The sequence below is a fragment of the Myotis yumanensis genome, unplaced genomic scaffold (genome assembly GCF_028538775.1).
Source record: "Myotis yumanensis isolate MYYU_CA2020_CCGP unplaced genomic scaffold, mMyoYum1.0.hap1 SCAF_8, whole genome shotgun sequence".
NCBI lineage: Eukaryota > Metazoa > Chordata > Mammalia > Chiroptera > Vespertilionidae > Myotis > Myotis yumanensis.
In genome coordinates this window covers 75,407,098-75,892,316 of record NW_027223759.1, presented here as the reverse complement: position 1 = coordinate 75,892,316, position 485,219 = coordinate 75,407,098, and the positions used below count along the sequence as shown (strand labels likewise).

The window sequence follows — 485,219 nt, the reverse complement described above, 5'->3', positions numbered from 1 at the left end:
AGCGCACATTCTCCATGAGCGCTGCACCCCAAGTATGGGCCCAGGCATCCTCCTCACTCCCCAAGGCCTAGTTGCAATGGCATGAAAATGCCATGGTAACAACAGGCACCGGAAGTCTCATGGCCAGGGAGACACCAACAACAGTTGGGTGGAATGTGGGAACTTGACCACAACTCAGAGGCTCCGAGTGCTCCGTGAGAGGAGAGGAGAGAGGAGACTTGGAAAACAGTGGGGCCAGAGGACCTGCCAGGGGGGGGGCTTGGGTTCCTGTGAGATCAGGCCTGAGGCTGTTCCCAGCGACAGGGTGGCTGTGGGCCATGTTAGCTGTGGAGACGCATGACTGACAAGCTGTGACATGAATCCTCTCTTCTCCCTGCAGCCCCCAAAGTTCACAAAGCCCAGGATGCTCATCACTATCTGTGAGCAGGAGGCCCCAGGGGAACTCTGGGAAGAAGCTGGCATACCTGGTGGCCAGAGGCCATGGAGGGGTCAGCCAGCCCTGCCCTGGGAGCTCGCAGAGAACTTGAGAGAGCAGTGGCTATCCTTAGTCCATGGCCCAGGACACCCACGGACAAGGACATCCAGGCAGGCTTTGTCCTTCTCCAGCCCCTCGGGGTCCAGATGAGCCAACCTTGGCTAGAGCCCAAGGGTGGCAGGACTCTGGTGAGACTCCAGCTGACCTCGGGATCTCACAGCTAAGAGCAGCCTGTGCCTTTAATCGTATGTTGCTAAAGGCTTGGGGAGGGCAGGAGGGCATTCCAGCACAGAAGCAGGCACACCAGCTCCGCCCCCAGGCTGCCCTCTGCAGGCCCGGCCTGCTGCCTGCAGGAGGACTTGCCAGTTGTCATTTCTATCCCAAGTCCAACAAGCTCCTCCCTTCCCAGTTTAACCTTCTCTGGGCCCAAAGAAAGGAGGAAAAAATCCTCCTAATTCTCGGTTCTCAGGACCCCAGGCAGTTCCAAGTTGCCACTGGCACAACGTGGAGCCGATAGCTCCCGTTCCTCCGGGTCAAGGGGAGCCCGCATGTCGGCTCCTAATCAGTGTTGCCAAGTTGGCTTCTAGGACGCGTGAGGCTGTCCCTCTCTGTTGACTCTGCCAGCAGCACTAAGAATCGCCCTGTGATCAATCTCAGCCAATTGGATAAGAAAAAATCTCTTTTTAATTTTCTTTGATTACATGCGAAGAAGATGTATTTTTGAAATATGCATATTCACTCTTTTATTAACTCCACTCTACACTCAGGATGAGTAACCATGAAAAGCCTATTTCAAATATCACTAGGTCTCTGTTTAAATATGAGAAACATGTCAATTCACATGAAGAAGGGACGGTGTCGTGTGCAACTTTTGTTCTGAGAGTTGAGGCTGAGGGAGGGAAGAGGAAAAACAAGAGAAAAGCTATAAAGGGGGAAAAGGAAGAGCAGAGAAGAAAAGCAGGGAAGAAGAGATAAAAAAGAAAAAAAAAAATGTAGAATTGCTTTACATTTTGTCCCAGGGGCCTCACCTGGGAGACAGGCTGGGAGGTGATGGTGAAATCGACACACCTGTCCAGGTGGCTCAGTTGGTTGGAGCATCGTCCTGTACACACACACACACACACACACACACACACACACAAAGTGGGGGTCCGGTTCCTGGTCAGGGCACATACCTAGGTTGCAGGTTGATCCCTGGTCGATATGTTTCTCACACTGATGCATCTCTCTCTCTCTCTCTCTCTCTCTCTCTCTCCTAAAAATCAATGAACATATCACTGAGGAATAAAAAAAATAACACAGCTGTCCTCAGCTGGCCCTGCACTCTGCTGTCACGGCAGGCCCGGGGTTCCAAGCTGTGTGACCACAGACCCCTTTACACCATGAAACATTAAGGACCCAAAACTCTTAGTCACATAGTTAATATCTGTGAGTATTTAGTATGTTAGAAACCTGGGTCCAAAATATATTGTGAAACACCAACTGTGAACCAAAGGTAATAAAAACTTCTTTTTAGGGAAAAAAAATTGTAAATATTTATATAAATGACATTTGAACGAAAAATGTATTTTCCAAGACAAAATAAAGTAGTGAACAGAGAGGCATATTTTTCCAATCTGTCCCGTCTCCCGGACGCCTTCACTTTCGGCTCCCGCACTCGGTCTGTTGTGACACCCACATCACACGGCCCCTGGAAAACTCCGCTCTACCCTCCGGGGAGGGCTAGTGCGGAAAAGGATCTCATAGCATAAACATAGTTTTGACCTTGTGGATTTCCTAACAGTGTCCCAGGAACCCTTCCGGCTGCCTGGACCACACTTTGACAACCGCTGATTTAGGCAGGGGAATCGATATAAACTCTCACCCCTTCTCCAGGAAGGGATATCAACAACATGTCAGGGAGGGGGGGGGAGGGGGGCAAAGGGGGAGGAACGGGGGCCATCTGCGTGGGATGTGGGGGTACCATGGCCAAGGGAATGGGGCTGTTGGAGAGTAGAGTGCAGCAAAGTCCAACACGGGAAAGTGTGCCGGGGGTGGGCTGAGCAAAGTGCAGCATGAGCCTAGAATTCTCCGTTACTTTTTGGGGTTCCCTAGAGAATCATGTGACTATGAGGAAGATGTTCTGCTCCCGGTTTTAGGTGTGTTTCAGAGAACCTCCATAGAGTCCTATAAAACTCCTGAGGGCCCCCTGTCCTGGTCCTGAGGACTCAGGAGGTCCCCAAGGGCCCACCGCGCTGGCCTGCAGGCTCCCACCTCTGCCAGGTGTGGGCCAGGAGGAGCAGGACCCCATCCTGCCCCATCGGGAACCCGTGCCAGCTGCCAGCCAACTTCCGCCAACCTCCCTTCACACCCACCTCCTGACCTCGGGGTCTCTCAGCCCAATGACTTCCAGGGGCATCTCTTCTGTTCAGGACACTTATTTATTTATTAATATATTTTTATTGATTTCAGAGAGGAAGGGAGAGGGAGAGAGAGATTAGAAACATCAATGAGAGAGAATCATTGATCGGCTGCCTCCTGCACGCCTCCTACTGGGGATTGAGCCCACAACCTGGGCATGTGCCCTTGACTAGAATCGAACCTGGGACCCTCAGTCCACAGGCCGAAGCTCTATCCACTGAATCAAACTGGCTAGGGCATTTATTTACTTATTTTAAAAATCTTTTGTTGTTGTTAATCCTCACCCAAGGATATTTTTCCCATTGCTTTTTAGAGCAGCGGTCCTCAACCTGTGGGTCGCGACCCCTTTGATTCATAAACAGTAGCAACATTACAGTTATGAAGTAGCAACGAAAATAATTTTATGGTTGGGTCACAGCATGAGGAACTGTATTTAAAGGGCCAGAAGGTTGAGAACCACTGTTTTAGGAAGAGTGGGAGTGAGTCGGGGAGGGGAAGAGAGAGAGAAAAAGGGAGAGAGAGAAACACCTACTGGTTGCCTCCTGCACATACTCCAACCGTGGCTGGGAATCGAACCTGCAACCCAGGTATGTGCCCTTGACCGTGAATTGAACCCACAACCCTTTGGTGGGCAGGCTGACTTTCTAACCACTGATGGGCACCAGCCAGGGCTCTTCAGAACACTTTTTTAAATGTCTTCATTAATTGTAGAGAGAGAGGAAGGGAGAGGGATGGATAGAAGAAGCATCTATGAGAGAGAGACACGCCCCCTACTGGGGATCGAGCCTGCAACCAGGCATGTGTCCTGACCAGGAATCGAACCAGGGACCTCTTGGTTCATGGGTCAACACTCAACCACTGGGCCACACGGGCTGGGCCAGGACACTTTCCAATACAAAAACCACATCATGATCACAGCTGACACCTGTAACAGTCCGCCTTTAATGTCCCCACCACCCCGTCCATGCCCATCCCCCAGGCGCCTCAGAGAGTCTTTTCATAGCTGGTAGTTGGAATCAGGGCAGGACCCACAGGAAGGCACAGGCTGCATTCTGTGAGTCTCCCCTTCTTTCTCTTTTCCTTTCATGTCGTTGGTTTGTTGAGGAAACAGTCATCTGCGAGTCCATTCTCAATGCACAGCCTCTCCCAGCCGCTGCCCCTCCAACTCGACTCCATCCAGAGGCTGACGACTCCCCCTCGCCCCTCCCCGCCCTCAGATGGTCTGCGGGGCTTTCCTGTCCACCCCACAGGTGCCTTGTTTTCCCTAGTGTTCTCCCTGGCTGCCCAGGGCCGGGACTTGCTGTCACAGAGGAGGCCCGGCCTGGGCCAGCAGGCGCGTCCTCCCTCAGGCGCTGGGCAGAGCCCGGTGCCAGCACAGGGACTACCCTCGCTCCTGTTCCTGGGACGCGGGCATCTGCCTCTGCTTGGATGGCTGCCTTCCTCGCCACATCTGCCTTCCTCACAGGCGGCCAGTGCCCGCGGCTGGGATGACGACTTAGCTCCTCGCTGCCCCTGTGGGTGAGGCCAGGAGTCCCTGGTGCGGCCTCTGTGTCCGGCCTCCCGGTTGCTAATGACGGAAGGACAGCAAGCCTGCTGCCCACCCGCCCCTCCTCACGCAGCCTCCCCCTCCCAGCACCCCGGGGCCTGTTCATGCTCAGCTGAGGGGACAGTGGCTCCCCCAGGGCAGGCAGCCCTGATGGGTGAGTGAGGAGACAGATCAACACTTCCCTGAAGTTCCTCAGCCCTTCGCCCTGTGCGTCAGTAACAACTCCCAGTGCTATTTACTCACACACCCCTCTCACCCCGCTTTTGGCCCAGAACATTCCTTATTTCTGTCCGTGTTACATAAAGAGGGAAGTGCATTCTTAGCAGCCCACTGTCACTCCCGCGCTGTCTTGCCAAGAGAAAAAAGGACATATTTTTAGAGTGTGAATTTCCAAAACGTTGTCAACTATTCTGGGACCGGAGCATGACGTCATGGTGGGAGGCTGAGGCTGAACCTGGATGCTCAGAAGTTGGAAGCCTTTCTCCTCTCCTTCCTGTCCTCCCTCCCTCCCTGCCTCCCTGTCCTCCCATCCTCCCTGTCCTCCCATCCTCCCTGTCCTCCTATCCTCCCTGTCTTCCCATCCTCCCTCCCTGCCTCCCTGTCCTCCCATCCTCCCTCCTCCCATCCTTCCACCCTCCCTGTCCTCCTATCCTCCCTGTCTTCCCATCCTCCCTCCTCCCATCCTCCCTGTCCTCCCATCCTCCCTCCTCCCTGTCCTCCCATCCTCCATCCTCCCTGTCCTCCCTCCCTGTCCTCTCTCCCTGTCCTCCATCCTCCCTCCTCCCATCCTTCCATCCTCCCTGTCCTCCCATCCTCCCTCCCTCCCTGCCTCCCTGTCCTCCCATCCTCCCTCCTCCCATCCTTCCACCCTCCCTTCTCCCTGTCCTCCCTCCTCCCATCCTCCCTCCTCCCTGTCCTCCCATCCTTCCATCCTCCCTGTCCTCCCATCCTCCCTGTCCTCCCATCCTCCATCCTCCCTGTCCTCCCATCCTCCCTGTCTTCCCATCCTCCCTGTCCTCCCATCCTCCCATCCTCCCTGTCCTCCCTCCCTGTCCTCCCATCCACCCTCCCTCCCTGCCCTCCCTCCTTCCCTGTCCTCCCTGCCTCCCTGTCCTCCATATCCTCCCCAGTGCAGGCGGCTCCTCCCTGCACAGGGTGCTACATTTTCAGCTGCGGATTCAGGAGCCCAGGGATAATCCTAATTGCTATTCCTCATTCCTGTTGTTTTGGGATTTTCAAAAGATTGGGAAAAGTCATCTATTTTTTATTTTAAAAAATACTTGTAATAACTATTTCCCTAAAACAAAAAGAGAGGGTCCGTAGGCCGTTCAGCCAAGTGAGAGTGACGGGAGGCGCAGGACCCAGCCGCAGACCTGCCTGCAGGAGCACCTGCGGGGGAGCTGCCCCCTGTGCCCAGTGCAGCCTCTCTCCACGATTGTTTGGAGATCACTGAGCAGGGAGAACACCTGCTCTCTGCAGCCACCTGCCTGGAATTTGAGTTTGGGTTCGGGTTCTCAATGCCGAGGATGGATCCTGGCGGAGAGGGAAGCAGCCTGGGGGTGGCGCCCTGAGTTCCGTCAGCCTCCACAATCCCGCAGGCTGTGCCGAAACTGACCCGTGTAAGCCTCCCCCAGCAGAGTCCCCAGGACAATCTCCGTGGTCAGCGGAGACTTGCACGCGGAAACGAGCCTGCGCATCACAAGGATCAGGTGCAAACCGTTGGGCTTTTAACAACTTGGAAGTGCGCTGGTTGGGGCCTCCTTTGGGCCGGTCCCTCAGCCTCTCAGGGAGTAAACGTCCCTTCTGCTCTGCTACTGGGGGCAGAAGCGGGGAGGGGGGGGGGGCTGTATTTGGGGAGAAAAGTTTGCAAAACACTCCCTGAGAGGCAGGGAGTCAGCTCTCCCCGAAACTCCCGGCAATGAGGCGCACAGGCCTTGGCCCGTGAGTGAAGCCAGGAGGGCCCAGGGCCCAGGGCCCCCTCCCTGTCCTCCCTGCGTCCGGCCCAGGGAGCAGCTCGGGCCAGCGGTCCCACTGTGGCTTCTGCAGGTGAGGAATAAGCCTGATTTGGTTAAGCCGTTAGGGTTTCCTTGTAGGGTGCTGTGTATGGCGGCAGATGCTGAGTGTCCTCAGGTGGTTAACCATGGGGAACAAAGGAAGGGTCACACGGTGTTTTGTTTTATAACGATCATGTGAGCGCTCACGTGGAGGGGTGAGAGGAGGCGAGCTGGAGGCCTGGCTTCTGGGATATTCCGGGAGGCCCTTGGCCATCCAGGTACTTGGATGCTACCTGTCTCAGAGCCCAAGGTAAGCGAGTGTTGCCAAAACAATTCCAGTGCCGCTGGCTTGCTTCTCACGGAGAATATTAGATGCTGGGGGTTCCGGAAAGGCTGCTGAGAGTGTGCGAGGGCCGGAGCTCAGGCAGGGCTGCCTCCTCCCCGGTGATGTCCATCCTTCAGGGGCAACAAGCAAGGGAAGTTTTCACACAGACGGGGGTGGGCTGCCCGGGACCCCACCCGAGAAGGCCTTCCGAGCCCTCTCAGCAGACCTTCCCAGCAGCCTTTGGCAATGTCGTGGGGTTCCTCAGAGAGCCCATCGCCGGCTCCCTCAGATCCTGCCTGGGAAGCAGGTCAGGTGAGGCCAGCAGGAGGCCTCCTGGGTGAGGGGCAGGCTTCCCACGGAGACCTGGCCTGGCGTTCTTCCACGGAGGGCCCTTTGACAGCGGGAAAATGGCATGTGTTTCAGGAGAACAGACCTTGGGCTCAGGATGAGAAGGGCACACAGACAGAGAAGGAGACCCCACACGGCAGCCCTGTGTCCTTCTCGGCCACAGCTCACAGCACCTACGAGGAGTTTTGAGGACTTTTCCTCATTGGAAAGAGGATAGGAATAGGCCCTGATGTTGCTGGCCTCCATTCTCAAGGTCACCTTGTGCCTCATGATTCATCCACCTGGGCTGCTGGCCTTCATTCTCAAGGTCACCTTGTGCCTCATGATTCATCGGCCCGGGCTGAGCTGCTGACAAAACACCCGGTTCTATGCAGGAACCAGCGCAGGCACAGCGGTGCAGAAGGCTTGGGACTCTCACATTTCAGCAGGGAGGCGGTCCCTCTGCCACCACCCCCAAAAGGAACAGGAAATGCCCTTGGGCTCCATGGAGAAAGACCATTCTCCTCTGGAAGAGCATCCAAGAACTGACACCAGAACAGACCTATGGCAGGAGCCCAGTGATGAGCCGAGAGACAGTCACCCTCTGTGCCCAGCGCTGGAGGCTTGTCCTGGGAGGGGAGCCAGCGGCTCGGGATCGATGCTCCCTCCTTCCTCAGAGGAACAGCTGAAGGCTCTTTGGGAAGACATCCTGAGCTGTTTGGCTTCTATTTATCATCTCTACTAAGTTTACTAGAAACAATAGGCCCCTTTCTAATTAAAACATTTATAAAAATGACATGGGAAGACAGAAATCATGTCAATTAGCCTTGGTGATTCATTTGGCTGCTGTTAGTGCAGATCGATGGAACCGTTCATAGAGCAGATGTCTTAGGGGTTTTATAAATTGCATTTGCTGAACACTGGAATTGCTATTTTGTTCCCCAGTTATCTCGATAGCTTCCCTTGAAGACCGTGGACTCCTGAGACTCTTCAGTAATAAGCCTAATAAAGATGTACCTGCTGGGAGCACAGGCTGGCCCACAGCTGCTCAGTATCAGCGACAGTTTGGGGAGGAAGGGAGCAGGATGCCGGATGAAAACGTTACCAATAAAATCATGGGCCCAGCCCAGCCGGGGTGGCTCAGTTGGTTGAGCGTCCATCCCATGCACCAGGTCACCAGTTGGATTCCTGGTCAGGGCACATGCCCAGGTTGCAGGTTTCAATCCCTGAAGGGGGAGTGCAGGAGGCAGCCCATTGACGTTTCTCTCTCATTGATGTTTCTATCTCTCTCTCCCTCTCCCTTCCTCTCTCTGAAATCAATAAAAACATATTAAAAAATAATAATGAGCCCAGCTTCAAAGCGATGCCCCCAGCAGCCAGGAAGTCGGCATTTCCCAAGGATTCGTCCGCTCTGCTCTTTAAGCCCCAGGACACAGCGAGAACACACTGAAGCGTAAGCTCATGATGCTCCTCCTTCTCCTCCTCCTCGGGGTACTCCTGTGCCGCCTCGGACTCCTGAGCAGGGTTAGCAGCTCTTCAGGGGCAAGGGGAGGAGAGGATGCCTGCCGTGGATTTCCATAGAATTCCTCAGATTCTGGGCGGACTTTCAGCAGTGGGCAGAGCCTTACCTGAAATTCTGCAAGTTGGGAATCCCACCCACCTGTCTAAACTGGTCAGGCCGGCTCCTTATACACTCCCCCTCTCGCAGGCCACCCCCAAATACATTTACCCATCCTTCCCAGCCTTTATGCCAGGTAATCTAAGGAATGACTTCAGGTTAGCACAGAGGGGGCCACAGTGTCACAGTACACTGTGCAACACACAGGCAAGCTCCTTGAATCTCCCAGGCACTCCATCTTTCTTTCATCCATCAAACCCTTGCACTACGTACAACTATTAAATGAACAAGTGGAAGAGTCGATACAAAAGTACATTTACTTTGGGTCCTGAGCTATATGACATTAACCCCCCCAGGATATGGTTTTTTAAAAGTTGATTTTAGAGAGGAAGGGGGCGGGGGAGAGAGAGAGAACATCGATGTGAGAGAGAAACATCAGTCAGTTGCGTCCTTTCTGTGCCCCGACCAGGGATCGAACCAGCAACCTAGATATATGCCCTGACAGGGAATCAAACCCACAACCTTTGATGTACAGGGTGAAGCTCCAACCAACTGAGCCACCTGGCCAGGGCTATGCCATTTTTACTATAAAATATTTCAGATTTCCAAATATGTATATGTTTGAAGGTACAAAGAATGAATGCTAATTATTACCTGTGACTTGCAACCTGGCTTTAGGAAGAGGACATTACTGAACTTTTAAAGGCCCCGACGGCCCCTCCCTGATCACAGGCCCTTCCTCTGCCTCCCTTGTGGCGCAAGTCTTCGACCGTGTAAATGAAACCATAGCGTATGCAGTCTTCTTTGAATGTTTGGTGGAATGCGCCAGTGAAGTCTGGTCCTGGACTTTTTGCGAGGTGGGGAAGAGAAGGAGAGTTTGTTTTTATTGCTGTTTCAATTTCCTTACTAGCGATTGGTCTATTCAGGTTTTCTAATTCTTCATGATACCATCTAGTAAGTTGTAGGCTCCTAAGAATCTGTCCATGTTTCCCAGGTTGTCCAATTTGGTGGCCTATATAGCCTTCCATAGAATTCTTTTATAATCCTTTGTAATTCTGTTGTATCTGTTGTAACTTCTCTTTCATTTCTGACTTTCTTTTTCTCTTAGTGAGTCTAGCTAAATATTTGTCAATTTTGTTTATCTTTTCAAAGAACATCTCCTCTGCTTATTACTTTTTTATTGACTTTTTATTCTCCATTTTGTTTATTTCCACTCTTTTATTACTTCCTATCTTCTGCTGACTTTGAGCTTCATTTGCTCTTCTTTTTCTAGTTCCTTAAGGTATAATGTTGCAAATTGATGCAAAAATTCTCAACAAAATACTAGGAAGCCCAATTCCTTAGCATATTAAAATAATTATACACCATGTCCATGTGGGATTTATTCTTGAAATGCAAGGGTGGTTCAACATGAAATTATCAATTGATGTAATACACCATATTAACAGAATGAAGGACAAAAACGACATGATCTCAACTGATGTAGAAAAACCATTTGATAAATTTCAACACCCTTTCACCATAAGGATGAAACTACTAAGAAAAGAAGGAAACTACTTCAATATTAAAAAGGTCATATATGGAAAGCCCACAGCTAACATCATACTTAATGGTGAAAGACTGAAAGCCTTCCCTCCAAGATCAGGGATAAGACATGCAATGCTGGCACTTCTATTCAAGAGAGTATTGAAAGTTCTAGAAAGAGCAATTCCAAGAAAAATGAATAAAAGGCATCCATATTGGGAAAAAAGGAAAATTATCTCCTTGTTAGATGGCATGATTTTATATATAAAAAATCCTTGCCCTGACTGGTTTGGCTCAGTGGATAGGGGGTCAGCCTGTGGACTGAAAGGTCCCAGGTTCGATTCTGGTCAAGGGCATGTGCCTTGGTTTTGGGCACATCCCCAGTAGGGGGTGTGCAGGAGGCAGCTGATCAATGTTTCTCTCTCATTGATGTTTCTAACTCTCTATCCCTCTCCCTTCCTCTTTGTAAAAAAATCAATAAAATATATTTTTAAAAAATTCTAAAGATTACAAACACACACACCCTGTTAGAACTAAAAAATGAGTAGTATAGCAAAGTTGCAGGACACAAAATGAACTTGTAAAAATCAGTTACATTTCTACACATTAACAATCAACAATCTGAAAAGTAAATTAAAAATATAATCCCATTTACAATAAAGTAAAAAAGAATAACATACAAAGAATTAACCAAGGAAAGAAACGAATAGCCAACTAAAAATTACAAACATTGCTCAAAGAAAGTAAAGAAGACATAAATAAGAAGAAAGACGTTTTGTGTCCACGAGTTGGAAGACTTTATTTTTTAAGAAAATTTATTGAGTTGAGAGAGTGAGAGGAGCAGGAGGAGAGAAAGAAACATCGATTTGCTGTTCCACTTACTTATGCATTCATTGGTTGCTTCTTGAATGTGCCCTGACTGGAGATTGAACCCGAAACCGTGGCATATCGGGAAGACGCTCCAACCAGCCGAGTTCCTGGGCCAGGAAGAATCAGAAGACTTGATACTATTAAGATCTCAGCACCACCTACAGTGAGTCATTCTAGCCTACAGCTGCTGTCGGCATGGGGGAGTCGAATCGTCTCAGAGATGCCGTCAGGCTGCCAAGGGCAGGCGTGGATTTCGGGTGGCAGAGGCTCCCAATGCCCAGGGGAGCTTAGGGACTAGCGAATACATTTCCAGTCCAGGGGCAGGGTAAGCGAACATCCCTTAGGAACGAATTTTATCTTTGTGCTTCGTAAGGAAGAGGCACACAGTGGTGACACGTAACGCCTGTTCCACACGCCTCAAGCTTTGCTACATGGAGAAACCTTTGTCTCTCTCTCTGCCCTTAGTCCCTCCTCCCTGAAGGAGGCAGGAGGACTTGGCCCTTGGAGATTTCCGAGGCGGCACAGAGGATAAAGCACCTGCCCCTCCCGTCGCTGACCAGCCTGCCTACCAGACGGGGGCTTTCTGCTTTGCCGCTTGTATGAGCTGAGGAGCCCTGGGAGTCCTTCTCTCATCAACCCCACGATGAGGCCAAGTGACGGTGGGGCAGGGTTTCACAGAGTAGATCAGGCTCCTACTTTGCCGCAGGGGCTGCCCTGTCCGACCTGGACATGGGGCTGCGAGTGTTAGCTGCTGAGGAGCAGAGCCGTGCCACGTTCTCCCTACCCTATCAACCTCAGAACTGATCTTCTGAATTTCATCTTTCTGACTCTCAGGCTCATGCCTCAGCTGCTTCCCAACTGATGTGTGGAGAGAGGCATTTAACAATCAGCCTCCCCAATCCTCTAACAGCAGCTTTCAAACCAACAACAGAGCGCCCTCAAAGCCGTTCCCCGCAGGCCTCTGCAAACACCCATGTGATGGCAGCAGAGGCACCAGCTGAGACACAGCCCAGAGAAGACCTGCTGTGTGGACAGTGGGGAGACGGTTTGCGGGGTTGCACAGGTGCTTCTAAGGGGGGTGCGCAATCTGGAGTTACAGCCGAGGTGGCTGCGCGGCCTGGCTACCGACACCGTGTGTGTCAAGTGTATGTGCTGAGCACTTGCGACAGCCAGGAACAGCCATTGTGTTGTGTTTTTGTCTCTTAAAGTTCATTTTATGGGTTAAGTCAAAACTGTGTGAAGATCTTTCTTAAAAAGACCTTAGCTGTCACACAGAACGATGTTTGGGGTTTCTGTAACTCAGTGAACCCTGGTGGAGAGAAGGCAGATGTCGAAGAACAGAAAGACTATGAAATATGTACCCTTTAGGAAATGCGGAATTAACAATATTTTAAAGATGTTCCATCTGCAGTTTCTAGAAAAAAAAAGCATCTCTAACAAGACAGAGCCACCCGTATTTCAGAGCTGGGAGAAGACTGCTAAAGCAGGCGCGGCAGCGGAACCAGCGTGCATTCTGACCTCGGGCCTTTCTCTGTCGTCAGTGGGAACACAACCGATAGAAACACAACCCGGGCAGCAAAACACCCTTGGCAGCAAAAGGCAACTGACAAACGAGAGATGGGGCATTTTTTGGGGGTTGGTGAGTCAGATAGATCTGGGCGTTGAACAGGAGCTGACAATTTTCCAGTTTAAAAGAATAAAAGGTAGAATGAGAGACAGGCTAATAATATGCAACAGCAAGTGGGATACTATTTCCACAACCTATTCTTCTTGTTTGGTATTCATGGCTCTGTATCCCGTAAGTAAACACAATTTTCCCATTTCACTCTGAAGAGCTCAAGAATGTTGACGGCTTAGACATATAATTTAAAGTGGTTCCTGCTTTTATTTCCGCAGAAATGATACTTTAAGTGTTTCGCTCAAGAATCTGAAGATGTATTAGTAAGACATGTGGGCAGAAACTGCTTTTCCCATCAGCAGCTCAGAAAATGTAAAACGGTCCTTATTTGTCACAGGAAAGTCTCCCCAAGAAATGTACCTTCGAATGTGATCAATGCCGAGTGGCCGAGTGGGTTTCCTTAGAAATCCCAAATGGCATCTTCCCTAGGGCCCTGGGGTTGCTAAAGCAGCTTTATCGGTCATCTGCATTTCTGGGGATCAGGGTCACTCAGGGTGAGCAGGAAAGGACAGGCATGGTTTGGGCACTGAGCCACCTGCCTAGGAAGTCCACCCACCGGCTCCAAATGGCCCCAACTCTGCAGCGGGCATGGCCTCAGGACACCACCACCACGTCTCCCAGCTCCAAACTGCAAACTGGTGCATCCCTGGCGACCCATGTTCTGTTCTGTTCCATGGGCCCAGAGCCCTCCCTCTTCTGTCTGGTACCTGGGAGTGTTCTCAGGCCTCCTCCTGCAGACCGCCAGCCCCTTGGTTTTGCACTTGTCTCCGTTTCCTATGTGGTAGCTGCTATGTTCTTCCTGGGGGTGGGGGTGGGGGTGGGCAGCTCTGCGCTCCGTACTGCAGGCAGGGTGCAGGGTCCCCTCGCCCGACACCTCCCACCTCCCGTGCCCTCCGGGGAACTTCCCACTTGCAACCCACAGTGAGCAGCTAATTGCAGACTGTGCGGATGGACAGCCTCCCTCAGCGTCCCTGCAGTATTGACCTTGTGAAGTCTTGGCTGTTATCGATCCGGCCACCTTTATTTTCAGTCCCACAATGCTCCGCCTCAGTGTGCCCCCAAGTAAAGTAGGTCAAGGCCCTGTGTGGCCAATGCTCATTGTTCCTTAGAGTGTTTTTCTTTCCGGCTTTATTGAGGTCTAATTGACAGATAAAATTGTAGGATGTTTAAAGTCCTCAGTGTGGTCATTTGGTACATGGATAGAATAACTACCATCTAGTTAGTCAACACTTCATCACCTCACATATTTATCTTCTTGGTGGGGGAGAACATGTATGTTTCACTCCCTTAGCAAATTTCAATTGTACATGTTATCACCTGTAGTCACCATGTCATGTGTTGGATCCTCAAATCTTATTCATCTCATAACTGAAAGTTTGTACCTTTTTGTTAAACTCTCCCTATTCCCGCACCACCCAGTCCATGTAACCACTTTTCTACTCTCTATTTCTATGAGTTCAACATTTTAAAAAAGATTCAGCAGGTGATGCCATGTAGCATTTGTCGTTATTTGGCTTACGTCACTTAGGATAATGCTCTCCAGGTTCATGTTGTCACAAATTGCAGGATTTCCTTCTTTTTTAAAGCTGGAAAATATTCTACTGTATACATCTACTATATTTTCTTTTTTATTGATTTTTAGAGAGGGAGAGGAAGAGGGGTAGGGAGAGGGAAAGGGAGGGAGGGAGGGAGAGAGAAACACTGATCTGTTGTTCCACTTTATGCATCCATTCGTTGCTTCTTGTATATGCCCTGAGTGGGGATCAAACCCACAACCTTGGCAAATTGGGACAACACTTTAACCAGCTGAGCTACCTGGCCGGGGTGCTGTGTTTTCTTTATTCATTCATCTGTCGACACACACTTAGGTTGTTTCCATGCCTTAGCTCTTGTGAATAATGCTGCACTAAACATGGGAGTAGAGATATCTCTTTGAGATAATGGTTTTGTTTTCCTATGGAGATATACCTGGAAGTGGGATTGCTGGATCACAAGAGAGTTCTATTTTTAACTTCTTGAGGAATCACCATACTATTTTCCATAGTGGCTGTACCAATGTACATTCCCAACAGTGTACAAGGGTCCCCTTTTCTCCACATTCTCACCAGCATTTGCCATCTCATGTTTGTTTGAAAAATTTTTTTTAATCCTCACCTGAGGACATGCTTAGAGGAAGAGAGAGAGAGAGAGAGAGAGAGAGAGAGAGAGAGAAACATCAATTGGTTCCTCTGTATTTGCCCTGACTGAGGATTGAACCTGCAACCCAGGTATGTGTCCTGACCAGGAATTGAACCTGCAACCTTTAGGAGCACAGAATGGTGATCAATCAACTGGGCAACTCCAGTCAGGCTTGTGTCTTTTTTATAATTGTCCCGTAACAGGAGTGAGATGATATCTCATTGTGGTTCTGAGTTGCATTTCCATGGTGCTTAGTGATTGTTTTTTGCTATAGAGTTGTATGAGTTTCTTATTTGTATTGGATACTAATCTCTTATTGGACACGTGGTTTGCTAATATTCTCTCCCATTGAGGAGGTTTTTTGTTTGTTTGTTTTTTAAATTTTGTTGATTTCCAGAAGCTTTTTGATGTAGTTCCATGTGTTTATTTTTGCTTTAAAAAAATATATTTTATTGATTTCAGAGAGAAAGAGAGAGGGAAATAGAAACATCAATGATGAAAGAGAATCATTGACTGGCTGTCTCTTGCACACCCTACACTGGGGATCGAGCCCATGACGCAGGCATGTGCCCTGACCAGGAATCAAATGGTGACCTCCTGGTTCATAGGTTGACGCTCAACCACTGAGCCATGCTGGGTTATTTTTGCTTTTATTATCGGATCCAAAAATTGCAGTCAAGGCAGATGTCAAGGAGTTTGCCCCTATGTTTTCTTCTAGGAGTTGTATGCTTTCAGGTCTTATGTTCAAGTCTTTAATCCATTTTGAATAGATTTGTGCGTATGGTGTAAAATAGGGATCCAGTTTCATTCTTTTATATGTGGTTATGTAGTTTTCCCAACACCATTTATTTAAGAGACTATCCTTTTCCCATTGTATAGTCTTAGCTCCTGTTGAAACTTATATATGCACTAGAGGCCTGATGCACGAAATTTGTGCAAAAGTAGGCCTTCCTTCCCCCAGCTGTCAGCACCAGCTTCCCTCTGGCACCCGGGACCCAGGCTTCCCTTGCAGCCCAGCTTTGTCCAGAAGGGCATGTGGTCTAATTAGCATATTACACTTTTATTATTATAGACTAGAGGCCCGGTGCACAAAAATTTGTACACTCAGGGGGGTCTCAGCCTGGCCTGTGTCCTCTCGCAGTCTGGGATTCCTCGAGGGATGTCCACCTGCTGGCTTAGGCCTGCTCCGGGGAGTGGGCCTAAGCCGGCAGTTGGACATCCCTCTGGCAGCCCGGGAGCCCTCGGGGGATGTCCACTTGCCAGCGGGAGCAGGCCTAAGCTGCAATCGGACATCCTTAGTGCTGCTGAGGAGGTGGGAGAGGCTCCTGCCACCACCGCTGTACTGGCAGCCATCAGCCTGGCTTGTGGCTGAGTGGAGCTCCCCCTGTGCGAGCGCACTGACCACCAGGGGGCAGCTCCTGCATTGAGGGTCTGTCCCCTGGTTGTCAATGTGTGTCATAGTGACCAGTTATTCCCAGTCATTCTGCTGTTAGGATCAATTTGCATATTACCCTTTTATTATATAGGATAGAGGCCTGATGCATGGGTGGGGGTCAGCTGGTTTGCCCTGAAGGGTGTTCCGGATCAGGATGGAGGTCCCTCTGGGGTGCCTGGCCAGCCTGGGTGAGGGGCTGAGGGCCATGTTCAGGCTGGTCACACCCCCTTCAGGGTGGGGGTCCCCACGTGGATGCCTGGCCAGCCTGGGTGAGGAGCTGATGGCCGTTTTTAGGCTGGCCAAGCTCCCAGTGACCCAAGTCCCAGCCTCTCCTTTTTTTCTTTTTTTTTTCCTGGGATTTATTTATCTTCTATAATTGAAACTTTGTAGCCTTGAGCAGAGCCCAGTGCTGGCCAGGGCAGGTGGGAAGCTTGGCTTCCTCCATCGCTGGGGGCAACCCAAGCCTCCTGCTCGCTCCAGCTCTGTGGCCATCGCCATCTCTGTGATGGAGTGATGGTTAATTTGCATATTACTATTTTATTAGATAGGATAGGCTCTCTATTCTGTTCCATTGGCCTATGTGTCAGTTTTTATGCCAATACCACAATGTTTGGTTACTACTGCTCTGTACTACAGTTTGAAAGCAGGATGCATGCTGTCTCTAGCTTTGTTTTTCCTTCTCAAGATTGCTTTGGCTATTTGAGGGTCTTTTGTGGTTTCATACAAATTTTAGGATTTTTTTCTATTTCTATGGAATTTTGATAAGGATTGCATGAAATCTGTAGATTACTTTGGGCAGTATGGATATTTTAACAATATTAATTATTCAGGTCCATGAACACAAAATTTTTCATTCATTTGTGTCTTCTTCAATTTCTTTCATTATAGTCTTGTAGTTTCAGTGTACAGATCTTTCACCTCCATGGTTAGATGTATTTGTATTCTATTCTTCTTGATGCTCTCATAATGTTTTTAGTTGGAATTTTGAAATCTGGCAAAGAGAGACCACCTTCATGGGTCATTTCACCTGAAACCATCACACAGTTCCTCCATCTGAGAATGTTCTCCCTAGAATTACCAACTTAATTTGATCTAAAGAGCAAGCTCCACTCAAACCTGACCTACTTACACCAAACTCTCACTTGCAAACACTCGCTGCTGGAGGAAAAACAGTGTGAAGACTCCTTAGCCCTCAGCCGTGAGGAATTCTGGGTTACTCTGGCAATGAGGCAGAAAACTGCAAAGAGCTTGACCAGCAAAGCAGAAAAAAGGCCAAAGAAAGCCCAACCTAATTCGTATAATAAACAACACTATTTGACCTTATACAGCGAAATAGTTATAAACTTAAGAACTCTACAAAAATTCGTGAGTGTATAATCTTTCTAAAATCAAGTGCTCTGCATTGTGAAACATCAGCTACTAATTAAAATTGGAAAGTCTCAAACTGATAAGGTCACATCCATACAGCATTAATCAACAGTCTTTGTGGTGTATGTCTTCCTTGAACCTGTGATTTGTGTGGTTCTGACTCTTGCTTTCACGATTCTGACATGTTACAGGGCTATGCTCTGCTTTTGTTTCATCATCACCCTTTTGCTTTTTTATATCAATTACATTTTGTTTTTTAACATATATATCGATCAGATCATTCAGATCATGCTTTAATATAAAGTGTTTTATCATCATCATCACTCCTTTTAAAATAGGTGTCTGGAATATGCTTTTAATAAGACAGGATTTTAAAAACAAAAAGTGGTAACTGGGGGACTAAGGTGCTTTGACGGTAAGCCTAGTTTTAATGCTTAAAAACAAACCAGCTTTGCCTGGAGTCGGAGCGTGGGGCCAGACCGTGGGGAAAGCCGAGCTCCGGTGGGAAACATGTCAGGTTCAGAGCTCAGCAGGAAGTGGGACCGGTGCTTGGCGGATACGGTTGTCAAGATAGGTACTGGTTTGGATTAGGACTTGTCTTCTCACTTGCCTTCTTTAAAAGAAGAATGTGACCACTAGCCTTTGGTTCTGGCATGGGGTTGGGAATGGCCTACTCCAGCTGTCAGCATGATTTCCAGGCTCCATATCTTCTACGTGGAAAATACGTGAAAGAGCAGAAGCAGTGAGTTACACCTGAGAACATCTCAGTGAGAGGAGAAGAGAAGTCATGTTTATCCCTCAGGATACTGAAGTGCCCTGCAGCAAGCTGACATTCTTCTGTAACAATGTTAGCAGTAGTGCTTTAAACTCCAGCACACTGCTCAGGTATTTGAAACCAAGTCTGTTTCTTGTTTTGTATTTTCTCTCTGGAAATTGCAAGGAGGTGGTCTTAAATAAATTAAACAAAAATAGGCAAAACAACAACAACAAAGCCCAAAAAACAAACCAAAAAAAAACCCAGCTAACTGAAAATTGAAGTATAAGTGGCATTTTATATTTTAAGTTTTTTAATATATTTAACAATTACTTTACCCAGAACCCCTGATTTGTACAGACACTATAGGTCCAATTAGTTGGGTTTTTTTTTTAAAAGCATCACTTTAATAAAGACAACTGGCTAAGAAATAAAAGAGAAAACACTCAGAATGTGTACCCCAAGCCCATTTTGGAGGATTTAGTGAACACGAGTCTCTCTTGCATACTAAGCAGGCTGGTCACGCTTTGCCCAGGATTCCTGAATAATGAGGACTTGCTCCCAAAACTTCCCTTATGGTCTTGCCATGCCCCATTCTATGCGCTCAGCAGTCCTGAAACAATCCCAACCCAGCAGCATTTTGCAAGTCATTGAGAATATATTTTTTAAGTACAACCCATGCCTAACACCATGATTAAGGTAGTAGCAGGAAATGAAAGCTTAACAAAACCTTACAGAAACACAATTGAGAGTCTGCATGAAATCAAGGTCACAGAAATAGTACTGCATCTCAGGCTTTCTGTTAGGTACTTTAAAAAGGTATTGAACGCTAAAAGCATTTAATATGAAAAGGGAAGTTGAAGTCTTGACTTTCTAAAAAATTTCACTCTTAAAATATTAGACAAACATGAAAAAAACGAGTTAAACCCCTCCACAGGTAAGCCATCTGTCATCCATTCAAAGTTTGTTAAACTTCATTTCTTCACCAAGAACCGCGTGATGTCGGATCCATGCTTTGCCGCCAGAGACTGTCTCCTCACCTGGCTTCTTTCCTTGGCTTGCCTGGCAGTTCTCTGAAAGTTAAAAACATGAATGTGTTCACATGCGGGGAGAAAAGTACTGGCTACAGAAACTCAAACACTCCCTGTATTCTGTTAGTCGGGAAATAGCTACATGACTGCCACACCCGCTCCCAGTGCTTTGCCATTAGGGGCATCACCAAACTACAAGCAGCGAACCCAGCAGCTCTGCTGAGTGCCGAGGTCCCGGGTTCACTTAGGACCAGGTGCTGAGGAGAAAACACAGAATTTGGGGGGATGCTACCCAGGGAGGTCCATGCATCCCTCCCTTGGGGTCTCGGGGAGGAGGCCATGATTCCCCTCGTCCAAGTGGGAGTGTTAGGCCATCTTGGGATTTCCCAGAGTGCAGTGTGCACAAGGCCTGCCCTTTCCTCTTCTCTGGAATTCCCAACCCAGCAGCCAAACCAACACGGAAAACAAAATGGGATGGGCAGGAAATCGATTCTTCTGCCAGTCCCGCAAATAGGACTTTTTACGAGAACCTGAAAAGGCGACCACAGAAGGGGCAGCATTTTGCTATATCTTAATTCTCTTATTAGTCTTAAATGTGCTACTAATGTGCACAGTGGAGAAATCGGACGACTTTTCCCCCAGATTGGAGTCCATGCACGTGTGAAGTGACCCAGGTGGGAGGGTGAGGAAAGCAAAGAGGGTTCAAATGAAGAACAAACGGAACAATCGCCATTTGTGTAAAAGTTATGTTTGTGAAGAGAGGAATCTAAAATATTAAAAGGCTAAGAAAATGCTCACATAATATGAACATTGTCAAAGGAACGGAACAGATCTCAAAACTGTAAATACAATTGCTTAGCATTTTAAAAACCATCAAGGTCTTTAGTAAACAAACTTGGGCAGGCCACTTCCCCCACCGCACGGGCACAACCCATGCAGTCAGATGGGCACTCTCTTCCCTGATGGGTTGGAGGGGGGCGGGGGTGGCGGGGGTGAGGGCAGGGGGAGGGCGGCTAACAGTATAACCTTTGGGAAAACAACTTGGAGATAAAAACATCAGCCTCAAAAATACACGTGACTCAGTGATACTTTAGATCTGAGAATCTATCTTAAGGAATGACCTCAAAACATTAAACAAAAAAAAAGTGTGTGGCAACAATATGTATAAGAACAAAAAAGAATGTAAGTAACTTCAATGTGCATTCGCATGGGAAGGGCTAAATACACTACAGTAGAGGTCTATTCAACAGAATCATGTGCAACCACTTTAGACAATAACATTATGAATGCTTATCATGGGAATGTGGGAAAATGCTTAAATCTGCCAAAGGGGAAAAATAAGTCAGATGCAAAGTTGCCTATTGAGTAAGTTTTTCTTTGGAAGATTATCTCAACAGGTAGGCCTGACTTCCTTTTGCTGACTGCCCGTTAAAAATTCATCCTAGTTGATAAACAATCATTCATTGCTCAAAGATATGCCGAGGTTAACAGGTTTTATACTTTGGCCAAGAGTGCAATGTTTGCATGTTAAACTGAGTTGGTCCTAGAGATAATTTATTAACGTTCTTAGACATTTCGGGACATCTTTAGCCGCACATGCAAACATATGTCACTGCCCCAATTCACCAAACTTCTAGCTGGAAGGTCTGGGTCTCTTCAAGACCATGCAAACTACATTGTATTTCTTTTCTGCTAGGCAGTGGGGAAATTTCCGGGTCCTGGGATGAATCAGAAGGCAAGCAGCCTCTCTCTCATCTGTGACCGAGACCTAGGCCTCGAGAGGGAACGCAGTGTTAGGCGATGAAAGAAATAAAATGTGTCTTGGATCCCAGCCCAGGACGTAGATTCCCCAGTCCTTCCCACGCCGGCATGCACGATGTCACCGAGGCCCGGGACGGAGTGGGACGAGCGGAGGGGCACTGACCTCTCTGTGACAGACTGTGCAGAGAGTCTGCAGGTTGTCCAGGGAGCACTGTCCTCCTCCTCCGAACACGGGCCGGATGTGGTCCACCTGCCAGAAGTGCCCTTCCCCGGGGGCTCTGACCATTTCGTTAAGCTGCAACCAGAACCCAGGATCAGCACTTTTGTACACACACTGCGGGAACTGTGGGTTTTGCATTGTGCGATCATGTTTACACAGCAGAATCAGGGAAAAATACATTAGGATGGGTCTTTATAGCCCTTTTTTTTTGTGAATAGGAAAAAGCCTCTAGGTTAGCAATTTGAAAACAATAAAATGTTTCTGGAAAAGTTCTTTTTTCCTTACCTAAACCATTTTGAGAAAAAATTATAAGCAAGTAGAAAATACCAAGACTCCTGACAGACTGGGAAAAATTAGTTGTTTTTGCACTTTTGAGCTAGTTTATATAGTCACTAAAACAAAACAGAAAAGAATAAGAACAGATTAAAAACTTAAAACTTCTAGATATTACTACTGACTTAAAAAAATCTTTAATTGTTGACCTAAATGCATTAATTACTATACCAATGACAGTTTAATATTAATAGCTATAACCTCGAACTTCCATGCTAGTCACCTGGGAGTCTGCCAGTTTACATGGACTGGAATATTTCTAGAACAACCTCTGTAAGTTGCATATTTTGAATAAACAAAGATGTCCACTTAAAGCAGGGATGATTTAGGCCAGTCCACATACACACACTTAATATTTAAACAAGGATGACCTACATTCAAACGGGATGTAATTTAACATTTTACCTAAGGTAGTAAAACCAGCTCACCGCATAGCTGTGCAGTTGTTTAAATATCACAAAGATCAGTGTGAAGGTTGTTTTATTTTCTCGGTCTTGAACAAGGAAGAAGTTGTAATCAACTTCCTGCTGCCAGCCATGGGAATCTGTGTTGCATTTCTAAAGCGCTTTGAAGAAAAGCTGCAGACCTGTGTGGGCACAGGGACCCGTCAGCAGTGCCCAGCCTGAGAGGAGCCCCAAGTGGCAGCGAGTTGGAGCGGCAAGCTTTGTCCGGCTGTGGCTGGCACTGTGGGAAGCAACTACTAATAGAAGTCTGATGCATCGAGCAAATGGCGCATTCTTAGGAAAAAGATCCATTTTGGTTCTGCCTTTTGTAACCAATTCTTTTGCTCTGAACAGTCTCTACTCTGGCAGACTCTAGCCCAGCCGTGGGCAAACTATGGCTAGCGGGCCGGATCCGGCCCGTTTGAAATGAATAAAACTAAAAAAAAAAAAAAGACCGTACCCTTTTATGTAATGATGTTTACTTTGAATTTATAGTAGTTCACACAAACACTCCATCCATGCTTTTGTTCCGGCCCTCCGGTCCAGTTTAAGAACCCACTGTGGCCCTCGAGTCAAAAAGTTTTCCCACCCCTGCTCTAGAAGGTGTTTATTCTCCCTAGTAATTAGCAAATCACGTGGGGACATCTTCAACATCCTAAATTCACCTGTCGAAAGAGTCACGCCCCTCTCTGAGTGGTCCTCCCAGAACTGAGCCTGTGGTGCTCCCGGTCTTCTAAGCACTTTTGTTTTAGGTGTCACTACGCTACCTCATGGACAGACTGCTTCCAGATGTCCTCCAGTTCTGCCACGTGTGTCTCCTGGCAGCCTCCTCACTGAGGCAGCAGGCAGTAACGAGTCCGGGTGACACCCTGGGATGGGTGCAATATGTCCCTCACCAGTTGACCAAAGGATATTTCAGGAACTCAGGACACCATTTAAAAAATAGTGTATCTCCCCAGTTCTCAAAGTTATATGAATTCATTTTTGCAGAAATGCTTATTAATGAATTCTGTCATAACTCAGCAATAATAGGTAAATAAAAATATATGATTTGACAATATTTTAGTGGGCAGAGAGTGGCTCAGGAGTGATTTTTTAAAAAATTAAGCTCACTGTCCTGGCTGGGGTAGCTCAGTGATCAGAGCATTGTGGGTTCAATTCCCGGTCAAGGGCACGTAATTGAGTTGCAGGTTCAATCCCTGGCCCTGAAGGGCACGTGTAGGAGGCAACCAATCGATGTCTGTCTTTCACATCGATGATTGTCTCTCTCTCTCTCTCCCCCCCTCCCTCCTTCCTTTTCATTCTCTCTAAAAATTAATGAAAAAGATATCCCCAGTTGAGGATTAACAACAAAAAAACTCAGCTCACTATAAAATTATACATTTTGCTTTAGTTTGAAGTTTAGAACTGATTAAATCACAACATTAGAAATCCAATTGAGTTTTGGGAATCAAAGCGAATATTGATGAGTCTAAAGATAATATTTTGTCATAAATTGCTCTGCTAAAATCTGATTTTACAACAGATGAATATGTTTCCTTCTCATTGCAATGAACTGCATTTTATCTGTTTGCCCTTCGTCATTCAATATTAACATCATGAAAAGTAGAGCAACTGGACCATAGTTGTTGTGTGTGTGTGTGTTTTTTTAAATTTATTGGGGATGTGGAGAAAAAGGACACCTTGTACACTGCTGGTGGGGGTGTAAATTGGCAGAGCCACTATGGAAAACAGTATGAGGTTTCCCCATAGGTGCTTCTTTTTTTTTTTTGGAATCGGACTCGGGATCCTTCGGTCTATAGGCTGACACTCTATCCACTGAGCCAAACTGGCGAGGGTCCTCATAGGTGTTTCTTGATGCAATGTATCATCTGTTAAGATCTCTTCCCCAAATAATTTAACAAGAATCTAACTAAGCATCTATATCTTATAACCATTATTCTGGAAATCAGGGGGGTAGAGAACCATGTCAGATAATACCATGAGAATACAGGGAGACACACCCAGAATGTGGGAAATCCTATAGGCAAATGATCCAGTGTCCTCAGCAATGTATGGTGTAAAAAAAAGAATGGGGCAATACAGAGTAAAGAGACCATAAGAAGCATGACTAAATGCCATGTGTCATACTTCAAAGGGCCATACTTTGATCTAATCTGAACAAGGCATTTTCAGATTGTCTGAAAAGATATTTTTGAGACAATCTAGGTGGGAAACCAAACACAGACTTATTATAATCAAGAAATTACCATTGTTTTGGTAATGGCTATTGGGGGTATGGCATTAAATTTCCAAGACAGACAGAAAAAAAAGAGGGAAGGAAAGAGGATGGGAAAGAAGGAAGTCTTTATCTATGAGGGCTACATAACGAAAATATTTAAGGATGAAATGAAGTGTTGTCTGGAATTTGCTTTAAAATAATTCCAGGAGAAAAAAAGAATTGAGGTAAGGGACAGATGAAAATTAAGGCAAAAATGTCGATAACTGTTAAGGTTGGGCAATGGGTTATGGGTTCATTATTCTTTCTACTTGTGTGTGTATATTCAAGATTTCCCATATAAAAAGTTAAAAGGAGAGCGAGTCAGAATCCAACCCTCAGTACAACGCTGCCTTCTGTCTGCCACACAATTATAACTTACCTGATCTAGAGGGAGCTTTGAGGTCCAGGTAGCATCCAGAAGACTCTTCCGCTGACTTTTAGGAGCGTCTCTCAGACGTAAAAAGAGCTCTTGCGCGTTCAGATTACACAGCTGACACACACCATGTTCAATTTCAAATACTTTGGCTCGCAGGTAACTGTTATTAGAACGAATCCAAAACTCCTCCTGACAGTTCAGAGAGCAAAACCGTGAGTCCCAAGCGCTTGCTTTGCACTCTTGCTTAGTTTGGCCCGTGGGCTGCTGACAGCGGAGGCACAGTGGGTTTCCTTCACTATCCACAGCTTGCAGGTAGCCTTTGGACGCAGGAGGCTTCACAGTGAGACCAGCTTGCCCTAGGCAGGGAGTCAGAGATGGGACAGAGGCTCCATCTTCAAGACACTCCCTAGAATTGAACAGAACATAGCTAATACACTAGTCTAAATAAGCCTAACTTCACATAATGGTCTTCAGGATTTCTATGCTGATGAACAGTAAACATAGAACCCGCAGATTCTGTGATTCTATGTGGAAATGAAACACTACAGTCAGCACTTGCAACTCGATGCCAAATACAGGAAAGAATGGTGTGTTTAAAAAAGTTAATTTGAGCCGAAACCGATTTGGCTCAGTGGATAGAGCGTCGGCCTGCGGACTGAAAGGTCCCGGGTTTGATTCCGGTCAAGGGCATGTACCTGGGTTGCGGGCACATCCCCTGTAGGAGATGTGCAGGAAGCAGCTGATTGATGTTTCTCTCTCATCGATGTTTCTAACTCTATCTCTCTCCCTTCCTCTCTGTAAAAAAATCAATAAAAAATATTAAAAAAAAAAAGTTAATTTGAATACAAATGTGCCACATCTCTTGGGAATTTAGATATCATCAAGTTAAACAATCAGACTTGGAAACATCTGGGGAAGTTAGAAATGCTCTTCAGGCTGGGACAGGACTGGCCACTGTGAAATCCCAGCTAAAGCTCTCCAAACAGTGCTCACCTCCCTGGGACACAGCCCCTTCCCAAGGCTCCCATGGACCTGTCCCCGGCTCCGCTGGCCCACGGGAAACAGTCACATCCGTAAAGTGACCGAGCCAAGTAGCTAACAGTGTCCATAGGGTTAGAACCGAAGACTTGCTAAGCATGTGCCTCCTACAGGTAAACTCAGAGTCTGACTGAACTAAAGTTAGAAATGAAACGTGGTAGGACCTGTGCTCAATTTGTTAGGATAAAAGAAAAAGGTGCATTACTCAATTGTGTTGAAAAGGCCTATGTGGGAATTACAACCGCTGTTTGCCTATGTCCTACGCTGCTTATTAGAAGCGTTAGAAGAAAACTTATTAGGAAAGAAAGAGCTCAGTATTAGGGAGCAGAGGCCAATTTGACCTCAGGCCTCCTAGTATCTTAGTGGCCTGGGGCAGGTCACTTGGTCTACCTGGTCTCAGGGTCCTCAAAATAACCTTCTTGTCTCTAATTTCCAAGATGAGGCCATCATGTGCCTCAGAGGGTTGCTATGAGAACTGAAGAATTACTGTATTGTGAAAGCTCTTTGGAACCTGTAAGGTGGCCACACAAGGGAAAAGCACGATTACAAAAATGAATGCAAAAATGGGAAGCAGTGGTCTCAGTGCTGCTGTGCCCGACTAGTAAACAGGCCTTACTTTGTAGAAGTGTCCTGCGGCCCAGCCTCCTTGGTGATCAGACGGACATGGCCCCCAGCATTCTTCACTTTGTCCATCGAGGCTGCAGCAACATCTTCTTTAGATATGCACCTAAAACAATGACATGTTAGGTAGATGTTCTCTCCCTGGTAAGACATTTCCTGTTCACATCGCTCCTTGCAAAGGCAATAGGAGAGAAAAAGCGAGACCCAAGTCTATTGGTTGTGTGATGCCAAAGTTAGGGGATGACATTTTCTCCCTTTACATTGGTCACCACGTGTGGGAAACACATTTCTTTCTTCCGCATTAGATTTATTTTTCTAAGAAATTCAAGAGCCATTCAGTGTTCGAAGACCCATTTTCCTTAGAGGGAAAAAGGAGTGGGCGTAGGGATAAGAAATGACGGAGTGCATGCACACTGACAGCCTTAGGTAGAGTGCAGGAAATCTCTAACAGTGTTTCCCCTCTCCTGGTTCCATAAATCACCTTGATCAGTTGTAATGGAGAGTCAGCATTTCAGGTAAAGTGGTTCTCTTTTTAGTTAAACAGGTCCAATCACATCTGCCCTAATCTCAAGGTTGTTCCCATTATTATCAGCCCATCTGGGTTTACAGAACTGCCACTGAAGTGAAGCTACTCTTGCTGTGGGATTCATGGCACCATCAATCCCACACAACGGTGTAGGGGCTGGAAGTGAGGAGGAAAGTTATCCCAATTAAAGGTGATGGGGGAATGTAAGTAGGCGAAATGCAATTACCCAATTAAGTCCTTCTAATTAGCATGGCCCAGTTTCTCTGGTAGTTAACACCTATTATCGTTTTTTTAAAAAAATCAGTTCAAACATAAATTTCTTCATTTGTTGAGTACTTCATCTGGGAGCTTGACAAAATCAAACTTAAATCACAATGGAATAGTTCTGCAATTGTAGGTAAATTTTAGAAATTTGCTTTTATGTTGTTAAAGTAGATTTAACAATTAATAGATTTCCTTCTTCTTATAAAGTATTTTATTAATTTTCAATTAGGTGACACATACTGCACATATTTCAAAATTCGAACGATAGGCAATAGTGTATTTCCCATCCTTTTCACCTCCCCCAAAGCTATCTCTGCTGCTAGTTTTTAACAAATCCTTTTAGAAACAGTTTTTTTTCTGTATATAGGTTATACATTTTATTTACTTATCTCAGTATTTTTACAGACACATAACTCATAGCACTAAATTTAACATTTTAAATTTTACAATCCAGTGCATTTTGGTATAGTCACCAGATGTACGACCATCACCACTACCTGGTTCCAGAACATTTTTATCACCTCAAAAAGAAACCTGAACTCACTAGCAGACACTCCCCATTACACCCGTTCCCTTTCAAAACAAATGGTAGCATCACATACATAGTCGTCGCCACCTTGCTCTGTTTACCTAACCATACATCTCAGGATCTCTCCTCGGTACACACAGAGTTGCCCTATGTTTTAAATGGCTGCAATATTCCATTATTTGGACAAACCATGTATCTAACCAGCCTCTGATTAATGGGCATTTTGGTTGTCCCAGCCTCTGCTGTCACAAACAACGCTGTCATAAATATCACTATACATGATATTTTCTACACATGAAATAGATATAAAATAAATTCCCCGAAGTAGAATTGCCAGGACAGAGTCTTGGCGCTTTAAATTTGGGTAGCTTCCGACACATTGCTCTCATTTGAGTTTGTTCCAAATACAGACCCACCAGCAATGAATGAGAGTCCCTGTTTCCTCACACTTCCACTAGCACCAGGTATGTCATTTGAAAACTTCTTGCACCAAAAGGTTGCTGGTTTGATTCCAGGTCAGGACACATGCCTGGGTTGCAGGCTCAATCCCCAGTCCCCAGTAGGGGGAGTGCAGGAGGCAGCTGATAGATGTTTCACTCTCACATCGATGTTTCTCTCTCTCCCCCTAAAAATCAATAAAAATATTTTTAAAAATGAAACTTCTCTGTTAATGGTGATAGGTATCTCATTATAGCTTTAAGTTTGCATTTCTCCTGTTAAGAGTAAGGGTGATTATCTTTTCATATATTTGCATTTCTACTGTGTGTCTTTCTTAAAGCAATAAAGAATTATAGTGAATTCCTTTAAAATTCTCTAATTTTAGTTTGTAAACTCCTCCCCCCCCCCCATTTCTTCAACTATTTTATTCCCTTGACAAAAACACTTCATGAAAGTATTTCAGTGAATTCTAAATGAACTAAAAAGCTTCATAGCTTTGAGGGGCGAAGGGATATTAAGTCTTGCCTTAGGTATTATTCAATGTTTAAAGGCTTAGAAACCTAATTCAGTAACTTTAAAAGATGCTTCGAAATCTATTCAGAGATTTAAGAACTAAAAATAACCTTCCTAGAAGAGTTTTTTTTAGCACAGATTTTTGGAAACCATAGGAACAGATCAATCAACTCCAAATGGAGGGGGCAGGGGGGTAACTTTTCAAATATAGCTGTGAGTTACCAATATTTAATTTTCCACTGAGTTTGCTATGAAGTTCATGTAAGTATATCAACTCTCAAAAGGATTATGGTAATTCCCACTTTTGACAAAGAGGGAAGGAAGAATGTTGTCTGCTACCTACTTCCTGGATGGGGCTGCAACAGAGGATGGCAAGTTTTGTAAGAAGAGAGGAGTGAGTGTGTGTGGAAAGTGGTCCACCCCAATGAAAACCCTGCTGGCTCCAGGTTGCCCACCTGCTTTGGAGATCAGCTGTGGCTGGAGGATAACTAGTTGGCATCCTAAACTCAACAGGGCTCCACTGGACCAGGCCTGCCTCTGCCGAATGGGAACTCACTTAGGAACTGAACCAATGGCTGGTGGCCTTGGCTTCTATTCACACTGAAGAGTGAGCTGCTCAAAAGCTGACTGCAGGCCCTGAGCTGGGATGAGCCTGAAAACTGGTGGACAGCTCTGGAGGGTAATCTAATTGGGGATTTAGCCATTGCTTTGGGTGGAATTCCTAAAAAGCAGTATCTATTTGTCTTTATTCTAAGGCCATTCCATTTTTTTTCAGAGATGAATCTTCTGCCTAGGGAATGAAATGTGGCTGCTGGTGATCTGGAAGTTGAGTGAAGAATATGAAAACACATTGAGCCTGGTGCCAACCTTGGTTCCACTTCTCTAGAAAGTAAACTGGGAGGACAGTGGGGGAGGCACCCAGTGTCTAACCCTCCTCACACAGACTTCCACTCAGCGCTGCTGCGCAGCCCTGCCCTTCACACCTGCTTCCAGAGAGACGTGGTTACTCCACTTTACTGAGACTTAGTGGGGTTCCACGGTGAGAGTCGGCAGGCCCTCTATGGGGACGCAGTTTCATTGTCATGCTCTGCTAAGTCAGTTTCCCTGGAGCCCTCCCTCTCTAATCAATGACCAAGGTCTTCAGAACTACCTCCTTAGCACCGCTCTTCATTTTCCTTTCTCCATTCCATTGCTAATGACTTCATAAAAAGCCCTCATCTTTTGTTCTTTCCAGGTCTACGACAATAGTCTTTTAATTTGTGTGGTAGGCAGAATTTAAAGACATCTCCCTAGGATTCCTGTCTCCAGTATCCAATCAATAACTCATCGAGGTCAGTGGTCGGCAAACTCATTAGTCAACAGAGCCAAATATCAACAGTACAACGATTGAAATTTCTTTTGAGAGTCAAATTTTTTAAACTTAAACTATATAGGTAGGTACATTGTTATTAACTTAATTAGGGTACTCCTAAGGCTTAGGAAGAGCCACACTCGAGGGGCCAAAGAGCCGCAGTTTGCCGACCACGGATCTAGGTAATGCTATGAAAGGACTTCGCAGATGAAATTAAATTTACTAATCAGCTGACCTAAAGATAGTAAACAATTCCAAGCATAAGGAGTTCACACAACTTTGCTGGCCCTGAGATGTAGGGATCCTTGTGCTAGAACTAGGAAGAAGTCTCCTCTAACGGCGGTTCTCAACCTGTGGGTCACGACCCCTTTGGCGGTCGAACGACCCTTTCACAGGGGTCGCCTAAGACCATCCTGCATATCAGATATTTACATTACGATTCATAACAGTAGCAACATTACAGTTATGAAATAGCAACGAAAATAATTTTATGGTTGGGTCACAACATGAGGAACTGTATTTAAAGGGCCAGAAGGTTGAGAACCACTGCTCTAGAAGCTAAGAGCAACCCCCAGCTGAGAGCCAGCAAGGAAACCTAAGTCCTACAACCACAAGGAACTGAATGCTGTCAACCACCTGAATGAGCAATGGATCCTTCCCAGACTATCAGTAGAGCCCAGCTGGCCCACATTTTGTTCTCAGCTTTATAAAATGCAGAGCAGAGAAACCAGCAGAGAAACTCAGGCTTCGACTTATAAAACCCCAAGATGATAAACCACTGTTGCTTTAAGCCAATGAGTTTCTGATAATTTGTCATGATAGCAACAGAAAACTAACTCAACTCATCTCTGCAACTCGAGTATCACCCTTTCAATCTAAACTTCCAACTGCTGCCAGAGTGAGCTCTTAAAAACACAAGTCCAACAGACTTACTTTGCTGCTTGTTAACACATGTGGTATCTATAAGATATCACTGCACATCCTATATAATAAAAAGGTAATATGCAAATTGACCAAATGGCAGAACAACTGGTTGCTATGACCCGCACTGACCACCAGGGGGCAGACACTCAACACAGGAGCTGCCACCAGCCGGATTGGGGCCAACCTCTCGGTCTCTTCCCCTGCCCGGCAGGCTCCAATCACCCGATGGAGAATGGGGAACCAGGGGTGGGTGGCGACAGGGGGTGGAGCCGGCTGCCGGCAGCCTGGGAAGATGGCAGGCCAGGCCTAGGGACTGTACCTGTGCATGACTTTCATGCGCCTGGCCTCTAGTAATTTTATAAGTAACTTTGGTTTGTATCAATTTTATCAGACTTGGCTTTTAGCCTGAGCAGTCATCTTTCTCAAGAGATTCTTTAAGTGGTCATCCATGTCTGATGGAGAAGAAACTAGAAATGGCTGTGGTTAACTCTGACTGTGGTAATAAAAATGAGAAAATAGAGAGGACTAGAAGAAGTATTGAGAACAATAAAATAGGCATCATGCTTTTTGTTATATGTGTGTGCATATATGTATGTGTAGGTGTGCATATGAATAAACACACACATATTTTAAATGTATTTTTTATATAAAGTAATATATGCTCCTGAGAAAAATTCAATACAGAAGACATTAAGCAAGAATCCAAAACTGGCAGCTCATAAATAAACCAACTCCGCAGAGTCATGCAGTGGTTTATTTTTAAATCTGAATTTAAATGATGTTAGATGGGTTGTGCACTTTACAATTTGCCATAGTTCCATCTCCTGCCCCATCTTTTTCTAGTTTTACACCTGACCTCATTTGTTCATTTACGATTCCTGCTTTGTTTTCGTCATTAGTTTGTGATCCTGGAGTAAAGTACAAAGTTCCTACCATCTCCACAAGTCCCCTAATCTGTGGTCTACAGCAAGATTGCTCAATGGTGGCACTCCTGACACTCTGACACAGAAAACTCTTTGCTGGGGAGTGCAGTGCTGCTCACTGCAGGATTGTTATTGATACCCCAGGCCTCTGGCCGCTAGGTGTTCCCCTGCTGTGTCCCCTGATTTTGAAAAACTAAAAGTTGTCACCCTGGGGGTAAAACTGGCCCAGCTGGAACCACTGTCCTAGAGAGAGCTCTGGGGAGATTTTCTGAGGTATCCTTCCAGACACTTTCTACGTCAACAACAGCAATGACACATATTTGTGTTCCATCCTTTTTATATACTTACTAGAGGCCCGGTGCACAAAAATTTGTGCACTCCGGAGGGGGGGGCGGCCAGCCCGGCCAGTGCCCTCTAGCAGCCTGGGACCCCTCGGGAGATAATGACCTGCTGGCTTAGGCCTGCTCCCAGGTGGCAGAGGACAGGCCCAATCCCTAGGTGCAGCCCCTGGTCAGGCTCAGAGCAGGGCTGATTGGGGAGTTGGGGCGCCACCCCCTGTCATGCACAGAGCAGGGCGGATTGGGAGGTTGCGATGCCACCCTCAGTCACGCTCAGGGTAGGGCCGATTGGGGGGTTGGGGCACCGCCCCCTGTCACACTCAAGGCAGGGTCGATGGGGAGGTTGCGGCGCCACCCCGTCATGCACAGAGCAGGGCCGATCAGGGGATTGAGGCGCTGCCCCCTGTCACACACAGAGCAGGGCCCATCAGGGGTGTTGGGGCTCCATACCCTGTCACGCACAGAGCAGGGCCGAGGGGAGGGTTGGGGTGCCTTCCCCTGTCATGAACAGAGCAGGGCGGATAGGGAGGTTGTGGCCCCGCCCCCTGTCACACACAGAGCCACAGGGCGATCAGGGGGTTTGGGCGCTGCCCCCTGTCACGCTGATCCCGGTGCCGGGAGCTTCGCTGCTCTGCTGATCCCGGTGCTGGGAGGCATATTACCCTTTTACTATATAGGATAGAGGCCTGGTGCAAGGGTGGGGGCTGGCTGGTTTGCCCTGAAGGGTGTCCTGGATCAGGGTGGGGGTCCCCACTGGGGTGCCTGGCCAGACTGGGTGAGGGGCTGAGGGCTGTTTTCTGGAAGCGAGTGACTAAAGCTTCCAACCGCTCCTTGTTTTCTTTTTTTTTTTTATTCTGGGCCAGCTTTAGCTCTGAGGCCTCGCCGCTGAAAACATCCATACAATGTTGCTAAAGCTTGGCTGAATGAAAGCTGGTCTCTGGGGTTTTGTTTACCTTCTTATTTGCAACATAGTACATAGTTACTTAGAGTTGTAGCTCAGAGGCCAGCAAGTGAGGCGGGTAATGTTTGAGTCTGCAGCAAGCAAGCCTCATGTTCGCTTCCAGCTGCCTGGCTGCCGGCCGCCATCTTGGCTGACCGTTAATTTGCATATACTCACTGATTAGCCAATGAAAAGGGTAGCGGTCGTACGCCAATTACCATGTTTCTCTTTTATTAGTGTAGATTTTTACCCTTAATGAATTATCACAAGTATCATTCCTTGTTCTCCCACATGAATATACCACCTGCCATATTCTGAAACAGTTGAAGAGACTTTTCACTGTGTGGGGATATCATTTATTTAATCAACCACATCTTCTCCTAAACCACTGGTGAATTTTTTTCACCTGTGTGCACAGGAAAGGCCGGAGATCACAAAACAATGGCAGGTGGGGGTGAAGGGGGCTAAGGTGTATGGAGACAGGAGGGCCAGGGGGTTTTCCTGCCATGTGGCCGCTGGTGCTTTGCGATCCCTTCAGAGAAGAGAGGGCAGCGCACAGCCGCCTGCCCTTCCCGGGACCTGCTTCGTGCTGAGGAAGAATCTACAGAGAGTGGGATCACACAAGGGGACGTGAGATCTAAGTGAGGCAGAGATGATTATGATGCCAAGAAAGGGAAGGGCACGTACAGAGATTATCATCTGTGATGACAGAGGCAAACAGCTGCAAACACGAGACGCACAACCTCTCCTTTCATTTCGTTTCCAACCACAGGCATAACCGTTACCTCCACCACCTGGGTGGTGGTGCGGCCACCAGGACCAGCCCCCCTGTGCATGGCACCGAGACCCTCGGACCCTCGGCCGGGATGCAGGGCAGACGGGCCCAGAGGCGTGTCCTGCTGTCCTCACAGGGAAATGTCTTCCTGTGAGCCAGGGTCCCGGGCTGGGTGAGTGCGACTCATGTTGAGAAGAACGGACAACCGAATCGTGGATTTCTTTAGTGGTTACATAAATGCCTCAATCCCCCCCCCCCACCCCCCTCCACCTCCCCACTAAGAAATAACCATGACAAGTAATAAAATACAAACAGAAAGAGAAGGACCGCCCATACCTTTTTGTGCTGTTTTGTTTGGTCTGTTGCTTTGTGGCCTCTTCGAATGCCAGCGCTGGGCTGCAGAACAGCTGCCCGCTCCTCCTGACCACCCTCTGCTTCATGGCCGTGAGGCTGCTCCATTCGCGCACAAACCGCAAAATCTGCAGGGAGATGAGAGGTGAAAACAGTGCACGCAGCGCACCGCACGCCTTCCTTTGAAGTGGGGCTACTTACAACGTCAGGCACCTGAGTTTTATATACCCCAAACAGGCTTCTTGGGGGACAATGAAGGCTTTCTTCGGTTTGATGGTTCATCTCCTTTTTGTGAACCCCCTACGGCCAGTTCTGTAGGCGTCTCCTGATCCAGAGACTCTGCAGGCACGTTTCAGGGCACCTGGCACATGTCCCTGGCACCCAGGGACCAGCTGCAGCCATGTGCTCAGTGAGGCCGACAGAGGCCCGGGTGGAAGCCGTGACCGAGGCAAAGCTGGTCTTGGGGACAGCAGGTGTGGCAGTTGTGACCGACAGGCACGGCAACACCTGAGAATCGCTTTGAACCCCACGACTTAAGTAATCGCAGGAAGGTAGCCATCAATAAACCTGGGCATTTTAATTAGAGTAGCATTCATCTTACTTATTGGTCAAATATATGCAGCTGGCTATCTTCTGGGAATCTGGGAATCACAATTAGATGACTCTGAAGAAAGTAAGTCAGTGCTACCTTTCCCTTTGAGACAGGTGCGGCCCCCTATGGGCAATGTTTGATTTCTACTCAAAGGGCAAAACGTAATCGCTGTTCTTGTAGAAAGCGGTACACTGCCTGCTGGGTCGGCCCTGCACACGCTGACCCTCCTTTGCAGGGAAGGGAAACGGGCGCAGGTGAGCACCTAGGCTCCCTGGCAGGGGTGTGGCCGGCACTGCAGGCTGGTGCTCTCACAAGGAATCGAGAGTCACCCCGCATGGTCTCAGCTCCGCTCTCAGAACCTGTCAGGTTAGAACTGAGCCTTCACAGATAAAGTGTGATCTGACAGATACCACTATCACAGCTGCTACTTCTGTGAATGAGGCATTAAATGTGAGGATGATTCAATCCATGGAAGCAGCCATCCTGGGTGTGATCACTCACCACGGAAACCGAGCTCACAGATATTCTGAGCAGCGGGGTAAGTTGCAGGCGCGGCCAGTGACGGGAATTCTGTGACAGGCCACGAGTGCTCCACTTTTATTAAACTCGAAATGGTCATTAACATCACTCAGATTTTAATTTACAACAAATTCACAGAACTGTTCTTACCAGGGAGCGATTTTGTTTCAGCTCAAAGCTTGCTGGCAAATCTTCCCAAAGGTCTAATTTTATATCCAAAGGAATGAAATTGCAGTTCATCCGGTTCCCATCCTGATTATAGATTAAGAAGGCATTGTCAATCCATTTTGTCTGTAGGCACCAGCAATTATTTTAAAAGTAAAGAATTGTATTATGACATAATAGCCCAGTCTCCCAAGATCCCACCACCCACACAGCCCCCCAGAAAGGACGCTGAGAGGAGGAGCGAGGAAGGCTCCCCGGGGCCCTCTGAATGCCTCAGTGCGTTCGCTGCTCAGGGAAAATACCACGCAGAGGGGTAGTCAGCTAAACACAAGGTTGGAGCAGGAAGTACTTCTTTATAAAGGGGGAGAAAAATCTCTGCATATGAAAGTATAGCAACAAGAGTCGAATCATATTCGAACTCTCTCGGCTAAAAGAAAGCGCTCCAGCTCCCACAATTGCTTTGGGAAAAACACAAAAAGAAATTACATGCGGATTCAAAGTTTAGATACATAATTGTTATTCTAAACTCAATCAGACTTGGGATTCTGGCTGCAAGGACAGTTCTTTAGAGTTACATGTTAATGGCATCAATGGCTAAATGGCTGTCACTGCTCTTCCTTTTAAGCGGTGTCCTTTTAGGCAGCGAGCTGGTTTTTATCCAGATTCTACTTCAGCTCTTCGAAGGTCAAAAGGAAAGATCTCATCTCAACTCTGCTGTAGCTGTGAAAAGACCTGTTAGCATTCCATCTGCTTCGGGTCTCGTGTGTAGGAAATAACTGAATAATGTTTTATGGTAAAGGGGCATGTAAGTATTTAGAGTGGTCGTACAAATGCACTGGAAACTGCTAAGAGAGATGTCAAGAACAGGAGGTGGCCACGCTGCCAGGCTGGTGGCCGAGCCAGGAGGGGTGGCGAGGCTGTGGCTGCATGTGGCCCGGCAGCTGGCCCCTGTGCCTCTGCCAGGAGCTGGCAGTTTCTCCCCCGCCTCCACTTGAAGGGGAGAACAACGAATCAGACAATTCAGGAAGCACAGCGTCCACTGCACAGAGTAACGAGCTAAGGGCTTCTGAATTCCTGTGTGTGCTCCGCCTGGTGTCCGACTTTTGGCTTCTTGACTCTCAGGCCCACCTGGGGTCAGTTCCCTGTTGCTCCCATGAGATGGTCAGAGAAGCGTGGCCTGGCGCTTGCTCCCAGGGGCCGAGGGTGGTTCAGGCTCAGGTCTGCCTGGGGGAGCAGAGATGCCCGTGGTGCTCCTCTCGGGTCTAGGCCTGGGGTCCGGCTGTCAGAGGAGCGCTGCTGACTGCCTGGCTTTGCCCGGGGTCCCTCTCCCGGTGTGGTCCCAGGACAGAGGTTGGGGGCCAATGAGGAGGCTGATTGGCAATTTTGTATTCACGACCCTCCCCACCTCCTGCTCTTCTATCCAGCTCTTTCAATCTTCAGTTAGAACTGGAAATTATTACAAGGAGCGCCATCTGTCTATATCTATATTTGTTGTAGTAGATAACATGGCACTGAGTTTGCGCAGTTATCTTTAAAAAGGCATTCTTCTGGTAGAATGGCCCATGAGTTTAAAAAGTTATAAATATCATTTTCTTATAGAGATTAAGATTTGAAACTGCAGTCCAAACAAAAGTATTCATAACGTCAGCAATTTTTCCTCAAATATTCAGACCAGTTAACCCAGGCCAAGGGTTCTCACATGGCCCCGCTCCTTCCCGGGGATCCACACGTCAAAGAGTTGATGTAAAAACAGTAAATCATGATTTGCCTTTTTTTTTTTTTTTTAAATATATTTTATTGATTTTTTACAGAGAGGAAGGGAGAGGGATAGAGAGCCAGAAACATCGATGAGAGAGAAACATCCACCAGCTGCCTACTGCACACCCCCCACTGGGGATGTGCCTGCAACCATGGTACATGCCCTTGACCGGAATCGAACCTGGGACCTTTCAGTCCGCAGGCCGACGCTCTATCCACTGAGCCAAACCGGTTTGGCATGATTTGCCTTTTTTGTTCTCATTCTGTCACAACTGTTCAGTGGCTTTCCATGCACAGGCAGATCTGGGAATCCCATTGTCTTCTATTAAGACTTTAGAGAAAATTGCTACAAATGTAAATGTTCATTAAATATTATTTTTGGCCCTAACCGGTTTGGCTCAGTGGATAGAGCGTTGGCCTGTGGACTGAAGGGTCCCAGGTTCGATTCCGGTCAAGGGCATGTGCCTTGGTTGTGGGCACATCCCCAGGAGGGGGGTGTGCAGGAGGCAGCTGGTGGATGTTTCTCTCTCATCGATGTTTCTAACTCTCTATCCCTCTCCCTTCCTCTCTGTAAAAAATCAATAAAATATATTTAAAAAAATATTATTTTTGTTTTGGAAAACACAATTGTTTTTCATGAAAACAGGCTACTGATATAAATATGTACATTTATATTATGGCTACTCTTAAATAAAACAATAAATGAATATTTTTAGGTGTTTCCATTTTAATTTTAGATATAGTAAGTATCAATAGATATAAGCCACATAAACAAAAGCTCTTTGGGGTCCTCAATGAATTTAGGGGTGCACAGAGGTCCTGAGATGAAAGTTTGAGCTCCACCAGCCTAGGCTCTGGCCAGAACCTGAGCAACCCTTCCATGAAATCGCCATGGAGTCCAGTGAACAGAAGGACAGGCAGAGGCTCGGTACAGACGCTGCTGTCGCTGCTGCTACAAGTGGTCAGGCAGGAGCTGGCATTTTGTGAGAGGGCACTGTGGCGGGCACTGTGCTGAGTGCTCTGCAGGAATCAGCTCCTTTGATCTTTGTACAGCTCCTCTCCATGTATCACAGCTGAGGAAACTGAGGCACGGAGAAATGAAGTGAGGTGTCCGACTCCAGAGCTAGTCACAGATCTGAGCTGAGGTTCTGGTGCTACAGTCTGGGCTCCTGCCTACTATGGTGGTTGCCTCTCTGACATACCATCGGGATCTGAGGACTAGCTTTAAGGAGAAAAGGAACTAGGTGCCAATCTCTTTGCTAATAAAATTAAATATCTCATTGAAACAGGAAAAAAGGAAGCCTTTTGCATGATTCAAACCACATGACCGGCAGGATGCTTACCTTGGTGTAGAGGTGGATCCGGTCGGTGTTCCTACTTGCACGAAACATGAGGGTGCTGTACACTGGCTGAGGGTCTGCGCGCTTCGACTGTTCTAAACAAGGAGATGAAAGAGAACCTGAAGGCCCATCTACCCTCTATCCGAAATAGTTCAATCCAGTCTTCTGTGGGTTGGCTGATAAACCAGTTTTACCAAGTATATCAACATCTGTGCCGGAGAGCATGGCCTGGGCCTGAACAGGACGCAGGGAGGCAGCTCTGAGCATGGCCTCCCCGGCACCAGGGGCTCTGCACTTTTACTAGTGACCCAGGAAGAAAGAAACACATTCAGAATGAGCTGAGAGTTACAAGTCAGGCCTAAGGGAGCATTTCCTGCCACCACGAGGGAAGGAGTCTGGCATCTAGACTTCTGCTAGAGCTGATTTAAGTGGAGGCTGAAAGGGCACCGTCTTGATCAGCAGCAACAGTACCACCCAGTGAGGGCCCAGTAAGTGCCCGACTCCCCGCGGCTTCGCCTCACATTCACAAAGGGAAATGAGGGGACACCTTCTCTCCTCACAATCTCTTTTCATATATCCCTTTCTCAGTTCCACTGACCAACATATTCTGTAGGAAAGACAGGGTTATCAACGCTGACCTAAATAATAATTATAGTTAACACTTACCAAGTACTTACCATGTTCTATGCACTGGTCTCAACACATATATTAACACCTCTCAGAAATAAGTAGTGCATTATTCAGAGGGGGAAACTGAGGCACATTCACTTGCCCAAGGCCACACCATTAGCAAGAGGACTTATCCCAGTGAGTTACTGTGGTCACAAACTGAATAACAAAGAAAATAACCCCAAAGCACTCACAATCTCTTGCCAGCTGGCCCATAAGATAGTGATGCATGACATATAGACTAGTATTTGCCAACTATCACAGCTATAAATAATAAGTGGAATCAACCCAAAAGTAAATAAATCTGAAACACTATGTGGTTGGCTCCAAGTGCAGTCATGATTCATATAGTCTTTTATAAAAAATTAAACTATAGTTCATATACATTATATTAGTCTCCAGCATACAACATAGTTATTCAACATTTACATCCTTAACAAAGTGATCACTTGATTCATGCAGTCTTGAAATTATGTTCCTCAGAAAAATTTTCTTTACCAAAAACACACAAAACCCCAAACCCTAAATTTAAAATATGCCAATTAGTTGTAGGCATTTAAAAGAAATTCATATGTAAAGAATTAATTATCTGCTAATGGCTGTTAATAACCTGTCAACCTTACCATTTGGCCCCAAAGAACCTCCCAAATATCCACACCACCAAGTTGCTGGGCCTGGGTCGCTGTGTGAAGGGAACCGGGCCGCTGTGTGAAGGGAACTGTGTCGCTGTGTGAAGGGAACCGGATCGCTGTGTGAAGGGAACTGTGTCGCTGTGTGAAGGGAACCGGATCGCTGTGTGAAGGGAACCGGATCGCTGTGTGAAGGGAACCGGGCCGCTGTGTGAAGGGAACTGTGTCGCTGTGTGAAGGGAACCGGATCGCTGTGTGAAGGGGCCTGGGCCGCTGTGTGAAGGGAACTGTGTCGCTGTGTGAAGGGAACCGGATCGCTGTGTGAAGGGGCCTGGGTCGCTGTGTGAAGGGGACTGTGTCGCTGTGTGAAGGGGCCTGGGTCGCTGTGTGAAGGGGACTGTGTCGCTGTGTGAAGGGGCCCAGGTCGCTGTGTAAAGGGGACTGTGTCGCTGTGTGAAGGGAATCGGGTCGCTGTGTGAAGGGGACTGTGTCGCTGTGTGAAGGGGCCTGGGCCGCTGTGTGAAGGGAACTGTGTCGCTGTGTGAAGGGGCCCGGGTCGCTGTGTGAAGGGGACTGTGTCGCTGTGTGAAGGGGACTGTGTCGCTGTGTGAAGGGAACCGGGTCGCTGTGTGAAGGGGACTGGGTTGCTGTGTGAAGGGGACTGGGTTTCTGTGTGAAGGGGACTGTGTCGCTGTGTGAAGGGGACTGTGTCGCTGTGTGAAGGGATCTGTGTCGCTGTGTGAAGGGAACCGGGTCGCTGTGTGAAGGGAACCGGGCCGCTGTGTGAAGGGAAGTGGGGGGCTGAGGCGGGCAGCAGGTCTGGAGCAGGGCAGCCAGGTGCTGGTTTGCTCTCTGGTGATGTCTGATTGCCAGCAGCTCTGCTCTCCCCACCACCTGGTGATTAAGTGTGTGGCTTATATTTTTAATATAAACAAGAATACGAGGAACCCAGAACCAGGTAGTGATCACAAATCTACTAACAGCATCATGTGTCTAAGCACATAGGTATTATTTGGACAATGGAAATAGGAGCAAACTTACCATCACCTGGCTGGGGCGCGAGTCCCTCTTCTCTCTCGATTTTCAATATTTCCTCCTTGCTCTCAGCCAATGGTTCCGGTTCTGTCTGTACAAGCACTCGTTTTTCACAGTCAGAATTAGTGCAAACATTTTTGGACGTGTCTTTCTGAGAATCATCTTCCTCATTTTTGTTTTTATCCAGGGTATAATGTAGGCTACCTATTTGTAGAATTAGAAAAATCAAACAAATAATTTATATATACATTAGATAAAGTCATTATTTACTCTAAGCCAAGTTTGAAAAAGAAAGTTTAAAAAAGTCACAGTAGTTCTTATAGAAAGAAACAAAGTCAACAATGTTTGCTCATCCTCTGGAAACATGTATTGGAAGACACTAAATGCCAAGTTCTATGCTAGTGCTGGACGGGAAGCAAGGACAAGACAGATGCGTCCCCGCTCCCTGGAGATTCCATTCTAAGTGGCAGAGGTAGACGATAAGCAGGTAAACAAGTGAATAGAGCCCTTTCAGATAAAACAGGGTTTTGTAAGTAAGGGGCCCTGAGTCTAGGAAGCCTGGCCCTGGGTCTATATTTTTGGGTTAGATTCTACATGTAGCTAGAAGGTATTAGAGGGCTTTAGGCAAAGGAAGACACTGGCCTATGTCTTTAAAGGCTCACGCTCGCTGCTGTATAGAGAAGAGCCACAAGGGAGAATAGTAGAAAGGCCACTGAAGTATGAGAGAGAGAAAACGGTGGATTCCAGTGGGTGGTAGCAATAAGATAAAGTGGCCAGAATCAGGATATATTTTAGAGGCCACACCAGCAGAATCTGATGGATCAAGTGTGGGAAGAGAGAAAGGAATCAAGAATGCTGCCTAGGTTTTTAGCATGATAAAGGGAAGATAGGGGAAGAGAAGATTTGGGTGTTGGTGGTGAATCAACAATTACACTTTGGACACGCTAAGCTTGAGGTACCCATTAGACAAACTCTCGGCCCTCAGGCTGTATGCTGCCCATCACGAATATTTTTGCAGCCCAGCCAATATAATGGTATATAAGAAATGTTTTAATAAAAATTTCATAAGTTAATTTTTACAATATCCTGTTACATATAACTAGAGGCCCGGTGCACAAAACTTTGTGCACTCGGGGTGGAGGAAGGGGGTCCCTCAGCCTTGCCTGTTCCCTCTCTCAGTCTGGGACCACTCAGGGGATGACCACCTGCTGACTTAGGCCCTGGGGGATTGGGCCTAAGCTGGCAATCAGACATCCCTCTGGCAGCCCGGCAGCCCTTGGGGGATGTCCACTTGCCAGCGGGGAGCAGGCCTAAACTGCAGTCGGACATCCTTAGCACTGCTGAGGAGGTGGGAGAGGCTCCCACCACCACCGCTGTACTGGCAGCCATCAGCCTGGCTTGTGGCTGAGCAGAGCTCCTCCCATGTGGGAGCTCACTGACCACCAGAGGGCAGCTCCTGCATTGAGCGCCTGCCCCCTGGTGGTCAGTGTGTGTCATAGTGACCGGTCATTCCCAGTCTTTCTGCTGTTAGGGTCAGTTTGCATATTACCCTTTTACTATAAAGGATAGAGGCCTGGTGCATGGGTGGGGGCCGGCTGGTTTGCCCTGAAGGGTGTCCCGGATTAGGGTGGGGGTCCTGCTTGAGTGCCTGGCCAGCGTGGATGAGGGGATGATGGCTGTTTGCAGCTGGTCACACCCCCTCAGGGTGGGGGTCCCCACTGGGGTGCCTGGCCAGTCTGGGTGAGGGGCTGAGGGCCGTTTTCAGGCTGGCAGGTGACTGAAGCTCCCAACCTCTCCTTTTTTTCTTTTTTTTTAATTCTGGGATTTATTTACCTTCTATGGCTGTCACTGGAGCTGAGAGCCGGCTTTAGCTCTGAGGCTTGGCTCCAGCTCTGAGACCTCTGCTGCTGAAAGCAGGTATCTGGGTTTGTTTGGCTTCTATAATTGAAACACTGTTGCAGCTCCAGCTCTGAGGCCTGGCTGGCTGAAAGCAGGTTTCTGGGGTTTGTTTAGCTTCTATAATTGCAACAATGTTTCTTAGAGTGCAGCTCAGAGGCCGGCAGCGGCAGACGGGGAACCTTGGCTTCCTCCATCACTGGAGCAAGCAAGCCTCCTGTTCGCTTCAGCTGCCTGGCTGCCGGCCGCCATCTTGGTTGGCAGTTAATTTGCAAATCCTGCTGATTAGCCAATGGGAAGTGTGTCGGAGGTACGGTTAATTACCATGTTTGTCTATTATTAGATAGGATTGTTAATAACGAACTACAACATTCACTAATGACTGATTACTATAATCGTGTTGCATCCATTTCTCTTATGCACCTTATGCACAGGCGCACCATTTCTCTCCACTAATACTAGCAGCAAATAATTTAGCAGTCAATTGCCACGTCATTACTCTTGTACTGACTTGTTTGGTGTGTGCAACAGGAAATATTTCGCTTCCGAAGAACAAGAAAAATAGGTTGATTTGCGTTACGCTTATTAATTTGTGCAGTTATTCAGTGTCTGGTAAGTTAATGTTCAAGAAAAAATATTAATTTTTATTAAAATGTTCTATTATTTTATGTTAACAATTACTCATTTATTTCAGCCCTTTGTATTCATATGTCTCTACTGAACTAAACCTATGTTTCTATGAAAATTGAAGCTTTGTTTTTTTGCGGCCCGCATAAACTTAAACCTTGTTTATCTGGCCCGTGTTAGTCTTTGAGTTTGATATGCTTGCATTAGACGTCCAAGTGGAGATAGATGTTAGAGACCACTGGATACATCCAATCTGAATCCAGTGAGAGAGAAATCTGGGCGTATAACTGTAAAATGTCAAGTGTAAACTATCAATTTTAAGAACAAAGCACAAGAGAAGTGTTATACATCTAATCTAATAATAGAGGAATATGCAAATTTGTCTGTTACAGCATCACGACTGGATCAGCAGGCTGCATCCCTGCCCTCTGCTCAGGCAGCTGCAAGGCCTGGGATAGGATAGAATATGATAGGAGAGGATAAGAAAGAAGAGGGAGAGGAAGGCAGGCCTGCATGCACACAGGCTGAGAGGAGAAACAGAAATACAGAAAAGGAACAAGAAAAAGATGCAGGAATGAAAAAGGGAAGGAAACTGCATGCGGAAGGGGGTGACGACCGCTGGGGGGTGAGGGAGGAGGAGGCGGAGCAGGTGCACCTGGCGAGGGGTGGGGCGCAGACGGTGTGGAGCAGGGAGCCCCGCCCAGACGCAGGAGGAGGGCGGTGGCGGCCATTGGCGGGGAGGCGCCCATGGGTCTGGGACAGAGTGGAGGATGGTCCGAGGCCTTCTGGGTGGAGGGGCTCCTACTTTGTGGCAGCAGTGCCCAGGCTGCGCAGGCCTCGGCCACCTTCGCTGGGCCCGGCATCCCAGGCAGGGAATGGGAGCAGGACAGCAGCAGGGAGGCCGGGGAAGGGGGGCGGGCAGCGAACACCTGGCTGGGGCTGAGCCCTGGGCTGGGGGTTAACGCTCCCCCCCCGCCAAGGGAAGCTTTAAGAAGGGAAGGAGGGAAGGAAGAACTTTATAAAGGCGTCAGTAGAGAGCAGAGTTAAAGAAGGAAAGAGGATGTGTGAGTGAACTGTAGGAGCTATAACAAAAATCAAGTATAGTTGTGTACTGGGGACAGATTTTAAAAGTAGGAGTCAGGAAAGAAAAAAAGGTAAATAATAGTGAATAATTAGGCAGGTAGATAGATATTAAAACAGTGGAAATCAGTAAGAAGGATGTGGATGAGAGAGAAAGGGGGAGGGAAGAAAAGTTTTAAAGAGGAGCCGGTAGAGCTTAAAAGGAGAATGGGAAGAAGGAAGAAATGGGGGAGGGAGCAAAGCAGGTCCGAGGGAGGAAGTGAAGAAAAAAATTAAGGTGGGAAGGAAGGAAAAGGGGAGGGAGGACAGGGGTAAAGATAATGAAAAGAAGGAATGTTGGGAGGGAGGGAGGAGAAAGATGGGAAGAAGGATGATGGAACAGAAGTAGGAAATAAGGAGGAAAGAAAAGTTTATAAATGATGAGTCAGTAGGAAAAAGTGTTACATAAAGGAGAGAGAAAAACTGTGTGACAGGGAGAAGCCAATAAGGAAGTCAACTGCAATAGTGTGTGTGAAAGGAATAAGATTTTTTTAAAAAAGTTAATAGGGGCAACCAGCCTGGCAGGGGAGGGCAGTCAGGGGTGACCAGGCTGGCAGGGGAGGACAGTTAGGGGGATCAGGCAGGCAGAGTGGTTAGGGCAGGCAGGCAGGTGAGCAGTTAGGAGCCAGAGGTCCCGGATTGCAACTGGCAGTTGGACATCCCCGAGGGCTCCAGATTGGAGAGGGTGCATGTCAGGCTGAGGGATGCCTCCCCACCAATTTCATGCACTGGGCCTCTAGTTGACAAATATTAGTGCTCACTAGTATACTGTACCAAATCTCATCTAATGTGCTAGAATCTGCATTAGCAACCTCTATAGGAATGTAATATCCTAACACAGCTCCTTTGATTTTTGGATTCTACCATTCCCTCAAAGGGTTATATGGCAGGCAAGGACTTAAAAATTTAGATGGATTAGAAGTAATTCTGTGGTTCAATACTTTTGGGGTATATCCAAATTAAGATTGGAAATCACTATGCCAAATTACAGTAACATAAACCTAATAATAACTTTTATATACAGTAATATCATTGTTATGTAGAATATATGTTTCTCTTTGAACAGATAGTTGCTTGTTCACAAAAGATATTTTGTTTTTGTTTGGATTGCTTGGGAGTTTGCTTATTAAATCATGGGTCTAGAAACGTTCGTTGTTGCTCTTGGTATCATCACAAAGAGAAATCAGAACTATAAAACCCTATTAAAGTATAATTTTTGTTGCTAAATCGCTCAACTTACATACTTAATGTGAACTGACATTACTTTGTAGTCACAAGATACTTTATTTTTATTGCCTGTAGCAGTTGGAAATTGAATGAGGTAATGCAAATTGTGAGAGAGATGATATGGGATAAGCTCGTGGTTCCAATTTAGTTCGCAGACAACAGGTGTCCACGTTACAAATATAACCACCCAGATGGCAGCCTTGTCAGTTTGGGTAGGAACACCCAGAATTGAAAGAGGAAAGACTCAGCTACTGATTACACTTTCTCTCAAATCAAAGCTAAGACGGAGGGAATCATGGCAGGCAAGAAGGAACTGCAGTTTCAGCTTCAACTTAGCTGCGTCTTTGTTAATGTTACTACTCTGAATAATTCACATATGATGGAAAAGTAGATGTGAACAATCATCACACTTGATGAAACAAAATGACTTCTTCCAGGTTCCAAAACTGTCAACTTGGCACTTTGAGTTACCATAAAAAATGACCTGTCACCCAGGAGAACTGGCAACAAAGGCATACAAGTGATTTTTTCTTAAGACAACCAGGTATGAATAATCATTCCAAAAGCAAAGCATCAGGAAATGTCATCTCATGCTATGAAAACATACTCTGAGGTATGTTTATGATGTCTACTTATAAAATAGCATGCTTTAAAAAAGAATAAACTCATAAAACATATCAAATCAGTTCTTTAAAAAGATCTAGAGAGGAATTTCTATGATTGTCATGCAAGAAACATGGCCCAGTGTATATTTTACTAGACAAAGAAGCGACATTGGGTTATTTCGTTATTTGAATAAAAATAATCTGTAATTTCTTTAAAATCAAGTATTATCCTCTGAGTAAAGAAAACAGCAGGTCTATGACTATAAGGCATATTTGCTGCCATAGCAACAGAGCTTCTATTCCTGCCCACTGAATTCACATCTTGCTGGCATTAATCAGAAAAGTCCATTTGTGCCAAATTAATGCCAGGCCACAGACGCTGGGGGTCCACATTCTTGACGGAGCCAGGAGCTTTCCACATTCCACAAGGGGATACATTCACTTCACATGTGCAGCTGTTCCTCCAGCTTAAAAGCTGAAGGCAGTGCCGAGTCACACTGGCCTATGAAGCAGCCGTGGTCTCAAAAACCACAGGTTATCTGGAAACACCCCTGTCGGGGCCCCGTGTACTCACCAGCGCTGCCGTGAGGATTCCCACACATTTCACAGTAAGGCAGCAATACGTTGTTGATGTAGGTGCAGAAACCACACTGCCAGTCCTCGTGGGGAGAGGCCGGGGCGGTGGCCTGGGCTAGAGCTGTGGTTTTCCGGGGCCAGGCCGGCTGCGCCTGTGGGGGGCTGCCGCAGTCATTGGGGGTGACTGACTTCTGTCTTTTAGCTTCAGGTTCAAAACTGTTTTCAAAATCAGTGGTATCTCTTGTAGGTTTTTTTCCAGGGCCTAGTGGCACTACAGAATTTTTCTCGTGGAATAGCTTTGAGTCATCACAGGAGGTCACGGAGTTCCTTTTTTTAGGTTTTGGTAAAAAGAAGGATCGGATATCGTGCTGTTTTTCTTTTTCAAACTGGGAAAAACAAACAGTTATCAACTTAACAAGCAATCTGGCATGTGCTTCCCAACGAAACAGTTGGACAACCTGCTTTCAGGCGCCCTGTCTCTTCTCTTTTGAGAACCTTGTTGGGAATGATTCCCGTTTTGCTGGGACTCTATGAATATGTGTAGATGCAGCATACCATTCACACACCCATACACTCCCTGCGTGTGACTTTTATTTTATTTTAGCATTTACAACGTGCCAAGCACTTCCCTTCTATTCACTCATGTGATCCTCACGCCTGCTGTGTGAGGCAGGTACTATGAGTCTTCCCATATTCCAGAGGAGGACACCCAGCTTTGGAGAGGTTAGGTGAATGGCGACAGAACTTATGTCATTAAAATGTGCTTCATAAACTATCGGCTCCACATGCAAATCAGGGAAAGAGGTCCTGTGTGTTTAAATATTTCAGGCCAATCAAGAACCTAGAGAAACGTATTTCACCCAAACCATAGACACAATGTTCATAAAAAATATGTTTTTCATATTAAACTGTTTTTCTTGACCAAGGAGAATTAGCACAGCTACTTTAACAGACACATTTTAAAAATTATCTTGTTTTTTTTTCTAACAACAGCGACATCTCACATTTTTTATCTCTTTTTCAATGTGTAAATCGCAACCTCCTGATAGAGGAGCAGGGTTCCTGTCTTCACAACTGATGATCTAGCAGCTAAGGTTCATTAAAGGAATTAATTTCAGAGAAGTCCTACTGGGGTTGAATTGGGTACCACTGTGAACACACACACACACACACACACACACACACACACACACACACAAACACTGCAGCAGTCTGCGTTTCCAAAGATGGTCACACCAATTTTTACCCCATTTCACATGCTCTTCTCACAGTGTGGCCCTGACTCATTTAGAGGTAGGACCTGTGTTCCTCCTACCTGAGCCTTGGTGGACCTTTGTAATTGTATCAACCAACAGGATGCAGTGAAGGGACGCTTATGACCTCTGAGGCTGGGTCACCGAAGGCTGTGTGGCCTCCATTTGGCTGATGTGTGTGTGTGTGTGTGTGTGTGTTTCTCTCTCTCTCTTTCTCTTTCTCTCTTTCTCTCTCTCTCTCTCTCTCTCTCTCTCCCCTCCCCCCTCTCTCTCCTTTATGTCTTGAGATGCTGTGAAGTCCAACCACCATGTTGTGGGAAAGCCCAGGCCACATGGAGAAACAACATGTGGATGTCCAAGTTGACAACCCAGATAGGCCCCCAGGTTACAGCCAGCATCAACCACCAGACACGTGAGGGAAGGAGACTTCAGCAGTTTCCAGACCGCAGCGTTGGGGGCTTCCCACAAAGGCCCCAGGCATCGTGGAGCAGGGACAGGTAATCGCCACCATCCCTGGCTGAATTCCTCGCCCATAAAAACCATCAGAAATAACATATGACTATTACTGTTTTGGTTTTTTTTCCTATTACTGTTTGAAGAAACTAAGTTTTGGGGTCCTTTGTTATGGAGTAATAAATAACAAGGACAGATACTACAGATAATGACAGCACCGTATAATAAACTGTAAAGAGATTATTTCAAAATCTAATCTGTAATTCTTAGTAGTGCTGCATAAAATATAAAGGTTTAGCAAATTCATAGAGACAGAGGATTAGTGGTGACGGGGCTGTGGGGAAGGGAAATGGGGAGTTATTGCTAACTGGTTACAGAGTCTCTGTTCAGATAATGAAAAAATTTGAAAACAGTAGTGATGCACAACATTGTTAGTGTAATATTAGGAGGCATTGCCACTGAATTCTATACCTAAAAATGGTTAAAATTGCAAATTTTATTATTATAGCACACACACACACACACACACACACATATGTATTCATACTTTTTTTTAAAACTTCAATCCCCTCCCTCTAGCTCCCCCCCAAAAATGGAAGGTAGGAAGGTTTAGGCTGTTCCCATATTAGTGAAATTAAAACACATATTATAGTAAAAAAGTTCCTCCCCCAATAATGTACTACTTTTAGTTTATGAGGCTATTTACTCGTATACATTTTCACACACTATAAAATAATTATCTAATTACTTGTGGAAGTTACAGATTTCAGATAAAAATATAAAGAATGAAATAATTAACGATGAGACAAATTTTTTAAAACAACGCACAAAGGAAATTATAAGAAAAGGATGGAGAAAAGCAGAGAAATTGGCAGACTTAGTAGAGTTTGGGGATTAAAAAAGAAATGAGGGAACAAAGATTAAAAAAATTAAAGAAAATGTTCTATCCATATAATAGGACTGCAAAGAGGCCTTGCAGGATTTTGAAAATATTAGCAAATGTCCAGCAAACATGAACAGATTCGATCAGCTATTGCTAGTGAAGCGATGAGGATTTTAAGATGGAGGTCAGCTCTCCGAGTCTCTGCATGTCTGGAATTAGCTGGTTGTGTCCTAACCCTTAGTCAGTAGTTTCATTGGGCAAATGATTCTTAAATGTTTAAAGACATCCCTTTACTTTTCCAACATTCAATGAGGGTGAGGCTTTTTCCCTTATAGATGAAAGCTTTTTGCTTGTTTTAGATGCTTTCCGGGCCTTTTATCCCCGGTGTTCTACCATTTCAATGGCCTGCACTTACTCATCCATATCTATTTCATTTTTTTTTTTGTACCTGAATTATAGTGGTTTTTATTATTTTTATTTTTTATTGATTAAGTTATTACATATGTGTCCTTATCCCCACATTCCCCCCCATTCCCCCCACTCATGCCCTCACCCCCCTGTTGTCTGTGTCCATCGGTTAGGCCAGCCGTGGGCAAACTACAGCCCGCCGGCCGGATCCGGCCAGTTTGAAATGAATAAAACTAAAAAAAAAAAAGACCGTACCCTTTTATGTAATGATGTTTACTTTGAATTTATATTAGTTCACACAAACACTCCATCCATGCTTTTGTTCCGGCCCTCCGGTCCAGTTTAAGAACCCATTGTGGCCCTCGAGTCAAAAAGTTTGCCCACCCCTGGGTTAGGCCTATATGTTTGCATATAAGTCCTTTGGTTGATCTCTCCCCCTTACCCCCACACCCCCCTACCTTCCCTCTGAGGTTTGACGGTCTGATCGATGCTTCTCTGTCTCTGGATCTGTTTTTGTTCATCAGTTTATGTTGTTCATTATATTCCATAAATGAGTGAGATCATGTGATATTTATCTTTCTCTGACTGGCTTATTTCACTTAGCATAATGCTCTCCAGTTCCATCTACATGCCTTCTGCTCAGCACTCGGGATACCTGTTTTGAACAGTATTATCTTTAGCTCTTAGACATTTCCATTGTTTTTTGATAATTTCTTCCATTCCTTCTCTCTTCTTCTGGAATTCCTGTTAGCAAAACGTAGGATCGAGACATCTAAATCTTTTATTCTAATATTTCCCTTTTTTGGTGTTTTTACTTTCTAAACTCTTGGAGTTTTCCTGTATATGTATGTGTGTGTGTGTGTGTGTATATATATATATAGTCCTCACCCAAGGATGTTTTGATTGATTTTTGAGAGAGGAGGGGGGGGGGGGAGAGAGAGAGAGAGAGAGAGAGAGAGAGAGAGAGAGAGAATACATCAGTTTGTTGCCTTCTGTACATGCCCCCAAAAGGGATCAAACCCTTGACCTTTTGGTGTACAGGACGATGCTCCAACCCACTGAGGCACCCCGCCAGGGCAGAGTTTTCCTCCATTTTATCTTTCGAACCTTCTAGAGAATTTTTTATTTTGGCAGTAATATTTTCAATTTCTAAAAGTTCCTTCTTCTTCCCTGTTCCTTTTTCATATTATTGATTTTACTCATATTGGCAATATTATTTCAAATCTGAGGCTACTAAGCGGAGTTTCTAAAAAGTTGTCCTTAGGATGAATTTTTGTATTATTTTGTTCACTTTTTTAGCTACAGATCTTCTCCTCAAATGTCCAATGACCTTTGCTTTCCCTCCCTACATAAGAATGAAGGAACAGAAGGGTTGCCTGGGAACTCGGACACAGGGGCTTATCACCAGAAGGTCTGATAGGACACAGTGATTGAATGGGAGGGATGAGGTAGATGGAAAGGCCCAGAGTGATCCCAGAATCCTCGTTTATGATGTGTAACACTGTAGTGATGACATTCTCAGCTACTGTAATAGGGAACACAGAAAGGAACGGGGCTCATTAGAAGGCACAAAGAGAAAAAGAAATAAGCCCACTTTTTGACATGTGTGGGGACTGGGGGGACTGGGGTATGGAGTGGGGGGAGGGGATAGTGTCAGGAAACAGGTCTGGAAGAGCCAGCTGGGTTTACCCATCCGGGAACACTGGCATAGAGAGGTCGCTAACGTCACAGGACTGGATGTCACCACACGTGGAGGGGCAGGAAGTGAGGAAAGGGGAAAGGGGAAAGCCACAGACAGAAAGCAGAGGAGCAGCATAAAGGCTGGAATGAGGAAGAGATACTGAGAAGAAAACAGAAAGGGAACAGTAAAAAAGGTAGGAAATCAGGAGAGGAGTGGCTTCAGTGTATGTGTACTCTGGTTTTCCATTCTTTCTACTAGGTGCTCAGTGGGTGCTTTCAATCAGAAAACCTGATGTCCTTCAGCTCTGGGAAATTTTCTTATAGTTTTTTCTTCCTCTATGTCCTCTGTTTGTAATTCCTATTAGGCAAAAAGCTTCTGAACCGATCATATGATTTTCTTCACCTTTTCTCACATTTTACCATTTCTATTTGTTCTACTGTGTGATTTCCTCATTTTCCTTGCCATCCTTGCTGAATAAGTCCTTTCTAAGATACAGGTTCAATTTCTAAGAGCGTTTCCTTGTTCTCTGATTTTTCCCTCCTTGCTCTTGTTTCATGGCTACAAGACATTCTGTTTCTTCTCTGTGAATATCAATGGCAGCTGTGGTGTTTTTTAAAGTTTCCTTCAGCTCATTGCATTGTCAGTTTCTTTTCTACCCCTTTCTGGACTCACATGCTTGTTTTGGTTTCTGTTTCATCTGAGTGGCTTCCTTTCACACCCAGTAGCCCTGCTGTCCATTCATATTGAAAAATAAGACATGAAAATGCTACTGTTGGAAGTTCCATGTGGGAAACTTCACTGGGGTCAGCAGTGACTGCCTGGGGATCCCATTCAGTCTCCACTGCTGCTTCTTAGTCCAGTCAGTTTCTCCAGAAAGGGGTCCTCCAGGCCCCTGCCCGGAGGATGCAGTGCTGGCTCCCAGGGACCCGGGAGTCGATCAGAGGGTGCTGATGTCTGCAGCCATACCACCTCGAACGTCCCCATATCATCTGATCTCGGGAGCTGAACGGGGTTGGGCCTGGTTAGTACTTGGATGGGAGAAGATGGGTACCACGCACGTCATTAAGGAGTCTTTTACCTAACGTGCTTGTTTTCAATATACTGCCTTAACCCCCTCCCTCAACTGGTTCTCTTCCTAGATATAATTTTAAAGACATTTTTAAAGAAGGGCAAATAAAACAGCTAAATAAATAAATATGAAATACCAAAAAAATAAAACAAACAACAACAAATGTATATATATATATATATATATATATATATATATATATATATGCCTAAGCAACCATTACGACCAGTCGCTTGATGCGCACTGACCACCTGGGGGCAGACGCGCAACACAGAAGGTGCCCCCTGGTGGTCAGTGTGCTCCCACAGCCAACCTCCCAAGGCCAGACAACCTCCTGCGGTCCCTCCCCCTGGACTCAGCGAGACAGCCCCGATCAGCTGAGGGGTCTGATCACCGGCCAGGCTGAGGGACACCACCCGTGCATGAATTCCTGCACTGGGCCTCTAGTATACAATAATAGGCTATTGTTGCTTATACTGAATAATGTTTAAATAAAAACAAAACTTTTGTCTCATTCTACATTTTAAATAATTTGTTTCTATAAAAACATTTTAGTTTCTCCATCTCTCCATTAAAAGATAAAATGAAACAAAACTGTTTCAGATTTGTTTTTAAAAAAGCAACCCTCTCTCCAATAACACAAAACAAAAACCTAAGAAAATTCTCAGGGCCTTAAAATATCAGCTTTTATAGTTGATCTCTTCAATTAAGCTATTTAATTAAGCTATTTTTAAAAGAACTTCTTTTACTAGTTAAGCAATGACTAATTTTGAAAATTAGCATTAGAAAAATTCTCATTCTCTGCTAGAGGCAGGTTGAAAGTCAAGGTTAGCAGTGACTAGGGGTGATCAGAAATTGAAGTCGCCCTCTGCGCTGCTCAGGTGTACTCACAGCGCCTGGGAGCAATCAGTATAGGTGCTATTTTGAAACTACAGCCACTAGGGTAATCATAAATTGAGGCTGTAGCATGTAAATTTCAGAAAAGGAGTGGGCAGGCAGAAAGGGAATCATTTTATATCATCTCAGGAAACCAAGGATACACAGAACATAATTTTAGAAAAAAGGAAAGGATGAGATTAATCTGTAACAATGACTTCAGCTAATGTTATGATGGCTAAATTAGACAATGATGAATGTAGTTACAGATAGTGAACGTTACAAGTTAGGGCCCTGGCCATGGGGCTGCCAGAAGCTGGGAGGCATAACAGAATAAAAACTTCTTCTGAGATCCCCAGTTATAATGAACAACATAAACTGATGAACAAAAACAGATCCAGAGACAGAGAAGCATCGATCAGATGCTCAAACCTCAGAGGGAAGGTAGGGGATGGTAGGGTAAGGGGGAGAGATCAACCAAAGGACTTGTATACATGCATATAAGCCTAACCAATGGACACAGACACCAGGGGGCTGAGGGCATACATAGGGAGGCGGAGGGGGGGCAATGGGGGATAAGGACACATATGTAATACCTTAATCAAGAAAGAAACATAAATAAATAAATAAATAAATAAATAAATAAATAAATAAATAAAAAAGAAACTGATCCATATCACCAGTTCTGTTTTCTGATTGTAGCCTCTGAGCAATCAGGCAGGAAGCTGGCTGATGAGGTTTCTTTGACACTGAGCTATGACTGAGAAACAGGTGAGAAAATCTCTGGCACGTCCTAATGAGAACTGTCCATGGTGGATGGGAACAAGAAGAGTCACAGGCTTACTGAACACAAGTTCTCAATTTGAGATTCATGGGCCTCTCACTAGACCTTGAACAGCCTTCAGTGAGCCTGAGAAAGCCCTGGATTGACTAGAAAAGGTTGTATTGTATGTGCATTTTCAGAGAGCAGTTCTTTGTTCTCTCCGTAGTCTCAAAGGGATTCAGGCCCCAACAGAGGTTAAAAGCCACTGGATTATGCCCAGCTGGTGTGGTTCAGTGGTTGAGCACTGACCTATGAACCAAGTGGTCACAGTTTGATTCCCAGTCAGGGCACATGCCCAGGTTGCAAGCTCAATCCCCGGTAGGGGGCATTTAGGAGGCAGCCAATCAATGATTCTCTCTCCTCATTGATGTTTCTATCTCTCTCCCTCTCCCTTCCTCTCTGAAATCAATATATATATATATATATATATATTTAAAAAGCCACTGGATTAGAATAAAATACCTGAAGATGCACACATGGTTCAAGTAGCTCCATTTCTTTCCTTAATTTTCTAGAGATAACGAGAGATTGAAGGATCATACGTGAATGTACACATGGGCGGCGAACTCTTTTTAAGAGGAAACAAATGCATACATTCTCTTAAATAATGAGGATCCCTCTAGCTGATCTCAAATAATTAAAAAAAAAACCACCTGAATAATGCCAAGACACTAACTTCTGTGCAGGCGTGAAAGATGCTCACTTAGCTCACTTGCCTAACTGTAACTGGGCTCTGAACAGCTTCCCATAAGAGCAAATGACAGGGGAGTGCTCATGCCGTCCCAAAGGGAAACTGTTGATGAGGTAAGTAGAAGAAAGTGCCTGGGCTGCAATGGCGAGGGGACTCAGGAGACATTACTGTGCTGGCAGGACTCAAAGGTGTCACGTACGTCAGCCTAAAACAACCCTCTCCTGGATGACTGGAGGCAGAGACAGGTCACCAACAGCTCCTCCTGCAGAGTCCACTGGGGACATGTCTGGTTAATATAAGAAGGAAGTGACCTAGAGCAAGATTTGTAGGCACAGATACTAAACATGAACCCAAAATTCCTGTATCTGTTAAGCTGCTTCTAATAACTTTTCTTTTAAAATTTACATTAATTTTTAAAAAGTGATCATGGATCCACTGAAGACTGCATCTGAGAAAAAAAGTTTTAAAAAAATAACTGTAAACAAAACACTCCCCAAATAAACAGGTTTTTCAGAAATATTAGGTTTCACAATAACATGATCCCCTGCAGGAGCAAGCTCTCTCGGTCTCACCACAATCCTGATGGTTACACAGTCAGCACCCACACTGTGGCGGCAGGTCGACATTTAAAAATTACTGACTTATTAACATTACAGCACTTCTCAGTGGTAAAGAAAAGCAGGAACACAGGAAGTCAAAGTATTTTTATGGCCTAGGAAAGCTTTGCTACTTAATAGCAAGAGTAAGCTAAAAAGTCTTTCTTTTATAACTACCTTCTTGCCTTAAAAAGAGACATTATAGTAACAAATTATTCACAAATGTCCTAACTCATCATGACTGTCCTTGTAAAGAAATAACGATTTTAAGTGACCCTTTTAATGTGATAAGGAAGAAACTTACATGTAGGTGTTTCTAAATAGGAGGAGTGGTCTGAGTTTACAGTAATTTTTATCAAAAGGCTTTGGGGAAATATAGTTAAGTCAACATGCCCGTATCATAAGCAATGTGGAAAATGGAAGGACATATTCCTCTCTTTAGTTATATTGCTGACACCCAGTTATTGTGTTTCTGTCTTTTGTCCAACTGTTTTTGAAAAACAAAAGAAAAAATATTGCTTTTGGTGAGAAGCGCTGGGCATAAAAACTGCAAAATGCTTAACGTGACAAAGTGCATGCATTTCTCTGAAAGGTGCAGGGACTAATACATCTGCTCTGTTTTACAGCGTGGTAAACCACTGGTCTTTAGAGACAAAGCCCCTGGCCACGATGATCGGATTAAGTCAGTTGCTAGAACCGAAGGAGAGGAAAAGAAAATCTAGTAAAACTCATAAAAAAGCAATAAAGCACTTCAAAGCCTGGTGCGAGTCCAGCTCAGCACACACCACCAGCAGAGACACTGAGGGCGGGCTGAACAGACTTTGATCCCAGGACAGCTCTGGTAGAAACCGTCACTGCCTTGTGTCAGTCGTCTCACCACAACACTGATGATCCTGAAAGAACTGACGAAACCGCTGTGTTACGAACGAGGGGCCTCGACATGTGCTGGTCTCCTGAACGGCTGATGGCTGATGACTGGGACTGGCACTAAGACAAGGGCCTTCTCTACCATTTGTGATCAAGTCAGGGGACACAGAGGGACAAACGTCTCATCATCAAACGGAAAATACATTTTTTAATTCTCCTAAAAATAATGACTGAATTTTTCAGATTTTGCAAAACGTTCATTCCCATGTAGTTAAAATTGTGACAGTGATCAACTCTCAGGCACAAGTGTTTCTCTGTGGGCAAAAACAAAACAAACAAGATAAAACACTCTGGTTTAAAAAAGGGTAAAAGTGAAAAGTGTTATTACTTATTTCTAAAGATGACATCAAGAGCAGTGCAGGCAAATGTCTTTGGGGGTGGCTCTCTTCCAAGGACAATTAGAATCTACAGCAAAATGTTATCTAATATCATGCACAGATCGCTGGAATGGGACTCTGGGTGAGTCATTCAGAGCCCACGGGCCACAGTCTCTCCCTTAAGGTCTAGGCCTGACGCCCATATGCCTCTTGGACGTCAGCTGAGTGGTTCAGAGGCTCCTCACACTCAAGGTAGCACATGGACTCCTCACGGCACCTGTAAGCCAGCTCCTCTCCTGCCCTCGGTCTCCTGGCTCCACTGCTTCCCAGGTGAGCCATGAAAGCCTCTGCTATGGATCCTCCCGCTGTAGACTGAGCTGGGTCACTTCCTACCACTCCAGCTGGCCCTCCCCTCACCTGCTTACCTGCCTCTGCTCGTGGCTGTTTCAATCCCCTCTCCCTTCCTGAACATGATGCTATTAACCAGGGTGCCACACAGACCTCACTATATTGATCTACCCCTGGTAGGCGTGAAATTTTTCTCTTTCACTCTATTACCGCTGCCACTGTTAGGAGTTCAGGATGTTTGGTACCCAAATCCCATTTGGGAATCCCTGACAAGGACACTTCTATTTAGTAATAACCTTACTAGTAAGAAAGAACTGGCTTTATCAATAGACCTGCGTACCTGAGAGCACCACAGTAAAATTTCAGTACAAGGTGTATTACAAACACCATCTGAAGGCCACAGTGAGACTTCCCGCCAATCCCCCCACATCCAGCAGTGGAGAAGGCTGTGGGGCCTGACAGGGCCGGTGGACACACATGTGCGGAGGACAGGAGCCCATTAGCTTTGAAGTGTGGCCCAACCAAGTTCTCAGGCTCTGAAAAATCAGACCAACAGCTCCTCCTCCAGGGGCAGGGGAGAAAGCCGCGAGGGAGCGGCTGGGCTGGAACTGGATGGGAGGGAGGCAGGAAAAGAATCGGTTCCCCAAGTACCACTGCCTCCAAGAACTTGTCTCCTCTTAGGATTCATTTCCCACACTGCCCCTTTTGAAAACGGAAATCTGATCATGACACTCAACTGCTTAAAGGCCTCTGATGAGCCCTGGCAGGTGTGGCTCAGTTGGTTGGGTGTCATCCTATGGGCTGAGAAATTGCTTGTTAGATTCCCAGTCAGGGCACATGCCTGGGTTGTGGGCTTGATCCCCAGTAGGGGGCATGCAGGAGGCAGCCAATCCATGATTCTCTCTTCTCCTTTTCTCACTCTTCCTCTAAAAATCAATGAACTAAAAAAAAAATGAACTTAAAAAAAATCAGTGGGGAAAAAAAATAAAAACCTCTAATGACCCTGCTATTACCGGGATAATGTCCAACTGCCGGGCACGGCCTGTGTGGCTTCCGCCTGACTGCAGTTTCGGGCCTCCTCTCCTGTGACTCCCTCCCCGTGTGCCCTCTGCCCGCACGTTCACACGGAATAGCGTTCCCAGAAACACTGACGTCTGTTCATGTCACGGTGTTTGGGGGCTCCCTCTGCCTGAGCTAGAACCCCTCTCTGAGCTCATCCTCAGAATCCACTTGCGAAGGAAAACTTCCCACTGCCCGGGGCAGCCATTTGTTCCGTCCTGTGTGCCCAGAGCCCGCCTCACATATCTGTTCTCACATCTGTCACATGACATTAAATTGGAGGAAGCTCCAAAGGAAAGCTAGCAGTTTTCCTTACCTTTGCACCTAGCATACATCCTTTTACAAATAAGAGCTCTAATGAGATAGTTTAATTATAAAATCCACTCTTTTAAAGTGCCCATTCAGTGACTTTTTTTAGCATATTCAGAATTAGGCAACTATCACAACTGTTTAATTAGAAAACATTTTCATCACCCTCACAAAGAGACTCCATGCCACTGAAGCAGTCAGTCCCTCCCCTCGGCCCCCAAGGCCTGTCTCCCACTACTCTCCTCTTTCTCTGTGGGTCTGCCTATCTGGCTAATTCATATAAACAGAACCAGACAATATGGGGCCTTTCACTTGCATAATGTTTTCAGGGGTTCCTCTATAGGGTAGCCATGTGCCAGTACCTTGTTTCTTTTCATGGCCGAGTAATAGTCCATCACGTGGATACACAACACTATTCTTTCATCAATTGATGAACATTTGAACTGGTCTAACTTTTTGGCTATTATGAATCATGCTGCTATGATATTCAAGTACAAGTTTTTGTGTGGACATTTTTTAATTTCACTGGAAGTGGAACTGCTATGTTTACTAGTTTAAGGAACTGCTAGATTGTTTTTCAAAATGGCTGCATTTTACATTCCTACCAGCAATGGATGGGTGCTCCAATTTCTCTACATTTTTGCCAACACCTATTGTCTGTCTTTTTAATTTTTGTCATCTTACTGGGTGTGAAGTGGTATCTCGCTGTGGTTTTGATTTGCATTTCACATAATCTTAATAAATATTTACATATAAACATTTTCTATATAATGAATTATCTTTGAATGTATTATGTATAGTACACATTCCATATACACTGGCTAAGCCAAAATGAAGTGTTTCATGTCCTATGCATTCCACAAGTAATCGAGGGTCTACAGTACATGGTTCTAATGCCTCTAGTACAGTTTGGCAAGGAAATGAAAGTAGAGTTTAGAGCAGAAAGGCATGGGCTCAATCCCAGCTCTGCACATACTGACTGTGGCAGCCGACTTAACCTTTCTGAGCGTTAGTGGGATGTGTTAATAGTATCTGCCTCATGGTGTAGTTGGGAAGATTAAATAAGATCATGAATGTTAAAGGCTTAGCACTGTAACTGCATGGAATAACCAGTCGGTTAATTATTATGATTACTACTACATGTTAATTATTATTACTGAGTGACTTGAAGTCACAGAGGCAAACAAGACAAATGCCTAGTAGTAGCACTATGTGATGTAAGCGATGACAGAGATATCTGAATGTCTCCATGACAATGAGGCTGCCTCTGATTCTTATCATTAGGCTGTTATGCAGACTAGTTAATAATGTTTACAGAGTGGTTTGAATTCTAAAATACATATTAAATAAATATCAAATGTGAGGTGTGTTCGCTTCAAGAAACCAGCGCTTTAGCATATTCAGAAACAAGAGGCTTGGATGAGACAAATTCAGACTTCACCAATGCCACAGTTCCTGCGTCAACTTACTTCCTGCTGTTACCATTTTTTCAACTAGACACGATGTGGGAAACAAGGCTATTATTTCTTATATATTTGTGACAGATTCTTATTTGTACTTTTTAGCCCACAGGAAAATAAATATTTCACACAATGTTGGAATTTAATAAATATGCAGTTTATGAATTTTGTGGGCATACTTTGAAATTTCACAGTTGTGCTGGAGAGCTCTCCTTTCCAACTACATACACTATTTTTGCAGCAAACCAACCACCATCCTATGTTCTTTTTTAAAACATATATATATATTTTTTTATTGATTTCAGAGAAGAAGGGAGAGGGAAAGACAGATAGAAACATCAATGATGAGAGAAAATCACTATCAGCTGCCTCCTGCATGCCCCCCATTGGGGACCGAGCCCACAACCCAGGCATGTGCCCTTGACTGGAATTGAACCCGGGATCTTTTAGTCCGCAGGTGGATGCTCTATCCAATGAGCCAAACCAGCCAGTGCAACCATCCTATGTTCCCAATGCCAATGTGGTATCTGAAAGGTAAATCTGCTTTGGGTGAAGGATGCCCTAGAAGGCCCGGAGGACAAAGGCCAGGGACTGGAGCTTGGTTATGACAGAAAAGGCAGTGCTATGAGCCAGGGCAGAGACATGAGCACTGGGAGGTAAGGAAGTCCAGGCAGCCGGGAAGAGGCCAATGATAGAGGAAACCTGGCAGACACTGAACTAAGAGCCACTAAGTGAAGACAACCGGCAAGGAGTGCAGAGTGCAGGAGTGGGGACTTGGGAGCTAACTGGAAATCTGCTCCCATGCGGAAGAGAACTGCTGTCTGAAGGACCAGAGGGAAGCAGCTCTGGCTCACTGGGATCTGAGGAAGAGAAATCAGGCAGAAGGAAGACTTGTCCTAAGCAGAGCTGGACTTGCTAAATCAGTCCTTTCTTTTGCTCAACGGTGAATCACTTATGCACCAAGCTTCTCTTTGGATACTTTATTATACTATGAAGTATAAGTTATATACTTAGAAAGGACCTTGGAAGCCATCTAGTGATCTAGGAACACAATGGCTGAATAAATGATGATGCTGATTACCCATTAAGGGCCAAAAGAGGATGGGAAAGGTCCCTGAAGAGGGTAGGGGGAGGGCCCAGTTTACCACAGCTGTAGCCAAAGGAAGGAATATCCCTCAGATGATGGTGGCAAAAATGAAGCAGCCTTTAATTATTTGGAAATGACAACATAGACTAATAGAGTCCATATTTCTCTCTTTCCATCTGGAGACAACCTACTTTATCATTCAGTGGAAGCCAATGTAGGAAAATGAAAGCATCTCAAAGCCAAAAGAGAATTAGAAGCCATGAGCATTCAGATGAGAAGAAATGAATGAGCTCGAGAAAACAGACCCCGGCTGAGGCAGCGACCCTGGTGGAAGGACGACTCCTCAGGAGACAGCCACCTGGGCTGCGCAAAGGTGCCCTTCCTCATGGTCCTGGGATGTTTGCTCTCGTCTGAGTTGGACTTAAATTCGAGTTTCATTTGGGTTAACAAATAATGTCTTTTAAAAATGTAAATCTCTCTAGGATGGGTGAAGAATTGTGACTCATACACTTGTGTGGATTAATGCCATGCAGGTGATTATTTAAATGCTTAACAGCAGCTATAGGGGCAGTGACCAGTATTAGGTCAAAGCAGAGCCCGAGGGGCCCCGTGCTGCCTGCCGGGTCACAGAGGTCCCTGAGACACCGAAGTGAGGTGAAGGCCTACACACAGAGGGGACTGAGGAAGTGGCTAGTTACCAACCATCACCCAAATATTTGATATTTAACAACCAGCACACTTCTGGTATATGCTGGTAGAACACCATCCTGATTCCACAGGTTCTTTTCATCCTAATAGCTGGGTTATGTAACAGAAAGAGGATTCTGATGAAGAGAGGAGGGAGATGGAGAGGATACCATTCTGAAGGGCAGTGAACACCAGGGGAGAAAGAAGACAGGAAATATAAAAATGAATAGAAAAATTTTATCCACAAAAATTTTCTCTCCTTTCCCTCCTCCCCTTCTTCCTAACCACAGGCCTCCTGTCGCCAGGGCCCCTCATCATACTAAAGTTAGGCTCCAGGTCAGTTCCCTGAAGACCAATCTGTCACACTGACCATATTTATTGGTTTTCCAAAAATCATTCATAGACTTCACATCTTTTGAATGTGTTGGGCTGGCAGGGGTAAGAAGACTGGGAGCTGGGGACCCGGGGGGCCTGGAGCCTCCTGGCTCTCTTCCTGCCCCGGTTTATTCTCTTTGCCCTCAGGCTCACCCTCTGCTCCTGGTCTGCTCCTCTTTGGCATATCGGAATGGCTGGCATCCCTACTCTTGTGCTCTGGGGCCATTCTTAGGTAAAATAAGGGCCTCCCCTTCTCCAGGGCTGAGGCCGGAGCCGAGCTGTGCGCTGACTAACACATGCAGTCTGTCCTTCGCAGGGAAGGCCTGTTCTCTGCCCCAGCTCCGACCTGCCGCAGCCTCAGAGCGCTGGCGCGGAGATAAAACGAACATTCCTTAAAATGCTGACACTGCCAAAACAGTCACAAGCTGTTCAAAGCCATCTAATTAGAACTGTTACAAACTTTCCAGTTAAACACGTGTTTGTTTGGTTTTTAATGACAATTGACAAATTCAGTTAATTTGGCAAAGCTTAATTAACAAAAGTAGAAATAGCCTAAAATGCCAAATGTAGGAAAAAATTTTAAAAGGATTTTTAAAAAGGATCAGAAAGAAATCCGTATAAATAGAAAAATTCCCATAGGAAATGCTGATTTTGGCAACATTCAGAAGAAAAATGTTTGTCAGTGGACTAAATTTTTTTAGGACCTTTCGACAAATTGAACATTTCTTAAAAATGCATGAAGCAGGAGGATGTCATGAGAAAGCGCTTCATGGAATTCCCACCTGAAGTCATTCAAGCACATTTCACATGCGGCCCCAAAACCAAACAAATACAAAGCAAGACAAATGGTCTGTTAGAAGGTTCCGATTCACACACATCCTCCCTGATCCACGGGGACACGTGCCAAGACCCCCAGTGGATGTCCGGAACCGAGGACAGCACCAAGCCCTCTACGCACTATGTTTTTCTACACACACCTTTTCACATAAAGGAAGCACTTTCCGGCTCCTCTTTGGCATATCGGAATGGCTGGCCTCACCACTCTTGTGCTCTGGGGCCATTCTTAGGTAGAAGAAGGGTGACTTGAACACAAGCGCTGCAATACTGGGACAGTCAATCTGATAATCCTAATGGCTACTGACTAATGGGCGGGGCATATACAACGTGGAGACAAAGGGATGATTGATGTCCTGGTGGACTGGAGCAGAATGGCAGGAGATTTCATCACGCTACTCAGAACAGTAGCACAATTTAACACTTAGGAATTGTCTACTTTTGGAATTTTCCATTTAATGCTTTGGGACAATTCTTGACCATGGGTAACTGAAACAGTGGAAAGCAAGCCTGCAAGTATGTGGGCAGAACGCTCTACAATACCACATGTGCATAAAGCCAGGCACTGGAAAACCTGTGCGAGGTAACAGTAACCTACGAGAGACAAGCACCTAATGCAGGAAAGCAAGCTTCAGTCAGGGTGACATATATTTATCTTCAGTTACACATGAACTCAATAAATATGTATATATGTGTGTCAAATGTCAAATTCTTAATACTTGTCATAGAAATGAACTTTAAACATATTTCAATAATTAGGATATTTTAGAGAAAGGACAACTACAAATAATAGTTATATTTTTATAGTTTGAATTATATATTTTTTAAATACTTAGAATACCTGGTTTTTAATTGACCAAAATATAATGTAATAAACACTACTAAAAGGAGTTGTTTAATTTAAAAAAATTCTTACAGTCCTAGCTGGTTTGGCTCAGTGGATAAAGCATCAACCTGTGGACCAAAGAGTCCCAGATTCAATTCCAGTCAAAGGCATATGCCTGAGTTGCGGGCTCGATCCTCAGAGGGGAGCGTGCAGGAGGCAGCCAATCAATGATTCTCCTTCATCATTGATGTTTCTATTTCTCTCTCCCTCTCCCTTACTCTATGAAATTAATTTTAAAATATACATATGTATATATCTATGTGTGTGTGTATAAATATATATACATATATATATAAAATTCTTATATAAAATATTCTTTTTTTTAAGCAACATTTGACAGAATGGCATTCTAGCATCCTAGAAAAAAAACTAATCCTGCAAATAAGATACATAAAAATTTAGAAAGGTTCCACATAAAAATATCATGTTTTTATGGAACTAAACTTTATATTAAATTTTTAAATTTGCACTTTGAAAAAACATGTATAGACTTTAATTTTATTCTTATAATTTCTGATCAACTGTCCCAAAAATTAAAATTAAACTCCCATAATTCTCATACCATATTGCCCCCAAAGGGGTCTGTAACTTGCTTATGTTACATTTTGTCGCAAATTTAATACATCTTTCCCAACCCTCAGGGTCATAAAGATAGCCTCCTGTATTTTCCTCTGAAGTTGGATTCTACTTAACTTGTTTTTCTAAGGAACTGGACAGTGAGGCACTGATATTAACTGTTAGAAGATACAAGCCACGGCTGCAGCCTCCTTCCATCTGTTATTTTTTGGTTCTAAGCAGTTTTTCAGCTTTCTGTGGAGGCTAGCTTTCAATAGCACAAATAACTGAAGATTGCTATTTAAAACAATATACAATAAAGTTATAGATTCAGGATATTAAAAAATAGAAAAGGATAAGTCATATATTGTCTTACGTGAGTGAACAAAACTTCATCCTTGAGCTCCTCCGAACTCTCATTGGGAGTCCAAGCTTCAGCAAACTGCAAGAAATCCCATTTTTCCTTCTCCCCTTCCTCAGCCTGAAGTCGCTCCTTCCTACCGTTCAATGTGCTCCCGGTAACCTGCGCCTGTAGGAGGGAGAAGCAGTGACCTTCATAACGTTCACCTCACTGCTGATATTTGCTAAGCAATATCTTGATTTTGCATTTGAATGACAATCCATTAAAGAAAATCATATTGCTTGAACATATCATGTGCTGTAGTCATATAATTATTCAAAATCACAACCAAATTACCAGGTTTCACTAGACAAATTATCCTATTGGCTTTTCTCATAAAAACTTTTATTCTAATATTTATAAACTTTTGAACCTACATATGAATGGCCTTTTTGAATATCTATATCCAGTGCTTGAAAACTATCTTCTAATCTTTAGTCAAATCCTTTCTTTAAACATTCCACAAGGTTGGGAGAAGAGACAGCTCAGGGGACAGAGCAAGCAATATCCCTCCTACCTTTTCTAGAGTCTGGGTGCAGAGTGTCCTCTATCCAATATTAGCTCTGGATTCAACAATCTTTCAGGGAAAGGGTTTATTCTTTACTTACGAAAAAGACTTGGTGCTTGAAAGCATTATGGTTCCTTGCTAGCTATCCCTGTCCTCTAGCCTCTAAAGTGGTAGAAGGGCGTGAATACAATAGGAATACACATAAATTCATGCCTGTCTCTATTACAAAGGATAGCAGGTACGGTACTACCTTTTCTATTATTATCAGTATCTTGGTGTACTTAGGTATCCTTTGCCTGAAAACACTAAAACTCATCCTCTTAACCCATGTAGACTATGGGTAACCGTAAGCTGGGAACCTGGTTTAAACTCAAGCCTTACCTTGCGATTCAACATTCCCCACATGAGGGTGTCCAGAGTCCCATTTGCAATGAGGTAGTGAATATTCACAGAACTGCACTGTCCAATTCGGTGAGCACGGTCTTCTGCTTGCTTTATATGCCCAGGGTCCCAGTACAACTCAGCAAATACAACGTGAGTGGCAGCAGTAAATGTCAAACCCTTAGCAAAATAAAGTGAAGAAACCAAGATGTAACTAAACTGAGAATATAAAATAGAGCCATGTGTAATAGTCTTTCTGAACACATTAAATGGAGAAGAGAACGCAGAAGGACTTAAAAACAGATCAGTTTTTCATACTAAGCCAAATTAAGAAAATATAATTCATGAAAGGCAGATGAAGACTGCTTACTGCAAGACAGCCGGGTGAACTACAAAACACACATTCAAAATGTATTTCCATATTTCAAAAGTCAGCTTGGTGGACACACACACACAGAATTACTTTATCATCTGATGAGGACTGGATTCACATTACCACTGTAAAATCTAATAAAATACATTATAAATGAGAAGATAATTTCTAACACATGGTATCCATAGCAACTAGGAGAAAGAAATGACATCCTCTGTTCATTTAATTCACACTGCTGTTCTATAAAGCAAGAAAATCATGTCTCCAGTCGTACTGTTCTCTTCCTGTGAAATTTCTTATGTTACATTCCAAAGGCTCTGAAGTCTACTAGCTTGTATCTCAATATATATAACACAATTTCATTTTTTATGCAATTGCACTTTACATCAGTTTGAAATAGTGCAACATTAAAACTATTAACTGTCTTGTTTTATAGATAATATATGAAATAAACAAATCTCCTCAAACTAAAAGTGAGTAAAAAATGCATGATGTTGGAGTTGGCAGGCTGAGTGAACCGCGACCCCTGCTTATGCTACTGCCACAGGCAGGTGGTCGACAGAAACACTTGCCGTCCTTCGAGAGTGTCATCCAATCCATGCTGATGCTCACATGCACTGGAACTTGGAGGGAGGGACTCTTATGACTGCTGTATTGTTATTTTGACATGTGATTTTAACTTAAACTATTTTTATATCTCATAACAACATCATGCTAACCTTCATTCAACAGCGGCATTAGTTCTCAAGCTGAAAAATTCACTGAGGATCAATCACTATAGAACAGAATTTAGAAGTAATAAAAATATGGAGAGAGCCAAACCACCACCATGCTAGCCTGTGCTGCTGTTTAGGCCAGGGAATGCCACAAAATATTAGAGATGATGTTGAAAAATAAGAAGTCGTATTTAAAGAGGGACACCTTTAAATTACATACAAAGTGTCATGTGACCGTATGAAAATGAAGGAGGAGCATGCTGGCAGGCTCAGCATCAATCTAAGACACTTCTAAACTACAACGGAAGATTCACACACCCCGAGAGCAATTCTCTTTCTACTTTCCTTTCTTTCTATGAAGATACCGTGTCCACGTACATGAGTTTTGAATGATGCAAGGTCTTCAGGAATACAGCCTAGAATGGTGGTTCTCAACTTGTGGGTTGCGACCCCTTTGGGGGTCGAACGACCCGTTCACAGGGGTCGCCTAAGACCATCGGAAAACACATATATAATTACACATTGTTTTTGTGATTAATCACTATGCTTTAATTATGTTCAATTTGTAACAATGAAATTGGGGGTCACCACAACATGAGGAACTGTATTAAAGGGTCGCGGCATTAGGAAGGTTGAGAACCACTGGCCTAGAATATCATGTGAGTGCGCTGTGAAATCTTAACTCAAAGTCTTTTCTCAGGCCATTCCTAAGCTATCCTGCCTGGCTCCGCCTACATTGCTTCTCCCATACTACAAGCACTCCATTTCTAATTTTAAGCTTTTTGGTGATATTTTCTATGTCTGGAATATTCTAACATAGAAAACTCAGATTACTGGGAATTTAATCCAACATGATCATGGAAGTGTTGAGACAATCATCCTTTGGGTTAGAATTCCTAGTGAGTTCTAGAACCATCTGGGTAAATCCTCATGGAGTTTCTCTGTATATACAATTTTATATACACACATTCGTTTGCTGGGTAAAAGCAGATCTTTGGCTCTGGTTCAGATTCAAGTCCACGGAAGATGCCAGATAGGCATACACCAGGTTGGACACACAGCTATTTATTGAATTACTTTTCCAGATGTTAAATATCGTGGCTTAGACATTTATATTGAAGTATTTCAGAATATTAGTAGAAAAAAAAATCCAGAAGGCCCCTCTTCTACAGTGTGGCAGAGACTGCTACTGCCTTCCCCAGTACCTATTCTTGTCTTATTCCTTTGCAAAGTAACACCTGACTTTTAGCACCTGGAAAAAAGGCTACGTTTCCCAGCCTGCCTTTCAGCGGCTAGTTGTGGCCATGGGACTGACCACAGGCTGGTTAGAGGTAGCATGCCTCTCTCCAGCCAGCTGTCTGGATGGCAGCTCTGCAGAAGCTCGAGCAGCCCTCTTAGGAAAGGGAGACCTGCTATGAGTGGTGAAGAAGAAAGCCATGCTAGCCTTGGACTGTCTACATGAGAGAACAAAGTACTTAAGTCTTTCTTAATAAGGGTTTCCATTTATTTGCAGGCAAATATAATTATATATATATATTGATTTCAGAGAGGAAGGGAGAGGGAGAAAGAGATAGAACCATCAATGAGGAGAGAAAATCATTGATTGGCTGCCTCCTGCATGCCCCCCTACTGGAGATCGAGCCAACAACCTGGGCATGTGCCCTGACTGGAAATCAAACCTTGACCTCCTGGTTCATAGGTTGATGCTCAACCACTGAGCCATGCCAGCCGGGTGCCAAATGTAATTCTAAGGACCAAACCAGGGGCACGCCATACAAAGTTCTCAGAAACAGAGTTCTTATTCCTCAGGCCATCTCACCTTATGGACTCGGAGGGAAATAACCAAGTAAGATAAATTCTATAAGAAAGGGATGGGAAAATTCCAGACAAATTCAAAGGAAGGGAAAACAGTCACGAAACAATATTACAATCAAATGTACTATATTCTTCTAGAAAATTCTTTCCTTTAAAATTTAGGAAGATTTCAGTCAGCGGTGTTGAGGTCTCCTATTATACTTTCCAGCACTCTCCAACATAGAATGAACATTGATCACACTAGATACCAGATATAAAGTTATCACTATAAGTAATGGCCTTTTTATGATTTCAAAGACATTATCAAGTTGAGGCCTGAAATTTCTTACCTGACCAGCAGCCTGAATGCTTAGGATAGCCACACGGGTCTCAGGATCCTTTTGAAATTGATTAACCAGATGTATTCTTTCTGAAGATGGAACACTTCCATCTATCCTAACATATCGAGTCTAGCATTAACAAAGGAAACGGCAAAATTAGGACAAGCCCGTATGTACCCATCTTATTTTATATACTTTACAGCTTATTTTTATATTCACATAATAAAATAGAAACTGGTTAAGATGACAGGTTGGTAATTATCATACAAGAAGAATCTTAATCAAATTTCTTAATAGCTTCTGATAACAATTTTATGTTTTTTATTGAGTTTTATTTTCAAGATTAAAAACAATTTATTCATTTTTAGAGAGAGGAAAGTCAAGAGAGAGAGAGAGATCAATTAGTGGCCTCCCACATGGGGATGGAACCCGAAACCTGGGTATGTGCCCTGACCGGGAATCGAACCCACCACCTTTTGGTGTATGGGACGACGCTCCAACCAACTGAGCCACACCAGCTAGGGCCTAGCAATGATATATTTTTAATCTTTTAAGCTACTTGAGGGTAGGAGCTATGCCTAATTCATCTTTATACCATCACTGCCAAGTGCAATGCCTATACGTAACAGGAGTTCCATAAATCATGACTGAATTACTAATGTGTTCTCAGTAAAATTCCATGTAAATTAAGATGCCAATTTTCAAATGAATAATGTATCAGAATAACTTTCTAGTTATAGGACCATTAACTCCAGAGTAAAAGTAAAATCAGACATGCAAGAAAGGAAAGAGAGCATTCTGCCCATGTATTAGAAATTCATGAAAAGCAGTACATCTATCCCAATATTAACTGGGAAAATATCTTTTTTAATGCACCATTTGAGTTCTCTTTTTTCACATTATTAAACTTAAAAGAAATATGCATCTCCATTGAGGTGGGGAACAAGATATACACCCATGTTTTTAAGAAGCAGGGAAACATTAAGTGCCTAACTGAACAGTTTTGAGTTTTAAGAATGTTGTGAGTTGAGAAAAGGAAGCAATCCTGTGTTAGAACAGCTAAAAATAACTTATTTCTCGACTTTGTAAAACAAGTATAAGCCCTGAGTTTCAAATAATCTCATATGTATGTGCACTTTTATGGAAAACATAGTCTTAAATAGTTGAGACAGAAATATTCACTTATATAAGAAGACAGTCAAGGTAATCACTAAATAGAATGTCCCTTATTAACTTTCTCTGTCTTCACAAAACAGATATAAATTGACCAGTGATCCATTTACTATCCATTAGGGAGATTATAAAATCTTCAGAGAGTCTTTCTAAAGAAAACACATTGTTTTGAGCAGTTCACCTCCAACACCAGGATACCTACATTTTTTATTCTTAGTGATGTAAATGGGATTCTAAATCCACCAGTAAAGCAGAAGTGAGGAAAAGAAGCAGACGGCTCCTCTTGGAATAGATTCCAGTATTTTAAGGTATAATGGAATCCGAATAAGAAAATACTGTGAGTCTAATATTAAGGCCCAATCATTTCAAAGTTGTTTGTAAGGTTCACTTTCCCTCAGAAGGTGTTTTACAGTCACTATGAAGTAATCAATGAAAAAGTACCTTTCAATGTGCAGCACTTTATTATCATCAATCCTTCAATGAAGGAAACACTGACATTACTTTTTGGGTAATAATGAATTAATAATGATAAATCTATACTGTACAAAGTAATAAAAATATGGCTTTATTCCTCCACTTAAAAAAATCTACCTACACAGGCAAGAAGTTCTGCTGCTATGCGTCTATCGAGCTCACAGTTTGTCAGGAGGTTTTATCTGGCTGCTTTTGAGCATTGCTAGAAGCCCTCGCACAGAAAGGGATGGCAGGTTTCAACTTTGGAAGAAAAAATGGGAGATGCTGTCACTGACAGAACAGTTGGTGAACAAGGTGGTCCTCAGAACCCTGCAGGAAGGCCAGCAGACTTGCTGGAGCTTACCTGGTGGACTGCCTGGCCCTAAGCTATAGATTCACTTACACTAAGTCTTCGTAATCATATTCTATAGAGCATGCTGCCTGGAGTTTGAAAGGTCTGACTATAGCTGGGCACAAAAATCAGCGGAATTCATCCTTCCTTTCCCCTCGACGTCTCCCCCATTCCAGGGGTGCCTTTCGGGTAAACAAAAAATTTAACTTTTAACTACCTCAATCTCAAACGGTACATCCATGAACAAAAACTAAATTCAGAACATAGACTATTAAAGCAGCATACTTTAATCAATTCAGATCATTTGATTAGTGGAAAATGATGAGACTGGTATAAAAGGCAAACTTCAATAGGATACCATCAACACAATAGTAATATAATATCAGGATAATTTTTAAGAAAAATATCTAATACTAATTTATATACCATCATGTAAAACAGGCAAAAAAAACCCCCTCAATTATAAGACAACTGACGCATCCTGAAAGCACTTTATAGACGAATGGTAACATACCTTGTTTTCTATGACTGCTTCTGTGCAAGCCTGGAGCATGAGTAAGTGGTGAGCGAAAACCAGAAATTTAAGCGAATCATTCTGAAGCATCATCTTAATATAATCCTTTACAGCACCTGCCTAAATATTAAAGTTAAACCTTATTCTTATTAACGTCATAAAAATGTATATTAAAAGTCATTTTACTTTCTTTTAATAAATCAAAAAACTCAAACATTGATACATTTCTATGAATATCTAACTGCTTTGTGTTCTAAGTAGCATAAGGAAATAGAAGCTTACATATAATAGTGAGTGGGAGAAAAGGGACAAAACAGGAAAAAGAATATATTCTTGTTGAGGAAAGAAGAATATAAGAATTAGCAGGAAGAAAAAGATGACAAAAGAGTTTAGGTGGAAAGTAGGCTCTGGCCAAGAAGAGGTTGGTGGTTTTTTTCTGAAGGTAATTTCAAAAAAGTTCATATACAAGACTAAGTGGAATAGAGTTAGGAAGAAAATGAAAGGTAAAAAATTAGATGAATAGCATTATTTTTTTTTTTTTAAAGGAAGACTAGAAAAGAATGAGAAAGCTGGGACTGAAGCTTAACGATTAAGAAAAGTTGGTTTATTCATTGTTTAAGCTAAAAAGTTAAGTAGATTTACAAATAGGGCACTTTAGGGAGAAATGGAAAATGAGAGGCTTCAGTTTGTCTTCAGGGTGGAGAAGGTCACAGAAGAGGCTGGAGTAATGAGATTAAGAGTACAGAAGGGAGGTCTGAGAGAGCAGGGAGATACAAAGAAATTGGTGGGTAGAAAAGGAAAAAAATTTAAAAAGTGCAAATTGCATAGGCTTTTCTTAGTTACCGGGAGGCCAAATTACCTATTAAGAGTAAGAAATCAATCTGAGATGAATCAAATAAGACTTAAATTTAAAGTGGATAGCATGAATTAAATCTAAAAACAAATATAGCCTCCTAACTGTTAAAAACTAGTTACTTTGACATTTTGGGAAAAAACAGTAGGCAGAACACATTTAACCTCCATCCCTCTCAGAGCTATATTTAAATAATAGCAAAGTATACAGGGAGAAAGCATTGGAGAGGGATCAATAGCAATAAAACTTTGGAAGCTAAAAAGTAGACAGATGCCTGGTAACTGATCAGCACCTAACAACAGTTCCTAAACTATCAGTATGAAAAACCCAGAAGAGAAGCACCTGGCTTGCAATATTGTAATCTTTAAAAGTTCGGGAAATGACACCTCTGGAAGGAGGAAGGGGATGTGTCTAAAACAGGAAGATTGGTTGAAAGAATGTTTAGTAGTTGATTATGCGCAATACTCATCCATATGCTGTCTCTACCATTCCATACAATAGTGACTTCCTATCCCATCCTGGCAGAAAACTAGAGATTTATTTTCTAGAGCGGGTAAAGCAAGGTATCTGGATGGAGGAATCCCACATTGACGGTAGGCTATCCTATAAAAATCCTGGGGATTAAATGAAAGTTACATAATAAATGCTGAGATCTGCTCTTCTCTCTCAATCTTCTTACCCCTCACAGGCCCATACTCTCTAGAAAGAGAACAGAATCATATAAAATGATTCTTTTCTGAGGAATCTGACCACCCAAAGAGAAAAGACTGAAGATACTGATATTGGGGGTTCCTCAGCACAACATCCCCATCAGATCATCTTTTATTTTAATCCATAGTTTACAAGCCGTATCCACAAATAGAGTTTCCAGCCATCATTTAGTGTCTTACTTGTAAATAAAAGCAAAGAACCAAGGAACAGCAGGCATTTGTAGAAAGCAACCTATATGAACAGATCAGCTGTACAGAGAGAAGAAAATTAGAAGGGATTACATCTGTAAAATAAGAATGGTATGCTACAAAAAAAAGAAAAAAGAGGAAGGGAAGTATTCTTGGTAAAAAATATAATAACAGAAATAAAAAATTCACTGGTTATTAAAATAAGAAAGTCTGCCAGAAAAAATAATTTAAAATATCTAAAATATAAGAAAATGAGATGACCAGGCCATGAGGGCAATATATGAACAAAAAGTTCTAGAAAACAATGCAGAGAAAACAGAGGAAAGAAAATAATCAAAAAATAAAAATGTTTTACAGAGCTTAAGGACTTAAGTTTCCAAAATGGAACATGGCAAAGGCCTAAGAGGATTCTGCACAATGGATGGAAATGGACCCAGAGCAATGTCCATCATGAAACTTTATAATACTGGGGACAAAGAAACGATTCTATGAGCTTCCAGAAAGGAGAGGAAAAGATTTCACAAAATCAAAATAGAATAAAAATTTTGAACTGCATTGGATACTTCAATATCAATACTAAAAATTCTAAGAGAAAATGATTTCCAATTAAGAATTTATATCTAGCCAAATTAAAAAATCAGATATAAAAACAGAATAAAAGCATTTTCAAATATGCAGGGATTAAAATAATTTACCTCTAATACACACTTTTTTAGAAGGCTACTGAAGAATGTGGTCCAGCAAAATAAGGGAGCAGACAAATGAAGAAAATAATCCTATATAATAAAATGCTAATATGCAAATAGACCGAATGGTGGAACAATTGAACAACCGGTCGCTATGATGTGTGCTGACCATCAGGGGCGCTCGCAGAACATGGCCGACGTTGGCAGCAGGTGGCAGAGCACGGAACATGCCCGGCGTCAGCCGAGGTGGGATGGTGGAGATCCTGGCTATAGGTCCTGACTAGGCTGCTGATCAACTGAAGGCTGTCTTCGTGTCATTCCTTCTTCGCCGATTCCGTCCACACCTTTGGGGACCCCTGGACCCGCTGGGATTGGACCCCAGCATTGGAGCAGGTGAGCGGGGGCACCAGACCAAGGTGGGGTGCTGGTTGCTGCCATCAGGGCGAGCCTCTGGTGGTTACTGAAAATTCTTTGCTCCCGCACACTGCAGTCCCGCCTGGCGCTCAAACCTGCTGCTGGCGCCCGGTGCTGGCCCTGATCACTCAGCGCTGTCGGTGGGTGCGAGTGGCGGCTGCGGGCCCCGATCACCCATCAGGGCTTCTCCACCCCTCCGGTTCCTGAGGGGTGATTGGGGCAGCAGCTACCGCTCGCACCCGCTGATGGCGCTGGCCCCGCACAGAGGGTGGGCCGAGACCCGCACCTATGCCCACCGCAGCCTCGCAACCCACAGTTCCTTTTAAGGTGCACAAATTCATGCACTGGGCCCCTAAGTATCAAATAAAGAGGTAATTCAGCACAGGAATAAATAGAGAAAATCCCCAGGATGAGAGCTCTGCAGCAGACTGGATGAGCAACAGTCCCGAGTGGAGTGGACCAAAGGCTACAGGGCAATTTTTTTAATATAGATTAAAATTAATAGAATGCTAATGTTTAAAGATATTGAGAGGAGCCCTGGCCGGTGTGGCTCAGTTGGTTGGGTGTCGTCCCATGCACTGAAGGATCACTGGTTTGATTCCCCTCCATGACACATGCCTGGGTTTCATGCTCAGTCCCCAGTTATGGGGTGCAGGAGGCAGCCAATCCATGTTTCTCTTTCACATTGATGTTTTTCTCTCTCTTTCTTCCTCTCTCTCTAAAATCAATAAAAATATATTTTTCAAAAATATTGAGAGAAAATTAAACCACCAGGGAAAAGTCTGAAGATAAATTATTGAAAATGACATATAGAAGAAAGAAAACATACCCACAGTATATTGCACAGTTCTCCTGTAAATATTACAACATGGTTCTAATAATATACATGGTGAATATTGATCAAGCCAAAATCAGTATAAGTTACTATAAAATTAATAAAGTATAACTATATCCATCCATCCATGCATCCATCCATCCATGTACCCACCTACCTACCCATCACTTTGTTGGGAGAAGGGGAATTCAGAAAAGGTGTGTGTGTGTGTGGGAGGGCAGAGGGGTGAAGGAGCTAAAATTTTATCTCCCACATTGGGAAGCCAAATGGTGACAGCTAAAATTATAAACAAACAGTAATACAAACCAAGAAGCAATATAAACATGTAGCTGAGGGATCTGAGATAAATATTAAAAAGATCAGCTACAAGAAAAGGAAGCAGTTGCCTTTGGGAAATAAGGTTAGGGAACTGTTATATTTTGAAATGGCTATGTCTCCTCATTCAACTATGACCATATGTGGCTTTGGTAGTAGTAAAAAAAAAAAAATTAAAACAGGGGCATTTCAAAATTGAAAAGTACCTATTGAAAGCTGATTTGAAAGCCCATTTTTGAATGTCTAAATTTTCTAAACAATAGTTATTCATCACACAATGAGACTGGAAGCTGTTAAGAACTTTAGCCTTGGATTTCAGTGCCTCAGAAAGTGGAAATGAAGCCCTCTCAAAATAAGGAGCTATAAATTCCAGATATGTTGCCATGGTAACTGAACCACTTTAATAAACTTCATGTTTGCCTAAAGAGCTATATTTACCATGATAAGCCTTTCAAAAAGTACATGGCAAGTTGGAGTATTTTTAAGGTACATTCATTTCCCATCCACTGCAGACTAATCACTGTACCCCAGCATCAGACGCAGTCCGTGCCTCTTCATAAGAAAGCCATTTCAATCAGAAACTGCTGATGCCAAAGCGCAAGCCCCCTACTCCTGACTCCTTCCAATCCACTGGTTCAGAACAATTTATGGTTACTATTAATTTTTATAAAGTTCAATCATATTATGGGCTAAACAGTCTCTTGGGACTAAATTTAGTAACTTAATCATCTTTGTGATATTGCTTCCTAGGAGAAAATGCATTTGGAGAACCAAAATAACTATGTACAAACATACTTTAGGATTATTTTAGGGTCATAGGTTGGGATTACATAGATTTGCATCCTAAAACACACTATACATGCATTTTACCTATTCTGATTTTATTCTTTTTTTTTAATCCTCACCTGAGGGTATTTTTTCCATTGACTTTCAGAGTGGAAGGGAGAGGGAGAGACAGAGAGAAACACCTATGTGAGAGAGACACATCGATTTGTTGCCTCCCACATGCCCCCGAACAGGACTGGGAGCCTGCAACCGAGACACGTGCCCTTGACAGGAATCGAGCCCAGGACCCTTTAGTCCACAGGCCGACGCTCTATCCACTGAACCAAACCAGCTAGGGCCTGATTTTATTCAAATTACAACTATCACTGCATTGTCATGTTTTAAGTCATCTGAGCAGAAACTTGCTTTCAAACTATCTTAAGTGCACATTAAATGGAATGGCAGGTTCTATTAATGACAGCTTATGCTGGTTCATATTTTATAGAAGTAACAGAAAATGCAGGGACTGACTATTCTATTTTATTTTATTGAAACTGGCCTGTTCGTAATGTGTTTGTTAGTCAAAAATCTCATTTAAATAATTAAGACTACCCACTACATCTCATTTAAAGAAATGTAGAAATGAAGAGAATCTGTTGTAAAGTTTGTTTCTTACATTTTTTTTCAGTGACTAGGTGCCATCATGCTTTCTGAAGTAAGAGAACGTAAAGACTACATTAAAGACCCGTTGAAAATTACTTTTTTAAAAAGTCAGTTTTTAATCAAATAACAAGAAGGAGAAAGAAAAAATGAAAAAGACATCAAACCTGAGCTATGATAAAGATTCTCTCCTTGACCAAACTTTAGTCTTCTTGACTAGGCCTTACCCTTGGCCTTGAATCTGTCCAGTCCTTGCCAAGCCCACATAGTCCATTCTTACCCAAAATTTTGCTAAGTCAGTTATTGAGAACCCCCACTTAAAAAAATATATATATATTTTATTGATTTTTTCACAGAGAGGAAGGGAGAAGGATAGAGAGTTAGAAACATCAATGAGAGAGAAACATCGATCAGCTGCCTCCTGCACACCCCCTACTGAGCATGTGCCCGCAACCAAGGTACATGCCCTTGACTGGAATCGAACCTGGGACCCTTCAGTCCGCAGGCTGACGCTCTATCCACTGAGCCAAACCAGTTAGGGCGAGAACCCCCACTTTTGATAACTGATCAATTCTTGATATCTGATCAAGTTTTTATTGCCTACTTTTGATGTCTAAGTTCTTGACCTTCCCTTTAGCAAGAATACTATTAGGTCAGTTTAGCAAGAATCCCCCTGTGCTGGATGTCTCCTCTTAGTAATTTTCCATCCACCAACCCCCTTATCTTGCTGGTTGGCTACCAATCCCCACCTGTCCTTGTTGTATTCAGAGTTGAGCAAGCTCTCTCAATTTCAACAGAGTTCACTCTCATTGCAATGATCTTGAATAAAGTCTTTCTTACCATTTTAACAAGTGTCAGAATAATTTTTTCTTTAACTGCTATAAATTCTAGCTAAGGGAATATGAGTCTAAAAGAAGCTCCTCTAAGTTCTGAAGTCCTCAGACCCCAGACCAAATGGAAGCTTTGTTTAGATACTTGTGGCCACATACTTTCAGAAAAGCTCTTCACGTTCTTCTCAATCAATAACAGGTGAATTGTGACTGGTCTAAGCAAGCCTAGCACTTTCATCCCCCCTGCAAGTGATTCTGACAATAAGAAATGTGGAAAGTGTGCTGCAGGTTTCAAAAAAAACCCTCACTGACAAAGGGACTATGGGGAAAGCTTTTCATTGCTTTAGACATTGTGGCCTGAGCCTGGTACAGGAAATGAGCAGTCATATTGGGGTTATGATGGAAGCCACCGAGGACAAGTGGTAAACGGGGTCAACCAAAGGACAAAGACAGAAAAACCTGGATTCTAAAACACCCCACAAAAAACAGCTTTATTGAATATAATTCACAAGGCATAATTCACCCATTTAAAGTGGATGATTCAATTTGGCTTTCACCGAATTGTACATCCATCAATGGTTCTTTTTTTAATCCTCACCTGAGGATATGTTTTTACTGGTGAGAGAGAGAGAGAGAGAGAGAGAGAGAGAGAGAGAGAGAGAGAGAGAGAGAGAGAAAGAGAGAAAGAAAGAAAGAAACACTGATCAGTTATCTCCTGTACATGCCCCACAGGGGATAGAAGCCGAAACCTAGGCATGTGCCCTGACTGGGAATCAAACTCCAACTTTTTGGTGTGTGGGAAGACACTCCAACAAATTGAGCCACTCGACCAGGGCTGTTCATGGTTCTTAACTTAGAAACCATTTCATCAACCTGAAAAAATATTTTTAAATCTGGCAGAAGACAGCCTTCAGGGAAAGACTGGTGTTTTGGAAATTTTCACATGCCACATTTTCTCACAGAAAACAATAGTTTCACTTCCAAAGGTGTTTGGGTGAACCATTGTGAATGTTATTTTACCTTTAGGCAGGTTTATGACTATACCTATAAATAGGAATCTAACACTTCGAATATATCTAATCTTTTGACATTAACCAAGTTCAACAAGCAGCCCACTTTGCACTGAGAAGCGGAAGGGCTACAAAATAGTGCACAGTGAACAACTCCAATTTAATACCTTAACCAACACGATTTTACAGAAGAACCTGGGATATTCAACCTTCCCATAAAACTTTTTGGAACAAGATATAATAAAGCAATCACTCTATCTAATCATTCTGCCTAATATAGAATAGGTGAGCAAGGATATTCCATTAATGGCATACTCTGCTGGGTTTACTCAAATTTAGAGAAAGTTAGAAAGTAAAGCCATTAGTATATGGACTTCTAAAAACCTGTTTTCATAAAAGTTGATTTTGTGGTAGTTTGGTGATAAAAGTCACTAATCACAACAGTGGATCTAAGTCTTTTAAAACTGAATTCAATTTTAAAACATTCTCAATTTCTCTCCTAACTCCACCCATTGGTAATCAACTTTATACTACTAAAGTATACATGAATAAACTTTATTGGGTGTTAGAAAGTATAACACATAGAACATGCAGGTTTTAAAATTCTGTATCTTCTCCATGCCTGTGCAAGGATGCTGAAAAATCACTAACAGGGAAATGGGCACCACTTTAAACCCACGGTCACTAACAACTCTTATATGTATTCAGCTATCTTAGGGGAACGGTAGCTAAGTGCATGTACTCTTGAGCAACACCCTTAAACTGTCTTAGTTTCTCCAACCATAAAAAGGGATAAAAAGTACCTATTCCCCAAAGAGTGGTGGTGAGAAGTAAATGAGTTAGCGCATAATGTGAACTTGGAATTGTGCTTAGGACGTTGTAAATATTGTAAAAGTGTTAGATATTATTATTACTATAATTCTCCAGTAAATTGCAAAAACAACTTCAACCTTTATCACTTTCTTTGAAATCAGAACCTCTGCCCCCTTGGCTCTTAAATTTCCCACTGTCCAGAGAAAATAGAATTTATTATCTGAAAATTCCATTGCCTTTTCTTACTTTTACTCATCATAACTTCCTTCCCTTTTGTAACAAGAGATTTTTCTTTTCTTCTCTAAGGCAAATCCCTCTACCTGTGGTTCCAAACTTAACCATTCCCGACACCTCAAAATCCTTACACTGCTTTCTTTCTTAAGGGGATATTGCAGTTTGACAGAACCTTCCTCCATTCCACATTCCACTTTTTTTCTCCTCTAACATGAGAACATTATTGTTTTGTTTGCACTTATTATCACCGACCATCTTACTAATGAACAGGTCGGAGCAGAGACCCTTTCCTGAACAGCAGTGGCCCAGGAAGCGGTGCGCTCCTGTCCCACAGTATCCCAGGCCCTGTGCGGCAGAGCCGATCCCGGTGGCCTCCTTACATCTCACTGCAGATTATAAATAGCATTCTACCTGCGTTAAGCTGCTGAGGCGAAACAGCAGAGAGAAAACACACCTGGTGCATAATGGAACTGTGTCTAAAGCGGTCTGCCTTCTGGAACATTTTTAAGGCACGAAGGAATGCTGCCATTCCCCAAATAACAGAAATTTAAATTATGGGATGATTTAATCATAGAAAAATAACTGGTATTTCTCTAAAAATGGTCTTCTCTAAAAATGAGATGCTGTTGTAATGTACCAGAAAATAGCTAAAAGTTGGCTAAGCCATACTACCACTTATATCTGTTTTTTTCCCTAGCAGAGTATTACACTGATCCTAAATCTAAAAAATCTGTGCATTTGTATATACTGTTTTCTCAATAAGTATTAAAAGGAATAAGAATAGTAATATAAAGGAAAATTAACTTTAATAACCTGAGATCCTTCATTAATAGACTTTTTACCAGTAACACTGATTATTTTATCTTCATTTCCTTGTAGTGTTTATCATAATTATTTACTGTTTATTATCATTATTAAACTTCTTATCATTAAGAGATATCTAAAAAAGAGATCTCAATAAGAAGATAATAAACTAAGAATATACTAACAAACATACTTAAAACTTATACAGCCTCTATCCTCCTATGTACAAGTTCTAAATCTCAAAAGACAGACCAGCATGAATGCTCTTACAGCACATGGAGGATATACATCAGTACCATAATTGTACGGGACTTTAGCACTGCATATAATAATAATGATCATATCCATATAACCTAATTTGCTGACATGACCTAATTTGAGGCGCTGTATTCCTGTCTGCCTAGAAGACATTGTAGGACACAAGAAAAAGAAGAGAAGATCAGAGCAGAGCAGGCAACCTATCATGGAGCTCCATGAACCTGAATAGAGGGAGACACATTCGTCGGGAAGGCTTTAGACATAACTCGACCTGGAGCAAAGGAGGAGGATCGATGACCCTCAGAGGTTCTTTCTAGCTCACTGTTCTCTAATCACAGTTAATGAACAGTGTTAAGATACTCATATAAATGGATGTGGGAAGGATTCGCTTCCTCAGAAGAGCTGACAAGAAAAAGACTTTACACATTGTTTATTATATAATGATAATCTTTTAAAAGTTAAATACCACAAACATTGCCTGGGTGGTTCAGTTGGTTGGAGCATCGTTCCATATATCAAAAGGTTGAGGGTTCGATTCCCAGTCAGGGCACATACCTAGGTTGCAAGTTCCATCCCCAGCCAGGGTGCGTACAGGAGCCAACAGATCAATGTTTCTCTCTCTCTCCTCTCTTCCTTTCTTCTCTCTCTAAAATCAATACACATATCCTCAGGTGAGGATTAAAATAATTAAATACCACAAATAATAAACATATGTGTCTCCAAATAGCATATTTTATAAGTAACTATATACTCACACAAATGCATTTACTTGAATACTCATTATTTTCTTCAAAAATCTTCTTACTCTTGTCAAGGTTTTCAAATTTAGATAAACTATCATTAGATTTTTATCTTTAAACTAGAGGCCTGGTGCATGGAATTCATGCACTGGGCGGGGCGGGGGTGGTCCCTCAGCCCGACCTGTGCTCTCTTGCAGTCCAGGAGTCCTCACTCCTTACCACCCGCCTGCTCGCTGCTCCTTAGCGCTGCCGTGGAGGTGGGAAAGGCTCCTGCCACTGCTGCTGTGCTCACCAGCTGTGAGCCCGGCTTCTGGCTGAGCAGTGCTTCCCCTGAGGGAGCGCACTGACCACCAGGGGCAGCTCCTGCATTGAGCACCTGCCCCCTGGTGGTCAGTGTGCATCATAGCGACTGGTCATTCCGCCGTAACGATCGCTTAGGCTTTTATTATATAGACTAGTAGCCCGGTGCACGAAATTCATGCACTGGGGTGGGGGGGGGGGCGGAGAAGGGGCCCCTCAGTCTGGCCTTCACCCTCTCCAATCTGAGACCCCTCAGGGAATGTCCAACTACCTGTTTGTGCCCACACTTTTAACAGATAACAGCTCCATTGTTGTTCCATTCTTATGCTTAAAACCATTGGAATTAGTAGGTATTCAAAGTGTGTATACATTTTGGGGGGACACCCTGTATATCTCTAGTCAGTGGTGAAAGAAACCAACAGCAGATTTGGAACCCCCAGACAGGGAACCTTGCTCATTCCCCACATGTCTCCCCACTTCACTTTCCACCTTCGTGGGCAGCAGGAGAATCAATGTTTTCTCTCATTAATTCGGAAAAGCACGTCCTGTCACCCGCTGCCCAGCAGGAGTGCGCTAGGCCCCAAGCAAGCAAGGCTCAGACAGGGCAGCCTTCACTCATGGGTGCTGGCACCCAAAATGCACATTCCTCCTCTACAGTCGCCCCGACTATCCCACTGTTTCACTGAGAGGACGGAATTCCTCTCTGCCTCTGGGCTCTTGATCTTGAACACTGACCGAAGGCACCTCAGAGAGGGCCGCCTGCACCCACCAGGTGTGTCTGTCTGCACCTGCTCCTGCCTCAGCACCTGCATTAACTCCCCAGAGGTGATCTCATAGCTGCACTGGCCTCCGTGGGAACAGGGCATCACCACTTTGCCCTCTCACTGTCATCTCACAGGCGCCCACTCTCAGCACCCACCCAGACACTCTCCAAAGGACGAGAGCGCATCAGAGGGGATGTGTGCACATCCTGTGGGGGTGTTAGGCATGCCGGGTTGATGGAAGTGCGGTGGAGAGGCGGGGGGAACTTGTGCACGCCTTGGTTTGCAACTGTTGCAGGCGTGGGAGGGTGACAGCGTGCTGGGGGATGTTCGCAAGCCAGGGGGGGATGTGCACACCGGAGGCCTCTGGCTTTGCAGATCCGCAAACCCCCGTGGTGCGGCCAGGAGGACGTCAGTCTGGCCCGCCACGGTGGCTGTCCCTGTGATCCTGCACCTTCTGGGCCAGGAGGCGGATTTTGCGCAGTCACTCCTGGGCGCTCATGGCTGCCTCCCTGCCGTGAAGGGTCACGGATCCGAGTCCCAGGACCATACACAGCCTCAAGCGCTGCCCCCCGCCCGGCAGGGTCACGGATCCATGTCTTGGTCCCATGGACAGCCTCAAGCACTGACCCCCACCGGCAGGGTCACAGATTCGGGTCCCGGACTGCAGACAGCCTCCCGTGCTGCCCCCTGCCCACCAGGTCACGGATCCAGGTCCCGGGACCGCGGACAGCCTCAAGCATTGCCCCCCGCCCAGCAGGGTCACAGATCAGGGTCCCAGATTGCGGACAGCCTCCCGTGGTGCCCCCCGCACAGCAGGGTCACAGATCCAGCGGACAGCCTCAAGACTGCCGCGCCACGCGCGAGGACATGGATCCAGGTCCCAGACCGCAGACAGCCTCAAGCACTGCCGCCCCACCTGGCAGGGTCATAGATCCGAGTCCTGGACTGCGGACAGCCTCCCGCGGTGCCCCCCGGCTGGCAGGGTCACAGATCTGGGTCCTGGGACCGCGGAGAGCCTCAAGCACTGCCCCCGTCTGGCAGGGTCACAGATCTGGGTCCTGGGACCGCGGACAGCCTCAAGCACTGCCGCCCCACCTGGCAGGGTCATAGATCCGAGTCCTGGACTGCGGACAGCCTCCCGCGGTGCCCCCCGGCTGGCAGGGTCACAGATCTGGGTCCTGGGACCGCGGACAGCCTCAAGCACTGCCCCCCACCCAGCAGGGTCACAGATCTGGGTCCCAGACCGCAGACAGCCTTGCCTGCTGCCACCTGCCTTCAGTATGAAAATTAGCCGCCATCTTGTTGCTTCAGGGTAGGGGTCCCCACTGGGGTGCCTGGCCAGTCTGGGTGAAGGGCTGAGGGCTGTTTTCAGGCTGGCAGGCGACTGAAGCTCCAAACCTCTCCTTTTTTTATTTTTTTTTTTTATTCTGGCATTTATTTACCTTCTATGCCTGTCATTGGAGCTGAGAGCCGGCTTTCTCTCTGAGGCTCGGCTGCTGAAAGCAGGTATCTGGCCTTTGTTTACCTTCTGTATTAGAAACAATGTTGCAGTCCTCCTGGCTGAAGCCTGGCTGACTGAAAGCGGGTTTCTGGGGTTTTGTTTAGCTTCTATATTTGTTACAATGTTTCAAACTGCAAGCTCAGAGGCGGGCAGCGCAGGCGGGGAAGCTTGGCTTCCTCCGTCACTGAAGCAACGAAGCCTCCCTGTTCGCTTCAAGCTGCCTGGCTGCCAGCCGCCATCTTGGCTGGCAGTTAATTTGCATATCTCACTGATTAGCCAATGGGAAGGGTAGCGGATGTACAGCTAATTACCATGTTTCTCTTTTATTAGATAGGATTCCTCAACGTAATTGCTCAAATGATTCAATAAAGAGAAAAGTATTTAATATGATGCTGCACAGTACAAAGAAATCTATTATCTAACAGCTTATGCCTTGCTGAGTCTGGCACAGATTATACTTAATGGGGGACTGTTTTTCCCAGTTTCATTGAATGGCACAAACATCAACCCAGTTGACCAAGCAAGAAATCTACATTCTACCTTTTCCCTCCCCTCCATATTCAGCCAATCACTAATGTCCATCGATTTGCCATTGTAATAATTCTTGAATTATTCCTTCTCAGTGTGCATGTGGTACAGCCACTGTCCTGGGTTAGACCACACACTGTGTACTGGGTTACCAGTGTGCATCCCAGCTGGATCCCCTGCCTAAAGGCTTGTTTCTTCCAGTGCATTCTCCACACAGCTACAGTTCTTTCCCTGAGGCTCAAATCTGATCCTTTTACTCTACTCCACTATATCAGTTTACTCAGAACCCTGTGGAAAATTACAAACCATGAACTGCGAGTTTCATGACATGGTTACTGCTCTCTATGGTCTCCAGCCTAGTCTCTCAGAATTCCTCCCTGACATTTTATGTTTTAGCCATGACGACCTACTTTTGGTTCCCTAAATATGCCACTTCTAGATGATCTTTGTGAGTTTGCAAAAACTATTCATCTGTCTGAAATATACTCCACCAGCCTCATCCCCTTCCTATTTCACTCCCTCATTTTTTGGTTGGCTCACCCTCCCCATCCTTTCCCCACCACCCCAAGGCAGGCCAGCTGTCTTCTCCCTTGTGCTTCCACAGTTTGAAGCACTAAATATACTCTATTACAGTTAAATGTTTATTTTGCTGTCTTCCCCAACATACTCCAATTTTTTGAGAGGTAGATGCTGGTATCTTGTTCACTGTTCCTCCCTGGCACCAAGCAATACCCTTGCTATCTAGTGGGCCCTCAATAAGGATCTGCTGAATTCATCAGGAAAACAGCTAAAGAAAGGATTCTTCAACACTCATTTGCATGTAACAGAGTAGTCAATTTATAATCTGTGGTAGTTCAAAAGTTCATTTATAAATTGGCTTGGGAGAACTCTGAATACATTTTCTCATAAAAACAATATTAAATGCAGTAGATAATTAGCCACCTTCCCAAAATCTATTTCATCCATAATGTAGCTAACCTGTATCATTTACAGTTACTATAGACTCTAACTACTGGATAACAATAATGGTTCTGGGGGAAATGTATGAAGAATTCCAATTTAGTAATGCCATGAACTACTAGTTTATGTAACTGGTTGAGGACAGACGTTCTAATAGGAAGGGAATGAAAAATGACTAAAAACTGGGGGTTGGGGGTGGCAAGGATTGGTCGTCTGCTGCCATTAATCTTTGGGAAAATGTTCTAATCTGGATCAACTGACATTTCATCTCTCTTCTATTCCTTCAAGAATCCTAGGAATTAGGTACCAACTTCCTACTGACTGTCAACACTTCAGACTTCCAACAAGGGTTTCCTATATCACAGATAGGAAGTTAAAAACAAGGTTCTCATATATATTCTTTTTCCTTAAACAAGCATTCTGTACTCACTATTACATGCAAAAAAAAAAAAGCTAAGCAAGCAAGCAAACAAAACAGCTATTAACTCTATGAAAAACAACAGTTGTCAAAAAAAGAAATGTAATTATAGTCAACTGTGAAATGCTTAACTGAGTCATTACACGGTAAACAATGAACACTAATCAAACCAAAAATTATGATATGGGAAAATGAAGCTGGGTGAAAGTATTGCAAATATGTTCTCATAATTTGTATTTTGCATTTGCTTTTTTATAAGTGTCTTTCATATTTCATACTTTTTTAAACACTAAAAATTTTAGTTTTGAGTCCCATTTATCCCCTTTAAAGTATGTGTTTTTACACATGTTGAATTAAAATGTTGTACATATGAAATTTATATAATGTTATTAAATCATGTTATCTCATTAAGTTTAATAACAAAAAAGTATGTATTTTTATATCCTATCTAAAAAAAATTGCTACCCAAAGTTTGGAAATATTTTTATGTATGTTTGCTATTAAAATTTTTATAAACTAGCTTATATTTATGTCTTTGACCTAATTCAAGTTAATTTTTATGTATGATGTGAAATAATGGTCAAGGCTCATTGTTTTCTTTAAGAACATCCAATTGTCCTAATACTGTTTGTTGAAAAACTATCATCTCTCATTGATGTACTTTTACAAGTAAAAAATCTAAGTTTTTACTTCTCTAGGATGAATATCCAGGACACACACACACACACACACACACACACATTTCTTTTTAGATAATTTTCCTAAGTTTATATGAGCCAAACTGGCAACACTGCTGGGAAGCAAGCTCTCAACTGCTTCCCATATTTTTATGACCACATTTTATCTCCACTACTGGCTTATAAACTGATTGAAAGAATTTTCTTTTTTCCAGATACTGTTTTTCTTTTTTTTATGTGTAGCATTTCCATTTTCCTGTGTTTATAGTTTTCCTATTTCTTCTGAAATTCTCCTTTTCATGTTTATTTTTTCTACTACACCCTTTAACATATTTTTCACAGCTTTAGAAAAATTCCTCGTGTAATAGTTCTACAATCTGGGTCATTTCTTCAATTGGCATTATTGATTGTCTTATCTTTTAACAAATCTCATAAATTCTATTTTAAAATTTCATAAATTCTATTTAATGCTAGAAATTATATCTAGAAGAACAGGACTGACTGAGATCAATGACACCTACACCCAGAAATGGGCACGCCTCTCTTCCTGCCAGGGTGATAGTATGGGAGGCACTAAGACAATGTGGACAGTATTGAGTTGTATTTAGGTTCTCCTATGACATTTATCTTCAGTACACCAAAAATTTTGAATTTCCCTATTTTGTGATAGTATGAACCCAGGGTTTTTCTAAGTGTTTCAGCTGTATTCTTAGCTTTCATCAGTCCTTCATGTCTACACTATAAATAGGTGTCTCTCTCTCTCCCCCAATAGATTGACCTTGATGATTTCTCAGTGTTAAGTTAATGGTAGGGGAACAGAGAATCTCTTGGGTTTCCTGGTAACAATCCTGTATAATAAAAGGCTAATATGCAAATCGACCGAATGGTGGAATGACCTGTCGCTATGACACACACTGACCACCAGGGGGCAGACACTCAATGCAGGAGCTGCCCCTAGTAGTCAGTGCGCTCCCACAGGGGGAGCACCGCTCAGCCAGAAGCCAGGCTCATGGCTGGCGAGTGCAGCAGCAGTGGAGGGAACCTCTCCTGACTCCACAGCAGCGCTAAGGACCCCTCGGGGGATGTCCGACTGCCGGCTTATGCCCGCTCCCTAGTCCTGGACTATGAGGGGGTGTAGGCTGGGCTGAGTGACCCCCTCTCAGTGCACAAATGTGCATCGGGCCTCTAGTTCATTATAAGGCAACTTTGCTCCAGCTGAATCTCAGAGATGGGACTTTCCTGCTGTTTCTATCCCTTTCCCCTATGGCAACTAATCTATATCTCATAACTGTGAGTGCTCCAGGGCAGGAAAGATGTCCTCCCCTCTCCTCCTGCAGGATTTCAACAGGGTTTCCTGATCAATCCACAGTGGTAGACAGCTGTTGTTTCTACCCAGCCCCCAGAAGCAGCTGATCCTGGACTGGGTTTTGGAGGCTGGGAGAGGGGGTTTGCCTCTCCCACAATGGCTTAAGGCTTTTGCTTAGTATGAGAAAAGAGTCCTGGAAATAAGCATGGGATTATGCTTATATTCCACCAACGGGATGCTCTCTGATCTCCTGGTCAGCACCAGGTAGAAGCCAGTGGAAGTAAAGCTTGTGTGTGCAGGTGGACTGCCTATGCCAGGACCCCCAGCATTTTGAACTGTCATGACAATCCATGCTCAGCCTTTATAATTTTGTTAAATTTTGGCTTTCTTCTTATCCACTTTTATGGAAGCTACCTTCTTCCTAACTCAATCTGCCAAAGGAAAGAATTTTATACATCTCATCTCAGACATTTTCTCAATCTAAGAAAGGGCATCTATGAAAAACATAAAGATAACAGTATAATTAATAGTGAAAGACCGAATGCTTTCTACCTAAGATTGGCAACAGGCAAAGCTGTTCAATCCTATCACTTCTATTAAAAATTATATTGTGTGCCTTCAGTGCGACAGGCAAGGCAAAGAAAAGACATATGGATTACTGGGAAAGAAGAGAAGTGTCTTTATGTGTAGACAAAATGATACTCTATGTAGAAAATTGCAAAGAATTTACAAAAAAGTATAGGAACTAATAAATGAGTTCAGGAAAGGTCAATATACAAAAATCAATAATTGTATCTTTAAAAATAAAAATGTAAAAATTTAAATTTAAGAAATACTTTTTACAAGAGCATAAAAGGACATGAAATACCTAAAAATAAATCTAACAAAATGTACTCAAGAAAATTGAAAACAGCCCAGCCAGTGTTGCTCAGTGGTTGAGCATCGACCTATGAACCAGGAGGTCACAGTTCAATTTCCAGTCAGGGCATATGCCCAGGTTGTGGGCTCGATCCCCAGTTGTAGGAGGCAACTAATGAATGATTCTCTCTCATCACTGACATTTCCATCTATCTCTCCCTCTCCCTTCCTCTCTGAAATCTATCTATCTATCTATCTATCTATCTATCTATCTATCTACCTATCATCTATCTATTTATCTATCTATCTATCTATCTATCTATCTATCTATCATCTATCTATCTAACTGAAAACATTGCTGGGAGAAATTAAAGAAGACCTCAATTAAATGAGATACTCTCTTAATGGATCAGGAGATTCAATGCTTAAGAAGTCAGTTCTTAATACCACCTCCCACCTGTTAGAATGGCTACTATAAAAAAGACAAAAATAACAAGTGTTCATGAGGATGCACAGAAAGGGAACCTTTGTGCACTGTTGATGGGAATAAAAATTGGTGCAGTCTCTATGGAAAATAGTATGGAGGTTCCTAAAAAAATTAGAACTAGAACTATCACATGGTCCCGTAATGCCACATTGAGTATTTATAAAAAGAAAAATTTAAAAAATAACTAAAAAGATATATGCACTCCAAGTTTACTGCACCATTGTTTATAGTGGCCAATACCTAGAAACAACATAAGTGGCCATCAATGGATGAATGGGTAAAGAAAATACGGTATAAAGCCTGAGGTGGGGCAGGAGCCCAATGAAGGGGTGCAAAGGGTAAAAAATGGCAGGTATCTGTAATACTCTCAAGAATAAAAATAAATTTAAATAATTATAAAAGAAAAAAAGAAAAAGTTATATATACACACAGTGGGATATTATTTAGCAATAAAAGAAGGAAATCTTGCTATTTACAACAGCATGGATAGACCTTGAGGGCATTATGCTAAGTGAAATAAATCAGACAGAGAAAGACTATCTCACTTACATGTGGAGTCTAAAAAAAAATACTCATTAGCAAAACAGATTGGTCATTGCCAAAGGTGGCGGTGTTGGTGGTGAGAGAAATGGGTGAAGGGGGTCAAAATGTACAAACCTCCGTTATAAAGTAAATGGGTCATGAGGATGTAAGATACAACATGGTGATTATCTATAATAATAAAACTGTAATATGCTAATTATGGACAGCTGAACAACCTTCCAGATGTCCTTCCGGACGACCTTCCGGATGAAGCCGCGAGAGCTGAGGCAGAGGCGGCTGCCGCGGCAGGCAGGGGGCCAAGGCAGAGGCAGTTGGGGTGATCAGCCAGGCAGGCAAGAGGTTAGGGGCGATCAGACAGGCAGGCGAGCAGTTAGGAGCAATCAGGCAGGCAGGCAGGCAGAGGGTTAGGGGTGATCAGGCAGGCAGGCGAGCAGTTAAGATCCAGCGGTCCCGAATTGCGAGAGGGATGTCCGACTGCTGGTTTAGGCCAAGGGGTCCTGGATTGCGAGAGGGTACAGGCCTGGCTGAGGGACACCCCTCACCCCCGTGCACAAATTTCGTGCACCGGGCCTCTAGTCCTAACATATAAAAACCCTGGGTCCGTCACATTCACAATGACTGGAGACGAGGACAGGGGAGGCGGGGCCCACACTCACACTCACTCACAACCACACACATGCACAGATACACACAGCACCCACCAGCTCACAGCCTTTTCTGCCTTTCTTTCCCTCCCTCCCAGCTCGCTCTCAGATCCTCTCTCAGAATGAGGAAACAAAACAGACTGGGCCTGAAGAGGCCTGGATGGAAGGGAGGGTGGGCAGAGGGTGGAGCAGCCCCCACTGGCCCTGCCCCCTCCCAGCCAGGAAAGAGGAAGAGGGAGACAGAGAGGCAGGGAGGCCTGGAAGACTGCTGAGAAAAACAAAGAGAGACAGAGACTGGGCGAGATCAAGCTGGCAGGGGAGGGCAGTTGGGGGCAAGATCAGGTTGGCAGGGGAGGGCAGTTAGGGGTGATCAGACAGGTAGAGGCAGTTGAGGGTGAGATCAGGCCGGCAGGGGAGAGGAGTTGGGGGTGAGATTAGGCCGGCAGGGGAGAGCAGTTAGGGGTGATCAGGCAGGCAGGCAGAGGCAGCTAGGGGCGATCAGGCAGGCAGGCAGAGGCAGTTAGGGGCAATCAGGCAGGCAGGCAGGTGAGTGGTTAGGAGCCAGCGGTCCCAGATTGCGAGAGGGATGGCTGGGTTGAGGGTACACCCCCGTACACAAATTTCGTGCACCAGGCCACTAGTCTACACTAATAAAAGAGAAACATGGTAATTAGTGTACGACCGCTACCCTTCCCATTGGCTAATCAGCATATCCTTATGCAAATTAACTGTCAGCCAAGATGGCGGCCAGCAGCCAGGCAGCTGGAAGCGAACATGAGGCTTGCTTGCTCCCGTGACTGCAGGCTCCAACGTTCCCCGCCTGACTTGCAGGCTTCTGAGCTGGCAGTTTGAAACTTTGTAACAGATATAGCTGGCTGGGATCTCAGAGCTGAAGTTATACATTGTTTCGATTATAGAACCGAAACAAACCAGATACCTGCTCTCAGAGCGAGAGCCAGAGCTAAAGCTGGCCCAGAAGAAAAAAAAAAGAAAAAAAGGAGCGGTTGGGAGCTTCAGTCAGCCTGAAAGCAGCCCTCAGCCACTCACCCAGACTGGCCAGGCACCCCAGTGGGGACCCCCACCCTGAAGGGTGTGTGACCAGCTGCAAACAGCCATCATCCCCTCATCCAGGCTGGCCAGGCACCCCAGTGGGGACCCCCACCCTAATCCAGGACACGCTCCAGGGCAAACCAGCCGGCCCCCAGGCTTCTATCCTATATAGTAAAAGGGTAATATGCCTCCCAGCACCGGGATCAGCAGAGCCGAGAGGTCTCCTGGCACCGGATCAGCGTGACGGGGGCAGCACCCAAACCCCCTGATCGCCCTGTGGCTCTGTGTGTGACAGGGTGTGGCATCCCAACCCCCTGATCGGCCCTGGTCTGTGTGTGACAGGGGGTGGCGCCCCAACCCCCCCGCCCCCACGGGCCCTGCTCTGTCTGTGACGGGGTAGAGCCATAACCTCCCCATTGGCCCTGCCCTGAGTGTGACAGTGGTGGCGCCCCAACCCCCTGATCTGCCCTGCTCTGTGTGTGACAGGGGGCGGTGCCCTAACTCCCCTATCGGCCCTACTCTGTGCATGACGGGGGAGCTCCTCAACCCCCTGATCGGCCCTGCTATGTGCATGACAGGGGGGAGCTCCCCAACCCCCTGATGGGCCCTGCTCTGTGCATGAGAGGGGGGAGCTCCCCAAACCCCTGATGGGCCCTGCTCTGTGCATCACAGGGGGTGGTGCCGCAACCTCCCCATTGACCCTGCCTTGAGTGTGTCAGGGGGCGGTGCCCCAACCCCCCAATCGGCCCTACCCTGAGCGTGACTGAGGGTGGCATCACAACCTCCCAATCCGCCCTGCTCTGTGCATGACAGGGGACGGTGCCCCAACTCCCCAATCAGCCCTGCTCTGAGCCCAACCAGGGGCTGCACTTAGGGATTGGGCCTGCCCTCTGCCACCCGGGAGCAGGCCTAAGCCAGCAGGTCGTTATCTCCCGAGGGGTCCCAGACTGCGAGAGGGCACAGGCCAGGCTGGGCCCCACCCCCACCCCCGAGTGCACAAATTTTTGTGCACCGGGCCTCTAGTATATATATAAAAGACTAATATGCAAAGCATCCCAGCGGGAGTTCGACAGGGAGTGGTTAGGGGCAATGAGGCTGGCAGGGAAGAATGGTTAGGGGTGATCAGGCCAGCAGGGGTGAGCGGTTAGGGGCGATCAGGGCAGCAGGGGAGTAGTTAGGGGCATCAGGCAGGCAGGCAGGCAGAGGTGATTAGTGGTGATCAGGCAGGCAGGTAGAAGAGTTAGGGATGATGAGGCAGGAAGGCAGAGTTGTTAGGGGTGATGAGGCAGGCAGGCGAGTGGTTAGGGGCAATCAGGCAGGCAGAGTGGTTAGGGGCGATTGGGCAGGCATGTAGAGTGGTTAGGGGTGATCAGGCAGGCAGGCAGGCAGGCAAGCGGTTAGGAGCCATCAGTACCAGATTGCGAGAGGGTGCAGGCCAGCTGAGGGACCCCTCCCCCACCCCCTGTGCACGAAATTTGTGCACAGGGACTCTAGTATTTAATAATACTGTATTCTAAGTTTGAAAGTTTCTAAGAGAGTGAATCTTAAGGGTCCTCACCATAAGAAAAAATATTTTGTGAGTATATATGGTGATGGATGTTAACTATATTTATTGTGGTGATCATTTTGCCATATACACAAATATCAAATCATTATGTTGTACACCTGAAACTAAGAAAATGTGTGCCCAATTATACCTCAATTTAAAAGAAGTTAATTCTTCCAAATTAACCTAAAAAATACCAATCATAATTGTACACTCTTAACAAGCTAAATTTTTAAAAAATCCTTACCGAGGATATGCTTTTATTGACTTTTTTAAAGAGAGAGGATGGGAGAGAGAGAGAGAGATACATCAACTGATTGCCTCCCATATGCTCTCCAATTGGAGATCGAATCTGCAACTTAGGTATGTGCTCTGACCAGGAAGTGAACCTGCAACCTTTTGGTGTATAGGACGACGTTCTGATCAACTGCGCCACCCAGTCAGGGCTTAATAGGCTAATTTTCAAACTCATAAAGGAAAGCAAAGGGCCTACAGTAGACAAAACAATTATGAAAAAGAATAAAGTAGGGCTAAACACAATGTGATTTCAGGACTTTAGTGTTCTGTAAGGTTATATGTACAGTACGATCAATGGAACAGAATAGAAAACCCAGAAACAGACCCACACATATATAACCAACTGATTTTTTATGAAACTGCCAAGATAATTTAATGATGGAAAAACAATCTTTCCAACAAAGAATGCTGAACAACTGAAAACTCATATGCAAAAAACCCCAAAGCAAAAACAAGTCACCCTCCACCCTTACCCTGTACAACACAAAAAAATTAACTCAAAATAGTGCATAGACCTACATATATACCCTAAAGCAGTGGTTCTCAACCTTCCTAATGCCACGACCCTTTAATACAGTTCCTCATGTTGTGGTGACCCCCAACCATAAAATTATTTTCGTTGCTACTTCATAACTGTAATTTTGCTACTGTTATGAATCGTAATGTAAATATCTGATATGCAGGATGTATTTAGGCGACCCCTGTGAATGGTTTGTTCAATCCCCAAAGGGGTTGCGACCAACAGGTTGAGAACCGCTGCCCTAAAGCTATAGTACATTTAGAAGAAAACATCGGAGAAAATCTTTGTAAACTTGGATCAAGCAAAAATTAATTAGGATTTAAAAGCACAAAACATAAAAGAAAAACTAGATAAATTTTGGACTGTTTCAAAATTTAAAATTTTTATTCTTTCATAGACAATGTTAAGAAAATAAAAATGAAATTCACAGACTTGGAAAAAATATTTGAAATGACATGTATGTTAAAGGACTTGTTTCTAAAATATATTAAGAGCTCTTATTATCCAATATAAATTGGGCTTGATAAGAACAGACACTTTTCAAAAGAAAATGACTAGTTGAAAAGCACATGAAAACATGTTCAATGCCATTAGCCATTAAGAAAAGACAAATGAAAATAACAATGAGGTACCACTACATACCAGAACAGCAGAAATTAAAATGACTAATAATACCAAGTGCTGACAAAATTTGGAACAACTGGAAATCTCATACATTTGCTTATAGCAATGCAAAATGGTATAGCCCTTTGGAAAACAATTTGGCAGCTTTTTAAAAAAATTTATTTTTTATTGATTTCAGAGAGGAAGGAAGAGAGATAGAGAATCATTGATTGGCTGCCTCATGTATGCCCCCTACTGGGGGGGCGGGATTGAGCCCGCAACCCAGGCATATGCCCTTGGTTGGAATCGAACCTGGGACCCTTTAGTCCGCATGCCAACACTCTATCCATTGAGCCAAATAGGCGCAGTGATGGCGAACCTTTTGAGCTCAGCGTGTCAGCATTTTGAAAAACCCTAACTTAACTCTGGTGCTGTGTCACATATAGAAATTTTTTGATATTTGCAACCATAGTAAAACAAAGACTTATATTTTTTATATTTACTTTATATATTTAAGTGCCATTTAACAAAGAAAAATCAACCAAAAAAATGAGCTCACATGTCACCTCTGACACACGTGTCATAGGTTCGTCATCACTGGGCTAAGGCCAATTTGGCAGATTTTTATAAAGATAAACTAAAATTTAAAATATGACCCAGATGTCCCATTTCCAGTTATTTACTCAAGGAAAATAAACAATGTCCATGCAAATACTGTACATGAATGATTATAACAGGCTTATTCATAATAGCTGAAACTAAGAGCAATCTAAATGGCCATTAGTTGGTAAAGAAATTTTTAAAAATTGTAGTATCCATATATTATAAAATTATTCAGCAATAAAAGTGAAAAAACTAATGACATGCAAAACCCTGTCAACATTCAAAAGCTTTATTGATGCTAAGTGAAAGAAGCTAGACATAAGGCTACTTACTATGTGACTCCATTTTTGTGACATTCGGGGAAAAGCAAAACTAGAGTGAAAGAAGCAGATCTGTGACTGCCAAGGTCGAGGGCTGCATGGGAGGGAAATGACTGCAAAGGCACATGAGGAACTAACAAGTTAAATAGACAGACTCATAGATGGAGAGCAGGCAGACGGCTCTGGGGTGGGGGGACTGTTAGGGGTGGTGGTGGAGGAATTGAGAAAAAAAAAGAAAAAGAGAGAAAGAACTCATGGACATGGACAAGAGTCTGGTGATTGCAGGGGGAGGTGGGTGGGTGGAGTAGAAGAGGGTATGGGAGAGATAAATGGTGATGGGAAAAAATAAAATAAAGAAAAAGAAAGAGATTAATTGAAAAATAAAAGGTACATAAGGAAACTATTTTAGAAATTAATTGAAAAAAAGGTACATAATGAAACTATTCTTTATCTTGATTGTAGTGATAATTACCTAATTTTATATATATATTCACATATATATATATATATATATACACACACACACACACATACACACACACACATACACACACACACACACACACACACACTAGGGTCCCAGTGCACGAATTCGTGCACCTTGAAAGGAACTGTGGGCCGCGAGGCTGCAGTACGCACAGGGGCGGGTCTCGGCCTATCCTCTGCAACCCCGCCTGGCCCCTCCCACCAAGGTCCCCCGTCCCCCCCCCCCCCACCCCCCACTCCCGGTCCCCTGTCTGTAGGCAGCCCCTCTCCTGTCACCGCCACTCACACCCACTGAAGGCATGGAGAGATTGGGGCCAGTGCCAGCAGCGAGAGTGATTGGAAGCTGCTGCCCCAATCGCCCTTCAGGAGCAGGGGGAGGTGGAGAAGCCTTCAGGGGCGATCAGGGCCTGCAGCTGCCGTTTGCACCTGCTGAAGGCGCTGAGCAATCAGGACCAGTGCCAGGCACTGGCAGCAGGTGTGAGCAGTGGCTCTGGCTCTGGCTCTGGCTGTGGGTACGAGTGGGGCAGGCACTGGCAGTGGGTGCAAGCGGCGGCTCCAGCGCCAGCAGCAGGTGCGAGCGCCAGGTGGGACCGCAACGCGTGGGAGCAAAGAATTTTCAGTAACCACCAGAGGCTTGCCCTGATGGCAGCGACCAGCACCCCGCCTTGGTCTGGTGCCCCCGCTCACCTGCTCCACCATCCCACCACGGCTGGTGCCCGCCATGCTCTGCGCATACCCCCTGGTGGCCAGTGCACGTCATAGCAACCCGTTGTTCAGTTGTTCCAGGTGTTCTGCCATTCGGTCTATTTGCATATTAGCCTTTTATTATATAGGATTTGTTAAGCCTCATCAATTTATACATTTTAAAAGAAAAAATTTCACTGTATATAAATTGTACCTTAATAAACCTCACTTTAAAAATTATGTTATAAAATATTTCAGAATTGGAGAGGGATAGCACTCCTTAGGATGTTTAAGTTCCACATGCTGGTGGAAACAACAACATGTGATGAGTCTAATTCATGGGCACACTGAGATTTAAAAACTAACACTTAAAAAAATGTTTTTTAATCCTCGCCCGAGGATAAGTTTGTATTGACTTTAGAGAGAGAGAAACATCAATATGAGAGCGAAACATTGATCGGATGCGCAGCCCAAATGTGCCCCGACCAGGGGTTGAACCGGCAACCTAAGTATGTGCCCTGACCAAGAATTGAACCTGCAGTCTTTTGGGGTACAGGGCAATGCTCCAACCAACTGAGCCACCTGGCCAGGACCAAAACTCAAACACTTTTTAGACAAACAGAACATGCTCACATTTATGTCTGTAGGGAACTAAAAACATAATACCAATAAAAAATAATGGAGAAATTAAAAAGATTAGTTGTAGCAATTATGCAGTAGAACCACAGAAAAGGCTGATAATGAAGATGAATATATATATATATGTCCTTTAAAGTATAAAATACCATCAAAGTGTACCCTTTTATTGGAAAGAGTCAATATGTGGATAGTAGTATAATGGTGTTCAATATACTATTGTTTACTTTGAATATGTCTAAATGTTTTTCATTATAAAGAGTTAAAAAATAAAATGGCAGAAATGTTACAATATGCAAATAAGCTGCTTAAGTAAAACCATCAAAGTACATTACATAATTTGTATCAAGACACACACATGATGGCCCAGCAATGAGTACCTTGGCAATAGCGGTCTGTTTAAACATGCGAGTAATCAACCCCATAGCAGTCTCAGTGGCAACGGAATTTGGAGCTCTCATTAATTTTTCCCACTCTTCAAAGCTGGCATTCAATTCCTGTGTGGGAGAAAGCAACAGTGTTTAGACATGAAGCATAAAGAACAGAACAATTAATGCAGTAATGAATCATGTCCTAACTTCTTTCATATATATAAAAATATAAAAAGAAAATTCCCTAAGATGCCAATGTGTTCATTCAAAGACATGGAGGCAGCTTAGTCACATGTTCACACCAATGGCAGAAACTAACGATACGCTGTAGGTGAAAACCTTTGCTAACATCATAAACCAAACAATTGCAGCTTCCTCTTAAGGGAAAACATTTTGTAAAGTAAACATAAAAATGTAAATACATAAGAAAAAAGCGCAGTGAAGATGTATATGGTAGCAAACTATTTTTATAAAGAGATATGATGTTACTTAAATAAAATCAAACAAAAGACTTGGGGGATATTAGTTAAATAAAAATATAATATAATCATACATTCTCTTATTTTTCTTTCAAATGCTAAAATAGTGGATAAAGGAAATTGGATTATTCTTATTTTTCCAATAACATATTGCTCAATGTTTATAGAATGCTTACTCTAAGATTTCAAAATAAAACAATGCAATAAATAATCTTTGTCAACAAAGTTATGCCAAGATTTGAAGAAATTTCAGAAAATATATAAGCATTGCACTACCAAAAATGTATATAAAGATTTGCTAAATACAATTTGGCTTTCTGATATGTTTAACTTCACATCTTACATGATCACAGAGTTTTAAGATTGCAAGAAGAGGGCTGTATCTAAGTTATTTTAAAGGACAGCTACTTATACTTAAAAATAAAAAAATCCTAGAAGAAGAAACACAACTTCCCTTGCTTCACTCCCTACAGAAACTCAGAATTCTTAATACTAAATCTTTGTTGTAATTGAATTACTTTTTTTCTATATTCAGCAGAAATATACTTTTTAATCACTAGGATACTGAATCTTTTCACATTATATGACTAAAGTTAAATTCTTCCTGCTCGGTTCTCAAAATAATACAAAGCCAATACATATGCTCTATTAATTAAATCTATTTTAAGAAAGCAGACTTTTCCTCCTGTACAATATGAAATATGTACAACCTTTCTTAGTATAATTTAAAATGATTTAAAATAAGACTTTCAATCAAAAAGGGTTCTCACCTTGGCTGCTGCTGATGGAAGGTCGAAAGGAATACGCTGTCTGATTTTAGGGGGCAGCTGGGTTAAAACGTCAGTCTTTAGCCTTCTAATCATTATGTCACTTAATAACTGATGAAGTTCATTAAGATTTGACGCCCCTCTACAATCCCACTGAGCCCTTTTACCAAAATATCTGTTAATATGAAGAAAAGAACATGCAGTAAGAAAACAATTTATCCAATGTGTTCTTCCTTTAAATGATAGGAGCCATGGCACTGCTTTTACTGCTATTTTTTTAATGCAAATTAGTTTCAAAAAGCTCAGCTTAAGAAATAGTTATGAATAAGATTACACATAACTTTCAACCATAGGAAATACTAGTGTCTAAACGTACCGTTTACACTGAGTTCATGCAAGGCTAGGTGAACTGGTCACTCTGACGACCACTGGCAATTCTGGGTGGGCTCCCAGGGCAGGCAGTGGGTTTATCAGATGTAGCCCTAATGAGGCACCCACTGCCAGTACACCAGCCAGTCAGCAACCCAACCACCTAAAACATCTCCACACCCTGGGAGGTATGATCTGGCACCCACAGCAAAGGAAATAAAACAACAACAACAACCCACTGTGAAAGAGAGAATGGGGGGATACAATGTTTACTGGTAGAAGTCAATGCAGGCAGCTGACTTGGTAAAGAAAGGAAGCTACAACTTAAAATGCTTGCAAAAGGTGACTTTCCCCCTAGACCTCCAGGAAAATCAGGAGTTGGAAGCACCAAGGACTGTGAACAGGTGTTAAGGCAAGGGTTGAAATATAAATATTTAGATCTGGTGGATCTACTAAACCCGTGGTCGGGTTTTAAAATCTGGTTTCTATCTCTTTATTATTATTTCCTTTATGTTTACACATCTTTTTTTTTTTAAACTTTCTCCACACCTTCCTTCAGTTCTTTGAGCATCTTTAAGACAACTGTCTTAGTCTTTTCCTATGAGATCTGTCATCAGATATTTTTCAAGAGTTTCTGTTGACTTATTTTTTTCCTTTGAATGGATCAAGTGGGATTGCAAGGCTAGTACAATATTCATAAATCAATAAATGTGATACATCACATAAATACAATGAAGGATAAAATCACATGCATATCAAATGATGCAGGAAAAAGCATTTGATAAAATCTAGCACCCATTTACGAGAAAAACTCTCAGCAAAGTGGGAATGGAGGGAAAGACAACAACAAAAAAAGGAGCATGTTAAACAGCACCACACCAACTGTAAAATCCAGATGATAGTCACTTAGCTTATTTAGAAAGTTAAAATAAATGAATAAAACAAGGAAATAGAAAAGATTAAGAGACTAAATTCAGAGATTAAGAGAGATATAAGAGCCCTAGGTGGTTTGGCTCGGTGGATAGAGCGTCGGCCTGCGGACTGAAGGGTCTCAGGTTTGATTCCGGCCAAAGGCACATGCCTGGGTTGCGGGCTCGATCCCCAGTAGGGGGCGTGCAGGAGGCAGCCAATCAATGATTCTCTCTCATCACTGATGTTTCTATCTCTCTCTCCCTCTCCCTTCCTCTCTGAAGTCAATAAAGAAATATATTTTTTTTAAAAAGAGAGACATAAGAGATATTTATCATTTATAATGCATGAGTCTTATTTTAGGCACTGATCCAAACAAATGATGGGGAAAAAAACTTTAAAAAAAGAACTACAAATTTATGACATTCACAAGATAACTGGAAATTTGAACATTTACTATATTCTTAAAATATTAAGAAATTATTATTAATTTTAATTGTTTAAGCATGATAAAGGTATTATAAGTTTTTTAAATGAGTCCTTACTATTTAGAGATATGTACTGTAATATTTTATGCACAAAATGTGATATCTAGGCTTTTTTTCCAAACAACACAGGGTAGTGAGGGTACATGGGAGTATAGGTAAACCAAGAGTGGTCATGTGTTGATAAATGTCAAAGCTGATGAAGAAGAGTACATTGGGGTGGGGTGGGGGTGTCATTATACTATTGAAATTTTTCCATAATAAAATATTAAAAAGAAGACCAGAAAATAAATTAAGAAAAAAAGTGATGGAATTCAGGAATTTGGGAATCTAATAGAGTAAATGGCAACAGAAAACACAGGACGATGGCTCTTCACACTAATAAAAGAGAAACATGGTAATTAGCGTACGACCGGTACCCTTCCCATTGGCTAATCAGCATATCCTTATGCAAATTAACTGTCAGCCAAGATGGCGGCCGGCAGCCATGCACTGAAGCGAACAGGGAGGCTTGCTTGCTCCAGTGATGGCGAACTCCAACATTCCCCGCCTGACTTGCCGGCCTCTCAGCTGCAACTCTAAGCAACTATGTTGCAAATATAGAAGCTAAACAAAACCCCAGAAACCGGCTTTCAGTCAGCCAGGCTTCAGCCAGCCGGACCGCAACATTGTATCAAATACAGAAGGTAAAGGCCAGAAACCTGCTTTCAGCAGCGAGGCCCCAGAGATAAAGCTGGCCCAGAATAGAAAAAAAAAAAAAGGAAAAAAAGGAGCAGTTGGGAGCTTCAGTCACCTACCAGCCTGAAAACGGCCCTTAGCCCCTTAGCCAGACTGGCCAGGCACCCCAGTGGGGACCCCAGCCTGATCCAGGACACCCTTCAGGGCAAACCAGCCAGCCCCCACCCTTGCACCAGGCCTCTATCCTATATAGTAAAAGTGTAATAAGCCTCCCAGCACCGGGATCAGCGGAGCCGCGAGGCCTCCCGGCACCAGGATCAGCGTGACAGGGGGCAGTGCCCAAACCCCCTGATCGCCCTGCGGCTCTGTGAGTGACAGGGGGCGAGGCCACAACCTCCCTATCCACCCTGCTCTGTTCCTGACAGGGGAAGGCGCCCCAACCCCCTGATCAGCCCTGCTCTGTGCCTGATAGGGGGGAGCTCCCCAACCCCCTGATCGCCCTGTGGCTCTGTGTGTGACAGGGTGCGGTGCACCAACCCCCTGATCAGCCCTGCTCTGTGTGTGACAGGGTGCGGCGCCCCAACCCCCCCCCCCCCCATGGGCCCTGCTCTGTGTGTGACAGGGTAGAGCCATAACCTCCCCATCGGCCCTGCCCTGAGTGTGACAGTGGCAGCGCCCCAACCCCCTGATTGGCCCTGCTCTGTGGGTGATAGAGGGTGGCGCCCCAACCCCCCTCCACGGGCCTTGCTGTGTGTGTGACAGGATAGAGCCATAACCTCCCCATTGGCCCTGTCCTGAGTGTGACAGGGTGCAGCACCCCAACTCCCTGATCCGCCCTGCTCTGTGTGTGACAGGGAGCGGTGCCCCAACTCCCCTATCGGCCCTACTCTGTGAGTGACATGGGGGAGCTCCCCAACCCCCTGATCGACCCTGCTCTGTGAGTGACAGGGGGCAGTGCCCCAACCCCCTGATCGGCCCTGCTCTGTGCGTGACAGGGGGTGGCGCCGCAACCTCCCCATTGACCCTGCCTTGAGTGTGACAGGGGGCAGTGCCCCAACCCCCCAATCGGCCCTACCCTGAGCATGACTGAGGGTGGCATCGCAACCTCCCAATCCGCCCTGCTCTGTGCATGACAGGGGGCGGCTCCCCAACTCCCCAATCGGCCCTGCTCTGAGCCTGACCAGGGGCTGCACCTAGGGATTGGGCGTGCCCTCTGCCACCCGGGAGCAGGCCTAAGCCATCAGGTCGTTATCTCCCGAGGGGTCCCAGACTGTGAGAGGGCACAGGCCGGGCTGGGGCACCCCCCTCCTCCCCTGAGTGCACAAATTTTTGTGCACCGGGCCTCTAGTCTATATATATATAAAAGGCTAATATGCAAAGTGTCCCCGTGGGAGTTCACCGGGAGACTAGCAGTTCTATCACTCTCTATGACATGTGTTGACCACCAGGGGGTGGCAAGGAAGGAATGAAGGAAGGCCCCAGCAGGCAGCAGGCAGCTGGCGAAGGAATGCCCCAGCCAGCAGCTGGCAGCCAGGGAAGGGAGGCCCCGGCTGGCAGCTGGAAGGCCCTGATTGGCCCTGATTGCCGGCCATGCCTAGGGACCCCACCCATGCACTAATTTCATGTACTGGGCCTCTAGCACCTAAAGAAAAACCATCCAGATTGGAGTAGAACAGAAGCAATGGGATGGGAGGCCTCCAGGAAAAAGAAAAAAGATTATTTATGTGCTTGTAAGACCTTTCGGAAGTTGACAGAACTGTTGGAGTCTTTGAGTAAAAAAAAAGAAGTGATGGCTATATAGAAAACCAAAAGATTTGGGGGGGGGGGGGGGCGGGGATAACTATAAGATTAAAAGTCAACCAAGAAAGAAACAGTCAACTACTTGATTCATTAGAGAATGTTAATTTATTTAATCTGTTTATTCTATTTATTCAGTCAATATAAACATGGACACTGAACTACCAAATAATTCAAACACTGGAAAGAGAATGGAAGGAAGGTGGTGTCAAGGGGGGAGGGGGTGTTAATTACTGCTCTTTTACCTTTTAGTTTTGTAATCTGGACAAATTACTTAACCTTCCCAAATCTCAGTTTACTCTAGATAATACATCTAAAATACATGGCACAGTATCTTATGTATAAAAGGTAATATCATGTAGCCCATGAAAATGATATATTTTAGTTATTGATATAGAAGATATCCTAAAAATAGTGCTACATGAAAAAGCATATTACAGAAGAGTATGTATAATATGGCTCTATTTAGATAAAATTGTCTGTCTATCTATTTATCTATCCACCTATCTATTATCTATCTTTATGTACTTAAGCAGAGAAGCTACCTAGAGGGAAAGTTATCAAAACACATTAGTAATGGTTATCTCTGGAGAGTGCAATTCTAGTTGATTTTTTACTAATTAAAATTTTTTTCTTTGTTTGATTTATTAAATATAAATGATTTCCCCCAAAGCAGTAAATTATCTTATAAATTAGTAAAAATAAAGGAAATAAACTTATAAAGATAATTTTAAAGCATGAGACAAGGTGATGCTAAGTGAAATTAGCAAATGATAGCATTACAGTCAGGCTCCATTAAAACTATGTAAAATTATTAGATCTACAGACAAGGTAGACATAAAGAAAAAATGAAAATAATTTACTGGTTACTATAGTTAGATTATTTCCTTTCCAGTTTTATTGCTACAGTGTTATATATTTTTATTTTCAAAAGTACATATATATGAGTATGTATATTTTATAAGTTCTTACTCATATTACTAAAATCTACTTGCCTATTAAGTTTCACTCCTTGATAATAGCTTTGCCCTCTGAGGCCACAAAGACAAAAGTCTAATTTCTTCAAAATGACAGATCTTTAAATATTTAAAGACAGACTCCCTCTAGGTCTTTTCTTTTTTAAAAAAAATTCCTACAGGCTTTCTAAGACCAGGCACTAGGTCTTTCTCATCTTTCTATTGCAAGCATCACTGAAATAATGTCTTAATTATAGCAGGCAATCAATAATATCAGGTATTTGTTCAGCTGAATATGAAATCCCCTCATTATTCTGGTCACCCTTTCCAGATATGTTTTCACCTATTAACATGCTTCTTAAAATAGGACTTATAGTTCCCTCTCAATTCCTTGTATTCCTTGCCTCCAATGACCTTCTAAAATCTGCTCCAACCATTCATTCCACTCCTACAGCTATAAACAGTGCTGAAAAATACCTCTACCTGATAAATTAGATTAGTCCACCTTTTCATTTATACCCACTACATCTTTACTATTCCATCAGGACCTACGGTCAACTGACTGCTCCACTTTCACCATATCCACAAATTCCTTCCTGCCTTCACACCCATCCTCACCTTGTTTTGATCTCTGAGTCCATACATTAGCATTGTTATGATCAACATAACATAATTTCACAGTCTATGCATCAGAAGCTCATGGGGGAAAAGAATCTTCAATGGCGCCTTCTCCAAGCCTGTACTTAGGCTGCTGGGGAAATTGCACCTTAGAAAAGACTGCTTCCTCTATAAATCTAGAATCACTAATCTCAAGTGGTTACTCAGTGCTGTGACCAATTCTAAAACACTAGTCGTGTTACCTCATTCTCCCATTAAGCAAAATTTCAAACCATGTCAACATTCATCAAACTTTTAACCCTCTATGTTTTCCATTTCTCTGAACACATGACTGTCCTTCCCATTTCACAGAGAAGATAAATCACCATATGCAAATTCCCTAAATTTTCCACCACCTCAGAAACTATTATATATTCTCAATAATACCATGCAGCCATAAAAAGAATGAAGTTATTTATATATACCAAAAAAGAACAAATAAGGACAGTACAAAACAACATTTATGTTTTTAATATACTACCACTTATGTAAAAATATACATTTGCTTGAAAATGCACACAATTTCTGTGGGAAGATTAAAAACTAAATATAGAAAATAAAAACTACATATAGTTGCTTAAAAGAAGGGAACTGAGGTGAAAGAGATTTTTCAAAGTAAATACTCAGTACTATTGGTTTGGAATTTTGAACCATGCAAAACTATTGCCCAAAAAAGTAACAAACAAAACTAGTAAATATAATTATGTACATCCTTTTCATGCTTTAAAATCCCACAATGCATGGGCTAGGTGGGGGAGCTAAAGAGTCATTATTTCACGGGCACAGAGTTTCAGATTGGGATGATGAAAAAGTTCTGGAGATGGTGGTGTTTGCACAATAACGTTAATGTACTTAATGTCACTGAACTCTACACTTAAAAATAGTTAAAATGGTAAATTTCTTATGTATATTTTATTACAATTAAAAGCCCCACAATACTGAAAATTAAAACACAAAACAAAACACTCTCCAATGCTTCTTACTGCTATTATGATCAAGGACAAGACTCTGACCAAGACACCATCAGCTCTAGAATATTCAACTGAACCAGATTTATTTTAGTTCCTCAAGGCTTCTTCCTGGGATGCAAACAGGGATCTACCACTGGCAAGATGCTTCCTTCTGTCCTTTGTACTTGATCAGTTCTCTCTACTAAACTCGACCATAACATCCTTCACTTCCCTTTTATGACTCATCACAACTATAATTTCCTAGTTAGTTGAATTAAAAACTCAGTGAAGGTTAGGACTATTGAGTCTTGTTACTGAATGCATATTTGATACCCAGCATATGGCATCGTATATAACAGATAACCTATAAACATTTTTTGGATGAATGGATTAATTAAAAATTAAACCATAATCCAGATGTACTCTAATCAATGAGTGGAGTAGAGCCAGGCCTTACTCTATTTCTTTAAATAATGTGCCTTAATATTACTTTATTTTTATCAGTTATGACAGACAGTTGACTTCCATTTAGTGTAGGGTTATTCAAAACCATAAATCTTTTTGAACTGAACTGCTAATAATAGGTGGGAATTTCTCAAATCACTTCCACACAGAACAGACTTTCTAAGCATAAGTGCAGAATTTATGCTATTAATTTTTATCTAATTATTTTTCAAACTTGTCTCTGCCATATAGGATATTAACTATTTCTCCCAGATTTGAACCATTTGCAAATGGAATAGACCTGACCTCTATTTAGCCATGGATGAGAATTAAATGTGACAGTGCTGAGGACAAAGAACTGTGCAATTTCATAAGAGACATTTCTTGAAGCTGACAATGACCTATTAATTAACACTTTTGGGGAAAGGCTATAAATATATTTAATATGAATTACTACCCAGAATTTTCCCTCTCATAAAAATTTAAACAACCGATTTCTCCTATGAGGTGAATCCAGCACAAAATAACAGTGATAAAGAAAGTTTAGGAAAATTTGATAAATGGCTATAAAGATATTCTGGGATATTCTTAACCTTCAAGCATGACATCAGGGAAGGCAAGTATGTCCTCCCACAGTGTGGCTTTCGAAGGTGACTGCTGATAACAGGGTGCTTGGCTGGATTATCTATGTGACCTCTCTTTCAATGTAAAAGGACATTTATTGAAGTTACCATTCCCTAAGACTTTCTTACTTTCTCAGTGAAAAAGTAAGAGGAAGTCAGATCCAGGGCAAGCCATTAAGCTCAGCAGATGTCTGCAAAGTGACAGAGGGGGCTGGGTGATCTAAGTGCTAATGGCTGACAACTGAATGTGCTGCCTTTTCCAAGTCGTATTTGTATTTATAGCTTCCTCTAAATATAACCTAGGAGGGTGAATGATGTAAGGGATTTTTGGGTACGGGATGTTCTGGTTGAGTAATACTCTCTCTGTGCCTTTCAAATCAAAGGTGGTTACCTATACCTAGACTTCTCCAAACCACATTCACATTAGCATATTTGTTTGTTATCACTTATTTTTTTAATAAACTGTATAATGGCAAAGTTAGATTTTGGTCCAAGCTTCACTTAACTTTATTTTGAATATAGTCGTGACATTTCAAATATGAAATGAGTATAGAACTGAATAACTAACCATAATTTGCTTTCTGCAAAATTATAGTGTGAAAATGACACCTTCATAGAATCAAAACATTATGGGGGGAAATTAACATTTCACAGACTAACTTAGAATGCCAGGAAGTGACTTGATTTGAATCAGAGTCTATGAAGTCATAGTGCTTTCAAAGTAAAGAAGTAAAGGAATAACATAAAACTTTTGAAATGGAATCTAGAAGAAAATGCCATTTGAGAAGCACAATAATAATCTTGAAATGGCTCTCTCTAGTAAACAGGAAATAGCCCACAATCTTCCCATCATAAAGCACTTCATAAAGATAATCTTTTCTTTGAAACAACTTTGGTATTAATAACCAAGAAAGGAACAGGCATATACTTCTGCTGTTTATGACAAGTCCTAATCCAGTTAGTGTTTGCTTATGTAGGCAAACTTTGACATTTATAGTCTGCAGGAATTGTGAGTAAGTGCTTGCCAACAATATCTGGTATCATGCCTATTTGGCATTGTATCTTAATACTATTTATTATTTATGTAGAGAAAGACTGAATTTTTAACAGCAACTTTGTGCAAGGACACCTTAATGAATTCTTTTTTGTTTTGAACATTTTTCAGCTGATCCTTTCAGGTCTTGCAAATACTGGTAATTTTGCCTTTCTTTCCAGTATTTACCTCTTATTTTTCTTTTGAGAAACAACTGATAGTGCCTCTAAAATAAAGGTAAATTGTGGTCACAGTGAACATCCTTGCCTTTATTTTAGTGTTTCATGTGATGGTGGCGTTGGGCTTAAAAACATACACGCACACATATACATAAACATATATATTGCACCCTATCTAATAAAGAGGGAATATGCTAATTGACCACCCCACCCTCAAAGATGGTGGCGCCCACAACCAATAAGGAGGGAATATGCTAATTGCTGCCACGCCCTCAAAGATGGAGGTGCCCACAGCCAATAAGGAGGGGATATGCTAATTGCTGCCACGCCCTCAAAGATGGCGGTGCCCACAGCCACAAGATGGCGGCGCTCAGTCCCCTTAGCCCTGCTATACCTAGACTTCTCCAAACCACATTCACATTAGCATATGTCCCCCAGTCCCCTCAGCCCCCAGTCACCCAGGGCCGGCCCGAGGCTCAGGTAACCAGGGCCACCCGAGGCTTGCACTGCCGGCAGTGGCAGCAGCAGAAGTGTGATGGGGCATCACCTTCCCCTGATCACCGGGTCGCCTCCTGCCCCTGAGGGCTCCCGGACTGTGAGAGGGGGCAGGCTGGGCTGAGGGACCCCCTCCAGTGCATGAATTTTCATGCAGTGGGCCTCTAGTATATGTATATACAGTTATAATTACACTCACACATATATACACCTTAAATTTATTATTAAAGACTATATGTAATCAAGAATGGATGCTGAATTCCATCAAATTACTTCTCAGCATATATGGAGAAGATAAAGTTTTTCCCTGAGTTGTTAGCATAGTAAATTACATTAATACTTTTCCTAATATTAAACTATGCTTGCATTCCTTATAAAAATTCCATTTGCATATGGTTAGTATATTGGGCCTTTTAATTAGTTTCTGGATTATACTAATATTGAAGATTTCTACATTTACAGTCTTTGGTAGAAAAGGTCCTTGTTTTCTTTTTTGTTGTGCTATCTTGTCTGAGGAACTCATATCACAAAGAGCTGATTTTTATATTATGCACAGATTTACAGTATATCAACATGAAAAAAAGCCAATAAATTTAGTAGAATGAAGGGCAAAGAACATAAACAATTAACTGAAAAAGAGCACAAATGACTTTTACATGTATAAAAAAATCTTGACTACATTTAATAACATAAGAAAACAAATATGCATTAAAACTACTCTCAGATCACATTAGGAAGATAAAACATTTTATATTAGAACATGTTGGCAAAGTGCGGGGAGACAATCTTCCTGCTGGTGGGAATATCAATTGGTATAACTTGTGTGGAGCATAATTTGTCAAAAATATGTAAAATATAAAAATGCACATGGCCTTTTTACCAGCAATTCCACTTGTATAAATTTATCTTACAGATTTATTCCTGTGTGTGACATGAAATATTAAAGTAGCTAATAATTATTGAGTTCTCACTATGTGCCAGTTACTGTTCAAGCCCTTTATAAATATTAGCTCATGTCAGTTTCATAATAATTCTGAGGCAGAAATATCATTCTCTGTTTTTAGACCTGAAGAAACTAAGGTATAGGGAGGTAAAGGTACTTTCCTACCATGAAATATCTGGTAAACACTGGATGTGAAAATAAAACACTGCTGATCTCCCCTAGTCTCCCATGCTCTTTGCCACTACACGGCCTCTGACCACGTGCAAGTTATTCATTGCTGCATTGTATGCAACAGCTATATATCACAAACAAATGCCGATTAGCAGTAGGCTAGTTAAATAAAATATAGTGCATCCAAACAGTGGAACACAAGCAATATTTAAAAAGAATGCCAAAACTCTTTCAGTAACTGATCGGAAGAATCTCCAATACATTAGATGAAGACAGCAAACTGCAGAACAGTGTGTAGATTATACTACTATATATGTAGAAATAAAATGAACTATTATTGTGTGTGTGTATATATATATATATAATCATGTGTGCTTTTTCATGCATAGAGTACCTCCAGAAGAATACATAAGAAACTGCCAACACTGGTTACCTGGAAAGAAAAATGGCTGTCTGTCACTTTCCCATAATGTGCATGCTCAGCTAGTCAATACAAAAAAAAAAAAAAAATCATTCCAAAAATAAAGTAAGTGGAAGGTTAAAAATGAAGAAAAATTGCCATTATCTACTCCTTTTTTTAAATTTCATACATAGGTCATCACATACATAAGATTTTACTTGAAGAAATTATTCCACAAGTTTGAAAAACACTGGAACAAGGAATGACTAATCAAGCTGCATGTGCACAGTAAATATGTGAGGATTAAAGCTTATAGAAAATAGTTTGTCTTACCTGACATGTGCGTTACAGTATCTTTTGGCATATTCAGTCCATGTTCCAAATTTTTGTGGAAAGAGAGCTTCAATCTGCATAAAAAGCTGTAACAATGCAAGTGTTCTCAATATGTTGAAATATTATTAGTCAATTATTATTACTATGATAAATCCAGTTAGTAAAATAATAAAAAGTAAAAAAGGAAATCTACCTCTTCTTCCTCAAGATCCCTCCTTCCCCTCCACCCCTCATTCCTGCCATCCCGTTCTTCAGGGATAACTGCATCCTTTTTTTTTTTTTAAATATATTTTATTGATTTTTTACAGATAAGAAGGGAGAGGGATAGAGAGTTAGAAACATCGATGAGAGAGATCAATCAGCTGCCTCCTGCACGCCCCCCACTGGGGATGTGCCCGCAACCAAGGTACATGCCCTTGACCGGAATCGAACCCGGGACCCTTGAGTCCGCAGGCCGACGCTCTATCCACTGAGTCAAACCGGTTCGGCTAACTGCATCCTTTTGTTAAACATACATTTATGCATTTTCTATGTCTACATAAGTATAGGTACATAGTCTCTTTCATTAACATGAATAGGGTCCTATTATACATACACAACTAGAATTTGTCCCCCCAAAACATGTCTTCGACATAATGTACATATATATTGCTTTTTTTAACTTCGTTTAAAAAATTCTGATGAATGTATTATAATAACAAAGCTCTGTTGCTGTTACATAGCAACCCATTGTGTTTATTTAAAATTTTTTTTTTAATTGATTTTATTGATTTCAGAGAGGTAGGGAGAGGGAGAGAGAGACAGAAACATCAATGATGAGTGAGAATCACTGATCGGCTGCCTCCTGCATGCCCTTTACTGGGATCAAGCCCACAACCTGGGCAAGTGCCCTGACCTGGAATCGAACCGTGACCTCCTGCCACTGAGCCACGCCACCTGGGCCATACTGTAAAATGTTTAAACAGTCTCCTATTAATGGATATATAGGCGATTTCTAGCTTTTATGTAATTACAAAAATTAATGACTATGTAGGTCTGTATGTGTATGTGTGCATATATAAAATATACTAGTATATGTAGGTGAAGGTATATGTACTACATCTACATTTATCTGTCATCTATCCATCCATCCATCTGTATTTCTTTTAGATAGGTTTGTAGGGTATATGTTAAAAATTGAAATGTGGGTTTAAGATAAATGCTTTAATAGACAGGGCTTCCCTGGGTTACAATAATCCTTAGACTCATAAGAGTTTCACCCATTATTTCTTCTTCTCAACCCTTTAATCACTCTATACCCCACCTGCCTCTCACAGTAGTAAAAGCTAAATCAGACATCATTCAAATGCCTGATTCCTCTATTCTAATTGGACACTCTATTTGGTCTACACCTAAGTTCTCTACCTTCCCAAACATGGATTTTAAAGTGAAAAAGAAACAGAAAGAGGTTATGCAATACTGTATAAAATATATAAAGATATATCTTTATAAAAGATACAAAGTTGATTCAACTCTAATCCTAAGGAGCTTATAATGTAAAATAGACTGGATAAAATGAAGATTAAGGCCACAGAACAATCAGAAGAACACAAGTGTTATTTACGAATTTGTAATAAAGGTAAAAACTGTGTGTGTGTTTTATAGCAAATACAAGCATGGCTAAGGATCACATGTAACTAGATAAAAGTCACAGTAAAAGATATATGTAATCATTAAGAGCAGTCTAGAAATTGCCAAAGTGCTCTTTTGGCATTTGTGGAATCTAATTTAACATTTCACAGGTGACTGATTCTGTTTTCTAGACTGTTTGTTTGTTTGGTTGTTTGTTTTTTAAGCCCAAGCATAAGGATTTTAATACCTCTTCAGGCCTTCCCAAAGCGGGGGTTCCCGTCAGAAGAATGGCTCGTCTGGCTTTCTGTACTATTGGCAATAAAACCTTGCTGCGAGTTGCGTTTCTGGACTTCATGTAGTGTGATTCATCCACTATCACTACGCTGAAGTTCTGAGTGTTCAGTGCATCTATCAAAGTCTCTGCATCTGTCGTTAAGAGACCGTAACCCAGAACCGTCACTTTGCTGGTCGATATTCTCCTAGAAAAGAAATCCATGTACTTTAAAAATACTATTTCAGTAACCAATTTATCATAAACAATACAACTCTTTGGGAAGAAACACAAGGAAAAATAAGAGCAGAAGGTACCACCACTGAAACCCAATTTCTCTTAAGACTTTATAGTCTTTAAATATAATAAACCCTAATCCAAAATTTAAAACTTTGTTAATCAAATCTAACCTTTTTTTGGTCAAATGCTCTTTGGAAGCATTGACATCCAGCAAGCTATATTTTACTAGGATAAGAAGATAACTGTGAGAACGTTTGCTTTCATGCACCTGTGATCATGAAGAAAGTGAATACTCAAATATTAGTTGGCTATTCCAGGAAGCCTTCCCACAAACAAGATAGCAGTTTCTTAAGCCAGGTGCCACTGGGATTTTGAGCAGGACAATACTTAGTACTCAGGGCTGTCCAGCACCCTGAAGGGCATTCACATTCCTGGACCCTCCCATTCAAGGCCAGTAGATTCCCTGTCACAATGACAACGAAAATGCCCCCGGCCCTAGGTCGATGAAGTATAAGGAAAAGAGGGGGTACCACCTCACGCGGAGAAACATTGGGCTAAAGTGATCCCTGATCTCTTGAACTATCTCTATAGTTCAAATGTCTATAATATTCTTTATCATACTATAATGAAATTATTCATTTACATATTTATCCCCCTTATTATATCACTAGTGGCCCAGTGCACCGGTGGGGTCCCTCGGCCTGGCCTGCAGGGATCGGCCTAAAACCAGCTCTCCGACATCCCCCAAGGGGTCCCGGATTGCGAGAGGGTGGTTCTCGGGTGACACACCCCAGAATCGGGCTCCCTCCTCTCTGGTTCCGGTGTGTCACCCAAGAACTTCAGCTGCCAAGTCACCTCAGCTCGGCAGCCCTGTGTTGAGTGGTGTCTGCCCCCTTGGTGGTCATCGTGCATCATAGCTACCGGTTGGACAGTCGCTTAGGCTTTTATATATATATAAATAAGATAGGTGAGGGCAGGGGATGTGTCTTATTCATTTTTGTATGTACAGTGCTATGATACTAAGGAGTTTGTAAAATTAAATAGACAAATAAATGCATTGAAAATAAAACATGTCACTTTGCACTTTCTATATACCACCAGTGATGATACAGGAGGGAGTCAATCTTCTGCAGCTCTCTACCCCCTAATAGAAAAGGAAGGGCTCCTAAACACCCAGTACCAACACAGCAATCACTTTTTTTTCCATAGTTACAAAAGCATTTTCAGCCCTGGATAAATCTACTTAATATACAGACTTATTTGATATATACCAATTTTGGCACTTTTCCCCCATAAATACTAGAAAGTTGTTCTTACCCAACATCAGTTTTATTCTGAATAACACTGATTTCTTCTGGATCTAGCTCTGGGATCCATTTTTCTATTTCTTCTGTCCAAGGGTACCTCAGAGATGAAGGGACCACTATCAACAGAGGCCATTCCTCCTTATAGAAGTAAGCGATGGCAATTGCCTGGATTGTCTTTCCTAGACCCATCTAAATTGAAAATAAATAAATAGATAGGCAGATGAACAAATATGAAGGCTAAAATATTTTGTAAGAAAATATAAAATATTTTATTTAAGAGTATTATTATCAAAATAATTTTCAAATGTAAATTCAATTATATTACAATTAATTAAATGTTCAAGATTATGATGACACTTAAAAGCCATTAGAAAAATTATATTATTTTCAAACCATTTGTGATTGAACTTAGAGACAAAATGACCCCTACTCAAAAATACTAGTATACTGGTTTCATATAACTTAATATTATAAAGATTTATGTTACCATTTATAATTTCTCCTCTTAGAGAACACAAGAGGAATGCCTTACCTTTAAACTACAAAATCATGGTATTTCAAAGCTAAAATAAGCTCTAAATCCTGCACATTTTACAGGGGAAGACAGCACAGAGTAGTTAAATTATTTGTTCATCTTAACACTGAACTGGTTGCAACACTAGCGTGATGCCTGGGGCCCAGGTGTCTGGTGTCCTCCCACCTGATGGTTTCACTCTGACAGCACACTGCTCCATCTCTAAGCTGTATCACTTAAAAATTAGTTACTAGATGAATGTTTATAAAGGCCTCATCCTGTGCACTGCAGTTTATGAGATGGCCGAGGACTTGAAGATAATAAGTATGCAGGATTTTGGGGTCTTTTAACTCAAGTTTTTTTCCTTTTTGATATTTTTCTCTTCATGTCCCAGTGGCACAATACATAGTTTGGGAGCTAGACAGAGCAGCTGTCTGTGATAGAAACAGGTATAAGCAGCCTATTTCAACTATGCAGCTTATGGCTTTAAGCAGGGGTCCTCAAACTTTTTAAACAGGGGGCCAGTTCACTGTCCCTCAGACTGTTGGAGGGCCGGACTATAGTTTTTAAAAAAACTATGAACAAATTCCTATGCACACTGCACATATTTTATTTTGAAGTAAAAAAACAAAATGAGAACAAATACAATATTTGTATTTGCATGTGGCCCGTGGGCCGTAGTTTGAGGACCCCTGCTTTAAGAATAGAAAGAATTGAACAATCAGTGATGCAGCTAGGCAGCTGAGGAAGAAGGGAAAGCCAATTCTTCAAGCTATGAATGTACTACTTTATTAGGTTTGGAAAATTCTAAATAATTTCTTACTATTCCCAGCTATCTTATCACACACTTTCCTAAAAACATAAAATTATAATTGCCTTTTAAGAACTAAACTATTAAACTTAAAATATTAAGTATCAATTACAAAATAAGGAGACATCTTAAAAAGAAAAAATTGGTCCTAAGCCAAGAAGTTTTGAGTTTAACCAATGGAAGGGTTAATTTAAGGAGATAATGTGTTGAATACAAGAAAAGACAATGGAAGCAAAGAAAAGGGTACAGTAAAGAGTCTGACTCCATGTTTAATGTTTGAATGCTGACAGCTTTTAAACATCATCAGTCGCCTAATGTAACATCTCCCCAAATTTTGGGAAGGTGATAAGAAAACATGGGTGCTGCCCTAGCCGGGTTGGCTCAGTGGATAGAGCGTCGGCCTGCAGACTGAAGGGTCGCCGGTTCGATTCCAATCAAGGGCATATGCCTGGGTTGAGGGCTCGATCACCAGTGGGGGGCAAGCAGGGGCAGCCAATCAATGATTCTCTCTCATCATTGAGGTTTCTATCTCTCTCTGTCTCCCTTCCTCTCTGAAATCAATAACAATATATATTTTTTTTTAAAAAAGAAAAGAAAACATGGGTGCTACTTCCTTTGTCACCTGAGGGAAATTCAAGCACACAAGCCTGACCCACATAATGAGAACCTTCACCCTAGACCAGCCGTGGGCAAACTACGGCCCGCGGGCCGGATCCTGCCCGTTTGAAATGAATAAAACTAAAAAAAAAAAAAAGACCGTACCCTTTTATGTAATGATGTTTACTTTGAATTTATATTAGTTCACACAAACACTCTATCCATGCTTTTGTTCCGGCCCTCCGGTCCAGTTTAAGAACCCATTGTGGGCCAAAACCGGTTTGGCTCAGTGGATAGAGCGTAGGCCTGCGGACTGAGGGGTCCCAGGTTCGATTCCAATCAAGGGCATATGCCTGGGTTGAGGGCTCGATCCCCAGTGGGGGGCGAGCAGGGGCAACCAATCAATGATTCTCTCTCATCATTGAGGTTTCTATCTCTCTCTGTCTCCCTTCCTCTCTGAAATCAATAACAATATATTTTTTTAAAAAAGAAAAGAAAACATGGGTGCTACTTCCTTTGTCACCTGAGGGAAATTCAAGCACATAAGCCTGACCCACATAATGAGAACCTCCCCAGGGGTGGGCAAACTTTTTGACTCGAGGGCCACAATGGGTTCTTAAACTGGACCGGAGGGCCGGAACAAAAGCATGGATGGAGTGTTTCTGTGAACTAATAAAAATTCAAAGTAAACATCATTACATAAAAGGGTACAGTCTTTTTTTTTTTTTTTTTTAGTTTTATTCATTTCAAACTGGCCGGATCCGGCCCGGGGGCCGTAGTTTGCCCACGGCTGCCCTAGACCCACCTGGTAAATCCAATAAAAATCCAAGTTAGTCTACATTTCTTGTTTTCTCAAGCCGCTTTCATCTGCTTATGATCCTACTCTCTCCCAGAAAACTTTATTATCTGAGTAATAAATGTTTCCATATCCTGTGGTCATCTGTGTAGCATCATCATTCCTGACATGTGAACCAAATTTTGGCGGCAGAGTCCACCTACCTCTTCTAAGATGACCACAGCAAAGGAAACACCACTCCTCAATATATGTTAACAAGCAGGCATCGTGATTTATATGAGAAGTTTTTGAGCTTTGTCAGCTTGAGTGAAATCTCAAAATCTGACCAACACGGAATCATGAAAATAATGATTTTTCTGGCCCTAGCTGGTTTGGCTCAGTGGATAGAGTATTGGACCGCAGACTGAAGGGTCCCAGGTTCGATTCCGGTCAAGGGCATGTACCTTGGTTGCGGGCTCAAACCCCAGGCCTGGTCGGGGCCAGTGAGGGAGGCAACCAATGGAGGTGTTTCTCTCACATCCATGTTTCTCTCTCTCTCTCTGTCTCTTCCCCTCCCTTCCACTCTCTCTAAAAATCAATGGAAAAACATACTTGAGTGAGGATTAACAACAATAAAAAAGAGAAGGATTTTCTGAATCTACATAAATGAAGATAATAGCCTATTCTGATTAGGGAATTCACCTAACAAATGAGATTCTAAGTTATCTATTATCTTTCCAGGTAACCCCCAACCTTTTATTCAACATCTCTTCACTTAAAAGATCATGTAGATAAATGACTAACCGTATTTTATGGAAATTAGTAAGATACTTATCAATACAAAGTAAAGCAGTCAGTTGCTTTCTTATGTATTTGTTGATGACTGCTCTTTTTGAAGGCATCATCCAGTAAAAGATAAAGTTTGATGGAACAAACTCAAACAAAACATGATTCCAAATCAGAAAGTAAAAGTATATGAGTGTAATCACATGTTCCCATTAAGGAAAGAAATTACGCATAGTATAGGATAGCTGAGTTCCATATACAATTTGTAAATAGGAAGATAATTGTCTGTAATTATTTTTCCCCTAGGAACAAACTTTTAAAACATGTACTTAGATTTCATTATTTTGCAAAGAATTTTAAATAGCATAACATTCAATTATAAAAGCAATAACATATGTCAAGTAATTTGAGTATAAAGAAATAACTACACTCAATAGGTGGTCCAAAGCTCTTGGCTCTAACTGCACTAGAATTTGTTAAAGTGGAACCATCCAGTGTTTCATCACAATTAAGGCTAAATCACCTATTAAGAACCAAAGCCTTGACTCTACAAGTGTCTAGATAACTACATGAGAAGAATTAAATAGAATACATTAACTTCAAGGGTACATTTTATCAATGTTTTCAAAATAATAAATCACTTTTACTTATGAGAATAATTTTAGGTTCTCTTAATGACTTATTCTATAAAATTATTAAGGGCAATTAAATAATAATGATCTTAAATGGCATATATAATTTCAGTTTTAATTTTTTATATTGCGATTGCTTTTATGTACCAATTGTATACAGAAGATGCCTGCTGATTAAAGCCAAGTATCACATGAGCTCATTCATATGTGGAATCTAATGAACAAAATAAACTGATGAACAAAATAGATCCAGAGACAGAATCATGGAACAGACGCTGAAATCTCAGAGGGAAGGTGGGGAGGGTGAGTGGGTGGGTGGGAAGAGATCAACCAAAGGACTTGTATGCATATGCATAACCCATGGACACAGACAATAGGGTGGTGAAGGCTTGAGGGGGAGGGGTGAGCTAGAAGAGGTCAAGGGGGAGGGGAAATATGTAATACTTTCAACAATAAAGATTTAAGAAATAATTTTTTTAAAGCTATAGCAGCTTGTAACTCTTAGGACAGAGAGGTGGGATTGCCTTTAGAATAGGTGGCCTCTTTGTTCTAGAGGAGGCTCCTTTGGAAGACCATTTTAGGTATGCAGTTTTAAAATCTTAATGAAGAACTAAATTTTTTGCCTGACACCTGACAGTGCAGAGCCCTCCCTTCACATGGCCAAATCTTGGTCTGTTTAGGCCTGATAAACTCTGCTAGCCTCCTCCTGACTATAGCAGATCTACCTAACACATGAAAAACAACAACAACAAAAAACCCACAAAAAGGCAGTCAGAATGAGGACACACAGAATCATGCCCCAAATGAAAGAACAGGAGAAATCTCCATAAAAATAGCAAAATGAAATGGAGCCGAGCAACTTATCAGATACAGTGTTCAGAAAAATGGTTATAAATATAACATATAGACACAGAGAACAGTGTGATGATAGCAACCAGACAAGAAGAAGAAATAAAAGGCATCTAAATTAAGAAAGGAAGAACGAAAGCTGTCATTATTGCCAGATAGCATAATACTGTACACAGAGAACCCTAAAGACTTCACCAAAAAACTACTGGAACTGAGAATTCAGTAAATTAGAATACAAAATTAATATTCAGAAATTGATGGCATTTTCATACACCAAGAGAACAATCCAATTTACAATTGCAACAACAATAATAACAACAACAAAAAGATATCTAGGAATAAATTTAAACAAGGAGGTAAAAGACCTGTACTCAGAAAATTATAAGATAATAAAGAAAGAAACTGAGCAAGATACAAATAAGTGGAAACACAGTATTCATATACTGTATTCATGAATAGGAAGAATTAACCATTAAAATGTCCATATCATCCAAAGCAATCTATAGATTTCAACGCTATTCTTACCAAGATACCAATAGTGTATTTCACAGAATTTGAACAAATGTTCCAAAAATGTGTATGGAACAACAAAAGACCCTAAAGAGCCTCAGCAATCTTGAGAAAGAACAAAAAAGTTGGAAGAATCATGCTACCTGATATCAACCTACACTACAAGGGCATAGTGATCAAAATAGCCTGGTCTTGGTATAAAAACAGACATATAGATCAACGGAACAGAACAGAAAGCCCAGAAATAAATCCATGCCTTTATGGTCAACTAACATTTGACAAAGGAGTAAAGAACATACAATGGGCTAAAGATAGTCTACTCAATAAATGGTGCTGGGGAAATTAGACAGATACATGCACCATACACAAGAATAAACTAAAATTGGATTAAAGACAAATGTTGAACTCGAAATCATAAAAATCCTAGACGAAAATATAGGCAGTAAAATCTCAGATATTTCTCATAGCAATATTTTTTCATCTCTCTCCTCGGACTAGGGAAACAAAAGAAAAAATAAACAAATGGAAGTACATCAAACTAAAGTGTCCTTGAATAGCAAAGGAAATCATAACAAAATAAAAGACAAAATTTATAAAGAACTTATAAAACTCAACACTAAAAAAAAGCAAACAATGCAATTAAAAAATGGGGAAAGGGCCTAAATAGACACTTCTCCAGGAGAACATACAGCTGGCCAATAGCATATGAAAAGATGCTCAATGCCACTAATCATCAGAGAAAGCAAATTAAAATCACAATGAGATATCACCTCACACCTGTCAGAATGGCTATCATCAATAAATCAACAAACAGCAAGTGTTGGCAAAGAGATGGAGAAAAGGGAACCATCATGCACTGCTGGTGGGAATGCAGATTAGTGCAGCCACTGTGGAAAGCAGTATGGAGTTACCTCAAAAATTTTAAAATGTAACTGCCTTATGACCTAGTGATTCCACTTCTGGAAATATATCCCAAACCTCTGAAAACATATACACCTATTTCATTGTAGTGTTGTTTAAAATAGCCAAGATTTTGAAGCAGCCCAAGTGTCCATCAGTAGATGAGTGGATAAAAAAGCTGTGATACATTTACACAATGGAATACTACTCAGCTGTAAAAAAAGAAGGAAATCTTACTCTTTGTGACAACATGGATGGACCTGGAGAGTATTATGCTAAGTAATATAAGCTAGTCAGAGAAAGACAAGTACCATATGATTTTACTTATACTTGGAATCTAATGAACAAAATAAACTAACAAAATAGAAACCGACTGACAGCTATTAAAGCGGAAGGGCACTGGGGGGCTGAATGAAAAAGATGACTGGATTAAGCAAAAAAATTTAAAAAAACCAACCTCATAGACATAAACAACAGTATGGTCTGGGGAAGTAGAAGAGGATAAAGGAGAATAAATGGTGATGGAAGGAGACTTAACTTTGGGTTGTGAACACACAATACAATATCAGATTATTTCAGGAATTGTACACCTGAACCTATATAATATTATTAACCAATGTCACACCAATAAATTTAATAATTTTTTTAAATGACTATTTCCCACACTCTGGGAAATATACTTCCACACTTCCCTGATGGTCTGGCTCTTCTTCATGGGCATAAGCAAGCTTTCCCCTGAAGGGAAAACACTGGATAAGGTGAGGTGTGAAAGGAGGTTGGCCTTAGCGGGCAGCAGGATGAGACAAGGTATCCCTAAGGACAAGGTACAGAGTTGAGGTTGTTAGCCAAACTTAAGTAGGACTATGCTCCAAGCACAGCTTACTGATGTCCATGTAGGGGAGAGCAAAAGTAAAGCAGTGAAAAGGCTCTGAAATAGACAGAGAGGCTAGACCTGAGCAAGTGTACTTAAACAACAGACATTTCTCATATTAGCAGGTAAATGTTATACTTTTAATATTATAGTTTCATTCTTCCCAAGTCTCTGGGAAATTTTTTTTAAAATATATTTTTATTGATTTCAGAGAGGAAGGGAGAGGGAGAGAGAGAAACATCAATGATGAGAGAGAATCATCAATTTGCTGCCTCCCCCACACTTCACACTGGGGACCGAGCCCACAACCTGGGCATGTGCCCTTGGCTGCAATCAAACCTGGGACCCTTCAGTCTGCAGGCCGACGCTCTATCCACTGAGCCAAGCCGGCTAGGGCTCTGGGAAAGTTTTACTAGAAGTCACACATCTTTACAAATGGGATAAAATCTTTTCAACAGATAAATCTGAGCAAGGATACATGGATGTTTTTTGTACTATTCATATTTTTGCAATTCTTCTATAAGGATGAAATAACTTTCAAATAAAAAGCTGGAAAAAGAAAGTTACAGGTCTACAGCACAAGCTAATATCAGTCATGCTAGGAAGGACAAAAAGGCTGTCCTATTTCAAAAGGAGTGGCCAAGAGAAAATGACACTAAACTATTTCAGACAGTGCTGAAAGAAGAAAAACTTTTGAATTATTTGAAAATTATTTTTAAAAGTCAACATTACACTGATACTAAAACATGAAAATCAGTACAAAAGATAATCAAAGATCAATTTCACATGTGAATATTGGCGCAAACATTTTAAGTAGACTATTAGAATATAGAATTCAGGAGCCCATTAAAAGAATAACTTGACCATGAGAAGTTCAAGTCCAGTAATTAAAAGAGTGTCCAACATAAGAAAGTCTGATACTATAATTCATAATGTTAATAGATCAAAAAGGAAAGTATCATATGATAATCTTTAAATGTCAAAAAGGCAACTAAAAATATTCAATTTTCATTTTGATAAAAGCCCTTTATTACTGAAGGAATAATCCCCCCACATGAGGGAATATATATATATATATATATATCTCCCATTAATGGAGAAGAATACATTCCTATTAGCATCAGAAACAGGAGAAAGGAATGTGAGATAAAAATATTAGAACAAATAGACAATAAGTGTATTAGCTGCAGATAATGTGACCAAATACTTAAAAACCAAAAGAATCAACAGAAAAATGATTACTACTATTGGTAGTAACACCTAATACCACTTATAGAATTTAGATAATAGGGTAGTTCCAGGTTATGATGAAAAAAAGTTTGATACTTCAAAGGAATAATGAAAACAGAGCAATAAAACAGAAGAGAATACAGAACAGGCCAAATACATATGGGAATTAAGTATGCGATAAAGGTGGCATTTTAAGTCAATGTGGGGGGAAATGGTTTATTTAATTAATGCTATTAGAAAAGTTGGCTCATGATGGAAAACAGAATGTGTTATTCCCAAATATTCCTATTGGACATAAAAATTATTTTGAGTTGAAGGCACTTAAAAAACAATAAATGCAGAAAAAGCTCACCCTTTTTTGCCTAAAAGAAGGAAATAAATTCTCCTTTTACCAGAGGCAGACTTATTTAACAACAGCCATTTCTCATATTAGCAGGTAAATGTTATACTTTTAACACCAGAGAAATTTGTAAATAAACCTTGTTGTAACTAGGCTTATGTTCCTAGTTACTTCTCCACCACTTACTACCCCTAACCCAAACCCCTTTGTCTTGTCAATTCTTTGTTTAAAGGCATAAAAATTTCCTGATCTGGTCACTTTTTTTGAGTCTTCATTCTCTTGTGAAACAATAACATTTGTGTGCCTTTCTCCTGGTAAGATATCTTTGTCATTTAATTTTCAAACCCAGACAGGGACTCTAAAAAGGTCAAGGAAAATTTTTTCCTCCCCTACAGTAACCATTTCAAAAGTAATAAAGCTGGGTCTTTGCCTCACTATAAAACCTCATTTGCAGATAGAACAAAATTGTACATATTAAAAAGGAATACATAAAAGTGATAGAAAAAGTGCATAAAAATAAAAACTCAGAGTAGACATTTATATTCATTACATCAAATCCAGAAAACATAAAAAAATACAAATAGAATTAAATGAAAAATTTAAATTTATATACCACAAAGATAATAAAACAAATGGAAACAAAAAAATTATAACACAAATGACAAAGGCTAATTTCTTCAATTTATAAAATGCTCCTACCAAAAAGAAAAAAAAGACAATCCAATAGAAAAATGTAGAAAAGAAATGAATAACCAATTCAAATATGTTCAACAAACATAAAAAGATGCTCAATTTTACTCATAATTATAGATGAACAAATCAAAACTATGAGAAATGATTTTTTTCACTTATAGAATAAGAATAAAAATGAAAGATTTGATAATATAGTGCTAGAGAATGTTTGGGGAAATAGGCATTTATACACTGTCCCAGGAATAAATATTGGTTTGACTATCCAGCAAGTCCAAGACTTTGAATTTATTCCGGGACATAATTGCACAGTACACTAAACTGATAAAGAAAAATTATGGTACATTCTTTTAAAAAATGAGTAAATAGAAACCTTACTTACAATGAAGTAAGGAGGCCCCACATTGATCTTGAAACAGAACAGGAAGAACTTTTTGTTGGTAGTAGCCCTCCCAGCTTCCACTTCCCTTGGATAAAAGAGTTTCCTAGCCTTTGTTTTAGCAGCCATGCTCATGGACTGCCCTGGGTTCTTTTCCAGATTGCAATTCTTTATTGTTCCCCACTAAATCCATCTGCTGGAGAAATATCTGGCTTCTTGTTTAAGGTCAACAACATTCATACCATTATGTAATCATCTTTTAAAAAATGAGCATATATCTATATACTACTATGGGAAGATTTATTAATCTCTATATGGAAAAGAAAAATAGTATGGTGATTATGAATAGTATCATGACTATTTAGACTTTAGAGGGAGAACAGAAGAGGGAGAAAGTGAGAGAAAAGGAGAGAAGGGGAGGAAGGAATCAGGGAAGGAGGGTGAAGGGAAGGAACTGTTAATAGTGCTACCCCTGGAAGGTTGGACTGCAGGGATAGAGAGGAAAGGAAAATACAGACTTTGAACTTATATTATGTCTTCCATGTGTACATATTCCTGCTGAATAAATATTATTTGTAGGGGGAGCAGAAAAGGACAGAGAGAGAAACTTCTTTTAAAAATATCCAAGAGACATTGAAACATAGCTCATTTCTGCCAAAATCGGGACATCAGCTGTGCCTTTTTTTATAAAGTCACAGTCTACTGATCTATTCTGATATGTGGTGGAGGGTTTGGAGGAGGGAGAGGGAGGAAAAGCTCGGAGACAGGAATGAAGACAGGGAGAGAGAGAAACTCAACACACATATGTATGTGCAGAATGAAAAAAAAAGGGGGCTCTAAAAAAATTGGTCAAACCTACACAGGAAGATAAGTAAAGAAGCAAAATATGAAGAAACCTTGGGTTGCATAATTCTGTCTCCTATTTCTGCTGATGATTATTAGGTCAAGACTCAGTGTAAGTCACTTTTCCTTAATATGCTTGGATTTTCTATCTATAACAATGTGGAGACTTTGTATTTTATTTCTCATTTCAAGGGAATAAGTGGGAAGATGTACAAGGCATAATTTATGTGTTGCCTGGGGAAAAACAATTTCACTCAATAAAAGAAAGAACAATCCCATTATTTTGAGTTTCAAAACACTGAAAACAAAACAATGAGTAGACTATAATGTTTTAGAAGAGTTTTAAGTTATATCTCTACTGTGGACAGCAATCTGTTCTTACCAAACTGAAAATCTTTAGTGATGTTTACTAAAGGGTAGCTTAATATGCCACCCCAAAACATGCCTCCTTAGGATAAGGATTACTTTGAGCTGATTATCTTTGAGAAACAGCAGATTCAGGAAAAACTCGGAAAATAGAGTAGAAGTTACCCTTTTGTAAGGAAAACTTACATTTATGAAGAAAATCTCTATAAGAGTGTCTCTTTCTTTGTACCTGGAAGGTAGAGATGACTCAAAATCACAAAGAACTCTTAGCAATGGAGAAGGCCCTGACTTAAATCAGCACAACAAACCTTACTCTTGTTTACCTGGTAAATCCTGGTAACTGACCCCTCATGGATCTTTCTCTTCTGTTTACTAGTAGCTGAAGATGGTATTTAAGGTGGTGGCTTGGGCAACTCAGGGAGTTTACTCATCGTTCCTGGGTATCACTCCATGTACATGAAATATACATGTTAATAAACTTGTTTCTTTCTCTTGTTCATCTGTCTTTTATTACCGGGAGTTTCAGCCAAGAACTCAGAAGGGTAAAAGGAAAATTACTTTTCCTCCTCTACATTCATATTTAATTTTAAGGAGTCACAAGGCATAGTAAAAATGAGATACTTAACTATAATGTGAAATGTTCAGATGAATATGTATTATTCATTCAGACAGTACCACTCCTAAGATGGAATGTGAATAAATAAGAGATAATGACAGAATAATGTGGATTAGTAATGCTCAAGGTCAGAAGTAGATTTTCCTTATATGTTTATATCTTTTTAAATCTGTTTTATGAAATAAAAATCAGGTGAACAAACTATATTAAGACTCCATTCATTTTTTTTTCATATATATATTATGGGATTGGTGTCTAGGGGATTTCTTGAAAATAAGAGCCAAACACAACATAGAGAACACAATTATAGGTGCTGAAGAGAAAAAGAAAAAGAAGGAAAGGGAAAAAATAGTGGCCCAATCTTTTGCTTATGTTCTAGGTTCTGAACTATTGGAATACGAGTTAAAAATTCAGACTTCAGGACACCAACACCCCAAATTCTGATTCAATGAAATTGGACTTTTAAAATAAAAATGTCTAGCCTAACCAGTTTGACTCAGTGCATAGAGCCTTGGCCTGCAGACTGAAGGGTCCCAGGTTCGATTCCAGTCAAGGGCATGTACCTTGGTTGTGGCTGTCTGAAATGTACACTCTGGTGGGGAGTGTGCAGGAGGCAGTTGATCAATGTTTCTCTCTCATTGATGTTTCTGACTCTCTATCCTCTTCCTTCCTCTCTGTAAAAAATCAATAAAATATATATTTAAAAAAATGTCTACAGTGCCTCTTATGTGGATGGTTCTCAGGCTGTACTTGCGAATAACTATTCTGAATGTTAAACCTTAGGCACAAAAATCTCAATGCTTTGCCTAATTTTTAGCCATTTTCTCCTCAAGAGAAAAAGAAAGATGAAAGCAGAATGAACACTTTTAGGATTTTACTGTTGAATTTTTTATTAATTCCTGGGGGATCTTATTCCTTGATTGATCTTCAGTTACAACTCCCAGGCTGGATAAACACAGTGCTTTCTACTTTGTTATATAGTATACAGAATAAGCTTTATAAGTCTCAGCTGCCATCATGTTTTGTAATTTGGAGTCTTGATTTCACCATTGTAAGAAATTTTTCAATTCTATATCAATAAATAAAGATAATAATTTTTTGTAAAAAAAAAAGAAAATTTTCAATAAATATGCATTATCTGTATGAAGCTGAAGGGAAAATACCATTAGTTTGGCTTGAACTTAATCTATTTGGATGAATTAACAATTTCATAGAAAAAGGCTGATTTTTTTTTTATTGATTAAGGTATTACATATGTGCCCTTACCACCCCAATTTCCCCCCCTCCCATTCATGCCCTCACCCCACTGGTTATTCTTATATGCATGCATACAAGTCCTTTGGTTGATCTCTCCCCCTTACCCCCACCCGCCTCTTCCTTCCCTCTGAGGTTTGAGCATCTGATCGATGCTTCTCTGTCTCTGGATCTGTTTTTGTTCATCAGTTTATGTTGTTCATTATATTCCACAAATGAGTGAGATCATGTGATATTTATCTTTCTCTGACTAGCTTGTTTCGCTTAGCATAATCCGATCCAGCTCCATCCATGATGTTGCAAATGGTAAGAATTCCTTCTTTTTTACTGCAGTGTAGTACTCCATTGTGTAGATGTATCACAGTTTTTAATCCACTCATCTACTGATGGGCACTTAGGCTATTTCCAAATCTTAGCTATTGCAAATTGGGCTACTATGAACATAGGGGTTCATATATCCTTTCTAATTGGTGTTTCTAGTTTCTTGGGATATATTCCTAGAAATGGAATGACCAGGTCAAATGGAAGTTCCATTTTTAGTTTTTTGAGGAAACTCCATACTGTTCTCCACAGTGGCTGCACCAGTCTATATTCCCACCAGTAGTGCAAGAGGGTTCCTTTTTCTCTGCATCCTCGCCAGCACTTGTCATTTGATTTATTGATGATAGCCATTCTGACAGGAGTGAGATGGTACCTCATTGTTGTTTTGATTTGCAGTTCTCAGATGATTAGTGACTTTGAGCATGTTTTCATATGTCTCTTGGCCTTCCTTATATCCTCTTTCAAAAAGTATCTATTTAGGTCTGTTGCCCATTTTTTGATTGGGTTGTTTATCTTCCTTTTGTTAAGTTGTGAGTTCCCTGTAAATGTTAAAGATTAAACCCTTATCAGTGATAACATTGGCAAATATGTTCTCCCATGCAGTGGCTCTCTTGTTGTTTTTGTGGATGGTTTCTTTTGCTGTGCAGAAGCTTTTTATTTAGTCCCATTTGTTTATTTTCTCTTTAGTTTCCATTACCCTAGGAGTGTTATCAGTGAAGAAACTACTTCAGCATATGTCTGAGATTTTGCTGCCTGTGGATTCCTCTAATATTTTTATGGTTTCCCATCTTACATTTAAGTCCTTTATCCATTTTGAGTTTATTTTTGTGTATGGTGTAAGTTGGTGGTCTAGTTTCATTTTTATGCAGTATCTGTCTAATTTTCCCAACACCATTTATTGAAGAGACTGTCTTGACTCCATTGTATGTTCTTGGCTCCTTTGTCAAATATTAATTGAGCATAGTGGTTTGGGTCAATTTCTGGGTTCTCTATTCTATTCCATTGGTCTATATGTCTGTTCTTATGCCAGTACCAGGAAATTTTGAGAACAGTGGCTTTGTAAAACAGCTTGATATCTGGTATTGAGATCCCTTCAACTTTGTTCTTCTTTCTCAGGATTGCTTCAGCTATCCGAGGTCTTTTTTTATTCCAGATGAATTTTTGGAGAGTTTGTTCTAGCTGGTTCTTTGAAAGGATACACAAGATTGATGAACTTCTAGCCAGGCTCACCAAGAAGCAAAGAGAAAGGACCCAAATAAACAAAATCAGAAATGAAAGAGGTGAAATAACAACAGACCCCACAGAAATATAAAGGATTGTAAAAAAAATACTACGAACAACTCTATTCCAACAAACTGGACAACCTCGACGAAATGGACACATTCCTAGAAAAAGACAAGCTTCCAAAACTCAATCAGGAAGAATCAAAAAACCTGAATAGGCCAATAACTACTGATGAAATTAAAGCAGTCATCAAAAAGCTTCCAGCAAACAAAAGCCCTGGACCAGATGGCTTCACAGGGGGAGTTTTACCGAACATTCAAAGAAGAACTAAAACCAATCCTTCTCAGACTATATAAAAAAATTCAAGAGGAAGGCACACTTCCAAGCTCTTACTATGAAGCCAGCATTACCCTAATCCCAAAACCAGATAAAGACACCACAAAGAAAGAGAATTACAGGCCAATATCCCTGATGAACATAGATGCTAAAATCCTCAACAAAATTCTAGTAAACAAAATCCAGCATTACCTTAGAAAGATCATACACCATGACCAAGTGGGATTTATTCCAAGGGTACAAGGCTGGTACAATATCTGCAAATCAATAAATGTGATACATCATATAAACAAACTGAGAGACAAAAATCATATCAATTGATGCAGAAAGGGCATTTGACAAAGTCCAACACCCTTTTCTGATCAAAATGCTCAGCAAAGTGGGAATAGAGGGATCATACCTCAACATAATAAAAGCCTTAGATGACAATCCTACAGCCAACATCATACTCAATGGGCAAAACTAAAACCATTTCCCTTAAGAACAGGAACAAGACAGGGATGGCCACTTTCACCACTCCTGTTCAATATAGTACTGGAAGTGCTAGCCACAGTGATCAGACAAGAAGAAGAAATAAATGGCATCCAAATTGAAAAAGAAGAAGTAAAATTGTCATTATTCGCAGATGACATGATACTGTACATAGAAAACCCTAAAGACTCCATCAAAAAATTATTAAGACTTAATAAATGAATTCAGTAATGTAGCAGGATACAAAATTAACACCAAGAAATCTATGGCATTTTTATACACCCATAGTGAACTTACAGAAAGAGAGATTAAAAAAACAATCCCATTTACTATTGCAATAAAAAAAAAATAAGATACCTAGGAATAAACTTAACTAAGGAGGCAAAAGACCTGTACTCAGAAAACTACAGGACATTGAAAAAAGAGATAGAGGAAGACATAAACAGATAGAAGAACATACCGTGTTCATGGATTAATAGACTCAACATCATTAAAATTTCCATCTATTGATTCAATGCACTCCCCATTAAAATTCCAACGGCATATTTCACAGACCTAGAATGAACTCTCCAAAAATTTATCTGGAATAAAAAAAGACCCCAAATAGCTGCAGCAATCCTGAAAATGGCTAATTAAAAAAAAAATATTTCTGATTGATTTTTAGAGAGAGAGGAAGGGAGTGTGTGTGAGAGAGAAAAATCTATTGGCTGCCTCCCACGTGCCCCAGACCTGGGATCAAGCCCGAAACTTCGGCATGTACCCTGACTGGGAATAGAACTGGCCATACTTCAGTGCACTGGAGGATGCCAAACCAAATGAGCTATACCCGCCAGGGCGAAAAAGATTGACTTTAAAAGTTTAATAAAAAGGGAATCTAATTGGTACATTGCTTTGATTACCTGCTGTGTTAATCAATTAAGGTACTATATTTAAGTAGCTATGAGCAAAACTTAATTGTTTAACAGTTGGAAGAATAAATACTGCCATCACTAAAATTTCTAGTAATGAACACAGAGAAATCATATATAATGCATTCTTAAAGGAAAAAAAAGTATATGAAAAATACAAAATATTTCATGTAGTATAATACTGTAAATATGCTGATCACAACTATAAACAAAGCAGTCTTTCAAAAGTACATGAAAACAAGGAGTGTGGTGCTTTATATTCTTTTTTTAAAAAATGTGGCAACACTATAATTAATTTGAAGACATCAGAATTGAGAATAAAGAATCTTATGTTAAAACCCATACCAGCATATGTACATAATATTTTCTTCAATTATATACAACAGAAAAAATTGTGCTGGAAGTGAAGTAAATAAATAATGCCACCACTTATTTGTAACAAGGGGAAAATTACTTCTTTTAAAATAAGGGATCAAATGCAAATCAACCAAAGCAAATCAATCAATAGCTTCAGAGGCAAAGTTTTTGCAAGACTATTAGAATGCTTTCAGTTGAACAAGTACTTGTATTAATCAGTCAATTCATGTGTTGATACATAGCAACTTGAAATCTCAACCCAGTAATTTTTTTAAATGTTTATTATGCAATGTCAAAGATTCTCTACTCAGATTCAGAACTGAAACCTTTTAAAGATAGATCTCATATATATTACAAAGAAAGTAAAAAGGAAGTCTCATAAAATTTTTTTTTTACAAATAAGAATTAACTTACTTAAATGATTATATAAAATGAAAAGGAAACAGCAAGAAGAAACAAAATGCTAATCACAACTTCTACCAGTTGCCAAAATGCCACTACTGACTAAAAATGGAGTCAAAATAAGTTGGGTAGATAGTTTCAAAGGTTAAAAAGTACAGGATGGCCACCAAAGCTAATAGGCTGGAGTATTATTACTGAAACTGAAGCAAGAACATGATCACATAAGTCTGAGAAGTCAACATATCATTCTATGAAAAAGATATGGAATGTTAACAAAAAAATTAACATTGCTGTTTAAATTTGCTTAGGTCTTATAAAGATAATCTTTTTTCTTTTTTAAACACATATTTTTATTGATTTCAGAGAGAAAGAAAGAGGTAGAGAGATAGAAACATCAATGATGAGAAAGAATCATTGATCAGCTGCCTCCTGCATGCCCCCCACTGGGGATGGAGCCCACAACTCAGGCTCCAGGAATTCCTGACTAGGAATCGAACATGTGACCTCCTGCTTCATAGGTTGACGCTCAACTATTGCGCCACACTGGCGAGGCCAGAAACATAATCAACCAGTCTGGAATCTTCTGGCCAAGGCCCCAAAATAATCCTTTCTTTTGTTAATACCTCCCTTGCCCTATCCTTCCTCTAAAAACCTTCCATTTTGGCCCCTCCATTGTGGCTCAGTGGTTGAGCATTGACCTATGAACCAGGAGGTCATGATTCAATTCCCAGTCAGGGCACATGCCTGGGTTGCGAGCTCAATCCTCAGTGTGGGGCATGCAGGAGGCAGCCGATCAATGATTCTTTCTCATCAGTGATGTTTCTATCTCTCTCTCCCTCTCCCTTCTTCTCTGAAATCAATAAAATAAAAATAAATACATATATAAAAAACCTTCCATTTTGTACAACCTTCGAGAGTGTCCTTCTAATTGCTAGATGGGACACTGCCAGATTCATGAATCACTTAATAAAGCCAATTAGATCTTCACATTTACTTGGTTGCATTTTGTTATTTAACAGGTATAAAGGGAAAAAAAGGACTATCAAAGAATAATAAGGATAAAACCATAGATATTTTTTTAAAGTATTTATTACTTAAAAATTAAGTTTTATGTTTAGAGAATATTTACAGAGATGATTTTTTGGGGGGTGAGGGGGGGGGGGTGTTGGGTCTGGAAACAACCACAAGGTAGATTTTCTTGGGTCCAAATTATATAGTTTACTTCTCTAGAGTAGAAGTTATATAGACAAAGTTACAGATACTTTCTCCTACAACACAATGTTACATGAACCACAGGGAATTACTATAGCAAGATGAAATATTTGGTTTCTGACATTTTTATTGGTTAGGGATGCCCCTTGTTTTCTCAATATAACTATGTTATTGGATAATTCTTCTGCTATTTCCCTTCATTTGTCTTCTGCTAGCACTAATACTGGTTCAAAAAATTCTCAAAAGAATCCATGTGCAGAAAAGTCTCAAAAGTGTGTAGCCCATCAATTTTAATCTACAAAAAGAAATAAAATATGTCAAAACTATGATAATGGCATCATATGTTAGTAACATTCCTCATTTGTTAAATATTACCCATATCAAAATGACTGGTTTTGTGGAACCAGTAGACTAGAGAAAAAATGTAATATATCTCAGTTTCAGAAAATTTAATGAAAATGGCATCTAAGAAAATCTTTCTAAGAAATAAATTCAAATTTGGTTTAGAATCAAAATAAATGGTTACTTGCAAAGTATTAATGACCATAACCATATATAAATAATAAAAGGGTAAATTTTATGAGGAAAATGCAATGTTAAGATTAAACCTGGGCTTCATTTTATTTTACTGAAGTATTAGTGACATCAAAAGTAGAGAAAATAGTTCATTTAAGTCATAGTTAACATTATTTCATATACTAATAAGGTAAAGAAAATAAAAAATATTATGAATATTTTACAATAAAAAAGTAATCAATATTAGGAATTAATGTTAGAATTTATAAAGTAAAATAACAGTTAATGACATATTATGAAATAACCTAAAATATGGATTTTAATGAAAATGTACTAAAAATCACAAGAATATTCAGTTAGTAGTATTTATTCATTTATCCTTTCTAATAGCACTTATTATTAATAGCCTCATTACTAATGTTAATAAAAATAGAGTCATTTTTGGAAACTTTTAGGGAAGAAAAAGGCCTTGGAGTACCAAAAATGAAGAATAAGAAGCAGACACAATTTGAAACTAAGAGATTTAAGGAAGGGGCCTAACTTGTCTCAGTAGTTGATAATCTTGATTAACTGAAAAAAGGTTATATTATGGGTAATGTATAATGTTTAAAGAAGCAAGAATATAGAGAGAATATGGAAAAATCTTCCATTAAAAATTGTGATGGTAAAAAAATTTGGATGCTTGGTGGTCCTAAAAACTTTGACTCTAGAAACATCTCATTTCCTATAGGCTTAAATACATAAAAGCTCAAACAGGGACATATCATCATCATTAAAGAAAAAAATTTCTACTTAAACTGTCTGATTTTAGAATTTGAAAGAAGAAAATGATATTAAACCTTTCAGAAAATGAGAAAGATTGAATCATTTTACTAAAAATTGTGGATCACTTATGAGTAAAATTAGACAAAGGTTAAGAAAGATACCTACTTCACATCACTGTAACATATAAAATCTAGACACTAAAAATCTAGAAAAGCAGTCTTAAACTTTCAAAAAGCAGTGTAATCCTTTTTTAAAGAAAACATTCCACAGAAATTCAACATTTATAAAGCTCCAAAAGTGAGGGAGCAGCTGTGGCTGAAGTAAAGCAGGGACCTCACAGCCCCATATCCTGCATCTAACCTCAGTTCCGTGAAACAGAGTTCTGTGAAATGCAGCTCACACACCATGAAAGGTTCCCCAGTCAATAACCTCAGGGGTTTTTTGTGGGGGATTTTCAGTGCTGGTTTTCTACTTACTTCTTCCTGAAGGCCCACCTCAAATTTACCTCCTTCACAAAGCCTCTGACTTAAGCTGGAATTAATGGTTACTTCTACAAAAGTAGCATAGAATTTATATTGTAAACTTCATTTCCAGCATTCCTAGTACCCTACCTTTTACACTGACCACACAGAGGCATACACCACCCCTACCCTTCCATTCCTGACTGCAAGCTTCTCAGGAGGTGGGCATGGTTTTTAATCTATATTCCCCAAGACTCTCCATAATATTTATTTGTTGAATATAGGAGTAAAAGGTATGTTAATCAATACCTAAAGGTAAAAATGGCTTTAAAATGTTCTAATGTATAGAAATAAGACCTGGCCTGATAACAAACCCTAGCAGCTCTCTGAAAAGTCTAGAGCTTTATAAATATTCATAGTTGTTGCCCAATTCCCAGTGCAGCTGTGGTCCCTTTGGGATTTTAAGTTTTGTGGAAACATAAGCCCATTACCAAAAAAGGAAAAGCAGATTATAGGCTGATATTTAATTTTAAATCATTTCTATTCATTAAGAACAATCCATTTAATAAAACTGGTGAGGCAGAAATGTTTGCAGCATCCTCCTTTATACTAAACTTGGAAGTATTAATGTATAATAACAGTGATTCACAGGGAGATAACGGCAGTAGTGCTTTGTGCCTTAAGATGCTTATGTGAATAGTAAACACGATATTCCAGGAAGTTGCTTTGTGTCTGGCTCTATTTGGGTAGGATTTAACTCACCATTACTGTCACCGCTGCTTTTCATTTTGAATTTTGTCCAAGACTATTGAGAGAACATTGTAATAACACAGCTGGGCAAAACAGCAGGAGCCCTAAACAAAATTACATCTGCCACCAAAGAAATTAGGGTAAACTTCTTTAAAATTAAAAATGTAATCAGTTGCATTTGTATGTTGCTGTTGTTCAAGATAAAAAATTTCAGACTGAAGAATGACTTGCAGGACAGCAAGATGACTCTATGCTAGACATTTTAGTAACTTTTTTTTTAAAAGGCCCCCATGCCCCAAAACTCACGTTAAAGAGTGTTTCCTCCATTACCTTCATGTCCTAGGCCAGTGATGGCGAAACTTTTGAGCTCGGTGTGTCAGTATTTTGAAAAATCCTAACTTAACTCTGGTGCCGTGTCACATATAGAAATTTTTTGATATTTGCAACCATAGTAAAACAAAGATTTATATTTTTGATATTTATTTTATATATTTAAATGCCATTTAACAAAGAAAAATCAACCAAAAAAATGAGTTCGCGTTTCATAGGTTTGCCATCACTGTCCTAGGCTAACTGGAGGTGGGCCGCAGTGGGTTGTGGACCTGATTTAAAGTACTGGTGGTGAATAGACAAGATGTCCCTGTTGTTCAGATGAAGAGGTATCTCTTGATAAGCTCACATGGTCTCAAGACAACAACAACAACAAAAACTTAATAAAACAACAGATGTTCTTTTTGTGTTTCTCTCTCTTATTCATTTATTCAGAAGAAATTAATTGGAAATCTACTATTTCCCAGGCACTGGTAGGTAGACATCACTTGATTCCTAGGTGCTCCAATCTATAAGAGAGAACCAGATAAGCATAGCAGAACATAACTTAAACCAGAGAATTGAGAGCAGAGAGCAACCAAAAGGCATCAAGGATGGTGATGCTAAAGAAAGTGATAACTAGAGAGGATTTTGAATGATGATTTCATTAGGTGGACTTGGCAAAGGGCTGAATACAAATGGAAAGGAATCAGGAAAAAAATCCCAGCCTATATAGAGATATCAAAGCATAGAAAGTCGTGGTGTTTGGGGATAGGAGAAAAGGGGAAAAGAATAGCTGAGAAATATCCGTCCTGTTCCTTACATAAGTAATCTCATGAGAAAAGTATTATTATTCCCTACTTTACACAAGGAAACTGAGGCTCAGAGAACTTAATTAACCTGTCCAATACGACAATAGTAGTAAGTGGTAGGTATTACCTTAAGTAGAGAGATGAAAATGTCACTAAAATTTATGCCGGAGAAGAGCAGGAGAAAATGTAAGAAATAGGTAGTGGCTAGCTTGTAAAATGCTTTAGTCAATAGGCAACAGAAAAAATGGACAATTTTCGGAATATAATTCTGGTGCAATAAACAATAGCTGTTTTCATCTGATTCAGCTTTGACCTTTGGAATACAAAAGGAACACTTTCTAACTCATTCTCTGAGGTCAGCAATACCCTAACACCAAAAACCGACAAAGGTATTACAAGAAAGGAAAACTATAGACCAATAATACCTCTCATGAACATAGATATAAAAATCCTCAACAAAATATCAGCAAAGGAAATCCAACAATGTATAAGAAGAACTCTATTTCATGACCAAGTGGAATGTATCCAAAGTATGTAAGACTGTTTCAGCACTTGAATATTAATAAATGTAATCCACCACATTAATGGACTAAAGAAGAAATAAAGACACATGATCATATCAATTGATTCAGAAAAAGCATTTGATAAACTCCAACACCCATTCACAACAAAAGCTATCAGGAGACTAGGAACACCAGGGAATTTCCTCAATTTGGTAAAGAGCATCTACAAAAAAATCTACAGCTAACATCACACTTAATGGTAAGAAAGTGGTTTTGTCTGACTATTCCTATTTGATGATGTACTCGAAGACCTATATACACAAGAAAATAAAATAAAAGATATATAGATTGTAGATATGATATTATATTTAGAAAACCCAAAAGACTCCATCAAAAATAAACAGAAAAAACACACAAAACTTATAACTAATAAATGAGTTCAAGAAAGTTGCAGGACATAAAAACAGTATTAAAAAAAAATGTGTTGTGCTTCTATATACTAATAAGAAAATATCAGGAAGAAATATTAAGAAAACAATCCCATTTATAATTGCATCAAAAACAATAAAATACCTAGAAAGAAATTTAACCAAGAAGGTGAAAGACCACAGCCTCCTGATCACCACACCCTCTGTCTGTGGAACAGCAGCTGTACGTGAAGCCTCCCCCCACCAGCCAGAAGAGCCAACACAGCTGTGAACAACACCCACCAGAGGAGCTGCTGCCAACTGGAAAGCAGCTGCTACCGCAACCGTCTGAGCAGCAACCACAACCCAAGGAGCCCCTGCCACCCAGGGAGCAGCCACTGAACATCTCAACATCTACATATGTCAGCGAGATCAAACATGGGTAGGCAAAGAAACCCCCAAAGGAAAGAAAAGGAGGACTCGCCAGAAAAGCAGCTAAGTGAGACAGAGATATGCAACATGACGGAAAAAGAATTCAGAATAAGGTTCCTAGAGTACATGCACCAGATGTTCAAGAAGCAAGAAGAAACAGATGAAAAACTCAACTACTTATGCAAGAAGCTAGAAGAAACAGATGAAAAAATCAACAACTTAAGTAAGTCCCAAGAAGAAATGAAGAGCGACATAGCTTCAATAAAAAACTCCATTGAAAGTATCAACAGTAGACTGGGAGAAGCAGAGGACCGAATTAGTGAATTAGAAGACAAGGAAGCAAAACACACTCAAACTGTACGGCAAATGGAGAAAAAAATTAAAAGACAGGAGGAGAGCCTAAGGGAGCTTTGGGACAACATGAAACGAAACAACATACGAATAATAGGGGTGCCAGAACAACAGAAAGATGAACATGGATTAGAAAACCTATTTGAAGAAATAATATCAGAAAACTTCCCTGAGGTGGGGAAGAAAAAAGTCACACAAGCCCAGAGAGTCCCAAACAAGGTGAACCCGAAAAGACCCACACCAAGACACATCATAATTACCATGGCAAATGTTCAGGATAAAGAGAGAATCTTACAGGCTGCAAGAGAGAGACGGAAAGTAACATACAAGGGATCTCCCATTAGATTATCAAATGATTTCTCAACAGAAACACATCAGGCCAGAAAAGAATGGACGGAAATCTACAAAGTGATGCAAAGCAAAGGACTGAATCCAAGAATACTCTATCCAGCAAGGCTATCATTCAAAATTGAAGGGGAAATAAGAAGCTTCACAGACAAAAAAGGGCTAAGGGAGTTTATCACCACCAAGCCAGCCATGCAAGAAATGCTAAAGGGACTGGTGTAAAAAGAAGAAATATCAAGCTCAGAAAGAAAACAGCCACACACACACACACAAAAAGAAATGGCTACAAGCAAGTACCTTTCAATAATAACTTTAAATGTAAATGGACTAAATGCTCCAACCAAAAGACATCGAGTGGCTGAATGGATAAAAAAACATGACCCATACATCTGCTGTCTACAAGAGACCCACCTCATTAGAAGGGACTCACACAGACTGAAAGTGAAGGGATGGAAAAATATCTTTCATGCAAATGGAAAGGAAAAGAAAGCTGGGGTAGCAATACTTATATCTGACAAAATACATCTCAAAGTGAAGGCCATAACCAGAGATAAGGAAGGCCACTTCATAATACTAAAGGGATCAATACAACAAGAAGATATAACCCTGGTAAACATATATGCACCCAATGCAGGAGCACCCACATACATAAGAAAACTTCTGGAAGATATCAGGGGAGAGATCAACAACAATACAATCATAGTAGGGGACTTTAATACACCACTGACATCACTGGATAAATCCGCTAGACAAAAACTCAGCAAAGAAACAGCAATCCTAAATGACTCACTAGATCAGATGGACTTAATTGACATCTTCAGAACACTTCACCCCACAGCTGCGGAATATACATTCCTCTCAGGTGCTCATGGGACATATTCAAAAATAGACCACATATTGGGTCACAAGCAAAGTCTCCACAAATTCAAGAAGATTGAAATCATAAAAAGCTTCTTCGCAGACCACGATGGCATAATGTTAGAAATAAATTACAATAAAAACAACCCAAAATACTCAAACACTTGGAAGCTGAATAGCATGTTATTAAATATTGATTGGGTTACCGATGATATCAAAGAAGAAATTAAAAACATCCTGGACACTAATGACAATGAAAACACAACAATCCAAAACCTCTGGGACACAATGAAAGCAGTCCTGAGAGGGAAGTTTATAGCTCTACAGGCCTATCTCAAAAAACAAGAAAAAATGGTAGTCAATCATCTAACTCTTCAACTCAAAGAATTAGAAAGAGAGCAACAAGAAAACCCCAGAGTGAGCAGAAGGAAGGAGATAATAAAGATTAGAGCAGAAATCAATGAAATAGAGACCAAAAAAACAATACAGAAAATCAATGAAACCAAGAGCTGGTTCTTTGAAAGGATAAACAAGATTGACAAACCCCTAGCCAGGCTCACCAAGAAGCAAAGAGAGAGGTCCCAAATAAACCAAATCAGAAATGATAGAGGCGAAATAACAACAGACCCCACAGAAATACAAATGATTGTTAAACAATACTACGGGCAACTCTACTCCAACAAACTAGACAACCTGGAGGAAATGGACAAATTCCTAGAAAAATACAACATTCCAAAACTCAATCAGGAAGAATCTAAAAACCTCAATAGGCCAATAACTATGGAAGAAATTGAAGCAGTCATCAGAAAGCTTCCAGCAAACAAAAGCCCAGGGCCAGACGGCTTCACAGGGGAGTTCTACCAAACATTCAAGGAAGAACTAAAACCTACCCTCCTCAGACTACTACAAAAAATTCAAGAGGAAGGAACACTTCCAAGCTCATTCTATGAAGCCAGCATCACCCTAATACCAAAACCAGGTAAAGACATCACAATGAAAGAGAATTACAGGCCAATATCCCTCATGAACATGGATGCCAAAATCCTCAACAAAATCTTAGCAAATCGGATCCAGCAGTACATCAGAAGGATCATACACCATGACCAAGTAGGATTTATCCCAGAGATGCAAGGATGGTACAACATCCGTAAATCAATAAATGTGATACATCACATAAACAAATTGAAAGAAAAAAACCACATGGTCATATCAATTGATGCAGAAAAAGCATTCGACAAAATCCAACACCCATTTTTGATAAAAACTCTCAGAAAGGTGGGAATAGAAGGATCATACCTCAACATAATAAAAGCCATATATGACAGGCCCACAGCCAACATCATACTCAATGGACAAAAACTAACACCATTTCCCCTAAGAACAGGAACAAGACAGGGATGCCCACTCTCACCACTCCTGTTCAACATAGTACTGGAAGTATTAGCCATTGCAATTAGGCAAGAAGAAGAAATAAAAGGCATCCAAATTGGAAAAGAGGAAGTAAAACTGTCCTTATTTGCAGATGACATGATATTATACATACAAAACCCTAGAGACTCCATCAAAAAGCTACTAGACTTAATACATGAATTTGGCAATGTAGCAGGATACAAAATTAACCCCAAGAAATCTGAGGCATTTCTATACACCAATAGTGAACTTTCAGAAAGGGAGATCAGAAAAACAATCCCATTTACCATCGCACCAAAAAAATTAAGATACCTAGGAATAAACTTAACTAAAGAGGTTAAAGACCTCTACTCAGAAAACTACAGGACGTTGAAAAAAGAGATAGAGGAAGACATAAACAGATGGAAGAACATACCATGTTCTTGGATTGGTAGAATCAACATCATTAAAATGTCCATACTACCCAAAGCAATCTATACATTCAACGCACTTCCCATTAAAATACCAATGGCCTTCTTCAAAGATCTAGAACGAACTCTCCAAAAATTCATCTGGAATAAAAAAAGACCCCGAATAGCTGCAACGATCCTGAGAAAGAACAAAGTAGGTGGGATCTCAATGCCAGATATCAAGCTGTATTACAAAGCCACTGTTCTCAAAACTGCCTGGTACTGGCACAAGAACAGACATATAGATCAGTGGAATAGAATAGAGAGTCCAGAAATTAGCCCGAACCAATATGCTCAATTAATTTTTGACAAAGGAGGCATGAACATACAATGGAGCCAAGATAGTCTCTTCAATAAATGGTGTTGGGAAAACTGGACAGACATATGCAAGAAAATGAAACTAGAGCACCAACTTACACCATACACAAGAATAAACTCAAAATGGATAAAGGACTTAAATGTACGACAGGAAACCATAAAAATTCTAGAAGAATACAAAGGCAACAAAATCTCAGACATATGCCAAAACAATTTCTTCACTGATACAGCTCCTAGGGCAGTTGAAACTAAAGAGAAAATGAACAAATGGGACTACATCAAAATAAAAAGCTTCTGCACAGCAAAAGAAACCATCAACAAAACAACAAGAAAACCCACCTCGTGGGAAAACATATTTGCCAACGTCATATCTGATAAGGGCTTAATCTCCAAAATTTATAGGGAACTCATACAACTTAACAAAAAGAAGATAAACAATCCAATCAAAAAATGGGCAAAGGATCTAAATAGACACCTTTCAAAAGAGGACATTCAGAAAGCCAAGAGACATATGAAAACATGCTCAAAGTCACTAATCATCCGAGAGATGCAAATCAAAACAACAATGAGGTACCATCTCACACCTGTCAGAATGGCCATCATCAACAAATCAACAAACGACAAGTGCTGGAGAGGATGTGGAGAAAAAGGAACACTTGTGCACTGCTGGTGGGAATGCAGACTGGTGCAGCCACTATGGAAAGCAGTATGGAGGTTCCTCAAAAAATTGGAAATGGAACTCCCATTTGACCCTGTGATCCCACTTCTAGGAATATATCCCAAGAAACCAGAAACACCAATCAGAAAAGATGTATGCACCCAGATGTTCATAGCAGCACAATTCACCATAGCTAAGATCTGGAAACAGCCTAAGTGCCCATCAGTAGATGATTGGATTAGAAAACTGTGGTACATCTACACGATGGAATACTATGCTGCTGTTAAAAAGAAGGAACTCTTACCATTTGCAACAGCATGGATGGAACTGGAGAGCATTATGCTAAGTGAAACAAGCCAGTCAATGAAGGAAAAATACCACATGATCTCATTCTTTCATGGATAATTAAGACCATTACAAACTTTTGAACAATAATAAATACAGTGGCAGAGCTGCCTCAAACCGATTGTCGGTCTTCAGTGGTAAGGCCAGGGAGGGTTGGGGGACAGGAGGGAGGGGAGTAAGAGATCAACTGAAGGACTTGTATGCATCCATATAACCATAACTAATGGACATAAGACACTGGGGGGTAAGGGAGGGCAGGGGCTTGTCAAGGGTGGGGGGGAAAAAAGGACACATATGTAATACCCTTTGTAATGCTTTAAGCAATAAAAAAAAAAAGAAGGTGAAAGATATGTACACTGAAAAGTAGAAAATATTAATGAAAGAAATTAAAGATGCAAATGAATGAAACAATATTCTGTACTAATGAATTGGAAGAATTAATACTGTTAAAATGTCCATACTACCCAAAGCGAATCTACAGAATCAGTGCAATCCCTATCAAAATTCCAGTGGAATTTTTCATAGAAATAGAAAAATTTCTAAACTTTGTATGGATCCACAAAAGGCCCCAAGTAGCCAGAGAAATATTGAGAAAAAACAAAGTTAGAAGCATCATGCTCCCTAATTCCAAACTATATTACAAAGTTACAGTGATTAAAGCAGCATGGTACTGGCATAAAAATTGACGCATACATCAAAGGAACACAGAAGCGAGCCCAGAAATAAACCAACGTATATCTGGTCAATTTATGATAAAGGAAACAAGAATATAAAATGTGGAAAGAACAGGTTTTTTCAGTAAATGGAGTTGGGAAAACTGGACAGCCACATGCAAAAGAATAAAATTGAACCCCTATTTTACACCATCAACAAAAATTAACCCACAATGGATTAAGGACTTGAATGTAAGATCTGAAAGCATAAAGCCAAAAGTAAACATGGAATATTATCCTATCTAATAAAAGAGTAATATGCAAATTAACCATCACTCTGTGACAAAGATGGCAGCGCCCATAGCAGCCAGGGCAGGACGCTAGCAGCATTGCCCTGGCAACGTGAGCCCAGCAGGCAAGTGCAGCCTGCAGGCAGCAGCCAGCAGTGCCTACTTGGCCATTGCCGCGGCAACCCAGAAGCAGGCAAGCGCAGCCTGCAGGCAGCACCCAGAATGGCCTGCTTAGCCGTCACCAGGGCGACCCGGGAGCAGGCAAGCGCAGCCTGCAGGCAGCACCCAGCAGGGCCTGCTTGGCCATCACTGTGGTGTGGAACAGGCAGGCCCCACAGAGAGCAGAGAACCACGGGGACTGGGCCTACGTCATCAGTAGGACATACCCTGAGGGCTCCCGGATTGGAGAGAGTACAGGTTGGGCTGAGGGACCCTCCCACCATGCACAAATTTCGTGCACTGGGCCTCTAGTTCAACCATAAAAAGAATGAAGCCTTGCTATTTGTTACAACATGGATGGACCTTGAGGGCATTGTACTAAGCAAAATAAGTCAGACAGAGAAAGACAATTACCATATGATCTAACTTATATGTAAAATTAAAATAAAATAACAAAACTGGCATGGCTCAGTGGTTGAGCATGGACCTATGAATCAGGAGGTGACAGGTGGATTCCTGGTCAAGGCACAAGCCCAGGTTATGAGTTCAATCCCCACTGTGGGGCGTGCAGGCAGCAGCTGATCAATGATTCTCTCCCATCACTGATGTTTCTATCTCTCTCTCCCTTTCCCTTCCTCTCTGAAATCAATAAAAATATATTTTAAAAAACAAAACAAGACAAAAATGAGTTCATATACAGAGAACAGATCTGTGGTCACCAGAGATGGGGGGTTGTGAGTGGGTGAAATGGGTGAAAGCAGTCAAAGGTACAAACTCCCAGTTATAAAATAAATAAGTTATAGGGATGTAATGCAAAACATGGTAAGCACAGTCAATAATACTACATATTTAAAACTTGCTAAGAGAATGGATCCTAAAAGTTCTCAATTAAATGTAGTTAACTGTATGGTGACGAATGTTAATTAACTTAATGTGGTGATCATTTCAAATGTCAAGTTGTATACCTGAAACTAATTTAATGTTATATGTCAATTATACCACACACACACACACACACACACACACACACACACACACAAGTAGAAAATTTCTGATGAAAAAATTCAAAGACAGCCCTAGCCTGTTTGGCCCACTGGATAGAGCATTGGCCTATAGACTGAAGGGTTCCGGGTCTGATTCTGGTCAAAAGCACATACCTCAGTTGTAGGCTCAATCCCTGGCCCTGGTCTGGGCGCATATAGGAAGCAACCAATTGATGTTTCTCTCTCACATCAATGTTTCTCTCTCTGTCTCTTGCTCTCCCTTCCACTCTCTCTTAAAAAAAAAAACACTTAAAAAAAGCAAAAAGCAAACAACAACAACAAAAAAACAATGGGAAAATATTCTCTGGTGAGCATTAACAAAAAAAATAAAAAATAAAAAAATATATCAAAGACATTCTAAAAATAAATGGAGACATATTTTGTATTCATGGACCAAAGACTTACATTGTTTAGGTTTATTTCCAACTAGACCTATTATTTCAGTGCAATTCCAATCAAAATCCCAGCAAGCTGTTTTGTTCATGAGAAGCTGATTCTAAAATGTATATGGAAAAGGTGAAGGGATTAAGAAGTACAAAAAAGTTTGGTAGTTACAAAACAGTCACAGGGATATAAAGTACAGCATAGAGAATATAGTCAATAATATTGTAATAACTAAGTATGTTGCCAGATGGGTATTTGAAATATCAGGAGATCACTTTGTAAATTATATGATTGTCTAACCCAGCCGTGGGCAAACTACGGCCCGCGGGCCGGATCCGGCCCGTTTGAAATTAATAAAACTGAAAAAAAAAAAGACCGTACCCTTTTATGTAATGATGTTTACTTTGAATTTATATTAGTTCACACAAACACTCCATCCATGCTTTTGTTCCGGCCCTCCGGTCCAGTTTAAGAACCCATTGTGGCCCTCGAGTCAAAAAGTTTGCCCACCCGTGGCCTAACCACTATGCTATACAACTGAAATTAATATAAAATAATACTGAATGTCAACTATAATTGAAAAAATAAAATTTAGAAAAAACATATATAGAAAGACAAAGAACCTAGAAGAGCTAACACAGTACTGAAGAAGACGAACAAAGTTGGACAACTCACACTACACAGTTTCAAGAATTACTAAAAGGCTACAGTAATTAAGACAGTATGGTACTCCTGAAATAATAGACACAGCTCAATGGAACAGAAGAGAGACCCCAGAAACAGACCCATACAAATAGTCAACTGATCTTTGACAAAGAAGAAAAGGTAATTTAGTGGAGAAAGAATAGTCTTTTCAACAAATGGTGCTGGAACAACTAGGCATCCATATATAAATGTATTATAAATATATGAAACAACCTCACTAAAGGGAGTAGAGGAATAAGGTGCTAACCTATGCAGTTTCAGGAGTGGAATTTGTAAGAATAAAGGTAAAAGGATCTGTTCGTAAGCACTGCAACCTAGTTAATAATTTTCTTTTCCATGAGGATACAGGTGAACAATGCTGAAACCATCATAGATGTATACTGGAATTTAACAATTAAATAAATGGATGGCAGATGGTAGGAGCCAGAGAGGTTACAGATAAGTGAGGGGGAGGAGCTACAATGATCCATGAGTAATTGATTAGTTAGAAACATCAGTATGAACTCATGTTTAGCTTAACAGATACAGATAGTTAAATATGTATTTATAAATATGTGCATATACACATATTAGTATAAACACATTTATCTCCTTGCTCTATCAACTGAGGGAAGCGAGCAGAAATGAGTACACCTGGCACCTAGCTCTTGGTTCTAATATTCCCCAATAAAAGGAACAGGGATTCTTGGAGAAATGACTGATTCTGGTACTGGCTCAGGAAATATACAATATGAGCCTGGATTTTCTTGTACTGCAAGAAAGAAGAAAATGCTAAAAAACAAAAACAAATAAACAACAACAACAAAACACCCCAAATCCCAAACGAAACAGCCCACAATGCAGAGGTTATGTCAAAGGGACACAGGAGTGAATTTAAAGAGCACCCACAAACAAAATTGGAACAATTTGAGCAAAAGAGATAAAAAGTAGTATTGGATAATAACCCAAAATATAAAATGAATATCCATGAGTCTGATATACATAATAAAGTAAATGAATAAATGAATGAATTCCAAGTAATTTATGTATTTACTCCACCTTTAAGGAAGTGGTCTGTAACTCCCCATTCCTTAAACATGAGCTGCATATAGTTACTTTCTTTCAAAAAATACAGTATGGAAAAGGAGAAAAGAAATCCTAGTAAGTTTACAGTGGAGAAACCTGACAAGCAGGTGATCAAGGTCAATATCAACAGTGATAAATCATGTTAATTGTATGTGCTTGATATGACATGATGACAATAACACTACCTCTGTGGTCCTCCTCCCCAAACTGCATTACCCCAGTCTGTGGAAAACATCAGACAAATCCTGATTAAGGGATATTCTATAAAATACTGAACCATTAATTCTCAAAACTGTAAAGATTTTGAAAAACAAGGTAAGTCTGAGAAACTGTTGTATCCAACAGCAGCCTAAGTAGAAATGACTACTAAACTAATGTGTATCCTGAGTGGAATCCTGGAAAGGAAAAAGGACATGAGAAAAAAGGTGAGAAACTCTAACGTATGGTCTTTAGTTAACAACAATATATGAATATTGGTTCTTTAATTGAGACATGTAGACCATACTAATCTAGGATATTAACAACAGGGGACTAGATATAGGACTGTAAAACCATTATAAAATTTAAAATTTTTAAGAAAGAACATCCAAAAACTAATAAAGCTGGCCTTAGAAATAAGGAAAGGAAGGAAGCAGGGCAAATGATACTGATTTAAAGGAGTACAGATAGCACAAAATTTTAATGCTATCACCTTCATTCTAACATTCAGCTTCATTGATTTGTACACTGTCCTGCAGATTCTTCTGTGACCAAGAATCCTGCTTCAAAATATAGCAAGTCTGGTACCTGGAGACCTTGTATAGAATAGTAATAGGTAGAGAGACTTGGGAACTAGATTATTTCAGGCTAATATTACCTTCTAGCATATTCTCCTATATATTCTTGGGCAATTTACTTGACCTCTCTGTGCCTCAGCTTTCTCAAATGCAACATGAGAATAATAATAATAATAATACCCCATTGAATTGTTGTGAGCATGAGCTAAATTAATACATGTAAAGAACTAGACTAGAACCTGGTATGTATGTGTTAATTGTTAACAATTTAATCAGTTCATTCACTCAACAAAAATGTAGTAACAACCAAGAAGGGTTATGAATTCTAAAGAATAAGAGCTCAAAGGCGGATATGTTAAATTCAACTTGGCCTGGTAAAGGGAAAGTAGGATTTGTAAAAGCAAATGGAATAAAAATTTCCATCTCAGCTTACTTTGTCAAACCAGACTAGGCTTACATAAAATGAAAACTGAAATTATTCACGTCTAGTTTAATTTCTTAGTCCTCAAAGCTGTAAATTAATGTTGGTAAAGTCTGTATAACAATACCAATCCTAAGGTCTGCTGTGTAGAAACAACCATCCAAAGGGTTCTCCAGTGTTTCCAGTCACCTACACATTTCTGCCTGCAGAGAAACTGACAAGGTTTTTCAAAGCTGACTTCAGCTTGCAGACATGATCTGCTAGCACTGAGCAGGTCCTACCACCTCCCCCATCCAAACTCCTCTTCCAGAGAAGCACTCTGACCAAAGAAAATCAACCATAATGATGAGTATAGGTCCTTTCTTCCAAATATTTATCTACTTATATGGCACAAAATAGCCACAAAAGAAGCCACACCAAGTAGCTTGGCCTTGACAAAAGGTTTCCTTTTCTTTAGAAAAAGGAAGGAAAACAATGCTCTATTTGGTATCCCATCCTGCCCACCCCACAAATGTTTTCTCAAGTATCAGGCAAAAAAAATTAAAATATATCTACACTAATAAAAGAGAAACATGGTAATTGGCGTACGACCGCTACCCTTCCCATTGGCTAATCAGCGTATCCTTATGCAAATTAACGGTCAGCCAAGATGGCGGCCGGCAGCCATGCACTGAAGCGAGCAGGGAGGCTTGCTTCCTCCAGGAACTGCAGACTGCAACGTTCCCCGCCTCACTTGCCCGGACTCTCAACTGCAACTCTAAGCAACTATTACTATGTTGCAAATAAGAAGCTAAACAAAACGGCTTTCAGTCAGCCCCGGACTGCAACATTGTATCCATGTTTTCAGCAGCGAGGCCTCAGAGCTAAAGCTGGCCCAGAATAAAAAAAAAAAAAAGAAAAGAAAACAAGGAGCGATTGGGAGCTTTTAGTCAACTGCCAGTGGGAAAACAGCCCTCAGCCCCTCAGCCAGCCTGGCCAGGCACCCCAGTGGGGACCCCCACCCTGATCCAGGACACCCTTCAGGGCAAACCAGCCGGCCCCTACCCATGCACCAGGCCTCTATTCTATATAGTAAAAGGGTAATATGCCTCCCGGCACCGGGATCAGCGGAGCAGCAAGGCTCCCGGCACCGGGATCAGTGTGACAGGGGCAGCACCCAAACCCCCTGATCAGCCCTGCTCTGTGCCTGATGGCGGGAGGGGGGAGCTCCCCAATCCCCCGATTGCCCTGCGGCTCTGTGTGTGACAGGGTGCAGCGCCCCAACCCCCTGATCGGCCCTGCTCTGTGGGTGATAGAGGGTGGCACCCCAACCCTCCTCCACGGGCCTTGCTCTGTGTGTGACAGGGTAGAGCCATAACCTCCCCTTTGGCCCTGCCCTGAGTGTGACAGGGTGCAGCGCTCCAACCCTTGATCCACCCTGCTCTGTGTGTGACAGGGGGCGGTGCCCCAGCTCCCCTATCGGCCCTACTCTGTGAGTGATAGGGGGGAGCTCCTCAACCCCCTGATGGACCCTGCTCTGTGAGTGACAGGGGGCAGCGCCCCAACCCCTTGATTGGCCCTGCTCTGTGAGTGACAGGGGGCAGCACCCCAACCCCCTGATGGGCCCTGCTCTGTGTGTGACAGGGGGCGGTGCCCCAGCTCCCCTATTGGCCCTACTCTGTGAGTGATAGGGGGGAGCTCCTCAACCCCCTGATGGACCCGGCTCTGTGAGTGACAGGGGGCAGCGCCCCAACCCCTTGATTGGCCCTGCTCTGTGAGTGACAGGGGGCAGCACCCCAACCCCCTGATGGGCCCTGCTCTGTGTGTGACAGGGGGCAGCACCCCAATCCCCTGATTGGCCCTGCTCTGTGAGTGACAGGGGGCAGCGCCCCAACCCTCTGATTGGCCCTGCTCTGTGAGTGACAGGAGGCAGCGCCCAAACCCCCTGATCGGCCCTGCTCTGTGCGTGATAGGGGGTGGCACCGAAACCTCCCCATTGACCCTGCCTTGAGTATAACAGGGGGAGGTGCCCCAACCCTCCAATCAGTCTACCCTGAGTGTGACTGAGGGTGGCATTGCAACCTCCCGATCCGCCCTGCTCTGTGCATGACGGGGCAGCGCCCCAACTCCCCAATCGGCCCTGCTCTGAGCCTGACCAGGGGCTGCACCTAGGGATTGGGCCTGCCCTCTGCCACCCGGGAGCAGGCCTAAGCCAGCAGGTCGTTATCTCCCGAGGGGTCCCAGACTGTGAGAGGGCACAGGCCGGGCTGGGGGACCCCCCCCCCTCCCCCCCCGCCGAGTGCACAAATTTTTGTGCACCGGGCCTCTAATATATATATATATATATATATGTATTTTTTATGTGTGTATGTGTATTTTGGGAGGGGGGGCTAAAGTAAAGCACTAGCAAAAAAATGTTACATATAAGAAAAGTAGGAATTTTCTGACTTTGATAATAGATACTATAGACAAGAGAATATGGAATCCATGTACTGATGAAGTTTTGTCCATTATGATACACTATTGGCTACTGATGTAAATCCAAGATGGTTATCCCATTTCGTTAAGTGAAAACTCTTTTTATAACTAACATTATAAAATTTTCTAAATACTAAGTTTCTATAAAGAATAATAGCCTTTCAACACTTGACAAATAAGGTAGGAAGTGTGTAGGTTTAATATTTTTCCCCATATATATCCAACTAAATTACCTGGTTTGTGTTAATGTGAAATTATTTTTCACATTTAAAATCTTTTATGAATAAACATTTTCAGTAATTTTCAACTGGAGAACAACAAAATAAGCACACAGTGGTTCAAAAGTAATTATTGAAAGCAATTAAGATAATAGTGCAACAGCCTGACTACAGACTATGGTCTGAAGTCCATCATTTATGGAATATGAATTCACAAGTTTCTGTACATTCACTACATAGCCCTTGAAACAATTGCATTAAACCAAGAGGGGGAGAAAAGAAGTAATTAAAGAAGTTTAAGCTAGACCTGGCCGGGAGGCTCAGTAGGTTGAAGTGTCATCCCCTACACCAAAAAGGTTGCCTGTTTGATTCCGGTCAGGGTTCCATACTCCATAGGGGCGTGAATGGGAGGCAACCGATCAATGTTTCTCTCTTACATCGATGTTTTTTTTCTCTCTCCCTTTCTCTTTCTCTAAAATCAACAAACATATCCTTCAGTGAGGCTTTTTCTTAAAAAAAAAAACACAGGTTAAGCTATGTTGCAAAATTAATTTTATTAAAAGTTATAGCTCTGTTGGTTATTTGAAGTATTGTTTTATAACTGAAATACACAATGATCACACACTTAGACAATTAAACAGCACTTAAATCATCATTCTAATTAAAGTTAATGATTATTTTATACACAGTAGATTATATAATTCCACAAAGATTGGATACATTAGAAAAAGATAATAGTGGAAAAATAGTAGAAGAAGGAGGAGTAATACCAGTGAAAGAAGCCATTTGTTTTCAAAGTCAGGAGGAAACATCACAGCAGACAGCTAAATTACACAATTCTCCAAGTGGGTATTCGAGCATCTAAAAAAAGGAAGTTCAATAACCGAGATGCAAAATTGCTCTCCTAAGGCTTTTAGCTACTTGATGAGTCAAATAGTCATCATATCAAACTATATTTTTTAATTTGAAAATCAAAAAGTGGTTGACCTCCAAATTAGAAACTGCATTTCCTTCTCTGACTTCACCACAATTTTGTGATAAAAGCAAGAGAAAGAGAACAGAATAAGGAAACAGAATGAAGGTCAAACCAGAGTTCATATAATTTACATACATACAAGTTCTTTCCACTTCAATACTCTTAATTTACTAACTAACTTTTATCCATACTAGCTCAGTTAAGATTTCATAAAAATGGCATTTTAACTCTACCACTACCAGAGGACATCAGTGATTGTGGGTGGGGATCTTAGACTTGTACATAACACTGTTTATTTATGTAGCCTGTTTTTATATTCATTTGCAAAGTTGAGGATTTTGTTCTTTATTAACAGGATTTCATATAATGAGTCGCATAAAGTCGAATAGGTGTAAAAGAATGAATCTTTAAAATGCTGGTGAAAAGAGAGAAGTAATTATGATGGACACAAATGTGGAGAATTGTTTTTTAAGTATTGAGGAAATATTAAATGGTTCTTTTAAGTTAATTAAATTAAAAAATAAGAAAGGCTTTGAAAGGAAGATCACAAATCACTCAACATGGGACAAGTACTATGTGAATGTAAATAATAGAAACTGAGGAAAAGCAATAATAAAAAAACTCTTGCTAGCTAAGGGTTCATCGTGAACTCTCCATAATCCTTAGTCTAATGTTAACTGAGGAGAAGATACAAGTTTGTTGGAAAATAGAAGAGTTAAGGTACTGATTAAGTGTTTATTTCAATCCATGAAAGATTCCATAGATTCAAGGCCTATTCACATCTCTAGGACAGGACAGGAGTGGGGAACCTTTTTTTTTTTTGCCAAGGTCCAGATGGATAGCTATAATATCATTTGAGGGCCATAAAAAATTATCAACTTAAAAATTAGCCGAAACCGGTTTGGCTCAGTGGATAGAGCGTCGGCCTGCGGACTGGAAGGTCCCAGGTTCGATTCCGGTCAAAGGCATGTACCTTGGTTGCAGGCACATCCCCAGTGGGGGATGTGCAGGAGGCGGCTGATCAATGTTTCTCTCTCATCGATGTTTCTAACTCTCTATCTCTCTCCCTTCCTCTCTGTAAAAAATCAATAAAATATATTTTAAAAAAAATTAGCCTGCTATATTTGGTCAAACATTTAACTCACCCCTACTAATGCCTTGGCAGGGCCAGACCAAATGATTTCTCAGGCCCTATACAGCCCACGGACCAGATGTTCCCTACCCCTGCTCTAAAATATCAAAATGAAGAACAAAGTAGCAATGACATGCCATAGCTGCTGACTTTCCCCAAAAGTTGCTTGTGGAGACTATTAAGATGGCGTTACCTTTTATAATATATTTTCTGTAAATATAAAACTGTTCTGTTACAGAAATTATTAATATACACATCCATAAATTACCACAAATATATTTTTACAGATGTTATATAGAATGGTTATGCCTAATATTGAGATTTTGGATGATGAGTTTACATTCCTATTGGATGCAAACATATTCAGGGAGTAAAACATATACCTCTTTCAATTATTTTAGGTTCTCAAATTTACTATTTTATTAAGAGCCTTTTGGAATTCATCTTGTTCCAAAATGGAAATTTCTGTCATTTCCCAAATGTCTGTTCTATCTCTTCAATTGTATTGTCAAAGTCCATCAAGGGCAATGACTATGTTTCTACCTATAACATCTAGTCTCAACGAATGTCTATAGAATAACGAATTCAAACTAAAAATTTAGGTAAATATCAGCATGACCCAAGAAACCCTTTCACATCTTTTTTTTTTTTTTTAAATATATTTTATTGATTTTTTACAGAGAGGAAGGGACAGAGATAGAGAGTCAGAAACATCGATGAGAGAGAAACATCGATCAGCTGCCTCCTGCACATCTCCCACTGGGGATGTGTCCACAACCCAGGTACATGCCCTTGACCGGAATCGAACCTGGGACCTTTCAGTCCACAGGCCGACGCTCTATCCACTGAGCCAAACCGGTTTCGGCCCCTTTCACATCTTAATCTTTTTTTTTTCCCCCTCTAAAGAAGAGACTACAAAGACAAACCATTGGTGAATCTATATGTAACCAAAACCAAAAGACAGTTAATTGACAGAATGTTTTATGGTTCCACCTATATTTTTTAAAATTCAGTAGTCATTTTCTCTTTTTTTATTGTTTTAAGTGTATATGTTTTGCTAACATATGCTTTAAAGGTATCATGAAAGGAGCAGCACATTTCTCAAACTGATGGTAAAATCAGAACTTTATTGATTTACTAAGAGTGTCCCGGTGCACAGATCTGTGCACATTGAAAGGAAATTAATTAGAAGAAATATTTTAATATCGATATTCGCATCTTGCTAATGAAAAGAAAATACGATTCTACCAAATCTCCTATCTACCTACTCCAGGACTTCTGTGAGGATCATATGAGATGAGGCATGGGAAAACGCTTCACCAACATTTGGTTAAACTGTAAAATGTTTGCACCTGGCTATAAAGCAAGTTGAGTTCCTGGGCTGAAGAAACTCTAAGGAGGCTAGTCCTTGGGAGAGAGGAAGGGAGAGAGGAAGCCAGGCGTTGCTACGTGAAGTCATTACCCACAGCCACCGTTTTGAGGCTGGGCTGGGCTGTGGGCCGCATTTTGCGCCATAGGGTCTTGGCAGCATTGGCTGCGATTTGGTGGGCTGTCACTCTGGGGTGGTGGCGGGGCCTGTGTCACACTTGGGGGAAGCCGAGTGTTGGTTGGTTGGCACCAGGTCCGTGGTGCCGTTTATTTATAGATGGTCAGTGCGCATCATGCAGCTCCTGCATTGAGCGTCTTCCCCCTGGTGGTCAGTGTGCATCATAGCTACCAGTCAGACGACAGACACTTAGCATTATATATATGTACTAGAGGCCCGATGCACAAAAATTTGTGCACTGGGAGGGAGGGGGTGGTCCCTCAGCCCGACCAGTGCCCTCTCACAGTCTGGGACCCCTTGGGAGATAACCACCTGCTGGCTTAGGCCTGCTCCCTGGGTCGCCGATGGCAGGCCCGATCCCGCGGGGGCAGGCGTCTGGCGCTGCCTGCCCTGCCTCCCCAGGTTGCAGATGGCAAGCCCGGATCCCACGTTGCCTGCCCCACCTCCGCGGGTCGCAGATGGCAGGCCCGGATCCCACACTGACTGTCCCGCCGCCCCAGGTCGCACACGGAAGGCTTGGATGGCGGCGGAGTGAGCGGCGGCTCGTGCTGTCCCGCCCCGCCCCCCCCCCCCCCGGGCCCGCCCCCCCCCGGGTCGCAGATGGCAGGCCCTGATGGCGGCGGGGCAGGAGGCGGCTCACACTGTGCTACCCCGCCTACAGTATGCAAATTTAATGGCCATCTTTGTTGGGTTAATTTGCATACTCTTCTGATTGGCTGATGGGCATAGAGAAGGTACAGTCAATTAGCATCTCTGTCTTTTATTAGTGTAAATAAATATTACTCTGAGAATGAAGGTAAAGAGTATCATTGTTTATATAACAAGAATTTTCATTTCAATGAGAAAACATGAGTATGAATATATACAAGTGCATGCCACTTAAATGTATCATATTGTTTAGTGATAATAAATACTATTTTAACATTAAGTTTTATATGAAACAATTAACCTTTAGAGAGAAATCTTCCAAGTTTAGCTTCTAGCAAGCAGTATTATGACAAGTAGAAAATAACTGTTTCATTTGGGACTGCATTTCAAAGCACATTCAAGCTTCTTTGGCTAACCATATAGAATTTTGGATCACTAATATTAATAACATGTTCCAAGTGTACACCTTGCATACACTTGCACACACACACATTTATTCTCATTCTTTTTTAAAAATCCTCACCCAAGGATATGCTTATTAATTTTACAGCCAGGGGAAAAAGGGGGAGAGGAGAGAGAGAGAGAAACATCAGTGTGAGAGAGAACACTGATGAGCTGTACATGCCCCAACTGGGAATGGACCTGCAACCTAGGTATATGTGTTAGGTGCCCTAACCCCAGAACATAACCTGCAACCTTTAGGTATATGTACGAGGCTCCAACCAAGTTACACCGGCCAGGGCTATTCTCATTGTTATTCTCCTGGCCGCACCCCTCCCCACCTTCCTCTGTTTCCCCCTCTCGTTTTCTCCATCTATAGAAATATAGTCACATGGAGAGACAGAGAGTATATGGTAAATAGTAGACACTAAAAATTGGTTGTGAAATTTAATAAAAGACATAAAAGTCATGGAAACACTTACTTCATCAGCCACCATGCACCTGGAAAAAAGAAAAATAAAAGGAAATTAATTTCTTAATTATCAAAGTCAACCATTTAAAAGTTCGGATTAAGTAGCTTGCCACAAAATAGTTTACGGATGATGAAGTACTACGCTGGAGACAGGTGTCTGTATGTGTGCATGAGAACAGGGGCCAGCGCTGACTTGATGAGACTCTCTGGCTGCCAACGGCATATGACTATGTGGGCTTGTCACAGCCTCAGCTGCACTGTTCGCCACTGCCCACCATGGAGACAGCTACAGTGACCCTTCAGAAATGTGAGCAAAATGGCAAGTGACTGTACCAGTGAGTTCCGTCCTCCTTACCATCAAACCTTAAAACGGTCTTCCCTACAGATAAGAATACGGTATTAAAGTACAAGAAAACAAATGTCAAGAAAAAGTTCCTACTTCTGTTAGTTTCTTCCTTTTTCACCAATGGTCTTGACATTATATAATTTTATAAGGTTTATTTTAACATAAAACACAAATTAAAAATTTGATAATAAATATATTATCAAGGAATAAGTTACAGGTAAAATGGAATTTCGTTCTTAAAAAGAAAAAAACATGTCAGGTTACCTAATAAGTATTTTTATGGGAAAATAAGATAAAAATATTGTAACTGAAATTTAAAGCATATGCAAGAATATAAAGTTTATTACATTTTTTACACAGAAGGCTAAAAAGTAGAAATGAAAAAAGCAATACTTTGAGAATCATGATTATTTCCAGAAAAATTCATGTGTTTGCCTCTTTTTCATTTTAAAATCCAACTCAAATTTGGTGAAGATGTCATTTTAAGTGTATATTATTTGCTGAGCATCTACTATGTACCCAGCACTGTTCTAAGTGCTAGAGATGTAGCAGTGAATTAAAGTCATTCCCTCATAGAGGTTGCCTGGAAGGAGGTAATACACAAGCATACGGTTCCAGTGGTGATAGTTCTATTAAAAACATTAAAACCAGGTAAGGCAGAATAAGGAATATAGGGGAAAACACATTTCATAGAGTGGTCAGGAACAGTCTTTATGTTAGGCAAGTTGGACAGATTTGAGCAAGTCATAAATTTAATGAGAAAGGGAATTATGAGAAAATGTGGAGGAAGATTCTTCTCAACAAAGTGATCAGCAAGACCAAAGATCCTGAGATGAGACAGTTATAATATCATTTAAAAGGATAAGGAAGCTAATGTGAGTAAAGTTCAGTGAGATGAAAACAGTAGTAATATTACTACTACTAATAATGTTGGAAGGCAGTTAGGCTTCTAACCCTGAAGAACCTTATAAGCAATGGCATAGAATTTGGATTTTCTTTGAATCCTTTGGAAAGAAGCAACATATTACCTTTTTTAAAAGACTGCTGTTGGCTTATCTATTTACTAGTATATAAAAGCCAAGCGACTGGAACAGTGGAACTACCAGAAGAACTGGAACGATTAGTCGCTATGAGGTGTATTGCAGCGGCCAATTGGCCCAATGTGAGCCCCGATTGGCCCCCCCAACCGCCTGTGGTCCCTCCCCTGGCCAGCCCCACCCCCGATCGGCCCCCATCAGGGCGGGCCAGCCAGACCCCACACATGCACGAATTCATGCACTGGGCCTCAAGTAGAGAATAAACTGTACAAGGCAAGAGCCGAAGCATAGAGAGCAGTCAGGAGGCATCTGCAGTAGACCAGGAAAGAAACAATGTATGAATGAGTGGTAGAGGTGGAAGTGGTCAGTTTAGGTACTTTTAGAAAGTACAGCCACTGGGGTTTGATCATCATTTGGGATGGGAATGTAAAAATAAGAGAGAAAAGTCAAGAATGAATGTGAAGGTATTGGCTCAAGCAACTAACTGTGAAAATGGTGGTGATGCCATTCACTGAGACAGGAAAGGCTGGGAGAAAAGTAGGTCTGGGGACAACCACCAAAAAAGTTCAGTTTGGCCTTGGCCAGGTGGCTCAGTTAGTTGAGCATTGTTCTATACACATAAAGGTTGTGGGAGCGATGCCTGGTCAGGGCACATACCCAGGTTGCAGGTTTGATCCCAAGTTGGGGTGCGTGTGGGCAGCAACCGATCGATGTTTCTCTCTCTTTCCCTCATCTCTCTAAAATCAAGGATTAATTGGTGAGGATTAATGGGAGAGGGTATATACTAGTATAAAGTTTTGTTTGGACATTAACCTTTGTGGTATCCATTAGATATCCAACTTGAACTATTAAGTAGGATATGTGAGTCAGGGGAATGACAGGAACTAGAGATAAAATAAATGAGGATCATCAGAATATAAATGATAATTGGAATGAGTGAGGATACAGGATATTCTGAAACTTAACTGTAGCTTGTTCCTATCTATGTCCAACGCCATGGTCCTTAACTTTTTAAAATTAGGCTGCTGCTGAGACCTGCCGGATAGTGCTTACAGTAGGGTAACATCAGAGTCAACTGGAACACAGCTAACTTGCCTGTGAGTGGCTAGCCAACTGAAAAGCAGCATTGGCCCTGGGCAAAAGCTGAGGGCTGGAACAGACGAATCACTGGAATAGATGGGCTTTCAGGTACCGTGAGACCCCCCGTGACGATGACTTCCCATCCCTCTGAATGTGCTGGATTTTCCTAACTGAGCCAGGTGGGTCTTCCTACTTCGGAAACCAAGCGAGTTGAAGTAGATTACAGAGCACTAGGCTTCCTTCCGGTATCTCTAGTGGGCTGCCCCTCCTTAAACTGTAGGCACTATTCCTTTACCAACCATTGGGATTCCTGCTGTTAAGGATGGTTCAGCAACCAGACCTCATTTCCAATGAGCCACCATAGAAAAATAACTGCCCATGAGAGAGGCACCAACATTTGAAACAGCAAAATAAGAGTGAATTATCAGAACACCTATCTCGTGAACAAGAAGAGCTAGAAAAGAAAACCATGTGCACAAAAACTGTTTGAGCACTTACGGAAATTCTGATGCAACACACACACACACACACACACACACACACACGCACACATCCTAAAACTCGAAGCCATAATTATCAAACTAAAAGGAGTAGATGAATTTTTTTAAAAGGATGATCATTACTGACATCTAATAAGCAGATTGGAAGATGAAGCACAAGGATTCTCTCTCAAAGCACAGGGCAGAAGGGCTGGAGCAGGACAGCACAAGATTTCATCACACTATCAGAATGGCACACAATTCAAAACTTATGAACTGTTTACTTCTGGAATTTTCTATTTCATATTTTTGAACTGCAGTTGACTGTCAGTAACTGAAACCATGGAAAGCAAAGCCTCAGATAAGGGGTGGGGACTAAATGTATTTACAAAAATAAATGACAGGCTGGGCTTGGCCCATGGAGAGTAATCTGCAGACTCCAGTTTTAAGGGTGTCAGAATTCTCTTTAAATGCTGAGTTTTCATTTAGATTATAATCCCCCCAAATAGGAATATTCTGGATTATCAGAATAATTACTTTAAAATTAGGTGTGTGTATATTTGCTACTCTCTTTTGCATTTAGGATTGTATGAGGCATATGTTCTCCCCTACACACCCGCACAAGATACTTCTTACTGTGAAATACTGAAAGGATAAGTATTTTTACAACAGTTATAAAAGAGAACTGTAGAAAGATCTCGAGGGAGCTGATTTTTTTTTTAGCTCCAAACGTTAAACTTCATTATCAGTAACCATGATAGTCAATATGAAATGAAGAATTTTTAACCATTGTTATAGACCTGATAGACACACTTTAACAAGGCCTCACGGATGAATTGGTCTTTATGTGATAGAGGTAGCTATTGTGTTTCTAAATCACTCCTTAAAATTGGCCTTGGAACATGCGCAGAGCCTGATGTTGCTTTCCCCAAATCTTTTCTTCCCTTTTCCCTCAATAATACAACCCTGAGGATAGGATCTATTTTCCAAGTTCCATTTCAGCCAGGTGTGGACGTCACACAGTGTGTGGTCAATGAGACAGCAGAGGTCACTGGGTGGTGACTGAAAAAAACTTGTTAAAATAGAGTCAACTCAGTTGGCAAGTACCCTTTTGTCTTCTTCCTCTCTTCCTGCATAAAACAATGCTGCCAAACCTGGAACTGGAGCAGCTACCTCTGACCTACCAGAAAGGAAAGGACACCGGGATTGCAGAGGTGTGGCTCGGACATCGTGGACTACCTAACTCCAAACTTCCTGTTGGGGGAACGAGAGCAGAATAGTCCTATCTATTTTAGCCATTACTATTTGATATTTTATTCTGTGTAGCTGGACTCAATTCCTTATCATTAAAAGGTAAATACAGGATAAGTGATAAGGAGACATGAGGCTATTTCTTTTCACCATAAAACCCAACAATCATCAATTTAGTTTCCACAAAATAACACCATCCATCCTATTAAATTAATATTGTTAAATTGAATTGTCTTCATTTTTTGGTTTACTCTTAATTTTATAAATGTGTTTTCACCTAAAAAATACTTTCTAAAATCAATATGTATAAGGAAGTTGGACCTAGTTTGGGGTTTGTATTTAATATAAAACATTTTAAATAAACAATAGGGGTTTGAGGGAATTTCTTCCTTTGAAATGAGTGTCATGATTACTTGGGTACAGGGACCTGCTTGAAGGTGAGGAGGAGGCATTTTGAATCCAGGCAATTGTTTAGTGTTCACCAGGTCTTTCTCCCTGTAACCTTCATTGCACATTTGGGTACAAGTAACTACTTTCCTCTTCTGCCTTACAGCATTTGCCCTGAAAGGACTTCTACCATAACATCGGTAACATTTAGTACACTTACTTGTTTATATGTTTGTCTCTTGCTCAGACTAAGGGTCTAGAACAGCCGTGGGCAAACTACGGCCCGCGGGCCGAATCCGGCCCGTTTAAAATGAATAAAACTAAAAAAAAAAAAAAGACCGTACCCTTTTATGTAATGATGTTTACTTTGAATTTATATTAGTTCACACAAACACTCCATCCATGCTTTTGTTCCGGCCCTCCGGTCCAGTTTAAGAACCCATTGTGGCCCTCGAGTCAAAAAGTTTGCCCACCCCTGGTCTAGAACTATGCCTAGTGCTCAAAGTTATATTTTGTGATTGACTAAATAAATGTGTACCTGATGGTTGTTGAAATTAAAAAAACAATTTGATATATGTACATACCTGGTCTGATTCACATCCACATCTCCACAAGATGGAATAAGGTATAATAGGCTCTCAGTTTGTAATAAAACTATTTAACTTATTTCTCCATCTTCCTATCAATATTTAAGTCTCAGTGATGCACATGTCGTTATTCAGAAAGCAAATTTAATACTGGTAGTAATTTTTACTAATTATAAAATCACTTTAGACTAGACCAAGCAGATCTGATTTACTTCTTAGTTGCTTTTCATATAAACTATATTTTTGTTTGTAAGTCCAAAATATTATAATGAATGTTACTGTCTAATTAAGCCCTAAAAATTCTCTACTAATTGCTGTAGGAATAATCAATGTTTTTGACCTGCAGCTTTATAAACAAGAATAAATAATTATATAAAAGCTAATGTGATATAATGGTCCAATAGGAATTATTATACATCCTGAAAATAATAATTGCCTCAAAACAGCTGAAACAGACCTTTTTTTTAAAAGCTATCTAGGAGGATACAGAGAATATTTTCTATTTTTCTCTTTATTAGTAAAAGTTATAGGGTAATTTTGTGCTACTGCGGTCGGTCAGACTAATGAAACATAATATTTTCAAGATATAATCTAGCAATTAGAGACTAGTTTAATTTTTTTTAAAGCTCATGAACGGAAAAAGCAATCCTTTTAAGAACTTCATCTGGATTTTGGCATACACGGGATTTGCTTATAAAACTCGCATCTCTTACATACTTTGAGATTATCATAGACTTTTATGTCCTTCCAGTATGTGACTGGTATTTCATAATGGGTAAACGAACTAAAACAAAACACTAAATGTTATTGTAACTTGTTTTCCAAAGTCATAATATATGCAGCAAATGTGGGTTGCTTTACCAAAGTCTTTCTCCTCTTATTTCTCTATTACAGACTCTGGAATTTTCTAGGTATATCTTCCATGTGCTTCTGAACATTGCTGGGTAAGAATATCTTGTCCAGAACTACTTACGATGGATGACACAGTGGAAAGAAGACATGAGGAGGCCTCTGAATGAGGAGCCACCTTGGAACCATCTACTCCTGGATTCTTGTTACATAGTATGTGATATATTAATTCTCTTTAGTAATTAAGCCATTTTGAGTTGAATTTCTATTCCTGCAGTGCATCCTAATGGAAACAGTGTTTATAAAACCAGTTTTTAATGTCAATCCCGTTCCTTTTGTTTGTACCTGCTAAATTTACTATCCTCTGTAACTCCCCCACATCCACCGCCAGTATTTACTTAATGACAGTGAACATAGCTATTTGGATTTTATTGAATAGAATGTAACTTCAGCATCATAACAACAATAAAGTTTTTATGGTATATTTGCATTTATAATGTACTCTCTTACCTCATTTGATCACAGCTCAGCTTCCTTGGCTTAGCTTAGTCAATTCATAAATCAGATGAGACTAAGAAGCTGGATATAGAGGCCTAAGATATTTTCAATTATATGCTTGCAAATAAGAGCAGCACATTAAGCTTTTAGAGAAATGCAGCAGTCTGAATTTATAAGCAACCAAAATAAATAGTGTTGTTTTGTAGATTTTATTTTAACATAAATTTCTGACCCAAGGGTAAGAATCACATACTTAAATCAATTGTTTAATTAACCCCTTTAGAAATTTTTTTTAGAAATCTAGGTCATAATTAGCTTTAGTTTCAAATATCAACATGCAAGTACATCATAATAACTTCAGGATATTAAAAAAAAAAAACAATGTCCAAAAGAGGTTTTAAATGTGGAGCTGGAGCATATGCTAGAAGCTTTAGGTACAGCTTTAGGTACAGCTTTAGGTCTTGTATGTGAATGGTACTTAAAATTATGAGAATGGACAAGAGCTTTAGAAGTTTAGGTGGAGCCCTGGCCAGTGTGTCTAAGTGGCTATAGCTTCGACCTGCGTGTGCCCTGAAGGGTCTCAGGTTCAATTCCTGGTCAAGGGCATGTACATAGGTTGCAGGTTCAATCCGGCCACATGCAGGAGGCAACCATTTGATGTATCAATGTTTCTCTCTCTCTCTCTCTCTCTCTCTCGCTCTCGCTCTCGCTCTCTCTCTCCCTCCCTCCCTCCCTCCCACTCTCTCTTAAAAAAGAAAAAAATATCCTTGGGTGAGGATTAACAACAACAACAAAAGTCTTAAAAAAGAAATTTAGGTGGAGTATGAAGAGAAAATGACTGAAGACAACACTGAAAAGGATGGGCAGAGGAGTGTGCATCAGGAAAAGAGGCAGGGATAGAGTGAGGAGGGGAACTGGGAGCCGCTGGGAGTCCAGCACGGCTTTTCCAGGAGGTGGCTGTTCTACCCCAGACCTACGCAGAAGCCAAGCTAGACAAGAGCTGAAGCTGAAGGCTTCCTGATTACATATACTTGTCATTTGTCAAAGCAATGAAAAACAAAGATTTTTTTTCTCATTTTCAACCTCAAATTTTTCCTTTTATTTTTCACATTATTTTGCATGTTATATTGCTATAAGGTGCATTTGGGGGATTTTACACAAGATCACAAAAGGTATAAATCTTATGTTATTATTTGTAACATTTATAGTAGTAATTTGTACTTACAGAGAACATTTCTGGAAGGCTACACAAGAAATTGGTAATTTTGTTGCCTCCAGAACAGCCGATGTCTGGGACACACTTGAGGAATAGAGATTGGGAGACTTTCCACTTTTGTGCCTTCTGAATCATATACATCCAAATGTATCCCCAATTCCAAAAATAAATAATATTAAATATAAATAAATAAAGGCCATTTTATCATGTTGAATTTTTACAATTACAGGGGAAATATTTTAAGACATTGCTGTGGCTGGAAAATATGTTATAACTTAGTCCTCTGAAACCATGGTCCCTGTGGCTTGGTCTGTAGGGGAGAGTGGGTGGAGTTTATTAAAGTAACATTAAGTTAGCATAGCATACTAATGAGTGGTGTGGTATATAATATGATATGGTAAGTCATGAACCATTTAATATGCCAAATGGTTGATTAGTGATAATGGTCAGCTTACATATAAATATCCAAAAGGTATTATCCCTGTGGTACTTAACCCTCCTCTGAGGCTGAAACATGCATATAATAGGTTAAGCAAACCCTGTTTTCAGGTACAAAATCCAGAATTCTGTGCTTATAATTCAAAGTGTTTGTATTATACATGTCACCTCATTAAATTATCAGTGTAATCAAAATATTCTCTTGGAGAGTTTTGCTGTTTTCTTTTTACAGACATTATTAATTCAAAAGAGATATGGGTGTTAATTATAGAAAAGGTGGTCTAGTTAATATAAAGAAATTGAAAAGCTTCAGGTTAAATACAAATTGTTTAGTTCTGAGAATCTTGGATTTAAAATTTGGCTGGTGTGTAAAATGGTTCTCAGAAATGTATACTGCTATTCAGTTTTCTCTTTTCTATCTGTATGACAATTTGGGTTAAAAATAGCAAACACTGAGCATGTGCATTCAAAGATATGGCTACGTACACACTGGAGTATATATGTCTTGATATTCTAAGTGGATGATTAATGTAAGGTGCCTCAAGGTTTTGGAAACAACTCAGAGAAATGAAAAGCTGCTTTTTGATGTCTGCAGCCATATGGATAAACTCTAATTCAGGCAATTAATGAATTTGGAACAAATAACATCATTCATTTTTGTAACAATGGAAAATTGAACTGGTTGTCCAAGTCAGGTGAATTGCATAGCTGTTGACACACCAAACCAGGTTTGGCAAATAAAATGGATGTTCTGTAATGAATGAAGTTTTCTTTTTAGCTGTAGGTTAAAGTCTCTATAATTTAGACTGTATTTGCCATTTCTCAGTAGGAGAAAAAGACTTTTTATTCTCATGGATAACTGTGATTATGGGCAGCCCTTCATCTACAAAGTAAACTTTAGTTTCATTCAAATGTGGTGTAAAATTTCCATGAAGTGAGAAATTGTATAAGCCATATTTTCTCTTACTATATTATAGAAGCACATTAAGGTCTCCATTAGTCATCTTTCTTATTTTTTCTTTCTCATTGTTGACTCATGCCCACCATTCAGATTTCCAACATGTTCTATAGCTACTGCCCTATTTTTAATCTCTTTTTCTTCTTTGCTCCAAATTCCTTTCTGATTACTCTATATCTGTTGCCAAATTTTAAAAAATGATAACAGCCAACACAACAATAGCCATCTGGTGTGAATGAATCAAAATTATACCTATTTCTTTTGTGAGATTCTGGTGTGTTGCAGAATTTTAGTAATTAATGTATGTGTGCCATGAGATTTTAAAAAAAGGTTAAAAATCACTGACCTATAGGAAGAATTCAACAAGGATCCCCCGAGACAAGTGACACCAAGCCACTCACTGCAAGTTACAATAAGATATTTTGAGTAAGACAAAATTCACATAACTTTGCGAATTGTTATACTTATGACAGTATATTATTATACTTATTCTATTTATTATTTGTTATTAATCTTTTACTGTGCTTAATTTATAAATTTAATATCACCATAGGTATGTATGTATAGGAAGAAACATAGTGTATATAGGATTTGGTACTACCCATTGTTTCCAGCATCCACTTGAACATATCTCCCACAGATAAGGGGGAAACTACTGTAATGTTTTATTGGAACGCAGTCCTGCTCATTCATTTGCATATTGTTTAATGGCTGTTTTTGTGCAACAAGAATAGCGGTGTAGTGATAGAAATGGTATAACATGCGAAGTCTAAAATATTTACCATCTGGAAAAAGTTTGCCATCCTCTGTCTTAGAATACATCCAAGAACGACCAGTTAAATGACAATGAGGTATACCTCACACCTGGCAGAATGGCTACCATCAACAAATCAACAAATGCCAAGTACTGGCTAGAATGTGGAGAAAAGGGAACCTTCACACTGCTGGTAGAAATGCATATTGGTGCAGTCACTATGGGAAACAGTATGGAGTTGCCTCAAAAAATTAAAAATGGAACTGCCATTTGACCCAATGATCCAACTTCTAGGAATATATCCTAAGAAACCTGAAACACCAATCAGAAAGAATATATGCACCCCTATGTTCATAGCAGCTCAATTTACAATAGCTAAGATCTGGAAACAGCTCAAGTGCCTATCAGTAGATGAGTGGATTAAAAAGCTGTAGTATATTTACACCATGGAATACTATGCAGCTATAAGAAAGAGGGATCTCTTACCCATTGAGACAGCAAGATGGAACAGGAGAGCATTATGCTAAGTGAAATAAGTCAGTCCAGACACAGAGAAGCATTGATCAGATGCTCAAATCTCAGAGGGAAGTTAGGGGAGGGTGGGGGTAAAGGGAAGAAGTCAACCAAAGGACTTGTATGCTTGCATATAAGCCTAACCAATGGACACAGACAACAGAGGGTGAAGACATGAGTCGGGGGTTGGGGGCAATGGGGGGATAAGGACACATATGCAATACCTTAACCAATAAAGAAAAAAAATCAGAAGCTTAAATAAATAAATACATACATAAATAAATAAATAGGCTATGTTCCCTGCCCCATGGGTATTCCTGTACAACGGGTGCCCGCTCTCAAGAGTGTTATTAAAAGTCTCATTTTCACCATGCTTCTGTTTCCCAGTCTGTCATTTAAAATTCGGACAGGTGAGCCATTTCTCACACAACCAACCAAATATTTTAAAATTCCCCAACTAAAGGGAACAAGTTTCTATATTGAATTGGGCCAACCAGTACCTAGAACAAAGTATGAAAATAAACCAATAGATAATGTCTAAAACTGAAAAAAAAAAGTTGTGTCATAAGCACATTATTCAGATATAGGTGTGAAAATCTAAAGAGTTGAAAGTGATATCTCTGAGGAATTAGAAACTGTAGAGAAGAAGGTTGGGGGATACCAGGAGATGGTTATTTTTTATAGTAGCCTTAAGTTCCATTGACTCTAAACTATATAATAACTAGAGGCCCGATGCACAAATATTCATGCACTCAGGGGGTTCCTCAGCTCGGCCTGTGCCCTCTTGCAGTCCAGCACACCTCAGGGGATAACCACCTGCCAGCTTAGGCCCACTCCATAGGGGACCAGGCATAAGCTGGCAGTCAGACATCCCTCTGACAGCCTGGGAGCCCTCAGGGGATGTCCGTCTGTGGCTTAGGCCTGCTCCCCAAGCCACAGTCGGACATCCTCAGTGCTGCCGAGGAGGTGGGAGAGGCTCCCGCCACCGCCACTGTGTTCGCAGCCATCAGCCTGGCTTATGGCTGAGAGGCTCTCCCCTGTGGGAGGGCACTGACCAGCAGGGGGCAGCTCCTGCGTTGAGCGTCTGTCCCCTGGTGGTCAGTGCGTGTCATAGTGACCGGTTGTTCTGCCATTAGGGTCAATTTGCATATTACCCTTTTATTATATAGGATACTTTGATAAAATAAAAAGTAAAATTAAAAATAAAAGAAAGGAGGAGAAACCAAGATGGCGGCATAGGTAAACACCAGAAATTGCTGCCTCCCACAACAAATTCAAAAATACAACTAAAAGACAAAACGGACATCATCCAGAACCACAGGAAGGCTGGCTGAGTGGAAATTCTACAACTAGAAGGAAAGAGAAAAGCACACTAAGACTCAGAGGAGTTGCGAAAGTAAAGTGCAGAGGTACGGAGGCGCGCGAGCGGAAAGGGCTGGCAAAGGAGGATGCCAGTGTCTTTTTCAATCGGGAGGGAGACACAAGCTCGGGGCACTGAGACCCGGGGCCTCTTAGGGCAGGACTGAGGATCAGCCATAGCTGTTTGCTCTGCCCTGTTGTTTCTCTGAGACCCAACCCCACCCAAGCTGCCAGCAGAGGCTTTTGCATATGAATGGGCTGGCCCTTTGAGATAACAAACTGCAGCTGGGTCAGACAAACCCAGAACATCCAAAAGAAGGCTCAAGGCCCAACAGCAGCTTGCACTGCTTCACAGCTGGGCCTCATCTGGGCACCTCCAAACCCCAAACAAGGAAGAGGAATCTCCAGATCTCTCCATAGCTCCTGCTGGGTAGCCTCAGGCAAAGGCTAAATTAGCACCTCCTTAGATCCAAGAGCCAGTGTACCCAGTGGTCAGAGTGGGACCATCCAGATTACAACTCCTCAGACCCATAAGGGACACACTCAGGGGGCAGACTCAGTGAGCACCAAAGCCCCACTGAAGCAAGTCTTGCCTCATAAGGGTGTCTTCAGTACAGAAGTTCTCCCACCATAGATACAGCTGATTCTCACAGCCAATTGGCCTGGAGGTCAATTCCTCCCAGTCATACCTACAACAATCAAGGCTTAACTACAGCAAGACTGTGCACACAAAAAATGATTTATAATCCCAAATGTTGGCAAGTATCAGAGTGACTGGAACCCTCATATATTTGCTGGTGGGAATGAAAAATATATACCTACTTTAAAAAACAGCACAGTAGTCTCTTATACAGTTAAACACACATTTACCATATGTCCCAGTAATCGTACTCCTAAGTATTTACCCGATAAATAAAAACATGTCCACACAAAGACCTGCATGTGAATGTTTATAGTAATCTAATTCATAATCATGAAAAACTGTAAATAATCCAAAATATCCATCAACAAGTGAATGGCTAGACAAATTTTGACACATCTATCCAATGGAATGTTACTCATCAATAAATAGGAATGACATATTCAACAAATTGGTCAATCTTAAAAGTATTGTGTTAGAGAAAGAAGCCAGACACAAAATGCTACATACTGTATGATTCCATTTATATGGGAGTCTAGAAAATACAAAGCTATCTGGAGAGAAATCAGATCAGTGTTGCCAAAAGTCAGAAGTTAAGGGAGGGACTGATTACAAAGGGGCACAAAGGAATTTCCAGATCTTGCTTTTGATGGTGGTTACACAATTCAATTAATTTGTCCAAACACATCAAACTGTACACTTTCAAAGGGTGAATTTTACTATATGTAAATTATACTTCAATAAATCTGTCTTTAAAAAGTGTTTTAATAAATAACCATTATTGTACTAGCAATAAAAATATCAGTGAGGTTCAAATTATTGAGATCATGTATAAAGCTAATAAAAGTCAACATGTTCTATGTACTCAAGTAATTTTTAAGATAAAGTAGTCTTCTTGCCTTAAGATTTTAAAAGTAACAGGAGGATGTTAGAATGAATAATTATGAAGCAATCAAAATGAACTAACAAGCAAAATAGAGACAAATTCACAGAACACTCTGACAGCTGTATGTGTGTGTGTGTGGCGGGGGGCGGGGGGGAGGGCTTAGGGGACTGTCATTCCTATTTATTGATGAGTAACATTCCATTGGATAGATGTGTAGTTAAGATGGAGGGACTGAGCAAAAAAGAAAAAAGATTCATGGACACGTACAATAGTGTGGTGACTATTGGGAGGAGGAGGGAATAGGGTGGATAAATGCTGATGAACAGAGACTTGACTGGGGGTGGTGAAAACATAAAACAGTGTACAGATGATGTTGTGGAACTGTGCACCTGAAACCTGTATAATTTTGTTAAGCAATGTCACCCCAATAAATTCAATAAAAAGAAAGAGAAGTAATCAGGAAGTCAAGGATACAAAAATAACACCTTTGAACATCTTTTTAAAAATATATCTTTTTACTGATTTCAGAGAAGAAGAGAGACAGAGAGAGAGACAGAAACATCAATGATGACAGAGAAGCATGGATCAGCTGCCTCCTGCGTGCACCCACTGGGGATCAAGCCTGCAACCAAGGTAAGTGCCCCCCCTGATCTGGAATCGAACCGTGACCTCCTGGTTCATAGGTGGATGCTCAATCACTGAATCACACCGGACAGGTACCTTTGAGTATCTCCTGATTATACAATTAGGATTTTTTTTTCCAGCTGTTCAAATTTTTCAAATAGACCATAATAAAAAAATTAGAATTTAAGTATTTCTAGAGAAAATTTTTAAATAAACATTCATTCAACTAAATAAAACATGTATATAAAAGTAGGGATTTTTGTGCTGTCAACAAGTTGTAAAAATAATACTTTTCTTTCTAAAATTTTAAGTCAAAATAAGCAATCAACATAAAAACAAAATCTACAAATGAAAGTAAAAGGAGACTATAAGAATGATTTTCTGTCAATACTAAGCATGGCTCTAAAGTGTGGTAAGCTTTGCCGTTTTAAGAGGTAAAGGTAGCTGACCAGCTGAACTGATAACATGTATGGATGCCTGGTATTTCACAGGTGGGCACTGAGGTAGATCTTAGCCTTTAAACCAACTATTTATTCTTCTATCCCTTTCCCTCTTCCAGGCTCCAGTTAACCCAAAGAGGAACATGTGAAAAATAGGAAAGTCTTATGAGAAACGCCCTACCCAAGGCCAGGAAGGAACAAATGAAAAAGTGCAAAATGAGGCCAAGCTGGACTGAAGTGCTTACTTCTTCCCTGCTCCAAGGAGAAATCCTTGGATGAAACAGTGGACTTTGCATATCTTACTGTTGGGGAAACCATATCAAGTGCCAAGGCTGGGGGTCTAATCCATGTAACCTGACTGAAATCCTGGCAGCGCTGGGTAAACTGAGGCAGATCACAGGATATTCTTTGTGGATAAGGAAGAAATGAACCACCTGCAATAGATTTTTTACATAAATCAGTTACATGAGCAGGTGATCAAAGATGGGGCACACAGACTTTCTCCTTTAGGGAGCATCATGTGGTGGAAATTTAAAATTCTCAGGCTCAAACTAAAAATACTAGATTTGCCCTGGCCTGGTAATGCAGTTGGTTAGAGCATTTTCCTGATACCCCAAGGTAGTGGGTTCCATCCCCAGTTAGAGCACATACAAGAATCAAAGAATGAATGCATAAATAAGTGGAACAAGTTGATGTTTGTTTGTTTGTCTGTTTCTTTGTTTTCTTTTCTTTTCTTTTCTTTTCTTTTCTTTTCTTTTCTTTTCCTCTCTCTCTTTCTTTCTCTTTCTCTCTCTCTCTCTCTCTCTCTCTCTCTCTCTCTCTCTCTCTCATCAACCAATAAATTAAAAACAACAACAAAACTCCACTAGGTGAATTTGGCAAGCAAAGCCAATTTTGGGTGGAAAGCTGATTGAGGGCAACCTCAGTCAGGATTTGCCACGAGGAAACATATGTTAATGCCTAAACATTGACAGGTGAATGGAAATCCCATGTCTGTTTATTAATCTGTGGAGATACTCTGGCAAGGGGAACAATAGTTGCCCCCAAAATAAAATAGGTTATGAGTAAACCAAGAGAAGATTGAAGGGTGCAAAGGCTGAAGAGGTAAATTAGAATAGAACTAGGATTAGAGAGTGAAGCCAGAATTTGATGGCAAGCCCTGAAATATGGCTTGCAGGCAAGTGGAGGGGTAGTTAAGGAGCTACCTACAGGAACACAGTCCACCTACTAAAATGGTGCTATAGCACACCTCAAACATAGGGCTAGCAGTGAAGGTGTCAAAGGCTGGAGTTTGTCTTAGAGTTCGGATATCAGAACCAAAGCCTGTTGTTCTTTATCCTTTGATTATTACCCCCCAGGGTCCTGGGAAACCCAATGAGACACAGGTTAACTTTTATATACCCAGAGCTTTACTATCACCAATTCTGTTTTACCATTTAATATCAAGTGTACCACACAGACGCAGTTACTACGTATTGTAGAATACAAATTAGTTCAAACCTCAATACCCAGAAAGAAGTCAATGATACAGGGGAATGCTACATATGCATTCTTAAAACCACACACAAGACTTTTGTAAATGAAAAGCTAATTTTATACTTATTTTCATAAGCATTTAATATCTGATTGCAATTTCCTTGACTATAGCTCCTAAACTCATTTTAGGCAATTCTACTAACAGAAAAGCTATGCAAAAAATGTTAATAGCAGTACTCTTCATAATAGACTAAAACTGGAAACAACATAAATGTCTATCAGTAGAATGGCACATCCTTAAAACAGAATTCTACACAGCAATGAGAATGAGCAAACTACAACTATGCAGTATGAAAGGATAAATTTCACAAACATGTTCAGTAAAGGAAGGCAGAGAATAATAAGTGGGTCATATACGGTACCACTTATATATAACGTTCAGAAACAAAAGTATCCAAAGGTTTTCAAAGTCAGAATTGTGGTTGGAGGAGGAGGACAGTGACTAGAGGCAGCACACCCTGGACTTTTGAGTTTGGACAATATGTAATTCTTTTTTTTTTTTTTAATATATTTTATTGATTCTTTTACAGAGAGGAAGGGAGAGAGATAGAGAGTTAGAAACATCGATGAGAGAGAAACATCGATCAGCTGCCTCCTGCACATCTCCTACTGGGGATGTGCCTGCAACCCAGGTACATGCCCTTGACCGGAATCGAACCCGGGACCCTTCAGTCCGCAGGCCGACGCTCTATCCATTGAGCCAAACCGGTTTTGGCAACAATATGTAATTCTTGACCTGGATGCTGGTTATACTAGAGTGTTCTCTTTGTGAAAAATTCACAGCACTGTTCACTTATAATGAGGGCACGTTCTGTACACATGATATACTTTAGTAGAAAATCTACTTTAAAAATTCGGTAAGAAACTTCGTAAAGTGATCTTTTGGGTTTAGAATTATTTTTTAATACAAAACAAAATCCTAATTTATTGATTTTATAAAGTTTGATTTTCATAAAGAATATTTTATTATTTCAAAATATAAGGGAATGATACTTTTCTATCCATTAATTTTTAATCAATGTAGTTCATGAACATAGTTTTTATTTTTAAAAAGTACTTAGTACAGAAGAGCGTACAATGAAGAGTAGTCCCCACTTTCATCCCTTCTCACCCCCAGTCCCAATACTACTCCTGAGAGGCAACCTTGATAATCTTAAGTAACAGAAAAGCATAAATTCATATTCTTTAATTCTACCCTGACTACATAGTATCTCTGAGGTCCGAGCATGAGGCTCCAGTTAACAGTTGTTAATGAAGAATTTTTAAAAACAGAATACTAGTTTTGAAAGTGTTCCAGGGGATCCTAATGCATATCCAAGGTTGATAAAGGGTAAAGCAATTGGAGAAGGAAAAGGCTGGAATACATTTACATTCCTGTTACTATAAAATTTTAAATAAAACCATAATTATATTGTACCTTGCATTCAAAAAGTTCAGGTTCTGCCTAAGTAATTTGTTAAGAGAGACAAATGACTTTATTTAAATACTGACAATTTTATTTTGATGGTTCTAAGGACTACTAACACTTAACTTTGTGTCTAAAATATTTGCAAAAGGGCTCTAGCCGGTAGCTCAACAGTTAAAGCACCAGCCCACGGATATTTGCAGGAGAAAACTATATTTATTGAAGTGTCTTTTATAGAAAACTGTCTATTCACTAAGAAATGTAAAGTATGTTTGCCATAGGAAGTTGATTTTAACATCCAGATAATTTATTCATAATAACCTTATTGATCTAGCTCTAATGAACTCAATCTATATAAAAAGTCAATACAGATTCTCATAAACTTTGGAACACGACTAAAGAGTATTTCCTCTTTGCAAGTAAAATAAAATGACTAACAGACTCACTTTGAAACAATATGTAGGATTTGATTTGTCACACCGCACTACTAAAATAGATTTGGCTTCCCACTAAGGAAAATCTGGCTCACAACTAGCACCCTCCTACCTCTTTTTACCAATGAGATAGTTATAAGAATGATTATACTACTCATCACTTTTGAAACTTTACAGAATATACTTCAGCTTTAGCTTTAGTTTCATAAACTTTAGACCACTGGTCCCCAAATCTGACTACACGCTGAAATCAATCGGCAAACCTAAAACAACAAACAGGCAAACTGACACCTACGTCCCACTGTCAAGGATCTTCATTTAATTGGGATGATGCAGTTTGGGGTTCTAGATTTTGAAAGCTTCCAAAGTGATTTTAATATGTAACGAAGTATGAGAATGGCTATATTGCATGAAGTTTTTAGTAGTAGCAGTCATGTCTGTCCTTCCCAGCTTCTATCACATGTTTATTTTTTTTTATTTTTTAAGGATAAGCTATAGATTATACTCTATAATCATAATTAAGACTTTCATACTTTGGATAGAAAGTGAATTTTAAAAAAAAATTAAAATCAACACAGAGCATGTACAGTATTAATGTTTATATGAATATTGTTCCCGGCAGGACCAAGAAGTATGCACAGGTTATATTCCCTTCTCTATGCTATTTCAATGTCAGAAATACTTATACTCTATTAATTTCTCAAAACCATATTACTTTGGATCTACCTAATATCTGGACATTAACATTCCTACCTAGTTATTTTGTTTCCCTCAACTTTCTGACCATCTTTCTCATTTTTATTGAAATAAGAAAGCATGTCTATTTAACTAGTCCCAATATTATCCTGCCTGTTACTTACTCTAATTTATCCATTTTTATTCCAGTCTTCCTAGACACAACTGAATTTCTACCTTCATAGCATTTGATTGCTTCTCTTGCCTGACACACAAATGCCATTTGGAGCTTGTACTCATTGAACTTTTGGATCAATTTTGGTTGGTTATTGAATCCTCTCTTGGTTTTCTTTTTGTTGTTGTTCTGCTTGTTCATTTATTTTGTGTTTTTAAATTCAATTCTTAATAGATATGTTTATTGCATTTTATTGTTCATATTTTTTATCTTTTTTTTTCTTTTCTCCTTCTTCTTCTTAAAGAAAACCCCTTAACATATCATGTAACATTGGTTTGTTGGTTTAGCTCAGGGGTGGGCAAACTTTTTGACTCGAGGGCCACAATGGGTTCTTAAACTGGACCGGAGGGCCGGAACAAAAGCATGGATGGAGTGTTTGTGTGAACTAATATAAATTCAAAGTAAACATCATTACATAAAAGGGTACGGTCTTTTTTTTTTTTTTAGTTTTATTCATTTCAAACAGGCCGGATCCGGCCCGCGGGCCGTAGTTTGCCCATGGCTGGTAGCTTCTTCTTGTCTGGGAAACTGTATATCCTTTTATTCTAAATGCTGGCTTGGCTGGGTAGCGTGATTTTGGTTGTAGGTCCTTGCTTTTCATCACTGAATATTTCTTGCCCCTCCTGGCCAGAAAAGTTCTTTTGAGAAATCACCTGACAGTCTAATGGGTGTTCCCTTATAGGTAACTACCTGCTTTTGTCTTGCTTTCAAGAGTCTCTCTTTGTCTTTAACCTTTTGCATTTTAATTTTGATGTGTCTTGGTGTGGGCCACTTTGTGTTCATCTCATTTGGAACTCTCTGTGCTTCCTGGACTTGTATGTCTATTTACTTCACAGGTTAGGGAACTATCCCATCATTATTTTTTTAAATAAGTTTTCAATTTCTTGCTCTCTTTCTGCTTTTCTGGCACCCCCATAATGCGAATGTTGGTACAGCTAAAGTTGTCCCAGAAGTTCCTTACACTCCTCATTTTTTTTGGATTCTTTTTGCTGTTCTGATTGGGTGATTTTTTGCTTCCTTGTATTCCAAATCACTGTTTTGATTCTCAGCTTCATCTACTTTACTGTTGATTCCCTGTAATTCTTCATTTCAGTTAGTGTAGCCTTCATTTCTGACTGGCTCTTTTTTATGGTTTCCATATAATTTTTCATGCTGTTGAAGTTTTCTCTAAGTTCATCTACTCTTACCCTAAGTTCATTGAGCATCCTATTAACAAGTTTTCAATTCTGCATCTAGGAGATTGCTTATCTCCACTTTGTTGAGTTCTTTTTCAGTTCTGTTCTGTTCTTTCATTTAAGACTATCCTTTATCTCCTCATTTTGGCCCCCTCCCTGTATTTGTTTCTATGTATTAGGTAGACCTGCTACATCTCCTGGGCTTGGTAGAGTGGGCTAATGTAATACATGTCCTACTGGGTCCAGTGGCACAGACTCTCCATTCACTGGAGCTAGGCCCTCCAGGTCCACCCCTTGTATGCACTGTGTACAATCTCCTGTTGTAGTTGAGCCTTGGTTGCTGTTGGCACGAAGTTATTTACCCCTAGCTGATCAGCTACAACTGGCTGCAATCATGGTGGACGATCAATTGTGCAGGGGCCCACCCCACAGAGCAGGACTTACTTCAGCCTACTGAGTCTACTTGGTGCCTACTGAGTCTGCTTGAAGAGGTGGTTGGGTGGTACTTCGACATGTGTATAGCTGTCCACTGGGTGCACTGGCTCTGGAGGCTCCCAGGCTCAGGGTCAGTCACCACCTGTGTTCTGTATGGAGCCATCCAACATGAACTACAAAGCAATCTGCAGATAGCTACTATTTGTGCCAGGCTTGGAGGTTCCCAGGAGAAGCCAAGCTGTGAAGTACGGATGGCTGCCACTAGTGCCGGGCCTGGAGCCACTTAGCAAGAGATACGGGGCATGCTGAGACCAGCTGTTGCTTGTTTGGGAGACTTAAAGAAAGTCTGAAGCATAAGCCAAGACAGGCCATTCAGATGGAAAAGCCACTGGACTCAGCTTGGGTTGGCCCAAAAGTTGGTGGGGCGAGGTCTCAGGAGCAGGGTAAACAGTGACAGCCAGGTTGATGGAGACTCTGATATGGTGCCTGCCTACTGCCTCTGTTGGGGAAGGACTCAGAAAGGGAACAGTGGTCTCTGCCAGCACTTCTGTCTGGGAGAAAGCTGCCTCTCCAGCTCTCACCCTGATGCCAGATACTTCAGCTCTTCCTTGTATGCCCCTGTTGCCTTTTGAGCTGCTGCCCCAACACTGGCGCACAGAGGGAGTGAGTCTGAGTAAGTCTGTGCTTGGGTCCTTTAAGAGAAACTGCCTGGGACTCCAGCAGTCCTTTGTCTTACTCAGGTTTTTCTTCCCAGCACTGGAACCTCCGGGGAGGGAGGGGTGGCCTGGTGTGTGTCTGGGAACCCTTGCTCCTCAGGGGAAACCTCCACAGCCAAGATATCCCTCCTGACTTTTATTTGCCACACGTGAGTGTGGAACCACACTGTTCCATGTCTCCACCCTTCTTAGCAGTCTTGATGCAGCCGGTTCTTCATATCCTTAGTTGTAGGACTTTGGTTTAGCTAGATTTCAGGTGGTTCTGAATGATGGTTGTTCTGTAGTTTAATTGTATTTCTGATGTGGTCGTGGGAGAATGCTAGTACCACATTTACCAATGCCACCATCTTAACTGCTTCTCTGTTTAGTTTTCCTCCTTTTAAAAAAAAATACTTTTTTAAAATTTTATTTTAGAGAAACATTGATGTGAGAGAGAAACATTGATCGGTTGACCCCCACATGCACCCTGACCAGGATCAAACCAGCAACCTTTTGGTGCACAGGATAATGCTCAACCAACTGAGCAACACCGGCCAGTGCCATCCTTGGTTTGACAAACAAAATCCTCAACTATCTCTGTGATAAATGTCATTTATCTCTTCATTTATCTTCACATATTTTCATGTATGAAAATGACTTTATTTTTACCTTACATTTTCTAGTTTGCTTGGGTATTGAATTCTAATTTAAAATTCATGTTTCTTCAAAACTGTGATGAAATTGTCCCACTATCCATGCTCCACTGCCTTATAGAAACCATATTTGCTAATTTGTAGGCTTTTGTTTCTTTTCTTTAGAAGCTTTTTAAGATCTTCTTTATAATCTTGATATTTTGAAATTTCACAAGCATATGTTTCCTTCATTTTATGTAGCATTCAGGAAGACCTTTAAATTTAGAAATTTATGTCTTTCTTCACCTTCCACTATAAATATACCAAATGTATTGCAAGCTTAAGTGCTAAGAACTGTTTTTAGGTTCTAGGATGGTAGTAAAGTACAAAAATTCTGCACTCATGGGGCTAAAAATTTAGTGAGAAAAATAAAAAATGAAAAAAATAAGAAAAAATAATATATTAGATAGTTATTAGTACTAAGGTTAAAAATTAAGGCAATAAAGTGGAATATAAAATAATGGGTAGGAAGTCATGGAAATTTGGATTGAGTGACCAAGGAAGACAGCACACAGAAATGAATTTTGGATAAAGATCTGAAGCAACTAAAACGGCTAAGGTATGAGGATAAGTATTGTGGGGTAGTGGGTGGGAGGAGGCCATTCCAGGCAAAGTAAAATAAGTACAAAGGTTCTGAGGTCTGAAGGACCAAAGGGAACTGAATGAGGGAGAGTAAAAGGTTATGAGGTTAGACAGGTCATGGGAGCAAGATTCTGTGGGATCGCATAACCCTCGGGACTCTAGCTTTTACTCTGAATATGAGATACCATCCATCAGAAGAACCTGAGCAGAGGGGTGACAAGATCCCATTAATGTTAAACAGGATATTATGACAGTTCTACTGAGAACACTTATAGAAGGAAAGCACAGTTAGAAGAAAATAGTAGAAGCCTACTTAATAATATCAGGTAGAGATGATGGTGGCTTGAAAGGAGCGGTGGCAGTAAGGATGGTATGAAGAGGGTCAAATTTTATGTATATTTTCGAAATAAAATTAACAAGATATTCTGATGTGGTGAACCTTTCAGTTTGAAAGAAAGGAGTCAAGGAACAACCCAAAGTTACTGGCCTGAAGAAACAAAAGAATGAAGAAATCAATAGTTGAGATGAGGTAGACCGAGAGAGAAGCCAGTTTCTGACAGCACATATCAGGAGTTTGGGTTCTGCCTTACTGAGTTTGAGATGTCTAGTAAACATCTACGTGGGATGTCAAATAGACAGGTAGATGCACAAATCTGAAGAACAGGGAAGAAGTCTGGCCTGGAGTTCCGTATTTAGGAGCCATCAGCATATAGATAACATTTTTAATGTATATTTTTTATTGTTGATAGTATTACAGATGTCTCCCATGTTGAGACTTGATGAAATCTCCCAGGGAAGACATAGAAAGAAAAGACGGAAGGCCCAAGGACTGTGCTCTAGGACACTCTATATCATTTAGAAGGAACCATGAGACCAACTGTTGTGGCTCTGTGAGGTACCGGTTCAATTCATGGTCAGGGCACATGCCCCGGTTGCTGGCTCAATCCCCAGTGAGGGGTGTAAGAAGGCAGCTGATTAATGATTCCCTCTCATCATTGATGTTTCCAACTCTCTCTCCCTCTCCCTTCCTCTCTGAAACCAATAAAAATATACATATCGGTGTCAATTAAAAAAATAAAAATAAGAGGAACCATGAGTAACAACCTGCAGAAGCTATTAAGAAGTACCCAAGGAAGTGACATCCAGTTACAGTGGTGTGAAGAGGTCACTGATTCCTTGCCACAAAAAAACAACAACAATTATTAAACTGTACATAATTTTAAAAACAATCATTTCAGGGCTGTAGAGTGATGCAGAAAACAAATTTAAAACATCATTCTTGAAATTAAAGTATGGCTTCAGATAAGAATAGCAGAAGACTGTGGCCTTTGCCTGAGGCTGATCACATCTGCATTACCCTCAGTTTTCTTGGCAAGAACAGTAATCTATTTGTTTTTAAATTGTGGTAAAATACACACACATAAAATTTACCAATTTAAGTGTACCAGTTCAGTAGTGTTAAGTGTATTCTCACTGTTGTGCAACCAACTTCTAAAACTCTTCATCTTGCAAAACTGAAACCATATACCCATTAAACAACAACTGTCCGTTTCCCCTCTCCCCCAGCCCTGGCAATCACCATTCTATTTTTTTGTCTTTATGAATGTGACTACTCTAAGAACAGTAGTTTTTATCACCATGGGGCTGGCAGGGAAAAGCAACAGTTTTGTTGCCAAAGGGGTTGGGCTCCGAGGTAGAGGGCAAAAACTCATGGCATTGCCCTTTAAAAGTGGTAGACTTAACACTTAAAAGTTTATCAAGTAACAGAGGATAATATATAAAATAATATACCAGAATAACATTTTTAAGTTTTCATTGTATAACAAATATATTGAATTAGCTTTAGGTGTCAGCTTTAGTAATACTTATGTAAGACCATGTTGACTTTCTGCCTTGCAAGTGTATTACCCTATTCATAAAAAATACAAGTGAAAATAAAAGCGGTGGACTTAAATGAAAATAAACAGAGAAAATCTGCAGCTCTACTACATTCAAGGTTGTGATCCCAGCGGGGATAAGTAGTAGACAAAATAGAAATTAAATGGAGTATCTTAGAAATAAGAGAGTCATGGAAGGGCTGAGATAAGTTCTCACACAGTCCCTGGCTGACTTGGAAACTACAAACACATGCACAGGAGAGATTTCAGAGAGCCTGGTGAAAAGTGAAAGTAAGAAAGGCTGAGAAATGCCTGCAACTTTGAATGAGAACCTCAACCCACGTACAAATTATTAAGCAGAAGGTGGAAGCCTTAAGGGCTCAAGATTTCTAAGCATAATCTCCACCCAAATCATTGGCTAATACACTATGTAGACAGAGGGAGAACTCATAGGAATGTAGGCTAAAAAGAAATAAAAACACTGAGCAGAGATATTATTGTCTGCATACTGTAGGGAACAAAGAATATAAAACAGAATCCACATCTGCTATAATGTATTATGTAAAATGTAGTTTTCAAACAAAAAGCACTAGACATACAAATAAACAAGCAGAAAAAAAATCAGTTAATAAAAATGGAGTGGGCCCAGATGGTGAATTTAGCAGATATAGAAGTCAATGTAGCTATTACAAATATGTTCAAAGAGTTAAAGGAAAATATGATGACTATTACCCAATTTGGACATCTTAATAAAAACATAAAAATTATAAAAAATAACCAATGGAAAATTCTAGAACTGAAAAGTACAATAACTAAAGTAAAAAATTCCTCAAGGGGCTTGCGGCAAGCAGAATTCTAAGATGGTTTGCCAAGACCTCCGCTTCACCCTCATGTACACACCATGCATAAACACAGAGAAATGATCAATGTGTTCATAAATGACAGCAATAAGAATTGATGTCATGGGCCTCAAAGGATAGAGTTTGCATTCTGATGAAAGATTAATGATTTATAGGTCTCAACTGGAAGCTAGAAGAATGCCAACACCACCTGCTGGCCACAAGGTACTTCAGATATGGACAATAGAGCTTGCAAAAAGTACAGGTAAAATTATAAAGTGTGTATATTGGGGGCACCAAAAATTTATGTAAAATGTTTGCACATATGTAAACATGCACATGAATAATAACTAACTATGACGGGCTGTATTGTCTAAAAATGACTGCATCAATATCTCCCATTGCACAATGTTCTTGTAAGGTAATGTTGACACTCCTCTTAAAATTAGGTGGGTCTATAACTACAGCCAAAGTAACACTAGGTGACTTCAAGCTTCTGCCTAATCCTTTAGAGATTCTTGTTCTTGGAATTCAGTCACTATGCAGTGAGGAAGTGATGAAATCCCAGCCAAGAGCCTGGATCAACTGCCAGGCGTGTGACTATGACAGCCTTCAAGATGACTGCAGCCCTGCCAGTGTCTGACTGCAACTGCCTGAGAGACCCCAAGTGAGAACTGCTGAGCTGAGAGCACCCCAACCTCTGAACTGCTCAAGATAACAAAATAATAACTGCTATTTTCAGCCACTAAGCTTTGTGGCAATTTGTGATGCAGCCGTAGATAATCAAAATAACAATAACCAGCGAGCACCTAATCTGTGCCAGGCACTGTGCCAAGCACTCTACTAGTTCCATTTTATTTCAACCATACAACTACTTAATGAATAGGTGTTATTACCCACTTTTTGTAATGAGCAAAATAAGATTAACAGAGGCTAAATAAGGCCACAATGGTGATAGAACTCATACTGAAATAAAGATGTCCCACACCCCAAAGGTGGGGCTTTTTTGCATTGAAATTTTTCTATGATAAAAACTCACTTATTGAGAGTTTATATGCCAGTTAATTTTTGAAGTATTTCACATATTCTAAATCTTTTAATCCTCACAAATTGATTCAATCCACCAAAAGCAAAAAACAGAAATTCAGAAAAATATGAAATGTCATTGATGCATTTGTTCACCAAATTCCCTCTGGAACAGCCAGTCTGTTTACATTCTGAGAATAATGCTGAACTATCACTCGACCTAAATCTTTATACTGTAAAAGGTTTTCTTGAAAGTATTCCTAAATGAAGAAAAAATTAAAGTTAAAATTGAAATTGAAAAAGGATATCCTGGTATAATTTTAAAAGTAGGTAATTAAAATATTAATAAGAAAATAGCATATCCACTGAGAATATTTACTCCACCACGCCTAAATAGTTACTGAGCAGCAAATTAAAGTTGATGGTTTCATCCAACAGATATTTTGCAGATCAAGTAGCTGACAATCTAGCTTAGGTACTTGAAGAGAAATGCAATCAAATGCTGACAACTCAGAAGAGAGTCACTAGGATAGTGAAGAATCTAAAAAACACAAAGTAGGAAGAATAGATAAATGTGTGGAGAACAGGCAAAACGTTTGGAGAGGCAAGGGCCAGGCATGATGGCAATCCTCAAATACACATAAGAATCTTGCAAGAACAGTTTTAATAAGTTGCTGAAATGGGAGGCAGCATGGTGTGGTGGAAAAACTGTGAGTTAAGAACCTGTAGATTGAGTTTGGACCTTGCCAATAAAAGCTGTTTCAGATTTTGGATGAGTCACTTAACCTCTCCATTAAATGGGCAATAACAGTATATAAAGATCTTTCCGTTTTAGAATTCTATATAATTTAGTGACCTGAAAAGTTCTTACATTTAAAAGCTCTCAGAAAAAGTTTAGATTCTTTAAGTGTGATGCGTTCACTATTATCGTGGATATCAGGTTTTCATTTCCTTTAAGGTAGTTGAGTTGTAGAAGCTATGTCTCTCTCAGTTCAATTCCTCTTCCGATGGCTTAGTTTGTGCTTTTTTTTTTTAGTTAATACTCACCTGAGAATATGTTTTTCCATTGCTTTTCAGAGAGTAGAAGTGAGAAAGGGGAGGGTTGAGAAAGAGAGAGAGAAACATTGATGTGAGAAAGACACATAGACTGGTTGCCTCTTGCACGTGCCCCAACTGGGGGCGGAGAGAGAACCCACAACAAAGTATTTGCCCTTGACCAGGAATTGAACCTGAGACCCTTCAGTGTGCAAGCTGGCACTCTAACCACTGAGCACAATGGCCAAGACAGTTTGTGCTTCTTACTACACCTTTTCCTAGACCCAGGTTTGAGACTGTGCTAAGTGGCTGCCATTTTTCACTTCCCTTTAAACAACTGAACAGAGTATTATTTCGCTTCCCTCTTGTACTATGCAGTCTCAACTTTCTCCCTTAAGACTCCCAAATACCAACATATCCCGTCCGCTTCAGTTGGGATTAATTCCACGAGCACTTCTAAACTACTGTATGTGGTTGTTCTTTTCAGGTATATAACACAGAGATAGTGAAAGCACAAGCAACGCAGCCCAACAGGCTGATACACATGCTATATATATTACCCACCTCTAACTTCCCAACACCAACCTTAACTCACCTGCATCTGCACTTCACACATCTCTTAACTTCTTGGAGGTTGTCCCATCCTGTCTTACATTCTCAGAACCTTCACTATAGACTATTCCATCTGTCACCTCTATCTTCTAATTGCCTGCCTTTGCTCAACTGTTTACATGAGAATTTACACATGCTAAGCATTACCCATCTGAAAAACAAACAAGAATGCCTCCCTGGTCCTTTGATTCTCTAGCATCACTCTCTCCCAGCCCCCTTTCGTGCCTGTCTCTCACCCCCACCACGCCGTACCCATTAACCTTTTTACAATTTCTTTAAGCACTGGCTCTGGAATCAAAACGTATGCTGGCTCCTCCAGGTACTCTAGTAAGGGTAGGAAATTACTTCACCTCTGTACCTTAGTTTTCTGGCTTGAAGAGGGAGGATCATCATTTTTAAAGTGAGGATACAGGCTCAATATAAATGTGTTACATAAATAAATCTTGCACAGAATTTATACTTTAAGCAATATATAGCTAAACTTTCAGTTAGTTAAAGTAAAGTTGTATATAAGAAGTTGGCAGATAATCCAAGCATCTTATCCTTCAATTTCCCTATTATTGCCTGCTGTTTAGTTATTTTATCATTCATTAGTATCACCATTAATGCTTAGTAATAATCAAAGATGGTTGGAAACTTAGATCACTGCAAGTAATACTTGGTAAATGTTTGAATTATTATAATATTTTACTTAGGAAGCAAGAAGAATTGTGTTTAAAATTACCTTCTGTAATAATATGTGGATTCTTCTTCTATATGGAAGTTCCCTAAACACTGTGTTTGCTTTGGCAGGAATCCAGGAAAACTCCCACTTATATTCCATTGTTATTGAATTCACATTTGTCCTTTAAAACCCACCTTACACATTAGTTTCCTGAGAAGCATTCTCAAGTCACCTTTGTTCCACGCTTCCCCTTCAATCAGTATGCCCTCTGTACCTGGAACACCTTTCTACTGTGACATCTATCACATTGTAATAAAATTCTTCATGTATGTTCTGCTACTAGGCAGTGTATTTCTTTTTGAAGATAAGACAATGTCTTATTCATTCTGTATGCAAAGTGCCTCTCTGTGCCAAAACCAGTGAATATTTATTTGAAACGACCTGGGTGAGGGGAATGCATTTGGAACCTGCTTTGAGGAACACTGGTTTAAGAAACCAAGTCCAATTCTATGAAATTGTTATTCCAATGGGGCATTATTACCTGAAATTAGTCTTACCTATAGGACTTACTTTTTAGCATTAATATAAAAAGACAAAATAAAAATTCTCATAGCTCTGACAGACATATCTGCAAACAATGATTTACTAGAGAGAACTAAGGATCCACTGTCATAAGCAGCTTAAATTCTACTTCTGACACCATGCAGCACTGAGAAAATTATCAAGAATTACCCACCTCAACATATCTTTCTCCATACCGTAGGAGTAACATCTAAGATGAGAACATAGAAATTAAAGTGTAAATGAAAAATAACGATGCTACTGAATCCCAGCAGTGATTACCAGAGATACAAGTATGGTTGATTATAATTTAAAATTAAACTCTGAGGTCCCACTGATCAAATTAATTCTTCATTGACTAAGAAAATACTCAGGAAGAATGGCAAATCAATAGTTTTCTACATGTGCAACACAGTCTAATTAAAATTTAAACGGACACACCCACAGATAAACATACATATATGATATATATCTACCTCACAGAAATGAAAATGTACTTAAAATGTTTTCATGCTTCTACATTACAAAGGCAAATAAGCAACTCATAAAAATAATATTGGTTATTTGATCACAGCTTTAGTTACATGATATGATATAAAAATTCTAAAATAAGTAACTCTCTGGTCATAAAGAGAGGTATTTAAATCATTAACATATTAAAACATGATTAATACTTTAAATTTATTTTTATACTATAACCATAATAATCATAATAGATGTCAGTTTGAATAGAATCTCATTTGGAGAAGACAAAAGAGACAAATTGCTGTTCATTGTTGTTTTTTTAAATGACATCAGAGACAGGTATGCCGTGTAATAGAAATCACATATATACCATGTATACTACTACTTGTAACAGCAACCCCTCAAAAAGAAATCTATGTACAGATACAGATATATTATGGTTATAGCACAACTTTTGTGTTGCTTGAAATCCCAACACTGCCATTAGGTGAGCAAGTTTCTTCACCTCTCAAAGCTACTGCTTTCTCTTCCAAAAATGTGGAATAACACCAACACCATCGGAGAGATCTTATAATAATTAAATAACATAAATGAAAGTACTATTTAGAGGACCTGTTTCACAGCTAGAGGTGCCCTTTGGCTATTTTCAAGTAAAAGATTTCAACAAAATAGAAACATTTTTTAAAAAGAGCTGGTTGAGATTCTCAGTTTGAACAAAGAATATTAGTTAAAAGAGGAATGAAAATTCCAATAAAGCAATAAGGTTTAGTTAGTATGTGGTTAAAGAACCTAGGAAGTATTCTTTTAAAATATTTTTTAAATCTCCAAACAAACAAAATCTAATTTGTGAAATCCAACCCAAACAACATTTTGGATAATATAACAAACATATTTAAGATTATATAATGTTACCATGGAAAAGAATACCAGGATTAAAATTTAATATCAAATAGACTGGATCTGAGATAACATTCCTATATACAATACTAGAGGCCCCAAGAACGAAATCCATGCAAGGGGCTTGGCCCTCGTAGCCCCAGCTTCGTCCAAAAGGTCATCCGAAAGAACGTCCAGAAGGTCGTCTGGCTGTCTGGTCTAATTAGCATATTATGCTTTTATTATTATAGATACTGTTTTTATGAATAAAACAGCATGGGCTGCTTATCAAGACTAGAATACTACTTATTAAAAGATCATTTAATTGTATTTATACAGGATTTAACAAATATTCTAAAATACTCCAAAAAGAAGGTATGTTTTAATCCCTTGGGATTAACTAATTTAAAAACCTGAGGCACAGGGAAGTGAATTACTTCAAATTCTGAATCAAACTTTTTATCTTCTGAACAATGATTTTTTTAATGGTAAAAAATGTTATTTCACTTTTTTTAAACAGGAAGATATTCACCAAAGCAATGAAAGAAATTATAGACTTTTTTAATGAATACAGCTCCATTAAGCAGGCTGCTGGAACATGATATAAAAAGAACCAGCACATATTGACTTTTTCAAGTGTGGGTGTCCTGGTATTCTTGAGATTTCTCACCCACTCATATGAGTCAGTTTTATATAACATTGTAACATATAATTTGCCGCCTACTCACAAGCCTTCAGAGATAACATCTCACCATTAGTTATTTATGGAACATGGTAACTCGGAACTTTTAAAAATATTTTATAAAATTGCAAACAACAAAATTATTCCGATGTCAGCAACAAGTACCTTGGCTTCCAAAAAAGCATTCCAGTTTGTTTCAGTAAGTTTCAGGGAACATGTTAAGAAAATATGTAAGTTGTTTCACTGTACCCAAATATCAAAACTTTATGTAAAAATCTAGATGTTTTAACAAGTATTACTCATTTTTGTACATGGAGAATATCAAGTGATTAGCAATTACATTCTTACTGAGGAATTATTTCCATGGCTACTAAAGATAGTTTAAGGGTTCAAGAAAAGCAGGATCAATTTTGTTTTCTCCACAGTATAGCAAATACTCCATTTCTGAAGGATAATGTGAAAAATCAACCACAATAATAAAAGGAATGTCCAGATCTTTATGTTTACGCTAAAATTCTTTCACTTATAGCATTACTAGAAAATAGTGGTTCCATAAGTAGTTTGAAAATCGTTACTATACTGAGACATTTTCTATTAAATTATTTATTACTAGAGGCCCAATGCACAAAATTGTGCAAGAGTAGGCCTTCCTTCCCCGGCTGCTGGCACTGGCTTTCCTCTAGCACCCAGGACCCGGGCTTCCCTCGCAGCCCCAGCTTCGTCCGGAAGGATGACCGGTCTAATTAGCATATTACACTTTTATTATTATAGACTAGAGGCCCGGTGCACAAAATTCATTCGGGGGGGAGGGGGGGCTCCTCAGCCCAGCCTGCCCCCTCTTGCAATCCTAACCGCTCGCCTGCCTACCTGACCTCTCCTAACCACTCACCTGCCTTCCTGATAGCCCCCAACTGCTTACCTGCCTGCCTGATCACCCCTAATCACCTCTGCTTTGGCCCCCGCTGCAGCGGCTTTGTCCGAAATGACATCCAGAAGGTTGTTCGGCTGTCTGGGTCTGGTCTAATTAGCATATTATGCTTTTATTATTAAGATGATGATATAACTTTAGTGATCTTTCATTAAAAAGGAGTCTCCAAAGGAAGCAAGAAAAGCAGACAGGCCAAAACCGGTTTGGCTCAGTGGATAGAGCGTCGGCCTGCGGACTGAAAGGTCCCGGGTTTGATTCCGGTCAAGGGCATGTACGTTGGTTGCGGGCACATCCCCAGTAGGAGATGTGCAGGAGGCAGCTGGTCGATTATTCTCTCTTATCATTGATGTTTCTATCTCTCTCTCCCTCTTCCTTCCTCTCTGTAAAAAATCAATAAAATATATTTAAAAAAAAAAAAGAAAAGCAGACAGGAATGAAGGATGCAATTTAAGCATTGAACAGACCGTCAATCCTTAGAGGGAAAGAAGTGGAGGGTGGAAGAGGGGGGTAAGAGATCAACCAAAGGACTTGTATGCATGCATATAAACATAACCAATGGACACAGACAATAGCGGGTTGAGGGCATGTGCTGGGGGTTGAAGTGGCTGGGAAGAGGTCAAGGGGGGGGGGGCGGGGGACGGAGACATATGTAACACTTTGAACAATAAAGAATTTAAATTAAAATAAATAAAATAGCAAATGGATTACAAAAATGAATCTTCACCCTTAGAGACTCATAGTATTATGAAGAGAAGCACCAACTTTATATCTGATGGTAAACTAATTTAAAGTAAAAAATGCAGTAGATGACCTCATGGAACATGAGTCATTCCCACCTTACACAGTCTACTCAAATTAGACATGACCTGTTTAAAGGCCACAGATGTTACACTCAGCGTGGGGTTATCTCAGGATGTTCATAATGCTGCTGTATGACTTCTTTTTTCCTGGTCTTGAATCATGACATGTTAGAATCTATAGTAAAACAGAAAGAGCACCTGCCTTAGAGTCAAGCATAAATAGCACCAAATCTCAACATCTTTTATTAGCTAACTAGAGGCCCGGTGCACAAAATTCATGTACTGGGGGTGTCCCTCAGCCCAGCCTGCACCCGCTCCAATCTGAGACCCCTCGGGGGATGTCTGACTTCCGGTTTAGGCCTGATCCCGCAGTCAGACATCCCTCTCACAATCCGGGACTTCTGGCTCCTAACCACTGCCTGCCTGCCTGCCTGCCTGATCGTCCCTAACCACTCTGCCTGCCAACCTGATCGCCCCCTAACTGCGCCCCTGCTGGCCTGATTGACACCTAACTGTTCCCCTGCCAGCATGATCGTCCCCAACTGCCCTCTCCTGCTGTCCTGATCATCCCCAAATGCCTTCCCCTGCAGGGCTGAGGGGACTGGGGGACTCTGGCTGGATGAGGCAGGGCTGAGGGGACTGGGGGACTGAGGCTGGATGAGGCTGGATGCTGTGGGGACTGGGTGAGGTGGGGTTGAGGAGACTGGGGGATTCCGGCTGGATGAGGCGGGACTGAGGGGACTAGGAAACTGAGGCTGAATGAGGCGTGGCTGAGGGGACTGGGCACCGCGATCTTGTGGCTGTGGGCGCTGCCATCTTGTGAGGGTGTGGCGGTAAATTAGCATATTCCCTCTTTATTATATAGGATAGGTCTTATACCTCAGACAAATTATAGTGAGAGTTAAGCAAATGGTAAGCTGTTGGTAAATTGGCTATAAATGAAACTTTATGACCTTTAGTTTTTCAATGGGTAAAAGAAAGCTAATAAGTACATACCTCATACCTCAGAGGGTTGTACCCTAATACATATAAAGCTTCTAGCACATTTTATGTTCTTCTTAAAATTAAATTTACATATCCACAGAATACTTCCAGATAAAAGGTCTGATTAAGTAGTTTTATCTAAATTAAAAGTAGCAGTTAAGTTCATCTATTAAAATATACACCTATATTTTCCAGCTTCATTGAAATATAATCTATAATAATAAAAGCATAATACACTAATTCGTCCTTCCAGACAACCTTCCAAACGAAGCCGGGGCTGCGAGGGAAGCCCAGGTCCCATCTGCCAGAGGGAAGCCAGGTGCGGGCAGCCAGGGGAAGGAAGGCCTACTCTTGCATGAGTTTTGTGCATTGGGCCTCTAGTCCTATATAATAAAAGCCTAATATGCTAAGTGTCTGGTCATCCAGTCATCCGTTCAACCAATCAAAGTGTAATATGCTAATAACATGCTAAGGCCGCTCAACCACTCACTATGACATGCACTGACCACCAGGGGGTAGATGCTCTGAGTAGTAGGTTAGCTTGCCGCTGGGGTATGGCCAATCAGAACTGAGTGAGATGAGCCAGATACAGCCTGGAGCCCTCCCGCGGTCCCTCCACGACTGGCCAACCTCTCGCATCCCTCCCCAGCCCTGACTGTGCACCAGTGGGGTCCCTTGGCCTGGCCTACACCCTCTCGCATTCTGGCCTGACACCCCCCCGCCCCCAGTGCACAAATTTTGTGCACCGGGCCTCTAGTTGACATATAAAGTTATGTAAGTTTAAAGTGTACAATGTGCAGATTTGATATATGTATATATTTTGAAATGATTACCACAATAAGGTTAGTTAAACATATCTATCACCATACAGTCACCACTTCTGTATGTGTGATGAAAATATCTTAAGATCTACTCTTTTAGCAACATTTAAATATACAGTACAGTATTATTAACTATTTTCACCACGTTGAACATTAGATAACCAGAATATATTCCACTTATAACTAAAAGTTTGTAATCTCTGAACATCTTCCCATTTCCCGGAACCCCTCACCACCACTAATTTTTATATATATAACATTTTCTTTATCTATTCAACCATCAGTGGACATTTAGATGGTTTCCATGTCTTGGTTACTATGAATAGTGATGAAATGAACATGGTGGTACAGACATTTCTTGAAGATGGTGATAACATTTCCTTCAGATATATACCCAGGATTGGGATTGCTGGATCATAGATAATAGTCTAACAGGTATAAGGTGATATCTCATTGTGATTTTTATTTTTATTTCCCTGATTATTAGTGATAAACACCTTTTCATGTACCTGTTGGCTTTGTATGTCTTCTTTGGACATATGTCTATTCAGGTCATTTGCTCATTTTTTAACTAGATTATTTGGTTTTTGCTATTGAATTGTATAAATTCTTTGTATATTTTAGATATTAACCACTTAATGGATATATAGTTTACAAATATTTTCTCCCATTTGGTAGGTTACCTTTTCATTCTGTTGATTATTTCCTTTCACTGTACAGAAGCTTTTTACTTTTACTTTGATGTAGTCCCACTTGTTTATTTTTGCTTTTTTTTTTTTTGCTTGTGCAAAATGTACACCTATTGATTATGCATCAATAACACGTTTGGCATAGCCAAGTCTCTCTCTAGACTCTGATAGCATCCACACTGCTTGGGGAGAAGGAAAAACAATAATGTAATCCTACAACACAAATTAATACTATTTAAAATGTCAAGATTTGTTTTCTAATTAATTAGACGACTCAAGCTGTATAAAATGAATAAGTAAATTTTTGTAACTTATTTCTTCTAGCTTTTTTATGCAAATAGTTAAATCATACTTTTACCTAGTTATCCTTAAACTAGAGGACTGGTGCATAAAATTCTTGCACGGATAGGATCCCTAGGCCTGGCTGGCGATCAGGGCCATCTGTGGGGTGACCGGAGGGTGATTGGGGGGCCCCCCACTGGCACCCACCTTGGCTGGCCTGGGGCCTGCGGGCTGAGGGCAGCTCCTGCATTGAGCGTCTGCCCCCTGGTGGTCAGTGCACGTCATAGCGACCGGTCGTTCTTCCATGCAGTCAATGTGCATATTAGGCTTTTATTATACAGGATTATTAAATTGATATAAATAAGCATGGTATTTTATACCGTAATAATAAAATGATTTAATAAAGAATCTTCTTGTAGCAAAACCACCAGGTGTTTTAGTATTTTTGTTCACTGATGCAGAAATCCAATCTACATTCAGCCAAACAAGTAAGGTTTATAACATGGGTAATAAAACAGAAATTCTTCAGTTTTAGGAAAGAAAACAATGAAAGAAGACAAATTACTACAAAATAATCTCATATTTTTTGTAAAAGCCCTTAAATAACAAAAGATCTCCTCTTCCATCATGCAAACAGATAATGAAAACCAATTATTCCACCAAGGTTTCCAGAAGAAATGAAATTCAGTTCATTTTAAAAAACACCATCTATACAAAGAGTATTAACTAATGATGAATATAACGACAATGTGCAATGCTAAGCCTAATAATTCATTCAGTAATAGGCATCTTACATCTCATCGGATGTGAATAAGTAAATGACATATAGCAAACCTTCTCATTCAACTGTATACTAACATTTTCGTGTGTTAGTAATTTTGCCAATTATTTTTACTATGTATATTCATACATAAATACATATATGTAAATGATCTCTATATATAAAAGCCTAAGTGACCTTTAGGACCAAACAACCAGAACGACTGGTCGAACAGTTAGTATGATGCGCACTGACCACGAGGGGGCAGACGCTCAATACAGGAGCTACCCCCTGGTGGTCACTGCACTCCCACAGCCAACCTCCCCATCCCCCTTCTCCTCCCCCTCCCATCGGCCGGCCCCCCCGGATTGGCCCCAATAGGGGGCCTGGCTGGCCAACCTCAAGTGGTCCCTCCACCTCCCGGCTGGCCAACCTCCCGCAACCCCTCACCCCTGGCCGGCCTACCTTCCACGGCCCCTTCCCTCAGCCAGCCAACCTGCCACGGCCCCTCCCTCTGGCCTATCAACCTCCCAGAGCCCCTCTCCCCGCCAGCCAGCCAACTTCCCATGGCCCCTCCCCATTCCCCCAGGCTGGCCAACCTCCTGCAGCCCCTCCACCCTGGTCGGCCAACCTCCCAGCCCCCAGCCAGTCAACATCCCGTGGCCCCGTCCCCCGGCCAGGTGGCCAATCTCCCGGGGTTCCTCCCCTCAGCCAGCTTGCCCACTGATAGGCCTCGATCACCAACTAGTCTGAGAGATCCCACCAGTGCACTGGGCCTCCAGTAGTTTAATAAATACCTAAGAAATATACTTAACACTAAAATTGGTAGAGCACACATTCAAAAATTTAATGCATGGCTATTTATCATCTTTGAAAACTAGACAAAACAAGGGGATGGCTTCCAAAAAAATGTTAAGTAGTAAAAACAGCAACAACAAAAACAACAATGGAAGGAGTATAACTAGAAAGAACACTTTGGCTACACATCTCAGCGGGAAAAAAAAAACAGCAGAACAAAGTTCCAAAGCGAAGGGGATACTTGCATTGCAAAGTCAAAAAATCCCTTCTTTGCATCAACATGAGGATAGGTAGACAGAGTACTGCAGAGTCCAGTCTGGCTACAGGGAAAAGAAAAGGAGGCAAAGCTCAATGGCAAATTGTCAAGCTCAATGACAAACCCCAAACGACTGGGAAGTAAAGAGAGGCCCAGGAGGAGCGTGAGATTTTGCACCGTTAGCTATCCTGCTATGTTAATTTCAAAAGAAATAAATTACACACAAAAATAGTTTCATAAAAAGAATAGGTGTTAGTCGTAACACAAGATGATCTTTTGTATATAGGCTCAGGAAAAACATTCCTCATGGAATGATGAGTAGAGATTTTTTAAAAAACTAATGCTACAAATAGAGGAAGGTATGGCAAGAAAAAAATGAAGAAATTAAATGTGAACTGACAAGTCAGAGAAGTAAAAGAAAAATAAACACCACTGAAACAAAGACCAATGGAAGCAGAAGAGAGAACAGGCATTGCTAAAAACATGGAAAAGTACACACAGGACAGGACTGAAAGGAAATTTTCAAAGGAAATAAAGAAAGGCAAAATCAGTTTTAGAGAAAAATTAAGAAAGAAAAAGACAGAAAATACAAATTATATAAATGACAGGCCAAGCTGAAGCAACAAACATAAGCATACCTAGTGTCTTCAAAGAAGAAAACCAAAATAAAGGAACTGGAAAACTGTTCTCAATGTAATTCAAGAAAAGTTTCCAGAAACAAAACAAAAAAAATTGTAAACTCCAGGTTAAAATAATATAGCACATTCAGGAAATAGACATATAAGCATCACACCAAGAAACATTCTAGTACTGGATTGCCAAAATGGATAAAGAGACAAAAGAATTTAATCTCTAAGGAGAGAAAAACAAGGCAGCCCTCAGACTTGTCTACAGCAATCAGTTGAGTCCAAGCAACAGTAACCAGAAAAGAAAGTGGGATTAGGGAATTTGTTACCCAGCTAACTTGTTATCTATCCTATCTAATAATAGACAAACATGGTAATTGACCATACCTTCACTATGCCTTCCATTGGCTAATCAGTGTGATGTGCAAATTAACCGCCAAAAAAGATGGCAGCTAATTTGCATACTGCAGACAGGGAGGGCGCAAGCCGCCAGCACAAGACGCCATCCAGGCCCCCGAGTGCGACCCCAGAAGCCGCCTGCCTGCCGTCCATGATCGGATTCGATCCCAGGCCGTAGGCTGGCCCCAGAAGCCCCAGAAGCCACCTGATATGGTAGTAACTCTATCAGTAAGCACTCTGAAAGTCAGTGGCATAAATGCACCAATTAAAAGACAGATTATGAGAGAGGAAACCAAGATGGTGGCATAGGTAAACACCATAAATTGCTGCCTTCCACAATAACTTCAAAAATACAATGAAATGACAAAACAGACATCATCCAGAACTACAGGAAAGCTGGCTGAGTGGAAATTCTACAATTAGAAGGAAAGAGAAAAGCACACTGAGACTCAGAGGAGCTGCGGAAGTAAAGTGCAGAGATACAGAGGCTCGAGCGTGTGCGGAAAGGGGCTGGCATCTGAGAACGTGGCTGTCTTTTTGAATCGGGAGGGAGTCACAAGTCCCCGACTGCTCTGAAATCCAGTTCCGGGAAGTCTCTGGGGACCCAGGACTCATATGGGGAGAAACTGGACTGTCTGGCAGCAGGCAGAACTCCGAACTTGAGGGCGGCTTTTCCTCAGAGGTGCTTGCATCAATTACCGGGACACTGAGAGGTGGGGCCCCTTAGGGCAGGGCTGACGATCAGCCATAGCTGCTTGCTCCACCCTGTTTATTCCTTGAGACCCCACCCCACCCAGGCTGCAGCAGAGGCTTTGGCAAATGAATGCCCTGGCCCTTTGCAATCTGAAAATTACCTAACGAATTGCAGCTGGGCCAGACAGACCCAGAACTTCCAAGACAAGGCCCAAGGCCCCACAGCAGCTTGCATTGCTTCACAGCTGGGCCTCATCTGGGCACCTCCAAACCCCCAAAAAGGAAGGGGAATCTGCAGATCTCTTCGTAGCTCCTGCTGGGTAGTCTCAAGCAGAGGCTAAATTAGCACCTCCTTAGATCCAAGAGCCAGTGTACCCAGTGGTCAGAGTGGGACCATCCAGATTACAACTCCTCAGATCCATAAGGGCACACTCAGAGGGCAGACTCAGTGAGCCCCACTGAAGCAAGTCTTGCCCCAGAAGGGTGTCTTGAGCACAGAAGTTATCCCATTGCAGACACAGCTGATTCTCACAGCCAATTGGCCTGGAGGTCAATTCCTCCAAGTGACACCTAAAATAATCAAGGCTTAACTACAACAAGACTGTGCACACAGCCCACAAAGGGGTGCACCAAGAGTGTCCACCTCAGGTAATTGGGGAGACTGAGCCACTGGGCCCTATAGGACACCTAGCACACAAAGCCACTCTACCAACACAGGGAAGCATAAAAAATGCAGAGACAAAGAAACAGGTCACAAATGACAGAAATGGAGGAAAGCAAACGACTGGATATAGAGTTCAAAACCACGGTTATAAGGTTTTTCAAGAAATTTCTGGAAACTGCCGATAAATTTAATGAGACCCTGGAGGATATGAAAAAAGACCAACTAGAAATTAAGCACACACTGACTGAAATAAAGAACATTATACAGAGATCCAACAGCAAACAAGAGGATCCCAAGAATCAAGTCAAAGGTTTGAAATATAAAGAAGCAAAAAACACCCAACCAGAAAAGCAAAATGAAAAAAGAATCCAAAAATACGAAGATAGTGTAAGGAGACTCTGGGACAGCTTCAAGCGTACCAACATCCGAATTATAGGGGTGCCAGAAGAAGAGAGAGAGCAAGATATTGAAAACCTATTTGAAGAAATAATGACAGAAAACTTCCCCCACCTGGTGAAAGAAATAGACTTCCAAGTCCAAGAAGCGCATAGAACCCCAAACAAAAGGAATCCAAAGAGGACCACACCAAGACACATCATAATTAAAATGCCAAGAGCAAAAGACAAAGAGAGTATCCTAAAAGCAGCAAGAGAAAGAAAGTCAGTTACCTACAAGGGAGTACCCATACGACTGTCAGCTGGTTTCTCAACAGAAACTTTGCAGGCCAGAAGCGAGTGGCAAGAAATATTCAAAGTGAAGAACAGCAAGAACCTACAACCAAGATTACTTTTAGCAAAGCTATCATTCAGAAGTGAAGGTCAGATAAAGAGCTTCACTGATAATAAAAAGCTAAAGGAGTTCATCACCACCAAACCAGTGTTATATGAAATGCTGAAAGGTATCCTTTAAGAAGAGGAAGAAAAAGAAAAAGGCAAAGATACAAATTATGAACAACAAATACACATCTATCAACAAGTGAGTCTAAAAATCAAGTGAGTAAATAATCTGATGAACAGTATGAACTAGTGACTATAATAGAATCAGGGACATAGAAAGGGAATGGACTCACTATTCCTGGGGGGAAAGGGGTGTGGGGGATGCGGGAAGAGATTGGACAATAATCGTGCACCTATGGATGAGGACAGAGGGTGGGGAGTGAGGGCGGAGGGAGGGGTGGGAACTGGGTGGAGGGGAGTTATGGTGGGAAAAAAGAGGAACCAATGTAATAATCTGAACAATAAAGATTTAATTTTTAAAAAAAATTTAAAAAAATAAAAAAAGACAGATTATGAGGGTGAATCAAAAACAAAACCCACTTTAAATATAAAGACACATATAGATTAAAAGTAAATGAATTAAGCTGCAGCTTGTTTTGCTCAGTGGATAGAGCATTAGCCTCTGGACTAAAGGGTCCCAGGTTCAATTCCAGTCAAGGGCATGTACCTCAGTTGCTGGCTTGATCCCCAGCCCCTATCAGAGCATGTGCAGGACGCAACCAATCAATGTGTCTCTCCCTTTCCCTTCACTCTCTCTAAAATTCAATGGAAAAATATCCTTGGGTGAAGATTAACCAAAAAAAGTAAATGGATTAAGAAATATTAAAGAGATTATAAGAAAAATATATTCCAAATTTTGTTAGTTGTATAATGGTTATGTTTAAATTATTAACACCTAAGAAATTGGGTGAAGGGTACATATAATATGCTGTAGTATTTTATAGTGTTTTTACATGTATGAGATTATTTCAAATTAAAATATTAAAAAATTAAAAATTAATAAAATATTAATTGAAATGTATCTGCATTACATGAAAAATCTCCTAATTGCTTCTAGCATAATTTATTAAATTGTGCTAAAATTTACAAGGGTTCAATTAAAAAATATCTTAATTCTAAATGATACAATAGAAAATATATAATAGTGCAGTTATAAGCACTTATCTGAAAATACAAATTTAAAGAAGTGAATTTAAAGAAGGGATTAGCCAAAGAAAATATATGCACAACCCTTGGACACAGGCAACAGTATGGTGATGGCCAGAGAGAAGTGGGGGGCAAGAACTGGGTAGAGGGGGCAAGAGGGGGGAAATAGGGACATGCTATATAATAATAATAAAAGGCAAATATGCAAATTGACTGAACGTCAGAATGACCGGTTGCTATGATGCACACGGGCCACCAGAGAGCAGATGCTCAATGCAGGAGCTGCCCACTGGTGGTAAGTGCACTTCCATATGGGGAGTGCCACTCGGCCAGAAGCTGGCTCATGGCTGGCCAGCGCAGAGGTGATGGCAGGAGCCTCTCCCACCTCCGTGGCAGCACTAAGAATGTCCAACTAATGGTTTAGACCCGATCCCTTGGGGGCCTAAGGCTTTAGTTGGACATCCCCCGAGGGCTCCCTGGCAGCCAGAAGGATGTCTGACAGCAAGCTTAGGCCTGATCCCCCAGGGAGGTGGGCCTAAGTCAACAGGTGGACATCCCAAGGGGTCCTGGACTGAAAATGGGCACAGGCCGGGCTGAGGAACACCCCTCCCCAGAGTGCATAAATTTCTGTGCACTGGGCCTCTAGTATATATAAAAGCCTAAGCAACCAAACAACCGAACAACTGAGCGACTGGTTGACAGGTTGCTATAACACTCACTGACCACCAGGGGGCAGACGTTCAACACAGGAGTTGTCCCCTGCTGGTCAGTGCGCTCTGACAGCTAGAGCTCCGCTCAGCTGACTGACGGGTGCCAGACACTGGGTTCACGTCTGGCAAGCAAAGCTGCAATGGCACAAGCCTCTCCCGCCTGGGCAGCAGTGCGATCTAGCAGCAGTGGCAGCAGGCGCAGCGGGGCCGAGATGAGCAGAAGCGGCACGGGCCTCTAGTAATTTAATAAATACCTCCTCCCCAGCTACCTGCTACTTCGTGCACTACTACATCCCTTGGGGGATGTCGGACTGCGGTTTCGGCCCAATCCCAGTCCGACATCCCCCAAGGGGTCCTGGATTGCAAGAGGGCACAGGCCAGGCTGAGGGACCTGACTGGTGCACAAATCCATGCACCAGGCCTTTAGTATAGTATAAACTCAGCGAAAAGACATATATAAAATGCAAGATATTGGGAAACTGACTTCCCATTAGTCTGTCTAAAAAAACTTTGAGAAGATAACTTCAACCAAAGAACACTGTGCAGAAACAAAATGAACTGGAGGGAAGCAGTGAAATGTATAAATAATCTGTGTACAGAAAAGAATGTCAAGTTATAAACAATGACACAGAAATTACATACCTAACAAGAATAAAGAAACAAAAAAGGCAAATATCATTTAAAGTTGGTAAAGAAAATAATATAAATAGTTATAGGAACAAATTATAAGTACTTTTAAAGATACAAGGGTTAACATCAAGAAAAATAGTTTTACCAATTTATATGATGTGCTGAGAGAGACAGAAAGGGAAAAAAAATGGCAATATACCAAATGACAATGATTATAGCTGGGAATGAGAAAACACTGCCTAATAAAATAGAGAACCGAGTATCTACACTAATAAAAGAGAAACATGGTAATTAGCATACAATCGCTACCCTTCCCATTGGCTATCAGCATAGCATATCCTTATGCAAATTAACTGTCAGCCAAGATGGCAGCCGGCAGCCATGCAGTGAAGAGAGCAGGGAGGCTTGCTTGCTCCAGTGACTGCGGACTCCAACGTTCCCCGCCTGCCGCTGCCGGCCTCTCAGCTGCAACTCTAAGCAACTATGTACTATGTTGCAAATATAGAAGCTAAACAAAACCCCAGAAACCGGCTGTCAGTCAGCCAGGTACAGCCAGCCGGACTGCAACAATGTATTGATGTTTTCAGCAGCCAGGCCTCAGAGCTAAAGGAGGCCCAGAATAAAAAAAAAAAAAAAAGAAAAAAGGACCGGTTGGGAGCTTCAGTCACCCGCTTCCGGAAAACATCCCTCAGCCCCTCACCCAGACTCGCCAGGCACCCCAGTGGGGACCCCCACCCTGATCCATGACACCCTTCAGGGCAAACCAGTCAGCCCCCACCCGTGCACCAGGCCTCTATCCTATATAGTAAAAGGGTAATATGCCTCCCAGCACCGGGATCAGCGTGACAGGGGGCAGTGCCCAAACCCCCTGATGGCCCTGCGGCTCTGTGTGTGACAGGGGGCGGGGCCACAACCTCTCTATCCGCCCTGCTCTGTTCGTGACAGGGGAAGGCGCCCCAACCACCTGATCAGCCTGCTCTGTGCCTGATAGGGGGGAGCTACCCAATCCCCTGATTGCCCTGCAGCTCTGTGTTTGACATGGTGCGGCGCCCCAACCCCCTGATTGGCCCTGCTCTGTGTGTGACAGGGTGCGGCGCACCAACCCCCTGATTGGCCCTGCTCTGTGTGTGACAGGATGCGGCGCCCCAACCCCGCTCCCCCGCCCCCCCACGGCCCTGCTCTGTGTGTGACATGGTAGAGCCATAACCTCTCCATTGGCCCTGCCCTGAGTGTGACAGTGGCGGCGCCCCAACCCCCTGATCGGCCCTGCTCTGTGGGTGATAGAGGGTGGTGCCCCAACCCCCCTCCATGGGCCTTGCTCTGTGTGTGACAGGGTAGAGCCATAACCTCCCCATTGGCCCTGCCCTGAGTGTGACAGGGTGCAGCACCACAACCCCCTGATCCGCCCTGCTCTGTGTGTGACAGGGGGCGGTGCCCCAGCTCCCCTATCGGCCCTACTCTGTGAGTGACAGGGGGGAGCTCCTCAACCCCCTGATTGACCCTGCTCTGTGTGTGACAGGGTACGGAGCCCCAAACCCCCTGATGGGCCCTGCTCTGTGAGTGACAGGGGGCAGCGCCCCAACCCCCTGATGGGCCCTGCTCTGTGAGTGACAGGGGGCAGCGCCCCAACCCCCTGATGGGCCCTGCTCTGTGAGTGACAGGGGGCAGCGCCCCAACCCCCTGATGGGCCCTGCTCTGTGAGTGACAGGGGGCAGCGCCCCAACCCCCTGATCAGCCCTGCTCTGTGCGTGACAGGGGGTGGCGCCGCAACCTCCCCATCGACCCTGCCTTGAGTGTGACAGGGGGCGGTGCCCCAAACCCCCAATCGGCCCTACCCTGAGCGTGACTGAGGGTGGCATCGCAACATCCCGATCCGCCCTGCTCTGTGCATGACAGGGTGGCACCCCAACTCCCCAATCGGCCCTGCTCTGAGCCTGACCAGGGGCTGCACCTAGGGATTGGGCGTGCTCTCTGCCACCTGGGAGCAAGCCTAAGCCAGCAGGTCGTTATCTCCCGAGGGGTCCCAGACTGCCAGAGGGCATAGGTCGGGCTGGGGGACCCCCCTCTCCAGTGCACAAATTTTTGTGCACCGGGCCTCTAGTATTATATAAAGCTATAAGTTATAAAAATGGTCAATGGATTCAAACTACAAACCTTTCAAATTACTAAAAGTGCTTATTAAACATGAAGAACACTTGAACTGCATAGTCATCTAAAGGGTGGGGAAATAGTAGGTTTACAGTTGTTAGTATGCAAAACAGTTTATTCTTGCATTATTGTTTATTAATTATTGTATTATTTCCCATAAGAACAACTTCAAACATACTTTTGCCCCACCCTGTATGTAGTGAATCATCTAGTGATTATACAGTAACAGTTTTAGAAACAGAAACCATAACAACTATTATGATGACAGAATTAAAACCAAATATAGCTCTAATGTCAATGAATAAAAGTGAGATTAATACTACTTAAGAGAAAAGACAAACTGAATCACAAAGTGAAATCTAACTTTGAAACTTAACAACTCATCTAAAGGAAATATCTCAAAAACGTTGAAAATATAAAGATGGTTAAAGGCATCCTAGAAAAATATGGTCAGAAAGCAATAGTTGCTGGGATAGAATTACACAAGATTAAATTCAGAGTACAAGGAAGGAAGGAAGGAAGGAAGGGAGGAAGGGAGGAAGGAAGGAAGGAAGGAAGGAAGGAAGGAAGGAAGGAAGGGAGGAATTTTATAAGGTTATTTTATAATGATAGATCATAATCCCAAATAAATGAAAATTTAACAGTAAGATTTGTGCTATCCGTACTGTAGTGGTTTAGATATTCTAAAAACCCTTTCCTTTGCCTGGCTGGTGTGGCTCAGTGGTTGAGCGTCTACTAGAAGGTCAGGATTCGAGACCTGCTCAGGGCATGTGCCCAGTTGTGGGCTGGATCCCAGTGGGGGGCATGCAGGAGGTAGCTGATCAATTATCTCTCTCATCATTGATATTTCTCTCTTCCTCTCCCTTCCTCTCTGAAATCAATAAAAATATATTTAAACAAAATTTAAAGGAGCACATCTCCACCTTTGGAAAAAAAACACCACCACCCTTTCCTTTGCAAATACCTAGAAATGCTAACCGAGATAAAATACTATCTTTTAAAATGCAGAGAGATCTAAAGAAAAGTAAGAAAAATTTATAATAGAAACAAAAGAGAAAGTCAAGCCCACAGGACACAATGAAGGTGTCTGCAGACAGCATCAACAGGGAAACTTAAGACTTAGCCAATCAGAGCAATAGGAATACATCTTAAATATACACAAAGTATGTAGTGGAAAAGTGACTCCTAAAGAAAACTTGAGGGAGAGATTGGGCAAGATGGCGGCGATATAGGCAGACGCGTCCCAGGTCTTGTCCCGGAGCAAACGGAGTAAGCAGCTGAAACTAACAACACCCACCCCGAATTGGCAAATTTACTCAGCTGGTGAGACGGCTTGCAGCCTGGAAGGGCAGACCTCCCCTGGAAAGGTTAAAAACCAGGGATCTGGGCAGGAAAGTTTGCCAGACCTGAGCCCAGAGGGACGGAGGGAGACCGCATGGCAGACAGCCGCGTCTCTTGGGACAGACACAGACCCTGACCAGGGTAAGGAGTTCCGCGGGTTTGCTGGCGCCAGGAGATTTGAGATTTGGATTTTGTGATTGCGGAGAACTGAGACTAAAGGGGGCATCCTGAGGAACTGATCAGACCGTGCAGTGCCCATAAGAGAGGAGCGTTTCCCAGACCATGCAGTGCTGGTAAGAGGAGCGTTTCCCAGACCGGTAAGAGGAGCGTTTCCGCGGCCGGCCGGCGTTTGTCTGTTTCTTTGTTTTCACTGAACCCTGCTCATAGGACAGTTCGGATACAGACACTCACCTGTGCTGAAGAGAGGGTGAAGGTGCAGACGAGGGGAATCTGGGGAGAGGCTGAGGAAAGAGGGGGAGCCGGAGGAGGTGGCAGCGAATTGAGTGCTGAGACCCCCCTGGGCCCAGGACTGGGGCAGCCATTCCTCCAGAGGGTGGAATTCCTCCCCCCAGCCCCCCAGGCAAGGAGCACAGCCACACCCAGATTCCACCCTGTATGAGATAAAGGACTAAAACAAGCTGATTAGTCCCTGGGAGTTACCAGGGTCTGGCCTATAGAGGGATTTTCAGTCCCACCAACAACACAGAGCAGGGTAAGGATTAAAAAAGGATAGAGAAGCTGTATAGCCTCAGAGGCCAACCCAAAAACACTGCCACCCAGAGGTTGAGCCACAAACTGACTCTTAGGGGAATACAAATTAAGGCAGACTGGATCACAAATACGGCCTGCTTTAAAATCAGGACTGTGATTTACAACACGGAGGAACAGTGTAATGCAGGCAACACTCTCCTAAATACCTGGCAGGACCAAGGCGAACCAGGCTGAAGAGTAGAAGAACCGAAAGACCATCACTACTGCAAATTTTTTCTTTTTCTTTTTCTTTTTAATTTTTTCACCTTTTTACTAAGAAACCAATTTTTTTTTTCTCTTTTTCTTCTTTTTCCATCACCTGATTTTACCCTTTCAATTACCACATTTTTATTTTTAACCAGTATTATTACTCCTACCATTTTACCATTTTTTAAAGTGCCATTTTATTTTCTCTTTATTTTCTTTTGGGATTAGTGTTCTCCATTCTATTTTCATCGTTCCTTTAGCATTAATTTTCCCTATCTCAATTCCACCTCTTTGCTAAAACCCTCTTCCTTACTTTTCCCCTTTTGGTGTCCTGTTTCTCTTACCCTATTCCTGTTCCAGACCTTCCCAATTCCCTCTTTTTACCCCCTGTCTAATTCCACCCTACTTATATATCCTATTTCCAATCTACTGCTCTAAATCCTTATACACCTATTCTTTATCCTTCTTCACTTTCCAACCATTTTTTTTTTCTCTCTTATCTTTCTATTGTTTTCTTGATTGTTGAATATATTGGGCTTTTTTTTTTTTTTTTTTAAATTTGTTTGTTTGTTTTGTTTTGTGTTTTTTCTTCTTTTTTAGGACTGGTTGTGAGGTTGTTTTTCTTTTTCTTTTTCTTTTTCTTTTTTTTTTCTGCTGGTTTTTCCCTTCCCTCCTCCACCCCACCCCAGCTATTTTTGTGCTTCTGTTTTCCCTTACCCCTCTGGATATTATTGGTGGTTTGTAGTTTGCATTCATCTCCAGGGATCTGTTGCTGGAATTTGTTGAGATTAGTGGCAGTTCTATTGGAGTTTGCTCCTCATACGGGGAGTCTCTTCCCCACTTCTACTTCATTCTCTTTTTTCGCTCTCTTTTTTCCCCCCTCTTTTTTCCCAATTCTATTTTTGCACTCCTTTTTTGTTTGTTTTTTTCTTATTTTTCTTTTCTGTTCTCTCTTTTATCTTCTTCTCTTCTTTCTCCCTTATCCCCTAATTCTCTTAATTCGGTTGGTCACCTTTATTTGGAGTTATTAATATTGTGAGTATACTTGTGTTCAGTACCTGGTACGTTGTGCCTTGCTCTGTTGTATTTTGTGCCTTTAAATCAACGCAGCAGATCCAAGGAACAGCAGCCCCCTGATCACCGCAGCCTCCTGATCACCACAGCCTCCTGATCACCACACCCTCTGTCTGTGGAACAGCAACTGTACGTGAAGCCTCCCCCCACCAGCCAGAAGAGCCAACACAGCTGTGAACAACACCCACCAGAGGAGCTGCTGCCAACTGGAAAGCAGCTGCTACCGCAACCGTCTGAGCAGCAACCACAACCCAAGGAGCCCCTGCCACCCAGGGAGCAGCCACTGAACACCTCAACATCTACATATGTCAGCGAGATCAAACATGGGTAGGCAAAGAAACCCCCAAAGGAAAGAAAAGGAGGACTCGCCAGAAAAGCAGCTAAGTGAGACAGAGATATGCAACATGACGGAAAAAGAATTCAGAATAAGGTTCCTAGAGTACATGCACCACATGTTCAAGAAGCAAGAAGAAACAGATGAAAAACTCAACTACTTATGCAAGAAGCTAGAAGAAACAGATGAAAAAATCAACAACTTAAGTAAGTCCCAAGAAGAAATGAAGAGTGACATAGCTTCAATAAAAAACTCCATTGAAAGTATCAACAGTAGACTGGGAGAAGCGGAGGACCGAATTAGTGAATTAGAAGACAAGGAAGCAAAACACACTCAAACTGTACGGCAAATGGAGAAAAAAATTAAAAGACAGGAGGAGAGCCTAAGGGAGCTTTGGGACAACATGAAACGAAACAACATACGAATAATAGGGGTGCCAGAACAACAGAAAGATGAACATGGATTAGAAAACCTATTCGAAGAAATAATATCAGAAAACTTCCCTGAGGTGGGGAAGAAAAAAGTCACACAAGCCCAGAGAGTCCCAAACAAGGTGAACCCGAAAAGACCCACACCAAGACACATCATAATTACCATGGCAAATGTTCAGGATAAAGAGAGAATCTTACAGGCTGCAAGAGAGAGACGGAAAGTAACATACAAGGGATCTCCCATTAGATTATCAAATGATTTCTCAACAGAAACACATCAGGCCAGAAAAGAATGGACGGAAATCTACAAAGTGATGCAAAGCAAAGGACTGAATCCAAGAATACTCTATCCAGCAAGGCTATCATTCAAAATTGAAGGGGAAATAAGAAGCTTCACAGACAAAAAAGGGCTAAGGGAGTTTATCACCACCAAGCCAGCCATGCAAGAAATGCTAAAGGGACTGGTGTAAAAAGAAGAAATATCAAGCTCAGAAAGAAAACAGCCACACACACACACACAAAAAGAAATGGCTACAAACAAATACCTTTCAATAATAACTTTAAATGTAAATGGACTAAATGCTCCAACCAAAAGACATCGAGTGGCTGAATGGATAAAAAAACATGACCCATACATCTGCTGTCTACAAGAGACCCACCTCATTAGAAGGTACTCACACAGACTGAAAGTGAAGGGATGGAAAAATATCTTTCACGCAAATGGAAAGGAAAAGAAAGCTGGGGTAGCAATACTTATATCTGACAAAGTACATCTCAAAGTGAAGGCCATAACCAGAGATAAGGAAGGCCACTTCATAATACTGAAGGGATCAATACAACAAGAAGATATAACCCTGGTAAACATATATGCACCCAATGCAGGAGCACCCACATACATAAGAAAACTTCTGGAAGATATCAGGGGAGAGATCGACAACAATACAATCATAGTAGGGGACTTTAATACACCACTGACATCACTGGATAAATCCGCTAGACAAAAACTCAGCAAAGAAACAGCAATCCTAAATGACTCACTAGATCAGATGGACTTAATTGACATCTTCAGAACACTTCACCCCACAGCTGCGGAATATACATTCCTCTCAGGTGCTCATGGGACATATTCAAAAATAGACCACATATTGGGTCACAAGCAAAGTCTCCACAAATTCAAGAAGATTGAAATCATAAAAAGCTTCTTCACAGACCACGATGGCATAATGTTAGAAATAAACTACAATAAAAACAACCCAAAATACTCAAACACTTGGAAGCTGAATAGCATGTTATTAAATATTGATTGGGTTACCGATGACATCAAAGAAGAAATTAAAAACATCCTGGACACTAATGACAATGAAAACACAACAATCCAAAACCTCTGGGACACAATGAAAGCAGTCCTGAGAGGGAAGTTTATAGCTCTACAGGCCTATCTCAAAAAACAAGAAAAAATGGTAGTCAATCATCTAACTCTACAACTCAAAGAATTAGAAAGAGAGCAACAAGAAAACCCCAGAGTGAGCAGAAGGAAGGAGATAATAAAGATTAGAGCAGAAATCAATGAAATAGAGACCAAAAAAACAATACAGAAAATCAATGAAACCAAGAGCTGGTTCTTTGAAAGGATAAACAAGATTGACAAACCCCTAGCCAGGCTCACCAAGAAGCAAAGAGAGAGGTCCCAAATAAACCAAATCAGAAATGATAGAGGCGAAATAACAACAGACCCCACAGAAATACAAATGATTGTTAAACAATACTACGAGCAACTCTACTCCAACAAACTGGACAACCTGGAGGAAATGGACAAATTCCTAGAAAAATACAACATTCCAAAACTCAATCAGGAAGAATCTAAAAACCTCAATAGGCCAATAACTATGGAAGAAATTGAAGCAGTCATCAGAAAGCTTCCAGCAAACAAAAGCCCAGGGCCAGACGGCTTCACAGGGGAGTTCTACCAAACATTCAAGGAAGAACTAAAACCTACCCTCCTCAGACTACTACAAAAAATTCAAGAGGAAGGAACGCTTCCAAGCTCATTCTATGAAGCCAGCATCACCCTAATACCAAAACCAGGTAAAGACATCACAATGAAAGAGAATTACAGGCCAATATCCCTCATGAACATAGATGCCAAAATCCTCAACAAAATCTTAGCAAATCGGATCCAGCAGTACATCAGAAGGATCATACACCATGACCAAGTAGGATTCATCCCAGAGATGCAAGGATGGTACAACATCCGTAAATCAATAAATGTGATACATCACATAAACAAATTGAAAGAAAAAAACCACATGGTCATATCAATTGATGCAGAAAAAGCATTCGACAAAATCCAACACCCATTTTTGATAAAAACTCTCAGAAAGGTGGGAATAGAAGGATCATACCTCAACATAATAAAAGCCATATATGACAGGCCCACTGCCAACATCATACTCAATGGACAAAAACTAACACCATTTCCCCTAAGAACAGGAACAAGACAGGGATGCCCACTCTCACCACTCCTGTTCAACATAGTACTGGAAGTATTAGCCATTGCAATTAGGCAAGAAGAAGGAATAAAAGGCATCCAAATTGGAAAAGAGGAAGTAAAACTGTCCTTATTTGCAGATGACATGATATTATACATACAAAACCCTAGAGACTCCATCAAAAAGCTACTAGACTTAATACATGAATTTGGCAATGTAGCAGGATACAAAATTAACCCCAAGAAATCTGAGGCATTTCTATACACCAACAGTGAACTTTCAGAAAGGGAGATCAGAAAAACAATCCCATTTACCATCGCACCAAAAAAATTAAGATACCTAGGAATAAACTTAACTAAAGAGGTTAAAGACCTCTACTCAGAAAACTACAGGACGTTGAAAAAAGAGATAGAGGAAGACATAAACAGATGGAAGAACATACCATGTTCTTGGATTGGTAGAATCAACATCATTAAAATGTCCATACTACCCAAAGCAATCTATACATTCAACGCACTTCCCATTAAAATACCAATGGCCTTCTTCAAAGATCTAGAACGAACTCTCCAAAAATTCATCTGGAATAAAAAAAGACCCCGAATAGCTGCAACGATCCTGAGAAAGAACAAAGTAGGTGGGATCTCAATGCCAGATATCAAGCTGTATTACAAAGCCACTGTTCTCAAAACTGCCTGGTACTGGCACAAGAACAGACATATAGATCAGTGGAATAGAATAGAGAGTCCAGAAATTAGCCCGAACCAATATGCTCAATTAATTTTTGACAAAGGAGGCATGAACATACAATGGAGCCAAGATAGTCTCTTCAATAAATGGTGTTGGGAAAATTGGACAGACATATGCAAGAAAATGAAACTAGACCACCAACTTACACCATACACAAGAATAAACTCAAAATGGATAAAGGACTTAAATGTACGACAGGAAACCATAAAAATTCTAGAAGAATACAAAGGCAACAAAATCTCAGACATATGCCAAAACAATTTCTTCACTGATACAGCTCCTAGGGCAGTTGAAACTAAAGAGAAACTGAACAAATGGGACTACATCAAAATAAAAAGCTTCTGCACAGCAAAAGAAACCATCAACAAAACAACAAGAAAACCCACCTCGTGGGAAAACATATTTGCCAACGTCATATCGGATAAGGGCTTAATCTCCAAAATTTATAGGGAACTCATACAACTTAACAAAAAGAAGATAAACAATCCAATCAAAAAATGGGCAAAGGATCTAAATAGACACCTTTCAAAAGAGGACATTCAGAAAGCCAAGAGACATATGAAAACATGCTCAAAGTCACTAATCATCCGAGAGATGCAAATCAAAACAACAATGAGGTACCATCTCACACCTGTCAGAATGGCCATCATCAACAAATCAACAAACGACAAGTGCTGGAGAGGATGTGGAGAAAAAGGAACACTTGTGCACTGCTGGTGGGAATGCAGACTGGTGCAGCCACTATGGAAGGCAGTATGGAGGTTCCTCAAAAAATTGGAAATGGAACTCCCATTTGACCCTGTGATCCCACTACTAGGAATATATCCCAAGAAACCAGAAACACCTATCAGAAAGGATATATGCACCCAGATGTTCATAGCAGCACAATTCACCATAGCTAAGATCTGGAAACAGCCTAAGTGCCCATCAGTAGATGAATGGATTAGAAAACTGTGGTACATCTACACGATGGAATACTATGCTGCTGTTAAAAAGAAGGAACTCCTACCATTTGCAACATCATGGATGGAACTGGAGAGCATTATGCTAAGTGAAACAAGCCAGTCAATGAAGGAAAAATACCACATGATCTCACTCATTCATGGATAATAAAGACCATTACAAACTTTTGAACAATAATAGATACAGAGGCAGAGCTGCCTCAAACTGATTGTCAAACTGCAGTGGGAAGGCCAGAGAGAGTTGGGGGGCAGGAGGGAGGGGAGTAAGAGATCAACCGAAGGACTTGTATGCATGCATATAAGCATAACTAATGGACATAAGACACTGGGGGGTAAGGGAGGGTAGTGGTTTGTCAAGGGCGGGGGGGGGGGGGAAAAAGGATACTTATGTAATACCCTTTGTAATACTTTAAGAGGAAAATAAAAAAAAAAAAATAAAAAATAAAAAAAAAAAAAAAAGAAAACTTGAGCCTAAGAATGCTACAAAAAAGTGAAAATGGAAAAGGAATGACAATAGAAAAAGAAACCTATAGCAAAAAGAAGCCACCGGGAAATAGATTTATACATATATGGTCAATTGCTTTCTCACAAGGATGCCAAAGTAATTTATGAAAATAGACTTTTCCACATACGCTGTGGAATAAATAGGTATCAGTATTAAAGAAAACTGAACCTAGAACTCTTATGTCACCCCATACACAAAAATTAATTTGAGATAAATCTTCTATCAAAAAGTAAAGGCTAAAACTATAAAGTTTCCCGTACAAAACATAGAAGACCATATTGGGGTAGGAAAACATTTTTGATGACAATATGAAAAGTACTAACCATATAAGATAAACTTAACAAATTAGATTCTATCAAAATTAAATATTTCTGTTCATCAAAGGATATCTAAGGAGAATTAAAAGACAAGCTATAGACTGGTAGAAAATAGTTATAATACATATATCAGGCAAAGGTTGTGTATGCAGAATATAAAAATAACTCCTACAAATGAATAATAAAAAGACAACAAAACATGGGCAAACATTAATACACATTATTTATAATATATGCGAATATACAAATAATATATTATATATATATATGAATAGCCAGGGAAAGACGTCAACATCATTAGTCATTAGGGAAATACAAATTATCCTATCTAATAATAGACAAACATGGTAATTGACCGTACCTTCACTATGCTTCCCATTGGTTAATCAGGGCTACACAAAAATTAACTGCCAACAAAGATGGCAGTTAACTGCCAACAAAGATGGCGGTTAATTTGCATATGTAGGAGCAATGCTTGGAGGCTAAAGGAGAAGGATGGTAGAAGCCACCTGCCACTGACGGTGATCAGAAACCCAGGCGGCAGGCAAGAGCCAGGGGGCAGGGCAAAGGCAGCCCTGCCACCCGGCCCGATTGGAGAACCAGGGCTGCCTTTGCCCTGCCCTCCAGCCATGATCGGAGAACCGGGCCGCCTTTGCCCCGCCTCCCAGCTGGTGATCGGAGAAGCCAGTCGGGGCAGAGAAGAGGCAGCCCTGACCCCTACGTAGATCACGAGCACCTTTCAAACTGCGCGGGTAAAACTCCATGAGACTGGGTCCTGACCACTACATAGATCACGAGCACCTTTCAAACTGCAACCCCCCTGAGACCGGGTCCTAACCACCACATAGATCGCGAGCACCTTTCAAACTGCGTGGGTAAAACCCATGAGACCGGGTCCTGACCGCCATGTAGATCGTGAGCACCTTTCAAACTGCAAACCCCCTGAGACCGGGTCCTGGCCGCCGCGTAGATCACGAGCACCTTTCAAACTGCACGGGTAAAACCCCCTGAGACTGGGTCTTGACTGCTACGTGCTGCAAGCACCTTTCAAACTGCGAGGGTAAAACCAGTGAGACCGGGTCCTGGCCGCTACGTACCGCCACGTAGATCGAGAGCACCTTTCAAACTTCGCGGGTAAAACCGGGTCCTGGCCACCACGTAGATCGCGAGCACCTTTCAAACTGCAAACCCCATGAGACCGGGTCCTGGCTGCCAGGTAGATCGCGAGCACCTTTCAAACTGCAAACCCAATGAGATCGGGTCCTGGCTGCCAGGTAGATCGCGAGCACCTTTCAAACTGCAAACCCAATGAGACCGGGTCCTGACCGCCACTTAGATCGCGAGCACCTTTCAAACTGCAAACCCCATGAGACCGGGTCCTGGCTGCCAGGTAGATCGCGAGCACCTTTCAAACTGCAAACCCAATGAGATCGGGTCCTGGCTGCCAGGTAGATCGCGAGCACCTTTCAAACTGCAAACCCAATGAGACCGGGTCCTGGCTGCCAGGTAGATCGCGAGCACCCTTCAAACGTCGAGGGTAAAACCCTCTGAGATTGGGTCCTGACTGCCACGTAGATCACAAGCACCTTTCAAACTGCGCGGGTAGAACCCCCTGAGACTGGGTCATGACCGCTACGTGGCGCGAGCACCTTTCAAACTGCACAGGTAAAACCGGTGAGACCGGGTCCTGGCCTCTAGGTGCTGCCACGTAGATCTCGGGTGGCTAGCAGCCGCCTCTTCCCTCCCCCACCCCTCCCCCGAGCCCCCACCAGTGATCGGAGAAGTACCTGTATTTTTTTTCAAAGTACCTGTATTTTTAATAATTTCTTGACATGGTAAAAGGATTTTACATTACGATCCAAGGGTGGTGGGGTGAGGAGAAGGAGCAGCAGAACAATCCAACAAACAAAAAGGGAAACAGAAAAGCATGGTGGAAGGGATATGAAGGGTGGGTAGGGGCATTGCCCAACTAAAATGCAATTGGTTTGTTACTGAGTACTATTCATGGGAAGACAGCATCCTGACTCCTCCTCTATACAGCATATTGGGAGTAAAAATGATGCATCCAGATGGAAATATGATTAGGGGTTGGAAGACAGACAGGGAAAGAAGAAGTCAGAAATAGACACTGAGAGAGTCACTGGCTGGCTGGCTGCAAATACTGACTCTCCAGTAGTGATAGAATAAAAAAGTGGGGGATATCTCTGGAAGATTCAAGAGATAGGGGGCAATTCTTCTATGGTTTTGAATTGCCCAGCAGATTTCCACATACACACGTGTACACGCCTATGTTTGCATGCACACACATATACACATAACTGACTGCCCTCCCTGGAAGCACGGAAGAAGAAGAAGCCGCCAGAAGAAGAAGCCGCCCACCTTTGCTCCAGGTGCCAGTGCCTGCAGCTGGCTGCAGCCCATGAGACGGACAAGCCACCCACCCGAGGTCCCAGGCTGCAGCCACCCGAAGAAGCTGCCACCCCTGTGGTCCAGGGTGCCAGCGCCTGTGGCCAGGGAAATAGGTTCCCTCTTATCCTACTGCAGTCATTACTTCAGTATTCTCCTTCTAAATTTCTCTCCTGAGCTGCAACTCAACTCCACTTTTCATCAGAAGGATATGGAACAGAGAGAGCAGTGTTAAAAGCTTACATTTTTAAGCCGGTAAGGTTGGTACTTAAACATATAAATGGAAAACTAGAGTCCTTAAGGTAACAAAGGCTACAAAGGACAGGGACAGCACATGACCTATTATATCCAACAATCCATATGGGGACTGAAAACTCTGCAATGATGACAATTAGTGAAGATATGAATCAACTAAAATAGTTGACAGGGACAATTCTTCCATCTTTGAAAATATCGACATCAAATCTGTTTAAATAGATTTTCATCTGCATAATATAACACATTCTAACAAGACCACCACTACCACCAATGTGGTCAGTGTTGTGCCGATAAATGTTTAATAACTGAGAAACCACCCCCCGAGTGCACAAATTTTTGTGCACCGGGCTACTAGTAATACAATGAGCTACCACTTGAAGAAGCATTCATTTTGAATGACTAAGATGAAAAAGCTGACAATACCAAGTACTCACAAAGAGGTGGAGCATCTAGATCTATCATACTGTATATTGCTAATGGATGGAAAAGTTGGGCAGTTTTGTTACAGTTAAACAGACGCCTAACATAAAACCTAGCAGGAGAATTAGAAATATGTCCACAAAATACTTGTTCAAGAATGTTAAAACCATCTTTTTCCATTATATTCCTAAACTAGAACCACCCCAAATGTCCATCTGTAAGTGAATGAACAAAATAACTGTCCTATATTCAGAGATAAAAACATGTATGAATGTCAAAAAATGTTGAGTAAGAGAAGTCAGATACATATAAACAATCAAGATTCTGTCTGTCAAGTTCCAAAATAGAAAAAAGTAAGATATGGCACAGTATAGAGTTATAACCCAATGAATATAATAGGAATCCATGAGTCCATCCTAAGGATAGATGGATGATGGATGGATGGATGGATGGATAGATAAAGATAGCAGTGGGTGAAGAAGAGGACTGTAGGAGCACAGGGAAGGCTATTCATTACAGTAGAATGCCAATGAATAAATCAGCATTTTACAACTGTCATAGCAAAACTTCTTTTAAACAAGAATCATCTATGAAAAAAAAGGGATCATTTATGAATGCTAAATCCAAGAGGGGAAACTGGGTAAGAAGAAGCATATTTGCATGGTCTCAGTCTCTCTTGTTAGCTGTTTGTTAAGTAAGCAACAATTTTACCATAGCTAAAGAGTAACTATATGGCAGAGAAACCATAACACTTTGACAAGTAATCAAAATTAACATTAACAGGAAGAGGCTGACAGATACAGTGTACCTTCAAAAGCAATGTCCTGAGAAGAACAGAACTTAGCTCTCAGTTATGTACTAATCCAGCAAGGACTGCATAATCTAAATACTATCTTGATAAAACTTAAAAATTTGAGACACATTCTATAAAATAAACTGGAATATATATATATTCTAATATTTTTATTGATTTCAGAGAGAAAGGGAGAGGGAGAGAGAGACAAAAACATCAATGATGAGAGAGAATCATCAATCAGCTGCTTACTACACGCCCCACACTGGGGATCAAGCCTGCAACCTGGGCATGTGCCCTGACAAAGAATCGAACCATGACCTCCTGGTTCATAGGTTGATGCTCAACCACTTAGACACACTGGCCGGACAAACTGGCCTATATTCTTTTAAACATGCCAGTGTCATGAAAGGCTAAGTATCTGTCCCTACATTAAAGGAAACAAAGAGATGTCATTAAATATAATAAGTGATCCTGGACTGAATCTTGGGCTAAAAAAATGCTTACAAAAGATATTACTGGTACAACTGACAACATATATGTAGATTAAAGTATTAAATAGAAGCTAAATTTCCTGAATTTGATAAGTATGGCTATATTTTATAAAATAACTTTTTCAAATATTGGAGTTATTTCCAAATAGAAGTGATAGATATCAGATCAGTGGTTGCCTAATTTAGGGGGATGGGGTTGATTAGAAAGAGGCCTATTCTGGATAATGAAAGTGTACTTTATCTTGACGAAGGTGTTTGAATTAGAATCCATTGAACTATACACCTAACCCTGTGCATTTCATTAAGTTTAATTACACCTACTTTTTTAAAAGCCACTAAGGAAACTTAAAGTTTAGCATGAGGCGAAAATTAATCATCACAATTCATAATCATAAGCCTATCTGAAAATGAATTTGGGGTTTTGAATTTAAACTGCCTATCTGACCTGGGAAACCCTAAACTAGGAACTCACTTTACAAATCCTCCCTAAAACAATTTACCCAACTCTTTAGGTCGCTTCAAGATTCCCAGAGATTAAGATTATCTAATTACTAAAACAAAATTTTTTAAAAATTAGAAAATACATTGGGAAATAAACCATTATTATGAACAACAAAAAGCAAAATTAGCTTCCAAAGGACTTCAGATATATAAAGTAAGTATGTTGTAAATATTTATACAAATAAGAAAATTAAAGAATGGCGAGAAACAGGATACTACCAACATAACCAGGTAGACAGGAACTGGATATGCTAGGACGTAAAAATACACTATATGACATCAAGAACAGAAAATAAAATGTTCCTATTCTCCAATTACAAGAAAGGAAAGGACTGACTGTTCTTTGACATTAGTCAACAAATCCCTAAACTATACTCTGACATTCAGCAAATCCTTAAACTCTCCAGCTTTTTAAAAGTCTCCAGACTTCCCCAAAGCCTGATACAATACCAACTCTATGCTTTGTTTAAAGAGCCTGTCTCACAAGCCCAGTTCTCCCTTGCTTGGCAAGTAATAAATTCAGCTTCTTTGTTTCAGACATATTGAACAGGTTTTGGTTTCAGGTATTGTGAGTGGTGGTCTCTTCCTTAAGAGAATTTAATAGATTTGTTTAACAGCAAATGATAGGATTGGTAAATAAGAATATGGGTAAACAAAAAATATCCAACCGAGCCACAAAAATCTTAAAAATTAAAAAATTATGAAAAAGAAGGTAAGAGATACTGGGACACCAAGAAAAGGTCTAATATAGTTATAACTGGAGATTAAGGAGTAGAAAAAAATGGGGCAAAATAATACCTGAAGAGACAGCAAATAAGAATTTTCCAGAATTAATGAATGGTATCTACTCACAGATTAAGCTATAAATACAAAGAAAACCACACATAGGCATATTATAATAAATTTTTTGGATAGCCAAACAAAGAGAAAACCTAAAAAATAAAAAATAAATAAAGAGGGGTTGGGAGGACATATTGTAATAGCATCAAATATATTAAATACCTAAGAATAAATTTAATGATATATGTAAAAGAAGTATATACTAAAAACCATAAAACCTTATTTAAATTAAATAAAAGGAGGAATCATTGAGATGAAAATAAATGGAGAGCAATGGAAGAATTCACATTCATGGATTAAAATACTTTTAAAATACTCTATATTATAAATATATCAATTCTTCCCAAACTGAACTATAGACGCAAAACAATCCCATGCACAATCCCAGCAACTTTTTTGTGTGAAAATTGATAATGATTTCTATAATTTACAGGCAATGCAAAGAGCCAACTTCTAGCCTCAAGAACTGTGAGACAATAAATTTCTGTTGCTTAAGCCACCTAGTTGAGGTACTTCATTAAGACAGACTGGGCAAACTAATGCAGACAGTAGCTACTTAGTGGAATATATGCACATTTTTTTACCCAACAATTTCTCTTCTTGGTATATACACAAGAGGAATGTATCCATATTTAAAAAAGATTTATATAAAAATGTTCATAGCATTGTTTTTCTAAAAGCCCCACACTAGAAACAACCTAAATGCTCACCAACAGTAGAATCAATAAATAAATCATGGTATATTTACACAGTGGACTTTTATATGGCACTGGGGATAAACCAAATATAAACACATACAACAATATAAAAGGATCTCACAATGATGTTGAGTGAAAGAAACCAGACACAAAAAAGTATATACATGGATGATTACAATTATATAGTTGAACACGTAAAAGTAATTTATAGTGTTAGAGGTCAGGACTGTGGTGGCCCTTGGAGAGGAGGGAGGTAATAGTGATTGGGAGGGGCAACAGGAAGATTTCGGGGATGCTGGTAATGAAATTCCCTTTCTTGATCTTGGTGATGGCTGTACTGTGAAAATTCTTCAAGTTGTACACTAATGATCTGCACACTTTTCTCAGTTTTTTACAAGCTGAGTAGGTGAGTTAAACAGCAGATTAGAACAACTGAATAATGAACAATAAGGGAGATCTTTTTTTTTTAAATATATTTTATTGATTTTTTACAGAGAGGAAGGGAGAGAGATAGATAGTTAGAAGCATCGATGAGGGAGAAACATCGATCAGCTGCTTCCTGCACATCTCCTACTGGGGATGTGCCCACAACCCAGGTACATGCCCTTGACCGGAATCAAACCTGGGACCTTTCAGTCCGCAGGCCGACGCTCTATCCACTGAGCCAAACCGGTTTCCGAAAGGGAGATCTTTAAAAACAGATATAATGTAGCATATAGACAGAAAATATAAGAAAGATTAATGCAAGTATACAATAGAGTAAAAAGGTCAGGTATAAATCTAATTGAAATTGCAGAAGATAATAAAGAGAATGGATAAGAATCAATATTTGAAGAGATAATAGCTGAGAATTTTCCAGAATTAACATGATACAAATCCCAGATTAAAATGCACTATAATTTGCCCTAGCCGGTTTGGCTCAGTAGATAGAGCATCAGCCTGCGGACTGAACCGTTCAGGGTTAGATTCCAGTCAAGGACACATGCCCAGATTCCAGGCTCGGTCCCCAGTGAGGGGCATGCAGGAGGCAGCCAATCAATGATTCTCTCTCCCCATTGATGTTTCTATCTTTCTCTCCCTTCCTCTCTGAAATCAATAAAAAAAAATATTTTTTTTAATGCACTATAATTCCAGGCAGGATTATTTAAAAAAAAAAACAACTGGGTAAATTATTGTAAAACTACATCACTCCAAAGACAAAGTTAAAATCTTAAAATCAGATACAGATAAAAACAAATGATTTACAAAGGAATGAAAATTAGACGGATTCTTTTTGTGTGTGTGTGTGTGTGTGTGTGTGTGTGTAGTGGTGTGTGGTGGGACGGGGGACTGTTTTGGTTTGATTTGGTTTGGTTTGGAAATTTTTCAAACTCGCAGAAAAGCCAAACAATAATACAATGAAACATACTTATACCACTTACCAGATTCACTCTGTTAACATTTTGGCTGACACACTCAAAGTTTTTCAAAACAGACACATGTCCTTCCTTTTTGGAAAAATGTAGAAAGTAGGCTGCAAATAGGATTCTTCACCCCAAAATTCTTTATCATCCCAGGAACAAGAAAATTCTATTCAACTACAACACCATTACCTCATCTAAGATAATCAACATTAATTCAATAACATCACTCTAATAGAGTCCAGATAAAAGTTTCTCAGTTATCTGAAAAATGTCCTGTAAAGTTTACCGTTGTACTTATTCAGGACCTAATCAAAATGTATGCTTTACTTTCAGATATTGTAGCTCTTCATTATCTCTAAGTTTAGAACATTCTCACTCCTGACACTGAATCATATGAAGAGTTCAGGTCAGTTGTCCTGAAAAAATGTCCCACATTCTGAACTGGTTTGACTGCCTCCTTATGATCATAAGGTCAAGCATTTCCAGGAAGAACACCACTAAGGAATGCTATACACCTTCCGTGCACCACATTATGCCTGTCTAACATTATCCATTTTGTAATTTTTCCCTTTGTAATTCATAAGTCACCTGTAGGGTAATATTTTGAGACTTGGGAGCGTACTTTTAATGGCAACTGTGGAAACCAGAAAACAGCAGACTACAACTTTCAAAGTGCTAAAAAATTACTATCAATGTAGAATTGTATGCCAACCAAAGTATCATTCACAAATGAAGGCAAAATAAGACATATCTCAAAATTATTATTTCATGATCCAGTAAAATAAATTAACAAAAGACTATGTATACAACACACATACACACACACACACACACACACACACACACACACACACAGCTTTGTACAGAGCTTTGATTTTTATAAAACTTGCCAGGGATTTAACATTTGTAGCATGTCTTGAAAAAAGTACCTTACCTGCCATCTCTTTGAAGGGCAAAAGCGATGCCTTCTTTCTGAAAAGGAAGCAGCTTTGCTCTTAGTTTATCAGGCAAAAAATCCAGCTGTTCATAAAATTTACTTGTCAAACAAGAAATCTGAGATGTAAGAGGCTTTTTTATGTTATGAACTCTGGGCATGATGATCCTAAAATCAAAGAAAAAAACAAAAGGGAAGGGGTTAGGGAAATAAATATTAACTAAGTGTATTACAGAGTTAAACATAAATAATAATGTAAGCATACTTATCAGTAGCCTTGATAAACTATCTACATAGATATAAAATAAATCATGTTTCCAGAGTTAGCTATTAAGAAAATTCAGACCACTAAGTTCAAAAGCAACTACTTGTTTCGTATCTAAAAACTCAGCATCAGGAGAAACAAAGATGACGGCATAGGTAAACACCGGAAATTGCTTACTTGCCCAAACACTTCAAAAATAAAAATAAAAGACAAAACGGACATCATCTAGAACCACAGGAAGGCTGGCTGAATGGAAATTCTACAACTAGAAGGAAAGAGAAAAGCACACTGAGACTCAGAGGAAGTGTGGAAGTAAAGTGCAGAGGTACGGAGGCGCACGCAGAAAGGGCTGACAACTGAGGACACGGTTGTCTTTTACAATCGGGAGGGAGTCTCAAGCTCCCTACTGCTCTGAACTCCAGTTCCAGGCGAGTCTCTAGGGACCCAGACTCATACGGGGAGAAACTGGACTGTCTGGCATCGGTTCGAATGCAAGGGCGGCTTTCTCTCAGAGGTGAATGCAGTGATTACTGGGACACTGAGACTCGGGGCCTCTTAGGGTAGGACTGAGGAGAAGCCATAGCTGCTTGCTCCACCCTGTTGATCCCCTAAGACCCCACCCCACCCAAGCTATGCACAGAGGCTTTTGCATATGAAAGACCTGCCCCTCTGCAATCTGAAAATTACCTAACAAACTGCAGCTGGGTCAGAGAGACCCAGAACTTACAAAAGAAGGCCCAAGGCCCCACAGCAGCTTGCATTGCTTCACAGCTGGGCCTCATCTGGGCACCTCCAAACCCCAAACAAAGAAGAGGAATCTGCAAATCTCTCCATAGCTCCTGCTGGGTAGCCTCAGGCAGAGGCTAAATTAGCACCTCCTTAGATCCAAGAGCCAGTGTACCCAGTGGCCAGAGTGAGACCATCCAGATTACAACTCCTCAGATCCATAAGGGCACACTCAGAGGGCAGACTCAGTGAGCACCAAAGCCCCACTGAAGCAAGTCTTGCCCCAGAAGGGTGTCTTGAGCACAGAAGTTATCCCATTGCAGACACAGCTGATTCTCACAGCCAATTGGCCTGGAGGTCAATTCCTCCAAGTGACACCTAAAATAATCAAGGCTTAACTACAACAAGACTGTGCACACAGCCCACAAAGGGGTGCACCAAGAGTGTCCATCTCAGGTAATTGGGGAGGCTGAGCCACTGGGCCCTATAGGACACCTAGCACAGAAAGCCACTCTATCAACACGGGGAAGCATAAAAAATGCGGAGACAAAGAAACAAGTCACAAATGACAGAAATGGAGGAAAGCAAACTACTGGATATAGAGTTCAAAACCACAGGAAGAAGGTTTTTCAAAAATTTTCTAGAAACCACCGATAAATTTAGTGAGACCCTCAAGAAAACTAGTGAGACCCTCGAGGTTATGAAAAAGGACCAACTAGAAATTAAGCACACACTGACTGAAATAAAGAATATTATACAGAGTTCCAACAGCAGACTAGAGGATCCCAAGAATCAAGTCAAAGGTTTGAAATACGAAGAAGCAAAAAACACCCAACCGGAAAAACAAAAAGAAAAAAGAATCCAAAAATATGAAGATAGTGTAAGGAGCCTTTGGGACAACTTCAAGCATACCAGCATCTGAATTATGGGGGTGCCAAAAGAAGAGAGAAAGCAAGATATTGAAAACCTATTTGAAGAAATAATGACAGAAAACTTCCCCTACCTAGTGAAAGAAATAGACTTACACGTCCAGGAAGCGCAGAGAACCCCAAACAAAAGGAATTCAAAGAGGACTACACCAAGACACATCATAATTAAAATGCCAAGAGCAAAAGACAAAGAGAGAATCTTAAAAGCAGCAAGAGAAAAACAGTCAGTTACCTACAAGGGAGTACCCATACAACTGTCAGCTGATTTCTCAACAGAAATTATGCAGGCCAGAAGGGAGTGGCAATAAATATTCAAAGTGATGAATACCAAGAAACTACAACCAAGATTACTTTACCCAGCAAAGCTAACATTCAGAATTGAAGGTCAGATAAAGAGCTTCACAGATAAGAAAAAGCTAAAGGAGTTTATCACCACCAAACCAGTATTACATGAAATGCTGAAAGGTATCCTTTAAGAGGAGGAAGAAGAAGAAAAAGGTAAAGATACAAATTATGAACAACAAATACACATCTATCAACAAGTGAATCTAAAAATCAAGTGAGTAAATAATCTGATGAACAGAATAAACTGGTGAATATAATAGAATTAGGGGCATAGAAATGGAGTGGGCTGACTATTCTCGGGGTGGGGGAAAGGGGTGTGGGGGGTGCGGGAAGAGACTGGACAAAAATCGTACACCTATGGATGAGGACAGTGTGGGGAGGGTAAGGGCAGAGGGTGGGGTGGGAACTGGGTGGGGGGTATGGGGGGAGGAGAGGAACAACTGTAATAATCTGAACAATAAAGATTTAATTAAAAAATAAAATTAATAAAATTAGGTAAAAACTCAGCATCGCCTGGCTGGCTTGGCTCAGTGGTTAAGTGTCATCCTATGAACCAGGAGGTCATGGTTTGATTCCCAGTCAGGGGACATGCCCGGGTTGCGGGCTGGATCCCCAATCTAGGACATGCAGGAGGCAGCCTATCAATGATTCCCTCTTATCGTTGATGTTTCTACCTCTCTCTCCCTCTCTGATATCAATAAAAATATATTTAAAAAATAAATAAAAATAATAACTCAGCATCCTCTATTTCATTTGTATTTCTAATTGAGCCATAATAAAGCCATAACCCTGTTTTAAGCAATAATATATTACTGAAAAGTTATAAGTCAACTACATTTTTACCAACTGAATAATTCTATATATATAAAACCCTAATATGCAAATAGAACAAATGGCAGAACAACCGAACACCCGGTCGCTATAACATGCACTGACCACTAAGGGGCGTGTGGGGGACATGGCAGGAATCGGACCCAGCAGGATGGTGGAGCAGATAAGCGGAGGTGCCAGACCAAGGTGGGGCACTGGGCGCTGTCATCGGGGCGAGCCTCTGGTGGTTACTGAAAATTCTTTGCTCCTGCGTGCCGCTGTCCCACCCGGTGCTTGCACCTGCTGCCTGCACTGGCCCTGCTGGCACCTGCTGTTGGCACCAAAGACGCCTCTCGCACCCACTGCCAGCACGAGGCCCCGGTCCCGATCGTCAGCACCATCAGCAGGTGCAAGTGGCGGCTGCCGGCCCTGATTGCCCCTGAGGACTTCTCCACCTCCCCCTGCTCCTGAGGGGCGATCGGAGCAGCAGCCACCACTCGTACCTACTGACGATGTCAGTCCCCCTGGCACCCGCTGCCAGCGCTGGCCCCAATCGCTTAGTGCCATCAGTGGGTGCAAGTGGGACCAGTGCTGTCATCGCGTGGGAGTGATGGCAGCGGGAACGGGGCTGCCAGCAAACAGGGGACCAGGAGCCGCAGTGGGAGGGGCCGTGCAGGGGCGCAGAGGATGGTTCAAGACCCGCCCCTGTGCCCATCGCAGCCTCTCTGCCCACAGTTCCTTTCAAGGTGCATGAATTCATGCATTAGGCCCCTAGTTTTAAAATAAAGGATAAATTTGTTATAGAAAAATGAATCCTATCATAATTTATAGATGTACATTTTTATATCACACCATATTTTCTAAGAACGGGATAAAATTGCACTTAAAAAATAAAATAGTTTGGCTAGTGTGGCTCAGTGGTTGAACATCAACCTATGAACCAAGTGGTCAATGGTTTGATTCCTGGTCAGGGCATATGCCTGAGTCATGGGTTCGATCCCCAGTAGGGGGCATGCAGGAGGCAGCCAATCAATGATTCTCTGTCATCATTGATGTTTCTCTCTTCCTTCCACTCTCTTAAATCAATAAAAACATATTTTAAAAAAGAAGAAGAGTACTCCAGGCAGACAGCATCAGCAAAGACCCTGAGTTTAAAAAGGGCTTGATGTTTTCTAGCAGCACAAAGGAAGCCAATGTGGCTGAACCAAGAGAAAGAATGGTATGAGATGAAGCTATTGAGATAAGCAAGAGCCAGATCATAGAAGGTCTTGATTACGACTTTGGCTTCTATTTTAAGAATGAAGGGATGCCAATGGAGCTGTGCTGTCCAATACACTATTAGGCAGGCTATCTGAGTTTATTTAAAATTAAAAATTCAGCTCTTCAGTTGCATCAACCATGTTTCAAGTGCTCAATGTCCACATATGGCTATTGGCTATCATATTGAACCTTGCATATATAAAACATTTCTATCTACACTGAAAGTTATACTGGGCAGCACTTACTGGTCAATTTTAAGCAGCAGAGTGCCAAAATATGACTTACATTTCAAAAGCTATCAGTGAAGAACAAAGCTATCAATAGAAAGGTAGGGGATAAATGTTCCTAAAGGACATGCCAAGTCCACAAAGCCACCACTGCCCCAAGTAGCTAACTGGATTTAGAAGTGAATTATGACCCAGACCTGTAATGGTAAGGTCCTCATACATAAAAACCAATGAGTGGGCATCCATAGCACCAACTCGACAACAAAAACAAAAGTCTGAGTAAAGAATAGAGAATAGTTCAAAAAGGGAAAAGCATAAAAGCAAGGAACTGCAATAGATAAAGCAAGAATCATCTGGAACTGGAATGTGGATGGTCACATACATGTACACACTGAAGAGGAGGAGGGAGGAATGGGATGGATTGGTTAAAAGGCACCAAGGAGCCTCAGATAAAATGATTGGGCGGTAGAGCCCAAAATGGTGAAAGTAAATACCACCTCCAACTTCACAAGAACAATATAATAGTTAATGACAATGGAAGCTACAAAACCCAGGCAATATCAGGTCTTTGGATCATTAGTTTCTCTGCAAGGGGATCATTTGTTCCTCTAGCTTTAAAATGTTTGTATAGTACTAGAGGCCTGATGAATGAAATTCATGCAAGAGTAGGCCTTCCGTCCCCGGCTCCTTCCCCCGGCTTCCCTCTGGCACCCGGAACCTCGACTTCCCTCCAGCCCTCGCAGACCTGGCTTCATCCCGAAGGTTGTCTGGAAGGACTTCCAGTCTAATTAGCATATTATGCTTTTATTAATATATTTTATATAGTATTACTATTTTTCCCTATTAATTCTTATGTCCTCCTTAATGAAATCTAATAATGGGTGTTTTAATGAGGGTGTCTATCTTAGCCATATCGTTAGTAGTAAAAGATGATCCAAAAGTTTTTCTTAGATTATATATAGGGATGACTATAGCAATTAAGTTATTATGGAAATCTCGAGTATCATGTGGAAAGACAAAATATTGTAACCATACACCAGATGACCAGGGTTTACACTCATTGATCCTGCTCACTCCTTCTTTATTTATTAAGCACATCACCAAATTCTCTAGGATTATAAACTCTACATTTATAATTTAGGTCAAGAAACTTTGAAGGAAAAGACAAATGGGAAGCAAAAAGCACAAAATAAAAATAATAATTCATGCCGAAACCGGTTTGGCTCAGTGGATAGAGCGTCAGCCTGCGGACTGAAGGGTCCCAGGTTCGATTCCGGTCAAGGGCATGTACCTGGGTTGCGGGCACATCCCCAGTAGGAGATGTGCAGGAGGCGGCTGATCGATGTTTCTCTCCCATCGATGTTTCTAACTCTCTATCTCTCTCCCTTCCTCTCTGTAAAAAATCAATAAAAATATATTTTAAAAAAAATAATAATAATAATTCAGGTGATAGAGAGTTATTGAAGATAAAAATCCCTTCTCAAAGAAACCTAGTGCCAAGATAAAACTGAAGAGACACTTGAAAGAGTCCAGTACTAAGTTATAGACAAATAACATTGATAAAAGTAGAAGAGCCTGGAAGTAACAAAGTTCTTTGAAAACGTAATTTTTTTAATGACATCTATTGTTTTGTAGTTTCTTTTATTTTTATTGAGATACTGGAGTTATATTGGTTTAAAAATATGTTTTAAGGATACAAGTCTATAATACATCATCTCTATTGTGTTCACCACCGCAAGTGCAGTCTCTTTCCACCACTATTTATAATAGTGTGTTGGTGATAGCACTGGAAAATACTGCCCATGATTACATGGGGTAATACCCAGAGGCAGGGCCTATTGGGCATAAGGAAGACTGAGAAGGCTAAGTCACAACCAAGTTCTAATGTAACTGCTAAGTAAATACATATTGCTCTTAAGGGATGAGGCATATTCTGTGGTGGGTGGGATGTAGAATGGACTCTATAGAGTTCAAACCCTGTTTAGAGCCCAACCGTTTCCAGAAGATCTAGATGGGGGCCTAGAACAGAGCCTGGAAAACGAGACCTTCTAGCTTGACAAGAACAGGATTCATGACAAGGGCCAGAGGCTCCTGCTTTCCCCAAGCCTCTGGGGACATGATAAGGAAAAGCGTAGCCAAAGAGAGAATGGCTTGTTGTAAAAATGTATGAGACTATTCCCCATAGTGGGGGATACTTGATAAATGACAGAGTTGTATGGAATTTTCAAATCCACACATACTAGTATACACCAATATATACCTCACATATAACTCATGTTTATACATTAGTTGAATAGAACTGCCAATAGCATATACTATATAAAAATACCACCACTTTCTGTGAGACAGGCATGGTTCTAAGCCTACTTTTCTCAGGTATTGCTTAGCCTCACCACTGGGGAGAATTAGTAATGTGGTTATCCTAGACATATAAAATCATTTCCTTTGTTTCATTCAAGTCTCCTATCCTCTCGTTTTGATATGAAGTAAACAATAAAAAATTCAAGTTCATGGTAGTGTTTCCATTGGATAAAGGGATCACTCTGGCCAGTGGCTGTGGCAGCCTTGTAGTTCTGTGAATACTGGTTGGGTGGCTGGGGTGCACTGATGTCATGCACGGGTCATAGAACACCACTGAAACCATGGTGATGACGTGCATCATAACTGTCCTGGTGGTGTACTGAGCACTGGTCAGAATAGTGATTTGCTGAGAGGAAAGGTCTCTCAAGTGTCTTATTATTGATAGTAATTTGTTTATATTGATTGTATTTGTTAATTTTATTCTTTGTCATCATCAACTGACACTCTCCCCCAAACTCGGAGAGCAGAGTTTGGGGGAGAACCCCAAACCCCCCAAACTCTGCAGAGTTTGGGGGAGAAAGGTATCTGATTTGAGTGACTCTTTAAAGAGTTCAACCATGAAGCATAAGAAGAAACAGAAACATCTGGAAGGCAGGCATTTCATCAAAACTGCAAGGATGTCAAGAGGTATGTGTTATGCACATTCTCGGGGCATAGGGTAACCAGGTGCTGTTTTCTAAAGAAAGAGAGAGAGAATTCCTAGTTTTGATGACAGAGGGAGAGAGTGAGAGAATGAGGAAAGAAGAGGGAGGATGGGAGAGAGAAGAGAGGAAAGGGAGCGAGTTGTGGGTGGGAGAGAGAAGAGAGAGAATGAAGAGAAGGGTATAAAGAAGATAAACCAGAGGAAGAGGGAGAGGGCAGTGAGAGGGAGAGAGAGAGAGAGACGTTGAGAGACTGAGATGGATGTGTGCATGCTGATCTTTTTGAGGGCCCAGGGAGTGAGAGAGTAAACTTAGATGTCCAGGTCCTTGTCACTGTGGTTTAGGACATGTGCTACCTGCAGCATGTCACTCTGGGCTGCTCTGTTAGAGACATAGTGGTTGATTAGTATAATATTTCTTAGGAAATGTATTTCCCTGTATTTGATTTCTGCCTAAGGGCATTGGTATAGTAAATGTTGTTGTTACTAGTTTTTTAATAGTATATTCTCCTGTTAATCAAAAAGAAAGTCTAGCTCCTAGAGGTGAGCAATAAATTGGGGGGTGGGGGCGGGGAGAAGGACTTTGAACACTGAAACTTATTGTGCAAGGATGAGTGTTTAATATCAGATAGAATTTATTTACTCAGGGGTAAAAATGAATTGTTATGTTTTAGATTATGAAGATGTAAATGTGGGCCTACTATGTGAAATGTAAGAAAAAATGGGATACACACACACACACATACACACTCACAAAACAAAACAAAACAAAAAAACAACCATTAACAATGAGGGTTAAATTAAGGTTAAATTAAGGAGAAAGTTTGGCTCTTTCTGAAAACTGGAAAACTGGAATACTTTGGTTGCTATGGAGATTAAAAGTAAACAAGGAACCAGTATATGGAAGAACTGTTGGTCAGGGGTGGGGGGAGACAGTTTGGAGCCAACCCCAAAGTTCTAATGGTAGCTCACATTCCTCAAGGGAACTGGTATTTCCAACTTGTTTGGGATTTCTGCGTCCTCCAGGGGACCTTAGGCAACATCATATTTTAACTTTATTTTTATCATTGGTACTATTACAGTGTTGTCATTGCCCGAACGCCTTAAGTCTTGCCCACCTCCCCCGCACCCACTCTCCCTTCACAACACTGTTGTCTGTATCCATCAAGTATGCATGTGTGCTCTTTGGCTAATCCCTTTACCTTCTCTCATCCCATCTCCTCTCTCCTCCTCTGTGAGAGGGGTCAGTCTATTATTCTATGTGTCCATGCCTCTGTTTCTATTTTGTTTGTGAGATTGGTATCCCTGCTTTTAAATTTTAGGGAAACAGAGTGCAAAATACATACTTTCTGTCTGGTTCCTTTCTCTCTTCGTTATATTTGTGATATTCATTCATGAAGCATTTGACTTTAGCTTTTTCATTCTTGGTATCTGTATGGCATTGCATGAATATAATTTCTCCATTGATTATACTTTTCTGAGCATTTCGGTTGCTTTGTGTCTGAACTACATGAAAAGGTTATGTTCTAGGCATTCTATTACAAGTATTTTTCAGTATGGACACATTTCTACTTGGTGAATGCTGAAGAGCTAGACTGCTGGGCCTAAAGTGCCATATTCTATCTTAACCCATTCGGAACTCAATCTTTCATGCTTTTAACTTCTAAGGCAATTACATGTTACTGGCCTCCTAATTTACGCACTCTTTTTTGTGCTTGTTGCATCTTTTTTAAAGCAAAGGTATTCTTTCTCTTATACACCTTCACTTTTACATCTTCACATTCTTTCATTATGCCCTCACACATTTTGCAATTTCACTAGTCTCAAAGAGAATATTCTCAATAATAAAATACCCTATCTAAACTGCATGATATGAAAAACACACAAATCCTTCACTATAGGAAATTCAATCTACACACATAAATATGTGCTGAACTAACACACAAAGAGCACATATACCATTCTCCGTCACACAAAGCCCAACCCATATTCAGATTTGCAAGCACCAAATCAATAACACATTAAACCTTAATCTAGTTTTAACCAACACATTATAAACTTAAACACCAGGCACATTACCTTCACCATAGCATTTTGCTACAAATATGAATAATATACATAGCATATACATTCATGAGATATGATGATAATAATGAGCATTGAGCTTGGCTAACATTGAAACTGGGACAGTGACATAATAATATAATTTCTTCAAAAATAAAAATTCATCATTTTGTATCTCTGTCTGTATATCAATATCACTATAGGTAGCAATATAAATATATAGATATATGCAGGATGCTTCATGAAACTCACACCACAAACTTTAAAATTATACACTTTTTCATGAGGAAATTGGATTGCTATCCAACTTTTGTTCCTGCACACTGTCTTTCACACAAGACATTAAGTTGTTGATAATCTATGTAGATCTCCAGAAATATCACATGCAAGATACCCAATCCAACTGACATCCACCAAACACACCATTTAATAAGAGCTGCCTCAAACAGATTGTCAAACTGCAGTGGGAAGGCCAAGGAGGGTTGGGGGGGAGGAGGAAGAAGGGCAAGAGATCTACCGAAGGACTTGTATGCATGCATATAAGCATAACCAATGGACATAAGACACTGGAGATAGGGGAGGCCAGGGGATTGTCAAGGGCGAGGAAAAAAAAAAGGAGACATATGTAATACTTTTTGTAATAATTTAAGCAATAAGACAATAAAAAAATAAAGTCAAGCAAGTATCAACAAAAAATTTTTTTAAAAAAGAGTTTACTTATAGCTTGGAATAAATATATTTTAAATGGGAAAGTCACCTTAATTACTGTGAGAGCAAGTGTCAAGTGAAATGATGATGCCTGACCTGTAATGTCCACTGAACATGCAGTTTTTGAATTGACAAAGACCCCAGAAAATGCCTCCTCATCTCAGTGTTCTTTTTTATTCCATTGCCTAGGACCCTGCAATACCCAAGACAAGACACCTCTACCCAAGTCACCATTGGAGGCCCCAGCCTGTGGTCAGGCAGAAGGGAAAAAGTCGGCCTTCTGTAAACCTATCAACGTTATTTTCTCACCATCTAAGGGGTGTGTGGAGGTACACATGTTAAGAAAAACACGTCGTGATGAGGATGGTAAGGAATAAACAAAGGAGGGATCTTAACTTGATCAAGAGATGTAGCTTAATTGCTCAGCCTACTCTCTACTTAGTTCATTTTCCCCTAAAATGCAGAAACGGACTTCAGGAAAGAGGGACTAGGACTAAGGCTCCTGCAGACGGACAAGTAGGCAGTGTGCCTTCAAGGACAGGGCAAGGTCGCTCAGCACAAATTTCCAACATAGCGCCAGCTGACACTGAGGCAATAGACAGTGCTGATGTGTGTATGACATTTTACTCAGACCTTACTCTCTGGGAAGCACAAAGTCAGATCCTCACACACTCACTCACACTTCTGTCATCCTCCATACCAAGTAAGGCTCTGTATGTCCTTCTTTTCCCTTGTTCTCCCATATACACAGGCTTTCCCTCTTCATCTCTTTCCCATTCTCCATTCCCATTACGGAGATACACTCTTACCTTCACTTCTTCACATAATCATTATCAGATTCACTAATTCCATAATATGCACACACTAATCCCATTAATAATCCACATCCCCTCACAAAGAAAACCTCCTTAGGTCAAAGTCTAATGAACTTATATGCCCTGACGAAAATTTACTTTCAGCTGTTTCCTTTCTAATCTATATGGCACTTCAGCTACCAGGCCTTCAGATCTTCACTGAACTGAACATACTGAGATCTCATACACCCTTCCCCTAATTCTCTCAATCTCACTGTCTTACAGTAAGAACAAGGACCAGTTCTGCACCGTTCACATGTGCTGTCATACCACATTGCAAACATGCACACACTCATCCCCATCCTCTTTACCAACATGGAAAACACTCACCAGAAATATTCTAATACATACAAAGAATTCTAAAACTACTTGCATACAAAACTACATCCTCATTCCCACATTGTTATACCATGTAAACACCTCAAAGTATCCCACACATAGAATTCTGAAATATAATATGCATATGAACTTTCACTCCAAATTCTCCTGCGGGTCATGGACATCTTAAGCCCTAAAGATTTCACACACATCTTCTAGCTTGCTTATGTTAAAAATTTTCTTTCCCAGTATTCCATCAACCACTTCAAAAAGTTTCCTGTACTGGAGCCTCTGAGATGCCAGCATTCCAGCCAGTCAGGAAACAGAAGAGCACAGAGCAGCACATTCAAGGTTTGTATGGCGAAGCCTGAAATGAGACATGTCATTTCCAATCATTTTCCATTATAATAATGTATTCTCATGGTCAGAACTACCTTCAAGGGAAGCTAACAAAGATAACATACTTTTATGTCCAGGTTGAAAGAACACAGCAATCTCGGTTCTATTTTCAAAGAAGCCACTTTCAACAAACCCAGTCACCCAGGACATATATTAGCACAATAACTACTCCGTGCATTTAATATTTTCATAGGAGCCACATAACATTACCCATCCAGGCTGTGTGTGCTCAGTGAATGTGGTACATGGTAGACGCTCTGTTTAATGGACAGGTAAATACACAAATTACAGGAATGGGATGCGTATCTATGACTTTTATTTAATTTCTCAGCAAAGCTGAATTCAGGAGATGCTTCGCAGAGCAGGCACAAGGCAGAGGCCCCAACTCAATGCCAGAAAGCATGGAAGGCCTCCTCTTCAGAGAGTTTTCCCTCCATCTCTTCTAAAGACAAGCAAAATGATGCTGGTAAGGAGGGACTATTGAGAAGGATGCAAAGGGAGATGGGATCTAGACAGAACCCATGGTTGAGCTGAGTGTTTCTGCGCATTAACCGACAACAAGCTGCCCAGTACAAACAGATACTCCAATGATTCTGCATCTTCTTGGTACAGTGATGGCGAACCTATGACACGCGTGTCAGAGGTGACAAGCGAACTCATTTTTTTGGTAGATTTTTCTTTGTTAAATGGCATTTAAATATATAAAATAAATATTAAAATATAAATCTTTGTTTTACTATTGTTGCAAATATCAAAAAATTTCTATATGTGACACGGCACCAGAGTTAAGTAAGGGTTTTTCAAAATGCAGACAGGCCGAGCTCAAAAGGTTCGCCTTCACTGTCTTAGTAGGATCAGCAGTGGAAGCAAGGGAAAACACCGAAAAGAGCTGGAGGGAGCCCAAGGAGATCAGTGGAGAACAGTGTTCTATTTGAGGAAATCGTGGGAGAGGGCCTAAGGGGATGAGAGTTTTATTAGAGAACCATGGAACAATACGTTCCTATGAGCTGGCCAAGCACATGTCATATTACCAGGATCCTGGGAAGCACTAATAACTTAACATAGGCCCAACGTGGTAGGATCCTCAAGAACTGAACTTGAGGTACAGTGCAGAGATACCCAGGCAAAGACACCATCACATCCATACATTTACATAGCCAGTATTTCCCATTCCCATTCATCTCCTATAAGATCCTTTTGCTGTCACTTTCCCCATTATTCATTTCCCTACAACATTCCACATGCATCTAAATTCTCCATGCTGGATTTTTGTCCATGCCATGCAAACCGTTATGATTTCTCTGGCTCCTTCGATGCTAGATTAGTATCCCTGTTTTTAAATTTTATGGAAATACAAGGGCACAGTATATACTTTGTGTTTAGCTCCTTTCACTAATCAATATATTTGTGGAATTATCCATGTTGTGTATGACATTAATTGTGCTCCTTTTTGGTACATGTATATCATTGCATGAATATTATATTTTCATTGACTATAATTATCTGGTCATTATGGTTGCTTCGAGTCTGAGCTGCTTGAAAAGTGATATTCTGGGTAATATGTTGCATGTATTTTTCACTATGGATACATTTCTGTTCAATGAATGCTTAAGAGTTAGATTGCTAGGCCTTAGTTCTCATATTCTATCTGAATCCCTTCAGAACTTAATATTTCATTGTGCTGAGCTAGCACAGCTAACAGTGATCCTGAGTGAAGGGGATGAAAGGATTAACAAAGACAGACAAGAGAATGAAAGCTGGGTCTTGGTGGTACGCTGCTCCCTGATGAGGAGACAGCACCAGTGCACACAAGCAGAGTCTTTATTTTATAGCAGCTGCCAAGAGGCAAATTAGGGGCGTGATCAAGGTGTTAACAGCATTCTCAACCCTACTCAACTGCATGCACCTGAACTCTACCACACAGGCATGTGGGGCCATGTGTTCGGACCATAGGTTTAAGCTTAAAGCTATAGCTGTTGGCTATATTTGTGTTGGGAAGGCTCTGCCGTCCAGCTGGGACTTGCACGCGGCCACAAAAGGACTATGCCCTCTCATTAGTCCGAGGCTTGAACCTGTCCAGAACACCGTAGCCATGCCCCATATTTCATACTTTCAATTTCTAATGTTACACGTCCTCCTCTGAACTCCCTGTCATATATTTTCAAAGCACAGGTATTATTACTTTTATATAACTTCATTTCCACATACCCTTTAAATATTCCCTCACATTTTGAAAATATACTAACTGCTCTGGTCTCAAAGAGTATATTCTCAGAAATAACATGCCTTCACTAAACAACATCCTATATAATAGACAAACATGGTAATTAACCATACCTCAGATATGCTTCCCATTGGCTAATCAGTGTGATATACAAAATAACTGCCAACCAAGATGGCAGCCGGCAGCCAGGCAGCTGAAGTGAACAGGAGGCTTGCTTGCTCCAGTGATGGAGGAAGCCAAGGTTCCCCGCTGTTGCCGCCGGCCTCTGAGCTGCAGCCTGAGCAAATATGTTGCAATTACAGAAGCTAAACAATCCCCAGAAATCTGCTTTCAGCCAGCCAGGCCTCAGAGCTGGAGTTGCAACAGTGTTTCAATTATAGAAGCTAAACAAAGCCCAGATACATGCTTTCAGCAGCAGAGGTCTCAGAGCTGGAGCCGAGCCTCAGAGCTAAAGCCGGCTCTCAGCTCCAGTGATAACCATAAAAGTTAAATAAATCCCAGAATAAAAAAAAGAAAAGAAAAAAAGGAGAGGTTGGGAGCTTCAGTCACCCGCCAGGCTGAACCAACCTCAGCCCCTCACCCAGACTAGCCAGGCACCCGAGTGGGGACCCTCACCCTGAAGGGGGTGTGACCAGCTGCAAACAGCCATTAGATGCACATCCAAGCTGGCCAGGCATCCAAGCAGGACCCCCACTCTGATCCGGGACACCCTTCAGGGCAAACCAGCCAGCCCTCACCCGTACATCAGGACCCTATCCTATATAATAAGAGGGTAATATGCAAACTGACCCTAAAAGCAGAAAGACTGGGATTGACTGGTCACTATGACACACACTGACCACCAGGGGGCAGATGCTCAATGCAGGAGCTGCCCTCTGGTGGTCAGGGTGCTCTCACATGTGAGGAGCTCTGCTCAGCCACAAGCCAGGCTGATGACTGCCAGTGCAGTGGTGGTGGTGGGAGCCTCTCTTGCCTCCTCAGCAGTGCTAAGGATGTCTGACTGCAGCTTAGGTCTGCTCCCCACTGGCAAATGGACATCCCCCGAGGGCTGCTGGGCTGCCAGAGGAATGTCTGATTGCCATCTTAGGCCCGATCCCCAGGGGAACGGGCCTAAGCCAGGAAGTGGTCACCCCCAAGGGGTCCCAGACTAGGAGAGGGCACAGGCGGGGCTGAGGGGCCCCCTAACCCCGAGTGCACAAATTTTTGTGCACCAGGCCTCTAGTATAATATATAAAGCACATAAATACATCATTATTGATAATGCATTCTACATACATAAATGTGTACTGAACTGACACCAGACAGAAAGCACACATAACCTTAACCTTTTCAGTCACACAAACTTCATCCCATATTCACATTAGCAAATACCAAATCAACCTCACATTAAACCTTAACCCAGTTTTAACCAATACATTATGCATTTAAACACCAAGCACATTACATTCAAATAACACTTTGATACTGATATTCACAAAACACACCATTTAGTACGTTTACTTATACTTTGGAGTTAATGGAATTTTAAATGGAAAACTCATATTAGTTCCTATGAGAAGAGTTGTCATGTGTAGCAATGATGCCTCACATGTCATGTCCACTCAACATGTACTTTTTGAGTTGACACAGACCTCAGGAAATGCCTCATCTCAATGTTCTATTTTATTCCATTGCCCAGGACGCCGCATCAGCCAAGACAATGTCCCTCAGCCCGAGTCACCTGTGGAAGCCCCAGCCTGTGGACCAGCTGCAGGAGAAAAGTCTTCCTTCTCAGAACATCCTATCGGTGTGTCCACCCGATCCAAGCGTACCCGTCTATATGATGATGGTAAGGAATATACAAAGGTGGGATCTGAGCTTTGTCATGAGCTGTAGCTCAATTCCTCAGCCTGCTCCCTATTAGTTCACTTTCCCCTCAAAAACAGGTAAGGGCTTTAGGGCAGAAGGACTAGGACTAAGGCTTCTGTGGAGGGACAGGTAGAGAGTGTGCCTTCCAGAACTGGGCAAAGTCCTGCAGCACAAATCCCCAACATACAGGACTGGGACAGCTGTGCCTGAGGTAGAGCACAGTGCTGACATGGATATGAGAGTTTACTCAGAAGCTTCCCCTCAGATGAGCACAAAATCAGATCCTCACACACTTACTCACACATCAGTCATCCTCCAAACCTGCAGGTAAGGCTTTGTAGGTACTTCTTTTCCCTTGTTCTCCCATATACACAGGCTTTCCCTCTTCATCTCTCTTTCCCATTCTCCATTCCCATTACGGAGATACTCTTACCTTCAATTCATCACATAATCATTATCAGATTCACTAATTCCATAATATATACAAACTAATCCCATAAATAATCCAAATCCCCTCACACAGAAAACCTCTTTAGGTCAAAGTCTAATAAATTTATATGCCCTGAAGAAAATTTACTTTCATCTGTTTCCTTTCTAATCTATATGGCAGTTCTGCTACCAGGCCTTCAGGTCTTCACTCAACTGAACATTCTGAGATCTCATACACCCTTCCCCTAATACTCTCTGTCTCACTGTCTTACAGTAAGAACAAGTACCAGTCCTGCACCATTCACATGTGCTGTCATACCACATTGCAAACATGCACACAGTTATTCCCCATCCTCTTTATCAAGATGGAAAACACCAAAAATATTCTAATACATACAATTCCAAAAATATTTGCATATAAAACTACATCCTCATTACCACATTAATATGCCACGTAAACACCTCAAAGTATCCCACACATAGAATTCTGAAATATAATATGCATATGAACTTTCACTCCAAATTCTCCTGTGGGTCATGGACATCTTAACCCCTATAGATTTCACACACATCTTCTAGCTTGCTTATGTTAAAAATTTTCTTTCCCAGTATTCCATCAACCACTTCAAAATGTTTCCTGTACTGGAGCCTCTGAGATGCCTGCATTCCAGCCAGTCAGGAAACGGAAGAGCACAGAGCAGCACATTCAAGGTTTGTATGGCGAAGCCTGAAATGGCACATGTCATTTCCAATCATTTTCCATTGTAGTAATGTATTCTCATGGTCAGAACAACCTTCAAGGGAAGCTAACAAAGATAACATAGTTGTATGTCCAGGTTGAAAGAAGATAGCAATCTCGGTTCCATTTTCAAAGAAGCCACTTTGAACAAACCCAGTCACCCAGAACATATATTAGCACAATAACTACTCCATGCATTTAATATTTTCATAGGAACCACATAACACCACCCATCCAGGCTGTGTGTGCTCAGTGAATGTGGTACATGGTAGACGCTTTGTTTAATGGACAGGTAAATACACACATTACAGTAATGGGCTGTGTATCTATTATTTTTTATTTAATTTTTCAGCAAAGCTGAATTCAGGAGATGCTTCGCAGCGCAGGCACAAGGCAGAGGCCCCAACTCAACACCAGAAAGCATGGAAGGCCTCCTCTTCAGAGGGTTTTCCCTCCATCTCTTCTGAAGACAAGCAAAATGATGCTGGTAATGAGGGACTACTGAGTAGGATGCAAAGGGAGGTGGGATCTAGACAGAACCCACGGTTGAGCTGAGTGTTTCTGCCCATTAACCGACAACAAGCTGCCCAGTACAAACAGATACTCCAATGATTCTGCATCTTCTTAGTAGGATCAGCAGTGAAAGCATGGGTCAACTCCGAAAACAGCTGGAGGGAGCCCAAGGAGATCAGTGGAGAACAGTGTTCTATTTGAGGAAATCATGGGAGAGGGCCTAAGGGGATGAGAGTTTTAGCAGAGAAACATGGAAGAATACGTTCCTATGAGCTGGCCAAGCACATGTCATATTACCAGGATCCTGGGAAGCACTAATAACTTAACATAGGCCCAACGTGGTAGGATCCTCAAGAACTGAACTTGAGGTACAGTGCAGAGATACCCAGGCAAAGACACCATCACATCCATATATTTACATAGCCAGTATTTCCCATTCCCATTCATCTCCTATAAAACCCCTTTGCTTTCACTGTCCCAGTCATTCATTTCCCTACAACATTCCACATGCATCTAAGTTCTCCATGCTGGATTTTTGTCCATGCCATGAAAACCGTTATGATTTCTCTGGCTCCTAAGACGCTAGATTAGTATCCTTGTTTTTTAAATTTTATGGAAATACAAGGGCACAGTATATACTTTGTGTCTAGCTCCTTTCACTCATTACTATATTTGTGTAATTCATCCATGTGGTACATGATGTTGATTTTGTTCCTTTTTGGTATATGTATATCATTTTATGAATATTATTTCTTCATGGATTATACTCTTCCCATCATTCAGGTTGCTTTGACTTCGAACTACTTGAAAATGTGATGTTCTGGGCAATCTATTACATATATTTTTCAATATGACCATAATTCTATGAGGTGAATACTGAAGAATTAGAATGCTAGGCCATAGGGGCCATATTCTATTTTAACCTCCTCAAAAGTCAATACTTCACACTTTGCTTTCTAATGCAATTTCTTGTTATGGCATATCTAGTATTACAAAATATTCTCTGCATTCTCTGCCATTATTTTCAAAGCACAGGCATTCTTTCTCTTATAAACCTTGATTTTCACATCCCCAGATTCTATAACTATTGTCTCACATTTTGGAAATGTACTAACTGCTCTAGTCTCAAAGACAATATTCTTAGTGATAACATTCCTTATCTAAACAGCATAATATATAAAGCACGTAAGTCCATTATTATTGATAATGCAATCTACACATTATGCAATAAATATGTGCTGAACTAACACAGTGACAAAAAGCACACATACCCTCCTCAGTCACACAAAGCTCATTCCGCATTTACATTTGCAAACACCAACTCAATAACACATTATACCTCAACCCAGTTTTAACCAACGCATTAGAAATGTAAACACTAAGTATATTACATTCACCATGGCATTTTGCTATAAATATGAATAATACTATAGCACACATTCCAGAGACATGAAGATAATATTAAACAGTGAATTAAGCAGCAGTGAGCTTGCTAAGATTGAAACAGGAACAGTGACAAAATAGTGTAGAATTTCTTTAAAAATAAAAATTTATCCTTTTAAAACTCTGCCTATATATGTGTGTGTATATATATATATATATATATATATATATATATATATATATACTAGAGGCCCGGTGCACAAAAATTTGTGCACTCGGTGGGGGGGAGAGGGGGTTCCCTCAGCCGTGCCTGTGCCCTCTCGCAGTCTGGGACCCCTCAGGAGATAACGACTTGCTGGCTTAGGCCTGCTTCTGGGTGGCAGAGGGCAGGCCCAATCCCTAGGTGCAGCCCCTGGTGAGGCTCAGAGCAGAGCCGATTGTGGAGTTGGGGCGCCGCCCCTGTCATGCACAGAGCAGGGCAGATTGGGAGGTTGCGATGCTACCCTCAGTCACACTCAGGGTGGGGCCGATTGGGGGGTTGAGGCACCGCCCCCTGTCACACTCAAGGCAGGGTCGATGGGGAGGTTGCGGCGCCACCCCCTGTCACGCACAGAGCAGGGCCAATCAGGGGGTTGGGCGCTGTCCCCTGTCATGCACAGAGCAGGGCCCATCAGGGGTGTTGGGGCTCCATACCCTGTCACGCATAGAGCAGGGCCAACCAGGGGGTTCGGCGCTGTCCCCTGTCATGCACAGAGCAGGGCCAATCAGGGGGTTGAGGAGCTCCCCCCTGTCACGCACAGAGTAGGGCAGATCAGGGGGTTGGGGCGCCGCCCTCTATCACCCACGATCAGGGGGTTGGGGCACCGCCACTGTCACACTCAGGGCAGGGCCGTTGGGGAGGTTATGGCTCTACCCTGTCACACACAGAGAAGGGCCTGGGGGGGGGGGGGTGTTAGGGCGCCCCACCCTGTCACACACAGAGCAGGGCAGATAGGGAGGTTGTGGCCCCGCCCCCTGTCACACACAGAGTCGCAAGGCGATCAGGGGGTTTGGGCGCTGCCCCATGTCATGCTGATCCGGTGCCAGGAGGCCTTGCGGCTCCGCTGATCCCGGTGCTGGGAGGCATATTACCCTTTTACTATATAGGATAGAGGCCTGGGGGCCGGCTGGTTTGCCCTGAAGGGTGTCCTAGATCAGGGTGGGTGTCCCCACTGGGGTGCCTGGCCAGTCTGGGTGAGGGGCTGAGGGCTGTTTTCAGGCTGGTGGTTGTTGACGGACGCTCCCAACCGCTCCTTTTTTTTCTCTTTTTTTTATTTTATTCTGGGGCAGCTTTAGCTCTGGCTCTAGCTGTGAGGCTTCCGCTGGTTTGTTTGCATTCTATAATCGAAACAATGTCTAACTCCAGCTCTGAGATCCCAGCCGGCTATATTTGTTACAAAGTTTCAAACTGCCAGCTCAGAAGCCAGCAAGTGAGGCGGGGAACATTGGAGTCTGCAGCAAGCAAGCCTCATGTTCGCTTCCAGCTGCCTGGCTGCCGGCCGCCATCTTGGCTGACAGTTAATTTGCATATACTCACTGATTAGCCAATGAAAAGGGTAGCGGTCGTACGCTAATTACCATTTTTCTCTTTTAATAGTGTAGCTATATATATATATCAGTATAAGGAGCAATGTAAATATCTTGATATTCATTAAGAACTTCATAAAAGTCAAACCATATATCTGCTAAATGCACAATTTTTCATGAGGAATTTGAATTGATATCCACCTTTTAATCCCTGCACACTGTCTTTCAGGCATGATTCAAAGGTGTTTATAATCTGTTTAGATAGATCTCCAGAAATATCACGTGCAAGATACCCAATCCAACTGATAGCCACTAAACACATCATTTAATAAGAGTTTACTTATAGCTTGGAATAAATATAATTTTAAATTGGAAAGTCACCTTAATTACTGTGAGAGCAAGTGTCAAGTGAAATGATGATGCCTGACATGTAAAGTCCACTGAAAATGCAGTTTTTGAATTGACAAAGACCCCAGAAAATGCCTCCTCATCTCAGTGTTCTTTTTTATTCCATTGCCCAGGACGCTGCAATACCCAAGACAAGCCACCTCTACCCAAGTCACCATTGGAGGCGCCAGGCTTTGGTCAGGCAGAATGGAAAAAGTCTGCCTTCTATAAACCTATCAACGTTGTTTTCTCACCATCTAAGGGTTGTATGAAGATACAAATGTTCGGAAAAACACGTCGAGGTGAGGATGGTAAGGAATAAACAAAGGAGGGATCTTAACTTGATCAGGAGATGTAGCTTAATTGCTCAGCCTACTCTCTACTGAGTTCATTTTCCCCTCAAATGCGGAAACGGACTTCAGGAAAGAGGGACTAGGACTAAAGCTCCTGCAGACAGACATGTAGGCAGTGTGCCTTCAAGGACAGGGCAAGGTCGCTCAGCACAAATTTCCAGCATAGCGCCAGCTGACACTGAGGCAATAGACAGTGCTGATGTGTGTATGACATTTTACTCAGACCTTACTCTCTGGGAAGCACAAAGTCAGATCCTCTCACACTCACTCACACTTCTGTCATCCTCCATACCAAGTAAGGCTCTGTATGTCCTTCTTTTCCCTTGTTCTATCATATACACAGGCTTTCCCTCTTCATCTCTCTTTCCCATTCTCCATTCCCATTACGGAGATACACTCTTACCTTCACTTCTTCACATAATCATTATCAGATTCACTAATTCCATAATATGCACACACTAATCCCATTAATAATCCACATCGCCTCACACAGAAAACCTCTTTAGGTCAAAGTCTAATAAATTTATATGCCCTGAAGAAAATTTACTTTCATCTGTTTCCTTTCTAATCTATATGGCACTTCAGCTACCAGGCCTTCAGGTCTTCACTCAACTGAACATTCTGAGATCTCATACACCTTTCCCCTAATACTCTCAGTCTCACTGTCTTAGAGTAAGAACAAGGACCAGTCCTGCGCCGTTCACATGTGCTGTCATACCACATTGCAAACATGCACACAGTCATTCCCTCTCCTCTTTATCAACATGGAAAACACCAGAAATATTCTAATACATACATACAATTCCAAAAATACTTGCATATAAAACTACATCCTCATTACCACATTGATATGCCATGTAAACACCTCAAAGTATCCCACACATAGAATTCTGAAATATAATATGTATATGAACTTTCACTCCAAATTCTCATGTGGTCATGGACATCTTAACCCCTATAGATTTCACACACATCTTCTAGCTTGCTTATGTTAAAAATTTTCTTTCCCAGTATTCCATCAACCACTTCAAAATGTTTCCTGTACTGGAGCCTCTGAGATGCCAGCATTCCAGCCAGTCAGGAAACGGAAGAGCACAGAGCAGCACATTCAAGGTTTGTATGGCAAAGCCTGAAATGACACATGTCATTTCCAATCATTTTCCATTGTAGAAATGTAATCACATGGTCAGAACTACATTCAAGGGAAGTTAACAATGATAACATAGTTTTATGTCCAGGTTGAAAGAAGACAGCAATCTCAGTTCTATTTTCAAAGAAGCCACTTTGAACAAACCCAGTCACCCAGGACATATATTAGCACAATAACTACTCTGTGCATTTAATATTTTCATAGGAACCACATAACACTACCCATCCAGGCTGTGTGTGCTCAATGAATGTGGTACATGGTGGACTCTTTGTTTAAAGGACAGGTAAATACACAATTTACAAGAATGTGCTGCATATCTATTACTTTTATTTAATTTCTCAGCAAAGCTGAATTCAGGAGATGCTTTGCAGCACAAACACAAGGCAGTGGCCTTAACTCAATGCCAGAAAGCATGGAAGGCCTCTTCCTCAGAGATTTTACTCTGCATCTCTTCTAAAGACAGGCAAAATGATGCTGGTAAGGAGGGACTACTGAGTAGGATGCAAAGGGAGGTGGGATCTAGTCAGAACCCACGGTTGAGCTGAGTGTTTCTGCCCATTAACCGACAACAAGCTGCCCAGTACAAACAGATACTCCAATGATTCTGCATCTTCTTAGTAGGATCAGCAGTGAAAGCAAGGGACAACTCCGAAAACAGCTGGAGGGAGCCCAAGGAGATCAGTGGAGAACAGTGTTCTTTTGAGGAAATCATGGGAGAGGGCCTAAGGGGATGAGAGTTTTAGCAGAGAAACATGGAAGAATACGTTCCTATGAGCTGGCCAAGCACATGTCATATTACCAGGATCCTGGGAAGCACTAATAACTTAACATAGGCCCAACATGGTAGGATCCTCAAGAACTGACTTGAGGTAGAGTGCAGAGATACCCAGGCAAAAACACCATCATATCCATATATTCACATAGCCAGTATTTCCCATTCACATCCATCTCATATAACACCCCTTTGCTTTCACTGTCCCCGTCATTCATTTCCCTACAACATTTCACATGCATCTAAATTCTCCATGCTGGATTTTTGTCCATGCCATGCAAACCGTTATAATTTCTCTGACTCCTAAAACACTAGGTTAGTATCCTTGTTTTTTAATTTTATGGAAATACAAGTGGAGAATATATACTTTGTGTCTAGCTCCTTTCACTAATCAATATATTTTGGAACTTATCCATGTTGTGTATGACATTAATTTTGTTCCTTTTTGGTACATGTATATCATTGCATGAATATTATATTTTCATTGACTATAATTATCTGGTCATTAGGGTTGCTTCCCATCTGAGCTGCTGGAAAAGTGATATTGTGGGTAATATATTGCATGTATTTTTCACTATGGATACATTTCTGTTCAGTGAATGCTTAAGAGTTAGATTGCTAGGCCTTAGTTCCCATATTCTATCTTAATCCCTTCAGAACTGAATCTTTCATACTTTTAATTTCTAATGTTATACATCCTCCTATGACCTCTCTGCCATTTTTTTTCAAATCACAGGTATTTTTTATTTTATATAACTTCATTTCCACATCCCCTTTAATTATTCCCTCACATTTTGCAAATACACTAACTGCTCTAGTCTCAGAGTATATTCTCAGTAATAACATGCCTTATCTAAACAATCCTATCTAATAATAGACAAACATGGTAATTGACCATTCCTCTGTTACGCTTCCCATTGGCTAATCAGCAGGATATGCACATTAACTGCCAACAAAGATGGCGGCCGGCAGCCACACAGCTGAAGCGAGCAGGAGGTTTGCTTGCTCCGGTGGTGGAGGAAGCCAAGGTTTGCCGCCTGCCACGGCCCACCTCTGAGCTCTGGAAGCAACAATGCTTCAATTATAGGAGCTAAACAAACCCCAGATACCTGCTTTCAGCCAGCTGGGGCCTCAGAGCTTAGAGCGCCAGTGATGGCAACAGAGTTTCAATTATAGAAGGTAAACAAACCCAGATACCTGCTTTCAGCCAGCCAGGGCCTCAGAGCTGGAGCTGGCTCTCAGCTCCAGTGATAGCCATAGAAAGTAAATAAATCCCAGAATAAAATATTTAAAAAAAGAAAAAAAGGAAGAGGTTGGGAGCTTCAGTCACCTGCCAGCCTGAAAACGGCCCTCAGCCCCTCATCCAGGCTGGCCAGGTACCCCAGTGGGGACCCCCACCCTGAAGGGGGTGTGACCAGCTGCAAACAGCCATCAGCCCCTCTTCCAGGCTGGCCAGGCACCTAAGCAGGACACCCACCCTTATCTGGATCACCCTTCAGGACAAACCAGCCAGCCCCCACCCGTGCCCCAGGCCTCTATCGTATATAATAAGAGGGTAATATGCAAACTGACCCTAACAGCAGAACGACTGGGAATGACTGGTCACTATGACACACACTGACCACCAGGGGGCAGACGCTCAATGCAGGAGCTGCCCCCTGGTGGTCAGGGGGCTCTCACATGGAGGAGCTCTGCTCAGTCACAAGCCAGGCTGATGGCTGCCACTACAGTGGTGATCGTGGGAACCTCTCCTGCCTCCTTGGCAGTGCAAAGGATGTCTGACTGCAGCTTAGCTCTGCTCCCCACTGGCAAATGGACATCCCCTGAGGGCTGCAGGGCTGCCAGAGGAATGTCTGATTGCCATCTTAGGCCCGATCCCCAGGGGAGTGGACCTAAGCCAGCAAGTGGTCACCCCCGAGGGGTCCCAGACTGGGAGAGGGCACAGGCCAGGCTGAGGGACCCCCTAACCCCGAGTTCAAAAATTTTTGTGCACCAGGCCTCTAGTATATTATATAAAGCACTTAAATACATTGCTATTGATAATGCATTCTACATACATAAATGTGTGCTGAACTGACACCAGACAGAAAGCACACATAACCTTAACCTTTTCAGTCACACAAACTTCATCCCATATTCACATTAGCAAATACCAAATCAACCTCACATTAAGCCTTACCCAGTTTTAACCAATACATTATACATTTAAACACCAAGCACATTACATTCAAATAACACTCTGATACCCAATCTCACTGATATTCACAAAACACACCATTTAGTACGTTTACTTATACTTTGGAGTTAATGGCATTTTAAATGGAAAACTCATATTAGCTCCTATGAGAAGAGTTGTCATGTGTAGCAATGATGCCTCACATGTCTTGTCCACTCAACATGTACTTTTTGAGTTGACACAGACCTCAGGAAATGCCTCATCTCAATGTTCTATTTTATTCCATTGCCCAGGACGCCGCATCAGCCAAGACAATGTCCCTCAGACCGAGTCACCCGTGGAAGCCCCAGCCTGTGGACCAGCTGCAGGAGAAAAGTCTTCCTTCTCAGAACATCCCATCGGTGTGTCCACCCGATCCAAGCGTACCCGTCTATATGATGATGGTAAGGAATATACAAAGGTGGGATCTGAGCTTTGTCATGAGCTGTAGCTCAATTCCTCAGCCTGCTCCCTATTAGTTCACTTTCCCCTCAAAAACAGGTAAGGGCTTTAGGGCAGAAGGACTAGGACTAAGGCTTCTGTGGAGGGACAGGTAGAGAGTGCGCCTTCCAGAACTGGGCAAAGTCCTGCAGCACAAATCCCCAACATACAGCACTGGGACAGCTGTGCCTGAGGTAGAGCACAGTGCTGACATGGATATGAGAGTTTACTCAGAACCTTCCCCTCAGATGAGAACAACATCAGATCCTCACACACTCACTCACACATCTTTCATCCTCCATACCAGGTAAAGCTCTCTATGTACTTCTTTTCCCTTGTTCTCCCATATACACAGGCTTTCCCTCTTCATCTCTCTTTCCCATTCTCCATTCCCATTATGGAGATACACTCTTACCTTCACTTAATCACATAATCATTATCAGATTCACTAATTCCATAATATGCACACACTAATCCCATTAATAATCCACAACCCCTCACAAAGAAAACCTCTTTAGGTCAAAGTAGAATAAACTTATATGCCCTGACGAAAATTTACTTTCATCTGTTTCCTTTCTAATCTGTATGGCACTTCAGCTACCAGGCCTTCAGGTCTTCACTCAACTGAACATTCTGAGATCTCATACACCCTTCCCCTAATACTCTCAGTCTCACTGTCTTAGAGTAAGAACAAGGACCAGTCCTGCGCTGTTCACATGTGCTGTCATACCACATTGCAAACATGCACACAGTCATTCCCCCTCCTCTTTATCAACATGGAAAACACCAGAAATATTCTAATACATACATACAATTCCAAAAATACTTGCATATAAAACTACATCCTCATTACCACATTGATATGCCATGTAAACACCTCAAAGTATCCCACACATAGAATTCTGAAATATAATATGTATATGAACTTTCACTCCAAATTCTCCTGTGGGTCATGGACATCTTAACCCCTATAGATTTCACACACATCTTCTAGCTTGCTTATGTTAAAAATTTTCTTTCCCAGTATTCCATCAACCACTTCAAAATGTTTCCTGTACTAGAGCCTCTGAGATGCCAGCATTCCAGCCACTCAGGAAACAGAAGAACACACAGCGGCACATTCAAGGTTTGTATGGCGAAGCCTGAAATGAGACATGTCATTTCCCATTGTAGTAATATATTCTCATGGTCAGAACCACCTTCAAGGGAAGCTAACAAAGATAGCATAGTTGTATGTCCAGGTTGAAAGAAGATAGCAATCTCGGTTCCATTTTCAAAGAAGCCACTTTGAACAAACCCAGTCACCCAGGACATATATTAGCACAATAAATACTCTGTGCATTTAATATTTTCATAGGAACCACATAACACTACCCATCCAGGCTGTGTGTGCTCAATGAATGTGGTACATGGTGGACTCTTTGTTTAAAGGACAGGTAAATACACAATTTACAAGAATGTGCTGCATATCTATTACTTTTATTTAATTTCTCAGCAAAGCTGAATTCAGGAGATGCTTTGCAGCACAAACACAAGGCAGTGGCCTTAACTCAATGCTAGAAAGCATGGAAGGCCTCTTCCTCAGAGATTTTACTCTGCATCTCTTCTAAAGACAGGCAAAATGATGCTGGTAAGGAGGGACTATTGAGTAGGATGCAAAGGGAGGTAGGATCTAGTCAGAACCCATGGTTGAGCTGAGTGTTTCTGCCCATTAACCGACAACAAGCTGCCCAGTACAAACAGATACTGCAATGATTCTGCATCTTCTTAGTAGGATCTGCAGTGGAAGCAACGGAAAACACCAAAAACAGCTGGAGGGAACCCAAGGAGATCAGTGGAGAACAGTGTTCTTTTGAGGAAATCATGGGAGAGGGCCTAAGGGGATGAGAGTTTTATCAGAGAACCATGGAAGAATACGTTCCTATGAGCTGGCCAAGAACATGTCATATTACCAGGATCCTGGGAAGCACTAATAACTTAACATAGGCCCAACGTGGTAGGATCTTCAAGAATTGAACTTCTGGTACAGTGCAGACATACCCAGGCAAAGACACCATCACATCCATATATTTACACAGTCAGTATTTCCCATTCACATTCATCTCATATAAGACCCCTTTGCTTTCACTTTCCCCATCTTTCATTTCCCTACAACATTTAACATGCATCTGAATTCTCCATGCTGGATTTTTGTCCATGCCATGCAAACCGATATAATTTCCCTGGCTCCTAAGACGCTAGATTAGTATCCTTGTTTTTTAAATTTTATGGAAATACAAGGGCACAGTATATACTTTGTGTCTAGCTCACGGGTGGGCAAACTTTTTCACTGGAGGGCCACAATGGGTTCTTAAACTGGACCGGAGGGCCAGAACAAAAGCATGGATGGAGTGTTTGTCTGAACTAATATAAATTCAAAGGAAACATCATTACATAAAAGGGTATGGTCTTTTTTTTTTTAGTTTTATTTATATCAAACGGGCCCGATCCGCTCTGCGGGCCATAGTTTGCCTTCGGCTGGTCTAGCTCCTTTCACTAATCAATATATTTTGGAATTTATCCATGTTGTGTATGACATTAATTTTGTTCATTTTTGGTACATGTATATCATTGCATGAATATTATATTTTCATTGACTATAATTATCTGGTCATTAGGGTTGCTTCCCATCTGAGCTGCTGGAAAAGTGATATTGTGGGTAATATATTGCATGTATTTTTCACTATGGATACATTTTTGTTCAGTGAATGCTTAAGAGTTAGATTGCTAGGCCTTAGTTCCCATATTCTACCTTAATCCCTTCAGAACTGAATCTTTCATACTTTTAATTTCTAATGTTATACATCCTCCTATGACCTCTCTGCCATTTTTTTTCAAATCACAGGTATTTTTTATTTTATATAACTTCATTTCCACATCCCCTTTAATTATTCCCTCACATTTTGCAAATACACTAACTGCTCTAGTCTCAGAGTATATTCTCAGTAATAACATGCCTTATCTAAACAATCCTATCTAATAATAGACAAACATGGTAATTGACCATTCCTCTGTTACGCTTCCCATTGGCTAATCAGCAGGATATGCACATTAACTGCCAACAAAGATGGCGGCCGGCAGCCACACAGCTGAAGCGAGCAGGAGGTTTGCTTGCTCCGGTGGTGGAGGAAGCCAAGGTTCGCCGCCTGCCACGGCCCACCTCTGAGCTCTGGAAGCAACAGTGCTTCACTTACAGAAGCTAAACAAACCCCAGATACCTGCTTTCAGCCAGCTGGGGCCTCAGAGCTTAGAACGCCAGTGATGGCAACAGAGTTTCAATTATAGAAGGCAAACAAACCCAGATACCTGCTTTCAGCCAGCCAGGGCCTCAGAGCTGGAGCCGGCTCTCAGCTCCAGTGATAGCCATAGAAAGTAAATAAATCCCAGGATAAAATATAAAAAAAGAAAAAAAGGAGAGGTTGGGAGCTTCAGTCACCTGCCAGCCTGAAAACGGCCCTCAGCCCCTCATCCTGGCTGGCCAGGCACCCCAGTGGGGACCCCCACCCTGAAGGGGGTGTGACCAGCTGCAAACAGCCATCAGCCCCTCTTCCAGGCTGGCCAGGCACCTAAGCAGGACCCCCACCCTGATCTGGATCACCCTTCAGGGCAAACCAGCCAGCCCCCACCCGTGCCCCAGGCCTCTATCGTATATAATAAGAGGGTAATATGCAAACTGACCCTAACAGCAGAACGACTGGGAATGACTGGTCACTATGACACACACTGACCACCAGGGGGCAGACACTCAATGCAGGAGCTGCCCTCTGATGGTCAGTGCGCTCTCACAGGGGGGACCTCTGCTCAGTCACAAGCCAGGCTGATGGCTGCCAGTACAGCGGTGGTGGTGGGAGCCTCTCCTGCCTCCTCAGCAGTGCTGAGGATATCTGACTGCAGCTTAGGTCTGCTCCCCACTGGCAAATGGACATCCCCTGAGGGCTGCCAGGCTGCCATTGGAATGTCTGATTGCCATCTTAGGCCTAATCCCCCGTGGAGCTGGCCTAAGCCAGCATGTGGCCATCTGCGAGGGGTCCCAGATTGCGAGATGGCACAGGCCGTGCTGAGGGACCCCCTTACCCTCGAGTGCACAAATTTTTGTGCACCAGACCTCTAGTCTACACTAATAAAAGAGAAACATGGTAATTAGCCTACAACTGCAACCCTTCCCATTGGCTAATCAGCATATCCTTATGCAAATTAACGGTCAGCCAAGATGGCAGCTGGCAGCCATGCAGTGAAGCGAGCAGGGAGGCTTGCTTGCTCTAGTGACGGCGGACTCCAACGTTCCCCGCCTGCCGCTGCCGGGCTCTCAGCTGCAACTCTAAGCAACTATATACTATGTTGCAAATAAGAAGCTAAATAAAACCCCAGATACCGGCTTTCATTCAGCCGGGCTTCAGCCAGCCGGACCGAAACATTGTATCGATGTTTTCAGCAGTGAGGCCTCAGCGCTAAAGCTGGTCCAGAATAAAAAAAAAAAAAAGAAAAATAATAGGAGCGGTTTGGGAGATTCAGTCACCCGCTTCCGGAAAACAGCCCTCAGCCCCTCACCCAGACTCGCCAGACACCCCAGTGGGGACCCCCACCCTGATCCAAGACACCCTTCAGGGCAAACCGGCTGCCCCCCACCCGTGCACCAGGCCTCTATTCTATATAGTAAAAGGGTAATATGCCTCCCAGCACCGTGATCAGCAGAGCAGCGAGGCTCCCGGCACCGGGATCAGCGTGACAGGGGGCAGCGCCCAAACCCCTGATCGCCCCGCGGCTCTGTGTGTGACAGGGGGCGGGGCCACAACCTCCCTATCTGTCCTGCTCTGTTCGAGACAGGGGAAGGCGCCCCAACCCCCTGATCAGCCCTGCTCTGTGCCGGATAGGGGGGAACTCCCCAATCCCCTGATCGCCCTGCGGCTCTGTGTTTGACAGGGTGCGGTGCACCAACCCCCTGATCAGCCCTGCTCTGTGTGTGACAGGGTACAGTGCCCCAACCTGCCCCCCAACCCACCCCCCCCCCCCCCACGGGCCCTGCTCTGTGTGTGACAGGGTAGAGCCATAACCTCTCCATTGGCCCTGCCCTGAGTGTGACAGGGTGCAGCACCCCAACCCCCTGATCCGCCCTGCTCTGTGGGTGATAGAGGGTGGCGCGCCAACCCCCCTCCACAGGTCTTGCTCTGTGTGTGACAGGGTAGAGCCATAACCTCCCCATTGGCCCTGCCCTGAGTGTGACAGGGTGCAGCACCCCAACCCCCTGATCCGCCCTGCTCTGTGTGTGACAGGGGGCGGTGCCCCAGGTCCCCTATCGGCCCTACTCTGTGAGTGACAGGGGGGAGCTCCTCAACCTCCTGATCAGCCCTGCTCTGGGCGTGACAGGGGGGAGCTCCTCAACCCCCTGATCGAACCTGCTCTGTGTGTGACAGGGTAGAGCCATAACCTCCCCATTGGCCCTGCCCTGAGTGTGACAGGGGGCAGCGCCCCAACCCCCTGATGGCCCTGCTCTGTGAGTGACGGGGACAGCGCCCCAACCCCCTGATCGGCTCTGCTCTGTGCATGACAGGGGGTGGCGCCACAACCTCCCCATCGACTCTGCCTTGAGTGTGACAGGGGGCGGTGCCCCAACCCCCCAATCGGCCCTACCCTGAGCGTGACTGAGGGTGGTATCGCAACCTCCCAATCCGCCCTGCTCTGTGCATGACAGGGAGCAGCGCCCCAACTCCCCAATCGGCCCTGCTCTGAGCCTCACCAGGGGCTGCACCTAGGGATTGGGCCTGCCCTTGGCCACCAGGGAGAAGGCCTAAGCGAGCAGGCCGTTATCTCCCAAGGGGTCCCAGACTGCGAGAAGGCACAGGCCGGGCTGAGGGACCCCCTAACCTGCAGTGCACAAATTTTTGTGCACCAGGCCTCTAGTATAATATATAAAGCACTTAAATACATTGCTATTGATAATGCATTCCACATACATAAATGTGTGTTGAACTAACACCAGACAGAAAGCACACATAACCTTAACTTTTTCAGTCACACAAACTTCATCCCATATTCACATTAGCAAATACCAAATCAACCTCACATTAAACCTTAACCCAGTTTTAACCAACACATTATGCATTTAAACACCAAGCACATTACATTCAAATAACACTTTGATACCCAATCTCACTGATATTCACAAAACACACCATTTAGTATGTTTACTTATACTTTGGAGTTAATGGAATTTTAAATGGAAAACTCATATTAGTTCCTATGAGAAGAGTTGTCATGTGTAGCAATGATGCCTCACATGTCATGTCCACTCAACATGTACTTTTTGAGTTGACACAGACCTCAGGAAATGCCTCATCTCAATGTTCTATTTTATTCCATTGCCCAGGACGCCGCATCAGCCAAGACAATGTCCCTCAGCCCGAGTCACCTGTGGAAGCCCCAGCCTGTGGACCAGCTGCAGGAGAAAAGTCTTCCTTCTCAGAACATCCTATCGGTGTGTCCACCCGATCCAAGCGTACCCGTCTATATGATGATGGTAAGGAATATACAAAGGTGGGATCTGAGCTTTGTCATGAGCTGTAGCTCAATTCCTCAGCCTGCTCCCTATTAGTTCACTTTCCCCTCAAAAACAGGTAAGGGCTTTAGGGCAGAAGGACTAGGACTAAGGCTTCTGTGGAGGGACAGGTAGAGAGTGCGCCTTCCAGAACTGGGCAAAGTCCTGCAGCACAAATCCCCAACATACAGCACTGGGACAGCTGTGCCTGAGGTAGAGCACAGTGCTGACATGGATATGAGAGTTTACTCAGAATCTTCCCCTCAGATGAGCACAAAATCAGATCCTCACACACTCACACATCCGTCCTCCTCCATACCAGGTAAGGCTCCATTTCTCCTACTTTTCCCTTGTTCTCTCATATACACAGACCTTACTTCTTCATCTGTATTTCCCATTCTCTAGCAGGATTACCTAGATGCACTCTTACCCTCATTCCTTCACACAATCATTTCCAGACTCACCCATTTACACACTAGTTCCATAAGTAATCTACTTCCCCTCACACAGATAACCTCTTTAGGTCAAACTGTAGAAAACTCACATGCACTGAAGGAAATGAACTTTCATCTGTTGTGTCCCTACTAATCATATGCCACTTCATCCACCAGGCCATAAGACCTTCATAGAGGTGAACATTCTGAAAGCCCATAACACACTCAGTCTCACTGTCTCACATTAAAACAGGTACCACCCCTGCACTGTTCACATGCGCTGTCACACTACATAACAAGCATGCGTTCACCAATTTGCCATTCTCTTTTAGCAACACAGAAACACTTCCAAGATATGGTCAAGAATATATATACAACTCTAGAAGAACATGCTACTCAACCTATATCCTCATTCTGATATAGTTATACCATGTAAACACCTCAGATATAGCACACCACATACAGAATTCTGAAATATCACATATATGTCTATTTTTACTTCACATGGTCACATACTGCATGTGTACCTTAACTCCTACAGTCCCTACATATATTTTCTAATCTTTTTATGTTTCAAATTTTCTTTCCTAGAAATCAAGGAAATGACTGTATCCCAGGACTCGGAGCAAACGGAGAACTCCTCTGACTATTCACATCCCTACATTCCTTCCCACCCACCTAATAATAACGAGCCCTTTATGTCCCCAGTGCATGGGACAGATGTAAGGCCCATGAAAATTTACTATATGCATGTACAACTGAAAAGGGGTGTGGCCGTCTTATACCACACAAAGGAAGGGTGGGAGCCACCCTCAAAAAAAATCAAAATGGAAGAAATGACCTACATTGGAAAGATCCACAAAAATGTCCCCGTCTATCACATGTCTGAGAAGAAACACCTGATTGCCCATGAGCCCATGTTAGACAGCGGAGCCCAGGAGAAAAGGGAGGAGGCTGACAGTCCAGCACAGCCTCCAGCTCTGGGCTGGTATCCCAGCACTAAGACACCTGAGTGGCTGGTGGCCCTGGACAGTGGGTTCAGGTGCATGGCCTGCTGCAGGGTTTTCCCTAGCTTAGCAATCCTTCAGGACCATGTGGAGTATGGGGTCAGAGAGGGCTTCAGCTGCCATGTTTTCCATAATGCCATGGCTCATCTAAAGTTCAAAGCACGTATTAGGAGGAAGAAGGAGAAAGAAGAGAGGGCATTATTTAGACGCTAAATGACCAACATTTTGCCATGAAGACAACCTTGTACAACTAAAGAGATTGTTTTTCAGCCCCTAAAAGAGAGGATGTGAACGTTAAACTCCACTGAGGAGGCTCATTCCCTTCAAGCAGACATACTATCCAACCTTTATACTCCTACCTACCACCACCATCTCTACACCGTACCACCTATCCCAGCAGACAGCCCCTTTTAATACCATCCACCATTTTCCTAAGGGACAAGAAGTCATTCCAGATACTGCCTTCCCTCTCTCCAACTTTATTATATACCATCCATGAAAACATTCTTAATGCAAAAGACTGCAAACACTACAAAATCTTGATAGTACAGATTGTAATTCTTCTCCCCTGTATTCACCCCCATATTTCTATGCAATTGGTCTTTGTTAACAAATTTACATATTTTTCTATATCCCTTTCTTTAAATGAAGATATACATTTTTTCAATAACTTCCTCTAACGTATTCAGCTGCACCATTATTTGGCTGGTAGACAGCCATTGTGGAAGTATAAAAAGGTACTACATGGATGAAAGCAAAAGCAATTATAATCCACCTCTAAACTTCTACGAACTTGTGGAAACACAGGTGCACATACACTCCTCATACATATGTATCCATGGGGAAGGATGAGCACACAATGAACAATTACAGGATACTCTATTATTTAGATTAACGTGTATATATACAGGTTTCTAAAATGTCATAGTGCATATTTAAGTTTAATAACTTTAGAAGGGTGACAGCTACCAACTGTTGAAAAACACAATTTACATTTTTATTTACATCCATGTCATTTATACTTATTTGACTCTGTATATTTTTAACTACCAATGTTAATTTTTTTCTCTGTGCCATCCTCAGAGGATATGAAAGAAAAAATTAAAATTCAAAAAGTATTATTTATAATTCCCGAAACTATACGGGAAAATGGAAAATAAAATAGATCCCCTTTTAAATGATCTTTATAATTTGTAGCTTTTACCCTTTTGAAATTATTAAAGCTTAAACCTGTACTATGATATTTTGGACACCTTTATGTATACATATTAGATTATCTTGTAACTTTTCATTTTGTGCCGCATTCTTCCCCATAAAAACACATGTAAAAGAACTATATGTGCACCTGTGTGTCCACAAGTACACAGAAGCTAAGAGATGGATTACAGTTACTGTTGTTCTTTTCTGAGTATTTTTTTACTTCTTCCTTTGAAAAAAGGCTGTTTTCTGCCAAATATGTAGGCAAGCCAGACTAGTTAAGTAAAGTCATTACTTCTCTATCTTCCTGTCATCATCCGACCTAGTTACCCCGAGTAAACATCTATCCATGACCAATCTGTACTGATAACTTGGAAGAGTAAAACAGGAGAGTGAGAGATTGGTGATGGTGGTAGTAGTGAGTTATCTTCTGTCTGCAACTCACTTGAAGCTTTTTCCACTGCTAGGCTTGCTTCAGTTCCTCTCCTTTGAAATACTGGGCTGTTTAAACAGTGACTAAGTCATTAGCCTTCCTTTACTAAGTTCAGTTAAGTTCTTGATTTTTTCCCTCAATTAGCCTAAGCCATTTCCTATAGTTTGTAACATAAAGTTCTTTAATTAATGCAAGTTAGCTTCAACAGAATAACTTCTTCCATTTTAATAGCTGAAATGACATAACCTAGAAAGGAGGAACACATTATATTCCTCTGACTTTATATTGAAACAGTAAGGGATATACCGGTAGTCAGTACGTATACTATGTCCTTGATTAATTAGGAAAGTGCATTTGCAGATCTAGAGCCAACATTTTTATGCACCTCTACCACCACCATCTCTACAACCACCCCAGCAATATGAGCAGACGGCCCCTTTTAATACCACATAGCACAAGGCAGACCACACATCCCAGATACTGCCTTACCCTCTATCCAACTTACTATACCCCCTACATATGTCATTCATGAACATATGCATGATGCAAAAGACTTTATAAACATTTTAAAATTTTTGGAATAGAAACTGCAATACTCCTCCCTTCTACTCAGCCCTAACATTTCTATGAAAGTGTTCTTTGTTAAGATAGCATGTACTGGAGCCTAGAATGTAATTGCAAAGTAATGTATATTGATTTGTAACAACAGGAATTTTGTTAAATGGACAAAGCAAATAAAATTTCTTACATGCTACCAATTCCATTTTTGGCGTTTACTATTTGTTCTTATTTTTTATATGAGGTCTAATAAGTATTATTTGTATATATTATACTAAGTTATTTCCCCCATTTTCTAAAAAAAAATGATGTATATATATATATATATATATCCTGTTGAGATTCAAAATCCTCTCTATGCTTGTCATCATTTTCTGCCTCATTCCAGTATACCTAATACTAAGTACACTATAAAATACTTTTTAAAAAGTCTAGCACTTTCTACACTGTCTACCCAAGAATGATTAAAGTATCTAAAATTATGTTTTGTATAATAAGGACAGCTTTCACTTTTCTACAGGTTAAAAATTGAGTGCACTCTAAAATCATTTCCCCTTATTATTGAGTTGTGCCTTTGTTTTAAATTCATAGTAATTTTATATTATATAATTTTTATTTATTCATAGTATAGTAATGTTTTGAAAGTTTTCTCTTGAAGATACCACATGACCTCAGTCCTTTGCGGAATATAGTGAACAACATAGACTGATGAAGAGGGACAAATCCAGAGACAGAGAAGCAGCAATCAGACTGTCAAACCTCAGAGGGAAGCTAGGGGAGGGTGGGGGTAAAGGGGAGAGATCAACCAAAGGACTTGTATGCATGCATATAAGCCCAATCAATGGACACAGACAACAGGGGGATGAAAGCACGAGTGGGGAAGGAGTGGAGGTTAAAGGGGGTTGAGGACACATATGTAATACCTTAACCAATAAAGAAATTAAAGATTAAAAATTAAAAAAAGCCTGACCGGTTTGGCTCAGTGGATAGAGCGTCGGCCTGCGGAATCAAAGGTCCCGGGTTCGATTCCGTTCAGGGGCATGTATGTTGGTTGCAGGCACATCCCCAGTGGGGGGTGTGCAGGAGGCAGCTGATCGATGTTTCTCATCTGTGTTTCTAACTCTCCCTCTCTGTAAAAAAAATCAATAAAATATATTTTTTAAAAAATTAAAAAAAGAACAATGCTAGCAATTAATTAAAAAGAATTATTAAAATGTCTCACTTGCATTTCACTATGCAATTCTTTTTATTAAGAAGTCTTATGGAAATAAAAAAAATCAAACTGCAACATTTTCCCAAAGAATAAACCATTTCAGAATGTCATGGAATATTTCATATTACTCATGCAGAGAAGTCTACAACTTAAAACTTATTTTCTTGTTTAAAACATATAGATCTATAACTCAAAGTTTTTTCAATGAATATTATAAAGAGCTTACATCTATATGAACAATGAGAAGTGAACAACTGAATTTCACAAATTGAGAATATATTGACATACTGAGAAGTTGCAATTTGACTCATAACTTGGTTTATGAACTACATTCTGTAACTTGTTGGAAGGGTTTAACACAAATTATGAATTGATCCCTTTCATTTGTCTCATTATTGCTATATATGATATATTTCCTAGCGGCAGAGCAAACTGAGTCAAGTGTGATTAAAGCAGATACTACTCCCCGCCTCCTCTGGCCAGCCAGACAAACTTTTTTTCATCCGAAAAGACAACTCAAATAAGACCTCCTCAGTGAAGATTTCTGGGATTTTTCTTCTTGCATACCCCATCTGCGCTTTAAGAACATTAGTACATAGATCTGCACTTGCTGCATTATTCTGGTGGTTTGCCTGCTTGTTATTCTGTTCTCCTTGAGAGCACCTCTTCATCCAGCAATCTCTATGAAATGCTTGTGCAATGAGTAGGGTGAAAAGTGAATAATACATTTTGATCTGTTATGACCTGACCAATAAAAAGTAAAGATCCAAGATTTTCAAAACCACATTATTAGTCTTCTGATTGCAAAGACTCTTAACTTTCTAAATGAATAGTAACTGAATGTGACTTCATAAGAACTACACATCACACAGATTGTTCCTATATATCATTTAAATTTTTCACTATAGATTTAAATGTATCATCCTATCTCATAATAGACAAACATGGTAATTAACCATACCTCCGACACACTTCCCATTGGCTAATCAAGGCGATATGCAAATTAAATGCCAACCAAGATGGTGGCCGGCAGCCAGGCAGCTGAAGCGAACAGGAGGCTTGCTTGCTCCAGTGATGGAGGAAGCCAAGGTTCCCCGCCTGCCGCTACCAGCCTCTGAGCTGCAGTCTAAGAAACAATGTTGCAATTATAGAAGCTAAACAATCCCCATGCTTTCAGCCAGCCAGCCTGAGCTGTAGTTGCAACAGTGTTTCAATTATACAACCCAAACAAACCCAGATACCTGCTTTCAGCAGCCGAGGCCTCAGAGCTAAAGCCAGCTCTCAGCTCAAGACAGCCATAGAAGGTAAATAAAACCCAGAATAAAAAAAAAAAGAAAAAAAGGAGAGTTTGGGAGCTTCAGTCACCCACCAGCCTGAAAACGGCCCTCAGCCCCACACCCCGGCTGGCCAGGCACCCAAGTGAGACCCCCACCCTGATTCAGGACACCCTTCAGGGCAAACCAGCCAGCCCCCACCTGTGCACCATGCCTCTATCCTGTATAGTAAAAGGGTAATATGCCTCCCAGCACCGGGATCAGCGGAGCAGTGAGGCCTCCCAGCACAGGGATCAACGGAGCAGCGAAGCCTCACTGCCCCAGTGTCAAGCGGAGCCGCGAGGCCTCCCAGCACTGGGATCAGCGGAGCAGCGAGTCCTCCTGGCCCCTGGAGCAGTGTCACAGGGGGCAGCGCCCAAACCCCCTGATCGCCCTGGGGCTGTGTCTGTGACAGGGGGTGGGGCCACAACCTCCCTATCTGCCCTACTCTGTTCGTGACAGGGAAAGGCGCCCCAACCACCTGATCAGCCCTGCTCTGTGCCTGATAGGGGGGCACTCCCCAATCCCGATTGCCCTGCGACTCTGTGTTTGACAGGGTGCGGTGCACCAACCCCCTGATCGGCCCTGCTCTGTGTGTGACAGGGTACAGCGCCCCAACCCCCCTCTCCCCCCATGGGCCCTGTGAGTGACAGGGGGCGGGGCCACAACCTCCCTATCGACCCTGCTCTGTTCTTGACAAGGGAAGGTGCCCCAACCCCATTATTGATCCTGCTCTGTGCCTGATAGGGGGGAGCTCCCCAACGCCCTGATTGGCCCTTCTCTGTGTGTGACAGCGTGTGGCACCCCAACCCCCACATGGGCCCTGCTCTGTGTGTGACAGGGTGGAGCCACAACCTCCCCATCGTCCTTGCCCTGTGTGTGACAGGGGGGAGTACCTCAACCCCCTGATCGGCCCTGCTCTGTGGGTGACAGGGTACGGAGCGCCAACCCCCTAATCGGCCCTGCTCTGTGCATGACAGGGGGTGGTGGCACAACCTCCCCATCGACCCTGCCTTGAGTGTGACAGGGGGCGGTGCCCCAAACCCCCAATTGGCCCTACCCTGAGAGTGACTGGTTGTGGCATCGCAACCTCCCGATCCACCCTGCTCTGTGCATGACAGGGGGGAGTGACCCAAATCCCCAATCGGCTCTGCTCTGAGCGAGACCAGGGGCTGCACCTGGGGATAGGGCCTGCCCTCTGCCACCCGGTAGTAGGCCTAAGCCAGCAGGGTGTTATCTTCCGAGGGGTCCCAGACTGAGAGAGGGGACTAGTGGGGCTGAGGGACACCACCCCCCGCCAGTGCACAAATTTTTGTGCACCAGGCCTCTAGTCTATTATAAAACACTAGAGGCCCGGTGCACAAAAATTTGTGCACTTGGGGGTGTCCCTCAGCCCGGCCTATGGCTTCTTGCAGTCTGGGACCCCTTGGAGGATGTCCACCTGCTGCCATAGGCCCGATCCCTGGGGGACCGGGCCCAAGCTGGCAGTCAGACATCCCTCTGACAGCCCAGCAGCCCTCGGGAGATGTCCACTTGCTAGCAGGGAGCAGGCCTAAGCTGTAGTCGGACATCCTTAGCGCTGCTGAGGAGGCAGGAGAGGCTCCCACCACCACCACTGTACTGGCAGCCGTCAGCCTGGCTTATGGCTGAGCAGAGCTCCCCCTGTGGGAGCGCACTGACCACCAGGGGGAAGCTCCTGCATTGAGCGTCTGACCCCTGGTGGTCAGTATGTGTCATAGTGACCAGTCATTCCCAGTCGTTCTGCTGTTAGGGTCAATTTGCATATTATCCTTTTATTATACAGAACTAGAGGCCCTGTGCACAAAAATTTGTGCACTCGGGGGGGGGGGGGGTCCCCCAGCCCGGCCTGTGCCCTCTCACAGTCTGGGACCCCTCGGGAGGTAACGACCTGCTGGCTTAGGCCTGCTCCCGGGTGGCAGAGGGCAGGCCCAATCCCTAAGTGCAGCCCCTGGTCGGGCTCAGAGCAGGGCCGATTGGGGAGTTGGGGCGCCACCCCGTCATTCACAGAGCAGGGTGGATCGGGAGGTTGCAATGCCACCCTCAGTCACTTTCAGGGTAGACTGATTGGGGGGTTGGGGCACCGCCCCCTGTTACACTCAAGGCAGGGTCGATGGGGAGGTTGCGGCGCCACCCCCTGTCACGCACAGAGCAGGGCCAATTAGGGGGTTGGGGCGCTGCCCCCTGTCACTCACAGAGCAGGGCCCATCAGGGGGTTGAGGAGCTCCCCCCTGTCACTCACAGAGTAGGGCCAATAGGGGAGCTGGGGCACCGCCCCCTGTCACACACAGAGCAGGGCGGATCAGGGGGTTGGGGCGCTGCACCCTGTCACACTCAGGGCAGGGCCAATGGGGAGGTTATGGCTCTACCCTGTCACACACAGAGCAGGGCCCGTGGGGGCAGGGGGTTGGGGCACCGCACCCTGTCACACACAGAGCAGGGCCGATCAGGGGGTTGGTGCGCCGCACCCTGTCAAACACAGAGCCGCAGGGCAATCGGGGGATTGGGGAGCTCCCCCCTATCAGGCACAGAGCAGGGCTGATCAGGGGGTTTGGGCGCTGCCTGCTGTCACGCTGATCCCGGTGCCGGGAGCCTCACTGCTCCGCTGATCCCAGTGCCGGGAGGCATATTACCCTTTTACTATATAGGATAGAGGCCTGGTACACGGGTAGGGGCTGGCTGGTTTGCCCTGAAGGGTGTCCTGGATCAGGGTGGGGGTCCCCACTGGGGTGCCTGGCCAGGCTGACTGAGGGGCTGAGGGCTGTTTTCACGCTGGCAGTTGACTAAAAGCTCCCAACTGCTCCTTGTTTTCTTTTTTTTTTTTTTTATTCTGGGCCAGCTTTAGCTCTGAGGCCTCGCTGCTGAAAACATGGATACAATGTTGCGGTCCGGGGCTGACTGAAAGCCTGTTTTGTTTAGCTTCTTATTTGCAACATAGTAATAGTTGCTTAGAGTTGCAGTTGAGAGGCCAGCAAGTGGGGGGGGGGCGGGGGGAGGACATTGGAGTTCGCAGTCCCTGGAGGAAGCAAACCTCCCTGCTCGCTTCAGTGCATGGCTGCCGGCCGCCATCTTGGCTGACAGTTAATTTGCATAAGGATACACTGATTAGCCAATGGGAAGGGTAGCGGTCGTACGCCAATTACCATGTTTCTCTTTTATTAGTGTAGATAGAGGCCTGGTGCACGGGTGGGGGCCGACTGGTTTGCCCTGAATGGTGTCCTAAATCAGGGGGTGGTCCTGCTGGGGTGCCTGGCCAGCCTGGGTGAGGGGGTGATGGCTGTTTTCAGACTGACCAAGTCCCCTGGCGACAGAAGCTCCCAGCCTTTCCTTTTTTTGCTGTTTTTTTTTATTCGCTCCAGCTTCATGCCAATGTCGCCTGGAAGCAGGTATCTGGGGTTTATTTACCTTCTATAATTGAAACTTTGTTGCCTTGAGTGTAGCTTAGAGCAGGTCGTGGCAGGTGGGGAACCTTGGTTTCCTCCATCACTGGAGCAAGCAAGCCTCCTGCTCACTCCAGCTCCATGGCTGCCAGCTGCCATCTTTGTTGGCAGTTAATTTGCATATCTCGCTGATTAGCCAATGGGAGGCATAGGAGAGATACGGTCAATTACCATGTTTTTCTATTATGCAGTAAGATTCTTTATTTTTTCCACTGCTTTATGGCATACCATGTATTTTTTCACAGTATTATCTTCTTCATGAAATGCTTTTTAAAAAGCCTCTCATTTCTTTACCAACTAAATTTTGATATGCTAGAAGGATTTGGCTTCTCTCTCTCTTTGTTTTATTGATTTCAGAGAAAGGAAGAGAGAAGTAGAGCGAGATAGAAACATCAATGATGAGAGAGAATCTTCCATTTGCTGCTTCCTCCTCAACCCACACTGGGGATCAAGCCCTCACCCAGGCATGTGCCCTGATCAGGACTCAAACCATGACATCCTAGTTCATGGGTAGCTACTCTACCACTGAGCAACACCAGCCTGATGAACTTGGCTTCTCTCTAAGAAAGAGTCTCACTTGCCCACAGGCTGTGCCCAATGCTTTACCCAGAACTCAATAATTGTTCCTTGTTATTCATTTATATAAATGGGCAATATACTTAGCATCCAGAAAAATCAGATAAAACTGTTTGAAAAGAAAACATTTCTACAAGAACCTCTCTTAAGAATATAAATGTAGACACACACACACACACACTTCCTGACTTACAAGAGGATTACAAATCAAGTTTAAAAAAGTTTTAGTAAAAATGCATTGAATAGTACAAGCTATAGTATCAATTGTTTACCCTTCTAATCGCATGCATCACCACATAGTATCATACCACAGACTGCCAGCCCAGGAAAAGGTTAAAATTCAAAATTTGGAGTATGGTTTCCATGCCATAGTAAAGTTAAAAAATTATCTATTAAAATTGTAAGCCATTCCCTAGCTTGTTTGGCTCAGTGGATAGAGTGTACGCCTGCGAACTGAAGGGTCCTGGGTTTGATTAAGGTCAAGGGCACGTCCATTCTTGTGCTGTTGGGCTGAATTATCTCTACCTAAATCCTCACTTCCTGTAGGAGACAGTGTTGCCAAAGCAGAGTGGCCAAGCTGGGAACTATTCAGGGCATTGTGATAGCTCCTGTGTTTGAGAGACAGAGAATGCACTTCTGAAATGGAATGGGAACAATAACCAGGTTAATTAAGGAGAGCTCTACTAAAGAATCTGAAGGAAGAAATGATTCTCAAAGCTACTCTTCACAAATAGTAGCATATTACATCCTCAAATATTTGTGAGAACACTGTATTTACATTGCATATAAATACATACTCTCTCACCAGAAACATTGCTTTCAATTTCACTTTGAGGAAGCATCTTATTTTGTTACTCCTACAAAATTACTCTTTTTATAACTTTCAAACCAATTTCTTACATTTAAAGATATATATAACATTACATATGATAAGATAATAGCATTAATTAATTTTTTATTGAAAAGATCTCTGCAGAGTGCCAGGCACTCATTAGGAATTGCTGATTCTCTTGAAATGATGCAACCTCTACTTTCAAAGAGTTTATTTTGATGAGGAAGACAAACAGGTAAAGAGGTTTTACAATATGGCCTGTTAAGTGCTCTGATAATATTCTGGACAGTTTTGTGATTCATTTCATTTTAGTTTGTTATGCCCTCTATTCAGTTTCCACATAATAGCAATAGACTTGCCTGAATATTAAGGACATATGGATTGATATATACTGTTGGTTAGAAACCTTCTGATTAGAATAAACCATTAATGGAGAGGCTGGAACTTGTCCCATTGGATGCCACTAGGGACATTTCATCATGTCTATGACACTGTCATAATGTTTCTACTAGAAAGTAAAAGTGAAATTGGAGTGAACAGAAATGGTGATGCAACATGGGTAAAGCACAGTATAATCAAGATGCTTTTCAAAGTCTCACTAGGTTAACTATGGAACTGCAGAGATTGGGGAATGTATCTGAAGTAAAGCAAACGTGACTTGCTGATGGAGTACCTGTGGAAAATGAGAGTAATGGGAAATCAAGATGTACATTTACAGGCCGAAACCGGTTTGGCTCAGTGGATAGAGCGTTGGCCTGTGGATTGAAAGGTCCCAGGTTCGATTCCGGTCAAGGACATGTACCTGGGTTGCAGGCACATCCCCAGTAGGAGATGTGCAGGAGGCAGCTGATCGATGTTTCTCTCTCATCGATGTTTCTAACTCTCTATCTCTCTCCCTTCCTCTCTGTAAAGAGTCAATAAAATATATTTTAAAAAAAAAAAAGATGTACATTTACAGCAATGTGATAATGCAAGTTACTGAGATATTAAAGACTAAGGAAGAAATGGATTCAGGAAAACAAAAATTAATAGATCTTTTAGAAATATAAAAAGTTAGAAAAGGCTATAAAATATGAAATGCAAATGCCAAATAGGTTTGGAAATAAATACATCTGAAGAACAAAGAACAAAGCTGGATGTGTGTTATTTGGGAGTAGACATGAGATAGTAATGGGGCCACTCAACATCTGGGTCCCCTGATATGTTTAGGAATGTCCTCACATTTCAAATCTGAATGGGAATCAGATATCACCTCCCAATAAAAAATCTGGCAATACCAGATTCTTGCATTCCCAGCCTGCTTTATAGCTATTAGGTTTTCTAATCAGATAGACCCATTCTAGACTTTAATCCAGAAAGTCAAAACTCAAAGGAGCAGGGATTAAGTGAAACACATTCTGGCAAGAGTGGCAACAGCAGAAAGAGCCATGCCCAATTTCTATAAGTAATAGCAGCTAAGAAGCACCTCTCAGGGTCAAGGGTAGGAGGGGTGCCGGCTTTAGTGGGGAAAAACTGGCCAAAAGCTAAAAAAAAAAATTTAAAAACACATTATATAATCTATTATCTTTGCTTTTTTCTACAATGCAAAAAATTCTAACAAAAACTCCAAGAAAAAAAAATCTGCTACATTGAGGTCACATTACAACTTATATGACTTATTCTATAAGGACTGAATTAGTCACTATATTTATAAAGATAAACAAGGAACGTAAAGCCACTTTTTTTAAGCTTTAGGAGTTAATTCTTTTTATATATTCAAGGGTAACAGTTTTTTTTAAAAATATATTTTTTTTGATTTTTTACCGAGAGGAAGGGAGGGGGATAGAGAGCTAGAAACATTGATGAGAGAGAAGCATTGACCAGCTGCCTCCTGCACGCCCCCCACTGGGGATGTGCCTGCAACCAAGGTACATGCCCTTGACCGGAATCGAACCCGGGACCCTTCAGTCCCCAGAACGACGCTCTATCCAGTGAGACAAACCGGCGAGGGGTAAAGCCACTTTTATAAAAAAAATTGTTTTAATACAATGGGGGATGGAGGAGAGTAGGGCAGTGGAGAATAGAGAGCAACTGCTAATGAATACTGGGTTTCTTTTTAGAGTGATGAAAAATTTCTAAAATTAGATCATGATGATGATCACAACTCTGAGTATATCAAAACCCACAGAATTGTAAAATGATTAAATTCTATGGTATATGAATTATATCTCAATTACACTGTTAAGAAATACATGATGGAAAAACTCAATCAATGTAATTCTCAACAATAACAAAGTAATGTGCATGGTCATTGGACTGGGGTGAGGGACATTGGATAAAGTTCAAAATCCATTCACAGCAAAAGCTCTCTGATGCAGAAAAAATAGAAAATTTCCTTCATATGATGAAAGAGTTTTACCAACCCCCTGCCCCACCCATCGTCATACTTAAAGTAAATTGTTGAAAGATTTCCATGCAAGGTCAGACAATACAAAAAATGTCTACTACCTCATATTTTATTTAAAAGTGGAATCAGATCTGTTGAATAAGGCAAACGGAAAAGGAGAAAGAAAAGGTGTATATAATTAACAGATGACATAACAGAATCATTTATATAGAATAAAAACAACCTATAGAAAACTAATCTACACCAATAAAAGACGAACATGCAAATTGACCGTACCTTCGTTATGCCTTAAGCCACACCCACCAGCCAATCAGAGCGACTATATGCAAATTAACCCAAATAAGATGGCGGCCGGCAGGCACGGAGCTGGAGCAAGCAGTAGGCTTGGTTGCCCCAATGATGGAGGAAGCCAGCTTCCCACCTGCCGGGGCTGGCTCTGAGCTCCACTCAAAGCAACAAAGTTCTTGGATTGGTAAAATCAACATCATTAAAATGTCCATACTACCCAAAGCAATCTATAAATTCAACGCACTTCCCATTAAAATACCAACAGCATATTTCACAGACCTAGAACGAGCTCTCCAAAAATTCATCGGCAATAAAAAAAGACCCCGAATAGCTGCAGCGATCCTGAGAAAGAACAAAGTAGGTGGGATCTCAATGCCAGATATCAAGCTGTATTACAAAGCCACTGTTCTCAAAACTGCCTGGTACTGGCATAAGAACAGACATATAGATCAATGGAATAGAATAGAGAGCCCAGAAATCGACCCAAACCAATATGCTCAATTAATATTTGACAAAGGAGGCAAGAACATACAATGGAGTCAAGATAGTCTCTTCAATAAATGGTATTGGGAAAATTGTACAGATACATGCAAGAAAATAAAACTAGACCACCAACTTACACCATTCACAAAAATAAACTCAAAATGGATAAAGGACTTAAATATACGACAGGAAACCATAAAAATACTAGAAGAATCCAAAGGCAACAAAATCTCAGACATATGCCGAAGCAATTTCTTCACCGATACAGCTCCTAGGGCATTGGAAACCAAAGAGAAAATAAACAAATGGGACTACATCAAAATAAAAAGCCTCTGCACAGCAAAAGAAACCATCAACAAAAAAACAAGAAAGCCCACTACATGGGAAAACATATTTGGCAATGTTATCACCAATAAGTGTTTAATCTCCAACATTTATAGGGAACTCATACAACTCAACAAAAGGAAGATAAACAATCCAATCAAAAAATGGGCAAAGGATCTAAATAGACACCTTTCAAAAGAGGACATTCAGAAAGCCAAGAGACATATGAAAACATGCTCAAAGTCACTAATCATCCGAGAGATGCAAATCAAAACAACAATGAGGTACCATCTCACACCTGTCAGAATGGCTATCATCAACAAATCAACAAAGGACAAGTGCTGGAGAGGATGTGGAGAAAAAGGAACACTTGTGCACTGCTGGTGGGAATGCAGACTGGTGCAGCCACTATGGAAGACAGTATGGAGTTTCCTCAAAAAACTAAAAATGGAACTCCCATTTGACCCTGTGATCCCACTTCTAGGAATATATCCCAAGAAACCAGAAACACCAATCAGAAAGGATATATTCACCCATATGTTCATAGCAGCACAATTCACCATAGCTAAGATCTGGAAACAGCCTAAGTGCCCATCAGTAGATGAATGGATTAGAAAACCGTGGTACATCTACACGATGTAATACTATGCTGCTGTAAAAAAAGAAGGAACTCTTACCATTTGCCACAGCATGGATGGAACTGGAGAGCATTAGGCTAAGTGAAATAAGCCAGTCAATGAAAGAAAATTACCACATGATCTCACTCATTTATGGATAATAAAGACCATTATAAACTTATGAACAAAAATAGATACAGAGGCAGAGCTGCCTCGAATAGACTGTCAAACTACAGCGGGAAAGCAGGGGAGGGTTGGGGGGCGAGCGGGGCGGGGGGGGGGGGGGGGGAGATCAACCGAAGGACTTGTATGCATGCATATAAGCATAACCAATGGACATAGACACTGGGGGGTAGGGGAGGCCAGGGGATTTTCAAGGGTGGGGGGAAAAAAGGAGACATATGTAATACTCTTTGTAATACTTTAAGCAATAAAAAAAAAAAATGAGAGACAACACTGTTTGGCTGAAAGGTATGGTTATATCCCTATATCTAGAAGCATTAACTATAAAATTTACCATCTAGTTGGTGCATAAACAACTCATGTGTATTAGACAAAGACTTTTTTGTGGTTCAGTTAAAAAAAGGGGGGGAGAAAATATGCTTAGTTTAATACAAAGGTAGAATGGAAAGAGGTGACAGAATGAATACAGAAAACATGACTAATGAAAACTTGATTTAGAGAGAGATTAAAAAATTAGTAGCCTGGCCCATGTGGCTCAGTGGTTGAGCACAGACCCATGAACCACGAGGTCATGGTTGGATTCCTGGTCAGGGCACATGCCTGCGTTTCTGGCTCCATCACCAGTAGGAGGTGTGCAGGAGGCAGCCTACTCCTGATTTTCTCTCATCATGGATGTTTCTATCTTTCCCTCTACTTTCCTCTCTGAAATAAATTTTTTAAAATATTAAACAAAAAAACATTACCTCTAATTTTCTTTGGCCTTTGTCTTCCTCGCTACTTTTGGACAAAGAAGAATGCCTGTCTTTTTGGCACTGCTTTATCCCCAAAGGCTGGAATAGTGCCTAATACAGTATAAGTGCTAAATAAATATTTACAAAATTGTTTATAAAAGTCAGTCTCAATGAGACCCTGGGGAAAACTTAGAATTTATCTGAGAAAGTCTTAGTCAAAATGATAGAGAAATGAGTTTAGTCTTGGGGAGGAAAAACCTTCTCTTTCCTTCTGCGTCTTAATTCAATGAATTTCCCAAGGTAACTCAAAAGAAACGTCAAACAGCAAAAAATACACTCAAATTTGCACCCGGAGGAGGGCATAAACCAGAGCCTAATGTGCTAAAATTAGGCTATGGGTTCCAAAGTACATAAATATCTTTATTCATCAGTGTATTACAGCTGGTACCTGTCGCCACGTGTATGCTTTACTCAACGACAACAAGGTAAAGTCACCATTTTTTAGGATCAATCCTGAGCCCTTCTGGAACATTTTTCCTTTGAACTAGTCTTCAGACGTTTGTAAAGGTGGGAGGAGTTAGCTCAAAACTTCAGAGCCGGTTTTTTCGTCAAACTGATGGCATGAAGCCGTGGGTACCGACAGCGGCTAAAGGCATTAGAGGCCCCCACAACAAATAAATGCGTGCAATAGTGAGCAAGTCCAAACACAAGAAAAATGGGACTCTGGGATTGAAGGCTGGGTGGAGAGTGGCATTATGGACTTAGGAACTACCCCTACCCCATCTCACCCACTCTTTCTTAAAATGCAATTAAATTACGTTCAATTATCTATCTCTCATGCAAGAAACTATCGACTTGCCCGCCATCCCACTCCCAGACGGCCACACCTGGTGTATTCGCTGAAGAATCTCCAACTCCCGCCACACGTTTGGCTTGTATCCGCCCAAAGCGGAAGTGACTTCAAAGGGACAAACTGAAAGTAACAGTTCAAACACCAGGAATCTACACCAGCTATGGTGTTCTGAGAAAACTCTGCTCTAGCATGCTCTTCTATCCCTCATCTCTTCCGTTTCAGCGGTGAAACCGATTCACTGCAGCCTCAAGAGAACTAGCTCTCCTCCCCAAACTCCAAATTATTCAAAAGTTTGTCCCTTCTTATTGGTCAAGGAGGCGGCATGGATCCCTCCCCAAAACTACAATTCCCGTCAGGCTGCCGAGGGAAGTAAACTGAGAAGAGGATTGAGCGGGAGCAAAGCATGTTGGGAAGTGTAGTTCGCTCTTCTAGATCGAAAAGGGCAATCACCCCGCCTTCCTTAGAGAAACCAGGTGTTCGGCTTAGAACCCGTTACCGCTAAGGGCAGGAGTCAAGCTTTTAAGCAGCGTTCCTCTCATCTCCCCACATGGAGGATGAAAATTTCATTTTACTCCTACAAAGCATTATAAATGCTCCTTGAAAAAATGGTTGTCTTTCCAATATCTCCAGGTCAGGGAAAACTCCCACAACTCCCCCACCTCAGGCTCCAACTCGTGGGAAAAGGTGGCTCTTTTTCAAGTGGGCAAAATGGCTGTCCTCTTAGTTTTCCATTGGTTACCCTTTGCGTCCTTCAAGGGCGGATACTAATCACCGATTGGTCCCTTGTCCCTTGAGGGTGGAGGAAGACTTGGCACGGTTCTCCCGCGGCCCAGGAGGAGATAAAGGGGTGGAGAGAGGGCCGTTTGTCTAGACCTGATTGGATGAGCCTCATGTCACTCCGACGGTATGCAGCCTATGATTTGTCGACTTCCCTCAAAGAGAACAAATAGGCGGAGCTAGTACGTGGTGGGAAGGGGCGGGATTCTGCCAGCCGCGGCTGCCGCTGGAGCCGGTGTCCGGGCTGGTGATGGGGTTAATTCCCTTTCGTAAGACTCTTACTTGCACCCACCCAGCCCCGCCGCCGCCCCGCCGCGCCGCGCTCCAACCGCCTCCTCCTCCTCAGTAACGCGGGTAAGTGATGCCGTCCCCTCCCCCTTCCAGTTCCCCGGGAATAACGCGCCTCGCTCCCCTCCCCCGCCGGCCAACCGGTAGCGCTAACGGAGAGGAGGCAGGCTGGGGAGAGATGTGGTGTGTGAGGGAGAAGGTGGCCTTCCCCACCGAGCCGTCGGCCTCCAGCCAGGCCCCGCCGAGGTGCCTGCTGCCAGCCCACCAGCAGGTCGGGTTCCGAGGGAGCCCGGCTCTCCCGGCCCGCAGCTGCGGGTGCAGCTGCATCCACTACCTGCTGCCCACCGCCCCCAACCGGGGGCCATGTGAAAAGCAAACCCCTCGAGGCCTAGCGGAGGAGGCAGGGGAAAGGTTCCCTCGTCCCTGCCATGGCTGCTGCCGCGGCCCTTGCAGCCCCGGAGGCTCGGGAACCAGCCGCAGCAGGCCTGCCGGGAACGGGTGCCGCGCGTGGTTCTCTCGGGCGCCGCCGCCGCCGCTGCCCCCGGCTGCCCGGCCCGCCCCATGGCCGCGGACCCCGGCCTGGCGCCGCGAGAATGTCCAGACAGCAGAGAAGGCATTTGGTGAAGTGTCGGTACATCTTGCCTGTAGTGCCAGGACTAGCACAATGGGGAGATCGAAAAGAAAGTTGAATGACTGTCAGTGCCCCGCACTCCAGGGATCAGATTTACCCGCGTTGTGGCTGAGCCGTAGGATGTCCCCCGAAGCCCGGTGTGTGTGAAGTTTTTTGTCGTTCTCTTTTTTATGTTCCTGGGTGCAGAGGTGCCTCTGTTCTTTGACCTTGCTTTTTTAGAGAAACTAAACTATCATGCCTCGTGTCTAGTTGACCCGGGAAAGCAAGTCAACTAAGTAAAAGGTGAAGAGGTGCTTTGTAAAAGAGTAAGGCGTAGTAAATAACAGATGATTTTTTTCTAATAAGATTGTCCAGAAAAGAAAATTGTGTGATATATATATGTATATATATATATGGTTTTGCCTAATTGTAATTTTGAAGAAACCCTTTGCTTTTAGCTTAAATGTCATTGATTAAAAGGACTTTTAAGTAATGAAAGGATAAAGTCAAATGGGAAGCCCACCTATGTATAATATTTGAAACAGTAAGACCTATGTCATATTTAATATAGTAGGATACTGGTGTGATTAGAGTAAGTGGACACACCTAAGTTTAACAAAAGTTGGCATATTTGGCCATTTTTGAGACCAAATAGCTTCTTCTGACATATTGAGTACTTATCTTTTCACTCCTGCTTTTTTACCTGGGTAAATATGTCTTTAAACAGTGGATTCTATAATTTATAGTAGACATGTCTGTAATGAGTGGTAAAATTCTAGGCCTACTTCTGAGGCTTATTACCAGAATAAACTTGGGTTCTGAAGAAATATCTGAGTTTTGACTAAATGTTACACAATATTTTCAGTGTTTTGAGATATATACTGGTTTAGTGATCTTCCATATTCCATAATTAATACACCTAGATACAGAATTGACATAGATCCCTAGTCAGGGCCTGGAAGAAATTTGGATATGTTACACTTTTAAAAATGGAATGCATAAACTCTGAAAGGTAAGGCCCCTCAGTTTCCCACGAAGTAGGCACAGCATACATAGCTCAGCCTAGCATTTTCTAAAACTTGTGGATTAACTAATAAATTATATAATCGATGCTTTCAGATCTCATGTGCCTTATGTACAGAGAAGGGCTGATAAAAAATATAGGAGCCTTCTGCATTCTCTTGCTAGCGGTGGGACCCTTCTATGAGCCTCAGTTCAGTTTCCTCATCTGCAAAATGGGCATGGTAATTCTTAACTCATGGAGTTGTGAAGTCTAGAGATAAAGTAGCATGGTGCCTAACACATAGTATGTACGATTAAATATTAACTGTTGCTATTTTCATGCATATTAAGAGAATAAAGTTTTTTCTCATTCACACTAGGTGTTGCAGCCTCAGAAATGTTCTGTTAGTGAGGAGGACTATGGGGGTTTTCATTATACAGTGACTTAAATGGCAGTTTGCAGCTCGCCATTTTCTTTTATCCAGCATATATTTTATTGATTTCAGAGAAGAGGGGAGAGGGAGAGAGAGATACAAACATCAATGATGAGGGAGACACATTGATCGGTTGCTTCCTGCATTCCCCACACTAGGGATTGAGTCCGAAATCTGGGCATGTGCCCTGACCTGTAATCAATCATAGTGATCTCCTGGTTCATAGGTCAATGCTCAACCACTGAGCCAGGCCAGCTGGGCTGCAGCTAGCCATTTTCAAAGTTAAAGCTATGTGAGAAATTGATTATCCCATACAGTGTCCTTGGAGTTTGTACAGTTGGACAAATTTAAGGTTAGCATGAAAACAATTTTATTATGAAGTCTTCTGACAGTAATGTCTGGCCAGTGTTCAAGGCAGCTGCACCTTATGCTGACTAGTGAGCTGAGGGACATAATGTTATGGCAGACTTCCCAACTTATTGAACCCAGTACAGTTGGATGCTTCTTCAAGAGACTTACATGACAATAGCAGTAGAAAATTTTATGAAATTGAAATAAGCTTTTTCAAGTTATTATGCAGAAGGTAAGCATTATCATGCTTTGCCAAGTAATAAAAGAGATTTTCTTGTACTTGCCCTTTAGAATAGCTGATTATACCCATTTGAGTTAATGTTAATTCCTCAAAATAAAGAAGCACTGAAAGTTGATGTTTTATTTTTTCTATTCTTGAAAATGTTACAATAATAAACATTGTTGCTACTTGATTTAGAAAATTTCACTCTCATGATATTTTGTAAATATGTTGGGCAGTCTGTGTTAAAGCGGTGTGGTTGCAAATGGCAGTTAACTTTTCAAATAGTTCTTACAGCTCCAAACCACAGAATCAATACTCTTCTCTTTATAGTGACACCTGCATACAGAGATAACTTATTTCTTATAACTTAAGATAACTAAACAAGATAGTTATCTTAAAGAGAAAGGCGTTTCTTCTCCATATAATAGTAACCTTTTTTTTAAAAAGGTAAAATAATCTCCCAATTAATCTCTGAACTCTGATAATGTTTACTGATAGTACAGACATGTGCAAAAATCAAAGAAAATTTTAAGTTAACTTTGCTTCCTCAATAAGGATATGTTATATAATTAAGCAAATTAGCTTGTACCTAATAAAGGTGTGAACATGCGTATTTTTCCAGAATTCAATTCAATTAGTCATTACCTGATGGTTGACATGAGATGTTATTTAATCTGGGCTCAAAGCTAGTTCTCTACCTAATTTTCCAGCAGTTTTTTTTTTTATTCCCAGGTTTTATCGTTTAATATTTTCCCTTTTCTTACCTTCTTAGTCTCCATACATGCCTATTAACTTAAATTTTTTTTCCCATTTGAATGCCTACACTTTATGATTATTGTTATTCTTTCTGTACCTTCTGAAATGTAAATTTTTGACTTTAAAAAAACTTTACTTATTAGCTCACTGCTAGGCAAGTTGTAAGGTTTTAAGCCTTATTTCAAGATATTTGACCACATAATATGTTTAAATTACTGTTTTTATAGCCTGCTTGACTAATGTTTTCATCTATAACTCCTTGACACTACTTCCTCTCCAGAAGAAATTAATCATGGATAATAAACTACATTTGTTTTTATTCTTGATCTTTCTTCTTGAAAGACAATAATTTGATACTGTCTTGTCTAAGAATTTAAAGTACTATAATTTGATTTCTTCCAACTTTAGTTTGATCAGTGAAGGATATAAATGATTTTTGTGAGGTAGGTGTACAATTAACTTTACTAACCTATCTTCTACATGAAAGAAGTCCCATAACTGGTACAAAATATCACCTTACAGTATAAGATGGAAGTTTAACTAATTGCAAATTTACCTTGCTGCATTGGCCCCCACTGGAAAGGGAAGCTTTGGGATTTAATTTCAATGTGGGAAGGAAAAAAAAAATCTCTGTATATGTATGCAAAGCTATGGCTTAAATGAACATAAAGCCCTCATTTTAAAATTCCTCTTGGGAAAGAAGCCTGCTTATTATAGAATAACTATGTTTAAAACAAGTATCTTTTTATTGGAAACAACCCAAATGCCCTTCAGTCAGTGAATGGTTAAACAAAGTGCTATATTTATAATATGGAATACTATGCAGCAATAAAAAGGAACAAACCACTGCTACATGTAACAACCATGTGGTTCCATTTATATAACGTTCTTAAAACGACAAAATTATAGAGATGGAGAACAGATTAGTGGTTGCCAGGCATTAGAATGGTGTTGGGGGAGTAGGATGGTTGTGACTGTAAAGCAGTAGCATGAGGGATCTTTGTGGTAATAGAATAGTCTGTATCTTGATTGTGATGATGATACATAAATCTATACAGGTGATAAAATTGCATAGAGACAGACACACAAATGAGTGCATTTAAAACTGGTAAAATCTGAATAAGGTGTAAATATCAATGTCAAGCCTGGTTTTGATATTAAACTATACCTAAGTAATGTTATTGGGAGAAACTGGATGAGTAGTACATAGGACTTGCTATACTATTTTATTCAACTTCCTATCAATATGATTATTTAAAAATTAGAAAGTCAAGTACAAAAAATAGCCATTACTTATTATGTATGTTCCTGTATGGTATTCAAAAAAAGAGGGTCTGTTATAACAAATATTCTTTGCAAAACACTGTTCATACATTTCATATTGTTCCTTTGTGTTGTTTTTACTGTCATGTTCCCATGTATCTGAGCACAATGGAAATACCCCTACATCAAACATGTCCAAGATGCAATTTCCATTTTCATTTTATATGCTTTATTTGCCCTAAATGCCAATTCTTTTTTCATTCTTCTTTTATTAGGCCTTGTTGCCCTTTCACTTTCCAATCACTTATCATATAAGCTAAAAAGAATCTGATATCGATCATCTATATTGTTCATTTTTCAGTTGCTATAAGGCTTATGCATTTTGAGCAAGCTCTTGTTGGGAGAGAAATCAGGCAGATAATTTAGCCTTTGCCTGAGCTATTCTAGTGACAGAGCTGCATTCCTAAAGGACTTGGTTACATTTCCTTGTTTCGAGGTCTTCATTTAACAGAAACACATACACACACACACACACACACACACACACATATTTAATGTAGGAAGGGAAGGAATAGAGAAGAGGAGATCCAACTGATCCCAGAAACAATTAAAATCTATCTATCTTGCCTAATAATAGACAAACATGTAAATTAATCTCCCTCTGCTACGCTCACCAGCCAATTAGATGAGTATGCAAATTAACCGAACAAAGATGGTGGTCAATTTGCATACATAGGGGCGAAGCAGTGGAGCTAAGACTGAAGGCTCTGTCCAGAGCCCGAAGACTGAAGGCTCCGGATGGAGTGAAGGCCTGGGTCCGGGTGCCGGAGGAAAACCGGTGCCGGCAGCCAGGGGAAGGGAAGGCTATTGCATCAATCTCTTCGTGCAACGGTTCTCTAGTATATATAAAAGCCTGAGCGACTGCATGACCTGTCGACTGGTTGCTATGACATGCACTGACCACCAGGGGGCAGACACTTAACGCAGTAGCTGCCCCCTTGTGGTCAGTGTGTTCTCACAGAGGGAGGCCGCTCAGCTGACCAGTGGGTACCAGATGCAGGGCTCACTGGGAAGAAATGTTTTGAAGGACAGTTTTAAACCTGTTTTCAAATCATTTGGATAAGATGATTTGAGAGAGATGATGCTCAGACTTAACTGATTTTACTCTAGTAATTTCGCCAATTTCTGTGTCTTACTATTCCATATGCTGAAAAAATTGTAAACATTTTCTTTATTGGGATAGAAAACTGAGCCAGTGTGGAACTTATTACATTTCTAAAATTAACTTTTTGGAAAGTCTGTTTTTATAAAAAGATTTAAAAAAAAAAATCAGTGCATTCACATAAAAAACAGTACATTGGATCTGTAACTGATTATCACTCCCTTATCTATTGTTTTATTACCAGGATTCATGAGTCTCTTAAGACAACTAGAATGTTCTTAGCACCAGAAGTCAAATGGAATCTTTTCTATGCTCTCACCAATTTAACAAAATCATGTCACATTGTTTTTTTATATGTTAGAGCATAGATATCCTGTAATTTTTTTCACTTTTCCTGGAAACTTTGTCTTTCTTTTTTTCTGATTTACAAACAGTAATGCATCATTGACATATCCTCAGAGTTACTCAGTCTGTTTCATAGAGGCCTCTTGCCCTAAAAAGATTTCACTTTGATTCTTGTGTCCTGCTCTCATCCTGGGACTTCCCTTCACAGCCTTCCTACCTTAAATCACCTGTTTGCTAAATACTGTGGATACCTCCTCTTTCTTGGTTTTAATAACGCTTCCTAGTAGGGAATAGCCTGAGATATTTTCCCAAGAAAGGTTGCATATGAAGTAAACCTTTTGAAACCTTATATGTCTGGAGTCTTTATTCTGCCATCATACTTGACTGGTAGTATAGAACAGTGATTCTCAACCTTTTTCCAACTCACAGCACACATAAAGTAACTGCTAAAATTCCATGGCACACCAAAAAATATGTTTTTTAACCCCTGACAAAAAATAACTGTAATTTTGATTGATTTACAAAAAATTAATAATAGTAGTAATTATTTAACCTTTTAACTCCAAAGTGACATTTTAAAAAATCAAATGCCTGTACTTCTACATAAGGATTTCTGGTACCAAGAGTTAACCAATCAGACACAACCTTGCTATGCGACGACATGACTAATAAGGTACAACACTATTATATGACATATATTTATAGACAGAGCATTCACACCTCGCAGCCATTGTTGTGTTGGCTTTTTATTTAACAATCTAAGGGAAAAGCGGTCAGTGCTCCTGACTAAATAGTCAGGTATTGCATGTTGTAAAAATTCTTGCTGCATACTTGTTGAAAATCACTGATATAGAATGTTAAGTTCAAAATCATTTTCCCATTCTACTTAGACGTATCACTGGTATTTTCTAGCATCTGGGTTGCTTTTGTGAGATCTGCTGAAATTTTCCAAGCATACACAAAATTTGATCTATTACTAAATTCTGTGTTTATTAACATTTTGCTTTATCCCATATCTATACACCCACTTTTTATGCATTTCAAAATAAATTTCAAGGATCACTGTACTTCATTCTTGAACACTTTGGCATATATAATTGACTGGAGTTCAATAATTAGTTACTTTTTTATAGATAGACTAGAGGTCCGGTGCACAAAAATTTCTGCACTAGGGAGTAGGGGGTCCCTTAGCCCAGCCTGTGCCCTCTCCCAGTCTGGGACCCCATCGGGAGTGACCACTTGCTGGCTTAGGCCTGCTCCCTGGGGGATTGGGCCTAAGATGGCAATCAGACATCCCTCTGGCAGCCCGGCAGCCCTCGGGGGATGTCCATTTGCCAGCGGGGAGCAGACCTAAGCTGCAGTCAGACATCCTTAGTGCTGCTGAGGAGTCAGGAGAGGCTCCCACCACCACTGCTATACTTGCAGCCATCAGCCTGGCTTGTGGCTGAGCAGAGGTCCCCCCTGTAAGAGAGCACTGACCACCAGAGGGCAGCTCCTGCATTGAGCATCTGCCCCCTGGTGGTCAGTGTGTGTCATAGTGACCAGTCATTCCCAGTCTTTTTGCTGTTAGGGTCAGTTTGCATATTACCCTTTTACTATATAGGATAGAGGCCTGGGGCATGGGTGGGAGCTGGCTGGTTTGCCCTGAAGGGTGTCCCGGATCAGGGTGGGGGTCCCGCTTGGGTACCTGGCCAGCCTGGATGACGGGCTGAAGGCTCTTTGCAGCTGGTCACAACCTCTTCAGGGTGGGGGTCCCCACTGGGGTGCCTGGCCAGTCTGGGTGAGGGTCTGAGGGCTGTTTTCAGGCTGGTGGGCCACAAGCTCCCAGCCTCTTTTTTTTTTCTTTTTTTTTTTTATTCTGGGATTTATTTACCTTATATAGCTGTCACTGGAGCTGAGAGCCACTCCAGCTCTGAGGCCGTGGCTGGCTGAAAGCAGGTATCTGGTTTTGTTTAGCTTCTATAATTGAAATATTGTTGCTTCCAGAGCTCAGAGCTGGGCCGCGGCAGGCGGGGAACCTTGGCTTCCTCCATCACTGGAGCAAGCAAGGCTCATGTTCGCTTCAGCTGCGTGGCTGTTGGCCGCCATCTTTGTTGGCAGTTAATTTGCATATCCTGCTGATTAGCCAATGGGAAGCGTAGTGGAGGTATGGTCAATTACCATGTTTGTCTATTATTAGATAGGATAGGCATACAGAAAATGCACAAATCACAAACTTACCATTCAATGAGTGTTTGGCAAATTGACTACATCCCAGAACCCACCCAATTGTGTATCAAAATATAGAACTTTACTATCACCCCAAGAAACAACAACCAAAAGTTCTGATTCTTTTCTACCATATATTTTCCTGTCCGATGACTTATGTAACTAGAGTCATTCAGTACAGGGGAAGGCAAAAGTGGGTTTATAGTTGTTAGTATGCAAAACACCGCTTATTCTTGTATTATTATTTATTATTATTTTCCAAACAAACAACTGTAAACCTACTTTTCCCCCACCTTTTATGTACTCTTATACTCCTTTCACTCAACATGTATTACAGATTTATGCATGTTATTGCCTGTATCAATAGCTCAGTTTTATTACCCAATAATGTTCTGTGCAAATATGCAATTCTTTTTTATTAATTTTTTTATTGTTTAAGTTATTACGTATGTGTCCTTATCCCCACGTTACCCCCCATTCCCCCACTCATGCCCTCACCCTCCTGTTGTCTGTGTCCATTGGTTAGGCCTATATGCATGTATAAAGTCCTTTGGTTGATTGCTCCCTCTTACCCCCACCCTCATCTAACTTCCCTCTGAGGTTTGATGGTCTGATCAATGCTTCTCTGTCTCTGGATCTGTTTTTGTTCATCAGTTTATGTTGTTCATTATATTCCATAAATGAGTGAGATCATGTGGTATTTATCTTTCTCTCACTGGCTTATTTCACTTAGCATAATGTTCTCCAGTTCCATCCATGCTGTTGCAAATGGTAAGAATTCCTTCTTTTTTACCGCAGCGTAGTATTCCATTGTGTAGATGTACCACAGTTTTTTTAATCCACTCATCTACTGATGGGCACTTAGGCTGTTTCCAAATCTTAGCTATGGTGAATTGTGCTTTTGCGAACTTAGGAATGCATATATCCTTTCTAATTGGTGTTTCTAGTTTCTTGGGATATATTCCTCGAAGTGGGATCACTGAGTCAAATGGGAGTTCCATTTTTAGTTTTTTGAGGAAACTCCATACTGTCTTCCATAGTGGCTGTACCAGTCTGCATTCCCACCAGCAGTGCACGAGTGTTCCTTTTTCTTCGTATCCTCGCCAGCACTTGTCATTTGTTGATTTGTTGATGATAGCCATTCTGACAGGTGTGAGATGGTACCACATTTTTGTTTTGATTTGCATCTCTCGGATGATTAGTGACTTTGAACATGCTTTTATATGTCTTTTGGCCTTTCTTCTGTCTTCTTTCAAAAAGTGTCTATTTAGGTCCGTTGCCCATTTTTTGATTGGGTTGTTTATTTTTCTTTTGTTAAGTTGTATGAGTTCCCTGTAAATGTTGGAGATTAAACCCTTATCGGAAATAACATTGGCAAATATGTTCTCCTATGCAGTGGGCTTTCTTGTTGTTTTGTTGATGTTTTCCTTTGCTGTGCAAAAGATTTTTATTTTGATGTAGTCCCAATTGTTTATTTTCTCTTTAGTTTCTATTGCCCTAGGAGCAGTATCAGTGAAGAAATTGCTTCGGCATATGTCTGAGATTTTGCTGCCTGTAGATTCCTCTAGTATTTTTATGGTTTCCCATCTTATGTTTAAGTCCTTTATCCATTTTGAGTTTATTTTTGTGAATGGTGTAAGTTGGTGGTCTAGTTTCAATGCAATTCTTTTTTTTGTTCTGATGAAGGCTACCTGTGTGCTATTTCTGTTTTTTAGTTATTATAAAGAAAGCTGTGAGACTCACAAGCGTATTTAAGAATATGTTTTAAATGCCTAATATGCATTATGCTGCACAAAAATCCATTTGTTTTTTTTATTCCATTCTTGTTCTGTTCTTAAATTTTGATTAATACAAAATTGTCATAACAGCTGAGAATACTGTCACACTTCTTAAATTTTTTGTTTATTTTAATTAAATCTTTATTGTTGAAAGTATTACACATGTCCCTTTTTTTCTCCCATTGACCCCTTATAGACCACCCCAGTCTACTGCCCCAGGCCTTCACCACCCTATTGTCTGTGTCCATGGGTTATGCATATATGCATGCAAGTTCCTTGGTTGATCTCTTCCCACCTTCCCCGCATCTTCCTTCTGAGATTTTCAGTATGTTCAATGCTTCTATGTCTCTGGATCTATTTTGTTCATTAGATTGCACATATGAGTAAGATCATGTGATACTTGTGTTTCTCTGATTGCCTTATTTCGCTTAGCATAATACACTCCAAGTCCCTCCATTCTGTCTCAAAGGGTAAGAGATTCTTCTTTTTCACTGCTGCATAGTATTCTATGATGTAAATGTACCACAACTTTTTTATCCACTCATCAACTGATAGACACTTGGGCTGTTTCCAGGTCTTAGCTATTGTAAATTGCACTGCTATGAACATAGGGGTGTATACATTCTTTCTGATCAGTGTTTTGGGTCTCTTAAAATATATTCCTAGAAGTGGGAAATCTGAGTCAAATGACAGTTCCATATTTAATTTTTTGAGGAAATTCCGTACTGTTTTCCATAGTGGCTGTACCAGTCTGCATTCCCACAGCAGTGTACTAGGGTTTCTTTTTCTCCACATCCTCACCAACACTTGTTTGTTGATTTTGATGATACCCATTCTGTACTGTCACACTTTTTATGATTTCTTGCTACACTCAGTAACGTGAAGAACAAGTAGAAAAATTATTTAAAATCAACCCCCCTTTTTTAAATTTGAACATTTTTGTTGAAACCTTAGAATTGACCTGTTTTTCCTAGTCCATTTAGAACTTTAGGTAATTAGGTGGTTTTTTTTTAAATCTTTATTGTTGAGATTATTACAGATGTCCCTCTTTTTTCCCCCATTGCCCCCCTCCACCCAGTTCCCACCCTGCTCCAGGCCTTCGCCACCCTATTGTCTATAGGGTAATGCATATATGCATATAAGATCTTTGTTTAATCTCTTCCAACCCCCCTTCTCTCTGAGAATTATCAGTTTGTTTCATTTCCATGCCTCTGATTCTATTTTATAAACCAGTTCATTCTGTTCATTAGATTTCTTATTTGTTTATTTTTATTTTTAGATTCAATTGTTGATAGGTATGTATTTGTTGCCATTTTGTTCATATTGTTTATCTTTTTCTCTTCTTCCTCTTCTTAACGAATACCCTTCAATATTTCATATAATACTGGTTTGGTGGTGATGAATTCCTCTAGCTTTTTTTGTCTGTGAAGCTCTTTATCTGACCTTCAATTCTAAATGATAGCTTTGCTGGGTAGAGTAATCTTGGTTATAGATCCATGCTCTTCATCACTTTGAATATTTCTTGCCACTCCCTTCTGGTCTGCTTAGTTTCTGTTGAGAAATCAGCTGACAGTCATATGGGCATTCCCTTATAGGTAACTAACTGCTTTTCTCTTGTTGCTTTTAAGATTCTCTCTTTGTCTTTTGCTGTATCTCTTAAAAGGCTGGCATCAGGAACTGAGCCCCCCCACTTCCCTCTGAGATTCTGCACTCTGTTCCATGCTTCCCTGTCTCTGGATCCATGCTGCCTGTTTTGGTTTGTGACTATGTATTAGGGAGATCTGCTATGCCTCTCAATCTCTAGTGCAGGACAGTGTCAAATGCTGTTTCTGACTAGTTAGATCAGGCAAAGATTCAAAGCCTCCAGAGACCACAGCCTCTATCTACAGACTGATAGGATTTTGTCATGAGTTGCCCTCAGGCAATGGTCCATAGGTGTGGCAAGAGTTCTTTTCAGCAGGATGGGGCTATTCCTTCTGCCTGAAGGCTAATTGTTATTCTCAGTCTCTTAATGGGCTTGAGCAACTCTACATGTGGGACAAGGTGTCGTGTGTATCCCCCCTCCCCCCAGCCCCCGCCATATGGTGGATCAATGGTCTTCCCCCCAGGCAAAGCCAACTGTATAGTTAATGCCTGCTTGAGGAATATGGCCTCCGCAGCAAGGGAATGACTCAGCACAGGAAACCAGGATGTCTGCTTTCTGAGTTCTAACCCCGGAGCCCCCAGTCCTGGCTTCTGCTCACTCAGCTCCAGTCCACTCTCCCCTCCCTCTGCCAGAGCACAAGGTGGGTGGCTTGACTGGGAATTTTGTGTGTTGGACCTTTAAGAGAGTGCCTGAATTTCCAGCTGTCTATCCCTGGCCAACAGCAACTCTGCTGCTTTTCACAGCTAAATGTTATGTGGGTATCCTTCTCAGTTCTGGTGCTCTCTGCTGGGAGGGGTGGGTGAGGCAGCTTGGAGATTAGACCCCAGAATTCTTAGTGGCAACCCCCCACAGCTGTGATCTCTCTCCGGAACTTCAGTTGCTATCTGTCAGAGCCTGGCCATCCCTTTCGCACCTCCACCCCTCCTACCAGTCTCTATGCTGTCTCCACTTTCCATCCTCTGTCACCAGGGTTCTCTTCCAGTGAGTCTTCTGTTGACTATTCAGGCTCCTTGCCCATTTTTTTAAAATATCTATAATAATAAAAGCGTAATATGCTAATTAGACTAGACGTCCTTCCTGATGACCTTCCAGATGAAGCTGGGGCTGGGAGGGAAGCCCAGGTCCCAGGTGCCTGCCAGCAGCCAGAGGTGAGCCTGGGTCCCGGGTGCCAGAGGGAAGCTGGTGCCGGCAGCTGGGGGAAGGAAGGCCTACTCTTGCACAAATTTCGTGCATCAGGCCTCTAGTGCATATATAAGTTTCAACAAAGGAGATAAGACTATACAATTGGAAAAGGATAGTCTCTTCAATAAATGGTGTTGGGAAAACTAGATAACCACATGCAAAAGAATGAAACTGGATCCCTATTTTACACCATATGCACAAATCAACTCAAAATGGATTGAAGACTTGAACATAAGACCTGAAAGCATACAACTCCTTGAAGAAAACATAGGGGCAAGCTCCTTGACATCTGCCTTGATTGCAATTTTTTTGGATCCGATAATAAAAGCAAAAATAACCCAGCATGGCTCAGTGGTTGAGCATCAGCCTATGAACCAGGAGGTCATTATATGATCAGGAGTATTGCTATCTTTTTTCTTAGCAACAATTGAGGCTATTTATAACAGATACCAGAGACCTGGTGCACGAAATTTGTGTACTCAGGGGTTCCCTCCGCCTGGCCTGCACCCGCTCGCAGTCCGGGAGCCGTCAGTTGGACATCCTTAGCGCTGCTGTGGAGGCAGGGGAGGCTCCCGCTAACATCGTTTTGCTCGCCAACTGTGATCCTGGCTTAGGGCTTCTGGCTGAGAGGCGCTCCCCCTGTGGGAGTGCACTGACCACCAGGTGGCAGCTTCTGTGTTGAGCGTCTGCCCCCTGGTGGTCAGTGCACATCATAGTGACTGGTCATTCCTCTGTTCAGTCGATTTGCATATTAGCCTTTTATTATATAAAGAATAACTAGATACTGTATAGCTCTAAGTTGTTTTCAGAGAACTAAGTCATGCAAAAATACTCATTATATATGGTTTTCAGTTAGTTCTTTATAACCTAATCTAAGATCCTTTTAAGATTAAATTAGAATTCTGTCTCTTTGTATTTTTGTATTTTTTTTTTTTTACTAGAGGCCCAATGCATGAAATTCCTACAAGAATAGGCCTTCCTTCCCCCGGCTGCTGGCACCAGCTTCCCTCCAGCACCCGGGACCTGTGCTTCCCTCGCAGCCCTGCTTCATCCAGAAGGTCGTCCAGAAGGACGTCTGATCTGATTAGCATATTACGCTTTTATTATTATAGATTGATTTTCAGAGAGGAAGGGAGAGGGAAAGAGGGAAACATCAATGATGAGAGAGAATCATTGATCGGCTGCCTCCTGCATGCTCCCTACTGGGGATTGAGCCTGCAACCTGGGCATGTGCCCTTGACTGGTATCGAACCCAGGACCCTTCAGTCTGCAGGTAGATGCTCTATCCACTGAGTCAAACCAGGTAGGGCTAGAATTCTGTCTTAATAAGTGAAATTATTTTTAAGAGGCATTATATAAATGTCGATATTATAATTAGAGTTTTCACACTTTTAAATTTAAAGTGTGAAGTGTCTAAGGAATGCTGATACCAAAATTCTGATGCCTGTGTCAGTAGGCTTTTTTATAAATAGTTTAATCTACACATCTGGAATAAGTTCAGTGTGTTTCAAAAAACCTTTTCTTTTTCATTAGTAGTTTTCAAAACTTTGTAACAGCATTGTATAAAGGACTTTTGTATTTGGGAAAAAAAAAAACATTGACTAAGGTACAATGAAAAGTAAGGCACTAATGAAAAAGTTGAAAGCCTATGAACTGCCAAAAGCTTCTGAAATATAGAGGTACTTTGTGGGTTTTTTTCGGACTAATGTTTCTTTCTTTAAGAGAACCTCTAATTATTAGCTTCCTTTGATTGTATGGACAGGAACAATTTGTAAGCCAAACCATGTGATCACAATAAAGGTCTCAGGCTTCTGTTATTGCTGGAAAATGTTCATAACAGCACCAGTAGAAATCATAGTTCGTGGAAAGGCATTTTAACAGAGCAAGATCTAGTTTTAATAGGAAATCTAAGACAGGGCTATGTATTTCTGCTACGTCACCTTTTTTACACCATAAATTTAAAAAATATTGCTATGCCCTAACCGGTTTGGCTTAGTGGATAGAGCGTCGACCTGTGGACTGAAAGGTCCCAAGTTTGATCTGGTCAAGGGCATGTACCTTAGTTGCGAGCACCTTCCCAGTGGGAGGTGTGCAGAAGGCAGCTGATCGATGTTTCTCTCTCATTGATGTTTCTAACTCTCTATCCCTCTCTCGTCCTCTCTGTAAAATATATGTTTAAAAAAATTTTTTTTAAATATTTGTTATGTGTTGAATTGCCCCTCCCCAAATTCTTATGTTGAAGTCCAACCCCCAGTACCTCAGATGTGACCTAATTTGAAAATAGGGTCATTGCAGGTATAATTAGTTAAGATGAAGTCATACTGGAACAGGGTGAACGCTTAATCCAATATAACTGGTGTCTTTATAAAAAGGGAAATGTGGATACAGATATTTATGTAGGGAATTTGCCACATAAACATGAATACCGCCATTTACATGACAAGGAGAGAGGCCTGGAATGTATACTTCATAAGGAACCAACCTTGCCAGCATCTTGATTTTTTACTTCTGGCCTTCACAACTGTGAGACAATAAATTTCTGTTGTTCAGCCTACCCAATTGTAGGATTTTGTGTGGCAGCCCATGCAAATTAGTACAAACATGAAGAAGTTTATGTTCATCCTATTCTAGCAAATATACAACATCCTCCTTTGTGCTGGTGACATAATACTTCTGTCACATTCAAGAGTCAACTTAAAAAGTAATAAACATCTTTACCCTTCAAGGAAATGCAAATCAAAACTACAGTGAGCCCAGTGGGTTTGGCTTGGTGGATGGAGCATCAGCCTACATGCTGGGTTGCGGACTCGATCCCCAGTGGGGGACGTGCAGGAGATAGCCAGTTGATGATTCTCTCTCATCATTGATGTTTCTGTCTCTCCCTCTTCCTTCCTCTCTGATATCAATAAAAATATATTTTAAAAAATTAAATTAAAAAAAAACTACAGTGAGATACCACTTCAAACCCACTGTGATGTCTATACTCAAAAAGTCAAATGATAAGTGTTAAGAATGTAGAGAAATTGGAATCCTCATATTCCAGCTGTAATATAATAAAATGGCATAGTAACTTTGGAAAAACTCCTGCAGTTCCTCATAGTTAAACATTCAAATGAGTCAATAGTAACATTGGGGGCATATTAAAAATTGAAGGCTCTGTAAACGGAAGAATTTAATCTAGACATGCTGCAGATTATGATGAGGTTCCTTTGTCATAGTTCTAACTCTAAAGCATTTTTACTTTACCACAGCTGTGATGTTTAAAACTATTTCATTAAGATTTATACTAAAAATGAAAATTTTTATAGTTGAAATATTTAGAATCATTTTGTTTGGTGTAGGAGCTTTGAATTATAATAAAATACACAAGTTATAGAGACATCAGTGCTTTCCCATGCCAGTCATTTGCTTCCTGAAGCAGTTGAAACAATACACTTCCCAGCCCTATTGCAGTTAGTGGAGCCAGATGACTCATTCTGTAGTGTTAGCAGAAGAAACTATCATGTAAGATAGGTGTTGATTTAGCAGAGCCAGTTAGAGTAAGAAACAAGGAGTCAGTCACAAGATGGAAGTAGCCTGAATTTCTGAGTCACCACAAGAAAGGCAGATAGTAAATATTTTAGGCTTCACAGGCCATGTACCATTTCTGTCATATGTTCTTTTTTGTTGTTTTATATTGTTTCCACAAATCCTTAAAAATGAAAAAGGCATTCATAGCTCAAGGGACATACAAAAACAGCCGTGGGCCATACTTTATTAATATCCTTACTAGGGAGTCACCTCTCTGGTATCAAATGTGTAGTGCAAGTTAGACAGAAATCTAAGTTAACTCAGTGAACTCTAGCTGTTAATGATCACACCATAAATTGACTAATACACCGTGATCTCATCTGACTCCCTTACCCCAACAGATTCCTGAAGAATGCTTCTGATGTCAGGTATCGATCTCAGAGCACACTCTCTGAACTGGCCTGGTCCATTGTTGGACAACTCTATAAGAAACTTTTCTCTTTTTAGTGTGCCAAGTCTTGATTCCATTTTATCTGTTGGTTCCACTTCTGCTTCTGGAAAAAGTGTAGGCTTGATAGCAGTTTTTTATTATCCTAAGATAGTGTTTAAGTCTCCCCTGGTCTGTTAATTTAGGAGAAGACAGTAAAATGTTAAGTGATTTTTTTTAAATATTAGACTCAAAATAAGTTATATGAACTAGAATATGATAAACTGCATTTAAGTTTAGAAAAATGAGTTGTACAAGTGGTAAGACAATTTGACTCAGTTCATGAGAAAAAGACTGTCAACTCAGTATAAAATAGTCATTGGCAATTGAAATTAATCCAATTATATACTTAGCTTTTTGTTTGGTGTAGGTATCTTTATACTAAACCAGTGGTTCTCAGCCTTCCTAATGCCGTGACCCTTTAATGCAGTTCCTAATGTAGTGGTGACCCCCCGTTTCATTGTTACAAATTGAACATACTTAAAGCATAGTGATTAATCACAAAAACAATATGTCATTATATATGTGTTTTCCGATGGTTTAAGGCAGTGGTTCTCAACCTTCTGGCCCTTTAAATACAGTTCCTCATGTTGTGACACAACCATAAAATTATTTTCGTTGCTACTTCATAACTGTAATGTTGCTACTGTTATGAATTGTAATGTAAATATCTGATATGCAGGGTGGTCTTAGGTGACCCCTGTGAAAGGGTTGTTCGACCGTCAAAGTGGTCGCGACCCACTGGTCTAGAGGAATGGTCATCAGGATGCCCAGACTAAGTTTAGAAATCATATCACAGAGGGAATGATTAAAGTAATTAGGGATATTTAGTTTTAAGGAGAAACAGGCCATTGGACATCATATGGTGATACTGAAGTGGTTATAATGAAATACACTTTTATTAGTTTTCTTTTTGTATCTTCACAAAGGATGACTAACTAGTGCCTGTCTATGGGAATATGGCATATGGGAATCCAGGCTTTGGGATAGACTTAGATATCAGGTTTCTTTCTTTTTTTAATTTCATGAGAATTTCTTTTTTCTTTTTTAATTGAGTTGAGAGAGAGAGAGATTGATTTGTTACTCCACCCATTTATGCATACATTGGTTGATTCTTATATGTGACCTGGTCGAAGATCCAACCTGAAACCTTGGCATTCTGGGGTGATGCTCTCCAGTGGTTGGCAAACTGCGGCTCAGCAAACCGTGGCACGTGAGCCACATGCGGCTCTTTGGCCCCTTCGGTGTGGCTCTAACACAAAATACCGACTTCTGTGCATGGGCTACAAACTTTCAATCGCACTGTACGTGTGCGCCCCACGTGGTATTTTGTGGAAGAGCCACACTCAAGGGGCCAAAGAGCCGCATGTGGCTCCCAAGCCGCGGTTTACCAACCACGGCTCTAACCAACTGAGCTACTCGGCCAGGGAAGGATAGCAGATTTTTAAAGTTTGTAAATTTTAAGCAGTTATTCCAAAAAGTGAATATTATGTTTACATTTGATCCTTTTAGCCAGCATTTTTCATTTGTGTTTGAGCATCATCCCTAAAGCTTGGTCAATAACTTTTTGGAAATCATATAGTATGTAGTATATGGTTTACTAACAATGTTGTAACCCTATCAAAAAATACGAAGTTTAGTATTATATGATACTAGAGGCCCGGTACACAAAAATTTGTGCACTCGGGGCAGGGGGCGGGGGGTCCCCCAGCCCGGCCTGTGCCCTCTCGAAGTCTGGGACCCCTCGGGAGATAACGACCTGCTGGCTTAGGCCTGCTCCCGGGTGGCAGAGGGCAGGCCCAATTCCTAAGTGCAGCCCCTGGTCAGGCTCAGAGCAGGGCCAATTGGGGAGTTGGGGCACCGCCCCATCATGCACAGAGCAGGGCGGATGGGGAGGTTGCGATGCCACCCTCAGTCACGCTCAGGGTAGGGCCAATTGGGGGGTTGGGGCACCGCCCCCTGTCACACTCAAGGCAGGGTCGATGGGGAGGTTGCGGCGCCACCCCCTGTCACGCACAGAGCAGGGCCCATCAGGGGGTTGGGGTGCTGTCCCCTGTCACGCACAGAGCAGGGCCCATCAAGGGTGTTGGGGCTCCGTACCCTGTCACTCACAGAGCAGGGCCGATCAGGGGGTTGGGGAGCTCCCCCCGTCACTCACAGAGTAGGGCCGATAGGGGAGTTGGGGCACCGCCCCCTGTCACACACAGAGCAGGGCGGATCAGGGGTTTGGGGCGCTGCACCCTGTCACACTCAGGGCAGGGCCAATGGGGAGGTTATGGCTCTACCCTGTCACACACAGAGCAAGGCCCGTGGAGGGGGGTTGGGGCGCCACCCTCTATCACCCACAGAGCAGGGCCGATCAGGGGGTTGGGGCGCTGCCACTGTCACACTCGGGGCAGGGCCGATGGAGAGGTTATGGCTCTACCCTGTCACACACAGAGCAGGGCCCATGGGGGGGGGGGGGGTTGGTGTGCTGCACCCTGTCACACACAGAGCTGCAGGGCAATCAGGGGATTGGGGAGCTCCCCCCTATCAGGCACAGAGCAGGGCTGATCAGGGGGTTGGGGCGCCTTCCCCTGTCACGAACAGAGTAGGGTGGATAGGGAGGTTGTGGCCCCACCCCCTGTCACACACAGCCGCAGGGCGATCAGGTGGTTGGGGAGCTTCCCCCTGTCACACACAGAGCCACAGGGCGATCAGGGGTTTTGGGCGCTGCCCCCTGTCACGCTGATCCCGGTGCCGGGAGGCATATTACCCTTTTACTGTATAGGATAGAGGCCTGGTGCACGGGTGGGGGCTGGCTGGTTTGCCCTGAAGGGTGTCCTGGATCAGGGTGGGGGTCCCCACTCGGATGCCTGGCCAGTCTGGGTGAGGGCTGTTTTCCGGAAGCGAGTGACTGAAGCTTCCAACCGCTCCTTGTTTTCTTTTTTTTTTTTTTTTTTTTTATTCTGGGCCAGCTTTAGCTCTGAGGCCTCGCTGCTGAAAACATCGATACAATGTTGCTAAAGCCCGGCTGACTGAAAGCCGGTTTCTGGGCTTTTGTTTATTTTCTTATTTGCAACATAGTAGATAGCTGCTTAGAGTTGCAACTGAGAGGCCGGAAAGTGAGGCGGGGAATGTTGGAGTCCGTAGTCACTGAAGCAAGCCTCATGTTCGCTTCCAGCTGCCTGGCTGCCGGCCGCCATCTTGGCTGACAGTTAATTTGCATATACTCACTGATTAGCCAATGAAAAGGGTAGCGGTCGTACGCCAATTACCATGTTTCTCTTTTATTAGTGTAGATACTCTGTCCAGGCTAGTTCTTAGTAATTAGCTATCGTATATTTTTTTAAATTGTTTTTCTTCTGATAATGCAGTCTGTAATTTTGCTGGGGATTGACATCAAATTTATCAGTCTTTAGATTTGTTGAAGATTGGGAGATCACTTACCAACTTGTTGAAAATTAGATATCACTTACTAATATCTATACTTTTTTTTGAAAAAATTATCTTGTTAGTTTTATAAAACTAGCCATTTCAGATTTATTTACACCTTCAGGTTCATGAAAACCATCAGTGGCTAGGTGCTTCTACTTTTCATCCCTGCTGTAGTACTTTTAGCAGGTACCTTTTTAAAGCCAAGTATGTTTAGTAAGCTAACCTTGTCGTGCTGGAACAAATTCAGATTTAGGAATAGTAAATTTCCTATTTCATGTTCAGTAAATAAGTGGCCAATGTTCATTTCATTCTGATAGAAATAAATGAGCTATTCTTTTTACTTTGCATCTTTACCATTTGTTATTAGGTTCATAACAAGGGTGATCACATGTACCAGTTTATACCTTTTGCCCAGCAAAAATAATATGCCCCCTTTACCCTGCCTACTTTCGACAGTCATTGAGGCTAATGATTGAGAGTAATACATAGTAATCATCACTTTAAAAAAATATTTTTTCATTGATTTTTTTTATAGAGGAAGGAAAAGAGAAAGAGAAACATCAATGTGAGAGTGGAATATTGATCTGCACCTCCCTGCCCACCCTCTAAGGGCAATTGGTCCTATAACTCAGGTACTTGCCGTGACCAGGAATAGAAACAGCAACCTTTTTGGTGCACCCTATGTTGCCCAACCAACTGAGCCACACTGGCCAGGGCTCTATCATTCACTTTTAGCAATGATTGGCAGAAATGTCTTGTATTAATTGGCTGAACAACCTGATTTCTTCATTTATCTCTTATAACAGCAAGTAGTTTATGAGATGATACTTGGGCTCCCTGAAACCTTGACCATAGGGATTAATTCATGAATGTGTGTGTCATCCTTGTATAGGGGCCATATAATCTAATTGTTTATGCACTGCCAAAGCAAATATAAGAATTACCTTTTTAAAAAATACATATATTTTTTATTTCATAGAAGAAGAGAGAGGGAGAGAGAGAAACATCAGTAATGAGATAATCATTGATGAGCCATCTTCTACAGGTCCCCCACTGAGGATTGAGCCCACAACCTGGGCATGTGCCCTGATGGTGAATCGAACTGTAGCCTCCTGGTTCATAGGTTGACGCTCAACCACCAAGCCATTGTAGCTGGGCAAGAATTACCCTTTAGAGAAAGAAAAAGTCTCTCTGTTCTGAAGGATTTGGTCATTTGTTAGAATGAAAACTATGTGCCTATATTGTGTTCCTTTTGTCCTTCCTTCTATGACACTTAGACCCAAATTTGATACTCAGTTAATTATTTATATTAGCTGTTTTGATGGTTAGCATGTGTCTTCCCTTTGGGTGAGAATGATTTTGTGAGAGTGATTTATCGTATACTCTTTGTTTTTTTGTTAGCCATCTTAAATTTTTGAGAAGTTATCTATACTAATAATAGAGGAATATGCAAATTGTCCAAGACACCCTCATGTAATGACCATTCAGCAGGCTGCGTCCCTGCCCCCTGCTCAGGCAGCTGCGAGGCCCGGGTGGTAGGATAGGATACAATAGAAGGGGATAAGAAGGGAGAGGGAGAGGAAGGCAGACCTGCATGCAGTCAGGCCAAGAGGAGAAACAGAAATACAGGAAGGGAACAAGAAAAGACTCAGGAATGGAAAAGGGAAGAAAATGAGGGGCCGCATGTGGGGGACAGAGAAGCTGTGCCCGGCGAGGGGCGGGGCGCAGGTGGCACAGAGCGGGAAGCCCCACCCAGACGTGGTGGCCCCCAGCACAGGCTGTTGGGACGGTGGGGTGGATGGTTGGAGGCCTTCCAGGCGGAGGTGCTCCGACTCCGTGGCAGCAGCACCCGGGCTGCACGGACTCAGCCACCCTCTCTGGGCCGTGTGCTCCGCACTGGGAGAGGAAGCACAGCTTAGCTGGGGTGGAGTCGAACACTAAGGAGAGTACCGTTTTTGTTCCCGAGGGCTGGACCACAAAGGCCCTGCCCAGGGTTAAGTTGATGGCTTGTTAAATGTACTTTGTTTACTAGAAGTTGGGGTGTCCCGGGCAGGCAATGGGAGGAGGACGGTGGGGAGGCCGGGGAAGGGGGGGACAGCAAAACCCCAGAAAGGACCGAAACATTGTATCGATGTTTTCAGCAGCGAGGCCTCAGAGCTAAAGCTGGCCCAGAATAAAAAAAAAAAAAAAAAAAGAAAAGAAAAGAAAACAAGGAGCGGCTGGAAGCTTTAGTCACTCGCCAGCTGGAAAACAGCCCTCAGCCCCTCAGCCAGACTGGCCAGGCACCCCAGTGGGGACCCCCACCCTGGTCCAGGACACCCTTCAGGGCAAACCAGCCAGCCCCCACCCATGCACCAGGCCTCTATTCCATATAGTAAAAGGGTAATATGCCTCCCTGCACCAGGATCAGCGTGACAGGGGGAAGTGCCCAAACCCCCTGATCGCCCTGCGGCTCTGTGTGTGACAGGGGGCGGGGCCACAACCTCCCTATCCGCCCTGCTCTGTTCGTGACAGGGGAAGGTGCCCCAACCCCCTGATCGGCCCTGCTCTGTGGGTGATAGAGGGTGGCGCCCCAACCCCCCTCCACGGGCCTTGCTCTGTGTGTGACAGGGTAGAGCCATAACCTCCCCATTGGCCCTGCCCTGAGTGTGACAGGGTGCAGCGCCCCAACCCCCTGATCCGCCCTGCTCTGTGTGTGACAGGGGGCAGTGCCCCAACTCCCCTATCGGCCCTACTCTGTGAGTGACAGGGGGGAGCTCCTCAACCTCCTGATCAGCCCTGCTCTGTGCATGACAGGGGGGAGCTCCCCAACCCCCTGGTTGACCCTGCTCTGTGTATGACAAGGTTCGGAGCCCCAACCCCCTGATTGGCCCTGCTCTGTGAGTGACAGGGGGCAGCACCCCAACCCCCTGATCGGCCTGTGCGTGACGGGGTGGCGCCGCAACCTCCCCATCGACCCTGCCTTGAGTGTGACAGGGGGCGGTGCCCCAACCCCCCAATCGGCCCTACCCTGAGCGTGACTGAGGGTGGCATTGCAACCTCCCGATCCGCCCTGCTCTGTGCATGACGGGGCGGCGCCCCAACTCCCCAATCAGCCCTGCTCTGAGCCTGACCAGGGGCTGCACCTAGGGATTGGGCCTGCCCTCTGCCACCCGGGAGCAGGCCTAAGCCAGCAGATCGTTATCTCCCGAGGGGTCCCAGACTGCAAGAGGGCACAGGCCGGGCTGGAGGACCCCCCTTCCCCTGCCCCCCGAGTGCACAAATTTTTGTGCACCGGGCCTCTAGTAGTTAAATAAAAAGAAGAAACAGAATGTGAGAGTGAGGGGAGTTTAAACAGAGGAGTTAGTAAAAAAATTAAGTACAGGGTGATTTTTTTTTTTAAGACAATTTTCTTTCTTTTTTACACCAAGCAACTTACATAGCTACTGCTTGACAGGGTGATTTTTTTAAAATGTAGTCGGACATCCCATGTGGGCTCCCAGACTGTGAAAGGGCGCAGGCTTGGCTGAGGTCCCCTCCATCCACCGACCCCTCCCCCCCACCTGCTGGTGTACGAATTTCATACACCGAGTCTCTGGTTTAATATAATACTATAGGCCCAAAGCACAAAATCCCTGCAAGAGTAAGCCTTCCTTCCCCCAACTGCCGGCACCGGCTTCCCTCCAGCACCTAGGACCTGGACTTCCCTCTGGTCGCAGGCAGGCACCAAGGACTCAGGCTTCCCTTTCAGCCCCGGCTTCATCCAGAAGGATGTCTGGTCTAATCAGCATATTACACTTTTATTATTATAGATCATAAAGGTACCTTTTCAACACTTCAATAAATTTTAACTGTTACTATTTTTGAAATAACCTGGGGCTGAGTGGAAAAAGTACCCAAAGCCTAGTGGAATGCCTCTATAACTCTGATATATAGAGAAAAGACCAATCAATAAAAATAAACTAGCTATACAGTACTAACTAACCTTAAAAGTAATTTTTAATGTGTATTGTTTGGCTCTTTATTATATACTAGAGGCCCGGTGCACAAAAATTTGTGCGCTCGGGGCGGGGGGGGGGGGGGGTCCCCCAGCCCAGCCTGTGCCCTCTCGAAGTCTGGGACCCCTTGGGAGATAACGACCTGCTGGCTTAGGCCTGCTCCCGGGTGGCAGAGGGCAGGCCCAATTCCTAAGTGCAGCCCCTGGTCAGGCTCAGAGCAGGGCCAATTGGGGGGTTGGGGCACCGCCCCCTGTCACACTCAAGGCAGGGTCGATGGGGAGGTTGCGGCGCCACCCCCTGTTACGCACAGAGCAGGGCGGATCAGGGGGTTGGTGCGCTGCACCCTGTCAAACACAGAGCTGCAGGGCAATCAGGGGATTGGGGAGCTCCCCCCTATCAGGCACAGAGCAGGGCAGATAGAGAGGTTGTGGCCCCGCCCCCTGTCACACACAGAGCCGCAGGGTGATCAGGGGGTTTGGGCACTGCCCCCTGTCACGCTGATCCTGGTGCTGGGAGCCTCGCTGCTCCGCTGATCCCGGTGCTGGGAGGCATATTACCCTTTTACTATATAGAATAGAGGCCTGGTGCACGGGTGGGGGGCAGCCGGTTTGCCCTGAAGGGTGTCTTGGATCAGGGTGGGGGTCCCCACTGGGGTGTCTGGCGAGTCTGGGTGAGGGGCTGAGGGCTGTTTTCCGGAAGCGAGTGACTGAAGCTTCCATCCGCTCCTTGTTTTCTTTTCTTTTTTTTTTATTCTGGGCCAGCTTTAGGTCTGAGGCCTCGCCGCTGAAAACATCGATACAATGTTGCTAAAGCCCGGCTGAATGAAAGCCGGTTTCTGGGCTTTTGTTTAGCTTCTTATTTGCAACATAGTAGATAGTTGCTTAGAGTTCAACTGAGAGGCCAGAAAGTGAGGCGGGGAACGTTGGAGTCCGCAGTCACTGGAGCAGGCCTCATGTTCGCTTCCAGCTGCCTGGCTGCCAGCCGCCATCTTGGCTGACAGTTAATTTGCATATACTCACTGATTAGCCAATGAAAAGGGTAGCGGTCGTACGCTAATTACCATGTTTCTCTTTTATTAGTGTAGATTAGCCTGTGTATTTTGTATCTCTATCAAAGTATTGTGCTTAAAAAGAAAAGAAAACGGAGTAAGATAGTTCTGAAAGAGTCACATTTCCCGCAAGTATAGGTCCTAGCACATAGATTTTTGTTGATATTTTTATAATACATAATATCTATACTAATAAAAGGGTGATATGCTAATTAGACCAGACATCTTCCAGACGTTCTTCCGTACAATGCCACGGTGGCAGGGGCTGAGGCAGAGGCGGTTAGGGGCTATCAGGCCAGCAGGGAGACATTAGGCCGGCAGGCAGAGTTGTTAGGGGTGATCAGGGGAGTGCGGTTAGGGGTAATCAGGCCAGCAGGGTAGCAGTTAGGGGGCGATCAGGCTGGTAAGCAGAGGTAGTTAGGGGCAATTAGGCCAGCAAGGGAGCAGTTAGGGGCGATCAGACAGGCAGGCAGACAAGTGGTTAGGAGCCAGTGGTCCCGGATTGCAAGAGGGATGTTCGACATCCCCCAATGGGTCCTGGATTGGAAAGGGTGCAGCCCGGACTGAGGGACCTTTCTCCCTCCCCACCCCCGTGCACAAATTTCATACACTGGGCCTCTAGTATGTTTATAAAGACAAATAAGAAAAGACAAACAAAAATATAAAAACTAACCACTAATAAATTACTATCACCCAGAGAAAACCAATGTTGACATTTGGTATGTATCCTTCCAGATTTTAAAAAGGTGTTGTTCACATTCTCTGGCACGTAATTATCACTAAGTAAATCATTTCTTTATATTATTATTATTCTTTTAACAAAAAATCAAATTGTATTGAACATACTGTTTTGTGGTCCAGTTTTTTTTTCCTTTACCTAAAATATCATCATCTTGGCTGCCAATAAATTAGTGTCTGCAGCTTCTTGAGTGTATTTCCCTTTACTCAGCCAGTCCTATAATGTTTACAATTTTTCAGTCTTTTAAACAATGTTATCTATGATATACATTGTAATTTTTTCTTTAGGATAAAATTACTCTACATGGTCCTCCTAGATTAAAGGATATGTTGTTCACCATAAGCTTTTGATAGGTAGTGCTAAATTGACCTCTCAAAACTTTGGGACATTTTTCACTCCCAACATTATATGAGAATGCCCTTTTTTTCTGGGCCCTGCCTGCACTTGACTGAGTTCTATCTTCTTGACAATAGAAAAATGCTATTTTTTAAAAATTGCATTTCTTTCTTCAAATATCTTTTAATTTCTTTTCTATGAAATAACTATTTTTTGCTGTATTTCAGAGGTATGTTCATATTTTTCTTCCTTATTTGCAAAATAAAAATTCCCTTTAATAGTATTAAATTTTGTTAGTAGAAATCACTACACAGAGCAAAGAGTCTTTGAAGTTTCAACTTTAAGAATAAACTATTGCCTTATGCAATAAAAAGATATGTTTGAAACATAAATGTAGGTATATGAATAATAAATTGAATCACTTCTTGGCCTTTTGGCTAAGATCAAGTATAGTATCTATTCTTATCAGTTTAATAAAATTGAAAACTTTCTTAAATAATTTATGATTCAGATATTACTTTTGCATCTTATTTTATCTGACATGCTCTCCAGAATAACTGTTCTCCCTGAACTGGACACATGCTATTTAAGTAAGTAGAATACTAGATTTCTTTCTTTTTTGTTAACTCGGCCATTGCATTACTGATCTAGAATATGATAAAACTCTTTATATTATTGTTCATGTTTTCCTTATTAGAAAGAGAATAAGTTAGGGGTAAGAGTGGCACTGCAAGGAGACCTCACAAAATATCATTTATGGTGATTTATACAACTTTAGTGTTTGGGTCCTCAGCTTTGAAAACTCCAAAATTTTGTTTTTGTAGGCTCACATAAATAAAACCGCTGGTTTTGCTCAGTGATTGTACGTCAACCTATGAAACAGGAAGTCAAGGTTTTATTTCTGGTCAGGTACATGCCCAGGTTGTGGGCTCAATCCCTGTTTTGGGGCATGCAGGAGGCATCCGATCAATGATTCTCTCTCATCATTGATGTTTCTCTCTCTCCTTTTCTCCCTTCCTCTCTGAAATCAAGAAAAAATGTATTGAAAAAGAAAAAGAACAGCAGGTACTCAGGTTATATAAGTTAATGAATTTACAGAGACTAAATAAATCTGGATGTCAGTATTAATTTACTAGAGGCCTGGTGCACGAACTCGTGCACCAGTGGGGTCCCTCAGCCTGGCCTGGGGGATTGGGCCAAAACCAGCTCTCCCACGTCTCCCAAGGGATCCCGGATTGTGAGCGGGGGCAGGCCAGGCCAAGGGACCCCACTGGTGCACAATCAGTGCCGGGGAGGGACCACGGGAGGGCTCCAGGGCGTGTCTGGCCCATCTTGCTCAGTCTGGATCGACCAGACCCTAGCAGCAAGCTAACCTACCGGTAGGAGCATCTGCCCCCTGGTGGCCAGTGCACGTCATACCAAGCAGTTGAGTGGCCTTAGCATATCATTAGAATATTACTCTTTAATTGGTTGAACAGACGACCAGACACTTAATATATTTTGCTTTTATTATATAGGAATACTGTGAGAGTTGAGTTCTGCTCCTATCAGCATTACCAGTGCATTGTCTTCAGGTTAATCTCCATGGGCTAGTCCAGTGGTCGGCAAACTCATTAGTCAACAGAGCCAAATATCAACAGTACTTCTTCAAAATAGACTCACCCAGGCTGAAAACCGACTTCTGCGCATGGGCCACGAAGTTTCAATCGCACTGTACGTGCGCGCCCACATGTGGTATTTTGTGGAAGAGCCACACTCAAGGGGCCAAAAAGCCGCATGTGGCTCACGCGAGCCATGGTTTGCCGACCACGGGGCTAGTCAGATTACAGTTAAAAGGTTGTTTGCTGAGCAGGAGTTCAGCTTAAAGTGATTTGGTTGGTTAGATGGTCTAATAGTAATATACCTGTTCTAGGGAAGGAAACAGTCAAATCCATACGCCTGGGTAAGGTGGTTCCTCCCTTGTTGGGATTGGTACTACTGTCTCCAGTACTTGTCTTCAAGGTTAGGTTCTCAACTTTTTCCAAGTATGAAAGAAATTTTTAAATGTTTCTTTTCAATATCAAAAGGGTCAGTATTTGCTGTAACTCAGTGGCATCCTAGCAGTCTGTAGCCTATAATCTGGTAATCTCTGCTATAGCCTAACCCTCCTCCCCTATGGACCCTCTAATTTCTAAAACTCCCTAAAGCTGCCTATTTTACCCGTAAAACTCCTTTCAGTTATATATTCCCTTTTAAAAAGTAAAGGATAGCTGTTTTTTATTTTTAATTCAATGTGTAAACTGCCGTGGTATTCATAACAGCTCCTTTCGTTGAAGGGTTAAATCCTGCCATGGATCATCTACTGGTCTCATTTAAGGGTATATTTCTGGATATAGCTTGTCTGTCTTTTTCTGTTTTCTTTTTGAAATTGAGTTCAGTGTCGGTATCAGTTTAACAATGCTTTTTAAATTTACTTTTTCTTTAAAAGAAACCTATTCAAAGGGAATATGGATGACCTATTAAAAGAAGGAGATAAGGAGTTGTCACTTGGCTATTAAGGGAACAGTTCCTCATAGGAAACCAGCTCAAGTAGGTGAGAGGTCTACACATTCAGTCCTGGGATTTCTCTGCCCTGAAAACCAAGGAATATGCTAGGGGACAGACAGCAAAGGGAAGACTTCCTGCTCCCTTACACCCACCCCAGGGAATCCTGATCTTAACAAACCTCACCTCTGTACACGCAATTGCTCACGAAAGAAACTTGGGCATCATTTATTTTCTCTTATCCTCCCCAGTCCAGTCCAAGTCCCAAAGATTTTACCATGGAGGCTGGTTTTTAAATTTCCAGTGGCTTAATATTCTGGACTATATTGACCAGTCTTGCCCTACTCTGTACTGCAGAAGGGAACAAATAATAATAGATAACATTTTTCAATTAAACTAAGAATGTAGAAATGTTTTAAAAATTATACAATCACAGAGAAATAAGTGATATATCAGAGTGATTAAGCACATGGACTTGAGAGCTTTCACATCCTTGCTTTACCACTCATTAGTTCTGTGACCTTGGACAAGTTACTTAATCTATGTATCAGTTTTCTTACTTATCCAGCATCTACTAGTATCAGAGGATACTTTCTTTCCATGTCTTTGCCACTATGATTAACGCTGCAGTGAACATAGGGGTGTGTATATATTTCCAAATAATTGTCTTCTAATGTTTTGGGTAGATAACCAGGAGAGGTCTTGCCGAGTCATATGGTGACGGTATTCTTTATTTTTCTAGGAGCCTCCGTACTATTTTCCATTGTACACTTGAAACTTACATAATTTTATTAATTAATGTGAACCTAATAAATTTAATTAAAAATAAGGATACTTATATTTCTTGTCTCATAAAGAATGCCTAGATAGGCTCTAGTGAGTTTGACTCATCGGATAGAGTGTGGGTCTGTGGAATGAAGGGTCCCAGGTTCAATTCCAGTAAAGGGCACATGCCTTGGTTGCGGGCTCAATCCCCAGTAGAGGGCGTGCAGGAGATAGCCAATCAATGATTCTCTCTCATCATTGATGTTTCTATCTCTTGCTCCCTCTCACTGCCTCTCTGAAATCAATAAAAATATATATTTTTTTAAAAAGAATGCTTCAATATACCTATCACATAGTAAACCCTTTGTAAGCAATAACTCTGGGTCCTTCTGTTGTTTTTGTTCAAGAATTAGAAGAATCTGCCCTAGCCAGTTTGGCTCAGTGGGTAGAGCAGTGGTCAGCAAACCGTGGCTCTCGAGCCACATGCGGCTCTTTGGCCCCTTGAGTGTGGCTCTTCCACAAAATACCACGTGCGGGCGCGCACATACAGTGCAAAGTTGACTTAAAATTTTAAGTAAAGTTTATTAAGTTAATTTTAGGGAACGTTGTGGAGTGAAAGAAGATGTAGTGTCGAGGATTGAGAACGGTATGTTGAGATGGTTTGGACATATAGAGAGGATCAACGAAAGGAGATAGACAAAACAAGTATACAAGACAAGTGTGGATGGGAGAGTTGGAAGGGGTCGACCTCAGCGAACATACCTCAATCAGATTGAGGACGTTTTTAGCAAATGCCAGTTTAGGAGTACCCTAATTAAGTTAATAACAATGTACCTACCTATATACTTTAAGTTTAAAAAATTTGGCTCTCAAAAGAAATTTCAATCGTTATACTGTTGATATTTCGCTCTGTTGACTAATGAGTTTGCCGACCACTGGGATAGAGCATCAGCCTGCAGATCAAAGGATTCCAACTTTGATTCCAGTCAAGGACACAGGCCCAGGTTGTGGGCTCAATCCCCAGTAGGGGGCGTGCAGAAGGCAGCCAGTCAATGATTCTCTCTCAACATTAATGTTTCTATCTCTTTCTCCTTCTCCCTTCCTCTCTGAAATAAATAAAAAAAGAATTAGAAGAATCTGTTCCTCAGTTGATAGATTTGAGATGTGTAGTTTTAAGATTTAAGCAACCAAATTATCCTTAATTCCTGCCACTTAAGCTTGTGTTTCATCATTCGATTCTGGATTAGTTATCTGACTTTGCTATTTGCTCTAGAAGTGATGCAGGTGTTTAATGTCATGTCTTATTTCAAAGCATTTCCTAAAGTGTTATTTTGCACATGTGATGATGTCTCTATAATTTAGGAATATGTAAGCAATTACTGCCTCAGTCCTTACACTTGACAAAAAATTATCTTTTATTCATCTGTGGTTACTGATTAGATGGCTGCATCATAATTAGTTATCTTCAAGTCAGCCAGCCCCTCAGAAATCTATTTTGTATAACTTAATTATCAGCCAAGAAGGTGATCAACACCAGGAAAACCACCAAATGGACAGAAAACTTTTTTGCCAAAAAAGGGGGAGGGGCCTATTATTACATTCTGTATCCCACACCTAGTGCAAGAATAAGACTCAGTTTCCCTTTGGGGAATCTGGTTCTTCGGAAGTTGTAGAAATAACCATATGAAGAAATAAATTATGTAATTCTTAGGCATTTTTGTAGCGATATGCATAAAAAAGCTTCTCACCAGTACTGCCAAAGGCCTTCTTGCTCTTGTATGAGATCATATGTACATTTTTATTATTCTAGGTGTTTTGGTCTTTGATTTGTCTTGGTTGGCTCATTTTCAAAAGTATTTTTTATATATGTACTAGAGGCCCGGTGCACAAAAATTTGTGCACTGGGCGGGGGCAGGGAGTGTCCCTCAGCTTGACCTGTGCCCTCTCACAGTCTGGGACCCCTCGGGAGATAACCACCTGCTGGCTGAGGCCTGCTCCCCAGGTGACAGATGGCAGGCCTGATCCCACAGTGCCTGCACCGCCACCCCCAGTCGCGCACACGACAGGCCCAATCTGGGGTTGGATGGCACTGCCCCACCCCGCCTGCAGTATGCAAATTTAATGGCTATCTTTGTTGGGTTGATTTGCATACTTTTCTGATTGGCTGGTGGGCGTACGAAAGTATTGTCAATTAGCATCTATGTCTTTTATTAGTGTAGATCCTTTTTGGCCAAGATCTTTCTTTCAGGAAGACTCATTTAACCCCTAGAGTGCCGGGGAGCACAATCGCGCTCCTCCTGTCTTTCGCCAAAAGTGCCAGGAGCGCTATCAAAGCTTCGAAATGGCGTCCAGCTCTAAGTCTGCTTTTATTAGTGATGATGATATTGCTAAATATGTCAATGTAGTAAAGGCTTCCTTAAGTTTTTGAATATGTAACTTCATTTACTTGCGATTCATAATTTTTTTCCTAAACTGCTGTAAAATCAGCAAAAATGCCTTGGCAATTTTAGTATAGTTCCTAGGATATTGGTTGGTACTCATAGGGTTAAGCAATCAGCTTATCAATGTGTTTGCCTTTGTACCCCTCAGCAAAATCAATATACACCTTACTAGCATTCTTTGACTCAGTTCTCTTGAGCCCAGAAAGGCCTATACATTGTTGTTCAACACATGCCCATACTACACGAATTAGTAAAGTGAGTATGGTTTGTTGTTGTTAATGAGGAGTATAAAATGTTTTTTGGAAACTTTTTCAAATATGTCAGATATCAATAAATTAATCTCCATCAAATTAAAAAGTTTTGTATCTCAAATGACACCATAAAGAAAATGAAAAGACAACCCATAGAAAAAAGATTACAGGGTGGGGCAAAAATAAGTTTACAGTTTTTCTCATGGAAAATACAATAATAAATAATAGTACAAGAATAAACTATTTTGTATACTCAGAACTATAATCCTACTTTTGCCCCACACTGTATTTACCTGATGAGGGACTTTCAGTCAGAAAATACATAAAGAACTCTTAAAACTCTTTATAATAAAGATACATAACCTAATTTTAAAATGGGCAAATGATCTGACTAGACATTTTTCCAAAGAAAACATATATATGTGTGTGTGTGTGTGTGTGTGTGTGTGTGTGCGCGCGCGCGCGCATGTGCTCAAACCATGAAGAGATATTCAGCATCATTAGCCATAAAGGGAAATGCAAGTCAAAACCACAGTGAGATACCACTTCATACCTACTAGGATGGCTGTAATTTAAAAGACAGATAATAAATTTTGGCTGGGATGTAGAGAAATTGGAACCCTTCTACAGTGCTTATTGGAATATAAAATTGTAGAGCCACTTAGAAAAATTCAGAGTTGCCATTTTGACCCAACAGTTTGACTCCTAAGTATATAGCATTGTCCCAATACTCCAAGATTGCATGTTCTATCCCGGTCAGGGCACACATGAGAATCGACCAGTGAATGCATAAATAAATGGAATAACAAATCGATATTTCTCTCTCTCTCTCTCTCTCTCTCTCTCTCTCTCTCTCTCTCTCCCTCTCCTTCTCCCTCCCTCTCTCTCTCCCTCCCTCCCTCTCCCTCTCCCTCTCCGCCTCTCTCCGCCTCTCTAAAATCAATATATGAAACTTAAAATAAGATCCAAAGTGGAGTAAGGACTATAGGAAAGGGAATTAAAAATACAACTTGAAGCAGCGGCCTTCAAAATGTATAGCTTCTAGGGGAGACAAAAGAGAACATAAGGAAGACAGAAGCACCCTTTGGCAGTTGGGTGGTTAAAAAGAGGATTATTGAGAATCCAACAAAACAGAGAACCACAAAATTGCAGAACTCATAATCAGCTTATCCCAGAACAAAATAATTGGCTGGCATATCTGGACTTTGCAATATTGACAGAAGAGGGCACCATTAAAATAGGAATTTGTAAAACATCCCAATCAGATGAAAATTCATGGCCTTTAACACATTTGTCTGTAAAAATGAAAATAAGTGAATTAAATTGCCAGCTCAAAACAAAAGCTGGAAAAACAGCAACAAAGTAAACCTAAAGAGAGCACAAGAAAGCAAATAATAAAAGAGTAGAAATTAATGAGGTAGAGATTTAAAAAATAGTAGACCAAATTAAGCTATATTTTGGATTTAATTATCAAAATAGATAGATTACTAGCTAACTTGATCATATAAAGCAGTGTTCGGCAAACTACGGCTCGCAAGCCACATGCGGCTCTTTGCCCCTTCAGTGTGGCTCTTCCACAAAATCCACATGCGGGCACGCACGTACAGTGCGATTGAAACTTCATGGCCCATGCGCAGAAGTCGGTATTTTGTGGAACAGCTGGTATTCTGTGGAAGAGCCACACTGAAGGGGCCAAAGAGCCGCATGTGGCTCGTGAGCCGCAGTTTGCCAACCACTGATATAAAGGAATAACAAAATATGCATGATGAGGGTGAAAATAACCATTGAAAACAATTTTATTTTAAAAAATCACAAAAGGCTGTGTAAAAAATCACACAAGCAATTAATTTGAAAATCTAGATGAATAATTACCTGGGGAAATGTAGGTTGTCAAAATTAAACAGACTAATTTTCACAGAAGAAAAAATGTTATTAATAAATAGCCCTGACCGGTTTGGCTTAGCGGATGGAGCGTCAGCCTGCGAACTCAAGGGTCCAGGGTTTGATTCTGGTCAAGGGCATGTGCCTTGGTTTGGGCACATCCCTAGTGGGGGGTGTGCAGGAGGCAGCTGATCGATGTTTCTTTCTCATCATGGATGTTTCTAACTCTCTATCCCTCACCCTTCCTCTCTGTAAAAAATCAATAAAATATATTTTTTTAAAAATACATTACCCCACTAAAAAGCATCCACTAAAAGGTCAAATGGTTTCACGGAGGAATTCTACCAAACCTTCAAAGACCAGATAGTTCCATTGTTATATAAATTATTCTGGAGCATTGAAAATGATAAAAATTCCTGATTCCTTAAATGAAGCAAATATAGTATTGATACTTAAAACTGATAAGTACAAAATAAGCAACTATAAACCAGTACCCCTTGTAAATATTGATACAAAAAAATAAGTAAAATAACCTCATTGTTATTATTATGTAATGAATCTTGACCATTTGAGATTTATTCCAGGAATGCAGAGAGGGTTCAATATAGGATACCCACTAACATCATATTCCATATTAATAGATTTGGGAAGGAAAATAATTTATCTCTATGACACTGAAAAAGCCTTCAAAAACACTTCACCCATTAATGATAAAAATAAAATAGACACATGTGCACACTCAGGAAAATGGAAATTATAGGATATGTTTTAAAAATACTTTTTAAAATCTAAATTTTAGTCCTAAAGCCAGAAAGCTTATATAATGGGGAAAACTGGAAATATTTCTGCAGTAAACAAAAACAAGGCAAGTTTTTGTTTACTGCAGAATACACTAATACTGAACATTATAATAGAGGTATCAACCAATACAATTTAATAAATCAGAGGCATGAAAATGAGTAAAGAACTAAAACTCTCTATTTGTAGATTATATTCTATCATAGCTAGAAAATCCTAGAGGATCACTTGTAAAGCTAATATAAACAATTAAAACAAATCAGAAAAGTAGCAGGATATAAAATTAACTTAGAAAAATTAATAGCCTCTTATACACAATTACCAGTTAGTAGTCATAATGGTAGTAAAAACCTCATTTACCACAGTAACAAGAAAGATTAAATGCTTAGGGATAAACTTAAAAAGAAATGTGGTCAGAACCGGTTTGGCTCAGTGGATAGAGCGTCGGCCTGAGGACTGAAGGGTCCCAGGTTCGATTCCGGTCAAGGGCATGTACCTGGGTTGCAGACACATCCCCAGTAGGAGGTGTGCAGGAGGCAGCTGATCGATGTTTCTCACTCATCGATGTTTCTAACTCTCTGTCTCTCTCCCTTCCTCTCTGTAAAAAATCAATAAAATATATTCAAAAAATAAAAAATAAAAAGAAATGTGCAAAACCTATACAATGGTAATTTTTTTAGAATTTTGAAAGTCAACCCAGCTACCGTGCGTGGATCAGTGGTTGAGCCTCGACCTATGAACCTGGAGATCACCATCCAATTCTGGTCAGGTTGTGGGCTCAATCCCTAATTTCTCTCTCTCCCTCTCCCTTCATCTCTGCAATCAATAAAAACCTTTTTTTAAGTTTTGAAAGTTATATAGGTAGACTTGAATAGTATATTTGACATTATAAAGCTGTCAAATCATCTTGAATTTAATGCAATCCAGTGAAAAGACCAAAAAAATTTTAATGAAGTTAGATAGGTTGATACTAAGTTAAATGAAAGAACAAACATATGACTATAGCCAAGAAGAAACTATAAAAAGAAAACTTACAAGTGGCACTACCCCTACCAAATCTTAAAACATTTATAGTAGTCTCCCCTTATCTGTGGGGGATACACTCCAAATCACATACCCCTCACCCCAACGAACACCTGAAACCACGGATAATACCAAACCCTATATATATACTATGCTTTTTCCTATCCATACATACTTAAAAAGTTTAATTTATAAGGCACAGTATGAAGTAACAATAACTAGTAATACAGGACAATTATGACAATATACTGTACTCAAAGTTATGTGAATGTGGTATCTCAAAATATCTTACTATACTGTGCATACAGTGTGGATATGCTGGGCAGGAGAGAGTTGTACAGTGTGAGATTTTATCGTACTACCCAGAAATACACGTGATTTAAAACTTCTGAATTGTTTATTTAAATATTTGTGGGGCCACATTTGTCCATGAGTAACAGAAAGTGAAACTGTGGATAAGAGGGAACAACTGTACTATAAAACTCCTACAATTAAAACGTTGTCCTTTTGACACATGAATAAACAATAGAGCAGTAGAATAGAAAGCCCAGAAAGAAACCAAGGTAAAGGTGGAAACAATAAAGGTGGCATTTCAAATCACTGAGGTAGAGGTGGACTTTTTAGTAAATGGTGCCAGGAAAGAGATACAATAAGATCTACATCTTGCACAAGAATACACTAAACATTAAAATCTACGCACGTATGTTCATAGTATTATTTTTAATAGTCTAAAAGTGAAAATAACCCAAGTGTCTATCAGCTAATAAGTGAATAAACCAAATGTGCGTATACATACAATGGAATATTATCCTACCTAATAAAAGAGAAACATGGTAATTAGCGTAAGACCACTACCCTTCCCATTGGCTAATCAGGGCGATATGCAAATTAACTGCCAGCCAAGATGGCGGCCGGCAGCCAGGCAGCTGGAAGCAAACATGAGGCTTGCTTGCTGCAACGTTCCCCTCCTGCCTTGCCGACCTCTGAGCTGGCAGTTTGAAACATTGTAACAAATATAGAAGCTAAACAAAATCCCAGAAACCAGCTTTCAGCCGGCCAGGATCTCAGAGCTGGAGATGATACAGTGTTTCGATTATAGAACCGAAACAAACCAGATACCTGCTTTCAGCAGCAGAGGCCTTGGCCCAGAATAATAAAAAAAAAGAATAAAAGGAGCGGTTGGGAGCTTCAGTCACCCACCAGCCTGAAAACAGCCCTCAGCCCCTCACCCAGACTGGCCAGGCACCCCAGTGGGGACCCCCACCCTGAAGGGTGTGTGACCAGCTGCAAACAGCCATCCTCCCCTCATCCAGGCTGGCCAGGCACCCCAGTGGGGACTCCCACCCTGATCCAGGACACCCTTCAGGGCAAACCAGCCAACCCCTACCCATGCACCAGGCCTCTATCCTATATAGTAAAAGGGTAATATGCCTCCCAGCACCGGGATCATATTGGGTGCTCAATTTTTAACAATAAAAATCAGATACTAAATGTGGTCATGCCAGAGGCATAATTAATGAGCCAATGTCTCTTTACTGAAGTGTCACACTTCAAAAGAGATCCTTTCAAATAATACAATGCATAACACTTACCTGGCTTGCCTGTTAAAATGTAGGACCACACCTTGAAAAACACTCCTTCTAGAGCTCATTTTGGTGGATAAATCTCCCTCCTAGTAAAGCAGTCCTATATAATAAAAGTGTAATATGCAAATCGACCGAATGGCAGAACAACCGGTCATTGGGGGCGGGGCCAGTGAGCAGGTGTCGCCAGGCCAGCCAAGGCTCATGCCAGTGGGCAGAGGTAGGGGACAGTGATGGAGTGGGGGGGGTTGGCGGTGATGGGGCGATGGGGGTTGGCGCCATTCCCTGATCACCCACCTGGTCGCCTCCCACAGAGGGAGGCCATGGACGGCAGCAGCGGCGGGGCAATTTGGGGCAGGGCAACAAGTGGCCATGGTGCAATTGGGGGCAAGGCTGGCTGCTAAGTACCCGCACCATCCTGATTGGCCCACCCGTCACCTCCCACAGAGGGAGGCCAGACTGCGGCTTAGGCCCGCTCCCCTAAGCCCTCAGTAAGACATCCCCCAAGGGGTCCCGGATTGAAGAGGGTGCAGGCTGGGCTGAGGGAACTCCCCCCCACCCCCCGTGCACGAATTTTATTGCAATAAAAAGCACTGATACATGCTACAATATGGAAGAAACCTGACAATATGCTAAGAGAAGGCAGTCACAAAAGGCTACATATTGCATTCTGTTTATATGAAATGTCCATAATGAACAAAATATAGCCACAAGTAGTATATTGTCAGGGCTGAGAAGAGTGACTGCTTCCTGAGAAGTACAGTGTTCTTCTTTCATCTTTGGGATGATGAAAATGTTCTAAAGTTGGTTGTGGTTATGGTTGTACAACTCTATAACTATATAAAAAATTATTGAATTAGATACTTAAATAGCTGAAATGTGTAGTATAGGCAGTCCTTGGATTATGTCGGACTCAACGTACGTTGTTTTGTGGTCACGTCACCATCTCCCATTTATTTACCAAAAAAAAAAGTTTCGTCATTTTGACATATGTACATATGTGCTTTACGTTTTTATTATTTATCAAAAGTAAAGGTCAGGAATTGTTATCTTTTCAACTTTTTTTACTGTTTCACTTCATTACTGCTGTGTAGGTGGAACCCACTTATGGGGAAAATTGCATTACATCGCGCTGTAGGAACAGATCTGCAACGAAACCCAAGGACCTACTATATAAGAATTATCTATACTAATCATAGCCTACGCGATGTCACGCCCTCACGTTGTAACAAGATGGTCGTCACAAGATGGCTGTGCACACAGCAGAGGCGGGGCCCAGCGGCCGCTCCGCAGGGTGAGGCCTGGAGGTCCCCCGGCTCTATGTGGCATGGAGGAGGCCTGTCCCGGCATCCCTGCTGCCTTGCACAGAGGAGGGTGGTCACGGCAGTGGAGGGCAGTTGTGGGCAATCAGGCCAGCAGGGGAGGGCAGTTGGGAGCAATCAGGCCGGCAGGGGAGGGCAATTGGGGGCGATCAACCTGGCAGGGAAGGGCAATTGGAGGCCATCAGGCCAGCAGGGGACGGCAGTTGGGGGTGATCAAGCTAGCAGGGGAGCAGTTAGGCATCAATCAGGCCAGCAGGGGAGTGGTTAGGGAGTAATCAGGCTGGCAGGGTGAAGCGGTTAGGGGCAGTCAGGCAGGCGAGAGGTTAGGAGACAGCGGTCTCGGATTGGAGAGGGATGTCTGACTGCCAGTTTAGGCTCAATCCCACACATCCCCAGAAGGGTCCCAGATTGGAGACAGTGCAGGCCGGGTTGAGGAACCCCTCCTCCAACTCCCCGAGCACGAATTTTATGCACCGGACCTCTAGTCCTCCTATATAATAAAAGGGTAATATGCAAATAGACCGAACGGCAGAAATCCGAACAACCAATCAAAGCGTAATATGCTAATGATATGCTAAGGCTGCTCAACCACTCGCTATGACATCCATTGACCACCAGGGGGCAGAGAGTCGACTGGTCAGCCAGTTGCTATGATATGCACTGACCACCAGGGGGCAGACGCTCTGACCAGTATGTTAGCTTGCTACTGGGGTCTGGCCAATCAGGACTGAGCGAGACGGGCCAGACACACCCAGGAGCCCTCCCACGATCCCTCCCTAGCCCAATCATGCACCAGTGAGAACTCTAAGCCTGGCCTGCACCCTCTCGCAATCCGGGACCCCTCGGGGGATGTTGGAGAGCTGGTTTCAGCCCAATCCCACAGGCCATTCCCCTTGGGAGGGCGCCAGACGCATAAGTCATGGCTGGCAAGTGCTGCTGCAGCACTGCAAGCCTCTCCTGATTGGGATTGATTGGGCGCGAGTCCGTGGCAGGCACAGTGGGGCCGGGGTGAGCGAGAGCGGCAGGTACGAGCTGCAGGTGGCATTGAACTGCAGGTTTCAGCCTGCTCCCTGCAGGCCACCCAGACGGACCCCACCTGTACACAAATTCGTGCACCAGGCCTCTAGTATATCAAATAAAGCTTAATAGCTTTATTTTTTCCAACAGGAAAAAAGAATATGCTGCAAATGTATTCAGACTCCAAATGTTAGAGAGGCAGAGACAGCAAACAAGTACTACAAGAAAGCATCAGCTTTTCTTTATTCTTGGTGTATGAAAAGACTTTGTCGTCAAGACTGAAAATCCAATCTGTAAAAGGTTGGTTAATTCTACTAATATAAAAATAGGAAAATTATGCATGGTAGCAACAACCATGAAAATGTCAAAGGACAGCTGACAGACTAGGAGAAAATATTTTCACATGTACCACAAAAAGAAGGCTAATATCCCTAATATATACAGCACTCTTAATAATTAAAGGACAGAAGAGAGACAGAAGGTCAAAACATGATAGAAACATGAGGAAAAGATATAAATGGACAACTCACAAATAATATAAATACAACTTTTAAAAACAAAGCAAAAAACTCTCAAAATTAGGAAAATACAATTTAAAACAGCCTTGTGATAACATTTTTTATCAGATTGTTAAAAAACACTGTGGGAAGTATGCACCCTTTATTACACACTGTTAGTGGAAATACAAACTGGTATAGCCCTTCTTCTTGAGGGCAATTGGCAATACTATATAATAAAAGCCTAATATGCAAATTGTCTTCTTGGGCAATCGGGAGACTGGGAGTTCGACGACTCGCTATGACATGCACCAACCACCAGGGTGTAGTGCAGAACATGGCGGGCGTCAGCAACACACGACCTCTCTGGCTACCTAGGGGCAGGGGTGATGGGGATGGAGGTGTGGTGAGAATGCAGAGTGTCCACCAAGTTCGCTCTCACTCCCCCTGCTACCCTTCCCCAAGACACTAGAGCTCACGCACCAGGGAAGCCCCTGTGCCCAGGTGCCGGGTGCCCACAAGGAGCCAGCCTCTTCTGGGTGAGCCGGGACCGCAGAGACCAGTCAGGCTCCCTGTGGATTTGCGTAGGAGCCAGTCTACAAGGCTGGCCGGGAGAGAGCGTGCTGCCCACCCGGCTTCTGTGCAGCACCGCTGGGTGGCCCAGAGGCCCACGCTGTGCCCTAGCCCGCAGCATCCAGCCATGCTCACCGCATCTCCACGTGGGGACTTAGGCACCATGACTCAGGCGGGGGGGGGGGGGGGGGGGGGGGGCAGGGGCCCAGGTGCTGCCCAGGGCCCACAGGTTAGCTGGGACCTGTCACTCCATGACAGATCCTCGGGCTTCGATCGCTGGCCAGGCCTATATACTCTCCCTAGCTCATCCATTTATTTGTCCCTCCCGAAGTGAAAAATATGTTCATGTCACTAACCAGATTATCTTTATTGTCTCCGTAATTAGTCTCAGGAAAAGTTCCAGGCCTTAAACTCCATTCACAAGGCCTTTTCTGTTTTGCTCCTACTCATGTCTTCAGCCTCATTATAAAAACTTACCCTTCCTTGGCATTAATGCTATCATTACATGGATAAGTCACTTAATCTATTTGTACCTCAGTCTTTTCACCTTCAAAATAGGAATGACAGTATCTTTTAAGGTTATTGTCATGAGGACTAATTAAATTAATATTTTGCAAAATGCTTGTTACCTGGCATACTACATATGCTACATTTTTGTGACATAAGTAGGAAAGAAGTTAGTGTATTTTTTTAAAGACCTTCCCCTTTTCAAAGTGTTTACTTGTTTATTGTGGTTTTATTTTTATTTTATTTTTTTAAAATATATTTTATTGATTTTTTTTACAGTGAGGAAGGGAGAGGGATAGAGAGTTAGAAACATCGACCAGCTGCCTCCTGCACAGTCCCTACTGGGGATGTGCCCGCAACCAAGGTACATGCCTTTGACCAGAATTGAACCTGGGACCCTTGAGTCTGCAGGCTGACACTCTATCCACTGAGCCAAACCAGTTATGGCAGAAGTGAATGTATTGACATTAATCTTAGGTGATCGCTACCGAAGCACTGTTTTGTTTTGTTTGTTTTTTTACTCTAACTGCACATTTGTATTAATTGGGCAGGAAACAAGTCATGAAATATTTCCACTTCAGGGGAGAAAATACTCAGGTGCAACATACGTTAAAAATGCTACATGACATATAAATATCTTCTATATATATAAAAGGCTAATATGCAAAGTGTCCCCTTGGGAGTTTGACGGAGAGACCGGTAGTTCTATCACTCACTATGACGTGTGTTGACCACCAGGGGGCAGCGCAGAATGAAGGGAGGCCCCGGCTTGCAGCCGGAAAGCTCTGATGGGCCCTGATCATCGGCCAGGCCTAGGGACCCTACCTGTGCACGAATATTGTGCACCAGGCCTCTAGTAAGTAATAAGACAGTTGGAGACTCATTATGACAGGACACAGGAAAAAGCAGTCTAGGAATGAACTTCATGGTTCTCAAGATGAAAGTAATCCATGCTGTGAGAGACATAATTCCTTCATGTTTATATTATACTAGAGGCCCAGCGCTTGAAATTGTGCAGCCCCACTCGCCACCCCGCCTTGACACCCTAACCTCTCCATCCAGAGCTGGAGCACACCTGACCCCGCCTCCACCCCCTTGGCCTTCTCTGGCTGCTTCAAGCCCTGCCCTCAGTCCCGTGAGTCACCTTGGGCTGGTCCTGCCTCCAGGCACCTCCCTGCTTCAGCCTCATCTGCAGAGCAATGTGGCGGCTCCACCCCATCATGGTGGAGGAGAGCGTGGAAGCCTTGCACCTGCTGCAGAGTTTCGAGCGCTGCTTCCTGGCGACCCACATGCTGCGCTTCTTCCCCTGGCAGGTGGGTAGCGAAGGACTGGTGAGGATGGCGCTACAGGCTCTCACCCCCACCCTCCCTGCCACGGGATGGTCCTGCCTCCTCCGGGCGCCTCCACGCTTCCGCCCCATTTCCAGAGCAACGCAGCAGCTCCTCTTCCACCCCATCTCCAGAGCAACGCAGAGGCTCCGCCCCGCCACACATGCAGCCTCCTGCTGAATGGTCTTTACAGCATGAGGGCTTCACGACCATTAGCATATTAGCTCTTTATTATATAGGCTACCTTTGCAATTTATCAGATCTAATAAGAGCAAACAAGTTAACAGGTTAAGTCAGGTTAATGTTGGGCCATGTCAAAGTAATGTGTGATAGAAACCTGTTATAGAATCTGATTAGTTTATGTTAAGACTAATGTTCAGTTTATTGTAAGATAGTCATCATGTCATTTCACTTCTGAGCTTTACTTTCCTGAACTATAAAGGGGTTTTGAGTTCCATTGCAAGTGTAAAATTACTATTGGTTATTTCATAAATCAAAGCATTTTACTAAAGATGTATAATAAAAAATAAAAGTATGTCGACCAAGCCAACTCAGGATTTTTGTACTTTTATTATTTATCGACAGTTATTAGAAATGTGTTTTTATTAACACGTTAAGCGCCATGTCAGTCACTGGTGCCACCAGCATATCAGTGAAATCGGATATCATGAGATAAACTGAAAGGAAGACAAAACAGTCTTGGCACTTAACGTGTTAAGTGAACTATTCTGGCTGAAAGGTAAAAATAGACCAGAGGAAATGAATTACCTCCTTTTATGTTATTGTAATTTTATATTCATTTAAAGTAGCAAAATTTCATGGGAATGAGGAAATTACCAGGGTCCAGATGCCTTGGTTATCTTGTATTCCCTGTCTACTGCCATATGTCTCTCATAGAGAATACCATCTGGGGAGACTAACTTACTCAAAACAAGGCGTAGTTGAGGGTGATGGTGGAAAGAACCCTCCTTTAGCAGGATAATGACCACTGTAGACTATTTTTTATGCTTCAAAATGTGGTATTTTTTAGACAGACTCATAGATAGCAGGCAGATAGCTTTGGTCAAGGGGATTTTGGTAGGGGGAGGTAGGGGTTTGAGCAATAAAAAAAAAAGAGAACTCATGTACATGGACAACAGTGTTTTGATGGTGGGGTTGGGCGGTGGAAGTGGAAAAGGGCATAGAGGGGATAAATGGTGATGGGAAAAATAAAATACAATTTTTAAAATGGTATTTTTACTTCACCTTATACTTCACATTACTGAGTTTTCAAAAGGAGAATATTGTACATTATACTAATAGATATAACATAATTAAAAATTCTTTAAAAAGTACAGTTTAAAAGATGTATTAAACTTTTAATATATAAAAAGTGCTACAGTAAATATAAGAGGAAAATTTAAGAAGTGCTAGTAGAGGTACAAAAGTGTTTAAAGATAATATAATAAACATCAGCCTCTGGCTTTACCACTTCTTAACATTTTTCCCATTTGGTGTGTGTATGTGTGTATCTCTCTCTTTTTTTCTCTCTCTCTCTCGCCCCCTCTCGTCTCCTCTCCTCTTCCAGGTATTTTTATCACACCCCCAGAATTTCACATTGATGAAATATTATCATCTAATATATTGTCATATCTGTACTCCCCACTTGTTCTAAATATCATTCATAGTTTTTTTACAAAAACAGAATCTGGTCAAATATAATATATACTAGAGGCCCAGTGCATGAAATTTGTGCACGGGGGGGGGGGGGGGTGTCCCTCAACCCGGCCTGCACCCTCTCCAATCTGGGATCCCTCTCACAATCTGAGACTGCTGGCTCCCAACCGCTCACCTGCCTGCCAGCCTGATCACCCCCCTAACCACTCCTCTGCAAGCCTGGTTGCCCCCAACTGCCCTCCCCTGCAGGCCTGGTTGCCCCTAACTACCCTCCTTCCCCTGTTGGCCATCTTTGCGAGGGTGTGACAGTCAATTTGCATATTACCTCTTTGTTATATAGGATTGTGGTAGTGTCTCTCTGGTCTTTTATAATTTTGCCTATTTTTTTGTTTCATAATATTGATATTTGAAGAATTCAAGATAACTATCTTCTATAATGGCCCACAGTCTAATAAATTTAGCAAATTGCTTTCTTATTAGATTCAAATAAAATATTTTCAGAGGAGTACTGCATAGATGATCAGGAGGCATATACTGTTAGCCTGTCATATTATTGGTGATAATAAATTTTCTCATTTGTTTAAGGTAGGGAATGTCTTGTCTTTCATCTAATAGGTTTTTTCATCTATTCATGATCTTTGTCAGATTCGCTATTACATTAGTAGTTACAGAATATTGATTTTCTACTTCTAAGAAAATGTTAAATTTCTTAAAAATTAGTTGCCATAAGATGGTCCTTGGTAATGATAATCATTTGCTCTAATTTAGAATGTCTTGGACAATATGTGAGAGAATTAAGCTTCAAATATTATTTTCACCTTTAAAGTTCAAGTACTTAAAAAACCATATAAGAGCTAAGGTATCACAAAATTTAGAAAGTTTATCAGCAGCCAGTAATTAGATTTAGACAATTAAATATCTGTTATTACTTCCATAGTTGCCCCAGTTCCTATAATTCAGTTGGGAATTACCTCTTTACCTTATAACTATAGTTAAACACTGTGTTAATTGAGTCAGTGTGCTTCTGTTTTTGAAGATGAAGTTGCTGAGCATTCTAAGAAATACAGTATGAAATTTGAGTCACAAGCACAAAATTAATCTGTTCAATTCTATTTCTCTTTTTGAGGATTTATTCTTTGAAAGTTTTTTCTTATTTCCTGACGTTGGTAGCATGTTTTAAGCACAGTTCAAGACTTCATAAGAAATCTTCTAAATCTGTTTCACTATAGGCATTGAACACTTAAAGCTAACCTATGTGATTAATGGTATAGTAGCCAAAAATAATATTGACATTTCTGTGTCTTATTAGCTATTTGTAGATTATTCCTAAGTTAAGCGTTCATTACCAGAGCTCGTGATTAACAGCTAAGCCCTTTCCCTTCAAAATTACTGGTAGCTGGCTGCATCTACTTGACAATAATGATAACTACATTTTAAAATATATTATTATCTTTTATAAATTCAGAATTACTTGAATTTATAAGGTCTGACAATTTTTATAACTCAAAAAATAGAATCATTTGAAATATTGTCATCCATGTATACAAGTGAATTTATTCTCATCATTCTAGCTGATAGAAATACTATTTACTTTAATTTTTGCAACAATGAAAGTCCATTCCTTCATTATTCTGCATTTTAGTTTATCCATGTGTTTCGTAACAATAGCTCTTACTACAATTTTAAGGAAAGCTGCCTTGAGTATATGTTTCTCATAAATAACAAAGATTTTATCTGAGAAAAAAATCATTTGTATCATTTGTACCCTTTGATAAAAGTTGAACCATTTCTGAAAAAGTCAGGGTTTTGGATATTCATGTTTGAGGTGCTCAGACTGGTACTTGATTTTTACCTCTTGCAAGTAAGTATATGAGTACCCAAAAGTACATGGCATTATAAAGGATTGTACACTGGGAAAATAGGTCTTTGGGTAAACTTCATTGTGAAACCTCTCAGACAAGAATCATTGATACTAGTTGTCTTACCATCTTTGTTGTTTGAATAATTAGGGAAGGTTTTGTGGATTTATACATATTACTAGAGGCCCAGTGCACAAATTTGTGCACCAGTGGGGTCCCTTGGCCTGGCCTGCAGGATCAGGCTGAAACCAGCTCTCCAACATCCCCCAAGGGGTCCTGGATTACGAGAGGGCACAGGTCAGGCCGAAGGACCCCACCAGTGCATGATCAGGGCCAGGGAGGGACGTTAGAGGTTGGCCGGCAGGGGAGGGGCTGCGAGAGGTTGACCTGCCATGGGAAGTTGGCTGTGGGAGAGCACTGACCACCAGGGGGCAGCTCCTACATTGAGTGTCTGCCCCCTGGTGGTCAGTATGCATCATAGTGACCAGTTGACTGGTCATTCAGACATTCAGTCACTTAGGCTTTTATATATATAGTTAACTAAAGTCTACTTAAAGGGTTGAAATACTGCCTATTTTGAAAAAGCAGTGTCATTTTCCAGTTATAAAGTCAGTGTCTTCCTTTGCTGTTTGCTAAGCTAGTACATAGGGCACTGCTGGTCTGTAGGGTTATATAAACTGTAAAACTTAACCTTTTAGTGGCAAAGAAAAGTAGTATTTCTGGTTAGTGGCATTCATTTTTCCTTATAGTAGGACAGGTAGTGTATGAGCCTTGTCTGATAGGATCCTTATACAGCATTCCTATATGCTTACAGAAAGAGGGATCTTTGTTTCATGAAATGGGAAACACGGGCATGTGCTTTACCCAGCTATCACAGAAATCAATTAGAATTTTTTTAAAAAACCACATCTGCTTATTCGAGGTTCTGTCCATTAGACACGGTTGGTTTTCCCTTCATTTTATTTTGTCTATATCCTCATAGTTATTGAACATTGAGTTTTATAAAATTTGGTTTCATTTGATTCCTTTTCTTGTAAGTTCACCACTTGAGCTGATATAGACAAGCATCTGACACAAGCAGAATTGTCCTCTGATCGCAGTTCTATTGCTGTCTCCATCTGTTGGTATAAAGAAGTAATGCTCCTGGCAGAATAAGCATGCTCACTTTAGCAAAAACAAATTAAGAAATAAGGAATTATTCTCTTAATACATTTTCTTTGTGACAATTAAGTCAGTTTGAAAATGCAAAACTATCATGGTATGTCAGTTTTTGTAGGCAGATGGTCTTTGATTTTTTTAAGCTTTTTGTTAGTGATATTAAAGTGTCAGAGTTATTAAAAATCTGATGTATTAACTATGCCTAGATTCTATACATTTTATTCCTTAGGGAATTAGAGGAAATATTCTTTCAACTATTTTCATCAGTGTGAGGTCAAGCATCAGTGTACAACAAATTTTTAATAGCGAGAAACCTCAAAAATCCTGACAGTCTTTGCACATTTACAGTTTCATGGGCTTTTGCCTCACTGCTTCTGTGAATTGCTGATGAAGAGCTCAATATAGCTTCTGATGCATTTCAGATATTCTGGGTGGTGACTGGCTAGACTGTTACTGACATCACAATATACAGCTGTTGACTTTCTATTGTCTCTGAGTCCTCGGCAAGTGCTTTCGCAGTGCTCTCCCAATGCCTAATCAGCCGTGTGTGGTGAGCTCTGGAGGAGCAATGCAGAGCATCAGTTTACAGATACTATGGAAAGTACATTTTCATTTACTCTGTGTGAGGAAGCAAATACCAATACAATGAAGGTATGTGACTCTTAATTCCTTTAGTAAATGTGTGCAAAAGGTAACCAAATATATGAAGAGTTATTTATGTTCACGTAGTACCTTAATTATTGCAAGGCACATGTGTGAGGTAAAATCCTTGCCATGTCCAAGGTTTTTGTTTATTTTTGTAATTATGTATTTGTTTAGGTTGATGAAATGAGGAATAGGAACCACTTCTCAGCTGTAGTACAAGTTTCTTCTCCCCTACCCCCAAAATTTGTGATACTCCTTGTACCTTGTTGATAGAATGGTTTATATGTGTGCTCATTGGTATTTGTGTATAGCAGAACAAATTGTCGGTTGGAAAAATTACTTCACTTTCGAGTTCATCTTAAAATAGACATGGTGTACATCTTTTTTGATCTTAAAATTTTCATAGTGAAACAAATACAGTGTGGATGAGAGCCTTCTTTTGGGAATTAAGAAACTAAGAGCCCTCAACTTTTGAAATTAATGTTAATTTTTTTACCCTTTTTTTTGAGGGGGGGTAGAATAATTTTTAAAGTGCTTATAATAGCAAAACCTAGATCTGTCATTACTATATTTAGCATAATCAGATACCACATTGCAAAAGAGAGCAAATGCTAGTCAACTGTCATTTTTCTAGATCTGATTTCTAATCATACTGTCTGAAAACTTTAACATTTATTTTGATATTTTGTGATTTTTCAAACTGGAATCTCACCATATAGGTGATACTGAGTAACTATGTCCATTAATGTGTAACTGACTTTTTGAAAGGATTTTAAAAGTTCTCCTTGCTTTTTACCTTGAATTAGCCAAAATTTTAACAGTATTCAAAATTGCTGTGATATTTTCAATCTTCCCCTTCTCGATATGAAAGTTATTCTGAGCTTGAAAAATAGCTCTTTCTTTTTTATAGAGGAGATAACAGTAAAATCACTAACTGGCCTTTCATCAATGCTGAATATCATTACTCTTCCTTTTATTTTTTTCTTATTTGCAACTGTAAGTAATTTAGGATCATGAAAATGTTAATAGCTATTATTAAAATTAGAGTCTTTTATCAGATACATTATTTCAACCTAATGCCAGGAGAATTTTATCATCATTTCTTTTTTAAGCTTCCGGTATTCTTTTAAATTTTATATTGAGAACTACAAAAGAAAAAAAATAGTACACACTCTACATTCTTACCTACAGCTGGTTTTATTCATCCTTTGTCATATTTCATTTTTTTCTTTTCTGTATCCTTTTCATTTCTTTTCTTTAGGTTTTGCTAGTGTTTCTCTGGGCGTGTTTCTCTCTCTCTCTCTGTCTTCCCTCCATTTCTTAGTCCATATTTCCCTCTCCCTCTCTCTGTCTGTCTCCCCACCCCTTCTTTCTTCCTCTCTCGCTCTTTCATTCTTCTGTGCCTCTCTTTCTTCCTACCTCACTGTTCCACTGTTCCTATTTGTGTCTCTCTCAGTTTCCCTGACTGCTATTCTTTCTGTCAGTCTTTATGCCTCCATCCTTCCTTCTCTTGGCATTTTGCTCCCTTTTCTACTCTACCTCCCCTGTCCAAGCTTTACTCACATACACTCTTCAAATTTTCATTGTCATACAGATTTTCAGTTTTCATTGGAACCAAATCTGCACTTTACTTAAAATTTTTTTTGTTAATTAATAGCAGTTACTGAATGCATTTTAATTTATGTTAAATTCTGCACTTTATAATTAAATTTATTTTGAATAGATTTTACTCTTTGCTCAATTTCTTTAATTTTTGGAAACATGTTTTAGGCCTTACAAGTGGCTTGAAATGATCATATGTTGAAATCATCATTTAAAATGTTTTGTCTTCCAAAGATAACACGTTTTAGATTGTTAAAAGGAATTAGTTTCCTCTTCAGTGATTTTTCTATTAACTTATCAGGTTGTTTTGTTTTTGTTTTAGCAATGTGGCTTTATATGTACCATTCTGTATTTATGTGTACCATTCTATATTTTCCAAATGTGTTATAGTGGATATATGTTTGGATGTTTTCCATTAATTTTTAAATTTTTATTTTTAAATAATTGTACATTCAAAGAAAGTAGCAAAAATAGTACAGTGAGTCCCTTGTGTGTTTTTAAAGATTTTTAATATTTTAAAAATGTTTTCCTCAATATTTTATATATCTCATATCTCAGTATTTAACTATGAAGAACAAAAACTTAGCACTTACCTATTTACATAATCACAAACCTAGCAATTGTCATCATATTTTTTTTTATTTTGTAAAGCAGATTAATATAGCCATTTTATGAAGGCATAGTATATCTTAATAGCACCGTGGTTTGATGATAACTAGCATAGAGCTATCAGAGAAGAAAATTAAGTTTATTGTTAAATTATATATGTGTAACAAGCAAAGAAAGATGTGTAAGATGAAAATCTTTTCAGAGCTGAGTCATTTTTTCTGACTCCCTCCTCTGAAATTATGTAGTACTTCTCACTTCTACATTCTTTTGATGCTTGTATAGTTATCTGCTATATAATTAGGCTCCTCATTGTGTGGGGCATGGGTGGGGTGAAATAGAACCAAAATATCATTATCTCTGTAAACTTCTTGTTCCACCTCCATAGCCGCCTGACCCTCATTCTGATATATATATATGATATCAATAGTGTTAGTACAATGATTTTTATTTTTCAAACTAAGTTCCTCTAAGACTTAGAGTTCCATAGATGTACTTTAGGTACAAGAGAAAAGCCTGAAGCTCAGTTATTTCTCAACCCAGCCCCAGCTTCTCACTTGACCAGAGCAAGTTAGTGTAAAAAAAAAAGTGTCATCCCTCAGTATCTGCAGAGGATTCCAGACCCACCTCAAATACCAAAAATCCAAGGATGCTCAAATCCCTTTAATAAAATGGTGAGTGCTCCCATATACTTTAAATCATCTCTCCATTACTAATAATACCTAGTACAATGTAAATGCTATGTAAAAACTTTTATACTGTATTGTTAGGAAGTAATGACAAGAAAAAAATCTCTACATGTTCACTGCAGATGCAGTCATTGTAGGCCTAAATACATAGTCCAGTCAGCAAAAACAGAACTTAAAAAAAAAATTTCAGTCTTTGGTTTGTTGAATTCACAGGTGCAGAGCTCATAGATACAGAAGGCCAGCCTTACATGTATACACATATACACACATATATATAGGGTTCTTGGTTCTCTTTATATTAATCCAACCCTAATTTTATATATAACATATATAGTATATAAAATATAAAACAAGAGTTGCTAACTAGAATTCGCATAAAGGAGTCTGAAGAACCAAGAAACTCCTAAATTGTCTGTGAGCATACTCAAATATGGGTGCTACATTTACTCATTCTACTATGTCAATTTGACATCTTTCCCTTTTTCCTTTATTTTCACTGGTTAGAAGGGTATATAATTTCCTCCTTCAACAGCAAGTACTTTCACAAAAATCATGTGCAGCTTTTTTCAAGTAGTGTGAACATATGCAATTACTGATTACCACACACATCTGATGTTATTCGACAACTAGAGGCCTGGTGCACGAATTCATGCACATTGAAAGGAAATGAATTAGAAGAAATATTTTAATATTGCTATTCGCCCTTTCTCTATAATAGAAGTGTCAACCAAATTCACAATTGACAATGACAGATCGAAACTCACTCATGCGATTGGCGCCAGTGAAAACTTCATATATATATATATATAGACAGATAGATAGATAGATATAGATATAGATAGATATAGATATATAGATATAGATATAGATAAACTTGCTGAATTAGACCTGCTTTCTTATTTAGCTAAACTTTTTTCAGCCCAGTGAAGCACCCCAACTTCTCTTTCAGGTAATTGTCAGCAACACAGCAGTAAATACCAACACAAAGCAGATTATTATTGTAGGTCACACAGGGAGAACAAAGGGTAAAATATTTAATTGCAGCAGTGTTTGACTATACTCTGCATTTTGAAAACCTGAAGTCATTTTCAAGGTCCACCACTCCTTTTCAATTGGGTCAAGTTTTTAATCTTCCTAAATCTCCATTTTCCGGCTAGTGAAAAGAAAATAGGATTCCACTGAGTCTCCTATCTACCTACTCCAGGACTTCTATGAGGATCAAATGAGATGAGGCATGGGAAAACGCTTCACAGACATTTGGTTAAAGTGTGAAATGTTTGTACCTGGCTATAAAGCAAGTTGGGTTCCTGGGCTGAAGAAACTCCAAGGAGGCTAGTGGCCACTAGGGTAGGGGTGGGCAACCTTTTTGTGAGTGCGTGCCAAACCCAGCAAAATCTCTGACTCAAAATTAAGGTGTACGTATGTGAAGAACCTTGAAGAAATAATAAAATTCATTCGAGCGACAAAAATACAGTATATGATGACGAAAAATACATTTATTTTTTAATGTATACATGTACACTGATAGTCCAACAGAAAACTTTATGACTCCATTTGATATTATCAGGGGACTTTTGCTGCTGCATCACTGATGACAGAGATTTTACATCAGGTTTATATTTCGTGACCTTCAGAGATATACATGAGCTACTACTTTCATCCATCAGGCTACTACTATTAGGAGACAACAAAATTCATCACTGAGAACAAAGATTCACAAGCGTATGTGGATGAAACCAAAACACTGGTTGGATCTAGGAAGGCAGGGAAAGTTAAGGCAGAGGCATAGATATTGCTCGTCCCCTCTCTTGTCAATCCATGTCTATGGTCTTTAAGATAACTTGTTATGTAAAATTGTTTATTTATCTAAGATGCACCTACACTGAATTTATCTGAAAAATAAAAAAAGTCGATATTAAGAAAAAAATTGTAAATGGAAGATTATAAGAGAGGGTTTCGCGTGCCAGTAAAAGTTCCTGGCGTGCCATGTTTGGCACGCGTGCCAGGGGTTGCCCACCCCTGCACTAAGGAGAAGAAGCCAGGTGTTGCTATATGACGTCATTATGTTTCCGGACTAGGCTGGGCTCTGGGCTGCATTTTGAGCCATGGGGTCTCAGCAGTGTCGGCTGTGATTTGGTGGGTTATCGCTCCGGCGTGGTGGCGGGGCCTGTGTCCCACTTGGGGAAAGCCGAGTGTTGCTTTGAGGGTGCCAAGTCCATGGTGCAGTTTCTCTGTAAATGGCCAGTACATGTCACAACAGCTCCTGCGTTGAGCGTCTGCCCCCTGGTGGTCAGTGCGCGTCATAGCTACCAGTCAGGCAGACACTTTTATATGTATAGATATGAGATCACCAGAAATAGCAGTACACAGTACTTTCAAAGTGCTAGCTAAACTATAACTTCTTTTAATAAGTGGAAAATGAATTACAACAAAAATTGAAGACTGTATGCCCCCACTGTTTCATTGAGCTCCAATGAAACAATTATAAAGAAAACCAAAGAAATGTATTAAATATTAATAACCACTGAAACAATTTGATGTGGTCGACATAGCTAGGAAGTAATGAAAGAAAGACATTTGAAATGTATTTGAATCTGTATTTATTTTGTGCAAGGAATAGGGAGTTGACAAATTGGACAGAACCTTAGGTGCTCTAAAGAGAAGTTCTATCTGTTAACTCTATGAATATAGTGTAGCGTGTAAATTTCTAGAGATCATTAGGTTCTCAGTGGAATTCACTCATTGCTAGCAGGAGTATCTTCTAACTATAAAAGTGTTTGCACACATCCGTTTATAGAGTATGAATTAAAGGTATGTGATGGTAATTGAAAGACACCTGTTCTATCTCAAAGCTGTTTTTAAACTATTTTTACTAACTATGAAATGCTTTCTGACTAAAAGAAGAAATAAAACATTTTTAACCAGTTTTTCTGAATCCCTAGGTGCTTTCTTTAAAAAGGGCTGTGATCCTTTGTTAGAAAGAATGTAGTTTACAATTCAGGAAGTGAAGGGTGGCACATTAGTAGTTGTAAAACAGAATTTCTATCAATTGTAACCTAAATTAAAATGCTACAAAGGGAACAGATTTTTGTCATAGAAGGAAATAGGTCATGTTATACCTACTGATTCAAATGCTAAAGAATATAAAGTTTCACATGTTGATGAAACATATTAAGCTCTCCAAGAACTTTTGGGTGGTTAGATAAATGTGCCAGGAGTCCAGCATGACTTCTGCTAAGAGTCTTTGATGACAGAGCATAACACTTCCTAGGGTTTTCCTTGTGATCCTGTGATAAGAATGAAATGCTAGTCATGGGGTGAAGTACACAGATAAATTAGTTATATTAGTAATACAGAGAAAAAAAATAAAGTGAAATAGAATTTAAAGAAGCAAAGAGAACACCACAGCAAAATCTAAGTAAAATAGCAGTAAAGACTGAAGGTTTCATATAAAATGGCCTAGCACTTGCCACTGTCTGTGTAAAGCAGGGATCCTCAAACTACGGCCCGCAGGCCACATGCAGATACAAATATTGTATTTGTTCCCATTTTGTTTTTTTTACTTCAAAATAAGATATGTGCAGTGTGCATAGGAATTTGTTCATAGTTTTTTTTAAACTATAGTCTGGCCCTCCAGCGGTCTGAGGGACAGTGAACTGGCCCCCTGTTTAAAAAGTTTGAGGACCCCTGGTGTAAAGCATGTGCAACCTCATTATCGAATTAGGAATGATTTAATAAGGAAACTGGGATTTGCTCATGAGGATGTTCACATTTATTCATGAACTATAAACTACAGATACTATCATGCTATGAACCTAGCACAAAATACATTAGTAAAGAATGTAATGTATTTTGCTAAGTGAAATAAGTCAGTCAAAGGAAAGACAAATACTATATTTCACTTAGATGGAATCTAAATAACAAAATGAACAAATTGAAACAGACTTATAGACACAGAGTGGACTGGTGGTTGCCAGAGTGGTTGGGGCTGGCATACTTGGTGATAGAGGTAAAAGGATTAAGAAGTACACATTGGTAGTTGCAAAATAGTCCTGGGGATGTAAAGCACAGCAAAGGGGATATAGTCAATAATCTATAATAATAAAAGGGTAATATGCTAATTAGACGGGACATCTTCTGGATGTCATTCCAGACATCCTTCCTGATGAAGCCAGGGCCGGAGGGAAGCCAGTCTGGGTCCCGGGTGCCTGCGGTGGCCCTAGGGAAGCCAACCCGGGTCCTGGGTGCCTGCCTGCAGCTGGAGGAGGGAAGCATCCCGGTTTCCTGGTGCCAGAGGGAAGCCGGTGCCATTAGCCAGGGGAAGGAAGGCCTACTCTTGCACGAATTTTCGAGTATTGCAATAACTATGTATGGTGCCAGGTAGGTACTGGAAATATCTGGGGGAACACTTGATAAAATATATGATTATCTAACCACTATGCTGTACACCTGAAACGAATATAAAATAATATTGAATATAAACTATAATTGGAAAAAAAAAGAATATATGAGACGAGACTATGCAAAATAGTGGTAACTTCAGTGACTTATGATACCAGCTAGCCCAAAGTTAGGCCAAACTTCACAGGTTAAGGGCATAGTCCTCCACAAGTATGCCCTTACTTTAGACCAGCTGGCTACAAATTGAAAGGTTCCCATTACCCTCTCATAATTCACTAGAACTTACAGAACTCAAAAAAGTTCTAGACTTATGACCACAGTTTTATTATAGAGACCCAATGCACGAAATTCCTGCACAGGTAGGGTCCCTAGCGGCTGCTGTCTGCCGGGGCCTCCCTCCCTTCCCCCAGCCGCCTGCTGCCGATGGCCACCTTCCTCTGGCCGCCTACAGCTGCCAGCCAGGGCCTCCCTTCCATCCCCAGCATCGCCCCCTGGTCAAACTCCCGGAATAACTCCCGGTCAAGGGGACAGTTCGCATATATAGGGGATATAAATCAGATAAGCCAAAAGGACAGACACATAGGGCAAGGTCTGGGAGTGTCTCCAATGCAAAGCTTTCCTTGTCCTCTGCCTGTAGAGTTAGGATGTATTACCCTCTAAACATGATGATATATGACAATATGCAGAATATTGCTGTCCAGGGAAGCTCACCTAAGCTTCAGCATTCAAAGGTTTTGTTGGGGTTTATTAGTAGGCATGATTGGCCATGCAGTTGAACCCAATCTTCAGCCCTACTTCCCTTCCCAGAGGCCATACTGATATCACATGGCTAAAGCCCCCATTTTCTAATACCATGGTTAGAGTCCCCATCCTGTATCATCTCATTAGTATAAACTATGTCAGGGCCCACCATGAGCCACCTCAATAGCCTAAACTATCAGGCCCACCATCAGTAAAGATCCACAAATTCCAAAGATTTAGAAGCAACAGGAATAAGGAACAAAGGCAAGCCAAATTCTTTATTCTCTAGCTATTGTTAGTATCTTTGGTGTTCTATATTGGTTTTCTGTTTCTCATTATAAGAGATAATTCTGAGGTCAACAGAATAAATAATTGTTTCTCCTAACTACTTTCTTCTAGCCAGTTTCATAACTAAAAAGGATCTTTAAGTAGATAATATACTGTTTAAACAATTAGTTATAAGTTTAGGTATGGAACAGAAATCTATATTCTCACTTCTTACATGCCGATTAAGTTCTCTCACATCTTCATTATCTGTACCCAGTTTTCCGGAATCTAAACCTTTGAATGTTCTTTATTTCCCAAAGCATGGTCAGATGGTAAGACCATCCTTTTTTTCTTCCATATAGTCTTTAAAAAATATTTATTATGTGTCAAGAGATCTTTCTACAACCTGATTTATTTTAATCTTGCATTTAACACTTACATTGGGAGCTCCCAGTATAATATGAGACGATGATAGGTTTAGAATTAAGGGAAAATTCATTTTACCCTTGCTAGCACTGTATTAGGAGGTACATAACTAATATAACCTTCAGGTATAGAATTATATTAATGGCCCTGTCTTTATTGCATTTTCTCTTGCCGTCATCTGCCATTATCTGGATACCTTCAGAATCTCACCAGGTTATCCCAGGATTCTCCAAGGTCTCTCCTGTGAGATTATGAACAGCCCTTTCATGCTCTTCCAGTGTCATTGTTCTCTGGCCCACTGCCACGTTTGCTAGTGCGTGCCATAAATTTGCTCATATCCTTGCCAAAGATTTTGTCTCCTAGAGCTACAGCAGAATTAGTCTTCAGGGTATCATATTGACGAGAATCTTTTGTGCTGAACTTGATTGCCTAAACACCAGGAGCTATGTGCCTTTTCCACTTCTCCCCTGCTTTGGCTCTCTAATGAAAATACTTTCTTTAGCTTCTGCTTTGGCTCAAACTAGGACCCCTGCGACATAAAGATATATGTAGAGTTCTTTTAGTACACTAGCATTCCTAATTTCCAACTTTTTACATTTGATTTGGTGTTATTAGGCTTTTTAAGAACTGGACCACACAGTGATGTAAAGTTAGATCTGGAAATGTCTGTGAAAGAACATTCAGCCTGTTCTAAGGCCAAGTAGTACCTGAGCTGTCTCATTTAAATTACTCCCATTGCACTGACCTCAGTTAAAGGATTGCAGAAACCTCCAGTTTGTAGTCTACAGACTTCTCCCCCAAAGGATTTCACCTAAACAGTCCCGGATGTTGATGTCAACCTTAACTAACCTCCTCTCAGAGACTCACTCCAGGGTTTATCCTTACCCACTGTTCTCTCCAAACCCCACAGCCATCTCAACTTCCTCACTTCTACCAGATAGTATTCTGGGTAAAATCCATATCTATACTAATAAAAGGGTAATCTGCTAATTACACCAGACGTCTTTCGGTCATCCTTTTTTTGTTGTTGTTGTTTAAATATATTTTATTGGTTTTTTACAGAGAGGAAGGGAGAAGGATAGAGAGTTAGAAACATCAATGGGAGAGAAACATCAGTCAGCTGCCTCCTGCACACCTCCCACTGAGGATGTGCCCGCAACCAAGGTATATGCCCTTGGCTGGAATCGAACCTGGGACCTTTCAGCTATGTTAAGTCAAAGTTTCCATCAATACAGTTATTCTACCCAAAGAATGGCATCAGCTCTCCTCTTCTCCTTAGCTCCAAGTCATCCTGTCCCATTCTCCAACTGCATGTCCTGAAGGCACATTAAATTACTGTGTACAAAACTGAGATTGTTCTGCACCAAATCCTCTTTTGCTTCCTCAACTATTTCTTATGTTAGTGAATAGCAAGCACCACCTACACCTTCATTGTGTCCGGTCATAATTATTCCTGCTATCACTGCCCTAACCTTACTGCTGACCACCCCTGGTTCTAGTTAGCTTCCTCCAATTAGTTACTTTCTGTTATATTAACCTCTTTATTTCTATTAGCAATGTAGTGGCTTAAATAGCAAGAGCTCTGGAGCCACACTACCTGAATTCAAATCCTAACTCTGCCACTTACTATTCTTGTAATCTTGGGCAAGCTGCTTAATCTTTCTCTACCTCAGTTTTCTCACTTATAAAATGGGAATAAGAGCACCTACCTGATAGGGTTATTATAAGGATTAAATGAATCAATCCAGTGAAAACATAGGGAATAGTGCTTTGTGAATAATAAGTAACTACTTAAGAGTTTGCTATTAATATTGGTTTTAAAGTACATATCATAATCAGTAATTACCTTATTTATCTGCATAGAATGTAAGCACTTCGAGTACTGGGATCCTGTCTGGTTCACTGCTATGTCCTCAGCACTTAGAGCAGTGCTTAGCACATAATTTCTAATCAAAAGATTAGAATGAATGAAATCTCTCTTTTATTTTGTTGTTTGTTTTTGTTTTACCTGCTAGAACAAAGTTTATCTATGCTGAAGCTAACATAATTCTCAATGGTTTCTCTTAAAATAGTTCCCTATTATTCTGGCTTTCACGTCCCTCATGAGATCAAGAACTAAACTTCTAATCTTAACTTCAGTTATAGCCACCATTTGATGCTCTTTTCCTGTTGTTTGTTTTAGAACATTAATCAAAAATATCAAAACCAGGAAAGGAACATTATAACAAGCATTCAACATTTACTACTCAGAATTAACAGATGCTAACCTTTTCTTATATTTGCTATATTTCTTTTATTTTTTAAGAAATAAAATAATTGCCGAAACCGGTTTGGCTCAGTGGATAGAGCGCCGGCCTGCGGACTGAAAGGTCCCGGGTTCGATTCCGGTCAAGGGCACGTACGTTGGTTGCAGGCACGTCCCCAGTAGATGTGCAGGAGGCAGCTGGTCGATGTTTCTCTCTCATCGATGTTTCTAATTCTCTATCCCTCTCCCTTCCTCTCTGTAAAAAATCAATAAAATATAAAAAAATATATATATAAGAAATAAAATAATTGTCATCATTGAAATTCCTTTTTTAATCTCACCTAAAATTCTCCCTTTCTCTCTCTAAAGATAATTACTAATATGAATGAAATAGGTGTATACCCCTCCTATACCTTGATTGTATGGTTTTAAAATTTTTACATAAAAGTTATAATGTATTGTAGAGATGATTCTGCTTTTTCTCTAAACATTCTAACATTCTTTGGGGAACTTTTAAATATAACTTTAGTTCATTCATTTTAATTTTTTTATATTTTGCAATTGTTAGGCCTTTTTTAAAAATATATATTTTATTGATTTTTTTACAGAGAGGAAGGGAAAGGGATAGAGACTTAGAAACATTGATGAGAGAGAAACATCGACCAGCTGCCTCCTGCATACTCCCTACTGGGGATGTGCCTGCAACCAAGGTACATGCCCTTGACAGGAATCGAACCTGAGACCCTTCAGTCCCAGGCCAACGCTCTATCCACTGAACCAAACCAGTTAGGGCAGACCTTTTTTAAAAAAAATCAGTTTCTCTATAGATAGACATTTGGTCTTTCCCATTTGCTTTTAAATAAGACATTGCAGTGAATATTTTTGTATGTCTCCTCATGCACATGAGTCTCTTTAATGTGTAGATCCAGAAGTGGAAATATTGGGCCCTAAGACTTGAGGAATTTAAACTTCACTTGATATCATAAATTGTTTACTTAGTGTTTGAGAATTCCTATTCCCCATGCCCTTGCTAACTCTAGATATCATCAGGTAGGTGTTTTTTTGTTTTCTTCCCCAATTCATATGCTCTGTTTCTGTTAAATGGGCTTCTTTTCTATCTTCCTCATTTCTCCACTCAGGATACATCTATCTCTATATATAAAAGGCTAATAAGCAAATTGTCCCCTCGGGAGTTCAACCAGGAGTTCAATCACTTGCTATGATGTGTGCTGACCACCAGGGGGTGGTACAGAGCATGGTGGTCGACAAGCAGTGGTGGCGGGGCACTGAGGGAGCGAGGGAAAGAGGAGGCGGGGAGGCAGGGAACCTGATCACTGGCCAGGCCTAGGGACCCTACCCGTGCACAAATGTTGGGCACTGGGCCTCTAGTATTTGTATAAAACCTTACCTTTACGTCTAACTTTTTCCCTAAAAGCAATATGTCTCACAGTCTTATAGGACTCCACTAAAATTTATTTCCTCTCATTCTTCAACTTACCAGAAAGTATTTTTCCCTCTTTAAATATCCTCTTTAAATTATTTTGTACACTTTTGGGTTTAACAAAAAACTCTTTCAGGTCAAGGTAGTTCTTTCTCTGCTGTTCTCAAATATGCTAATATTGCAGCTATAATGAACTGTGGGATACTAAGTACATTTTTGTTGGATGACAATAACTGTTTATGAATCACATAGAGATTTAGCATTTTCAAATGTTGGTCCTTATATTCTTGTTTATGTAACTGATAAGTGATTGATTAAGAATGTTAATTTCTACTATCTTCTATATATGATAATAAAAGTTTAATATGCTAATTAGACCAAACAGCCGAACAAACTTCTGGACATCATTTCAAGCATCCTTCTGGATAAAACTGCAGGGGCCAAGGCAGAGGCAGTTAGGGGCGCTCAGGCAGTCAGGCGAGTAGTTAGGGGTGATCGGGCAGGCAGGAGAGCGGTTTAGGGGTGATCAGGCAGGCGAGCTGTTAGGGGCAATGAGGTAGGTTTGCAGAGTGGTTAGGGGCGATTAGGCAGGCAGGTGAGTGGTTAGAGGTAATCAGGCTGGCAGGCGAGCGGTTAGGAGCCAACAGTTCCAGATTGTGAGAGAGTGCTGGCCAGGCTGAGGGACCCTCTCCTCCCCGTGCATGAATTTTGTGCACTGCGCCTTTAAAATATATATATATATAAAATATACACACACACACACACACACACATACTAGAGGCCCGGTGCACAAAAATTTGTGCACTCAGGGGGAAGGGGGATTCCCTCAGGCCCACTTGTGCCCTCTCGCAGTCTGGGACCCCTCAGGAGATAACGACTTGCTGGCTTAGGCCTGCTCCCGGGTGGCAGAGGGCAGGCCCAATCCCTAGGTGCAGCCCCTGGTCGGGCTCAGAGCAGGGCTGATTGGGTAGTTGGGGCACCGCCCCCTGTCATGCACAGAGCAGGGCGGATTGGGAGGTTGCGATACCACCCTCAGTCACGCTCAGGGTAGGGCCGATTGGGGGGTTGGGGCGCCACCCCCTGTCACGCACAGAGCAGGGCCCATCAGGGGGGTTGGGGCTCCGTACCCTATCACACACAGAGCAGGGTCAATCAGGGGGTTGGGTGCTGCCCCCTGTCATGCACAGAGCAGGGCCCATCAGGGGGTTGGGGAGCTCCCCCCTGTCACGCACAGAGCAGGGCCCATCAGGGGGTTGAGGAGCTCCCCCCTGTCACACACAGAGTAGGGCCGATAGGGGAGTTAGGGCACCGCCCCCTGTCACACACAGAGCAGGGCGGATCAGGGGGTTGGGGCGCCGCCCTCTATCACCCACAGAGCAGGGCCGATCAGGGGGTTGGGGCACCGCCACTGTCACACTCAGGGCAGGGCCAATGGGGAGGTTATGGCTCTACCCTGTCACACACAGAGCAGGGCCTGTTGGGGGGGGGGGGGGGGGCGGGCGCCGCACCCTGTCACAGAGCAGGGCCGATCAGGGGGTTGGGACACCGCACCCTGTCACACACAGAGTTGCAGGGCGATCGGGGTTTGGGCGCTGCCCCCTGTCACGCTGATCCGGTTCCAGGAGGCCTCGAGGCTCTGCTGATCCCGGTGCTGGGAGGCATATTACCCTTTTACTATATAGGATAGAGGTCTGGAGGCCGGCTGGTTTGCCCTGGATCAGGGTGGGGCTCCCCACTGGGGTGCCTGGCCAGCCTGGATGAGGGGATGATGGCTGTTTGCAGCTGGTCACAGACCCTTCAGGGTGGGGGTCCCCACTGAGGTACCTGGCCAGTCTGGGTGAGGGGCTGAGGGCTGCTTTCAGGCTGTCGGTTGTTGACTGAAGCTCCCAACTGCTCCTTTTTTTTCTCTTTTTTTAATTTTATTCTGGGCCAGCTTTAACTCTGGCTCTAGCTCTGAGGCTTCCGCTGGTTTGTTTGCGTTCTATAATCGAAACAATGTATAACTCCAGCTCTGAGATCCCGGGGTTTTGTTTAGCTTCTATATTTGTTACTAAGTTTCATACTGCCAGCTCAGAGGCCGGCAGTGCAGGCGGGGAACTTTGGAGTCTGCAGTCACTGGAGCAAGCAAGCCTCATGTTCGCTTCCAGCTGCCTGGCTGCCGGCCGCTATCTTGGCTGACAGTTAATTTGCATATACTCACTGATTAGCCAATAAAAAGGGTAGTGGTCGTACGCTAATTACCATGTTTCTCTTTTATTAGTGTAGATATATATATATATATATATATATATATATATATATATATATATATATATATATGGCTAATACGCAAAGCGTCCCTTCGGGAGTTTGACCGGGAGACCAAGAGTTCTATCACTCGCTATGATGTGCGCTGACCACCAGGGGGTGGTGTGGAATGAAGGGAGGCCCCGGCCGGCAGCCAGAGGCCCTGATTGGCCCTGATCACCAGCCAGGCCTAGGGAGCCTACCCATGCACGAATTTCATGCACAGGGCCTCTAGTTTCTAAATAAAGCATGAACAATTTTCCTTGACTTTTGCTAGAGTCCTTACCTTAGAAGATAACATGTGTTGGTCTTGTGCATTTGGTTTATTCTATAAAAGTACTTAATTTTTTTCTCTGTAAGGGAAGAAGTACAACATTGTGTCCATCTAATGAAATGACATATCTGGTAATCATAAGGGAAAGACAATGTAGTGTTTTTGCCAAATTATATTCCGGTAACTTTAATAATATGACTTTTTTCCACTCAATATTCACATGAATTGCCTAACTTGTCAATTATTTTGTGCTGTAGAATCAAAAAGGAGGCCCTAAGCATAATAAAGTGATCCTTTGAATTAGCAGTATCAGTATTGTGTTTTTGTTGCTGAAAATTCTATCTGAAATTTTCACTAGAGAAACTACTCATTCATAGACTGAGTGTACTAGTCTGCCTTTCCAAATGTTGATTCTAATTTTGCCCTGCTTTGTTACCTTGAGAAAGTTACTTAGCTGTACATATTTTTTCATTTTTAAACTACTAGGCTTCAACATTGTTCTTAACCACAAACTGCATCTTTACGGCCAGCCAGATTTACATAGTTTGGTGCTTAAGATCATGAGAGAGGGAGATTAAGAGAAACTTGTTGGTTACCTGGCAGTTCTGATAATTGAGTAGCAATTAGCCCATCTCACCATTAATATGAAGTTAATAGTACTGTCTTCCTCTGTACAAAGAACAGTACATAGCACCTTTCCATGTGAAAAGGATATGTTTACTTTGTCTTGAAAACAGTGTTAAGGAGTTATTGCATGTTATAAGTAATTTTTAAATAAAGATGCTCTATAAACCCATATTGCCCTCTTAGTACATATGAAAGGTGATATAGCATTGTAAGTAAGAGCCTGGAGTGGAGTACCTGTTTGTCCTGTTTGTGTCCTGATACCAACACTTACTAGCTGTGTAACCTTGGCAAATCCCTTAACTTCTCTCTGCCTTGGTTTCCTAATCTGTAAAACAAGGGTAATAATAGGGTCTACTTTTAGAATTGTTGGCTTTAAGTGAATTCCGTATGAAAAGTATTACAGCAATATCTGCCACAGGGCAAGCTATATAAATACCTACTGTGTAATTATTTATTACATTAAGGTGGTACATTTAAATGACTCATAAATGTTGTAGCATACACTTAATGTGCCATGTCTATTTTGTGGCTTTCTCTATTTGATACCCACATGGCCGTAAATAACCCTAAAACATAGTCTTTGTCCCAAGATAAAAGTTTTTCATTTAGTGGGTGCAAAAAGTTGGACTATCTCTTTTACTTGAAGGTTTGGAGAGGAAAAACATTTTATTTAAAACACTAATATTTAGGAGAATACAAAGTTTGTGTGAATTTTAAAATGTTGAAATGAGAGCCCCTTGGGGTTGTGCACTTAGGCAAGCATCCTTCTCTCCATACCTACACACATTTACACAAACTTATAGTGTTCATTCTCCTCTATTAATCTTTGTAAGGTATGTACATTTAAAAAAAAAACTCATGCAAAGCCACTGTGCACTCATGGTGGGCCTCCTATCAGTCTTCAGGGTGCAGCCAGAACAAAGTCAACCTCAGCCAACTGCTGGCCTAGGGTGATTCTGACTGTGGGAGAATGCTAACATTTTCTGAGTGCACAGTCTGAGAGAGGCTGTAATGGGCATGCAAACTTTTCTGTCTTCCCAACAAAATTATGAGCTAAGTATTCTTTTTCCCATTTTATATGTCATAAGATTATAGCTCAGACAAAGTGAAATAATATATCAAAGTTTTAACTTGCAGAGCTAGGATTTAAACTCAGGTCTAATGCTAGTATACTTGATCCTTTATATCCTTGTCTCCTTCCAGGCAATAACTGGTCATTTTGGTTCAGTCATTCATTCATTTAGTTTGTTGTCAAGTAATATGACATATTAGCAAGTATTGGTCATATATATTGCTTGTACAACTTTGGACAAATCATTTGACCTCTGAACATTAACAACTTGCATGGTAAATTATAAAATTGGACTAGGGGGAGAAACCAAGATGGCGGCATAGGTAAACACCGGAGTTTGCTGTCTCGCACAACCACTTCAAAAATACAACTAAAAGACGGAACAGACATCACCCAGAACCACAGGAAGGCTGGCTGAGTGGAAATTCTACAACTAGAAGGAAAGAGAAAAGCATACCGAGACTCAGAGGAGGTACGGTGCGGAAGTAAAATACTAAGGTACAGAGGCGCACGCGGAGCGGGCTGGCAGCTGAGGGTGCGGTTGTCTTTTTCAATCTAAAGGGAGTCTCAGGCTCTGAGCTCCAGTTCTGGGCGAGTCTCTGGGGACCTAGACTCATACGGGAGAAGCGGGACTGTCTGGCATCGGTCGGAACTCAAGGGCAGCTTTCTCTCGGAGGTACTTGCAGCAATTGCTGGGACACTGAGAAGCGGGGCCTCTGAAGGCAGGACTGAGAGCAGCCATAACTGCTCGCTCCGCCCACCCTGTTGATCCCCTGGGACCCATCCCGCCCAAGCCTTGCATGGAATTGTTTACTGGATAGCCTCAGGCAGAGGCTAGATTAGCACCTCCCTAGAGATCCAGGACAGAAGTCCTCCCACTGCAGACACAGCTGATTCTCACAGCCAATTGGCCTGGAGGTCAATCCCTCCAAGTGTTACTTACAACAATTAAGGCTTAACTACAACAAGACTGTGCACAAAGACCACAAGGCGGAGCACCAAGAGTGTCCTCCTCAGGTAATTGGGGAGGCTGAACCACTGGGCCCTAGAGGACACTTAGCACAGAAAACCACTTTATCAACAAAAGGAAGCATTAAAAGTACGGAGACAAAGAAACAGGACACAAATGACAGAAATGAAGGAAAGCAAACTGCTGGATATAGAGTTTAAAACCACACTTTTAAGGTTTTTCAAGAACTGTCTAGAAGTCGCCGATAAATTTAGTAAGACCCTCGAAAAGACTGGTGAGACCGCCAATAAATGTAGTGAGATCCTCATGAAATCTAGTGAGACCCTCAATGTTGTGATAAAGGACCAACTAAAAATTAAGCATACACTGACTGAAATAAAGAATATTATACAGACTCCCAACAGCAGACCTGAGGTTTGCAAGAATCAAGTCAAAGATTTGAAATACGAAGAAGCAAAAAACACCCAACCGGAAAAGCAAAATGAAAAAAGAATCCAAAAATATGAAGATAGTGTAAGGAGCCTCTGGGACAGCTTCAAATGTACCAACATCCGAATTATAGGGGTGCCAGAAGAAGAGAGAGAGCAAGATATTGAAAACCTATTTGAAGAAATAATGACAGAAAACTTCCCCTACCTGGTGAAAGAAATAGACTTACAAGCTCAAGAAGCACAGAGAACCCCAAACAAAAGGAATCCAAAGAGGACCACACCAAGACACATCATAATTAAAATGCCAAGAGCAAAAGACAAAGAGAGAATCTTAAAAGCAGCAAGAGAAAGAAAGTCAGTTACCTACAAGGGAGTACCCATATGACTGTTAGCTGATTTCTCAACAGAAACTTTGCAGGCCAGAAGGGAGTGGCAAGAAATATTCAAAGTGATGAATACTAAGAACCTACAACCAAGATTACTTTATCCAGCAAAGTTATCATTCAGAAGTGAAGGTCAGATAAAGAGCTTCACAGATAAGAAAAAGCTAAAGGAGTTCATCACCACCAAACCAGTATTATACGAAATGCTGAAAGGTATCCTTTAAGAAGAGGAAGAAGAAGAAAAAGGTAAAGATACAAATTATGAACAACAAATACACATCTATCAACAAGTGAATCTAAAAATCAAGTGAATAAATAATCTGAGGAACAGAATGAACTGGTGATTATAATAGAATCAGGGGCATAGAAAGGGAATGGACTGACTATTCTTGGGGTGGAAAGGGGTGTGGAGGATGCGGAAAGAGACTAGACAAAAATCTCGCACCTATGAATGAGGACAGTGGGTGGGGAGAGAGGGCGAAGGGTGGGGTGGGAACTGGGTAGAGGGGAGTTTTGGGGGGAAAAAAGAGGAACAAATGTAATCTGAACAATAAAGATTTAATAATTTTAAAAAAAAAATTGGACTAGGTCAGTGGTCGCCAACTGGTGGTCTGTGAGGTCTGAAAGGTTGGCGACCACTAGACTAGGTGGTCTCTGAGGTGCGTTGGGTTCCTTAGGACCTCGGTGTCCTAAGGTTCTTCTGATCCTGTTAGAATTCTGAGAGTTCACCTTTTCACATTTTGCCTCTTCCTCGTTATCTCTTGCAGTTATTGCCTTGTGCATTATTCATTTCTTAAATGGATCACTTTTTAAAAAACTGGCTTTTTTAGAATTTCAAATTTGAAGGATTCTTGGTAAATCACAAGGTCACTTTACAAAAAACAAAAAAATTTGGTTGTTAGTAAATGCTGCCATCTTGTGCCTACCATTTAATGAGAGAAAAAGTTAAAATGAGGAAAAATTAATTTTTTTATAACTTGTTTTTGGTTGTCAAACCATCACAAAATGTCAGGAGGCTTTGTCTAGAAGTAAATGACAAAGATTTATTCAAGGGTCTTAAGATTTGCAAATCAGAAAAATTACCAGTTAACAAACACCTAGAGTGTTCTGAAGAAAACAGAACGCTTAGAAGTTCTTATAGTACATTCTTGAGAAGAAACAGTCCTGCATTTATAGCCTCTGGTTTGGTCTGAGATGATAACCTTTGATGTCCGGTGGTCTGGAGAATGGATGTCAGGTGGTCTGAACACACGAACATTCTTTCCTAAATTTTTAAGAATTGGCTATAGTGTGTGTGTGTGTGTGTGTGTGTGTGTGTGTGTGTGTTCTCCAGGCATTGATACACTACTGAAAGTCAAAAGTTTAAGTTTGTAGCCTACTTAAAGCAAAAATAGAATCATTTTCTCATGCTTCAGCCTAATTGATATTAGTCCATTAGCAGCTTGACTATAGTGACTGCATTTTATTTCTTCACTCTTTTCTCATGGTGGAACTTTAAAAAAATAAACACCTAGTCATTTAATTTAGTAGTCTGGTAGCCTTGCACAGATTGACATTGCTAATTTAAAAATGGCATTGTCCATTCAAAATAATTTTGACATTTGTTTATGATACTACTTTTCTGTTATCCTTACTCAACAAAATTGTTAAAGGAAGATGGAAGAGCTATATAGGATTTTTAGAGTTGTTTATTTGTGTGGTATATTCACTTGCACCAAAAAATATAAAGTGAAACTGACTTTAAAAGCAAATGACACTGGACATTTGTTGTATGGGGCAGCATACCAACTGTAAGGAACAGCATTTCACAGACAAGCTAAATTGTCATTCAAGACCAAGTATTACAAAGTGAAATACTTTGTAATACTTTGTAAGGCTCCTGGCTTCAAGTTCAAGATGGTGGAGTAGGAAGATCCTCAGCTCCTCTCATTGACACCAAAAGAAAACCACATACAGAACTGAGAATGACCCGAAGACTAGTAGAACAAGCTTTCTACAACTATGGATATGAAGAAAAAGCCACATTGAGATGGGTAGGATGGGTATGCCCCACTCTCCATATAGCTGTCTCACTAGTGGGAGGGATATCACAACCACAGAGGTCCCCCGTGAAGAGCAAAGGGGTCCGAGTCCCAGCACGAGGGACCTGCACCAGGAAGAGGAGTCAGCATTAACATCTGGCTTTGAAAATCAGCAGAGGGCCAAAGGGCTGTAGGAAACCACAGTGTGCTCTTTCTGAGTCTCAGAACAGAGGCAGCAGTTTGAAAAGCACCTAGGTCATACGTGAAGGTGATACATTGACTAATTATAAGGTATGTGCTGGAATTTTCTCCTGATTCAAGTGCTAGTAGGCCTCCTTTTTCCCCTTTCTTTACTCTTGTTTTACCTAGTTGGTCCGATGTTAGCATGCACCATTTCTGACACTCCATTAACCTTGCTAACACTGTTCACCCTACCCTAGCTTATCCCTGAGGACTCACCCAGGCTAACTCCCCTCTAAAGCAGCTCCTGCCATGCCACATCCAGTGGGCAGCCTCAGTTGGCACCACACACGTAGCAGTGTGTTTACAACATTTGAGGCTAGGCCTCACAGCCAGCCACACTAAAGGCCTGCTTTACACACCAGTGAGCCCACCACAGTTGTGGCCAGGACTCACAGCCAGATGGGTCAGGAACCAGCGTCACCTGCCAGTGTGTCCATAGAAGTTGTCGTCCAACCACAAAAGGAGGCCAACTAGTTCACCCAGGGTAACACCTCTGGAGCACTTGACTTTGGTGGAAAAGGAGGATTCCACCACTGGGCCCCATAGAACACCTAAATTAGGCCACTTTTCAAAACCAGGAGTTGTAGCTGACCTCTACCTAATACATGGACACAAAGAGGGAAAATGAGGAGAGAAAAGAATATGTTCCAAACAAAAGAAAAAAAGATTAAACCCCAGAAGAAAAAAAACTAAATGAAACAGAAGTAAGCTGTCTACTAAAGATTTCAAAGTAATAGTTATAAAGATGCTCATCAAACTCTGCAGACAAATGTATAAACTCAATGAGAGTTTATACATTATAAAAAAGAACCTATCATAACTGAAGAATATGACAACTAAAACGAAAAATACATGCAAGGGAATCAACAGCAGATCAGATGATGCAGAAGAATGGATCAGCAATCAGGAAGACAGGCTAATGGAAGTAATGCAATTGGAAGATCAGAAAAAAAAAGAATTTAAAATGATGAGGATTTTTAAAAAGAGGATAGCATAAGGCAGTGGTTCTCAACCTGTGGGTCGCGACCCCTTTGACAGTCGAATGACCCTTTCACAGGGGTCACCTAAGACCATCCTGCATATCAGATCTTTACATTACGATTCATAACAGTAGCAACATTACAGTTATGAAATAGCAACGAAAATAATTTTATGGTTGGGTCACAGCATGAGGAACTGTATTTAAAGGGCCAGAAGGTTGAGAACCACTGGATAAGGGATCTTTGGGACAACATCATCAAGCATACTAATATTCGAATCATTGCAGTTCTAGAAGAGAGATAAAGGGACAAAAAAAACTATTAAAGGAAATAATGGCTGAAAACTTCCCTAACCTGGTGAAGGAAACGAGCATCCAAGTCTAGGAAGCAGAGAGTCCCAAACAAGATTAACCAAAGTGACCCACACCAAGATACATTACATTACAATTAAGTTGTTAGAAGTTAAAGGGAGAGCATCTGAAAAACAGCATTAGAAAAGCAACATACACAGGAATGCTCATAAGATTATCAGCTGATATTTCAATAGAAATTTTGCAGGCCAAAAAGGGGTGGCACAATATAGTCAACATGATGAAAGGGGAAAATCTTCAACCAAGTCTATTCTACACAGCAGGGTTATCAATTCAGAATTGAAGGAAACATCAAGATTTTCCCAAAAAAGCAAAAGCTAAAGGAGTTCATCACTACTAAGCCAGCATTACAAGAAACAGTAAAAGGAATTCTTTAAGTGGGAAATAAAGCTCAAAACCAGAAATAAAATATGCAAAAGAAAAAACTCTCACTAGTAAAGGCAAACAATAGTGAAGATAGTAAACCAACCATTTATAAATCTAGTATGAAAACAACTAAAATGGCAATAAGTATATACCTATCAATAATCACTTTAAATGCAAATGGACTAAGTGTTCCATTCAAAAGACATAGGGTGACTGAATGTATTTTTTTTTTTTTAAGACTTAGATATGAGACTCACTGCCTATGTCAGACTCACTTCATATCGAAGGACACTCACAGATTTAAAGTAAAGGGATAGAAAAAGATACTTCATGAAAATGATACAAAACCAAAGAAAAGCTGGGATGGCAATAGCTATATCAAACAAAATGGACTTTAACCAGTTAACTGTCACGCATCCAAAGCGGAAACCATCCCACTTGCATCTATAGACGCTTATGGCATACAAAGGGTTAAAACAAAAGCTATAATAAGAGACAAAGAAGGACCCAGCAATTCTATTTTGGGGTGCTCATCTGAAGAAAACAAAACACCAATTCAAAAAGATATGCACACCCCTATGTTTACTGCAGCATTGCATACAATAGTGAAGATACGGAAGCAACCTATGTGTTCATCAATAATGAATGGATAAAGAATTGGACATATATATAGTACCTGCTTTCTTCTCCCTTCTGCTTTTACTGATATTCTCTCTAGTGGCCGCAGTGACTTATCTGGGCTCACAAAACCAATACATGTCAGAATTAGTTGAAACTGAGTATTCTGACTTGTTTAGGACAAGAATATAAAATCACCAACAGTAATATCTTTAATTGTCAAATTGCTGTATATTGTTCCATTTCATTTGGCTATTTTGTTAAAATGTTTTCTTTTAATTTCAGGCCACTGAAAGGTATGATATATTTGATCCACGACAGTTTATTTCAGTCCAGGAATCTACAGTGGTGACAAGGACATGGGACTCCTCCTGCCAGATTCCAGATGGTTCAATACAATTGACATCCTGGCTGACAACTGTGAAAAAGAACCTTGGATTATTTTATTTTATTTTTGTGGGACACCACAATCCAAAATCCATAGAACACATCAGGTAACCTCTCTTCTTAAGAAAAAAAATTCCTTTTTTTTTTTTCTAAATCTTACATATAAAAAGCAAGGAGCCAGGATATTTTACTAGTAAGTATCCCTTTCCTCCTTAGTAAGTTTATTGTTTTTAGAATGAAACAGTTAACCTTGGTACTGAATATAATCAAGGAAGACATGTTCTTTATCCAATTGAGTATACCTGTGACTTGAGAATTTATTTCTCTCTTTTAATACTTTTCAGATATATTTGCCCTCTCAATTTTATCATGAAATTTTTGTAAATGCAGGAAAGTTAAAAGAGTTTTACAGTGAGCAAACATATAACCACTCCTAGATTTTACCGTTAACATTTTATCGTACTTACTTTAACCTGTACTTGTTCACATATATCCCATTCCTCTGTCTAGCCATCAGTATATCTTAATTTTTTTTATGCATTTCAGAGTAAGTTGTTCTTGTCCTCACTGCAAAAAAATTTGTAATTATGTGAGGTGATGGATTATGGTAATCATTTAGCAATATATATTCTTGTGTTATATTATCATGTCATACACTTTAAACTTATACATGATCATAAAGCTAGAAAGAAAAAGTTATTTACATCAACTTCTGCTCTTCAAGTTTACATTTGCTAAAATGACAGCTATCTCTGATACATTTTTATTTGATATTCAATGTAAAGTCCCCAGTGTTTTTTTAAACTCACTGAAAACATGAAATATATTGGCATCTTATCTGCTTGCTCTCCTACGGAGTCCATATACTAGACCGTCTGGTAATATGTGTTCTTTGGCATTTAATCACATGAATCAGTTGAGTTTTAAATTCTTGAGTCATAAAGCCAAACAGTTATTAATCCAGATGCACAACTGTATTTTGTATAAAATGTTGCTGTTTATTTCTTTAATTATTTCCTTTCATAATTGCAGGTAATTTAAGAAATTTACAATTTGAGAAATGTAGACAAAAGCTATGATAGGAAAATATTTTCTGACAGGATGATATTTATATTATTCATTTATAGAAAAAAATTTCTGATGTTATCTAAATACACATTTGTCATACCCCAATTAGCCATTGCCTCCCATCTCAATATGGCTAATGTTTCTTAAGAACTTTCACAAGTGGTCTGTGCATGAAAATCACCTCATGCCTTTATTGTAGTTCTTATCTCATTATATTGACTTTTTTTTTTCTTTAATTTGAACTGGTCTGGCACTAAACTGCCTATTTCTTGAAAGCAGGAGTTTTGCTTCTCTCTGGGAATACTCAGCATTACTTCTGGGACACAGAAAGTACTTTGTCAATATTATGTAGTAACTCAATGTAAGAAATGTTAAATTAATTTTTTTTCTTTTCTTTTTCCTAAGGCTTCAGGTTCCCTGTAGAATTCTAAAATAACCTTTGCTGATGAGGATGTCTGATATTGTTACTGTAAAAAATGAAACTGAAACAATGAAGGATTTGGAGGCCGAAGTGAAAGATACAACCAGAGTTGAAAATCTTACCAAATCAGAGAACTATGGGAAGATTTTAGCAGAGAAGAATGAACATTGTATTGACAACAATATTGATTTTCAGGTAAACAGGATTTTTCTCTCTGGATACAAATGCTGAATATTCAGTATATAATTACCATCTTCATAAAAAAACTTACTTTCAGGATAAGTTGGCCCATTGAGATATGCTTATCAGCTAGTTTTTGAGCCTTCTGTATTAGCTTGTGGGGTCTAATTCTTTGATTTGCTTGTATCATATAATAATTTTCATTTCTGTCTAGCAATACTTTTTTTATTGGCTTCCTACGTTTTCATTCCACTCTGCCCCTAATCAGTATTGTGAGAGTTCAGAATTTAACCGAAGAGCTCTTAGAGGATAGAAGAATAGAGAGAGGGGAACTGCAGAAGTTCTTTTGGCAAAAACAGCCTTCAGGGGAAGCAATCAACCATGACTGAGAAAAAAGATTGGAGAAGACAAAAAAGTCACTAAGGCTTTCGATGCTACACATATATGATGACTAGAACTAACCACTGTGAAGGCTTTTAATTTCAGGTATAGAAGGAAATTGAGGAGTTGGTCAAGATTCAAGATAGGTAAAAATTGTTTCAAGTAGTATTTAAAGTATTTAGTTCTAGGTGGTCCAGCAAAGGGCCAGCAATTTTAAAACAGAATGCACTAAAACTCTATTGTGTTTTATTTTTTAAACATGATTTGTGAGTTGGAAAATGGAACAGGGCTTGGCTGAGTGCAGTTTCTATTTCACAAGGAGTCAAAGGAAGGCCTTCCCTAATATTTAACTGGCAGATGGGCTGGCCTAGAAGGTCTAAAACTGTTTTTAGACAAATGGCTGCAATGTAGGCTAGATGAAACTGGGAGCACCTACCAATAGTCCCTCCAGCATGTAGGCCCCAAGGAAATCAGACTTACTATGATGACTCAGGGGTCCCAGAAAGAATGTTCAAAGAGCCAAGCAAAACTGCAAGGTCTCTTTAGACTAGGCTCAGAAGTCCCAGAATGTCACATCCACTATTGTTTTTTGATGACCCATGTCAATAAAGCCAGTCAAGATTCAAGGAAAGGGGTATTGGACCCTTACAAAAGGTAGTCCCTTAGTTTACCACAAAAAGTTCTCTTAAAATACTGTCTTTAACACTTCTGTTTAAGTTTAACCCTGTGAATATAGAATTCCACTTCTGGCAGAAATATTCTATAATTCTTCCCGTATCCTAAAGACTTGAGAGCTACATGCTAAAAATTATACCTTCATTTTTTCTGATAAGTAAAGAAGGGTCTTTTTGAGGTTGTTTTATTCATTCAGTCAGAAACTTTTTATTACCTATTATGTGCCAAAATGATAGCAATTCATATACCTATAAAAAAGCAGTTAGGCCCATAGGTTAAGTACAGTCCCGTGGTAATTATCTAAGAAATTGGGAGGAATACTACTTCTAGTCATTCTTAGTAATAGCACTTTTTAAAACAAAAAAAATGCCATGCCTGCAGTCAGTACACTGAGTGATGGCAGCATGCCAAGATCCTGATTGAATCAGAAAATCTACTAAAATCTTACTGCATTCCTGATTGAAGTACTAAAAGATTTCCTTTTAGTCTCTTTTCTATACCTGATGGTCACACTTCCAGGCTTTGCTTATCAACCAAGCGATTAATTTAGATTATTACATTTCCTCCCAGGTCTGTTGTGTTGCTCTTGTCAATAAGTATAAAAACATTTTGATGACTACTATCACATAGACCACTAGAGTATAGCCCAGTTGTTGGTACTCTAGGAAAATTTCATGCATTCTCCAAACACTTACTGAAAACCTATTCTATGCCAAGGAAATATTATAGTAAGCAAAAATGGGCATGGTTTCTGCCATCATGTTCCATATAGCATGGTGACTGTAAAGATGGGAAAGAGAAACAGAGAATATGAGAATTCATTTTATGTTCATTTATGAATGCTATATGCATAGCTTATTCAGATGTTTATTAAGAGTGTACATGTGAGACTGTTTACTCTGCTTGGAGCTTTTTGATGTCCAAGGATGCCTCCATGCCAAGTGTCTGGCAAGGGACTTAGAGTCTAAATAACTTATCCAGAAGAGATTTAAGTAATGGATATTAGGAACAGAAGTAGGTAAAACTAGAAAAAAATGTTTTACCTAATGTAACGTAAAATAAAATCAACTGAAGTTACCTTTCAACTTACTGTGGAGTTAACTATTATAAAATGTCTTTTTTCTAATATACTACTTAGGTATTTCATCTTTCTTTGGTACCTCTAAGATACTGCCTAAAAGTTTAATTTTAAATAGGAACTATTATTTTTACTCAAATTTAGATGTATGCACCAATTATAATGTAGGTTTCCTATTAAGAATTTTGAATAAACCAAATATTTCTCTCCTGTCATTCTGAAAGTCGGCTACCATGAATATAACATACCTATTGTCTTGCTTCACCATAGTAATATTTAAAGTGACTTAGGATAATGGAAATGTTTTCCTGAAGAACTGTACATTTCATCCATTTCCAAGTCTTAATTTCCTGACTGTCCCTTAGTAGTTTATTTAGAAAAACTCATTTTTAAATGAGCGGTTGTTCTAACTTCTCTTATACTGTGAAGAAATCTTATGATTTTCTACTATCTATTAAGGAAAGTATTTACATCCTATATAATAAAAGCCTAATATGCTAAGTGTCCGGTCATCTGGTCATCCATTCAACCAATCAAAGCCTAATATGCTAACGATAAGGTTAAGGCTGCTCAGCTGCTTGCTATAATGTGCACTGACCACCAGGGGCAGACCCTCCAACCAGTAGGTTAGCTTGCTGCTGGGGTCCGGCCCATCGGGACTGAGTGAGATGGGCCAGACACACCCTGGAGCCCTCCTGCATTCCCTCCCCAGCTGGCCAAGCTCCCGCGTCCCTCCCACCACCACCACCCACCCCCCGACCCTGATCGTACACCAGTGGAGTCCTTCGGCCTGGCCTGTGGCCTCTCACAATCCGGGACCCCTTGGGGGATGTCAGAGAGCCAGTTTCGGCCCAATCCCACAGGCCAGACCGAGGGACCCCACTGGTGCACAAATTCATGCACCAGGCCTCTAGTAAAAAATAATTTCTTCAAACTAGAGAGAGGCCAACAAACAGACCTCACCTGGGATGGTTCCAACTAGAGATGATCTCAGAGCTCCTTGGTCTTTTCTTTTATAAATAATTCTACCGTGTGATGCTTTACCCTTTAAAAAACATTAGTTGTCTTTTATATAAGTTTTAGGACTACTTTCTTAAGAATTTCTTAAGAATACTTTAGAGCTAATTCAAATAGTGTGTGTTAATGTCAAGAAGGTAACATTCCCACATAATTGCCTGAAGTTGTTCTAAACTGTTGATGAAGATCCCAAATAATTGTGAAAAGATTTTTTGATTAGTAACTTTTCTACTGCCATACACTATTTCTATTGCAAACCTTAAGTTATATGTTAAACTTTCTATGATCATTAGGTATTTGGAACTGGTGAGGTGTCAGGCTTCTAAATCCAGAAAAAATTTAATACGTTAGACTATTAATCTTTAATATAGGATAAATGGGGTGGGAGTTGCTTTGTTTCCCTTTGTATAACTTATTTGTATGGCCTCTATTGTGTGATTTTTCTCAGGAGTAGATTTCTCAGATTAAATTTAGGTAAATTACTTGTTTATTTTTACTGTCATTTACTTAAAACATAAAATTAGGAACCTTGTGTTCTGCTTACTTATTAAAGATTCAAACTCAACTTTCTCATTTTTTTTTTTACAGTTGTATCTTTGTACTTGGCAAATGCTTTGTCTGGGAGTATTCATCTGTCTATGTGCATATAAACATGATTCAAAGCATATTTTGGAAAAGTTCAAACAATTCCTCTCCCCATAAATTATTTGCGAACAATAGGATGGCCAGTTCAAATTGTGTTGGTAACCCTTGTTGTGGAGGAAAAAAGAGAACTGATTTTTATTAACTAGGCTTCATATGCCAGTATGCATGAACAGCTTCTGATATGTATATATACGCACACACATATATGTGTGAAATCTGTTGAAGTAGGTGTTTAATATATTCTCTTGCTGTAAAAAGCCCTTTGATAATTAAGATGAGCCTTTACATCAAGTTCTTTTGCATTTATTTAAAAAGGGGAAGTAAGGGATAAGAAAGCAATGCCAATCCAATAATATTATCAGAAAAACTCAGGGTACAGACCACACTTCTCCAACAGTGAGGTAAATGGGATGAAACATGCAAAGAAGTTTCTGTTTAAAGGGTTGAATAAGTCTGTCTATGTAAAATTATAAAAACTATTTTGCTATTTGTCTAACATAAAAATGATGTATATAATTTAACTGGTACATAGTTAGAGCCTACCAATGGTAGATGCTATTAATAATACACTATTGCCCTGGCCAAGTGTCTCAGTTGGTTAGAGCATCGTCTCATACACCAAAGGTTGCAGTTCGATTACCGGTCAGGACATGCAGGTCAGGGCCATACCTAGGTTGCAGGTTCAATCTCCGGTCAGGACATGTATGGTAGGCAACCGATGGATGTTTCTCTCTCACACTGATGTTGCTCTTTCTCCAAAATTAATAAAAACATATCCTTTAGTGAGGATTAACAAATAATGATTATTACTATTATAATAATCCCAATTGTTTTATTATTAACATTAGCACAACTATATGGCACCTAGAGAGCCAGTGGCACAGCCAGGACTCAATCCTAGCCTACCTCCATGTGCTTTTTCCAGAGCACTGTGCTGCTTCAATCATGACCATTCCCAACCTTATTTGGCCTGACTACCCTAAAAGCATCATCTGTGTTTCAGTGCATATTAAGTAAACTCAAGCTCTTTTTGCTGAGTCTTGTAGATGCTAAAACACATGCTGAAATCTGGAGGAGATAATTACACATCCATGTTCGTAGAAGCATTATTCACAATAGCTAAAACATGGAATCAACCCAAATGCATCCATCAACAAATGAAAGGATATTTCATTGTATTGAACATTATTAAATAATACTCACCCTCAAATATGCAGTATTATTTAGCCTTAAAAATGGAGGAAATTCTTTAGTAATATGCTACAACATAGATGAACCTTGAGGTCATTGTGCTAAGTTAAATAAGCCAGTCATAAATGTCTGTTTAAAGGGTTGAATAAAAGTCTGTCTATGTAAAATTATAGAAATCTTAACTATTTAAGATTTACAAAAAGACATACAATTTGACCTATATCAGGTACTTAGAGTAGTCAAAATCATAGACAGAGAGTGGTTGCCAGGGGTTGGGATCGGGGGAGAATGATAATTATGTTTAATGAGTTCAGAGTTTAAGTTTTATAAGATGAAAAGAATTATAGATATGGATTGTGGTGATGGTTGTACAACATTATGATTATATTCAATACCACTGAACTATACACTTGAAAATGGTTAAAATGTTAAATTTCATGTTTTGTATATTTTCCAGAATAAAAAAAAAATGAGGGAAAGGTGAAAGGTGTGGTTTAAATAATAAAATCTATTTGAGATGGGTGGGTAGGCGGAAAGAGATCAACCAAAGAAGTTGTATGCATTGTACATACATATATAACCCGTGGACACAGACAATAGGATGGTGAAGGCTTGGGGCAAGGGATGGGGGCAGTCTAGAAGGGGTCAATGGGGAATAAAGACTTAATTTTTTAAAATAATTTATTTTTATTTAAAGCCAAATCTAGCTATCAAATTGACACCAAAAATATAAAACAAAGGTTATTTTCTTTAATAAATCAAACTTGTTTTCTCTGCTTTGTTATGTGTGCACGTGTGTATAGTAAGCTTTCTGGCATATATTATGTAATTTCAGTTCTTTGCTATTTGAAATGAAGTAGTGACTTTTATTAAATAATGCTTTACTTATGAAGTAGTGTATTAGTTTTCTATTGCTGCAGAGCATATTACCACAAACTTAGAGCATAACACAATACCCAATTATCAACTCAGTTGTAGATATCAGATCTGTAGATTAGAAATTAGTTTGGGCTCAAGTAACTTCTCTGTTTAGGATTTCACAAAGCTGAAATCTAAAGTGTTGGCTGGATTGGGCCCTTACCTGAAGACAGGGGAAATTTGCTTCTGGGCTCCTTCCAGGTATTGGCTGAACTCAGTTGCTTGCAGTTGTGGGTCTGAGGTCCACATTTCCTGACTGACTGTAGGCAAAGGGCCACTGTGCTCCTAGAGGCTGCCTGCAGTCCTTCTCACAGAGCCCGTCCATCTTCAAAGCAAGCAATGGTGTGTCCGTTCCTTCTTGCCCTTTGAATCAGATTTGCCTTTCTGCTCCCAACCAAAAAATTCGGCCCAACTAGCGTAGCTCAGTGGATGAACGTCGACCTATGAACCAGAAGGTCAAGGTCTGATTCCCAGATTGCAGACTCAGTGGTAGGTATGCAGGAGGCAGCTGATCAATGATTCTCTCTCATCATTGGTATTTCTATATCTCTCTCCCTCTCCCTTCTTCTCTGAAATCAATAAAAACATTTAAAAAAAACAAGTAAACTGAAATAACTTGACCAGGGTCACCTACTAATGAGCAAAGCCAGAAATTTAAATCCAACTCTACATATGAATACAGTTTTTACTTGACAGTTAATCATCTCTTTTATTTTAATAATTTTTAGCAGAAAGTTTTGTACCCTGGATACTTAGAATTGTAAGGAATTAAAGCAGAGAACAGGAGTAAGTCACACATTATTTTCCCTTCTGCCTTTTTGCTTGCATTCATCTATTGATTTTCTCCCAGCTTTTCTTCAAGTCCTTTCTCTATGCAGTATAACTTCTTTTAGTTCTATTTTTGGATATGAGTTACAATTAGAAATTTTCTTGAACAAATTATAGAGTAAATCGAAACAAAAGACAATACCAACATGCAGAAGCTCTTAGGCAGTATGGCCATGTGTATATGTGGTGTATACAAACTATTTTCTTCTCTGTAAGAAACGAAAGACATTTTTCTTTATTTTTCGTATTTTCCTTTTGTGTTTGTTACTACTAATTTGTATGTAATGTGGGTAATCCAGGATCAGAATCCCAAAAATACAATGCTCTTATCTCAAGAACTTTGGGCTCAGCATGAGGGATAGGACACACTGGTACTGCAGATTGTCATTTCTGTTGGTTCTGCAAAGAAGGCTCTTTTGGATGTTAGAATGACATGATGACTCTTCTTTCATATGTGAATATACTAATCTACATATTAAGGACTTTTTATCTGTTTTATGTTTGGTCCCTGGCTTTAATGAGTATAAATGATAGGTACCTGGGATTAGAGTTAGAGAGGTAGATCAGAAGGAGGTTGGAGGAAGGAAAGCATGTTTAAAAACCATCTGGTTCTGGTTCAGAGTCACTTCAGCTGCTTTCCCAAACCAAAGCCTGATATCACACACTAGAACTTTTGCTCCATTGGGTTCCCCAATCATGTGATTGGTGATTTGGCAATCATGTTGGACGTGTATATTGGAACTTTGATCTCTTTTCTTTATATCTGCTTCATTGCCTTACCGTGGACTAGGCAAACATGATTCTGTGACTAGTAAACTGGTGATGTACTTCGTATGGGTCTGAAAATGCTCAGAAGATAGGTCGTTGTACTCTGACTCAATGTGCATGTGCAACATTCTCCTTAGTATGTTTGGGACTTTGTTGAGCACAGATACTTAAAATTCCTCAGGATTTTTGTAGGGATTTTTCCTCCTAACTTTGCCTAAACTGTAATATGTTATAAAATACTGAAGAAACATATTTTATTGTTCTACTACCTTAGAAGTTACCTTGTAATTTCATTTAGCTCAATTAACACAGAAATTGTGGTAATTTGCCTACTTACAGAAAATGCCAATTCACAGAAGGATTTTAAGAGAATCTTTTACAGGAGTGCTTTTGGGAGGAATCAGTACATTTTTACTTAAAACCAACTTTGATTTCCTCATTTTCTATTCTTTGTGCAGTTAGTTTCTCTGTGGCTTAGGATTATGAATTGAGAAGAAAACTTTCTGTTTCAGCATGAAATGTAATATAAATCTTTCTTGTGTATTCAGCGGCCATTGCAGTCCTTTGGACAGACAGGAAAAAGGTCTAAGGTATAGTAAATATTTTGTGCTGGCATGCCAAGGGCCGTCCTTCATGCTTGATGAATCCTTGTTTTCATATAGCGCTGCATCAGTTTAGTTTTGTCATATTTTGTTTGGGGCAGAAAGCTTATTTTGTTTTATTTGGGTTTTGTCTTGCCTAGTTGCTTTTGTGCATTGCTTTTGTATCTTTAATGGTTTTTTTATAGAGAAAATGGCTTTCTCACCATTCTTTGGGTTTTGAAATTGGAATTATTCCCATCCTTGCTATTGCTATAATTTTCAAAACTGCAATTGTTTGTTTTCCCTCTTAACAATGGATTTTAGAGGTAATGAATGATATATATAACTTGCACATTTCACCTATGCCTATATGTGGCAGAAACTATAAAGACTTAAGAAACTCTAGGGAGCTTTTGGATATACACCCCAGATTTGTGAAATGTAGTGTTAATTTTAAATACTTTTCTTTAGTCAAGCTCAAAGTTAAAGCTAGTTCGGAGCCTTGCAGTATGTGAAGAATCTCCACCACCCCCTACAGCAGAGGTATCACAGGAGAACCAGGTAAAAAAAAAATTATTATTTACAGACATGGTGGAATAACCTGCCTCCTGGAGAAATTTTTTCATAAGGTTAAATAAAAGTTGTATAAACACTCTGAAATTAAAATTTTTTAAGTTGCATGTGTGTGTGTTATATGTGTTTTTACTAAGAATTCATTTAATAATACATGATACAAGATACACATGAAAAGTGGGAAAACCTTGTTACGTCACTCTAAAATTTAGTATAATGATTAGGGATAATATAATTAAGTGGGAATATGGCTCTAAGGGAGTTATAAGTTATTTTGGAAAAGTAATAAAGTAGTACCTTCACTTAGTGGAATTGCGATGGAATTTACCCTTTTGATTTTGGCCTTTATAAGTTTGTCAAATACTGCTTGTGTGTGAAAGGAAACTACCCAAGACTTCTGCTTGATATATTATTTTACTTAAACTGAATGCATGGTGAAGCCAATTCTTATATTAGCTTGGCTCTAATAGTTGTCTTGAAACTTCTAATTCCTTTTCTGTCTATGCTTGTAAAATATAGAACTGAGATTTAAGCAGACAATTCGGTTTGCCTTTTGTATTTTTAATGCTATGACTACTTTTCTGTTAATCTCAGCTGTGGACTAATGTTTGCCTTCTCTTATATGGGCATTATATATTAAATATGTTTGGACCCTTTACCAATATTTGTCTGTGATGATAACTTTGGCTGTTAATGGCTTATTCTACTTTTTACGAGTTTAAGCAACATAAAATCCTCCTATATCCCAACAATTAGTTTCCAAAGAACTGAGGCAACTTTTTGGCTCTTTAAGAAGCATACTAAAAAAGAAAGAAAGGAAAAGGCCATGAGAAGTTGTATTTCTTCTTCTTTTTTTTTTTTTTTTAATAAATAGCAATTGTACATTTATTGATTCAGGCAAAGTCTTATGCTTTGCCTTGATTTAAAAGATGATACTCTTAAAAGCCTGCTAAACATACTAAAGATAGTTGTCACATATTTAGAATATGTCCTCTACACTTCTTTGCTTCCAAAATGTAAGAAGAGGCCCAGCCAGTGTTGCTCAGTGGTTGAGCGTCAAACTATGAACTAGGAGGTCACGGTTAGCTTCCTCGTCAGAGCATATGCCTGGGTTGTGGGCTCAATCCTCAGTGTGGGGCATGCAGGAGGCAGTTAATCAGTGATTCTCATCATTGATGTTTCTCTCTCTCTCTCCCTCTCCCTTCCTCTCTGAAATCAATAAAAATACATTTTTTTAAAAAATGGGAGGAGAAGATTTTTTTTTAAATTATTTGTCAGTAAAAAATACCAAAAAATCAGTTTCTTTTGGACTGTGCTCAAGCGATTCAGAGTTTATTTGTGATTTATTTACAATTTAAAAACAGAAGAAAGCTATATGCATTCATTCTATAAAGTAAATATTTTTTAACAATAAAATAACAGAATTTCTAAGAAAAAATAGAAATGCAGTCAAAATATTTTACTAAGAACTATTGCCTGAGAATATTTTTAAATGTTACCCTTTGGCTTTTGCATGGTTGTTGATAAGGCTGAAGAGTTATGATACACTCTGAAAGAAATTTAATAAAATTGTTTTTGAAATAGCAATTTTAAAAAGTTCTTTTGTACAAATTAAAGACTATGCCTGTCCAGGATGGAATAATATAGTGTTTTTTAAAATGTATTTCTTCTTTCTGTTGTTCAAAATGTTATACCATCCTAGCCTCATGGACTAATTAGTCCAAGGAGATTGAAAAAATGAGAAGGGTCAGGCATTCATAAGACTATTAATACAGAAAAATGCATTCTTTTTGAGAAAAACTATAATGTGATTGTTGTTTTGTTGTTTTTTCAGTACATTTTACCTATCTGAAAAATATTGGGGTGAAATTCTTATAGTGCTACATAACTTTATCTAGTGAAAATTTATATGGGAAAAAATAACATCAGGAGTGTATTATAAATTATTATATATACTATTGATCTCAGATTATAATTTTTGCATTCATAGTTCAAAGAGCTGTTATTCCATTTAATACATTTGTTCTCAATTTCTCTTGAATACAGTAATTTTTGTCTTTTGAGATAATAGCCTACTTTTACTGAACTTTTTCCAAGTCTTGAGTTAACTAAACTGCACCTGAATGGGAATAGGAAAATAAATTATTTCTTCTGAAATGTCCTAGTATCTAATCCTTAATGGGTAGAGACACTTTCCAACTAATAATGTTTGCTTCAGAATGTGATTTTTGAGGAATTAATCTGGAGTAAAGCACATTAGTCAAAAGGTTGAGAGGCAATTAAAAGAGCTGTTACTTGTGTCTAATGAGAGCTTATGAGAGGGAAATGACCAGTAACAAATGTCAATGGCTGAGTGAAGAAAAGTAAAGAAATTACAACTTCCTATGGAGATGTTGCTTATTTATAGTCAGAAGAGTTTGTGTATGGATTTCAGCATTTAAAATATGCCTTGTTTATTTGCTAATGAAAACAAGGTCTCAGACCTCAGTACATTAAGCCTCTAGATTTTTAAATACAATTAATCTTGATAAAATAGTTTAATATCTGTAATTATAATGTGCAACTTTAGTAGGAGAATTTAGAAATGAAACCTGATAGTCATTGGGAGTGCCTTTTGTGGTGGTCTAAATGTGAAATATTTTCTTCCAACCTGGATTTCATGGATTATCCTTGAGTAACAGGAATAGAAGCTGTAAGTCAGTAACACTTCTAGTATTCTACTTCCAAAACATACTTCTGGGATTCATTTTAAAATATCTATCTTACAATTACTTTAAAAATAAGGAAAGTAGATTAGAAAATGAGTCATAAGACAACATGGATGGATCTTGAGAACATCATGCTAAATGAGATAAGTCAAATGGAAAAGGACAAGAACCATATCATTTCACAAAAAAGCAACAAACAGTTCTGGCCGGTTTGCCTCAGTGGATAGAGCATTGACCTTTGAACTGAAGCATCTCAGGTTCGATTCCAGTTAAAGGCACATACCTCAGTTGCAGCCTTGATCCCTGGCCCTGTTTGGGTCACATGCAGAGGCAACCAATCAATGTGTCTCTCTCACATTGATACTCATCTCTCTCTCTCCTCGCCCCCCTTCCCTTCCACTCTCTAAAAATCAATGGAAAAATATCCTCGGGTGAGGAGACTGGCTAGATTTCCCATGGTGAGCACACAATAGAGTATACAGATTAATTACTAAGTTTTACACCTGAAATTTATATAATGTTATTAACCAATGTTACCCTGATAAATTTAATTTACAAAAAGGAAAATTAGTCATAATGAGAAAAGTGATTACCAGTTGATGAATGTATGAAGTTCAGCAATTTTAGTGAAAATTGCCAGTACATAGCTTTTGCACTATATTCTGAACATAAATTTGAACTGAGATGGAAGGGGAAGCAGAATTGAAGAGATGAAAATAGCAGTCAGCAAACCTATAGGAAAAAATACTATATTTGATCTGAAATTTTTTGCCAATTACTATTTCAAAAAAAAATAATGTTTTCTGGGGGGTCAGAGATGTTTAACAGAAATCCTGATGGCTGAAAGTTTAAGAACCCTGAAATTTATATTCCCTTTGATATTGACTTACTGTATTACCACCAACAACCATCTCCCAGAGAAGAGAAGTAGAGTAATTGTCTGATTGATGTTTTTCATCACCATGGACAACAGTATAATATAGTCTACAATTATCTTTAGTTGAAATGGTCTGGATGTTATTCTACCTTTCTTGATAACTTTGCCCAAATAAACAGAGCTGTGTGACATTTACCATTTTAGGCTATATGAATTAATTTTCACTAATTCCTTTGGTTTTTGAAATTGGATGTAATGAGATTGTTTTAAAAATGAAATGTAGAATTAGTTCTCCTTTTCAGTCTTATATAATATGGTTACTTTACAGTGAATTACTATGTATCAGGAAGGAAAGCAATCTTGAAATCTTTTTAAACTTTGAGGTGATTGAGGAAGAACAGTGATACGTAAATCTCAAATAATGAAAGTCATGTAAATTTGGTTTTGGATATTTTGTACTTACAGTTTTTTTATATGTCAAGAGAATGAAGGAATATGAGATTTTACCTATTTCTCTCTTTTCCCCGGCCCCCTCAAAAAAAGTACTTTTTACTAAGTGTTGACTTGATACTTACGTCTTCCTGTTGTCATGATTGATGATAATTGTATCTTTCCTTGGCATCCCCATTGCAAAAATAGGTTAAAAAGACCTTGGTTCTGATTCTCCAGGAGCTTTGCAAGTAGATACATTTAAACTGTTACAAAAAACATTTTTTTTCTCTAAAATAATTTCTAAGATATGTTTCAATTGATAAAGTCAACATTTCAAATTTTGCTATCCAGACTTTAATAAATATGGTAAAAATATTTTTAAGTTGTATTCTACTTTGAAGAATCTAATTGGGAAAAATAATAGTTTTCTTTTTTTTCCCCTCCACATACTTTTGTGTTACTACAGGTGTGTGGTATTAACTAAATTGCTCTATATTTTTATTTAATCTGATTTTACCTTCCAACAGGAGAAAATTCAGATCCAGTTAACACAATCATTTGAAAAAGAGGAGAAGCCCTCAAAAGATGAAGCAGAAAAAGAAAAAGCCAGTGATAAGTTACCCAGAAAAATGTTATCAAGAGGTTTGCAATTTATTTTTGTGGGGTTTTTAAAACAAAATTTTAGTGTCATTGTTGGTAATTCCATTCCTTATCATATATATATATATATATATGATATGATACAGAACAGATTGAAGGGATACTATAGTATTTGCTGATCTGGGCAAAATGGAATAACACAGTAAGACACATTAATTAAAAATCTGCAACACATTCCATAGTCTCCGAGGAAGATAACTGTCTTTATCTCTTACTGGTCTATCTCCTATTGAAATAATAGAATTACTATTATTTGAATACTGATTTCACTGAAAATATTATTTCTTCCTTATAATACAAAGAGCTGATGCCCTGGCCAGGTGACTCAGTTGATTGGAGTGTCATCCCGTATACCAAAAGATGGTGGGTTCAATTCCCGGTCAGAGCACATACCTAGGTTGTGGGTTCAGTCTCTGGTCAGGACATGTATGGGGGCGGGGGGCAATTGGTCTCTCTCTCCCTCCCTCCCTCCCCCTCTCTCTCTCTCTCCACCCCTCCCCCTTCCTCTCTAAAAAATCAATAAAAACATACCCTCTTGGAAACCAGAATGTTTATCTTTCATAATAAATTTTAAGGGACTTCACCGTCATCTACTGCACATCTATAAAAATGCTTTTTTAATTTACAAACTTGATTATGCTGACCAGTATTATAAACAGCATATAGGGAGAAATAAATATAATTTTTTTTAAAAAGTATATTGGAAGCAAGCCTTTAGTGATAGGCCTAATCATATCTAGTTAAATTAGTGTTCTTTCAGAACTAAAATTCCTATCTACCCCCAAGTTATTTTCTCCACCTATGTTCACAATTGAACTAAGCTGTCTTAATTTGCTACCAATGTAGTTAATTGAATAAGTCATTCTAATTTTTTACTTCAGGAGACATTTTAGAAAATGAGGATTGTGGTGAGTATATAATAGGATCTTTAAAGGATTCAGAGTAAATTATTGTCACATTTGAGCAATTTTTTTTTTTTAAATCCTCACCAAGGACATGCTTAGAGAAAGTAAGGGGGAAAGGGAGAACTAGAAGGACAGAAAGAGAGGCATTGATCAGTTCCCTTCCAAAGGCTTTCCTACTAGATCAAACTTGCAACCTAGTTATGTGCCCTGACCCGGAATCAAACCAGTGACCTTTCAATGCACAGAGGGACACCGAACCAACTGAACCTCTATGGCCAGGCAAGACATAAATTTTTTTTAAGAATGTGCATGTACATGCACTTATATAAACCTACGTCTGTTCATTATACGGGAATAGAAAAATTGTTCTCATCTGATTTCATAAATTTCCTTTTCCTACTTTGTTAATCTTTTTCATTGTGGGTCACCTCATTTTATTTAAGATATGTATCATGTGTAAAAGGAAATGGGATTTATTTTCAAACAACTTCATACTGTGTTTTTGTGTTGTTTTTTTAGATTCCAGTCAAGAATACACTGATTCAACTGGCATAGATCTACATGAATTTTTAGTAAATACATTAAAAAACAATCCCAGGTAAAAATTAAATTTATAAGGTTTATATTGCTTTTAGAATACCATAATTTGCTATGTGTGTCTCCATTACTGAGTTAGAATATTAGAATAAGATTAAAGTATTTGAAGTACACCAGAAACATTTTAGATTCTTAGGGTTATGATGTTGGTGGTCTAGATACACATGTATAAATATCTTTTTGCAATATGTATTTCAGCATGATATAAAAATAATTTATGCTGTATGTAGGAATTTTGGGAAATACAGAATTACCAAGAAATTTTGACTCAATTGAAATGCAGAGGTAACATTAATCATGAAAAAAAAGAGAGAGAGAAATATTCTCAGGATAATGCACCCAACTGAACAAGAACTTAGTGTATTCAATTGTGAGAGTTTAAACAGTTAAAGTCACATTATTTGTTCCCTTTTTCTTAGTTTATACACCTTCAATCCTATGATTTTTAAAGTGCTTATTTGAGTCACTAACCAATTGCGAAATCCTTTACTTACCATGGTAATAAGTAGATTTTTATTTTTTGGCAGGTCATTGACCCCTTTAAGGTATTTCTCACAAAAAGGCTTATCCACAAAATATTTCACCAATGCTTTCATGAGGTAGAAGACTCCCAGGTTAAGAACCCATCCTCTAAGTGTTAACTTCCCAGAGTGGGAGTTATTTTACATACATTGCAATAAAAAGAAAACAGTTTCATTGGGTATGTGCACATGGAAGAAATCATGAACAGCTGGCTCTCTTTAGTCTCACTGAGACTTATATCATACCTCAAGATAAACCTTTATTTTAATTCAGGGTTTATTGTATTCAGTGCCATCTTGATTTTCTAGTTTACTCTTAACATAAACCTTTAAAGGAGAACTGCTTAAATGAAAACTGGGCTTGTAATATGGATTGAAGGAGTATAGGTATGACATGAGGAAGAAGATAGTCAACTTTGCCTGACTTCTTTATTTTAAGTCCCAAAATAAAGATGAAATCATTAGTCCATTGGGCAGGCATTTCTTTTTTTTCCATCACCATTTATCCCCTCTATGCCCTCTTCCACTTTCCCCCCTGCCCCCAACAGTCACCACTATTGTCCATGTCCATGATTTCTCTCTATTTTCTTTTTTGCTCCAGCCTCCACTCATCCCCCAATACTCCACCTCCCACCAAAGCTGTTTACCTGCCCTCTATCTATGGATCTGTCTCTTATTTTGCTTGGTGGTTCAGTTTGTTCATTAAATTCCAGAAAATTTTACCCTTTACAACAGCATGGATGGACCTGGAGAACATTATGCTAAATGAAATAAGCCAATCAGAGAAAGACAAGTACCATATGATTTCATTCATGTGGAATCTAATGAACAGGTATTTCTTAAGCATCTGCCATGTGCTAAGTATTGTGCTAAACATTCCATATAATAAAGGGCTAATATGCAAATCGACTGAACGGCAGAACGACCAGTTGCTATGGAGCACTGACCAGCAGGGGTCAGCTGCTCAATGAAGGATCTGCCCCCTGGTGGTCAGTACGCTCCACAGGGCAAGCGCCGCTCAGCCAGAAGCTAGGCTCATGGCTGGCAAGCGCAGTGGTGGTAGCAGGAGCCTCTTCTTCCTCTGCAGCAGCACTAAGGATGTTCAACTGCCTAAGACATCAGTCAGACATCCCCGGAGGGCTCCCAGACTGCGAGAGGGTGCAAACTGGGCTGAGGGACCACCCCTCCCCCTGAGTGCATGCTTTCGTGCACTAGGCCTCTAGTTATGGATATAAAGATGTGCAAGATATCATCTCTGCCCCTAAGTTATCCACTGTCTCTCTGCTAGAATAAACTCTTGATATATAACCCTATGTAATAAAAGGGTAATATGCAAATTGACACTAATGGTGGAACAAACAGAACAACTGCTCAACCAGTCACTATGAGGCACACTGACCACCTCTCAGTCCCTTTCCCCGGCCAGCAGGCTCCCATCGCCTGATAATGAACAGGGAACCGGGGATGGGTGGTGGGGGACGTGGGCGACTCCAGGCCAAGGTTCCCTCCCTGTCCATTGCCCCACACACAGAGGGCGATCTGTGGTGGGGGCGGGGCTGGCAAGTAGGCGGGAATGGCCAACCTCTCAGTCCCTCCCCCCAGCCAAGAGGCTCCAATCGCCTGACAGGAGTTGGGTGGCGGGGGGAGAGGGGGGGAAGTCGGGTACCAGCAGCCGGGGAAAATGGCCCTGATTGCAGACGAGGCCTAGGGACCATACCCACACATGAATTTCATGCGCTGGGCCTCTAGTCTATATATAAAAGGCTAAGTGTCCATCTGACTGATAGCTATGGCGCGCACTGACCACCAGGAGTTAGACACTTAATGCAGGAGCTGTCATGACACACACTGACCATTTAAAAATAAACGGCACCACAGACCTGGCACCGACAAACCAGCACTCAGCTTCCCCCAAGTAGGACACAGGCCCCACCACCACCCCGGAGTGACAGCCCACAAATCCCACCCAACGCTGCCAAGACCCCATGGCTCAAAATGCGGCCCACAGCCCAGCCCGGAAACAGTCACTGTGAGCGCCGGGTAATGACTTCACATAGCAACACCTGGCTTCCTCTCTCTAGTGACTAGCCTCCTTAGAGTTTCTTCAACCCAGGAACCCAACTTGCTTCATAGCCAGTTGCAAACATTTCACCCTTTAACCAAATGTTTGTGAAGCATTTTCACGTGCCTCATCTCATTTGATCCTCACAAAAGTCCTGGAGTAGATAGATAGGAGACTCGGTAAATGGTGGACCTTGAAAATGACTTCAGGTTTTCTCACTGCACCAAATATAGTCAAACACTGCTGTAGTTAAATATTTTACCCTTTGTTCTCCCTGTGTGATCTACAATAATAATCTGCTTTGTGTTGTTACTTGCTGTTGTGTTGCTGACAATTACCTGAAAGAGAAGTTGGGGTGCTTCAGTGGGCTGCGAAAAGTTTAGCTTCATCAGAAAGCAGGTTTAATTAAGCAAGTGTATTCTATAGAGATAAAAGGCTCAGTTGACCCTCGCATGCGAATCATGTAAAGCTCTCGCTGGCGCTAATCTCACGCATGTGTTTCGATCTGTCATTGTCAGTCATGTATTTAGTTGACACTTCTATTATACAGAAAGGGCAAATAGCAATATTAAAATATTTCTTCTAATTAATTTCCTTTCAATGATCACGAACACGTACACCGGGACACTAGTTAAAATAGAATAGATGTAAAATAACTTTTCAAGGGCTGTAAAAGAGTAGGGGGGAGCCCCAGTCTTTGTTTGAAAGAATATGGGAAGGCATCACTGAAAAGTAATGCCTGAGGTGAGTCTTGAAATCAGAGTGCTTTAAATGGGAACTATCTATACAGAGAAACATGAGAAAGGCATTCCAGGTAGAGATAAAGAGCATTGCCAAAGCATACCAGTGTGTGAGGGGAAGTGATATCCTCAAAGAAAGACAAGATTGTACACACTGGCTCTAGCAGGGAGGTATGGGCAAATCATTCTAGAAAATGGTGAGGAAGTAATTATTAGCTATTTTAACAAGCTGTTTCATATGAAGTAAGATTGTGAAAATTAGAACTCAGAGGTTTGAGGAATAAGGAAGAAGGTAGAATACATAAGTAGTTTGAGTAAAACAAGATAGGATTCTAAACAAGCAGAAATTTTCCTTCTGCTGAACCTATAGGAGACATCAATAAGGACAAAGATTAGAAATCTATTTTTATACACTTCAAAATATTTTTCTATTATACAGTTCTGTTTTTCTCTACATATAAACGCAAAGGTTTGTTATCTGCATATGAATTTTTAAATTATAAAATTTAATGGGCTTTTAATATACTCAGATATGTGCAACAACCATCACTACAGTCAATTATAGAAAGTTTTCATAACCCAAAAAAGAACCCATACTCTGTTGCTATCACCTCTCTATGCCTTGAGTACTAATCAAGCTTGTTGTACAGATTTCCCTGGTTTTGACTTCACATGTCAATAGCATGTGTGTGTTTGTGTGTGTGTGTTCCTGTGACTGGTGTCATTCCCTTAGCATATTTTTATGGTTTATCCATGTTGTCACATGTATCAGTAATTTATTCTTTCTATGTATGCCTGCTGTTTAGGTCAGGCACAGGAAACCAATTTAAATGCACTGTTTTGTGAATGCTAAATAAGTTGCCTGCCTTGGATCACTTTTTTTTTCCCCCCCCCCTACAATTAGTGTATAAAATATATACTTCAGAAAACTATATAATGATCATTGTGATAAATGCTATTAAAGAAACAGTCTAAAAAAGAATATACGAAGTTGTTTTAGGCAAAGGAAACAGCATGTTCAAGGAAGCTGAGAAAGGAACGAGTTTGGCACGTGCCAAGATGAGCCAAGATGATAGGTTTTGTGAGGAGGGCAGGAGATTAGGCTAAAGAAGTAGGCAAAGACCAGATTATGCCTACTTGATAAGTCACATTTCAGATCCTAAGAGCAGTGGAAATCTGTGGTAAATATTTTATCAAGGCAATGACATGTATTCACATGTATTTTTTGTTTTGTTTTGTTTTGACTTTTTAATCTTTATTGTTGAGATTATTACAGATATCCCTTTTTCCCCCCAATAGTTCCCTTCCACCTGGTTCCCACCCCACCCCAGGCCCTTGCCACCTTATTGTCTGTGTCCATAGGTAATGCATACATGCATATAAGATCTTTGTCTAATCTCTTTCCACACACCCACAAACCTCCTTCCCTCTGAGAATCGTCAGTCTGTTCCATTTCCATGCCTCAGATTCTATTCAATTCACCAGTTTATTCAGTTCAGCACATTTTTTATTCGTTTGACTTTTAGATTCAGTTGTTGATCGATAATGTATTTGTTGCCACTTTGTTGTTCATCTTTTTTATCTTTACCTTTTTCTTCTCCCTCATCTTAAAGAATACCCTTCAGCATTTCATATAATACTGGTTTGGTGGTACTTTAGCTTTTGCTTGTCTGTGAAGCTCTTTATCTGACCTACAGTTCTAAATGATAGCTTTGCTGGGTGTAGTAATCTTGGTTGTAGGTTCCTGCTTTTCTTCACTTTCAGTATTTCTTGGCACTCCCTTCTGGCCTGCATAATTTCTGTTGAGAAATCAGCTGACAGTAGTATGGGTACTCCCTTGTAGGTAACTAACTGCTTTTCTCTTGCTGCTTTTAAGATTCTCTCTTTGTCTTTTGCCCTTGGCATTTTAATTATGATGTGTCTTGGTGTGGTCCTCTTTGGATTCCTTTTGTTTGGGGTTCTCTGTGCTTCCTAGACTTATAAGTCTATTTCTTTCACCAGGTAGGGGAAGTTTTCTGTCATTATTTCTTCAAATAGGTTTTCAATATCTTGCTCTCTCTCTTCTTCTGGCACCCCTATAATTCAGGTGTTGGTACGCTTGAAGTTGTCCCAGAGGCTCCTAACACTATCTTCATATTTTTGGATTCTTTTTTCTTCTTGCTCTTCTGGTTGGGTGTTTTGTGCTTCCTCATATTTTTAATCGTTGATTTGATTCTCGGGATCCTCTAGTATACTGTTGAATCCCTGTATATTATTCTTTTTTTTTTTTTAAATATATTTTATTGATTTTTTACAGAGAGGAAGGGAGAGAGATAGAGAGTTAGAAACATCGATGAGAGAGAAACATCGATCAGCTGCCTCCTGCACATCTCCCACTTGGGGAGGTGCCCACAACCCAGGTACATGCCCTTGACCGGAATCAAACCTGGGACCTTTCAGTCCGCAGGCCAACGCTCTATCCACTGAGCCAAACCAGTTTCGGCACCTGTATATTATTCTTTATTTCAGTCAGTGTATGCTTAATTTCTGACTTGTCCTTTTTCTTCTTTTTTTTTTTTTTTTTTTTTTGCATTCTCACTAAGATCCTTGAAAGTCTCACTAAGTCCCTTGGAGGTTTCTAGAAGATTCTTGAGTAATCTTATAATTTGTGGTTTTTAACTCTCTATCCAGTAGTTTGCTTTCTTCCATTTCATTCATTTGTGACCTGGTTCTTTGTCTCTGCATTTTGGCTGCTTTTCTGTGTTTGTTTCTATGTATTGGGTAGCTGCTAAGTTTCCTTGAGTTGATAGATTGGCCTTGTGTAGTAGGTGTTCCATAGGGCCCAGTGGCTCAGCCTCCCCAATCACCTGAGGTGGACACTCTTGGTGCACCCCTTTGTGGGCTGTGTGCACAGTCTTATTGTATGTATTTGAGCCTCAATTGCTGTTAGTGTCACTGAGAGGAATTGACTTCCAGGCCAATTGGCTGTAGGGACCAGCTGGGACTACAGTGGGAGAGCTGCTATGCACGAGACACACTTTTGGGGCAGGACTTGCTTCAGTGGGGCTTTGATGCTCATTGAGTCTGCCCCCTGAGTGTATCACTTATGGATGTGTAGAGTTGTAATCTGGTATGGTCTGACACTGACCACTGGATACACTGGCTCTTAGGTCTCCAGGGAAATCAAAGTCAGCCTCTGCCTGGGGCCAACCAGCAGGAGCTACAGAGAGATCTTCAGATTCTTCCTCTTTGTATCAGGTTTGGAAGTGCCCAGATGAGTCCCAGCTGTGAAGCAAGGCAGGCTGATGCTGGTGCTGGGTCTTGGGCCTTTTAGTGATAGGTTTGGGGCTCCCTGACCCAGCTGCAGCTTGTTTGACAGGTTTTTAACCTGAGAAAGGACAGGCCTATCATATGCAAAAGCTGCTGCACACAGCTTGGGTGGGGTTATAAATTGGGTGGGGCTATAAATTGGGTGGGGCGGGGTCTCAGGGATTCACTAGGGCTGAGCAAATGCTGCGAATCAGCCCTGCAACCAGGGAGGTCCCAGCATGGGAACAGTGACTCCTGTGAGCACTTCCATCTGGAAGAAAGCCACCCCCACGTTCCTGCTCTGATGCCAGACACTCCAGTTTCTACTCACTGTATCTGGGTCCCCGAAGGCCTCACCTGGCACTGGAGCTCAGAGGAAGTGGGAGCTTGTAAATTCAGTTAATGCTGCCGGCCTTTTAAGAGGAGCAGCTGGGTCTTCCAGCAGCCTGTGTGTCACTCAGCCCCAATCTGCACTGGTTTTTACAGCCCACAGTTCTTGCCGCACATAGGAACTTCTTTTCCCAGTTCTGGGACCCTTGGCTGGGGGTCTGGGACCCCTTGCTCCTCCTGGCATCCTCCACAAAGATGGTCTGACTCCCATTTTAAAAAGCGGCACACCCGGGTGCCGGACCAGCCCTTTCCACACCTCCTACCAGTCTCAGTGTGCTTTCTTCTTTACTTCTCTAGTTGTAGGACTTCCATTCAGCCCCTTTCCAGTGGTTCTGGATGATAGTTATTCTGTACTTTAGTTATAATTTTGATGTGGTTGTAGGAGATGCCTATGCCACCATCTTGGTTCTCCCTCATGTGTATTTTTAAAAATTCATTACGGATGCTTTGGGTCAAGCATGTCAAACTCAAAGGCTAACACAAGCCCAATAAACAAGGTTTAAGTTTATGTGGGCCACAAAATTTTTAATGTATAACTTTGGTACACTAATAGCATTATTACACATCAAGCAGATTATTTTATTTTTTACTTCACAACAAAAATACTTCAATTCCCACTTTTCTTGGAAATTTCGATGTTTGTTAGCAATTTTTCATTTATTTTTACTACCACTTGATTTTGATAGAGACATGCTGAATACAAAGGGCTGAAATAAATGAGTAATCATTGACATAAAATAATAGAACATTTTAGTAAAAATATTTTTTTTCTTGAACATTAACTTACCAGACACTGAATAACTGCACAAATTAATAAGCATAACGCAAATCAACCTATTTTTCTTGTTCTCCAAAAGAGAAATATTTTCTATTGCTCACACTAAACAAGTCAATCCAAGACTAATGACTTGGCAATCGGCTGCTAAAATATTTGCTGCTAGTATTAGTGGAGAGAAATGGTGCACCTGCATGTAAGGCACGTAAGGGAAACAAATACAACATGATTATAGTAATCAGTCATTAGTGAACGTTGTAGTTCGTTATTAATAATTATGTATAATAGGATATTGTAAAAATTAAGTTAAGAAATGTTTGTTAAAACGTTTCTTACATACCGTTATGTTGGCTGTGCCTCAGAAATATTCGTTGTGGGCCACGAGTTTGACATGCTTGCTTTAGGTAGAATAGATTTGTGGGGAACAAAGGAAGATACGTTGATACAATAAACTACTGTTGTATTGTAGTTAAGCCACAGATTCTGATTGCTAGGATCCCGGGTACTGGCAGTGGAAACAGAAGAAAATAGGTAGAAGGTAGATAAATTTTGTAGTTGTAATTAACTGCATGGGAATATTAAACAAAAGGACTATCATGGGCCAAAAATGCTTCTAGTATAATATGCTGGGTGAAAGGTGGTGCCACTCACTGGAGTGGGGAATACTAAACGAGGACCAGATTTGGGAGCAAAATTGAATGTTGCTAGAAATTATATTAAAATGTAATCCTGTATTCAGCTTTAGATTTAAAATCACCAGGGTAGCATGTTTTTCTCTAGGTTTTTCAACTATTATTTTAAAATGTATGGTCAAATAGTATTCAGTTTTATGATACTTCCTTTATTATGTAGGGGGAGGCTGATGTATAGAATTTCAGGCAACTTAAGCAGGGAGCATCGTCTCCTCTATTTGAATTTGAGAGGGATCTAAATAACTTTTATTTGGGCCCACCCGGTGTGGCTTAGTGGTTGAGCATCAACCCATGAAGCAGGAGGTCACAGTTCCATTTCCAGTAAGGTCACATGCCTCGATTGTGGGCTCAATCCCCAGTAGGGATCATGAAGGAGGCAGCCCATCGATGATTCTCTCATCATTGATGTTTCTATCTCTCTCTCTCACTGTCCCTTCCCCTCTCTGAAATCAATAAAAAAAATTTTTTAAATCAATCAGTAAATAAGTAATGTTTATTTGGGAGGAAAACAATAACCTCTTGGCCTAGTTTTATTGATCTATAAAATTTGAGGAACACAAATGTTCTGTAAAGCTACTTCTAGATTTGTTTTTTTTGAGGTTCTTTTGCTTTGTTTTGCTTTGTTTTGTTTTGTTTTGTTCCCCTTGCACATGAAACTTATACTGAACACAGGAATACTCCCTTGAGCAATGTTCTTGGTGTGTGAGCAAGGAGGTCCTTTGGGGAGAGGTGCCATTAATTTGCTACAGCCTAAATGCATTAAATAAGCCCCTAGTGGTCTAAAGGAGCACATGCAGATACTCCTTAGAGTCTATTTATTTTACCTAATGGAGGCTTTTGGCTCATTTTTATTTTTATGGGCAAAATTCCTAAAGTCTTATAAATATATAATAGCAATTTACAGAATGATTTGAAAAGTCCTCTCCTTTGGAGTTAAAGTTGGTAATGTAGTTCATACTTCTCTGCTATAGCTCCATTTATATATAGCTTAGGATTCCCATAGGAGTATTCCTGTTGTTACTGGCATTTCATGTTCTCTAGAGCATTGTTTCTATGGTGTTCAGCATGATAACACAATCATGCGTCTAACTAAAGATGTATATTTTCCTGCTACCATCTCTCGGCTTTATTGAGTAATAAGGAAGTAAATACTAATATGCTCTTGTTATCCATATATATTTACAGAACAGAGTCCAATATAGTCATAGTGGAGTCAAAATCTATTGCAAGAATGGCAACATGCTGATAGTTGTTGAAGTTGGGTGATGGCTATATTAAAGTTCATTGCACTGTTCCCTCTACATTTGTATAGGCATGAAATTTTCCATAATAAAAATTTAAACCAAAATAAGTCATTTTTATTTTTTTAAAACATTACTTTTTTAGAAAGCATGTAAATATTTTAGCATCAAGCTTGTGATAGTAGTCAATGTACAGTTGTTAAGACAAATATTTAGTAGTATAAGTTCAACATTTATTATTTCAGTGTTAAATTTTACAGATGAGTCTTCATATTTTGTTTCAGGGACAGAATGATGCTGTTGAAATTGGAACAAGAAATTTTAGATTTCATTGGTAATAATGAGTAAGTCCTGACATTTAACAAGAAAAGAAATTATCATCACATTTCTCCTTGATTTATTAAATTTGTGTTTCTTTTTTCCTACTTCTAGGTCTCCACGTAAGAAATTCCCCCCCATGACATCTTACCATAGGATGCTGTTACACAGAGTAGCTGCTTACTTTGGGTTAGACCACAATGTTGATCAGAGTGGGAAGTCTGTCATAGTAAACAAAACTAGCAATACAAGAATGTAAGTATTAAGAAGTTTTGGTGCACATTATATGTGTGACGGTACTTTCTCTTTTTACAGCACCTTTTACATAGGTTTTCCATACGTTTTAGCAACTTAATTAAGCTCCATAATAACCTTACACGATTGGACCAAAAAATACTTTTAGATCACTAGCTTTAAAATGCACCAGTCTGGGGACTCTTTCCCCCTCCGCACGTGGGAGTCTGTGCTGTGGGACCCTTTCCTCCTCCCCACGTGGGAGTCTGTGCTGTGGGACTCTTTCCCCCTCCCCACATGGGAGTCTGTGCTGTGGGACCCTTTCCTCCTCCCCACATGGGAGTCTGTGCTGTGGGACCCTTTCCCCCTCCCCACGTGGGAGTCTGTGCTGTGGGACCCTTTCCCCCTCCCCACATGGGAGTCTGTGCTGTGGAACCCTTTCCCCCTCCCCACGTGGGAGTCTGTGCTGTGGGACCCTTTCCTCCTCCCCACATGGGAGTCTGTGCTGTGGGACTCTTTCCCCCTCCCCACATGGGAGTCTGTGCTGTGGGACCCTTTCCTCCTCCCCACATGGGAGTCTGTGCTGTGGGACCCTTTCCTCCTCCCCACATGGGAGTCTGTGCTGTGGGACCCTTTCCCCCTCCCCACATGGGAGTCTGTGCTGTGGGACCCTTTCCTCCTCCCCACATGGGAGTCTGTGCTGTGGGACCCTTTCCCCCTCCCCACATGGGAGTCTGTGCTGTGGGACCCTTTCCCCCTCCCCACGTGGGAGTCTGTGCTGTGGGACCCTTTCCCCCTCCCCACATGGGAGTCTGTGCTGTGGGACCCTTTCCCCCTCCCCACATGGGAGTCTGTGCTGTGGGACCCTTTCCCCCTCCCCACATGGGAGTCTGTGCTGTGGGACCCTTTCCCCCTCCCCACGTGGGAGTCTGTGCTGTGGGACCCTTTCCCCCTCCCCACGTGGGAGTCTGTGCTGTGGGACCCTTTCCCCCTCCCCACATGGGAGTCTGTGCTGTGGGACCCTTTCCTCCTCCCCACATGGGAGTCTGTGCTGTGGGACCCTTTCCTCCTCCCCACATGGGAGTCTGTGCTGTGGGACTCTTTCCCCCTCCCCACATGGGAGTCTGTGCTGTGGGACCCTTTCCTCCTCCCCACATGGGAGTCTGTGCTGTGGGACCCTTTCCCCCTCCCCACATGGGAGTCTGTGCTGTGGGACCCTTTCCCCCTCCCCACATGGGAGTCTGTGCTGTGGGACCCTTTCCCCCTCCCCACGTGGGAGTCTGTGCTGTGGGACCCTTTCCCCCTCCACACGTGGGAGTCTGTGCTGTGGGACTCTTTCCCCCTCCCCACATGGGAGTCTGTGCTGTGGGACCCTTTCCTCCTCCCCACATGGGAGTCTGTGCTGTGGGACCCTTTCCCCCTCCCCACGTGGGAGTCTGTGCTGTGGGACTCTTTCCCCTTCCCCACGTGGGAGTCTGTGCTGTGGGACCCTTTCCCCTTCCGCACGTGGGAGTCTGTGCTGTGGGACCCTTTCCCCCTCCGCACGTGGGAGTCTGTGCTGTGGGACCCTTTCCCCCTCCGCACGTGGGAGTCTGTGCTGTGGGACTCTTTCCCCTTCCCCACGTGGGAGTCTGTGCTGTGGGACCCTTTCCCCCTCCACACGTGGGAGTCTGTGCTGTGGGACCCTTTCCCCCTCCGCACGTGGGAGTCTGTGCTGTGGGACCCTTTCCCCCTCCACACGTGGGAGTCTGTGCTGTGGGACTCTTTCCCCCTCCCCACATGGGAGTCTGTGCTGTGGGACCCTTTCCCCCTCCCCACATGGGAGTCTGTGCTGTGGGACCCTTTCCTCCTCCCCACATGGGAGTCTGTGCTGTGGGACCCTTTCCCCCTCCCCACGTGGGAGTCTGTGCTGTGGGACCCTTTCCTCCTCCCCACATGGGAGTCTGTGCTGTGGGACCCTTTCCTCCTCCCCACATGGGAGTCTGTGCTGTGGGACCCTTTCCCCCTCCCCACATGGGAGTCTGTGCTGTGGGACCCTTTCCCCCTCCCCACGTGGGAGTCTGTGCTGTGGGACTCTTTCCCCTTCCCCACGTGGGAGTCTGTGCTGTGGGACCCTTTCCTCCTCCCCACATGGGAGTCTGTGCTGTGGGACCCTTTCCCCCTCCCCACATGGGAGTCTGTGCTGTGGGACCCTTTCCCCCTCCCCACGTGGGAGTCTGTGCTGTGGGACTCTTTCCCCTTCCCCACGTGGGAGTCTGTGCTGTGGGACCCTTTCCCCCTCCGCACGTGGGAGTCTGTGCTGTGGGACCCTTTCCCCCTCCGCACGTGGGAGTCTGTGCTGTGGGACCCTTTCCCCCTCCACACGTGGGAGTCTGTGCTGTGGGACCCTTTCCCCCTCCGCACGTGGGAGTCTGTGCTGTGGGACCCTTTCCTCCTCCCCACATGGGAGTCTGTGCTGTGGGACTCTTTCCCCCTCCGCACGTGGGAGTCTGTGCTTGTTCTTCAATAAATTTCCACCTTTGCTATACAAAAATAAAATGAAATGCACCAGTCTGAACTGAAATGAGGTGGATGAATGAGGACTGGTTTTAAAAAGCAAAAGCAAAAAACCCCTCAGAGGTCATAATATCAGTGATGTTTGATAACCTTTCTCTTATGGATTTTTAAATTAATGTAATTGAGATAGCTATGTCCAACCGCTGGCAAATTGGGGGATGAGGGAAAGCAAATGTGGACACTATCACCTTTAATCTTCTGTCAGTTTGCCATCCTTTCCACTTCTGGTTTTGCTCCTTTTCTGCTATAGATCTCCAGAAAGTCAGTACATTAGTTAATAATGTTGTGTCCACCTTGTGGGCTATATGTAATTTCCTGAGGAAAATTTTTAAAGAGTTAAGAAAAGCCATTTTCTTTATAAAGTGATAGCTGTATACTGTTGGTGAAATAGATCCTCAGTGCTGGCATTTGGGAGCAAAAGGCCCAATGCAGAAGCACCTAAAACTATAACATCTACAAGACACCTCTTCTGCCTTTTTGTAAAGCTGATCCTAAAACAACTAATTGAGTTAGCTAAAATTTATACTTTGGTGGTGATCTGCCCATGAAGAGAATTTTCTATTATCGGTTTGTGTGTGACAACAATGAATCTGTGGTATTGAGCAGCAGTCAACTACAGACGCCATAAATAATGCAAAGTTCATTATTTTCCTGCCTTTCTTGAAGCTAGACTTCTCAGGGTCTGATCTATGAACCTTTTGGTTTGCATGGTTATATTTAATTCACTTATGTCCTACTAGAGGTGCGGTGCGTGGGTAGCATCCCTAGGCCTGACCGGTGATCAGGGCCAATCAGGTTCCCTGCCTCCCCACCTACTCCATCCCTCGCCACCCATGCGCCACCACCATGCGGTCCTGCTTACTCCTTCTCTCACTCCCTCAGCACCCTGCTGCCACAGCTGCCGCTGGTCGCCCACCATGTTCCATGCCGCCCCCTGGTGGTCAGTGCATGTCATAGCGAGCGATCAAACTCCCAGTCGAATTCTCGAGGGACAATTTGCATATTAGCCTTTTATTATATAGGATACCCTTATAGCTGCCATTTTGTTTGCTGGAATTAAGTTGGTTTTCTTCTGTTTTAAATAGAATGTTGTCAACATAATAGATATATAGATGGAACTTAGTATTTTTAAATGATTGTTCCTATAATTAAGATTAAATTAATGAAGATAAATGTCTTTGAAAGGGTCCTATCTTTCTTGGGGATTCGATTTTACCTGCAAGTGTGAATCTGGTTTAATTTTCCTCTGCCCTTCCCTTAGTCTTTTTAAAATATCCCCATCAATTAGTCTTTTCCCAGTTAGTTACATCATGGCTAATGTAGGATAGTAACTATAGCATGAGTTGAACTGAAGGTGAATAGAACTCTAATTAATCTAACCAATACCTCTCAACATTACTCAGAGCTGCTGGATACCCAATCACATGCACATTAGCAGGCATTTTGACTAACATTTCGACTGGTGACTCTCTAAGGTTTTCAATACAGTGTAACCTCAGTTATTTGAATGCTATGAATGATGTCAGAAAGCTTTGGGGTTTTCTTCAAGGTTTCCGAAAGTTTAGCTAAACACAGATGTTTGTGATGTACTTAAAAAAGAATAGATTAGTAGCATAATTATAACTAGACATTTCAAATCACTGAAGTTACACTGTATTTTTGTATCTTCTGCAATAAGAAGAAGGTTATAAATCAGAAAACCTTAGAGATCTACTCCACATTGAATAAAAACAAACTTACCTTTTCCTCATAGGCAGATTACCCGCTCCAGCCTTGAACCAGTGGTGTTGTGGATGTCAACAACCCGGTGTCCACTGGGGTGTCTCAATGGAGCGGGAAGTCAGGCATCTGTAAAAAAAAAGAGGTAAGACAGTCTTAAGGTTAGCTGAAATGCCTGCTAATGCTATTTGGTGTGGGAATCCAGCTACTCTTAGAAAAGTTGCCAGGCTGTTGGTTAAATCATATAGTTCACTTTGGAATGATAGTCTCCTACCCAAGTACAAACTCCTTGAATAAGAAAATATGACTTTTATTGGCTACAAAAATAATTTATATAAGTAAACAGGATAATCATGTGACAGAAATAACAACATACTGCCATGGTCAGAACTACATAGACAGTCTTTCAAACTCCTAAAAAATGCAGTCTTTTTCTCATTAGTTTGGTCGTGAAACTGTTTTTACACTGTACTTTTCTCTTTAATTCTGTATGTAGTTTTACATGGAGATCTGCTCTCTGTTTCGCTTATTTAGTATATTTTTTAAAAATTTGTTTCATTGATTTCAGAGAAAGGAAGGGAGATTTGAAGAGAGAGATAGAAACATCAATGAGAGAGAACCATGGGTCAGGTGCCTCCTGCATGCCCCCTACTAGGGATTGAGCTATCAACCTGGGCATGTGCCCTGACTGGGAATTGAACTGTGACCTCCTGGTTCATAGGTCAACGCTCAACTACTGAGCCACACTGGTCAGGCAGCCAAAAATATTTTATTACTTTCAATCATATAACACCAAAGCAGGTACTATAGGAATGTAACATGATACTGTATACTTTTATTTTGTCCTAGAATTTTTTCTTATATTTAGAGGAGGCAATGCAAAGAGGACATATAGTCTTTGGGTCTTACATAGCAGGCTCCAACTATGGCTCAGTCATGGACTTGCCCTTTGACCTTGGATGGTTACTTAAGGCATCTGAACCTGATTTCTAAGTAGTATTTATAATAATAACAAACTTTTACTGTTTTAAGTGTTGTCTGTCAATTCATGTTCAGAATAACTCTGTGAAGTAGGTAGACTATAATTCCCATTTACAAATGAGGAAACTAGGGAATATAAAAGTTAAGTAACTTGTGTAAGTCCTAAAGCAACTAAATTGGTAAAGCTAAGTTTTGAACCCAAGCAGTCTGATTCCAGAGTTCTCACTGTATTTCATATGGCCTTTCACAAATAACATGGGATAGTTAATATTTTCTTGGAAGATTATTATGAGACGTTAATAAAATAATGTAATTATCTATTAATAGCACCAGTGAGTAGTAACTTCTATTACTTCTATTACTTTTCATTAAATGTTATATTTACCCTTTCTGTAAATATTGTATATTATCTTTTTTGTACCTTTGTTTTTGTTTTTTTAGACCTGATCAGAAATTCAATGAACATATTAAGGATGATAAAGGTGAAGACTTTCAGAAACGATATATCCTCAAGAGAGATAACTCTAGCTTTGACAAAGATGATAACCAGGTAATTTAGCACAATTAGAGCATTTTTTATATGTGCAGGACTTATACCAGCAGATTATTTTCCCAAGAATTAATTGTTCTCTTTTCTCTAGATAAGAATACGTTTGAAAGATGACAGAAGGAGCAAATCTATAGAAGAAAGAGAAGAAGAGTACCAGAGAGCTAGAGATCGTATATTTTCCCAAGATGTATGTATTGTTCTTTTTAGCTCTTCATGTTAGAATATATACTAACTAGAGGCCCGGTGGACAGGGAGGGGGAGTGTCCCTTAGCCCAGCCTGCACCCTCTCGAATCTGGGATCCCTCTCACAGTCCAGGACTGCTGGCTCCCAACTGCTCGCCTGCCTGCCTGATTGCACCTAATCACTCCCCTGCCAGCCTGATCGACGCCTAACTGCTCCCCTGCCAGCCCGATTGCCCTTAACTGCCCTCCCCTGCCGGCCTGGTCACCCCCATCTGCCCTCCCCTGCTGGCCAGGTCACCCCTAACTGCCCTCCCTTGCCAGCCTGGTCACTTCCAACTGCCCTCCCGTGCAGGCCTGAGTCCCCCACAACTGCCCTCCCCTACAGGTCTGGTCACCCCTAACTGCCCTCCCTGCAGCCCTGGTCCCCCCCCATCTGCCCTCCCCTGCAGGCCCGATCACCCCTAACTGCCCTCCCTACAGGCCTGATCGCCCACAACTGTCCTCCCTTTCAGGCCTGGTCCCTCCCAACTACCCTCCACTGCTGGCCTGATCTCCCATAACTGCCCTCCCCTGCTGACCTGATCGCCCACAACTGTCCTCCCCTGCTAGCCATCTTTGACCCCATGGGGACGGCCATCTTGTGTGTTGGAGTGATGGTCAATTTGCATATAGCCTCTTTATTAGATAGGATTATAGGGGCTCACTCCTCCCTTAATCTGCTGTTCACATTTTTAACCACATTTGTTACATATCAAGTTATCTTTTAGAAATATTCTGTTTTATTCATTTTAATAATAGTATATAAAATACTATATTGCAGGAGTTACATAAGTTTTTCAAAAGTTAATAGCAGATCTATTATGGGAGTAATATTCTGGACTGAGTATATCTATATGTATAAAAGCCTAAGCGGTCATTACAACTGGTCAACTGAATGGTCGACCGGTCACTATGACGTGCACTGGCCACCAGGGGGCAGATACTCAATGCAGGAGCTGCCCTCTGGTGGTCAGTGTGCTCCCACAGCAGGAGCACCGCTCAGCTAACCAACGGGCACCAGACACCAAGTTCACAGCTGGTAGAGCAGCTGCAGCAGCGCAGGCCTCTCCCACCTCCGCAGCAGTGCTACTGAGCAGCAACCACAGGCACAGCGGGGCCAGGATGAGCGGGAGAGGCACAGCGCCCAGTCCGGGCTCGGGCTCCTCCCCGGCCACCTGCTGCTTCGCACACTACTACATCCCTCGGAGGATGTTGGACGCTAGTTTTGGCCCAATCTCCGCAGGCCTGCAGGGATCAGGCTGAAACCTGAAATCCGACATTTCCCTAGGGGTCCTGGATTGTGAGAGGGCGCACGCCAGGCTGAGGGACCCCACCGGTGCATGAATCGGTGCACTGGGCCTCTAGTCTATCTATCTCTATATATAAAACCCTAATATACAAATAGACCAAACAGTGGAGCAACCACACAACTGGTCGCTATGACGTGCGCTGACCACCATGGGGCGCGTGTGGAACATGGCGGGTGTCTGCTGCGGCAGGATGGTGGAGTAGGTGAGCGGGGGTGCCAGACCCAGGCGGCACTCTGGTCGCTGTCATCCGGGCGAATCTCTGGTGGTTACTGAAAATTCTTTGCTCCCACCGGCACCAACCCCACTCACACCCGCTGCCAGTGCCAGAGCCACCGTTCACACCCGCAGCCAGCACCCAGTGCTGGCCCCGATCACTCAGTGCTGTCAACAGGTGTGAGTGGTGGCTGCCGGCCCCAATCTCCCCTCAGGGCTTCTCCATCTCCCCCTGCACCCAAGGGGTGATTGGTGCTGGCAGCTGCCACTTGCACCCACTGCTGGTGCTGGCCCTGCTTGCACCCGCAGCAGGCGCCAGAGCTGCAGCTTGCACCTGCTGCCGACGCCAGGCTTGATCACTCAGCTCCATCAGCGGGTGCGAGCAGTGGCTGCCGGTCCCAATCACCCCTGGGGGCTTCTCCATCTCCCCCTGCTCCTAAGGAGCTATCGGGGCAGCAGCCACTGCTCGCGTCCGCTGATGGCGCTGGTCTCACTCGCACCTGTTGCTGGCATTGTCTCCAATTGCTATGCACCGTCAGCAGGTGCAAGCGATGCCGGCGCTGTTAGTGCCTCGGAACAGCAGGAACAGGGCTGCCAGCAGACGGGACCAGGGGGCACAGCAGGAGGGGCCAGGCTGGGGCACAGAGGATGGGCCAAGACCCGCCCCTGTGCCCACTGCAGCCTCGCGGCCCACAGTTCCTTTTAAGGTGCATGAATTTGTGCACTGTGCCCCTAGTAGTTTTTATAATATTTTTTTCTTCCAGGTTTGAGATTTTTAGATAACTTTTTCTTTTAATAAAGCTAATTGATTTTTTAAATTAATATTTATTTTCCACTTTTGTAAGTGCTTATATGAAAGAAATCTTTTAACACATTGTATGCGGGAAACGTATTTATACATTTTACGTATTTATACGTTCTACCAATGTAGTAGAGCGCGGGATAAAAACTACCCGCAAACAATGTGTTAAGTGGCTAGTTAATTTATGCAGATACTCGAGAAGAAAATCGGTTTGGTTTTACCAATATCTGTTAATCATCTGTCTGTGCAGTACTAGTTACTATTCAAGGATATATGAACGTGCGTAGTTCATGTTATCACTGCCAGAGATAGAAACTTCCTCTATATTCAAAAAACAAACAGTACATAACATTAAAATCTAGACTGACAGTTAAGAATTTGCAATATTTATTCAACAAATTTTATTGAGCACCCATAGTAGGTACTATGCTGGGCATAGTAGAGTATGCCCATGAATAGTTACAATAGGTTACAATAGTTTTTTCCCCAAAACAGCTTTTATATGGTAGATAGTATAATTACTTTCGTTTTATAAGAAACTGAGGCTCCAGGAGACTAAGTAAAATAGCCAAAGATCATGCAGCTAAAATGACAGAATTGGAATTTCAACCCAGGTCTTCTGAACTCAGAGCCCAAATGAGATATATTTCTGTCTAGTTTCTAAGCAATATACTGTCTTTACCCTTGATGAGTAGCCGGACAATGGCAATATGGTGTGTGATTTGTGTAGAGGCATAAAGGTAAAATAAGGACACAGCAGAGAAGCGCCACACACCATAGCTGAGGAATGAGAGAGAGTGAGCTTCCAAGAGGAGACCTGAAGGACTAAAGTGTTCCATGTAGAGGGTCAGTATTTGATGGACAATTTGACAATGAGGAATTGAAAGATTTAGAAAGATTGGATTATAGCTAAGTGACACAGGAAATGAGGAAATAAGCAGAGGGCAGATGACACAAAAAGCTAGTTCAGGAGGTCAGCAAACTTTTTACCTAGAGCAGAGGTCAGCAAACTTTTCTTATAAAGGGCCAGATCATAAATATTTTAGACTTTTTCAAGCCATATAATCTTTATTGCATCAATTGAAATAAGCCTTTTTAATGTGAAAGCAGCTATAGACAGTACATAAAGGAATGAGCATGGCTGTGTTTCAATAAAACTTTATTTGCAAACAGGTCTGACCATAGTTTAGTGACTTCTGGTCTGGTGGCTGAAAAACTAGTTAGAAGACTGTTGTAATATTACAAACAAAAAAATGATGGTTGCCTGAGCTAGATTCATAGCATGAGAAAAGCTGTGTTGAGGCATAGCTGCTTGTTCACTGCTACAGCAACAGCCATAGCTGCAGAATGAGAGAGTTAGCTTCACCTGACAGGTGAATTACAAGTGATCAAAGTATTTGTTGAGTGAATGAGGTGGAATCTACAGACTGGTGTATACCTTGAATATCTATACTAATAAAACGGTAATGTGCTAATTAGACCAAACAACTTCCGGACATCCTTTTAGACAAAGCCATGGTGGCGGGGCCAAGGCAGAGGCAGTTTGGGGCGATCAGGCCAGCAGGGGAGAGCAGTTAGGGCGATCAGGCCAGCAGGCAGGTGAGCGGTTAGGAGCCAGCGGTTCCAGATTACAAGAGGGATGTCCGATTGCTGGTTTAGGCCCGGTCCCTGTAGCATCAGGCCTAAACCGGCAGTCGGACATCCCCCAAGGTGTCGCCGATTGGAGAGGGTTGCAGGCTGGGCTGAGGGGAAAACACACACACACACACACACACACACACACACACACACACACAAGCACGAATTTTGTGCACCTGGCCACTAGTATAATAATAATGAATTCATTTATTTGGAAGAGAATATTTTAATTTCAAATTAATTTGTACCATAAAAATGAATGGCTTCAAGCACAGTGTTACCAAGCCAAAATAAAATCCAGTATCATCTATTTGTGTACTTTTATCATCATGTGGATTTGGCGGGGGAGGTGGGTTTGTAATAATATAAACATATATATATATATACACACACACACACACACACACACACACACATATATATATTTAATTGATTGATTTTTTTACAGAGAGGAAGGGAGAGGGATAGAGAGTTAGAAACATCAATGAGAGAGAAACATCAATCAGCTGCCTCCAGCACACCCCCTGCTGGGTATATGCCTGCAACCAAGGTACATGCCCTTGACCGGAATCGAACCTGGGACCCTTGAGTCCGCAGGCCGACGCTCTATCCGCTGAGCCAAACCGGTTAGGGCTGTAATAATACTTTTTAAATATTATTACACATGACTTTTGTTGTCATCATTGGTTTACAGATGGCATTGTATTTGCAAAAGCTCAACTTTATATATCTATTCTTTTTTCTAGTCCCTGTGTTCCCAAGAGAATTATATTATTGACAAAAGGTGAGGAAATTTTTTAACATTTGTTTTGGTAACAATCTGACTGATGCTAATAGATATAAAAATGTCTTATTAAAATGCCAACAGAATCCAAGATGAGGATGCCAGTAGTACCCAGCAGAGACGCCAGATATTTAGGTATTGTAAGCATGCTTTCATACAGTATTGAAAAATTAAAGCATTTTTTCTTTTTGTTTTTGTCTCTATTCACTTTTCAAAGTTTTATTTCTAAATTACAGAGTTAATAAAGATGCTTCAGGGAGATCAACAAATAGCCATCAAAGCAGCACTGAGAATGAGCTGAAGTACTCTGAGCCACGGCCCTGGAGCAGCACAGATTCAGACAGCTCTCTCCGCAACTTCAAACCCGCTGTAACCAAAGCCAGCAGCTTCAGTGGAATTTCCGTCCTGACAAGGGGTGATAGTTCTGGAAGCAGCAAAAGCATAAGTAGGCTTTCGAAAGCAGGTATAAATATCTGTCTAGAACTGTGCAGTCAAAACATTAGTTTCCCTAATGTTGTCTGAGTTCTTTATGTTTCATACGGTTTATATAACTATCCTAAAATATAAAATTCCGATCAGCAGTGCATTGAGCACTTTCAAAGAACTTAAAAGATAATGTTTATTGACATTAAGATTCATTCTCTATTGTAACATAAATTTAATCATGTTGGTTCAATGAAATGTCATCTCTTAAACGTTTGAGTACCCAGAGGTGGTTGGAAATTCTTCATTGCTTATAGTTGGAAAGGGATGGTTTCTCACATAGGATTATTTAACAGTGATTGCATTTTCAGGTAATACTATCAATTATTGATTGAATTTTTTATGATAAAGTTCTTCATTTGACAGTCAAAAATGAATAGAATTACTGAGAAGTTTTTGAGAAACTTGAAACTAAAGAAAAATAATATGATGTAATTGTCATGAATGAGTGGAGATTTTAATAACATCCTCATTCTTTTAGCTTCTTTGCATTTAGAGCACATAACATTTAGGCTCATAACATATTCTCTTTACACTTTCACGAACTGGCTTCAATACTAAGAGAGCTCTCAGGATCCTTGTAGATCAGTGATGGCGAACCTTTTGAGCTCAGCATGTCAGCATTTTGAAAAACCCTAACTTAACTCTGGTGCCGTGTCACATATAGAAATTTTTTGATATTTGCAACCATAGTAAAACAAAGATGTATATTTTTGATATTTAAATGCCATTTAGCAAAGAAAAATCAACCCAAAAAATGAGTTTGCGTGTCACCTCTGACACGTGTGTCATAGGTTTGCCATCACTGTTGTAGATCCTTATTTTTATCCCAAAATAAGCATGAACATCAGCAGAAGTGGCTCCCTCTCTTTAGCCTATTTGGGTCAACCCAAACATTTGGTGTTGTACAGATAACAATTGAAGGGAGAGGTGTGTATTTGAAAGTGACAGTATTTTTTTAATCCCTGACCACAGTCAATGCTTTAAATATTAATGCTTGCGGATTGGACTTGTCACATTTTTAACTTACATTGTAGCTATTAAAAATGTCTTGGTGTATATGATAGAATATTGCTAAAAATAGGTAAGTTTTATGAATATAAGAAATACGCATATGTACCGAATATACATTTATTTGAAAAATGTCCACAAAGTCTTCATAACAGAAAAAACTACTTATGTATCATGAGAACATCATTCAGACACTGCCAAATTAAAACATTTTAAGAACATATACTATTTATTTCTTATCCATGTTATTTTGAGAGATAAAAAGAAATATTATTTAACTCAATAGGAAAAAATATATTTATATAGTTCTGGTCAATAATCATTTTGGCACAAATTAAAATAGAAGTCCTTCAGAGGGAATCTGTATTGTGTACTCATATTTGTTTATTTTGTTTATTAAAGATTAATTCTCCATCCCAGAGTAAACCATTTTTCAAAACTTGATTAACTGTATACATTATCAAAATCTTTTTTTTCTTTTTTTATTTATTCACCTTTAGCTATTATACTGAAAGTCAGTGACATTTTCTATCTCAGTGTAATAGAAAATGAAATCAATTGGAGGCATAAAAGCAGTTAAAAATAAATAAATTATCAATTTAATAAGTGCAGTGAGAAAGAAATTTTAGCTAATGCTAATATAAGTAATTGGATATTTTTCATGCAATCTTTGCCCTTTGATATAAGAAATTGAGAGATGACTTTACATTATAGGAAAATGCTGTAATTATGAGCTAAAAATGAAAGTCTTAATGAAACTTGACAAGCGTTTCTCTTGATAGAGAATTTATCTTTTATTTTTAATTCCTACACTACTAATCTTTCTGTGTTCTTATAGATAAGGGGTTTCTGGTATAATAGGCTTTGGGCATTTATTTGGGTTGTGCTAAGTTCTTTTCCCTTTGGGAAAATTGTAATCTGTATATTCCTAGATGTTAATTTGAAAGGTAAAATGTATAAAACTTCGTTGTCTTGGGTAATGTGCTTTTGTGACTGTCTGTAGCTGGTATTATAAACATGCTAGTTGCATGCTTTAGCCATGTCTTTAACAACTTGAATGATCAGTTTGCCGTATTAAACTTGTTCATTGCGGGGAGGGAAAGCAAAATTGTACAGTAAATCAAAAATAACCAATGCTTTTATGTGGTAACTACATGTTATGCAATGTGAATTTTATTGTTACATATTTAAAACCTGCGTTTTTGTATGAGGTTTAAAAAATCCATATTTTTCATTACTCCTTCCTAGGTTCTGAGTCTTCTGGTAGTGTAGGGTCATCTACGGGCTCTCTTTCTCACATCCAGCAGCCTCTTCCAGGTACAGCTCTCAGCCAGTCTTCTCATGGCGCACCTGTCATCTATCCAACTGTCAGCACTCATAGTTCTCTTTCCTTTGATGGTGGCCTAAATGGGCAAGTCGCATCTCCTAGCACTAGCTTCTTTTTGCTTCCCTTGGAAGCGGCAGGCATACCACCTGGCAGTATTCTGATCAACCCACAAACAGGTTGGTATCCCAAAAAAAGGTGTTTATTTCAGTTGAGATATCAGGAGTTATCTGAAAATTAAAGAATACATGTTAAATCTGATGTCTGTAAATGTGTTGTTAGCTATTTATTTTTCATGCGTAATTACCACTTTTCCTAGAATAAAATTTTTCCTTTAATAAAAACACTTATGCTAGAAATATGTTAAAAGACATATTTATATCAGAAAGTATTTTTTTCATTATGACATCATCTTTTATGCCAAATAATGGCCTAACTGTAACTAAAAACAACTCATTTTCTAGAAATGAGACAACCACCTTTGAAAGAGCCTTATTTGATTAAACTTTGATAGAAAGAGTTTTATTTGATTAAAGCTTTATTCTGGGAAAATAGTATGCATTTCATGAAAAAGAAGTTAGAATGAAGTGGAAAGAACATGTAAGTAATAGTCCTTCGGAATATGCTCATTGTTTTCTGCTGAGGAAAAGCTAAAGGAAATCTTATTAGTATAAGAAAATAGGTAGTCACTATGAATTAATATTGACAACACATATTCTTTGCAATTAGAAAATGATTTGCATATACCGATCGTTTACTGTGTGTCATATACTGTATTAAGTGCTTTAAATACATTATTTATAATCCTTATGACAACCCTGTTTGATAGGTTAAATTCTCATTTACAGATAGGGAAACAGCCTCTGAGAGATACAGTTATAATACATTTCATTATTTCCATTTTTAAAAATGGCTTATGTAGAAAAAATGCGATCTTTTAAAAGATCACAAGAAGTCTTGGTCTCTCTTCAAAACAACATAGCCCAGTTATTTGGTAAAATAATGAAAACCTACAGCATTTGATAACCTTCCTTAAAAACTGGTCACATCAAGATGGTAGTAGTCAAGCAAGATAGTTACAGGTGAGAGTGTCAGGGTCGCTGAATGTTCCTTTTGTTTGTTGTAGAGAAAGCCATGGCTTTGAATTCATTGCTTTCAGATTTCATTTGTATTTCTTTTTTTTGTTTTTTAAGATAAAAGTATTCAAACATCTGTTCCTATACAAGAATTGAATTAACATAAATAACTGACTCTTTAGAAATTCAGGTTTTGCTTAATAAGTTATCTTCTTAGCCTTCAGGTTTATTAAATTATTAAATTTCCTATTTCCTGGTGCAGGATGTAAGATAATTTAATATTTCACTATTCCCTATTCTTTTTCATTCAAAACACATCAGTCAATATATTTTTGGTAACATGATTGATTCTATTGAGTAGAGAATAACAGAGTAAGGAACTAGTCAATCTGAAATTAAATTGTATTCTTAATTTTAAATGAGTTCAAAAGTGACTTCTTTGCTTATTTTCAAAATGAACAATCAGCAAATATCCGACATGACTTGTTTTTAGTCATTTATAACCAGCACATAAATTGTCAGGAAACTAACTGATAAAAATAATTTGACTTTGGAGGACTTTTCCCACTTGATAGCAATGGCACAGGGGATTCTTCTCTTCCAAATATTATTATATGTCATAGATTTTTTTTAAATGGGGACTTATCATGGAAGAAATGATGTTTTGAAGGCAATGTAAGAAACTATTATTCAAACTTCTCTTATTTTCTTCTGTATTATTCCCATACTAAATGGGTGTCATAGTCAGTGGTCAATTTATTTCACATAGTCTTTTCTTTTTAAAATATATTTTATTGATTTTTTTACAGAGAGGAAGGGAGAGGGATAGAGAGTTAGAAATATCAATGGGAGAGAAACATCGATCAGCTGCCTCCTGCACACCTCCTACTGGGGATGTGCCTGCAACCAAGGTATATGCCCTTGACCGGAATCGAACCTGGGACCTTTCAGTCCGCAGGCTGATGCTCTATCCACTGAGCCAAACTGGTTAGGGCTCACATAGTCTTTTTTTTTAAAAAAAATAATCTAGTGTACAGTGAGGAAAAATACTAATCTTTGAATCTATATGTGTATTGAAAAAAGTCTGAAAGAAGGTATCCAAATTGTTAATGATAAGATTATGGGGGATTTATTTTCTTTTTTATCTCTCTTTGTTGGTTATTTTCCCACAATAAAAATATTAGAAAAAGTTGTTTAGAATATGTGTAGAGAAAGAGTAAAATTTACTCAGTTACTTAAAATATCCCTCTGATAGTTAGTAAGCACTGAAAATAAGCCTCAGAATCAATATTAAAGCTCTCTTTATTTTTCTCTCTTACCTATCAATAAATCTCACTGAAATTAAAAAAGATAATTTTAGAAAATAATTTAGAATTTAAAAATTATTTACCATTTTTAACAAGTTAGAAACTACAAAATAAGGATACTGCCACCAAGTCTATGTTTAAAATTCGAAGCTGTCAACCATTTAAATTTTCATTCAGTTTTAATTTTATTAGTTAAATATACACAATGTGGCCTGTAAATTAGCTATTTCCCACCACCTAATTAAGGCTAATTAATAATGTTCTAGTATCTCAATAATGTTCTAGTATCTAGCATTTTGTTCTTGAAACTGAAATGTATTGCAGCACTAAAGCACCACAATCTTGTAACTAGAGCAAGATGTATTAAGAAGCCAGAGGCTTTCGGAAAATAATGTGTATTATAAAATAAACTTGAGAAATTCTGGAGTAGCAGCCTTACAGTAAAACACTGCAGAAACTTTGGAATATTTACTCTAAGTGGGGGAAAAACTATTAATAGCTTCATATAAGGTCAGACTATGCCTCCTAAGCTAGGAAAATCTTTAGGTTTTCAAAAACTTGAGGCTTTGGAATTGTGACTAAAGATTGTAGACATGTACTGTAAATTGCTACTAGAATGACCTATTTTCAAGTTCTGTTGTAAATGAATTTTTTTTTCCTCTTTAAATTTTTTAGGTCAGCCCTTCATAAACCCAGATGGGAGTCCAGTTGTGTATAATCCTCCTATGACTCAACAGCCCATTAGAACCCAAGTGCCTGGACCTGCACAGCCACCTCTGCCACCCCCACCACCTCAACAACAACCAGCTAATCACATTTTCTCACAGGTGCACATATCCACGATTACATAATGCTAAGTTCACCCGCCTTTGCATATTTGGGACTAAATTCACTAATTATAATTGAGATAGCCCATGTAAGTACCTCTTAGAACTTTCATATTCTCCACCAGTGATGTCCCACTCACTACTTGTAGGAAGACAGGTTAACTTCAAGGGCTTTTCAGCTAATAAATACAGAATATATATGGGGGCAAAGGGAATTTTGTATGTCATGAGCCTCTGGTAAGTATTTTATCCCTATTTCATAACAGCAAGAAATGGACACGAGGTATAAAAATAAAACTAAGATTGTTCATTATCCCAGTGAGGAAAGTGTGTTGTTTTAAAATTCAACAGATCAGCAGTTTGAAGAAACTGAGTTGAATTGCTCAAGTTCTGCACTAAAAATTTCATTAATGAGAAAATGCAGAGTAATTTCTTGTGAAAGAAGTATGGTGATAAACTTGAACTAGAGAATTTTCATTAGTTTTGCTCACACATTATGTCATTTGTATTGTAGGAATGAAGAATGTACAAGCAATTTGATAAAGTTATCAAATATTTTGAAGGGCTGAAAATAATTGTTCTTCTGGCAATTAATACTCCCAATACTGGGCAAGGCAGTTTATCTAAAGTAAATGGACGTCACAGTTTTTGATGCATTCCTAAGACTATAAATATGAATTCATATATGTAGAGGAAATTGCCTGAAACTATTTCCAAAGACTCCCATATTCACTTCCCAACCCTGTTTGATTATATATACCCAGGGTCACATATTAAACTGCTTAAAACTCCCTCCCTATTCTTCTCTGCCTTAGCTGAATTCAACTTGATCCTAAAGTGTTTTTCTTTCATTTTACTATCATGTGGTGGTTTTTGTAGCACTGTGTATTTCACTTGGAGTTTTATAGGACTGATTTTCATTTTATTTAATTCAGTTAAAATAATGTTAGTCTGGTAGCTTCAAAAAATTCTAAGGATTTCTCTATGGTTATATACCTCTTAAAAATAACTTTGAAGACACATGTAAAATTTAAGACAAAAAAGTTGTTTAAAAAAATAACTGATTTAGTTATGAGACTATTGTAAATGAAGGTTGTTGTAGACCATTTAGTTTAGAAATAAATACCTTAATGGACTATAATTTGAAATCTTAGGGTATGCATCAAATTTCATGGCTCTTTTTCCTTGTGTTCTTCATAATTCATCATCAGTTATAAAAATAGAGAATGGATGAACAGATGATACTCAGTAACTATTGTTTGCACACTGAGATAATCATCAACGGAATTTCAAATAACCACACAAAAGAATGCGGTGATTTCCAAAGCCTGCAGATGGGCTACATTTCTTGTAACCAATCACTTTAAATGGGTGTTGTTTTGCAGCCAGATACATTTTAAATAGGAAAAGGAGGTGCTAAGGCTTTCTTTTTTTTAAGTGGTATCAAAATTTTACTTTGGCCCAGCCGGTGTGGCTCAGTGGTTGAGCGTTGACCTCCTGGGAACCAGGAGGTCACAGTTTGATTCCCATAAGGTCAGGGCACATGCCTGAGTTACAAACTCAATCCCCAGTGGGGAGCATGCAGGAGGCAGCCGATCAATGATTCTCTCTCATCATTGATGTTTCTATTTCTCTCTCCCTTTCCCTTCCTCTCTGAAATCAATAAAAATATATTTAGGGGGAAAATGCCCAGCCGGTGTGGTTCAGTGGTTGGGCGTCAACCTGGGAACCAAGAGGTCACTGGTTCAATTACTGGTCAGGGCACATGCCCGGGTTGCGGGCTCTATTCCTGCAGAGAGCAGCCTGTTTCTCTCTGTCCCTGTCCCTTCCTTTCTCTAAAAAATAATAATAATAATAATAAAAACATTAAAAATCTTTTTTTTTACTTTAATCAGCCAGTTTCCTTAACCCACATTTTTCTCATTACCACTTGACACTCTGGTAGACATTAATACATACCCTTGGTGCTCATAGTGCTCTTTCATTTATCCCAGAGCAGGCTAAAGCTTGTTTTTCATCTGACACCTACATAGTAGGTCAAGTTCTCTGGAAGAAAGTTATATCTTAATGATTGTCTACCTTAACAACACATTCAGTACCCTGTATTTGGAACTTCTAAAGCTACACCTCCTTTAGTGATAGGTGCTGTCATCCATGAGGAAGCTTACTCATTTCTAGTTGAGAAGTTAGTGAAGAAACAGTAGGTACTTCAAAGATCTTTCAGCTTTTACCTTTTTTAGTACCTTTACTTTAATTCTAGATTTTCTTGTAAGGTTCTAAGCTAATATAAGCCTTTCATATTTTTAGAAACTCCTGGGTTGATATTATGGTAAAAATGCAACTCGTTTATACAGCTTAATTGTCATAAGAATTGCTTCTTTTTTAGATTATTCCCTAATACCGTTGGTTTATTTTGCGATTTTAAAGTATTCTCTTTAGAAATATTCCAGAGGGAGATTCATATATATACATTTTGACCAAAAGTAGGACTTTTTTTTTTTTTAAATATTTTATTGATTTTTCACAGAGAGAAAGGGAGAGAGATAGAGAGTTAGAAACACCAATGAGAGAGAAACATTGATCAGCTGCCTCCTACACATCTCCTGGGGATGTGGCCACAACCCAGGTACATGCCCCTGACCGGAATCGAACCTGGGACCTTTCAGTCCGCAGGCCGACGCTCCATCCACTGAGCCAAACCGGTTTCGGCCAAAAGTAAGACTTTTTATTAGATAAAATTGCCTGGGTTCCTCCATTGCTTGCTAACATGACTGACTACAGGTCACTTAACTCACCTTAGCCTGATTGCCCACATATAAAATGGATTATGATTATAATAATATTTAAGCCAATATGTATATTACCCCCTTTGTAATAAACTATGTAAATATAAGATTGGAAATCTAAATCAGATGTCAATGTTAGCTTATAGATGACCAGCTATATTCCATAAAATTTAGAAATTATTAAAGTTTTTTTTATTTTTCAAAACACCTGTTTATTGAGTGCCTTTGGGAAACTTTTCCCCTGAAATGCAAGCGTGTTTCATTAGTGAAAAAAAATTGCAAGAACTAGTTTTCTCAGCTTTTTTGTTTGTTTGTTTTGTTAATCCTCACCGGAGGATATTTTTTCCATTGATTTTTAGACAGAGGGGGTGGTGGGGGAGAGAGAGATCGATTGGTTGCTTCCCGCAAGCAATGGGTTTAGGGAACAAACCTGCTACCCAGGTATGTGCCCTTGACCCGGAATCGAACCCGAGACCCTTCGGTGAACAGGCCAACGCTCTACCACTGAGCCACTCCAGCCAGGGCAGCTTTCTCAGATTTTAATAAAAATTTTTACTTATAAGAAAAGTATGTTTATTTTCCATATATAAAAGAGATGTGTTTGTGTGTCTGCATGTGCCTGTATGTATGTGTGTGTTGTTTCTTTAGGCTGTTGTTCTTAATGGTACCTCTAATACATTTTTCTTTAAAAAATTTTTAAAATTTATGCACGTTGGTCCCAAAAGAGTACCTCATTGTGCCATATCAAATAAAGGCAGTAACTGGCATAGATGTTATGTAAGTTATTACTGTCTGATAACAAAATAAGTGAAGTTTTTATTTTATTATTTAGTGTTATATAACTAAATAGAGCAGCCCCTTCATCAAATCAGGAAGGAAGGAAAAGTGGTTTTGTTTTGATTGACCTAAACCAGGGGTCTTGGTTAGATAATAGGATTTAAAGTACCTGTTTCAGTGAATCTAATCTTTTTATGACAGAGTTATCTTTCTAATTGTGTATTAAATTTAAACATAGGTATATTCTCAAAAATTTTACTATGTAGAGTTTCCTCATTTAGCATTGTTTTTGTTGTTTCCTACATTGTTGTGTTGAAGATGACTTTATAAATCTAGTTTAAGCTATTGCCTTGGCTCTTATGACTTTCCATTTTTTGCAATTCTTCTAATATTTTATTCTGACATTAACGTTGTTTGCCAACCCGTTATTCCTTAGCCTGTTTGTCTTCTGCAGCCCTCTTCACAGCCTATTTCATACTCTCCAGCTCATTACCCATCCCCGCTCTTGCCAATCTCACCCACCCAGCAATACTCTGTGGTACTATTTCTCTATTCACCTCTTGCATTGTTTTTGTGGATGGAAGGGTGCTGAAGGCTCGTGAATGTGATTAAAATCAGGGATACATATATACTGAAAAGTATTTCTGTCTTGTATTAGAAAGAAATTCATTTTCTTTCATAAAATATTTGTTATATTTGCTTATCACAGTGATTGTATAATCCCTAATCTTTTCCTTCCTTTCATAATGAAATAATTTTCATGTAGACAATTCTAGTCCTAACATGTTTTCACTCCTTTTCTCATTAAGGTCAGTGCTGCTCTCTGCAATCCTGGGATGGCAGCTTTCATCTGGAGATAGGCTTTCTAGTCTATCCCCAAAGCCATAGGCCCAGTATACTTACTTCCAATTACTAGGGTGAATTGAAACTTAAAACTACGAGAGACATCCTCCTAAGTAAATTTCTAAGAAGATCTCTAGATATTTAATATGTGACTATAAAGTAATGGTACTTCCTTTAATCCCAAGTGTGCCCCCAAGTTATACCGCACGTAGGGCTCCGTTGCACCACTGCTGTGTGTTTTCTGTGTGACCTGTAATTAGTAACCATGTGAAACAGTGATATTCAGTACTTCTTGCATAATGCCTAACATGACATATTCAGTAAATACCAGTTTTCTTCCCTTAAAATGAATCTCCCTAATAACATTCTTTCCCTATCACATTTTGAAAATGCTTTCCAAGTTAAAGTACTAGCTATAACTTAAAATCACTATACACTTTTTAGAAATGTTTTGTTTTATTTGGGGTAGTTTTGTTTAGAGCTGGAGGCAACCTTATTTACCAGCCTTAGCTCTTAATGATTTTCAAAAATCACTTCCAGGCTGAAAAACTGAAATTTTGCCAGCATTTTAGAGATTGACAATATTAAAAGGCATAACATAAAAGCCTCAAAATGTTTTGAATAATGGCACATCATTGGAATAACAAAATTGACTTTTTGCCAAGATGACTGTAATGGTGGTGTGCAGTTATGGTATCTCTTTTTAAAATATGGTAATTACAGCTAGTGTACTTAGGTATATTTTTCCCTTTTGACACTATGCATTGAGTTAGGAGAACAGAGCAGCTATTTGGGAAGAGTAAAACCATATATTTTCAATCATTAAATCAGGTTCCCATTTTCATCCCTTATCTTCGCTATAGTCTTAATTTACTTTGGAAAAAAACACAGCAGACTATAGAAATTGCAGGCATGTCAACTTTGATCTGACAACTCCACTGCCCAATTTTTTAAGTAACTTTTTTTCAGTTTTCTTCTTAACAAAATGTGGAGATGTGGTATATATTGTTGCCAATCTGCGGCTCCTCAGGAGCAGGGAAATGCCATTTTAACCCTGTTATTTTCATTTCAGTGATGATATTATCTAGACTAGTCAGGACTGCTATTTATGTTGTTGAGCCAGAGAAACATTTGTCAGGTAACATAAATCATAACCCTATCTTGACTGGGCACCATTGCCTGCTCACCAAGTAGCAAAAGCAGTAAGAAACTATTGTTTGGATTTCATTTGAATGACATGTGACTTAAGGAACAGACTGGAACAGATTAGGGAAGAATAGAATTAGGGCTAAATTATTTTTGAGAAATTAGAAAAAAGACAAGGTGGATAGATTTTCTATTTAATTTCTGCTAGTATATTTGTTAGGTATAATAGGAAACACAAAGATGCTTTTAGTGAATCTTGCCTTCTAGGAAGAGGGGTGATGATTTAAAGTGAAGAATAATTAGTACTGTGCCTTGCTAGTTACCTGGAGTTTGAAGTCCTTTCAGTTTCACTTTCACATCCTAATGTGCTTTTTTTTTTAATTTATTGGGGTGACATTGGTCAACATCAACATACAGGTTTTAGGTTGGGTTTCTATGCTAATGTGCTTTTAATCTTTATTTAAATAAGTGTTTTTTTATTGTTTGTGTGTGAAATGTTGTTATATCCTACTCTTCTGCATGCTATGCATTTCCATTATATGTATTTTATAAGCAATTTGTAGTGACAGCATTGTAATATTCCTCCTTCCTGCCTTAGAGTTTAATTTTCTTGAAGCTGTTCTTTTATTAAGTCATGTCTGATAAAGATATATGATTTCCATAATATACACTATTGCAACTCATCTTAAAATACAAGAAAAGTAGTTTTCTTTGATAAGTTTGGTCTGTATACAGAAGGCATACTGACTTGACTTTTTCCTTTTTTATCAGGACAACCTTGGGTCTCAGTTTAGCCACATGAGTCTTGCCCGCCAACCATCTGCAGATGGTTCTGACCCTCATGCTACTATGTTCCAGTCCACTGTTGTTCTTCAGTCCCCACAGCAGTCTGGTTATATCATGACAGCGGCTCCTCCACCTCCACTACTGCCACCTCCACCTCCTCCTCCCCCTCCTCCTCCCCCTCCCCCACTGCCACCTGGGCAGCCAGTCCCTACTGCTGGCTATTCTGCTTCTGGTCACCCTGTCAGCCAGCCTGTGCTCCAGCAGCAGGGATACATTCAGCAGCCCTCACCACAGGTAGGTTGCTTTTTCACCTCCCCCTCGGCGGAGGCTTTTCATTTAAGATCACTTTTAACATTAGAGTCTTTTTGTTTATTTGTTTTTTGTTAATCCTCACCTGAGGATATTTTTCCATTGATTTTTAGAGAGAGTGGAAGGGAGGGGGAGGGACAGAATGAGAGAAACATCAATTGGTGCCTGCACTCAACTAAGGCCGGACCAAGGCTGGGAATCGAGCCTGCAACTCAGGTATGTGCCCTTGACCTGGGACCCTTCAGTCCTCAGGCTGATGCTCTATCCACTAAGCAAAACTGGCTAGAGCTACATTAGAGAGTTTATTTTTAATTTCACAGGGAAAGAATTTGTGCAGGCCCAGCTGGTGTTGCTCAATGGTTGAGCGTCAAGGCCACAGCTCAATTCTGGGTCAGGGAACATGCCTGGGTTGTGGGCTGGATCCCCATTAGGGGATGTACAAGAGGCAGCCGATCAGTGATTCTCATCCTTGATGTTTCTATTTCTCTCCCTCTCCCTTCCTCTCTGAAATCAATAAAAAATTTTTTTAAAAAAAAAGCATTTATAAGGATGTGTAAGTAAAACTTGTCAGCATTTTCTTTTCTCTGGAGATTTTCAAGTGCATGATAGACAACATCATAACAGTTGAGTAAATTATGTGATCTTGGAGTTTCCTTCTGACTCAGGTTTGTTTTTTATAATTTGCTTAAGAGAAGCACATTTGCCGAAGCCGGTTTGGCTCAGTGGATGGAGCGTCGGCCTGCAGACTGAAGGGTCCCGGGTTCGATTCCGGTCAAGGGCATGTGCTTGGGTTGCGGGCACATCCCCAGTGGGAGATGTGCAGGAGGCAGCTGGTCGATGTTTCTCTCTCATCGATGTTTCTGACTCTCTATCTCTCTCCCTTCCTCTCTGTGGAAAATCAATAAAATATATTTAAAAAAAAAAAAAGAGAGAGAGAGAAGCACATTAAAGTAAATGCACTATAAAAATAAAATGTAGCCCTAGTGGGTTTGGCTTAGTGGATAGAGCTTCGGCCTGCATATTGAAGGGTCATAAGTTCAATTCTGGTCAAGGTCACATGCCCAGGTTGTGGGCTGGATCCCCATTAGGGATCGTGTGGGGGGGCAGCCGGTTAATGATTCTTTCTCATCATCATTGATGTTTCTATCTCTCTCTTTCTTCCTCTCTGAATTCAATTAAAAAATATATACGTATATGTATATAAAAAACATTCTTCTAGCCGAAACCGGTTTGGCTCAGTGGATAGAGCGTCGGCCTGTGGACTGAAAGGTCCCAGGTTCGATTCCGGTCGGGGGCATGTACCTGGGTTGCGGGCACATCCCCAGTAGGAGATGTGCAGGAGGCAGCTGATCGATATTTCTCTCTCATCGATGTTTCTAACTCTCTATCTCTCTCCCTTCCTCTCTGTGAAAAATCAATAAAATATATTTAAAAAAACAAAAACATTCTTCTAAATAAATAAAATGCATTTTGCCCAGCTGGCATGTCTCAGTGGTTTAGCATTGACCCATGAACCAGGAGGTCACAGTTTAGTTCCCAGTCAGGGCACGTGCCTGGGTTGTGGGCTAGATCCCCAGTGTGGGGCCTGCAGGAGGCAGCCAATCAATGATGATTCTCTCATCATTGATGTTTCTATCTCTCTCTCCTATTCCTTCTTTTCTGAAGTCAATAATAAAAATATATTTTGAACAAAAATCCTATATAATGAAAGCATAGTATGTAAATTGTTCCCTTGACCGAGAGTTCATCTGGGAGTTCAGCCAGGGGATGGGAGGGAGGCCCCAGCAGGCTGTGGCGGCAGGTGACCTGGGGAAGGGAGGGAGTACCTGGCCAACAGCTAGCCGATAGAGACTCTACCAGTGCATGAATTTCATGCATTGGGTCTCTAGTAAATAAATAAAAATAAAATGCATTTTAACCCCTAGAGTGCCGAGGAGCACGATCGCGCTCCTCCTGTCTTTCGCCAAAAGTGCCTGGAGCGCTATCAAAGCTTCGAAATGGCGTCCAGTTCTAAGCCTGCTTTTATTAGTGATGATGATATTGCTAAATATGTCAGTGTAGTAAAGGCTTCCTTAAGTTTTTGAATATGTAACTTCATTTACTTGCGATTCATAATTTTTTTCCTAAACTGCTGTAAAATCAGCAAAAATGCCTTGGCAATTTTAGCATAGTTCCTAGGATATTGGTTGGCACTCAAAGGGTTAGGAATAGATCAGTCTGGGGAGAGTTGACATCTTAACACTATTGAATTTTCCAGTACAGGAACATGTTATCTCTCTCCATTTACTTAGATCTTCCTTAATTGTTCTCAACAATATTTTGTAGTTTTCATTATATAAATACTACACATATTTTATTACTTATAACCCCTAAGTATTTAATGTCTTTAAATATTCTAAAGAAGATTTTTTTTTCATTTAAAGATGACATTCAATATTCTGTTAGTCCAGGTGTACAGCATAGTGGTTAGATGTTTATATAACTTATAAAATCCCCCCTGATAAGTCTAGTACCCACCTGACAGAAAATATAGTTATTACAATGTTATTGACTATATTTCTTATGTTGTACATTACATCCCGAGACTATTTTGTGACTGCCAATTTGTACCTTTTAATCCCTTCATCTTTTTCACCCATCTCTCCAAACTACCCCCATTGTTTGTTGATGTATTGATGATAGCCATTCTGATAGATGTGAAGTGATATCTCATTGTGGTTTTAATTTGCATTTCTCTGATGATTAGTGACATTGAACATCTTTTCATATGTCAGCCATCTATATGTCCTCTTTGGAGAAATGTCTGTTTAGGTCCTCTGCCAGTTTTGAATTGTTTGTTTGTTTTTCATGCAAGGTTGTACCAGTTCTTCATATATTTTGAATATTAACCCTTTATGAGATAAACCGTTGGCGAAAATCTCCCCTAGAATCCATGTATTAACCTGAATATGTTTTGAAAGTGCATATACTTCCCTTGTTTCCAAGCATATGGGAAAGAATTCAGTCTTTAATCACTAACTATTACATTATCTGTTCCTAGTTTGCTTAAAGTTTTTCCCATGAATGAATATTAAATCTTGTGAAATGTTTTTCTGTGTCTTTTGAAGTAATCATGTGATTCCCAACCACTCCCCTTTACTCTATTAGCACTGAATTATGTTGACTGACTTTTTTTAATATATATTTTTATTTATTTGAGACAGAGAGAAAGAGAGAAACATCAGTGATGAGAGATAATCACTGACCAGCTGCCTCCTGCACGCCCCAGACTGGGGATCGAGCCCACAACCCAGGCATGTGCCCTGACCAGTAATTGAACCGTGACCTGATTCATAGGTGGACACTCAACCACTGAGCCATGCCGACCAGGGCTGCATTTAGTATTCTTTAACTATTAATTGATATTGTCTTGTGGTTGATAGTGTCTTTCAAATCTTTTACATCCTTATGTAAATTTTGTACAGTTCTAGCAAAAATGTTTGTTGTTTTTTTACTTCTCCCTTAATTTGTATCAGTCTTTACATAGTATTTGAATATACATTGAAAAATTCATATTTATTATACCTTCCTGATATATTGACTCATGTTGTGAAATGGTTTTCTGTTTCTATTACTATTCTTTGTCTTGAAACCTATTTTATCTGACTTTAATATAGTGACTTCAGCATTTACTTGATTCGCATTTAAATTAGTTTTTTTCACCCTCTTATTAGCAGCATTTATACCTAAAGTGTCTTTTACATACAGTAAGTATATAGTTGTTGTTTTTGCTGTTTTATACAATCTGATCAGAGTGTCTAGTTCTTTTATCTTTTATGTAGGTATTGACATGGTTATATGCAGGTATACTATATTGCTATTTATTTTCCATTTGTCCTATCTGTATTTTATTTCTATTTGCTTCTTTTCCTGCGTTTTGTATTATTTGAACACTTTTAGTGAGGTTTTTTTCACCCCCTGAGGATATGCTTTCTACTGGCTTTAGAGAGAGGCAGGGAGAGAGAAAAAAAACAGCGATCAATTGCCCCCTGTACATGCCCCAACTGGGGTATGTGCCCTGACCAGGAATCAAACCCACCACCCTTTGTTATAAGGGAAGCATGTAAAACTCAAAGGCTAACATGGGCCAAATAAATGCTGTGAGTTTGTCATGCTTGTTGTAAGGGGCGTTGTTCTAATCCATTGAGCCACACTGGCTTTGTCTTTTAGTGTTTTATTGTATTTCTTCTGTTGATTTCTTATCTACAGCCATTTGAATCTTGTTTTTGTGTACTTTATTTAGGGACTACTATATGTACCTTTACAGTATCACAGTCTAACTGATGTTTAAATAAAACTGCAAGTATTGTGTCAAAGATGAAAGGAGAGTTAGAGAAAGGAACATCAGTGATCGGCTGCCTTCTGCACATCCGCTACTGGGGATCGAGCCCACAACCCGGGCATGTGCCCTGATCCGGAATTGAACCGTGGTTCATAATTTGATGCTCAACCACTGAGCCACACCAGCTGGGCAGCAATATAATTCTTTTTACCCTCTCTCCATTGTTGTCGTGTATATACATTATAAACAAAAATATAATGATAATTTTTGCTATAAACAGTATGTCTTTTATTTAAGAAAAAAATATTATTTATACATATACATACATACATACTGAAAAGTTTAATAATGGATGAGACCTAAAATCAGAACATACTATTTTGCTAATATCTCCAAGAAAAATTAAGGAATCACATCTCTATTGTGTCTAATATTTCAAAGACAGAAGAATATTAAAGTAAATATTAGGGATTCTTGGCCTATAACTGATCTATAAATTCTTTGCTTGGCTGGTTTCCTAATGAAATGGGCACTCTTGAAGATCTCCATAGATCTCTATCTTTTAATAGTAACCCAGTCAGAAGAGCAAAGCCTGAGAGAGCCCGTGAACTGAATAATGTAATCTATCACATACTGCTACATCGCTGGATTATTCTTCACCCCAAACTTGATGAGATTACTTTAAGAGAAATTCAAAGCAGATATAAATAGCTCTGGAAGGAAAAGTAAATCAAGTTAGTCTTACTGGCATTTTTTCCACCTTTATTAAGGCATAGTCTATACTAATAAAAGGGTAATATACTAATTAGACCATTTGACCGGACATCTTCTGGTTGTCCGGTTCTCCTTCCGGACAAAGCCACGGTGATGGGAGCCGAGGCAGAGACAGTTAGGGGCAATCAGGCTGGCAGGGGAGGGTGGTTAGGGGCTATCAGGCCAGCAGGCAGAGGCCGTTAGGGGTAATCAGGCAGGCAGGCAGAGGGGTTAGGGGTGATCAGGCTGGCAGGCAGAATGGTTAGGGGCAATCAGGCAAGCAGGCAGGTGAGCGGTTAGGAGCCAGTGGTCCCGGATTGCAAGAGGGATGTCTGACTGCCGGTTTACCCTGCGGGATCAGCCAAGGGGTCCCGGATTGCGAGAGGGTGCAGGCTGGGCTGAGGGACCCCCCCCCCCAACCCCCTGTGCATGAATTTCGTGCACCAGGCCTCTAGTTGACAAATAAGATTGTATTGGTGTTTTAATTTGCATAAGAAAAATTAAGGAATGGGACCAGTTCAGCTGTTCATTAATGTGGGAATGGATAAAGTGTCTTATTTATATAATGATTGCTATTCAACATTTAACTTGAATGAGCTAGTGGTACATGTTTAAACCAAGAAAAGTCTCGTAAACAATGTTAATTGCAAAATAAGTTGCATGAAGTTTAATAGTAGAGTACCATAAATGTAAATTTTTTAAATTCTCAACAATTTATATATGGGTAACAGATATATAGAGAGAGATATTAGACGTTTTAAAACATTTATAGGAATAATATATTCTAACTATAGGATAATGGATTTTTTTGTGGAATGTATAGCCAGACAATGTTGGAGTGATCCTTCAGCTCTATCAGTAGTGTTTGGTTTTGTAAAAGAGAGGAGAATCTGAAACAAATATGGCCAAAAAAATTAATAACTACTAAATCTAATTGGTTGGGAGTATTTATATTGTATGTTTGAAATTTTTTAAAATTTTCTCAGTTAAAGCTAAGAAAATCAGTTTTCAGATGATTGGTGTTGAAAAGAATTATTATATTACTTCATTACACTCTGATGTGCATCGCTGAAAAAGATTTTATTGCAAGTAAAATTGATTTTTTTCCTCAATACTTATCCTAGATGCCAGCCTGTTATTGTGCTCCAGGCCACTATCACTCCAGTCAACCTCAGTATCGCCCAGTCCCTTCTGTCCATTACAATTCACATCTAAACCAACCACTGCTACAGACCGCACAGCAGACAGGTGAGTAGCATTTTTGTCATTAATTCTTAGTGCTCAGGCACTGCTTTTTTTCATCCTGCTTTATTTCAGTCTTACTATTAAGATACTGCCACACTCAGTCTATTAAGGGTCTCAGATATGTACGTACATATGAATATGCAAGCCTGTAATGTAAAAGAGTGGGCAAATCTTAGCACATGCTAGCAAATACCACATGGTCAGGTTTTTATGCTAAGGGGATGGGAGCCATGGTGAGCAGGTTGTACCAGGCTGAGCAGTATGGTGAGCAGCTTCCTGGTGCTCATTGCCATTGTAGTTGAAGCCTTCTTTGCAGCCTGGTAACGCACCAGTGGTAACGACAAAAGAAAGGCAGGACAAGTTAAAATGTCTCCTGAACCTAAATTTGATTGAGAACTCTAGCCTAGTGAAAAATTTTTATGTCTCAGTTGTTAGTAGGAATGCTTCTGAAACAAATAATGTTCTTAAATATTTATGTTTGTGTTTTGTTTTTCAGTTTGCTGGTTGTATAGTGAAAGATATTTTAAAATCAAATGCAATCTAATACTAGGCATATCAAATATATTAAAACTCAAAAGATTTTTTTTTAAGCATTCAGTGAAAACAAATGATCTATATATAAAACTATCTTATTTGACTGAACTCATTTCTCTCCATGCTTCCCACCTAGATGTATACTTCTGCCCTGGATGTTGAATAAGAGTTTTTTGTTTTGTTTTTTCAGCTTTTCATAACTCTGGGTATTGAAGTAGAATTTTTATTGGTTTCGTTGGAGCCTTTTTGGCTGCTTGTCACCATTGGAGGCTCTCTGACTATGTCAGTGTGACTCAGTGAGGCCACATAATCCCTCACCTCCACTTAGGCAGTTTCTTGCTCATGATATTGTTTAGAGCTCTGAAGGGGAACTGCAGTTTCTGAAGGAAGACTCCTGCACTACACTATCTGATGAGAAGTGGTTTTGCTTCTCATCACTTGTGCAATCTTCAATGATCATTGTGACTTACCAGCCTCTTTTACAAGACAGGCCTCTTACTTCTTATCCCTACAGAAGTTCCAGTCCTTACTCTGTTGCTCCTAGGAGTTGTCTTATACTTCATATGTAGGTTCTTCCTTTTTGTGTGTTACTGGCCCTGAAGTGTGTGTGTGACAGATACTCTTTTAAAGGATGTTGAGTACAAGTATTGGTCCTTTTAGCCAACTTTGAATTTGCCCTCTGTCTCCAATATGACTCTTTAGTTCCTGAAGTTTAATAATATAGTCCACTTATAATGTAAACTAATATATGCTATCATTTTTAAAGGCATCAAAAGTTGTTCTTTATACATAGAAACATTGGTTGTGAAACTGCTCATTAGCTTTAATACATTGTTGTTTTGTTCTTATAGACATTATTTTCCAAGTTTTCCTAGAAACTCAGTGACTGACTTTTTATGTTGTTTTGGTCTTGATTTTTTTTTCTCTGAAAATTATAATACAGATTATAGCTGATGCCATGATAATAAAAAAAGAAATTTACCTTCACATCCCCCATTCAAGCACCTTGTGTGTGACTAATAAACGTAGTTCGTTAGTACACCCTATTAATGAGGCAATCAAAAATCCTTTGTTCTGCATTTGTGTGAGCTAGTTAGTTTTTTTCTTTTTTATGACTAAATTTTGGTCAAATTGCCTACAAAATTAAAACTTTTAGTCACAGATGGGACCAGTGTGCTTATACAAATGCATCCCTGCAAAAAATATTCCCACTTTATGGAAAACAACTGAAAATGACATTCCTAATTGAAGGCCAAATATGGGTATGACAGATAGCATGTGTTTATCATCAGCCATATTTTAAGTTGGGGTTTTTTTCTAATGTAGTTATGGTGAAAAGAAAGAAAACAAGTAAGTAAATTAAATTTCATCTAGATAATATAGGCACAGAGAGACTATGTCTAAATAGTTTTTGACATTGTGTTTGACTCATAGAGTCGATCATAATATAACACTTTATAACTAGAGTTGGTCCTCCCAGTTATTTTATGTAGTATCCTCTTAACTTACAGCTTACGTTAGTTTAATCTCATTTAGTTCAAAGAAGAGAAATAAATCCTCAAAAGATCCTTATCTGAAAGGGAAAGAAATTTTATCCCAATAAGTACAATAGAAATTTCCCTTGAAAGAAAAATTTGGTAGTGTCAGTGCCAAGTACTGTGTTAGTAATTATATTGAACCTTTTTATAGAATTTGTAGGATTTTAATATTTTTAAAAGTTATAATCTAAAGATTTTTTTAGTTAGCTAATGCCTATTTTTTATGTCAAAACTTATAGAAAATATGCATTTATGTTTGTAGTATCCTAATAGAAAAGTGAAATGCATTGGGAAATGGACAGGCAGTTTTTTGTTTCTGATTTTTTTCGCAGATTTATAGCAATTTCTGTCTCAATAATTTACATTTTTATATGTAAGCATCAGACTTTCTTTTTCTTATTTTTTTTCCTTATATTTCCCTACATTTTATCATCCTGAACTGATTAACATTAGAAACTGTCACATCTTAACATTTTTTTCTTCAAACATTTAGTTAAGCATATTGTTTTCTTTTATTGCCTGAAAGGGTGAATTATTCATCCAAATAATGAAAGCATAGATAGATTTGGAACAATTTTTCTTCACTGAGGCACAAATAAATGATTTTTAAATGTTTGTGTATAACTTTAAAGAAATTTTTGCCATAAATTAACAAACCCAATTGAATCAACTATTCTTTTTTTTTTTAATAGATTTTATTGATTTTTTACAGAGAGGAAGGGAGAGAGATAGAGAGTTAGAAACATCGATGAGAGAGAAACATCGATCAGCTGCCTCCTGCACATCTCCTACTGGGGATGTGCCCGCAACCCAAGTACATGACCTTGACCGAAATCGAACCTGGGACCCTTCAGTCCACAGCGCGACGCTCTATCCACCGAGCCAAACTGGTTTCGGTGAATCAACTATTCTTAGACCAAGTAGGGTATGAGCAATGAATTATAGGATTTTCTCTATTTTCCCTTTTTGAAGACAGAGAGAAAGGATGAAATGCTTTGGTCTTTTATCCATGTGTGTGCCAGAGGACCACAACAGTTATTGGTCTCCTTGACAATAAACCACCAGTTTGTTATGGGAACTGAATTGAACTTAGTACTTACATTACAAATGAATAAACAAGTCCTTTGTTATGAATGTGAAACTAGCCTGGTCATTCAAAACAAGGTAGTCAACAGAAGCAGAAGAAATTCTGGCTACATAAGGCTTTTGGACAATGTAGTATATGACATGAAAGAAAATAATATAGTCAATCCTGGCAGCCCTTATTTATTTTTAACTCCTTTTAGGTGTATCACCTAAAGCCTCTGGGTTTCAGTTTACTCGTTTTCCAAGTAAGGGAGTTTTACTCTGTTTTCTTTTGAAGGCTCTGTGTATCCTAAAATTCCCTGATTCTGTGTGTCTATCTTATGAGTCGTTTCTAGTTCAGAAAGGTAGGAATATCGAAGACTTGGTTTGCAAGTGAGTTACTATGAAGAAATAAGTCATATAAACAACAGTTTCAAAAGATCTGGTTACTTGCCAGTTACAATAAGGATTTGTTATCCTAACTCTTTATCATAAAATTTACAGCTTGGAGACTATAAAGTATACTACATTTAAGAACCTTGGTTTCTACTTATAAAGAAACCTTTTTCTGCAAGTAGTAATTATAGCAAAGATTTTAGGTTTGTGAGGCCCTGGCTGTTTTCTATCTAGCTGCTTTCATTCTTATGACTCTTTTGAAAAGTTTGCAGCTTCACCATATATGTTTAATATTTGCAATAATTGGCCTTGTTCCTGAGCTGTTGGATTCGGGGCCGTAGCACTGTCTGAGAGGTTTACATTTCTCACAGTGAACCGGTCTCTTTTTCAGCTGCTTCCTGGCTTCTTTTTACTCAGGTTTCCACTGCTTTTTTTATATTTTTCTTCTTTTTTTTTTTTTATTGCTGTATTAAGGTATTAACATTTGCTTATATTTTCCTGTAATTGTAATACCGGTTAATCATGCATCATACTCAGCAATAGGGACTTGAATTTAAATGACAACCTTGGCTTAATGTAATTTACCTTTTAAAAATTTGTGAAAGCTATTGCTTAAATTTCTTTTCCAAAGCAGATTTGTATGGCAGATTCATTTTGGTTGGAGCTTTTCTTAAAAGTTTAATGTCTTGCCCAATGTGGCTCAGTGGTTGAATGTCGACATCTGAACCAGGAGGTCACAGTTTGATTCCCGGTCAGGGTACTTCCTGGGTTGTGGGCTCAATCCCTGGTACAGGAGGCAGCCAATTAATGATTCTCATCATTGATATTTCTATCTCTCCTTCTTACTTCCTCTCTGAAATTAATTTAAAAATATTTTTTAAATTTAATTTCTTAAGTATGCCAAACTCATTAGCAAAAGGCAAATATATCTCTTTTCCTATTGCTATATAACTTTTTATGATTATTATGAATTAAAGCATGCCATAAAATAAGATACCTAAAAATCATTTGAAGCTACTTGGGCTCTGACCAGGGATATAATTCCATTTGTGTGTTTTTTTCTAAACTGTGATTTTGTATGCATGTGGAAAGCAAAATGATCCTGTAAAACTAAATATCATTTTAGTTTTGCAACCAGTTGATAAATAAATTCAAAGAATATAAATGCATTATATCTTTAGGTTCAGCTTTTCACATAACTCAGAACCATGTGGTTCCAAACTGATTAAGTTTTATTACCTGCAGAGTATAGTAGGGTCCCGATGAACTGCACTGTGTAGAACAAGCATGTCAAACTCGTGGCCCACGGGCCACATGCCTTGTTTATTTAGCCTGTGTTAGCCTTTGAGTTTGACATGCTTGATGTAGAAGGAACATTTTAGGATAATAGTCTTTAAGATGCACAACATATTGGCAGCATTATAAGATGCAAATTTAAATTAACTAGAATGTAAAAGACAAGCAAGGAAGAAAGGGTCCTGTTGGGTAAGCAGGGGAGGGTGCTAATAATAAAGACTTGGCTATGGCAAGTAGGGACTCGGGGCACAGTCATTTTCTTTACTGACAACTTTTGATGGGAGTAATAGGAATAGAAATTTTGTATTTATATTATTACATTTGGTAGCCTTGGCTATTGTTTTTCCATTGATTCTGTGAGCATTTCTTAGTATTGTATGACCAGCACAGATTCAGACATTGTATAATACCTACAAATCCACCTATTTCCCTTTTCCCTTCTCCATTAACCTGCCGCCACTGAAATCTGGAGCCAAATGTATCTGGTAAGTACCCATAGATTTTCTTGAGTTGTATAGACTCTTCCATAGGACTGTCATTTAAATAGCTGTGAGCTGTATTCTCTGTGGCTGTTTTTATTAGATTTTTTTTTTTTTTTTTTTTTTTTGGTGTTTGTATTTATGTTTACTTCAGGCACAGAGGTGTAGGAGTCCAGAGGGTGATATAGAGGAGAAAGAATAGTGAAGGTTTGCTGGCAAGTGTGTCTTCCTCCAAATTTACTTAAGGGGCTAGTTGAACTTGCCTGCTCACTAAAATAGTGCCACATACATAAGAGAGACCAGGAACCCTCAAAAACTTGAGGATTTGATTATTTAGAAGCACTTCTTTTAAACTGTCCTGTAAATACCTAGTTGCCAATAAATTTAAAGTTGGCAAAATTACTCCTCAAAAAAACTACTCTCACATTGCTTCAGCTATACAAGTTTAATTGCAAAAAAAAATTAATCAAAAAATTTAATAAACCTTAAATTTATGGCTATTCTGACTAAGTAGTTCTTCAATTCTTTTTATCTTTCTAATTATGTCTAATTCATATTAAGAATGCTTTCCTTTAACACAAATGCTAGTTCAGGTCACCTATATAAAATAAAACTAGCCTGTTACAGCCTAGGCAATACTTTTCTGCTGAACATGCTATTTCCTTGCTCACTTTTCTGTTGACGTGAAAGGGAGTTAAAAATAGAATATTCTTTGAACCCTCCAGGGATGTGCCTGAGCCATCAATTTATATTGTCCTAGTTCTCTCAGCTTGCAGAATCGATTGTGCTTTCCTCTGAAAGTGCTGGAAGAAATGGGATAATATGGCAACATATAGTCCTTTAACAAAGGAGAATGGCATTGTTAAATGACACCTATATTGAGACTTGGATGTTTATTCTGTTGGTACCTCTTAAATTGGCATTGCTTGCTTTACAAAACAGATGTTTTCCCACAGTATTGACACAAATTTCTATAAAAGATATTTGTTTTCCTTTAACTGCTAGAATAAATCCAAATATATGACAGGAAGGATTTTTTTTTTAATTCTGATATACTGAAACACACTTTTTATTGAAGAAAGAGTAATTACATATAGTAGCCAAGTTGGTCATATGTTGAGTGTCCTAATATTGGGAATACTCTTCTTGTAGTACATTTCATTTTTTTAAATATATTTTTTATTGATTTTTTACAGAAAGGAAGGGAGAGTTATAGAGAGTTAGAAACATCAATCAGCTGCCTCCTGCACACCCCCAACTGGGGATGTGCCCACAACCAAGGTACATGCCCTTGACCAGAATCAAACCTGGGACCCTTGAGTCCACAGGCCAACACTCTATCCACTGAGCCAAACTGGTTAGGGCTTGTAGTACATTTTAAATGTAATGGTACTTTTCATTCTCTAGGACTCTTCATTCTTCCTAATCTTCCACCTTCTCCTCTTTTCCAGATCATTGGATTTTTTTCTCATACTTGACAGTCTTCAAACTATACTTTTGAAACTATCAGTACTCTATCTCTCCCTTTCCTTTGTCTGAATAATTACATAATACACCCGAAGTACTGTGCCACTTCTCTGAGTGACACTGTAACAGCTGATGCTCAGCAGCCTGAATGTTTAAACACAGGTTTGGAGGAATTTGAGCATCTTGAACACTTCTTTAAGATGTACATTTCATTAAGGAAGTGTGCATAAAGTGAGGCATGTCCTTAATTAGATGATCTTTTATGTGACTAATAAGTTATTTTATTAATGATTTTGTCTTAAAAAGACAATAGTAAGGTTCTTATCTTTAATTGGATTAGTTGAATGGTGTTGTGGATATTTTATTTGTTTTTGGTGCTTTCCAACTGAATGTTTCTAGTTTTGCTAATGAATATAGTAACTTTAAACAATATAGAGCCATGGTCTTAGGTCATCTGAAAAAGTTCAGTAATCTTATTGCAACTGTTAATGTCTTGCTCTTTAGAAAGTGTACTCCAAAATTAAATACTTCTTGACCAGTTATTGGGTTGTTGTTTGTTTGTTTGTTTTAATTATTGGAATGAATAGTGAATAGTCCGACATCTCATTTCACTGCTGGAAAACAGTTTAGGTTCCTGTCCTAATGGGAATAGTATTTGCCTCCTGGGTGAGGTGCCAGTTATACAAAACATCAAATGTTAAATGGTGCCTTTTTTTTTTCTGTAACAGCCTTAGAAAGATTCCTCATTGAGCAGGCCCTGACAGCTTCCTGCTCAATGTGGGTCAAACCTGGTGCATTTTCCTGCCTTGAATGTAAAAATTATTATAAAGCTATTCAGTATATAGAAAAGAGCCATTGCTTCACAAAACGTCAAGACTTCACCCATGATACAAAATATACCCCCTTGTAGACAAGGTGTCCAGGTTAAAAGTGGCATTTCCCCACTGGGTAAAGTCTGACTTCTTTTACATACATACACACACACACACACACACACACACACACACACACACATATATATCAACAAAACTTTTCTTTCTCACAGTTCTGGAATCTGAGAATTTCAAGATTAACGCACCAGCAGATTCAGTGTCCAGTGAGAACCTGCTTCCTGGTTTATAGACTGTGCCTTTTCCCTGTGTCTTCACATGGCTAAGGGATCTCTCTGTGATCTCCTTTACAAGAGCACTAATCCAATTCATGAGGGCTCTTCCCTCATGACCTAATCTCCTCCAAAAGACCCCACTTCCTCATACTGTTACCTTGGGAATTGTCTCCCCCATATTCAACATAGGAATTTGGGGGAGCCATAAATTTAGTCCATTGCAGAGGTGTTTGAAGTAGGAAGGGATGAGAGCTTCATAGAATATATTCTAATCCCCAAAAAGATTTAATGCAACTGTTTCCAAAGCTCTCCCTCACCTTTAACCATACTTAAACAGTCTGAACTAGATCTGGCCAAGTAGATGAGAATGCAAAACTCCTCCCCTTTGTTAATGACCTTTGAAGTAACTGAATCTGTTGACCAATTGCTTCAGAAATTAACAATCCAATATTAAGTATGCCAAGACCCAAATCTTCATTTTTCCACATACAAATTTCAGTAGCAATTAGATAGAAAATACTATATAATTTAATATGTCAACTAATGTGATTATCTGAGCTTGTATCTTTATATATATATTTTATTATTATTGATTTCAAAGAGGAAGGGAGAAGGAGAGAGAGATAGAAACATCAGTGATGAGAGAGAATCATTGATTGGCTGCCTCCTGCACACCCCCTAATGGGGATCAAGCTCACAACCCGGCATGTGCCCTTGACTGGAATCAAACCCGGGGCCCTTCAGTCCCCAGGCCGGTGCTCTGTCCCCTGAGCCAAACCAGCTAGGGCTGAAGTTGTATGTTTGTTTGTTTGTTTGTTTGTTTGTTTTGGGGGTGTTGCCTTTAAAACGGATTTATTTTCTCCTTATAAAAGTAAAACATACCATAACAACTGGAAAATACAGGAAAGAAGAATTTACTTTAATCACACATAATCCTATCTCCTCAAATACAGTACATTAATTTTTTCTTTCAATTTTTTATATGTACCATTTAAAAAATTTGTTTGCAATAGTAAAGTCTGCCTTCTTGGCAAAGCAACTCAAATTGTGGAGAAGAAAGGCAAACTTATGAAAATTCTACTAGATAAATCTTGCCTACTCATGAAATATGGCAACAGGGTAAACCTTTTGAGCAAAGGCAGCATTTCAGACAAAATAGCAAAGCTAAAGCCCAAAGAGGAACATTGGAGATTGACATGGCAATTATTAGGCTGAGAGGCATAGACCAAGAGATAAGTCACCATTTGACCCTCCTCTTCCCTTTCCCAGGATCTTGGGCAAAATAAGTGAAAGAGAGTCCCTTCTAGGGAGAGGACACTATTGGCTGATCATATAATCTCTTAACACCTAGTCTTTTTTCAGACCTCAAGTTCATATACCTGCCATCTGAACTGACTATTCAACCTGGCTGGTGTGTCTCAGTGGTTGAGCATGGACCTATGAACCAGGAGGTCATGGTTTGATTACTGGTCAGGGCACATGCCCAGGTTGCAAACTCGATCCCCATAGCCAATTGATGTTTCTCTCTCATCCGTGTCTCTCTCATCGATTTTTCTATTTCTCTACCCCTCTCCCTTCCTCTCTTTAAAATCAATAAAAAAAATTTTTTTCTTATGAACTGACTGTTCAGCATCCTTTCACTCTGATTCCTAATTTGGATAACAATGCTTATTGTCACAAATAATTTTCAATTCATATGAAAAAAACTTTCCTATTGATTGATTATTACAGTAATTTTCTGTTTTCCTATAATTAAATTTATCTTGTTAAACTTCAGTAAAAGTCTTTATTAACCAAAATTCTCAGAAAATGGAAAGTGGCCAGGTGTTAGTGTTCTGCTTATTTGAAAAGTTTACTGGAATATTCTTTCTATTTTAACACTTGTCCCTGAGAAAAGTAAAATTTAGAATCAGACTGCTGTGTAAAAATCCTAGCTACAACACTTATCAGCTGGTGACCTTAGACAAGGTATGAACAGCTCTGTGCTTTTGTTTCTTTACCTAAACACTGGGGATAAAATTGTACCTGTTTCATGAGCTTGTGAACATTAAATGAGTTAGCATGTGTGAAGTGCTTAAAAGAGTGTCTGAAACCTAATAAATGTCATGTAGCATCAAAGAAATGAAAATTATGTAGTATTCTAAGTAAAAAGGCATAGGAATTTGGGGCTCAATTTTTGTTTGGGCTGAATTCCAGAGTAAACATGAGAAACTGATACAGTTTGTTCTAAAATATTTAGTCTTTTATCCTGTTAGCTTCTTGAAACATTCTTCCTTAAAGTGCTGTAGAGTTGAGATCAGCTGAGTTCTTTTCTCATCCTTTGATTGTTAAGTTAAACTCTAAATATATTCTAAGTAAATTTACTTAAATCCTTCCTTATAGCCTTGTAAAATGCCCATTACTCACCTATTGAAGAGGCTTTTTTTTTTTCTCCATTGTGTTTCTGGCTCCTTTGTCGAAAAATCATCTGCCCATATACATGTGGTTTTATATCTGAGCTCTCAGTTCTGTTCCATTGATCTGTGTGTTTATTTTTCTGCCAATACCATGCTACTTTGATTTGAAAGAAAGAGGAAGGGAAAGGGAGAAAGAAACATTGGTGTGAGAGAAACATCCATCTCCTGCATGCCCCCCACTGGGGATCAAGCTCATATCCCAGGCATGTGCCCTGATCAGGAGTCAAACCATTGGTGCACAGCATGATGCCCAGCCAACTGAGCCACACCAGCCAGCGCTGTAGTTTTCTTTTTTTGTGTTATCCTTGCTAGGTTTTGGTATCAGGGTTATGTTGGCCTCATAAAACGTGTTAGGAAATATTACCTCTTTAATTTTTTGGTAGTGTTTGAGAAGAACAGGTATCAAATCTTCTTGTACTATTTGGTAGAATTCACTAGTGAAGCCATCTAGTCCTGGACTTTTATTTTGGGGGAGGTTTTTGATAGTTGTTACAATTTCCTCAGTACTGATGGGTCTATATAGATTTTCCAGTTATTCATGATTCATTTGAAGGAGATCATATATTTCTAGGAATGTATCTGTTTCTTTTAGGTTATTGAATTTGGTGGCATGTAGTCTTTCATAGTATTCTAGTGCGATCTATTGTATATCTGTAATGTCTGTGGTAACTTGTCTTTCATTTCTGGTTTTTTGTCTGTATGGGTCTTTTCTCTTTTTTCTTTAGTGAGTCTAGCCAGGGTTTGTCAGTTTTATCAGTCTTTTTTTTAAAAAACAGCTCATGCCCTGACCAGTTTGGCTCAGTGGATAGAGCATCGGCCTGCAGACTGAAGGGTCCTAGGTTCGATTCCAGTCAACAGCATGTACATTGGTTGCGTGCACATCCCCAGTAGGGGGTGTTCAGGAGGTGGCTGATCAATGTTTCTCTCTCATCGATGTTTTTAACTCTCTATCCCTCTCCCTTCCTCTCTGTAAAAAATTAATAAAATATATCTGAAAAAATAAAAAACAGCTCTTTATTGTATTAATTTTTTGTATAGTCATTTTGTTCTCTAGTTCATTCAATTCTATTCTAATTTTTTCCCCTCCATAGCTCCCCTCCACCCAGTTCCCACCCCACCCCAGGCCCTCGCCACCCCACTGTCTGTGTCCATAGGTACTTCATACATGCATATAAGATCTTTGTCCAATCTCTTCCCGCACTTCCCACACCCCCTTACCCCCGAGAATTGTCAGTCCACGCCATTTCCATGCCCCTGATTCTAGTACATTCAACAGTTTATTCTGTTCCTCAGATTTTTTATTCATTCGATTTTTAGATTCACTTGTTGATGGATATGTATTTGTTGTCACTTTGTTCTTCATAATTTTTTATCTTTACCTTTTTCTTCTTCTTCTCTTCTTAAAGAATACCCTTCAGCATTTCATATAATACTGGTTTGATGGTGATGAACTCCTCTAGCTTTTTCTTGTCTGTGAAGCTCTTTATATGACCTTCAATTCTAAATGATAGCTTTGCTGGGTAGAGTAATCTTGGTTGTAGGTCCTTGCTATTCATCACTTTGAATATTTCTTGCCATTCCCTTGTGGCCTGCATACTTTCTGTTAAGAAATCAGCTGACAGTCATATGGAAACGTCCTTGTAGGTAACTGCTTGTCTCTTGCTGCTTTTAAGATTCTCTCTTTTTCTTTTGCCCTTGGCATTTTAATTATGATGTGTCTTGGTGTGGTCCTCTTTGGATTCCTTTTGTTTGGGGTTCTCTGTGCTTCCTGGACTTATAAATCTATTTCTTTCACCAGGTAGGGGAAGTTTTCTGTCATTATTTCTTCAAATTGGTTTTCAATATCTTGCTCTCTCTCTTCTTCTGGCTCCCCCATAATTCGGATGTTGGTATGCTTGAAGTTGTCCCAGAGGCTCCTTACACTATCTTCATATTTTTGGATTCTTTTTTCTTTTTGCTCTTCTGGTTGGGTGTTTTTTGCTTCCTCATATTTTAAATTGTTGATTTGATTCTCAGGATCCTCTAGTACAGTGGTCAGCAAACTGCGGCTCGCGAGCCACATGCAGCTCTTTGGCCCCTTGAGTGTGGCCACGAAGTTTCAATCGCACTGTACGTGTGCGTCCGCACATGGCATTTTGTGAAAGAGCCACACTCAAGGGGCCGCAGTTTGCCAACCACTGCTCTAGTATACTGTTGAATCCCTGTATATTATTCTTTATTTCAGTCAGTGTATGCTTAATTTCTGACTAGTCCCTTTTCTTTTCTTTTCTTTTTTTATTGTTATTTTGTTTTGTTTTTTGCATTCTCACTAAGATCCTTGAAAGTCTCACTAAGTCCCTTGGAGGTTTCTAGAAGATTCTTGAGTAATCTTATAACTGGTTTTGATCTCTATATCCAGTAGTTTGCTTTCTTCCATTTCATTCATTTGTGACATGTTTCTTTGTCTCTGCATTTTGGCTGTTTCCCTGTGTTTGTTTCTATGTATTGGGTAGCTGCCAAGTCTCCTTGAATTGATAGATTGGCCTTGTGTAGTAGATGTCCTATAGGGCCTACTCCCCAATCACCTGAAGTGAACACTCCAGGTGCACCCCTTTGTGGGTTGTGTGCACAGTCTTATAGTTGAACCTTGATTGCTGTTGGTATCACTGGGAGGAATTGACCTCCAGGCCAATTGGCTGTGAGGACCAGCTGTGTCTACAATGGAAGAGCCGCTGTGCAGGAGACAGCCTTATGGGGCAGGACTTGCTTCAGTGGGGCTTTGGTGCTCACTGAGTCTGCCCCTTGAGTATGTCACTTATGGATGTGAAGAGTTGTAATCTGGTATGGTCTCACACTGACCACTGGGTACACTGGCTCTTGGATCCCCAAGGAGGTGCAAAGTCAGCCACTGCCTAAGGCCACCCAGCAGGAGCTACCCAATTCTACTCTAATTTTTATTATTTCCTTTCTTCTGCTGACTTTGGGTTGTTTTTGTTCTTTTTCTAGTTCTTTGAGATAAAATGTTAGGTTGTTTACTTGGGATTTCTCTTGTTTCTTGAGATAGGCCTTTATATAAACCTCCCTTTTATTACTGCTTTTGCTGCATCCCAGAAATTTTGATAAGTCTATTGTCATTCTTGTGTGTCTCTCTATATTTTTTATTTCTTCTTTGACCCAGTCATTTTTTAGTAGTATATTGTTTATACTTATGGGTTTCTTTACTGCCTTTTTGCAGTTGATTTTGAATTTCAAAGCATGTGGTCAGAGAATATTCTTGGTGTGATTTTAATCTGAAATTTGTTGAGGCTAGTTTTGTGACAAAACATGTGGTCTGTCCTTGAGAATGTTCCACATGCACTAGAGAAGAATGTATAATCTGATGTTCTGGGATGATAGGCTCTGTAAATGTCATTTATGTCCATTTGGTGTAAAGTTTAAGGCCGATACTTCTTTTTTTTTTTTTATTAAATCTTTATTGTTCAGATTACATTTGTTCCTCTTTTTCCCCCCCCCATAACTCCTCTCCTCCCAGTTCCCGCCCCACCCTCCACCCTCACTCCCCACCCACTGTCCTCATCCATAGGTGCACGATTTTTGTCCAGTCTCTTCCCGCATCTCCCATTCCCCTTTCCCCCCCAAGAATAGTCAGTCCATTCCCTTTCTATGTCCCTGATTCATTATAATCACCAGTTCATTCTGTTCATCAGATTATTTATTCACTTGATTCTTAGACTCACTTGTTGATAGATGCATGTTTGTTGTTCACAATTTGTATCTTTACCTTTTTCTCCTTCCTCTTCTTAAAGGATACCGTTCAGCATTTCGTATAATACTGGTTTAGTGGTGATGAACTCCTTTAGCTTTTCCTTATCTGTGAAGCTCTTTATCTGACCTTCAATTCTGAATGATAGCTTTGCTGGATAAAGTAATCTTGGTTGTAGGTTCTTGGTATTCATCACTTTGAATATTTCTTGCCATTCCCTTCTGGCCTGCAAAGTTTCTGTTGAGAAATCAGCTGACAGTCGTATGGGTATTCCCTTGTAGGTAATTGAGTCTCTTTCTCTTGCTGCTTTTAAGATTCTCTCTTTGTCTTTTGCTCTTGGCATTTTAATTATGATGTGTCTTAGTGTGGTCCTCTTTGGATTCCTTTTGTTTGGGGTTCTCTGCGCTTCTTGGACCTGTAAGTCCATTTCTTTCACCAGGTGGGGGAAGTTTTCTGCCATTATTTCTTCAAATAGGTTTTCAGTATCTTGCTGTCTCTCATCTTCTGGCACCCCTATAATTCTGATATTGGTGCGCTTGAAGCTGTCCCAGAGGCTCCTTACACTATCTTCATACTTTCGGATTCTTTTTTTCATTTTGCTTTTCCGGTTGGGTGTTTTTTGCTTCTTCGTATTTCAAATCTTTGACTTGATTCTTGCGCTCCTCTGGTCTGCTATTGGGTGTCTGTATAATATTCTTTATTTCAGTCCGTGTATGCTTAATTTCTAGTTGGTTCTTTATCATAGCATTGAGGGTCTCATTAGTTTTCGTGAGGCTCTCATCAAGTTTATTGGCAGCTTCTAGCACATTATTGCAAGCCCTCAAAATTGCGTTTTTTAGCTCTATATCCTCCATTTCTGTCATGTTTTTTTGTCTCCGCGTTTTTTATGCTTTCTTGGTGCACCCCCTTGTGGTCTTTGTGTGCAGTCTTGTTCTAGTTAAGCCTTGATTGTTGTAGTTAATAGTAGAGGGATTTGACCACCAGGCCGACTGGCTGTGAGAATCAGCTGTGTCTGCCACGGGAAAACTTCTGTCCTCTGGAGAGGTGCTAATCTAGCCTTTGCCTGAGGCGATCCGGCAAATGGCTCTGCGCAGGGCTAGGGCAGGGAGAGATCAACAGGGTGGGCGGAGGGAGCAGTTATGGCTGCTCTCAGTCCCGTTCCCAGAGGCTCTGACCTCAGAACCCCAGCAACCGCTGCAAACCTCGGAGAGAAAGCTGCCCTCATGCTCCAACCGATGCCAGACAATCCCGCCTCTCCTGTTTGAGTCTGAGTCCCTAGAGACTCGCCCGGATCTGGAGCTCAGAGTCTGAGACTCCCTCCTGATTGAAAACGACAACCGCGCCCTCAGCCACCACCTCCGCACCTTCATATTTTCCACACTGCGCCTCCTCTGAGCCTCGGTATGCTGTTGTCTTTCCTTCTAGTTGAAGAGTCTCTCCTCAGCCAGCCTTCCTGTGGTTCTGGGTGATGTCCGTTCCGTCTTTTAGTTGTATTTTTGAGGCCGATACTTCTTTATTGATTTTCTGTTTGTATGATCTATCTAGAGCTGTCACTGGAATATTAAGGTCCTAACTATGTGTTTTTTTTCTGTTTTTCCCTTCAATTCTGTTAGTAGTTGCTTTATTTATTTTGGTGCTCCCTGATTGAGTGCATATAAAGAACTATTATGTCGCCCCAGCCGGAGTATCTCAGTGGTTGAGCATCAACCTATAAATCAGGAGGTCATGGTTTGATTCCTAGTCAGGGCACATGCCTGGCTTTGCGGGCTAAGTCCCCAGTATGGGGTGTGTAGGAGGCAGCCAATCAATGATTCTCTCTCATCATTGATGTATCTATCTCTCTCTCCCTCTCCCTACCTCTCTGAAATAAATTTTAAAAAATATTTTAAAAAGAAAGTATTATGTCTTCTTGATATAGTAACCATTATTATAAAATGTCTATCTTTGTCTCGTTACCTTTGTTTTCTTGAAATCTCTTTTATTGGGTGTAAGTATGGCTACACCTGCTTTTCTGTGAATGGTGTTTACTTGGAGAATCATTTTTCACCTTTTCACTTTGAGTCTAACTTTGTCTTTGCAGCTTAGATGTGTCTCCTGAAGGCAGCATATTGTTGTGTTTTGTTTTTTGATCCAATCTGCTACTCTGCCTCTTCTTTCTGGAAGGCAGCTATGCTCACCACTATACCACCAACGCTGCCTCTTCTTTCTGTTTCCTCTTTTTGTAAGCTATGTGTGTCAGTTTTAGGTTTTTTTGTGTGTGTGTTGTTATCATTATGTTTTATGAAAAATAAAGTTTCATATATACAGTAGTCCTTTTTCTTTTGAATGCATCTGATCTCCATCTGCCTTTGCAAATTCATACCTTTATCCCTCCCCTTTTCTGTTTTTGTTGTCATAAATTATCCCTGCTTATGCTGTTAAGTTTTTTAGTGGTCTTACTTATAGTTTTGTGACCTTTTGTTCTTTGTTTCAGGTAGAATAACCCTCTTGATTATTGCATGCAATGGCGGTTTTCTGGTGATAAATTTCCTCAGCTTCTGTATGTCTGGAAAAGCCTTTATTCCTCCTTCATATTTAAAGGATAATTTGGCTGGCTATATTATTCTTGGCTGTAATTTCTCTCTTTCAGTAGTTTGAATATTTGGTTCCAGTCTCTTCTGGCTTGTAGAGTTTCTGCTGAAAAGTCTAATGATAAGGCTTTCTTTTATAGGCTTCTTTCTTCTTTTCCCTGGCTGCCTTGAGAATTCTTTCTTTTTTTTAATATACTTTTTATTGATTTCAGAAAGAAAGGGACAGGGAGAGAGAGATAGAAACACCAATGATGACAGAGAATCATTGATTGGCCACCTCCTGCACGCCCCCCACTGGGGATCAAGTCCATAACCCGGGCATGTTCCCTGACTGGTAATAGAACAGTCACCTCCTGGTTCAGAGCTCAATGCTCAACCGCTGAGCCACATTAGCCAGGCTAATTTTGATCTCTTTTATAGAGTTTTTCATCTCTAGAATTTCTATTTGGTTCTTTTTAAATGTTTTAATCTCTTTGGTAAAGTACTCATTTTGTTCTTTGAGTTGTTTTCTGAGCACATTAAATTGCTTCTCTATATATATTCTCCCATTTCATTGACTATTTTCAGAACTGCCATCTTGAATTCTCTGTCATTTATTTCACATATTTCCATGTTATTAAGTTTGTTTTTTCTGTATACTTTTTCTTTTCCTGAGTTGCCTTTTTACCTTGGTTTTTCACAGTATTTGACTGATTGCATCCTTGTCTAGGCATCTAGGTATGAGTGGTGCTTTTCTAGCAGATTAATACGAAAAAGTCTTTCTCTTCTTTCCCGGTAGGTGACATTGACTCAGTGTTTTTTATTGTTGTTATATTTTAGGAAGAGAGAGAGAGAGAGAGAGAGAACGAACCAGCCAGACACATCTGTTTTTTCACCCATTCATGCATTCATTGATTGTGTCTTGTATGTGCCCAGACTAGGGCTCAAACACACAACCCTGGCGTATCACGATGCCCCTCTAACCAGCAAGGCTACCTGGCCAGGGCTGAATCACAAGATTCTTTTAGCTCTGTGAAATCTCAGTGCTGTCCTCTGAAGCCCTTAGTGTAGCCTCGATGCATGGAGGTTGGGTCTCTGGAGAAACTGGCCAGCTTATTTGTTGTTTTGCCCTCCCAATAATGGTGACCTTGGACCTTTCCAGAGCCCCCCCCCCTCCCCCCCCGCCCATGCCCCAACCTAGGGCCAGTTGCAGAGTACACCCTTTGCTCAGGGAAAAAGTGAATCTGTAGTACAAGTCATTGGGTTTGCAGGTAATATGCTCCGTAACTGGACACCAAGTGCAATAGGAGGCTACAGGGGGGAGGGAGGGAAGCAGGGCTCCATGGATTTGTTTCTCTGCCTAGAATGCCAATGGCCTGAAAACTGCAGTTACTCTCCCATGCACCTGCACTTGCTCTCCCGTGCACCTGTCGGAATGCCCACCTAATCTCTTGGCTCCTTCCGGGTAAAGGGAGTGCCAGCCATAACCCCTTCAGCCACAACTGGATTCCTCCCTTCTCCAGGCTGAGCCCCCACCATGAGCTCCTGGCTACAGGGCTACATCCATGGCTTGTCTCAGCCCTTCTCCCTTCTCAGCCTCCCCTTTTATTCCCACTTGCCCACCTTTACATGTTTCAGTGCACAGATATTTCAGGCGTGCTTTATGTTGACCAGGGATCTTGTTGAGTTATAGCTATTCCAATTGGAATTTCAAGGGGTTCTCTCACACCACCATTCCTCTGATGTCACCCTGTATGTTTCTGTTAAAAGACACTTTTCCATATGCAACATCTTCCCATTTGTCACTGTAGGTGAACCGCCCATGCTGCTCTCCAAATGCAACACCTTCCCTTATGCATAAGAGCCTATCCTCTATAATCATTATATATCTCTTATGATTTTAATATATATTATTTTTATTTCATTCTGTTAAGAATATGCTTTTCTCTATTGTTTAACCAGTACGCATAAATATTGAGTGCTTGGCTATCTGATAACTGATATGAGTGTTTTGAGGGGTTTTGTTTGTTATTTCTAATCTCACCCTTAAAAAGCACACCATATTTCAGGATTTTTTAGAGCTATACAAAAACCATGAGTGAACAATTAGAACAATTAGAACCATGAGTGAACAAATAGAACAATTATACTAGAGGCCCAAGGCCCGGTGCACAAATTCATGCACAGGTGGGGTCTGGCTGCCCACCCTGATGGAGAACCATCGGACAGGGTCGGCAGGGGGAGGGGCTGCAGGCAATTGACTGGCCGGCCCCGCCCTTGATCGCGGTGTTGGGGGCCAGTCGGGGGCTGAGCAGGCGGGGGAGGGGGGGGTGGAGCAAGGGTGCGATCGGGGTCCGGATCAGTCTGGTTGGCTGCTGCAGTGCACATCATAGCCATCGGTCGTTCTGGTCATTCCACCGGTCCAGTTAATGGGCTTTTATATATGTAGATTAACTATAGAGTTTTAAGAGATGTGAAATAAGACAATTAATAAAATTATGAGATTAAAATGAGTTTAAAGAAGATATTTTCTTTTAAAGTGCTTGGCATTCTTATTTTTAATAGCTTCACTATTATTTAAGATCATGTTCCTGTGTTCTTATGTTGCTTCTGAATAAAGTACTAATATTAGTTATTTTTCTATTTTCACAATCTTTAAAATCTAGAACTTCTGTTTTATCCTCATTGTTCTTTCACTTGTAAACTGTTTGGTTCTCCACCAATATTCTATTCTACCTCATCTACTTTTCATTCCGTATACCATATCCAGCCCCTCCTGACTGTGCCCTGTCCCTCAAGTATTTTATTCATTTTTTTACTTTTCCAGACTTTTTTCTTTTTCTTTAAGTCCAAGCCCAATGTCATCACCTCATTTCAGTCAGGATTAATTTATCCCTCATATTTTTATAAGACCCTATTTATTCTGCTACCCTGTACAGTATCATGGCTAAGAATATCTAATTGAAAAGATAGGCACCATGTCTTACTCATCTTTATATCACCGACCAGACACACCCTGGGCTCACAGCATTCTTTTTACAGCTATCTGTAGCAAATGCCTAGGTGCTGGAGTCACATGTTTTAGATGTCATGTTATGTTTTCACATTTTCAAAATGTGCATGATGTTTTGTGGATATGTGCATATATGTGTGTGTGTGTGTGTGTGTGTGTGTGTGTATGTGTGTGTGTCTATCCCTTTTAGTAGCCGTGAATATTAATGGAGATTCAGTAGCATTCAGGAATCTGAATGACTCTACATTAAACCACTATGACATGAAATCTGCAGCTGTTGAAAGCTTTCTGAGTCAGACTTTCTTTTCTTAAGAGAATTTTAGGTGAAAGGCTTCCAAGGTGAATCAAGTATTTTATTGAAATACTCATAAATTTAAAGTTTTCACATTGAATTTTTAAAATAACCAATTAACTATTAATTATTTAGTTTTAAGTTTACAGGAAGCAGAACTTTTGAGGGACATTAGTAAATTTAGGGAAAGGAAATCAAAAGCACATTTGCACATAAACTGGGTTTTTTTTTCTTTTTTTCTTTTCTTTTAATTTTTTTTTTCCAAAGTTGCGTCCTGTAACTGAAAATGTTGTGAATAAACTACAAAAGTAAGTTGAAAATTACTTGAAGTTTTTTAGGGGGATTTCTTAGTCAAGGTATATTACACTGAATTCTGCCAGGTGTCCACATTTTTCTTTAAAATTTTAGTGGGCTGTAATTCTGACGAGTCCATTATAAGAAGTTAGTCTATACATGCATCTATCAACAAGTGAATCTAAGAATCAAGTGAATAAATAATATGATGTACAGAATGAACTGGTGATTATAATAGAATCAGGGACATAGAAAGGGAATGGACTGACTATTCTTGCGGGGAAAGGGGTGTGGGAGATGCGGGAAGAGACTGGACAAAAATCGTGCACCTATGGATGAGGACAGTGGGTGGGGAGTGAGGGCGGAGGGTGGGGCGGGAACTGAGAGGAGGGGAGTTATGGGGGGAAAAAAGAGGAACAAATGTAATAATCTGAACAATAAAGATTTAATTTAAAAAAAAGTTAGTCTATAAAGAACTAAGACCAAATTCTTTTTTGTCAGCAACATTTTTTTTTTTTGTCTGAAGTTTTACATATGTCTCCTTTTTCCTCCAATTGACCCTCCCCCTACCCGCCATTCCCATCCCGGGCAAGCCCCCACACCACCACCACCCCCAGTGTCTCTGTCCGTTGGTTATACTAATATGTGTGAATACAAGTCCTTTGGTTCTAAATTCTTTTTTGTTTTGTTTTTGTTAATCTTCACCCCGATGGTATTTTTTTTCTTTTTTTTCTCTTATTTTTTAGTATATTTTTATTGATTTTAGAGAGGACAGGAGAGGAAGAGAGATAAAAACATCAATGATGAGAGAGAATCATTGATCAGTAGAGAGAGTGGAAGAGAGGAGGAGAAACAGAGAGAGAGAAACATTGATGTGAGACACATTGATTCCTTGCCTCCTACACACTCCCTGACTGGGGCTGGGGCTGCAACCAAGGTACGTGCCCTTGACCAGAATCGAACCTACAACCCTTCAGTTCCCAGGCCGAGGCTCTAACCCCTGAGCAAAACCAGTTTGGGCTAGGCCCAAATTCTAATGCTGCAATATATACATGCATGCCTCTGTGTGTGTGTGTGTGTGTGTGTGTGTGTGTGTGTGTGTGTGTGGCACGGGGGGTAATGGGTGTGTTTAGAGGTGGCACTTCGGACACAAGAAAACATATTATATTCACATCCCATTTTCAATTCCTGCCCTTTATTTCCCTAGGTGTGGAAGCATGTCAGTATATTTTTTTAAAGTGTTTTGGTATTTAGGGTATTAATTTCAAATACTTGTCATTTGATAAACTGAAAATAGGGTTGAATATTAACTATACTAAAGAACAGAAAGAAGTTTCTTCTGCTTGTCCTTTATCTGCCTACAAGTTTAAGTATTATACGAAATTCACAGGGGGTAAGGTTTAAGAAACAGTATATTGTCAATCACTTATTACAGATAAGGATTAGAATACACATTTCTTGTACAAAGTTAGATTGGTGAAAAGTCATTTGAATTGTGGTCATAAAGCACTGTTGCCATAGAAATACGAAAGGATTCACTATAACTTGATTCTTACTTTGTTGTTGTTAATATATTGCTTAGTTACCAGATATACTTTATAGTTACATTTTTAGGGAAGGTTACTGCTAGATTTTATTTAGTTATTTAATCTTTGAGCAGAATCATCAAGGCTTCTGGGGAACTATAGTCATGCTGTTGTCTACTACTTAAGGTGGGGTCTTTGCCATTTCTGTTGCTGTAGGGATTAACAAGGATGAAAATGTAAACTGATATTTATAAGATAGCAAAATATATTAGTGGTGTTGTCAGAGAAATCATTTCACTGACCTTCAGTTATGGAAGTGTTTATAGGCAATGTCATAGTTTGGTTCATCTTTGTAGAAATTTTTAAATACCCTTAAACTAGAAGGTTAGTTATTTATTTTTATCTGGTTTCCTTTTTTAAAAAAATATATTTTTATTGATTTCAGAGAGGAAGGGAGAGGGAGAGAGAGATAGAAACATCAATGATGGAGAGAATCATTGATTGGCTGCCTCCTGCATGCCTCACACTGGGGATCAAGCCCACAACCTGGGCATATGCCCTGGCCAGGAATCAAACCATGACTTCCTGGTTCATAGGTCGACATTCAACCACTGAGCCACACCAGCTGGACCCTTTTTTTTTTTTTTACCAGGATTTGTTGTAGCTTTTAATAATGTATATAAGTCTTAAACTAATTGGTTTACATAAGGAATCTTCTTAGGTTCAGGAGACAAAAAATACAATTCATATTCACTACTCAAAACTTATTTCAGATTCTTATTTAAATAACTGATAAATTCAGTCGATAAAAGTAAATTTATAGTCTTAACTGACTACTTCAGTTACCAACAGGGTAGAGAAGTATTGTCCTTTTTTGTTTGATTTGTGACTTCTGGTAGATTAATCTCATTGAGCATCTGTTTCTCTGTCTAGTGAACTTAATACAATAAAGAAATAATCTTTTTTAAAAATTGCTAAATGACTCCATTTTCCTTGTGCCCTTGACACATTCCTAATTTTAGGATTTATATCTTAGTGTGATTTTTTTTAAAAAAAAAAAACATACAAACATTCTGTAAAAGTGGCCCCCTTCCTTCTTTTTTTGGCCCCCAGAAATGCCAGCTTCATGGGCATGCAGCTACACGGGGCCCATGCTTAAAGCAATGTTCTATTACCAATACGAAAACCTCAATTTTTTAGCAAGGTGCCCTACTTTTTTTTTTTTTTGCACTGGCCCCACAAATTATGTAGCTACTCCTGGTCCCCAGAAACTAGTTGTAATAATATTTTAATACATACTAAATAGTAATTGTCTGTATAATCCAAGTCTGTAACCCTATAAATTTCTATAGCTACAAAGAGAATCTTTGTACACAAATTTCATTAGAATGTATTTTAAGGGAGAAAAAAAATGTAGCTGACTTGGGTTACCTACATAGTAAATCTTTTCAATGTTAGCTCTCATAATAGAAGGTTGTTTGAAATTTGTTGTTTAGAACAAAATTCTATCATTTTAGAACACAAATTACTTGCTTAAAGTACAAAAACACCCTACTAGATTAAATAAATTCAAAACAGGATTTAACTCATTGTGTCATTACAGGTTATCAAGTTATGCCCAACCAGCAGCAAAACTACCAAGGAATAGTTGGAATTCAGCAACCCCAGAGTCAGAGCCTAGTTGGTGGCCAACCCAACAGCATAGGAAATCAGATTCAAGGAGTGGTCATCCCCTACCCTTCAGTGCCATCATATCAGGTACGTTATCACTCACCTCCTTTGGGTAGAGGTGATTTTGAATAAATAAAATGTATAGCTATGATGTGTTGTCTCTCTTCTTTTAATATGGGATTAAAAGGTTATCTAGTGTTCTGTAATACATAACTTTATAGTCTTTTATTAGTCATAGCAGTTTTGTTTTATCCTCATTTTATTTTTTTATTCATTTGCTTCATTAATATTTAGGGAAAAATATTGAGCTACTTTGATATTGACAAGTAAATTTTGCCTGGCATTAACTATGTTTCTTACTACCTAAGTATATAAGCAAGTATCTTACTCTATAATTCAGCCTCTTGAGGGAAGTGGAATGGGAGGGAAAATAGCAATGGTAATAGGTATTTGAAACGGTGAAATGGAGTACAGGCTATCAGTGCTTATAGAATAAAGGAGATTGTGCAATTGCCCATGCTGGAACTGATTTTTCCCCCCACCTCAACCCCAAAAGAAATTACATGTATTAAAAATGACATGGATTTCAATTTATAGTTCTAAAGTAGAAATACCGATTGTTTCATGAATAAGTCATATTTTTTAATACAATGTGCCACATTTTCAGAAATGTGTTTTACCTCCCTTCTTCTTTCTGGAATGACTTGCAAGTGGGTTTGTTTTATTACCTCACTAGAGGCCTGGTGCACGGATTCGTGCACTGGTGGGGTCCCTTGGCCTGCACCCTCTTGCAATACAGGACCCCTGGGAGGGTTGTCATACTGCCGGTTTTGGCCTATATGTGACAGGGTACGAAACCAGCAGTCCGACATCCCCTGAGGCATGTAGTAGTGTGCAAAGTGGCAGGTGGCCAGGTGCCGCACCACTCCCACTCATTGCAGCGCCACTGCCACTCAGTAGCACATTGCCACAGAGGCGGGAGAGGCTTGTGCTGCTGCAGCAGTGCTCACCAGCCATGAGCCCAGTGTCCAGCACCCATCAGTCAGCTGAGCGACACTCCTGCTGTGGGAGCGCACTGACCACCAGGGGGCAGCTCCTGCATTGAGCGTCTGCCCCCTGTGGTCAAAGCCTGTCATAGCAATCAGTCGTTTGGTCACTTAGGCTTTTATATATATAGACTAGAGGCCCGGTGCACAAAATTTGTGCGCGGGGGGGGGGGGGGGGGGGCGGGTCCCCCAGCCTGGCCTGTGCCCTCTAGCAGTCTGGGACCCCTCCGGAGATAACGACCTGCTGGCTTAGGCCTGCTCCCGGGTGGCAGAGGGCAGGCCCAATTCCTAAGTGCATCCCCTGGTCAGGCTCAGAGCAGGGCCGATTGGGGAGTTGGGGCGCCGCCCCGTCATGCACAGAGCAGGGCGGATCAGGAGGTTGCGATGCCACCCCTAGTCACGCTCAGGGTAGGGCCGATTGGGGGGTTGGGGCACCACCCCCTGTCACACTCAAGGCAGGGTCGATGGGGAGGTTGCGGCGCCACGCCCTGTCACGCACAGAGCAGGGCGGATCAGGGGGTTGGGGCGCTGCACCCTGTCACTCACAGAGCAGGGCCAGTCAGGGGGTTGGGATGCTGCCCCCTGTCACTCACAGAGCAGGGCCAATCAGGGGGTTGGGGCGCTGCCCCCTGTCATGCACAGAGTAGGGCCGATCAGGGAGTTGGGGCGCTGCCCCCTGTCACGCACAGAGCAGGGCCCATCAGGGGTGTTGGGGCTCTGTACCCTGTCACGCACAGAGCAGGACCCATCAGGGGGTTGAGGAGCTCTCCGCTGTCACTCACAGAGTAGGGCCGATAGGGGAGTTGGGGCGCCACCCCCTGTCACACACAGAGCAGGGTGGATCAGGGGGTTTGGGCGCTGCCCCCTGTCACGCTGATCCCGGTGCCGGGAGGCATATTACCCTTTTACTATATAGAATAGAGGCCTGGTGCATGGGTAGGGGCCGGCTGGTTTGCCCTGAAGGGTGTCCTGGATCAGGGTGGGGGTCCCCACTGGGGTGCCTGGCCAGTCTGGGTGAGGGGCTGAGGGCTGTTTTCCCGAAGCGAGTGACTGAAGCTTCCAGCCACTCCTTGTTTTCTTTTTTTTTTTTTTTAATTCTGGGCCAGCTTTAGCTCTGAGGCCTCGCTGCTGAAAATATGGATACAATGTTGCTAAAGCCCAGCTGACTGAAAGCCGGTTTCTGGGGTTTTGTTTATCTTCTATGTTTGCAACATAGTACATAGTTGCTTAGAATTGTAGCTCAGAGGCCGGCAGCACAGGCAGGGAACGTTGGAGTCCTCCTTCACTGCAGCAATCAAGCCTCCCTGCTCGCTTCAGTGCCTGGCTGCCAGCCGCCATCTTGGCTGACAGCTAATTTGCATATACTCACTGATTAGCCAATGAAAAGGGTAGCGGTCGTATGCTAATTACCATGTTTCTCTTTTATTAGTGTAGATGGTTTTCTGTAACTGAATCTAATGTTAAGAAATCCAAAGATCATTTTCATTCATCTCCCCAAGGTAAAACCAATCTAGTTGGGAAGATAAATGTACACGTATGTTATCTAAACATAATTAAATTTTTGATAGTATTCAGACTGGTAACTGAATGAATCATGAAATACAACCATGAACAAATTAGGGACTTAATACAGAAGTCTTCTGGGAAGATATAAACCTTAACTTATCTCTTAAAATAACAGGCATAAATTGGTGAGGAAGACATTCTGGGAATAGGGAAGTATATGAGCAAAGGTGCTAGCATATTCCATTTAATTCCAGAAAGTCAAAATTGAAATTAAAATGTAAAATGTGGCCTAACCGGTTTGGTCCAGTGGATAAAGCGTTGGCCTGCAGACTGAAAGGTCCCAGGTTTGATTGCAGTCAAGGGCATGTACCTTGCTTGCGGGCACATCCCCAGTAGGAGGTGTGCAGGAGGCATCTGATCGATGTTTCTCTCTCATCGATGTTTCTAACTCTCCCTCTCCCTTCCTCTCTGTAAAAAATCAATAAATATATTAAAAAAATAAAATGTAAAATGTGGAATTTTCAAGGATGTCTAGTCTTGAAGCCACCTAATTATAGAAGGCAATTAAGGAAAAGGAAAAAAATACATTATGAAACTAGATTTTTTTAAATATTTTTATTGGTTTTAGAGAGAGAGAGAGAGAGAAACATTGATGTGAGAAACATCAATCAGTTGCCTCCTGCACGTACCCCAACTGGATTCAAACCCGCAACCTGGGCATGTGCCCTGACCCAGAATCAAACAGGCGACCTTTTGGTACACGGAATGATTGATGTTCAACCAACTGAGCCACACCAGCCAGGACATGAAAGTAAATTTTACATCTTTCTTTTCTCATATTTTGCATGCTTTTTATTTTGTGTCCTCCATGCATGAGCCTAGGTTCATCAGACTTCCCATCTTCTACTTTCTTCATACAGTCTATAGCAGTGATGGCGACCTATGACACGCATGTCAAAGGTGACACACAAACTCATTTTTTTGGTTGATTTTTCTTTGTTAAGTGGCATTTAAATATATAAAATAAATATCAAAAATATAAGTCTTTGTTTTACTGTGGTTGCAAATATCAAAAAATTTCTATATGTGACATGGCACCAGAGTTAAGTTAGAGTTTTTCAAAATGCTGACACGCTGAGCTCAAAAGGTTCGCCATCACTGGTCTATAGGATCAGTACTAAGGAACTCTCCCTTCTCAAGAACCCTGGTCATGCTACCTAATCCAGTACGTTGAGCATCTATTAGACAAGATGCCCAGGCATCAGATAAGATTTGCTCTTGGCCTTAGTGGCTCACAGTCTAGTGTAAGATATATAATTTTTATTTGTTTTTACTTTTTGTTAATCCTCACCCAAGGAAATTTTTTTCCATTGGTATTTAGAGAAAGTGGAAAGGAGAGGGAGAGACAGAGAGAGAGAAACATCAATGTGAGAGAGACACATCGATTGGTTACCTCCCACACAACCCCAACCTACCTGGGGATCGAGCCTGCAACCCTTCAGTCCATGGGCTGATGCTCTGACCATTGAACAAAACTGGCCAGGAATGTAATTTTTAAATAAAGTATAACCACTTTTATAAAATGGAGCTAGATATTAAAAATGCTTCAGAGCTAAGGTATTCCTATAGCATACTTTTTTTACAAGGTATAAATAATTTCCCCATGGTACTTCATGTAATCCTTACACTGGATGAATGATTATGAGAAGTATTTTACTCTGATGAGCAATGAATGACAGCCTCTTTATACTTCCTCCTACATTTGATAGATAAGCTGGATGGTGATAAACTGTTGCCTAAAAAATAAGCCAGAAAATCTTCTGTCCTCAGTAGAGTGTATTCTGTGGCTGTACATGCTCAAGAACTGTTCCCTCTTTCTCTTTTGGTACTTCATTTTTCTTTTTTACCACTAGCTACAGCAAGCATGTCAAACTCACAGCCAGCGTGCCGCATGCCTTGTTTAAGTTTGACATGCTTGAGCTATAGATTCTATAGTTTAAATCATGTAGATTGAGCTGTATCATTCTTCCTAAATCTACCCTGTATATGTATTAACTTAGATACAACCAGAAATAATCTATATAATAAAAGCCTAAGCGACCTGTACAGCAGAACGACCAGTCCCTATGATGCACACTGACCACCAGGGGGCAGACGCTCAACACAGGAGCTGCCCCCTGATAGTAGTGTGCTCCCACAGAGGGAGCACCGCTCAGCCAGAAGCCAGGCTCATGGCTGGCACCTGGCAAGCTCAGCTGCGGTGGCGGGAGCCTCTCCCACCTCTGCTAAGGTGCAGCAAGCTGAGCAGTAAGGAGCAGCGAGCAAGTGGGCAATAAGAGGCGAGGGGTCCCAGACTGCGAGAGGGCGCAGGCCGGGCTGAGGGAACCCAACCCCTCCACCCCGCCCCCACCCAGTGCACAAATTTCATGCACCAGGCTTCTAGTAATCTCAGAATGTTCACACTGCCTCCGTAGACAAAAAGACGGAAATAATATTGTGTTATACAGAGTTGGATATTCACACTAGTAACTTTCTCATTACAATGATTGAGCCAAATTGAAAGTAATTAAGAGATTACTGTGTATTTTGAGAGGACCAGTTACATTTAGAAACATGCTGTATAGGCCAGACTTGGAAGTTAATCATGAACTTATAAATCACAGAGCCCAAGTATAGAGAATAGCACATACTGAGGCTCTGAGTTACTTGGACAAGTTACTTATCCTCTACTTCCCTATCTATAAAACAAGGATGATAAAAGTATCTTACTAGGGTTGTTAGAAAGATTTGATGTGCCCAGCCAGTGTGGCTCAGTGGTTGAGTGTCTACCCAGGAACCAAGAGATCACAGTTCGATTCTAGGTCAGGGCACATACCCAGGTTGCAGGCTTGATCCCCAGAAGGGCATGTGCAGGAGGGAGCCAATCAATGTTTCCATCTCTATCCCTCTCCCTTCCTCTCTCTCTAAAAATCAAAAAAAGGGGGGGGGGGGAGGGGAGACATCGTAATACTTTCAGTAATAAAGAATTTAAATTAAAAAATAAAATAACTAGAAATTTTAAAAAAGAAAAAGGAAAGATCCACTGTTCACCAAATGCCTACTGTGCTAGAACCTGTAAATGGATATTATAATAAAGACTAGAGGCCCGGTGCACAAAAATTTGTGCACTCGGGGGGGAGAGGGGGTCCCTCAGCCCTGCCTGTGCCCTCTCGCAGTCTGGGACCCCTTAGGAGATAATGACCTGCTGGCTTAGGCCTGCTCCTGGGTGGCAGAGGGCAGGCCCAATCCCTAGGTGCAGCCCCTGGTCGGGCTCAGAGCAGGGCCGATTGGGGAGTTGGGGCGCCCCCCCCCCCCCATCATGCACAGAGCAGGGCGGATGGGGAGGTTGCGATGCCACCCCTAGTCACGCTCAGGGTAGGGCCGATTGGGGGGTTGGGGCACCGCCCTCTGTCACACTCAAGACAGGGTCGATAGGGAAGTTGCGGTGCCACCCCCTGCCACGCACAGAGCAGGGCCGATCAAGGGGTTGGGGCACTGCCCCCTGTCACACACAGAGCAGGGACCATCAGGGGAGTTGGGGCTCCGTACCCTGTCACACACAGAGCAGGGCCGATCAGGGGGTTGGGGTGCTGCCCCCTGTCATGCACAGAGCAGGGACCATCAGGGGGGTTGGGAGCTCCCCCCTGTCATGCACAGAGCAGGGCCGATCAGGGGGTTGGGGAGCTGCCCCCTGTCACACACAGAGCAGGGCAAATCAGGGGGTTGAGGAGCTCCCCCCTGTCACGCACAGAGGAGGGCCAATAGGGGAGCTGGGGCACCGCCCCCTGTCACATACAGAGCAGGGCCCCTGGGGGGGGGGGGGGGGGTTGAGGCGCCACACCCTGTCACACTCAGGGCAGGGCCGATGGGGAGGTATGGCTCTACCCCGTCCCACACAGAGCAGGGCCCGTGGGGGGGTTGGGGCGCCGCCACTGTCACGCACAGAGCCGCAGGGCAATCAGGGGGTTGGGGTGCCGCCCTCTATCACCCACAGAGCAGGGCCGATCAGGGGGTTGGGGCGCTGCCCCCTGTCACACACAGAGCAGGACTGATCAGGGGGTTGGGGCGCTGCCCCCTGCCACACACAGAGCCGCAGGGCAATCGGGGTTTGGGCGTTGCCCCTTGTCATGCTGATCCCGGTGCTGGGAGGCCTCTCGGCTCCGCTGATCCCGCCCGGCAGGGTCACAGATCCGGGTCCCAGACCGCAGACAGCCTTGCCTGCTGCCTGCCTTCAGTATGCAAATTAGCCGCCATCTTGTTGCTTCAGGGTGGGGGTCCCCACTGGGGTGCCTGGCCAGTCTGGGTGAGGGGCTGAGGGCCGTTTTCAGGCTGGCGGGCGACTGAAGCTCCAAACCTCTCCTTTTTTTCTTTTTTTTTTATTCTGGCATTTATTTACCTTCTATGGCTGTCACTGGAGCTGAGAGCCGGCTTTCTCTCTGAGGCTCGGCTGAAAGCAGGTTTCTGGCCTTTGTTTTCTGTATTCGAAACAATGTTGCGACTCCAGCTCTGAGATCCCGGCTGACTGACAGGAGGTTTCTGGAGTTTTGTTTATCTTCTATAAATGTTACAGTGTTTCCAACTGAAACTCAGAGACCGGCGGGGAACGTTGGAGTCCACAGCAAGCAAGCCTCCTGTTAGCTTCCAGCTGCCTGGCTGCCGGCCACCATCTTGGCTGACAGTTAATTTGCATAAGGATATGCTGATTAGCCAATGGGAAGGGTAGCAGTCGTACGCCAATTACCATGTTTCTCTTTTATTAGTGTAGATAATACCTCCCATGAGATGAAGGTGGCATCCTTTTTTTTTCCAGATAAGTGACCGGGAACTCAGAATAGTAAAGCTGCTTGCCCAGTGTCACATAGATAGCAAAGTGGTGAAGCTGGTATCACATCCAGATATGTTAAGCTTCAAGGCTCATACTCCTTCTGATCCACAGGGTATCTCACTGTTGCCCTACCTGAGTTTTACTCAGCTCTACTTGAAGTGAACTGTATTACTCTTTCTATTTCAAATGGTCATCCTTATTTGGAAACAGCTTATTTTTTAAAATAACTTTTACTTAGGGACATGAGTCTTATCTTTTTTAAAAAATCTAATGCATCTAGTCTACTGTACAATTGAGAAATGCTAGTGAAAAACAATAGCTGGTGAAAAAAACCATAGAAATAAAGTGGTAGTGTTATGGCTAACTTATCAGGACAGCCTGTTAACAGTTTTAGCTTATCCCTTAACTAGTCATACAGTAAAACCTCAATATAACAGATTAATTCGGGCAACGGGGTATCTGTTAAAGCTGAAAGTCCATTATGTAATAAAGTAGGTTTTCCAAATGTATATGTTAAAAAGTTGACAAGTTAATTTACCTGTTTTATGTAAACACATTTGTTTAATTAAAATTAAGTATGTATGAAAATTTCACAGAGAAGTTTTCCATTTGTATTACTGTAATTTTAAATTCCTACTGAATAGGTCTAGTAAATGTATGAATTCACCAGTCATCTTGAATTAAAAAATGCACACGGCTGGGGGTGTGGCTTAGCTAAGTGCACATTGGAACATCAGCCAGCATGCGTTAAAACTGCTGCAGAAAGTCATGCCAGGCGACAACAGAACCAATTACCTCGAGTGATGTGGTGTGATCACATGTTAATAATTCCATGAACATTGTTTACGAGCAGTGTTACTTTTGGATATAAATATGTAGACTATAGTTGTAGATATATAATGGTTATATTGGCAAAATTACTACAGCGCTTTTCCCAGCATATGGCCTATTCGCTAAAATTTGTTAAAAATAATATTGAATTAATAACACAAAAAAATAATATGTTAATTTAATTATGAGCAAATCTTGGTTAAGGCCATTTTTAAATTAACAGGGTATTAATTTCCACATATAACATATGGATCCGAAATTTTGTTTGTTTAATTGAAGTCCATAAATCAAGGTCCACAAAATCACGGGTTTACTGTACTTGAAAATTTTATGAAGCTAGAGACATTAACATTTGCAAGAGTTTGAAGAACCTTTTCCCTTTAAATTGTCTTTTAAATTTTAGGTTTCACTGCCTCAAGGTTCTCAAGGAATTGCCCATCAGACTTATCAACAGCCTGTTATTTTCCCTAATCAATCTAATCAAGGATCTATGCCCACAACAGGAATTCCAGTTTACTATAGTGTCATTCCACCTGGCCAACAAAATAATTTAAGGTGAGTATGACTAAGAAACGTAATCCTATAGCTTCTCGTTTTTTATCATGATTTTGGTCTGTTGCTAATTTTAAAGTTGCCTCAGGGCATTACCTGAGATCATTCTCTAATGTAGAATATAAAACATGTGATACACAATAGGGGGAAAAGGAGACATATGTAATACTTTAAACAATAAAGAATTTAAAGTAATAATAACAAATAAATAAACTTAAAAATGTTTAAAAAGAATAACTATGATACAATCTATTTTTCTAATATTTCTTTTAGTCTCCTTTTACTTACCCAAGAGGAATAAAATAGTTGGCCATAGACCTTGGACTTTAGAGCATTTGGTTGTCAATATTTAAGGATTTCATAGGAGTTTGATGAGAATAGGTTTCCTTTGTAAAACATCAGCAGCAAAATATCATACTGAAATTTTTGAGGCTCTGGGAAGCTCATTTTTTATCAGTAAGGGGAGAGAGAGTATATAAAAAAAGCAAATGATAGTAGCTCTGCATTAAAGCAAGTCATGAATTATTCCATTAGCTACTTCAGCTTAGAAGAACAGAAGCTTCTCTGATAAACTTAATGTGTTAAAAATAGTAATTTTCCTTTGAATTGGGTACCTGTAGTTTTTGTTCAGAGTGTATTACAGTCCTTCATTTATTCTCAAGACATCCCTATGGGGTTGGCAGAGGGGCCTCAGTGCTCTTATAAGAAAGGGTCTTTAGTTATAATTGCTGACAAGAGGTTGCCACTCAGTTATGTTTACAGGTGGTATTTATGGATAAAGAAGGGATTGACATACTTGCCTCAGTGAATCTGCTGGGAAATGGGACTTGGCTCTCATTTTATTTGTTGTCAGAAACACACACAGACGCTCCTGTGTTGAGCGTCTGCCCCCTGGTGGTCAGTGTGCATCATAGGGACTGGTCGTTCTGCTGTACAGGTCGCTTAGGCTTTTATTATATAGACTAGAGGCCTGGTGCACAAAAATTTGTGCACTCGGGGGGAGGGAGGGGCCCCTCAGCCCAACCTGTGCCCTCTCGCAGTCTGGGACCACTCGGGAGATAACGACCTGCTGGCTTAGGCCTGCTCCCGGGTGCCAGCTTATGTTTGTTTATTTTACCACACTGTACTTACAACTGCATGCCTGGTTGGTTGTAGTGCCACACTCCACACACGGCCCATCCCCCGAGGAATTCGCATGGCTCTGGCTGCCACAGGTTAAGGAGGCCTGGCCCATAGTGGAAGCTTAGTGAATCCATACTAAATTAAAACACTTCTTTAATGACAAAGGCCAACCTTGCACATAATCAGTTCTCAGTTATGTACCATATTATTGGCCTTAATATTATTTTGTTTCTGTAACTCTGTATACTTTTTGAATTTTTTATTAGAATTTTTTATCACTGAATTATGTCTGTTGACACAAGTGAAGTAGTCAATGTAAAGATATGTAAAAGGAAAGCTAACTATCATGTTCCCACTCTGGTCACCAGTGCTCACAAGCTATTATGCATTGTTTGTATTGGCCTGCTCAAACATATGCGCATAAAAATATATTTATATGTATTGGAATTGGTTGATAGATTCTAATGAAATAAACATTATCTTGCATTTTCCCTTATTAATATATCATGAATATCAGATGAATAAGTATTAGTCTAAAACATTCTGTTATGCTTTTTTTGTGGTCTTTTTTTCCCATCTGATTTCTTTACAAACATAATTTTACATAAATGAGATTATGTCATACAGGCAGTTTTTTGTTGTCTAACTCTCTCCTTCCCCCTATCCTTTCCACTTGAATCATTTCCCACACACACTCAGTCTGGCTAACCCATGTTTCTATGCTGGTCTGTGTCCTTTTTCACTTTTCTCTTTGCACCTATTTATATACTAACAGATGTGGGAATGAAAACATGAGCAAAATTAATTAGCACAGGCACATGAAATAGAGTTTATAATTTTACATATAAATTAGACTAAATCTTTTTTTTAATTGATCTCAGAGAGGAAGGAAGAGGGAGAGAAAGAAATATCAATGATGAGAGAGAATCACTGATCAGCCGCCTCCTGCATGCCCCCCACTGAAGATTGAGCCCACAACCTGGGAATGTGCCCTTGACCGGAATCGAACCTGGGACCCCCTCAGTCCACAGGCGAATGCTCTATCCATTGAGCCAAACCAGCTAGGGCTAAAACTTTTTTTTAAATATATTTTTATTGATTTCAGAGAGGAAGAGAGAGAGAGAAACATCAATGATGAGAGGGAACCATCGATTGGCTGCCTCCTGTACATTGGACTGAGCCCGCAACCCAGGCATGTGCCCTTGACCAGAATCGAACCTGGGACCCTTCGGTCCACAGGCTGATGCTCCATCCACTGAGCCAAACCAGCCAGGCTAAAACTCTTTTAAATGTGGTTGGTTGTATTTATGTATATGGTATCTATATCTACATATATAAAAGGCTAAGCAACTGTCCAGCCAGTAGGTATGACATGCACTGACCACCAGTGGGCAAACGTTCAACGCAGGAGCTGCCGAGCAACAGCAACTTTGCAGAGTGCCCTCTCACACTCTGGGACCCCTCGGGGGATGTTGGAGAGCCAGTTTAGGTCCGATCCCTGCAGGTCAGGCCGAAGGATCCCACCTGCTGGAGGGACACACACACACACACACACACACACACACACACACACACACACAAACGTGCGCGCGCGCTCACTCTGCAGAGTGCCTTTGAGCCACAGTGCAGCCAGCTGGGGAGGGACTGTGGGAGGTTGGCTCCAGAGGGAGGTTGGCTCCAAGATGTGTCAGGCCTTTCTCACCCAGTCCTACCCCACCAGCCACCTTCTAATTAATTTCCTTTCGGTGTGCACAAATCCATTCACTGGGCCACTAGTTTGTATGTAATGAGAGAGTTTAATCCATTTATGATTAGTATTTAGTAGTTTAGTATTACAGCTGGTACAGTAGATTTTTTTTCTGCCAGCTTATGTTTGTTTATTTTACCACACTGTACTTACAACTGCATGCCTGGTTGGTTGTAGTGCCATTTTATCAGAAGCCCAAATCTATGATATACATATTCCTTGAGGCTCTTCATCATGGAATCTCACTAATCTGATAATATCAGGGCATGAGATGGTCTTTTTCTGATAAATTGTTCTTTCTCATAGGGAGTCTCTGTTCCCTGCTTTCCTAAGGTATTGGTCATAATTTCTTGTTTCTTTGCATCTCTTGTAATAATATATTGTAGTAACTCTGGGTATCTTCTATTGTTTGCTTGTGTGTTTATTTATAGTGAGTGACTGGGTTATTTTAGTGACATCTATTTAATTCCCCCTTTCACTCCCCACTCCCCCACCTCCAGGGTTCAGCCTCTGATGCTGTTCTCAAGCAGGGAAAGCTTTGGGTATTCTCATAGTAATCCTGGGATGACGGTGGTTTTGGCAGGACTCTGTTCCTTTCTTCCTTGGTAACACCCAACTGTTAAACTCCACTGACTGCCAGCTGATTACTCTGTTGTTTTCAACAATGCCTGATTCATAAATTGCTCTACAATATATTCCAATTAAAATATGGCTCCTGTGAAGGAAAAATTTCTGGAGTCAGTGTTTGATTTTTATTCTGACCTCAGGAAGGCTCTGTCCAGCTCTTTTTTTACCTGGTTTCCTCCTTCAAACCAGCAGGCCTAAATTTAGCCTGAATCTTGAATCACCTCCCAATTGTCTACTACATTCTGTACTATTCTTTTTTTTCTTTTTAAGATTAGTAATTTTTTTATTGATTTTAGAGAGAGGAAGGAAGAGGGATGAAGAGATGGAAACATCAATGAGAGAGAAACATCTATTGGCTGCCTCCTAAATGCCCCCCATGAGGGATCAAGGCCGAAACCTAGGCATGTGCCCTGACCAGGAGTCAAACCAGGGACCTTTTGGCTCATGTGCCAATACTCAATCACTGAGTCACACCAGCCAGGTCAACCTGTGCTGTTCTTGAGATTACCCTAGGCTTCAAATTCTTCCCTCTCTGTTGGAATTGAAGTCAGTTCTTTTGAGAAGACATTAGGTGCTATCTGTTTTATGACATGTTTTCTCCCCAGAAAATTTCTGGGCCAGGTATCTGGAGCTGGGACTGTGCACAGTGGTAGGCTTCTCTCCAAGTGGCAACATCCTTTATGATCTGAGCACTTGAAGAGTGAGGGACCACAGCCTAGGATCCTCAGCTTGCCTTTCCTGACATGGAATCACCAGTTCAAGAGCTGGGGCAAAAGTGATCATGCCTTGCCCTGGCTGGTGTGGCTCAGTGGCAGAGCATCAGTCTGCGCACTGAAGGGTCTTGGGTTAGATTCCCAGTCAAGGGCACGTACCTGGGTTGTGGGTTCATTCCCCTGTTGGGACACATTTTTTATACACACACACACACACACACATACATACATACATACATACATATACCAACCAATCGATGTGTTTCTCTCTCCCCACTCCCCTCCATTCCTCCCTTTCACTCTCTCTAAAAATCAATGGAAAAAATATCCTCAGGTGAAGATTAACAACAACAAAAAAGTGATCAGGTCAGGGCCCCAGTATTCGCAGTATGTCATATCTCAGTATGTCAATAGACCTTGTTTCCTAAGTAGGAGTTGGGGGAAAATGAGTTCCCATCTATCAACTTCAACAACAGGTACCTGGAGGCAGGAGAACAAAGCTGACATATTACTTCTCCTAGAAAGAAAGCCCTTTGTGTGCTGTGGGAGAGGGAGCTCTGTGTTCCTGGCTACAAGTTGTCTGGAGTAGACTATACGTTAATGAAGCTGGGCAGGGACCAGAGGAAGCATCTTGGTTCAAATATAAGACCCACATTTCTAATCATGTTTTTAAAGGTGTTCTTATTTAAAGGTGTTCATCCTGTGGTCCATTTTCAGGGGCTTTAAGTAGTTGCATTTTTGTAGTTTTCACTAGTGTCAGTGGGGTGCAGGTTAACAGAACTCCTGCTGTTATGCCAGATGTCATTCTGTAATAGGTGAAATTTTAATTCAAAAAAATGAAATTATAGTATTATGGCGTCCTGTCTTTTGAAATTATACATAAAAGATTTGTCGAAGCTGTTGGGGGAATTGGATGCCTGTTCTTAGTCGTATAAGGAGTGTCCTCATTGCCAAGGCATTTTTATGGCCTCACTCAGGAAGCGACTTAATAAGTAGCTAAGTTGTTTCCAAAAGAGCAGCTTAGGATCAACTATACTGGAGAGATGTTTTCCACCACTTCAGTGCACTACTGAAGTTATATATCCAACAGACCCACTGACAACTGCTTTTGATGTTAACTGGTTCATTCTACTGTGTCAGTCAGAATATGGCCCCTCTCAAAATCCAGCATTCTCCCAGGAGCACCAGGGATAACATTGTGGTTGAATGTGTTTAGTAGCTGCCCTGCCCTTGCTAGTGTGGTTAGTGGTTAGGGCATTGTCCCTCACAACAAAGGGTCCCAGGTCCTATTCCCGGTCAAGGGCATTTACCTAGGTTGCAGGTTCGACCCCTGACCCTGGTCATGGTGCCTGTGGGAGGCAACCAGTTGAGGTGTGTCTCTCAAATTCTCTATCTCCCTCTCCTTCTCCCTCTCCCTCATTCCCTTCCCTCCCTCCTTTTCATTCTCTAAAAAAATCAATGGAAAAAATATCCTGAGGTAAGGATTAACAAGTAATAAAAAATAATAGCTGCCTTTACAGTTCTCAAGCCAAAGGCATCTTTTATGTGAAATGTGTAGTATAGACCCTTGGGTCTCACACAAGTGCTTAACAAATACAAAGATCATTTTTAGGGAAAATGTGAACTCTTACTACAGGTACTTCTTCATTCTACCTATTATCTAATAGGAGATTATCCTCTCTTAGGCAAGATTTCCACCCAGCCCCTCAGGTCCCTAGTAAAATATGAATTGTGTCTTATATCTTGTTTCAAAGGACTAGATTCCTTTATGATTAACTATTTGCTTTAAATTCAGCATAATTATAGAATACAATTAGGATATGTCTGTAGTCTAGCACCTGCCAAAGGCTTAAATGCTTTCTTCCTTTATCATTCTGGCAAAGTTGTAGAATCCTCTGGGTCCACCATTTTATCTTGGCTGTCAGGAAACAGAGATCCATTGGAGTTCTCAGTAAAAGCAACAATCTTGTCCCACGTGTCCCAACTCCTTTGTGTTTTGTTAAATATTTTTCTGGTTTTAAGTTTATTCAGTTTTTTTAAATATTTCACATTTTGGTATAGGTGAATAGTAAATATTTCTATAAATTTGAGCATTTAACTGGAAAGCCCAGAAAAATGGGCCATTTGCATTTAAGGGAAAAATCCAAAAATTTTCCAATAAAAGTTTCATTTGACATTAATTTCATTAATTGAATATATAGTTTGATCAAATTCTAAATAGTTGAAAATTTATTTATATTGTCCTAAATAGATATCCTTATCACAAAAATTTTCAATGTAGAAATCACCTTGATTTGCAAAAAGCTTATAAGGCAGAAAGCTAGTATATTCTTCGCAAGACATTCTTCCCTGGCTGAGCATCTGACCCTCAAATTAAATGAAGGTTTATATTGCAGAAAATCAGTATAGCTCTCCTCACCACACTCCCTGGCATCTGTTAAAGATTTCTGAAGGAGATTCAGATTATTAGTTAAAATTAAATCGCTGATACAACATTTAAAAGTAACTTTTCAGGCAGTTGTCATAGAATATTTTTAGTGTTTATTTTTTTATAATTACAAAATATATGCATGCCTTTTTGAAAAAAAATGTTAAAAAGTATAAATTATCAAGAATAAAAAAAAAGAATCAGTCATAGTTCCATAACCCTAAATTGACTACTGTTTTCATATTCAGATTTTTCTCTTAGTCTTTTTTCTTTTCATATATAATTTTAACATAGTTGAGATTCTATTGGATATATTTTATTCATTTGATACAGTGTTTTCCCGTGTCATTAAAATTTTCTTTGTAAATATAGCTTTTAATTAAATATGCAAGAATTTATTTAGCCTGTTATAGACATGTATCACATATCCTTTTTTTTTTTTTACTTTATTGATTCATCTTCAGTACAACTTGAATTTCTTCCATGGCATAGTCTTTAGAGGGTAATTAACAAGTTAAAGATATGGTGTTGTTGGGGTTTGTTTGTTTGTTTTTCTGCCCAGCTGGTGTGGTTCAGTGGTTGAGTGCCAACCCATGAACCAGGAGATCACGGTTCGGTTCCCAGTCACAGCACATGCCTCGGTTGCAGGCTCAGTCCCCAATAGGAAGCTTGCAGAAGGCAGCTGATCAGTGATTCTCCTCATTGATGTTTCTACCTCATTCTCCCTCTTCCTTCTCTCTGAAGTCAATAAAAACATTTTTTCTAATTTTTTTCTTTCAATGTTATTTTGTTGTTTTTGTTTGTTTGTTTGTTTTAATATATTCGTATTGATTTCAGAGAGGAAGGGGGAGGGAAGGAGATAAAAACATCGATGATGAGAGAGAATCATGATTGGCTGCCTCCTGCGTGCCCCAGGCATGTGCCCTTGACCAGAATCGAACCTGGGACTCTGCAGTCCACAGGCCAGCGCTCTAAACACTGAGCCAAACCAGCTAGTGCCCAATGTTATTTTGTATTGGTTTCAGGTGTACAGCTTAGTCATTAAACAGTCATATACTTTTTTTTTTTTAATATATTTTATTGATTTTTTACAGAGAGGAAGGGAGAGATATAGAGAGTTAGAAACATTGATGAGAGAGAAACATCGACCAGCTGCCTCCTGCACATCTCCCACTGGGGATGTGCCCGCAACCCAGGTACATGCCCCTGACCGGAACCGAACCCGGGACCCCTCAGTCCGCAGGCCGACGCTCTATCCACTGAGCCAAACCGGTTTAAGCAAGTCATATACTTTACATAGTGTTTCTCTTGATATTTCCAGTACCCCAGCTGATAACATACATAGTCATCACAATATTATTGACTATATTCCTTATGCTTTACTTACATCTCCATGACTATTTTGTAGCTACCAATTGTGCTTCTTTTTTTTTTTTTTTTTTTTAATATATTTTATTGATTTTTTACAGAGAGGAAGGGAGAGGGATAGAGAGTTAGAAACATCGATGAGAGAGAAACATCGATCAGCTGCCTCCTGCACATCCCCCACCGGGGATGTGCCCGCAACCCAGGTACATGCCCCTGACCGGAATCGAACCCGGGACCCCTCAGTCCGCAGGCCGACGCTCTATCCACTGAGCCAAACCGGTTTCGGCACCAATTGTGCTTCTTAATCCCTTCCCTCTTCTACCCATCCTAAACCCCCCTCCCCTCTGACAACCAGCAGTTCTCTCTGTGTGTCTGAGTCTGTTTCCGTTTTGTTCATTTATTTTGTTCTTTAGATTTCACATATAAGTGAAATATGGTGTTTGTGTTATTTGAGTTGGGTGAGTTATTTATTGAGCATAGTACTATCCTCTAGGTGCATCCATGCTATTGTAAATAGTAAGATTTCATTCTATTTTATGAGCAAGTAATATTCCATTGTATATATGTACCACAGCTTTTTTATTCACTCATCTATTGATGGGCACTTGGGTTGCTTCCAAGATATAACTGCTTTTTAAGGTCCTTGGTACCTTTTGATAAAATCTTCCTTTGACTTACAATCCCAGTGGCTACTGACTCGTTTTCCTTTTTTTTTTTTAATGGCTTTTTATTTTTTTAATTGATTTTGGAGAGAGGGAGAGAGAGACAGAATCATCAATGATGAGAGAGAATCATTGATCAGCTGCCTCCTGCATGCCCCCCACTGGGGAGTCGAGCCCACAACCCGGGCATGTGCCCTTGACCAGAATTGAACCCAGAACCCTTCAGTCCGCAGGCTCTATCCACTGAGCCAAACCAGCTAGGGCTACTGACTCATCTTTATTGTTTTTATAAATGGTGACATATCTCATTTAAATTTGGTTCTTTGATTATTAATGAAGTTGTATATTTTTTTATTTGTATTTTGAATTACTTGCCAAGTCTTTTTATCATAGTTTGGCAAGACAGGTGATATTCATGAGAGAACTGACAGTCAAATAAATGTTCAAAGTCATACAAAATAAGTGGAGTTTGAACTCAAACCTGTACTGCCTTCTGACACCCAAATCCTTGGTCCTTACCACTAGGTCAAGTATTTAATATCAAAAGTCATTAAAATAGATAGGAACGCGCCCTAACCGGTTTGGCTCAGCGGATAGAGCGTCGGCCTGTGGACTCAAGGGTCCCAGGTTCGATTCCGGTCAGGGGCATGTACCTTGGTTGCGGGCACATCCCCAGTAGGGGGTGTGCAGGAGGCAGCTGATCGATGTTTCTTCCATCAGATGTTTCTGACTCTCTATCCCTCTCCCTTCCTCTCTGTAAAAAATCAATAAAATATATTTAAAAAAAAAAAATAGATAGGAACGCAACATAACTTAAATTTGCAAGTTACTAATAAATATATCTTAATACCAAGTATTAATTTTTACTCATACTATGGCATGTCAGATAATTACAATGATCTAATCAAAGTGGCATCGATACTGCCCCATAAAAGGCCATTTTTAAGCATTCATAAATGGTTATATTTTTTTTAATTTTTTGCACTTTGGTAAACTGCAGTAGGCTTCGGATTAGGTTTCTGATTTTAAAAATATGTAATGTGTTTATCATTTTTTCCATCATGTCTTTAATTCCAAAATACAGTAAAAATGAAGAAATAAATGACTGGAGCAAAGGGGAATTCTACCTGTGAATTATCATAGAAGATTATAGGTGAACATTGTAGAAAACCCAAAAGAAGAACTTGTTGGATATTTATGTCATTTGTCAGTCTCCATTGATCGCAAGTATGTCAAACATGCGGCCCATCAGCCACAAATTTGACATGGTTGCTGTAGGGGTATTTTGCAGCAATTTGATTGGCTTTTCCATACACTGAGAAGAAACTCCTAAAAAGTATGGCAAAATATTTGTTGTAAGTGGCAAGACTCATTTTTGTTGCTGTGACGTTTAATACCTTTGAAAATTGTTATTAATTTGTTTTAATTTACACATTCATATGTTTGAAGTCAGTACTTTTTAAAAAAATACATTTTTTTTTTAAATTTCAGAGAAGAAGGGAGATAGAAATAGAAACATCAATGGTGAGAGAATCATTGATCAGCTGTCCCCTGCACACACCCCCACCAGGGATTGAGCCAGCAACCCAGGCATGTGCCCTGACCAGGAACTGAACCAGCGACCTCCTGGTTCATGGGTCAACATTCAACCACTGAGCCATACAGGCCGGGCTAAGTCAGTACTTTTCAGGAAGTTTCAAACCAAATAGGTCATGAGACTGATATTTTATTTTCCTATTCAATGGTAGAATATGAACTTTAAGGATTAGGCCTGGTATTTTTTAATATATTTTTATTGATTTCAGAGAGGAAGGGAGAGGGAGAGAGAGATAGAAACATCAGTGATAAGAGAGAATCAGTGATCTACCACCGAGCGCACGACCCTGGTTATGTGCCCTGACCTCGAATGGAACTGTGACCTCCTGGTTCATAGGTTGATACTCAACCACTGAGCCACACCAGCTAGGTCTGGTGTTTTACTTTAAGAAGTCCCCTTCTTTCTATTTCTATCTTGTCTTACAAAGGAGAAATTTTTGAAGTCGCTCCCTTATGTGAATATTATATATTTGTGGTTTTCCATTTGTTGGTTTTGTTAATCCTCACCCAATGATATTTTTCCCATTGATTTTTTTTTTAGAAAGTAGAAAGGAGGGGAGAGGGAGGGAAGGTGAGAGAGTGGGAGAGACAAATCAACTGTTGCCTGCCACACATGCCCCTAGGGTGAACCTGCAACCCAGTTACGTGCCCTTGACCAGGTATCAAACCCAAGACCCTTTGGTGTGCAGGGTGACATTCTAACCACTGAGCAACACCAGCCAGGGCCTTAAAGTGAGAGTGGTATTTAAAAGCTGACTCATATGCTGCTTTTTTTTCCTCTAAGGTGTTATATTTCTGCCTTTGTATAAGGCAAATTAGATAATGGAAAATAGGTGTTTAAGAGATTTAAGAGGTCTGCTTATTGTCAAGAATTGTGCCTTAAAGTGTCTTTATCTCTGTTGGGGGAGATTAGTAGTCTTGGAACTCCGTTTTGTAATTCATGTACTTAATCTAAGGGATGATCAAAACCAAAACCCACTAGACTGGTAAACTGGAATAACAATTTCTAATTTAGTGATATGGAATATACAGTGGGGCCTCGACTTACGAGTGTCCTGACTAACAAGTTTTTCGAGATACGAGCCGTCTCTCGGCCGATTTTTTGCTTTGAGTTGCGAGCTAAAATTCGGGTTACGAGCCAGCTTCAGATACCCCACCGCTAGTTGGACCAGCGAACGTTACAGTGAACGCCACAACATCAGCCCAGCATCACGTGTCTCACTCATTCACTTTTGCTTTGACATACGAGTAATTTGAGTTACGAGCTCTGTCACAGAACGAAATAAACTCGTAAGTCAAGGCCCCACTGTATCACTTATCTCAGTGACCTGAGGATTCTGGTTCCTATTCTTGGTGGCCTCCTATCACCCGTGTGTCTCATAACTTGATTAGGCCATTAGAATGTGTTTAGTGAAAAAGATCAGGGTGGGAAGCACTGCATGGCTCAAGGGTACATTTACCCCAGTTAGAACAGAACCAAAAAATCCTTTCAGCTTTTGGCGAAATTTTCTATTCTCCCCAGTAGTGCCACATTTACAAATTGTCAAACTGCTGTATTATTTCCACAGGTAGCTAATTCTCACATAAACACAATCCAATCATAATTAACATTAATTTCAGAAAGTACTATTTTTTATATTTTGTCATATGGTCCAAACTTACTTTTTATGAAATCTTCCCTTTACACTTCTTTCTTTTTACCTTTTATTGAACCACACTGAGTTACTGCCACTAAAAAACAATAGAACTGTAATTCTTATTAATTGAAGAATTGTCATCTGAATCAGAGAATCATTTCATAACATTTTTATTGTGGACATTTTTAAATATTTATAACTAGAGGCCCAGTGCACAAAATTCGTGCACTAGGTGCGTGTCCCTCAGCCCAGCCTGCTCCCTCTTATAGTCTGGGAGCCCTCAGGGGATGTCCTACTGACGGCTTAGGCCCTTGGAGGCTCAGAGCACACCCCGCCTGGGCGGGTCCGCTGGGGGCCTTGGTCCTGGCTGCAGCGCGGCTCAAGGCATGTCCCCCTGAGCAGGTCCACTGGGGGCCTTGCTCCCAGGGCAGGCGGCACAGCATGCCTGCCCGCGAACCCCCAGCAGGAATGGCCTCGGAGCTGGGTGGGGTTGGGGGTGGGCTCTGAGCCGTGCTGTGGCCACTTGGAGCCCGCCCCCAGCCCTGGTGTGTGGTGTGTGTCCGCTGGGGCTGGGGGCATGCTCTGAGCTGGTCATGATGTCCTGGCCTAATTTGCATATTTCTCTCTTACTATATAGGATGAGAGTGTACTCATCTTCTATGTACTCATCACTTAGCTTCTACAGTTATTTACTAATGATTAATCTCTTTTCATATAAACTTCTATTTCATCTTCCGCCTATATTCTTTTGAAAAAAAATCCAGATTTTATATAATTTCATTCATGAGTATTACAGTATAAGTATCCCTAAAACGTGTGGTTTTTTAAAATATTTATTTATTGTTTTTAGGTACAGGGAGCAAAGAGAGAGAAGCATCACTTTGTTTTTCCATTTATTCATGCATTCATTGGTTGATCTTGTATGTACCCTGACCCAGATCGAAGCCCAACCTTGGTGTATTGGGATGATGCTCTAGCCAACTGAGCTACCTGGCCTGGGCTACTGAAAGGTTTTTTAAAACCCACATAATTATATTTTTCACATCTTTAAAATTTTAACAATTTCTTGATTATATCAAATACCAAGTTAATAGATATTTCCAACTGCCCCATACATATTGCTTGTGTTTTTACACATTTGTAGAATGTCCCAAAGTCTGGATTTTCCTAATTTTGTCATCATGCTGTTTTTTAATATGTCTCCCTGTATTATCTATAATTCAGTAGTTGGATCAGTAAAATTTAGTAATTTTAATGCATTACATGAAATGTAAGTTAAAAAGCTGTTAAAGCTAGGTTCAGAAATAATACCATGTAAAGAAAGTTTATTTAAATGATGAAAAAAGAGTGGTAAATAATAGGGTTTATATTACAACTAGAGGCCTGGTGCACGAAATTCGTGCATGGGGGGTGGGGGCATCTCTCAACCCAGCCTGCACCCTCTCCAATATGGGACATCCCTCTCACAATGCGGGACCACTTGCTCCTAACCGCTCACCTGCCTGCCTGCCTGCCTGATTGCCCCTAACCGCTTCTGCCTGCCAGCCTGATCACTCCCTAACCGCTCCCCTGCCAGCCTGATCGACGCCTAACTGCTCCCCTGCCGGCCTGGTCGCCCCTAACTGCCCTCCCCTGTCTGCCTGGTTGCCCCTAACTGCCCTCCCCTGCAGGCCTGGTTGCCCCCAACTGCCCTCCCCTACAGGCCATCTTATGTCCATATGGGGGTAGCCATCTTTGACCACATGGAGGTGGCCATCTTGTGTGTTGGAGTGATGGGCAATTTGCATATTACCTCTTTATTAGATAGGATTAAGATTTCTGACTCCTTGAGAATTCTCAGAGAATTAATAGTATCTTTCTATGATTTGAAACTATCTTCCTGAAAGAATTTACTAAAAAAAGAAAACTGAAGACTTACAATGACAAATTGCATATTAGACTCTAAAAGACTTATTGTTGACAAATATGGCAATAACTTAATGGTTTTATGCTAACCACCTTTTTTGTTTTTGTTAGTATTTAGGTTAGAGTATGTCAGAATCATGTTCTATTGTTTCCTTTATTCTCAGATAGTACATATTTAAACAATATAATATTTTTTCTGAGTCTGGTCATTGTCAAAATACTTATTCTATTTTCTAAAATACAACTTATTGAAATCCAAATAAATTACCTTTTTACTTTATGAAGTTAGTTATTTTTAAGTAATTATTAGAACAATACAAAAGGTATATTTAGAATAATTTGTAAAGGAATAAGAGTAGTAGAATTAGTTATTTCTTTCCTAGTTTCAAAAATTGGTATTATTGCAATAAACATGATAATTATCTAAAAGATAATTATCCAGCCCTGACTGGTTTGGCTCAGTGGATAGAGCGTCAGCCTGCGGACTGAAGGGTCCCAGGTTCGATTCCAGTCAAGGGCATGTACCTTGGTTGCAGGCACATTCCCAATAGGGGGTGTGCAGGAGGCAGCTAATCGATGTTTCTAACTCTCTGTTCCTCTCCCTTCCTCTCTGTAAAAAATCAATAAAATATATTTTTTTTAAAAAGATAATTATCCAAAAGATAATTTTTAAAGTTATTTTATTGTTTAAAGTATTACAAATAGTAGTACATATGTCTCTTTTTTTTTCCCCATTGACCTTCCCCCAGCCTCCCCTATCCCCCAGCACATGCCCTCACCCCCCAAAAAAAGATAATTATAACTCACAGAGGAAAGAGTTGCATTTGACTTTCACTGCTAATCAATTTGAAGAATAATTTCATTTAATAAATTTGTAGGACTGTTTGTTCCAAGCACCTTTACAGTCATCTCCGTCTCATTGTGCTGTGCTTCTGTGTTTGTTTTATTTTTTTTTCCCCCTTAGCTCATCAGTAGGTTACTTACAACATCCAGGATCAGAACAAGTACAGTTTCCTCGAACTACTTCACCCTGCAATTCCCAGCAGCTTCAAAGCCACCAGTGTGCAGGTATGAACTGATAATTGAACAAAAGGATGATGGTTTTTCACTTGAGGAAAAATTAAGTTTCTTAGGCACTTCTTGAAAAAGGTTTCAGCTTGCTATGTGCTGAGGTATACCTAGGATATTTAAGGCACCATGTGAAGTCAGAGTTGGCAGGCTCAGTCTACTTCTTCCTTCCTACTGCTGCCATTAGCACACTGCTGTCCTGTTCTTCTCCTCGGGCTCTTCCTTCCTTGCCTCTCAAATATTGATGTTCTCTAGGATCCTCTCCTAGGCGCACTCTGGCTCCTCTTCAAGGTCTTCCTAAGTAATCCAACACCTCCTAGGCTTCAACTACTGCTTTTTGCCAACACTTCCCTAATCATATTTCTGCTGAGACACGACCATATAGCCAGTTATCTACTGAACATTCCAACCCAGATGTGTCAAAGGGACTTCAGATTTACTATTTCTCCTTACCCATCTATATACTAAAATAAAGCTCAAAGTCATAATTAACTCTCTCTGTTCTCCCTTTTCATGTTCATGATTTCCGCAAATCTGTTACCTTCTTTCCTTCCCCACTGCTGCTGCTTTTGGTCAATTCTTTTCATGTTTTATTTGCAGTAATCAGGTGTTTTTGCTTATTTCATGTTTCCCCTACACCCAGCTTTTCTCTTCCTCAAGCACATATACAGACAGTTCAAAAATTATTGTAATTATTATCCTGAAACAGAAGTCTCTTCATGTCATTCCTCTGAATAAAAAATTTGCATAAATTCTCTATCTAAACACTAGCAAGTTTGCCTCCTGTTTATACTTACATGCTCAATTTACGCAGAACTTTGTTTCCAGAATACTCTACGCTTTTTTATGCCAAAGGTACTTTTGTGCCTATTCTTCCCTCTTCCTAGAGAGTGTCTATCCACCATCCTCTGTTTGCCAAAATCCTGCTTATCCTTAAATTTTTACTCAAAAATTACCTCTTCTACAAAGACTTCCCCAGCGTTTTAAACAATACTTTATCATAACACCTTATTTTATTGTAAGGATTTATTAACATGTAGTCTATGAGAAACAAGAAATGATTATTAAATAAATGACCAATAGTGGCTGCATCTACATAGGCTGCTATGGCTGAGGAGAACTTTGAGATGTCCTTAAGCAGTCAGCCCTTCTGTGGTTTGCCTAGCCAGGTCAGGTTGGTTCTATTTCCGGGGAACTGGAACTACCATGGGTACTGCAGTGCAAACTATGGCCCTTTTAGGGCACAGGATCCTCCCTTACCTTACACTGAAGTGGTGAGTGGCAGGCAGATTATGTGCCTAATACCAGCAATGCTGCAGTACTGGTACACAAAAGAAATAAATCCAATAAGAAATAGTTATAATTAATAGTCCATTTATCTCTACAGTACAATTAGCAAGGTGTTTTGACATATATGACATATATGTAATCATCACAGCTCTTTAAAGCCAGCCAAGGAGGTCTTTCTAGCCTCCTTTTTCAGATGGGAAAACATAATAAAAGAACTTAAATTTTCCTCGAGTCATAGGACATTTCAGGGTACTAAAATTGTGCTTTGTTAATTAATTCCAGTCCCAAACTTTTATACTGCATGAAATCGACTTACTAGAAAATAACTTTCTACTGTATGTCAAAGTTTCTATAGGTTATTTTTTCCCAATTTTCTTTGTATTTATAAAAATGGCTGTTTTAAAATTTATTTTTTATTTTTTAGTGCTTTATTGAGTTTTAGAGAGAGGGGAAGGAAGAGGAATAGAGAGATAGAAACATTGATGAGAGAAAAATATCATTGGTCAGCTGCCTCCTGCATGCCCCTCACTGGGGATTGAGCCCACAACCCGGGCATGTGCCCTGACCAGGAATGGAACCAGTGACCTCTTGGTTCCTGGGTCGATGCTCAACCATTGAGCCACACCCCAGCCGGGCAATTAATTCAGTTTTTTTAATTAAGCACTTTTATATATCATATCTCAATTGTGCTACTCTTCACTAGTTTCTGGAATAGATAATTGGACTTTTCTGAATAACTATAGACTTGTTGGTTTCAGGATAAGTGAAATATTTAGGTCTACAGAGTCCACTTTAATGCCATTTTAAACAGCACTTTTTGCAAGAAACATTAGGGTTTAAATCTATGTTACATATATTATAGTAAAATTTTGTTCAGAAATGTAAAATTATTGCCATTATTTTGGTCTTTGAAGATGCTGTTTGCTAATGTAGTATCCTAATTCTGATTTTCAGCTGTGCCACCTCCACCACCTAGTGGAGGAATGGTGATGATGCAGCTTAATGTACCAAACAATCCACAGTCTCGTGCCCACTCACCCCCGCAGTGGAAACAAAACAAATATTACTGTGATCACCAGAGAGGACAGAAGTGTGTGGAATTTAGCAATGTAGACAATATTGTTCAGGTAAGAGGCTTAATTTTAATACTTTCAATATTTTAGTCACAGAAGATTGACCTAAAAACCTTAATACTGAATTTGAAACCTCAAACAGATTAGTAAAAAAGTTTGAATACTTCTTATATCCAGAACATTTTTTTCAACATTTAAATATTATTTCCCAACTTTTGCATATTCAAAAAAATATTTTTAATCAGAAGATAAATTAGATCTAAAATTTGATAAAGAAAAAGAATTATGCCATTATCCTACTTTTTCATATAAACTGCATTTTAGTGTAACCAGAAAGTTGATGAGGGAATGCTGTTTATCATAGGAGAAATACAATTAATAAATGTAAAAGCAATGGTAGAATTTAAAATCACCATTATGGAATCCTATTAAAATAATGGATGAAGAAAAAACCATCAGGCCAGTGTGGCTCAGTTGGTTGAGCATCTTCCCATGCACCACAGGATTTTATCAATTCAGTTCACAGTCAAGGCACATGCCCAAGTAGTGGGTTTGGGCCTTGGTCAGGGCGCATGCAGGAGGCAGCCAATCGATCTTTCTTTCTCTCTCTCACTTTCTCTCCCTTCATCTCTCTCTAAAATCAATAAAAACATATTAAAAAGAAAAAATAATCAGCAAATGCCAGAAACTTTAGGAAAAGACTATGGGAAACTTTAAAATGGATAGATGAGGCAGACAACACTTGAAGTAACTGATCAATCATAGCATCACTAAAGGTGGGTCAACCAAACTTATTTGCCTCCTAATATGGTGTAGAGGAAATACACATTATCCCATGATGTGCTCTTATTAAAAAAAAAAAGAAAATTTGAACCTGAATCTAATCAAGCCTCTAAGTCGAGCTAATAATTTACAGAAAATCCAGGAAGAAAAAAAACAACTTATATGATATCATGCCCTTATTTTACTAGATAAATTGGCCCCGTTTTTTTTAACAGATAAGTGGCATTTTGAAATGAAGGCTGAGTCTGCTATAGATTAAAAGAGATATAATAATCAGATGCAACATATGGATCTTTCTTGGATATTGATACAGTCAAAAGATGTTTTTGGACAAAAAGCGAGTATTTAAATATTTTAATTTTTAGTATGATTAATGGTGTTATTTTTTAAATAGTTTTATCTCTTAGAAATATTTATATACTAAAATATTTTCAAGTGCAATGCTGTGATATCTGAGACTTGCTTTAAATACTTTAGGGAGAAAAGAGCAGGAGAAAGCACAAAGTTGGATGATGGATAGATGGAAGTTTGTTATACTCATCTATCTACACCTCTATATATTTGAAAGTTTACCACATTAAAAGGTTTTGAAAGATATTTTTTAAAGATTATACAAAAAATATTTACAATGCACATAACAAAATCATAGCAAAATAAAAAGTCAAAGATCATTTATAGGCTAGCTCACAAACTACAGCCAATGGCCATTAAACAGATGAAACGTAAAGTTATTTTTTATATAATTGGGAAAATTTAGAAAGATTACTAATTTGCACTGTCAGCAGATATAGGAAGTTACACACTCTTGTACACTCTTGGTGGTACTCTAAATTACTACAACTCTTTTTGGAGTATAGTTTAGTGACATTTTTCCAAATTGTGGTGTAGGTACATAGCCTTTGGTCCACAAATTCACTTCTTAAAATTTTGTCCAGTAAAAATTGTGGAATAAGCATACAAAAATATGTGTACACGGATATTTTTTTCTTCCCTATTGTAACATTGAAAAACTGGAAATAGTCTTGATATTCCACATTGGCTCCATAAAACCCTGGGAAGACCGTAAAGTTAGCTATCAGGCTGACCTTGGCACTGAAACAGCTGGCAACAATCAATAAACAAAAACAATAACAAAAAGAATCCCAGCAAACCCTGAGAAAATGGGAGAATCTGATTTCCATTCTTACCACATTATCAGAGTCAAATATCTGCTTTTAAACAAACAAAAACCCCATAAGACATACAAAAAAAACAACAACAAGAAATTATGGCTCATTCAAAGGAAAAAAAATAAATCAACAGAAATTGTCCCTGAAAAAGATCTGATGGCAGATCTCCTAGAGTCTAGGACCTAGACAGAGGCTTAAAAACAGCTGTCTGAAGGGTGCTTGAAGAACTAAAGGGTGATTTGGAGAAAGAAAATGTATGAACAAAATGGAAATATCAATAAAAACAGAAAACCTAGAAAGAAACCAAAAGTAAATTCTGGAGTTGAAAATACCGTAATTGAAATGAAAAAATTCACTAGAAGAATTCAGTGGCAGATTTGAGCAGGCAGAAGGAAGAATCAGTGTACTTGAAAATAGTACAGTGGAAAATACCAAGTCAGAGGAAAAGACAGGGGAAAAAAAATGAAGAAAAGTAAACAGCCTAAGGGACCTGTGTGACAACATCAAGTGGACCAATATACATATTGTGGGCATCCAGAAGGAGAAGAGAGAAAGGGTCAGAGAGGATATTTGTGGCAATAATGGCTTAAAACTTCTAAAATTTGATTTTTAAAAAACCATGAATATAATTGTCAAGCAACTCCACAGACTCTAAAATGAACTCAAAGAGACTTATACTGAGACACATAATAAATCTTTTCGAAGACAAACAGAGAATATTAAAAGCAGCAAGAGAGAAATGACTCATCATATAAAGGGAGCCTCAAAAAGATAATCAGCAGATTTCTCATCAGAATCTTCGGAGGCTAGCGGCAGCAGGTCAGTATATTCAAAATGCTAAATGAAGGAATTGGCCCTTGCCAGTGTTTCTCGGTTAGCATATCAGCCTGCGCACCAAAGGGTCTTGGGTTCGATTCCCACTCAAGGGCACGTACCTGGATTGCAGGTTCAACCCCCAGCCCCAGTTAGGGCACATACAGGAAGCAATTGATGTGTCTCTCTCACATAGATATTTCTCTTTCTCCCTCCCTCACTCTCCCTCTCTCCTTCCCTCCCACTCTCTCTAAAAAAATCAATAGAAACAAATATGCTTGATGAGGATTAGCAAAAAGAAGAAAAACTGCCAATCAAGATCTTTCATCTGGCCCAGCAGTTGAGCATCAACCTATGAACCAGGAGGTCACAGTTTGAACCCAGGTTACAGGCTCTATCCCCAGTAGGGGGCATGCAGGAGGCGGCCAGTCAATGATTCTCTTTCACCATTGATGTTTCTCTCTATCCCTCTTCCTTCCTCTCTAAATCAATAAAAATATATTTTTTAAAAAAAAGATCCTTCATGTGGCAAAACTTTTCTTCAAAAGTAAGGGGAAAATTCAGAATTCCAGATAAACAAAAGCTGAGCCCTACCCTGCATGAAATTCGCAAAGGAGTCCTGCAGAGTGAAATGAAAGGACATTAGGCAGCAACACAAAGGCATATTGAAGAAATAGAGCTCTCAGTTAAATTCATAGGCAATTATAAAAGCTAACAGTATAATATCAGTGGTTTGTAAGTCTACTTTTTGCTTTGTACATGAAGTTATCTAAAAGGTAGTATTTTTGTAACTTTGGTTTGTAACTCCTCATTTTGTTTCCTACATTATTTAAGAGACTAATGCACTTAAAAGAATTAGTGTACAGAAGGCAACCAATCAATGTTTCTCTCCCTCTCTCCCTCCCTCTAAGCATGTCCTCAGGTGAGTTTTTAAAAAAAAAAAAGTATTATTGGGTTGTTTGGGGGCATATAGTGTATAAAAATGTAATTTTATAACACCATCAACCAAAAGAGGATGTTTTTTTGTTTTCTTTTAATATATCTATGTTGATTTCAGAGAGGGAGGGAGGAAGAGAGAGAGAGAAACATCAATGATGAGAGAGAATCATTGATTGGCTGCCTCCTGCACACCCCCTGCTGGAGATCGAGCCCACAACCTGGCATGTGCCCTTGACCAGAATTGAACCCAGGACCCTTCAGTCCACAAACTAACAGTCTAGCCACGGAGCTGAAACCAGCTAGGGCCAAAAGAGGATGTTAAGTGTGATCCCCAAGGTAATCATAAAGAAAAAAAATATATGGAATATATACAAAAAGAAATGAGAAAGGAATTTAAACATTTTACTATAAAACAGTCAAGTAGTCACAAAAGAAGACAGTAGTGCAGGAAATAAGGAACAAAAAAGAACTTTAAGTCATTTAAAAAAGTAGTAGCAAAAAAATAATAGTAGATCAAAAGTGTTTGCAAGATACAAAGGACATTATATACTAATAAAAGTTTCAAGTCAGCAATAAGATATAACAAATATAAGCATGCATCTAATAATAGACAATCAAAATGCATGAAGCAAAAACGTACACATTTAAAGGGGAAATATACAATTCTACAATAATATTTGGAGACTCTAATACTCCACTCTCAATAATGGTTAGAATAACCAGACAGAAGATAAGTAAGGAAATAAAGAACAGTAAACCAACTAGATATAACAGACATATGGAGAACACTACGGGATAGCAGCACCATATGCATTCTCTTAGGTGCACATGGACATTTTCTAGGATAGACCATATGTTAATCCACATAGTAAGTCTCAATAGATTTCTTAAAATATTTTATTGATTTCAGAGGGAGAGAGAGAGAGAGAGAGAGATCAGTGCTGAGAGAGACTCAATGATCGGCTGCCTTCTGCATGTGCCCTGCCGGGAATCGAACCATGACCTCCTGGTTCATAGGTCAGTGCTCAACCACTGAGCCATGCCGGCCGGGTTCAATAAATTTTAAAAGGTAGATATCATACAAAGTGTCTTCTCTCAAGCAGCATCATACTGTAAGTCCTATCCAGAGCAATTAGACAAGAAAAAGAAATAAAAGACTTTCAAATGGGAAAGAGAAGTAAAATAATCTCTGTTCAGAGATATGATCTCCCCACAAGATACATTTATAACTAGAAAGGAAAAAATAGTAATTTGACAGTGGAGAAACCTATCAGTCACCACCTTCACCAAGCTGTTAAAATAAAAACATCACCAGTACTGTTATGACATATGGACAGCATGTTCCTTCTCATATGATGCACTGAGAAGGACACAATATCACTTCTCTGGTATTCCCTCACCAAAAGTATATCATGAACTTTTTTTTTTAATTGACTTGAGAGGGGGGGTAGGAAAGGAGAAAGAGAACATTGATTTGTTGTTCCACATATTTATGCATTCATAAGTCGATTCTTGTGTGCCCTGACCAGGGATCTAAACTTCAACCTTAGCACATTGGGATGATGCTCTAACCAACTGAGCTGTCTAGCCAGGGTTATTGTGAACATTTTTTTTATTTTATTGATTTTTTTACAGAGAGGAAGGGAGAGATATAGAGAGTTAGAAACATCGATGAGAGAGAAACATGGATCAGCTGCCTCCTGCACACCCTCTACTGGGGATGTGCCCGCAACCAAGGTACATGCCCTTGACTGCAATCAAACCTGGGACCTTTCAGTCTGCAGGCCGATGCTCTATCCACTGAGCCAAACTGGTTAGGGCTATTGTGAACATTTTGATAAGAAAACAGCAGGCATCAGTGGATAGAGCCTCAGCCTGCAGACTGAAGGGTCCCAGGTTCGATTCTGGTCAAGGGCATGTGCTCCGGTTGCAGGTTTGTTCCCCAGTGGAGGCAGCCGATCAATGGTTCTCTCTCATCATTGATGTTTCTAGCTCTCTCTCCCTCTCCATTCCTCTCTGAAATCAATAAAAAATATTTTTTTTAAAAAAAAGAAAACAGCAGGCAAACCAAAATTGAGGAACATTTCACAAAATAACTGATCTTCAGAATGACCTTCAGAAATGTCAGAGTCCATGAAAGAGAAATAAGACTGGGGCTCTGTTCCAGATTAAAGGAGATCAAAGAGACATGGCAACTAAATGCAACACTTCACTCTATTCTAAATTGGATTCTGGACTAGTTCAATTTTTTTTTTTCTATGAAGTACATTAGAGTGACAATTAGTGGCACTTTTGTGTTTTTAGGAAATAGACAAGTTATTTCAAGATAAGGGGTGTTGTGAGCAATTGATGTCAAATAGCTCAGAAAAAAATGATAAATCCAGTATAATAGAATATTAACCTTTGAAAAATCTGAGAATTGCACTATTTTTGCAACTGTTCTTCAGGGGTGAATTGTTTTAAAATGAAATGTTAAAACAGTTAATGTGAAAAAAAGAATGAGGTTGATGTAAATATTCTCTCATCAAGAAGTATCTACAATATTATCATCTAGGTACAAAGGAAAGATTCAAAAATAGGGTGTACAGTCTATTTTCATTTTTGTAAAACATGGCTGTGTGGATACATATGCATAGAAACAATCTGTTACCGGTGCTTATCTTCGGGAGTTGGAAATTATAAATTTCCATAATGTTTTAATTTTTGTAATAACAAGTATATATTATTGTAGTATCATATTTATAATCAAAAAGAATAAAAATTTTTGTCCAAAGGAAACTTGAAAAAAGCCTGACTAAGTGCTGTTCCATTTTCTTGATGTAATTACAGCACAGTCCTCAACTCAGTAGTCCCATTATCTCACCAGCTCCTTCGCCAGCACCAGCTCAGCTATCTACCCTGAAAACCGTTCGTTCTTCTGGACCACCACTTACCATCATCCCCCCGTTTTCTAGACCTTTTATCCCTGGGCAAGGTACGTGTGCACGCAACTAGTAACAGCCTCACAGAATTTTAAAATATGAATCGTAGTATCTGTGATTTATCTTGGTATTGCTACCTTCCAGTTTTCCACGGGACTACATTTCCACCTTCACCAGGCGTATTTATTACCATATACTCTTCTGACCTTAATATTTCATTACTAATTAATAATTTATTACTAATTTAGTAATTACTTGCATGACAGTATTAAAATGGTTTTAACTTATTATCCTTAGACTCCATTCCTCCATAAAAAAATGTTCTATAATTGTTTTATATTTCTAATTTCTATATTGGAGTAATATATCTCAAGAGTTCATTCAAAAATTTATTCAACAAATATTTATTGAGAACTTGCTATCACCCTGATGTACAAAAATGAATAAGATGAAGTCTTCATCCTCATCAATTCTCAGTCTAGTTGGAGAAATACACACAAAAGCAATGATCTACACTAATAAAAGACAAACATGCAAATTGACCGTACCTTTGCTGCACCTTAAGCCATGCCCACCAGCCAATCAGAGCAACTATATGCAAATTAACCCAACCAAGATGGCGGCCGGCAGTCATGGAGCTGGAGCAAGCAGGAGGCTTGGTTGCCCCAATGATGGAGGAAGCCAAGCTTCCTGCCTGCCACGGCCCCGGCTCTGAGCTCCACTCAGAGCAACAAAGTTTGAATTATAGAAGGTAAATAAACCCCAGATACCTGCTTTCAGCTGGCTGTGGCCACCGAGCTGGAGCCTTGGGTTGCCCCTGGTGATGGAGGAAGCCAAGCTTCCCTCCCGGCTGCCCTGGCCGGCTCTGAGCTCCACTCCAGGCTACAAAGTTTCAATTATAGAAGGTAAATAAGTCCCAGAATTAAAAAAAGAAAAAAAGGAGAGGCTGGGAGCTTCTGTCGCTGGGGGTGCTTGGCCAGCCTGAAAACGGCCCTCAGTCCCTCACCCAGACTGGCCAGGCACCTCAGTGGGGACCCCCACCCTGAAGGGGGTGTGACCAGCCTGCAAACACCCATCAGCCCCTCACCCAGGCTGGCCAGGCACTCCAGCGGGACCCCCACCCTGATCTGGGAAACCCTTCAGGGCAAACCAGCCGGCCCCCACCCATGCACCAGGCCTCTATCCTATATAATAAAAGGGTAATATGCAAATTGACCCTAACAGCAGAACAACTGGGAATGACTGGTCACTATGACACACACTGACCACCAGGGGCCAGATGCTCAATGCAGGAGCTGCCCCCTGGTGGTCAGTGAGCTCCCACAGCGGGAGCTCTGCTCAGCCACAAGCCAGGCTGACGGCTTCCAGTACAGTGGTGGTGGTGGGAGCCTCTCCTGCCTCCTCAGCAGCACTAAGGATGTCCGACTGCAGCTTAGGCTGCTCCCCGCTGGCAAGTGGACATCCCCCGAGGGCTCCCGGGCTGCCAGAGGGATGTCTGACTGCCAGCTTAGGCCCAATCCCTTAGGGAGCAGGCCTAAGCCAGCAGGTGGACATCCCCTGAGGGGTCCCAGACTGCGAGAGGGCACAGGCCGGGCTGAGGGACCCCCCCCAAGTGCACAAATTTTTGTGCACCGGGCCTTTAGTTATAAAATAATATGGAAACGATTGGTTTTATTTTCTGGAATTTACTATAAGGATAAATGCACGCAATCATTGCAAACAATGATTTATGTACAGAAGAGTTTATTCTATAGCAAAACTTCTTTTCAGAACAACATAAACGTCCTTAAGTAAGAATTAGATTATAGTATATCCATATATAAGGAATACTATGCAGTTTTCTAAAAATCATGTTTTAAAGAATCATTTAAAGGGGAAATCATTGAAACGTGGGTGATTTTTAAAAATACATTTCATGGACATTTCAAAAAAGAAGACCTGGAAAAGATGCTCAGCATCATTATTCATTAGGGAAAGAAATATTAAAATCTGAGTGAAATACTATTTTGCCCCCACTAGAATGGCTATAATAAAAAAAAAACTACCAACACCGAATGTTGGTGAAGATACAGAGCAACTAAGATTCTCACATTGGTGTGGGAGTGTAAAATGATAAAAGCCCTTTGAGAAAAGATTTAATAGTGTCTTACAATGTAGCAGTTGCCCTACTAGGTATTTACCCAAGAGATGTGGAAACGTGTTTATGAGGACTTGTCCAAGAACATTTATAACAACCTATAATAGCCAAACTGGACAGACCCAAATATCCAACAGTGGAGACGGGATAAACAAGTTGTCGCCTATCCTTGCAATGGAATCCTGCTTAGCAATGAAAATGAACAAAGCGAACTACTGACATGCAACAACATGGAAGAAGCTCACAGTTACATAAGCAAAAAACAAACCAGACACACAAAAGAAGACATACTATATGATTCCAATTATATGAACTCCAACTAAAGGTGAACTAACCCGACGTTAGAAATCAGATTATGGTATGGATGGGCTATGGAGTTGACTGGAAACGAGCTTGAGGGAACTTTTTAGGAAATGGAAATGGTCGTTATCTTTTCTGGGGCATGATTACATGGACTCTTAAAGTCTTCAAACCTATCACTAAAGATGTGCATTTTGTTTTATGTTAATTATGTCTCCATTTTTTAAAAGAATTATAAGATAACATATACACATGTGTGAGCATACACATATAGAACAAAGACTGGAAAGGTACACACCAAAATGTTAGAAATGATGGAATTACTAAGGTGCTTTTTATTTTCTCCTTTGTAAACAATACTCTATTTCCAAATTTTCTACAAAGCCAATTACTTTAATCCAGAAAAATAAAGCATGTTATAAAGTGAGGCGGTTCTCCCTCCCAAGAGCACACTCATACTTTCCCCTCCCGCTCTTCTTCCCCCCGGCACGTTACCCTTACCTTTCTCCCAAGCTCCAAGGGCCCTTCTCTGCCTCTGTAACTTTGTTTCCTGAGCCCATTTCTTCTACAGCTGACTTCTTCCACTCCTGTGACTTTCTAAAGAAGCTTTCTCTTATAAAAAATAAAAGAAATAAGCCAGTTGAAGAAGGATAAATATCACATGATCTCACTCATTTGTGGAATATAATGAACAACATAAACTGATGAACAAAAAATAGAACCAGAGACATAGAAGCATGGAACAGACTGTCCAACCTATGAGGGAAGGCTGGGAGGAGGGAGTAAGAGATCAACCAAAGGACTTGTATGCATGCATATACTAGTAAGTGCCAGGATTCTTGTTCTGGCATTAAGAAGGGTTCAGCAATCTGGAAAAGGGGCCGTGTATAACTTTAAGAGTCCAGAGACGAAGCATAATTTTGAAAGGCATATGGAGGTCAGAGGAGCTTAGCTAAAAGGAACTAAGATCTCCTCGTCTCAGGACCCCTTGCTTTTTATTAACACAAATTGTCCTGAGGCAAGGTGGGAATAAACACTTCAAAGGGTCAGGGTTTCATATACAGAGTCCATTGTCAGATTGGGGGAATTAGCCTAGGATGTTCAGGTGTTTGGCCAGTAGGAGGCAATAACATGTAGATTAAGATGCCCTGAGCTGTCTGGCAGCAAACAATCATCCCTTTTCAGGTTTGGGGAAATGCCATCAGCCATTCCCAATAGGTGACAACATATGTGACTCAGCCCTTGTTGAGTCCCCAAGTTCCATCAACCTTTTGATGAAACTCTTGCAATTATGGCATGCTGGAATTGGCTTCCAGCAAGTAAGCATAACCAATGGACACAGACAGTAGGGGGGTGAGGGCATGTGTTGGGTGGGAGTGCTGGGGAGAGGTCAATGGGGGGAAAAAGACATATGTATTACTTCAAACAATTAAAAATAAATAAAAGAAGAAATTAAAATAGCATGTGGTTTGAAACTATATGGCAATATAGTAATATTGAGATGCTTCGTCTAGTATGAATGCTCTAACCCAGTGGTCGGCAAACTCATTAGTCAACAGAGCCAAATATCAACAGTACAACGATTGAAATTTCTTTTGAGAGCCAAATTTTTTAAACTTAAACTATATACGTAGGTACATTGTTATTAACTTAATTAGGGTACTCCTACGGCTTAGGAAGAGCCACACTCAATGGGCCAAAGAGCCGCATGTGGCTCACGAGCCCCAGTTTGCCAACCACGGCCCCAAGAGGAGCACAGAGCACAGTCTATAAGGATGGATCTTTGGTTACTGCCGACTACAACCTCTTCTCCATATTTGAAAAGAATACTGCTCCATGGTCCTAAACTTAACTCTGACTTCTTTGCAGCTGTTTTTTATGCATCTTCACAATTCACATGTGCATGTCTGATCTCAGTGCTAAGCCTCTATGTCATATCTGCCCTTCAGCTAGTGCTTGGGAAGGAGCAAGTATGTCATGGGTGTGTTCTGCCAGGGAGCTGCTCAAGCAACATCAGAAAAGAGCCCATAGAGGGGTAGGGAGTTCACACCTGCTTCTCTCTGCTATGAAACTGTCAAGAAAGGGGATGCATCATTTCCTGAAGAGGCTTTCCAGCACCTGCCTATCATCCTCTTCCAAACATGGAGTGTGCTAAATGTGGGGATTTGTGGTTAAAATAAGAAGAGAATATAGCAAATGAAAGCATTCTTCTCCAGGACAAGGTTTTTGCAGTCAGCATTTATTAAGCCCTTTCCATGTGATACTTCAGGCATTCCTCAGTGAACCAAAATAATTGGAGGGTCTCCCTCCTGACTAGCCCACACTCGTTGATTCAGGAAGAGCATACTTGCTCATGAATACCTTAAAGAACTGTGCCACTCTTTCTAAGCAAGTGAAAATTAAAAATATAAACTTTAAAGAGAGCTTATAGTGTAAATACTCCTATTGGTTAAGACTCTAAAAATGTTTGTATGCATATATGTAAATACATGCATGCAAATATTTATAGTAGTTAATTGTGAATTTAGGGAGCTAGGGAGTTTTTTTTAGGGTCTTTTCCTTCTGAAATATAAGTTATATTCATTGTTAATCATTAGAGAAAATGTGGATTTTAGCATCTCAAGTGGTTGGAGGAGGTATTTATAGTCATTTTGGTGGATTTCATATGGAATGTTAAGGTGTGTAGAGAAGTTTCTCTTCATCCTATCCTGTCACCCCAGTTCCCACCACTTACCCTCCTTCATAACCACTTTTATTAGTTCTTAGTCCTTTGAGAAGTTTACCCCAACTTTTTAAAGGTTATTTAGGACTTTTAATTCTTTTAAAACTGTCAGTACCTACTGAACTGAGACAATTTAGAAAACTCTAGGAAGTATATTATAACTGAGTAGAGAAAAATATAAAAATGTTTCTTTGACTTTCAGGAGATGCCAGGTATCCATTACTTGGCCAACCACTGCAGTACAACCCTCCTACTGTTCTGCATGGACACTTGCCACCCCAGCAGGTGAGAGTGCCGGCCGTCAGACCTTGTCGGCGTTGTTGGCAGAGCATCGTACGTCTGTGGCTGAGTGCGGGCCTGGGCCTTCCTATTGGCACTGCACAGGGAGAGCTCTCTGCCTCAGCCGTGGGTTTCTTAGTGTTGTCACTGCCTCATCGAGAGCAGAGCCAGGGGACAGTGGTGCTGCTTGGCTGGGCAGTATCCCGGTGGGCTAGGTGCAGGGCATGCTGCTCAGGAAAGCCCAGAAAGTGACTAGTCATAGTGAGGGACAGGGGGGCCACTGCCACAAAGGCGGAATTCAAGAGGCCTGGGGTTGAATTTTTCTGCTGAAATACAAAACCCAGACTGAGTATGGTTAGGTATTAAGTGTTTAAACATTACAAACATATTTGTCAGCATTGTTAACCTTATTTCTCATCTGTTGGTGGGTTTTCAGGGTCAGTCTGGCAACAGACATGGAAACCGAGGAAGGAAACAAGCCAAGAAAGCTGCATCCACTGACCTTGGTGCAGGAGAAGCAGGTGTGTGTGCCTGAGACGGCTAGATGTGCTTCTACAAACTGTTGACCACATCACCAGTCTTTAAAACTGTACCCCAGCACAGAAATGGGTTTTCCTCTCCCTGGAGTCCTGCAAAGGTCATAGGGAATTATGCCGTCCATAATATAGGGTGCTTGAATATGCTCTTTCAGTGCTATTTCATCTCAAGTTGAAGAGCACAGTAAGGTACAGGTTGGGTTTAGGAGGGATGAAAGGACCAAAGGGAAACGATGTGTGTGACAAGTACAGGCAGACTGAGCTCTTTGCCTCTATTCTTTGAGAAAGGAAGTAGCCCTTACATCCATATGGAGGTAGTGTGAATGAACAAATATGTCACCTTCCATGGCAAAGTGCTGTCAAATATGCACCTTAACTTTCTACTCAGCTTCCTTGGGTGTATAGGGCAAGTGTTGCTATCTTCCTTTTACATTGGGAACGTGAGGTGCAGGGAGCTGCCCAGAAGCACACACCTCATTGGGAGGAGCCACTGTGCAATGCTGTGTTGTGTGTGTGCAGCTGTCAGTGAAGACTGAAATGGGTAGTTGGCACTGTTAACTCTGCACTCCTTGCCGGGGGTACATAGGAATGATTGAAAGATTATCATAACCATTATACTTTTGTGGATTTGAATGGTTTTAGAAAATTCTGTTCATTTTCTATGTCATATTGGGTTTAGAGTACATTTTGCCTCTCTTCAGTAACAGGGATTGTTAATCCTACACCTTTTCCCTTCTAGTTGTTGGGAAAGTCTTGGAAATTACTGAACTACCAGATGGAATAACTCGCATGGAAGCCGAGAAGCTCTTTGGGGAACTCTTTAAAATTGGCGCCAAGATCCGGTGGCTGCGGGACCCCCAGTCCCAGTCCCAGCTGCGTCGTCACCCCGCTTTGCTGTGGCAGCGGGGACAGCACTATCAATTCTGAACGCTCTAAACCCATTGACTTGGCCTCCACGTACACCGTCCTAGCCACATTCCCCTCCATCTCAGCTGCACAGAATGCATTGAAGAAACAAATTAACTCAGTTAACAAATTTAAGCTGAGAACAAGCAAGAAGCACTATGACTTTCACATTTTGGAAAGGGCAAGTTCTCAGTAACAGTCACCTTGGACCCTGGGCCTTTATGATTCCCCTGTGCTCTCCCATCTTTAATTGGCTTGGTATTCAGAGCTCCTGTTAACATGATAGAGACTCCTAGGGGGTGTGGTCAGGGTGAAACAGCTTTTGAAGACAGGCCGGTGTTCCAGCAAAGAGGGAGATCCACACTGCACCCCAGTGACTAGGAATCCACATCGGAGTTATACAGCTTTTTCTGAGGAAATGCTGTTCAAATGTCTCCTGACTTTTATAGTTATTTTGTTTTATATTTCTGAATTCTTGTATCAGATCCAAAGCTCTGTTGTACAGCAAATTATTCTTCAAAATTATTACAATTAGTTGCAACCTGTATTTCTTTTTTGCAGCCAGCACAGTGTGATCCAACATAGAATTTGGGGGAAAAGAATACAGGAATAGAATAACCAAGTCAGAACCATTTGCTGTCTTTTTGAGGGGCTGAAAGGTAACTAAGGAGAGCCCACAAGCAGATTACTCTTCCCCTGTATCTCTAAACACAGAAACAATTTCCAGAAAACACAGAATTCCCTCAGTGGGTTCTTTCCTTATTCATTTAGGTAGTATGACCATTAAGTGTGAAGTAAATTATGTTCTTAAGGCCTCTCAATCAAACCACTTAGACTCAAAGGGGAATAGCAATCATTCTAGGCTGGAAAATACTTTTTTAAGTCCTTCCAATAACTAAATGCCACTTACTTGCATTCCCCTCCTCGTAGATTTTTTGTCACCTACAGAAATGCATTTGATGAGTGCTGGAAACTTCTTAAGCAGTTTAAAGTTTGTTTTCATTGTTTGCAGCAGATCACTGGACATCAAAGATTCATTGCACTAATTACAAGGAACCTTTTTTTTCAATTCTGTGTAATTTGAAAGGCTGTACAATGTGTGCTGATGCAAGCCTTTTTCAGTTCAAGAGAATAAATGTTTACAAATATAGACCCACTTTGTCTTTTGTAAATTAAAATCACCTTTTTAAATGAGTGCCAGTAATAAAGACCTAACCTGTCCTGCAGATTTTAATTTCAGACTTAAAGATGAAAGACAGTAAACCCTTCGTTTTTGCTTTATTCCTTATTTATTTAATCATTTATATTGAATTTATTGGGGTGACCTTGATTACTAAAATTATAGGTTGGTTTCAGGGGCACAATTCTATAATACATCATCTGTATATTGCATTGTGTAGTAAACCCCTCATCTTACAAAACGTTTTACAAAGCATCACTTTCCCTGTGGCAGTGATTTTAGTGGGTACGATTCATGTCACCTCATTCTCTCATAAATGACATACCAATACCTTGCCCGTGCTGCTCAGTGGTTGGAGCGCCAGCTTGAGCACTGAAGGATCACACGTTTGATTCCCAGTCAAGGGCATATACCCCAGTTGCAGGTTCAGATCCCCGGCCCCATTCTAGGCCCCATTCCAGTGCATACCAATCGATGTTTCTCTCTCTCCTTTCCTCTCCAACCCTCCCTTCCAGTCTAAGAAACAATGGGGGAAAAATATCCTCAGGTGAAGATTAAATATATATTTAAAAAATACCAATCAATTGTAGACAATTTGAGTATGAACATCTATATATATATAAAAGCCTAAGCGACTGGTCAACAGATCACTATGACACACTGACCACTGGGGAGGGAGAGATGCTCAATGCAGGAGCTGCCCCCTGGTGGTCAGTGCACTCCCATGGCCAGCCAACCTCCCTCAGTCCCTCCCCGCAGCCTGCTGGCCCCAATCGGGACTGGGCAAGGGACTCCACCCATGCACGAATTCGTGCACCAGGCCTCTACTACTTATATAACTAAAAATAAAATATTGTTTGGTTAAAGAATTTGTGTTCTTAGCCAATATATTGATCATCCGATTGTCCAGATTAGCTCAAATGCTGTATCAAAAGCTTTCCCTCCTTGTTAGCCAAGCAAAGTGCTGGGAAACACAAAAGCTGGGAGGGTCTGCCATATACAACTTGCCTGGAGCCTGGTTCGCTTGCAGCCCAGAGTGGGGCGCTCAGGAGCAGCAGGTGTTATCAGACCAGCACAGATGTTCAGGCATGCCAAAGCATTTGCAAAGCCACACTTGGATCCTGGGGGCAGAAGTTGGAGCTGCCTTTGAACCATGTCAGATTAAGGAGCTATACATAGAGGAAAAAGTAAGGACTGTGAAAATCACATTCAAGGCCTATTGAATTTTTATCATTTTTGACTAGAGGGTCGAAGATCTTGGGGAAACATAATTAGGATCAGCATGCAGCAAGAATTATTCAATCGGTGAATGGGGATGGAGACCAAAAAAAACCCACAACCCCGTGGTTTATTTCAGTTTTCCGAATATTTAACTTATGCAGTAGGAATCCTAGTAAACCTAAGAGTAGGTTTGGGGGGCTTTTTTTAAATTGAGATATAATTGACATATTTGTTTCAGGTGTACAGCATAATTATTTGATATTTGTATATATACTAGTATTGTGAAATAATCACCACAGTAAGTCTAGTTAACATCACTTCATATAGTTACAAAATTTTTTTCTTGTGATAAGAACCTTTAAGATCTCTTAGCAACTCAAATATACAGCACCATATTAATTATAGTCACCATGCCGTACATAAAACCTAAAAGATCCTTAGTTTACCCTGTAAGAGTTGACATCTGCTCAGAGGAAATAAGAAATTAATGAAGCTATTGTTAAGTCACCACCACCACTACCCCCATTCCCTGATAATTACATGGGAATATGAAATTGCCAACCCTCCCCATACACACATAAAAATAATGCACCCATTCCCTGATTATATTCCCCTGTTCTTTTTCTAGAATCTGATTTTACCTATAGAAAAATGCTAAAGCACACACAGGAAGCATTTAAAATGTGATTTGACCCAGACTAAATCTTCCTAAGGATAGCTTCAAATGTCCCACAGCCCTGGCTGGTTTTCCCCAGAGCACTGACCATATTTAGGAGCAGAGAGTGCTTTTATGAATAAAACAGACTACTGCTACCTGTGCCAATACAGGGTGGGACAAAATTAGGTTTACAGTTGCATATGAAACAGTTTAGTCTTGTATTATTTATTATTGTTATTTTCCTGCTTTTGTCCCACCCTGTATTAGCAACTCCAGTGGCCCCTTCTTTGGGAATAACAGAAGGCATTTAATAACTTTTCACTTCTACTTTATTTTTTTATATGTTTTTATTGATTTCAGAGAGGATGGGAGAGGGAGAGAGATAGAAACATCAACAATGAGAGAGAATCATTCATCGGCTGCCTCCTGCAAGTCCCACACTAGGGATCGAGCCTAAACCTGGGCATGTGCCCCGACGGGAATCGAACCCACGACCTTCTGATTCATAGGTCAATGCTCAACAACTGAGCCACACCGGCTGGGCCACTTCTACTTTAAAAGAAAGCTGAAAATATGGCTTGTGGTTAGTTCTTCAACCTTTATCCATGAAGAACAGGGATATATTGGGTATGTGTGTGTGAATCTAGAGCACAAAGTGTGTTTGCCATGATGCTAACAGTCATTAATGTAACTAGCTTAGCCTGTCTGGCATAGCTCAGTGGTTGAGCATCCACCTATGAACTAGGAGGTCACAGTTGGATTCCCAGTTGGGGCACATTCCAGGTTGCGGGCTTGATCCCCAGTGTGGGTCGTGCAGGAGGCAGCCGATCCATGATTCTTTCTCATCATTGATGTTTCTCTCCCTCTCCCTTCCTCTCTGAAATCAACAAAAATATTTTAAAATAACTAGCTTGATATCTGAGCTGATGACGAAGGAAGAATCTAATCTGCACCATCCCTCTCTCCTGCTGCAGGCTAAAAAAAATTGTTTTTCTGATCCCACCAAGTAGGGACCTGTGGCCTATGGATAGTGTGAAAACAGGCCTCAGGAGAGGCCACAATGCCAGAGTGGCTTGGGAAGAGTCAAGCCAGCACATCGGCACCTACCTCAGCAGCTGAAAAGTTGGGTTCTTTACATGTCGGCAACACAAAAAATGAAGTGTGCAACTTCAGCAGACCAGCCCCAGGGCCTTTGTGAAAGTGGCCAGATCCCGAATCCTGGTTGCTGTCTGCCCAGCAGATAATGAGATGTGGTACGTTACAGTTTTCAAAGGCAGAAAGCACAGTAGATTCCATCTTCTGGTTCCCAGTGTGGCCCTAGCATAAAGGTGCTCTGTCCTTGGTGGCATGATTTAAAGCTGGTCCCATGTTGCTTGGAATTCTCAGAGTCTATGAACAGATGCTAAAGGAAGCAAAGTCTCGGGTATAGCCATTCAGCCCATAGCCCTTCATCAGCATGAGGAACAGGTACACACAGCTGCCCTTTAACCTAGTCCCAAGCCCACATATGCTCAAACTGCATAGTGCATGCTTATTAGCTATTTTCCTCTTTAGTGTCTACTCTTGGAATCATTTTGGTTTGATTTCACCAGCATCAGAATATTGGAGGAGTGTAAGGAAGGGACAGTAGGACCGCCTGAATCAGGAAACTGGTAACAGTTGGTTCATTGCAAGGGAAGCAGGAAGCCTTGAAATAGATAAATCAGCTACATAATCCCTCCTCTCCCCCAAAAATCTGCAGTTTCAGTTATTTCTGTTTAACAGCATCTTAGAGAGGAAAGGAGAGATAGCAATGTTGATTTGTTGTGCACATATTTATGCGTGCACTGGTTGATTGAACCCGAAACCTTGGTGTATGGGGATGATGCTCTAACCAACTAAGCTACTTGCCCAGGGCCTGAATTGAGTGGTTTAAAGCGATATTGTGGGTCAGGAATTTGACTTTTGGTCAAACTCAAAGATAACATCTAGATGTGTTTCAGCTCCAGGCCCAGAAAAGCAGCAAAACCAGACAAAATGAAGCCATGGATGACGTCAGGACCAGCTGCAAAGACTAATGACCCCAGCCCTAGTGCTGACCAATCAATAGAGACCACTAACCCGAAAGGACACACCTGGGAAGCTGCTGCATATTCTACTAAGATCCTCCCCTGATAGTACCCCTAGAATCCCTGCCTTTTGAGAAACAGAGAAAAACCCTCAAGATGAAGCCCTGGCCAGGTAAGTCGGTTAGAGCAGTATTCCAATACGCCAAGGTTGCGGGTTGAATCCTTGATCAGGACACACAAGAATCAGCCAATAAATGCATAAGTAAGTGAAACAACAAATCAATGTTTCTCTCTCTAAATAAGTTTAAAAAAAAAACAAAAACTCAAGATGTGCCCTAGCTGGTTTTGCTCAGTGGATAGAGCTTCAGCCTGCAAACCAAAGGGTCCTGGGTTTGATTCCAGTCAAGGGCACCTACCTTGGTTGCAGGCTTCTACCCGGTCTGGGCCCTGGTTGGGGTGCATACAGGAAACAACCAATCGATGTTTCTGTCACATCAATGTTTCTGTCTTTCCCCCTCTCTTCCACTCTCCCTAACAATGAATGGAAAAATATCCTCAGGTGAGGATTTAAAAAATATATATATCAAGATGAAGGATCCAGTGCTTGCTTACTTGCTCTGGAGCATGCACTTGCCTGTTCCCCTCTCCTTCCTCCAGGCATGTTTTTTTGTTTGTTTGTTTTGTGTTTTTGTTTTTGTTTTTTGGTTGTTGTTTTTTTGCCTTTCTTTCTCTGAAGGTCCATGGGCCCTTCTTTTGCCTCTGTAACAAGTTTCCTGAAGAGGCTAACTTCTTCCACAGCTCACTTCTACCCCTGTGACCTTTTTTTTAAAATTTTGTTTTATTGCTTAAAGTATTACAAAGAGTATTACATATGTTTCCTTTTTTTTTTCTCCCCTTGACCTTCCCCTGACCTCCCCTACCCTGCAATGTCTTGTATCCATTTGTTAGGCTTATATGCATGCATACAAGTCCTTTGATTGATCTCTTACCTCCCCCCACACACACAACCCTCCCCAGCCTTCCCGCTGTAGTTTGACAGTCTGTTTGATGTTGCTCTGCCTCTGTATCTATTTTTGTTCATCAGCTTATAATGGTCTTAATTATCCATAAATGAGTGAGATCATGTGGTATTTTTCTTTCATTGACTGGCTTATTTCACTTAGCATAATGCTCTCCAGTTCCATCAATGCTGTTGCAAATGGTAAGAATTCCTTCTTTTTTACAGCAGCGTAGTATTCCATTGTGTAGATGTACCACAGTTTTCTAATCCATTCATCTGCTGATGAGCACTTAGGCTGTTTCCAAATCTTAGCTATAGTAAGTTGTGCTGCTATGAACATAGGGGTGCAAATATCCTTTCTGATGGGTGTTTCTGGTTTCTTGGGATATATTCCTAGAAGTGGGATCACTGGGTCAAATGGGAGTTCCAGTTTTAACTTTTTGAGGAAACTCCATACTGTCTTCCATAGTGGCTGCACCAGTCTGCATTCCCACCAGCAGTGCACGAGTGTTCCTTTTTCTCTGCATCCTCTCCAGCACTTGTCGTTTGTTGATTTGTTGATGATAGCCAGCCTGACAGGTGTGAGATGGTACCTCATTGTTGTTTTGATTGGCATCTCTCAGATGATTAGTGACTTTGAGCATGTTTTCATATGTCTTTCGGCCTTCTGTATGTCTTCTTTTGAAAAGTGTCTATTTAGATCCTTTGCCCATTTTTTTATTGAATTGTTTACCTTCCTTTTGTTAAGTTGTATGAGTTCTCTATAAATGTTGGAGATTTAACCCTTATCGGTGATAACATTGGCAAATATGTTCTCCCACGCTTATTGTTTTGTTGGTGGTTTCTTTTGCTGTGCAGAAGCTTTTTATTTTGATGTAGTCCCGTTTGTTTATTTTCTCTTTAGTTTCCAATGCCCCCACCTGTGACCTTTTATGTTGTTGTTGATTTCAGAGTGAGAGAGAGAGAAACATCAATGGTGAGAGAGAATCGCCATTAACAGGTCCACATGGTTTTTCCCTCTAACAGCATAGCCTGGGTTTATTTGTACTCACCATGCTGTACACTGGATCCTCAGAACTTATAACTGGAAGTTTGTACTCTGATTACCTTCACCCATTACCCCTCCCTACGCCCCTGCTCCCCACCCTATCCCGCCACCCCTGGCAACTGTTAGGGTCACTGAGGGAGGAACACACGAGGCCAAAGTGGTAAGGAATACAAATTTATTAGGTCATCTGGATACCAGAGGGGCTGAGCCCCAAAATGGCACCAGTAGCCAGGGATGGGGAGTCAGAGGTTTTAAAGGACTCTAGGCGGGCTTTTTCAGCAGGGAATTCTCTGGGCGTGTCTGGATCCTGGGAAAGTTTTGAGGGGAAGGATAATGGTCTTTGCAAGTGGAATGTGATCTACGAGAAAGGGAATGTCATATGTGAAGTTGTCTGAAAGTCAGTTCCCAGGGGGAGGGGTATCGATTCAATTATTTGATCAGACCTAAGAGAAGTGTAATTTATTTCTTCTGCTGTGAATTGGCCCTATACCTTTTTAAAAAAAACAAAACAAAAAATCAATAGAATGCATCAGAAATTACATTCTGGGACTCCAACATCAGGTTTTAAGAGGCCTTTTCTTATTCAGCCATTAAAAAGACAAGGAGCCCTGGCTGGTTTTGCTCAGTGGACACAGCATTGACCTGCGAACTAAAGGGTCCCAGGTTCGAATCCGGTCTTGGGCTCGATCCCCAATGGGGGGCATGTGGGAGGCAGCCAATTGGTGATTCTCTCTCATCATTGATGTTTCTATCTCTCTCTCCCTCTCCCTTTCTCTCCATAATCAATAAAAAAATATATTTTTAAAAAGACAAGGAAATTCTGCCGTTGAAGACAACATGAATGAACCTTGAGGACATTATGCTGATAAGTAAATTAAGTCTAAGAAAGACAAATATGGTATGATCTGATTGATCTCACTCATGTAGAATCTTTAAGAAAGCAAACTTGCCGAAACCGGTTTGGCTCGGTGGATGGAGCGTCGGCCTGCGGACTCGGGGGTCCCGGGTTCGGTTCCGGTCAGGGGCATGTGCCCGGGTTGCCGGCGCATCCCCAGTGGGAGATGTGCAGGGGGCGGTTGATTGATGTTTCTCTCTCATCGATGTTTCTGGCTCTCTATCTCTCTCCCTTCCTCTCTGTGAAGGTTCAATGAAATATATTAAAAAAAAAGAAAGCAAACTTTTGGAAACAGAGACTGATTGGTGGTTATTGGTAGGGTCACCGAAGGAGGACTGCACAAGGCCAAAAGTGGTAAAGAATTATAAATTTATTGTTACATCTATGAGCAGAAGGGCTGAGACCAAAATGGCATCAGTGAGGGAGCAGGATTTTATGTCTCTTCTAAAGGTCAGTCAGAGTAACCCGTCAGATCAGGTGCAAGTGGGAGCCAGGTGTAGGTGGTACACTGGAAACTGGGTGAGGTGGTTTACTGGACACTAAAGGCCGTTAATTGTGAAACCTATAATGAGCATAACAGGAAAATTGCTGGGAGAAGCCAAAGCCCCAAGTGGGCATAATGGGCACAAGAATGTGCCTAACATTCCAGTCTCTCTCTCTCTCTCTCTCTCTCTCTCTCTCTCTCTCGCCCTCGCCCTTTCCCTCTCCCTCTCCCATTCCCTCTCCCTCTCCCTCTCCCTCTCCCTCTCCTTGTTTCTCTCTTTTTTCTTCATAAGCTGGGGTTCCTGCAAACTGGGTTTGGTGAGGGAGGCCTATCTCGTTCTTCTGTAACTTCTTCGTGCTTAGGTGGGGTGTCAAGACGTCCCTAATTAGTCGGTGATTGAGGGAGGGGATATCCAGTGTAGGTCTTGAATAGCATCACTTACCCTATGGATTTCTGGGTAATTGCCTGAATGCAGTTTTTTTGGAGGAAGGAGGAAAGGGCTCTTAGGTTGCACGGGACCAAAGGTGAGTGCCTGGAAGAGCATTACGAGGGGTCCAACCACAGGTAGACACCAGGAGCTCCAGGTGCCCCAGGGTTCTCAAAGTTGTGGTCGGACTTCGAGGCCCTGTCAGCTAGTTTCTTGGCCCCTCCCTTACTATGCCAGACTGGTCCTTCCCCTCGGAAGAGGCATAGGCACCTTCCTAAGCTGTGAGGAGGTCAAGTCCTCTTGGATGTTGGAGAGTAACTGCTGCCAGTGAACCTCTCTGGTCCTGGACTGTAACAATACTTTGGGCAATTTCCTCTCCATTATCTGCAAGGTTTTTTGATCCCAGGCCGGCAAGATCAAAACAATGGGCTGAGATCAAACCGGCATCAGCGAGGCAGAGTAGGGGAGCGGGGTATTTATGTCTCTTGTAAGGGTCACTCAGGGTAACCTGTCAGCACAAGTGGAGGAGGGGCCAGGTGTAGGTGGTCCACTGGAAACTGGGTGAGGCGGTTTCCTGGAAACTGAAGGCTCTTGTTCGTGAAACCTATGAGAATAGCAGGAAAATCGCTGGGAGGGGCTAGAGCCCCAAGCAGGGCATAACCCTTGGGGCTCTTGCTTGGTGCAGGTTTGCTCTGCTGTCTCTGAAAAGAGACCCGTAATCTCGTTGAACAGGATGGGATCATGTGGAGCTGGTTCTGTGGTTACATTGGTTTACAGAGCTCGAGGTGGTCTAGCCCTGCTCACATCTCTGATCTTGTACCGCCACAGAACGCCTGTACTGGGAGGTTGCCAGTCCCCTTATCCCCGTGCCTAGGCCTGTAGCTATTCCTAGGCCGGCAAGGAGGGCAATGCCCCTCCTGGTCCAAGAGGAAACTTAAAGGACTGATTATTAGGATCAATCAATGTCCATTTGGGGGTGAGATATTTTAGGGTGCAGGTCCCAGTCCAGTTGGCTGGGAGACAAAGAAGGCACTGGTGCTGTACAGCAAAGTTTGTGGCATATGTCGGGGGCCGGTTGAGATATAAAATAGGTGTTCAGAAGAAAGGTACCCTCTGGGGAGATGGGGTCCAAGGTGGTAAATTTCTGTGAGGCCTCTGTGAGGCGGGAGAGGAAGAGAGCTGGATTTTCGTCAGGGCCTGAGTGATCTCATTAAGTCTGTCATAGTTGACTGCCTTATGGCAGCCTTTTTGAATCTGGCAATGAGACCGATGATCCTATGACTATGGAGCCAGCACCCTAGAGAATTAACCTGATAGTCCCATCTCGGGTCAGTTCAGGGGACCGTGTCAGCACCCACGAGGTTGGCCACCACCTCCTGTCTTTGGAGGGCATCTGCATGGTTCTGAGCTGCTAACCAGACACACTCCTTCTCCTCTGGGGTTAGAGAGGAGGACAGGATGACATAGATGTCGTACCTGGTCAGGTCATAGGACAGGGTCAGGTACTCAAATTCCTTGGTAAAGGTGGTTGGGTCGATGGAAAAAGACCCAAGACATCTCTCAATCTGTGCAAGGTTGGACATGGAAAATGGAATGTGTATCTGGATAATACCCTCAGCCCCAGCCACCTCTCAGAGGGGAAGGACAGGGGCTGGAGTCAAGGATCAGGGAATGAGTAAGAGGGGGCTTGGTAAGGTGGTTGAGGGGGTGGATGAAGAGGTGGAGTCCAAAGACAGGGGGACAGTCAGAGGAGGGCCATAAGGAAGTAGGTTCAGGGGACCCAGAGGGGATCAGAGAATCGAGTGATCAGAGAGAGAGAGAGAGAGAGAGGGAGAGAGAAATGTTCACAGGGCTTTCAAGACCTTGATTGAATGATTCTTCCTCTAGCCTTTCTGGCCTCCCAACCTCTTGCAGAACTCATGCCCCTTGCCTGGCCCTTTCATAGCACTCCGCACAGCCAGTGATTCCAGGGCTTGTTATGCTTATTTCACTGAATTACAGTTACATGTTCATGTGCGTGTCCCTACAAAGGCAGGGACCATGTCCTACCCATGGTGCCAACCAGGCAGTGAGGATGCTTTAACTGCAGTTGACAGGAAAATAAACTGTCTTAAGCCACCACATGCGCAAAGCCCTCACTCAGATGGTGCTTCCAGGATTGGTTAACGGAGCAGCTCAAACACACCCCCAAGAAGCCAGTTTCCTTACATCTCTCAGGCATGTTGACTTGCCTTTTGGGCTGGTTCCTCCCATAGCTGCTACGGTTCTAGGTGTCATTTACAGGTGACGACATTCAGAAGCAGGAATGGGACCATCTCTGAGGTACGGCTTTTCCAAAGTTCCCAACAGAGTTCTCTTCACCTCTCCTGCACTAGAATTACATCACGTGCCTAAAGAGATCATTTGATAAGGGGAAGGAGAGCACTATAATTAATTAAAGCAATAAAAACTCACCCCCATGAGGTGGGAAGGGACTCAGCAGGCTCCCCAAAGGACGAGGCCACTTGGGAGAGCACCAATAAAAGCAAAGTTGTTAGCAGAGAAGGAGTAGGTGGCGGTAAAGTAAGAAACCAAGTCTGATCCATTCCTTCTGTCCTTCCAGTGCTTAGTGGGGTGCCAACCACATGGGTGCTCAGAAAATGTTAATTAAATAAATGAATGAATAAAGCACCAATGGATTGTGCCATGACCTCTTAATGTCTATTCCTATTCTTACTGCCACCCCTCTATTTTAATCCCTTATCATCCACTCCTGATTACTTCAGTAGCCCCCACTACTGGTATACTTAACCTGCAATTTCCCCTCCCTCTCTTCCCCTCTATCCAAATCCTATGCATGCTTCATCCATAAAGACTTACCTGATTACTCAAGTCAGATGAGTCTACTGAGATAAAAATAACACCTGATGCTTATTGAACATTTATGTGCTAGGCTTTATACTAAGGGTTTATAATGCTTAAAATCATTTTTTTTAAAAAAAACAATTAAAAGGACTAAAGCAACCAGGGAATTTATTTCTTCAACAGAATAGACCAGAGATAGACGCTTCAGGCCTGGCTGGATCCAGGAGCTCAGCAATATCATCAGGATAAACTGTCTTCATCTGCAGGCCGTTCTGTCTTGGGTTGGCTTTATATAGACAGATGTTTTCCATTAGTCAACAAGATAGCCACCAGCAGACCCAGCTTGCACGGTTCTCTTAGCAACCCAAATGAAGAATAGTTCTTTTCTACTAATTCCTACCAAAATCCTGAAATTGAATGTCATTGGTCTAGTTTGGGTGAAGGACTCTCCCTAAACCATCATGCTGGTCAGAAAAAATTGGTTGACCAGCTCTGGTCTTATGCTTACTTCTGGAGGACAGGGATGAAGGCAGCACTACCCAGACCACATAGGCTGACAGTGACTACCCAAGGGAAGACTTGATGCTGTGATCACAAGTGGAGAAATGAACACTGGATAGGCAGGGACACCCGATGGCTATACTACATACATGACATCATTTTTTTAAATCCTCACCCGAGGACATGCTTAGAGGAAGGAAGGGAGGGGGAGACAAAGAGAGAGAGAAATATGGATGTGAGAGAGAAACATCGATCAGTTGCCCTCCATATGTGCCCCGACTGGGTATTGAACCCGCAACCCAGGTATGTCCCCTGACCAGGAATTGAACTGGCAACCTTTCAGTGCACAGGACAATGCTCAACCAACTGAGCCACTCTGGCCGGGCAGTATTTCATTCTTAAAATAATCCATTGATGTTAGTATCACTAGCTGCATTTTAATGAAGCTTGGAGAGATTAAATAACAAGCTAATAAGTCATTTGATCAGTTTAGAATTCCAAAGACTATGTCCTAAACTCTGTATCCCTTTCTTAATTGCATAAAACACAGTTTATACTATACTATGTGGCATATTTGGTTTGATCACATACTGTTGAGATTGTTGGTTATCCTCTCATGTAAACATTTTACTCCCACTCCTGAAGCTGTGCTATCCAAAGTAGTAGATACTAGGCCCTGACCCAGTAGCTCAGTTGGTTAAAGTGTCGTCTTAATATGCCAGGTTGTGGATTCTATCTCCAGTCAGGGCACATACAAGAAGCAACCAATGAATTCATAAAGAAGCAGAACAACAAGTTGATGTTTCTCTCTCTCAAAAGAAATTTTTGTAGGCATATATGCTTTACCCATGGACACAGACAACAGGGTAGAGAAGGCCAGGGGCAGGGGCTGGGGTGGGCTAGAAGTGGTGATTGGGGGGCCAGGGGGGCATATGTACTACTTTCAACAATAAAGATTTTAAACCTTAAAAGAATAATAAAAATAAATTTAAATGGTAATATTAGCCATATATAACTAGTAAATTATTTTAATTTTAATAAATTTAGCCACTGGTGTGGCTCAATGGTTGACCATCGACCTATGAACCAGGAGGTCATGGTTCAATTCCAGATCGGGGCACATGCCCGGGTTGCAGGCTGGATTCCCAGTGTGGGTCATGCAGGAGGCAGCCAATCAATGATTTTCTCTCATCATTGATGTTTCTGTCTCTCCCTCTCCTTTCCTCTCTGAAATCAATAAAAATATTTTTAAATGTTTTTTAAATTTTAAATAAATTTAAGTGAATTAAATAACATGGAAATCCAGTTCCTCGGTTGCATAGCCACATTTCAAATGCTCAGTAGCCCCATATGGTTAATGCGATCGATCATATGGAACAGAGCAGGTACAGAACGCTTCCTTCACTGTTGGTGGGTGATGAGTCTTTGGAGCCACCCCAGGAGCTGGAGCTGTCTTATCCTCTCCACAAGCAATAGAGGGTATACTCTAAAAAAAAAAAAAAATCATTTATTGTTGAAAGTTCTATCAGACAGCACTGTCCTAGAAAATTGAGATAAAGTCTCTTATATCTTTGATGTCCAATAGAATCTTATGTACAATAGACTCTGAATACATGTTGATTAACAAAGACTACAAAAATAGTGAAAATCAGGTACAAGTTCAAAAAGATGCAGAGAGATGGGCTAGAATGGCCAACTTGTCACCTTACCTATCTTTGGTAGCAAAGGAGAGCAGTGGTGTCTAAAACCCCATCATTTCTTATCTGGACAACTGCAATAGGTTCTGAATGCTTTCTTTACACACACATTTCCCTTGCCATCCACTCACCACTCTGCAATCAGAACTTCTTAAAACACAAATGGAGCCGAAACCGGTTTGGCTCAGTGGATAGAGCGTTGGCCTGCGGACTGAAAGGTCCCAGGTTCAATTCCGGTCAAGGGCATGTACCTGGGTTGTGGGCACCTTCCCAAGTGGGAGATGTGCAGGAGGCAGCTGATCAATGTTTCTCTCTCATCGATGTTTCTAACTCTCTATCTCTCTCCCTTCCTCTCTGTAAAAAATCAATAAAATATGTTTAAAAAAAAAACCACACAAATGGAATCATGTCACTTTCATGTTTAAGGCCCTTCAATGAGTTACCACTGTCCAAAATTCTTAACAGTATCTCCCAGGTCTCCCATCCTCTGACCCTTGCCTACCTACAACCCAGGTACTCCACCTCTCCTTTCCTAGCTTCTGGTCACGCTGGACTTCCTCAAAAATACCATGCTGCCTTGACTCCAGGTTCTACACAGTGGCAATCTTCTGCCAGAAACGGGTGGGTGTATCTCTTCCCTTGCCCATTATCAGACAAGGTTTCCCACCTCCTGCACCTAGATGAGCCATGTATCTGAGCTTTAGGCAATGAAATGCAAGAAGAAATGATGCATGCCCCTTTGTGCTTGGCGCCTAAAACCTTCTAAGAGATTCCCCCTGCCCTTGCTAATCAGAGTAGGGGGGAAGGCTAGAAACCAGTAATTATCAGTTTCACCAAGAATCTCAGGTCCCACTCCAGACCTGTTTGAATCAGAATCTGTTTTTAATAGGATCTTCAGGTGATCTGTAGGTACTGAAATTGGCTTGTAGGCTGCATGCAGAGAGGAGCTAATGGAGATCTGGGAAGAGCCACTGGATGGGAAGATTCAAGAGTTCCCAAGTGACTGTATGGAGCCGAGCCCCTTGCACCAACAGCCCCTTCCTCCTCTGCCTGGCATGAGACTGTGAAGTGAGTGAGAAATAAACCTCTCTTGCCACTCAGATTTGAGGGCCATTTTTTTCCGCATGTAACTTACCTCTGCCTGGAAGTTTATTCTTCCCGCCCAACCCTTCAACTTCTGGTAAATTTATCCTCACCCTTCAGATCTCACCTCACGTTACTGCCTCAGGTGGCCTGCTTTTCCTCCAGAGCTCTCTACTCAGTCCTCCAGACAAAGTCATTTCCGCCACAATAACTACTAACATCCTGTACCTTCGCCTCAAAGCATTAATCACAATGGTAATTACATGAGTAATTGGCCAATTAGTTGTTAATGTTTATTATCCATCTTTAGAGCAGGAAAAATGCCTGTTGCTTTTGTTTATTAACACATCCTCAGCTCCCACCAGTGCCTTAGGCCCGTTTCAATAAATATTTGTCCAGTGATTAAATGAAGAAATGATCTGGCTGAGCTAAATGCTTTGAATTCTGAAAAGCATATATATATATATGTGTGTGTGTATGTATATATATAATGATTTTAGTAGGCAGGCAGAAATAATAGCAAACATTTGTAAAGCAGTTAATAATTACAATTGACTCAACTGGGGCTTGAATTGCACAGGTCCATTTATATGCAGATTTTTTCAATAAATATTCAGTTGGTCCTCCCTATGTACATCCAGGGATCAGCCAACGGCAGATCAAAGACAGTATTTAAAAAATATATGTTCTTTAATTGATTTTAGAAAAGAAGGGAAAGGGAGAGAGAGAGACATCAATGATGAGAATCATTCATTCTCGGACTGTATGCATTGTTCTATGCCACTTTATGTAAGGGCCTTGAGCACCTGTAGGTTTGGGTGTCCATGGGGGTCCTGGAACCCACCCCCATGGATTCCGAGGGATGCATGTGATATGGGAAAATTGGACTGGAACACGCGGTGTTCCCCTGGGCAGGACGGCTTCCCGGGCTCTTTGTCTGGTGGAGTCAAAGAATGAAACCACAGACAAAAGGTGGTATAGCAAAAGGTAGAAATTTATTGAGAAACAAGCACACACTCCCACGTGGGGAGGGGGAAGAGTCCCATTGAATCTCTTTTTTCCATGGCTTATAAAGACTGCAGTATTTTGTGCCTGGATATCCTCTCTGATTGGTCACTATCCCCCTTTGATTTGGTCACTATAGCAACTCCTGAGCTCAAACCTTCTGTCTTTTCCCTAATTGTTTCCCTATTTCCTCTGGTCTTTTTGCTCCCTCTCTGAATGAAGGGCTCCCTTCCCTTTATTCTGCCACTCCCAGCTTCCTTGTCTTATGGAAATGTACCTCCTGTTACTCCCAGCTCCCTTATTTTATGGAAATGTACTCTTTGTAGCTCTGTAGCCCTGTGCTTTTTCCATGGACCCCTTAATTCCTAAAATTCCTAGACCTGTGTATTTCACCCCTAAAAATTCCTTTCACCTGCAGTTAAGTTTTGGGGGAGTCAAAAGTTATATGTGGGTCGAAACCGGTTTGGCTCAGTGGATAGAGCGTCGGCCTGCGGACTGAGGGGTCCCGGGTTCGATTCCGGTAAGGGCATGTACGCTGGTTGCGGGCACACCCCCAGTGGGAGATGTGCAGGAGGCAGCTGGTCGATGTTTCTCTCTCATCGATGTTTCTGGCTCTCTGTCCCTCTCCCTTCCTCTCTGTAAAAAATCAATAAAATATATTTAAAAAAAAAAAAGTTATATGTGGGGCAACAGGCTTGGGTCCCCTCCCTCCTGCAGCAGGGAGCTTTTCTGTAATAAAACTTTACTTTTGCTAAAAATCAAAATAAATTATATGCGGATTTTTTACTGCGCAGGAAAGTGAGGAATGGGAAGGTGGGAGGGATTGGTGCCTCTGGCTCCGAATTGTTGAAGGGTCATCTGTACTATGTGCTCAAGCACTCCTAAGATCCCTATTTAATCACTATAATAGCCCTAAAAGGTAAGTTCTATTATTATGCCAATTTAGGAGTGAGGCAACCGAACTGTCAGAGGAAATGTACCCACAGTCACAGACCTAGTTTTGGCTGCATACATGAATCAAGCTGACTCTAAGAGTCCATGGGCTTAACTCTACGCTACTTACTGCCTTGCTTTTTATTTGTCTTATGCACCTGGGTCTATAGGAGAGGAGTACCATCCTGTCTTTACTGATGAAGATTCAATTGTTGTGAGTGAAGCTTACAAATGTCCCTTCTCTCTTTTTTAAGTTTTATATGTATCCATGAGTCTTATACTAGTATAGTATCTAACCTGTTCTCTTACTGGTCAGTAGGTTAGTGTTTATACTTTGTGTCATCAATTTACTTTTTCACACTTTTCACTCAAGAGAAAAACAAAAGCAGAGAGTATTATTTTTTTCTTTACAGGTATGTATGTGTGTGTATATATATTTGCAATATTTTAAGTCATATAACTCCCTCTAGTGGTAAACAGGTGCAAATTTTTCCAGAACAAAAAAATGGTTTGGGGTTTTTTTTTAAAATAAAACCATGGTGTGCTTGATTTCAAGGTGATATTACCAATCCAGCTTCAGTAAGAAATGCCCTTTCTTTTCTTTCTCTTTTAAGCAGTGGTGAAGGTTTGGTGAGTGTTCACTTTCTTAGGAACATTGCAATCTATTTGAGCGCCAGAGTTAAGAATGTGGGTTGTGCGGGGTTTTACCTGTGCAAATTAAAATGCCGTAGACCCTATGTCAAGACACTAAGTCATTCAATTCGCAAAGGAAACAGCGCATTGTGGAGAATAGAGAGAAGACTAAATAGAGGTGCTGCTTTTCATCTTTTAGAGGAAAAAAGACAGAAACCAGAAATTTAAATAACTGTATAAAATAAAGTGTTTGGCCCCAACCGGTTTGGCTCAGTGGATAGAACGTCGGCCCATGGACTGAAGGGTCCTGGGTTCCATTCCGGTCAAGCGTGTGTACCTCGGTTGCAGACTTGAGACAACCAATTTATGTTTCTCTCTCTGTGTCTCTCCTATCCACTCTCTCTAAAAATCAATGGAAATATAAAAATTATTTAAACAATAATAAAGTGCTCACAGGCTACAATAACCGTGAGAAACTGCACTTCCTCCAGAGGTCCACACTGTCCTTCAGGGTGAGAGCGGGGACCGAGCAGATTGGTGAAACGCCAGCCAGTGCTGTTTGTGTACTTACGTCTGTCTGATGGCAACTAAATGTGTACAACAGGGTTGGCAAACTCAAATACTTGATACTGGCGGAGAGTAAATAAACGAGTGGAGCTTAGAAGTGGGAGAGGCTGTGGCAAACCAGAGCGTGAGTGACTTTTCTGAATATGGTGTGGACAGTGAGTAAATTAAGCTTGGAGAGCTCAGGTGGGGAAGTAGAAGAAACGAAAAGTAGGTTTGTTGTAGGCGGCTGGAATGGCACTGGGTGTTAGACCCATGGGGTCAGACCAAACCTGGGTTCAGCAACCTCGGTACTTGGGTTCTGGGTTCTGGTTAGGAAAGAATTCAGAGCCAAGACCCAAACTGTAAGAGGACATTTATTGGGTAAATCACAGAGGTAATTCCTAGAAGACATGGGCTTAGGAAACAAGTTATACGTAGAGGTAAAGGAAGGGCCCTTGGAGCTTGGGAGTGAGGAAGCTAATGGTAACCTGCCTGGGGGTGGGGAGAGGGGCTTGGAAAGGGAATGGCATGCTCCCAGGAGGGAGAGCACGCTGGGTCCTCTGTCCTAAGGGTTTAAGGGTGGAGCTTTTAGGGGAGGCCCAGGGAAATATTCAGCAGTTTTCCGGGTGTGTCCTTTCATGGTTGTGGTCTCCACTGATTAATGGGCCGGCACCAAAGCAGGGGGTCATTACTCAATGCAGCTGGCCCTGAGGCTGGTTTTGTTGCTTTTTTGGGCCTGGAGTTGACATACTACTTGAAGCCTAGATGTTACTCCAGGGAGGAAAGGTCAGGGGGTCCTGGTCTGAACCCAGTGATATGCTGGGGGCAGGGGGAGGGAGTCACCCTGGGGGTGAGGTCCCACCTTAGTTGATTGGCTATTGCTAGGCACCTGGGGCTTTTCCATCTTGCTAACTTTCTGTGCCTGGGCCATCATCCTTGCTCTGCTCATGTCTATCTTACTTCCTACAACACATTGAGCCCAATTGTAGAGGATCTTGAATGTTGGGCTACAGAATTTTGACTTTATTTTTGAAGGCATTACAGAGCTAGTAAAGTTTTTTAAGCAGGAATTAACACGCTAAAAATAATTTTTGGGAAAGATGGATATGACATCATTTTGTGGGATGGACTGGAGAGAAGGCAGAAAGAGTAGTTAAGAAAGTTGTATGAATCTTTCGAGTGATTAGGGTTCTGTCTCATCTGGGTTCACAGAAACGGGCAGAGAAGATCTGCTGCAGAAGTTTATTAGGGAGTGAACTGCGTGGCTAACAACATTAGTAAAATGCAGTTGTAACCGAGGCCTAGGGTGACCCCAGGGGGAGGGCTGGAGATAGGAGGCCCTTTGGAGGCCAAAATGAGGCAGAGGACCAGGCCTTTGTGCCCTCGGCTGAGCTGAGCACAACTCTCAGAGAAGCATGTGGCCTTGAGCCTTTAGCCACCAGCACTCCAGCAGCTGGGGGATGAGTGCCATGGTTCTGAAGCAGGGCTCTGGGTGGGGCACCACATATCTACTACATTCAAATTAAAAGGATTGAAAATAACACAAAAGAACCTTGGCCAGGTAGCTCAGTTGGTTAGAGCATCCAACTGATACCCCAGGGTGGTGAGTTCAATCCCTAGTCAGGGGACAAATCAATGTTTCTCTTTCTCTCTCATCTCTCCCTCTCCCCTTCACATCTTCTTCCTGTTAAGTTGAAAAGGCTGTCTCTTCTGTCTTCCTGTGCTCCAATCCCATTCCAGCCTGTTAGGATGGTGGTGCTTACAGTAGCCTACCCAGTGAGGACAGTTATTATCTCACAAGACAAGACTTGTATCATCAAGAAACCAAGATGGCGGCATAGGTAAACACCGAAGATTGCTGCCTTGCACAACCACTTCAAAAATACAACTAAAAGATGGAATGGACATCATCCAGAACCACAGGAAGGCTGGCTGAGTGGAAATTCTACAACTAGAAGGAAAGAGAAAAGCATACCAAGACTCAGAGGAGGTGTGGTGCGGAAGTAAAATACAAAGGTGCGGAGGTGCATGCGGAGAGGGCTGGCGGCTGAGGTCACAATTGTCTTTTTCAATCAGGAGGGAGTCTGAGGCTCTGAGCTCCAGTTCCGGGCGAGTCTCTGGGGACCCAGACTCATACGGGAGAAACAGGACTGTCTGGCATGGGTCGGAACTCGAGGGCAGCTTTCTCTTGGAGGCAAACGCAGCGATTGCCAGGGCCTCTGAGGACAGGACTGAGAGCAGCCATACTGCTCGCTCCACCCGCCCTGTTGATCCCCTGGGACCCCGCCCCACCCAAGCCGTGCATGGAGGCTTTTGCTTATGAAAGGCCTGGCCCTTTGTAATCTGAAAAGTACCTAACAAACTGCAGCTGCCCCAAGGCCCCACAGCAACTTGCATTGCTTTACAGTTGGCTTCTGCTGGGTAGCCTCAGGCAGAGGTTAGATTAGCACCTCCTTAGATCCAAGAGCCAGTGTACCCAGTGGTCAGAGTGGGACCATTCAATTACAACCCCGCAGATCCATAAGGGACACACTCAGGGGGCAGACTCAGTGAGCACCAAAGACCCACTGAAGCTAGTCTTGCCCCATAAGGGTGTCTTCAGCACAGAAGTTCTCCCACCGTAGACACAGCTGATTCTCACAGCCAATTGGCCTGGAGGTCAAATCCTTCCAGTGTTACCTACAACAATCAAGGCTTAACTACAACAAGACTGTGCACAAAGCCCACAAGGGGGTGCACCAAGAGTGTCCACCTCTGGTAATTGGGACACTTAGCATAGAAAGCCACTCTATTGACACAGCAAAGCATAAAAAATGCCGAGACAAAGAAACAGGACACAAATGACAGAAATGGAGGAAAGCAAAGTGCTGGATATAGAGTTCAAAACCACACTTTTAAGGTTTTTCAAGAATTTTCTAGAAACCGCCGATAAACTTAATGAGACCCTCAAGAAATCTAATGAAACCCTTGATGTTGTGATAAAGGACCAACTAGAAATTAAGCATACACTGACTGAAATAAAGAATATTATACAGACTCCCAACAGCAGACCAGAGGATCGCAAGAATCAAGTCAAAGATTTGAAATACGAAGAAGCAAAAAATACCCAACCGGAAAAGCAAAATGAAAAAAGAATCCAAAAATACGAAGATAGAGTAAGGAGCCTCTGGGGCAGCTTCAAATGTACCAACATCCGAATTATAGGGGTGCCAGAAGAAGAGAGAGAGCAAGATACTGAAAACCTATTTGAAGAAATAATGACAGAAAACTTCCCCTCCCTGGTGAAAGAAATAGACTTACAAGTCTAGGAAGTGCAGAGAACCCCAAACAAGAGGAACTCAAAGAGAACCACACCAAGACACATCATAATTAAAATGCCAAGAGCAGCCGAAACTGGTTTGGCTCAGTAGATAGAGCGTCGGCCTGCGGACTGAAAGGTCCCGGGTTCGATTCCGGTCAAGGGCATGTACCTGGGTTGCGGGCACATCCCCAGTAGGAGATGTGCAGGAGGCAGCTGATCGATGTTTCTCTCTCATCGATGTTTCTAACTCTCTATCTCTCTCCCTTCCTCTCTGTAAAAAATCAATAAAATATATTTTAAAAAAATAAAAATAAAAAATAAAATGCCAAGAGCAAAAGACAAAGAGAGAATCTTAAAAGCAGCAAGAGAAAGAAAGTCAGTTACCTACAAGGGAGTACCCATACGACTGTCAGCTGATTTCTCAACAGAAACTTTGCAGGCCAGAAGGGAGTGGCAAGAAATATTCAAAGTGATGAATACCAAGAACCTACAACCAAGATTACTTTATCCAGCAAAGCTATCTTTCAGAAGTGAAGGTCAGATAAAGAGCTTCACAGATAAGGAAAAGCTAAAGGAGTTCATCACCACCAAACCAGTATTATATGAAATGCTGAAAGGTATCCTTTAAGAAGAGGAAGAAGAAGAAAAAGGTAAAGATATAAATTATGAACAACAAATACACATCTATCAACAAGTGAATCTAAGAATCAAGTGACTAAATAATCTGGTGAACAGAATGAACTGGTGATTATAATAGAATCAGGGACATAGAAAGGGAATGGACTGACTATTCTTGGGGGGGAAGGGGGTGTGGGGGATGTGGGAAGAGACTGGACAAAAATCGTGCGCCTGTGGATGAGGACAGTGGGTGGGGAGTGAGGGCAGAGGGTGGTGTGGGAACTGGGAGGAGGGGAGTTATGGGGGGGAAAAAGGAACAAATGTAATAATCTGAACAATAAAGATTTAATTAAAAAAAAAAAGACTTGTATCATCGTAGACAGCGCGCTTTCCACATTCTATTCTGTCATCCTCAGAGTGCTGGCGATGTCATTCCTGTGGCCACAGATAGCAGCAGCAGTACCAGGCATCATATGCCCATGACCATATCCAGGAGAGAAGGTTTATGCTTTCTTCCATGTGACTCTCTTTACTTGGAAATCTTATCCTAGAGGTGTCAACCCCTACTTTCCACAAGATCCTACTGGCTGCAAGTGTGGGCTAAAAACAAAATAAAACATGTATCTAGATGTTCTCCTTCTCTGCCAGTAAGAAATAATGGGTGGAGGGGGAGGGGGTGCCGTAAAAAAATATATATATATATTGTTGAGTGGGCTATTAGCACATATGCCATATATCTCATTTTCCTTCCCGTCTTCATAGAAGCCTCCCTCCCGGTTGAGTATTCACTCTCCAAGACTAGCACTTAATTGTTTGCACGTCTCTCCAATCTTTAAAAAGGCTGTCTTTCCCAGTCCAAATCCCTGTCCAGCAAATGCCCTTTCTTTCTTTTTCCCTTTACACTTACTGACGCCCCTACCCTATCTCCCCTCATCCTTCAACCCATTGCCATTCGAGTTCCACACAGAAGAACCCACCAAAACCCCTCTTGCTAAGGTGTTAATCACCTGTATGCTACTAAAAACAATGGACATTTAAGATTTTTCAAATTTGATTTTTAGAGAGAGAGGAAGGAAGAGGGAGAGAGAGAAACATTGATGTGAGAACAAAACATCGATCAGCATGCAACCCTGTCTGGGAACTGAAAAGAAACTCACAACCTTTGGGTGCACAGGATGATGCCCAATCAAGACACCCCGGCCAGCATAGCTGCTTCTCATCCTTTATCATCAAACTTCTCTCCTCTTGGCTTCTTTGGTATCACACTCTCCCATTTTCCTCCACATACACGCCCCCGCCCCCCCTTCCTGAGTCTCTTTATTCTGGTTTATATTATTCTATACAACCCTGTAGATGTTGGTGGTCTTAAGACCTCAATCATATACTCTTATCTCACTGCATGCTCTGTGATAGCATCCTCCAGAGCCTCAATTATCCTCTACATGGAGACAAATCCCAAATTCTATCTCTAGGTAAGAAATGTTTTCTGAGCTCCAAATCTATTATCGCTCTGCATATTTTTTAAAGTATGTTTTCATTGATTTTTAGAGAAAGAGGAAGGGAAAGGGATAGGGAGATAGAAACATTGATGAGAAACAGCATCGATTGGCTGCCTCCTGCACCGCCCTCCTCCACTGGAGATCTGAGCCCGCAACTTGGGCATGTGCCCTGACCCAGAATCTAGCTGGTGACCTCTGTGTTCATGGGTCAATGATCAACCACTGAGCCACACCGGCCAGGCTACCTAGTTAATTAAACATCTCCACTTTAATATCTCTCCAGCACTGTAAACACATGTCTAATATTGAACTCACATCTTCATGAACTCCTCCCCACCAACCTGCCCTTTCTTTAATGTTCCCTACCTCACTGCCACTTCTATACAGTTTCTCAAGACAGAAACCCAATATGTCTTCCTGACTACTCTTTTTAAAAATATATTTTTTTATCGATTTCAGAGAGGAAGAGAGAGAGAGAGATAGAAACATCAATGATGAGAGAGAATCATCATTGATTGGTTGCCTCCTGTATGTCCTCTACTGGGGATCGAGCCCGCAATCCAGGTATGTGCCCTTGATCAGAATTGAACCCAGGACCCTTCAGTCCACAGGTGGACACTCTATCCACTGAGCAAAACGAGCTAGGCCTTCCTGACTGCTCTTTCCTCAAATTCCATGCCTAATCAATCAACAAAACCTGTTCAGTCTGCTTCCAAACTATCAAAAGTACCCACTTCTCCACTTCCCTTATACATAGACAATAGTCTCTTAACCGCTCTCTTCACATTCACCCATTCCACTTCCACTCCAATCCATTTAAATTACAGCACAGCTGCACATTGAAGACACAGGTCTTATATGTAACTAGAGGCCTGGTGCACAAAAATTTGTGCACTCGGGGGGCGGGGGGAGAGGGGGTCCCCCAGCCCGGCCTGTGCCCTCTAGCAGTCTGGGACCCCTTGGGAGATAACGACCTGCTGGCTTAGGCCTGCTCCCGGGTGGCAGAAGGCAGACCCAATCCCTAAGTGCAGCCCCTGGTCAGGCTCAGAGCAGGGCCAATTGGGGAGTTGGGGCGCCGCCCCGTCATGCACAGAGCAGGGTGGATCGGGAGGTTGCGATGCCACCCTCAGTCATGCTCAGGGTAGGGCCGATTGGGGGGTTGGGGCACCGCCCCTGTCACACTCAAGGCAGGGTCGATGGGGAGGTTTTGGCGCCACCCCCTGTCACGCACAGAGCAGGGCCAATCAGGGGGTTGGGGCGCTGCCCCCTGTCACTCACAGAGCAGGGCCCATCAGGGGGTTGGGGCGCTGCCCCCTGTCACTCAAAGAGCAGGGCCCATCAGGAGGGTCGGGGGTTCGTACCCTGTCACTCACAGAGCAGGGCCGATCAGGGGGTTGAGGAGCTCCTCCCTGTCACTCACAGAGTAGGGCCAATAGGGGAGTTGGGGCACCGCCCCCTGTCACACACAGAGCAAGGCCCGTGGAGGGGGGTTGGGGCGCCACCCTCTATCACCCACAGAGCAGGGCCGATCAGGGGGTTGGGACGCCGCCACTGTCACACTTGGGGCAGGGCCGATGGAGAGGTTATGGCTCTACCCTGTCACACACAGAGCAGGGCCCGTGGGGGGGTGGTGGGGATTGGGGCGCTGCATCCTGTCATACACAGAGCAGGGCCGATCAG

The 485,219-nt window shown here is 41.2% G+C and overlaps 2 protein-coding genes and 2 pseudogenes across 3 annotated transcripts; 3 read left to right on the top strand and 1 right to left on the bottom strand.

Annotated features, from left to right (window-relative positions):
* Window positions 1-18,060: 18,060 nt before the first annotated feature.
* ZRANB3 (zinc finger RANBP2-type containing 3) lies at window positions 18,061-267,704 on the bottom strand. 2 transcript variants are annotated; one of them, XM_070423081.1, is made up of 22 exons: window positions 267,645-267,704; window positions 218,228-218,395; window positions 155,381-155,399; window positions 114,112-114,290; window positions 112,531-112,762; window positions 110,673-110,758; window positions 99,254-99,425; window positions 98,014-98,130; window positions 71,787-71,906; window positions 69,304-69,423; window positions 66,071-66,250; window positions 65,158-65,310; window positions 47,203-47,590; window positions 41,161-41,358; window positions 38,825-38,916; window positions 35,709-35,810; window positions 34,433-34,575; window positions 26,571-26,681; window positions 24,920-25,322; window positions 21,448-21,579; window positions 19,533-19,565; window positions 18,061-18,664 (listed from the first exon to the last, which is right to left on the bottom strand). In XM_070423081.1, exons 2-22 carry the CDS (start codon window positions 218,386-218,388, stop codon window positions 18,620-18,622), a joined length of 3,186 nt encoding a protein of 1,061 aa, XP_070279182.1. In that variant the 5' UTR covers window positions 218,389-218,395; window positions 267,645-267,704; the 3' UTR covers window positions 18,061-18,619. The 2 variants fall into 2 exon arrangements, with proteins under 2 accessions (XP_070279182.1, XP_070279181.1); XM_070423080.1 differs by having other exon boundaries at window positions 18,061-19,565.
* Window positions 18,224-18,496, top strand: LOC139015350 (MICOS complex subunit MIC10 pseudogene; annotated as a pseudogene).
* Window positions 267,705-295,565: 27,861 nt separating the features above from the next.
* On the top strand, window positions 295,566-295,734 carry LOC139015946 (U2 spliceosomal RNA; annotated as a pseudogene).
* A 44,707-nt stretch (window positions 295,735-340,441) lies between these two features.
* R3HDM1 (R3H domain containing 1) lies at window positions 340,442-461,070 on the top strand. Its single transcript, XM_070423079.1, is given in 26 exon segments — window positions 340,442-340,529; window positions 341,896-342,106; window positions 350,141-350,182; window positions 350,645-350,734; window positions 355,291-355,405; window positions 356,848-356,926; window positions 366,919-366,978; window positions 367,067-367,207; window positions 372,884-372,992; window positions 373,084-373,179; window positions 377,924-377,961; window positions 378,046-378,096; window positions 378,198-378,424; window positions 380,704-380,958; window positions 383,838-383,989; window positions 390,313-390,621; window positions 396,835-396,958; window positions 420,311-420,465; window positions 429,029-429,180; window positions 443,947-444,050; window positions 446,295-446,467; window positions 452,947-453,091; window positions 458,400-458,482; window positions 458,913-458,997; window positions 459,752-459,897; window positions 459,899-461,070. Coding segments are annotated over 25 exon segments (3,318 nt in total). The 5' UTR covers window positions 340,442-340,529; window positions 341,896-341,935; the 3' UTR covers window positions 460,115-461,070.
* The last annotated feature ends 24,149 nt before the right edge of the window (window positions 461,071-485,219 follow it).

Excerpts from the sequence above, each read along its gene's own strand:
- ZRANB3 (XM_070423080.1), bottom strand. The coding sequence starts at position 218,388 with ATGCCCAGAGTTCATAACATAAAAAAGCCTCTTACATCTCAGATTTCT. Across the intron at positions 69,424-71,786 it reads AAGCAGTCATAGAAAACAAG|ACTCGATATGTTAGGATAGA; the intron begins GTATGTTACCAT and ends TGTTAATGCTAG. Across the intron at positions 38,917-41,160 it reads CGCGCCCCAGCCAGGTGATG|AACAGTCGAAGCGCGCAGAC; the intron begins GTAAGTTTGCTC and ends CTCCTTGTTTAG.